General features: G+C 41.1%; 10 protein-coding genes and 1 long non-coding RNA gene across 51 annotated transcripts; 7 read left to right on the top strand and 4 right to left on the bottom strand.

The window, feature by feature from the left end:
- Positions 1-8,338: 8,338 nt before the first annotated feature.
- kitb (KIT proto-oncogene, receptor tyrosine kinase b) lies at positions 8,339-29,232 on the top strand. 2 transcript variants are annotated; one of them, XM_074630264.1, is made up of 22 exons: positions 8,339-8,636; positions 11,423-11,701; positions 11,793-12,077; positions 14,662-14,801; positions 15,420-15,588; positions 17,099-17,288; positions 17,370-17,485; positions 17,583-17,697; positions 18,586-18,776; positions 19,056-19,162; positions 19,795-19,921; positions 20,659-20,763; positions 21,802-21,912; positions 22,591-22,732; positions 22,836-22,903; positions 23,007-23,098; positions 23,755-23,877; positions 25,536-25,647; positions 25,890-25,989; positions 27,153-27,258; positions 27,549-27,708; positions 27,739-29,232. In XM_074630264.1, the coding sequence occupies exons 1-21, from the start codon at positions 8,582-8,584 to the stop codon at positions 27,690-27,692; spliced, it is 2,877 nt and encodes a 958-aa protein (XP_074486365.1). In that variant the 5' UTR covers positions 8,339-8,581; the 3' UTR covers positions 27,693-27,708; positions 27,739-29,232. The 2 variants fall into 2 exon arrangements, with proteins under 2 accessions (XP_074486365.1, XP_074486364.1); XM_074630263.1 differs by having other exon boundaries at positions 27,549-29,232.
- A 1,499-nt stretch (positions 29,233-30,731) lies between these two features.
- clockb (clock circadian regulator b) lies at positions 30,732-50,901 on the bottom strand. 6 transcript variants are annotated; one of them, XM_074630261.1, is made up of 24 exons: positions 50,779-50,901; positions 47,915-48,006; positions 47,218-47,370; positions 46,619-46,707; positions 45,379-45,438; positions 44,820-44,968; positions 44,099-44,190; positions 43,079-43,168; positions 42,755-42,875; positions 42,059-42,172; positions 41,818-41,936; positions 41,623-41,705; positions 40,705-40,811; positions 40,447-40,594; positions 40,149-40,224; positions 39,569-39,707; positions 39,271-39,368; positions 38,890-39,078; positions 37,955-38,113; positions 37,171-37,374; positions 35,876-36,069; positions 35,134-35,263; positions 34,307-34,441; positions 30,732-34,093 (listed from the first exon to the last, which is right to left on the bottom strand). In XM_074630261.1, exons 4-24 carry the CDS (start codon positions 46,633-46,635, stop codon positions 33,815-33,817), a joined length of 2,703 nt encoding a protein of 900 aa, XP_074486362.1. In that variant the 5' UTR covers positions 46,636-46,707; positions 47,218-47,370; positions 47,915-48,006; positions 50,779-50,901; the 3' UTR covers positions 30,732-33,814. The 6 variants fall into 6 exon arrangements, with proteins under 6 accessions (XP_074486362.1, XP_074486363.1, XP_074486358.1 ...); XM_074630262.1 differs by having other exon boundaries at positions 34,307-34,438; XM_074630257.1 differs by having other exon boundaries at positions 33,274-34,093; positions 35,876-36,117.
- Positions 50,902-59,581: 8,680 nt separating this feature from the next.
- On the top strand, positions 59,582-61,908 carry exoc1l (exocyst complex component 1 like). Its single transcript, XM_074631414.1, has 3 exons — positions 59,582-60,036; positions 60,259-60,443; positions 61,254-61,908. Exons 1-3 carry the CDS (start codon positions 59,916-59,918, stop codon positions 61,521-61,523), a joined length of 576 nt encoding a protein of 191 aa, XP_074487515.1. The 5' UTR covers positions 59,582-59,915; the 3' UTR covers positions 61,524-61,908.
- Positions 61,909-63,860: 1,952 nt separating this feature from the next.
- On the top strand, positions 63,861-74,964 carry smc2 (structural maintenance of chromosomes 2). The gene is made up of 25 exons (XM_074630241.1): positions 63,861-64,168; positions 65,168-65,317; positions 65,411-65,533; positions 65,665-65,703; positions 65,794-65,904; positions 66,032-66,076; positions 66,214-66,447; positions 66,635-66,784; positions 66,933-67,166; positions 67,395-67,554; positions 67,679-67,796; positions 68,436-68,574; positions 68,672-68,791; positions 68,935-69,139; positions 69,467-69,602; positions 70,215-70,339; positions 70,514-70,707; positions 70,806-70,949; positions 71,127-71,201; positions 72,081-72,200; positions 72,421-72,621; positions 72,731-72,847; positions 73,621-73,781; positions 73,910-74,057; positions 74,385-74,964. Exons 1-25 carry the CDS (start codon positions 64,001-64,003, stop codon positions 74,568-74,570), a joined length of 3,603 nt encoding a protein of 1,200 aa, XP_074486342.1. The 5' UTR covers positions 63,861-64,000; the 3' UTR covers positions 74,571-74,964.
- A 1,891-nt stretch (positions 74,965-76,855) lies between these two features.
- On the bottom strand, positions 76,856-99,549 carry ecpas (Ecm29 proteasome adaptor and scaffold). The gene is made up of 49 exons (XM_074630247.1): positions 99,404-99,549; positions 97,469-97,599; positions 96,359-96,475; positions 95,869-95,987; positions 95,521-95,667; positions 94,554-94,731; positions 94,066-94,205; positions 93,701-93,779; positions 93,488-93,607; positions 93,267-93,352; positions 93,095-93,170; positions 92,957-93,006; positions 92,796-92,862; positions 92,508-92,630; positions 92,302-92,405; positions 91,835-91,958; positions 91,643-91,723; positions 91,312-91,519; positions 90,562-90,653; positions 90,206-90,340; positions 89,931-90,102; positions 89,509-89,681; positions 89,274-89,375; positions 88,285-88,408; positions 87,490-87,635; positions 86,908-86,962; positions 86,619-86,733; positions 86,395-86,463; positions 86,152-86,269; positions 85,880-86,047; positions 85,663-85,742; positions 84,791-84,896; positions 84,564-84,611; positions 84,342-84,460; positions 83,983-84,133; positions 83,814-83,879; positions 83,583-83,672; positions 83,336-83,402; positions 83,153-83,244; positions 82,993-83,059; positions 82,694-82,891; positions 81,944-82,155; positions 81,805-81,848; positions 81,503-81,695; positions 81,255-81,399; positions 79,791-79,896; positions 79,592-79,680; positions 79,431-79,502; positions 76,856-77,893 (listed from the first exon to the last, which is right to left on the bottom strand). Exons 1-49 carry the CDS (start codon positions 99,423-99,425, stop codon positions 77,754-77,756), a joined length of 5,526 nt encoding a protein of 1,841 aa, XP_074486348.1. The 5' UTR covers positions 99,426-99,549; the 3' UTR covers positions 76,856-77,753.
- Positions 99,550-102,734: 3,185 nt separating this feature from the next.
- kdm4c (lysine (K)-specific demethylase 4C) lies at positions 102,735-140,846 on the top strand. 7 transcript variants are annotated; one of them, XM_074630250.1, is made up of 22 exons: positions 102,735-102,964; positions 105,582-105,748; positions 107,062-107,237; positions 109,219-109,333; positions 110,619-110,812; positions 114,954-115,003; positions 117,011-117,114; positions 117,403-117,540; positions 118,382-118,575; positions 119,052-119,251; positions 119,415-121,480; positions 121,600-121,711; positions 122,836-123,017; positions 124,585-124,828; positions 126,617-126,693; positions 127,707-127,762; positions 127,901-128,009; positions 133,981-134,175; positions 134,950-135,120; positions 137,422-137,541; positions 139,502-139,594; positions 139,742-140,846. In XM_074630250.1, exons 2-22 carry the CDS (start codon positions 105,605-105,607, stop codon positions 139,907-139,909), a joined length of 4,908 nt encoding a protein of 1,635 aa, XP_074486351.1. In that variant the 5' UTR covers positions 102,735-102,964; positions 105,582-105,604; the 3' UTR covers positions 139,910-140,846. The 7 variants fall into 7 exon arrangements, with proteins under 7 accessions (XP_074486351.1, XP_074486350.1, XP_074486352.1 ...); XM_074630249.1 differs by having other exon boundaries at positions 102,736-102,964; positions 119,415-121,489; positions 134,953-135,120; XM_074630251.1 differs by having other exon boundaries at positions 102,736-102,964; positions 119,415-121,489; positions 139,502-139,579.
- A 4,994-nt stretch (positions 140,847-145,840) lies between these two features.
- ptprdb (protein tyrosine phosphatase receptor type Db) lies at positions 145,841-375,449 on the bottom strand. 4 transcript variants are annotated; one of them, XM_074630242.1, is made up of 47 exons: positions 375,341-375,449; positions 372,826-372,915; positions 370,198-370,283; positions 317,253-317,385; positions 286,273-286,298; positions 267,246-267,321; positions 265,968-266,012; positions 218,453-218,602; positions 204,947-205,092; positions 201,211-201,352; positions 194,759-194,947; positions 190,749-190,766; positions 188,993-189,103; positions 187,968-187,979; positions 186,934-187,203; positions 186,144-186,253; positions 185,546-185,743; positions 185,005-185,130; positions 184,743-184,890; positions 183,939-184,084; positions 183,518-183,662; positions 182,008-182,310; positions 180,658-180,851; positions 179,779-179,805; positions 178,974-179,091; positions 178,080-178,667; positions 177,573-177,667; positions 176,746-177,002; positions 174,681-174,774; positions 173,431-173,655; positions 173,184-173,344; positions 171,211-171,222; positions 170,445-170,557; positions 170,286-170,327; positions 169,677-169,774; positions 167,729-167,852; positions 164,155-164,330; positions 161,989-162,012; positions 160,121-160,240; positions 158,722-158,876; positions 156,810-157,095; positions 153,385-153,563; positions 153,056-153,182; positions 152,002-152,127; positions 151,752-151,906; positions 149,374-149,509; positions 145,841-149,251 (listed from the first exon to the last, which is right to left on the bottom strand). In XM_074630242.1, exons 8-47 carry the CDS (start codon positions 218,535-218,537, stop codon positions 149,183-149,185), a joined length of 5,850 nt encoding a protein of 1,949 aa, XP_074486343.1. In that variant the 5' UTR covers positions 218,538-218,602; positions 265,968-266,012; positions 267,246-267,321; positions 286,273-286,298; positions 317,253-317,385; positions 370,198-370,283; positions 372,826-372,915; positions 375,341-375,449; the 3' UTR covers positions 145,841-149,182. The 4 variants fall into 4 exon arrangements, with proteins under 4 accessions (XP_074486343.1, XP_074486344.1, XP_074486345.1 ...); XM_074630243.1 differs by lacking the exons at positions 370,198-370,283; positions 372,826-372,915; positions 375,341-375,449 and adding an exon at positions 317,578-317,723; XM_074630244.1 differs by lacking the exons at positions 370,198-370,283; positions 372,826-372,915; positions 375,341-375,449 and adding an exon at positions 317,550-317,686.
- tyrp1b (tyrosinase-related protein 1b) lies at positions 370,257-376,075 on the top strand. Its single transcript, XM_074630256.1, has 9 exons — positions 370,257-370,318; positions 371,246-371,604; positions 371,882-371,990; positions 372,720-372,933; positions 373,353-373,557; positions 374,886-375,053; positions 375,279-375,458; positions 375,541-375,687; positions 375,764-376,075. Exons 1-9 carry the CDS (start codon positions 370,305-370,307, stop codon positions 375,967-375,969), a joined length of 1,602 nt encoding a protein of 533 aa, XP_074486357.1. The 5' UTR covers positions 370,257-370,304; the 3' UTR covers positions 375,970-376,075.
- Positions 376,076-381,782: 5,707 nt separating this feature from the next.
- Positions 381,783-428,688, bottom strand: LOC141764746 (multiple PDZ domain protein). Of its 7 annotated transcripts, none has more exons than XM_074630212.1 (45): positions 428,005-428,688; positions 427,133-427,234; positions 426,184-426,350; positions 423,071-423,289; positions 422,741-422,809; positions 421,538-421,660; positions 420,449-420,532; positions 420,078-420,185; positions 419,879-419,981; positions 419,565-419,656; positions 418,922-419,135; positions 418,566-418,640; positions 417,910-417,989; positions 417,113-417,259; positions 415,543-415,728; positions 415,208-415,369; positions 414,711-414,920; positions 413,684-413,845; positions 411,385-411,508; positions 407,868-408,066; positions 405,137-405,178; positions 402,333-402,635; positions 399,949-400,137; positions 399,180-399,357; positions 398,229-398,339; positions 397,767-397,832; positions 396,324-396,392; positions 395,744-395,843; positions 394,633-394,841; positions 394,132-394,223; positions 393,901-394,024; positions 393,602-393,694; positions 391,950-392,024; positions 391,542-391,871; positions 391,203-391,286; positions 390,361-390,554; positions 388,356-388,503; positions 388,166-388,237; positions 387,827-387,950; positions 387,288-387,331; positions 386,808-386,930; positions 385,778-385,909; positions 385,154-385,257; positions 384,392-384,515; positions 381,783-383,709 (listed from the first exon to the last, which is right to left on the bottom strand). In XM_074630212.1, exons 2-45 carry the CDS (start codon positions 427,143-427,145, stop codon positions 383,563-383,565), a joined length of 5,814 nt encoding a protein of 1,937 aa, XP_074486313.1. In that variant the 5' UTR covers positions 427,146-427,234; positions 428,005-428,688; the 3' UTR covers positions 381,783-383,562. The 7 variants fall into 7 exon arrangements, with proteins under 7 accessions (XP_074486313.1, XP_074486315.1, XP_074486314.1 ...); XM_074630214.1 differs by having other exon boundaries at positions 385,778-385,882; positions 428,005-428,686; XM_074630213.1 differs by having other exon boundaries at positions 387,827-387,923; positions 428,005-428,686.
- A 2,873-nt stretch (positions 428,689-431,561) lies between these two features.
- adgrl3.1 (adhesion G protein-coupled receptor L3.1) lies at positions 431,562-566,486 on the top strand. 19 transcript variants are annotated; one of them, XM_074630221.1, is made up of 27 exons: positions 431,647-431,923; positions 432,042-432,266; positions 444,324-444,404; positions 469,466-469,631; positions 478,312-478,525; positions 493,171-493,280; positions 502,043-502,057; positions 503,217-504,005; positions 517,480-517,914; positions 518,619-518,722; positions 519,571-519,756; positions 521,255-521,293; positions 528,554-528,737; positions 533,423-533,545; positions 533,743-533,948; positions 535,960-536,136; positions 537,128-537,340; positions 543,511-543,731; positions 546,344-546,410; positions 547,587-547,678; positions 550,711-550,879; positions 553,455-553,634; positions 555,466-555,559; positions 559,362-559,490; positions 560,243-560,260; positions 560,939-561,241; positions 563,779-566,486. In XM_074630221.1, the coding sequence occupies exons 4-27, from the start codon at positions 469,472-469,474 to the stop codon at positions 564,420-564,422; spliced, it is 4,872 nt and encodes a 1,623-aa protein (XP_074486322.1). In that variant the 5' UTR covers positions 431,647-431,923; positions 432,042-432,266; positions 444,324-444,404; positions 469,466-469,471; the 3' UTR covers positions 564,423-566,486. The 19 variants fall into 19 exon arrangements, with proteins under 19 accessions (XP_074486323.1, XP_074486322.1, XP_074486328.1 ...); XM_074630222.1 differs by lacking the exons at positions 431,647-431,923; positions 432,042-432,266 and adding an exon at positions 431,562-431,614; XM_074630227.1 differs by having other exon boundaries at positions 431,647-432,266; positions 553,455-553,583.
- A 3,498-nt stretch (positions 566,487-569,984) lies between these two features.
- Positions 569,985-572,488, top strand: LOC141765351 (uncharacterized). Of its 2 annotated transcripts, XR_012593461.1 has the most exons (3): positions 570,652-571,027; positions 571,650-571,723; positions 572,388-572,488. It is a non-coding gene; the product is annotated as an uncharacterized LOC141765351 (long non-coding RNA). The 2 variants fall into 2 exon arrangements; XR_012593460.1 differs by having other exon boundaries at positions 569,985-571,723.
- The last annotated feature ends 4,228 nt before the right edge of the window (positions 572,489-576,716 follow it).

Here is a 576,716-nt window from a genome sequence, read left to right as displayed (position 1 = left end):
AGTAGGCCCCTATTGACCCACATATATGGGGCGTATAGCGACTGATAACGCCTATTTAATAGCCTGACAACAGTCTAATCGTCTGGATTGGCGTAGCCATAATTGCTGCTGGCTTTTTGGTAAAGCATATTGTACAAGGTTGACATTAAGTATAATAATTCCGACAACACAATAACAAGACAGGTTAAAACTGAACACAGCATCTCCACATTTTGAGATTTTGAGTGAATCAGATAAATTGAAGGATTAAGTGTTTCTTTATGCAGAATTCAAAAAAAAAATTTCACTTGCCCAGTCGGGCAGGTGGGTCAGAAAATTACTTGCCCAAAGTACATTTTTACTTGCTCCTATACAAATTGTTTTATTTATTAGAGGTTATCAAATAACAACAAAGAACAAAGTTAATTGTCAGGTTTAATCTTTATTTAAGTGAATGAATCTGGGGTTTCGCCCACATTCTCTAACGCCACCTAACCAAACTCATGTTTTCAGGATAATTGAAATGCTCGTTAGAAACATTCATACTGTAAATCTTGAACAAAATAAATCACTTAAAATCCCATTGGATTATCTGAAAAACGAATTATCTAATTAACTTGTGAAAAGTTGACATTTTGGAGATACATGGTTTTCACAGGACAGCAACACTATACTATACAACACTATACAATCACATCACCACAAGGTAAACTACAATGTAAGAAAAGTATTTTTGCAAACAAATCGTTGAAATAAATTAATATGAAAAGGTATGTTTAACAGTTTAACAGTTTATTTAACAGTTGACAGGTGACAGGTGTTTCTACTACTTTGTCCACCCCATTTATATCATTGAGGGTAGACCAAATAACAGAAACTGGACATTACAACCTTCCTGAAGGTATAGGATTTATTGCTGGACTGTATGAGTTTTAGCTATAAGTGTACCTAATAAACTGGCAACTGACTGTACAATACAGCAGAACCGTGCAGCCCAGAACAACAATCTAATGTAACGGTAATGGTGAGAACCAAACAAGAACAGAGGTGAAACTCAAAAGAGGAGTTCAGTACAGTTTCATGTGTTGTCCCTCTGGTACTCCCTCCGGCTGTGACCTGCTCTGACGTACGTTTGCTGCCTCTCATCACTTCTTTTTCCATGACCTCTTCCTCCCTCCTCTCTCACTCCACCCCTGTATTTTACCCCTCTGCTCTCCACCCTCTTGTTTACCTTTATTTCTCATTCCTTTCACCCTCCGTATCATCCCGTCTCTCTCCGTGCTCCCTCCCTCCCTGCGTCCATCCCTCTCTCCTTACGGTGGATTAGGGCTTCTTACAGACTAGTCGATGCTAATCAGGTTTATCCAGACAGAGGGCGATCATTGGGCTATCAGTAATTACACACGCATCATATTAGCTCACTCAGATATTGTGCCTTGGCACATTTTCAATCCACATCATCTCTTTGGATCTAACATATGGTTATCACAACAGCGTGATGCCATACGTGACAGCTTAACAATTAACAGTTTCTACTCTTTTGTTTTGCAACACAAAGATCCATCTGTTGTGAAAATAAATAAATGCTTGTTTGTTTCAAGCTAAAGCCTCAGAATATGAGTTACAAATGTGATTACAGAAGCTGTACTTTTTTTTCTACTGATGTGCCATTAAGATTATAAATAATTGATTTTGCTCTGTTGTTTATTGCAAAACAACAATTTAAACAGCTAACATAGGATGTCCCTCTATGATAACGTTTAAAGGACCTGTGTGTAACATTTAGCGGGATGTATTGGCAGAAATGTAATATAATATTAATAAGTATGGTTTCTTTAGTGTATAATCACCTGATAATAAGAATTTTTGTCTTTTCGTTACCTTAGAATGAGACGTTTATATCCACATAGGGAGCGGGTCCTCTCGACGGAGTCCGCCATGTTGCACCGCCATGTTTCTATGGTAACACAGAACGGACAAACCAAACACTTAACTTTTCCTGCTTGGACCAGAGTCGATAACGTTACTCGCTGCTGCTGTCGCCGCCGCTCTCTCTCTCTCTTGCTTCACCACTCACTTCCCACATGCTCCAAATGGCTCCAGAGAGGGCTTTCGTGTCGGCCACCGTAGCTCTCCAATGCGCTTGGCACACGGGAGAAGCTTCAGCTGGTTGCAATCTCCTCACCTCACCTCACCACTAGATACTGGCAGATCCTACATACTGGACCTTGAAAGCATAAAGTTCAACATTTTGGGAATTATGCTTGTTTGCTTTCTGCGGAGATTTAGATGAGAAGCTACAGCCAGCAGCTAGTTAGCCTAGCTTAGCATAAAGACTGGAAACAGGGGGAAACAGCTAGCCTGGCTCTGTCCAAAGGTAACACAATCCACCTATAAGCCCCTCTAAAGCTCACTAATAAGCACGTCTTTGTTTGTTTAATCTGTACGGTTTTACGGACGTTTTTTGAGGGACTATTTCTTGGCTCTGAGCAGTTGTCAAGGCAACCAATGGAGACTCCGTGAAGTTACTGCCAAGAAATAGTCCAGCACTCAAATTGTCTTTATTGTACTTTTTTTGTAAAGATTAGAAAAATAATCAGATGTGACAGTGGTATCAATCTTCCATTTAAATCTGACAGAAAGCAGAAAATGTCAAACTATTCCTTTAAGGTTATGAATATAGATCTCTGGATTCAATCAAAGTAAATGACATTAAAGTGACTCTACCTTGTTTCTCTGAGGAAACGGTCTTTTATTTCTTTTATTTTTCTGACCCACGTCTTAGTCCGATCTGTTCAATGGGTCATAATTGATGTGTGAAACACCACAATTGAACCATGGATGGACACTTAACAACCACACAGAGTGGGTCAAAACAAGCTCCACTGCACTGACTGTGTTAAAGGAGAGGGGAGACAAATGGACACAGATATCAGGTTTATAATGCCCAGTCAGCAGACAGAGAACAGTGTTGGATTGCATCTGAAAAAAACAAGGTTATGCTAAGCCTTTGGGCCAATCACTGAAAGGAGAAACGATGAGGTATTCTTTGAGTTTAAATGTGCAAGTGTGTGTGTGTGCGTTTTCCTGTCTGTCTCCTGTGGTTTTGTGTGGAAACAGCCAAAGACGGCGTTCGTACGTGCTGCCTGAGGGTGTGAAGATTCATTTGTAGGTGATTGAGTTAGGATATGTGTGTATGTGTATGTGCGTCATTAAAAAGGATGGAGAGAGAGAGGAGGGAGAGCGGGGAGAAAGGGGAAGGTGAAAGAGAACGAGAGAGAGAGAGAGAGAGAGAGAGAGGGAATGATTTTCATTACGTAATCTAATCTAAGTGGCTATTTTTCTTGTATAAAACCTCCGTTGCCCTCTATGAGACCGCTGTCCTCATCTGTCTAAAAGCACTGAGTGAGTCATGCTGTGGGTCCACACACACACACACACACACACCGAGTCACAGTGAGTCAGCCAAGATCTGCTATAGACGCTCACCTCAGTGATGAATAATGTAAGAGGGAAAGGCATATAAACTGCTCAAATGACACGTGAACTCAGTGGACAGCGGACATATGGGATGATCCTGATGGACACTCACATACAAAACAAACACAGTGACATCTTCATAGAGCAGCTGGACTGTGTGCAGGTGAACAGGTGGATTGTACTTTGACACCTTGAGGTGCAGGTTTCCTTTGTCTGCGTGCAGAATATTCAACAGAAGGTCTGCTGCTGAAGTTAATCGGTCACTGAAGCAAAAGTTCAACCTTTTGGGAAATGGGTTTATTCACTTTTTGGTGGAGAGTTAGAGGAGAAGATTGCAGCTGGTTAGCTGGGCTTAGCACTAGGGGTGTCACGAAATACCGGTTTTGACGATAACCATGATGTTTTAATTAAATTTAAATAATTTTTATATAGCGTCTAATCATAACAGAAGTTATCTCTAGACGCTTTTCATGTACAGCAGGTCTAGACCGTACTCTATGGATCCCCCAGGAGCAACAGTTGCAACAAAAAAATCTCCTTTAATGGGTAGAAACCTTAGGCAGATGGATATTTTAAAAAAAAGATAATATTAATATAATGTTAATAATACGCATATGATAATATTCTGTAAACAATCCAGCACACTAAAGTTCAGTTATGGTTACAGACTCTCTCTCCACCTCCTTACACTTGTATTTTGAGTGTAATTCATTTGCCAAAAAAGAGATAAAACACGGAAATAAACAAAGTTAAAGATGAATTTGACACATTTTCTATAGATATCACAATAATATTGTTATCGTGAATTCTTTTGGCCACAATAATCGTGTAGTGAAAATCTGATATTGTGACAGCCCTACTCATGCAGCACAAAGACTGAAAACAGGGTGAAACAGCTAGTTTGGCTCCGTCCAAAGGGAACAGAATTCCCCTCGCAGCACCTAAAGGATAATTTACAGCGAGCCGGTTATTGTTGCAAAATAAACCCCTTCAGGGTGATGCGAGACCCTGACGCAAAGCGGAGGGGTTTCGCATCACCCTGAAGGGGTTTATTTTGCCACAATGACCGGCTCGCTGTACATTATCCCACTTATTACACGGCTGCTTACTTAAGAAGTCAATAATTTGTCCTCAGAACTGCGTCCATAGCAACGGTCTGTTATACATAGCAACGGTCATCTATAAAGAAATAACAGACCGTAGAACGCCGTAATTGACCAATCAGAATTGAGTATTGAACAAAGCCGTGCAATAAAGTTCACTAATTAACACCTTATATCTTGTTCTTGTTTGTTGTTTTTACAGTTGCTATAGGCTAGCAGTTTCCCCCCGTTTCCAGTCTTTGTGCTAAGCTACGCTAACCGCTGTAGCATTACAGTATATTCAACACATCACCAGAATATGAATAAGCTCATTTCCAAAAATGTGAAACTATTCCTTTAATGTTCATTTTACTGAGGATAAGACCAGAATGATAAACATTTGGGTCAAGCTCTCAGGCTGCATGTCCTTATGAGCTTTTAGATCAGAAGTGTGGCCCCATTTTGGGTGTGAAACAACTAAACGTTTGACGGTGCAAATGTGGAATACCCCTTTGAGGCATAACTGTCTGTAAAAACATCTTTGTCATGCACATGGTTGGTCTGTGAGAACCCTCCCTCACCCCAGGCTTCTCAGTCAAAACCCTCCTCCCCTCCCTCTCCCATCTAACATCCTCACTCGCCAATAACTCAGATTATTTTATCATAATCAAACAACGTCCACAAATCAGTCTATTTAGCACAATTTCCCTGGAAAAAAATTAGTGCTGACCCAAGTATGGGATCTAACTGGACTGTGGTTTCACTTATCTTTATTAAAAAGCAGGCAGTTGGTCCTCTTTGCATAAACACGAGGAAGAAAAACTGTCCAAAGGTCTTAAAGCTGAGCCCCAGTCTGAACGGGTGTGTGTCTGCACAAGTCAGTTTTTTTTTAATAGATCTAACTGAAACCATTATACCAGTCACATTTTCCAGAGAATTATACTGCAAAAACAAACTGATGAAGTAAAAAAGATAAAATAAAGCGAAGTTCTTAGCCTCATCCTGCATCATGTGCTGAGAAAGGCATAAAGCCGCAGGGCGACGCAGTAAGGTCAGAGATTAATCATGTGTGGAAATAACACAACAGTCCCAGTGTCCTCTCACATATTCCTAGAGCAGCAAACACACACACACAGACCAAAAGATAAAAAAAGCACAAAACCCACACGTAATAACCAAACCGATGCAAACACACACACTTAAATATGCAGAGCGGTCCCTACGGCATAAAGGGAATTAATGACTTTTATGTGTTTCTCTGAGAAGAGTTTTTATTAACGTATTTAAATTTTGTTACAGTCCAATAGTCTATCTTCGTCTGGTCTTTGAGGAAGCTTTTTAGGACTATGACAAAGAAGGAATGATAAATCCTGCACACTGTTGGTCTACTGTATCCTCTTACTTTAGGGGAGAGGGACAAGAGGCTTTTTTAGCAGGTTAGAAGCAAGCCTATGCCATTCTAACACATTGTCATTCCCAGGGGCGCCAAATATCAACGCTTTGTCGCGGCCGTCGGCGTGTGTTACTGCCGCACAAGGCCCCTTTTGGCACCAGTATGAGACGCACTGGGTGTTCATTAACTATAATGTAAGCCCATCCGCGACAACAGTAAACACAAAGTGCGCCAAGGATTGTGGTGACATGGTTTAAAGAGCAAAAAGACACACTAAGGGCAGGTGGGAGGGGAGGTGGATGGGTCCAACAAACACAAGGCTTTCAACCAGGAGACCACTGTTTATGTCCCGTGCGTTAAATTTCACTTTCAAGTTACAATCAGCTGTTCGCTCGTGTCCCGTGTTCACAACGTTTGGTTTCATTTTCACTGTACAAACATAGTAGTTTTAAGCCCAACCATGTTTTTTTTTCCTAAACCTAACTACAGTGGTTTTGTTGCCTGAACCTAAGCAAATTAATTCACAACATTAAGCATGTTAAGCATACAAGCAGGGGTCATTAAGCACGTGTTTACTGCGACCGAATGAGTCTGACAAGCATCAGTATGTGACGAGTTGGGATGAGAATGTGTTGGCCGTGCATTCACCATGCTCATACTCAGTCACTAATTTCAGGGACACCACAACAAATTTAAGATTCTAACAAATTTGGGGGTTCCTATTTGAGGGTTATAGCAAAAATGGAGATTTCGGGGGACTATGAGGGAAAAAAACATTTTAGGAATAAAGTGTAGTATGCTGATGAAAAGTTAAGTGCAACTTCTGGTACAGCCCGGCCGCTATTTGTCATTTCAGAGGCTGTAGTGGGCTCATTTTTAAAGCTAGAGCGAAGATACTGGCATCATATGAAACTAGGAAGGAAGGAAGCCATTGGTACCAACCATGTCATACTAGCTTGTCGTGAAGGAGGCTAAATAACGCACCAAATTTACATTACATTTTGGCGAGGAAAAACTGGCGAGGCGAATTTCAAAGGGGTCCCTTGACCTCAAGATATGTGAATGAAAATGTGTTCTATGGGTACCCACAAGTCTCCCCTTTATACTGACATGGCCACTTTATGAATTCACCAAGTGTTGGATTGTTCACCCACTAATAGGGAACGTGAGCTGGGTCAGGAGACTGGTTAGTTTTACCCTACTGATGATGTGTTGTTGCAATAGTAATCACTGATTTATTAATTTGGGGGACACTATAACAAAATCAGCCAATTTTATCTACTTTAAATCTTCACTTTCCATAAGAATTACTGTCCAAAACATGTATTGGATGTAATATATGCCTAATTATTGTTGGGGTGCAGGTATTGTGGGGGGCATGAAAATGTTTGGTCTTGCACACCAGCACATTGTGAGCGTTAATTGACTCCTATAGTGGGATATAAAGTGGATTAAATCTGGGAAAAAGTGAGATGATCCTACTGATTAGAGGCGGGGAAACGTGAGACTGCGAAGAAGTGCATCACAAACTGAATGGGTTCCTGCAGGGAAACTCCTGCCAAGTGAGAGCTGTCATCATCACAGCAGACCAAGGAGAAGTGTGAGAAGAGGTTAATGATACTGTACAGAAAATGTCTGTTACAAAACGGAAAAATACTGTCCGTTAATTAACATAAATAAACTGTAAAAAAAAAAACAGTAATTATCTTTATATAATAAGCCTTTATTACTGTAATTTTACAAGAAATATTTTACATATATTTATTGTTAGAATAGTCATACATCGTAAATCTAAGACCATTTACATATATATCACAAATGAAACATGTAATTTTACGTTGCAAAAGCCCAAATTTCCATTAACTCAGAAGTTTTGGAAAAATAAGAAATTTAGAATTCCATGAAATCCTTTTCTTCCAACATAAATTAATTGTTAAAATATAGTCATAAACATCTAAAAAACAGAATAATTATCTTTAAAAATGATCAAGAAAAGCTTAAATACAGATAATTGTGATTGTGATTACAAAAAAATACTGTAAATCTAAGACCATTTATATATAAAACACAAATGAAACATGTCATTTTTATATATATTTTTTTCTGTCATTTTGAAATACAGAAAAAAAATTTAAAATTTCTTGAAAAAAACTGTAAAAAGAGTGTTGTTGTTTTTTTACAGTTTATCCATGTCTGGGATATATATTGAAAATTTGTATATCAGCCAGCTCTTCCATTACTGGACATTATTTTTTCTTTTTCGCAATGACTGTGTAAGAAACCCTGGAGCTGGCTTGGAGAGAGCCTCGTGTTGTGTTTTCTTTATTCCAGTAATAACCGACTCATCACCTTGGCCAGTGTCCAGCTAATGCAGGACAGAAAAGGAGTGGCAGGGATCCAGAGCAGAGAGGAGAGGAGAGGAGAGGAGAGGAGAGGAGAGGAGCTGTGTCTTTAAGCTCCAGTGAAATCCATCAGGAGGAGTCTCAGCAGCCTGCAGGATCATTGTATTCACAGTGGAGGGAGCTGCTCCTTGTTGCTATACCAGGGTGGATGGATACGCACAGGATGCTTATTCCTGCACTGCAAACGCACGGAGTAGAGTAACAAAAAAAAGAAAAGAAGAAAGGCTTCAAACCTGCGTATAACCATGGGATGCCATTGGGTTGTTTTGGCCTCTTATTTTGTTTTGCTGCCACTAACAGGTAAGAAATTCAATATTATGTCTCATGTGTGTTCTTATTAATAATAAAAATAATAATAATGACTTTATTATAGTGACCTCATTTCATCTCTACACCTCACAGTATAGTTTCATAAATGATTATAATTATAATTTAATGCCACTATATTCTAATGGACACGAAGAGAAGCTTTTTAATGAAGAGCGCTGTACTTTATTATGCTTATTATTATTATTATTATTACAAAATCTATATTATTCTCGCATTTTGTATTATTGAGTCTTTTCAGATCACTGACGTGTTCTTATGTCTCCAAATTATTGCGCGTCACTATAATTAAGTTTTTTTTTCGCCCTTAATTAGAATAATTCCAGTGTGGAAAAGGTGCATGTATGTATCATTGCGCGTGTTTATTATAGGCCTCTATACTGTCTCCACATGGTTCACACACGCACACAAGTTGCGTTTAACGGTGCAAACCTGTCAGCTCATATCTACACACATCACATCATTTGCATAACTACAACTGTGTGTTGAGGTGCGTATAGGAAGGAGATGCCTTTGGGCTGCCTCTTCCTGCAGGCAACAGGTGTGTGCTTGTGTGTGTGTGTGTGTGTGTGTGTGTTTGAGGATGATTAATTATTTATCCCACCCAAATAAAAGGGATTAGGTTGTGCACCACAGCAGCAGAAGGAACAAAGAAAAGAGAGAAAGAAGCACTTCTTCTTCTTCGTCTTCTAACACAAACACACCCAGCAGCACCTTGACATTTAACCACTCTGGCTGCTGTGATGATAGCTCTGTGTTTAGTCATGTAACAGCCTCAGATTTTGTTTGCAACCTTTTGCAAACACCAAGAAAGCAACTTTAACACACATACACACACACACAGAGAGAGAGAGAGAGAGACTTAACAGCCTGCAAAAAACCCAGATATTGATATTTGCGTTCACATGCTTCTCCTTGGTGCTTTCTCAGCCCCGAAGGCACAACAGTCACATGAAAATCCTGTTCTTGAAATGGCGCTTATCATGTGGGAATCTGCACACACACAAAAAAGAAAAGTTGAAGGGGGGTTGGCTGTTGGGGGTTAAACTGAGAAGAAAATGTTGGTTTAGTTCACTCATCTTAAGGGAATGGATTTAGGGGCCTTAATGCATGATTACTCAGCGGGTAGACAGCTCATAACTATTGATTGTTCCATGGTGGTTTGATAGCACTCTGTCTTAAGGGGCTCTGTGCCAATCATAACATCCCATTTAACCATCACATCATGATCAGCTTTGGTTTTTAGGGAGCTGTGGTGGGAACTTTATAGACTAGACGATTAATGGATTAATCAACAAAATAATCTGAATACTAAACGGTGATGAAAGAGGTTGCTCTGTCCTGTTTTTGCTTTTTTCATTCTCTCAATTCTACCCAGAGATAGTTAATTCATTAACATCTATTGAAAGCAGCATTTTTTTTTCCCTCTTTGTGCTGGATCTTTACTGATCCCTTCACAGCCGTCAGAAATAGCATTCAGGTCCACCATACGTCAACGGTGCAACACGGTTCAACACGGTTCAACACGGTTCAACACGGTTCGGTTTGTGTTGCGGTTTTGGGGGTGGTTCAGTTTCGGTTCGGTTTGTTTTGCACATCAGGGAGAAGAAGATTGAAACCATTTCTAATGTGTTCGAACTCCAAAACATATAGAGATTGATTGATTGATAGTGAGATTTCTCAGGGCTGGCTTAAGGCATAGGCCATAAGTACTATATATACCATATAGTCACTTAGGGTGCCACCTTCTGGGGGGCGCTGGTCGCCCTCTATAAACATTAAATAAACATGTTTTTTTTAAATCACAATGGGCGCCCTTCTTCAATTCAGCATTGAGGTAACAAATGATCAACTAAATAAAGGAAAAAAGAAATACACTTTTCACTCACTGTAGTGAAACTGACTAAACACTTTTAAGCCAACAATATCAGGGACCAATTGTTTATTGCTCCCTGATAATCAATTAAAAATATCTAATCACGATTAATCGCATGATTGTCCATGATTAATCACACATTTTTTATCTGTTCAAATTGTACCTTGAAGGGAGATTTGTCAAGTATTTTCTCTTTTTCTCTCTCTCTTTTGGTCTTATCAACATGGGAGCAGGCAAATAAGCTTTCTTTATACAAATGTATGTATATATTTATTTTTGGAAATCAATTAACAACACAGAACACTGACAGATTTTGCCCAGAACTGCATGTGATTATCATAAAGTGGGTATGTCTGTAAAGGGGAGACTCGTGGGTACCCATAGAACCCATTTTCACCCCTTTGAAAACGGCCATGACAGTTTTTCCTCGCCAAGATTAAGCGCAAGTTTGGAGCGTTATTTAACCTCCTTCTTGACAAGTTAGTATGATATGGTGATATGATATGGTACCATTCGATTCCTTAGGTTTTCTAGTTTCTTATGATACCAGTTTCTTCACTTTTTAAAACTGAGCCCGCTACAACCTTCGAAAGATCGATTGCGTTAAAGAAATTAGTGGAGTCTAGGGTACCAAAAGGGCTAGAGATGGACGACCCTGATATTTCTATATTGAAGCCATAACACTGATTTTATACATGAAATAAGGCAGACTACGTAATGGTCAATAGGCCTTTGATCAGATAATTGTGTCTTCTATGTCTCTGGCACTACGTCAAATAATTAGCAGGCCTGAATTGAATGGTGGTGGTACAACGGTTAGTTTTTTTTTATGGTTCAGTTTTGCATCCCTAACATCAACTATGTTATATGTGCTCTGTTCCAGTTTGGTGCCAGCCAGTCATCTCCCCCAGCGGGCCTCACGTTGTCATTCCCAAGAGGGGGAAGCTGGAGCTGCGTTGCCGTGACAATGGCACCACGACGTCTGGCGTCCCGTCCAGGTTGAGGTGGCAGAGGGAGAGGGCTCGCAGGCTGGAGGGGGAGGTGGAAGAGGACGGAGTGGCCTTCGTCAGGGTGTCAGCGACGCAGGCCTACCACATGGGTCGTTACGTGTGTGTCAACAACAGCACACTGGAACACAGCTCCATCTATGTATATGTGAAAGGTGGGTGTTGGAGGTCAGATGAGAGGCATATGATTGCACATGTATCTGTGTACCTCTAACAACAACTATCAATCCCTTTCATCCCCTTCAGACACCCAGAATGCCTTCCAGCGCACCATGGTGAACGTCATCCTGGTGCGTGCAGGTGAGAACTGCACCATTCCCTGTCTTGTGACCGACCCCGAGGTCACCCTGCTGGCCCTGGAGACCTGCGATGGACGACCTTTGCCCTCTGGAATGAGCTACCACAGCAACCTCCAGCGAGGCGTCATCATCAGCAACGTGAGAAAGGAATACGAGGGCTGTTTTGTGTGTGTGGGACAGCTCGCTGGAGGCAAAGTGACGTCGAGCCAATACACCATGGATGTACGACTTGGTGAGTGAGAGATATGATGGACAAGGGCGATTTGTAATATTCTTGTTTCCAAAAACTATAATTCATGTTGGTAAAGGGGTATCATACCATTGTTTAATGGTTCTCCATTTGGCATATCTTTACTAGATATGTCATTTACGTGATAATTAAGCTAAAAGGGTAAAAAGAGGGATAGAGTGAAGCTGTATGTGCAGCTGTTGACAACAGGAAAGAAGTGAGGGAGAAGCATCTGTCATCTTTACAGAAGGGTTTTGAGGGCAGATCTATAAAGTCAGAGTAAAAGCCACAAGCTTGTAAAAGGGATAATTGAGTTATCCCTCTTGTGTCCTCCCAGTAATTAGTCAGTGGAAGGTAAACCCAAAGCATTTGTCTTTGCTAATGCCTTGGGGAAGCATAATGTAAATGTGTCAAAGTAAACTGTGAAGTAAACACAAAGTAAAGTTGTCACTACTCACAACTGCTTGTTTAAATCAACAAAGCTAGGGCTGGACAATGTGAGGAAAAAGTAGCCTAATGTTTAATAGAATATCTTCTTCTGATATCAGAAGACATATTATCATATGAGTTAAGAAATGGAAAATTATAAGTGAAGTTGGCTTCTTCTTTTTATTATTATTATTATTTTGGCATTTTGGTGTAGAAATGGGAAGGGGGGGGGGGGGGGGGGGATTGACAATGGATGTATAAAGAGAACTGGATACAGCGTCGGAGCCGGGGCCTCGATCGTTTATTCCTATAAGAGTTGCTCAGTGGCACATGAAGCAAAGACAGCTCGACTTCCGAGTATAAAATAACCCAGATCATTTGGCGATCTTCCGCATCCATTGGGCCCATAGAGCAGGCGCAGTAGCATTTCCTTTAAGTTCACCTCCCAGCCCTCGCTTCAGCTTCGGTTTCACATGAACGGTGGAAGGGAAATAACTCTGGATTCGGCTATTAGTGCATTTTACAACTTTTAGGTTCGTACTGGGAAGCTAATTTACCTAAAGAACAAAATTACAGGCGTCTCTTTCCCAATGTAAGTCTATGGGAAAAAAAGTATTTTTTGGCCCAAAGGCATCACGTGACATACATGGAAGTTGTAGTACCACCGTTTGGCCACTTTGAAAATTTGCTTCAAAGCTCGGCGCACTTCCTGTGGGCTTGAGTATGACACGCAACAAAGGTCCCAAGGCGGTTATATATGGCATGTGCTGTAACCAATCGGCTACCAAAGGCGCTCCTGAAGTTGGCTTCTTGATGTTCATCGCACAGTAAAACTCTAAAATAGTAGTTGCTATGTAGTGATGGACTTGTGATTTATGGACAAATGATATCCATACATACGTAAACAAGACTAAGATTCTGCAGCCTATGCTGGCGGCACTGTGAGGCAGTGGTGCTTTGATGGATGTGTCTAGAAGGGAGCACAAAAATTGCTAAATTTGATCTGAGATCTGCAAAAACTTGCAAAAACTCTTGTGAGACTCACTGGCCGACGACCTATCCGAACCTTAACTACGGTATCCAAGGTCAATGCCTAACCTTAACCATCTTGCAAGAGTTTCCCCAGTTTGCTGGTTCCTTTCTAGACACAACCATGTCCGCATGCTCACAATGACTATATGCTATCTTCCTGGTATAATGTTTATGATGTTCACCATCTTAGTTTAGTATGTTAGCATGCTAATTAACTAATAAGCAGTAAATACAAAGTAAATAGTAGGTAATGTCATTAGTCTTGCATTGAAATTGATCACCAGTGTCAGTAGGATTCATCCTCTGGGGACCATTAATGTCCGTACAAAAACTTCATGGCAATCTACAAACTAGTTGTTGAGATATTTCCGTGGTGGCCCAACAGACCAGCAGAGCTGCTATAGCATGGCTGCAAATCTTCATAAGAGTCCATAATGCATCCTGGCACAGATCAGTTGTAGTCACAGCAACTATCATTACAGATGTGTTTTGGCAGAGGAGGGTTAGCTCATAGCTTTTCTTATGAGCTATATTAATAGGAAATGTATCATAAAGGCATTTTAAGTGTAGGCTACGTCAGATCATATTTCTATTTGTCCCTGCACTGCATCAGCATAAATTTTCAGCCTCGTCTGCAGTGGAGAGAAGACTAAACAGAGACAGGCTGGGAGGAGCCGGGGCGTAGCGTCCTTCTTCTGACTGATGGAGAGAGGGATGTGAGACAGGAGACGTGAGGGAGGGAGGAGCAGAGGGATTACAGTCCCACACGGAACAAAGCTTTGTAACGGTGCATGAAGGCTGTGTTTGGGGCAAACAGAATTAACGCAGTCTTCTTCAAACACAGACTCTGACGTCAGCAGGCGTTTAATGTCGGAAATTAATCATCCGGTTTATGTGTGTCTGCATATGCAAATAGTGTACTTGTGTGCATTGTCATTAGTTTGTCCTCTAATGCGATCCCTGGCACTCAGCAAACTGGAGTCACACACCCTTAAGGGTCTTTTATGACTGCACGAACACCAACATTTCCGACTGGTAAATAACAAGCAACCAATTGTGATTGTAAGTGAGCTAGTTTGTTATATCAGTCATGATGATAATGTTGCTTTTGCATCTCTTGATCCAGTGCCAGAGGTGCCTCCAATGATCACGCTGTCCCAGAAGGACACCGTTATCCTGAGGAGAGGAGAGCGGTTTGAGATTACCTGTAGCTCCGCCAACGTCAACCCGGATTTCAGTGTCAAGTGGGATTTCCCGTCAACAGCGGTGAGATTGATGAAGGGATTGAGTGGTTTCTCCTCGGCCTTTGTGTCCGGGTGACTCACTGTCAGGATGTGAAACTTTCTGTGTTTCTACCTGGCTGACTGGCCAGGACATTTATCAATCCAAGAAAGAGCCAGATATTTACACTGAAGTTAGATAGAGGACACCGAGGTCATATCCTTTGTAATATTTATGGGGATTTACAGGGTTTAATGACACAAAAAGGAGTTTACATTGTACACATTTGGGGTTTTGTAAGACTGATTCTGATATTTCTTACACTAAATATTTGAATAATATAACTTTTTTTCGGCAAACGATTGTATAGTTTCATTAGTTTTAGTAATAATGATAGATAGAGAAGGCTAGGAAGCATAATTTTAGGAGATTTACTTTATAACATATAATTGAACACTTAAATTAATACATTATGTGAAATATTATGATTTCCTTAAATACTCTGAAAACTGTTTTGAGTTTGGTTGGTGATGAGTATTATTTAGAACTCTGGCTACAGCCCTGGATTTTCTTTCTCACTGACCTATCTGAAGCATGACACCTTGAAAACAGTGGATCTGTGTGACATTACACCTGCTCACCTTTGCCCCTGATGCCCCGCAGCATCCCGGTGAAACTCACACCTCGCACATCCTGTCCGGTTCCCGCGGATACCGACGTGCCACCTCGCTCTTGATCACAGCTGTCAACCAATCAGACTCGGGCACTTACCGCTGCCACGCCGACAACGAGAGAGGCGCCAGTGCCACGGCGCTGCAGCTGGATGTCCGAGGTGAGTTTTGGAGGTGGTTAATTGATGTTTGTGCATGCATGGCGTCAATATACAGACACACACAACGCCACCAACTGGATCTAACCAACATTGTCTGGGCTTGTCTAAAAACCACCATCACCACCCCTCCTTCACAGTATCCACAGGAATGTTCACTGTTCAGAACAGTGACTAACACTTACTACAGTGTTCACACCAAAAGTACACTTTTTTAGGACTTATGATCTCTTATTTGCATAGTATGCAAATATGTAGACGTCTCGGGGAAATAGCTGTCATTATTCAAAGTGTGTTATTATAGACTAGTGAGAACGTCTGAAATTAGTCTAGACATGATTTACACAAACACTTCAGACACACAAAAAGGTGCAACAAAAGACAAAAAGAACGGAAAAGATTTTCGATATTTGCCGTTTGTGATTTGTTCTAGTTGTGTCTGTGGATTTGTTCTGTTGGTCTCATACAAATCAAACAAGAAAGGTACAGTGTGTAGGACTTGGTGGCATAGTGGTGTGGTTGCAGATTGCAACCAACTGAGTACCCCTCAACTCACTCTTCCCGTTCCAAGACTGCATTAACGTGAGCCACCGAGTGCAAAGCCGTGGTAACGCCGTTCGCCTCACTCAGAGGCCAGCCATACCATAATAACACTACTTTAGGAGCAACGGAAGGCAGAAGGCGGCTGACGGTACCACGGTTTTGCACTCTGCGGCTCACATTACCGCAGTTTTGTAAGCGTGTCGGACAACTACGGTGGCCTTCACCTAATGCAAAATTGCAAAAGGCTCTCGCTGGAGCCAGTGTTTGGTTTGTCTGTTTTGTGCCACTGTAGAAACCTGACAAACTGGAGAGGATTCTAGGTGGGAAATTGCCCTCAAGCAAAACCCTTAACACCCAACTAGAGCTTCCCAGTGGACGGCAGATCAGACTCTGGTTGCCTCCAGGTGGCATATTTTACACAAATGCTCATCAACTATTCTGTTACAGATGGGTGGAAAAGTTAGGAAAACACTCACAGAAATAAAGGTAGACAGGGCAGGTTGAAGAAACACAATACATTAAACTCCAAAGAATCTATTCATATATGTTTATTTATTTATTTTATGCAGTTTAAAGTTACAGGGACAGTGCACATTAATAGACATTTCTGTAAATGTGCCAGTTTAGCCAGCTTGGCTAATTTTCAACTGCAGTCCCTGGGCAGGTGTAATGACAAAAACATGAAATACTTTGAAACAAGGACAACAATACATAAAACATAAAACAAAGCACACTTAAGGTTATTTACAGAGTATGGTCACACACTTGATTGTCTTTTAAACATGATTTAGAATTACTTTTAGATGATTTTTAATGCAGACATTGAATATTTACTGAATACACTAATGACACATTGCAACTACAGTATAATCTTTGCTTATCTGCAACACTTAGATACATATATGGACTACAGTGTAATGTATACTGGTGGACTTTTCCTTTAAGTATGTATATGTGTGATGTCCTCCAGATCAGGGGTTCATCACCATGTTAGGAGGCCCAAGTCCAATCCAGGCTGAGGTTAAAGAGGGGGAGAGTCTGAGCCTCAGAGTAGAGTTCAACGCCTATCCTGCACCCAGCTCCCTGTCCTGGTCTTACAACGGCAAACAGCTCCTCAACACCACAGAGCACGTCATCACCATCCACCGCCGCAAATACAGGTACAGTATGTATTCCACTGCAAGAATAAACATGCATGTGTGCACACGCAGAATTATAAGCTTATGTTTTTGTTTTATCAGACTCATCAGCGAGCTCCGACTAGTGAGGGTCCTCGGCTCGGAGGGCGGGATCTATATGTTCTCAGCCAGCCATGAAGACACATCCATCGATCATTCGTTCCACGTGTATGTCAACAGTAAGTGGCTCTCACTGTTGTTATATTGCACTCAAGTACCATAGCATATACAGTGTATGTCTTCTATAAACATGTGTGTCACCTTTTTCTCTACAAGGCAAGCCGGTAATCGTCGCCCAAGAAGGCCCTGTTGATGGACAGGTGCGGTGCGTCGCCGCTGGTTTCCCAGTCCCCAAAATAAGCTGGTACTTCTGTGAGATGCCCCACACGAGGTAAAATACATCGCACTACTTTCATCCAAAGAGTGTTACTATGTCAATTTATTTATTTTATGAGATTGCTCATGTCGTAATAAGACACAGCTACTTTATCATCTTGAGCTGGATGTGAATCTTTAATGTTTTATCAGCAGCCTTGTTTCATTCTTTTCTTTATTTATGGAGTCTTTATTCACAAATGACATGTTAAAAGGGAATCTGGCAGGTGGAAACAGATGAGAAGAGTTGAAGAAAGGGATGATATAATAAACGTCTCTACAAATGGGTCAGAATAAGCGATTATTGTGATAAATCACTGCAGCAGCCGAAAGACAAACCTCAACATCCTTCCTATTTCATAGTCAGTTCAAGTTCATGCCAATTTTTTAATATAAACAATGAAATGTAGAAATAAGAAATTATTTTTATGCATTTTTATAAAATTTACTCATCAATATATGATTAAAAACTCCTCGGACTCGTTGTTTTTTCTGCTGCTCATACTAAAAGCTGTAACCGAACAGCAGTGTGCACTTCAGACCATTTTACTCACAATAATCTCCAACACCTTCTGTTGTTTTGTCTGGCAGTTCCTCTGAGAGCAGGAGAGGCTCATGGGAGATGGAAAAAGTTGGTTTATGTCGTCTCATATGCCTCATTAGTATTCAGACAAATAAACTAGATTTTGATTGTTGGTCAACACAATATAAGCATTTAAAGCTCTGGTAAAATAGGCATTTGATATATTTTAGAAATTTTATTTGCTAAACAATTAATTGACATATTGCCAAAATAAAATGCGCAGAAGCTGAGAATAATTATTTTATTGTGCTAAACGTTGCTGTAGATGTAGAAGAAAGAGAGGAAAATGTAACCTTAAACAACTTTATAACCCCTCAACAGGTGCTCACACCTGCCCAACGCCACCCAATGGGAGACTCCGGATGTTGCCATGGTGACAGAGTCTGCCTTCGGTCGGAGCGAGGTGGTGAGCCGACTGAACGTGAGCAAGGAGCACGCTCACTATCACACCCTGGAGTGTGTGGCGGCGAGTACGGAGGGGGAGGAAGCCTACACACTGTTCTCCATCAGTGGTACGACACACAAACACATATATCTCATAGACAATCAATGACCCTGTGTGTCTGCGGAGGCCAGTTGTGTGGTTACTGGGTGCAGATTGAATAAGATTAGTGTATGCTGACTGTGCAGGCTGGGATTATATAGTGTAGACTCGCTAATCCATGTCACACACAAACAAACACCACTGCTGCAGCTGTCTGTCTTAACGGCGAGGAAGAGGATGTGTTGTGTATTTTCTGATTACTCTCTGGTGTGTGTGTGTGTGTGTGTGTGTGTGTGTTTCCTCCCAGAACGCATCGTCCCGCATAAACTCTTCACTCCTCTTCTAATTGGCATGGTAGCCACTGGCGGCGTCCTCAGCCTCATTCTAGTGGTGCTGCTCTATAAATACATGCAGGTAAGGCAGGAAATAAATCACATTACAATACCATTACTGCAATGAAAGAATAGCATTTAATCTGAGTGAGAGTAGGGTCATAAATCTCTCATAAATCTGTCGCCATCAATCCCATTCAAACCCCGTTTTAGCATCTCAGACTTCAATGTGAAATCAAGTACATCTTCCACCATTGATATGCAGTTTACAGAAAAATAAATGGCTGCTGGCAAAAGGCCCACTCTCATTTACTAATGACTCACGCCTCCATCTCGATATGTTAAAGTTAGAAGCCTCTTTCCGAGATCAGACTAGTTTTTTGGTAACGATATTTTAGCAGATAAGAGTGTCTGCATGTCCTTTTAATCAATATGAATGTGTTCTAATGAATTTGAAATGAATCAATCAGCCATTCAGAGTGCAGACACGCTGTAGTTAAAGGCTTTATTTTTTTTAATGTGCCCCCCCTCCCAGCATGCTGCTCTTATTGCACTCAGATGAGTCAGACTCCTTGAGAACTAGTTTATGAATTCGCAGTGGGATCATCAGTCTTGACAGTCAGTCTCAGGCTGACGACTAAAGTGCATCGAGTGATATGAAATTGAGTCACTTTCTCTGTATAAATGCCGGATTTCCTCTCCGAACTTGAACAGAAACCAAAGTTCCAGATCCAGTGGAAGGTCATTGAGAGTATCCATGGCAACAACTACATATACATTGACCCCACCCAGCTGCCGTATGACTCCAAATGGGAGTTTCCTCGACAGAAACTACGATTCGGTATGAATGCATCCACGTTTGAGAAGCTATACTGTATGTTTACATGTGTGAGAAAGCACATCTGCAGACATGTTAGTGTAGTCATTAGTAGGGCTGGGCAATGTGACGATATATATCTTCAAAACGATATATAAAAATGTCTATCGTATATATTTTTCTATATTGTTTCTATCGCAATACAGACTAAGCCTATATTTATTTCTTATTTCTCTATAATTTCACTTAAAACTGTTATGTTCATTTTGCAAATACTCTGTAGTTTTCATTTGTAAAGTATTAAATTCACACAGGAGTATACAAAAATAGGCTTTACTATGTGGTTATTTCATATATATTTATTAAATTGCCAGAAAACGTGCTGTATCGTGATGTATATCATTAGAGATATGAAATTACCTATATCAGGATAGAAGATTTTGGCCATATTGTCCAGCCCTATTATTGTATTTCGTTTAAAGTCCCCAAACACACAAATGTTTTTCTTACTGTTACTTCACTTGGATGTTTGAGCTTCACTGTGCAGATTGATGTACGTGCAGAGTTTGACACTAGAAGATTGTTTACACATTTATCTGTTGGAAAAGAAGCAGATGTAATTTGTTTATCATATTTTTCCGTGGAAAAACTATATGACAGATATTATTCAAAGCAGAGTAGTTATTAAATGTCTTAAATCATGTCTGGTGGGGATCTTAAATTAATTGTAAAATTAAGTTTGTGTGTGTGTGTTCCCCCAGGTAAAACTCTGGGCTCTGGAGCTTTTGGAAAGGTAGTGAGGGCCACAGCGTACGGACTCTGCTCTGCCGATACTGTTACAACCGTTGCTGTTAAGATGCTCAAACGTAAGTGTGTGTGTGTTTTTATCTCTTTATCTGTGTCCAAAACCACTCCATTGTTTTCTCCCTCTGTTATGACGGGTAAAACCCACAGAGCAAAAACAGCACGACTCAAACAGTCTTTACTTGTCTAAACAGGTTCAGTACGCAGGTGAGCGCAGGTGTCAGAATGGGCAACCAGAGCCGACAAGGATAAAGCAAAAACGTGGTCAGGAAAGAAACAGGCAGAGTTCATAAAAACCAGAAACACCAATACTAGAAATGGTTGAGACACTTGTCTCGGGGGACAAAGACGAACTGGCACAGAGACAGGGAAACACACCGACTAAATACACTGGGGAGGTGAGGCTAATTAGGAGCAGGTGAGGATGATTAGGAGCAGGTGAGGATGATTAGGAGCAGGTGAAACCAATCGGGGAGGGGGAGGTAATGACACAGGCGGGAAACACACAAGGGCAGGAAGTGAAAGAGAGGAGAGGTAATGGTGCCTTCAAATGAAACTCGTGAGCTCATGTTTACAACATGGGAAGGTGTGTACACGATATGCTTGGCGTTCAAGTGGTTAAGTCATGAGAACACCGCTGCTAAGCAACGGAACTATTAACGTTACTGACGGCATCTTGAAACCACAGAGGCTAACAATTTAGCAAGCTAGCAAGCAGGTAACACAATGCAGTAAATGCAAAGGCATAATGACAGAGGAGAAAGATGAGGTCGTTGGAAATATCAACATTTTCCTCAGACATATTATAAAATTACAAAGAAAAACAATATACGACTAAAATAACAATATATTAACTTATTATGCATCGAAAAATTAACTTCCATGGCCTCCGCCATTTCTGACGAAGTAGTACACAAACACATGTAGTTCACATCTAACAGCATTTAAGCTTTACAAGCAGTAGCGAGTGATTTGCAAACTGTTATCAATAGTCACACAATACACAAGCTGCTAAAATAACATTTACATATATTGCTTAATTTCGGACACAGCCTGCGACACTGTAAGAGTTTATAAATGTTCTGATGATGTCATCCCAGCCAACGCCCATGCTACGGAGAAGGAGGCGCTGATGTCAGAGCTGAAGGTGCTCAGTTACCTTGGAAACCACGTGAACATTGTCAACCTGTTGGGGGCGTGCACTGTCGGAGGTGAGAGGAGCAGCTTCATCACTTTTTATTTACATGCAAGTGTTTTTGGGGCTAAATTTGGTCTGGATTTTGTTTGTTTGCTGACACTATTATATATATAACCCTCTTGCATTTAGATGTTTATTATATATTTATTGACTGATTTTGTTTTATGGTAATAGGTTGATGTGCTGACTTGCTGCTATGCCCAGCCAATATTGACCTCTTATTAAAAATCAGATATTGGAAAGTCAGTACCACCCTGCTCCGATATGAAAACGTGATGCAGTTTGACTCGTCACAAATTTACTATGCAGTCGAATCGATACTATCCACCTGTCTGGACCTCAGCATTGATTATAATGCAGCATTTAGATTGGATTCACACACAAGTATTCATGAGTGTGTCATTAGGAAAGAAACGCTGAACACTTGGGCATGAAAAATCCTCATTTTAAGATATTGACACAAATTTGTTCAACACAATAATATCGTCTTTTAAACACACATATCTGAATGCACTACACGTGTCCTGCCTTGAAACAGTCAAATAAAATGAGTTCCCTACAGTATAAACCTGACACCGTCTTCTTTTGGCTCATTATTAGAGCTTTGTGTGTCTCTTTTCATTGTTGCACGCTGTCATACGGTTTCAAAATCAGCGAGTGAGGTTTTCTTTTCATCTCTGCATCCTGCCAGGCCCAATTTTGGTGATCACAGAGTACTGTTGCTATGGCGACCTCCTCAACTTCCTGCGCAGAAAAAGAGAGTCCTTCCTAAACTCCCAAGTTGGCGATGGTTACTATCGCAACGTCTCGAACCAAACGGAGCCTACAGCAAGGTGTGTATGTGTGTGTGTGTTGAAAATTGTGATTGCAATCGCAAAAATGGTTATCTTGTCCAACATTTGATGCTTATATGTCTGTGTGTGTGTGTGCGTGCAGCGGAGAGGTGACTGGTACAGGCTACATGCCCATGCGTCCCTCTGAGAAAGAGAGGTCTTCCCAGTCAGGTAGAAAGTCTCTCACTCCTCATTTCTTATCGAACATTTCATCAACACACTGAGTGCCTCCTCACCTACTGTGGAAGTGTCTGACGATGTAATCTTTATCTAGTCGACGTAGAGGAGCTGTCCCTGGACGCCGAAGATCTCCTCAGCTTCTCCTACCAGGTGGCCAAAGGAATGGAATACATTACTTCCAAGAACGTAAGGCCTTTACAGACCCGTGTGCTGCTTATTTATAGAGTCGTTACAGAAGAGATTTAAAAGTGCTGCTGCTAGTTTATAAATCACACTATGGCTTAGGGCCAACATGCCGTAGATTGCTGCTGTGAGGTAATAGTGCCGGTACAATCAGAACCGAACATGGCGAAGCTGCATTTACAGATTAGATCACACACACAAGGAGCCAGCCTCTTCAATCTTAAATAATAGAATTTGAATTAAAACCCTCCTGATTCAGTTTCTCTTGCTGCACTTTTGTTGCTTTTATCAAATAAGGCACTATTGTCCACTATTGTTTCCCCTGAAATGGTACTAAAACTATATTGTTCTTTTGTATATGTTTGCATTTAATTGATTTAATTGTATTTGTATTTGCCAAATATATCATTTTACTGTATCTATGTATTGTGTAAAGCATTGTCAATTTGCCTTTTGTGTTTGAGAGGATTGTAACGAGTTTAACTCACCTCGCCTCATTTGTGCATGTGTGCTGTGTGTCGTTCGTTCACTGCAGGAACCTGTTACAATGTCAATACTCACTTTTGTGTGCGCGTGTGTGTGTGTGTGTGCGTGTGTGTGTGTGTGCGTGTGTGCGTGTGTGTGCGTGTGTGCGTGTGTGCGTGTGTGTGCGTGTGTAGTGTGTCCACAGGGATCTTGCAGCCAGAAACATTCTGCTGACTCACGGCAGGGTGGCGAAGATCTGTGACTTTGGCTTGGCACGAGACATCACCACTGATGCCAGCTATGTGCTCCGAGGCAACGTGAGTCTGTCTGGCACATTTTCTCGCTGCCCCTTCGCCCTTGCATCCTTCCTTCCTTCCTTCCTTCCTTTCTTCCATCCATCCATCCATCCTTCCATCCATCCATCCTTCCTTCCTTCCTTCCTTCCTTCCTTCCTTCCTTCCTTCCTTCCTTCCTTCCTTCCTTCCTTCCTTCCTTCCATCCTTCCTTCCTTCCTTCCATCCATCCTTACTTCCTTCCTACCTTCATTGCTTCCTTCCAACCTTCCTTCTTTCCATCTATCCTTCCTTCCTTCCTTCCTTCCTTCCATCCTTCCTTCCTTCTTTAATTCCATCCATCCATCCATCCATCCATCCATCCATCCATCCTTCCTTCCTTCCTTCCTTCCATCCATCCTTACTTCCTTCCTACCTTCCTTGCTTCGTTCCAACCTTCCTTCTTTCCATCTATCCTTCCTTCCTTCCTTCCATCCATCCATCCATCCATCCATCCATCCATCCATCCATCCATCCATCCATCCATCCATCCATCCATCCATCCATCCATCCATCCATCCATCCATCCATCCATCCATCCTTCCTTCCTTCCTTCCTTCCATCCTTCCTTCCTTCCTACCTTCCTTGCTTCCTTCCAACCTTCCTTCTTTCCATCTATCCTTCCTTCCTTCCTTCCTTCCATCCTTCCATCCTTCCATCCTTCTTTCCTTCCATCCATCCATCCATCCATCCTTCCATCCATCTATCCTTCCTTCCTTCCTTCCTTCCAACCATTCTTCCTTCCTTCCTTCCTTCCAATTGCTTGTTTTGTCCAGTCAACACTCCAAAAGATAAAGATTAAAACAAAATTAAAATCATATGAGACGAAAAAGAAGCAAATCCTCAGAAACATGCTACCTGGCATTAATGTACAGTTTAACATTTTTGCTTGAAAAATTACATTGATTAAAAAGATTTATAATTTATGAAAATAACTGGTTTATTTTTCTGTCGACCCACCAATTGATTAATCGACTTACTGTTTCAGCTCCAGAAAAAAAATATTACAGTATACAGAGTATTACATATGAAAGAAAGAAATGCACAGAATATGCCATATGCCTGCTCACTGGCTCAGCTTTACTCTTATTAATTATATATTATATTAAAAGATTTGTACCATTTTAGAGAAAAGATATTGTATGTTTTTAAAGAGGATCTATTCTGCTTTCTCCCTTCCTCCCTTTCCTTTAGTGTGTTATATCATTTTTTGTTAATGTAAAAGGTCCGGCCTTTTCTTCCGTAACGTGGTGATGTCACCAAGTAACACATTTGCATAACACCTTCATAGCGGCTAGTTTGGCGCGTCCTCAAACAAAGCTAGTTGGAGCGGAGCTAGAGCAGAGTCTGAAGAGTTTGGTTCGGTTGACCAATCACAATAGAGTGGGCCAGCTATGGTGGGGAGGGGGGGGGCAGGAGCTCAAACAGAGCGTTTCAGACAGAGGGTGAAAAGAGGTGCTGCAGCATAGCTGGTATGAGAAAAATAAAGTGTGTATGGAATATTAAATCATGTAAACATGTTCAAGTAGAAACCCAAAATACAAGTATGCACCAGAAAGTGAGCTTGATATGTCCTCTTTAAGAATGAAAACAAGGAAACATGGTCCATACCGCTCTGGTAATCATGGCTCTCCCTCCTGCAGGCTCGTCTGCCGGTCAAGTGGATGTCTCCCGAGAGCATTTTCGACTGTGTCTACACCTTTGAGAGTGACGTGTGGTCCTACGGCATCCTGCTCTGGGAAATCTTCTCTCTGGGTAACATTTCCAGTTAGAGCTGTGCTGTTGCATCTGAGCCATTATTTGTGTTGTCCATTTGAGCTGACTGGGGCCTTATTAGAGGCTCTGATGATGCTCCCAAGCAGCAACATCACTTAGTGGGGTTAAATGTACAAAATCATATTGATTATGATACATAATGTAGTTCCAGACACCAATGTCATTATACGAATCCATGATTTTTACTTAAAGCGTGTGCTTACTGTATGTCTGTGTTACAGGTAACAGCCCGTATCCTGGGATGCAGGTGGGCTCAGTATTTTATAGGATGATTCAAGATGGCCACAGGATGACCAGGCCAGACTTTGCTCCCATCGAGATGTAAGTGTGTGTCTGTGAGAGTGAGTGTTCCCATTATAACTATAGGGCTGCAACTTATGATTCATTTGCCAGTCATTTTAATGCCTCTGCGCCGGTGACAGCCGTGGCCGGACGCATTACGTTTTCGGGTTGTCCGTCCATCCGTCTGTACGTCCAGTCTTATGAACGCGATATCTCAGGATCACCTTGAGGGAATTTCTAAATGTGGCAAATCGTCCACCTGCACTCAAGAACTGATCAGATTTTGGTGGTCAAATGTTAAAGGTCAAAGTCACTGTGACCTCACGTCCGTCCCATTGTTGTGATATCTCAGGAACGCCTGGAGGGAATTGTATTACATCTGGCACAAACGTCCACTTGAACTGATGAACTGAACCATAACTCAAGAATTACTATGCTAATTATGACAATTTCACACAAGTCTCATCGGATAAAATGATGAAGTGATGACATTTTGGACAGATATGGATGTAAACTGCAACTAGACTGGTTGGCAGAGGCACACAACCGCAAGGCGGTAATTCTAGTTTCAATTAATAATTTTTCAAAAATATTGAATAAGGTACAATGTGAAGTCATCGAATTTATTGTTTTGTTCGACCAACAGTAAAATATCTAAAAATATTCAGTGTACAAGGACATAAAAATCTGATAAAAACAGCAAATCACACTGGAGAAGATGAAACCAGAGAACGTTTGGCATTTTTGCTGAAAAAAATTACTTAAATGATTAGTCAAAATAGTTGATAATTCATTTTCTAGCTAATCAATTAATTGACTAATCTCATTCCTCCATGTTGAAACTTTTTTTTTTTTTAATAAAAGTACAAAATACAGAATCAGTATACGGTGGACAGTATACAGTTAAAACAGTAACAAAACAAAACAGCATGGGTACAAAACACTAGACAAAAATATTATAAAACAAACAGAAATTAATAAAATTAAGATTGTTTTAATAGCCTTTTTGTTAGTCGAATTATAAATTAGTTTTCCATATAGTTTAACATCCTTCACGAAAACACGAAAACACGAAAACACGAAAACACGAAAACACGAAAACAAAGTTTTTTGTTGCTAAATTTACATTTATGTATAAAATATTTTAGTAGGATTATCATCAAATTTATTGTTAAAAACTAATCTCAGTCTGACCTCTGTAGGTATGACATGATGTTGTCCTGTTGGAACCACGATCCTTTGAAAAGGCCGCCCTTCAGGAAACTGGTGGAGAGGACCGAGCTGCTACTGTCAGAAAATACCAGGAATGTGAGTAGATGAAGCCTCTGTCATTATTATAAATTACATGTTATTTCTTGTTTAAAAGTTCTCATTGGAGAACAACAGTGTAGAGATCCAGACAGGAAACAAATGGAGCACAAGAGATAATATGTGTAATAAAGATCCACAGTCGCACTCGAACCATGGACGTCACATACCGTGTATATGACATTTGGATTTGGCTTGTTATTATTCTCATTACACTACAGTAGACTATTTCTTTTGTGTCATCAAATCATCCAAATACCACAAATGTTGTTGTTGTTGTTGTTCCTCAGGTGTACCTGACACTGAGCAACGCTCCAGGTCATCCGGATCAGCAGAGGGCGCCGTCACGGAGGCTGAGCTCAGTCTGCAGCACGACAGCCCCCACACAGCCTTTGCTGCAAAGCACGCCTGACGTCTTCCTGGACTATGTCTGACACACACACACACACAAACACACGCACACACACACACACACACACACACACACACTGCTATAAAACATACAACCCCCCCCCTACCTCCCTGATCATTCTCTCCTTTTATCGCACAAACTACAAGAGCCAAATGCACTCTATAAACTACTAACAACACATTCACTCAAACTAACTCTCAAATGCTGGCCTTCCTGCAACACATACACACACACACACACACACACACACACACACATACAGATACTGTATATATGCGACCCTGCACTGGGCTCTCAGTATTGGCCTCTATCTAATCTCCCCATTGCTGTATTGATCTCTGTGGTAGGTATTTCAGATGCACGTCTATATAAAGTAGACTCCAGCACTAACCGCCCATCAGATACAACATCATCTCCCATCAGCAGCGGGAGGAGTTTGGCTCACATTCAGCCTTAGATTGCATCTTAAGATGCTTTGGGGAAAACAAGAGACCTTTGACTGAGGAATAGATAAGCACAGTTGGTGCTGTGATGAGTTGACTGTTTTTTTTTTGTTGTTGTGTGAGATCTGTCTCCCTTTTTGCAGGAATATTTTGTCTTTTTTTGGGGGAAATATAAATAAATACAGCTTTCTTGCAGAGAGTTAGATGAAAAGATTGATACCTATCCTACAAGATATCTGTGTGTTAGAGGTAAAGCCAACAGCCGTTTAGCTTAGCTTAGCATAAAGACTGGAAACAGGGGTAAACAGCTAGCCTGGCTCTGTCCAACAGTGATATAAAATCTGTCTACCAGCAGCTCTAAAGTTCACAAATGAACACACTATATCTCGTTAGTTTAATCTGTCCCAAAAAAGGACAATTTGTGGTTTTAATGGGGATTAAGTTTGGGACTATTTCTTGTCCGGAGGCAGTGATTTACTGGAGTGTCTGCTGCTTGGACAGTCATACTTCTCATCTAACTCTGCAAGAAAGCAAATAAGTGCATTTTAACGTCAAACTATTAAAAATCTTAATTTACTGCAAGAGTCACCAGATTAACAAATACTGAGTTGTCAGCAAGTCTACCTTATAACTGGTTATAACAGGGCTTGAATAAAAGAGACCTTCCGATGAGAGACCTGAAGTCTCTTTTACATTATAACAAATGAGCCATAGCAAAGTGGCATGCAAGCGATAACTCCTAATACATCATAAAGCCATAAAGTTACAGAAACACTGATTCCCACCTGTGCGTTGTAGCTTTGAATACTGTGACTTGTAAAAGACTAACTGGTGTATTGCTGTATGTATTTTAGATTTAGCTTTAGTTTAAGTCTGTGGCCAGGTGTTTAGGACTGACTGTGTGCTCTTTTTACTTGATTTATATCCAACATGTATGCAATGTAAATACAATAGAGATGTGCCTTTAGATTTTTTTTAAGAAAATACTGAATGCATTGGATTGTGACAGTTATTGTTGAGAGCCAGAAGAGAGTCTCTGTGTGCTGGTTTTGAGAATCATGCCGTTTTGATACAGTTGGTTGACTTGTAATAATAAAGAAAGTACCTGTGATGGTAGAAGCGACTGGAAAGTGTCCATTTAATGCATCTGTCATTTTCCTAATTATGTGAAACAATTGTTCGTTCCGTTGCAACATCAGCGCCCACGTTTCAACCATTTTGGACTACTGCATGCCAGTGAAGCGTTCCGGCGTACAAAAGTAAAATACAATTATTTCTATTCTATTGTCATATTCTACCAAAATAGCCTGTGTTGAACAATAAAATATTATAAATATAATAAGCCTTTTCAGTCCAAAATGGCAGCAGCGGCTGTAGTTTCGTCTCTTTGCTTCTATACTCTTTGACAACGTTAACATGTTGATGTTTTGCAGGTATAGACCTTTTCATTGCCATTCTGTTGCTAGGGCAACAGCTTTGGTCCAAGTTTACTTCCTATCAGCTACTGCATTAAAAAACATTGCAACAGGAAATACAAAGGGGTCCATTTAGAATGATTATGTTGACAAGTTTGAAAAGGTCTATAATGTTTGTCATGTTGATCATTAGTTTAGCATTTTAGCATGTTAACATTTGTTATTTAGCACTAAACACTTCGGCTTCGTCCGAAATCGCATACTATGCACTACGTACTCAACATGTTTATCGTTCAACACACTTTTGTGTGAATAAACAGTAGTATGGATCTTTTCGGACGCACTGAGCAGTAATTTACGTCAACACATCCTGAGAGCCTCCTTGGCGGTTGGAGACGTGTAACCATGATAACCCGTGCTAACCTCATGTGACCAAAACGAGGGTTTGTGAGAATCAAAGTCTGAATTCATTTAAAATATATTAAGTTTGGAAAAAAAGTGAAATCTTATTCTTACAGTTAAATTAAAGCGTTATTGACGTTGCAGAGCTTTCTGCCATAGTTATGAACGTTGTTGTTACGACATTGCAGTGTGGTTTATTTATTTATTTATTTATTTATGTTGCCGTAGTGTACAGCCGGCGTTGCATACTGTTAACATTTCACCGCAAATAATATGCAATTTGCGTACTATTGGTTTCATACTAAGGTTTCGGACATACTAAAATATCTCACTTACTCTTTTAGCGTACTAAATAGCATGTTAGGATGGAATTTCGGATGCAACCTCAGTACAGCTGGGGCTGATGGGAATGTTATTAGCTTTGCAGATATTTGGATGGTACAATTTGACATTATGACCCGATTGTGTCGCTAGATGAAAAGTCAGGGGGAACACTAAACTTATTACAGTTAGGAGGACATGAATGTCTGCACAAAACTTAAATGGCAATTCATCCAATAGTTGTTGAGATATTTCACTCAAACCACAAATGTCATCCTCATGGTGGCGCTAGAGGAAAAGGTAGTGGATCACCGAAATCATTAGGATTCATGACATCTTTACAAAATTTCATGACAATCCATCCGACAGTTGTTGAAATATTTTAGTCTGGACCAAAGTGGTGGACTGACCCTGGATCTGCAATGGTAGCGTGGTTAATAACAGACCAAAACACACAAACAAACTTGCGGCAGACGTGTGTCACGTATAATATTTGCAACTGTTTTTATTTTCAAATTGACCAATAGGGGAGAGGGGGATTATAATAATAGCAAACATTTTGCTTCAAAATATTGATTATTATTACATTTGACTTTGGGGTAGATAAAAGGAGCACAGTTCAAGAGCAGAAGAAGGGATATACATACATACAGTACAGGTAAGCATAGCACCGTTTTACACTGAATACTGGTGTTCTTCACTTTGTGTATGTGTACAGTATTATACTAGGATTAGGACTCTTTAGAACCAGATTGTGTTGTGGAAATGTGATGTGTGTGGAGGGGAGGAGGGGCCTTGCCGTCTTGTCCTACACCTCATCTTTCAGCACCTTTTAAATTATTTTTCCAACCAAAAATGATTGTTGCAAAAACAGATACAGAAAGTTCGTAATGGTAAGTTTCTTTTACGATGCAAAGCCTGTAAATAAAATTGCATTTCTGATTCTATATGTGGATCCTTGTAGTGAGAAACATGATTTTCTTTCACACCCCTTGTTTTCCTTCATCACAAAGCCTGTCAAAGGTTCTCCATAATCAACAGTTACAACATCCATTAGTCTCTTTAAAACACCTTTACATTCTTTGGGCTGGGTATCAGTGACACAAACTATAAACATTACATCATTACCCTTTAGAGTGACGCCTTAAACACAAACTAGTCTATAGAGGATCTATATTTGTTATGTGATGGGTGGAAGACCTGGTTCAAATAGTAAGGCCTCTCTTCTATTCCTTATTTGTGGACAAAGTCAAGAAGAGCATTTTGTCTCGGCTTAGTCGCATAATCTAAATTAAAAACATATATCTCAGAGGGTTAACCATTTGAGACCGGTCTGATGTGTAGTTGCTGTGATAAGTGTTTGTTGAGCAGTCTGTCATTGTAAAACAATAACACTGCCCATCTTCTTTATAGCCTGACAGGTGACCAATGCTCTGCATTGCCTACCATCCATTCTTTTCCAGTCACACATCTGTTTCCATATGAAAATATAACAGGTTACAGTGACAGTAAACATGCATACAAACTCTCTCACTCTCTTTCTCTCACACGAACATGTATTCAAGTTGAGCTGTCCCACACACGAGCTTGCAGAATACTGAGCCCAACTGGAGAGGAAGTTTCTTGAATATTACAATTATTTCTTTATACTGCAACGCAAGAACTGATTGGCTATCGCCAGGGGAAACCAATGCTGACCCCCTGAGTGATACAAGAAGTAGGAGATGCTATATTCACTCACACACACACACACACACACACACACACACACTGAACTACACTCTGAGACAAAACAACACATTCTAAATGCTCCTTTGCCAACCATCACACTCCCTCCAATCCAAGGCTTTTTCTGTTTGATATGGCTTACGACTGTAGTAGAGGGGCTGAGCCCATACCCATCCATGCATTTGAAATGGACTGGGGCCCAGCCCTGGTTATAACCAGAGACAAGTGAACTGAACTGCATGAGGGTTTCTGAGGCCTAGGAAGAGATAGAAGGATGAAACACTGACGATACAGAAGACCACGAGACAGTGAGTAGAAATGCAGGTTTACTGGTACAAGGAAGTCAATCTATTCCAATCTGGGTGAATAGATGAAAATTATTTTTCTACATTTTCTACGGCGTCATATCTTGTCCTCCCGCCCTTTACAAAATAAAAGCCTTTTTTTACTGTCTTTGGAGAGTTCTCCCTTCATACTATTTTGATAAGGAAATAACAAGGAAGGCTCTAAGAGATTTAGGTCAAATTTGATTCAGTCGCCACACCCTTCACACTTCCTCCTCTGGTCTTTGCAGCATCACTGTCTAATCCTTCCTGGTCTGGTTCCAGACTGAGGCAGAAGCAAAAAACTTTCCACATTCCTGAGAATACAAGTACCATCCAGCAACTTCAAACCCTTACTAAGTCAATTATTGTAAGACACAAGGGGCAACAAGCACACACACACACACACACACACACACAACCAACCACAGACACTCTCATGCCCACTCATGCACACAAAGATTGTATTCCCAAAAACACACTAGCTCACAGAATCACACCACAGATTACAAACGACTAGGTCTTGACAGTGATTTACTGTACACAACCACATCAAGTGCTAAAGTTTCAGGAGGTTGAGGATATACTGTTTGTTACTTATAGGGCTCTCTGACTGTTAAAAAATAATCCCTACTATATACACACGCACTAACTTTATTTTGGGTAATATCTTGTTGGAAAATATATATACGCCTTTGAATAGTCTGCTCAAAATAAAAAAAAAAAAAACATAATTGACTACGTTATTGGCACTTGGAATCACTAAACCCGTTAGACGTACAGTGATCATTCTGCAAAGAATTCAGTTATACTGTGATCTAGTTTCTTGCCAAACATAATTTGTTATAAAGTTAAAAAGAGCCATTTTTGTCTCAGAGACACAGTGTTTAAAAACACAACTTCCACAAGAAAACCCAAGCCCAACCAAACTGACACAACTTTAAAGCCTTATTTGATTTTTTTTTTTTTAGAGAAGTGGGGAGAGAAGACTGAGAGAGCATGTCGTTGCTCCATCTTTGACCAGAAAACACTTGAACAAAAGTAAAAATCCATTTTTCAAAAGCGACTAATAAAAGCTTACACAGTTATTCTTTCCATGCAATCATATAAAATACTACATTTTCTTTTTCCTGTTAGGCTATATTGGATATTTACATGTTTTTTTGTATCATACAGTAAATCTGTACAAGGTCAGTCCACTTTGACAAACCTTCAAAAAAAGTCTGTTGTCACTGGGTTTCCACAGAGACTGGAGCCCTCACAGCTTCGCCTCTGGCGAAGGAGAGGGGGATTTTAATCCATCCTGTTGCCTAGTGACAATCTGTGGTGAGTTCCTCAAGGACTCACAGGCTTTCTTCTTTCCTATGATTCGTTTCTTTCAGATGGAGGAAGGGAGGGCAACGATTTTGGGGGAAAAGGAAGTTTGTGACAGCCACACGACCAAAACAAATGTACACAGCAATCCCTTAAAATTCCCTGTGTGTTCCGACTGAACACGTTTTCCTCCAGACTTTACTGTGGTTGGCTGCTGACGCTGTCAGTCCTGTGTGATGACGGAGCTTTCTGCTGTTTCTGGGGCTGTGGTTTCAGTTGCTGCTGGTGCCTCTGGTGGTGAGATTGTTGCTGCTGCCGTTGCTGCTGCTGCTGCTGTTGTTGTTGCTGCTGCTGCTGTTGTTGCTGCTGCGGTTGCTGTTGGTGTGTTGCCTGCGTGAAGGCGCCCTGTTGTTGTAGTGGGAACGCTGCCTGCAGAATTAGCTGGGTAGACTGGTTACTATGGAGAAGACGAGTGCCCTGATGGAAAAACAGTGCAAGAGCATGAGAAAATGAAGCTGTTCTTTAATGTCAATAAAAACCTCTTCTCACATACAGTTTAAACTGATTCTATAAACAGTAGATATATTATTTCACTCATTACTCACTGCAGGATAAAGACACTTCATCAAAATAAAACATATGAATGACTTGATATTTTGTCAAGATGTCTATTCTGCCCTCTACTGGTACCTGTAGGAATTGCTGTTGTTGCTGCTGCCCCTGCTGGCCACCCTGAGTGACTACAGTGGTCTGGTTTTGGCCGTCGGGCTGACCTTGGTTCGGTTGAGCCGGTTGCAGAGTCAGGGTCTGCGTTTGCCCTCCCTGCTGAATAGACACGGGAGTTAACACAGAACAACAAAGGGGTGCAGTTATATGACTTAATCATATAAGAAATTAAGTTTCTTTTGGAATATTGTAGGCCATTTACTGCTTTGAGAGAGATCCATCACATTAGACAGACAAATGAAAATGGACGAAGTCTATTGTATAAGTAACAATAACAACACTGCACCTGTTTTATTGACAACAAAATCTAGTAGTCTTTGGACCAGTTAGTCTTTTGAGTCCTCTTTAGGCTTCAAGGACAAGACCAATGTTAAACAACTTCAAACAACTTTGTTTTAAAAATTCATAAAACATTTTGGGATTAATTTGAATCGCTCTGTGATCTGCTTTCAGGCTTAGACTTTAAAAATATTGCAGTTTTCTTTGCGTAGACTCCATTTTCATTACCTTCTTGTCATTGTCAAATATCAGCATCAAATACAAAACGTTTTTTCATTAAATAAAATGGGGAGATGCCGATCAAACAAGCCAATTTTCCCCACCAATGCCATGGTTTTTATTGTATTTTATTCAATAGTTTCACACTATAACCACACTCTCTCAGCACTGAGCAGCTGGCTGGTTATGTGCTTCACACATGTTTGCTTAGATGGACTCTCTTTAGAGTAGATTTCTGGTCTAAGATACAGTTTCATTAGCTGCTCTATGACTCTTAACGGCTTTGTCCATACCTGTTGTCCACCAAAGGGGTTGTACGCAGTGACCACCTGTCCCATGAACATGGAGGTGGGCACCATGACGGCTCCACATGCCATTGGAGCCGTGACAAGCTTGGTCACCAGCTGCTGCCCCGCTGGGAACCTGGGGAGAGTGAAATGGAGGAAGGAGAAAAGAAACAGGAAGAAAAAATAAATTACAGTAACCATGAATTATACTAGATGTCTGCTTGGTTTCAGATGGGACTTCTGCTTACTAAGTAGCAGTACTTCACAAGGTTACAAGGTTCATTTATTTGTCATTTCATAACACAAGTTGCACAATGAAATATAAGTTATAGCCCCTTCACGCTACACACGTATAGAAGATTTATGTAAATATTGAAAGAAACTTAGAATAGAATAAAATGAAATACACTTAATTTTGTACACGGCTTTGTTGAATACTTGGTTCTGACTCGTCAATCCCGGCGTTCTACGGTCTGTTATTTCTTTATAGCAGACCGCTATGTATAACACGATTTTTGTGTCAAATTATTGATTTCTTAAGTAAGTAACCGTGTAATAAGCGGGATAATTTACAGCAAGCGGGTCATTGTTGTGAAATAACAAAAGACTGGCTCGCTGTACATTATTCCTTACACATAGAATTACTTATATGCAGGACAAATCCTTATATGCATATATACCTGGAGAGACTTTGGTTTAGTGGGAATGAGGGTAGTTTGAGTGTCAGTTTTGGTTGTTGTTGGCCTACCGGATCTGTCGGTCCTGTGTGAAGGTGGCCACTGCGGTGCCTTGCTGTGTGTTGGTCTGCGGCAGGCTGGTGCTGATCTGAAGCACGTTGGGCTGTCCTGGCTGGGAAATCATCATGGTGTTGTATAGTGGAGCAGATACAGAGCCTTGGGTCTGGGGCTGAGCCTGGGGAGGTTGCTGGGGCTGACGCTGGGGCTGGAGAGTGGTAATGTGGGGAAGGAGGGATGGACATGATATGAATTCCTTTAAAAACAAAGTAAACTGATTAAGGGTCTTTTTTGTTGATTTTGCAGTATGAGGTATGTCAAATTTGAACATAGTTCTGCAGAGTCAACATGTCTGCCAGAAATCTCATTCACCAAAACAGTAACGTTAAAGAGTTGTTTGTATAGTTAGATAAAGATGTACATAAAACACTGAAATGAGGCTTTTATTATTTTTCAAGAGTGTACAAAAATGACAGTGTTTCCTTGACGGATTACCAAGCTCCTGGATGGATTATGACAACAAGTGCTGGCTTGTTGTAACGGCAGAACAGCGTGCTGCAGGACAGCTTTTAAAGTAAGTCGCTACATCCATCCGTTACAGAGATATTATTAAAAGTATGAAGTGAATGCTTTTGCAAATGCAGGCAACTGGCGCGACCCCAGAGACCCCCAGAGAGTTAAATTGAAAAATTCACATTCTGCATATTGTTTTCATTCAGTGTCTACATAAAAGGTGGTGGACTAGGAGGTTGTGTTTACACCACTTCAAGACTTGGAAAAAGCCTCATATCGACACTAATGGGTTACAGTATGCTTGTTTTTGATACATTATATACAAACATGAAGTGAAATGTGCTGCTTCGGTTTCCCTGGCTGTTTTTAAATAAACAGTATTAATACATGACAAGATAACTTAGATCAACATTACTCAATAGTAGAGTACGGAGGGTGTCTCTAACCAAGGTAAATATGATGGTTTGTCCACTTTCACTGAGTTTTCTTGGAAGCCTCTCACATGATTAAACACCAACAGCATGCCCTGTGGCTCTTCCTGTCTTCTGAATTAGATGTAAACATTACAACTTCTCAGAACAGTACTATGTTTGCGTAGTTTGTGAAATTCTCCACATAAATGACCAATAGTGTAAAAGGTTCACACAAGCTTAGTGTTCTAAAAGCATCTTGACTATTGAGTACATTAATATTGTTGGACCTTTTCTATTAAAAGTTACAGATAATGCCAGTTTATCAGAGATTAAAAAACAAACGTTTTGTGTGATGTGTGTGTGTGTGTGTGTGTGTGTCCCACCTGTGTGAGGGCATTGGTCTGCTGCTGCTGTAGGCTCTGCTGGGGGGGCGGTGCCTGCTGCTGGATGGTTAGCTGCTGAGTTCCTGAATGGACGGGGTTAATTGTTGTTTGCTGGACCTGACTGGTCAAAGTAGTTGTTTGCTGGACCGGCCCCACCTGGGGGAGTTGCACGTTCATCGCTCCACTTGGCTGCTGCAGCAACATCTGTCGGGATGGAAAAATTAGATGTCAGGCCACAGTGGTCTGTGTGTCTAGGTTTACACTGCATGCACATATTTTTGTACATTATTTGCCTTATCTAAAAATGTGTTTATTGTTATAACAGAACAGAATGATTTGATGAGAGTAAATAATCTTTACAGGGTACACACTCAGCTAGTGATATTGCTGTTTCCTCTGAATAGAACAAAAATAATACATAATGCATGATTGTCATTGGGATCTAGGTCAGGCACAGCCAAGGAAGAACACAACAGGAAAAGACAAAGCACAATAAACCTACTGATCTGTTAAAAAAGATGAGAGGTTGCGTGATAGTTTTGTTCAAATAAGCAGCTTCCCAAATTTGGAAACATCATGGGGAGAAACCTGAATGCCACTGCTTTTCAAAAGGTAAGTATGCAATTATTCTGTGAGTAAAATGAACCCTTTCAGTAAACTGAAGTAGCTCTCTGGTCTGAATATAATTAGTTTTATTTTGCTGTAAAAAGGTCAGCACAGCAAAATAAAACAGATGTTACATCTGAGACAATAAACTATGGATTCAATTTAATAAATATCCTACCTGTATGCCCTGTCCCTGGACTCTCTGCAGCTGGTCTTGGATGTGTCTCAGCTCGTCCTGCTGCCGCTGGATGTTGGCTTGGATCAGTCTTGTCCTCTGTTCCAGCTGATCCTTTAGATGCTGCATGGCATTCACCTGCGCTGAGAACTCCATCACCGGCTGTGGGTGGAGAGAAAAAGAAGTGGTCACTTACTTCAGCAGTACTGCCTAATGCGTACCTGCAGTTAGCAGCTAAAGATATTCTAATGTTCATTACGAAACACTGGTGAATGGACATCAAAAAGTCCACAGTGGGGCAGCAGCTAATGATTATTTTATTACTGATTAGTCTGAATATTATTTTCTCGATTCATTGATTTATCATTTTGGTCTATAAATAGTCAAAAATATTGAAGAATCAAAGTTTCCCAGAGCCCAATGTGACGTCTTCAAATGTCTTTTTTTTGTCCGACAAATTGTCCAAAACTTGAAGGCATGCAGTTTACTACCATAGAATACATGGAAATCAAGCAATCATTAACCTTTAAGAACCTGGAACGACTGAATTTTTGGCATTTTTCATTGAAAAAAAAAACAATTACTCTATTAAAGGAACAGTGTGTAACATTTCAGGAGATCTGTTAGTAGAAATGGACTATAATATTCATAACTATGTTTTCATCAGTGTATAATCACCTGTATCTAAGAATTGTTGTGTTTTCTTTAGCCTAGAATGAGCCCTTCATATTTACATAGGGAACGGGTCACAGAGTCCGCCATGATGCTCCACCATGTTGCTACAGTAGCCCAGAACGGACAAACCAAACACTACTGGCTCTAAAGAGATTAAACGATTAATCTCTTGTTGATCTATTGAGAAATTAATCGACAAATTGCTCCAGCTCTACTCCACAGCACATTACGATGCCTAAGTGCTTAAGTACCACCATTCTCACCTGTACGTTTGTCTGTAGCTGCTGTGGTTGTTGTTGTTGTTGTTGCTGCTGTTGCTGTTGCTGTTGCTGCTGCTGCTGCTGCTGTTGCTGCTGCTGCTGCTGCTGCTGTTGCTGTTGCTGTTGCTGTTGCTGTTGCTGAGTGATCATCCCTACAGTTACACTCTGGTTTGTGGTCTGAGAGCTCATAGACTGCAAATAAACAGATAATCAAGAGAATTATGATAACTGAAGTATAAGAGTTTGTTGTATTATATTTTCTTAACCAAACTGCATTATAAAACAGCATTGAGTAATGAAATCCAATCTCTATTTTGCGTTACTCGTGGTCACAATAATCAGTATCTGTCAAAACAAAAGTCCTAGTTTGCTATGTGTTCTCACCTGGCTGCTGATGGATGAGCGACGCTGTGATGTCATCTCCATGGTGGAGGCCACTGACTGCCGAGGAGGTGAGGCCGTGTCCATGTGTAGCTTGGAGGCTGTTGCCGCAGAAACAGAATTATTGATGAGTAAGAGTCATACTGCTGATGATATCGTATCATCTTACTGCAGAGCGTAAACTCCTAAACTGATGTGTCACTGACTTGTCTTTGTAGAGCATTACGTCAGGGTATAACTGATTTATATTATTTATGTACATCTAACTGTGTGTGTGTGTGTGTGTGGGGTGTGTCCTTACAAGTACAAGTGTTGTCAGAGACAGAGGACTTGCGAGAACTCCGTGAGGAGGTTGAGGCTGTTCGGCTGCGGTCAAATCGCTCCAAAGCCTCCTTGAGGCTGGATGTATTTAGCTGTGACTCTGAGCCAGAGTCCTGACTCTAAAAACAGAGAAGCAGAGGAAATATACACTTGACAGCCGATCCTTTAAAAATAAAAGTCAGACTGCATACAGGTGAAAATTACAGGGCTGATGGGTAAATGAGCAAAGGATCATTCACAGTGGGCAAATTTGGGGGCTTTATTTTGTGATCCTTTCAACATATTTAATAATATGATGGCTCTTAATAGGGCTAAATATATTATTTTGTATATTTAATACATTGTCACAAGGCAATTTCAGTAAATCAAGTAGTTCAATTACACGACTAATAGTTTCATTTTGTTACTCAGGCTTAAAGAACAAAACTACAAATTCAACCACAATGTTTTTTTTAACAATTTGTCCTCCATACTTGATATATTGTGATACCTTTAATTATTGGGCTCATGCATTGATGAAAACAGAGGAGTATAGACCATTTCTAGGTGTAATTTCTCACCTTATTTGCAGTAACTTCTGGGATAGCCTCCTCAATGCCCAGCTCTCTGCGCTGTTCTGCCCTCACCTCTGCATAGCTGCATTTTAAAGAAAAAAGGAGATTTTATGGGACAAGACAAGCAGGAAGGTGGTGTACATCAGAGATGTGAGGAACATTTAGAAATGCTGTGTCACCAACAGATCATAGAAGTGCATATGAGGAGCTGTTTATTATCACAGGCTCTTAACAATGGTATGGAAATGAACAGAACAAACAATCTCTGTACCATCAGTAAACAGGTAGAGGGAGGCTGCAGTACCTGACTACTGTGTGCGTACAGACAATAAACTCAGGTCGGGAGTTCCACTGGTGATAGGTGATGTAGTAGTGCGTCTGAAGCCAGATCCACTGTTGACCTTTAGTCAGGAAACGATAGTAGCAAGACTTCCCTTTACCGTACTGCATCACTGAACAGGAGAGAGAAAGAGGCAGACAAGAGCAGAGTTGTCAGAAACAACGAGCAGACAGGGGCTTTTACAAAAAAAAAAAAAAAAAGTGTGTAAATATGAGCCCTCACGGTGTTCGTGACACTTGGCTAGTGTCTCTAGGTCGTCCACATGGTAATAGTCGTACCCCGATGTTCCCAGAACCTCGAAAGGCAGGTATCCTATGATAGGTGGAGCTCTGAAAAGGAGAAATGGCATCATTATCAAATCGAAGAAAAGAAGGTAGGCTTCACAAAGTCCTAGAGGGAGAAAGTGACCTAGACCAACTGGGTGCTCTTAGCTTTCAGTAAAGTGTATCCAAAGAGGACAAACTTGATGTGGCTAAAAGGTACACATCTCAAAGAAATTAGTATTATGTAAATGCAACGGTCGTGTTATGCTTGAAGAGAATCATACGAAATGTTGGGTTCTGTCTGAAAGGGACGGAGACGGAACGGGGGGACAGAGTTGTTCCGCCGCTCAGCTGGCAGTGGAGACAAAGCCGAGCCGATGTGTGTGTGAAAGAGACAGCCGGCACGGCAGGACTACATGCACACACGAATCAGACACTGAAGCTGTTGTCTTTAACGTCACGACCCTTCTGCTCCCGCGATGCCGGCGTGCTATCTAAAAATCACACACCGGAGCGGCATTTTGTTTATTTGTTGGCCATTGTTTAAATATGGTGATAGCAGCGCACATTTTCCAGACAGTCTCTCCCTGAAGTCACTTACAGTGTTTCACTTGGTTGTTCACATGAAAAGTGACAGAGATAGTTGTGTGAAGAATGAAAAAAAGAGAGCTTGAGAAGTTAAAACCCTGGCTCCTTTCTCACTTCCACAAAGCTGGCTAATCACGGTGTGAATGACAGATTTCGTAAATTTACAGAAATGGTTACAGACCACCCCTCCCCCCCAATCAGACATCAGGAAAGTGCAACCATACGCCAAGCACTTCTGAGTGTACTGGTAGCTTAAGTGAGCAATGCACAATTAAATGTGTGTGTTTACCTATGGTCTAAGAAGAGGAACTTCCATTCTAGACTGTGCCTAGAGGTGAATTCTTCATTGGGCTCCTCCACTGTACACATCTCCTATGAATACAAAAACAACAGAAGAGAGAAGGTATATTAGATAAAATGATTAATTAATGACTCAGTGTGATTTTACTTTTATGTGCGAGTGTGTGTGTGTGTCTAAGTCTACCTTGATAAACTGAGGTTTGGCCAGCCGAACAGTGGCTACGAAGCACACCTGGTCATCGAACGCAGGTTGTAGTGACCGCTGTAACACCCCTGCTAGACCATTCCTCCCTGCGTTGGGAACTGCACAACACAGAGCAGAGTTTGCCATTGAAGGAAGGAATATACAGAATTCCTTAACTTCTACTTAAAATGAGCTTTACACAGATTGCCGTGATGAATGCTATTTACTGCAAGTGACATACCATTGTTGAGTGACTTGAAGTTGCCAATGAACTTTACATATTCGTAGATAGGCGATTCTTTGGGGTCAATGGTCCCTCGCAGCATATGGCAGCAGAACTCCATGTGGTTCTTAGCTGGAGTAAAAAGAAACAAAAAATACAAAGTCAGGTCAAAAGTACAACTGTTGTAACATCCAGTAAACACATTGTTCATGTCTTTAAATGTTTCATGGTGCTGTAAGGAAATCAAGACAAAACAGTGATAATGATGCCCGAGCATCATGCAAAAAATAAACCAGTATTCTCAGACTTTTATTTTAGCTATTCCAGTCTGAGGATATGGCTCAGGGCTATTATCATTTTATATCTGCCAAATTGCTTCCTTATCGACAAGACAAACAGGACAGGATTTAAACTAACAAAATTATCTACAGAAATATATGTAATAAGGTTTAATACAGTCACTGGGATGAATATGGGTTTCTAGTTATTTTGTTTCCGTATCATTTTCTTTGGATATTAAGGCCCAAACACACATTTATATGACTTTAAAACTCAGATAACAGCCGCAAGCTGTGCATCGTGAAATTCACAAGTAAATGTTAAACTGAATGATATTCCCATTTAACTGCCGAACACACTATTCAGTACAGTAATATTGGATAATGTTGAAACAAGCAGCAAGTATGGGGTAATATGATTTGGGGTGTTACTGACTCTTCAGGTAATCGGAGCTAAGGTTCTCGTGGTCGGTGGGGTGCGTGGACAGAGCTTTGTACACATCAGAGTGTTCCCCAATTGGCAGGAAGTTTAACAGGTTCTGGTCCACCAAGTCCGTCTGAGGAACACAGATACATACATGCATGGGAAAACAAACAAAAATCAGAAGAATGGCCAAACCTGTTTTTCAGCACACACACACAAGTCATCCTAGCATGGTTAATCTGAGCTATTCACACAAAAAACCTGGTTAAAGGTTGTTCTACAATACAGTGGATGACTAATACATACCAGTCAAAAGAAAGAACCCATGTTACTCACCGGTAGGTGTTCTAGTAGTGAGGTGACACTCTCCGAGACGTAGAGGATGTTCCCGTCAGTCATTATTGCTATAAAGAACCCATCCAGAGCCTGATAATGCAAGACAAGATAAAAGAGAAAACCCGTGAATGTTGTTCTACAGCTGTAGAAGTAAAAGGCTGTCATCAATTTGTTTTTTGTTAAATATCAGCAAAATAAACAATGAGTCAAATCTGTTGAAATAATACAGCAGCTTTTGTTTTCAACTTCTAGAAATAAAATTTGAATTCAATTGGATTTGTTGAGGTGAATTAAAATTAATCTTGAACCTGGTCCTGAAAAAACCTACAAAATTACAATAATAGGGGTGGGTGCCTGGTTAGCTCAGTTGGTTGAGCGGGCGCCCATGTAACAAGGCTCAGTCCTGACTGCGGTGGCCCGGGTTCAAATCCGGCCTGTGGCCCTTTCCGCATCTACTCTCTCTCTATCCCCCTTTCTAAGACTCTATCCACTGTCCTGTCAATAAAAAAAATGCTAAAAAAATAACTTAAAAAAAATAATAGGGGTGGGAATCACCAGAGATCCAGAAAAATGTTGCAATATGCTGAGTGTTACAATAAGATAAATTGCGATTTATTAGCTTTTTTCAACTGCAAATTATGCAGTTTACCAACATTTGTTTTATGTAATTAGTGGTTTTCACTCTGTTCATCTCAGAGTTTTCATTCACATATCTTGGAGGTCAGAGGCCTTTGAAAATGGCCATGCCAGTATTTCCTCGCCAAAATTTAGCTTAACTTTGTAGTGTTATTTAGCGTTCCTCTAAGCTAACATGATATGGTTGGTACCAATCGATTCCTTAAGTTTTCTAGTTTCATATGATACCAGTATCTTCAGTTTAGCTTTAAGACTGAACCCGCTACAACCGGTACAATGTTGGCATGCTATGCTGAATATATTTTTTTTCCCCACCTCTATAAAATAACAGTGGATATGACACCTAACAGACAGGATTACAGTACAACATGTGTGATTTCTGACCTCCAGCATGAGCTGGGTGAACTCCTCATTGCTAAGAAACGGAGGCTTCCAGTCCTGCCTGATCTCACTCGACTCCGACTGGGCTGCGATCTCTGGTGGAGGAAACAGAAAGAAAAAAAAATTTAATTTTTGAAAAGAAAAATCAAGTCTTTCAGGAAAAACGTCAAGTAAGGAAAACACAATGAGGCAACAGGACATACAGTTAAAGAAACAACACAAAAAGAAAGCAGCATGGTACAAAAATGTATTGATAGTACAGGGCTCAGAGTGACAACAAGGCACTTAAACAGAACAAGAGATAACACAGTTCACCAGTGAAGTGGCAGCTGAGTAAATGATCATGCACGGCAGTGATAAGAACTAGGATTAAAAAGAATAGTAACACATGCGCAGTGATTAAATGTTTCAGATTCAAGAGAATCACAGTATTCAAGTGGTGATCAACTAAGATTATGAGGGGAAACAGAGTAGAGGATGGAGGTGTAAAGTAGCTCAACCACAGAAAAGGCAGTCATTAAAGTATGGTATAATTATTAATCATAGCACATTAAGTCAACTATACACAGTTGAAAGGTTCAAACTAATTAATTACACTTCACAGGTACAATACCCATGCCTCTGTGTAATAAGCTCTAGTAATGAGAGTAAACATGCACAGACAACAGTGTGCACAAAAACAACTAAATATAGAACAAGTGTCCACCCTGTGACGTGCCCTGACCTTTGTGTTTACACAGGAAGTCGATGCTTTTCTGCAGGATGGTGGACTTGTCCATCTTCCTGGTGTTGCCCGGCAACATGGTGCCGAGTTCCTTGATGAGGACATTGAACTGGTCTCTCCGTTTCTTCTCAGACTTGTTACGGGACACACTACAATCAAAACCACAATTTAGATGTTAAATGTCATGCAGTCATAGTTTATTTTTTGACAAACATTTTAAAGAGAATTTTGTTCTGCTTTTTGTCCAAATTCACCGTTTTGACACAGAGAAAAAAAAAGACTGAAAATAAGCAGGTGTAGCCTTTTTGTCATGTTAGAAGTTAAGACATTATGGCTGCTGTGTACGGTATGCCATACAGTCAGTTTAGACATCGTCTATTCTCTACAGGAGCTAAAAATATACTCATCTTTAAATGTGTTTCAAGCTGTACGTAAGTCTGGTCAAGACACAATCCTTTACAAACCATATGATGTTTTATGAAAAGGATTGGTGTATTAATATTTAACACATACTACAAGTAGCATCACTCTAGCGTGTTCATCTTTACATCTTGCTTACCGTTTTGCTTTGTCCTTTTCATCTTCTTCCATCAACCCATCAAAGATGCTACAATCATCCCTACAGGAGGAGAGCAACATATTTACAGTTTTTTCCCATCTCACTTTATGTTTTCCTGTGTGTGAACGTTTGTTGGCAGTTTGAAAGCAGATACGTATTGTTAATAATAGAGAATGATGGATGTTGCTTAATGAGAAGATTCCTACATGCCAGGAGCAGGTTTATTTTTGGGGCACACAAAAAAAGAGAGTGAGACAGAGAGAGAGACAGAGAGAGAGAGAGAGAGAGAGAGAGAGAGAGAGAGAGAGAGAGAGAGAGAGAGAGAGAGAGAGAGAGAGAGAGAGAGAGAGAGAGAGAGAGAAGGAATGTGTTGTGCTTGCCAGGAACATTACAAGTGCATTTGTGAAACAGGGCGTATTCTTGTATACATTTTGATGAATGTGGGTCAATACAAATACTTTAATTTGTACCGACCTATATCTAGAGCTATCATTTAATATCTTTAAAAATTTACTACTTTCATGCCAAAAAGGCAAGAAATCGCTTTTTTCTAAAGATTTTTATTGTGGCACGGCACTTCATAATAACAATAACAATAACCATAATTATAATTAATACCAGCCATGACAGCGACGCTGGTATTGTTTTCACCTTGTGAACCTGTGTGTATCATGGAAAAATGTTTGTCCTGGTGACACCTACTAGCGGGTACAACCACAAAAGTAGTTTAGAGTACTTCCTTTGCCAGTTGTTTATATTTCTGTTTATATATATCAGTGGACAGATTTTGTCACCACAATAGCGTCGCAACTGTGCAAGATGCAGTCACAAAACTTTGCAGATGTCTAGTTGAGATCAAAATGAAGGCAGAGTTCGAAGATGGGTGTAGTCTGAGCAAGGGCGCCCGAAGTAGGGGGGTAGGAAGTTGGGAAGGGGCTATTGGTCCCCCACTTTACGCCCCTGGCCTAATTTTGGCATAGCGGCTTGTGTGATTCCATTGCTAGATCGTCTCAAGTTATCATTATCGTTATTGTTGTTATTATTATAAATTAGGAGCATTTCATTATTTAACATTAACACCGTTCTTTGCAAAGCTATATATATATATATATAAATAATATGAACATATTTTGTACTTTACATGCTTGTGCTCAACGCATGCATAGTCTGTGTATGAATGTCATTTATGATTTACATATTGTGTGTGCGTGTGTGTGTGCGTGCGTGTGTTGCAGTATACCCTATGCTTGATGTCATGGTGGCTGCTGATCAGGGCTGTGGCTGCAGTGATTTGCTCTTTAGGCGTGAGGTAGGCATTTGGAAGACCACCTGGACAGACAGAAAAACATGTATTTTATTAGCTCAAGTGCCCCTTATGATTTACATTTGGCAATTCAGTGGACTAAAAACATGATTGAATGTTTTGGCACACAGCGTACTGCAGTAATGTGAACAGACCAAGCTTAAATAATTATGTAAATTTGATAGAAATCCTTGCTGATACAGTAAATGCAATAAATAAAAAAAAAATCTATGTATGTGTTTAAACAGCCAGGCATGTTTAATGTTTTGAATATGTTTTTTCACCCAGTGTGTCATTCTCCAACACTAATCATAATTATCAGCATTCCCACAGGGTTCAGAAAACTGGCTTACTATGGTGGCTCCTTTTATACTTCAATATACAACAGACTGTTTTTTTAGAGTGAACTTGGCTGAATCCTGATATCAAAGCACAAATGTGAGAAAAATACTTTATTTGTGTAGTCTATGTTGCAACATGTTAAAAGAGGCATAACCAAACTTAAATGCGTTTGTGTGTGTATGGTGACTTCTCACCCCAATGCAGCTTATGCACGTGGTCAGTTAATGTCTTGTCTCAGGGGTCGTAGAATGGGTTTGAGGTCAAAGCTATGGTCAAAACTGCCGTTGAGGTCATTGGGGTCAGGAGAGGGCAACAGACCACGGGAAAGACATGATGATCAACCAAACCTGCAGGAGAAATCAGAGCAGAAAACTAGGGGTCATGAGGGGTCATTAGGTCAATTTGAGGGCAACTTTAAGCAATTTTCCATCTTTACTGCCATAGTGAAGAAATTCACTGTCAGAACGACAGGTTACCAGCCAGTGTGGTAGATCACCTTTCCTGATTTATCAACTTTTTACTTATCAACAATTTTACTGTTTCTTTAACCAATTTTACAATGTGTCATTTAGCATATATTAAATTGGACCCTGCTTCAAAAATGGACAGCTGGTTCCAATTAATACTGTCTGACTTTCTAAACAACTTACTAATAAACTAACTAACATATAGCTAATGAAACAGATTCTATGAAGTAAGACTGTTGAAAGGTCTTGACATTCCAATTCTTGCGGAACAGAGTCTTTTAAGTGCAAATAACGTACATCAGTGCAGCGGGGAAACCCTGGAATAAATCAATCATTATGCTTACATTATTAGCACTTCAGACACTCTTTTGGAGCACAGTGACCCAGTTATGAAAAAGTGGTGATTAAGTATTTTTCAACTTACTTTCTGGAATGTCTCTTTGAAGGCAAAACTAGCTGTTTTCAATCCTATCCTTCCAGGCACTGACTAATCTTCATGCGTGAGCCACACCTCACCTGCAACACAAAGAAACCATACTCACTCAAAAACACACCAAGGGGCCTCTGTCCACTATTTACCATGCATGCAAATTCTAGAGGCCAACAAGGAAAATAAATATCAGTTGCTTCAATTTAAAAACAAGAAATTAGGGCTACAACCACGTAACAAAGTGTATCCGACCAGACTAAAAGATATTCATAATACCATATATTACAATACATATACTATTAGGGCTGCTGATGAAACTGATGACTATTTTTATTAGAAGTTAATCTGCCAATTATTTTTGTAAACAGTCTAATAATGTCAAAGCAGACCCAACACCAATCAGACAACATGCCATCACTGTGTCCCAATGACCTAATAAGAGCTGTAAGATATGACAGGGAGGGTACAGTAAAAACCTATGGATAATATCATCACCCTGCTAAAGAATATTTATTGCACTAATTTTAGTGGGAGAGCATTGTGTGAAACCATCTTAAGGACCCCTATGTTTCTCTACTGTGGGAAGCACTGGCCTGACCTGCAGACATGTATTCCTGATGGCCAGTAAGTGAAGCCTAATTAGACTGAGCTTCTTCTTCATTGGACGATTCTGCCCCACTGTACACTCAATGAATAAACACCGATATTAACAACATGGTCCACGTTTATGCAGTCGACCCAAATACAGAAATACAGCAAATCATCACAATTGAGAAGCTGTAACTAGGGTAAAGCTGGCATTTTTGCTTGAAAAAATTATATGATTGTTTTTATGTCTGTGTAAACAGTCTAACAATGTCAAAGCAGACCCTAATAACACCAATCAGACAACATGCCACCACTGTGTCCCAATGATCTAATAAGAGCTGTAAGATATGACAGGGAGGCCAGAGAGGGTACAGTAAAACCTATGGATAACATTAACAATGTCAGAAAATAGTGAAAAATGCCCATCACATTTTCCCACAGCCCCAAGGTGGCATCTTCAAAGAGCTTAAAACTTAAATATCCATACTACTATCACATAAGATAAAGAAAGGCAGCAAATCATCACATTGAGAAGCTGTAACTAGGGTAAAGCTGGCATTTTTGTGAATATGTGAATGTGAATATGTTGTTTTTATGTCAAGCAGACCCAACACCAATCAAACAACATGCCACCACTGTAACCCAATGACCTAATAACAGCATTTTGCTGTAAAATATGACAGGGAGGCCAGAGAGGGTACAGTAAAAACCTATGGATAACATTATCACCCTGCTATAGTTTTTATATTAGTGGGAGAGCATTGTGTTAAACCATCTTAAGGACCCCTGTGTGTCTCTACTGTGGGAAAGCACTGGCCTGACCTACAGACATGTATTCCTGATGGCCAGTAAGTGAAGCCTCATTAGACTGAGCTTCTTCTTCATTGGACGATTCTGCCCCACTGTACACTCAATGAATAAACACAGATATTAACAATATGTTCCACGTTTATGCAGTCGACCCAAATACAGAAATACAGCAAATCATCACAATTAAGAAGCTGTAACTAGGGTAAATCTGGCATTTTTTTGCTTGAAAAATTATATGATTGTTATTACGTCTTTGTAAACAATGTCAAAGCATTGACATTGACATATGTCAGTGTAAACAGTCTAACAATGTCAAAGCAGACCTAATAACACCAATCAGACAACATGCCACCACTGTGTCCCAATGACCTAATAAGAGCATTTTGCTGTAAGACAGAGTACAGTAAAACCTATGGATAACATTATCACCCTGCTAGAGTATTTATATTAGTGGGAGAGCATTGTGTTAAACCATCTTGTGTCTCTACTGTGGGGAAGCACTGGCCTGACCTACAGACATGTATTCCTGATGGCCAGTAAGTGAAGCCTCATTACACTGAGCTTCTTCTTCATTGGACGACCCACTGTACACTCAATGAATAAAAACCGATATTAACAATATGCTCCACGTTTATGCAGTCTAACCCAAACCAAACAATTAAGCTATCAGATATATAACAATTTCAATATACCATTGTTTGGTGCCACAGGTGTTCGTTATACAACCAACCGAGAAAGAGAGAGCTAGCAGGCTAACTAAGCTGGCTAACCGAAGAAAACTGCCCTTTTAACCCAGAGATTTAAACGCTCTTTAACTGACCCCGTTTCCTCTCACGCTTACCACTCACAAATACTGACACACTTTCTGACAAGGTAACGCGTTCTTTGTGAAATAAACGGGAAGAAATATCAGCCAATATCACGGTAAAAGAAGCTGTTAACCGAGCATCAGCCTCTCGAGCTGTCACGCAAACAAACCAACTGACATTGGATTGAAAAACAACCGTTGGTGCTCAAAAACAGCGCGAGCCGTTAAAAGCCTTTTAAAAACATAACCGTTGTTGCTCAAAAACAAGCCGTTACAAACATAACCGTTGGCCGCGGAGAAGAAGAAGAAACGTCTAAAAAGCAGCGATGGTGGAAACATTTTTCGCGGCAGTACAGTGTATGTACACACACACACACACTCTCACGGTTCCCCCGGGCACACACGTACACACACATCACTACACGCATCGCCCACTCGTACACATACACACTAACTGCTCTGAATGTGGGTCACTGGGCCTTGCTCGAGCTCGAGCGGTGCGGAAACGAGTCCCGAAGCCTCCTCCGCGCTCTGCAGTCCAAACCGAAGCGTTTCCACAACAACCGTTTTACCGGACCACCACCACAACGGCTGGTGCTATGTTACTAACACCACCGCTTTGCTTTGGCTATGCATTAACAAATCCCCTTACCTTAGTCGACAGCAGCCTCCGTGTTTGTTGCATCGAGTCGGTGGGGGCCAGGCAGGAGGACTCCGCCGGGTTGAGGGAGAAAAACAGGAGGCCTACTTCATATTAACTGACGTACAGTCATGCGCAATGGAGACAGTAGGGCGCACTATTTTGCAAGTACAGTATAGCTGGTAAGAAGTAAATGGGGGGATTCACTGAGTGATCTTCAGAGGGGCAAATAATGACCCCGCGTGTTGTTGTTGTGGTATTTACCTGCCTGATTAGTCCACTGTCATGTGTAGTTTTTGATATGATATAGAGAATAAGTGTGAACATGTCACAGCCTAAGAGACAACAACACTGAATAGATGTAACTCACACTCTGCCTTTATTTATTCCTATACTTCATGTTTTTTTTTTTTACATTTATCCTTTGATATTGCAATATATTGTTATTAATTGTTTTTTATTTGTTTGTTTGTTTTATTGACACAACAAACATTAATAACTTCTTTATTGTATTTTTCTTCCATTTACATGCATGTTCTTTTTAAATATCTATTTTTCCTTGCATGATTAGTCCAATGTCATGTGTAGTTTTTGTTTTATATAATAAAGAATAAGTGTGATTCTCTGAGTGATCTTCAGAGGGGAAATAATAAGATAAGATAGAACTTTATTAATCCCGAAGGAAATTGCTCAATTTATACAACAAAATTACAACAAGTTCAAGTATATAAAATACCAGTGTATGAAATAAAAAGGGGCCTAAAAGAATATCAATTAAGTAAGATACATTTAGTAAAATTAGTAAATATGATAAGATAAGTAAAATAAAAAAAGGTAAAGTAAGCTAACAATATCCTTGATGCAATATACACCTCAAGCGCAACTTTGTTTACATTTTATTTATTACATCTACCCTACCTATTCTACGTGCAATTACCTCTGTTTACATTACATCTATTTTTATATTTTATACTTCTAGTGTAACACTTCTGTTTATATTTATTTATTACATGTAGTACTTACCTATTTTATTTACTTTATAACTATGTGTGTTTTACCTGTTATATGTTTTATCTGCCTCATCTTGTCAAGTATTTGTTTTAAAGCACTGACCAGAAGTGGCAACTGTGAATCTCGTTGTATTTAATACAGTGATAATAAAGCTTTCTATTCTATTCTATTCTATTCAAACAGAAAAACAAGTAATATTGCACATGTTGGACATTAATATTGCACACAATAAACAGTGATATTGCACAATGAGAATGTAAAAAGTAGTATTGCACAGGATATTGATATTATATTTGTACTTGGTGTCCAGTGTTTTCAGCTGTCCTTCCTGCAGAAGGGGGAGGAGTTATAAAGTATGATGGCCACTGGTAGGAATGACTCGTGTTGTTGTTGTGGCTTTTTCCTGCAAGACCAGTCCACTGTCATGTGTAGTTTTTGATATGATATAGAGAATAAGTGTGAACATGTCAGTGCATGTCACAGCCTAAGAGACAACAACACATAATAGATGTAACTCACACTCTGTCTTTTATTTACTCCTCTACTTCATGTTTTGTTTTGTTTTTTACATTTATCCTTTGATATTGCAATATTTTTTTTATGTATTTGCACATATATAAAACTGCACAAAATCCAGTCAATGAAAAAAAACAAGAAATGTGTCAGGAGAGATCAAGAAGCCACAGGCTTATACAAGGGACCTCCCCCCAACCCCAGGAGAAAAAAAACAATAACAAAAAAGGGAGAAAGATCTAAACTAACATAATTTTATAAATACAACAAAAGTTAAACAAAAACAAGAAGTACACAAAATGTGCAGAAAAACCTAACCAAACAGTGGAAAAAAATCCAATAAAACTAATGAAATACATAAAAAAAACAGTACAGAAGAAAAGGAAATGTATCTAAACATATCAAAAGATAATTAGACATCATTAATTAAATGTGATGATAATTTCCTTTTAAAATGTTTTATTGACATAACAAACATTAATTAGTTATTTATTGTTTTTCTTCCATTTACATGCATGTTCTTTTTTAAATATCTATGTATTGTAATTTGCTTAATGAATTGTATGTATGTATATATATATATATTTGTTTTTGTTTTTATTTTGTTCTTTTTTCAGTTTTTTCGTTATTATTGAATTGACGCTTTGTCAATATTGTTCACCTGACAGTCATGCCAATAAAGCAAATTGAATTGAAATTGAAATTGAATTGAATAAAAAGGACAAGGTATAGTCCGCGTCCTAGGCTTGCAAATTAATGCACTTTCTTAAAGCGAGAATATAGCGGATACTACACTATCATGTTTTAGTACTTAAAATGCCACCATGTTTATAACACAATTATATTAATATGCATTACTATTTTCAGGAAAACAGGGTGAGAGTGAATGGGGCTGTGAAAGTGACATTGGACGGTGGCCAGGAGGGTGCAGAGCAGAGCAGAGCAGAGGGAGAGGGATGGCCCTGCCTGATGGCAAAGGGGTTTCCCCTTTTATCGACATCCAATCAGAAGCTCTGCAGACCGTGACGTTGTTCCTATACTGTGTCGAGGTTCCCCTTAAATTCATATTATTATGGTTCATAAACAAAAACTTGTGTTAGAAAGATTCAAGGTGGATATTGATTACAAGTGTGATTCCTGTGGACTTTGAAAAAAATAGATTATTTCTCATCTATTCTTTCAAATATATATATATATATATATATATATATATATATAAGAATGTTCTGGATGGATGTAGCCAACTTTCTACAAAAGAAACTTAAGATGAGTGTTGAAATAAATATGTTTGATGTAATGATATATTTTAGTCTAGATAAGATTGGATATAACATGCTGTATATAATACAATTATTTATTATTTTTTGGTACATTTCATATCCATAAGAATAAATGGTCATGCATTTTATTAATGGATTTAAACACCATCATAATCTATATTAAAAACAAAAAAGCCATTAAGACTTATACATTATTAAATGATTATAATATGATGTATATAACATAAACACAAACCCTGGCATTATGAAATGCATGTGTAATTATTTTTGTTTTGTCTTCGTTTTTTCCCTTGGTCAACTGTCTGTGTATCTGTACCGTTGTTAATGAGCATGAGTTCAATAAAGAAAGCATTTAATATATATATGGTTCAGAAACCTTTTTTATGAGGCATCATGTGGGATTAAATGTTCATCTCCAAACGACCATGTCATTTTTATTACTTTTATTGGCATAACATTAAGTGCATTATTGCTTACAGTTTTTCTCATTCGCTTTGGCTCAATTCTCAAAATGAGAATTTTTTTTTTTTTAAAACAATAAACTCAAATCTATGAAGAAGTAGTTTGTTGTTCACAACAGATTATAATTTCTCATTCATTCAAGCAAATTGCGCTAGTTTAGGCACATGTGTGCAAAAACTATAATTGTCTACAATTTGCACAATAACCACTTGCACATGTCTTGCTGATCAAAACTGATGAGTTGGCTCTCAGTGAGATTGTCTTCGCAACTTATAAACATTCTTTCATCGTTTGAGCCGTCACATGCAAAATTATCCATTCAGTTATCAAAATCTGTCAGACAAACATGTGTATTCCATAAATATCTATGACATGGTTTTACGCACTCTGAGGAGGTACAATTTGTTGTTTTTTACTGAACTACTGCAGGTTTTTTCATTGTTACATTGTTTATAAATTTCTTTTTTATTGGCATGGATGACATTTTGTGGCAAATTTTCTGTTCACTGTTTATGACTTTACACGAAAGCTCAAAGGTGAATTTTCTGTTTACAGTACATGTAACACATTCCTACACAAACACAGTTACTGTAAACACTCATGTACATATCCTGTTTCTGTGTACTACAGTATTGTAGCCTACAGTCTTGACTTTTCCAAGTAAACTTGGGAATCTAAAAAGCTCAATGCATCTAAATATTTTGACCAAAACAGCTCACACAGTGAGAAAACAACTTTTAACATTGGATAAAAGAGATGACAGAGAAGTCTGGTCATATGGGCTGCAGAGGTTGCAGTGATGGATATTGTTCATTGTCTTTATGAACGAGAGAATAATGTGTTATCAAGACATATAAGAGAAAATAAACAAGCTACTGTATCACTGTTGTGGAATTAAAGCTCTCCAGTCAGGAGAGCACCATTGTTAATATAAAAATATCAAAACCCAAATCAGTTCAACATTCATTTACAGGCAATTCATTTATATTAAAATCATTCAAAATTAAAAAGATATTAACCATAGATAACTATTAATGTGCTGTGTCTTCTTAAAACCAAAACAATAGCTTAATTGTTGCCAAAAAAATATATATTTAATTAATAGACCTGCTATGTTTCCTTTGACAGTCTGCTACATTAGTAGAGGGTTTTTTGGCTGTGTCATCCTCCATATACTGTACTTGAAATCCTATGAGGCCATAATCAGCTCTAACAAAAGAAGACAACCATTAGAAAAGTTATTTATTCTGTCGACATCCAATTCAGTAGCTCTACAGACCGTGATGTTGTACCTATACTGTGTCAAGGTTCCCCCTAAATTCATATTATGGTTCATTTTGACTGTAGACACCTTTTTTCCTCAGGCATAACGTGGTATTAGATGTTCATCTCAGAACGACCATGTCATTTTTATTATACTTTCATTGGCATAACATAAAATGATACAGAAAAGTAAGTGCATCATTGCTTAAAACAGAGTTTCGGTTTACTACCTCATTTAATTGTATTTTAAAACAAAAATTGTAACTTGCACACTTTGCTATTGTATGTTGTTATTATCATTCTATGTTCATATTTTATATCTTCAAAGCTGTATAATTCTGGTATATTTATAATGTATTATAATATATTCTTTATATTGTGTATGCTATAAATATTATCTCTAGTGTTGATATGTTTACTGTGTATTTACTGTTCTTGTACATTGCCTGGATTGCTGCTGCTGCTGTCTATCTATCTATCTATCTATCTATCTATCTATCTATCTATCTATCTATCTATCTATCTATCTATCTATCTATCTATCTATCTATCTATCTATCTATTATAACATATATTACAATTATAAATAAAGTAACATTAGATAAAAGAGTTGACAGATGAGTCTGGTCATGTGGGCTGTAGTGGTTGAAGTGATGCAAACTGTATTGTTCATTGTCTTATGGACGAGAGAATAGCATGTTATCAAGACATATAAGAGAAAATAAACAAGCCATACTGTCTCACTGTTGGGGAATTACAGTAAAGCTCTCCAGTCAGGATTACACCACTGTTAATATAGAAAATATCAAAACCATCGGTTCAACGTTCATTTACAAGCAATTCACCTATATTTAAATCATTCATTACTGTAAAAAGATACTGACCATAGATACCTACTCTGCTATGCTTTCTCAAATTGTGATTTTAAAACTAAAACCAAGACAATAGCTTACTTGTTGCCAAAAATGTAAGTTTAATTAATAGACCTGGAGATTGCTATGTTTCCTGTGACACTCCTGCTACATTAGTAGAGTTTTTTTTTGGCTGTGTCATCCTCCATATATCAGTACAGCACTTGATTTCCTATCAGGCCATTATCAGCTCTAACAAAAGAAGACAACCCTTGGGAAAAGTAATTTACTTTGTCCAGCAAAGTGTGTGTAAATCAAGTTTGTGTGTAATGTCAACACACGTTGTAAGCAACACGTAATCTCAACTTTTCTTCATCATCCTCACTGCCCTCTCGAGTATTGTCAGGAGTTTGGGAATATAACGGGAAAAGTGATCTCATACGTTACACGATGAGGCACACTGAAGCTAGAAAAAGGTTGTAATTAATTATTTCATCTTCAGGGAGAAAAGAGAGGGTATAAGTGCATTTGGAGTCCTTTGCTCATATTTAATGTATTAAGAGTGAATATATATATATTGTTCTGGGCTTTTCACAGCCATCTTTTGTTCCAAGATAAGGTTAATTGTTTCTGGCATATTGAAACATGATGTTAGTGTATTTATTTTTCCTTATAAGCCTGGTTGACTGCGTGACTCTGTCATGTCCTGAAAAACGGCTGCTGGAATTCGATCATGGGTTTTGCTTGTATGAACCACGAGTCACAGCTAGACTACCTACCCTGTTTTAACGTACTGGGTCAGGGGTCACCTCCCTGATAAACTCCCTGAGCCGACTGCATGAAACATGATTGACTTCACCTCTGTCCTCCATTGTGGTCCGTGTTGTAGTTAAAAGAGGGGTGAGAATCAGCAGCTAGAATCACAGAGTACAGTCATTATATGATACTCGGGTTGTCCTCGACCAAAGTAATTCTTAGTCAACTAACGCTCGTGCAATTTTGTCGACTAACCGATTAGTTGATTTAATCGACAGATCTGTAAAACTGAGTTTCTCCACAAAGAATCACACAAAAGCACCACTTTAAATCTTCTGTTTACCAGAGATGTGCTCATAAGTTTTTAGAAATATGTCTTTCAGCATGAAAAAAAGCATTAAAAAACACTAATCGACTAGAGAAATCTTTGTCAACTACTATATTAGTTATAAAATGCATAAAAAAATGAGTGTAACTTACATGTATGGCAAAGACCAAACCCTTAAATGCTCAAATTACAGCTTTTCAAATGCAAAACAGTCATGACCCAACAAAAGGCTAAATTGCCAGAAAGAAAAATAGTTCAAGAGTTCTGCAGTAATTATAAAAAACAAACTCTTAAATCAATCTTTTTTTTTAATTTGTACAAATAACATAAAAGTCAAAATACTACAATATTAGCACATAAATGCAAACTGTAGAATCCAGAATCTATATGTTTAATGTTCTCACACACTTTTATAATTTCCAGCCTTAGGCTTATGCATTAAACCAAAGTGTTTTCATTAGCTCTATTCCTGCTTCCTCAATGTATAACAGAGCCAGCCTCATTAATTCCTTCCTCCTGCATGGACTCATTATACCGCTTCACCTTCTCACAATTTCTCCCTGCCTCTTATTCCCTTTTTTCCTCCAATCTCCTTCCTGTCTATGAACTCAACTTGCCCCCTCGCTTTTCCTCTTTTCTCTGTCATCATTTTCAGCTCTCTTCGGATTAGTCGTTATCTTCTTCTCAAGGATTTCCCCCCCCCATTATTTTCTCACCTTTCCTTGGCTCAGCACCCCTTCCTGAATAATTTGTGTTATTCTTTCCTTAATTCATCTCCACAACTTAGTCTTTTTTCACATTCACCTTCTCTTTTCTGCAGATCCTCTGTTGTTTTCTTCCTTTGCTTTTTCCCATGCCTTATTCCTCTTCATGTCTTCCATCCTTTCCTGTTTCTTGATATCTTTTCTTGATAGCCTTTTCTTCCACACTTTCTTTTTCAGCAGCTTCTTCTTCCTTTCTTTCTTCCCCAACTCTATCCATCCTTCCAGTGTTACACAAATCTTCTCCTCATGTCATCCTTGCTGCCAGGTCCTCTGACCTACTCCTAAACCGTATACACCTCCTCTTAATCCTCTTTAATCATGCGTCCCTCTCTTTCCAAACTCCTCCCATGCAGCCATATGAAACAGTATTATAAATAATTGCTATACATTTATATCCTGTTGGTTTTACTCACCTGCATGTCTCAACAAGTCAGGGATAATGGGAATGCTTCGTGACAAGCATATTTTCTTACAATTTCAAATATAGACACATTGAGGTAGCGTTTACATTGAATACAAATGGAAAATCATTGCAGCCTTTATTCTTGTGCATTCCACCATATATTACAAAAACAACTCTCTTGTGCAGGGTTTTCTCCAATTATTGTACAATTAAGAATCCTTTCAATGCACATGAACAGACATACTGGGTTGAAGTTTATGATAAGTAAGTACAATAAAACCTCATGTGTTATTCATGAGATTCAACACTTGTATATTTCCTTTCTTCCCCTACTTCCTGCCCATCCTGCTCATCTTTCCATCTCAGAGGCAGAAAGCCTTTCAAGAGAACACCCACAAAAACCACCACCAACAACAACAACAACAACAATAAAGCACTTAGCCGTGAAAACCCATCTTTGTTTTCACAAAATGTGACAGATCCAATGGAGCCACACTCTTTCCTGCCAACAAATCTAATCAGAGCTTTGGTCTGGTTCATTTTGGGTTTGTTTATGGAAAAGTCCTGTTTTGACCTGCCTCTCACAAATTAATTTTTTTCTTTTCTTAAGAGTAACATTATGTCCTGTTGATCAGTACATGTAGTTAATTATCTCATGGAGCCATGCTCCCCGAAGAAGTGTATAGCATCTTTTATGTGCTTGTAAAATCCCTCTATTTAAGTGCTTCACCCCGCTTGTACCTGTTCCCAGAGATTGAATTACTACACAGGGTAATGGAAACCATGCAGAGTGCTGTGGGACATCCTATTCCCACACAACAACCGTTTAATCACAGCAGAACATTGGGCACTTTGCCACATAATATATATATACATACAGTATATATGTGAGTGAGTGGAGACAGAAAGACCACAGAAAGAAAGAGTGTGTGTATTGTGAGGAAACATAACCACTTACATCCAGGGGTACAGTCTTATATGTGCCTATACTTTGGGTGAGACAAACTTCACTGAGGTAAATACAAATCCAAGAGTGAAATCCATAGTTGCAGGAAACCTGAGTCAACATCGGTATCTATCAGCATCGTAATGGATCTTAATTGAAGCAATAAAAGGGCAAAATGATGAAGAGACTGGCCTTTAATTGCTCCCTTTCTACTAATTCCCTCCTGGGCAAGTTGGTATAAAGGCAGGACTTTAATGAAAGATTAACATAGATCATCAGAATTGACAGCCTCAGAGTGGAGTGTGTGTGTGTGGTAGAGTAAGAGCTCATTTCATACACAACCACATAGTTTTCACGCGGTCTGACCAGAGGAGACATCACCACCTCCCTCCGCACCACTGCCAGGTTTCACTTTTGTGATCTCTCTCTTGGATTTTCTCATCTCTCGTCACTCTTTTGTTGTCTTTCTGCCTTACTGCTGCTGTTTTTTTTGTTTTTTATTTTGTTTTTTTTTAAAAAGAAGCTTTTTCCCCCATCATCTGATCTCGATTCTCATCTTCCTCTCTCCAGTGATGTCGTCTCTTCTGAGGGAGGAGATGCAGAGAGTTTTATTCCGACCTGCAAAACAGAGACTGGTGGAGTTTATTGAAATTGAAGAGCCGACGCATGGAAGACATTTTATCTGTGTCTCAGGTAAAAACAGCTTTCTTCTTGATCAGATTAGAAAGCAGTTTTTTAGGGGTTTAAGATGCTCATTGGAATTGACCTTTACAGGTGTATTACCTTGGTTGTAGAGTACTATTGTATGAAACATCTATGAGGCCTGAAAGGATTCATGGTTTTACTTTTACTGCAGATGATGAAATGTCTGGTGCTGCAGTGTGCTTATATGTTATTTTCCTTTTTTTTCTGCAGTTTCAAAAAACAAATTGGTGGAGTTATGTATAGTGCGGTGTCAGGTATCTCAGCCGTCCCTAAAGTCGTCTGGATCCAAGAAGTTGTCCCACACCAAACGCTCCAGCTTACAGGAGTGCTACAGGAGGACGGAGGTCTGGTCCCTGTCAGCCTTGACTCTGGTTGATGGACGGGACCCTGATGTGGTAATTAAGCTTGCAATTTCCATTGCTTATTATTGCATTATTTTCCATAGTTTTCAATAGAAAGGATGATTGGCACATAATATATAATTATTAAAATATGTTCTCTAATAACTTAAATCATAATCACACTTTTACTCTCTATGAATGCTTTGAAACAATGTAATTTATCTCAAACATATTGTAATTCAGTGAATTATTTTTCAGTGCTACATATTACTTTTATGATGATTTGTGTGGACCAAAAAAAAGAAATATCAACTGTCTCTCTTTGGGATTTTAAATGAAAACAAATAAGCAAAATGTGTAAGGGAAAAAAGTTAGTTACAACACAAATTTGTCCACCTAGACCTATTTGTTGTGCACAACTACCTCAATTATCTGTTTTAATAATGTAGAATGGGTTTGACAAAAGAAAATCTTAACTTAAAGGTCCATATACTGTAGCTTTATTTGCAGCTTTAAACCACATTTCATTGATCAAACAATACAGTTTTCTCAGTTCAGAAAGCCATTGTTTGAATGAATGTGAAATAGTTGTAGTAGAATTCATGTTTTTATCAGCAAGATTATTTCATCTTATGCTTTATAATATGAATAATATGCTTTATTATCTCCCAGCAGTCCATTTGCTTTCATATATCTGGCATCTCTTCGTGGATTTCTTGTCAGATTTATAATCAATTTCCATTGAGTGACCATTGTGTTCTTTTAAATAACATAACATACATCACTGTGTCAGCTCTGGTTTTAAAAAAGAGTTACCCAAAAGGTTTATTAATGCTATCTCATTCTGTGTCTACGTGGCTCCAGGATGACCCCTGTTTCCTGCTGCACTTTGACAAGGTGCGTACAGTGACGGCCGTCAGCTGCTCAGCCAAATACTCGTTTGTGCGTGCCCTGGTTGTCCTCAGCGAACAGAACTATCAGAGGTCACTGAACCTGCGGAACTTTGACTGGGCCTACATCAAGCCCACCTCCTTTTACTCCAACAGAGGAGATTGTGTTGTTCTAACACAGATATGCTTCTATGCATTCAATTTGGTATGTCTGTCCATGTGTCCCGTGCCTCTGGATGCCTAATGGAATGACACAATGATTGTGTGTGGGTGTATGGGTGTGTCAATTTTAGGTGTGTGTGTATGTTAACTGTATAGCAGGTTTAATGTTTATAACTTGTGTTGAGTATAGGTGTGACGTGAATGTAGGCTTGTGTCTATTTTGCATACTCTGCTGAATGTATCTTCGTGGCAAATGCAAATTTCAAGCAGCTTTTGTATAAGTGTGTAAATTACTTTTGTGATCTTTTAATTAATTTTGAAAGTATTCTGTTCTGTGTGCTATTGTAAAACAAATGTGAATTTCAAATGGAGAATAAATAAAACAATTACATGTTTCTTGCCGTTCTCTGCCTTCTTTAGCCTTCTTAAAAGTAATCATCCAATCTGGTGTCAATTTAATATAGGCCTAATTCTCTTTACACACTAGATTTGATTATTCATAGGAGCTTGTCTGTGGTGTCTTATAGGCTTACTAATGGTAGCTCGTGACTTCAGTTTTGGCCTAACCATAAAGCTGAATTAACACTAAGTGTATATTTTATAGGCTGGTTCCAATATATATTAGAATTTATAAATTGATAAAATTTTAGGCCACAAAAAAAGTAAATGAAGGATTCAGTATTACCCTATATTACCCACAGGATATTATTCTTTTTATATCTTGTTTGGTTAAGAATGTTTTGAAACAGTATATATGCACTCAATAAATAAAAAATAATTGTATTATTAAGAATTTGTAAGTATCTGGTCAAAGTTAAAGAAGCACAGGGGACTTGGAGTCATGACTATGGTCCTTTAAGTAATTAACATTAATGCTAGGAAGACTTTCTGTTGTTCTTAATGGTGAGTTCGGCTTCATACTTCAAGTTTTTATTATTTAAAGGTCCCATATTATGAAAAAGGGATTTTTTCATATTTTTTTATTATAAAGCAGGCTTAAGTCCTATATAAATACTGTGAAAGTATCGAAACGCTCAATCCACAGGGAAATACACACAGCCCATATTCAGAAACTCTGCATTTGAAACAAGCTGTCAGGATTTCTGCCCATTCGTGATGTCACAAATATACAATATTTAGCCCCCTTACACAGATTTAAACGTAAACATTCTAAATGTGAATCAGTTTATTCCTGGTTGCAGTGTATGCGAATGTCATCAGCTGACAGGAAGTACACATGGACCCAAGCTGTTGTCTAGCAACGCCATTCTGTTGCAATTCCGTCAAAATTCACTAAAACGGAGCGTTTCAGACACAGGGTAAATACAGGCATATTCAGGCTGAGGAAAATAAAGTTGTTTTTTTAACATTAAAGCGTGTAAACATGTTCTAGTAGAAACACAAAATACAAGTATGAACATGAAAATTAGCATAATACGGGACCTTTAACATGGTAGAATCATCATTAAAAATAATAATATAAGATAAGATAAGATATTCCTTTATTAGTCCCGCAGTGGGGAAATTTGCAGTGTACAACAGCAAAGGGGATAGTGCAAAAAACAAGATGCATCAGCTAACAGTAAAAAAGAGCTAAACAAAGTGATGAACAAAATATGAACCATTTAAATAGAAGGAAGTATAAAAATAGGAGCAGTATATACAGTATTGACAATAAACAGACTATTAACAAAATTGCACAAGTGGAAAATGATATTGCACAGTGAGAATGAAATGAATGAATAAATGAAATTCCACCTGAAAGAATGAAAAACACGGTAGGTTATATGCTATTATCATTAAAAAAAAAAAACACTGTATAAGTCTTACCCATCGCTGATGATAAATAGTTTTTCTGTATCCTTCAGTTTTAATAGTTTTTCTTCATCTCCTTGTATTTTTATATCTGGTATATTTTTTTGTACTTTGCACTACTAACTTTTTTTACTGCCTTTTTACTAACATGTTTTGCACTATGGGACTGTGATGCTGGAAACTTGAATTTCCCTCGGGATCAATAAAGTTACTATCTATCTATCTGTCTATCTGTCTATCTGTCTATCTATCTATCTATCTATCTATCTATCTATCTATCTGTCTGTCTACGTTTGACACGGGACACATTATTTTTTCTTCCACCTGTAGTTCAGCTTTCTAACCTACAGGTGGCGCCAAAACATTTGCTACCAGATTGCTACAGGCGACAAGGACCATTTAGTATTCTTAAAATGTGCCTGCCGAAAATAAACATTAAATATATATTAAACTATTTTTGATACATATTATATTTAAATCCCAGAGTCATTTGTGTTTCTATATTGATACATTATAATTGATATATGTACAAATCGTGCTAAAATACATTTTAATTTCTTCATCCCGTCGCCGGCACAGATGAGGACGGACCTGCCGCCAAAATTCGAAGTTAGAAGAAGGAGTTGACGGTTGTAAACACGCCGGGCTGTAACCTAGTTAGTGTCTTCACTTTTACCGGTTTGGTGTTAAAAACACCGTAAATCTTTCCTCCGGTAGTCTGCGGAGAGTTGGACAGCCTTAAAGATGTACATTAAGTCTATTATTTTAGAAGGATTCAAGTCCTACGCTCAGAGGACGGAGATCAACGGCTTTGATCCGCTGTTCAACGCCATCACAGGACTCAACGGCAGCGGCAAGTCCAACATCCTGGACTCCATCTGTTTCCTCCTGGGCATCTCCAACCTCAGCCATGTGAGTGTGTTTATCGGCTATAGCAGGGGTCAGCAACCTTTACTATCTAAAGAGACATTTAGGCAAAATAAAATAAATAAAAAATCTGTCTGGAGCCGCAAAACATTTGAGCATTGTGATGAAGGTAACACAGTTTATAGTCTAAGTATATAGTATATACGTCTAATGCAGTGAGGGACAAAGAGATAATGTACTACGGAGTATTAGGGTCATATTGATGGAAAAAAACATCTGAGATATACAGAATAAAGTCATAATATTACAAGATAAAAGTCATAATAATCAGAGAAAAAAGTTTAAATATTATGACAATAAAGTCGTAATATTACGAGAAAAAAGTCATAACTTTATGAGAAAAAAAATCGTAACTTTACGAGAATAAAGTTGTAATATTATGAGAATAAAGTCATAACATTATGAGAAAAAAGTCGTAATATGAGAATAAAGTCAGAATATTACGAGAATAAATTCATAACTTTACGGGAAAAAAGTACTAATATTACGAAAATAAAGTCATAACTTTACGAGAAAAAAGTCGTAATATTACGAGAAATTAGTCAGAATATTACGAGAATAAATTCATAACTTTACGGGAAAAAAGTACTAATATTACGAAAATAAAGTCATAACTTTATTAGAAAAAAAGTCGTAATATTATGAGAATAAAGTCATTATATTACGAGAATAAAGTCATAACTTTGAGAAAAAAAGTAAAGTAAATAAACCTGGGATGCTGTTCATATATTTAATTTGGGATGTAAATAAATCTGGGATAGTTTATATATTATATTATCATTCTATGATATATGAGTTATTAGAGGAGAAGGGAGAAAGGGGTAGGGAAATATAAGTTTTACTTCTACCTACTCCTTTTCAGACACTATTCCTCTTTTGTATCTGTTTTTATTTATTTTTTTGTTCGAAATAAAGTCTTTAATTCATTCATTCATTCAAGCATCTTGAAACTTGTATCTGTTTGTGTAATTTTTCACTTGAAAGGTGCGAGCCTCCAACCTCCAGGACTTGGTTTACAAGAATGGACAGGGTGGCATCACCAAGGCCACTGTGTCTATTACCTTTGACAACTCCAACAAAAGCCAGAGTCCTCTGGGTTTTGAAACCCATGATGAGATCACCGTCACCAGACAGGTTGGTAAAGATAAAGAAGACTCTAATTGGTGTACAACTGGTTACTGTGTGCTATGCTTAATACTAAAACGGTGTTATACATCTTTCTTTAAGGTGGTGATTGGTGGCAGGAACAAGTACCTCATCAATGGAGTCAATGCCAACAACACCAGGGTGCAGGACTTGTTCTGCTCTATTGGCCTCAACGTCAACAACCCGCATTTTCTCATCATGCAGGTTAGTCTTGTGTTTGCACAATTTTTCAGGAAAATAAGTCACTTATAATAAGCAGACTTGGCAACTCTAGTGGTTGCGTTTGTGACCCTCTCTACAGTATTTTATATCATGTGATGTTTCCAATATTTTAGGGGAGGATCACCAAAGTGCTAAACATGAAGCCACCAGAGGTAAAGCATACACAATCCCACCATCAATACTATTTCATACAGTTGTCCTGCCTTTTTCAAGTCTTCCAATGACCACCTCTTTTCTTTCAGATCCTCGCCATGATTGAGGAGGCAGCGGGAACCAGGATGTATGAATGTAAAAAGATTAGCGCTCAGAAAACCATCGAGAAGAAGGAGGCCAAGCTGAAGGAGATTCAGACCGTATGTTAGACATCCAAACTTCTTTTTGACTAATTTATCTGAGAATGGTCATTCTCCAGTGGGCAGCTGCCACACATACAATTGCAACTAATGTTGAAATATTCAACTGATTCTCTTTGTTTACTAGATTTTGGATGAGGAAATTACTCCAACCATGCAAAAACTTCAAGAGGTGGGTACACTGCAAAATCAAAACTTGTGATTTCCTGCTGTGACTGACATATAATGGCAAGAATTGTAAATTTTCCGGGTTAAATTCCATGTTTTAGTCATTATTTCCCTTTTTTCTGAACCTTCCTCCCTCTGCAGGAACGATCATCGTACTTGGAGTACCAGAAGCTGATGCGTGAGATCCAGCACTTGTCACGGCTGTACGTGGCCTGGCTGTTTGTGTGTGCAGAGGAAACCAAGCTGAAGTCAGCAGATAATCTGAAGGGGATGCAGGATAACATCACCAAGATGCAAGCGAGCATGGCCGAGAATGAGAGCAAAGTCCAGGAGCTGTCGGCCCAGATCCAGGAGCTGCAGAAGAAAAAAGACCAGGTACACTGAAAGACTTTATTCTCCTCATTCTTCGGAAAGAAGAATTGAATTAGAATTTTTGCTCCTGGATAAAACAATCTGTAGCCTATCAAAATCAATGTTTTGTATGTTTTTATGAAGCCACAACAAGGAAAAGGAATCTTAAGTCATGTTGCTTTGTCTTCAATGTTTATCTGCTCATCTGTAGGAGGTGAGTGGAGTATTAAAATCCCTGGAAGAGACTCTAGCTGACGTGCAACGTGTGGACGCCAAAGCTCAGAGTGCACTTGACCTGAAAAAACAGAACGTCAAAGATGAAACCAAGAAGAGGAAGGAGCTTGTCAAGAGTATGGAGGAGGTAACGGGACAATACATTTAGCTAATATGTGCCTATATGACTTGTTTACTTTCTTGTCAAAACAAAAACTTCTATCAAATGAAATTCACATACAATGAGGGCTATCCGCACAACTTCTTGATCGGCTGTTGTTTTCCTTCATCCTTAGGACAAGACAATGCTCGTGGTCAAAGAAAAGGAGGTTTCTAAGCTGACGGAGCAGCTTCAGGCTCTACAGGAGGAGGGACAGAAAGACAGCACAGCCCTCGAGGCAGCTGAGCAGCACTTCAGGGCCGTGTCAGCGGGCCTTTCTACCAATGAGGACGGAGAGGAGGCCACGCTGGCTGGGCAGATGATGACCTGCAAGAATGACATGAGCAAGGCAGATACTGAGGCCAAGCAGGTGAGGAAAGAACTTGGAACACATCTGCCGGGGATGTGACGTTTCAGGTTGCCAGTTTATATTCAATAGCCAGTTTTCAGTACAGACATTTATGCTCCGTAGCATGAATATACATCGGGCAGGCCTGCTGATTCTAAAATTCTCCTATATTGAGAAAATACTCAATTTCTTTCCTGTCGATTTCAAAGATGGTTCATCTGTCTTGTCTCTGTCTTCTTTTGTGTCCAGGCCCAGATGACCCTGAAGCACGCCCAGGCTGAGCTGAAGACCAAACAGGCAGAGGTGAAAAAGATGGACGGTGGCTACAAGAAGGACCAGGACAGCCTGCAGGCTGTCAAAAGCAGCAGGGAGAAACTACAGGCCGAGCTGACCAAACTCAACTATGAAGGTGTGTGTGAGCAGAGCACTGTATGCAGACAGCCTCTAATACACGAGCCAGCTGCCATTCCTTATGTAATATACATTCTGTAACAACGTTTACTGTCTCTGTACGTCTGTCTGTCTGTATGCAGATGGGAAGGAGGAGAATCTGCTGGAGAAAAGGAGGCAGCTGTCCAGAGAGGCCGCTAAACTTAAAGAGACCTACGAGCGTCTCGTGTCTCGCTTCCCCAACTTGCGCTTCGATTACAAGTAAGCTCATCTATTTAACTATACAGTATGTTTTGAGTAAATGTTCCCACTTTTGTTTGTTTGCCCCTGATGTTAGGGCAAAATAATCCTTTCTTAATTAGATTAATGAATCTATTCTGAATTTAAAGGCCGTGCATACCCTCACAGGTGTTTTCAATTATTCCAGCTATTCATAATTAACTCCCAGACTCCATGCTGGGAATTTACAAAACATTTTGGATAAATAGATGGGAATTAGCACTGACCTACTGATACTGACAAACTCAACTATTGTGATGTTTTAAAACAAATATATCAATATATTTATTACACGGCTTTGTTGAATACTTGATTCTGATTGGTCAATCACAACATTCTATGGTCTGTTATTTCTTTATAGCAGACCGTTGCTATGTATAACAGACCGTTAGTATGGACGCAGTTCTGATCTCGGACTCTGGCGGACCATTTTTGTGGCCAATTATTGATTTCTAAAGTAAGTAGCCGTGTTATAAGCGGGATAATGTACAGCGAGCCGGTCATTCGCAATGGACCTGCCAATAATAATCATCGTCTCTTCATGTTACCTTGGGCCCCGAGAAGAGTTCCAGCATTCAACACTTGTTAAGTAATTATAATGTGTTTTCTGCTGTCTTATAGGGACCCAGAGCGAGGATGGGACCGCAGCAAAGTAAAGGGGCTGCTAGCTAACCTGATCACAGTCCGTGACGTCTCCTACGCAACAGGACTGGAGGTTGTTGCAGGCGGACGGCTCTATAACATCGTAGTTGATACAGAGGTAGGTGTGTTACTTATGCATGTTCAGGTGTTTACCTTCATTTGCAGACCAGTGGTACAGTGTAACCAGAGTTGGGATTTTTTTTTACTTTTGCCAGGTGACCGGTAAAAAGCTGTTGGAGAAGGGAGAGCTGCAGCGGAGGTACACCATCATCCCCCTGAACAAGATCTCTGCCAAGACACTCAATGACAGAGTGGTGAACGCCGCCAAGAGCCTGGTGAGAGATCTAAATACTGCTCGGTTTGGAAATTAAAATCGTCGTTCTGTCTGATCTAGAAACGTGACACAGTCTGTTTGATGACTCGCCTTCTCTTACTCACCCTGTCCTGACCCTTCTGTCCGTTCCCTGTCTTCTGTCAGGTCGGAGAGGACAATGTCCACACAGCTCTGTCCCTGGTGGGCTATGAATCTGACCTGCGTAAGGCCATGGAGTACGTCTTTGGCTCCACACTGGTGTGTGACAACCTGGACAACGCCAAGAAAGTGGCTTTTGATAAGCAGGTGATGACCAAGACTGTCACTCTTGGAGGGGACATCTTCGACCCACAGGGAACTCTGAGCGGAGGTGAGAACAAGGAGGATTCATGTACTAAATTATGTGAATACACAACCTTACATACATGCAGTATGTAAGGTTGCATTGAAACATACCACAACTTGTTATCCTGTACATCCAAATGTTTGATTTATTACTTTAAATCGTGTTTGCTTCATCTGTGTTTTCTAAAGCTTCTGAACGTTATACCTAGAATAACAGTTTTGACTTTCATGACTTGTGCAATATGATTTTTTATTTATTTTTTTCACACACAAGTATTTAAAAACTCCTGTTAGTCATTCAGTGAAACAGACTTTCTAATGGACTTTCTCTTTCCTGCTTTTTATTTTCTAGGTGCTCGCTCCCAGTCAGCATCTGTTCTGACCAGCCTGCAGGAACTGAAGGAGGTTCGGGACAACTTGAACGACAAGGAGGCCCAGCTTCAGGATATTGAACGACAACTAGCCGGACTTAAGGGAACCGCTGAGAAGTATGCAGACACAAACAGACAAAATACACACATGTATTGAAATTATACTGTTTCGAGCCAGTAAAAAATGAATCGGCCCGGCTGAGATTTATCTGTATACTGTAGGTGCATATGTCGGCCGATAAGTAATAAGAAATTACAGTATAATGTCACTTTTTAAATTATTTGTCCACCAGAGAGCACTGACAAGTTGATTTTTATACTGCAAAATGTCCTCCTCAGTGTGTATCTTTGTCAAAATTCTTTAAAAAAAATTAAAATCTAATTTAAGGGATCCATATCAACATTGTTTGTTTATGTTAAAAAAATATTCAAATCAGCCGATACATTGTTATCACATTTTTTAAAAATACTGATATTAGTATTGGCCTTAACAATCCTGTATCAGTCGGGCTATAATTTTGATGCACATTTACAGTACGATATTTTTAAATCGTTTTGCTTGAGATACACAAATTTGAATTCACAAAATAAATCCTACCATCACCAGCGTCATCAGCAACTCGGTGCCCGAAAACGTGCTTGCACATCTTCCTGGATTTCATTATCTCATATTTTTCCCACCTACCCACGACATTTTCTTCCTCACGTCACCACATTTTCTCCCTCCAGGTACCGTCAGCTGAAGCAGCAGGAGGAGCTGAAAGTTGAGGAGGAGCAGATTCTGCAGGCCAAGCTGCAGCAGAGCTCCTTCCACCAGCAGCAAGAAGAGCTGGAGAGGCTGCGCAAGGCCATCGGTCAGACACAATTTAAAATAATTGAATTAAACAAGGCTGTTTGTGCATACTGTTGCTATCAGATCTCTACATATGTACAGATCTGATAGAAAATTGAAACTAAAACAACACATTTGTCCTGATTTAATCTTTCGTTTGCTAACTTAACTTTGTGTGGTGTGTTTGCTCAACCAGAGGAGAGCGAGGAGACTTTGCGTGTCACCAAGGATGTGCAGAAGCGGGCTGAAGAAAAGTACAAGGTGCTGGAGAATAAAATGAAGAACGCTGACGCAGAGAGAGAGAAGGAGCTGAAAGCCGCCCAGCAGAACCTCAACGCAGCCAAGGCCAAAGCCGATACCTTCAATAAGAAGCTGAAGCAGATGCAGCAGGTACACCGACCAGACACACACAGTCAGTCACCCTCTCAATCCGCTGTTGCTTCTGGTGAATCGATCAAATGAGTTTCTTTTCTTACTCATGTGTGCAGGACTCGGACGCCGTGGCCCTGGAGCTGGAGGAGCTGCGGAGGGAGCAGGCGGGTTATGAGCAGCAGATTCAGGCTGTAGATGAAGCTACAAAGGCCATCCAGGAGCAGATTGACAGCATGGCCTGCACCGTATCACAGAACAAGGTATCTGCATCATTTTCAAGCTGTGTGTATATAGAACTGTGTCATGGCCACACTTAAGGTTTGTACTTTTGAGGACAATTTGAAATCCCCAAGAGCTCACATTTCAGGTGCACAGGTTTACTCTACTGTTCTTATTTTCCTCGCCTCTTATCTCATTCTCTCTCTCTTGCTGTGCAGGAGGCAGTGCGTAAAGCCCAGGAGGAGCTGGCCAAACAGAAGGAAGTGATCATGGCTCAGGACAAGGAGCTCAAGGTGAGTACATTTTTTTTCCTTTAATGTTGTCATCGACCGAAGAAAAGTCGATGAACTCTCATGATATGGTCAACTAATCAATCGACAGATCAGTAAAACTGAGTGTCTCCACAAAGAATCACACAAAAGCACCACTTTAAATCTTGTGTTTACCAGAGATGTGCACAAAAGTTTCTTATGCTTGATTTATACTCCTGCGGCAGATTACACATAGTCATGTCATTTCTTTCTGATTTGGACCCGCAGGTTTCAAATCCTTTGTCAGGAGGTCTTTGATTTATTTGATAGGCATGATTTGATTCAATAGTTCCATAAAAGTTTGGCTCAACACAACTCCATGGCTGGAAAAAAAATCATGGAAGAGTTGGATGATGAGAACGAGCGTTTCTTAGAATTAATAAGGCGGTTGTTGTTGTAACAGATGTGAGGTACTTGTCTGGAAATCCCACCTCACGGCTCTGATGTCCATTCAAACTTTAGCGGTATCTGCGGTGCCTGGCGCATAATTACACTTTTCTGCGGCTCTCTGCAAGCCTATAAACCATCTCTCCGACGCAAGCTTTTCCAAAGGAGTATAAATTAGGCATTAGAAATAAGTCATTGAGCATGAAAAAAGCATTAAAATCTTGGACGACTTAGACCAAAACGACCAATTAGTTGAGTAAGAGAGGCAGCCCTACTTTGGTTTTTAACCCCAGTTTGAAAAGCTTAGAGTTGTACCTTGGAACCTCGTTTTATTACTCTGTACTTGCAACAGTTTGACATACTACTTAGATCTGTCTATTTCACTTTCTTAATTGTCTATTGCTGAATAATTTTACTGCTTGGAAGTTTAATATGTATTTGTTTGATCATTTTTATCCACTTTCAATGTCACAGGGTAAGAGCTCAGAGGCCAATAAAATAAGGGAACAGAACAACGAAGTCCAGCTGAAGATCAAGGAACTGGAACACAACATCAGTAAGCACCGCAAAGACAGCCAGGAAGCTGCTGACAAGGTACCCACACACACACACACACACATATACACATATACACACACACACACATATACACACACACACACACATATACACACACACACACACACATACACACACTGATACACGTAGTCCTCTACCATAGTGTCTATCTGAAAGTTTCATCTTATGTAGTATGATCAGGGTCCTCTAAACATTTCTCCATCTCTCCCCCCCTCCTCATACGTTCTTCCTCCAGGTGTCTCGGATGCTGGAGGAACACGACTGGATCCGGTCAGAGCGTCAGTTCTTCGGCCAGCCCAACACCTCTTATGACTTTAAGATCAACAACCCCCGAGAGGCCGGTCAGCGGCTGAAGAAGCTGGAGGAGACAACCACCAAGCTGGAGAGAAACATCAACAAGAGGGCCATGAACATGCTGAACGAGGCCGAGGAGAGGGTGAGGACAAGGACACAAAAAGATTTGGGGAGATTGTTGTGTCAAAAACTACAATTGCGGCTTTGAATGACTTACATCTTATCCAACACAATTGTGTTCCCTCTTTCAGTACAATGACCTGATGAAGAAGAAGAGGATCGTGGAGAACGACAAAGCCAAAATCTTGCAGACCATCGAGGAGCTGGACCAGAAGAAGAATGAGGCTCTGAACGTGGCGTGGCAGAAGGTCTGCTCTCTTTCAACAAATATTTTTTCCCCTACGTTTTACAATTGTCGCTCCCTTTCCTTTAACATTGGGCCATGTATACTGAGCAGGGTTATTATAATAAAATAAGCAGTGAAAAATATTTTTAGGAAACTGAAACTACATTTAAAACTATATTCTTTAGGAAACATTATTTCCTGGGTAAAAAACTAATAAAAATAAAATAAAAATGAACATAAATTCATTTCAGTTTTAGTTTTTTAGCTATAATAATAAATGATTACCGTTCCGTCAGCTCTCGTGACATTGAACCACAGAATTTGAACAGACTTGTCCTTCCAGGAGATGATGCTGTGCTGCAATTGCTTCACATCAGACACTAAAGTAGCACAGTTCTCCAACCATGTATTTGTATGTATATGTAGCTACATACTTCTTAGACAATATAGCTAACCCTAACAAAAGCTAAAATTACTGTAAAACTAACTATATAAAAACTAAACCCTTCTGAAAAACTGAAACTAAACTAAAACTAGCAAACACTCTGAACTAAAACTAAAACAAAACAAAAAAACTACTTGGAAATTCAAAACTATTATAACCTTGATACCAAGAGGCAATTAACACGGCGTTGTCAGTTTATTAGGTACACCTAGTTAATACAACTGTATTAGACTGCATTAGTGTTTTAATTGTGGTTTGAATAAATTTGAAGGTTAAAATCTCACTGTAAAATCATTCGTCCTAATGTCTGTTACTTTTCCTTCTGTTGTAATATTTTCCTTCCTCTGCAGGTAAACAAGGACTTTGGCTCTATTTTCTCCACTCTGCTGCCGGGGGCCACTGCTAAGCTGGCTCCTCCCCAGGGCGGTGGTGTCCTGGAAGGTCTTGAGTTCAAGGTGGCCTTGGGCAACACCTGGAAGGAGAACCTCACTGAGCTCAGCGGTGGGCAAAGGTCAGCACTTTTATGATCACTAAGTGTCAATTATTTTGTCTATTTTCGTAGTATAACTGTGAATATTAGATGATAATGAAGTCAGTCACTATTATTGAGCACCCTCTTTGTGTCTCTTGTGTTTTCAGATCACTGGTGGCCTTGTCTCTCATCCTGGCCATGCTGCTGTTCAAGCCCGCTCCCATCTACATCTTAGACGAGGTGGATGCTGCCCTGGATCTCTCGCACACACAGAACATTGGACAGATGCTGCGCACACATTTTAGACACTCCCAGGTACGTTGAAACACACATGCACATGCTCTTCTAATAACCTTACTAAGCCTTAAATGGTTGTGCAGAAGACTTTCAGCCATTAAATAGGGGATAGTGGGAGAGAAATTGAAGTTCACAAAATTCGCAATATATCAAATCGCAATACTTTAAAATTGCAACACATATCAAATCGGCACCGAAGTATCATGATAGTATCGAATTGGGAGATAAGCATATCGTCCCAGCCCTATTAAATAGGCTAGTGTGGTTATTTACACCATATTCTTACTCATGTCGTGTGTGCATCAAAGAGCAAAACAAGTCACCTTTTAAATTCTCTCCCTGCAGTTCGTGGTGGTGTCCCTAAAGGACGGCATGTTCACCAACGCCAACGTCCTGTTCAAGACCAAGTTTGTCGACGGCATGTCCACAGTTTCACGGACTGCGCTCAGCCAGAGCGACGTCAACGTTCCCCAGAAAGGCCAAGACAAAGCTCGCCAAAAAGACAAGAGGCACAAACTGCTCATCAGCTAATCATTGTACTTAAATAGCTTAACAGTCGTATTCTAAATTTGCTCTGGTATTTCTTCTTTAGAAACCATATCATCTGTTTATAACTTCAGGCAATCAATTATGTGTATACCATTTCCTCTCTAGGTAGTCATTGCTCTGTCCTAAACGTAAAAGTTGTTTATATGACTGTTTTTAATGCACATGTCCTCTTTGTTCAGCTGTTTAGGTGTGGAGTTTCTTCACATCTTTGTGTATTTTAAAACCTTTTTAACTGTACATTTCCTTTCTCTAAACTGTCCGTGGTTATCCTGTCTCTTTTCTGGTCTATGTTCATGCTATTCTGCCACATATTATCAGTTTTATATGCAGCTAACATGTCCATATATTTTAGTAAATAAAGCAGGTCAATTATAAATATTTCATTCTTCATTTTTTGACTAAAAGTCAACATGTGTAGAATTTGAAGATGTACAATGTTGCTGTCCCCTAGTGGTAGTATGAAAGACAGGAGAGCGATGCTCACGGTGTAACTGGCTATAAGACACCTGCAGTGTTGGACACTGAGCTGTCAGACGTTTTAGCAATATTCACAAAAATCTTCAGGCCAGTGATCCAACACAAGCTATTTTGTTGTTGCGTTCAAATAATTGCAGTTTTACTGTTACTGCATTTTGAGTGATTGTAAAGGGTTTCTTCATAGATTTTACTTTATTAGCAAACAAATAACACCCAATAACATTTATTGCCAAGTTGATATTCACTAGTTAACAGGATTGTTTTAACTTCTTCAAATATACAAGATTACATGTTATAATGTTGAACCACAAAATCAGTTATCTGATTTACATTTTTGAGGTTGATCACCCGTATTCCTCTTTTGGAACATACACTTTCTTGAAAATAACCTAAGGTGGATAATTTGCTTTGGCTCATGTCACAAGTGTCAGTAATTACCAGCTGGGTCTTGTAGTCATTACAAGTCACATGACATTTGATTGGCTGTTAAATGCAGCCCCACTAGAAGGTCAAATTAGAGTAATTTAATGCAGCTGTGACGGCCCCTCTGATTGGTTCCTATGTGCTTCCTATCTGGAGGGCTGCAGACTTAATTGAGTGTAATCAGCAGCATTGGACACACCTGCTGGGCCGGTGTGATTTATGTATAAATGCCTGAGCAGCAGCAGCAGATCTCCTCTCACCTCTCACCTCATACCTCTCTCTGTGTTGTTGGTTTCTATTCCTTGGTTTTTACAGCACAACTATGCAGCACATTCTCATTTTAATTTATTACAATATATATAATATATACTACACAGTTAAACAACATGAGCAGACCAGTATAGTGTTGGAAGCCTACAGTCATCAGTGACATCTCTCATGCATCCACTTCCTACACAACTGACTTTACAGATTCCTCCCATCCATTCACTTGACTTACTTGGTGAATAAATCACTTTTATTTTTTCTTTATTTGTTAAGTAGAACCGTGTGTCTCCTGTTTTTGTCACAGTTTTAGAGCTGGACTGTGACATAGCTATGATGAATGCATTTTTTAGTTAATTGAAAAGCAAAAAAACTATTATGAACATACAACTAGAGTGCATGGTATTGTTTTGCGGACTGCTACACATGTAAGTTTGGTCTTTTAATGTTAAATTTTGATTATCCTTTCATTACTGAGAATTACGCAATGATATTTTCTCACATAACATTGTTTCACAACCTGGTCACATACAGCAGCCATCAAGTCTCTCTTCAAGAAGACAGCCAAAATTTGGTAAAACCTTTCATTTTAATTATTGCAATATCATAAGTAAGTATAACATTTTAAACATTGACAGTTACCAAACTTTCACAGATGTTTGTCTTGTTTTTAAAGTTCTAAATGGGCTCGCCCCCCCCCACCAATACATTTTGTATCCAGAAGAAACACAATAACTACTCAAACTAGGGGAGACTTTAATGTACCTAGATGTAGAACTGAATTTAGTCAAATGGTGGTGTCCGTTAAGAGGCACACATTCTGGGAACAAATAACCAGCACATATCAGGGACTGTGACCTCTACTTAACCTTTAAGAAACACTAAAACATCGGCTAAAAACAAACCAGTCATGTACTCATGCATAATATCTGTCCCACCCCCTATACTGTATGTGTTTGTACATTATTACTAGTACTTGTGGTCTCAATATGTGTGATCATACATTTGCGTTACGGCCTCTTCAGCCCCTCTGACATTTGCTTTTGTTTAAAACTGTAAATATACCACTATCATTCTGAATTAAGACAAAAGAAAGTCACTTGTCCAAATCGTCAAGGTATTTTTATTTTATCAGGGACAAATTCAAACAACTATAGCATCACTTTCAACTTAACAGCAGGTTTTTCTTTTTTTATTTATTCTCAAGACTTCACAAAAATTGGCTGCAGTCTTGCTTATTCACCTTGCAAACAGGGGAAAGAACATTTACAGGAGACAGAGAGAGATATATCTCCAAAAGCCTCCGCTCTTTAACCACTACGCATCAGCAGCGGTGGTAAAACAGCGAGGAAGTGTCCACACCCCTGGAAAGTGCAACTGTGAACGAGCGCCGACTAGTCAACCTTCTGCGTTAGTCACCGAGGTGTACCACCTGCTGATATTCTGATATTTAATGAGTAGGCAATCCCCACAAACAGTAGTAAAAGTCCCCATTTTGGGGCTATAGATATACAGCGTCCACAAACCCAACACATTGGTTTATATAGCATTTATTATCATTATGTTACTGTCCATTTAAATGAACCAAATAAAACTTTGACACGTTACAATAATAGCCTAGCCCCTTCACCGCTTGTCACTGTGAGTTCAGACACTCAGAGCTCTTCCAAGCTTCAAGGTCAAGCTTCGTCAGCCACAAAATGTGAATCAGTCTGTCAGCGTCAAAGCTCACAGGTAACATGGATAAGTAATGCAATGACTGAGAGGGATGTGAATGTCTGTTCAAGAGAAGATAATGACGGCATCAAAGAGGTCAGACAGAGGAGTGTGTGTGTGTGTGTGACTGATAAAGAAGTAAAAAGGAATTGATGCTCTATTTTGTTGTATTTCTGTGTTTGTGACGGCATGTGTCTGTGTGTGTGTGTGTCTGTGTGTGTGTGTGTGTGTGTGTGTGCGTGTGTATATGCGTGCGTGCGTGTGTGTGTGTGTGAATGTGCATGCTCAGGGTTGGCTCTGGATGTGTCTACGCAGCTCTTGGGCCTTATCCCTCAGGTCAGGTCTGCTGTCTGACTGCAGCGTTGACAGCGAGCGCTGCAGCTGCTCCCGGCTCTTCACAGACACACAGTCCCACTGTTCGCTCTCTGTTAACGTCACACAGGCACAGGAATATTACATCAGTGACACTTGGATCAATAATATATGATACATATAGTACATACATATACATGTATATATGCGTATGTGTTCGTATATATGCAGATGTTGTTTGAGAAACATGCCCACCGGCTCAGTCTGTGAGTAATGTGAAGCTAAAAGCAAGGAGTATATTATTACAGTTATCCAAAACTTATCTCGGTAACACTTCATTTTACAGGTCCACACATTTCATGGTAATTAGGTGAAAATTAGCAAGTAAGTTTTTCTCGAATTACTGCCAAATTGTCCCAATATTTACCTCAATTTATCGAAAAATTACTTTATTATAAACATTATTTAATAATTATATTCTGCTATTTCTCAATAGCTGGCAATTTATTTAAAACATTTCCAGGAAAAGAATACAAAGTTCATTAATATGCTTTATTTCCATGTCTGCTGATAAATAGATAATTAGCAAATAACTTATTTGAATTTTTTTTTTTAAAAACTCCCTGAATCATTACATTACATACATTAGCTACCAGGTTACATTTGTGTAGACAATAAGTCACATAATGGTGAGATTTGTGCCTGATCAGAAGTGTCTTCTATTAGTTTTGGTTTTCCAACTCCGATGAAGAGCAGCGCACAGCCGCTTCTCAAGCCTAAGGGCCCTATTTGAACCATTATATACTATTTTAGCATATCATTATTAAATAATGTTTATAATAAAGTCATTTTCGATACATTTTGAGGTAAACATTGGGGTACTTTGGCAGTAATTCCAAAGAAATTTCAAATAGGTTACTTGCTAATTATCACCTAAAATAACCATGAAATTTGTGTTACCCTCATCTCTAATATCAACCATGAACTAAAAGAAAAAATAAGTCTTAGTATTATTAAAAATCTGTGGTTAGATTTCAAACATGTGGTGCATGCAAGGAGTAATAATAAAAGGAGAAGAGAGGGAAACAAGAGTCTAGAACCATGCTCCTCTGTGAGGATGTACTTGGTCTCACAATGACAATGCTGATGTTTCCCAGCTTTAGTGTTCACCCTCTTAGTTTAGCATGCAAGTATTTGATCATAAATCAAAGTATTGGACAAACTAAACAGGAAAAGTTATTATAATTCACCCTTTGGGGACCATGAATGTACTATACTAAATTTCATGGCAATCCATCTAATAGTCAGATATTTTCCTCAAAGCCACAAATATAAGCCCGATGGTGGTGCTACAGTAAAAGTCGGGGGATCACCAAAGTTATTAGGACCAATTGTCTGGGAACCATGAAAGACAAAACGTCCGTCTAAAATATTTGTTAACATATTTCAGTCTGGCCCATCAAAAGGCCGACATTGCCATCCGCTGATCCATGCAGTTAGCTCATAAAGAGAATTCCTAAAGCGAGAACAGGAAGGCTGTTAGAGGAACAGGAAGAATGGCTCATAAAGCCATTTGTACTCTGACATTTAGTGGAAACAATATGTCACATTCAAGTTCCTGACGGAGGATATGCCACCATAAATACTCACCTCCAGTTCTCTTTACGATCATATCCACAACTGACAAGGCCTCTGTCCTCACAGAGGAGTAACTTTTGTTTTCTGGATAGAGAGACAACACAAACATGGTGATGAAACGCAGGCGTATTAAACTATGATACTAAGTACAGTGACATTGTGAGGAACCTTACCTAAAGGGTAAGTGAGAGCAGCACAGGTCTCTGTGAGGATCTGTGACAATGCATTGAAGTCTTCACTGCCCTTCTCAAGCAGCAATAACCTACAACAGAGGACACATGCATGTCGTCAAAACGTTTGATCAGCTTGATTAATTCAGGGTTCATTTCAAAGAGCAAATTACAAGAAGATGTTTGTTTGTTTGGTCCTTACCCTTTGAAGTATGCCTTCATGGACTGTAGAACACCCAGCTGGACTCTCCAGGTGCTGAGCTTGAGCTTCTCACACATCAGACTGCACACAGCCACCTGGAAACAAGCTACACACAGACATCACGTTCAGAACATTAGATAACTATTATATATTATAACACTATGGCAGTTCTGCCACTGAGCCACTAACAATGTAAGGGAGTCTCTTGAAGTTAAGAAATATTGGCTTGGTATCGGAGTTGTATATAATGCAGCTTATATTTCTGTCAACTTTAAATCTCACTCACTTGTCATCAATTAATAGGTTGGTCACATTTCACTTAATCTCAGTCCTATTTAGTGAATATCAGGAAAAAAAGTTTAAATATATTCTTCAGTGAAAAGTACTAGAACAGTAATATGGCTAGGGATGGGTATCGTTTTATCGAAACTCCTTTGAATTTTTACAGTAAATTTTAAGATATGTGGCAAACTAAGTTACACAGTTGGACTACACACAGAGAGCTTTTGTTTTAACTTGTTTGTAACAATCTGCTATTAGCCAAGCTAGCGCGCTGTGGTTGTGTAAAACATAGCAGCCAGAGAAGATTGAAATATCGCTTTTCTACTGGCTTTTTACACGCAAAGGTTTTACTGCCCTTAGGCTATAGTAACGAGCGTAGTTGGAGGAGCTCAGCCCCGACACAGAGTGCAGAGGAGATGCTGCAGCGTGATAATACATCACACCAAAACATTAAAAAGTACAGATAAAAGAGCCGGTAATGTCAGAGCTTATAATACGGTCTTCAATAATTTAGCCCCGGGGCCCGTTTAATACCGGACTTTGTGCCCATCCCTAAATATGCCTACAACTTATAATCATATACACACACATCTAAAAGTGTAATAAAATAGACAATAAGGAGAAAGTAATACGTCATTATCAAAGTAACAATGCCAACATGTCTGTGTGAAGAAAACTATGTATTTTATCTCCAACAAACTAAACAACATATTGTTTACAGTGACTTCAACTTGCAATAGGTAACACACAAACTAAGCAAAATCAAACCAGCTTTGACTACACAATGTCAATTAATATCAACATCCGACTATCTCTATGGGGTCAGGCAGAAATAATCATTTGGATCTGATTCTGTATGTTAGCGCAGTACTTGAGGACCATCATAAATAAGGGTGGGGTCAAGGTTCAAGGTTCAAAAGCAGCAGGTGTGGTCTGCCACGTGAGCAGCGACTGGAAGAGGGAGTCAAAAGTCCGGCAGGGTGTTCAACTTCAAAAAGAGGGTAAAGTAAATGAAAAGGATTTTAAGCCTCAAACCTTGCTGCATAATAGTGTTGTGGGAATGTTAATTAGTGTCCAGGATTCATATATGTCAACATACACAATGTGAAATATGTCAAACAAGTGTACAGCGTGGGCAATGTGGTTTAGGGTTTATTCATTTCCCTGAATCTCTTATCTTACCCTGAGTCTGTTGGTTCCTGGGCCAGGCCTTTCCAAGAGTCTCGAAAGCACAGAGCAGAGCTTCTGTCTGCAGCTCTTTCTCCTTCGCATCTCTATCATCGTCCTCCAGTGACCTCTTTGATGCACCGCCGCTCTCTGGGCAGTTCTGTTGGGAATCAGGAAGATAGATTGGGATAACAGGCTTCTTAAAATGCAGTGATGTCTTCCAAATACGGCGCTTTAATAACAAACAGGCAATATGATTTAACCTTCTTGATCAGAGGGAAAAGGATCTCAGCCATGTCGCTGAAGCGGTCCTCCTGGCTGCTGTGAAGCACGTCTCCGGCGCAGCGAAGAGCAGCCATTTTGTACACCAGACTCTCCTTACGAGCTTCCTTCAACACAATCTCCAGCACCTCAGGGATGGTGGGCTGGCCTGCGCAGGGCTTCTTCAGCTCCGAGCTAAAAGCCGGAGGAATAATGGAAGCAAAAAAAACAATAAATGAATGTTGTTCTTCAAATAAAACTCCAATTAATATGAAAAAAAAAAAAGTTTTACAAGGAGTCTCACCTGCATTTGGAGACTACTGATCCAATGGCTTTCAATAGCTCCTCCTGAAATTAAAAAAAATTAAAAAATATATAAACTAAAATTTTCAACAATCTCTTTCTAACTTCTTTTGTTCCGTTGAGGTATCATCAGCCGTTACCTTGCCGGCCCATGTGCGTCCAGTTAGCCCCTGCATTAAAGCCGTTAGTACCATGCCAAGGTGTGGTGCCACCAATGAGCCGGTCTGTTCCTTGGCAACGGTTGCCATGGCAGCTGCACCCTGAGCCTTCATCTTCCAGGACTGGGACTGCAGTGCCTTCTGTGTGATAGTGATCAGCTCCGTCATGTAGAGTCGGATGCCTCCAAAGCTTCCTAGAATCCAAGAAAAGTTCAAAGAATAAAAACTTATGTTATCGCAATATCAAAAAAACAGCCCCGTCTCCGAAAAACTACATTCCCATCCATCTAAATTGTCTTCTCAATTATGTTTGGAAGGAAACACTGGACTTTCCCCCAGGAGACCGGTGTTTGTGTGCCGTGTTAAACATTATTTCTTGCGTTTTCTTTTTGTTTTTAAGTAATTTTAAGCCAAACCATTTGTTTTTTTTTACTAAGCCCAACCGAGTAGTTTTGTTGCCTAAACCTAACTAAGTAGTTTTGTTGTATTTTTTTTTGTTTAGTTTCCATTTACAACATTAATCATATGTTTAAAACCGTTTTAAACCGTTTGAAACTGCAACCGTAATCCGGGAGAAAATACGTTTCCCTCAAAATGTATTTTGGTTATGCAGTCTAGTTGTATGGAAAATGTAATTTTGTGGGAGACAGGGTTGCAAAATACATATAGGTGATTAGATTGTGTTTTATATAATATTTAAAAAAACCTTCAGACTGTATGAGTGTATCTCACCTGGGACATTCTCCTGCCACACCTCACCCCACAGCGTTGCATCATGGTTCTCTCCTTTCTCCTCATCAGCACCGGGCGCCTGATGCATACCCAGGAAGGCCAGCGGCAGACCCACTCCTGCATGGGCCTTCAGCACATCGGGACTGTAGTGGCTGATGGCGTGCATGATCAACATGCATGATGACTTGTACACCGGCTCTGGGAATAAGAGAGAGAGCAGAGTCCGAAAGTTAGCGTTTGGTTTAATGCACAGAATCGTTACAGTTTGAGGAAAAATTGTAGATTTGCTGCTGTCTCACCTTCTTTGTCCAAATACCAGGTGTTGAGCTTCAGTAGTAGTTTCTCTACACTGGCGTCTTTTGCTGTCTGATGGGGAAAAAAACAACAACCCATGACTCACTGAGAACAACGTATGGTGTAATTAATATAATAAGATTGCTTAACAGAGCTGATGCTTACCCTGACTAGGTGTCCCAAAGCAAAGGCAAATGCTTTCTGTACTACACTGCTTCTGTCATGGATACCACTCAACAGGGCACTCATCAGTTTACCTGGAAACAACAAAAAACATCTTTATCATTAGTTCACATGCACCAAACAGTAAACGCATTACAGGAACAGGTGAGCTGACATGTGCTTTACCTGAGTATGGTGTGAGGTCCTGGGGGCACTGCACTGTGAGTGAAACAATTACACTAGCACAGCCACCCTGTGCCGCAAAAAAAAGGATATACAACATAAAAAAGGCTGACTGATACGCCGTATCTTTACGTACAGTACATAAGGGAGACAAGGGGCCAACACTCAAGAAAACAGGTGGATTTAGAAGACAAATCAAAGCATCAACAGACAATCTAAAACATGAGTGACTACAGAACTGTGTGTCTACCTTAGTGCCCAATCCTATTCCACTCTTGAGCAGCTCACAGAGCCTGGGAACCAGCTCTCCCAGCACGGAAACATCGAGGTGCTGCAGACACTGAACATACACAAGACGGATCCTTACAAAACAGATCTCATTGGCATTCTGACACCGTAAAACTGGGTCTAAAAACCCTAAAAGGTCAAGAAGATTAGTAACCAAGGCTCAACTAATTCATTGATGTGTTTTTTTTCTTACCATGTTCACGGTCTCCATCATTGGAGAGGACTTGGCAGCACTCAGCCTGGCGGCGTCCATGGCACTCTAGGGAGGCAGAAAGAACTCATGATGAGTCTAACCTGTTATAAAACGTACAGGCTTTGGTTACCAGACTTTGGGTGAACGTGCAGTCAACGACTGAGGTTACCTTTTCTTGCTCTGTGGATCTGAGACTGAGGTAGTTGAGGACCTGAGGCTCCAGGGTGCTGAGGGCCTCCAGCAGGGCCGGGATCAACCGGGCAGCATGAGGCTTTAGTCTGGCACCGGCCGTCTTGCTAATCTTCACCAGGGTCTGGATACTGGTAGGGAATACAACAGAGTGGTTCAGAGAGAGCAAGGCAGACTGGCTATGGCACAATATTACGACCTGGTAATGTGGCGACTGAAAGACAAATAAAAGAGCCGGATTTTTTTGAATTTGACATTTAGATTAATTGTGCAGCCCCTACATCAGAGCGAGGTCACACAGGGAAACCAAAAACACATTTATGGAGGGAGTAATGTTACCTTAGTGCGCGGACCTCTGCGACATTGCTAATGATGCCTTTTTCCAGCAGGGTGGGTAACATAACCGCCACAGTTCTCTGGGCTGCAGAGCCGGTAGACTCACACATACGAGTGCACACCTGGACAGAGAGTGAGAGACACACACTTGAACATGAAACGTGTACACACAAACAATTACAAAGATACACGCACACCGGCCAATGTTGTGACAAACAACTTTACCTTACTGAGCGTCTTCAGTGTTAGGTCTGCTGCTTTCCTCACAGATTCCTGAAATGCAAGACGACAGTTAAAAAATAATGAAATTGTGCTGTGTGTATGTAACGTCTTACTCTACATGATAGTCTTACACAATTCATCATCTAGTGTGTCAATCCATAGGTTTTTTGCAATGTGTCAATTATTCGGTGAATTATAGCACCATTGAGTTTTGATAATTTCCTGCTCACCTTGATGTCATCAAGGACTCTGAACAGTGTCTCCCACATTTCTGCAAGGTGATCAATGAGGTCATCAGCATTGCGGCCACGAATCAGGTCATTCAGGGCGAGGCAGCTGGAAGGAAAATCAATTCATCAAAAACAGATTTTTTTTTCTGACTTTTACATTACAGCGTAGGATTCTTTACCATAAATGCCTTTACAGACCGGGGGCGTGATGAATAAACGACACGAAAATGCCAAGTACTTGCTAATACCTGCAAATATTATATATCTAAGACTTTTATTGTGAAAGGTAAGAATGGAAGGAGCAGCTCTGGTCTGCGCCGCTGTTAAGGTTGAAAGCAGTAATAAAGTTTGCCGTCCTGGTTCTGACCACGGAGCCTACGTATTGTTTGTTTCATAAATACAGGTGCAACTCAACCCGTTTAAAACTACGTGATTGGTTGATGCCTTTATTCATGGTGCGAAAGCTGAGAAAATCTACCATGTTCTGCGTAATATTCACGTTCTGTGTGAAAGTATTCATGACAAAAACAACAGTTTGAAAAAGTATATTGACGTGTGAATTACTTGCTCGAAAAATACGGTGTGGAAAGACCTTAACTAAAATGTAACACTTTATATATCTCGTTGAAAGACCCTGTACAAACATCCTGTAAAATATTGTGTTCAACATTTGCTTTGCTTGATAATATCAATAACAAAAAAAAACTAAGGAGAGACGAGGGAAAAGCCGTTTGTAGTATTTAACCTTCTCACACAATCAATCACCAGGCTAAATAAAATCGATGAAAGTAGAAAAGTTGATAATAATAATAATCTTACTAATCTTCAATTTTAGGAGTTTTTGGCTTTTGGCGTGTGTATTGTTATTGTACCTGGACTCGCGCACTCTCCAGGTGTTACTGGTCAAGTTGGAGATGACATCCTGCAGGATCTCCTGAAGATATTTATCCACCTGAAATGCATCAGAATAAACCAACATGCCTTACTTCTAGTGAGGATAGTCTTTTACATCTAAGTCTACATCCATTTGTTTGTTAATGCATGAGTATGTATTTTTGTTATTTATGTTGCACCAGACTAAACTCCTACCAGGGTCTTATCAGTGACCAAGGCGTCCCAGATGCTGGTCATGGCCTGACGAATGCTCAGGTTGGGGTCAAACTGGTAGCGGTACAGGCGCGGCACGATCTGGGGCAGGAATGGGGCCAACTGCTCCCCGGCCTTTGCTGCGATCATGTGGAAACCAAAAGCTGCTCCCTGAAAAGGAGGAGAGGTCAGGTGGAAGGAAGGGTGAGACGACCCCAGATGTGTAGGAAAAGTGGCACAAAGCGGTGGATGGGGAAAGAGGATGAGGATGATACCTTGCGGGAGTTCCACATGGCATGATGATTGGCCAGGTTCATGAACTTGTAGACGAGATCTGGTTGGTTCAGGTCGCTGGCCAATGAGCAGAGCTCCTTGTATGTGGTCAGGCCGTGACTGCCAGGAGCCATCAATACAAGAGGGAGAAGAAGGTCAATTTCAGCACACAAAAAGAGATTTTCAGCATTTTCATTACATTTGGAAAGATAAAAAAAATCGAATAGTGGTGATGTATGACATACCCATCAGGTGTTTTCCCAATACCTTCTCCTTGGAACACCTCTGTATCTTCTGAAACGGCATGTTTCACTCTGTTTGCAAAGATAAATAAGAATTAAACAATATCTTCATGTACTGGAAACATTTTTGACCCTATTTTTTTATGCCCTGCAGAAAGGACGCTACAACCTCCTGTGATTCTTTCTCTTGTTTCATCCCTTCCTCCTTCACTCAACCATCCACTCACCTTTTACCAGTCATGAGTGTTTCCACCAGAGTAGACACCAGTTCTTGCTGGTCACTCTCTCCTCCCATCTCATAGACAAGGCCAAGGCCTTTAGACGCCACATCCTGACTCAACTCTAGATAAAAGAATAAAAAGAAGGATGATAAAAAAAATTGGGAAGGACAGAGAGCAAAGGGTGATGGTCGGATTTATAATGTTGCACAGGTACATTTAAAAAAGGCACTGCTGGCTGGTGTAAGTAATGAACAAATCAACTCAACAGTCAGGTTAGACAGAAGTCTCTTCTTACCGTCAGGGTCTGAGAGAACAGAGATGAACGCAATCTGAATCTCCTTCAAATGAGACTGTAGGAATAAAAGGCACAATTAGTTGTATTACAAACGAAAGGGATTTGACAAAATGCATATCAAGTCTGTGTTTTTCTTTCTTTGCTACAAAACAAAATGTTCACCCTCAAACACTGATGTCTCTCTTTCTCATGAGGAGAAAAAAAGCTACAGCTAAAGGTCATTAATGAGTACAGAGAACACCTTTTGTGATCATTTGTGACGAATGTGGAAAAAATGAAGAAAAGCGTTTAACGGTGGAGAATTGAAAGTCTAAACATGAGGTCATATTCATCTTTTAACATTTTAAAAAGGAAACTAAAAGATGTGTGAAGATCTTAACTCCAGATCTTACACACCAAAAACAAAAGGAAAGTACAAATAATTGAAATCACAAAGACTAAAACTCTTTTTTACTCTAGTCGCTTTGTAAAGCTTGCAAAAACAGTTTCTGTTCAAGTGATCACTCTCTTGGTTATCAGAGTTCTTCCTTTGAGCCTGTTTCTCTTTAGATTTAGCGGTACATAGTTGTACAATACACCCACCGTGATTTCCTTGTGCGTGCTGAGTTTCTTGACCAGGGAAAGCAGCCATATGCAGGCTGCCTGTCGGACATGGGGGTTCTGGCTGGGTATATACCTGGCCAGGATGGACTTGAGGACCCAAGGAACCATATCGTTAATTTTCACATCTACGAGGGAAACGAAGAGAGTGGAAATGTTGTTCAGGGACAATTTCTAGTTTTGTTGAAGGAGCATTTGAGGTGTAGATAAAAAATGACAAACTATTGTGTATAAATGTATGCTCAGGCTCATTTAATTCGTCACATATCTGATTACTAGCAATGCAGAGCTGCTGCTAGACAGAAAATGGGTCTTTCATCATGATGCATTTCCCTGTGACAACCACTGTCGTTATGCAAGACACGGTCTGAAAATCTGATCACTTGAAAAATTGCAATGTCAGTCTTAATGTATACTTGACAACCAAATCAATCAAATTTCAGTGAACATAGCTTGAGAAATGATCTAATCCACTAGTACTTAAGATGCAGGACTGTTTCACTCCAAAATGTACAAAAAGTACAATTCAAATCAAGTCAATATTATTTATATAGCCCAATATCACAAATTGCCTCAAGGGGCTTCATAATCTGTTGATTCAGATAAGGAAAAACTCCCCAAACAAACACCCAAACCCCTTTCAAAAATGGAAGAAACCTCAGGAAGAGCAACTGAGGAGGGATCCCTCTCCCTGGATGGGCAGATGTGCACTAGATGTCGTGTGTACAGAACAGGCCAACATAGTCAAATTCAACTACTACAACTGATAGTACTTACTGTGCGGCGGGTTGTATTGTTCCTCGGTGCAGGTCCATGGGTCTCTGGCAGCTCCAGAGCTTGTGCCGTTTGCAACGCTGGTTATAGCCTCTCCAACTGTAAACTGCAGCTCCACCTGTTTGGCCTTAAGAAAGAAAAAGGGAAAAATGTGAGATGTTTCCACTAATGACCCCCCCCCCACCCCCACCCCCCCAACCTAAAAACAGCCTCGAAGAGGGACCATGTCAATGAATGTTAATATGTGAGCGCAAAAATCCCCACTTCTGCCAATTGAAGTTTTGATAGAAACAGACTTTTTAACATGCATTGTTAGAGGTCTCAATCTGATGTGTGTTTCTCAAATCAGGAAACATTAACGCTACATGTCCACCAGATCTGACAGGAAACTGGGGGAAAAGCTGCTCCAATCAACTGGCCATTCAAGCGTTGACGTACCCCTATCGTGGAATGCACCTGATTGGTCCCTGGTTTTCTGCTTGCCGTTTAAAACATGAAACAACATTCACCAAAATCTACTTCTGAAAACGTTTGAGGCGAGAAATAGGCTACGCCACCGCCAAATCTCGTTTCATTTTAGAACTACATCGCCTAGTTTGACAGCTTGGTCCAAGTTTTGTGAGCCATGTGCGTCGTGCTGGACAGGCTCATTTGCTTAAAGTTGAGATTTTTCAACTTCATGCAAATACAGACTCTTTCCAACCCGCCGCAACACTCCAACCATGCACTGGGCGACTGCTTCTCCTGCTTTTCATAGGAAATGAATGGAAAGCGTTGAGACGCCCTCCGTCACCGGATCTGGTGGAAATGCGCCGCAAGTCGCCAACAAAATTAAATTTACAGCTCAAAGTTTAACTACAACAATCTAATGGCTTGTGCCTACTTATACTAGCGCTCCCATACAATCGGCAGTTCTTCCTGCTTTTGTTATTGTCTCTGTAAAGCCCTGCATTGCTATTGTTAATACTACAGTCAGTCAGTATGTTTCATACCTCTACAGAGTCCATGAGACCCTGCAGCAGCTTCTTCTGGTGAGGGAAGTCTCCATCTCCCACAGGTAGGTAACCCAAGGTCTGGATTGATCGTTCCTTCATCTGGACCACGCACATGGACAGATACAAAATAAGATAATTCAGATAAAGACGATATGAGTCACAGATCTTTTAGCTGAAGATCTGATGCATCATTAATACAGCAACCACTTCCTTTTGTGTAATGGCTGGTTACCTTTGTGCTCTCCTTGCCAGAGGGGATGCGAGCCAGCAGGTTTTCCATGGCTGACAGTTTAGTGAAGCCCGCCCCGTCTGCAGGGATCGGCAGGGCGCCATTACGGCCAATTTCTCCCAGAGCTGTACACGCTGCTACAGCCAGCAGCGCACTACTGCTGTCCAGGAAGGAACCTGGATGAACACACACAATTGGATGAACTCTTACAACAGAAATAGTTTGTGTTCACACAAAAAGTTTGATGGCAATCAAATTTTTAAAAAAATGTTTTGTTACAGGAAGGAGATAAAAAAAAAATCTCATCACAATCTAGCTAAATAAATGTCATTTTAACATCAATTTATTGTACTCTAACAGCTGCTATAGTCAGCGAATAAATGAAGCCTAAACTGCAAGAAATTGTTGCAAAAACAATCACATACCAATTGTCTTTGTGGCCATGGAAACAAGTTCATCATCTCCTTGGGAGGTGATGTTCATTTGCTGCCCCATGTCGTGCGTAGAGTCCCCAGAGGTGAGAGCTTTCTTCTTGCTCATGTACCTTCCCACCATGTAGCCGAGAGCCAAGACGGCACCATGCTGAGTCTCAGGACTCTGTGGTTCAACAAAACCAATTAATATTTACACAGGGGAAAAATGCACACTTTTAAAATATGAAAAAAAACAACAACTGCTCTGCAGAGACAAAGTAGCATACGTGGTTGTCTTTGGTGATTTTGAGCAGGTTGTGCACAGCCTCCTGCAGCTCGTTTCCAGTCATGGTGGAAACCACCACAGCATACAGCTGGGATGCCAGCTCCCTCATGTCCTCCTTATTTGTGTTCATCAGACTCTGGAGAAGAAAACATCTGTTATTACAGCTGAATGCACTGACAGTGGAGAAATGTGAATTACGCTCATGGTTTAAAATATCACATGACTGCTAAGTGACTGGACTAATTGTTTAGTGCTGCTGATGTTTGTCTCACTAATGAATTAAAGCACAACAAATCCCAATGTAGAATAGCTGCCATCCTATATCTAAATAAACACATAAATAAATGAAGTACTCACTTTAATCCAGTCAATTTTTTCAATGAATTTGGGAGCCAGTTTCTCTGGGCAGACAGACACCACCTCCAGTAGACAGTACATCACTGAGATTCCTGTTGAGATCAACAATGGAAGTGCAATAAATAACACATGGAGAGTGTTTCCAACAATGGTTATCATGCCAATTCTTGTGTATTTTTTACAATACCACACCATACAGATGAATATATAAAGCAAATAACTACATTATATATAGAGCTGCAACGATTAATCGATTAGATGTTAACTATTAAATTAATCGCCAACTATTTTGATTATCGATTAATTGGTTTGATACATTTTTTTAAGAAAAAAAATAAATAAAATTTTCTGATTCGTGCTTCTTAAATGTGAATATTTTCTGGTTTCTTTACTCCTCTATGACAGTAAACTGAATATCTTTGAGTTGTGGACAAAACAAGACATTTGAGGACGTCATCTTGGGCTTTGGGAAACACTGATCGAGCCCAAGATGATGTCCTCAGATGTCTTGTTTTATGGAGATATTCAGTTTATTGTCATAGAGGAGTAAAGAAACAAGAAAATATTCACATTTAAGAAGCTGCAATCAGAGTATTTTCTTTTTTTTCTTAAAAAATTACTCAAACCGATTAATCAATTATCAAAATAGTTGGCAAGTTAATTTAACAGTTGACAATTAATTGATTAATAGTTGCAGCTCTATCCTGCAGTAGAATGGCCTTCAGGAAAGAGCAGGTTAACTTCTCTCACCTCCTACAACTGACAGCAGCTGCTGCAGCAGATCCATGTAGACATAAATAGGGTTCGCCTCACAACCCTTTGACTGAGACTCAGAGGACAGCTGTGCGTGGACGTAGCGTCCGATGGTTGGCGCATCGTCCTGCATGTCTGCCAGGCGAGTGGACATGGGAGTGACCCCGGCGCTGTGGGCTAAACACATCCTCAGGTAGAGCACGATCTGTGAAGATAGAGGGGAAATAAAACTCCACTTACTTCCCCCAAAGATAAAAAACTGAATTTGCAAACTCATCCCATGTCGCAAATTATGGATGTCACAGGCTGATCACCAATTAATATTTACCTCCCCAAACGCAGATGGGTTGAAAGGAATAGTGGAGGTTCCAACAGTGTACTTAGCTGGAGTCTTCATCCTCTGAGCCGCCTGATGATGACAAGATAAAAAAGATAGGAGATTCATTATTTTTTCTTTTTTAGCAAAGATGGGGTGTAACCGGGGTGTATTGTCTCTGAGAGAATGAAACATAAGCATCACCTTCTCCTGGACATAGGCCACCATGTCAGGAAATGAGGGCATTGGCTTTGGTCCCTCCTTCTCTGAGCTCCTGGTAGGAAAAACTCTCAGCACCTTCTTGGCCTCCGCAGACACCTCCTCCCTCCTAAAACACAGAAAAACAGCTCATTTTATCTTCTGCATCACTCAGGAAAGTAAGTAAATCATTAATACAGGGCTGCAACTAACAATTATTTTCATTGTTGATTAATTTGTTGATTATTTTGACTTTTTTTCCTCTTAAAAAAAATACTCAAATCGATGACCGAAATAGTTGGCAACTAATCGATTAAACATCTCTACTTTAATACCCTCATTTTAGCGTTAATCATCTCCCATCTTATTTGTATCCTATTGTGTATATGATATAATAAGTGCTTTCAAGACTCACTAAAATGCTGATGTGTGTATTGTGATTATGTAGAAGATTTCTGTGTTTTGAGACTTACGGGTCTCCAGCTGCCAGTAGCAGCAGGTATCTTGATGGCACGTGATCCGGAGCAAACACTGTGCTGGCAAACTTCATGGCCACCTGGCGAACCTGGACCTCCGGCTGCCACAAAAAGAAAAATCATGTGTTCCTGATTTGCTTCATGCCTACTAAACTAGTCAACATTAATGCTTGTTTCTGTATAAATCAAATATCTAGACTGACCTTTCCAATGTATGCAGCCACCAAGGCCTCCATTAGGTTGAGGAGTGCCCCCTGCAGGTTGGCATAAGCTCCAACCATCATAGACAAAGCTTCCTGAATGGCAAGACGGACGTCAGACTCCTCCTGAAGAAGATGACACAGAATTTTGGAAATGTCAGCATCAGATACACCATAGTGCTCTTCTTAGAATAAAGACTAAAACTCTGGTTGTTTTCTTTTAATGTATGTTGTGTGCTGCTGAGTTTTCATTGCATTTAATGTCAGACTTTTGAGAGATCTTCCACCTACCTTGCACATGGACTCAAAAAACTGCTGTACGAGTGCAATATCCTTTGTGAACAGCTGCGGCATGCGGCTAGAGGAGAGGATATAAAATGCAGAACATTTTTTTAATTCTAAACTCCCATACCTAGCTGGCAATGTTTAAGGAAAAAGTGATTTCATTATACCTCGAGAGCTTTCCGACAGCAGAGTAGGCAACACATAGCAACTTAGGATCCTGTGAGGACAAATGTTGTTTAGTAGGTGTATATCAGGTGAAACAGTAAGTGCAGTTTAAATGTGTGTGTTGTCATTTGTAGTTTTACCTCCTTGTATTCATTGATGAGCTTGGTGAGACCATTAAGCAGCATTAGTCCCAACGGTTTATTAGTGTCAGGACATCTGAAAAACATAGAAAGCCCAAATGTTATTTTTCAAATGCAAAAATCACTTTTTCATGAAAAGAAATGAATCTAGGGAAAAGTACACTTTTCTTACATCATGCAGATGTGATGGACAAACTGCAAGGTGAGAGACAGAAGTTTGTTGTTGGTGTTGGCTCCAAATAGACCGTCATACACAACCTACAGAGGAAAGGAAAGTAATGATTATACCACACACTGGAGCATTAGGTTGAAAATAATTTAGCCTACCACCAGACTTACTTTCAAATATTGAGAATACACAAATGTACGCACAAGTATGGACAAGGAGCCTACCTGGATGTTAGCTGGAAAGCACTCTGCGGCTAGGCGTGACCGCAGAAGATGTGGCAGGATCTTCAGTTTGACTCTTGTGCTTACTGGCTCATGTTTCAGCTCTTGCTTCACATTGCCTCCCTAGTGCACATACAAAACAGTATAATATACAGTATATACTTCATATTTTTTTAAAAGAATTAAGTTTGAAAATGAACTGTTGAGTTTACAAACCTTTGTTTTAAGAGGAACATCCCCCAGATACACCTTGTACATCTTGTTGATAATTAGAGGATTGTTCCAATCGATGATGCTGGAAGATAATAAAACAAGGACACAACCAATTCTGTGAATAAAAGTTTGTACTTTCAACATTTCTTTCTGATGGATTTAAATATCAGCCTGTGAATCTATTAAACTTAGCCTGAAGTAAATGTTAGAAAAAAATCAATCATTTAGAGAGAGTAATGATTTTATCTTGTGAATTTGAAGCACAACAGGTATATCTAGTACCTTGCTGAGTTAGAGGAAAGAGTTACCGAGTGGATGACTTGATAATCTGTGAAGCACATGTGACCCAGAGACGTTCTTTCACCTACCTCTGTTTGCTCTTCAGCTCCAGATCAGCTGCAGTGGCCACACCGTGTCGGGTGTCGCTTGACGCCACCACCAGGTGCACCACTGTCTCCACCTCTGGGACTTGCTTTGCCTCCATGAACTTCACTATGCCCAGTTTGCACTGTTGAAACCAAATACAGGATGAAGGAATCATTAGCTGATACTTAAGACAAACACAGCACAAAGTGCATCATCATCATCCACATAATACACTCATTATACAGCCCTTAAAATAGAGGGGCTCAGACATAAAAATGTATTGAATATCTATTATCTGATATCTTTTTGGATTGAGCCGCGTTTAGAACCTGTGTTCAATTTCAAAGATATGTCATTTTGAATTGAGTTGAATTGGCTCCAACTTTTGGGATAGAGTCAAGCTTTGTCAAGAAAGCGTATACAAACATATAACCTGCCCAAACTTCCAAAAATATAGCCACACCTCATCCTCCAGCTTCAGTTATAGTACCTGCTCTAGCTGCTCAGCGCTCCACTGGGCCTCTCCAATCACCCTCTTGGCAGCATAGACACTCATCCCTGGGGGAGGCTGGGGGAGTCCCTGGCCACCTGCAGCCACCGTCCCCTCTGCAGAACCTCCCTGGGAGGCGGAGGGAGCAGGGCGAGTCGGGGATTCATTCAGCACAAACCTAAAGGAGCCGGAGAGAGAACAAGTCAACATTCTTGTTCAAATGCTTAAAGCCCACACACACTAAAACGACATCAAAGAACTAGCAGCGATGAAGGCCGCCTGTTGCCTTTGTCTTGGCTGACAAGTTGCATCTGAACACGATGCAAAGACTACAGCCGACGGCCAGTTAGCATGGACGTTCCACGCCTGCATTAGTGGAAATATACCAGCAGGCGGCGGTAGTCTGTATTAGTCATTCAAAAAGGGAAACCCGAAGACTGCGGATATACAAACTGTTGTTACGATATGTACATGAAATAAAGCGACGTTTGTCGACCATTTTCACACCACTCTCACTCACCACTTAGCTTCATTCCAGATGGCCATGTCGTTGTGAAAATATCCGTGTATTGGAATGATCAGATGAAATGAATATTAATAATGAGAACTGAGCCTTCTGTGTGTGACCTCTTGACTTTACTCGTTGGCTCGCTTTCCTCGCATCGGTTTCTCTTCTTGTGCACTGATTCGCTTAGGCTGAAAAGCCAATCAGAGTGATTTCTCTCACCGACGGGCGCTACCGCCGATTCAACATGCTCAATCGGACGAAAAACCGCCAACACGGGCAGACTAGAGCCGACATTGTGGCACACACCGCAAAAACTAGACTGAGAGATGCTCACCGACGGCCCCAAACTGTCCCAAGGCCCACTTTTGTCTTGGTGTGCCTTTAGAGTTATGCCATTCTGAGACCTATACATGTACCCATACAATCATATGAAACCCAAAGCACACAGCATGAACTCACCCGTAAGGCATCAGTAAAACATCCAACATGAACTCCAGCAGCAGCTGCACTGTCTTTGGCCTCTCAGTTAAGTTAAATGGAGAAGCAATCTTGGTGTCTGCAGGATACTTCATATGGTAAAGAGTTGGGATCAGCAGGTGCATCAGGCTAAGAGAAGAAATCGAGAGTGAAGTGAAATCATAGTCCAACAAGGAAAGGAAGGATAGGGTCAGCCCCACATAAAGTATGTGTTAAACTTTATTCATGTGTCAACCAAGCAAAAACTCAAGTGTAAAAAAAACATCCAGTATTGTGATAATAGTAAATACACTCATGTATCCTAAGGTGTGAGCGTATGCATCCCCTCACCTGTCCTGCTGTGGCTGTGGCTTGCCCTCCATGGCAGTGAGAAGGGTGGGGGCCAGCTCGCACTGTTTTCCCACCTCCAGACGCGGGTAGCCCATTTTGATGTAGATGATGGTGAAATTCTACAAAACACATAGATTAAAACAATCACCATTCCTGTCTCAAATTACACATCACTACATAAACAATATGAAAAGCGAATTGGTTTCCGATAACTACTTAAATATTAAGATAAATTCCAAATGCTGCGCTGGCATAAAATCCACATCAGTGACAACAAAATCTACCATTTTTAATATATGGTATTAAAACGTAAGGTGTTAAAAGACAGATAAAGACAAGTAGATACATTATTAGTTACTGTGATTAGTTATTAGTTAACTTACCAGTAATCAATCATCATTTTAAAAATGCTCAACTCCTTGATTGTATTATGAATGTATATTAAAACTTCTAGCTTCATAAAAAACACATTGTAAAATTGTGTTCTTACCGTCACAAAGGAGGCGGCTGAGGGATCTTGGTACTGTACCAGCAGAGTTTCTACTGGAAGCTGAATCTTAGGTCGGCTTTTTATCCTCTTGTTCAAGTGGACCAATAACTCCATTACCTAGCAGAGGAGGCACAGAGAGTCATTTGGTGGTTTGATAAACAAATGCATAAATAAACACACCTCATTACAAGCATACTTGCATCACGAGGACGTGAGTCTATATCTATATAATGGAAGTTGAATGGGTTTTTCTTAAAGAGGGCCTATTGTGCTTATTTTCAGGTGCAGAGTTGTATTAGGGGTTTCGACTAGAACATGTTTACATGCTTTAATGTTCAAAAAACGCTTTATCTTTCTCATATGTCTGAAACGCTCTGTTTGAGCTCCCACCCTCCCAAAAAGCCCAGTCTGCTCTGATTAGTCAGCTGGCCCACTGTTATGATTGGTCAATCAAACCAAACTCTTCGGACTCCGCTCCAGCTCTGCTCAAATCGAGGCCTATTGAATGAAGGAGGCTGGGACACAGGCGGACACGGGTCTTGGGGTATGGGGTATAACACATGCGCAGTGTAACTGAAGCTGCAGTTGTGCATTGCTATTGGCTCAATTTCGGCAAGTGCAGGCCAGATTTTACTGCGCATGTGTTGTACCCCAAAGATATGACGCGTTGATGAAGCGTGACCCAGCCTCCTTCAATAGGCTTTGACTCAAATTAGCTTTGTTTGAGGGTGTGCCAAACCAGCCGCTTGGCAAAATGTGTAACTTGCTGACTTCACCACGTTACAGAAGAAAAGGCAAGAAAAGGTGTTTCAGGAGTAGTGTGTCTGTGGGGGAGAGTAACTCCCTTTGGTATGGACTTTGGGCTTTGTAACTTTGCATATCTTTACATGCACAAAAAACTATATAATACACTACAAGGACAAACACAAAAGCATAATAGGTCCTCTTTAAGTTTTATGGTAAAAATAAGCTAATATTTGAGGGGGAGGTTCTGACGACATTGGACTGCAATTTATTCAAACTTATATGAGGTGCAGCTACCGGAGCACAGACTCAAGAGTCATTGTAATCTCTTAAAACACAGATACAGACAACACCCGTCTTTCTTACTTTCTTCCGCACACCCTCCTGAACACTGGAGAGTTTGAGGAGCACAGGGGGCAGGAACTTGGAGATAATGTCCTGTAGCTGGTCATCTGTTTCTGCATGGCCCAGGCGGAGGAACACACGCTCCAGTTGATCTGTCAAAACAAAACCACATTTGATCAACTCTCATGTCTCATTTTACATGGGACCAATTTATAAAGCAATACCTCTGCTATATTTGATAGGCACCACAGGCCAGAGAGCGTCTCCACTCACAGAGCACCTCTGGTTTCACAACAGCTTCTTCCCAGCTACAATAAGACTGGTGGCAAAGGACATTAAAGAGGGACACAAATACCCCACACCTCACCTCCATACCATTATTGACACACAGTACACCTGAACTGAATGGACTGTAATGCTGTGCAATATGCTGCCTTCCACTGTGTAATTGTCTGAAATATATTAATTATTTCTTTTTATAAATATTTTTGAGAGTTACAAGTTCTTTTAACATGGTCATGGAGCATATATATACTGTATATTTGTATTCTGGGGGTATCGTTCCTATGCAGAGGGTAGTTTAGTTTATTTATTGACCACACTGAGGGCGTTTTATATTTTATGTATTTATTGTGTTGAGTTGAATGTGCTACTTATTTTGTACTGTTATTACCTTGTGCCTTTTTCTACCTTTTTTCTTTTCTTAAAGCTGACTCAGTGTAAATTGCTCAGAATTCCAATGTACTTAGTTATAGGTGCAAATGGCAAATAAAACTGTTGAATCTTGAAGCCAACACCTAGAGACAAGATTAATATAAAGAAATAATACGACCACATAATAGTGATAACACAATTAGGATAAGATATATATAATAACAACAATAATAATTTATTGAGGGGCTTTCCATTCCACAAAAACAATAAAATACTAATAATAAAAATATTTTTTTATCTTTGTTTGTTTATTGTTTATTTGTTTTGCACAATTTAAGACTATACAACATAACAAAAAAAAAAGGAATAATATAAAGTGCAGGAAGAGGCAAAAAAAACAAACACTGGTCTTATATATATGCTGTATATTTGTATTGTGGGGGTATCGTTCCTATGCAGAGGGTAGTTTAGTTTATTTATTGACTACACTGAGGGCGTTTTATATTTTAATAATTTATTTATTTATTGTGTTGAGTTGAATGTGCTACTTATTTTACCTTTTTTCTTTTCTTAAAGCTGACTCTGTGTAAACTGCTCAATGTACTTATATGAGGTGCAAATGGCAAATAAAACTCTTGAATCTTGAATCTTGAAATATGGAAGCCATGCAACCCATTATTGGGTGTGTGCAGTGCAACCTATATGCAAAACCCACTCTGTGCGACCTTCAGCACACAGATGGCAGTAAAATACACTGAATTAAAACTAAAAAAACAGTCCCAGTTTGTGTGTTAAAGCTCGTCCTGTCAGCTGAGGAGTTGGTGCAACAACCATCACCACCACCCAGCCCTGCCTTCTTCTCTCTGCAGCTAGCATGCTTCACCAAGCAGCTAGCTGCACCAACTGACAGACTATCAACGCACTTCATTTCATTTTGACTCCATACTACTGCTTTTACACACAAACTGACACACTGAGCAATTCAACCTACATCTTCTCAAACATCCAAGTTGTAAATCCACACCTTAATGTGAATATGTGAATAGCCTGCGTGATAGTTTCATTTTGACCATGACTGGGCAAACGGCCTCCTGACGTTAGCATGCTAGTTAGCACTATGTTAGCTTGAGTGGCTAGCTGTCGTCCTTGTAGCTGATTTTTAACTGAAAGAAGATTTATAGTTGCTTTAAAAACATCCCACTGGTTATAATAAAGCAGGTCTGTTGTTCACTAGATTTCTGACAGCCACGGTTATGTTATTTTAAGAGATATTAATCAGCAATAACGCAGAAAGAAACTTACTGAGTTCATCCTGAGCAGCCATGTTCGCAGAAAGTCATCAGCGACTCACACAGTTAGCTGAGTGTTACTGCACCTCTCTCCACTGGTGCCACTCCTTCATCATCAGCCATACAGCAGCAACGCTCACATACACAGGGGTGGGAGATTCGTTACTTAAAGGTCCCATATCGTGCTCATTTAAAGGTTCATACTTGTATTTTGTGTTTCTACTAGAACATGTTTACATGCTGTAATGTTAAAAAAAAAAAAATATTTTCCTCATACGGTCTGCCTGAATACGTTATTTTCTTTTTTTCTCGTAAATTTATGACTGTATTCTCGTAATATTACGATTTTTTTTCTCATAAAGTTATGACTTTATTCTTGTAATATTACAACTTTCTTCTCATAAAGTTATGAATTTATTCTCGAAATATGATTTCTTTTCTCGTAAAGTTATTACTTTATTCTAGTTATATTACGACTTTTTTCTCGTAGAATGTTATGACTTTTTTCTCGAAATATTACAACTTTTTTTCTCATAAAGTTCTGACTTTATTCTTTTAATATCACAACTTTTTTTCTCGTTAAGTTATGACTTTATTCTCGCAATATTATGACTTTTTTCTCGTAAAGTTCTGACTTTATTCTTTTAATATCACAACTTTTTTTCTCGTTAAGTTATGACTTTATTCTCGCAATATTATGACTTTATTCTCGAAATGTTATGACTTTATTCTCTTAATATTACAACTTTTTTCTCGTAAAGTTATGACTTTATTCTCGTTAAGTTATGACTTTATTCTCTTAATATTACAACTTTTTTTCTTGTTAAGTTATGACTTTATTCTCGCAATATTACGACTTTTTTTCGCGAAAAGTTATGACTATTCTCGCAATATTATGACTTTTTACAAACAACATTGCTCATAGATCATTGCATTAGAGTAAAAGGACAAGGTGCATACAGAACAAGAACAGATAAAATATGTAAAATTATACATGATAATAATAATAAATTAAATTAAAGGGACTGTTTATAAGAATCAGAAATGCTTGTTAACAGCGACACCTGTGGCCGTTAAGTCAACGAAAGTCAGCGTCGGGCTCGAGCTTGTGCTCGCTCTACAAAGACATGAACGAGGATCGCTCAGACAGTGAGGCGACACACGTCAGCTAAAACCACATTATCACTCTATATTTCACCTGCTTGGCAGTAATGTTAGCTGACCAGATGGAGGTCTCTCCATGAATCACTGCTGATCCTAGTGTTGGCTTTTCCTGCTTCAGCCTCCCGAACGCGGTTGGAGGGAGACACCCGCACCCGGTCGGAGACAATTACGTAACTCGTTGCAAAGCCCCGTCACATCATAAGACATGGAAAACCTCTGTTGGTCTGGAGGAGCTGCAGCATTTATTTCTGCACAAACGCCCACTGTACATTTACAAGATATTCTCAGAGCTAAACTAACTCTCCTGCAGTGTGTATTTTGCGCGCATACACATGAGGTGGAGCGAGCTGTGAGTGAAGGCAGGCAGAGGAGCAAAGACTCCGTCCCTGGAGTCCAAAGCTACGGTCTCCCCCGCGTCCTCCGACCGCGGCCCAAACTGTTTAACAGACGGGCTTCACTAGATATAACTTTGCGTTTTTGGTGCTTCCGTGTAGTTTGTGTTGGAGTCTGAGTCTGAACAGCGTAGCCACACACGAGCGCACATGGGACACCGACCCGGATTGATTTATACATGTAAGAAGTTACAAACAGTCCCTTTAATTATTCTTACAGTATAAGTAGGATCGATGCACCGGTATTGATACCGGATCGGATATTGGGCCCATACTGACTCAAATAGCTTGATCTTATCGGTGACAATGGGGCTGATCTATTCAATTCAATTCTATCTTTGAATTCCTGTTTAAGATTTGACCAATTTGTTGCTGATTTAAACAGGTTTACACTTGAATTGGAATTCTTGTTAATTTTGAAGATCTTTTTTTTTATCAAGTTGCTGGCATACGATTTATTATTTTAATAATAAATAACAATTCAGTAAAGCCTGAAGCTGCCTTACACATAAAAGAATGATCCCAGTCACTTACATACAGTGAGGCATACAGCTTATTGATTTAAGACTGGTATCGGATCGGTACTTGGTATCGGCCGATACCCAAAGACCAGGTATCAGTATCGGTATCAGGACTGAAAGAGTTGCATCGGTGCATTCCTACTTATAAGTACATGATGACCTTATGTAAATCCCAGCAGAGCTTCACACAGCTCCAACCTAAGCAGGTCTAATCAGCCACATAACTGAAAACTGCTTTAGTCTTTAACAATCCATCATATTTAAGATAAGATAAGATAAGATATTCCTTTATTAGTCCCACAGTTGGGAAATGTGCAGTGTACTGCAGCAAAGGGGATAGTGCAGAAACAATAAGCATCAGTAAAACAAAAAGCAAGATACAACACAGTAAAAAAAAAAAGCAAAACAAAAGTAGACAGACATATAAAATATGAACAATTTAAATAGAAGGAAATATAAAAATAGGAACAATATAAACAAGGGGAAGTATTATAAATCTACCGAGAATGTTATTATTGGGGACGTTTGTGAATGTTTGTTCTGTTGTTTCCAATTGAACAAAAAAAACAATAAATATAGTATTGAAAGTTGGTATCTTATTAATAAAATAATTAGTTGCAACCTATAAAATGTACCATTTAAATAATAATAATAATAATAATGTATTATTGTTATTATTATTATTATTATCAATATTCACGGAGCACACTTACGTATAGTTTTTATTTATTTATGTATTTATTTTGCATAATGAACTCCAAAATGTAGTTTCAATCAAGAGTCAAGTTATTTCTAATTATTTGTAATTTCATCTGTAAAAATGTATAATTAAAACGTAATAAGTTTTCTTCAGGACCAGAGTATAACATTGATAACAAAAGCTACAATAATGATAATAATAATACATCATTATTATTATTATTATTATTATTATTATTATTGTAGCTTTTGTTAGTCAATATGCACGGAGAACACTTACGTATAGTTTTTATTTATTTATTTATTTTGCATAATAAACTCATAAATGTAGTTTCAATCAAGAGTCAAGTTTAAGATTATTTGTAATTTCAGCTGTAAAAAACAAAACAAAAGCATATTTAAAACGTAGTAAGTTTTCTTCAAGACCAGAGTATACAACTGATAACAAAAAGCTACAATAATGATAATAATAATACATTATTATTATTATCATTATTATACAGGTGCACTTTTCCTCCACCAACAATAGGCAGTTCATCTAATCTCTGCTGATTCGCAGATCTCACAGCGCATGGATAAGTCTCCTCGACCACTACACGGTCTGTCTGCCTCTCACCGCAGCTCGTTGCCTGTTAGTTAGCACGCAAAACGCAGCTGATCTGGAGGAGAGGCGGTCTGGGACGCGGCCTCAAGAAGCAGCAGCAGCAGAGAGAGCAGAGCAGCTGTCATGTGAATCAGCTGGACGAACAAGGAAGGGGATAAAATAACAACACGACTCCGTCTCTCTTCTACATTAAGGTAAAACACTATGTACCTTTATGTAAAGCGAACGACGTGGATATACCGGCAAAGAATGGTTCATAGTAGCTAGTTTTGAAGCCGTTTATGTTTGCATTTATCGTGACTCCCTGTGCAGAATTAACCAAAGCTATCAACAAGCTAACGGTTAGCTATCAACAAGCTAACGGTTAGCTATCAACAAGCTAACTGTTAGCTATCAACAGCTAGCCGTTAGCTTGTTGGTAGCTAACAGTTAGCTTGTTGATAGCTATAATGAAGCTAACTTTTAGCTATCAACAAGCTTAGCGGTTGCCAACCAAAGAACTGTTAGCCAAAGCTATCAACAAACTAACTGTTAGCTTGTTGATAGCTAAAAGGTTAGCTTCATGAAGCTAACTGTTAGCTTGTTGATAGCAAACAGTTAGCATGTTGATAGCTAACAGGTTAGCTTCATGAAGCTAAGCTGTTAGCTTGTTGATAGCAAACAGTTAGCATGTTGATAGCTAACAGGTTAGCTTCATGAAGCTAACTGTTAGATTGTTGATAGCTAACAGGTTAGCTTCATGAAGCTAACTGTTAGCTAACAACAAGCTAACTGCTATCTTATTGATAGCTAACAGGTTAGCTTCATGAAGCTAACTGTTAGCTATCAACAAGCTAACAGGTTAGCTTCATGAAGCTAAGCTGTTAGCTTGTTGATAGCAAACAGTTAGCATGTTGATAGCTAACAGGTTAGCTTCATGAAGCTAACCTGTTAGCTGTTGCAAACCAAATAAGTTGGCCTCTCTTCCTGTGTGCTTCTTCATTGTTCGTCTTGTTTATTGCTAAACATGTTCGATGTATAAACGATATAAAGTTCAGACTTAATCATTTTGTATCAGACAGTCACAGTAGCTCCAGCACGGGGCCTTTCTGTATCTGCAGCCACCTGGTGATCGAGGAGGCATTTAAACCTCCATTGACTTGTGTGGCTTATGTGTGTTAGCTAGGTTAGCTTGTAAGCTAGCTATGCTTCCCTTCCAACTGCTATCTATCCCCGAGTGCTTTCTAAGGCAGGTCCCATGAATGAGTTATACAAATGCAAGTCAAAGAGAGTCCCAGTGAGTGTCTAAATATATATTAGCTGGCAAAGCTGTGCTAGTTGTTCAGCTGTTACTTTGCATCATAACAAAACGGAGGCTAGTTGGCTACTAGCTAGCTGGCTGGCTAGCTGGCTGGCTTGGCAGACAACAAAAGCTCAGCCAAGCTACAGACGCTCTTGCAGCGAAACCACAAGAGATTTATTCGTCCCAGGGTTTTAACAGGTTTGTTTTGATTAATTATTAGCCGAATATGCTACGTTTAAGGTTACCCATGTTTTGAAATGATTGGTTTATAATATTTGAACAAAGACTTAAGGCTGTAAACACATTTGTGTGAATAGCTGATTTATTTCTAAAACTTGTTTCAGCCTGTTACATAATCGGGTCGCACGCCATTATAATGTGGTTTGCAAGTGAAGCAGCGTTATGAAGATATATGAGGGTTTAAATTCACAATTGAATCACTATGGGGCTAATGTGATCCTTTGTCTGAATGCACAATAAAGTCAGAGTTGGGAGTGGGATGGGTGGATGGGACAAAATCTGAAAAGGGTTGTTGGCATCAGGAAGGATCAAGGACCAAAATCGACGTTTGTTGAATCTCTACCTCCATCTAGTGGTTTAATTGTCACCATCACACAAACCAACTGCTTTCTAGTCCATTGTTACTGTCCAACCTGCAAATTACATTTAGTGGTGCACATTTAGTAATCAAATCTGTACATTTTTTTAATAAAATTTGTACTAAGGTATTAAACAAGGAAAGACTAAACAAAGACACCTACCTATAAATCAAATAAGACTTTGACTAGTTTGGTATTGTAATGATTCAATGCATCAATCAATGCATCGCTGCAACAAGGGCAGAATGTAAGTTGAAATAGCTGATTATAAGTAGTTAGAAAATGTTGGAGATGTGCCTAAGTGTTTAATGTTTTAAAAATCTAGTTATTAACTTTAACTTAACTTTAACTTTAATTCTGCTATAAATACTCTCAACAACCAAAAATAATTGGCAACCACCAAAAACAGGTGATTACAATCAATGGAAATTAATTAAATAATGTAGCAAAGTCAAAAGAAGAAAAATAATAGGTAATAATTGAGATCATTATGTTAATATGAGCACACTATATTAATTAATCACCATCAAGTTTAAAATACATTAACAATTTAAACAAACAGAATTAATTATTCAATTTAATTTATTTATTTAATTTCAGATATGTTTCCATTAGGACAGTTACAGTATCTATATTTATACCAGTATCTACAATATCTATTCAGCACTTTCTGAATTATACTTTAAAAAAATAAATCAAGCAGATTCTCTAGGTGGCCCATTCTCTGGTTAGATTTTTAATTTTTGAAGATTTTACTCTGTTATCTTTTCAGAATAGATTATGTTTCTCCCCACATAGCTAACAAAGTAATCACTATATTTTGACCTTACCCAATATCTGTCACCATTACAATTTACAAGCCACTCATAAAATATAAGTTGATGTTGGAGCACATGTTCATTTGTGTTTTTTTTCTTCTTCTTTTTCCAGGTTATATCTGGTGAGGCGGCAGGATGGCGGGAGCAGAGGTGTACACCCCTGCAAACCCCACCTGCAAGATTATGACCTTCAGGCCCACCATGGAGGAGTTCAAGGACTTCAACCAGTACCTGGTTTATATGGAGTCTCAGGGTGCACACCGTGCAGGTCTGGCTAAGGTAGGTTGCGTTTTCATCTCGACTTGGAAGTTTCAACCACCCAAGAAATTGTTTGTCGAGATCTGTGAGTGATGGACTTCATTATGTCCACTAATTATACATAATTTTGAACTGAAGAAATTTTTAGTCAGTCAGAAAAAGAAAGACATAAAGAAACTAGATAGAGATCGATAGATGACTTTATTTATCCCTGGAGGGAAATTAAAATGCCACAGCAGCCAGACACATTAAAATACAACAAAACAAACCCTGATTCAAATACAAGTTACATATTAAAAGGGAAATTTGCCACTTTTTATGTGGATGTCCAATCAGTGATGATGGTAAATATAGTCCACTGAAGAAATAAATTCCCCAGTGTGTGCTATATTGACAGAGAAATCTGGTCTCTCCTGCTGCGGAGCCTTGCCGGCTGTGCCTACATGTATCAGGATGCATTGTGCGCAAGCGCCGAGTTCGCTACGTCTGATCGATAAACAAAATAAACTCAAAATATCAATGAAGGAAATATTCTTACACCTAAACAGAAAAATACAACGTACACCTTCTTATTTCAAGTTTCTCTCTTACATCAAACTAAGACAGGCTTAATTCCCTTGTTAAAGCTGCAGTGTGTAGATTCGGAGCAAATATGATTTAAAAAAATAAATAGATTTTTATAAAACGGTCACTATATCCTGACAGCATGTGCCTCTGTGTCCTCCAGTAGATATAGCCTGAAAACAGAGCCATGAGGAGGTGCAGAAGTCTAGTTATCTTTCAGAACACTTAAATTACAATATGCTGAAAGGTTATTATGGATTTTTTGCCCAATACTGCCAGAAACATTCTGCCTACTGCAGGTTTAACTTGTTAAGAAAATACAACTCACCAAAAACATTAGTTCGTTAGTCTTTCCACTGTTCCAACAATCAGCAACTCTGGTTTGTTTGAATAAATCCTCAATTCACAGAGACTATTCATCGACTACATTTACCATCCACACTGATTGGACATCCACATAAAAAGCTGCAAATTTCTCTTTTAAATTGATCAATATGAACAAAAGATTATTCAAATGGTATTCAATAATCTGGATGTGCAAAGAGCAGAGTTGTTAAGTCTGATAGCACCCGGCAGGAGTGACCTCCTGTATCGCAGAGAAAGACATTCAGACATATCGTGTGACATATTTATCAGCTTGTGGCCCGTTTGGACACTATGGTTTAACTACTGCTGATTCCAAATGATGAAATGCTGATGAGATTGACCTATTTGTATTAGGTAAACCTCCATTCCAACAGCAATCCTTTCCTCTTCTGTTTGTCCCTCAGGTGATTCCTCCTAAAGGCTGGAAGCCACGTCGCACCTATGATGACATAGATGATCTAATGATCGATGCTCCCATTCAGCAGATGATGGCTGGCCAATCGGGGCTCTTCACTCAATACAACATCCAGAAGAAGCCTCTTAACGTGCAGGAGTTCAGGCGTTTAGCTAACAGTGACATGTGAGTGTTATGGAGTTATTTAACTTTTTTCAGTGCCTTAATGATTATATTAGGAGGGAGGGAAAGTGCCTACATTCACACAGACATTACATCATTACATTCTGGTGCCGCCAGAGTAAGAATTGTCCACAGGGTACCTGACTGGTATATTACACAATTTACTATGTTAAATAAATCTATTCTTAGAATACAGAATAACCTCTAGAAGATGTTTGGTTAACTGGTAAACTGGCTGATAGAAATAGAGAGATACTAACCAAGAGCATCAATATATGTGTGTGTATGTTTGAGGTTGATTTATCATCCTGAGGCCTGTACTACGAAGCGAGTTCAACATACCCAGGGTATCTTCTCGTTATTTGGCTTCACTAACCCTAACAAACGAGATCCTGCTAAGCGGTCCTGTGAAGGTGGTTATCAACTTGGTAAATCAACCCAGGGTTTCTCAGTCTGGCTGTGAGCACGTTCACATGAACGGGGCGGTGTTTGCAGCATCTGACCAATCACAAACATGGACAAGTCCACAGATTTGCAGACAGAGGCAGAGCAGCACATTTAACAAAGAGTAAATTATGTTAGACAAATACGAAGAAATTAAACACATAATTCAGGCTAAAGGTAACACAGTTGAAGCTGCCAAATGCAGGAAGAACAGCTGGCAAAAGAAAAATCTCCCGATGTGTGAATGCGTAAATTAACAGAGTTATTAATTTAACGGAACACTCAAAAGTAAGATATACTCGTCTAGATATAAATAGCTTTTAAACGTACAACGGATGACTGGATTACACCCAATCATGCCCAGTAATTACAGTGTGGCGTGTATGACTATTTGAACCTTCTTTCAGCTGCGTCCCCGTCTCCGGCGGTGTGAAACAGACTCAAGAGGGAGTTAAAAAATAAATATAAAAACAGAATTCAAAGCGGTAAACACCCACAGCATACAGCCAGCTGTCCTTCCTGCATTTGTCAGTTTAAACTGTGTTGTTTTTAGCCTGGATTATGACTTTATCTTCTTCGTATGTGTGTAATATTACCATACGATCCGCGCACACAGCTCTGATTGGTCAGTAGGCGTTGCTTTTATATGAGTCGATCTCTTATCTGGAACATAACCTGCTCCGGAGCAGGTTAGCTGTTCAGCACAAGTTACCAGGGCGATCTACCCTGGTAAGAAGTGATCTATCTTCATAGGACAGAAAACCCAGGTTTAACCCTGAAGTTACATCGCTAACCCCAAATCCTGCTTCGTAGTACAGGCTTCTGGAGAGTCTGTTTCTGACATAGCTGACAAAATGAAAGTAAATATACACATTATATCTAGGGAGCTGTATTGCAGGTATTGCTGGCATATTTGCCCTAAATTAAATAAAAACTACCTTTTTATGAATAGATGCATATTGTATTTTATTGCAAATCTTACATAAACAAAAGAAAAGGGTGAAGTTGGTAAAATAGAAGGAAATGAACAGCAATTTAGACCATGGTTGATGTGTTAATTTTCAGAGCTACAGTTTTCTTAATCCCACATTTAATTGAAGCTTGAGGTGGATGAGTGGTTTAAAAATGCAAGAATGACTTTTGCTAAAAGTATATCATTTTGCTAACATGTAGTATTATGTCATGTGCTAAGGTTTTAATTGTTAGGTCACTTTAAATTAGATTATTCTATAAGCATAGAAGATTATAAAAACAGGATTACGGACTATTTGATCACTGAATGCAGTTTGCTTAAGTCTGTTGCTTGTTTCTTTTATGTGAAATTTCTTATGTTTGTTTTGACTTTTTTGCTGTTTTGTTTTAGGTCTGTTTGTTCTTTTATGTGAAACTTTTTATGCTGCCGTCTTGGCCAGGACTCCCTTGTAAAAGAGATTCTGAATCTCAATGGGAGTATTCCTGGTAAAATAAAGGTTAACAGTTAAGAAAAAGGTTACAGATGGCCATTTCACAGTACCAAATGTAATACGTTTCTCCTCCACAGGTACTGTACACCTCGCTACCTGAATTATGAAGATCTTGAGAGGAAATATTGGAAGAACCTCACTTTTGTCTCACCCATATATGGTGCCGATGTCAGTGGCAGCCTCTATGATGAGGTAGATGATTTTTCTTCCTCTTTTGCTGCTTTCTCTCTGTTTGTATTCTCCAATTTCCATCCATGTGTGTTAATTTCCGTCACCTGTTACTCACTGTCCATATGATCACAGCCAGGTTCTGTGTTTTTAATTGGTTCTGCCTTTAGGAGAAGCAATGGTGGAAATCACTATGGTAGACGTAACATAAACTTATTTCAGCTGAATCTTGCAATTTTGGCTGTAGGTTGACTTTTTCCAATGAAAATAACAACTTACATGAAACTTATCACTTGTAACAAATCCAATGTGAGGACACATGATGAACTGAAAGCAACAGTCATTCACTCCTCCCTACTCACCATCAAGGGAGTTATATATAGAGGACTATATAGTGAGCTCATTGGCAAAATGAAAAAACACTTTCGGACACTACTCGGGTAATTTTCTCTGTGCCGTTATGTCATAGCTGTTGCAAAATTAAAGTATGCTAGATCAACGTCTGCTGGTAGACCATCCATAATAAATTCCAACATGCATTTTTGTGATATATACATATTGTAAGCTATTTTGTTGAGTTGTCTCTGCAGCGTACATGTCTAGGGCTTTTATTGTGAAAGGTAAGAACAGAAGGAGTAAAGAGGTGATGTGCTGCTGTTCTCAATTTGGGGGCAATAAGCATATTTTACCAACTTAATAAATACAAAGTACTTTGTCGCTATTTGTGTGATGCTGCTCTGCTCACATTAAATATATTATTTTCGCGCCGTCATGGATTTGTCTCAATCACGCTGCTCTATTTCCTCTCGTCTGTCTGCCATTTTTCCTTCAGTGCAATGCATGATATATAGTGCTCGGTTAGTGACCATCGTTGTCCATTACTTTTCAGGATGCAATGTGGGATACTTTGTGTCCACTACTTGGTATAATAATAATTCTCACTATACATTCAGACAGCACTTCAAAACGGCGAACACACTATATACAGTAGTCCACTATATAGTGAGTAGTGAGTGATTTTTGACACAGCCATAGACTACTTCTTCATCCCCAGCTTAAATAAAATGGTAATAATACTGAAGCTTAAATTCAGTTTTCAACCCCAAGCGACACTTTTCAACAGCAGCACTTTAGAAGCATGGGACACTTGACATTGTGGACATTCACACTATAGCAATAGAGGGGGATTTGACAGCTGGAGTTAAATTATATTTCATGTAGCCGATACTGATTGGATTTAAACATGTCATTGTCAACCTTAATACCAATCTGCAAGATCAACAGCATCCCGTTGTTTCTAATCTCCTAGGATGTGGAGGAGTGGAACGTCGGCCACCTGAACTCTGTCTTGGATGTTATCGAGGAGGACTGTGGTGTATCCATCCAGGGGGTCAACACTCCATATCTATACTTTGGCATGTGGAAGACCACTTTCTCCTGGCACACTGAAGATATGGACCTGTACAGCATCAACTACCTCCACTTTGGAGAGCCCAAATCCTGGTTAGTGTGGGGCAGGGATTTAGGTACAGGGGGTTCACACACAAAGAAGCAACAAATGACATAACATAATGTAATACACTACAACAATACCACAAAATACAGCCTGAAAAATTCTCACAACACATCTGTGTTACAATGGAAACCAGCCGTATAATCTTCAAGAAAGTATGCAGTATACAGTTAGGCTGTATGTTCACATCCACTTACTTTTCTGTGGGTACCGATGACGCTCGTTGCTATGGATACCCTTCAATCCTATAACTACTGAAACCAAAGAATGTATATTGATGGCCGATAGCTGGTTGTTTGGGAACAAAGACGTTAATACATCCACCACGGTACAGGCTTACAGCATACAGCCCCCGAGTGTATTATAGGATAATAAAAGTGATGAATTACAGCCAATATATCCATTATTACAGACGCATACAGCTACCAGGGAGCTGGCAGAACCAACTTTCAGGACATAATGATTTAAATGAGGGCTAATTTAGTGTTCATACTAGGAAGTTGATTTACTCTTATTTGCAGATGTCTCTTTATACATCCATGGTCACAGACTCATCGGCATTTTTAGTCCAAAATGGCGGCGGCGCTGTTGTCCAAAAAGCACCGGAGTTTTGTGTCTTTGCTGAAACTCATGCAAGTTAACTATGGTTAACTGGACTGGTCCTATCCCTGTTGCATTTTTTCTTTTTCCCTTCCCTTGTGACAAAAAATGGAAGTAAGCCTTACTGATTTTTTTGTTTTATGTTATCCTGACTATTTAACCTTTTAAAAGTTATGACTTTCATGACAACAGTCAAGTCAAAATTAAAATCAAATACAAACATTGGTTGGGTAGTAAAGGCAGTTTGCAGGCAGCTAGAGTGATACTAGAGTATTTAGCCTACCATTGGCTGCTTCAGTACTTCTATATGTGGTGCATATTCACGTAAAACCTTCCCATTTAAGGATTTGTTCATTTCATTTCTATGGTGTCACTACTCTTGTAAGGACTATGACTTATTTCTGATCCTGTCAGTTGTTTGGTGCGATATGTTAAGGAAATACAGAGCAGAGTATACAGTACAGTATGTGTGGAAAGGATTCACTGATGGAGATTCATGTCCCTTTCATAATGCATGTCCATATTTGCGTCAGGGCTGCCAAATCCATCGTTGGCACTCCATTCAGATCATTTTCATGATTAAACTGGATTTAAATGGTGGATTACATATAATGGCATAGCTCTCATTTGATTGCATATGGCCTTAGGGTTTTGTTCCCTAAGTGCTTGTTTGCACACTGATGAGGTGGTTACCTGCAATAAGTGACTATACTTTGTGGAGTCCAAATACTAGTGAGAATAGAAAAGGTACAACATATGCAGCAGTAGGGGCATCCAGGGAGGAATTGTTTATGGAGCTCTGTTATTCTCCAAGGGCGTAAGCATATGGATTGATTCCTTGGAAGCTATCGCTCTTGCCTGTGGAGTGGAGCAAGGCTAAATTTAATATCCCAACCAGTCAACCATATACCATACATTGTTTCTATAAAATCACCTCAAACACTATAACACTGATTAACACTGTAAACTAGAAGTGGTAGTTTTTCTACTACTATTACTACTGTCATTTGCGCGCTATCAATCTCTGTGTCTTTGCAAATAACTTGATGCTGTGTACACTGATGACACTCGATTTCAGTATTTATTTCACTGGGAGAGGGGGTGTTGGGGTGGCTAAATGTGTAGTTGCCTTGTAGTTTTGGGACGTGGTATCCCAGGGAACGTCATACATTTTTTTGTAGAATTTGGATAGATTTGCTGGATTTTCTCTGGATAAAGGAAAAAAAGTTCTATTATAATTTTCTCTATAGACTGGGGCCATCATCAATGGATAGTGTAATAGGTATACAGTCACTGCACACATAATTTACTAACTTATTAAAGTGGTTTTAGGGTGCTTTCACACCTGTAGTTCAGTTCATTTGGCCCAGACCAAGTGAAAAAAATGATACATTTTTAGTTCTGGTCCGGTTCCTGTTCACACTGCCCTATTATAACAAACCAGAGGAGTAAACATGACGTTGAACAGACTGACAGGTAACTTGTTTATTTGGCAATTTTAACGATTGTCATCCTGCATCATCAGGATCCACATGGGGAAGTCAAATTACGGTGACTAACAGAAGTTTATGCAGCACTTTAATGCTTGTGATGTGTATATTTATGTTCTTTGCTTAATAACTGATAATAAGCATTATTAGTATTATTAGACTGCAAATTGACCGCATGTAATGATATATAATAGTAGAGACAGGTCAGCACAAAAAACCCTTTGCACGCTCCCAGATGACTGGTGCGAACACGTCAGGGAGTGCATGGACATGCTCATAATTGATGTACTGTGGGATTGCTGTCACACTCTTTTTAATGGAGATACTGAACTTACAAAGTACACAGAGTCGAATACAACCACAGCAGTTTCAACAGCTTTTGACCTATTAATCAGGGAAAAATACCCGCGCTGACGTACTTGTATACAAGGCCTTAAATACAGATCGCTTCCTGAAATGACTTCACGGTCTGCAAATGGATTTATTAGTAGTTAAGCTTTTGAAATCATGCTAAAATCACATATCTGCTATCATAAAATCCTGTGGTTGGTTTGTTTGCTTTCACACCACTAACGAACCGCACTAACCGGGTAAACAGACCTGAGTTCGTTTTAACCAAACCAAACAGGTTAGGTGTGAAAGCAAACTTTGTGTTAAGTTACTCGACATGATAAGAACAGTGAAGATGAAATTGAAATGATGGCAGATTTTGAGGTATAGATCCGTCATTTACATATTTTAAAGTTGCCAAACTATCTTTCTTGAATTTCATAGAAAATACTGTATTGTCCAGAGTACATAGAACAGAATATATATATATTGCACAGGTCTAATTGTTAAAGCGCTTGCATTTTTTAATAGAAGAGGAGCTGGGTTTTTAAGGAGATTCAGGCTAAAATAATAAAGTGAAAGTAGAGGTGAAGAATGCAGGTAGATCAAAATTGAGTTTGCTTTTTATTTCTTTGTCAGCTTGGCTTGCTCCGTTTCGCTCTCCCTCTTGCCCTGGAGGGAGTTCTGCTCATTAGAGCAGTGAGCCCTGCAACCCCACAGGGATCAGTGTCACAGCCAGACAGTGACACACATATACACAGAAACACAGACAGGCACACACTCACAAAGAGCAGCCTGATGATCCAAGTACCCACACACATGCATACCCTTATCATCTAACACACACACACACACACACACACACACTGGCGTACACTCTTTCATCTTGCTGCTATTTTGACATCTTGTCCCTGGAGGGGAGCAGCTTAAAGATGCACCTCTCTCACCTCTTCTCAATCCTCTACCCCCTCCAACTCCCCATGTCACCTCCACCTGAGGTTGCCTCTCCCTCTCATCCTGTCTCTCACTGCTCTGTTAAGCTGACAGGTGATATGATGATAGAAATGCCACAGACCTGAGGGCGGATGGCGCTACTCAAATGGAATGCCTAGTCAAACCTGGAGGGAATTCTGTCACGCTCCCTAGGTTTCTCGCCGGGAACTTTGGGAATAGTTTAAATTCAGATTGCATCAGCAGTCTGGCGCAAGAAAATGCAGAATAAGGACAAAATAAGATTAACTCTTAACTCAACGGCATTCAGTGGTAGTTATTTTGTCCCTATCAGAGATGGAACTAGGCTCCATATTTTGAAATGCAGTATTGCAGAGACAGAGACCAAATACATTAGGCTTCTAAATTGTAAAGGGTCAGCATTTGCCCAGAAAAGCTAATAACAGGTTATTAGTTTCTACGGTAAATTTGAATATACTTTTACGTTAAGGAATAACGGCATTTCTGTGTGTTATAATTTTTTATTAATAAATCGTGCAGTGCTTGAAAAGGCTGATCAGCCTTCTTGCAATCATTCATTTATCCACCACTTGATGGCAGTCTTGAAATTGTAAAGGCTTCTCTTGAAAACATGTCTGCAACTGCCAGTGTTATGCTAAAATGTGTTCATTATGCCTACACTACAATACATGTTCAGAATTTCACATACACAGTCAAAAATAATTCAGTCTGCTCCCCATATATGTGTTGTCTCTAACAGGTATGCCATCCCCCCTGAGCATGGGAAGAGACTGGAGCGTCTGGCTACAGGTAAAAGGATCATTTATATTCTCTTTGTGTTCTCCTTATAAATAGAGGCGGGAGAGGTAATGAAATAATTATTAAATAACGATCGCAGCATACAGAAGCAGGTCTGCATTAAACAACAAAGTACAGCACATGAATTAAACTCTGCAATGAGAGGGCACTAGAGGTAATGGCAAAGCTAAAGATGCAGCATGCTAATGAGCTCCGACTACAAACATGCAGAAACTGCTACTAGTAGAGATGTAAATGGACAAAGATGCTTAATGTATTGACAAATGACTTTAGGAAAATCCATCCATTAATAAACTGTAATGCATATGATTACATATACAGCTAAATCATTGTTTAAGTGGTTCAAGTGTAATGTAAAATGAGGCTATTATGTCTAAGATTGCAATGCTGATTACTTCACTGGATAAATGAAATTAAAAACAGGTGAGATCTTAATCACAGATATCACAGTAGAATAACATGTGCTTAGTTTTTACAGACAGCCATCCATTTAACAAAGGTAAAATGATGAGCATCAAAGCTTCATTAAAAATGTATAGTCAACAATTAATTATAAAGTAATTTTATCAGGTAAAAAGTAGGGCTCGATAAAAATATTTAATCGCGATTAATCTCATGACTGTAGTTAATCAAAAATTGATCACACATTTTTTTATCTGTTCAAAATGTACTTTAAAGGGACTGTTTGTAACTTCTTACACTTATAAATCACCCGGGTCGGTGTCCCATGCGCGCTCGCATATGCGCGCTCGCATATGCGCTCTCGAGTGTGGCTACGCTGTTCAGACAAGACTCCAACACAAACTACACAGAAGCACCAAAACCTCAAAGTGTTGGCCGCGGTCGTAGTACGCGGGGAAGACCGTAGCTTTGGTCTCCATGGCCGGAGTCGCTGCTGTACTCTGCTCTTCTGCCTGCCTGCTTGCCTTCACTCGGCTCGCTCCACCTCACGTGCATGCGCGCACACTACACACTGCAGAAGACTTCGTAGCTCTGAGAATATCTAGTGAATAATTAACTGCTGCAGCTCCTCCAGACCAACAGAGGTTTCCCGTGTCTTGTAAAGTGACGGGGCTCCGCAGCGAGAAACGTTATCGTCTCCGACCGGGTGCCGGTGTCTCCCTCCGACCGCGGTCGGGAGGCTGAAGCAGGAAAAGCCAACACTAGGATCAGCATTGATTCATGGAGAGACCTTTGTCTGGTCAGCTATAACATTACTGCCAAGCAGGTGAAATATAGAGTGATATTGTGGTTTTAGCTGACGTGTGTCGCCTCATTGTTTTGAGCGATGCTCGTTCATGTCTATTTAGAGCGAGTTTCGTTGACTTTCGTTGACTTAACGGCCACAGGTGTCGCTGTTAACAAGCATTTCTGAATCTTACAAACAGTCCCTTTTAAAGGGAGATATGTCAAGTATTTAATACGCTTATCAACAAACCCTCACAGGCACTGCATTTAACATAAAACAAAATCCTCAAATCATAACATTGGCAAACTCAAGCCCAACAGGGAACAACAGCTGTCAATGTGTCAGTGTGCTGACTTGACTATGACTTGCCCAAAACTGCATGCGATTATCATAAAGTGAGCATGTCTGTAAAGGGGAGACTCGTGGGTACCCATAGAAGTGGCGTTGAAACGAATTTGCGTTAAGGCGTTGCCAGGTTAACTTTGACAGCCTTACTGGTTACATATTCTCAAATGAAAATTTGCTGTTTTTTTTGTGTTTCGTGCTGTGTCTTTGTACATTGAATTTTGGACATTTTATAAACAAATTCATTTAATTATGAATTTATTATATCAGTATTGTTATTATAATAATCATTAGTTGCAGTCCTAATGAAAGAAAAAATATCACTGTAGTCTGTAAAGGTTGAAAATGTTATAACCAGAAAATCCATCACTCACTTAGCTTTTTAGGCAAGCTTTTTATTCATGTATGTTTTTTTCTGCTGGCTTACACTCTATGTTAATGGTGTGTGTGCACATTTTTGGCAGGTTTCTTTCCTAACAGCTTCAAGGGGTGTGAGGCTTTTCTTCGTCACAAGATGACTCTAATCTCCCCTTCCATACTGAAGAAGTATGGCATTCCCTTTGATAAGGTAGACTCTCAGCCCCTTTGAAAAATTACTCTGTCTTCCTCTTCTTGCCGTTTGTACTCTCTTTATTTACCAACTTTCTGGAAACAGCTTTTCTTGCCACTAAAATTAGCAGTGCTCGTTTTGAAATGCAGAAATCTGCTGTGGCTTATTTGAATTATTTTAATGAATTTTCTTTTACGTGCTAAGTTTTGAAAAACATTAAGACAGTTCAGTGTTTTGTCACTCACCTCTTGTTATAAACTAATCTCTCCCCCTGTGTCTTTCTCCCTCCCAATCATAAATTGCCAGATTACTCAGGAAGCTGGAGAGTTCATGATCACCTTCCCTTATGGCTACCATGCTGGCTTCAATCATGGCTTCAACTGTGCGGAGTCCACCAACTTTGCCACTTTGCGCTGGATAGACTATGGCAAAGTAGCCACACAGGTAACATTTAGCTGAGAACCTTTTTTAAAACTGTGCACCACTCCATGTCCTTGGAAAGTCTCACAAAGAAGTGTATCAGATTTGAATACAGTTTATTTCATTGGTAAAAGTCATTGTCATATATTAAACAGAACAGAATAGATTATAATTTAGTCTTAACGGTAACTTTGGTATTTTTCAACCTGGAAATTGTTATGTCTGACAACATTATGGAAATGACCCTACAGAGAAGTGAAACGTTTTCCTTACCTCTTACTTGATCCGTTCTGTTTGTTATTGTGTCCAAGTCTCGCTCAAGGAGGAGTCTTGTTGTGAAATCTGAATATCCGTATACTCTGGCTCAAATAAATACGGGCGGCCATGGAATTTGAACACCTCATCCACATTGTCAAAATCATCTAAATATTCAGCCATGACATTGAAAATCTTTTAGATAACACTAAGCTACACTTTCTGTCCTCCAACACAACAAACTCTGCACGGCTGGCTCTCACGTCTCCACCAGGGATGTATTCCATTATTCCACTGTTATCTTCCGACAACACGTCACCTCACAAGATTTCAGAACAAGACCTCTCCTTGAGCGAGACTCTTTCAGCTTGCCAGCTTGCCCCAATAGCACCATATTGCAGCTTGTGAGCAGCTGCGGTCTACAGCGCTCTCCTTCAATACTGGACCAATTTCAGAAATTGTTGTCCCCATTAGTCAGTTGGACACAAAAACATGGGAAAACAGGTTGAAAAATAGCAAAGTTACCCTTGAAAAGTGAACACCACAAGGCCTCTTTATGTGTTTCTAAATCCGAGACAATATTTGTCCTCCTCCTCTTCCCATCCTCTAGTGCACATGTAGCAAGGACATGGTAAAGATATCCATGGAACCCTTTGTGAAACGTTTTCAACCAGACCGGTACCCTAACTGGATGGTGGGCAAAGATTCTGCACCTCTTGACCACATACTTGCCACTCCCAGTACAACACCGGAACTGCAGAGCTGGTTGCAGAGGCGGCGCAAGAACAAACCTACGAATAAAGGGTACTGTATTCATACTCGGACAATGTTTCTTCTGTTTTCATTGCCATACTGTTAAAGAGAGTAGTCTACTGCAGCTAATGGTGCTACTGGGGTTTTAATCTGTAGTAGGAGTTGTGCTGATTGTATATTTGATGATATAATATTTTTAATATAACACACAGTCCTCATCAATCTTAATAAATACATTTCATTTTGTATTAGGAAAAGAACATTTATTTAAAAAACAATTACATTTCCAATGCAACATTTGGAGATGCATCAGATTGGGATGACGAACTCGGTGCCTGTGATGATGGCCCTGGTGCATTGGCTAGTGATCTAATGTATGTAGCCAGAAATATTTGGCAGCTGCAAAAGCCAAATGCCAAATGCCAATGTCTCCAATGTCACAAAATTCCACATTTGCTTTTATTGATTTTCAGTGTTAATCTGGGTTTTGAGTTTCAATCTTCTATGATCCATCTCCCATCTTGCAGCTGCACCCACACTCGTATGCGCTCCAAGCGCCTCAGAACCACCGAGGAGCCTATTGGCCTGGATGGCAGCTCAGCATTGACCAGCTGCAAGAGGAAAGGCCTGGGTGGTCCGCCTGGGCCCAAGTTGCGAAGGTCTGTGGCAGGGACAAGCTGCAGGGAAGAGGAGGAGAAAGAGAAGAAAAAGGATGGACATCTTTCTGGTAAGAGAGACGGTAGTGAGTGTGTGTGTGCCTGCATGATTGACGCAGTTTGTCTTCGTGCCTATTTCTTTTTTTACATTTTGGAAATTTCTCATCTGAGATCCATGAAAATATTTTTACAGTCCTTCTTAACTTGGTACATCCATCCTTTTATCCTCAACAGGTCCTTGCAGACAGATGTGTGTGGTCAAGGTAAATCGTGTAGAGAGTAATAGTTTGGGATTTTCGAATAAGGAGCCATCCCATAACTCTCACTGCAGCTCCATTCCCTCCCCTGCTTCAGCAGTGAAGAATGACCTAAAGGCAGAGGCGGTCACTCATACTGACCCTCAACACCTCTCAGGGTCAGGGGTCACATGTAGGACTCCTACAGAAGGACTCAGACAATGGCCTGAGGCTACCCAGATGCATCCGGGAATTAATAAGCCACGGTTTCACTCTCCTGAACCACAAGACCTCTCAACTTCTCAGGACTGCCCTCCCCTGGAGGCCAACAAACTCAGCTCATCTTCCCACACAACAAGCAATTCTGCTGAGACTGAGATGAACTTGTGTCACCCTGACTCTGGAGCTCAGACATCTAGTTCCTCATGTAGAGAAGACACTTTGAGCCAAACACCAAACACTGACAGTAGCATGGACACGGGTACTGAGAATAACACTAACAGCACTGCTGAAGCAGAGAAAATGGACACAGTTGTTGATACAAAACACATCAATCCACACTCCACTACAGAAGCACTTTATGATCTCAAAACTGAGCCAGCAGAGGGGGATAGTTACACATCATGTGGTTCCTTCCCCCCTTCAGGACACAATTGCAGTTTGGAAAAAAACAGCACTGAGGAAAATCTTTTCCCTCCTCTGCTACAGAGGAATGCAGTGGATATGCCACAACTCACTCCTGAGCCAGCAGATAAGGTTGAAATCCGCCCTTTGCCACCTGTACTGGTCCAAGAGATGCCCTCACTCACCCCGGCTGATGATGGGCTAACCCACGTCCCAAAAGCTATATCGTACAGTCACCAGGTTGCACCTGTGCTACAGCGGGAGACGCCAACCGGCTCTCCAGCCTCAGCCAAACAGGAAGAGATGGAAACTGACTTAATGATGTCAGAAGAACCTCTTACTGTAGAACATGCCAACAAGTGGCATTTAGATTCTCCATATAATTGCGAAGGGGCAGCAGTGTGTGGTTTAGAAGGAAACGCGGCTCATTTAACGACCAATGCTATACACAAAATAACATCTGGTGGTGTCCATGATATGCTAATAATGCCAGGAATTGCTGCAGGAAAGGATCTTACAAAGCTGGAAAATGTTACTACTGGACAGACTGATGCTTTCACTCGCCAGCTAGTTCAGAGCACTGCACCTCAAATAGAGCAGCAATGCAGCTTAGCAGAGTTAGCCAGTAAAGATAACTCAAAGGACCCAGCTCCAAGGGACAATGCATTCAGTCTGAGCAGTTGTGGCCCTGTTTTAAGTTGCACCTCAAACAATAATCCCCCAACCCCTTCCCCTTCATTATGCGCTCAAAGTAACAGTCACTCAGCATTGCAGCTCCACCACCACACTTCATACTCCCCTTTGCATTGTACTTCTGAGATCCCATACATGGAGCCCAAACCTTTCTCCAGTAGCATATGGAAAAACTTCAATTCCCAGGGTCCTGCAGTACTCATCCAGAGTCTGCACCCAGAACTCCCTTCGGACTTCACCCATGACCCCCTACCTTACACCATGTGGACTGAACCTCAGTGCAAAGAAGTCACAGACCTGGAGGTGGCAGAACATGACCTCCGTGAGTCAGAGAACCAGGAGGAGGAAGGCGGGCCTCTCACCTGGGCCCAGCTCGAGCCTACCTCGCTAGTTTCAGTCGGTGCTGTTGAGCCCCTGGGGCTTTGTGGGGATTATGAGCTTCACAGAGGGGAAGCAGATGGGTCTGAAGCCCTTGCCTTGTGCAGGGAGCTGGGGAGACAAAGGGACGCAGAGGAGAGTCTACACTCAGATACTGCTATTTCACCTCTCGGGATGGGAGGAGGAGAACAGGACGGGGCGTCTGATATGGAAGAAGGGGGATCTGATGGCGAAGAGGCAGAGCAGCAAAGTAGTGTCAAGGGAGAGAGCAGTAGTGACTCATCTGATGAGGAGGAAGAAGAGGAGGAGGAGGAGGAAAATGATACGAGTAACTGCGAGTGTGATGAATCAGGCCTGGAACCTGGGGAGGTTTGTGCCGTGAGTGCTCTTTTACACACAATCACACACATTCAGTCTTTTGCTCAAGTTTTATACAAATACAGATTATTTGCACTCTAATGCCTTTCAATGATGCCTGTTCATGCCAGTACCCTGCCCTGTCAGTGAAGAAGACCAGTAAGAGCTGGCGACACCCACTCAGGAAACCTACTGCGAGGGCTGTAACCACGGCCGTCAAACAACAGGCTGCCAGTGATGATGGTGGGAACTCACACACACACACACACAGTTCCCACAGTTCATTGAAAGGTTATTGCGAAGGTTTAGCCTTAAAATTCAGTCAGTGACACATAAGCCAAGAGCTCATTTCAATAAAAATCCAGGGACATTTCCTGTTGTGGTTGGTGCTGCATAGGATGTGGCACCAGGCCAGAAACCATGATCCTTTGACTTCTGCTGGTTGCATTGCTGTGAACAAGAATACAATTGTTTGTAAACCATACTTGAAAACCATGATATTTTCTTTGTTAAAAGGTAGTTTAGCTCAGGAGGAATAGGATTAACTTTGTTGTCTTAATACCGTTTAAAACACACTTCTAACTAGTAAGTACTGCCAGGTAACATTTGTGTTCTCCCCTATGGCTTTCCCACAGCGTAGCTTTTTATAACCACTGAACCATTCCTCTCTGCGGTCCCTTCCTCCCCTCCTCATTTTTCACATTTTATGTCCCCCCAAATGATTCGTCTGACGTCAATGCACACATAAACCAAACAGATTTAACTCTCAGGCCTACCACAGTAAAATGACCTAGTGATAGATACTCTATTTGTTTTCATGGTTTTAAGAGGGTGGGAGGGAGGGAGGGCCCTCAATTAAAAACAACTAATGCACATATACACACACAGTCACATTCATCATCTCCATGGTTGTGAAAAAGGATGAATAATTCAGCAGCCATTTTAGTTGTTTATCCCTGAGAAATGACCATGAAATGACCATGGCTGTGAGAAGCCTATTTTATGATGATGAGGGCTCTTAATCATTTTAGGTAATTTTACAAACACACAGGCTTCTATTCATTGGAAATGTTTATCAAGTCACCGGAGGAAAATGTCACCACTGTGGATGGATTAGATCTGACTTAGCAGCAAGTCTATTAATACTGCTGAAGTCAATTGTGAGAATGATGCATGCTATGTTTTTGATATTCAGGGCACATGATTGTTTCAGATTCAGAGCAGGCTTAATTAACAAACTACCAGACAAGAGATTTGCTCTCTGTATTGCATGAATCATTATCTGGGCCATAGTAAAAACAGAAAATTCACCAGTTGAATAGATGAGTGATTGCAAGGTTGTGAGGCTTTGTTGTGTCTCCACTTAGAGCCCACTGAAGCAAGCCTGGCAGAGGAGGAGGAACAGGAAATGGAGGCGTGGGCGAAACCCCTCATCTACCTGTGGCAGAACAGGAAGAGCTGCTTCACAGCAGAGAGGGAATACAATTCTCATGCAGCCACCATGCAGCCATACTGTGCTGTGTGCACACTCTTCATGCCCTATTATCAGGTAAAGTGGACTTCAACAAAAATATATACCCAAGGTAATTTGTTGGATGCTTTTTCCGAAATGCATTACAGTTTCATTAGTACCCGTATGTATTGCAGACTCGAGCCCAAACACACTTAAGATATGATTGTATCTTCTAGTCACCGAGTTGAAAATGGAGGAATCGATACTGGCAGATCACATTCAGTAGGACTCTTTGCTTCCGCTCCTTAAGCCCCGCAGGATTTATCTCTGCAGGTGAGGTGGAGTGTTTTCAATTATACCTGCGCTGGTCAGTGACTCTAATCCCATTTGGAGCACATATGTTTTCCATCCCTCACCCTAGTAAGGGATGAAGTCCGTATCTTTAGTGCACGTTTTTTTTAATTCGGCATCCGATAAAAATTGTTATGCCCAGAAACCCTGCACACTGAGTCTGATTGCGTTTTATTATTCTATTCGTTGCAAAAATTCGCAATACAAGACAAAACTGAAATAAATACGTGGGAGCAATGATAGCGCTAGTCCCAAACGGGATTAATGAATGAATGACATTACCAAGAAGTTATCGTTTAGCTGCCTCGAGCACAATCACTACTATCTAATCTTATCCTTTGTTTTGAGACCGTCCCCCATTCCAAGCTGTTCTGCAGTCACCATAAAAGTAAAGTGCTTTGTGCTGGGAGAAGAAGTGAATATTTATCATGCCATTTTGGATGATGACATTTGCAACCCTATTTTGCCTTTTGACGGATGCGAAAAAATGCAGAAATCTAACCTGTTCCGAAAAAATTGATTGACGGAAGTTTCACAGTCGGTGTGTAAACGTGATTGACACAACGGGAGGTTGTATTTATTTTTAAATGTGCAACAATTTCAGATGAAAATTACGGACTTGGTGCGCAAAGGCCTTAATACTTATAGCCACAATTACCTACTGTTTTTCAGCAAACTTTTTATATTGTATCTTTTATGACTGGCTGTGTTACTGTGCTGTATTAACTGGATTTCATCAGCTCAGTGCACAGTGGGACAACTGGGGGAAAAAAGGATTTAGCTAACCTGATAGATCGCTCTGTAACATCGATCAACTCATATGATGGTGGAAAAAGCAAAGACCCCGCTAGCTAATCAAATGGGCTGTTGTAATATCATGTTAGTGGTGATCCTGTCTTTGCTGGTGTACCTTTTTATAGCCAAGCTGATTTGATGTGCAGAGAGCTACATGTATGTAACACTGTTGAAGATGCCAGGCCCTTTCTTATTGTGAAAGCATAGCCTTGAAAAGAGACATTTAAGTAGTTTGCAACTGTCTGTGTAAATAATTCAATTACAGCTAAATAATTACCGGTGAATAATACTAGTATTGTGAATAATACTAAGCCCACTGGTGATGAACGTCGCATGGTTTCCCTGCAGCTTATCATTGTCTTATTACAGAACCGGCTCCTGTAATTTGCCACTGGCTAAAATGCCATCCAGAATGACAACTTTAATTATGAGGCAGGAGGGGAAATATTTTATTACCCAACTCCATCTGTAATATTAACAAGAACATGAAAATCACCCACATTTTTTTATTTTTTAGAATGAAGACAAAGCAGACGACAGTACACCTATCCTAGCTAAGGACATCTCTCCATCCTCATCTCCAATGGACGCCCCCCCACGCCCCTGTAGAGGTCTGAGAAGGACCAAGCCCCTGGTCCCAGAGATCTGCTTTTCTTTCCGGGAGCAGAACTGTCCCCCAACTCCCACTAACCCTCTGCTGCAGGAAGATGGCACCTCCCCTCTGCTCTACTGCCAGGGCTGTTGTCTGCAAGTCCATGCAAGTATGTATGCACAAGGGAAGAGGAGAGTGTAAATGTGTGAGAGAGAGTGTGTGGTGCGTCCTCAGGTCGATACTGGTGTTTTAAGTATAGTTTCTAAACTTCCAAGCATCTATTTACCTCCTGCCTCACCAAGCCACAATGTTTGTTTCTAAATGTTGTGCTTGTTTTTCTGATGTCTTTGTAAGAGGGTCAGTGGGTTTGAGTCCTGACTCCATCTCAATGTTCCACCCCCTCTCTGTTTCCCTTTCTCCCCCGCTCTCTGCGGTTTGGAGTATATTATTTCCCTCGTCAGCCGAATGAGGGTGAATCCTCTGTCTTCACCACACATACTTCCTGTCCCAAAGCCCCAAGCCAGTGCAACAAGGCCTCACACACACTCTTAAAAAAAAAACCCGGAGCATTTCTGTTCCACTGGACACACAGACGCGACACGCTGTACATTATCTCAATCCTCCATTCACACACTTTAACAGCCCTAGGACTCTTTCCCAATCCATACACATTTCGCCAATATCTTAAGCTTTCAGCTGGTCTTCTACAGACCTGCACACACACAGACGCACACACTTTTTGAAAGTCTCACACACTGTCCCGAATCCACAGCTTTAAAATGACATTGCTTCTCTCAGTCAGTTTCAATCCCTCATACTTTCCTGCCACTAGTGTTGATCCCACCTCACTTTACTCTGGAGGGTCTAGGTGTTATGTATGTACCGTGTGTGTACTTAACTGCTGTACACTGTATGTACTACACATGCATTTGCTTGCTTTGTGTGAGTGTGTGGAGGTACAGTAGGGTTGGAGTAGAAGCTGAAGTGCATGTCATTTGAAACTGATGAAAAAGCCACAAGTTTGGTTTTGAGAGCCTGCAATAAGTACACGTTGATGTTGCTCTCCCCCCTGTACTGTTATTTGAACTCAGGAAAGGAAAGAGAGGTGAGCTTAGATTTTATGTTTGGTTTGGTGATGGATTGTGGGGGAAAAGAGCGGAGACATACACACATATACAGACTTTAAGTGTTTCTTACAAATAAAAATTCCCCCCAGCTTATGTGTCTAAAACCTCTAGGAATGGATTTTAACCAGCTGTCAGCTTTGAAAAGAATCTCATTTGTCTTGCTTTTAAATTCAAAATGTTTTTCTGTTGGAGGCCACCACCAGCATTTATATTTTTATAAAACATGTCTGCTGTTCTACCACACCAAGGACACAGACCAAAACTAAACTTAACAACAATATTTACTCAAAGTGGCTGTTTCATACTACTGGGTATGTTTTGCAACGTCTGTCAGCCATGTCATCTGGGTTACAAAGGGCTAGCTGCACAAGTGTCTCAAACGAAACAGTACTGTCACGCCAGTGCAAGTCTGGCTGTCTACAAAGTACTCTTTGATACACAGATGAACACACAAATAGATGCATTTATAAACAAAGATGCATAGATGTACCTTTTCCTCTTGTGTTGTCTGTGTTTCTTGCTCAACCACAGCTGTTCCCTTACACAAACACACACACACGCACACCATAGAGCTCTCCATTTCCCCTTAGTCTGCAATACTGTGCATTTCTGCATGAAACAATACCATCTTTCTGTTGAAAATCTGTGGAAACAATGTGGACGTGGCATTTTAGTCTGTTCTTTGTAACCGATTATAGACTTACCATTTGCCGTCACGTCTGCGGTTTTCTGTGAATGGTTCGTTGAAACCGTGCCACCAGGTTAGAGTAAAGCGGTTTAGTAGTATTTGAGTGTAAAGATTTTTCTCATCAATCACTTCCTCCTTTTAGGTTGCTACGGTGTTGCAGCAGATGAACTCAACGAACAGTGGTCGTGTGATCGCTGTACAGAAGGAAGCTTTACAGCAGTAAGACGATTTCTCTCCTTGTGTGATGTCACTTTTCTTTTGACAGTGGTGTTTTAGATGGAGTGTAATTATACGCACATTACTTATTGATCAAAAGTTACTGATAAAAAGAGCAACACTTGCAGAATGAATCTGAACTACAAATTTGTTTAGAAGGACGAGATTTTGATCCTAGTAGAAGTTTTGACCAGACGAAGACGAATCCTCGCAAGATCTAATTGAAAATCTTGTTGTTTCTAAATAAATTTGTGGTTTGGAGTCATGATCGACAACGTTATCTTAACGAATATAGGCTTGATGGATGACTGAATATGATTAATGCCTCACTGTTCCGCTCAAAAATAAGATGTTGCTATTTACAGCTACTTTGTGATATCGTCATTTTGTGTGCATTACCCTGCTTTACTAAGGAGAATAACACACTGGAGCAGATTTAAGTTAAAGATGCAATTCTTTAACTGCATTTATATTGAAAGCTATTTTGTGCTAAAAATCAATCTGCCTTTTTAAAGGTGCTATTGATAACATTCAGCCACTAGATGTTGCATTCTCCCTCCTCCGTTCCATTGCATTTACTTCACAACAAGTCGTTGCCATGTCCATACTGTCAATCTCAGCAAATCATATGTTTTTTTTCCACACTAACTGACGACCCAGAAACACCACGTGATACCAACGTTGTACTATTGGCTCACATGCCTTATTTGAAGTGGGAACCAAACGTCAGATATCTTCCACAGAGATAAACAATTTTTTTTTTTTAAAATGAATAATTCACAATCATAATAATTTCTTTCAGGAAAAGCCATACTTTTATTCGGCACCTTTCTAAAAAATTTTTTTTTTTTAAGTATTCGTCTACGTAAAAATGTTATCCATAATACTTTTAAAATAAAACAACTCGGCAGACTTCCCTTGAATTTGACCAAGTGCCACACACAATGCTGTTGCTACATGCAGGTGTGTGAAAAAAATCTTCTTTCTCTCTTACTCGTCTCTTTATGTTTTCTCAGGAATGCTGTCTATGTAATCTCAGAGGTGGAGCTCTGAAGAAAACCCAAAACGACAAGTGAGACAGACTTTTGTTCTCTGATTATCTCTGCATACTCATCTCTGATCTCCAGAGCTCAGACGAAGGAATTGTTTGTGCGTCTCAATTATCATAATGTATTAATTTGTTTGTGTGTGTGTGTGTGTGTGCATATAGATGGGCCCATGTGATGTGTGCAGTAGCACTGCCAGAGGCAAGATTCAGCGATGAAGCCAAGAGGAGTCCCATCGACACCAGTAGGATCCCCATGCAGCGATATAAACTGGTGAGGAGACACACACACACTGATGCAGTGCTGGAATTCCCCAGGTCCTTGAGGACTGGCTCGGTCTAATTAATGAAGTGTTCACAGTTCTAATTAACAATGTGAGACGAACATGCCCGCAATCAAAGCTAGATAATTAACCACTGGTGGCGGGTGGGAGTGGGGGTTTGTGTATGTAGGGCTGTCTGTGTGCGGGTGTTTGGTCTATGTACATGTGTGGTCTGCCTGTGTGTATGTGCATGTATTTGCGCATCTATTGTGTGCATGTGTTTGTGTGTGTGTGTTTGCTTAATGAGAGAGCTGGAGTGTGTCTCAGCAGACCTGACATGTTGCCACTATAGTTAGCTCTGCTGCAGGCACCATGATAGCTCAGCAGAAAGCAAAGTGTTGGGAGAGGTACATCCTAACGCAAGATGGATAACAGAGACGAATACTGCCTGTCCATTTCCCTGCTTACATTTTTGTTTCAACACTTAAGTTTTGCATGTAAATAATAACTTTAGCTTTTAAAAAAAAGCTTATATGATTGATCAATGCACGGGATAGGACTCCCTGAAAATCAATTTGCATTAGTATCAGATTACTGTCCAGAGTTAGAAATAAAAGAGCTGAGAGGGACAATGACTTGAAGACATAATTAATAAACAGTATTTGTTGTAATTGATCATCAAGGTATTGTGAATGTAAACTCAAAGAGACTTGTAGAGGTGTTTTTTAAAGTTTATGGTCATTTTGGGGGCTGCAGTTTGTGGTGCTATTCAACTGTGTTACATTATACTGAAAGGTATTTAGTCAACCCTCATTGACAATGGGTGCTCTGGTGTCTTGGGGGTTAAGCCGTCATCCTTGAACCACAACGTCCCCGATTTGTGTCTGGTCGAGGATCTTTGATGCATCACCCCCCCCCTTTCTCTCCGCTCCCGACTCCTCTGGTTGCAAAAATAATTCAGATTGTATAGAAGTCTTTGAGAAAATGACCCTACTTCTCACTTGATTTAGTCCTTTAGTAAACATTGTAAACATGAGTTTATGGTCTCAATCACTAGTTTCAAGTCTTCTTCAATACAGCATGATGTTCATTTAGTAAATTATGGTCCCATTTAGAGTAAAATAAACAATAAATCAGGGTATGCTTTAGGTCATGGCTACCTTGTGATTCACCGGTCACTACCACGCCGTTGTCTGGTCTGGAAGTTGTCTGCGTTTTCATCTTTAAACTTTAACCCTTTCATAGTGTGTTTTCAGTTCATGAAAGTGAATTCACCTAAAAATGTCTTATTCAGCATTCGGTTGCACTTAGGCGACGGCCAAAAACCAAGATGCCGACGGCCAAAATGCTGAACTCAATGCTTCAAAACCGTAGTTCACAAACCAATGGGTGACGTTACAGTGACTATGTCCACTTCTTATATACAGTTAATGCTTTCAACCATCAAATAAAGGAATAATAAAATCCCAAACCTTACTGATAAAAATAAAGTGATAATAATTCTTATCAATATTAGAAAAACCTCCCAGTATAAAGCAATACTATCAAGTTGAATTTAGCAAGGTGTCCCTAATAGTGGTTCCTACATGAGTGCCTCCTGAAAATAGTTGAAGGAATACTACTGCACTGACACTGAATGGGACACTAACTTTGTGGACACAGTGACATTACCCACAGCACAGGGTATTTACAGGGATATGGTTCATATCTGCTCACACCACATTGAAATTAAGCTCATTTGGATATGAAAGCACAGACCACAAAGTGTCAGCATCCATATCCAGGGGCCAAAATCTGAACAAAATGAAACTTGTAATACACACTGTAAAGGGCGAGACGCTCATAAAAAGCCTGTGACTTTACCCTGATGATGGCCAAAATGTTTCAGATCTTGTGATGATCGAAATTCTTTTTAGGAGGAGACCGTGCTTCCTTCCTTTTAGCCGTTTGATGCTGTTAAGTTTGTCACAGTGCCAATCTTAGCTTGACACCACAGATTACTCTCTTTCTAGCTAGATATATCTAAGACCACATCCTCTCACTCCATGATGACACAAAATCTTTACTTTCTGCTGCCAATTTTTCCACTAATTAACATGCTGACACAAGCACTTTTTGGAAGGATGCATGCTTCTGTTGATGGTAAAACAGATGGGCCTCTTTTAAACAACCTCTTCGTTCTAAATTAAGGGAAAAATATGAAAAAACACACAGCATGCTTGAATGAATAATAAGCCTGGTCATACACAGGAAAAAAACAAAAACATTTAAATTGAGTGAGATTATGGATGCTATACCTTTTCTCTTTTGTCCACTTCATCATTTGTATGTTCGCTCCGTGAGCCACGTGTTCGCATTGGACCCATTGCCCCTGCAGCGGCCCAGTGCATTTATAATTTACTATCACACGCACACAAGGCGCACACACACATACACATTCATAATTTACTGTGGGAATGTTCTTAACGCATGGCTCAACACAGCCACCCAAACACAAACACACACGCACACGTCCCTCTACAGACACACAGGGGGTGTGTTGCACGCCAGTCAGAATCTTGTCATGCTGGCCTCAATAGGTGGACGAGACAGTCGGGCCAGTTCATCAGCAGCCCACTGCTGTCCATAATGGAGGAGATATGGGAAAAGGCTTTATGAAATGTAGGCCAAGTTAGTCACCAAGAAAAGCACTGAGTCTCTCAGTTCAGAAGAAGAGGAGCTGTGAAGTAATGGAGGCTCCATTAATAAAAAAAAAACAGGGATAAAGTTGCGTATTTTCATCACCCATTTTAAATGAAGCGTTGTCTTTTAGGTTGAAAGAGGACTTCTCTGAGAGTTTCTCAGTGCACAATACCTCCTGATCCTCAACTGATATCTGAATTAAGTAGGCTAAGCTGATAATTGTAAAAGCCAGCCCTGCTGTAGAGGTTAAATTTAATTAATGCTGCCTAGGTTAATTAATTGGATCAGCTATTGATTTTTCAAAGAAATGAACAAAGGGCACTTATTTCAGACGCTTAGCTGATAAGGACAGAGACTTTTAAGAAAAGTTCACCTTCTTATCCACCTATCAAATGCTGTGCTCTCCTCCCTGCGGCAATGAATATTTCCCTACCAGGGAATTAAAACATCCTATTTAATATTTTAGTATCTCCACACTCTCTCACATGTTGTTTAGACACATCCTGCTCTTCCATGGATATGATAAGATAGTGATATGACAGTTGACATGACATCAGCCTCTTTTTATAGACCACACGTCATATTTACAAACCAGGTAATTCCCACTTGAGCTCACTTACCACCGAGGAACATCCTCTGAGGAGTTTGTCTATATATAGGCATATTATCTGCCAGCATGTATGGATTCACAGGAATTAGATTGATGAATAAATTACCTTCAAAGAGATGTGAAACCGCACCGCTAGAGAGACGAAGACGGGGCAGGGAAGCGAAGCGAAAAAAGGGAGCGTAGATGGATGTTTTATTAGGAGGAGAGTGGAGGAAATGGAGTGAGATGGGAGGGATGCGAAAAGGGGTGAAAGAGGAATGGGGAGCGAGTAGGGTTATAATGGGAGGATGTCGTCATTCTTTCCCTTTAGTGGGAGAGCCGAGGATTTGTGGGAGAGGAGGAGGAGAGGGGAGATGCCACAGTGGAGGAAATGGACTTGATGGGCTGTTTGGTGCAGAAAACCCAGCGATAGTCTTAAAAATTTAGGTGCGAGTGTGTTTGTGCATGGATGCATGGCAGCGTTTGTGCGGAGGATGTGTGTGTATGTGTGTTACGCCCTTCATGTGCAGTTGTGTACCACTCACTGACCTCAAATGGGGGGGGGAATACCACAACATAGGCATTGCAGCACTGGTTTGTTGTGGAAACCTCAAATGATGTCATCTGATTGGTCTTATTTGAGGGTTTCCTTGTATTGTAGCGGTGAAATAACATGTTTCTGTTGACTGCTACAACTGGGGTCTCTCTCCCTCGCCTCATTTTATTCTCTCGCATCTATGTTTTTGTTTACACAACCGTATCCAATAACAGTGCATTGAGGAGATTTCGCAGATATGTTTATTTGGAGCACATAATGGTGGTTTTTAAATGATGTTAGAGGTTCATGGCACAACTGAGCGATGATTCACTTAGCGGCCTTTTGTCTTTATTCACTGCTGCTTCTCTTGTTTCAAATATTTTTATTAAGAAGCATGTGTATGTCAGTGATACAAACTTTGTGGGGTGTTTATCATGCCTCACTTTTTATACATAACAACAAAAACAGACAAAACTAGGACACTGCTGCTTCTCTTGAGCCTGCATTCAGAGTTTCTCAAGTGGAAATACAGATTTTAAATTACTCTTTTTTGTTTTTTTTCAACCTGTTCCAAGGCTAGACTATTGAATAAGGTCAGGTGGTTATGTTCAATGCAATAAAGACACTCAATAACAGTTTGTTTAATGTAGTCTTTTATGGAAAGTGACAGGAAAGATTGAAAGGAAGGAGAAGATGTGATAGGTCACTGTACTGTGAGCTAAATTTACATCCTCAACCTGTCCTAAATGTATATAAACCGCAAAACTGTGTTCAAATTGTTAATATTCTACATACCTGCATACTGTGTGTGCTGCATTTTACATAATATTCAATTCAGTGTGTAGAATGTATTATTCATCACTTGCATCTAAATTCAAGTTACTTTTTATCAAAACTTATAAAAAAAATGTCATTGGCCAAAAAGGACTGCCTGTTTTCCAGGTTTGTTGTCCATCATATTGGTTAGAAAATGTTCTCTGACCAGGTTGCTGCTATGGGACTTGCTTGGTGCAAAACCCTACCATTTAAGGCCCAGACACACCAAACCGTCATCAAAGAGCTATCAGCAATGAAGGCCGACCGTTACGTCGCCTCACGATGCCTTTGTCTTGGCCAAAAAGATGCAGTCAAACACACTGCAAAGGCTACAGCCGACGGCCAACTGCCACGTACGTTCTGCGCATGCGTGAGATGAAATATCTCTCCCTACAAGAAGGTAGCGGTAGTCAGTATTTGTCATTCAAAAAGGGAAACCGGAAGACCGAGTACGATGAATATAAGCCGTTACATACATGCAACAAATTGGCGTTTGCTGTCCATTTTCACACCACTCTCACTCACCACTTGGCTTCATTCCAGATGGCCATGTCGTTGTGAAAATATCCGTGTATTGGCATGATCAGATGAGATAAGATGAAAAATTTAAATAGCCTGAAGCTGAACAGCCTCCGACAGCCCCAAACTGAGGTTTGGTATGTCAGGGCCTTTACTGAGTAAATAAGCCTACCAACCTTGCACTTTCTATTACTAATACTACATACTATGTCTGAGTATTAAAGGGTGAGGCTGGTGATAGCCTATATTTTTCTCATTGTCGACAAATCCCATAAAAAAACCAAAACTGAAGATTAATTGATTATATTAACAAGAACAACAAAGATATCGCTTATTCCTCTGTGCCATAGTCCTCCATTGTTGTACAGAAACGCATAAATGAGCCACAATGTTGAACTGAGTGACATGTTCCTTCATTATGTAGAACATGGGCACTGTAGTGTGTTTTATTTCAACCCCAAATACTGCAGGATCTGCAGGAACCAACGCACGGGCATCGATCGCAGGGACGTCCCACACCAAAAAATACCCCGTCCTGCTGCTGTAAAACATTTGCTAGAGAACCAAATGTGTATTAATTCACAGCTGGGAATAGTCCCCAACAAACGCACTATTTACTCCTGTGTGTGTAACTTTAGGTGTAAACTACAGTCCCCAAAATGATTTGCCCTTTTTGAAAATGAAACTATATATTTGTGACCCGTTTCTGTGTTGGGGCTGAGTGCTAGTCCGCTAACAAGAGAATAAAGCCAGCCTTGTCCTTAAAGAATTTGGACGCAGCTGACCTTTTGTCAGTCAGTGCCTGGTGTTGACAGTTTGCTCTGGTCTGTGTTTACAGAAGTGCATCTATTGTCGTAAGCGCTGCGCGGGGAAGCGGCAGGTTGGTGCTTGTATCCAGTGCTCATGTGGCCGGTGTCCCACCTCCTTTCATGTGACCTGTGCCCATGCTGCCGGTGTAATCATGGAGCCTGATGATTGGCCATATGTCGTGTCAATCACCTGCCATAGACATCAATCACGGAGTTCGTCAGCTGTAAGTTATAGGACGTTAGGTGTTTCCTAGAGCTGTTATGAACCAGGTTGTGCTCCGTTAGAATGGACATGGATAATGTGTTTGAACTTTTATGTAATTCGTAAAAGATTATTAGGGATAAATTGGTTCCAGTGTAGATACCTGATGATTGGTGCAGTGCAGTAGAAGTGGTTGAATGTTGGTCATTTTTTAAAATAAATGTAAGTAGAGTAATAGGTGGTCGTTTAGTGTAGGAATATAAATATGCATATTGATGGTTTTATTTAGAAAATATATGATGATATAAAGTGTAATCAGTGTTCATGCTTGGAAGGCAAGAAAACTGCCTGATATGTCAGTATAATATATATAAGTATTATTTGCTTTTAAAGGGTCAGTACCCATATCACAAAGAAACAGATTTTCTAGCCATGCAAATAGTGGCTATTTCTCCATTAGAAAGTAGTTGTAAGGAAAACTATCCACAGGGAGGTCTGTAGTTTATTGAGAGTAACCCGTTTCTGGAAAGACGTGTTGCTGTTGAATTTTCTTGTCATTTTTTCAAAGCTGTATTGGGATGGTGGCAGAATCGCTGAGATTTCTCAAAACCTGGACAAATAAAAACCAAATCTATCTGCATGGCTAGATGCCTATTGATTTAAGTAAAAGTAATTTTTTTTAAAATTTGGGTTAACAAATCTAATGCAACTAAAAGTATCATAGGAGTTTTAATTTGAAATGATACTGTATTTATTGTCATACAGTAGTCTAATTGCTGCTCTCTGTCTATACTAGAAGCAGCGAGCCTGCCAGGCGCCCATCTCGCTGGGCCAGACGGTGATCTCCAAACACAAGAACCTGCGCTACTACAGCTCAAAGGTCACGCAGATCACCTCCCAGATGTTCTACGAGGTCATGTTCGATGACGGCTCCTTCTCCAACGATACCTACCCCGAGGATATAGTGGTAAGAATATGTTTAATTAGAGACACGCTCAAGAGGTCACCTCCCAGTTGTACGAGGTCACACCAGTTATTTAAGCCCTCTCATTTTTTTTCAAGGAGGATTATTGTTTCTCAAACAGGCATTGCATGAGGGATTACATATAAGCTTGTTTTAATATCTTACTGTGAGGTGTGCATCTGCAAAACCAGTGCGATCAAGAGTCATTTTGAATTATTTCACTCACTATAAACCTTTCTGCAATTACCATGAACCAACATGGATTTCTGAAAAGGCCATTCAAATTAAAATAGAATATCATGGGATTGCGGAGTTGTCATGGTAGCATCAAATAATCACCGTCCTGGCCGTTCTCGGTGAGTTGAAATTCATTGATTTGTTCAAGTGATTATGGTAATGACCAAGTCTCACTTGGTGAGATTAACACTATTGAAGAGAAGTAGCAGTGACACAACCACACACTTATGTGTGTTACTGTATTAGTGAGGACGTTCCACTAATTTGCATTCAGCCCTGAACCTTGAACCTGAGTCTTCTTCAGATGTGCAGCAAATTGTACACCCCTTTTAATTCTTACTTTAAAACTCATAAAAATAACATTTAAACTGAATTCTTTATATCTGTAGACGATTAATGATGTTGTATACGTATTACACCAAAGTAATAATAAAATTCCATTTATATTATTTAATTATAAAATCAGGCTTGATGGGATTACCAACAAATATTTGGTCCACATTTTCATATCCTAATTCATGTTACCGTTCAATAATGTTTGATTCATCATTGTTGTAGCTTTTAACCAGCAAGCTATAGGATGCATTTTAAAAATACCTAACCTTGTGTGTATTGTTTCGTGGAAAATCTTGCCGCATCTTAGAAAGACTGCAAGCATGTGGATTGTTCAGTGTTGTAGTGTTTATACAGTCTGTATGAGAGGCTGGACATCAGTCTTAAATAGTGAGGAATGAGCGCAATTGTTTGTCTTACAGTTCCCATATCTAACTACAAAGCGAGGAATCTCTGTCTGTCTTTATGTCCTTTGCATATCTCGACAACCGTTCATCCAATCTACTTAAAGGCCCAGACACACCAACCCGACATCAGAGAACTAGCGGCGATGAAGGCTGACTGTTGCGTTTGTCGCGGCCGACAAGTTGCACTTGAACACGCAGCAAAGACTACAGCCGACGGCCAGTTAGCATGGACGTCCTGCGCCTGCATAAAATGATATAACTCTCCACACCAGCAGGCGGCAGTAGTTTGTATTCGTCATTCAAAAAGGGAAACCGGAAGACCGAGGACTGATATACAAGCTGTCATTATGATACGTACATGAAACAAAGCAGCGTTTGTTGACCATTTTCACACCACTCTCACTCACCGCTTAGCTTCATTCCAGATGGCCATGTCGTTGTGAAAATATCCGTGTGTTGAAATAATCAGATGAGATGAACATGAATAATGAGAAAAGCCTTCTGTGCGTGCCCTCTTGAATTTACTCGTTGGCCTGCTTTCCTCACTTCTGTTTCTCTCCTCGTGCACTGATTTGCTTAAGCTTAAAAGCCAATCTGAGTGACTTCTTCGACATGCTGAATCTGACAAAAAAAAAACTCAGACACGGGCAGACGAGAGCTGATGATGCGTGACACACCGCACAGACGCTCATCGACAGCCCCAAACTGGCCGATGGCCGACCGTCGGCTTGGTGTGTCGGGGCCTTTACACATTTTGGGTGTATTGCTGAGGATCTAAGGGAGTGCCGTGTTGAATTTGGTGCAATTTGGACTCGTGAGATGTTCAGTATTAATAAACTTTGAATAAACAAGAAAACAGTGCACTGTGCAGCAGCAGCGGTGGTGGGGCTTCACGGCTCTGCAGACTGAGTCGAGCATGTCCTCTGCAGCGGGCAGACCGCGGCTCATTGACTGCAGTCAATTCACTTTTGGTGCTGGATATACTAACGTTACAACCGAACTCTTGTTCACTTCCCTGGAGTCAATGAGTGATGAGCGGTTTCTTCTGGGGGTCAAGCAAACGGCCTGTTGCGAACGGCATTTGTTCATTAACAATATACACATATGTTAAAAATAAGGCGTTGAAATTATGGTGATTATGGTTTCACAGCTGAACTATATACCAATATTCAGCAGCAGGATAGAAGTCTGAGTCAAGCCTTAACCGTGACATTAACCTCGTAAAACAAAAAATAGCTCTTCAGCATCAAACCATTCACTTTCACATTTCACAGGACGTTTTGACACACGCCTACACAGACCAACCATTATTCTCTTGTATCTTTAGAGCAGAGATTGTATGAACTTGGGTCCTCCTGAAGTGGGGGAAGCTGTTCAAGTGAAGTGGCCGGATGGGCTGTTCTACGGTGCCAAATACCTGGGATCCAACGTATCCTACATGTATCAGGTACACACTCCCACACACGGCACTGTAGACACAATTATGACAAATGGTAAATGTACGAGAGAGACATGTGAACCGGTTTTGCAGATTTAATCATTTCTTTTGTGACTGTTGAATTCAATTGCAAGCTCAGTTTGTGGGTCAAAGCGAACGGCAGTAAACTTGTTGAACTCCCTCAACAGCAGAATCATCGTGACTCCTCTGACGTTGTCAAGGTCCTCCAGGTCTATGTATGGAGAGGTGGACAGAGAGATAAAGAGAGGACACTTGAGCTGCTGAAGTCATGGCGACTAAAGAGCAGGAGTGGAGATGAGATGGTGGGAGGATGAAAAGATAGATATATAGGAAGCAAAAGCTATTCAGACACAGAGTGGAAGCAGATGGGTAGAGCCAGATAGAGCAAGAAGAGGAGGATAAGAAGGAGGTGACAATCTGCATTATTCAAACTCACTGAAATATTCACCAAGCTAAGTCATGCGGCTTCCACTTAAAGCTTTATTTAGTTGAGCTGGGCGTCAACCATTAGTTATGCACAAATGCATCTGTGACGCACACACTCAGTTTAAGACGGGTCCGATTTTAGAAGAAAAGGCTGAACAAGAACTTTCCATTGTCAAGGTGTGTTTAGGTAGGAAATAGTTTCAGGCTGTGTTTTACTCCAAGATCTGCACGGCAATCAAAAACCTGAATTTCTTGAGCAGAATACAATAGTTTTTGAGAGCAGAGGTGACACGAACATGGCTTCTTTCTTTTTTTAATCAATCACGTTGCATAGTCAGTTGTTTGTGTTTCATCATTTACACTTGAGAGAAATATTTTCTTTGTAATTTATGATGAAATAATAACATATTATGATGAAATTGTTTCATGTTTACTTTCATTGATAGACCTGATACATACTTTATAATAGACAATGTTGTATTTGCATTATTACCACAAAGATCACTGCCTTATCTTTGACTGATGTTCAATTCTAGCATCTTTTTAGGAGATTAACTGCAAATAAATATATAGTAGCAAGTGGAAATTCTACCCTTAAATGGTAACTTCTGTATTTTTCAACCTCGACCCTATTTTCCCATGTTTTTTTGTCTAAGTGATTAATATTAGTATTGAGGGAGAGCTCTGTAGATGACAGTCGCTCACAGACTGCAATATGGTGCTATCGGGTCAAGCTGGCACCGTCATTTACGTCCACTAAAAGTGCTTGTTTCTGCCGTGACAGGCTCTGACTGTTATTATAAGTGTCTGACATTATGGAAAGAGTCTCGCTCAAGGAGAAGTCTCGTTCTGAAGTATGGCGAGGTGATGTGTTGCCGGAAGACAACGGTGGAATACATCCATGGTGGAAACGCGAGCAGAGTTTGTTGTGTTGGAGTAGAGAAAGCATAGTGTTTTCTAAAATATTTTCAATGTCATGGCTGAATATTTATATGATTTTGACAATAAGGATGAGGTCTTTGAATTCGCTGGCCGCCCGTATTCATTTGAGCCAGAGTATACGGATATTCAAATTTCACCTTGAGCGAGACTTGGACACAATAACAAAAAGATCGGATCAAGCGAAAGGTAAGAAAAATGTTTTATTTCTCTATTTCCATAATGTTGTCAGACACTTATAATAACAATCTGAGCCTGTCAGTGGCAAAAACAAGCATTTTTAGTGAACATAATGTTACACTGATCCTGCTCACTTGCCCTCGCAGCTCGTTTAGCGGCTGTCGACTGCAGCGTTCTCCCTCAATACTGGACTAATTTCAGAAATGATTGTCCTCATTAGTCACTTAGACACAAAAACAAGGGAAAATAAGGTCCAGGTTGAAAAATACAGAAGTTACCTTTTAATTTTGTGTGTGTGTGGATGAAAAAGAGGCAAATTGTACTGTAAAGCGCTTTGGATAAATGCACTCCAGTTATTTAAAACTGTGTAAATAACTTGCTGAATCTTTTCATGTCATCTCAGGTGGAGTTTGAAGACGGGTCTCAGGTGCTGGCAAAAAGAGAAGACGTCTATACTTTAGACGAAGACCTGCCTAAAAAGGTGAAACGTAGACTTGTAAGTATTAGACTTACTGGGCAACACATAAACTGTAAACCATAAGTTTGATACTTTTGAATGGCATGAAAGTTAAAAAATTCTCTTGCCACCTGGAACGCTTTTCTTGTTTACTCATTGGCGTTTTCTCATGTCTTGTTTTTCTAGTCCACGGCCTCTAGCATGCGTTTCCAGGACACCTTCTTCACCACGCAGGGGGAGAGGAAACGGCAGAGAACACCCAATTCACGCTTCCAGAAAGACTATGTGGCCCTGCCAGGCCTCCGTACAACTGCCAAAAGCACATGGGAGCAACGCAGCCACAAAGGGAAATGAAGTCATGGAGAAGGATCAATGACACATGAATGCACTGAATTACCAGTGGCTGTAGAGGGGAGGCCGTTTGTGTGCGAGTGTATGTGTGAGTATGCTTGTGTGTACGTGTTTTGGATCTACTTCCATCTCAACTGTTGCCCACACAACTTCCCTGCGAATAGATCAGAGGAAACGACGCGAGGGAACGGGCAATTTGGGTTAGATGGATGTTAACTTGCGCGTGCTTGTACATTATACATCAGTGATTGTGAAGAACAAGACAGCTGGACTCTAATGGGTTAACGGAGGGCATTTTTGCCTCAGTTGCCAAGTGCTTTCACATCCGTCAGGGAAAATAAACGTGACTTAACATTTGTCACATCACCCTTTTTTGAAATAAATGACAAAACGTTTTTCTTTGTACATGACAAATTCAAAGGTGAGATTTTTCTAAATAGCTTGCCTATGGTAGCTTTTTGGGGGTCTGTTATTTCCAGTTTTGAGTTTGAATATTTATGCACTTTGCTTGTAGTATTTTCCTCATGTCTTACTGTTGCTCCCTGCATGTTAAACATTGTCTCCTAACTGCTCCTGCTGGAGTCCAATGACACTACAATGGCTTCCTCGCTGCACATTTTTTCACCCATATGGACAAAAATATATCGTTTGTGTATAAATTGTCATTGAAAAATGAATCATTGCTGATTTCAAAGGGGGGATTTCACAGTTCATGTGAAGAACTGACCACATGTTAATCCCTTCCTAAGGTGAAAGATTCAGACAGGAAGTCATACCCTTGTGTTGGATTCTGTGCACTATTAACGTGAAATGCTACTGTTGCTCTGTTGAATGAAACACATTGTTGAAATTATTTAAAATTTGTATTTATTTTTGGCTTGCTATAGTTAAACTATTGCTAACTGCTGTAAGGAAAACAATAAAAAAAAATACAAATGTTTTTCTTATTAAATTGTCAAGTTATTTCAAGTGATTCAGTTGGTAAAAATGACATTGGCAATTCCAGGTGCAGCGGAAAAGATGGTTAACTCTTGAATACATTTAGCTTGGGCAATACAACATTTGATGCTAAAAATGAAAATTGAAACTATAATTTTGCTGTTACATGCCCAGGTGAGGACATCACTGATGTGGACGCAGGTATTTAAAGCTGTTTGCCCTCTCCAACTCAAACATGAATTGTCAGTGGTTGATGAAGTCTCCTCTCCTTCCTCCATTATCATCTCTTTGGTCTTATCTGACATCAGACTTGCCACCTCTCTCCTATGTGCTGTCTTTTTTTTTTCGTCAACCCCAGTGATCAGACCAATGACTGGTGTCGTCAGCAAATTTCAGGATAGTTTTGTCCTTGTGTGAGGTGACAGTCGTAGGTGAATAGTGCGTAGAGCATGGCACTGAGGACACATCCTTGTGGGGTGCCAGCGTTCATCATCACATTATTTGAGGTTAGGTTTCCAATCCTAACAGATTTCCGGTCTGCCGGTGAGAAAGTCTAACAGCCAGTCACAGAGTGTGGGGTTCAGGCCAATGAGGTTATAAATCCTGTGAGGAATACAGGAAGAAGTTTACATCAGACTGTCTTTGAATGGTTGATTATTGTCTTTAGTAAAGATATAATTTAACTTAACTTTTACTAGTAAAACTACATTTTTTATATAAGGTCCTTTTTTTCCTATAGTGGTTTTAAAGACAACATGATTTAGGTAAGATAAGACTAAGTAAACAAGTAAAGGATTATCCATAGAATCAAAAACGACTGTTGAAACTGCTGGGTTAAGAGACATTTCCAAGGTTGGTGAACATGTGTGTTATTGTACAGATAGTGTTCATAACTTTAACAGTGAACTGCCTGGCCAGGATTTGTAGGTGAAGGGCTGCCTCACCTTGAATGATACGGAGCAGAGTGTTCCCAGCCGAGCCTGAGGACCCCGGCAGGCAGGAACAGGCAGGAAGTAAAATCCAGGAGGTATCTTAAGTGGCCATGGCGAGGCTTCAAAAAGCTTTGTGCTCCCATGAAAACCACGTCACAGCCTGCTTGAGATGGCTCTTTGTGATACTGAAGCCAAAGAAAGAAGACAAGATATTTTCAATAAAACACAGCGTATAAACATCTATTCCCATAAAAGCAACTCTATGACTTTCAAGTGGTGTGTCATCATGAGCATGGCCTTTCTGTAAAATCGTGTTCCTCTCAGTGGTGGAAAGTACATTTACTCAAGTACTGTACTTAAGTTGAGGTACTTAGGTACTTACTTGAGGTATTTTCTGCTACTTTAGGCTTCTACTCCACTACACTTCAGAGGTCAATATTGCACTCTAATCAACAAATAAATTGATGTATTATTATTATTATTAATAATAAGATGAGGCCCCACCTTTACCAGCTGCAACATTAAAGTGAGTTGCATACTGATGCATTAATTATAATCCAATAATATAAACTACATTATTCTAAAATAGTCCATTCTGCATAATTACTTTTGGTATTTTAAGGATATTTCAATGCTAATACTTTTAAAAATAAAAATTACTCGTAACAGAGTAGTAAACATCTGAGTACTTCTTCCACCACTGGCCACCCTGCAGTCTTTTCTGGTCTTTTGGTCACCAATACTTGACACTTTTGAAAAAAAACATACCTAAGCATGTCTTTTAGACCTTCATAAAACCTATAAAACCTATAAAAGTCATTAAACTGTCAAAAAAAAGTCATATGCCTTTAAAATGACAAATCAGAATAGTATGTCATTAAACTGTCAATAAAAGTCATAGTATAGTATATCATAAAATATGACATACTGTACTATATGCATCAAGATCTGCTCTAAGTTGTTTTTCTTTGTTTCTTGTCATGTATTCATAGTTTCCTGTTTTATTTTGAAAGACTTAACTTCTCCAGTCGTTTCAGTTCCTGCCCTTGTGTGTTTCCCGCCTCCTTGATTAGCTCCACCTGTCCCTGGTTAGCCCTGCACCCAGCAGACCTCTGCACACCTGTTGCCATGTCCTTCCTCAGCTCTGCCTGGTCTCTCCCCGCCCACCTCCTCACCTCCTCACCTCAATCTCATTCACTCAGTCAGCCTCACTCACCAGTTCACCTCCATTTGTTTTTAGTCAGATCATCATCTATGCAGCTCTTAGTTACCGTCATCCTGCCTGCCTTTTACCTGTCTGCTGGACACAATGCCATTTTTACTTTGATCACTGTGAGCTTTTTGTTGATAAATCACTGTTTTTGACATTGTACTATGACTTTTTTATGACATACTACACTGTCTTTTTTTTTTTTTTTGCATTTTTATGACGTATTATACTATGATATATTAATGACATTCTATGTTATGATTTTTATGACTTTTTAATGATCTACTATACTATAACTTTTGTATATTGTAATAAATATTACTTTTTTTATGACATACTATACTATGACTGTTTTTGACGTACTATGCTATGACTTTGTGGACATACTTTACTATAACTTTTTTTTTTTTTTTTTTTTTTTACTATTTTCGACATACTATGACTTTTTAAAAATAAAAAAAATAAATTTGGACATACTACTATGACCTTTTTTATGACTTTTAATTTACAGACTATACTATGTTACAGTTCTAAGTATATATCCAGCTCTAAATATGTTTCCATCAGTCCACCCATGGTGCTGGAGTAGGGAGGACCGGTGTGTTCATCACCCTCAGCATCGTGCTGGAGAGAGGATGAGGTATGAGGGAGTGGTGGACATCTACCAGACTGTCAAGATGCTGCCACCGTTCAGACAGACGTGTTTTCATTCTGTCTCCCTTGCAGTTCATGCTCTCTTTTTGTTAACTTTTTTCAGTCTTTTCTCCATCACTGTCTTGATCGTCTTCTGGCTCCCTCTGGAACCAGTACCAGTTCTGCTCCGGGGCCAGTCTGGAGTACCTGGGAAGCTTTGATCACTACTCAACATAAACCAGAGTGACATACTATAATAGCCTTTTATGACCTTTTTATGGCATACTATAACCTTTTTTATTACTTATTTAATGGCATACTATGACTTTTTATGACATGGTACACTATGTCTTTTTCTAATAACATACTATATAATGACTTTTTATGATATTTCAGTGGCATACTACAGTATATATTATGACCTTTTTTATCACATACTACACTGACATTTTGACATTTTAATAACATACTGTATCATGACTTTTTATGATATTTAAATGACATACTATACAACGACTTTTTATGATATTTTAATGACATACTATACAACGCCTTTTATTATATTTTAAGCTGACATCAGGTTAGACATTTTTATGACATTTTTATGCCATTTTCTATGATGTACTATTCTGACTTTTTATGAATTTTATCTCATAGGCCTAATATACTCTGAATTTTCTTATGACATACTCTACATATTTTATGACTTTTTTTCGACATACTATACTGACATTTTTTGTTTGTTTTTTGAAATATTATACACTGACTTTTTTCGACATCAGGTTAGACATTTTTTAAACGTTTTATGGCGTACTATTCTGACTTTTTATTACTTTTATCTCATAGGCCTATTATACTAATAATTTTCTTATGAAAAATATATTTTATGACATTATATACAATGACTTTTTTTCGACATACTATACTATAACTTTTTTTGACATAATATAGTATGTTTTTTCAACATACTATAGTATGTACTGTATGTATAGTAGTTTTTTTTTGTTTTTTCAACATACTATATTATGACTTTTTTCATGTTTTTCGACTTACTATACCATGGCTTTTTTTCGACATACCATACTATGACTTTTCTTTTCGACATACTACTATGCCGTTTTTTAAAAGTTTTTTCCACATACTATACAATGACTTTTTTCTTTGACATACTATACTATAACTTTTTAAAATTTTTGCGACATACTATACCATGACTTTTTTTCGACATATAATGGTATGACATTTTTCTTTTTTTTCGACTTACTATAACATGACTTTTTTTTTTCCAACATCCTATACGATGACTTTTTCCGACATACTATACTGTGACTTTTTTTCGACACACTATACTATGACCTTTTTCTTTATTTTTTCAACATACTATACTATGACTTTTTTATTTTTTCCGACATACTATACTATAATTTTCTTGTGGACATATTATACTATGACTTTTTTTTAATTTGTAGACATACTTTACTGACTTTTTTCTTTTTTTAGACATACTATACTATTAGATTTTTCAGAGTTTTTTGACACTTTACCGTGACGTTTTTCAATTTTCTATATCATGACTTTTTTCAGATTTTTTTTCTACACACTATACTATGATTTTTTTCATGTTTTTAGACTTACTATACTATGCCGTTTTTTAAAAGTTTTTTCCACATACTATACTCTGACTTTTTTCTTTGACATACTATACTATAACTTTTTCGATTTTTGCGACATACTATACTATGACTTTTTTCGGCATACTATACTATGTCTTTTTTTAAAAAAAATTCATAATGCTATACTATAACTTTTCGACATACTATACTATGACTTTTTTGAATTTTTTCGACATACTATACTTTGATTTTTTAGTTTTTCGACGTACTATACTATGACTTTTTATGACATACTATACTTTGTTTTTTTAAAATTTGTTTTACTTACTCAGATTTTTTTCAACATACTATAATTTTACTTTTTCATTTTTTCGACATACTGTACCATGACTGTTTTCGACATACTATAGTATAACTTTTTTCAGACTTTTTCAACCTACCATAGTGTGACTTCTTTATGACGTTCTTCGACGTACTATACATGACTTTATTTTCACTTTTTTCAACTTGCTATACTATCAATTCTTTTTACTTTTTTTCGAGTCCAGTGTCTTTTAATCTTTTTTATTTAAAGTCTAAAGTATTATACAGAACGACACCAGTAGCATTTATTTCACTTGAGTTTATTTGTAACAAATGAAACTTGTGTCGACAGAACAGAAATCCATACAGACCTGTTTTTCGGTTTTCACGCGCTCCGAGAACCAATGTAAGAAAATAAAAAGCACTTGTTGACTCGGAGCAGAAAACAAACCAAAAACAAAAAGTTTACATTTACAGACCAATTGGAGGTAATTGATCCAAGTAACACCATATTTTCATTTTTATACAATTTATAAACTCCAGTTTTATCCATCTACATGATACATTGGGGGGTAAAATAGAACACTTTTTTGTGAAACTTCTCTTTTGTGGTACAACAAATCCACAATGTGATGTATTGCACATACTGCTGTGCCATTTACTGTGATTTCAGGTGCATCCTTTTTATTATATCACTCTGTATATCTGATAGATTCTTATTCACTCTTTACTTTAATCATTTATTTATTCATTTATTTATGCAATTCAATTACTCTCTGTGTTTTGTGTTATTTACATATACACAACCATGTGAGCATAACAGGGTCCATCTTTACTGAGTTCAAGTAAAACTCCTTTGGGAGGGGGGTGGGGCTATCAGAGATAATAGGATACTAGTATTAGTGCATAGTACAAAGAGAGAAAGTGCAAGTCTTCCCATAACAGGTGCGACCAAAGGGGCATCTCAAAAGTGGTACCATGCATACAAAAACGACAACAGGGTTACTGTAAGATGGTGGAAAACTGTCAACGATCCCTTAAATGATCAAGCGTTAATGGAGATACAAAAAACTGATGATGTGGGGTTCTGTGTTGTTGGAGACGTACTGTAGCACCTGAACTTCTCTCAGCCTTTGTCGTTAAAGGAAAAAAATATATAATTGTAGACGTCAGAACGAGGAACACACAAAGTAGTTTGACTGATTTTTAGGTAGAGGGCTTCAGGTGGGATCGATGGATCCGTGTGGTTTGTCATTTAGCTTTTTCTCCAGACAGACAAAGATAGCCATTGCTGTTCAGCTTTATATAGATTTCTACATAGCTGGGTAAGTATGACTTTTCTGAGCCAGCTCACTGTCGTTGCCAAAGTCGCCAGTGTGGCCAAAAATTTCATGGCAGGCGAACTGAAGTCCGAGTGAAAGAATATATACACAAAGCTTGTGCAAGTGTCACAGGAAAGAAAAGACGGAAAGATGTCGACATAAAAACTTTTTTGCTGTCCAAAATGATCAGACCCTCCGGCTAATAACCTATTTTGAAACCACATTTTTTTTTGTCTGTAGTTGAGTCATATGTAAGATATTTGTTTTGATTAAAAGAGATGATAATGTTGTTGCTGGGTGATGAGTACAACTATCCAGCCTACGCAGAGCCTTCCATACAAAAATTTCACAGCCAAAAACAGAACACAATATACTTTCACATACTGTAACATAACAAAATCATATACACAGACATTCGGTTCACATACGTACAAGCATACATACATAAAATACACCAAAAAAAACCTTTAAAGTAACTTTATCAAAATAGGCGTGTAATATAAGGCACTAGAAATCTAAAATCAAAATACTTATTAGATGCTGTTTTGAAGTATGAATTTGATCATTCGTTGGTTGCCGTGACACACAGAAGGATGACATCATCTACTGGAGTTGTGACATGATAAAAGATCGACTTCCTAAGAGGTCAGAGGTCGTCCCCTCTGTTTTGGACACATTAAATGGTGGCGAGGACCATATGAAGCGTAACATCTTTGTGTCTGGAACATGATGCACCATCATCATCACTATCATCGTCATCATAATGGCATATAACTGCAGTTAGTGACTTGACACAAAAATATATAATACATCTACTTATTGCACACTGAATCAGACAGAGAGAAAAGTCATAGGTGAGCATTCCAGTGAGAAAATTGTTCCTTCCCTGACCCCCCTCTCCATCCCACCCCATTTTTCTACATCCCTTTCTCGCTCCCTGCTTGAGAAGTCTTTGTGAAGCTTATTTGGACACATAAATAGTTTTTTTTTTTTTCATACTTTGCTTTCTGTGCATACTCTCTGTAGTTCTATCTGGCTTTTCTCTAAACCTGCACACAGAAAAAACTTGGCAAGATTATTCTCGGGACGTCCTGGTAGCAGCAGGGTTAATACCGCACCTCCGTCGGCCCCTGGGAATTCATAAATGGCCGTCTAATCTGACACCACAGGCCAGATAGAAATGAGGTTGAGAGTCCTGTGTGCATGCGAAATGTGTGTTTTTAAAAACTGAGTGGGTAGAGAATACAGGAGAGTGACACTTAATGGTGGTGTTTTTCATAGAATTGTGAACATTTTCCACACTAGATTTGATTGTACACTTTAAACAGTACCGTATCACTTTTTAAAAAATCGCTACAGCTCATTGGATTACACAGACGGAAACAAAAAATACAATTTCGCCTTTGTATGGTCAGTGGGGACAAAGTCATAAATCTGTGAACACAAAAAAACAAAACAGAACGTGCCATAAAGAATACCCAGTTTTTAAAAAAACAAGATAACATATCTATATTTTTTCTAAAAAACTAAATGAATGTTTTTACTTTGTGGTATGCATTTTAAACCTCTCTTAAGTTTCCCTTATCTTAAACCGTGAAGCATAAGGTTGAACTGGTGGTTTTTATTACTGTATGGTAGAAATATCTTTTTCATTCACAAGAAACTACACAAGAGTCTGTTTCCAAAACAAAACAGAAAAAAACACTTCTTGGTGTCTTTTTTTTTTGGATGTGTGTTCTTTGTCTTTTTAATACTGTGTGCTCTGTGTTTTCAGTCTCCTGTTGGCAATTCTCTGGTGCTCAAAAGTCCCAGTTCTTTCAGTCCACGAGGCTTCCATAAGATAGATTTGTAGACTCCTTCTAGACAGTCCTCAAGATAGAAAAATCTAAATTTCCTGTGACAGTTAAATACTGTAGCCGGGTCCTGTATTTAGGTTGGTGATGCTACACTGGTGGTGGACGAGGTGAGAGTTCCACACCCAAACAATGTAAAGCAATCTGGGTGCTCATAAAAGCACTGAAACGAATAAAAAAATCAATATTTGATCAAGTATTCTGATTGGAACAGTGGTTGAAGTTGCTTCTTCAGACTGACCAATAGGTGTGTTTGGGCTGAGGGTGAAAGGAAACACCCTTGTCAAGCAGGTTGCTATGGCTCAGTTAGAGGTGCTGTTTCTGGGTACGGGATAAGCCGATGGGTCCCCTTCACTCTGCATGTGGTGGCGAAAATCTTCAAAGACACATCGCAGCCTAGTGCATTAATTCGGGCCGGATGTTAGAAAAGTGCACTAGGTGGGATGTGGCATGAGAGACGGCCACTCTGGTTTATGTTGCATAGTGATCAAAGCTTCCCAGGTACTCCAGACTGGCCCGGTAGCAGAACTGGTACTGGTCCTGGAGGGATGCAGAAGAATATCAAGTCAGTGACAAAGGAAAAAAGACTGAAAAAAAATGAGTGTTAAGATAGAGAACATAAACTACATGGGAGAAATATTAAAAACAGCGGGGAAGCTCACTTCTGTCTGAACGGTGGCAGGTCTCTGGGTGCGCAGCATCTTGACAGTCTGGAAGATGTCCACCACTCCCTCGTACCTCATCCTCTCCAACACGATGCTGAGGGTGATGAACACACCGGTCCTCCCTACTCCAGCACTGTTGGTGGACAGATGGAAACATATTTAGAGCTGGATATATTTAGAACCCTAACATAGTATAGTACATCACTTAAAAGTCATAAAAAAGTCATAATAGTATGTCAATTTTTTTTAATTTAAAAGTCATAGTAAAGTATGTATTAAAAAACAAGTCATAGTATGTCGAAAAAATTAAAAAAATAACAAAGTATAGTATGTATAAATAAAAGTCATCGGATATCATGTAGAAAAAAGTCCCCCAGTTGTATCTCTCGGAAACCCTGGGAGGAGACGCTCGTCTCACTCCACTGTCGGGCACCGGGGATCGATGTGAGGGTGGGGATCGAACCCTGCTCTGCCGCAGCCAGAACCTGGAACTTAGCAACCAAGCCACCAATGCCACTTGCACTTGGGATTGTTCTCTTCATATATTTGACTTCGTCATTAGAAGTTGAACCTGAAAACTCACTGTGTCACATAAGGATCAAACCCACAACCTCCAGTATTCTAACCAGATACATACCCCACTGAGCTATCTGAGCAGATACACTGATGAAGTGTTTGTTTTAGTATTGTACTTCTTCATTTGAAGTCATAGTCATTGAAAAAGTCGCATGTTGAAAAATTTCATGAAAAAAGTCAAAGTATAGTATGTCATAAAATTTCATGAAAAAAAGTCATAGGACAGTATTTTGAAAAAAATTAAATTATAGTATGTAAAAAAAGTCATGTTGAAAAAAATAAAAAAGCCATAGTATAGTATGTTGGAAGAATTCATAAAAAAGTTTTATGTCGTAAAAAATCACAAAAAAGTTAAAGTATAGTATGTCGAAATAAGTACTAAAAAGTCACAGTATAGATTGTCGAAACAGTCCTGAAAAAAGTCATAGTATAGTATGTCGAAAAAAGCTCTTTAACAGTCTAATATATATAGTATGTCAAAATGTCATAAAAAAGCCATAGTATAGCATGTCAAAAAAGTCTTGTAAAAGTATGTCATTAGAATGTCATAAAAATTTCACCGTATAGTGGGTCATAAATTATATAGTATTGTATGTCATTAAAATTTCAAAAAGGTCATACTAGTCATGTATAATAAACTGAAATAACATGATCATAATCCTATATAGAAGGTCTTCCCACTGGCTGTTAGTACTGATCTAATTCAGATTTTTTGCGCCCACATGGCAACGATGAGACACCGTATGCATTATCTATGTTAAAGCTATGTTGCTTCTCCTGCTAATGCAGAGAGGCAAACACAGTAAACAGTAGTGTCCCATGACTGTGACCTTCAGTCTAATGGCTTAAAATCACTGTCCTATAAAACAGTCCATCTTTAGACCCGCAGTCTCCAAATCCTTACATCAACCCCAGTGAACCCTCCAGTTTGAATTAAACAGACTGCATTTACCACGGAAATAAAACAGGAGGCATTTACATATCCAAAGCGCTTTGCCTCTGACTCACCTATTCACATACAATCATACACCAAATGTGGCGAACATTTTTCTTTTCGGGTAGATGTTAAGAGGCTACAAAAAAATAGTTGGATATATGCAAAAATTCAGAACTATCATCAAATCAAATCAAATCAAATCAAATCAAATCAAATCAAATCAAATCAAATCAAATCAAATCAAATCAAATCAAATCAAATCAATTTATTTTTGTATAGCGTCAAATCACAACAGAAGTTATCTCAAGACGCATGTATCGGGTCCTGCAGCCTGAACATAAACTGTACTTACTATTATGTGGTAAGATGACTGGCACTAAAATCATCTCTGGTTTTTCAGGTATACACAGTATCTCTGATCAGTGCATACTGTATATCATTGATACATCTAAACCCCTTTTTTTAAACTAATCAACCATACGTAATCTCTTTGACTGTAATGTCTAATGTTTACATAGGTAGTATTTACAGTGTGTATGTCATTAAACTACTACAGTAATCACATGTACAGATGGGTGACAAATTCCAGTGAAAAAACAGCATAAAGTGTCTTAGTTAGGTGTTGGGTCACCCATTTGGTGTTTTAATGACTGTGGTGGAGAACGCTGTCTAACAGGTCAGTCAAAAAATGTCCATAGCTGATCAAGTTTTTTGAGATAGTTAACATTATTTTCATCTGCATTTATGTTTCTCCACTCATTTATTTAGATATGTCTTAAATTTGTCACTCACCTGTCACAATGAATACAACAATCACTATGTATAAAATATAGAGGTGTTAATGGCGAAGACTATGTCTTACCTGCAGTGCACAGTAATTGGCCCATCCTGGCCAAACTGTTCTTTAGTTTTGTGCACCTGGCCAATGAAATCAATGAATCCCTCCCCTGACTTTGGCACTCCTTGCTCCGGCCAATCGGTGAACTGGAACTGACGGACTGTCCGCGATTGGCCGTCCTGGAGGAAAGGAAATGTGTTTGATGATTTTTAATCACAGAATAATAATGTCAAAGCGGTACAAATGATAACCCTCTTACAAACTGATGTCTCACCCTGGCATCAGTGACTTTGAACTCTCGGAGGATGTACTGGGGCATGTTGTACTCAGCCATTGGATCCACCACAAAGTACTGGTACCTAGCTGAGCGTTCTGCAGGCCAGTACTGGTGACACTTCTCCTGCAGGAGGACAGAAACAGAGGCTTCTGTTCAGAGCTTTACATCATCATGTCTGAGGGATTCAGTGTGTGAGGAGAATAATCTCTGGCTACTTTGTCATGAAAATATCTTCCTGACCGAATGAAATTGTTTTGAAGATAGTCTTTTTGCCAGATGAGATATGATGTCCATGAGATACAACTCACACCATTATCTCTTTCTCACTCCATCACTGTGTTGCTTGCATTTTCAACACTTCATATACTATTTTTAATAGTTAATACTCATAATTTTTATTTATTTTTTTACAGATATTGACCAAAAACAGATACATATTTAATCTGGATTTCTTTTTTGTTCCCCAATAACTGTTTCCTGCTGCAAAAGGACACTGTTTATGACAAATCTCAGTAAACAGGGAGGGGAAACAGAAGAATAGGGGACAAATGTAAAAGGGCTGGTGAAGTCCTTCAGTATTAACTAGTAAAATTAAAAACTGATAATGAGGTTTAATTATAGTACAATGTGTGGTAGTGTATATTACAGTACATGTTTGGGTAAAATCGAGCATGTAATCAAGAACAATTCATGTGATATTTTGGGTCGATGTGCATTGAAACCTTGTCTATCTTTTAAAAGCTGCAGCTCAATTAAAATTAATTAGTGTGGCTTTCAAAGAGTTTTGTTGTCTTTTTGTCTAGATTTTCCTTTCGGAGAATACACACCTTATTATTACATAATTCCTCTGTATTCTACGATCCATACAATCACCAGATCTACAAGCCCTTACACCAGTAGAATAACAAGTTTTCTTCCCATTAGAGTCAATCCATACTGATATGTACCTCACATAGTGTACTTGATTGCATGTGTATGTGTGTGTGCGTGTGTGCGTGTGTGTGTGTGTGTGTGTGTGTGTGTGTGCGTGTGTGTGTATTTGTATCCGTACCCGTCCCATTTCTCTCAGTTTGGTTAGCATGACAACTATGGTGGAGTTGTGTTCCCACAGCATCCTCCAGTAGTCCTCTGTGGTCTCAGCCAGCGGGCCTTGGGTTGCTATGTAGGCCTTCTGCTGCCTACAAACACAAATAGATGAATTAAATACTGTACATATGCACCCTCTTTACTATTTTTTTCTTGAGAGTTGAAAATCTCTGTAAAGAGCTTTGAGTCTACATACAGTAACTGAATGAACTAAACCGTAATGCCATGCCTTAAATGCCAACAAGAAAACAGGAACATAAAAAGATAACAGTTCAGATATTGTTTTTTCCTGACCTGTATCCATCGATGAAGCTGCCGTTGATGTAGTCCGATCCCTCCACCCCTCTGATTGGCTGCAGACACACACGCGTGGTCTCGTAGGGCATGATGTTCACCAGCCGGTTCTTGAACTTGTTGCATGGCAGGTTGGCACTCACGAACCGTGATGTGTGGGCCTTGGCACTGGCCAGACGCTGGAACAGAAAAATCTATATTTCAGAATATTTCACTGACTGACATATGAAGAAAATTTTTACATATCTTTATATATTCGCCTACGAAGTAGCGTTGGCGAGAGCAGACAAAACACAAAGAAAACGCAGGGGAGTAATGGAAAGAAGGGAGGACTGGTTATAGGAGGGAAGAAAGTTCAGACAAATTCAGGGACCTCATTCAAATGTATTTAGCACAAGCCTCAGTTTTCCCCTGGCATGCTGGACAACTGAGATTAGAAAATCAGCTTGACTCGGCGGGGCCTGAGGATATTTAGTCAGACATCTTCAATTGAATAAACAAAAGAGGGGCAATATAGGGGAACGAGGGCAGCGGTGGGGATTGGGAGAGGGAATATTCTAAAACGAACGAGAGGAGGAAGAAGGAAATCAAGAGTCGGGGGGCAGGAAACCACAAGGCCCCACACTGTCTCAACGCACATATGTGAACCACAGTTGATCCTTCACCAGTGAAGGGGAAAAAAAAAAACCTGGAACACACACAGTCATATGGATACATGCAGACGTGAGCACACACTGTACACTCTCTCTCACACTCGACCATTGGATGACACGGCTTAAAACGAAAGACAGAACAACAGAGAATAGGCAGAGGGAAACCGCAGACTCTGGGGGGAACAATGGGGTCTCATGAACTGAGCCTGGACCATCGGCGGCTACCGGAGCGCTGTGGGAGAAACAGCAGTACCTTATTTTCTTACAGACAGACCGAGCTGGAAAATCCCACACCGACCACAAGTTCACCAGTTCATTTTGGTGCTCCGAACCAAAGTTTCCAGAGCCAACGATAGTAGTTCTTCATGCAAGTTGAATTTTGACTCTGTCTTATCAATAAAGTCTCAAGAAATTGTTGCTTTGATATATGCCTGTTATTTTTACCATCTGTTAAGCTTGGATAAAATCATGCCCTGTTGGCAACCTCTTTAAAAAGGAAACAAAAACACTGGGTCTTAATAGGGTGTTGGATTACCGAAAGCTGCCAGAACAGCTTCATTTCTTCGCTTTCTCACACACATGCTTCAACTTTTCTTTTCATTTGAGGGATGCGACGCTGCTCCTCCGTGAGAAATTCCATCCTTTTGGTGTTTTTTTGTTGATGAAGGTGGAAAGTGCCTTTTCTGGGCCCGCAAAGTGTTTTGAGCGAGATGAAATCTGGTGACTGGGACACCTCTGGCATATGTTTTACATCAATATAAAGCTGCGCAAACAGTTCAGCGAGTGCTCGGTTCATTGTCATTCTGAGGAGACCGCTGCCATTAGGACAGGAATGCCGGAGCATAGGATGAAGGAGATTGCTCAGAGTGGCTTTGTGTTTACCTTGCCCCCTGAGCGTCTGAGCAGACATAAACCATTCCAGGAAAAAAATTAAACCACCTGCTTTCAATATATACACCTGTATGGCTAAGTTCTCTTTTCACCCAGTCAAATCAGACACGTCTGCTGAGAACTTAATATCACGGTAAACAAAATAAAAACAGCTAGAATAAAATGAAAGTAACACTACTCAATAACATGTACTCCCTCTTCTTGCTTTTGTGTTCTCACTTTGAATTCTGATCAGCTCCCTAAATGTTTGAAGGAACCCACATGACCTTTCCCTGAGATTGTATTATAAACTGCAACTTTCTGGCTTACAGTACATTATTCAGTCTGTGCGTACCCATCAAACGTCCAAAAACTACGCTGCTCTCTAAAACCCTCAGCAGAACTCTCTTACCGTGGATTCAAAAGGTGCAATCCCATAATCCCCTTCAAATCCAACCATCCATCCTGAGTATATGAAACTCTCAGAGGGGGGGGAACCGCTTACAGCCCTGGGAAAGATGCTCAGTGACTATCAAGGTCAGGAATTCCAGGTTCATACATACTGTATGTCCTTGTGGAGGAGGTTGTTCTCAAGCTGAGAGAAGCTTCTACAGCAGCGACTATATAGATCTCCTCCAAGATGAGATTGTTTTGCCGACAGTACAAGTTTTAAAGGTCAGAATTTCATTTGAACCTTAACCTTTAAATCAACACGGATGAGACACAACGGAGGTTCAACATCTACAGTTGCGTGGTAAATTAGTAAACTTAATCTGCTGATGTGTGAGACCAAAACAGCCACTAAATGGACCTTGATGTGAGATTGTTTTCATGAACATTGTTATTGTTTGACGAGGTGCGTTCTAGACAATACACAGACATGTAAAACACAGAAAAGTTTGCCGTTTCAACCGATTATGAACAACAAACTATGTCACTGTGTTTTTATACCAGCTAACTTGGCAAAAATGCGTTGTTCTTGAAAGCCTTTTCCATTCAATTTAATTGACTTTGCAGTTAATTTTCATTGGCCATTTTACTATACCACGCAATCTTGATTTTTATAAGTTTGGGATGTAAAATTCTGGGATTGTTAACCAACCCTCCTTTCTCTGTGTTCTTTTGTACTTGAACTGTTCTTGTTAGGACACGATATTGGACAAAAAAACACATATTAAAGGAGGAGTTTTGGGAAAAACCCTTATTTTTCTTTCTTGCTGAGAATTCAATATGAAGCCGGTGCCAGCAGCAAGTTAGCTTAGCGTAGCGTGCTGACTGGAAACGGGGGAAACGAGCTATCTGGCTCCGTCAAACAGTCAATAAATCCGCCTACCAGCTCACTAATTAACACATAGGTTATGTGAAAGACTTGGCCAGGTAAAGTGAATTCATTCCATCTCTGCTGGTTTCCTGGCAACCCCATGGTGACAACAGGACGCCAGGAAGTCACTGCGGTATGCCGACAAATAGTCCATCACAACATGTCGTTTTTACCCTTATATTTTTGTTCGAATGATATTGAACAGACAGACATGAGAGTAGTATCGATCTCGTAATCCTCAGCAAGAAAGTAAATAAGCATTGTGTCAAACTGTTCCTCTAAGTAAGAATACTTCCTTAACTCCAGAGTTACAACCTTAAGACCTCTATACCTTAACGAAGACTCTCAGGATACAGCCTCACCTTAATCTCCAGCTCTAAGCCTTCAATATTTTCTTTAGACATTGATTCATAGGAGGCACGGAATATCTACAGTACCAAATCTACAGGACTCTGATGTTTATCCTTCTGTGTGTCGAGGGGCAAGAAAAAGGTAACAGAAACCAGTAAAGTGTCACATTATCACCATCAGTCTGACCTAATGTTACAACCTTCAAGGACATTGTGATGATTAGTCCTCACCTTGAACTCCAGCTCCATGCCGGTGACATTCTCCCCCGGTTCGATCTGCGTCAGCCTCTGGATGTAGGAGAAGAGGTTCCTCGCGGGGACCTCGGTGTTCCCGCAGGTCACGGCCTCCAGCAGCGCATCATGAATGAAGATGTACTGATCCTCCGTCTGGACCATGTAGTTCCTCTGGGAGCGCATCAGCGTGACATGGCCGTAGATGTCGAGAGCCTTCTCGTGCTTGATTCGCTCCGCCATGGCGTCGATCACGATGAAGCAGCCTGTGCGACCCACTCCGGCACTGAGCCAGGGAATAGAAAAAGGGAGCAGATGGTGATGATGATGATATTTTCACATAACCTATAGGGTACGAGTTGTTGAGCAAATCATTTTCCCTGAGTGTGTGCCGTGTCTTCAAACCTGGTACAAACCTGGCCCTGTTGCATATTGCAAAAGCTCTAACATACTGTGCCTAAATCAACTAAGTATCACAAAGATGCCAGCCAGCAATATTTCCAACAAAGGACGTACAAATTGACATCAGCGATGAGTCAGCATCACCGTCTGACTGGCATTAGGAAGATATCCTCTCCTATCGACATACAATCCAGAAATATAATACATTTAGCTGCCCACCCAAACACTTCACATTTCTGCTGTGCTAGTACCTAAATGGTGAAACACCCTGACCAAGCAAGTTTCCGCAAGTGAATAAAAAACCTCTTTATATGGTTAAATTAATATCAGTGTGTATGTGCGCGCTAGCATGTCTGTTGTTCAGGTGGAATGAGATTCGGTCCATTATTTGACACAGAAGCCGGTTGATATGTTAAGGCACATTATGATGGAGTCTTGCCGGGATAATTAAATTTGACTGATAATCCTGTTAGATACTCCATCTGACTGCTACGGAAGATTAGGAAGAGCTCCTCTCCTGCCAACCTTTTCACCCCCCCTCCCGCCCTCGTCTCCCTGCCTCTTTATCTTCCCTCCAAGTACCCTTCCGACGCTCTCACACCGGCCCCGCCACTTTTTCACTCTTGCATTTGTACTCCATTTTCTCTCCACCTTCCCTTTTCTTTAATTCATCATTTCCATTCACCGCGTCCCGTATTTGACCTCACCTTCTCTCTCATTCTGCACGTATCTCCTCCTCTAACTCCCAGTCCCTCGCTAACTCTCCCTCTCAATCATTCCTCAATCCCCCTTTCCTCTTCCTTCCACCATCTATACCTCGCTAATTCTTCCTCCCGAGAGCTTCCGCTTCATACTCCTTCTGCTACCCTTCGTCTTCTCTCCTTCTCTTCCTGCTAGCAGCTTCATTCCAGCTCTGGAGCTCAACATTGTGCCAAGATTGCAATGACAGGTTTCCAAAATTTTCCCCTCCAACCAACGCGCGAGCCTCCTGCTGCTCAGACGAGCAGCTCATTTGAATATAAACTTGCGAACTCAGATCTACAGTACCAGCAGCTTAAACAGTAAATACTGAACACTGAAAGCTACTTATGGAAAAGAGGGTCAGCATGGCGGCTGCTGTAGTTGTAAAACCTTTAGATGATGGCTGTTGTTAGAGGAGGAATGTGGCCTCACTAAGCCAGTGAGGATGGTTATGGGTTTGTATAATGGCAGGTCAGTCTCATTTCAGTTCAGGACCTGTGAATGATTTTATACAAGTGCTCTTGGACTCTTGTTCAGATTCACAGACTCCCTGGCTTTTGAAAATAATGCTGCCAAGTAAAACCCAAAATAACACATAAGTGTTTCATGCAAGCACACACACATAATCAAGGATCAAATGTATTTTCTTTGTGGTCAGGGACCACTGGATTGTTTTCCTTGGTGATTTTAGTCATTATTTCAGTACAGTGAATTACAATCAATAAAAAACATGGATAAAGCACTGACAAACACACACACACACACACACCTGCAATGGACGACCATGGGACCGGCGTCTGGAGGGTTGCATGCTTTGACCCTTCGTAGGAAGGCCAGGAACGGGGTGGGGTGTTCAGGCACCCCGTGGTCTGGCCAGGCGGTGAACTGGAAGTGACGAACCTCGCGCTTCTCATTGGAGCCGCTCTGGACAAGCAGACGGACAAGAGTGTTAAAGATAAAGCTGGTGTTACTCTACAGTGTTGTTATTGTCAACAGACATGAAAAGACCAAAACCCACAATGTGTTGCAGTACTTTCTGACTTCGCTACCCTGCTTGTGGTACTCGGCCACAGGCCCAATTGCTCTTAATGAAGATGTAAATCTTTAAAAACAGGTCACAAATATAAAAAAATAATACTAATTTCCTAAAACAGCTGTGAAACATTGTTAAAAACAGGAGTAAATTTGGGGGATTATTTTCCAGCCATGGATTAATACACTTTTGGTGGCCCAGTGGGTATTTACAGCAGCAGGACAGTGTATGTGGGACGGACTGTGACGTTATTATTACCATGAACATGGGCACTGTAGTTTATTTTCAGAGAGCAACAGTGTGGCTCACTGATGTGTTTTAATAGTTTTGGGATGATGGAGGTCTGTGGCACAGAGGATTAAGCTGCAGTATATCAGGCTTTGGCTACACGACCGACACTTGTTAGTAGGATCAATTTATTGTTGGTTTTGGCGTTTCCCTGCGATTTGTTGACAACAAGAAAAATATAGAATATCACCAGACTTATCCTTTAAAATGTACAATTCTTGGCTAGCATATATACGTGAACAAACTATGAATATACTGTTGGTTTATTGAAGCAGACAGAAGCTCCATTTCATTTTAGATGAGACAATAATTCAGTAGCCACAGAATGGAAAAATGTGAACAAACCAAGTATGAACCAATATGTTAAGAATTTATCTGCATGTGTTGCTATGGAAAAACTAACTGTCAGTTTCTGTAAATATCTGGGGGAGCTTCTTGGAGTTTTTGAAACATAAAGTTGGATATGATCAATAAAGCAAAAGGCCAGGGTGAGGGGGCGGGAAAGCTGGAATAAGATTATAAAGTGTAGTAGCTCTTTAAGATTTCTGTACATACAAAATACGTTCTTTCAATTCAACAACTAACTATTCTAAGAAAAAAATAGGCCACTATTATGAATGATGAATCACTTTCAATCTCATTGGAAGGCTCAATAATGTATGAAGAGATAAACAAAAAAACATTCTGTTCTCATGTGGTTGTTCGTCATGTTGGATCACAAATACAGGCAACTGCATATTTATGTACAAACTGTGACATGGCCACAGAATCGAGCACAAACACACAAACTAGTGTGCATAAATATTTCAACAGATCAATACACACTCCACCGCACATGTCATGTTACCTTGTAAAGAGCGAAGGTCCTGACAGAATAGGTGGCCAGCTCCACTGTGTCCAGCAGAGTGACCTGGATGAGGCCGTAGGTCTCTGTGCCCCGTGTCGGCCAGTACTGATCACACTTCACCTACACGGGGAAGAGGGAAGACGCTGTGAGAGATGCAGAGCAGTTTGCATATGTCTGTACACATTTTTGTGAAGGAAGAGAGAAAGAGAGAGCTGACTTGGAGTGCGTGTGCTCGTGTACAGACGCCAAAAAAAGGGAGGGGAGTGTTGAAGCAGATCAGTGAGAGAGCTTTTTTTGCAAATTCAGACAGTAATGTTCGGAAAAAATGTGCATATAGCGACAACTCAGCATGTGAAAAGTGGTTTTAATAAGTGTGTGGAGTGAAGAGTGACAGAGAGAGAGACAGGGTGGAGAGAGAGAGAGATCTGCTTCCTGGGGTGGGATCCTGCATACGTTGAGCTTTAAATACTAGAAAACTGTGTGGCATGAAATTGCCATAGGTTGGTGGGCTCTCACAAAGAGCAGAGCTGGAAAACCCAAGTGATACCTAAAGTTCAGCCTCTCACATATTTGATGCCCTACATTCCAACCTCACAAATCCCTACAAAACTACACCCCGCACACCCAATCCCAGCGTCCCTGACCACAAAAACACCTAGAATCCCCCTGTATAAAGCGGTCATATTTGTAGTTCTTCAGCCCAGCCTTGGAGACCCCAAAGGAGAGAGGAAAAAAAATCCCAGAGGAGGGGGAAACGGGGAGGAGGAACTTGGCAGAATCAGGCCAAACCAAACGTTATGTGCTGATCCCTCCAGTCCTCACATCAAAGACAGCAGGGAGCTCAGCTCAGCTCGCTCTGCATTCCACTGCTCCAGACTGGGGATTATGCGTTTTGGCCCGGGACGTTCAGGCTGTAATTACAGCTTTTCAACTGTTGTTTTCCCACCAGACCTTGAGACACTGCGGGGACAGAAAATGGTCGTCCATGTAGGGGGGCAAGACCCCTGCCAGAGACTAAACAGGATCGCAGTAAACGCCTGGTGTGAAGACTATATTATCCATTGATATATTGGCTAACGGCATAACTGCGCCATGCTCGTGTGTGGTTTTGATTGGTGCTAAAAGGGAGGATACTGGCAAGATTCCCACAGCGGGACCATCTGTGATCATCTGTGTTGTTAATGCGTAAACACATAATGGCGTAATGTTGAGAGGTGTTAAATGAGATTAAATCATTTTCTCCAACAAGCAGCCCACTACTCCCTCAAACAGTAGATACAGAGTTAGTGGGTTGATAATAAGCAGCTAAGTATACTCAAATTGACTGTTTCCACTGTTGCAACTACTTTATTGAATTTAGAGAATTTAAAGCCAAGTAGTCAGTTACAAACTAAGGATTCATCATGTTTATGAGACAGCCTACAGCTTACAATTAGGTGCAGTCCTTTATTCTGTAGCGATTCTGCGGCAAAACTACAGAGTGTTTCTTACAAGTAGCCAGCGTGTAAAAGACTGTCTTTCTTCAATGGCTGCATCCTATCCTGCATAGCCACTAGACAGGAAAATAGAAAAACAGTCGTGGGCGTGATCATGCAAACTGTAGATACTAATGTGCACTGTTTCTGACCCGCAGTGGTTACAATAAAAACCCATTTCAGAACAAGTTAACTATGAGTGCCTTGCGGTGAGTTGAAAACAATCCTGCGTTCTCACTCAATGCACTGGCTATTGCACAGAACAAAAAGGAGGGGGGAAACAGCAGAAAAAAAGGGCACTGGATAGAGGAAAAAAAGGTAAGGAGAAAACCATGTGAGGTGAGGTTGCATTTTTTAAAAGGGATTAGCAAAGGAGAGAAAGAGAGGTCTTGCCTTAGAGAAGAAATAAGAGGGCATCTGAGGGTCAAACAGACACAACAGAGACAGTTGGAAAAAGTTGAAAAGGAAACAGAGTTTTAACACAAGACACAGGTTAATAGGAGAAGAAAAGCACAGATGAGAGGAAAGGATCATTTTCTGAACAGGGCTCTGGACATAATTGGTTAGCACTTAATCATGATTCATACCTCGAGCCATTCTTGTTATTTTTATTCTAACATGACATTCTCATTACATGGAATTTTTACTCAAGCGCAGATTCTGTTAACAACAGCAAAATGCCTCGAAGCTAAATGATTTTTCTAATTCATTACCTACCCTCTATGAAGCTGTACTTGTAATTCCTCTAGGTCTTGCTCACCATTCAACTCTATTACATTCTATTGTATTCTATTCTGACATGCCACCTCGTGCGATCCCACACGTCCACTCTAACGTCTCACTTAACCACGGCGCTTTTAGCCTGGTCATCATAATGATGGTTTGTCTATTCTATAAAGTATTTTTGTACTACATGACGTGTCCTTATATCCTCCCCTACTGTCCTGTTGAGTAAATCTGGACTCAACTTTCCTTCCAGATCCTAAAAAATGAACATCCTGTCCTGCCCTGGTCTGTCTCGTACCTCCAAACTGCTGTCAAACCAACCATATCCAATCCTATTCTAACCTAACTGTACTTTATTCCTCCTACTGTACTGTAATTTAACCTTCAAAAATGGCCTTGTCCTACTCAACTCAATTTTACTTAATCACGCTCAACCTCACATCCCTCTTCCACATCCTATCCTGTTATTTTATACCCTATTATCTTACCCTTCTGTACCCACGTCTTCCTCATCCTAACATACTCTTACCTTCCTGCGTTATAGTCCGTTATAGTCATACCAAACCCAGTCCTACTCTACACTGAGCCTACTTTACCCTTTTTCTGTGCTGACTGTGGGTTCTTCTGACATTTTCTCAACCATGTGAAAAGCAGAATGCTGCAGGTAAAGCAAATAAACAATGCACTGCATGTACTGCATGTAGCCTACCTGAGCAACTAGTTTGCTAATGTAAACTGGCATAGACCAAGGCAATAAGGGTCTGCCACACTTGCTTCATAGAAAAATATCTGTCAGGCTGTAGTTTGTAGTACTTCCTCTGTTTTCTGCATTTAGTGTAATATATACACTCACCGGCCACTTTATTAGGCACACCTGTTCAATTGCTTGTTAACACAAATAGCTAATCAGCCAATCACATGGCAGCAACTCAATGCATTTAGGCATCTAGACGTGGTGAAGACGACCTGCTGAAGTTCAAACCGAGCATCAGAATGGGGAAGAAAGGGGATTTAAGTGACTTTGAACGTGGCATGGTTGTTGGTGCCAGACGAGCTGGTCTGAGTATTTCAAAAACTGCTGATCTAATGGGATTTTCACGCACAACCATCTCTAGGGTTTACAGAGAATGGTCCGAAATAGAGAAAATATCCAGTGAGCGGCAGTTGTGTGGACGGAAATGCTTTGTTGATGTCAGAGGTCAGAGGAGAATGGGCAGAGTGGTTCGAGATGATAGAAAGGCAACAGTAACTCAAATAACCACTCGTTACAACCAAGGCATGCAGAATATCATCTCTGAACGCACAACACGTCCAACCTTGAAGCAGATGGGCTACAGCAGCATGAAGACCACCCGGTACTAGCAAGGTGTACCTAATAAAGTGGCCGGTGAGTGTATATTGCTGACAATAACATCTTTAAAGGTATGTTGTATTTACACAATGTCTCACATTGTTTTCTTGCAATAGTTTATCCTGCATACTCTACTTTTTCTACATTCATTGACCCTACCCAGCTACTTGTACTGTATATCTTACCCTATCCTAAATTTATTCTCAATTATATCATGTCTTTCCACATTTATTCCACTATGTCTTGTGTTCTGTGCATAACCTACCATCCTGATGTCCTAATCCAGCTTTTTGCCATAAAATGCTACTTAATATTGCATCATGTAATCCTAATATTTGCCTACGCCTTCCTCTTCTGCCTGATTTTATTTTATTCCATCCTCCTCTTCCCTTCTCTTCTGTTGGGCATCAGTATTGTGTTGGCTTAGCGCTGTGCTTCCCTGTCCTTGCCGTCCCACGTCTCTTCCATTCCCCTTTTCTTACCCGTGACTTCTCCTCCAGCTTGGTCATCATGATAATGTTAGCTGTGTGCTGCTCCCAGACCATCCTCCAGAATTCCCCGAAAGTCTCAGGGAGGGATCCCTGAGTGGCGATGTAGGCGTTCTGACGGCGGTAGCCATCAATATAGTTAGCGTTGATGTAGTCACTGCCTGGGACACCTGCATAATGAGGACAAAGTGGAAGTTACGGAGGATGGTGGGGAAAAAAATTGGAAAGAGGTGTGTGCAAGGTGAGGAGGAGAATGAATGGTGACGGGTTGAGGTGGGAGAGACAAAAACGGAGGGGAACCGGTGGCTGAAATAGATGCCACTGATGCTGAAATATGCGTTCATGTTCTCTCCAGTGCGTCATATGTACGATGAATGTTTCGGCATGGAAACAGTATCTGTCTTTTGCAGATGAACCTGATTCTTACTCTGATTCACGGTGAAATAATCTATATGGATTATTTAAATTCTATTGCCATGAAAGCAGGTTTACGACCCAGTAATAAAGGGTGCAGATCATATGAGGTCATGGCAAGCAGATTAATGTTTTCACAGGGCCAAGCGTCCTTTGGTGTTGGATTGTTCAGCCGTCTTGTTTTATAATACGTGCTAAAACGATCATGGGCCTAATCTGAGTATACTCTGGATGTGTCGCTTTGAATGGCAATATGACTGTAAGGCCGTCTCTGTGTAAAACTCGGCTGACACTGCTTGTCCTGGAAGGGATTGTGTGTATGTGTGTGTGTGTGTGTGTGTGATGTGAGAGACCATCTGTGTGTGTTTGATTTAGGATCAGTCCTGCTCATCTGGGGCCTAATACCATAATCCCAAAAATCACTGAGTCACAGCTCAAACATGCACACACATCAAAACACCAAAGTACACACACGGGCAAACACACAGACGTGTACGCGTGCATTCAGCCGTGACCCGATTCTGCCGAAGTGGGACACAAAACTCCTTTTGAGTCGTCTGATAGCGGTTTACATTTGAAAAGATAGAAGTCAATGAGCAAACAGTGAGAATCCCGACAGGAAGAAACTCCTGCAGCTGATTCTCTAATAGCAGATTTTTCTATGAGCACAACTCACTCCCTGTACAGTCGTAAAACCCCGAGCATCCATCGCACACACACAGCACAGACTCACACAAACACACACATTTAAATGACAGAGGAGTACGGGGTGTTTACACAACTTATTTTAAATGGGATGGGGACAGACGGTAAGAAGAGCTCCCAACATATGCTTATCAACCTCAGTCTTTAAAAGACAGCTTGGCTAAACGCTTTGATGTGCTATAACTTTATTGCGAGGGACTACAGCAGAAGCACTGTGCAGATAAAACAAACACACACTTCCAGTTACTCGGTGGCTACACTGGCTTGGCAGAGAGTGTGTGTTCATGCAGCGTATGTGGAGGAGACTGGGAGCAAAAGTGCATATCTGTGCTAGTGCACATCCCGGGCATGTGTTTTAAATCTATAGTAGAGAGTGTGTGTGTGTGTGTGTGTGTATGTGTGTGTGCTTGTGTGTGTTTGGACATGCTCAAGAGTATATGTGTTTTCTAAGCTGAAAGAAAGACAGACGGCCAGGGCTCCAGGACAGGCGGGGGTGGAAGGGCTGCTCACACATGCTCTGCCCAGATAAGGCTCATCTGTTTGGGCTTGGCCTCCCACTGCCTCCCTCTCTCCACAGTGGAGCTGCCAGTTTCTCTGCCTCAGGTCTTTCCCAGCTGAGGTGGGTGAGTGCGCTTCAAAAAACGCACACTGAGAAGAGGACTGAGACTATTTTTTTTTTTCTTCTAATTTTAGACTATTTTAAAAAGACTGAATCCTGCAAAATGAGCACACTATGAAAGTATATCAGCAAAATAGGCTATTAATAAAGTGTGAGCCTAATTTATCTCCATAAACATTAAAAATGGTCAAGTGAGAGACCATATCAGTTGTATGATGTGGTGATGCAGCGGGTAGAAAAAGCAGTTTGTTTGAATCCTGAAATTATATTTTTTATGGCTGATGCAGGCAAAGCCATTTGTTGTGTGAGAATTGGCAATAAAATGCATCTCTGGACTATTAATACCCCCATTGGTCATGGAGAGCATCTCTCACACAAGCAAATTCATGCAGATACACTCAAACACACACGTACTTCTATACTTGTGATGACGCTCGTTGACACAATGCAGCTTAGCTTCCCTAGCTTCTATTCCCAACTTTAAAAGGTGCAACGTGTAAGATCTGAGTTTTAGTTTAAAACATTAAAAAAAATGAACTAACATTATCAACAGAATGTGAAGAGATGTCTGTGTTGACGTTATGTCAAAGAGGTCCATGTATTGTGTTGCAGAGATGAAATGAGCATGCTACTGTAACTGACTAGCCCTTGCTCGTACTTTCTTGTAATTCCACCTGTTCCTCGAGAGAAGATAGTGAGTCACTGTAGCGGCAGTCTGCCCTCAGTCCAGAGAACGAAGAGGTAGAGCTGCCCTGAGAGCTTGTCAATAATACCTCCATGGTCCGTGTGCGTTTTATAATTTGTTTTAATTGGATTAAATTCAAAGACTCGCACCTTCGCCTCGTCCTCACTGTCACCGGGAGGCTGCCTCACCAAGACTACAGTGTGCAGAAGCTCCGGAAGACGGACAGAGACCGTACAGCCCCTGGTCAGTAAACACAGATGGCTAACTTGAACTATATACGCCACACACGAAGGATATAAGATAGTTAGCTGGATAGAGTCTCAGCAGTTTGGTTGAATTTTACGTATACTTGCCCTCATGTTAATTAGTAGTTAACTTTTTTTAATAACTGATAACTGTAAATTTAGATTGTATGGACCCAGTAGTAGAGGTGACCCCTATTTCTTTGGAGCAGGTGGCTCAGTATAACACGTTGCACCTATAAAGTCCCAGTGAAATGGAAGTTAGAGCGTCTTTAGCTTCTGTGCTGTGAGTATTCCCCAATGAAACTGAATATTTGAGTGGTGTACAGTTACAAGAGGGATTTTAATGAAATCCTTTGCATTTTATTGGACCGCTAAAAGTGAGCGGTCTTAGAATAGAGGACTGTGGCTCCACACACACGTCCTTTTTCGCTAAAAGTTGCAGATTGATTGATGGATGTCATAATATTATTGGTTGAAATTGGTTGGTACGAGTTTACGTAAGCATATAACATATTTTGTTTTACAGGAAAAAAGAATGCTTGGATTTTGATATAAAAACACAAATAAATACATTTTTTTTGTAATTTATTTTGTATATATTGTTAAATAGGTGCACAATATGAAAGGGGATGTGATCTAAAAGGGTTAAAAATGCATTTTCCGTTTCATCTCGACTTTAACCGTCACAACTACATAACCAATCTAAACTCTTAGCGTAACCTTAACCCTGAAATCAAGTCATAAACCTCAAACAGCCCTTTAGAGAAGTGACCGAAATGCCGTCACTTCCTAAAAATGTCCTCACGCTTCAAGTGTGTCCTCACAAAGATAGAATTACAAGAGCGCGGAGACACACACACACACACATATGCACACAAACACACTGGCAGCGTGTCTTACCCTCAATGCTGGAGAGTATGACCCTGGAGTGATCATAGGCAATGACGTTAGCATAGCGGTTCTTTGGTTTGTTGACCTCCAAGTTGGAGTTCTCCCATGTGAACTGCTGACCGGGGTCGACGGACTACAAGACGCAAAAGACAATGTCAAAGAACAAAGAACAAACATCAAGAGAAAGTACCACTTTTGTTGTTCTAACTCCTATACGGATGATCTTATAATATCATGCATATGCTATACAGTAAGCTTTACCACTTAAAATTGAGGGCTGGCAAGGATGTTGTTATTTCTTAAAATCTGCCTCAAAAAAGCCTCAAAATGCAGAAAAATGGCATCTTGGAAAGCCAGAACCGGACAAGTCCATGAATTTGAGCTCACACACATTATCCAGATTTGCTGCAGCAAAACCACACCATTAGAAACCAAGGACAAATTGAAAATTAACAAGGTATTATTGAACTTGGACATGAATGTCGGCAAATAGGATATCCCGTTTCAAGAAACAACAGCGATGTAGGGACTTTCCGCTTTAAAAAAAAAAAAAAATAGCTACCAGAGACAGATGATAAAAGCACAATAAATTCCTCTGGGAGAGAAAGGATGGTTGTGTTAGACCAACACATTAAGTTCCTGGAGGGTAATTACAGTGTAACCAATGCTGTTAGCTGGGAGAGGCAGACATGAGGTCATTATGGGGCTGTCAATGGAGAGGGACGAAGAGGAGAGAGCCAGAGCAATTTAGCAATTGTGAATATTTTACGACACATAATTATGGTCTGGTTGGGGAAAAAATGGACCGGAGTGGTACTGGTTGAGTGCATGCATGTATGTGTGTGTTTGAGGCTGCTTTCCGCACGCTGCTCAACATCATGTGTGTCTGATTATTACACCGCAATCATTTCTGGCCTCTCTCTCTCTCTCCCTCAATCCCTCCTCCATCCATCCATCTCTCTCGTTCCCTCGTTAAGGGTTCAGCACCGAACAAAGCACACAGTCATGCAGAGAGAATGTGGGGCTCAACAGAGTGGTTCTAACTCACACCACAATTACATACAGCTTCTCCCTCACTGTCTCTTCCACCCTCCTTTATCCTCGCTTTTCTCCCTAAAACATCCTCGCTCTGTTTTTCTACTCTTTGCATAATGTGTCCTTGTCCTCCTCTATATACGCGTCTCTGTCACACACGATTTATCTCTCTCTTGTGGTAGCCAATTAGAGCCTTATGTCTGCTTCTTCACCCAGAGGCCGTCGGTCCACGCTGATTTCTTTGGCGAGGAAAGGAAAACATTTTTGCCCCTTTAATAGCTCTCTGCGGAGCTCATTGTAATGCGCGCACTATTCGCTGCACAGCCACCATGTTGGGTAAATATTTCTACTGATGTGTGTTTTTTTCTTATTTAGTGCCACAGTTAAGCAAACCAAGTTCAGGCACATTGTTATCTCCAAGCACATGGCTTTTTTTATGTCCCAAATTAACTGTGCTTCAAGATGAAGGAAACTAATCAAAAAGCATCTTTTTTTGTAGAGGACACTTGCTTCCTGTATCTCTTGGTGAGTCTGCTCTCTGACGCTGACTCTTTATTTCTATCTCTGTTGCTCCTCTTTCTCCACCAGAGCGTAGAAATAAGGGCTTGATAACCATCTGGCTGTAAGCAAACTCTCTTTGAGCTTGCAATTTCAATTTCCCTCTTGTATTTGTATAGATAACGGCAAGACAGTGGAGAGAGGAAAAAATGTGCTTTATCTTGTATCGTTCCATGAAGACGAATCAAAACGCGGCTTAACTGTGGAGGCTACGCGAGGCGCAATCTACGGCGCTCGCCATTGAAATGGGAACTGAGCTTAAGAAACATGATGAGTCGACGATAAATATGTGCGCGACTGCATCAAAACCAGATGAATTTCCCAAGTTAAAAGATTTTCAGGGACAGATAATCAGCATTCCTACCTCGTACTCTTGAGAGAACTTGAGATTGTCGTTTGCCTTGAGGCGCTCAGTGTGATCTGCCAGCTCAGAGATGGGGACGGGCGGGTGACTTGCCATGCCTGCCGAGCACAGAGATAGAAAAAAGAGGCCATTTGGATACATTTACGACTAAAGTTTTTGGAGGAAAATGTTAAGAGAGGATTCTCAGAGGTGGTGTTGTTTAGTGTTCGGTCCAGAGTCAGCGGAGGAAGCAAATGGAGGTGTGTTTTTTTTTTTTGTTAAGTGACCATTTTCTCTCCAGGCAGACAGAAAGAACAATGTGCGTGTTCTGAAAGTTACTGAGGCACAATAACATGTCCTCAGAGTATATGCACACTGCTGGTGAAGACAAAAAAAGATTATGACACAGGTGGTTAAAAATTTAGTATGAAAAAAAAAATGTTTTTTTTTTAAAAAGAAGTATTCCAGAGGCATTTTGATGAAATGTTGTCAATTCAAGCAGCTTCATCCTATATATGGGATGGAAGGTTAGTTAGCATGAAAATGGGTAAGAGAAAGACAGAAAATTATGGAAAGAAACATTGACAGCAGAAAGAAGAGAAGATCTGTGGCGGACTAAGACCAACTAACTTGACAAACGGCGATAACCGCGGTACACTGATACACGGTAGGCTGAAAAGGGAAACAACATCACGGTTAATCTTATCAATGCATTTAATATTTCAAGAATCACACATCAAACTACACATGGTGTTTGTGCCTGTGTGTGTGTGTATAATCTAGTTTTACCTGGAGTCTGGAAGTTGATTCTGCGTAGCTCCACGGGATCAGTGGGATGGTGGGACGACATGGCTTTGCTGCAGGGGAAGCTGCCCTTCCTGCCTTCAGCCTCGGCCCTTTTCCTGGAATAACAGATCAACACGCAGCGTTTACATGAATCTCAATCTGATGAATTGAAACCTTTTACTGCACGAAAAAAAGCTGAATCTGAGAAAAAAGTGGTATTTGTAATCGTACGCATAACCTCAATTTTGGGGGGATTTGTGTTTCAATAACTGGATCAGAGCAATGTGAATGTTAAATTTCCAGGAAAAGCTGCATAAAATTGCTCTTTGGACATTTACAGGGAAAGCTGTAATTCTCAGGAGATTTCTGTTTTGAATTTTACCAGAGCTTTGGTTTGACTGCTGGTTTAGTGTTGCAGCTTTTATATGTTAATGATTCTCCGGGATGGAGGTGGATGTCTGCCTTTTTTCACAGACTCCCAGCAGTTGTAAGTGACATCTGTTCTCGCATTTTCTTTGCTTTTACGCTATCTTTTAGTTAAAATCATTGACATGAACAAACTCATGCAGTGACGTTGTCATTGTCCCCCATTCTGCATGCTTTTATATCTTTATCCAGTGCACTGAAGGTTACTATACAATCATCAAAGAAACATCACAGTAATCCTGACTCTCTTGGGATCTATTATCTAAAGCATTATTTGCAAAAGCTTTTCAAGGGAAATACCCCTGTAGGACAGAGTAAATGGTAATAGGTAGTGTTTGTTTACCTGTCAGGTTTGCTGGATCCAGACAGGGAGAAGAGAGCAGATAAAAGGACAGACAAGGATGAATAACATTAGTGTCCAGTCAAAAAAAACACCAGGGACTAAAGCATCGTTCTACCCCTCTCATTAAAACTAATCACTTTCTTATTACAATGTTATATAAGTTAAATATCACCTCCTATAGACAGAGATAAACAGCGAATGTAAAGCTAAATGACAAAAACTCTTCGTCTGATTTCTCACAATGCTGCATACACATTATCTCCCAGCAGCACATCCTCTTACTGTGACATCTACTATATAATAACATACTGGAAATATGTTGCAAAGTGCAACTAAGCCACAAGTGAGACATTAATGGCTTTGGATCACCACAGTTTACACTCCAGGGTTTATGAACTTTAGATTATTACCATCGAGGTTAACATTTTTTTGCAACGCCACATCAGTCACAGCAATTATTGCATTTGCATTAGTGCATTAACAAAGCTCTAGCAAGCAGAACAGATGATTATCATGAATAATGCTAATGAGTGATAATGTTATCTTCCCCCTATCTGTTATGCTAGCCAACTTTGCTCTCGTTTATAGATTTTAAGAACAGATTACAGAAGAAACACACTATTCAATTTCTGCGAGAACTTGTGAGCTCAACTCAGATGTGATTAGTAAACAAACAGATTGGGAAGTTGATTGTGTCGCCTGCAGCAGCACAGCATCGCAATAAATATACCTTAATGTTAGTCCTGTATGTTGCATAAATAATGGAAATGCATAATGAACCAGCTGGGATTTCGTTCAGTCTCGACTTGGTTCTGAGGTTTTGCATTTAGTTTGAGGTCTAGGTCCAGACTATTTAAAAGATACTGCCTGAGGTGAGATGCAATTAAGGTACTTCAAATCATTAGCCCCAGATTGCCACAATGTGTGTTAAATTTATACTCCTTATCGGAGTCATTACTCAGTCAAATCTGATCACACAGACATAATACAGATAAAGATATCATTAACTCTGATTCCAACATGAATAAATCCATAAATCCGCTTGGAAATCATGGAAACAAGACCGTCCTTAAAAACTCCAGAGCTTGAGGATACGTTTTTAAGTTTCTTTCAGCACCAAAGTGATAGTTGTCTGTACATCCATGGGTACATTGCAAACAGGAAATGCTTAGGCCAATAGCAATTCGGCATACAACAATAAATATAGGATAAAAAATCCAGGACTCAAGTAGCCCACTGCAAACTAACCTAACTAACTCCAGCATTATACTTCCTGTTTACATATTCCAAAGCATTAACATAAACATGATTAAGACAAAGAATAATAACAAGGAGTGACAAAAATAAATGAATATTAACTTTTTTCATGTAGCCCTCTCAATACTTTTGGACATTAGAGTAGACTTGAGGTGTTGAGGTAGTTGTCTCAGTTTTGTCTGATTGGGGGCCCACAGTGTCGGACTTTAAAAACCTCTGTCTAAAGCAATAGTCCAGATAAGTAAAGTAAGGGATTATACATTTTGCGTAGCTGTCTGAGAGATAACTTACATTATTTCTTGTTTATGACCTTGCTCTGTCAAAGGCGATTTGAGAACTGCTGCTTGAGATAGAGCAGCCCAACTACAGGCAAGAAATGTATTAAAAATATACATGGAATATACTATACTGCCCAAAAATATTCTGATTGAATACAACACACAGAGCAGCAACAAGCCAGATTGGAAATGAAAATAAGTAAATCCCCGGAGAGTATCTGTTGCCCTTCTGTGAAGACGTACTGTAAGCTGCCTTTCTAATTATTTTTCTCGTATCCACCAAAACTCTTAATCTTTCACCCTGTCTCTCTCGCTCTCCCTTGCTCCTTCTCTCACCAATCCCAATACTTTATTAAACCATTTGCAAATTTTCCCACAGTGGGACTAATAAAGGATTATCGTATTTTATCTTATTTGTATCCATCATGCTGTCCTTACCTCTTGAAGAGGAGAATGGCGATGACGATGCAGACGATGAAGATGACAGCCAGCACAGGCCCCACCACCCACAACAGACCCTCTTCCTCGTCAACGATTGGCTGAGGATCCACATCCGATGAGGTCACGGGATCGGAATAAGGGCTAGTGGCGTACATAGTCTGGAGCAAGACATGGTTTTATACGTTTAGACAAGCCGGCATTGAGACGGTTGAACTGTGTGGGTGTGTTTGTGTTTTTAACTCACGTTCTCAGAGAGGTCCAGCAGCGCAAGCACAAAGAAAACATACTCCTGTCCGTTCTGCAGTGGACGGTTACGAAAGTCACCATAGTTTCGCCCATCACCGAGCGTGAACTCCAGGGGCAGGGTCTTAAAGTGAGCAGTGACATAGGCTCTAGGATCTGTTTGGCCTGCTTGTCTGCGGATGCGGAGCGCATGACTGACGCTGGTCCTGTTGATCTCTTTCAGGAGCTAAAAGGGTAGACAAGGATAAACAGAGGAGAGGGAAGGGGATATAGATAATTAGAAATGGAAATAAGGGAATAACAAAACAACAATTGGTAATAACTTTCATCTAATATATGCCAAGATCAAACAGTGCAACATCAAAGGCAATCAGTCTACGGCATTATGCACTGTAATTCAACAATTTAACTTCTCTGATACATTCAAAGCAATGCAGTCATCTTTCTGCAATTGTAATATTATTTTCCTAAAAAATATATATAATTTGCTCAATATTTGGGGATTGTATTCCTGAGTTTTTATAACAAAGAAACGCCTGGAAAAGAAGGACAATTTTGGCAATTTTACCTCACACAAAAACCCTCATCAGGGAAGGAACAATGGGCTGTATAGAGTATTATCACCTAAGCACAAATGTCTTCATCACCAACTGAATTGCTACCACATTTATCCATTGAGACAGTGGGCACCATAAAAACTCTATTGAAACTAATCTCGCACACATGAATGTGCTTTCAGAACAGCGTAATGAGGTGATGAAGTCTTTAGAAAAAGGCGGGAAGTGGAATTAGATGGGAAATGTTATGTGAAAGTATTGTTTGGATTGAACAGGGAATGGATGGCCAGGTCGTCTGCCTTCGCATAAAACGACACAAATAGTCTGCCAGTACACTCAGCACTATTCTTTGTTTATGTGACTTGAAATTCAAAATACTTTATTCGTCCCTAAAGGGGCAATTTGAGGCAAGGAAGTTTGCAAACAAAAGTACACAGACAATTAATTTCCACAAATGAAAATCAATCTAAGAATGTTTTTTACAAGAGTTGAAATACACAAGGATTAATGGTAGTGTCCAGTCCATAGCTGGCAGACACACAAAGGCACTTATGTCAACAATGGAAAAACCTCAATCACCCCGTTCATCATCATAATTGCCCCACAACTTTAGTATTACCTTATAACAAGCTCTTTATTATGACCATTATTTATCTATTTAATAGAATAATTTCCTCTCTGCTGCATGTCTCACCTCATCCAGGTTCATCTGGTCGGGCTCCTCCCACGGATTCTGAAACTTTCCTCCTCTCTGCTTCTTCAGCGGCACCACCACCACGTAGTAACCCCTGAAACACAGCATGCACTGGGTTCAGGCTCAAGGAAATACACTACAAACTAGGCATTTTTTTTACCTCAACATTTCCGTCGCTGGAGAAATATCAGTGCTCTGACATTTAAAGGAATAGTTCACGGGGGGAAACAGCTAGCCTGACTGTGTTATGTTTAATTATTGAGTTTAAAGGGATAGTTCAAGTGTTTTGAAGCGGGGTTGTATGAGGTATTTATTCATAGTCAATGTATTAATTACAGTAGATGACGGTCGGCACGCCCCCAGTTTTGAGAAACAGACAGGAGTACAGGCACGGGAGAAAAGCAATGTACTGCTGTGGATGGGGCCAGCAGCAAAACCTATTTTAGCCACCTAAAAGAAAGGCTTGACTAAAAAAGATCAAAGAATATTTTCCGACGGGGTAACTGAACTGAAACTTATCTATACTTTTTTGTCAATAGGGTCTGCTGACGTTGAAGGGAGCACGGATAAGTTTCACTTTCAGTTCAGTTCCCATCGGAAAGGGCAGTCTGACGGCGAGATAAAGCGGTGAAAATATTCTAAATATAGCGTTCACTCAAACGGATATTGATTTTTTTTAGGTGAGCCTTTCTTTTAGGCTGGCGGCTAAAATACGTTTTGCCAGCAGCAAAACTTATTTTAGCCACCTCGTCCACAGCAGTACGATGCTTTGCTCCCGTGTTGGTACTCCTGTCTGTTTCTCCAAACTGGGGGTGTGCCAACCGATCATCTGCTGTAGGTAATACACTGACTAAGTACCTCATACATCCCCACTTCAAAACACCCGAACTATCCCTTTAAGAGGTGCTTGTGTGTGTATTTTGCTGGTGGTAGCTTCATATTTATCGTACACCACTGTAGTTTTCTATTTTTTATTTATTTTTTTCTTCAATTCTTATTTTAGTTTTAGATACCTCTTATTATTCATTTATTTAACTTCTATATTTATCTGAACTTTTGCTGTCCGAACTCCCCCTCTGGGGATCAATAAAGGTTTATCTGATTTTATCTTATCTTCATATTTACCGTACTCGCATGCGAGTGGTATTGATCTTGTCATCTAAAACTCTCAGCAGGAGAGCGAGTGAGGTTATTTCCTAAAATGTCAAATCATTCCTTGTTCTGCTTTAAGGAACTGTGGAGCATTGTATCATTAATACAGTATATTGCTGTAGCAGCTGTGACACCGCACTCTAAATCTAAACAGCGTGGTTGTTTTTGGAACAGAGGGCCCCGTCTGAAGCCACGTGTGAGACAAAAACAATAATACCACTGGAGTTGGGGAATTTTTCAGAAGTAGTCAGACCATAAGCACCCGCCAAGCGATGAGGGCACAGACATCAAAAACCATCCATGTGTCTTCAATAGATGACTCACTAGTACGGTACGTACGCTATTATGCCGAGTGATACAGTAGAAAGTAGCTTATGTCAAATGTGAGAAAGTGAGAATTTGTTAAAGCTGAAATAGCAAACAAGATAAAATAATGTGTGCTTCTATCAGTTTTTGTTCCTATCTTGGATCAAGGCACCTAAAATGAGAAAGACTCTTGTAGACACTGAAAGAGCAAAATGCTGTTTGGGACTCAAAAGGATCCCCAAAACACCTTATGATGTGACGGGCACAAACTACAGGGGAATGGCTGTGAGAAAATGTGTAGCAGTGTAGTGATTCAGGTTTAAGGCTGAAGGACCGCTTCCTCTTGGTATCTATATTTGTTCTTGGTTATAAAAAAAGGCAGATGAGATTATCAGCTTTGTGCTTTCATTTGGCCTGTTGTGGGAGTTCTCAGACTTGCTTTGCTGCCAACTCAGAGAGAAATCCCTCCTGATGGACCAATAAATGAAAAGCAGCAGCAGGAGGAAGACGTGGAATTGGAGCAAATTCTACACAGGTTACTATTAAAGATACTCCCATCCAGTCATTACATTAAACCACATTCTTCCCTCGCATTCATCATCCCTACCTGACTTTGGCTGTGGTCTGCACAGTCGGTAGCTGCACAGTCACCATGCCATCTGCGTTGGTCTTTCCCACCACCGTGGGTTTGGTTTTTAGGATGTCTGGGGCTGTGGTGGCGGTGACGCGGTGTTGCAGACCGCCGGCGCTGTTGGCCCGGTTGGTGAGCAGAAAGGAGTACTGGGTGTCTGGCTCCAAGCCAGTGATCAGCTTCTGAGTCTGCTTCCCATCCACTTCCACAGACTGGCCCTTTCCATACAGGATCTGGACACGGGATGGGTCACAGAGTTAAATGAATACAGCAGGATAAAACATACATTGCAGCACATGTTACAAGTTCTGAAATAGTGCCCAATTAGTCTATTTACCTGAACAGAAAGAGCCAGGCCTGTATTTCACACAGGGCTATTATTTTTTATATGTTTTTAATTGCAGCAGTTTTATTTGTATATTTTATGATACCTTAGTGCAGAGTCTCCATGTTTTTGCCCGTTCTCTTGCAAACTAAACACCTCTATCTATTTTACATTAAAAGCCTTCCCGCAGTTCAAGGGGCATTATGTGCCTGCAAGACTTTATCAATCATTAAACAGGAAGTGTTGAGTTTCTTTAACAGCAACCTAGAACATAGAAAAATAGGCAATAAATGCTTGAAGATAATACAATAAATGATGCTGAATTTACAGAGTCATTGTAGAACAGAACCTTTTTTTTTCCCCATCTGTTATTTGCACCCTGCCTTTATTTATTTGGACACCATTTGAGACCTGGCCTATTTGAATTCTGTTTTTTATTTGACTACATTTAAACATGATGAAATTCAAATCTACTCACGGTGAACGGCTGGGCGGGGTTCTTGTCTCGGATCTCCCAGGAAAGCAGAACGGAATTCTTCATGGCCGCCTTTACTCTGAAGTTGGTGGCAAAAACTAAGATACAAAAAAAATAAATAATAAAACAAATAAACATATAGAGATATTATGATTCCAGTCTCCTTCAATCTCTCTACTGAACCAAATATAATGGCCTCCTTACCTGTGTATCTTTCTCTAGTACCAGTCTCAAGCTAGCTATCTGCTCTGATCAACACACAGTGAGTGTGACTGGACACGGATACTCGCCCAAGACCCAAGACTCTTACCTTGCTTTGGGAAAAGGACGTTGGGTCTAAGACTACAGTGACAAGACAACGAAAAAGGACACTTAGGATGTTGTCACCAGATGTTGTGTGTGTGTGTGTGTGTGTGCAAGAGGGACTTAGTGTGTACACAAATGTACTGTTAGGAAGCGTGTGTTGCATCCTGAGCAATGAAAATGGGTTGTTAGAAAAGTGAATCCTACCTTGGTCTAGCCGCTGCGTCCTAAACTGGACACCGGGGCTGAACGGCCCGGGGCCGACAGCTGTGAACGCGCACAACCTCACTTCATACACAGTATCGGCACTCAGACCCTCCAACAAAACACTCGACCCCGGAGCGGGCACCACAACTTCTGAGGCGTTCCCTCGACTGTTTATATCCTTGTACAGAACCGAGTACTTCATAATTCTCCCATTTTGCTCAATTAGCGGGACTGATTTCCATGCCAGCCGGAGGGAGGTGGCAGAAGCCTCCTCTGAGATAATATTTTCTGGGTATCCGCTTGGGGCGTCTTCTGGAGTTGTTACCTCCTTTACAGCCTCCTCTCCGTAGCCCATTTTGTTACGGGAAGAGAGTCTGAACACGTAGTTAGCTCCCTTGTGGATGTCCTGGGCGGTGTAGCGGTTCTCCTTGGTGGGGAACTCCACCACTGTGAAGGGAAGGACGTCGATGCGGCCGAAGGTGAGGCGGTACCCGAGGAGCGGGGTGGGCGGGTTGGGAGGTGGGTACCACTGAAGCAGAGCAGTACCTGAATCGGTGGCACTCACCGTCAGCTTGGGCTTCTCAGGCACTAGAAAGAGGGAAATAAAGAGAGCAGGAGAGGGAGAATGATGAAAAGATAATTAGAGGGTAATTGCAAAGCACATTATTCATAACCTCAAGCAAAATATGATTAATATGGCACCAAATGACTGGCTTCTTTCTGGCATATCAAGGTGTGACAGAGTGAGACATAAACCAATTCAATGATTTAATAGCCTCTAATGATCATTAGTGATGCTTTAGTCTCAAAGATCATTACTATGTGTGTCTGTGCGTGCTTTCGTAGCTCTATGTCTGTCTGTATGTTGAGCAGAGTCGGTGCAGACACACTTACGTGGCAGGGCGCTACAGACAGTAACAGGCTTGCTGCGAGCACCATCGCCCTTGGCAGTGTAAGCCCCCACTGATACGGAGTAGGAAGTGTCTGCCTTCAGGTCTCCGAGAACCACCTCCTGCAGAACAACACAAAAGCATTGTCAGCTTCAAAAGGCAACGTATTCTGTGTGCCCTCAGGACAATGAGCAAGGTTTCTATTTAATAAAAAAGTCTGGGTCAAACTGGTCAAAAAGGTACAAGTCTGTTCTTTTAGTCTGACAGTGTACCTGACAGTTATTCAGCTCTTTTCTACACCAACAATACTTTTCTCAGGCCAGGGAATACATTTTGAAGTTATTTTTCTTTCTTTTGGAAAAGAGTGGATATGGTTTGTGATCGTCTCAGCAAAACTCGAAACAACTATATCAAATCATCCCAACAGAGGTCAAAATGCGGCTCACAAAATGTCATTTAACTACACAGACACTCAAAACTCATTTAGATTGGTCTCCATCTAAACACTAAACACAATATTTTCTTCATTTCTTGGCCCGCGGAAAGCATAAATAAACGTAGTCTTTTGGCGATTCCCCACCAGTGACTCATATCATCAGTTATCTATGTGTTTTTCCAGGGTCCTTTATTAAAAATCCTGGAGAACACACACTGCAGAAATGAAAAAGGGACTACCCGCTGGGTGTTAAGCCCTCACTCCAGTCATAGGAGATTTTAAAAAACGACAATCTCATAAATATGACTCATCTACTCTCTGTGCTTTGTTGTCATCACTATTAAATAATAGGCTTAAAGAAGGGTTTACTCACATATTCAGCAGAGTCATCATTTTCCCACTGAACGACGGAACGGTATCCAGAAAAGAGAAAAAAGGAGAGAAAAACATCATTGTTAATATTTGGGATGTGATCCAAAAAAAACTCCCACTCAAGTCTTTTACTGCTATAGAACGATTAGTTTGAAATTATCAGCAGTAATTGGCAGTAATAAATAGCTCCATTATCTATCCCGGACAGAAATCCAATAATGCTCAAAAGGAAAAGAATTAAGACTGAAATGCGCTTATTTGCTTTCTTGCCAAGAGTTAGTTGAGAAGATACAGTAGATACTACTCTCATGTCTGTGTGTTAAGTATGAAGCAAAAAGACTGTACAAACAGTTTGATCAAACAAACAAGATAAATGTGTTAATTAGTGAGCTGGTAGGGAAACCGTTTATCCTTATCCCTTTAATGTAAAGGAAAGCGAACCATCTGCTGGTTGAAGCTTCATAGTTAACGGGCAGATATGACAGTGGTATTGATGTTCTCATCTAACTCTCTGCAAGGCGGCAAATGAGCATATTTCCTAAAATGTCAAAATGTTGATATGGAAGCTGTGACAGATTGCTGCATTGTGTGATGTACAGTACAGACAAAGAATAAGAAAAAGAAAATCTGGCAAAATATTTATCTTATCTACAGTAATACCTAGATAGCCGCATGCTGGCTCTCTCATCTATAAAATATATCCAGGTAAACCCATGCGTTGAGGGAGCTCATCATTTCTGCACGGCTTTAATGAAACTATAAACTTAATATGATCATCTACAATAAATATTACTGTATTATAGAAATGAAGCTCATATAAAACATGGGTTTTGTTAGGCATTCATAAAACAGTTCATTTGATAATATATGTTGGTTTTACCTGAGAGTCCTCTATGAGGATGTCCTTGATGAACGGCTGACCCTGAGGTTCTCCGTAGTTCATCCTCACATAGTGGACTTGGTAGCCTCGGACCTGACCGTGCTGCCGTTCGGGCGCTGGTGCTCGCCATTTCACCCTAACGGCCGAGGCGTTCACAGTCTCCGCCTCCACCCCTCGCGGAGGACCACTTGGAACTAAAAATGCATTTTGGGATAGAGGTCAAGGGTCACAGATGATGGGCACTCAAACCTCTCAAGTAAAGGCCTTCACTTTTTCTAATCAAAAATATATTGGTTTCAGGGGCAGATTAAAAAAAAAATACCCACAAGGTGAAAAAATGCAAAAATACAACCCTCCAAAAAGTCTAAAACTGCTCTGATGTCTGGGAAAAAAGTCAAAATAGTAAAAAATGAGAGTGCTTGAGGAAAAACATGGAGGAAAAAAGCAGTGGAGGATAAGAAGCAAATGTAGAGAAAGATAAGAATGGCAGATAGAAAAGGATTTGTTGCCATGGGCAGATAAACAGTGGCAGGCAGTCAAAGAGAAAATACTGTTATCAAGAAAAACCTCTCTCGAGCTGCCAAGAACTACACTTACATATAATATATATATTTTTTTATTTTTATATATTATATATATACACCGAAAGAAAAAAAAACTGGAATGTCTCCAAACTGGAAAAATGGAGGCATTGGGAGTATGAGATATTAAGCATTAATATAAACAATATTGCTGAAAATATTACAAAAGTACTCAAGACACAATAAAATTCATTGATTAAAGTTAGCCTAAAGATATTTAAATAATTGGAGAGGAGCTGGAAGGGCAGACTGTCAGTGAGAAAAGCCAAGGTGTGGAAAGGCCAAGGTACAGCTATAGCCAAAGGGTTCAATTTGGTATTGTTAGTGGAGAATATAGTGAGAAATCCCAAACCATCCCTTTTGTCAAAAAACAGGGGATTTTATAAGAAAGGGGAAAAGTGCGGAAAAAAGATGCTGGTACAAAAAGAGGATAAAAACAGCTGCTGGAGGAAAAAAAAGGGTTGCTGTTGACAAGAGAAAGCAGTGGTGAGGGAGTAGCAGGAGGAGACTTCCGGATGTTGGAGGTTTCTGGCGGTTATGAAGGAATAAAGGAGAGGTTTTCAAAACTGGAGGGTCTGACTGGTTCTTAAGTGCATCATCCACTTAGACTGCAGCTCAAGGATAGACACAATGCCTTTACTGGCCAGTGGAAGAAACTTGCTGTTAGTGTAGGGTGCTTTGAGCTCATTAGTGCTATGTTAGTGAGGTTGCCATTGTTAGTGGGGCGGACCATCCTAAGACAGGCAGGGGGGTTTGTTTGGGAACATACCATCTTCCTCGGTGCGGATAAGCAGCTGTAAGCTCTCTGGTCCGTCCCCGGCTTCCGTCTGCGCCCGTATCGTTATGCCATACTCAGTCCATTTCTCTAGGTTTTCCAGCAGGTACGGAGAACTCTCCGGAGCAATTCCATCAATTTGTTTAGACACTTTGGTGCCCTCGGTGGTGGAGTACTGGATGAGGTATCCCGTTATGACGCCGTTCTGAAACTCCAGAGGAGGTGGAGCCCAACTTACCAGGACGCTGGTAGAACTGGGACTGGTGCACGTGATGTCCTGGGGAGGCGCTGAAGGAACTGATCGGCCAGTTTTTGAGGAAGCACAGTCGGGGGGTTGTTTGGGTAAATGTTATTTGGTCGTGTGTGCATGTTGTTATTGGTGGGTGGAGAGGTGAGGAAGTGAGGTTTGCCGTGAAGGAATGGGGATGAATTTGAGCGGACGAGAGACAGAGAACAAAAGACAAAGAAACATAAAATGAAAACAAAACACTGGAGAACAGAAAAGCTCTTACGAAAAAATGACCCTGTGACTAGAAAGCGAGATGGCCGAACAGAGATACTGAATGATGGGTGTCAACTTCTGTTTGGTAGAAATGTTTGATTAATGACAACGAGTGGATGGCTTAAAAGAGATGCAACACAAAAACATTGACTAGAGCTTTAACACACAAACATACCTGCCCATAACTTACTTGTCCTTACAGCCTACCCAAGCCTCTGTGATCCATGATGGAGCTCTCACCTCTAGCTAGCTTCTCTGGCTTCTTACCTTGTTTGTACTGATTCTCTTACAGACCTCAGATTGGTAGCCAACAAATTAAGTATTGTTACTTCTCCTGCCAATCCTCAATAAGCTGTCCGGTGCAATATTTGCTTGAATACCATATGTGCAGATAAATTCTGGGGATTATTTATCTAATGATGTATTTGTTGAAATATCAAATCTGAGGTCAGTTAAGGTCTGGATTCACGACGGCTCTTTTGTGACAATGCAAAACAAAGTAACTGCCAAATGTCTTATCAAATACTGATGATGGTCAGATCTGGCATTTCATGTATTTGTGGTTCAGTTTTTGTGTCAGTTCTCATTTTTGCATTGACAAAATCAAAACATCTCTCTCTCAAACACACACACACACACACTAGGGCTGGGCAATATATCAATATTATATTGAGAGACTAGATATCGTCCTCATAATATGGCATAAGTGCTGACTTTTCCTGGTTTTAAACGCTGCATCACAGTAAAGTGATGTATTATTCTGAACTTACCAGACTGTTCTAGCTGTTCTATTATATGCCTTTACCCACTAAGCCATTATATCCACATTACTGATGATTATCAGAAATCGCATTGCGTATATATTTTGTTAAAGCACCTATAAAGACCCTACTATATCGATATCGAGGAATTTGGTCAAAAACTATCTTGATATTTGGTTTTCTCCATATCACCCAGCCCTAACACACACACACACACGGCAGTGTTTGTGGTTGAACCTACGCGTCTGTGGTGTGTCGATGGACACTTCGTTGGTATACGCCCCAATTCCATGCTTGCTCTTGGCAGCCAACTGGAAGGTGTAGGTGGAGAAGGGCTTCAGGTTCTTCAACAGGTAGGAGGTGGTGGGCTCAAAGCTCACTTTCTTCTGAAAGGACACAAAGAGAACGGAGGAACAGTGGAATACGCAGGTTGTGAGAAAAACAAAAGGAAAAAGGTTGTAACTATTTCTACAGGGTGTTCCAAAAGAGCATCATTTATAGAGCTAACTTTTAATATTATGTTTGCCCACCCATCCATCTATTCATACATCCGTCCTTCATGCTGCTATCATCCATCCAACCATCCGGGATTTTATTAGTCCAGCAGAGCAAAACAGTCCTCTCACTCAGCTACCAATCCATCTCTCTCCCTCTTATCTCACCTCCTCTGTGTCGTCAGCTCGTCGGTAGACCAGTTCATATCCTGTGATCTGGTTGTCAGGGCCACCCTGGGGTGGGGCTACCCAGGACAACAGGATACTGGTCTCAGACTTGGCCTCACCCTTAAAGTCTGAAGGTTGGGATGGAACTACAGAGTTGAGGAGAAACAAGATTAGTCAAACCAAGTTGATATATTTTCTTTCTTTTATTCTTGCAGATGATAACGGCACACCAAGTCCTTATTTTTTGTACGAAATTGTCGCATGTTTAACGTTAGATTTTCTGTGTTTTTTCGCATCCGTCAAAAGGTATAAGAGGGTTGTTTGAACACTCAGAGCCACCGTCCGTGCAAACGTCATCATCCTACATGGCATGATAAACATTCACTTTGTCTCCCAGCACAAAGCACTTTACGATAAAGAAATAAAAGAATACAGAGGTAGAGGAATTTAAATAGATTGTGGCAGGTGATTGCAGAACACCTTGGAATTGGGGATGGTCGCAAAAAGGATTAGACACTAGTGATTGTGCTCTATGCAGCTCAACGATAGCTTCTCGCTAATGTCATTTATTCATTAGCCCCGTTTGGGACTAGTGTTATCAATTACACCCACGCAATTAATTCAGTTTTGTCTTGTATTGCATTGTATTGTTTAAGGTTTCTGTGCGTAACGTTTTTTACACACATACGAAAAATATGGACTTGGTGTGCAAAGACCTTAAGTGTAAACATGTTCAGTAAAGGATGGTGTATCTGTCTAATACAAGCAAAGCCTGACATCCTTCTCTTGCTTCCCATCTCTTACCTCCAGTCTTGGCTATAATCTGCAGGTCCTGAGACAGGGGTCCGTCTCCTACAGAAGTGAAGGCCAGCACTCTGATGTAATACGTCTTGTTTGGCGTCAAACCCTGGATGGTGATGAAGTTGGCACTGCGCACCATCTGCTTCTCCCACTGCACAACGCACAACACAATGCATGAGTGGACACACAGATGCACACTTACGTATTAGACACATGCAGAGAACACGAGTTATCAGTCATCTGTGTTTGAAAAACAGGTACACACCTGGTTGACTGGCAGCGTGTTGTCTGAGGTGTAGTAGACTCTGTAGCCCACCACCTGTCCGTTAGGCTCCTCTGGTTCATCCCAGTGGATGATTGCTGTTGTGGTGCTCAGCATACGACCTCTGACCTGCAGGGCAAACGGGAAGAACTTCAGCAACGATGCGCTGGAATAAAATGTAATATCACTGGAGCGAGTTTTGTTTATAAAAAAAGTTTTTTTTTTTTTTTTTGAGAACTAAAGGCAATTGAAGAGTAGTGTTTGAAAATGACACACTAAAAACAGAAAATGTAATTTAACACACCGTCTAATAATAGGCAGCTAATCCCACTGTACTGTATAACAACCAAGCTGGAGGTGAAGTTATGAGAAACAATAATACTACTGTAGATTGAAATAACGCCAAAGCATTACAGTTAACTAGTTTTTCATTCAGGACCAAAATTGCATCTTTGAATATCACAGTTTTACATCCAAATGTTTGATGCAGTATCGCAGTAAAAAAGGCATTTCATGAATTTTCTTCGTCCAATCAAACCCTGACCTGTCGAGGAGGCGAGGAGGGCGCCTGCTCTGCTGTGCGAGCCTCCACCACCTCGCTGGAGGGGCCCTGGCCAATCGTGTTAACGGCCGCCACCCGAAAGTCGTAGTGGGAGTACGGGCTGAGGCCGCCCACGCTGTAGCGCGTCGTGGCGATGCCATCAATCTCTTTATAGGGGTCCTCTGACCCTTTGGCACGGTGCTGGAAGGAGGAAGAGAGGTAGAGGGAAGAGAGAGGAAGAACATACAGATTTAAAGCTGCGTTATAGCAGCTCAACGTATAGCTCAATCTATCTATAAAATGTGAGATCTAATGTGGGTGAATGGAGTATTCAGTCATTCAGTGCAGCAGTTCGTATTTCATTCTTAACATTTCAATTCATTACTCCTTGTGGGCTGAGAGTACTCCAGACACCAGATTTCATTTGAGCAATTGGTGACTTTATTACCGTCAGGAGAGACAAGGAAGTCTTTTATCTTACAGCCCTACTTACTGATTTAGGTTGTTAATAACAGTTTATGTTCATATAAAAATCTACTGCAGCTTTAGCCATTTTAAGTTCTGTGTCTCATGCAGTAGCCCTTCTGTGTCTGTTACACACCTGTATGATGTAGTAGGAGACGGGCTCAGGGTTGCCAGAATCCCAGGTGAGTGTAATGCTTGTTGCAGTTCTCTCCGTCACCACAGGGGTACCAGGGGCCTTCGGCAGAGCTGAGAGAGAGAGAGAGAGAGGAGAGAGAGGAGAGAGAGGAGAGAGAGATTTTACAAACTATCCCTTTTACAATCTGTTATATTTAATCCAAATTAACCGCCCTGTATACTGACAGAGTTTAATTAAATACAGACTTAGTGATCATTAATTAGTTACTGAAACAGCTCAGCAATTATCTGCCCAATGTGAATTGTAATTTACCACAAATAATCCAGTCTTTCCTTCTTTTGCAACATATTCAGACATGAATAGGCTCGTGTGGCAGAACTGGCTGGAGAAAACTGCCATCATAAAGCAAGACATACTTCTATGTAGGCCTTTTTTCACCCTGTTTTTCAATATTTCTACATACTGTAATAAACAGAACTTTCCTTCTTTCCTCTTGTGATTCTAAATATTTCTCAGAAACTAGTTGATTTATTCAAAATACTGTTTATATCACTACTTTGTTATATACTCATATCAACTAGTCTTCCTCCTTTTGTAATGGAATTTTCCTTCTCATTCACAGAGAAGACAGAAGGCTACACTGTAGTTTTGTCCTCTTAAAAATATTCTGCTCTTATGAAAACCAAAATCTCACTGGAGGCAAGGTCGAACCATCAATTCCTCTTTTGCTCAAATGCTCTCCTCTCCTCACCCATAAGCCTCCTCATGTACACGCTGATGATAAACCCACCTTTCACAGTTATCTGTGCCACCGCCTCGATCACGCCAAGCGTCGACATGGCGACGCATGTGTAATTGTTGGACTGGCGCACGTCAGTCAGTTCCAGGACGTTGCGGCCGATGGGCATGTCGTCCTCTGGCGTCAGGTCTTCTGCTCCCAGCATCCACTTCACGTACGGCATCGGGGAGCCCACGGCCACGCAGGTGATGTTGACGTTCCCCCCTGGCATGATCTCGCTGTCTGCTGGAGGGATGGAGAAGCGAGGGGGGACGCGACGCACTGGCGGCAATGAAAGCAGGAAGGCAGGAGAAGAGAGGCGGTAAGAAATTCATGAGTGTGTTGCTCGGTAAAGTGCAGAGCAGTGCATAACAATCAGTGTCTATACACCGTAGGAGGATTTTTTTTTTTGTTCCATGTGCTCTGAGATGAAGTTTTATGACATTCAAAGAAGACTGTGTGAGCATTCAGACAGTCTGGTACATCACCACTAGGGCGCATGTGATATCAAAATGTTTTATTCATGGTGTTTTTAGGTGTGCTCCATTAAATATTTTATGAACTGAAACACAAAAGATACTCACACACAAAAAAAAACTCACAGCAAACACATGCACTCACAGGGAAAAAAAAGAGGAGCGCAGGGTACAGTATATCTCAAAGGAGTAAACTGTACAGGCAGGTTTAAACCACAGGTACCGCACATAAAACAGCTGACACACACACACACACACCCACACACACACACACACACACACAAATGGCACTTTAATGGAAGAAAAGAAGGATGTACTGACACACAAAAAAAAACTAAACCTCACAACAAACACACATGCACTCACAGGGGAAAAAAGAGGAAAGAGGAACGCACGGTACAGTATATCTCAAAGGAGTAAACTGTACAGGCAGATTTAAACCTTCAGTACCGCACACATAACAGCCGAGACACACACACACACACACACACACACAAATGGCAGTTTAATGGAAGAAAAGAAAATACTCTGGAGAGACTCAAAGAGCCACACAGTCGTTACTGTACCAACCTTCTCGCAGCTCTGCGGAGGGAGGAGGGACAGAGCACGGTGGGAGGAGGAGGAGAGAAAGAAGAGGGAAAACGGAAGATATCAGAGAAGAGACAGGAGACACAGAGAGAAAACAAGTTAGACAAGGAGCATGGCAAGGTGGTGACAGACAGAGGGGAGAGCAAAGAGAGAAAACAGAGTCCATAGATGGCCGGCGTGTCGGTGGAAGCCTTCCTGTTTAAAGGCAGCCGGCTGTCTCCATAGACCGCCTGTCAAACACTCACTGAGCAGCACTGCAAGATTTTACTGGCCCTGCAAGCACTGTTAGACGCACATCACTGCCTCGGCGCTGCTTGTGTGTGTGCGCGAGTGTTTATGTATTTTCCTTTAGCGAAGCATGGATGTGTGCGTTTCTGTGTGTGCATCCAGTCGTGTGTGTGTGTGTGTGTGTGTGTGTGTTTGTTTCGTATCCCTGGGAGCAATGTTGTAGTCAGAAAAGCATGCTACGCTGTTTAAAGCCTTTATTTATTTATTTATTTTCGAGGGTGGGCAGACAACAGAGCAAAAGGCCACGGGAATAAAAATGTCTCCAAGATTCAAACATTTGGTGTGAGGGTATGTGTTAGTGTGTGTGTTGTAAGAGACGGCGCCTGAGGAGGTGAGATGCCTGTCAGATTTGGGGAGAAACACAAGTCTTAACCAGACAATGATTTGTTTTTTCTCTGAGGTCTAAAGGCTAAGAAGGGAGGGCAGAGAGATTAATAGCCCGAGTGAAACATTCAGCCCAGCCTCAGCCGATGTAGAGGAGCTCTCGTTTTTAAAAATCACCCGGTTTTTATGGCTCTACAGCTAAGACTTATGAAACACAGAAGGTTTAATAGCATCATATCACATTAATATGATAAACGCACATTCCTAGCAGAAGGCGTCTATGTAAAAAAAACTCCTGGGAATAGATGTCCCAATCTGCACATCCATTATCAATGTGATCCTTAAATCTAAGTGCTCTAATTGAACTAACATGCTGGTTTTTATCCCCCTCTTACCTCTGACATAGAGGTTAGCCGGTGTGGAATAGCGTGTCCCATCGCTGTTGGTGGCAACACACTCATACTTCCCCTGGTCTGACTCCTCACTCATCTCTATCTGGAGGGCACCTGGATGGAAGGAGGGATGGAGAGGAAGAGTAGAAGGTATAGAGAGAGAGAGAGAGAGTAGAGAGAGTCGCACAGAGAGATAGTGAGGAAGAAAGAGCAATTACACACAAGTGGAAGATATCAGATAATTGGGTATAGTCCATAAATACACCAACATAGAAATGGCAAGAACTGCTTAAAGTGTAAATGAATCTGAGGGAGTTTTCAGCGAAAACAAGCTGAACACAGGGCTAAAAAAAGGAGCCAAATCTATCGGGAGAAATTACCAAGTTTCTACCACTGTCAGCAGGAATCTGCCCAAAACACGGGTCAGCATCCTGATTTAGAAATGAAGAAAAAAAATAAAAATAAAAAAGTACTGACACAAAGCCTAGAAAAACAGAGAATAGTCTTCATGCAAGGCAGAAACAAATAAACCAAGCAACCAAAATGTGGAGAGATCCAGTCACCAATACAGTATTTAAAAAAAATATCTTTGCTGAAAATTAAAATGCAGTTATATTAGGGAGCAATTCATGATTCAGTTTTCAAGGATAAAATTTGACAAAGATATTGCCATGGCAATATTATATCCCCAACCCTTACGGATCCACCAATGGGATCAGGAGTGTGATGTCATTTTAAAAAACACACCCAATAAAGGAGGTAAAAACATCAACCGACCTCCATCAAGGCCACAGATTAAAAAAAAAAGTTACGACATACGCAAAGCCTTTGGGAAGGGATCGACGCTTTCTCGCTGCCTGAAAACAGAAAAACTGTCAAAAAAGTCAACCAGAGGTTCTTTAAAGATGGTGTGGTAAGGCAAAAAAGCGCCCAGAAAAACTTTATCAAAAAAGTGGTTGTTTGGGGCTTTTTATCGGTAATGAGAGAGAAAAGAGAAAGTAATGGTAAAAAAATCATGGAGAAATGTGTGTGTGTGAGAGAGCACACTAGTGTTTGCACGTGTGTCTGAGTCTTCGCCATCTGGACTTTTCAGGCTGAGCGAATAATAGCTGGGAGGGAAAACAAATCTAGGACGTTTGATTGGGCAAATATAGACAAGGTAGAAGGAGAGGCCAGGTCAAGCTTAGGTCAAGACCCTCCCGTAAAAAAAAGAAAAAGAAAGAAAGAAAATCAGGTCATACATTTTTTTTTAAAAGCAACCAAACAGAGGTAAAAGTGATATTTCACCTCAAACTAAGCTACAAAGAAAATAAATACAAATTGTCAACACTTCATGCTTTAGACTGAAAACAAAGTAGATGTAAAAAAGCTAAATGATGTTAAACTGAATACATAAGAGAGATCACAATATGGCGAGGAAGGAAGCGATGGATTTCCGTGTTATAGAGTGAACGTTGAGGCTGAGATGGAAAAATGAACGGATGAAGAGAGGATGAAAGACGAGAAGAGTGGGAGGTGATTAAAAAGTCAGAGTATAATGAATTGCTTGCTCAATTCCAATTTCCCCCTCTTGCACCTACTGCAGATCTGAAGCAGCTGGAGGAGTATTACCAATATGGAAGTCTTTTTGGACTAAACATGTATTGATTAATCCACCCAGAGCTGCTTTTTTTTTTTCCAGATCTGTGAGACAAGTAGGAACCAAGGGTTGAAAAGGAATCAGGCCACTGTGTCATGTTGGTCCTCCCAGCAGTCTTACCTCGTATGGGCGTGCCACCTGAGTGGGCAATGAATGCACGAGATTAGAGAAGGAGAAGAAGAAGAAAATGTTAGTACCACAAGAGAAGAAGGGGATAAGGGAGGGAGGGACTTTTGGGGGGGGGGGGAGGTAACTTTGAAAGGAGAAGAATCAAATTAGAGAGGAAGAGACTCAAAATATAGATCCTTAAGAGAGAGTGAGAGGAAGAGAGAGGCATAAAAGAAAAAGACAGAATAAATAAAGACAGAGTGAGCCTGAGTAGAGAAAGACAGAAACTAGATAGAGTGACAGAGCTATAAGGAGATGGGTTATTGATTTGACTTCATTGACTTGCAGCAGGGGCAGATGTGGCTGTAGGAGTAGGGTAGTGTCTGCACTGCACTCATCTGGGCCTCTAAGAGCTGCACTGGGACTCTAAGTACATTTAACTGCTCTGAGACTTAACCTGCACTTGTCCTCTTTGTAAATCAAAACCAGATGTAATCCTGCTAGTTATATGGTGTGTAAATATATTTAATATCTGTTCCTAAAGGAAAAATTCACCCTCCAATACTCTATAAAAACCCTGGCATTGTCCCGACATGGTATTTGGATTGATCTTTTATTGTTTGGCGCTCCTTCCAGCTAAAACGGAGTCTGACAGCAGGGACATTTTCAACAATCTGAAACATCAGCAGTAAATGTCAAGTTGATGTCTCGGCCCCTCGGAATCAAAGAGCAAGTGTGTGTTTGTAGACTCGCTATCTTAAACAGACCATCAACAATCATCTACTGTAAGCAGTCTGGCGTGAAGGCAGTAATGGACTCAATAGACCAGAATGCAATGCAGCCAAAAGAAAACGTACAGTTATTTCTATTACTGATTGATCTGCCAGGTATTTTGGTTACTCAATTAATAATTTGGCCTATAATATGTACGGCTGTGTATTGGCAAGAATCTGGTGATACGATACGTATCATGATACAGCGGTAACGATTCAATATATTGTCATACTGTAAGCAAAACGGTATATTGCGATTTTTCTCAAATCTAATTTTTGTAGTCATAATATAAAGAACACACCAGAAATACACCATTTTAGAATAGGCAAAAATAACATATGTGTACTGCATGCAAAACAATTACATGTTTTTTGCCCAAAACTGCATGGAGTTATCATAAAGTGGGCATGTCTGTAAAGGGGAGACTCGTGGGTACCCATAGAACCAATTTTCATTCACATATCTTGAGGTCGGAGGTCAAGGGACCCCAGTTTTTCCTCACCAACATTTAGCGTAATCGTGGAGCGTTATTTAGCCTCCTTGCCGAAAAGCTAGTATGACATGGTACCAACTTGGTGGTACTAATTGATTCATTAGGTTTTCTAGTTTCATATGATATCAGTACCTTCACTTTAGCTTTAAAACTGAGCCCGCTACAACCTCCTTTAAGAGGTTGATTAAAAATCAATAGTGTTTTTGAGAATCGATACAGTATCACAACACATACTGTATAATATCGCGATACTCATGTGTATCGACATTTTCTTACACCCCTAATAAAATGTCTCAATGCCTCGAAACTGAAGGCGACGTCTTCAAATGGCTTGTTCTGTCCAACCAACAGTCACAATCCCTCAGATACTTATATTACAATGGTAAAAAAACGGAGAAACGGCAGAAAATCTTCACATTTGAGAAGATTTGAATCGACTATTAAAATGATAATGTTGCTAATTAAGTTCCTGTCGTTTGACTGATCAGAAATTTGACTAATTGTTTCAGCTGTAAAGAGGCGTGTGAGTCACACTAGTATACACCCCAGGCAAATTCTCTAGATGTCATCATAAAGCATTCTGGGAAATGAAGGAAATCACTTAAGTGAATGTAAACAAAGAAGTGCAAATTACAGCACTTTGTTGCAAATTACCAAACGGCAAAAAATGATTTATACAACAGTGAAAAAGTATTGAAGGGTGTTTTTTTCTTTAACTACTTCACTGGTCTGACTCTACTATGGTGATGTTAAAAACTGCATGTGTCCATACACTACCTCTAAGCAGTAGTAACCAGGTTTAGCACATACTGTATATATTTATACGTAGCCTACTACACTGTACAGGCAACGCCTAGAAGTCTGAAATCTCATCGCCATTGATTTCCTCACAGTGGCTCCACCAGAAGCCTACCTAACAGCCATCTAGAGCTGATGGCTTATTGACTGGTAACTCTATACAGCAGAGTGGAGAGAGTAAGTGGGTGAGTGAATGACAGAGTGAGTGAGTGAGTGAGTGAGTGAGTGAGTGAGTGAGGGGAAGAATAATTGAGTAAGTGGAAAAGTAAATAGGTGAGTGTGAGGAGAAAGTTATTGTAATTCTTTGGGTGTGGAAGGGCTGCAGGTGCACAGGTGAGGGTGAGGCCAGCTACCTCTAGGGTGACAGAGATATGTGTGAGTATATATAGATAGATAGATGTATAGATACGTGTGTAGGCATGTCTATGTGTGTGTATCTATGGTATGTTTCTTTAACCAAAATGATGTATTGGTGCCTGCAGACTTGTGTGCATTTCTGCGTATGTGTGTGCATCTGTGTTTCAAATTATCTATTGTGACTGTTAGTAAAATGCATGCCATGCATTTTAATAACACCTCAACATTGTAAAGGTGAGCAGCAGCAACAGTAGCAGCATTAGTGAACAGTATATAGAGAAGTGGACAGTGAGGGTGTGGGGCCTCGGAACAGAAGCACTTACCAAAGGACTCTGTGGTTAAAAAGATACAGAGAGAAAAGAAACAGCATAGACATTGCATTACAATCGGTCCATTGGTTACACAGAGGAGTAGACTTAGTAGAAACAACCTTGAAAAAGCACTGGAACTCCAAAAAAAAAGTCAAGGATATCAATTATCTAGACAAAACTGTGTGCTTAAAAGAATCATAAAAATATTTTTGTAATCATCACATAGAAGAAGCAAAGCTAACATACCAAATATTTGACATTTTATGTTGTAACAATTTTGTAAAATCCTTTTAATTTGATATATTTTCTTGTAAAATAAAGGTCAAAAAAGGGAGTCTGAGCGGGGCGTTGAGGGTTGAGCCAGAGATTTTAAAAAATGGGGACAAAAGCAAAGAGGTTGTTGTCCATAAAGAAGCCAGAGAGTTGGGTGTCCAATCACAAGAAAAGGGATTTGGGGTCCAGAGTTGGTCCCTGGAAGCAGACGGAGGACGGAGGACAGAGGAGGGAGGGGGGCTTTGCTAAGACAAGTTGGGGTTTTACACACTACTGTGGCTATTGAGAAGCTGATTGAGATGGATTGAGTGGCTTGATTGAAAAAGAATTTAGTCTCTGTGTAATTTGTCTTTGAATTTAACAAAATCCTGTCAATGCATTTTCTCAAATAGCATGGATGTCAGTGAGTCAATTTCACACCCACGCAAGACACACTTTCCATGAAATGAGGAAAAACAAAAAGGTTATTTGTTTGTTTAGTCACAGCAGTGAGCCATCTTAAGAGAGGACATTCCCTCGGTGCATGCCACCATCACCTGGGTTTACCTCGCAAATTTCTGCCAGTAGAGGAAATTTATTATGACTGGAGACACGTTGCGCGTTGAATATTTCATAATGTTCGTAATAAGTGAAAAATTAAACCCCTTCGTGATGGTGATTTGCACGGGAAGACCTCCGAGAGTTTGGAGAAAAGCGGAGAAAAGTTGGGAGTTCACTGTTTAAGGCTTTTAGAAAGAGTTTTAGAAGAGTTGGCAACCACACACAGTCAACTCATACCACGGCAGCAGAGAAACACAGCCAGAAACCACGGCAGGAAGAGTGCAGAACAGCAATAAGAAAAGGGGTGAACGAGGGCAAGAATAACACGCTTTGTAGGAACAGAAAATAAAAAATGGGTTCGGGGGGTGTAAAGAAAGAAGGAGTGGATATTGAAAGAGGGATAAAAGCAAAGTGGGAGGGAAAAACCTTAAGGTGGAAATAAAAGCTTGGGGTTGAGGGATAAAAGCATTAGTTACCTGAGCGGAGCTGCTTGATTCGTCCGTTGTTATTGGACGTGTTGACCGGCAGGAAATCCTTGAACCAGGTAATTTCTGGGTCAGGGTTGCCGCTAGCAGCACAGAGCATAGTGGCAGTCCGAGAACGCTCCACCACTTTCAGCTGGGGACCCATGTCTATGGTGGGGAACCCCGAGGGCAGCTGGTCCTCTAGAGAGATCAAATACACGAGTCAAACAGAGCTGGTAAATAAACATCACCCGTCATGTTTCAAATGTGATTGTCCATAGTTAATCGCAATTGATCGCAAATTAATCACATTTTTTAACTGTTCACAATTTACCTTAAAGGGTGTTTTGTCAAGTATTTAATACTTTTATCAACATGGGAGCAGACAAATATGCTGCTTTATGCAAATGTATGTATATTGGAGATCAATTAACAACAAAAAACAATGACAAACATTTTCCAGAAAGCCTCACAGGTACTGCATTTAGCATAAAAAAATATGCTCAAATCATAACATGGCAAACTCAAAGTCCAACAGGCAACAACAGCTGTCAGTGTGTCAGTGTGCTGACTTGACTATGACTTGCCCCAAACTGCATGTGATTATCATAAAGTGGGCATGTCTGTAAAGGGGAGACTCGTGGGTACCCATAGAACCCATTTTCATTCACATATCTTGAGGTCAGAGGTCAAGGGACCCCTTTGAAAATGGCTATGCCAATTTTTTCCTTGCAAAAATGTAGCGTATTTTTGGAGCGTTACTTAACCTCCTACGCGACAAGCTAGCAAGCATATCACATGGTTGGTACCAATGTTATCCTTAGGTTTTCTAGTTTCACATGATGCCAGTATCTTCACTCTAGCTTTAAAAGTTCCCCCATCTAGCAAAGCTAACAGACTTTTATTGAACAGATAGATATGAGAGTGGTATCAGTCTTCTCACCTAACTCTCAAGCAAGTAAGCAAAAGATATATTTTTCCAAAAGTCATGCAGTCGAGACAGCCTAAAGCAGATAGTCAATGTTCAGAACAAGACAAGACATGATGCTTCGTACTTGAAGAGACGCAGCTTCAGCCCTGAATGGACACTAAGCAGGTTGCGTCACTAGTCCAGTGTGAAAAGGTTTCAAGGGAAACAGGCTGGTCAATTGCAAAAGTCAAATTTAGAGTGAAAATATGTTTTCAGTTTTTATGTTTTGCCTTGAGTCTGGAGGCAACACTTTTAAAGAATACAACAGTAAGGTCAAACAGAATACGTCAAATTTCATTCCACTTGACAAACCATCTCACTCCAGCTTTAGTCAATCGCTCGTCAAATAAAAAACAATTTAAAATCGAATACTCTCTATTCTGCTGGGAGTCAGTAGCAGCTGAGCTACACTTTTTTTCAAGCTCAGTCTATTGCACACAACCTTCTCCGGAAGCTCACCCCTCTGCATGAATCAAATAGGCGCGTCAAATAAAGAGGCATCCTCTGGGACTCGCACTCTTTTGGGACGGCAAATCAAATGTGAATTCATAGACATCCGACGCAATTAGATCAAACACGAGGAGTCGCTCCACTGCGATAAAGGAAATCAAAGGCAGTGGGCCAACTGCGTTCAACTGAAGTGTGAGATTTAAGGGAGAGGAGGGGACAATGCTTCGAGGAGGTGCGGGATCAAAGACGCCTGAACTCAGTCAAACCGAGAAGAAACTGTATTCAGCCTCGGAATCAAACGGGTTCAGAGCAAATCAGTTCTTAAAAACAAATTCTTAACTTTGTTCGAGGCTGCACTTTGAAACTGCGAGGTAAAATGTCAGATTCATGAGTCATCCATAATAAAGTGGATAAAGATAGACATGGTGAAAAAAAGACAGATGAGCTAGGAGTGTGCATGTGTTTGTATTTGATCTAGAAGGCAGTCTATTGTACGTTCCCCCCCTATTCTTTTTTTTTTTTTACCCAGAATCCCTTGTGACTTTATCCCTCTCAACCACACAGAGCCTCATTAACGGGAAATCCTAGCGCTGAACCTCGCCAAGGAGATGCTAATTCTGGTACTAGCCCATCGAACCATAGCCGGCGGGTCGTGAGACACCAGCTTTGCGAGTGCGTGTGTGGCCTTTTAACAGCTCCGGTTTCAATCAATCACAACGCCCGACAAATGGAAACATGGACATAATAAACCAAGAGAACAAGATCAGAAGGTGTTTGTGTGTGCGTGTGTGTGTGTGTGTGTGTGTGTGCACCAGTGTGTCTGTGTGGACGGGTGGAGAAAGAGGGCCAAAAAAAAGAGAGAACAAATGGAGTACACAAAGAAAGAGTGACAGAAAGGAAAACAGAGAGAGAACAAGGGAGAGAGCAAGAGAAAAAACAGACAGAAAGCGAGAGAGAACACAAGAGACTCATACAGCATAACAATCCTGATTCTCTCTCCGCTTTCATTATGCAAACGCTTACTTCAAAGCCAGCCCCTCGTAGGCAGGAATAATGCATTCTATTTCATCTACCTGGGGTGGGACACGAGCATTGAGGACGCACAGTTTGAATGCTACTCCCTGAGATCATGCATCTCTCTCTGCCCCTCTTCTACAACCACTCACCCGTGCACAAAAATCAAGAGTTGTAGATGTGGATGCGTAGGTAGAGATGTGTAAAATACGGAAATACACACACACTTGTGCAGACTAAAAAAAAACGTTTTTAATTTTAACGCTGACAAGATGCGAAGTGACATAAGTGAAGGCGTTTAAGGACTCATTGAAAGGGCTGATGCACACACTCACACGTTAACACATGCACATAACCAGCTCTCCACCATCAATCATGGGGACAGGTGTAAGCAACACCAAAGTGTGTTTGGGACAAAGCTGCTCCAGTGTGTGTGTGTGTGTTGCGGAACAGTTAAGTACCCCCTGAGGTCAGAGCAGATGCGTAACCCTACACTCCCTTGTTGACGGAGGCTTCCACACATCCCACTGTTTCATTTGGATGTGCTCCCACTTCAGTGTTTCCACTGTGAAGAGATCCAGATAATTTCACAGCTCATAGAAAAAGCCCGGTCTCCCGATCATGGGAACTGCCGTGCGAACACACTGTCCTCTTTATGTGAGACCCAAAAATGAAATTCACACACATCGCTCGCTGGGTTTGTCATCTGTGAATCTGGAAGAGCGCATGGTCAAGTCTGGTCTTACAATCATGGGAACCAAAGCCTGAGCTGGCCGCTGTATCGGAAGCTCAACAGTAATATCTGCACCTGCAAACAAACCTGTTTCTGTCGTTCATGACTAACTCGGGGGATAAACAGTGATGGTAGCAATAAACACTTTGAATATATTGCAATCCAATACAACAGCTGAACTACTACGATACTTTGTGATTCTTACATGTTACATTTGTGTTGAGACTGTGTCAGAAAAGTGTTGATTCAAGTCTGGTTTTTGAGGTGACAGTTTGTTCTGTTTCTACATCATTTGTTTTGTAGGGTGCACAATCTTTTGTCACAACTATATTGCGAGTATATGATGGTAGTCAAAATATGAGGTACACCTAACCATCGGGGTGTAAATCACAAGTTTCATCACGATACAATATTATATTGATTCTTTGGACAACAATACAATATTTACTGACATCACAAAGTCTGCCACGATACGATTTAGATCCTATTAAAGTCAGGGGCCTGTGATCGATATGAGACAACATCATGTTTCATATATATTTAACAGAATCAGATACATTTATATCAACTCACAAAAAGCAATTCAATTATGATCTGACAAATATGACTGGGCTCCTCCAGACATTTGAATGAAAAGGTATTCTTTATAATAAAAATAATAAAAATAGACCTCCTGTTGTGCCACATTTCTCAAGTTTAAGTACAAATCTTTATCAGTTAAGAATTTCAAAATAAAAGCGTATCTTAAAGATGACGATATGTATCAACGTTTCACTTTGCATCAATGATATTGAAGAATTCATTGAATCGATATATTGATCCAGATCGATGTACCGTTACACCCCTACTAACCATGGGGCTGCAATGGATTTTAATAACTGTGTTGACCACTTTATTATAGTAAAATATATACAATTTGATGACAGATGAAAATATATGGGATTATAATATGAAGGATATAATTAGAGGTTTCTACAATTCCGATTATTACAATCAGTGGGTTATTTTCGTAGTTTTGGCCATAATTTATATCAGTAATAACAAAATTACACATCAACCTAGTGATTTGTTGAGATCTGGGAACGCAGCGGCATTACTAAAAAAAGAAGAAACATGAGCATCCAGATGATTTATTAAACAAACCCTGAGTTTAACCGAATTTAAGTGAAAGAGGCAACAAAGGCAAACAGTAAAAGTATAATCCAAACTGTCCGTTGCAAACATCAGCCACAGTTTACAGACCCACTTTCTGGTTTGATTTTCACTTACATTGCCAACTTTCTGCTGCACTTACTTTTACGTTTTATCTTCAAATAAACTGGACTAGATACTCTGGCTGAACTGCTGGCTTGTTTACAACCTGTCTGATCATCTCGTGTTTCTTGCCCCATCAGATTTCATTATCGCCGTGTTCCAAGATCTTAGCCAGTACTTTGATTGTAGAAAACCAAAACAATCGTAGTTTGAACTTTACAACTTCATCTTTCCAATTTAAAACTTCAGTTTTTTGGACTGAAGTATTTTGTCCGAGATTGATTCAAACAGACACTCAACTTTTACCAAACCATTAATTATACAGTATCGGACTGTACACTGGATCCAAAGTATAATTGCTCTCAAGTTCATTATTATTTCAGCCATTGTCAATCACAGCTGTTTACTGGAAGCCAAGATTTCAATTAGCCTGGTTCTAATCCTCAGTAATTAAGCCGGCTGACCTTAACACCGGATCCCTCCTGTCTGACAGACAGTCAGTCAGTCAGTCAGTCAGTCACTGGAGCTGTGTCTTTACAGAGCCAGGGGAGACAAGGAGACATGACTGACAAGACTCTGCGTGTGCTGCGTGAATCTGTGTGTGTGTGTGTGTGTGTGTGTGTGTGTGTACTTTGCAACTGACATTTGGACTGACAGTATATCAGGGGCTATTAGCTGCTCCCAGGTGGCCTCTTATTCATCCACAACACAATGACTCCTCAGAGGAGTAGAAAGAGGCTAATCACTACATAAAGACTGACTGTCTTAGATTGAGGATACGCGTGTGTGCGTGTGTGTGTGTGTGGTTTGCCTATGTGTGTGTGTGGTTTGCCTATGTGTGTGTGCATGAGTGGTTACGTTTTCGATAAAGATAAAGATTAGACACGAGCAGATAGCTTCCATCAAGGGAGGCAGGGAAAAAATCTGAAATAGATGCAGGGACACATAAGCAAGAGCACATACAGATGTACACACATACACACTCACACGAGTACAAAGACAACCATGTGAGACAGGGAAAATTCTGGATGGATGGAGCGGAACAGCACAGAAGATGCAAAGAGTGGTCTGGTGTGAATAATTTAGAGGTTGCTGTGTAGTGGACCTAAGAGCATATGGAGAGAGAGAGAGAGAAAGAGAAAGAGAGAGAGAAGGAACAAAGTGTATAAAAAGACAGAGAGAAAGGGGGAGAATGAAAGAAAAGGAATGAACTTGGGGAGACAAAAAACTCAGACAGACGAGACAGAGAGAGAAGAGAGTGGAGAGGAGGAACTGTAGACTGTGTTATTACCCCTTAGAGAGACAAGAGGGAAAGAGAGAGAGAGAGAGAGAGAGAGACGAGATGATAGAACAATAGGCTGCACATCCTTTCCCCACGAGCATGTACTGTAAAGGCAGGCGATGTGATTATCCACACTTGAGCAGCTTCACTCACTAAGACACTCTTGAGCTTCAAACTACCGGTACATAATGTTCTCCTAATGGACTCCACTAACACTAACATCACTATCTGCATTAATGGACTCTTGCTAACACTAACAAAAACCATCTACCGCAGTGGACCCAGGCTTACACTTGCATATATTTCTACATCTGAGGAGACATCCAACAAGCCTCCACTTCTTCTGCATAAATAGTTTTTAAGTTAGAAGAACATCGACAGAGATATGTGTAAAACCTTGTTTCGTCTGGATTATAAACTCCCGCCAGTGGGGATATTTGTATACAGTATTCCTTCTGGATGCAAAAGCTTTTGCTTTTACATTTACTTGTGTGATTTCCCCTTTTTATAATATGAGCATGGTTTAAGGAACCTGAGAGCAAAGATTTTCATTGCCAATGAAAATGTTTTGCTGGAATTGACAACGGACAAATAAAAAACCTTGAACCTTGAAAAACACATTTGTGGAATAAGCAAAGCATTGTGTAATGTGGCTATACTTTATGCCCAGGTATTATGATTAGTAATTTTCTCCACAGCAAGTAAAACATCGTGTTTGACAGCTGAACAGAAACACAGTTTGTGTGTGCGTTCACACTGACCTCGTAGCACACTTAGTCGGGTGGAGGCAGTGATCTCTCCTGCAGAGTTGGAGGCGTGACATTCGTAAATAGCCTCGTCTCTGGGGGTCCTCAGCGGCTGGATCCTCAGGACCGAGCCGGACCCGTCGTCAAACTCTATTACCTGTTGGTGGGAAGACACGTTACAGCGGCTTAATCAATATAGTATATTAACAATGAACCAAAATGTGTAAAGTGATGAACCTACAGACAGTTATCACCTGACTCTGCAGGCCCCCTCAGCTCTATGGAGCTTTAGAGCATCTTTTAGCTCATTGTTTTGGTTTTACCGCCTGCAACATTATTGTTTTGATTCACTCTCATCAGTGATTTTGGCTGCAGCCGCTTTTTTTAAGCTGAAAAGCTCTAAAAAAACACTATGCCCTACCTCCCCAGCACCAGGCTACAGATAAAGTTAACAAATACTGTAGCTGGTGAACATAGTGGAGCATTTAGCAGCTAGATATTCACTCAATATTTCCCTCAGAAGTTGGTGGAGACCAAAAACAGAGCTAAAAGAGAGTGAATATTGAACTTACATTCAATATTGCACTTTGCTGCAGCTACAGTAGTGGCAGGTTTGTTTAAATGTTCAGCTGAAGTATTGGACTCCGACTGGTGTTGCTGTTTGGTTTTAATGTTATCTTCAACACTGCCTGCAGCTCAATGATAAACAGTAACTTTTCCTAGTTTTTAATTTGCCGAGGGAAGCTGAGCGGACAGACCCTGGGACATATGAGAGCACTAAGTCAGGTTTAATCCATGGCCAGAAGGCATACCTGGGCAGGATCAATCACTACACACATTTAAATAGATTTCAAGATACACCCGACAAGCAGTCCACTGATGATTAAAAGTAACTTTTGACTGAATTGAAAGAATGGAGAAGGGAAAGTTAAGAATACAAATTGTCCTTCATTATCTTTCATGTTCTTTTCATATGAGATTTTTCAGAAATACTGGATTGTACATTTTAAAAGCTCTTGCATAAGTTTAATACAAGCTTGTATTAGATCTGGATTCTGAATTCTGAGAGGGTTTTTAGCTGACTGAAATCCAATAAAAAGAAATCCCTCAACAACTCTTGACCGACAGGACAGAAAGGAGAAATATACAGCAAGTAGCCTGAGCTTATATAGGGTGGATTAAAAATAAAAATATCTCCCCGAGTGATTTAATCACAAACAGGAAGACACCAAGATGAACCTAAACCTGGGAGGAAACTCGACTTATTAAAGTGGAAAAGCACCCTGAGCTCAGGGTGACACTGACTAGGGGGGTTTGGGGAAGGCTGGTTCAACATCTCCGTCTAAGAGTGACTTGTGAGGTGGGGAAATAAATCAAAGGTTAGAGCCTTCGGGAAACTAATAAGGCTGATCATATAAGAATCTCATATACTGTAGCCCAAGGCATCATCTGACATATGAAAGAGTTGGAGCAGATAGCATTTCAAACAGTTGTATAACCTTTGGAGTACAAATGAAGAAAAGCAGGTAAACTGATCAAATCTTTAACGCTACAATTTTGACTTTAAAACACAACACTCATTATTGACTTAAATGTCAACTTTAGCTGCAATAAATACAGTGCCTGCCAACAATACAGCTTGCTCACAGCGGGCACTGCGATGTGTCATCAAAGGAAAAACAGCACAGGTGTAACTAATAACATTAATTATGGCTCTGTTCCATTAAGGCAAACGAGTCATGCACAATACCAGGGCTCTGAAGCTGGCAAATCTAAATGTAAGGGAGCCATTTAAAGCTTCAATCAAGTATTATTTACATTATTATTTTATATGAAGATTATTTTCTTGATTAGTTGATTAATTGTTTGGTGAAAAATTACACAGAACCCAAGGTGAAGCCGTTTCTCACCAGTGCGATATGAAAAATGCAATTCGCATGACAAAGTATGCAAACGGGTTCTTCCGGTGTTACATTGAAATCTGTCCCCCGTCGAATAGTGTTCACCCTCCCGTTAAAATGATAGTGCCCCGGTGCGAATGATCCGCATTGCTGTGCTCCTTTTTCCGTCAATGAGGCCAAATAGTTTCCTCCTAAGTAGTAGCATGTGTCCACTCTACACAACAAAAACCTGTCCAGACAAAGAATATCCAAGGGGCTAACGTTAACTACACATAAAAAAATCGGACCCCAAATGTGATGCTAACGTTAGCTGTTGTGGCTAAAGTCGTTCCATGACCAACACACCGGTATGACATTAGCAAGTGCATATAGCTAGCTACATTACCATCTTCATCGTATCCCAGCTGCCAAAGCCATATATTGTCCTTTATTTTGTTGTTGTGGTAGTGGTGTTTGTCGTACATTTATCGGTCCATTGTTATTCCAAAACACCAATACTCCGAAAAATGTCCCATTGGACTGACAAAAGCCCATTTGTTCGACAGTCCGTTACCCCAAAAACAAACGTCAATTGCTCCGTAAATACACACTCAGCATGCACTAGAAGCACATGGCTAATTATTATTCAGAATGACTGCGATCAGTTGAAGCAAAGGATTTCATTGGTCAAGCATATATTCCCGCAGACGGAAATCCGCTGGAATCGAGGTCCGTCGGTATATTTTTTTCCCCCGCACGAATGTTCCTCAGGGGTTTCAATCATAAGAACCCACAAAGTCTATGGAAGTTTTTATCGGACTTTAATAGATGTAATCCACAGAGGACAATCTACAAATGTGTACCACCATCCACAGATACTTCACTATCCACAAACATGTATTTTTGTATTTGTGTTGTGTAAAGTAAAATCCACAAACATACAGGGTGATTTGAAAATATTCATAACTTAGCCTATTCTGTAAACACATATTTTAATTTCACATACAAATGTTACAGGTTTATATGTAAAGTGATATATTTGCGTTTGTGGATCCATTTGTACACGTGAAATGATATTTGCACATTTGTGGATTGCTCCCTGTCGGTTCGTGGGCCACGTGACATTTGTAACTTCCCTCCTGTTTGTTGTAGATTTATATCGCAACAGAAATGTAGATAAAATCAGTTTATATAAATTTCCCTGCAAATTTTTCGGACGAAAATTCGGGCTTGGTGTGAAACGGCTGAAGTTTTCAAAAGGTCTTGTTTTGCTTCACCAAAAGTCTAAAATCCAAAGTTTACTCTCACATAAGATACAAAAGGCAGTAAATCCTCACAATGGGAAAGCTAGAACTAAGCAGCCTAAAAAAATACTCACAGGAATAGTTTGACATTTTGGAAAACAGGCTTATTCGCTTTCCTTGCAGGGAGTTAGATGAGAAGATTGAAACTGGTACTCATATCTGAAATATAAAGCTGCAGCCAGGATACGCTTTAGCCTGGCTCCGTCCAAGTTCACCAACTAACACATTACATCTTGTTTCTTTAATTAGTACAAAAATGTGTGAAAATTTGGCGGGTGTGCTGGCTAACTGTTTCCCCCTTTAATCTAGGCTAAGCTAACTGGCTCCATCTTCACATTCAGGGACAGACACAGTATTGATCTCCTCATCTAACGCCCAGTAAGAAAGCAAATAACCATGTTCCCCAAAATGTCAACTGTTTTGGACACAGCTGGTCCACACAGCCAGTGAACCTGAGTCACGGCTATGTTGTGGGATGCTAACCCATATCCATTTCAGTTCACAGCATTTCAGCATGAGAAGAAGTCAGTAGGCTACAAACATAAAACGTATCTCAAAGCATCATACCTCAAATCTCTGGTTGCTGACTTTCTTGCCTTTCTTGTTCCAGACAATCTTGGGCTGTGGATCCCCCGTGGCCTGGCACACGAAGGACGCCACTCCCCCCTGGACTCCTGTCTGATCTTCTGGGGTTCGCGTAAACCTGGGGGGTGCTGTGTGGAAAGATGTACACAAAAGTTAAGTGAGGTTCAAACTCCCAATGCTGCTGTTTGAGTCAATGATCTTAATATGGCAACCACTCACATTACCATTCTTTACTAACTATTAACACATGCATGTACATATTCTCTAATGGAGTATTGTGCTTCTCTAAATGCAATTAAGCACCAGATTTCCACTTAATATACTACTATAATCTGTCATTCACACACCTGTAGCACTCATGTTTGAGACCTCTGTGTACTGTGTGAAAGGGGAATACCAGATATATGTGTGGGTGAAAAAAGAGGAAGGACAATGATGCAGTCGCTAGGATGTTTCTTATTTTTCTGATGGTAAAACAAATCAGAACATCGTTGAACACTGTGGCTGGTTGTGTGTGTGTGTAACAGTGTGAATTCTTGGACTCGTGCACCTACAGTATATCTGTCTTTCGGTGTAATCGTGCATGTGGGGTGGCTTTGTGTCGGTGTGTGCATCTTTCTTTTTCTCTACACGTGTGTGCACGTTCCACCATGTTTTCCCCTCTGTCCATGTACCACCAAAGAAGCTTAATATTTCTGTGCCATAAAGGATTTATGAAGACTTACTCCTGACATGACCACTAAAGCCCCTCATTCCGGGGACGCCAACAATATCATAACCACAGCCTCCGCTGGATTGTGACATCACGACATCAAAAAGATTCGGCACGTCAGTCACGGCACGTCACCGCCAGCTCGCCTAATGGCATTCCAGCCAAACCAGAAAATCCCTACTTAAGGGCTTACCGCCAACCGCCCTGACAAAGGGAGAGAAATTGCTTTTTGCTGTTTAAAAGGAGGGAGGGAGAGGGAGAGAAAAGCTAAGCTTTTCAGAGAAGGAGAGACAGAGAGAGAGAGTGAGTGTGTTGAAAGAGTGGGGGAAAACTGAACAGAAGAGCGAGGGAGATAAAGGGAGCGAGTGAGAGGGACAGATGGAGAGCGGAATGGGTAAGGAAGAGAGAGCAGCAGAAGTGGAGGGAGAGAGGAAGATGAGCAGGAGGTGGATACGAGAGACAGAGAGGGTGAGATAAAGCCAGCGAGAGCGAGAGAGAGCGAGCCAGATGTACTGGCAAACATGGTCCGAGAGCCCTAAGCTGCCCAATCACCTCTACACCTCACTGGCTCACGGCCAAATCTACCTCAGTAACTGAATACAACAGTGTGTGTAAGAGAGAAAGTGTGTGTGAGAGAGAAAGTGTGTTTGTGTGTGTGTGCATTTTTGTGTCTGCTGAGTCTCGTCCTTGCATATGCCAGTTTACATACACAAACTATATGTGAGTGTGCTTGTGTGAGTTCATGTATTAGCAGCAAAACGATTAGTCGATTCAACGATTAATCGAGAATTTGCAGACTGTCTCTGCTTTTTACATGATATTTTTGGGGGGTTTTGGACAGCGGGTTGAACACAACAAGCAATTTGAAGATTTGTGATGGTAATTTTTCACTATTTTCTGACATTTTGCATCCAAGCGACTTAGCGATTAATCAGAAAAATGGTTGTCAGATTGATAGAATCTTTTCAGAATGAAAATAATACAGTATATCATTGCATGCACACAGTTTCCACATGCATGCCATGATACTGTATACGTGTGTGTGACGCTTGAGCGAGTGAGCGAATATGCGTGTGCCCATCTGAGAGAGAGAGAGAGAGAGAGAGAAAGAGTGAGAGAAAAGAGAGGGAGAGGGAGGGAAACCGAAAGAATGAGGAGCGGGAGAATCGCTCTCTTAATCCTCTTGCTAATCTCTCCCCCACAAAACAAATGAAAAGTGTAAAGCCAGCAGAGCCATACTAAAAGGCACGGTAGATCTTTCAATTGCTTTTTTTTATCTTTCCCCCTCTTCTCTTCATCTCTCCAGCCAGATCCCTCTCTTCATATATCTCCTGTTTAATTGTCTTCTCTTTCTCATATTTTGCCCCCTTTATCTTTCTACCCGCTCCTAATTCTTTGCCACTGAATCACTTCTTTCCCCCCCTTCACAGCTGCTCCCTCTTTCATCCTCCTCCTTGTTACTCTTTCTCCATCTCCTCCCTCCATCTCTGGGGTGTTACATAAGTCTTCCTGTCACATTGACTGACTTAATGAGGAGGGGTGGGGTGGGGGGGTGCAAACCGTATGCTCCGCACTTCTCCCAACTCGCTCTCGCAATTCCTCTTCTCTCTTATTTTTCCTCCTCCCCTCTCTTTATGGGCTCTCATCCTTCCTCTCTCTTTCCCCCTCGTCTCCCTTCCCTTGCTCCGCCACTTTTCCTTCCACATTCATCCTCCCTTTTCTATCCTCGTACCGCTGCTCTGCTCTCTATTTATGTTCCTAACGGTCGTGTCTTTTGCCAAGATCATCAGGGTCTTTACGGTCGTGCTGCTTGGTGGGATTGAGCATTGACATTTAGGCTAAGGAAGGGAGGGCTCAAGCTCAAAAGGGCACTTCAATAGTTGTAGTGCTTTTAGAGGGCGGAAGGGGATGCCTGCAGGTTTATTATTTCATGGATATAAGATTAAAAAAAGAAGATGGACTTGGAAAATTCACACAAGAACTTGTTCTAGGAGGGGGTGCTTTGCAGGAGTCACATGCTTAGGTGCTCGTGCATGTCGCCTCCTCACAGCCTTCCTCTTTTCCCTCAATATGACCCAAGATGGAAGTGAGGGGGAAACCACTGAGTGGGTCAGCGGAGAGAGATTTAGATGGAATTAGACAGTGCCAATCTTTCCCCTCTTGGTGTGTGTGTGTGTGTGGGATGGACGGAGGGTGGCCTACATAAAGGTCGCCATACAGTGGGATCCGATCTACACAACAGATGGCAGGGATTACAAAGTCAGCTCTCCTCACCGGACCACTTTCGAGTCACGGCTGAAGACGTGTGATAAACTTTGATTCCAGGATGAAAGATCAGCCTTATGTCGTTTTGAAAAAACAGATATAGATTAAATGCATTTGGGTAGCACAGAACGATGGTGGCCTGGAATAAAAATCTGATTGCATAAATGAGATCGACATTTTTTTTCGTTTTGATTTAGTGAACCGGGACAAATGCAACACAATTCCTGGATAAACTCCCCTTAAATGAACCTGCAAACCGTAATGGGGCTATGGAGGTTGAGTGGAGGAGCAGAAAAGACAAATAGCAAGACTAAATGAAACTAATACCACTTTGTAGGATGCTACAGGGACACACTGTCGCTGGCAGATGCTGTCTTAACCTAGAGGGACACAGCGAGAGAGTTCGGGTTTGTAAGAACAGATGCTAGCACAAACCTTCAGGGAGTATGATTTACGGATATAGTGCATTAAGATTGGAAAATTGTATAAATATAAGAATGAAAAGTACATATTTGGGAGGAAAAACAGATGGATCTAAGCACAAGAGATGCACGTCTCAGGCTGTAAAAGTATAGTTTTAAAAGTGGGATAAATACTACAGAGAAATGTATGAATATGTGTTGAGCAACACACGATGAGTGGAACGTTTTATCCTGGGGATCCCATATTTGAGGACAGTTTAGATTTAGAAAACATGAGAAATATTTGTTGTTATATTATTTGATTTGAATTAGTCTGCTCACTGACTATAAATGTCCACTAAGTGATATAATATTCAAATTTGTGTCATTTATTCTGGGAGGCACTGTGCTCTGTGATCTGAACAGATCTTTCCCAAAACACTGCAATTTATGTACCCTCTGGCCTCATCTTATGGGCCCTTAATCACTTAGCTGATCTGATGTGAAAAAACATAAAGCAGACAGGCCGTTCCCAACAAAGCAAATCAACCAAAAGCAATGGATTTGAAATGGACCCACTCTGTCTGATACCGCAGCTATCAAAGTTACAAATTGGAAAAGAGGAGCTCTGAGATGCTGGATTACCAAAGAAGTATAAATCACAGATACAAATATGGAATGAGTAAGATTCAGTGTAGTTTTAGCTAAAAGGAGCAGGTATCAATAAGACTTTTAGTTGTTAGTCGTTACTATGGTTTTTCCTGAAAAAAAAAAATGTTTTTATTTATTTAATAATTATTTTGTACTATTATTTATTTATTCTTTTTTATTTTATTATTAATATTATTATTATTATTATTATTATTATGTCTTATATATTTTTTTATTGTAATCATGTGAATTAATCATTTTTAAAAAATTGGCTGATTCAAAATTAATGTTTTGATTATCTCTGTGGAAGATATCTGACGTTTGGTTCCCACTTCAAACAAGGCTGGTATGGTGTCTGTGGGTCTATGGTGTCCTAGCAATGACTTGTTGTGAAGTAAAGGCAATGGAACGGGGGATGGAGAAATGTTATTGATGTTATCAATTGTACCTTTATCGCAACTAATTTCTGCTCCCAGGTTGAGTAGTGGATCATCCCTTTATTGGAGGAAGAGGTCATTGAACTTCCTGATCAGATAGATATCAGGCGCATACCATTCGGACACATTCATGGATGATCCTGGGGGGTTTCTGAATCTGTGTGGACATGTGTTCATGTGCATGAATAACTTTTGTTGAGTATTCGTGTCTGTGTGCTGTAAGTTTTGATCACATCTGAAAAGGCTGCTCTGGATGTTGGTACAACTTGCCAAGCATCTGTGCCTGCGCCTCACATTTTCCTGCGTATGTATGTGTGTGTGTGTGTGCTTATGTCGATAGTTAGGCACGTAATGAGCAATTTACAGCCCTTGCCAGGAAAAGATCCAGCTGCATAGTGTTGTATGTGGTGGTGGGCGGTTAGCTGATGACTCCCCGAATGAGAACTGAGCCGGGCTTGTCAGACAAGTTGAGGAACGAGGCCAATATGGAGGCCTGAGCCAGGGCCACGATAGTCATCCTGGAGAGTGGGTGGGCAGCTCGCCAGAACCATAACTTAAAACACATTAGCATCAAACCGACACATTAAGAGCAAATTATCAGCTGCTCACATTCGTCCTGGAAATGAAACCGGATTGCCGGGGCCAATAAACACGGAGAGACAGCTATCATCCTTCTGCAGCACATACGAGTGTTAATTGGAAAACATTTGGCAAAATGGGGCCATTTCAACATCGAAAATTAAATTATGCACAATTAAGTGCCGTAACTTCTGATAAAACGTCCCACTAAAGATAAGATGCTATTGAAGTTGCATAAAGTTTAAGTGTCCGTCTGTGTCGGCGTCTCAACTAAATCTGGAGTGTTAGATTATTTTATTTCAAACGGTTTTCTTATCCTATAAAACTGCAGTTGTTTCGGACAACTTCCAGCTGGCGTCACCGAACATCACTTTTACAATGACGCAAAAGCAAAAGAATAAAAATGCACTTTTTACTGGCGATAGGAATGCATGTCCAATTAGCATGCCACTTACCCACTATGGCTGCCCCGGGGCCTGGCTAGTGCCGAGTTAATCAGGGTTAATTTGTTAGAAACACAAGGGGAGGAATTAATCAAATGGGGTCTTCTTTTATACACAGATCATTAGGAACACATGGGCTACCCACTGGGTACACAACTTTACTGGGTCAGGGCTGGCTTCCCATAGAGATGAACAGAGGGTTTTCTCAGTGCTGGTCACAGCGTATTACTCGCAGACCGCTGCACGGCTAAGTTAGAGCTAAGCTGATGCTATCCAGGCCTCTTCACAGACGGGTGCACCTGCTAAGCTAATGCTAAGCTAACGCTGGTCAGATCCTGTTACTCGCGGATGGACGCACAGCTATGCTAGATGCTAATAGCCTCACTGCAGCAGGACTGCTTCATTCTCCTTTTGCATCAACGTGGACTTTCCTTCTCTCCTATCTGCCTCACGAATGGATTTACATTCATAGATGATAATGGAGAACGTTTTGATGGAGTCCAAAAGGGTCGCTGTGTTACAGCTGAGTATGAGATTACTGATTTTGAAGGTATATTCTGTGCCCTCTACACAGAATATCAACAGCAGGCGACTCCTAAAGTCAGCGCCGGCAGCAAACATTTGAAATAATAACATAACTGTGACCAGCATTTTAATTTTGTGTGTATATACGACTTCTGCAAATGTTTGTGATGTGACCCATTTCTGTCGCCTTCTATGGGAGAGATATTTGCACTGGAGGAGTTGATGGAAGGAGGTCGTCAAGCATTTAACGTTTTATTTTTAAGGTTTTAATGTCATATTCCGGATGAGCGTGAGCTGCCACATCATCACCAGAGCTGAGTTTTTTTAACACAATGCAATAAATTATGACCATGAATTATTTAGATAATGACTGAAATTAGTTTTGTTGATAAGTGGCATGCTAATTAGAAATAAGGAAATTAAAGGACAATTTCAGTGCGATTAGAGTTATGCTCATTTTCTTGTATTCCTTACTCAACATCATTGTCGACTTTTCCCGCAGTGTCACAGCAGATTTCTTTCTCTTATTTTTTTTTAATAAACAACTGTCCGACCATGTTAACCCTCCTGATGTCTTAAGGGTAAAAAATGACCCGTTTATTAGTTTAACAGCAGAGAAAACTTCCTAAATTCGTTTTAATGACATTTCCTGGCCTGACCCCAGAATTAGGAAAAGTGAGTCCCTATGCCCTCCTCCTTTATCAAATATAAGCTGTACACCATCAGGGTACAAATACTGTCTTTGGGTTCCCTCCTGCATCTCTAATCCTCAGACATTATATCCCATTTGTTTAATATTTACAAGCAATTTTTACACTTATGTTTTTTGTACAGTCAGTTTAAACAAACAAGATATATAACGTGTTAAATAATGAACTTTGGACAGAGCGAGGCAAGAGGTTTCCTCCCGTTTCTAGTTTTTATGCTAAACTAAGCTAAGTTGCTGCTGGCAGATATCGATCTGCTCATCTAAATTAATTCTCTGCATTAAAGTGTATTAGTATATTTCCTAAAATGTTGAGGTATATAGAGCCTGGAATACGTTTCAAGAGACCATCAAGTTGAAACCATCAGTTTCTTTGGGTAAATTCAAACCTTTTGTTAAATGAATTTGATGTCAAGGTCTGTGAATGCTTTAAATAGTGATACCATAATGTCTTTTAGTTTGAATGTATTGTTATTTATATGTTACAATTGATTATTGATGGCTGATGTTTTTTTAAATTATTTTATGATTTTAAAACACTGTATGTATGATATGTCAAAATGATTTTTTATTTTATTTTTAATTTTATTGTTATGTGATTATGAATTTATTGTATGTATGATATGTAACCAGGGCACTATCGAAAATGAGACCTCAGTCTCAATGGGTTTTCCCTGGGTAAATAAAGGTTAAAAAAAAAAAAAAAAATGAAATGGTAGAAAAGAAATGCAGAAATGACCCCTTAAGACTTAAGCTTGTTGACCAGTGTAACACTGAAGACCTTTTGGTCATTTGATCATCACTTCCCAGTCCACAGGAGAAATCACCCAGTGCCTCCATCATGGTCTGAACTGCCGAGAGCAGATGTTGACATTTTGTACAGCGGTTGGGCAATAATGTCAACCAGGATCGTGCCTTTTCTTTGCACGTTCAGTGAGTCAAGCAAAACCAATCAATCACAGACAGGAAACACAATCCATCTAAGAAAATAACTGTTTCACACCCTTAACTATTCCCCCCTGGGTAGAAACCTTTTACTTTTGTGACCCTGCCTCTTCATCTCATGCCAGTGAATCCTGACGGTGCCTCATCCATCAGCAACAAGAAGCCATGAAGCTCGCACGAAACCGGATACTTATCGCAATCTAATCTCTTGTCTAATCTAAGCACTACACGGGCTTGCATACATATACATATAAAACAGACAAGTAGAAACATACTCACAGGGACACACACATACATGTGGCACTAAACATAAACCCTCACTGATGCACAAACACACTACGGTATTACAGCTTCTCTGCCTTCTTATATTCTTGCCAGCGAGTGATTTCATCCAACGGAACAAATGTCAAGTCTTGAGCAGATTTATTTACATACCCGAAGTCATGCAACACAAATTCGCCTCAAACCATGTACTGTATCCTGTATGGCACTGGTTCCCAACCTGGGGGTCCCGACCCCACTAAGGGTCGCCAAAGATTAACGGAGGCTGGCGAGACCTTCTCGATTTTAAGGGTTGTAAGACAACTTTTTAATAAAATATAAATCTGGACTATAACTCAGCATTTCATTCATTTCTGTGAAGAAAAATAATCTAAATTGTTATTTTTAAAGTCTTGATTATTATTTAAAATGTAAACAGGATAAGAGGGCGGTGAAGACCTGAACACAAGCTATATTCACAGTGTTTTCCTTCTCTGCAAAACAGCCTCATTCTGCACTGGAAAAGTACGCAGTTAAAACCAAAGAGCTAATAGAACAATTGCCAAGCTTAAGGCAGAAGAAAACATAGAATTTGTCAATAAAGAAACCTATTAAGTATCTATGATTGTTAAAAATTGTTAGAAAAGGGGTCCCTTAAAGAAAAAGGTTGGGACCCACTGCTGTATGGTAAGTATGGTACCTTAATAAAGTGTATCAGATGCATCAAATATGAAAAATAAGCTATACTTTGGGTATAGCTTTGTGTGCAGGTGCAGAACTTGTTACAGGGTACAATGCACATTACAACTGGCCCTAAACATACTACAACTTCAGCTAAAACTAAATAACACAGAATATATTTTTTTTAAATGAACTATTAGCTGATGTAATGCGAAATGTCAAATCTAAACTGAGAAAAACATTTGCGGAAGGACAAGTTGCTTTTTATAGTAACTTCAACCTTTGAACTTAGAACCTGAGGGAAAGCTGAATGAAATACTTGCAGGTAACCAAAGACGGCTCCTGTCGAAGCTCTCGGTGCTCAAGGGCTCCTAAAGTGAGCAAAAGTAGCGGTGCTGTCAATTTGGGAGATTGACCCAACCGCCTTTCAGATTCCAGTCAACCTCAAGGCAATGTGAGTTCCGGCAATATGGACGAATGTTGACAGGTCAATCAGTCAGCACATGAGCAAGTTCTGTCTTTCCAATGTTCTACTCAGGCCTAAATATGTCGTGTGAAAATATCAACTGAGAAAAAATGTGTTTTAAATGATGTCCCTGTTTTTTTTCCATCAAGCTTGATGGAAAAAAAAGTAATTGGAAATGCACAGCTTTTACAACACACAATGATGTGATGTAAAAAAGAGATTCACATTACCAAGAGCCTCCCTGGGCACAATCCTAAACCACGTGTAGTCTGCTTACTAAACCTCACTACAGGGCTGCAACTCAGCATTGCTTTCCTTACTGTAGGAGCTGTTTTGTTGTGTTCTGTTTTACACACACACACAGACACACACACACACAGAGTTGTAGATCAGCTGGAATTTTTACTGTTACATCCGAGCTGCGAGGGGAAAGACGACAGCTTGTTGGTTTGGGGGCAAACGAGGGTCAGCAGAAAGAACCCTGTTGTTGCCATTGTTTCCCGTCGCCCTGAATGACACGCGGAGAGATGCAGCTTCTCGCGCAGGGGCATCTCGCTGCGAACATGGAGCGGTGGCCCAGTTTGCGACGGGATCAGGGCATTACTCTTAATCCACCAGATAGATGTCATATGCACGCACGCGCACACAAACACACTGAGTAACAAAAATGGTGGCGAGGTAGAAAGAGGCGGAGAGAAAGAGCTAGTAAAAGAGGAATTAAAAAAATAAATAAAAAATGCAATCACACACGCAAAGCTCAGCGCGCTGCTTGTAGTGTCACACCAGCGCTTGTGTGCAGAAAAGCACATATGGTGCTGTGTCATGCGAGGTTTCCAACTATACACATGGGATACTATTCCATCTGATTGCATCTTAATACCCTCAGTCCACTAGTGTGTGTATGGGTGGAACTTGTGTAGCAAGCGTGTGTGTTGATGAAGATTAATAAAAAATTATGCCTCTCTCCAGACGTAGAGGAGGAAAACTATTTTGTCAAACCCTATTATGCATTAAATGTATTCCACTCATTTGGCACTAAGTTTGAGTGAAGATAAGTACAACTGAAAGCAAGTTTGCAGAGTGCATTTAACATTTCAAAACATGTAGACACGCGACGAGCAACAAAGATGTCAGTGTCCCAGCAGCCTCTGTTTGAGCTCTCAACATTCAAATCTCTGAGTCCCCACTGTTGATATTAAAAGAGGCATTGTACGTCATACACAATGAGATAAAAAGAGAGAAGAACAGCCTTTCCTCCCTTTCCCCCCTCAAGCCCTCTGTCCCTCCTTTCTCACCAGATTATATGGATGTGCAGAGAAGAGGCAGCGAGCAAGCAGGAAAAGAGCAATGGAGAAAGTCACAGCGAATGAGACGAGGGCACGGGGAAAAAGAAAAATATAGACAGAGGAGACAAAGTACGAATGCTTTCCACCCTCTGTGTGTGTCTGTGCTGCTCCCCGAACCGCCATAGAGGAAGTCCGGGAGCATCATCGTTTTGATGGATGACTGGGCCTTTACTGGCCGACCCTGGGACTTACACAGGGGACGAGAGGGCAGGAGGCTGAAAGGAAAACAAGAGTGGTTTGTGGATGTGTGTGCTTTTACTGGGCTCTGTGTGACGCTGTACTTTTAAAACATTGCAGGCCTGGGATGGCTGCCTCAAGCCTATACTTCTGTGTATGTGTGTGTGTGTGTGTGTGTTACAGGATGGCGATGATATATGTTCAGCATTGTACTGTGCAACCTCAAGCTTGGAGCTACGCTGCATTTTCCTTCCAAAACACAGACTGTAACGCAGATGCTGTATGTTTTATCTGGTTTACAAACATCCTTTTTTTACCATACTCACTATGAGATATTTACACTTACGCAACAAGCATTTTCTAAAACAAATATGCAAATCAAAATTCGACTAGACAGCAGTGGTCTCTGACAGAATAACTCCCAGATGTTTAACAGTCTGCGTGGTGAGCTTGAATGACCTCCTCCTCTGTCTCTTCCATTATTCTCTTTCAGTCTATCCCATCTCTTTGTCCTCCCACACTCTCCTTCTGTCTTCATATCTTTTATCCTTAGTCTCACCCCAAATCAGACGCTTTCATCACCGCTGCTGGGAGATTCAAAGCCGCATTTGTCAACCTGACAAATTGGCAGAGAAGTCATGCCTGGCCAAGACTTTTTCTTATACAGGTTGACACCCATACTAAGTATTAGGGCTGGTGGAAAAAATCAATACAGTATAGTATCGCAAAGTTTTGCGTGGCAATATTCTATCAACACAGGGACGTCAAGTATTGATCTTTTATGATAAAATCTATTAACCTCTTAACAATCCACCGGCCTGCCCATTGCTATTCTTTTTTTTTTTTAAAGTTATTTTTTTGGGGGCATTTTTCCATTTTTATGACAGGACAGTGGATAGAGTCTTGAAAGGGGGGAGAGAGAGAGTGGATGCGGAAAGGGCCACAGGCCAGATTCGAACCCGGGCCGCCGCGGTCAGGACCAAGCCTTAATACATGGACGCCCGCTCTACCAACTGAGCTAACCCAGGCGCCCTGCCCATTGCTATTCTGTCTTTCAAAGGTTGTAAGCGGCTCATATGAAACTAGAAAACCTAAGGAATCGATTGGTACCAACCGTGTCATGTTAGCTTGGAGGAACGCTAAATAATGCGCCAAAGTTACGCAAAATTTTGGTGAGGAAAAACTGCCATGGCCAGGGGTCCCATGACCTCTGACCTCAAGATATGTGAATGAAAACTCTGAGATGAACAGAGTGGAAACTGTATCTTATTAAATAAAACAGATGTTTACAACCTGCATAATTGTGTTGAAAAAAAGGTAATAAATTGCAATATATTGCAATAGTCAGCATATTGCAAAATGTTTAAAATCGCACTAAGATCGTATCATGACTTAAGTGTCGTGATAATATTGTATCGTGGGGCCTCTGGTGATTCCCACCCCTACGAAGTATGTTTACACGTGCGTTATCAAATGCATTTTAATGTTGAAACTATCTTAAAATATTGCATTTTCCAAACAGAATATCTTTGGTTTTGGACTGTTGGTTGGACAAAACAAGCAATCTGAAGACTTCACCTTATAGGCTCTGGGGAATGGTAACAGAAAAATGTCCATCACCATCTCCCAGAGCGACGAGGTGACGTCACTACTTTCTGACATTTTATAGACATAACGATTAATAGAAGAAACAGTTGACAGATTAATCAATAACGGAAAATAATAAGTAGTTGCAGCCGTAATTGAAATGAGCATTGAGCATACGACTCATAACCAGAATACTAATATTTCTGAGAAATACATTGGACTAGCCACAATCAGGGATCACGCACGCACGCACGCACGCACGCACGCACGCACGCACGCACGCACGCACGCACGCACGCACGCACGCACGCACGCACGCACACACACACACGCCGTATGAACACAATCGCACAAGCAGTGGAAAAATTATCTGATTTGCCATATGTGGTCTGTCTATGCATGCCAACTAATACTGGGATGGACAAAAACAGCTGGCCTCATATCAAACCTGCTACCCAACACACACATGCACGCACGCACACGCACACCCAGATAAACACACACATACAGTAGGGATGTGATATCAGGAGTGGAGTGGTTTGTAAGAGAAAATCAGGTCATTGCAACCCTGCGTGTGCTTGTGTACATGTGCATTCAAAAGAAACATATACTGTATACTGTATATATAAAACTGTTTCTATTTATTAGGGCTGTCAATTGATTAAAATTTTATTTAGATTTAATTGCGTTAATCGCGTTAGTTAATCACGATTAATCGCAAATGAATCACACATTTTTTATCTGTTCAAAATGTACCTTAAAGGGAGATTTGTCAAGTATTTAATACTGTGGACAAGTGGAATATGCTTGCTCTATGCAAATGTATGTATAAATTTAATATTGGAAATCATTAACAACACAAAACAATGACAAATATTGTCCAGAAACCCTCACAGGTACTGCATTTAGCATAACAATATGCTCAAATCATAACATGGCAAACTCAAGCACAACAGGCATCAACAGCTGTCAGTGTGTCAGTGTGATGATTTGACTAAAACTTGACTTGACTTCCTTAAAAAGTGTCTGTAAAGGGGAGACTCGTGGGTACCCATAGAACCCATTTTCAGTCACATATCTTGAGGTCAGAAGTCAAGGAACCCCTTATTGTCAAAATTTAGCAAGTAAGGTTGGAGCGCTATTTAGCCTCCTTCACAACAAGCTAGTATGACATGATAACGTGTTAATGTGTTATCATCGCGTTCACTTTGACAGCCCTTCTATTTATGCATGTCTGTATCTGTGAGTAGGTGTGTGAGTGAGTGAGAATATAAGTATACAGGTCTAACAGTGTGAAAGGACTCACAGTCGGCATCAGCGAGGAAGAGGAAGCTGAGGAGGAGCAGGCCCGGACTGGCAGAGTGCATCATGGGGTATGTCGACACATGCATGCTGTATCCACCGTGAGCTCACTGCCTCACTGTACAACAGGACGATAGAAACAGGCCCTCACAACCTGGGGAGAGAAACAAAGGAGGTAAAAAGAAAATGCAGTCATTAGACTTGTTCCAAATTAAGAGAGTTTCAGATATTATATAGTCTGTGCGCACACACACACACAGACGCGCCAACACACACACACAGACGCGCCAACACACACACGCAGACTTGAAGTGTGTGAGTTCCCTCTGGGCCTTACACTCCAGTTCTGCAGCTGCCTCTCCTCTCCTCGCTTCATTAGGACCATACACTCGTTGCCGGAGGTGTGTTTCGGTGTGTGTGCGTTTGAGAGAGTTCACAAAGTAGCTGATGAATTGCAACTTATGGCAAACATTTAGCATTAAAGCATCAGTCGGCTTCTAAAGTTCCTTTTTTATCTCCCAAGTAAGCAACGGCCTCATTTCTTTTCCCCTGCTTTAGTTTTTTTTGGCCGTTACACAATCGACAAAGCAGACTTCAATACCGGATTTCTTCCAAATGTGAGTGAAATCGGCATGATTTCATATTGATGAAAAGGAATGAATGGCTTTAACGTGGAAGGGGTGGAAGGATGGAGCGAGGGATTGATGGATGATGGGGAGATTAATGTGGGAGGAGACTGATGTGCTGGCTACGCTGCACACAGTGTTGGGTCAACTCAGTGTCTCTTTCATCTTTACCTCACTTCCTTTCTTAGACTCTCTCCGTCTCTCCCTCTAGTCTTTTTACTTCCTTGTCTTTGTTCTCTTCGGAGCTCTTGTCACTTTAACTTTTTGGCAGTTTCCTAAACATTCTATATATTTCTTCCTTAAATCCGAGTTTCCCTTCTCTTTGACTCCCCTTTCGCTTCCTTCTCATTCATCTCATCAATCAGGTTTTACTATCCCCTCTGCCCCCCATCGTCTTTCCTTCCCCTTTCCATCAGTCAGATGTTTTCGCCTTTTTCTTTCTGTCCCTCTCTCTGTCTCTGTGTCTGTCTAGCTATCTCTCTGCCATCTGCAGCGCCTGGTGTGAGTGTCTGGCATCAGAAGAGACAGGCGTCAGTCTGTGTCAGAAATCTCACAGCTCAAATCACATGGCGCGATGAGACATGGCAGATCACTGCTGCTGTCCAGAAACTGACAATGTTGAGTGAGAGACGCTGAGAAGTGAGCGGAGACGATGCATAGATGTGTGAATTTTTGCATGAATGAATGTGTGGGCGGGCCTGCGCTGTATGTGCATGCATATGGACTAGCTCATGCATATGTTGATGCCTCTGTATGTGCATGCATGTGTACTTTACCGCTGACTGCCTGTGCTGAATTGCTTCTATAAGCGTCTGTTTGTGTGTGTGTGTGCATGCTTTGCAGCTGTGTGTGCCTGTGTCGTGCATTCGTGCATGTGTTTGTGGGCTTTCCAAAACTGGACAGAGTCATCAGCAGTGGCAGCGGCAGCAGTCTTAATCCCCTCCTCTCCTGAACAAGCCATCTGATTAAAAAAAGACGAGGGGGGTAGGGGCAGAAGAACGCTGGGACCCAGAGCTCTTAGCATCCCTGCAGCCAAGGCAGCAAACAACTAAACCCACACTGGATTTTCCACTTGGTTTGGTCTGAAACAATTGCTTTGGGATAACCTAGATCTCTCCCTGCACAAATTAAGTCCTCTGCACTGTGATTTGCACTACTACAGTGGATATGGGAACTAAGCAATACAGTAGAAAAAGGCATCATATTCAAGCACTTTGTGCATCTACCCAATACCCCGGGAAATTACTGTTTTATTTTGTTTTGGATATTAGATCTCAGTTCTATTTAAAGTTTAGTTTTCAAGGGACCATTACCATTTTCTACTTAATTTATATATATTATTAAAATTATGAATATTTAAACATTTCATTGTTCAGAGTATTCATTTAAGCAACGTTAATTTAAGTTTAACTTGTGTTTTTAACCAATATAATTACATTTTTGAACCCACTTACAATACTAACACAACCCCTATATACTGCACTGTATATTTTACTGTAACCTAAATACTAATTCCATTTAAAATGCATGCTAGGAAACACTCAACATAGAAGTCATGTGCATATTTGTCTAATGATGCCACATTTTTTGCTGCAAAATGAATATTAAAAAGGTAGATCACCGTTAAAAAAAGGGCCTCTTTCTTGGTGTGTGTGTGTGTGTGTGTTGTGTGTGGCCACTAATCACTATGGCTGATTCAATGTCACTGGAAAAGCCTGCATTATTTAGTATCTCACTTCACAGCATGTCACGTTAATTAAAGAGCTAAGATAACGGAGAGAGAGAGAGGGAGGGGGGGGGAGACAGATGAAAAGAGAGTGGGAGAGAGATGAGGAAAAAGGTGTGTGGAGGGGAGGAGAGATGGAGTAGAGTGGTAAACAGAGCTAAGAAACAGAGAAGAAAAGAGACGCAGGATGGAAAGAAGACAAAAAGAAGATAACCTGAGACACACACACAGAGCCAGGTAGTCCAGATTGTAATCTGCGTGGCTGTTGTTGCTAGTATTACCAAGGGCCTAACAGAAAGCCTCCCTCGGTGCCTGAGCTTCAGCCGCTGCCGTGGATCACAGTCGCCTCTAAGCCATTCACTTACATTAGTCCCTATCACTCAATTATACACCGTCTGTCTGGTCGGGCCTGCAGCGATCAGTCACACTTATCTCTGGGATAGCTTCTGACAGAACAAAGACTGACCCAAAGAGTGACAGACTGGCTTATGTTTTTTCACAGAACAGACAGAAGGACGCATGAGGGGGGGAAAGAGGATGAGGGGAAATGAAAGAGGAGAGAACAGAGGAAGAGGAGGAGCATGAGAGACACAGAAAAGTTGGATTGTAAGATTCAAATTTTACCATTTTTAGCTGCAGTATATAAACCTCTCATAAAAGACACATAATAATGTAATTATAAGGACAAGTGTTTAATAATGTACGGTATTTTAAATTATTATAAATTCTCCTATGAAGACATGTTTTATATATTACAACAGAGATGAGACCATGTCATTTTTTTTGGAAGTCACAAGTAAGTTTCAAGTCGCAAGTCCAAGTCAAGACTCACAAAATACAAGTCCTAAACTTTGAGTTTTAAGTCCTTAACAAGTCCTGGCTTTTCACCAAATGTAATGGCATTTTAACAACAGAGTATTAATATATTAAATTTGATTAGATGCTGTCGGATTGGTTCAAACAAGACAAGTGTTGACTTGCTGGGAATGAATAGCGTTAACGTTAGTTGATTCAGGTAATGAAGGGAAATTAATTAATTTGTGGCACACTTTTTAAATAACATGTTTTTTAATCTTTGGGTTTGAAGGAAAGGTATCAAATGTTTTCAAGTCCAAGTGAAGAAGTTATGAGCCATTGGTGTTAAGGTCCAAGTTGAGTTGCAAGTTTTTTTTGATTTTGTCAAGTCGAGTCTAAAGTCATCAAATTTGTGACTTGAGGCCACACCTCTGTATTTAAACTGTGTTATATTATATTGTCATTAATTTCCTGTTTATATACCAGCATCCAGTTGTGGATGCTTCACAAGCTGTTGACAACTACATCAATTAACGTATCTGCTTATATTATAATGTGTTACAAACCGTTGATGAAATGTTTATATACTGTTTAAAATGCAAAACAGGTGGCTGAAATAATAATGAAAAAAAATTCTGCTGGAAAATGTGCCAACTTGTCAAAATGTACTATGATGTCCCTCTTAATGGGTTGAGAAAATGTAATACCACTCATGCTTTAATAAGAAAATGGATTTTCAAATACCCATAATGCTTAAAACCACCAGTTACATCATCAACAGGCAACAATAAAAGCAATATTTTATTCAAAGTTGTTATTCCATTACTGGCTGTTTATTGGATTAACAGCTTTAATTTATTTTTGGCCCATTTAGCGGGTCATTTTATAACATGTTTTCCAGTTATTACATTATCAGGTAGTTATTACATTAGTTGCCACAGAACTTAAGAGACAAAACAGTTTATGAAGAGACGGAGCTGAGAAGTTGTGAGATGGGGAAGAAGAAGTGAAAGAGAGAATAAGATCCAAAAATGGAAAGAGAAGAAAAGAAAGTGTGGGTGGATGATGAGAGAGAGGAGGGTAGACTACAAAGCGAAGACGTCGTACAGCTGGAAGGGACGTTGAGAAAGATAGAGACAAAGACAAAAGACAAATCCTAAAAAGCATAGCTCAAGGCAAACCGTGTGCCATGGAAAAAGAACACTGAGTATCCTAATTTGATTTGATATTCCCAAAGCTGAGCCACCAAATGCAATTAGACATACTAATTAACTTATTCTATTTGCCCTGTTGAAACAGTGGCAAACTGACAGAAATGTCAATGGAGAGACAATTTGGATATGTTGCATCAGAGCGCTGCAAGAAAAACAAGATAAGCTGAATGGAAAAAGCAAAGTCTGCATCCTCCTCCTTTTGCATCAGGGATGGTGGTAAAATCAACTCATTAAAGTTTCTAATAACATTTGGGCTGGTGTGGTCAATCAACGGCTCCTTTCTGTCCCGTTTCTACCTGTTGGTCACTATTTATGATACACCAGGTCCAGTTGCAGTCTTGACTATTAATATTCATAATCAGTTCTTTCTTTGTGACACCAGAGAACATAAATAAACACATAAGGCAGATAATGCTGCATAAATTGCTGTCAGTCACCAAAGTTTGATTTGACTCTTTCTATTATGAACGTCACTATAATGTAAAGTCTATGGTCTGATCACGGTCGGGGCCAGCAGGAGAAACACTACTGCACATATTCAGTGGGCTGCATACCCCGGAGGTAAAACAGGAAGCTAGAAAACTTTTTTGGCGTGTGACCAGGCGAGCAACTCTCACTGGGATGAATAGGTGCCATCTTGGGGTTCAGTATCCAGCTCTTATTATACATCCATGGTGTGAGCACAAACCGAACCAGAACTAAAAGGCAACCATGTATCATTACTCTCTTTGGCCGGGTCTAAATGAACCAAATTACAGGTATGAAAGGACTGATGGTACATGTCCAACAGCCTCCGTCCTTTCCACGCTTCCCATTCATTGTCTATGTAAGCAGCCGTGCAATGCATTCTGGTGTGGTGGCGCGATGTGCCTTACGTTGGCCGCTCCTCATTTGTATAAAGTTGAGGTCTAGGCTACTTTATGCAAATCACGGGCTTCCGACGCGACCTGCCACCTCTGGAAACTCCCAAGAAACTTTTAAACTAATTGTTGTCAATCCAAAATAAAGACAGATTCAGCAAAACTTGCATAAAATGTTTTCAGAAACACATTCCGAACTATTTTCGTGATATAAGAGAAGAAAGTTTCCAAACAAGCCACTGGTTTCCGGTTCCAGTTTGAAAGCTGGGAGCAGCAGCCAACGAGGGAAAGCGTTCGTCCAATCAGCTACCGAGCGTCTTCTGTCTAGTGGCAGCCCATCAGCGTCCAATGCTGGGAAGCGAGGCGATAAAAAACGCCCCTGGGGACATGTACCATAAGTCTCGTCTTAGTCTCATGGTATTTTACTCATTCTTCACCTCAGGTTGTAGGATTTTTTTTTTTTTTTTTAGACCTGTTGGATCCAGGACTGTATTGCCATCATGTCCCATTTCCGAGAGTGCTGTCTGCTGTCTTTTGTAACCGTCTTATACTGTAAGGCAGCATTGAAACAGTTTGGTGTTTTACAAACATGACTAACTTGTACCTTAAATTCTTCTGATCTCAGCCTTTCCGCTGTCTCAATTTAGACACTTTGATTATCTATTTGAGCAACCAAAGAAGTTGAAGATGCCGGCGTGTCACTCGCAAAAGAATCAAACACACACTCGCACAGCAGATAGATAACAAGCAGTATGGAAATAAGATTTGCAAAAATGTCTCTCTCATAGCACAACAAATAAAACATCGCTGGAAATGGCTTGAAGGAAGAGTGTTTGTTTGAGGTATATGACTACGGAGCATGTGTGTATGCACACACACACACACACACACACACACACACTCATGCACACACTGATTATCAATGATCTGTCAGCTCCCCCGCCGCACACAAACAGACTCCCGAAAGAACCCCTGAGCCTGTTTTCAAGAGGAACGTTGATCTTTAAAGACACAGTGTCAGTGGGGACGGCAGCTGATGACATCACGCTGTGACAGAGATTTTAATTGTGCTTGTATATATGTAGGGTGACTCACCCACGTTTAGCAACCAACCACTGTATGTATGTACTGTAGTCTAAGTATGTGTGTGTGTAAAAGTGAGTCAGATGCTGGTGTTGTGTGGGTGGAGGGAGCCACATAAATTAAATACATCAGCTGAATTTTCTACAGATTCATATGCAACACTGTTTCATTCAGTAATAAATAGGCCTGTCAATGGCTTTCACATTATCTGTGCATGACACATTAAGCGTTGTGAAGGTCTTGATTGAGCTGGAATAATGCTTCTGCGGAGATGCACATAAATATCCCTTCACACCTGCACAGAGAAGGGTGTTATGGGTAACCGTATTAGGTCGTAGAGGCTTGAACGTCACTGAATGACCCCCGGTGCACCTACATGTAGACCCGAGTAGCATGTTTCAGCTTTTAAGGTTAAACAGCTAAAACTACTGTACTTGATTAAGGTTAGGGAAAGAGCTCGGTCATGACTCAATGTTAAAAATGTTAACATGACTACGAACGTGACGAAAGGCATGAAATGCTGCAGCTAGAGCTGTAGGCAAAGACTTCCTCCACCTCAACCTCCTCATCCTTACTTTTAACTGTACTATATCAACGTATCCTCATACAACGGTTCGTATGACATCTTATGAAAAGTTATTCATTTTTCGTGCGTTTTACTACGAATATCCAGCAACACGTAAATTTCCGCTAGCTAGATGCATAGGTTTAGGAATAGATCGTGCTTTGGGTTAAAATAACTACAGAAATGGCGTAACTTAAATACAGAAGTTACGTGACAAATAAATCAACATTGACTCCTGGTTTCACACGGGGTATGAACAGCGATCTCCAGGGCAAAAGTCTGGTGTTTTTTGACCCATTCTTTGGGATATATATGAATTACAGTGATTACAAAAATGATGACTTGTGACTGTGCTTTAGACTTGCCCTAAAATACTTAAAATAGCTCTGATCAATGCCACACTGTTTCCTGTATTGGCTCTCAGTGTAATTTGACCAGCACTACTTTGCCCCTAAAACATAATGGATAAATGTACAGTAGTACTTTATATGAAAAGACATCGTAGGAGAATGGGATGCTGCATCATTTGCTGGAGACCCCAGTGATCCCTTAACTTCCCTCATATCGCTGTGAGAACAAATTACCAAGGAGTAGTTTTCACTGGGAGATGGAGCCCCACAAACTCGGAGTAGTCATTTGAGTCGGGCTTTCAGGACACTGGCAGAAACAAGAAATCAATAAGACAAACTGAGAGGAGAGGAAGGGAAAATGTGATTGATTGAGATGAGGATTTAGGCTGTCTGTCTGTACTCAACTTATCACTTCCTCTGGTTCTCCAACCACTCTGTCCTCACCTCCCTCCCTCCCTCCCTCATTCATTTATTCCTTCCTTCAGTCTGACTCCTACTTTTCTTCTTCCTCTCTCCACTCACCAAGCAATTCCACTCACATTCTATTTCACTGTCTTTCTTCCTATCTCCAAAGGCCCAACCAAACTATTATTTCTCATTTGTACTTGTGGCACTGGTGCTGGACTAGGGTGGAAAACGAGACTTTTTGTCGCATCACTTTTCAGGTGGTCACGATAAGCCAAGTATTACGGTCATAGTACATTGGCGATAATGTCAAAACCTTTAGCTACGTTCACACTACAAGCGACAAAAGCAACAACACGGCCAGCATGGCCAGCTATATTGTTGCCGAGTTGCCATTGAAGTGTTGCTCAAGTGCTGGTTGACGTGGTTATGACGTTAAATAGCACTGGGGACTAGCTTTTTAGATTGAACGGAATAGGGTGAAACAAAAACATATGATTGGTTGATGCTTCACTGCGTCATTGGAGCGCTGAAAAAAGTTGAAACCAGCTCAACTTTATTTGTAATTTGTTTCGCCCAAGTGTCAGGTGTCAGTTTGCAGCTTCATGTCACCGGCTTCCATGGAAAATGACTTGTAGACTGTCACTGTGTTGCTCGTAGTGTGAACACAGCATATGGCGTCTAACATGTTGGACCTTTATCCAATAATAATCAACCATTATGTAATTCAAATGAAAGCACAGTGATATGACATCCAGTAATATTTGATTATGAATTGTGTGTGTGTTCTTGTTGGCAGCCCGTTGCTTTTGATCTGTAGGTACCCTGATGAGAAGAGGGAACGCATTCCTTAACAGTTGTTCAAAAACGGTCAACTAGACTGAGATTGAAAAGAAAGTTGATGTGAAAAAGTTCACTCGCCCATTACGTCATCCAAAGTTGGATCAACTTCAAAACTCATATCTGGTTTCTCTCGAAAATAAGAGGAACTGGAATGTCAATCAAATGTCCTATTTTGGGGTTATTACATTCCCTTGCATCCAAAATAGGAATTCCACAAATTCTTTATACCATAGCCAAGGTGTAGTTATTTTAGACCGCGAGTCCAGCTTCCATTTCCATCCAGAATACATTATTCATTTTGATTTCAAACTTCACTTTGCACGCATTACTCCCTTTCTCTCTGTTCTATTTCCTTGATGTTTGAATAAGACCTTTTTTTCCGTTGGTCCTCCCAAGAAGAAGCCAAGCAAGTCGCATGAAAGCGGCCCGGCCCCAACACATGAAAGATGAAAATCCACATTGTTAAGACATTGCTGAATAATGGGTAAGACCTTGACAACGGCAGCGTTTGTGAGGCTGCCTGGATGGATGATGTTGAATAGACATTTATATATCACGATAAATATTGTTACTGTTGATGTAACAGATGAGGAAAACACAAAGACAACGTGTTTGCATCAATTTAATTCAGCAGCGGTAAAGCTGATAAATACTTTCTTGGCCTCAGCAGACACGAGCACAATAACACATCCCACCAGCTCCACGGACTGCCTGTGGACCGTTGCCTCGAGGCAGCCGATTTGATTGCATCAATAGCCGTCAGAGCTGAGAGACACGGTGCCTGCGCTCCCCGATTGTCAGTAACACAAAAAGTACAAATCCCACCTACTGCTGCTTTCCACCTGTCACCATTCCTTTCACCTCTCTGCCTGACGTCCTCTGACAAAAGCAGCTGAAGTGCTCAAAAACACCTGGACCTGTTTAACGTCTCTATTAGTGGGCAGGATTTCATCAGCACTTTGCCAGTGGGTGGTTCCAGTTTTCCCATTCTGATGATTAAGTGTCCCAGACAACAGAGCTGAAGTGCAGGCTGAAAAAAAAGTGAAAAGTGTGCACTAAGCAGAGTGCTGAATGTGGCCAATCGAAGGGTTAAGCCAGCTGTGACTAACAGGCCCACGCTGGGCCTCTATTGGACCATCTCTGGCAACCATCCATGATATTGAGAGAGCAAGAGGGAGAGAGAGAGAGACGGAGAGGAGTGGAGTGAAGTTGAGTGGATTAGCAAGAGGTGGGGGGATGACAACATGTAATTACCTATTTACCCAGCCTTTAGTGGAAAAACCTCATCGAAGGCTAATTGAGCGGTGCATTAGTGAGAGGGTCGTAAAGATAGCAGCAGGACTGCAGAGGAGGAGAGATGGAGGGAGGAAGTGAGAGGAAGATGAGATATGAGCACCAGCTGAGGGGCAAGAAGGTTAAAGAGAGGGAGAGATGGAGGCTGAATGGTACAGTGAGGAAGAACGGGAGGGGAAGGAGTGAAGTAATGTGGTCCAATGTGTGGCGATTCTTTGCCTGTCACTGTAACAGGAGCTTGAAGCTATTTTAAGTAGCAAAGTGGCAATAAGGCGATAAAAAACATGCTCAAACATGAGTCCCACATTGATCAAATTGTACTGAAAAGCAAATAAGCATCAGCATTAAAATGTAATTTGATCATTTAGTAATTTTTCAGGCAAAAATGTCACAAAGTAGCTAGTTCCAGCTTCTTAAAGGTGAGACAAAAAAAGCAAATTAAAGATGCCGCCTTTGGTGTGAAGGACATTATTCACTTTTTTCTGATGTTTTTGTACACCAAATAATTACCTGATTAATCACGGATATAACTGGCAGATGAATTTATAATGAGAATAATTGTTAAAGGTACAGTGTGTAACATCTGGCTGCGTCTAGCGGTGAAGTTGCAGATTTTAACCTCTCCCGTGTGCCAAGTGTGTAGGAGGGCTACGGTCGCCGACGTGGAAATGTGAATGGTGAGTCAGTTGTTGTAAGAGTTGCATAGGTTGTAGAGGCGTAGGAGAATAGCAGAGCCAGTGCTTTGAGTGTGTGTGTGTACATAGACATGTGTGTGTGTACGTGGGAAGTGAGTGGTGAAGCAAGGGGAGAAAGCGGCGCAAATGTGTGTGAGCGAACAAGTGAGTTGGTGGAGCAGAAGACAGAGTTAGTTTAGCTCTGAGAATATGAAGTGACTGTACAGCGGAAGATGCAGTTTGTGCAGAAGTAAATGCTGCAGCTTCTCAAGACCAACAGAGGTTTCCCATGTCTTGTTGCCCGACGGCTGAGTGGAGTGACATTGTGAGGAATTTTCCCTTTCACAGTGCTAAGTTATTGATCTGTTAATGTTTAAGGTGCATTTTAATGTTCTAAGTGGTCCAGGTGCCTCTACTTTATGTCTGTTGGGCAATTTGAAACTATAAGTACATCATATTTTATGAGCTTATTTTATGCTTTGCAAGTAAAATCTGAATCTGTAAAGTACCTACAGGTATCAGAAACACTAAATGTAAATGGGATAAAGACTACAATATTCTCTCAAGTAACAATACTTCATAAAATGGAAATATTTGAGTAAAATACCAGTACATAAAAAGTGCAGTAAGTACAGTAAGTACAGTAAGTAAATCTACTTATTCCATATTTCTCATATTGTCGTGCATGTGCGCTTGCATGTGTGTTTGTGCTTCTCATTGTGGCCATGATACACTGTGCCTCCAGCGGCATACAGTAGAGAGCCTTTAGTGCTGGGGGGGAAAGTGGCACGTCGGAGGCAGTCATCTCTGTAATGTGTTTTAGTACATGGATGGATGGAGGGAGGGAGGGATAGATCTATGGATGGATGAGCCTGCAGTATGGTTACGGTGTGACTGCTGTGGCCCCGTGACATGCTACACAAACTACTGTAGGCTACCAAGGCTGGACACGCATCAGGACGAACATGTGTGCTGACACAGGCCCACACACACCACACACACACACACACACACACACACACAAACTTATATCTACTGACCTAGCTGGTGGGGTGACCTCCACAAGCAGGTGGAATACAGCAGTAATAATTTACAGGCCTTGAGCGGCTCTCACGTCAAATAAAATATGGATTTCCTCCACACCAGAAGCGGGCTAAAGCTTCAATAACTGGACCTTTTATCCACACAGTGCTCCAGTTATAACCCACATCCTCTTCTATTATACACTATCTAGACTGGGGGGGTCAATATGTGGTGGTTCTTCTTCAGTGTGGAATAGGCAGTGCAGCCTTTTACCTTCCACTCTTTGCCCTGCATTTACCTGATGCATGCACCCATTCACAAGAACAGCCACACACACACATCCAACACCCCACGATGACGAGTGAACCTCTTGGTTTTTTGTTTTTTTCTTTAGTCAGAGGAGGAGGAGGAGGAGGAGGAGGAGGAGGAGGAGAATGAGGAGGCACCACGCAGCAGTTCATGAACCCTGCTTCATGCATTCACTGAATTCCACGGTGCACCACAAGTCAAGAAACGGCCTTGCTATTGTGAGCGAAAAACACTTTCCTCTCCAATGAGCACTAAAGTGACTGATGACTTATGCCAGATAAAGAAGAGCTCCGTGTGAATGTAAGAAGTCACACTTCCTCCACGCCTCCCTCAAGGTGAATTTGTGTGGAGTGGGCAATTTAAAACATTTTTCCTTTTAATCTAACTCAGATTCGAGCTGAGAGAAAACCCCGAGGAAGATCAACATCTACTGACATATCTGCGAAAAAAGTAAGAAACATTTGTAGCACCACAGAAATAGAGCCAGAATGAAGTCAACAAGAATAACAACAATACCACCTTGAAGGTCAAAGGGGAGGCAGTGGACAACTGGGTCCAAAAATACATTTCTTGATCAATCTTCTCCAATGTCATGTTTCAACGGCTGAGAGAGAAGGATGGGGTTACACAACCTTTTTTCCTCAGATTGATTTTGGCCAGCAGAGGAGTGGGAGTACATGAGAATGACTCAAAATAACATGCGGGGAAATGAAAAGACGCGAACACTATACATGGGTTTTTCAATGACTGGGATGTTTCTTGCAGTGCATGGCAACATGCTGCAGGATCCTTGCCAACTCTATAATCAACCATAACTATTATAATCAGGAAGACAACATGTGCTTGGAACTATCTTGCATATGTGCATATGGTGCTGACAGTTTAAAGCAGGGAAGACGTCTGCTGAGAAGTACCGCTAAATGCTTGTTTCTCCTTAAATAAATGTCTAATGTATATGAGCAGAGAAATGTATGCTAAGTAAGGGATAATGTACAGCGAGCCGGTCATTGTTGTGAAATAAACCCCGACAGTTGCCTTGCATCGCTCTGAAGGGGTTTATTTCACAACAATGACCCGCTAGCTGTACATTATCCCGCTTGTTACACGGCTACTTACTTAAGAAATCAATAATTTGACACAAAAATCAGAACTGCGTCCATAGCAACGGTCTGTTATACATAGCAACGGTCTGCTATAATGAAATAACAGACCGTAGGACGCTGTGATTGACCAATCAGAAATGAGTATTCATCAAAGCCGTGTAATATATACATGCGAGGATCACAAAATGATTAGCCTTGAGCTGTGATTGGCTGGTACTGTCTAATACTGTGCTGTGATTGGCAGATTATCTGGCAATAGCAATGTGCTTTCCTGCGCTGTGACAAGAGTGTAGACTGTATATAAAGATGAACGTGTGTGTGTGGATGAAGCGATGAAGTTATTGAATTTTATTCCACCGTGCTTTCATGCTACACTGGTAACAGAAAATGAGCCGGACAAAGTCGTCACTCATCTGGCGATAGCAATTTGCTTTCCTCCGCTGTGACAAGAGTGTGTGGATGAAGCAAGAAGTTGTTGAATTTGACTCACTTAGCGGCTGGCTAGTTAGCTAGCAAGCTTGCTAAATCCACTTTCATGCTGCACTGGTTACAGAAATTGATCTCACATGGGAAACGTTTTCCTCTGCCAGAAAACTTCCTAAGGTTTAGGCAACAAATCTACTTGGTTAGGTTTAAGAAAAGATCATGGTTTGGGTTCAAATAAACCCTTTGTGGCGTAAAGCCCTGAAGGCAAACTTCTCCCGTGTTCAAAATGAGCCAAACAGTCGAGTACTACGAGTACTAAATAACAGCCAATCACAGCAGAGTGGGGCGGGACAAGGTGGAACACTCTTGGGGAAAAAACATAACACGTGATACACACTTCGTCACATACAGTCACATAGATGTCACATATGCCAATTCCTCTGGCTTTCTGTGGGAACATTACTGTGTCGTTTTCATCCACATGCTTCTGGGAGTACGGAGTACACAAAACCTAACATTTTCCATTGGTGGTTACTTTTTATGGATTATGAAGTTGCATAGCTCGGAAGCACGGAGGTCTGACGACTGGAGAGAAGGGGGAGAGAAAAGAGACAGAAGGAGAGAGAAGGTCTCATCCCTCCAAGTTAAAAAGAGACACAGGAGAGAGAGAGAGAGCAAAACCCACATCCCCTCTGGCTCAGTAATTAAGACTGGGGACAATAAATATGTAATGGGGGCTTTTTTCCACCAAGTGCGGCTGCTTCTCCTTCTCGGAGATGGGACCGCAGGGAGACAGGCCCAGGAAGAACGACTAAGTACACTGGCCATTAAAAATGGATGCAAAGAACGCCGGCCCTGACTGGCCCCGTCGACCAACCACCTAGGATGTTGTGATGGGAGTTGCCGTGGTTACAGGGCTCCCAAATGGTCCTTGGTTGTCAGGGTGAATCAAATCAGCCATCTGAGCACCAGAGCCAGCGCCTCCACCCTTCTTAAGCTTGCTGCTGCTGGGGGCACCACAACTCAATGATGTCATTGGGGAAGGAAGTTTAGACCTGCAGTGTGTGTGTGTGTGGTTTGAGGATGTGCGTGTAAAAAGAAGAGAGTGGGAAGGAGAGAGAGGGTGAGCAAGACAGGATGGCAGAAGAGATGGAGAGACTGACATGATTCCCCAAACAGCCTTCTAAAAAAGTTCTGGTAGCGACTATCAGAGCTCCATCTGGATCCAGCGTGTTATATAACTGCAGCGTTGCTTATTCGAGTTCCATGAGTGAAACTACTGTAGCGTTAAACAGATTTGAATCTCACTGCTTATTGACTTCAAAAATATGACTTGCGTCCTACATAGATCTATCAGTGATGTGCGTTAGTGCAAATTTGTCAAGAGACTATTCAAAGAAAGTGAAATAGAAAGGAAAGGAAGGATATTTTTCAGAGAGAGAGAGAAAGAGGGCATTGATGGAAGAAGTACTCCAGGCCTTTAGCAATAGGAAATTCGCTTATTCGTTTTCTGGTGGAGAGGCAGATGAGGAAATTGATACCACTCACATTCAAATAAGGCTACAGCCAGCAGCCGGTTATCTTAGCTTAGCAGTAAGACTGGAAACTGGGAGAAACAGCTAGCCAGGCTCTGTCCACAGGTAACAAAATCCGCCTACCAGCACCTCTAAAGCTCACCAATTAAGATATTATATTGCGTTTGTTTAATCCGTGTAAAAAAACAAAGTGGAAAAACGAATAGTGGAAGCAGAAACTTTGCCTGGCTCTCAGCCATGAAATAGTCAGGCACACAACCTCCTGTAAATCACTGAATTGTAATTTTTACACAGCAGTTTTTTTTATAAGGATTAAACAAATGACACACAATATATTATTTTTTTATGCTAAACTAAGCTTTTCATCTGCTGGCTGTAGACTCAAACTGAATGGACAGATATGAGAGTGGTATCGATCTTCCTATATAACTCTGTGCCAGAAATAAAAGGTCAAACTACTCCTTTAAGTGAAAGAAGTACCACAATGACTGTAACTATTCCATTACAAGTAAAAGTTAAAGTAGCTACAGCTCTATTATCAGCAAATTCTAATATCAAAAATGTTCTGAATAGACTAAGAGACACAAGATCATGCGGTGCAGTGAAACGCAAGTCCTCCCATTCATTGGGGGTATGGGGGTAATGCACATGGGCTGTGGCGGCCGCAGGGGGTGCTGAAAAAAAACGTAGTGACCTGCGGCGGAAAAATAGAAACCGAATCAACTTTTGGAGAAACGCAACCCGGCGTCACGCTGCAGTGGCTAATCACGTAACCGGCGAACCAGAGCTGTACAACCCAGTCATGAGGGAACAAAAGACGTTAATGGTCGTGCAGTCAATGAGCCATTAAAGTGACTCCCACATCACCGCACAACCCAGAGGTGAATCACCGCACCGCCTGATCTGGTGTGAATGCCGCCTAATTTATACTGATGTGTTATTTTGTAATCATTGTTATATTATAACTGATGTAAGCAGCATCCAATTGAAATTAAATTGCATTTTTTCTGTCTGCTGCAGCTGCATTCTGCATCTGCTCTGTAAATCACATGTCCTGTGGTTTTTGTAAATTTGATTTGTTTTGGTTTCGTAGTTTAAATGTGATTTCAGTCGGACGTACAATGTTGCAGCTAGTTGGGATGCAGCAAGTCTGTTGTAAAGTAAAGTAACTACAGCTATCAAATATTGACTTGCAGTATTTCCCTCTGAAATCTAGTGTTGTATAAAGTAGCATAAACTAGAAATACAACCTGAGTAAATGTACTTGATGAACTGCAAGATGAGGCAAAGTGAACTTGAGAGAGAACCAGAGATAAAGAGCAGTGTATGATGTGTGATGCCATGCATGCATACAGTATGGTATGGACCATATGTGCATGTGTTTCCCTCTCTCTGTGTGTGGGTGTGTGTGTCAGTGTCAGTTTGATCTGTAGGCCTCAGAGGAGAGAAGCCCTGTATGGTGCTGTATAAGTTATAATAGCTAGCGACAGCAATGCAGAGCATGTCTTACAGTAGAAGGGACTGGGGGGCCACGGGGAGAATACTAAGGAGGAGAGGGGGTACCATCGGGAGCTTTCTCTCACACACACACACAACTCCACCCAAACAGCCTGATATGTGACATGCATTGCACGCCAATATGCAGTAGACCCATGTTCTTAGTTGGCCATAACAGGAAACACCTCTTCTTCTAAGATGATGACATAAATGTTGCATGGTACTTTGCAGCTTCATGTTTGATAAATGCACTCACAACCACACGTTAGAGAAAGATGGATGTAGAGAGGCCGCTGTCCTCATTTCTATGTGTCACTGATGCTCCTAATGACGTCATCGATCATAACACCGCACCATTGGAAGGGATTTAGGAGTCAGGGGTCAGGGAGAAAGCCTATAGGCTGAATGAGAGTACATTACACATGTACTGTAAATGCTCTCCACTCTATAAACTATTACCACAGAGGGCCAAACATCAACTGCTTGAGCCGTGATCACTTGTGGAATTGATTTCAGGGTTAAGGGCTTATGCATTGAAGGGACATCCAATAATGTGCTGATACTGAGGATATTTGGGCTCCCTTTCAGTGCCAGACGGTGCTTTTTTTTTTTTTCAGGGATAGAGAGGAAGGAAAACTTCATAATATGCAGCAGCTGCATCCAGATATTTTGGAATGCTCCACCTTAAGGCAAGAGAGAGAGAATCAGCTGTTTGATGTGCTGCTCATGGTCGCACTGTATAGGTTCAAAATACACATTTCTCCAGAACTGATTCTAAAGCCACAGAAATACACTTCAATGTAAACAACTCAAAGCCTCTCACAGTGTGACCATCATATCAATGTAATCTATTACAAACACGAGATTAGTAGAATTTATGGCATAAACGAAACGACTTGGCTTAACCGATGCAAGTCTATTGCATCCATTACATCAGTTTCTCTTCATAGGATTAGCAACGCATGTGACTACGGTTCACCACAGGTTCATTAATACAATATCGCTCTGTTCGAGTTGGTAAATATGATGTTTTGTGTCATGGACGGCCGGAAAAACACAACACATAAATATTACATTGAAGGAGGAAGAGGAGGTCACACACTCAGAACTCTGAAGCAGTGTTTTGATTTTAGATTTGTGAATCAACATTTTTGCACATCTTGCCTTTTTCACATCCAATATAGTTCTAAAATATGGCCACCGAAAGAGCAAATGAGTTTCGATGTCAGTATCAATCAAAATGATAAAGTCAGCCAAAGAACAGTCAATGGTGATGTAGCTTACATTTCAGGGGCCAAATTGTGTTGTTTGGAGTATTTCCATTGCTCCTGTGAATACGAGGGCTGTCCTGAATATAATTTTTTGGGCTTCGTGAGAAATATTCAAAAATATTCGAAGCAAGCTGACATGTTCTTCCGTCTGTCTGTCTCCATCTCCCCCGTTTCAGTGCCCGGGACAGCCACTGACGCACTATTGTACACACACACACACGCACCTCTACACACCACAAACAGCGATATCAGTCTGAGAAATAACTAATAATAATTAATGTTGAATATGAATAATGAGTAATGTCGTGGGATTATTCCTTATTTCATGGGCTATTTTGGGATATATACTTTATTATTACATACTTATATTAAGAAAAACTCCAAAGCATTGAAATACTGATTTGGTGGTTGATTACCGTGGCGATGGTCGAAGCTTTGAAGCTCCGAAGCATTGGGGTCAGCCCGAGTGGATACTGAAATTTGCTGAATATAGACGATGTGGCATCACGTTGGCACAGCTGTCTGTAATTGTAACTGTGTAATGGACTTCCATCACAGAATTTTTTTCTATCTTAAGAATCAAAGAGATGGAGCTTCTCTCTTCACTCACCATTTTGCACAAATTTTTTGACTTGCGCATGTGAAGAAATCCCACTTTATAATGGCCACACATACCGCAGTATCTACTGTCAGTAGTTTGTGGAGAAATTGTAAGGACATACAAAGAGCATACAAAGGTCTTTACTTCAAAAGAAATGTGGTTTTATGTGCAGTCAGTGCACTTCTCTTCTATAGTCCCTCTTCATAAAGACCAAACTCCTCTCCTCCTCCTTTTCACCCTCTTTGGGAGCACACAACAATGAAAAATGCTCCTCTTATATAACACAACACAAACTTGCCTCGGCTAAACACTAATATATATATAAAAAACAAGACTCATAATCATAAAGGGACATAATGATCTAATCTGTCACTTCCTCAAAGTCTGATAGGCCAATACATCAGCACATGGAAAGTAATCTGTCACGGAGCAGCGGCAGGTTATGGCAGTGTGCTGATGGATAGGAGCGCTGGATAGAGAGGATGACTGAGTTGCCCTTGTCGGAGTTATGAAAAGGAGAGGGGAGAGGAGAGGGAGGAGGGGTGGAGGGGCGCAACAAGACCAAAATGTGTTCTGAACAGACTCGTTTGTCACGCTTTGTCATCGAGGGACATCGAGGCAGCCAGTGTGTGCGTATACAGTAGGACGTGCGTGCGTGAGAGAGTCAGTATGGGTTTGGCAGTATATGTGACAGCGTGTAATGAGTGTTAATTATCGCACTGACTGCTCACTTGAAAATAAATATTGCTTAAAGGGAAACATGTATAAAGTGAATCTGTGTGTGTGTGTGTGTGTGTGCGTGTGCTTGAGCTCCCATTCAAGCGTATATGTATGTGTTGTGGAATCCAAAGCATTTGACCCCAATCTGTGTCTCTGCATTATTTATAGTCCAATGCCAGCTTCCCCTTTGTTTGTTTTTCAAAGCTTGTCTGAGGAAGCGAAGTGTGGGGGAAAAGAATGAGAGATATGACAGGAGGAGTATTCCAGAAAAGAACACTTTTTCTGAACAAGCTGTTTTGCCTCTCTCCCTATGGGTAAACACAGCAAATCACATCAAAAGCATTACGGCTAATTGATTGCTCTGGACCTTCCTATAGTTTTCCCAAAGGGTCTTAAACAGTTGGGAATATGAAGTTACTGCAGACGAGGATTTCACAGAGAGCGCCGTTCTTACACACTGCACCGCTGTACGCACCAGTAAATGCACTTTACAGTCCCTTTTCTCTTTATATCTGGCATACACACACACACACACACAGACACACCACAGTTGCCTTCCCCGGGCCTAGCTGGCAGGGCAACAGTGTGCATCCTCAGAGACCCGCTGGGCCAAATCAATGGCAGCCAGCAGCCTTCCACAATGAGCGCCACCATTTTACTGGCTGCCACCCAGCGCAGCAGAGAGGCAGTTAAATAGTCTGCGAGGAGAGGCGAGGAGAGCGGAGCAGAGCGGCACGGCTAGGCTGCTCACAATGAGCACACGCCACGACAGGAAAACATATCACTGTGTTGCAGAGTGTGTGTGTGCGTGCGTGTGCCCTGGGCAGCCAATTTGTTTAGCAATGTATGCTGCTTGTGTGGTTGTGTGTACTTGTGTATGCATGCATGAGTTGGGCAGTCCATTTGGGGTAAGCAAGCTTATCATAACCTGCCTCACTTATGTGTGTGTGTGTGCGTCTGTGTGTGTGAGAGCGATAGAGTGTGTGTTGCCTGTGTGAGTTGATGCCAATATGGAGGTTTGTTGAATTCCAATCAGAAAGATGTCGCTTTGCAATTCTCATTCGGATGATTGTTCCCTTTCATGTGGTCTAGCGGGCGGCATACGTTAAGCTCGCCTGCAAATAAATCACCTCCCCCCACACACACACACACACACACACACACACAAACACTTTATCTGTCATTATGTCTCTCAGTCTCACACACACTGCTGGCATGGCAGACTGGTTTCTAATCGGTGAATCAGCATATCAGCCAAGAAATGTCAGATTACGTTATAATCCTGCGTTTTAGTGCCTTTAACTCCGTGCACATGTGTGTGTCATGGTTCTGACACTGGCCTATTATGTCTGTGAGAAGGGAGACGACACACACATTCGCACACGAACGACAGCCTTTCGCGCACACGGACGCGCACACGGACGCGCACACGCTCTCTGGGGAGCAGAGACAGTTTTGGGGTCAGGAGGTGACGGAGCTGTGCGGAGGGAAGGGGATCAATCTGTGCTGCTGTGACTGGATTCTGAACCTGACTCAAGTATCACTGTGTTGCTCATAAAAACACTGCAAAAACAACCCAGGGCTCATTAAATTTCTATAATTAAGTTATTTGATGACCAGAAGCTGCTTAATAAGCTCTCTCTGTGTGTCTCCTAAAATGTCTCACATAAAAGCAAGACTTTGTTATAATATAATTAAACGGGCAGTGTTTCGCGGTTTGAACGGCACCACAAAGAGTCAGAGCTTTTTGATTTCATAAACCCAAATTATTATTCTAATCCTTCTTTCTTCATTCATGCATTATGTGTTTTCTATTTACTTACTCGTCTTCTTAGATATAATCTGTTTTGCAGTAATGAATTACAAGGAAGACGTAGAAAAGCACAACACCATCCTCAGCGTTAAGCTATAACGCGGCATATATTGGTAAGAAGTAAAAAAAAAAAAAAAAAGAAAAGTGGCTCCATTGAAAAATACGCTGCAGTTTATTGACGTTCAAGCCTAGACAGGAGCAGAGCCCCCGTCTGTAACTCTAGAAGACAACCTTGTTATTTTCAATAAAGCTATTACAGGAGCTTCTTATGAAAGGCACGGGGGAGGCCGGCGGTTGGTTAGGTGCCTCTTTGCTTTGGCCGGGAGATTCAGAGGATGCACAGGGAAAATGATGCCAATCTCCACACCAGGGGGATGTATTAAATGGCAGGTCTAATTTAATATTGCAATATTGAGAGACCTGCTAAGGCACTTCCTGTGTCTAAAGGCCGTCCAGGAATGGAGGAGTTGGGGAATTGCAGAGTAAGGGGTTTGGGATACATTAGAGAGGAAAGGAAGTGATTTCATAGTGCATGTTTACAAGGTGAGGGATGGGCACTGTAGAATTATGCAAAGGCTGTCCGTTGGTATGTTTGCATCTAACGCATTACCGTGTCTCAGGGTATTAGCGTTGCTGTTTATTGCATTCACTGACTGTGACACCGTATCACATTACGACCAGTTTTCCCCAAAGGGATGAATGAGGTTTACATGTTCCAAGACATATAAACATGTGCAGATCTGCTCTATGTTGAACATCTATACATGTACTGTAGTGTTTGCCCTTCACACAGACACGCTCACACATGGTCAAATAAGTGAAATGCATACACTGGATCCGCCAGATACTGCAGGACATTTCAGGTCAGGTTTGTAAATTTTGCATTCAAGCCTGTGGCGTCCTGTCCTCTGAGGACAAGGCATGTCTAGTAATTTCAAATGTTTGGTGCTTGTAAAGAGATTATTCATCCTCGTGCACACACACACACACACACACACACACACACGTGCGCGTGCACAGGGACGCGCATACACATGCCAACACGGCAAACGTTCAAACCTCATCGGAGGTCAGATCGTTACACACAGAAAGCCCCCGCGCAATCAAGACTTAACAGTAAAGGCTGAGGAAAAACAGCGCATACGCACATCACACATCATTTAATCCCAGGTGCCTTAGGGAGTCTGAGGGAAATGGGGAGGCAGAACATAATTCCTGAACACGAACAACAAGAAATGGGATTTGTGTTGGACTCTCAGCCCCCCCAGAGAGAAGGACAGGGGGAAACGAATAACAACAGGATGAAGGATGAACGAAGGGACAAAAGAGAAAGCTCAGCTCAACGGTCTTATCCTGATTCAATTGGCGAAAAACAAACAAAACAGACAATCAAAGTCATTAATTACAAATCTACAGACAAACAGTGGTGAGGGCTAATCCTGGACAGGCAGAAAAAAAAAAAAATCTAAGTGAGAGACACTAATAGAATTAATGTGTGGTGGTGAGAGCCGTTTTGAGGCGTCCAGTTCCTGCTTGGCCAAGCTGTTGGATATGGAGCGGTGAGGAGACTGGGCCAAGGACCGGAGCTCTGCCATGGCAGGGACAGCGGAGGTAAAGACTCCCACTGAGGATACAGAGCAAACACTCTCGACTCATATAATGGACTGGAAAATTCCTCGTTTTAATCCGTGAAATGTTCATATAAATGTCTGTGTTGCTACTCCATCGCTGATTGATATAACACAATAGTGACTCACACTGGCTTCACATAAAAGGCTTTTACATTTACGGTTCTCAACACCTGGAGGTGGGGAGCTCTTTCCAAGAGAAAAAAAAACAAACTCTGGCTCATGTAGTGATCTACATCTTTCTCCTGGAACAGCAAAAGTGGTTAGAAGAGTTCGCATGAGCAGTGATAACTACATAAGAAGTGGATGTAGTCACCGTGACGTCACCTATTGGTTTGTGGACTATCGTTTTGAAGCCTTGAGTCGTCGCTATCTCGGTTTTTGCAACCAGAAGTGACACAGGAGGGTGGAGCTAAGTACAACTAAACGCTGAATAAGACATTTTTAGGCAATTAAAAAGTTTATAATTAACTTTCATGAACTGAAAACACACTGTGAAAGGGTTAAAGTTGTAAGACGAAAACACGAACAACTCCCAGACCGGACAACGCAGTGGTAGCCACCTGTCAATCACAAGGTAGCCACGCCCTAAAGCATACCCTGCTTTATGGTCTATTTGACTCTAAATGGGACCATCATTTACTAAATGAACATCATGCTGTATTGAAGAAGACTTGAAACTAGCAATTAAGACCATAAACTCATGTTTACAATGTTTACTGAGGTAATAAATCAAGTCAAGTAGGGTCATATTCTCATAGACATCTATACAATCAGACTTCTTTTTGCAACCAGTGGAGTTGCTCCCTGATGGCTATTAGAAAGAATGCAAATTTAAGGCACTTCTGCATTGGCTTCACTTCTCAGACCTTGGAGTTGTCCATTAATAGCTAACACAGCTGAATGAAAAAGATGAGCACGACCTACAGAAAGTTCTTTAAGAGAAAATCCAAGGCTGCCCCGTGTGATGTTTGACTGACACGTCTGAAAATAAAGTGAAATACCACAGCAGTCCCCGCGTAGGGCCAAAGATATCGTCAAAGAAGAACAAAAAACAAAGATTTGGATGAGTGCCAATTTAAGTAAATAAAGTTTCATATGCTGTCTCTTCAGAAATTGGAGCGAACAGAGTCGTCTGAGAGCCCTATCTTTGGATCTGACGCTGTGAGAAAAAAAAGAAAAGCCATGACAGCGATTTCACAGACATCAACCGAGCTTTACGGCTGTGTCGATGGGACAGTGATTAAAGGGGCGGATAATAAGACGTAATGCAAACACATGTCACACAGGCGCCACTGTACGGAGGAGAAGGGAGGAGATAAGAGAGGATGTGAGAGGAGGGTGGAAAACTCAAGGAAATTACAATGAATAAATTATCAAACAAATAAACAGCTTTAGAAAACGGCGAGGAGGACACAGGACCTTAGGACAGAGAGGGCCATAGGAGAGCGGCTGTAAACAGCAGCAAATCCTCTGGCAGAGAGAAAGAAGTGATGTGGAAGTCCTGCAGCCGTGCCACTAAGCCCCCACTGCAGATTAAACTGTGTGGTAGTAAGGAGGGGTGGGGAGGCGAGGGACAGATAGAAGGAGAGAGAGTCAGAAAGAAAGAACTGCAGAGGGAAAATAAGGCTTTGTGGTCTGGCACCAGTTTTGCTATGTCAAACCATCATGCGTGCCATGGGGATAGGAGGGAGTAAAAGAGAGACAGGGAGAAGACGATAATTGACGTAGGAGGACAGGCAAAAAGAAGACAAAGACATTAAGTGTGAGGAGGAAAGTGAGTAGGAAGAGGAGGGAAACACTTCGGCTTTGACCGTGGGAGGCTGAGCACGTTTGGCTGAATATTGTGTGTCTGTCTGTGTGAGTTTGTGTAAGTGTGGTTGGAAACTGGAATTGTTGTGGTCGGGCCCGGCTCCTTCAGAGTGTCTCCCTCTGATTGGAACATCGGGGGGCCGGGGGGATGAAGGGATCGCCCCGACCACAAACTCTGTCTCTGTCATTGTCTCTCTTTCTTTCTATTCATCTCTCTGAATGTCCTCTATTTCTGCCTTTTCCTCATTACACATATGCCTCTTCTCTGAAGCACCCAACACACACACTAGGCGTACACAGCACATGCAATAAATATGGAAATCCGCTGCCATGTCTCTGTTATTTATGGAATAGTAAACAAAGTCTGCTTGCTACGTACTGCCACTACAACACTTTGGTAAAAAGAAAAAGGAAAAGGAAACAAACCAAGCAGTTTTGTACTGAGAATAAGGAGAGACAGAGCGAGAGAGCAATGGAGGTAGATGGAGAGCTACAGCAGAAAAGAACAAACCCCGCCTGAGTGGAGAACAGCTGAAAGGAGGGAAGTCTTAAGTTAAATTTTTAATATCTCACCATATGCTCCTCTCCACAGGTGAAGACATTTTTTTGCTATTAATTACCAATTCACAGCCTGTATGTGGGTGTGATTGGCTGGATGGAAAACAGAGAGAGACAAAGGCAGTGAGAGACAAAAGAAGGAGTGATAACACGAACAGACGTATCAAATAGAGGGATGAGAGAAGTACATGCTATTGATTTAGATGGTGGAGAGGCATGGGGAAAGTGAGAGCAGGGGGCCATCTAGAAGTCAGACGGAGAAAAGGACAGGAAGGCTGAGACGCGGGTGAACCGACGGACAGATGATAGGGACGAGCCGAGATAGATTGGAAGCTGTCCCCTCCGACTGCCAGGTAAATCAATAGCGTCGCTGTGCCTCTCAGCTGCTCGTCCACCTCCTCCACTCCTCTCGGCTACACATCCTATCACTTTCGTGAGCAGCGACGCAGCTGGATGCTGGCTAACTGGAGCTGAAGCAGGAGCCTCCCGCCTGCCCACTCTGACTGTTACAGCCTGTTTTCACCGCACGGCTGTCTCTCAAAATAGCCTCTTTGAAAACCTTTACATATACAGTTTGATTCTTGAGAAGCAGCCCTTGAATTGCAATTGTCACAGTGAATAAAAAAATATGTAAGTATGTTTAGTTTCTCAGTCCTCTGCATGATCAGGCATAAGTCAAACATATGATGACAAGGTAAAAAACAAGCTTTCTAAACTTGTCTTTTCTGTTCTGAGAATGTTTTTTTTTTGTTTGCAGTGGAAAAAGGTTGACCCGCGCCCTGCTGACCTGCTCATGTCTTCCTGGTTTTAGACTGCGTTGGCCTGGTCTGTGGGAACCAAAGGCGCAGTCACTATAATTACCAACCCAACTCATAACATCCCTGACCTTAACATCACCTCTCCTAACTTGACCCAACCCTCAGGGCAATGACACGACATATATATGGCGTACATGTGCAGCGCTATGCATTTACGCACGCAGACATGCAGAAATGCGCTGACAAACATCTAATACACACAAACACACACACACACACACACACACAGTCACTCACAGCTGGCTCTGCAGACACTGGCATCCATCACATCTTGTGAAACTTAATCTCTCTGAGAGGAGGAACAGCTGCAGTGGCACGCATGTACACACGCACACACACACAGACACACACACACACACAGCACATTGCCACAGTGGAAGATCAGTTGGGGTAAAGCACTTGTTCATCCACAGACTGGCATGTGACAAGGCACCTCTGACCTGAGAGCAGCAGGCTGTGGTCGTAAAACAGGTTGCAGTCCACTTGCCTGATGTGCCCAAACACATGTATATGGAGTGCAGCAGAAGTTAAAACTGAACGCATTTTTACATTGAATACATATTTCCTAAACATCATGCATTGGTATTTTAACATCTCTTCGCCATCAGCATCTCTAAAACGTACACATTTCGCCAAGGAAAAGCACCACATTGTTTAAATATTATGTTATCAATTATTTGGTCATTAAAGTAATTATTATGTATAGAGCTGCACAGATTAGTTGTGAACTATTAAATTAATCACCAACTATTTTGATAATCAATTAATCGGTTTGTGTACGTTTTTAAGAAAAAAAAGTAAAAATTCTCTGATTCCAGCTTCTTAAACGTGAATATTTTCTTGTTTCTTTACCCCTCTATGAAAGTAAACTGAATATCGTTGAGTTGTGGACAAAACAAGACATTTGAGGACGTCATCTTGGGCTTTGGGAAACACTGATCCATATTTTTCACCATTTTCTGACATTTTATAGACCAAAAAACTAATCAATTAATCAGCAACAGATCAATCAACAATGAAAATGATCATTAGTTGCAGCCCTTATCATGTAGATGTTTCATTCTGGAGGCAAAACGTGACGTATAAATACTGTATATGGCTCCCACTGTGCAGGCTTTTCATAGCAATAGTTATGGTTTAAGGCACTTAGCAGAGAAACTGTAGGCATAAACTGTAAATAGAAAATCAGGCAAACACATGAAGGTACCACTCTAACTCTCTTTAGGCATATATATATACTATACTGTATATATGTTTCTCTCTTACACACTCGAACCTAATTGCTGTCAAAGTACCTGCATGATTGATTTGTAAGCTAGTGAGGTTTGTAATGCTGCCATAGACAGTGTTTGAGCAAGACTGCTGACTACCACCAAACACGTATACACACACACACACACACACACACACACAACCATCAGCACATTACAGCACATTACAGTCATCGAATTATGCTGTGGCATAAAGGGAAATATAAATAGCACCGCCTGTATTCAATCATTACATCTCACAGGTGAAAGTATTGGGCAATCAGAAATGATTTATATTTCCAATGACATCTCTCACATGTGTCCACATGGATTGGCTATACCTGCTGGGTGGAGTGAAACCCACAGACAGAAATCCACCCATATAATCCACTGTGGCCTATTGGGAGTCTAAAGTGTTTCACGCAGATTTGCATTAATTCGACAGCCCACTCCACACAGGTTGAACTGACTGACAGCCATTAACAAATCCTATCGCTTTGTGTCTACACACACTCACACACACTCACACACCTTTAAACGTCCATTCAGTGTGCTGTGTGGCATCGGTTCAGTCGTGAGAAAATACCCTCTGAGCATGTTTTGAGGGGGGAGCACCAAAAACCCCCAGTGAAGCGGTTTACAGCCTCCTTAATCTCTCATCAGCATTTAAAAAAAACTCATTTCAAGAGCCAGCCCTGTAGCGAAGAAGAGAAACTGTAATAATAACCTCACCGTCAATGAGACAAAGATGCAAGAACAAAAAACTGTATTTACTGTATGTTAATAATCAACCATGACACACCACAGGAAGAACAACAAGATCAGTGTTCAACAGCTCCAATACAACTAAACATCATGATGGAATGGCATGATAATTGATTGACACCATTGATTAGGGCTAAATTAAAATGTGAACTCACTATATTGACAGCCACAGACACACGCTCATGCACACACAAGTCCTAAATATGATAGAAATCAGTATGAATTCAAAAGGCAAGCACCTGAAACAGCAATAAAACAGTACATGTAGGGAGGAAAAGATAAGGTATATATTAGGTGTCAGTCATATGTGTTTGACACACACCCACACACACACATGAAGGGATAAGCAGCAGATGCGTTATATAGAGAGGCGCTTTGCACTGGAATACATGATGATGAGAGGAAGTTAACGCTCCACTGTGCATGTCAACAATAACACTAAACTACACCAACAAAATGAGGAGAGACGCGCTCACCATATCAGCATCCTGTCCGGAGCCGTCGTTGGAAAAACTCGCAGGTCTAGAATAAGATTCAAGCTCTCTCTCAGTCCGTCGTCTGTATAACATCCACCGTGGCTGCAGCCGCTCTGCCCAAATAATCCAGCAGCACCGTGCGTCTGTTTCTCCCTCCCTCTTTCTCTCCCTCTCTCTCTCTGTGTGTCTCTCTCTCTCTCTCTCTCTCTCTCTCTCTCGCTCCAATAATTTCCTACCCGGTGAGTATACGGCTCGGTAAGGTAGCTGCTAAATCCCCCGGTTATGGTGGCTGGCTGGAGTGAAGTTGGAGCAGATTTAAAGCTGCAGACGCCGCGCGTAATTCCCTGCGACGTTATTTCGGAGAGTCCATAATGTAGTGTGTGTGTGTGTGTGTGTGTGTGTCTCTGTGTGTGTGTTTGTGTGTGTGGCTCCGGTTTTCTATGTCACCACTCCCTCGCCCGGCAAAACGTGAAATCGTCCCGGTAGACGAGTGGAGACGAGGGGTGGATCAATAAGGAATATAATGCCAATCTTAAAGGTCACATGCTATATTAATTTTTAATATTTGATGGAATCAACAAAAAAAATGCAGTTTCATTTATTTATAGAATATTCTATAAATAAATTAAGATAAAGTCTCTTCTTTTTTTTTCTTCAAACATTTTGTTCAAATTTAAACTCAATTGTAGATTAAAGCTGCAGTGGGTAGAATTGGAGCAAATATGATTTTAAAAAATATATATATATATATTTTTTATAAAATGGTCATTTTATTCTGACAGTTGTGCTTGAGACAGGTTATCAGCCAAAGAAATGCCTCAGGTGCTCCTAATGCCATCTGCAAGATTTCCCAGACCACCAGAGTCAAACTGGAGTCTTCCGTCCAGCTACCGTCTGAGAGCCGGCTGTCGATAACTCGCAAACTCCGATCAAACTGTCAAACTAGGCAGCGCTGATCAAATTTGAATCAATATTGTGTTACTGTAATGCCGCTTTCTCGCCTCAAATGTTTTCAGAAACATCTTGTAGTGTACTGTTTAGTTGAGAAAGTTTGTGACCCAACAGGAGCCATGTTGAGATCTGTTGAGGAAATACCTGCAATGTTATTTTGGGGAGTAGTGCGTGTGTGTGTGTGTGTGGCTCCGGTTTTCTATGTCACCACTCCCTCGCCCGGCAAAACGTGAAATCGTCCCGGTAGACGAGTGGAGGAGACGAGGAGTTGGGGATGGATCAATAAGGAATATAATGCCAACCTTAAAAGATCACATGCTATATTAATGTTTTAATATTTTATGGAATCAACAAAAAAAAAAACATGCAGTTTAATTTGTTTATAGAATATTTTATATATAAATTAAGACAACATATAGGTGTGTATGTAGGTAAATATACTTCTTTCCGATTTATTTACTATAATACATTTTATTTTTATTTTTATTTGGTGGCGCCTTTCAAGACACCCAAGGACACCTTACAAGGATAAAATTAAACATAGACAGATAAAAACAACTGGACATGACAGAGACACATTTATGCAGACACGTATGATGAACTGATGGACACCACAGAGAGTAGGCCAGTTTGAACAGGTGGGTTTTGAGGAGGGATTTGAATGATGTGATAGTGTCAGACTGCCGGATGTGTGGGGGGGACTACTATTACTAATATTATTGTCATTGCTTTTATCCATTTATTTATTCTTTGTTTTCCCATCTCTGGGATTATTTAATGTATTTCCATGTGTACATTGCCGTTATCTCCATCACTACAAAGAGGAACGGGGGGGCTAGGAAATATGGGTATAGGATGAACACTGTCTGAAACATGTAAAACACTGATTTCTTTGTAGTTGTGCTGCTTTATTGTACTTTTTGTGCCAATAAAAAAGTTGAACATAATAAATTAAGCCAAAGTCTCTTCTTTTTTTTCCTCTCAAATATTTTGTTAAAATTTAAACTCAATTGTAGATTATAGCTGCAGTATATGTAGAATTGGAGAAAATATGATTAAAAAAAAAGTTATTTTTATAAAATGGTCACTATATCCTGAGAGTTGTGCATGAGACAGGTAATCAGCAAAAGATGATGTGCCTCTGTGTGCTCAGGTGTTCCTAATGCCATCTCACAGACAACCGGAGTCAAACTGGAGTCTTCCGTCCAGCTACCGTCTACGAGAGCCGGCTGTGAATAACTCGCAAACTCAGATCAAATGGTCAAACTAGGCAGCGCTGATCAAATATGAATCAATATTGTGTTACTGTAATGCCGATTTCTCACCTCAAATGTTTTCAGAAACATCTCGTAGTGTACTGTTTAGTTGAGAACGTTTGTGACCCAGCAGCAACCATGTTGAGCTCTGTTGAGGAAATACCAAGCACGACCACCAGCCGGAGCACAGCTAATAGGAACGCTCTGAAATGACCTGTGATTGGTTAAAGTCCCCCGTCAAGGGCTAGATTTTAAGATAAGAAGTCTAGTTATCTCTCAAAGCGCTTGTATTACAATATGCTGAAAGGTTATTATGGAATTTTTGCCCAATGATGCAGAAAACTTTAAAGCTTTAGCTTTAAGTCTCTGTTGTTTTTTTTCTTTGGGGTAATGTTGGGTTTAGGAGATTAGGAGAGGGACAATCACAGGCACAATTAATCCGTGGAGACAAGTGAAGTCGATCTTATCTCCAGTGCGGAGCAGCTCTTTGATAAACTCGGATATTGCCTTATTATTATTTAGGCCAACATTTTCCAAATCGTGGTCAGTAGCAACAAAAAGGAATCCATGGGGTAATTTTAAAGGGTCCACAGAGAAGAAATATTTAACTACTATTATATACAGAATAGATGTGAGGACTAATGCAGTTAGTCATTTAAATCTGAAAGTTCCTCTCTTGTGCACACAGTTGTATTATGATTCTAAAATTAAATCAAAAATCTTCCCAGATTGGACTGCTTGGAGCGCTTAGGGCGCACAACGTGATTATGCATGTGAGTAATTATGTGTATTTGTACTCCGAACCGAGTGTAGTTCTACTTCATGAGTTTTGTTGAAATTTGATGTATTGCTGTATGTTCATGTCATGCTGAATAGTCCTTCACGTAAGACACTTTCTTTTAGGCATCATCGTCACATTGTAAGAAACATTCCAATAAAGGAGTTGTACCAAATGAATATGACTGAATTAACTTGTGCCTGATGGCACATGAGGTTCAAGACAATAGGGGTTACAGCCAGGGTCTGAAATGATCACCCGTCACCCGCCAAATGCAGGTAAATTGTTGGCAGTGGCGGGTAAAATCGGCAGGCCATTCGCCACTTTGGCACACAGGGAAAATGCTAGGGGAGGGAATAGAGAACCTGTTCCTTCTTGTCCGATTCCTTGGCATCTCATGCCTCCTAAGGATTCCTCTGAATTGATGCTTCCCGACAGTTACGCATGTACTATGACGCATAAGCACGTTGTATCGTGTTTCAGTTCGTTTAGGTCCGGAACCACTGCCTGAGGGATGCACACTATTTTTCCCTGATAATGCAACACTGTGAACAACAAACCTGTGTTTAATTCAACAGGAGGAGAGTTAGTAATGTTACCTGTTAGCAGCCGATGGGCAGCACAGTCCTGCTTGGTTAAACAACAGATCTACTAATGTCAATGGAGGTGCCATTGAGTTGTTATTATGATGAGATGTTCAAACTCTGCTCAGGAAAAATGACTATAGGGCGAAAGTAAATTACGTTATCATGATGTGTTCAAATGTAACCTCGTAAAATTAAGTTTTTGGCGAAAAACTTGAATAAATCCAGTTGTTTGAAGGAGATGTTTTCACAGCAATATAAAATAGATAATAGAGAGGGAATTACAGTATGACCTGTTTAACATCCTAACACTAGCTCTCAACAGCTTGCCAAGACTTTTTTAATCAAAGCAAATATTTAAATAATCATAATCATTTGAATTGTGTGTTTTTATGCAAACAACCACTATAGATGACAATAACAAAGTACGGTACAGTACTATGCACAGTACCCTCCCTGCCCCGAAAAATAGGGCTCCCCTGTAAGCCACGGTGTAATTCGAATATTGTAATTTACCATACATATAATGTTTTTTGTGTAAAATATATTGAACATTGAATGACATCAGATCTAAGATGTTATTATACCCCCGTACGTAGTTGGGCCATGCTCACTTTTGCCTTGTTCCTTCATTTAGCGCAGAGATTTCAAAAGTGGCAGATAAAATATCTGAGTCGCAGACAAAAAAGAAGTACTTGTCTGCCACAGTGGTAGGCTATGAAAAGAGTTAATTTCAGACCCTGGTTACAGCATTTTGTAGTCTATTTCGATTAAGCCATAAACTGCAGATATGAGGTATACTGCATGTATGATCAGTGGCGGACTCAGGCTGTCTGCACGCAGAAAGTTTTATTAGCCTTTAGGGCACTGCATTACATTTTTTTTAATTTTAAGGCTTCATTTAGTCCTGTTTTCTCTACTGGAAGGGCACCTTAGAGGGCACTTCGTCATGTTTTATCAACTGGAAGGGCACCCTAGAGAGCACTTCAAGACGTTTTCTCTACTGGATGGGCACCTTAGGGGGCACTTTTGCTGTGTTACACAAACTTTTAGGAGTGTCAGGACTGTCTGTGTGCTGACAAAAAGACAGGAAGTCAGCAAAAGAGGGAGAAAAGGGGAGACGACGGGCTTTAACACCAATTTTCAGTCTTTGAGCACATACTTGCACCACACACACACACACACACTCACCTGCACACAGACTTATCTGGGTGTGTGCTGACCTAGAACACCAAACACAATCAGTGGTGCAGCAGATTCCAATCAGCGCAATGTAAATGAGATGGAGAAGCGTAAACGTGCTTTTGTTGCAAAAACTCCTTAGCTCAGTGGGTACAAGAAAACACAACCTCAGGCTGGGGACACACACACACACACACACACACACACACACACACACACACACACACACACAGATGCAAGCCCTCACACACACCAGAAACAAGTGTGTCCACACATACACAATGGGGTTGTGCACACACTCGCAGTCGCACACAGACACTAAAAAGATAATAACTCAGCACTTAAGAGATAAGGGATTTGCTATCGAGATAACTTCACTGGCTAAAATAGAATCTAGGGCTGTATTTGATGGGCCTCATGACATAGCATCACCCTGCACACACACACACACACACACACACACACACACACACACACACACATGCAAATTGCGCTGCATATGATGATGTTGTTTTTGTTTTGCGGCTTCACACCCCGGTACTCTCTCACTGTCGACACGTATCTACACGCGCAGCTCTCGATTAAATATTCAAGTCATCCAGTGATAAATATGTATGGATATAGGGGTTCAATATTCAATGTGTATGTATGCATGGATGCTTTCTCCATGTGAAAAACACATGACTGTCCACACACATGTTAACTCTGGTTCACACACTCCCTGCAGGCATACTGCACTGTGCTGTCAACCCACTAATTTATCAGTTTCCAATGTTTTTTCTAAGTCATGCATGAACTCTGCCTATCCTCAGCGCACTTTATCTACTGTCACTAACCCAGCTCAACACATCATGCTCTCTAAGCCTGCATCCAGACACACATTTGGGCAAAGGACAATTTTAAACTATGTCTCCTGTAGCATCATGGGGAATTTTTTTAATTGAGAGCAGGCTTTTCATAGAAAATGTCCAGCTCACTTATGGATTTAATCCTGTGATCCGGAGATAGTACGTCTTATGCTTTACATATCACACACCGCCAGCAATATGTGGGCTTTGGATGCTCTGGTGTTCTAAAAATAGAATAAGTGGGACTGATAAGAAATATAAAATATGTCTACCATTGCTTTGTTTTTCAACCTATTGGCATGACATTTTAAATGGAGAACGGTGGATATTGGAATTCACTTAGCATATTTAAACTGTTAAACACACCTAACGTGTGGCTGAAGCAATATCTAAGTTAGGTCAACATCATCAAGTCAGAATCAGTGATTTGAAGTATAGAAAATCCTTCCTAAAGAATCTCAAAGATGCTCCCATAGACATACAATATAGTGCAGATTGAAAGTGAAACTTTCTTAGCTTAACTTCTTAGTTTTTCTCTGTTTAAACAGTTTTTAAAAAAATGATAGGCTAAGTAACCTGTGACCTAAACTTTGGCCTGGTCGTGGCACTAGAGGGATTGTTACAGTACAGTAAGGGCTTGTGCCGAACAGACCAAAACTTTTGCTAGAACATTGGACTGATGAGGCACTGGATAAATTGTATTTAATGTATGTTTTGGCCTGACCACTGTCAAAATGACAGCGCACCTCTCCTGCAGCAGATATTTTGACTAATCATAACAATAAAAACAGTACATCCAATGTCATTAATGATGGCTTCATTCCATTTAGGTGTGCCAGTAGCCCAGGACAGTGATTCAGCTCACACAATGCTGGAGCCCTGAAGCTGGAAAACCTGCAGTACTGTACATGGAAAGTAAGCAACCATCATTAATTTCATTATTTACACCTGTGTGTCACAAGTCAAAGATGTCTGCCATGAGTTAGATGTAATTCTTTACAAACATGCCAATGGGCTGCAATTGACTGTCATTGTAGAAAGTTTTTTAATTAGAGTACACCAGTAAAATGTTGAGAGAGCACCTTCAATATACCAAATCTCTTTAAAAGTATCCAAGCCTTTAGAGTACTTGACTTGAGTAGTACTCAAGCATTGTACTTGCTTTCATTAAAAACAAGTTCAGAATCGTTTCCATGACCACTTTCTATTTTTTGCTTCCCATTGAGATGAATGGCTAGTTTTGACTGTCCAAAAAGTAAAAAAAAAACTTTTTTTCATTTTAGTTTAGCTATACAAATAACCCAAAACTCACTAAAAATAGTACTTCACTCAACAACTTAAATAAAAGGAACAAACTATAACAGTACAAGCAACAATGAAAAGTAGTTCCCTTTGTGTTCAAAAAGGACATGCGTCAGAGACTGTGGGGTTTATGATCGATGCAAAAGAATTCTCATTGCAACAATAATAATGACATGTGTCATGCAGTGGTGGCTTATACAACATACTTCAGGTTCAACCTTCAAGGATTAGGCCTATCTAGTATCCTTTATGTAAGTTTTTCTTTCTAGTATTGTCTACAAGAACATTTGACCGGAAAATATTAGTTGATTAATCGATTAGACAATAAACAGAAAATTGATGAGCAACAATGTTACAATGTTATAACTGATGAATTCTTTAAGCTATTTCTCAAGGAAACAATGACAAAAAACTAACTGATTGTAGCCTCTCAAATGTTAATATTATTTTAAAGTTATTCTTATCTTCTATGATTGTTAAATGAATAATTCAGCTCGGGCTTTGGGAAAATATGATGAACTGTTCAGTGACATTTTATAGACCAAACGAGTCAATTAAAGCTACAACTGGTAACTTTAATAAAAATAACTTTTTATCATGTTTGCTAAAACTGTCAGTATATCCTGACAGTAGTGCATGAGACAGATAATCTGTGAAAAAAATTAATGTTCCTCTGTGTCCTCCTTGTTCTCCTAATGGCATTTGCAAGATTTTACTGCGCCCGAAGTAAAAACAACCAATCAGAGCCGAGGAGTCAATCATTGCAAAACTCGTGAACTCCAATCAAACGGTCAAACGAGGCAGCGCTGATCAAATATGAATCAAGATTTTGTTACAGTAATGCCTATTTCTCACCTCAAATGTTTTCAGAAACATCTTGTAGTGTACTGTTTAGCTGTAAAATGAGAAAGTTTGTGACTCGACCGCCATGTTGAAAACAGTCGAACCAAAACCAAGCCCCTCCCACCAGCCGGAGCAAACTTTCTAATTTTACGGCTAAACAGTACACTACAAGATGTTTCTGTAAACATTTGAGGTGAGAAATAGGCATTACAGTAACAGAATATTGATTCATATTTGATCAGCGCTGTTTGACAGTTTGATCGGAGTTCACGAGCTTCTCAAGCAGTGATTGACAGCTGCTGTAGAGACCCCTCGGCTCTGATTGGTTGTTTTCCTTCGGGCGCAGAGGAATCTTGCAACGAGGACACAGAGGAACATGAGTTTTCTCACAGATTATCTGTCTCATGCACTATTGTAAGGATATAGTGACAGTTTGTGACAGCAAATATGCCAAAAAGCTATATTTAGTGAAATTATCAACCGTAGCTTTTATCAAGAAAACAATCAGCAGACTAACTACTAATGGAAATAATCTTTATTTTCAGCCCCAGAGAGCATTACGGTGTCAACACACCCGTACACGACATATTAGGCTGTTAATATTCTACTGAGTGAAAAGTAAAGAGGGCTAACAAGTGGAGAATAACAATCTGATAAAAACACAGAAAGGCTCAGCGCACGGCTCTTTTTTTCATCACCTTGAAAGTTCAACTCCTGACTTATGAGAAGGGTGCAGAGCGGCGACCCATTAAAGCCATGACATTTCAATAATTGCCTCTAATCTCAGCATCATAGAGAGCCACAGTGCCTCCTGCACAGACACACACACACACACACCCACACACACGCCTTAATCATTGATGCTTAATGATTAATGCCCCGCACATACACTTGACTGCCCACCCTCCCACTGACCCCATACACACACTCATATGTACACAGGAAAACATTCGTCCAGCTTCAAAGATCGATGACTTTATGATAGACACATACACCCTTTCTCTTAGTGGATATGGAAAATAGTGGTGCGTAAATGTGCTTTGGCTGCACACACACATACATACTCATAGATGTGTTACACACAAACACACACCACATCATTATCCCTTCCTTCCTTTAGGCACTGACTTGGCTTTTGCCAGTTCTCCAGTCATTTGTTTTCCACCCAGACATGTGAGTGCTGCAGTGGGCTGCTAACCATTAGTGGCTTGGCTGGTATTGGGAGATGGCACCTTCCCTAGTTGCACCTGGACAATTACAACCTTAATTTCATAGAGGGAGACACTAATGCAGCTAACAAGGAGAGAGCAAGCAGTCGGGTGGATGTCAGGGGAAAGGCTGCTGGTTGGTTTATTATACCTACACGAAAAGATACATCCTAGTCGTATATCTGGATTACACAAGGATAAACAAGGATAACAACATTTTGTTAAGTCCCGATTCGCTCCACACCTAACCTTCCTTTTACGATTTCTTTGCTATTCAGGTGTTAAAAGGCACTGATGATTTCTTGTTGACCCTGACAATAGCAATCCTCCTCTGGCTTAGCTGTGGTAAAAAAAAAGAAAAGGTAATTATGAGCTTTTGGAACTGTCAATTTGAAGTGTGTTTAAAATGCGCTTTTATCTACATATAACTGTCTCCATTGCTTGAATTGATTTTCATAAACACAATACAGATGAGTTCGGCAGGGCTGAATTATATGTTATAGGCTCAGAATGTTAAGCAGCATTACAAAGAAACACTGCTGTGATATGCACTTTAATCATGCAGAGGAGACAGATCCGCTGTGTGCCACAAAAAGGCAGGAGTGTGTGTGTTTGTGTGTAGAGTCAGACTGGGTGAAAATGAGGGAGTGACAGGATCGAAAAAATAAAGAACACAAGAACGAGTAGCCTAGCAGTCCTAAAGAAGCTTTTATCGAACACTAAGAAGGGAATATAAAATGATGAACATCCAGCCTGCTCTTTTCACATCGAGGAAATTGCATTTGGGAATATTGAGCTGGCTGGTATGATGAAGTACACAACTCCTCCTCCACGCACACACGCACACAAACATGCACGTTTTTTTATGGTAGTGTGTATTAGCAATACGGAAAAGATCATATTTACAGAGCCTGAGCTACACGCACGCATCACGCGCACACACACAGGATCTCATTTAGTCTGTGTGCACGGGTTGGATGAGCACTCCCTACTATTGAAAGAGCGGAAATGAGAGTTGGTGCAAACAGGGAGAGAGAGAGAGAAAAGAAGGAGGTAAAAAAAAAAACAGCGAGAGAAGAGGAAGTGGCAGAGAAAGAGAGACAGAACACAAGAGCGAGGAATATATGAGAATGAAAAAAGCAGAGAGAGAAAATGCGTGTTAACTCGAACCGTGGCTGTTATTTTAAAGGCTGTTGCTGATGCGGCTACTATTCATCGCAGTGTGAAAAGAACACATCAGGATTATTTTTTTTCCAGAGAAAGAAAAGAAATGATCAGTTTGGAGCAGTTGGGAGTCAACAGGTTCCATACGAATGGCGAGCAGACAGACCATTAACCAGGGCTGCTGACTCCATCAAAATGAGTGACGAATGACAAGCTAAGCAGCTATCACATTAGTGGAGAACAGCAAGGCTGCATTGTGTGGGGCTGTGGATCCTCGAGGCGGGTGCACAAACCCTGAGAATCTGAAATGAGAAGCACTGAGTGGCAATTTGTCTAAAAGCAAGGACATTTTATTGAGGTTATATCCATGTGCAAGCCTAATATGTCGCTTTATCTGTAAAGAGATTGCATAAAATGTTTTAAAAGTATGCACACGGGAGTCAGTAAATGTTGGACAGCGGTTGGTATTCGTATTCTACGTGCACACACACACAGACAGATGCATAAAGTACAGCTGAATCGCTTATTTATGTTTACATAAATGCAACAATGACAGGGATATAAACTACAAAGAGAGCTGTCAGTTACATACTCTACACACTTGACTAGCAATTACTTCTACACGCGGAGCGACAAAGGCAGACAGAGAAATAAAATACAATCAGCGCGTCACACACACTCGGAGGCTCATGCTCGCACGCGCACGCGAACACACACGGGTCATGGAGAAGTGGCTGTCACTGTGATTGGTTCCTGCTGCCGAGGGTGAACCCACAATAGCCAATTATCTGTCATTATACACCACAGCAGCTCTTGCGGTCTGGATGCCTCTGCATGTGTCTGTGTGTGTGTGTGCATGTGTGTGTCATAGTGGGAGAGATTGGCAAATTGCTGGTTATATATTTCAGCATAGTGAAAGAAAAGGGGAGAAATGTAGAAGAGGATGAGGAGGAGGAGGAGGAGGAGGAGGGTGAGAGGGCAGGGTTTTGAGGAGGCCGGGCAGAAATATGCAGAGTGAATATAAAAGGAAGCGAAGGAGAGATTGATGATTATATTTGACAGTTGTAGAGAAGATGGGATCACGGGGAGCCACAGACCTCCAGTGAGCTGTGTGCTGATGACAGATGCCTGGTGACCAAGACATGCCTGATGCAGCGGGGCCGGAGCGTAGACGGCCACAGATTGAGGCGCTCACTCAGCGTGTGACTAGCGCTCCATCATGAGCGGTGTGCGACCGAGCTGTGGCCAGATTCTGAAACGTTATATGACAACGTCTATAACATGACAGTATCAGTTAGCATTTCATCCCACAGTAAAAAGAGTACACAGTATCTATAGAGCAATATATCCGCTCTGATACACAGCAGTGCGTTGCTTTCAACGACTGGGCAATTTGTTCAAATTAACAAGGCGGCTGCTGGAGAGGTGAACTGTTCCCTCTCATTTTTTCATAACGTGGGTGTGCGTGTATGTGTACTTGTTCACCGCATTAATCTTTTATGACATGGGTTACGGTTGGTAAGAAAGTCTTCTAGCCATTATGGACGTTAATCTGACCACAGTGATGGCAGAAAGCTCCTATGTACAATTAGAGGTGGATATTTAACTATATTTTCAGTCAAAGCCATATATTCAATTTGTTTTTGCCAAGCAGAGAAATTAAATTCAATCCTTAAAGGTTCTATATACGACATTCAGAACCACAAGAGCAACCAAGGCCTAAATCTTGGCTATTGTTTCGTTGGTTTGAATATTGATTTTTACAGAATAGAGTTATTTTTGTATCATTAGTAATGTATTAACCTCGGGAAAGAGCCATTTCTTCAATCTGCTGCGTGAACTGAATCCATGTAATGTAATTATTAGCTTGCTAGCTATCCTGCTAAGGCTAGCTACCTAAAACATCAAGTAAAATATGCTTTCAGCTGAACACATTCGAACTGCACTCTGCCACTTTGCTGCTGTGTGGGAGGTCACTCTCTTAGTCTCTTTGTATGCTGCTGTATTAATGTTCGTAATCTCATATATAGAACTTTTAACTTCCATTACTGCTAATATTCTATTATTCTCTTAAAAGGGGACCCATTATGTTTTTGTGCTTTTCCCCTATCCTTTAATGTGTTATATAGTTTTTTGTGCGTGTAAAAGGTCTGCAAAGTTACAAAGCCAAAGGGAGTTACTCCTCCCCACACACAGAAACACTGCGCCGGAACTGTCTGAAACGCCTTGCTTGAAGTCCCGCCTTTTCTTTCGTAACGTGGTGATGTCACAAGTAACACATTTGCATAGTACCTGCCTAGCGGCTAGTTTGGCACGTCCTCCAACAAAGCTCGTTAGAGTGGAGTCCGAAGAGTTTGGTTCAGTTAACCAATCACAACAGTGACAGGTGAGAAATGAGAAAAATTAAGCGTTTTTTGAACATTTGAAAATGAGCATGATATGTCCTCTTTAATGTGGTATTTGAGTTTTTTTTAAAAATAATTTTTAAAATTCTTGAGGGTTAAAAAATGTTTACATTTAGCATTAAATCTGTGTAACAATCAACCCCAAAATAATAAGACACAATAGAGAATGGTCATCATATACGTCTAATGTTCTAAGCCCTTATACACTTTCACAAGTGATTTTAATTATTTATTTATTTATTTTCTGATTTACGACTAGAACAACTTGACACACAGTGCTGAGCTGCATTTCAAAATAATCTTCAGGTTTCCAGCTTTCAGATGATGTACACCACTTCTATGTGACATCCACTGCTGACCTGCTATCTCCCCCCTAAATACCGTGTGTGGTTTGTGTGGGTCTCTTAGGGTTAATAGCTGCTTTTTAAAACAGGTGACATCAAAGAAGAATGCCTTGGTTTGACTACAGTCTAAACTTCACCTCAGTCACAACCCCTGCAAATTCAGAAGCACATTTTATCAACTTGGCATTTCAAAGTTCGCTCAGACTTTTATTATCCACTGAATGCAATTTTCTTTGTGCAGTGTAATTTAGTGAAATAATGTTTCGGTGTTAAAAGGGTCACTTCACCCTAATCATTATGTCCAGGTTTTGAATTATCCATCTCTGAGATTTCTGTAGCCACCGTGATACAATGTAGATTAATGGGATTTTGTACGTGGTGTTCAAAGCATTCGGAAATTACATTTGAAAAACTCAACAGCAATGAATTATTGTAGAAACAAAGTCCCGGCTACTGAAGATAACCCACAGACCTCCCTAGGTTTCATTTAAACTACCTTCTACCAAAGAAACAGTCTCAATGAAAACTGTTAACAGTTACTGTGGATTATCCAGAGTTGGACACAAGCATGACAAGTTGCTGTTGAATATTTTAAATAGAAATTTTTCAGATATCCACAGCACATAAAACTATAAATGTGGCTAGATACCAGTAGTGGTAAATGAGAAAATATCTTTACTGTTATTCAGGTAAGTTGTACCTATACACAAAAAGGTTACCAAGAAGATAATATCGCCCCATTTAGATTCTAGATATACTTAACTACTACTTAATCCTCTTCGTCTCCTGCAGGTTTATGAGGACACAATGATCTCCCTCAATTGTTCCCTATATCCTTGACAACATGTAGAGCCTCACTCCAAATAGAGTTAATCTGATTTATCTTGTTTGCCAAAGAGAAAGGTCATGTTTGGTCTTCCTTGTTTTCTTTTGGAGGGGAGTCAATCTCAGCGGAGCATTTGAGATGTGATCTGCCGAAGCACAAGGCCCTGCCATCGCTGTGACCTCTGCCGTATTTTAGAGAGGATGTTTTTGCTACTGCTATAAAGATGGACCTTTGTTTTAGGCCATGCTAGCTGCATGGCTCTAGGGACGGCAGTGTCAATCTGTCGGTTCACCACTTTGGTCCGGACTGAAATTGTTGTTGAGATGTTTCAGTTCAGAGCAAAGTCGACAACTATTTGATGGATTGATATAACATTTTGCACAGACATTGCATGGTTCCCAGAGGATGAATCCCACTGACTTCCTCTAGTGCCACCATGAGTTTGCGTAGCGCTACCATATACCATATGGCAACGGCCAAAAACAAAGACGGTAACGGACAAAAGGCCAAACTCGAGTCTTCAAAACGGCAGTCCAAAAACCAATGGGTGAAGTCACGGTGACTACGTACACTTCTTATATACAGTCTACCTGAATTATCTTGTTTTCCAAACAGAAAGGTCATGTTTGGTCTTCCTTGTTTTCTTTTGGAGGGGAGTCAATCTCAGCGGAGCATTTGAGATGTGATATGCCGAAGCACAAGGCCCTGCCATCGCTGTGACCTCTGCCGTATTTTAGAGAGGATGTTCTTGCTACTGTTATAAAGATGGACCTTTGTTTTAGGCCATGCAGCTAGCATGGCCTAAATACCTGCTTAACGGCATGTTAGCGTTGTCATTGGGACCGTGTTAGCATGCAGACGTTAGCATTCAGCTCAAAGCACTGCTACTGTGGAGGCGTTTTATTAATGTACATAACTTGAGTTTTGGAGGTGATGAACTTGAGATCTGTTCGCTTGACAAAATGTAAAGGTTGTCTTTTCTTGTATATTATGGTAGATTAGATTCTGGATATAAGACACACATTTCAAGCTCACAATTTGACACCTCATTGTAGTTCTCTCTGTAGGTCATATAGTAGAAAATTGAAATTCATGAACATTTTTAAAAAACTTTATGATCCAGATGTGAAATCTCGGTAGCTTTCAGTTCCCACCATTCCAGTTCAATAATTGATTGCTGAAGCTTATTTGCTGCCCTATTGAGCTGTCTTCCTATTTAAGCTTCAATAGTGCTCGATCATGACGCATGAACCTAAGTCATCATACCATCCACCTCAGAATAAATCCATCTTACTGTACATATCCAGTGTGTGTGTGTGTGCGTGTGTTTATGAAGTATAACACTGATCTGTCTCTGCCTGTTTTACGGCTATGCTTCCATAATCCCCATCCTAATCCACTGTGTATGTGTGTATGTATGTGTGTGTGTGTGTGTGTGTGTGTGTGTGAGAGTTGTCTCTTTATGTCTGTGCATGTGATGCATGGTATTTAAGCTTTCAGAGGGCCTCTCTTTCCCACGCCTTCCACACTATATGTAATACCATAGATAGCCCTCCAGTCATCCACTTCTCTCCATCGAACCACTCAACACAATGGCCTGGACAGAATCACTCTGCACTCCGCTGTCAATATCTCCATTACTATTTCAGTCAACAGAATAAACACAGTGAAAATTGAATGGTTATGGGTAATATTACTTTTAAATGAGCTGATGAAATGGGTGTAGTGATGAGAGGGTAGAGAGTGGCTGAGATGGTGAGAGTGGATTGTGTCAGTGCAACTGAAGGATAAAAGAGCAGAACAGAAAATCAAAGTTACTTTCCCCGCAACCTTCTTTTTCTTTGTCATATCCTTGTTACAATGTGGGTATGCTTTCTGATTTATCATCTTAAGGATGGTTGACTTGCTGTAAATCTAGAATTAACAGTTAAAAAGCTAAAATTATATGGCAAACATGTGTGCATATCCCCTATCAACTGAACATATTTTGTCTCAACTGTCTAAATGTTCCTCTTACAACAAACTATTTCTAATGAAGGGCATTGATCTTGTTATTAGTTTTAATCTGGCTGTTTTTCTTTACACAGAGCTGTGATTCCCAACCTGCCAGTCAGGACCATACAAGGGGTCACAAAATAAACACGAAGGGTCACAAGATGATTAAATGGAAGGATAGGAAAACAGAAAACAACAGTCTGTTTGCACGAAAAGGCGTATGAATGACAAGATAATGCGCAAGGCATTTAGCGTGCAAAAAAGACGCCTTTCTTGCTTTTGGTGTGTCATTTGTCTGCCATGTAGTCTGTACTGACTGCAGGTGGGGAGGTAGATGGGTCCAACAAACACAGGACCGGTGTTTTGTTTAGAAAGGTATGTTAGTGATGTTTGTCACATGTTTTAGCGACATTTGTGACGTGTTTTCCATACTTATATTACGTTGTTTCCGTACATATTTGACTAAGTTTACATACTTATTTTAAGCCCAACCATGACGTTTTTCCTAACCCTATCTAATTGGTTTTGTTGCCTAAACCTAACTGCAAATGTTACTGTAGTTTTGTTGCATGACATACAAATGGCACGCGAAAAGCGGCGTGGAAATGACACACGCAAAAGCTAAAATGCATTCTCATGACACACGGAATGTCCTTGTAATGTCGTGCAATTTATACGCCTTCCTGTGATATTGAGTTGAAATTTAAAAAAAAAGATTTCTGCTACACAAAATTGTGTTCGAAAAGATAAGAAAAACAGAACACTGGTTAAACTGGGCACAACTGGAGGACATGAAATACATGAAAAAGGGTCACATGAAAACATTCCTTCATTTTAAGGGGTCATCACCAGCTGAGACGGTTGGGAGAGTCTGCCTTTTCAAGTATATTTTGGGGGCATTTTTATGCCTTTACTTGAAAGCAGAAAGTAGAAAGAGATGGAAATGAGGAGAAAGAGACATGCAACAGAGGTCCTCAGTTGGACTCGGACCAGGGACATCAGAATTACATGGTCAGTGGCTTAAACCCCTAGGTCACCACAGCAACGCCCCATTGAGTCTGTTTTAACAACACAGTCCTTGTGATGTAGTCGTGCCAATAGAGCAGATTCACTGTAGCACTGAAGAGAAGAGAGACACCTGTAAAGGTATGTGAAGAAAGAAAGAAAGAAAGAAAGAAAGAGATCATGTAGAAATGATTGGTTCTCCTAAGTGTTTAAGAATGGTGCTTGGTGATGAATAGAGAGAGGAGTAAGAGGTTGATGAGTGGGACCCTCAGCAATGATAATCCCATTAGCGCTGTACTGCATGTTAAGCTCTCCACTAATGACTGATGTGTGTGTATGTGCGTCACATGTGTAAGCGCGAACAGTGTGTGTGTGCACGGTAGCTGAGTCCTGCTCGGACCATCCTAATTATCCGTCGTGACTCACGTGAGGGTAATTACAGCATCTGAGACAGTGGGAACAAGGCTACGAATGACCCAGAATTCTACAGGCTAATGAAGCGATAAGACACACACACACACACACACACACACACACACACACACACACACACACACACACACACACACACACACACACTTTCTCTGTATGACTTGCTCTCACCTCACACAGAGAGACGGGGACAGAGCGGGAGAAAAGAGAGAGACAGCTAAGAAAGACAGAAAGGGGAACAGTGTTTCCCTCAGACTGCATTAGAGAGAGTAGAGAGATTTGGGAGGAGCTGTCAGGAGACGCTCTGTCAGGCGGCTTCTCTTCCTAGTATGAACTAATCTGGCTGCTCTCTGTTCTCTGTCATATCTGGCCACGGCTCCACAGCACTGTGGTCCGCTTCCACAGGCAGCGGATTAAGGCTCGGCTACCCGAGACTAAATTCTCTATTGAAGAATCATCTAGGTGTAATCCCTGTGTGAAGCCAGCCCTGTATGGTGCAGCGCATTATATCCCACACCATGACTATTATACACAGCAGGCTGCACACTCAGGAGATACAGGAGCCATGAGGATGGTTTGCCGTGCACTGAGCCTCAGGGTTGCATTAAATTGTTACGTAAAATGAGATCGGTTCACTTAAGGTGGCCCCCCCCTGGGAACACATCAACTAAGTCAGAGTTCTGACGGGATGTTTTTCACCTCAGTGATTAAAATATTTAAATTTTAATACACCCTGTCACATATTTCTTTAATAATCCCGTCTCCTAGTTTTTCATATTTTTGCATTAACATTTAACATTTGCATTTTCTATTTGATTCTTTTTTCGGTTGATTTCTAAGGAAAAAATTAAATATATCACAACACCTACCCATACAACACACACAATACACAATTAATAAGAAAAAAAATCTATAAATATGCCAATAAAACCAAAAATAAACAGATTTTAACAACACTTACTTATGCCAACTTTATCAAAAGAAGAAATACAGTGTGTAAACTAATGAAAACATAACAATTCTTAGTTTCAGCTGATTATACACTAATGAAAACATAGTTATGAAAATGATATTCCATTTCTGCAAATAGATCCTTAATCCCACATCCTACACTGGACCTTTAACACTGTTTCTTCACCAACATTCTCTGTTTTCATTATCAGTTACATTCACTCAGTCAGAGTAGGAACGGCAATTTAGTTTTTAGTGTCGCAGCAACAATCCCTGGGCTAATGTTGTTTTACATAATACATATTCAAAGGAGTTCCACGCAGCGAGGTATACAGATTTCAACTCTGGAAAAAGAGAGCGCTGGTATTGGATTCAGTACTCTGTATTGGCAGATATCCCGAGTTGAGCTATTGGAATCAGGAGAGGAAAAGTTGAATGGGTGCATCCTTTCAGACAACTACACAAACAAGCCAAAAGAGTTCTCAACCTTGACTACAGACAGCACAGCTTGTTGTAACCCCCTTTAAACTGAGCTTTGACCCTCCGGGCTGATAAGCACTTCCTTAGAACACAAACAAACTGAGCTCGGGCCTTTAAAGCTGCACGGTGCTTGAAACCACACCACTTAACAGTCGCTGTGCTCACAGAGGCAGAGGGCATTTCTCTTGCTTGTACCAGTTTGTACAACAGCTCCATTGACGCGGCAATTTAAGTGATAAGTGATACGAAATGCTCAACTCGTGGTGTTGGTCTGTGAGGCAGAGCAGGTTACCCTCGGCCCACGCTCCAGCCATCACAGGATCCCTGTCTCTGCGGCTCCTACGCAGACTGAACGTGTCTCTCTGTGTGTGTGTGTGCATGATTGACTGAGTTATCTTGATCAAATTCCCAATTACACAGACAAGTGTCTCTTCAATGCTGTGCTCTTTGTGGAAATACACAAACAAACAGACATTAAATGTCACACAAACGCACCCACGAAAACAGAAACACACACACACACACACACACACACACACACACACACACACACACACACACACACACACACACAGGCCGGAGGCACCAGGCACCTCATTTCCTATTCCACCCCCTCTCCTCGTCCTCGGTACCCTCGTATTCCACTCTGGCCTCCCCAACACTCAACCCACAGTCACTATAGCAACCTCACACAGAGCTACTGGCTGCCAGAGGGCTAATCATGTCTTTACAACATCTGTCAGGAAAACAGAGACACACACACCCTCAAACATTTATACAACTGCTTATAATATACACCCAGCAGCACTGCTTGGACCCAGATGTCCACGCGTCCTCGCAAACAGATAAATATGCATCTTTTACACACGCTCACAGGTATAATGTTCATTAACACATAAGGGTCAAGTCAAAGACAAGTTTCTTACCTTTGCTCATGATTCATCCTGGAATGTGAAGTTTAAAAGTGGGAGCTGAAATAGGACAAGACAAGATTTATCATGTGAGTTTCTCTGCACTCTTGATCTATCTACAAAAATATACCATATTGATTGTTTTTCCACTGTTTTTCTTGGTCAGGAAGAATCATTTGCTTGACAGCCTGTCTTGGACGAGACAGAGAGATAAATGACGGGGAGGCCTACACAGAGATTTGCTGGTAAAATGGGGACAGAAAACATGCCTGCTGGGTATGTTGCTCTGCTGCCACCTGTAGACCAGACCTGGTACTCCATCTACACAAAGTCTTAGGATAGTGACCTTAGAGCATCCAACTTTTTAAAGTGGGAAAATGGGACCTAGGAGAAAGGCTGCAGTTGCAAACTAAGTTCTTGCTGCACTAGATAGTCGCAGACCTGCAGTGTTCCACATGCTGTCTGATTCAAAATCAATCCCCTTGGTAACGTCTCACTTCCTTCAGTGTACAGTGCATGTGACTCCCAGTGAAGCACTCCGCTCGCCTCAGTATACTCCGTGCACCATCTAACAATACTTTCAAAGAGTTTGATGAAATCTATTTTGGTTTTTTGAAGTTTGCAGAGGCTTGCTACCAAAATGAGTCACACACACACAAACTCAAGCCAGCCTCAGAAAAAGGAAAAGTGCCACTCAGAGCAACACACACACACACACACACACACAGATACACCCACAGCCTACGTGCAGCCCCTGCATCTTTTAACAAACCGAAGAGGGTTGAGCGAATGCTTTATATTTAGAATGGTGACGCTGTGCGAACTTGAGCGCTAACATGAGAGGAAAGCTCAGCGATGCGTTGGAGAGCTGCATATTCAATAATGTATCAGAGGCAGCGTTTTAAAAAACAGCTGGGGATCGCCGCTCTGTCTTGTCCTGTCTGCCGGTCTGTCTCTTTGCATGTCTCTCCTCCGGTCTGTCCACTGCGACGGCAGCACATTTGCCACTCCTGTGGGGAGCTGATGTTTGGTTAAACTTTCATCCTGTCGACAGTCTCTTCACTCGCTCCTTTCGTCCCTCAGGATGAGTCTCTCTCTGTGCTTCTCTCTTTCTCAGAAGCAAGATTCCACCCCTTTTCTCTTTCTTTTTTGTACTCCCCTTCTGTATATTTCTCAGTGGACACGGCACAGCCTTTTTAGCGGCATAAATCATACACAAAATCTGCTTTTGACAGTAAGAAAAGGAAGTATATGTGTGTTTGTTTGAAGGTCTCCATGATATTCAGTGCTTACCTGTTTCAGTGCACAGATCCACTGTGCTGCTTCATCCTTGAGGAATGAAAGAGTAAGAAATCTCCTCAGAATTCTCCTGCAAGAGAGATGGAGAGCACAGGGGGATGGGGAAGGGAAGAGGAAAAGTGGGAAAGGGATTAGGAACAGAGCCTTAGCCTTTCACAACTCAATGCTCTTAAAGCCAACTCTGGGTTTCAACTCCCTGTGTTTGTGTCTGCTTGCACTTGCCTTTACATCGGTGTTATGTGCAATAGTTGGAAGCTTGGATCTGAACGCTGTGACATAAACACAACTAATGTGCAAAAACTGATCCAGAGAGAGCACGTTGGGTCAAACGGACAGCCCCGGCTCAACTCCTATACTGGAGGGCTTTTGAGGATTTTAAAGCAGCAGTGGGTAGAAATGGAGCAAATATGATTAAAAAAAGTTATTATATCCGGACGGTATAGTGCATGAGACAGGTAATCTGAAAATAATCATGTGCCCCTGTGTCCTCCGGTGCTCCTCATGGTATCTGCCGTTTCAGCCGTCCAGCTGACGACTATGCGCCGGCTGTCAATCACTCGCAAACTTCGATCAAACGGTCAAACTAGGCAGCGCTGATCAAATATGAATCAAGATTCTGTTACTGAAATGCCTATTTTCTCGCCTTAAATGTTTTCAGAAACATCTTGTAGTGTACTGTTTAGCTTGCAGCCATGTTGAGATCCATTGAAGAAATAAAAAGCAGCGCCCAGCAGCCAGAGCACAGCCAATAGGAACGCTCAATAGGAACGCTAGATTTTTTAAAGCCTAAAAAACAGAGCCATGAGGAGGTGCAGAAGTCTAGTTTTCTCTCAGAACACTTGAATTACAATATGCTGAAAGGTTATTATGGAATTTTTGCCCAATGATGCAAAAAACATTATGCCTACTGAATCTTTAAGGCTCCCTCGCCGGCTACTTACAAGCCGTACGGGCTGTGAGGGGATGAAGGTCTGAGCAGCGTACACTACACCAGTATAATAAGTACACACTCTGACAGATCAAAGGGGTTGCATTAGGACACAAGTGTGAATACTAGCACAGAGGCGTGTGAAACGTAAGCAAAGAGAGAACGTATATACACACACACAGATGTTATACGCTGCCATGTTTTGTGAGTGGCTGCAGTGACCCTGTGCCGTTGCCCTGAATTCTTCTGCCATCTATGGTCGTGCAGCGGAGCGCATCAAGTCACAGCCAAATAGAAATCACTTCACTGGTGGAGTGAAATCAGGATGGGTCTCAGAGGATCGCGGGCGGTTATTTTTGTTATGAAATCCATCCTCTGTTGAACTTTGAGGCCTTAGACCAATAACCTTCTGCAGTAGTGCTGTGAATCATCCAATCTGAGCAGTTCTAGCGTAATCACCTATAGAATAACACACTTTGCGGCAGGCTATGACAAGTTACGAGCATGATGTTTTACAGCAAAGATAACGCATGTGCACCGTAGACAATATTAAGATGTTTAGATCGCTAAAAAAAAAACAATATTACTAAACTGGAAATATAGAAATAATCTCTCAACATCCCAGTGGCACCTTCTACTATCAGAGTACATTTCAACAGAAAGACAAATAGCATTAAAAAACAACCAAATAGATTAATTTCACAGACGTTGAGCCCAATTCATCAACATCACTCACCTACACAAACACACATGGACATGTCTTCATCCCAGTAACAACCTCTCCCCCACCACCACCACCACCACACACCTTAATAGAAAGTTCACAAGCCCTTATAATAATAATAGCTGACACTTCTAAATATCAAACTACTCATTTATTTATTAATTTATTTACTTTATTTTTAATTATTTCCTTATTATTACCGACTAGTTTTATAATTATTATTATTTTCTTTTTAATTTATTTCAGATGTTATTACTAGAATTATTATGACTATTATTCCATCCTTTTTTTGATTTTGTTACGTTGGTTTTGTTTTATTTGTTTGGTTTGTTATGTCTCATGTCAAGCTGTGAGCATGTTGTTGTTTTTTTAGTCTTTTCTTAGGTATTTCTCCCCTGCTCTTATCATTGTTGCACTACTTGTAAAGTCACTGCTGTTTTGTTTTTGCACCAATTAAAACACACAAAAAAGATGTTTAAGAGTGATTCTGGAGCAAGGTGCCATTATGAAGAGTCACCACTAGTCTGTGCTGTTACACCACTCCTGCGTTTGTGCTGCTGACCGATTTACTAAATAAGGGCAGAGACGATGATGGCAGAATACATTAACTGTGGGATCTGATGATGTAAAGATCATGAGTTATTTAATTACAGATGAAAACTAGGACATATGTCATTACTGTTACATCCCTTGGCCTCTTAACACCCGTTGTTTTTCAGGTCATATAATCTCACATAATCTCACATAATCAGAAGCCATTTGATGAATCTGTGTCTGAAGACGTCAGATAGATTTTTAGTGCCGCCCTAGCTCGCATATATGCACACTGTGGCAAATGTATGTGCAGCATGTGTGAAAACTAGTTCACACTTTATTTTCAGTCGATGACACATTCCTCCCCGGATTCCTTCTCCACTTGCACCATGTTTCCTCTGTAACGATCTGACAATGGCTGGTGAAATCAGTTGGGTGGGGGGGATTATTAAGCATCAGTTACCCTCTATTGCGGGCGCCAGTTTTCCTCTCCATCATGTTGTTTTCCTGTTGGGTTTCAGTGCTCCCTGGATGGAAACCACCTTGTTAGTGAGAATGTGCTTCACCTGCGCTGGCCCAGCAGAAGTAATTAAAGCCTCGGCAGCCTCGGCAGAGGAAGAGCTCCGAAACTAGATCATTTGGAAAGCTCGCGTTGGCGCAAGCAATTTCAGTTTACAGCTCTTGCACAATAAACTGGGACAAGTGGACGCGGCATTGCTGTTAGTCTTCCCCGATTTTTGTGCTGTAAAGTGGCACCCATGGTGAGAGTCAGTCTGCAAGCCCTTTTAGTTGCTTTGCATCTCTGTGAGGACTCCCGTGGGAGCCCTTCAGAGCAGCCTTTGAATCCTTTTCATGTTGACGGCTGAAGTGACTGCTATTCAGTGAGAGTCAAAGTGTTGGTAGTAATTTGAAGGGAATTCAACTCCAGTTCCTCCGCCTGGACATTACCTTAAAGGTTTTCTGCCGGTGGCGGAAATGATTCAGGGCAAAACGGCGTATTATTTAGGTCACTAAAGTGCTTTCACATACCCTTTTCACTCCATGAACCAAACTATTTCTGCACTGATCTGCACAGCAATGGCCCAGATAATTTTTTGATGTCTAACCCTAACCAGGGCAGCTCGGTGGAGCTCGGTTCACTTTGGTTTGGCTTCACTCAGCATGTGTGAAACACTCTTCTTAGGTTTCTGTCAGCTGGACTCAACATCAAGGCAAGTGGGTAAGCAGGGCAGCAAAGTGGGCATCACAAGGCCTCCTCTAAAGCCCTGCTTTAAATGTAGTGTCACAGCAGGGCCATGAATAACACTGACATGATTACCTACATGCTTTATCTCTACAGACACAACCCCTCCTCGAGCTGCTGCACCATCTCTTTTTACAGTGTAGTTTTTTCAAGATCATATGCTCATCAGCAGAGCAATTTTTCTAGAGAAAATACATTTCAAATTGAACTTTGTAAACATGTTTACTCTTTCGAGGTGGGTATGCAGCGCTGATCAACGTTTGCCCAGGATGTTGAGGAGGCTGTTGCAGGTCAAGTTGGCAGCAGGGACCCTCAGAGCGACATGACACAGTTTTGCGTAAACAACTTGAACTTGTTTACAACTTCTGTGTGTGTGTGTGTGTGTGTGTCTGACGTCGAAGGGTTTACACAGAGGGATAGGCATCTAATCTAAATAAAATCGGCAAGGATGATGAAGCATTTTGAGAGGGATGCGTGATGCGCAAACGCCTGCATAATTCAACTGAGCCTTCAGAAGTGACCTGCTGCTGTTGGAGCTCGTGGCCTACAGTGGAATGAGGATTACTGAACAACAGTTACGGCCTCTGGGCGCTCAATCCAACAACCTGAGACATGAGACGGCGAGATAACGGCGAGACAGAGACGATGCACACAGTATAAAATTCAAGTCATGCTTTAATCCTAAAACTACATAAAAAATTAGCTCCTCTTAAAACCTAAAGTAGGATAAGTACTGCTTTGTCTGGCATTTTGAGTCGAGTCAGATTACAATGCTCCAGTGTGCATTCGTGTCTTGATTTAACATACCAAATGTAGCCCAATTCCTCAGGAGTTAAACCAAAGAGTTGGTCTTAAATCTTATGCATCTATTGGCGTTCTCGAGCAGACATTTATCCATGACATACATCAGAATGAGAAGAAGGGAAATATTCACTGTTAGAAAAACACTTCGTGTTGATTTTACTTTGGGTTAAATGAGGGTTAGGGTTGAAGAGGTTAGAGTTCCTTGTTAGCACATAAGGCTTTTAAACTGTGAATTAGATGATTCAGCACATTTCACAATACAGAATATAAAGCAGCACTCAACAATATTTTTTTTATCAACAATGGAAAAAATGTGCAAGGCGACTTGTAGTAGCAAACCCACAGAGAATTATCACCAAACTGCAGTTCCCCTCAGCTCTACAGAGCATTTTATTGTCTCTCTGTTCATTGCTATTGTATGGTTTCAAAGCCTGCAGCTTTACGGTTATGGTTCAGTCTCACCAAAAAACACACCTCCTCTGTATGTTTTCTAAATGTGCGATATCAAAATTTGTAAAAAACAACTTTTTTGGAACAGGTCAAACGCAGATAGTACCCTTTAATCCTAAGAATTCACTTTCTGCTCGGAGTTATAAGGTTCTATCTCGCAAAACAGTCACAACGGAGGAGGCAGGAGGGGCGGGACAAACACCACAAAGCGCAACCGTCACATCCTACATGTAGGCTACAAGTGCTGAACAACAACAAACAATGGAGGAGAAATTAATATAATAGCCAAACAATAAAGCTCATTGATATCTAACTATAAAGCAAGTAATCTCTGTATGTGGGTGTGTCCTTTGCATATCTCGAGAACAGTTCATCCGATCTACTTCTCACTTGGTGGGTGTATTGCTGCGGACCCCATGGGGTGCTTTGTCGAATTGGGTGCAATTTGGACACGCAACACCTTCAATATTAATAAACTTTGGATAAACAAGCGAACAGCGCTCAGACTGAGTCCAGCATGTCGTCCGCAGCAGGCGAACCGCGGCTCGTTGACTACAGTTCACTTTTGCTGCTGGATCCTGGATATAGTCTGATAATTCAACATCGATGCTGAATAACGTTACAACCGAACTTTTCTTCAAAGAGCGGATAGCCTACAGAAACAGTGCCACTCTGCCATTGCAAATCAAATTGTGTAAGTTTATAACTAACTTATAAATTTAATGCAGACAAAATACCTCCAATAATGAATCCATGCTCTACTTTATAACCATGGTGGTTATGTCAAAGCTACCCTATTTGGATATTACCTCACCGATGTTTCTGACCATGAGTAGCTGCGACTTGCTTTACTTTTCATCCTCTCTGGTGAGGTATTGTTGGTTGGCATTGGCAGTGCTAGAGGAAGTGGAAATGTTTCTAAAGTAAAATTATTAACAGTAAAACTGTCATTACCGCACAGTAAAAGTCCTGCATTCAAATGTTTACTTCAAGTGAAGAAGCATTATCAGCACAATGTAATAAAATGTACTTAATGTCTGTTCAAGGACGAGCTTTCAATTCTAATATAATGCTGGATAGTTCACTGAATAATAATGCATTGTATATAGTACATAGTAACACAATTGAGTTGCATTCTTTGGGGGGCCTTTTGTAAGTTATTTTGGGGTACAATGAGTTGGAATAGTAACATAATTCAATACTTTTCATAGCTAAACATCATATTGAATCTAGCTGTTCGGGGCCCTTTTAGTTGCAACTATGTCATGGCAGGTGTATTGCTCAGGACCCAAGGAAGCGCATTGTCGCGTGTGAAGTTGTTTGTATGAGCGGTTCTCGAGAAAGCTGCGAGCAGCAACACCACAGGCCGAGCATTCAGCCTGTTCTGAACAGGCACATTTTGAAGGGCACTGCACTAGTAGCACTAAAATCAGGATAAATGAAGTAATTAAAAAAAAAAGGCAATAATACCACATATCGCAGCTGTTGAGCCAATCATTATCACCGCAGGGGAAATTCCTTCACCGCGACAGCCCTCGTTTAAATGCACGCCCATGTTTCAAATGTTGGAACAACATTAAAAGCAGTCCAGTGATTTAGTATTGCAAGTTGGACAACTTGGAAGAGACAGATTGAAAAGAAAATGGTCAAAATTGATGCAGCAATGGGAGAGACATCCTGACTTTTAGTCGCTAGTATGGGTCAAGCTCCTAATAATGCAAATAGATAGATCTTTTTGTTAGACGCTCTGACTCCGGACAGACGCCTACGTCCTTCAAACTCACATCCCCAATTTGTCACCCAGGCGTCAAAACTTAAAAACGTTGTAGTCTCCCAGTCCAAGACGAGATGACCCTGACGACATCACTAGCGCTATTTTATCAGAAGTTTCAACTCCACAGAAGACATTACAGAAAAGTGTTTTAGACTAAGTAGTACTTAAAGGGTAACTTAGGTATTTTTCAACCTACTTTTCCATGTTTTTGTGTCTAAGTGATTAATGGGGACACACATTTTTGAAATTGGTCCAGTATTGAGCAAGGATGCTGTAACCAGCAACCGCTAAACGGGCTGCAATGTAATCACATGGGGCAATTCCTCACTGTCAATTTATGTCAAATGTATGTTTTTTTTTTACCTTTTGCTTTATCTGGTCGGTTTGTTATTATGTCATGTGACTTGTTGCCAGAAGACAACGCTGGAAACGTGAGTGAGAGTGGAGAGAGGAGCGCCACGGGACACCGGTGTCGTCAGAGTTTGTTGTGTTGGAGTACAGAAAGTGTAGCTTAGTGTTATCTAAATGATTTTCAATGTCATGGCTGAATATTTAGATGATTTCGACAATGTGGATGCGATGTGAGATCTCAGTACGAGACAGAGCGAGACACACAATAACGAACAGACCGGATCAAGCGAAAGGTAAAAAATAAAAGTCTGAAAAGTCCTTTCCATAAAGGTAAATGGTAAATGGACTTGCATTTATATAGCGCTTTTCTATTCTTCCGACCACTCAAAGCGCTTTACACTACATGTGAGCATTCACCCGTTCACACTCACATTCATACACTGATGGCAGAGGCTGCCATGCATGGAGCCAACTTTGCCCATCAGGATCTAAATACTCATTCACACACCAATGGCTATGCCTTCGGGAGCAATTTGGGGTTAAGTGTCTTGCTCAAGGACACATCGACCGGAGGAGCCGGGGATCGAACCACAGAATTTTCGATTGGTGGACGATCTGCTCTACCCTCTGAGCCACAGCCGCCCAGACACTGTCAGACACTTATAATAATAATAATAATAATAATAATAATCTGTCAGTGTAAAAAAAAGCACTTTTAGTGGACGTAAACTGACGGTACCAGGTTGCCCGAAATGAGTTACATTGTAGCTTATTAAGCGGCTGGTGGTTGAAGCGCTCTCCCTCATTACTGGACCAATTTCAAAAATTGTTGCCCCCATTAGTCACTTTGACAAAAAAAACATGGGAAAATAGGTTGAAAAATACCAATAAAGTTCCACTTTAAGTCTGCTAAACTGACCTTCATGTGTACAATTGTTGGAATGTCACTTTTTAAGTTTCAAGGTCTTTCTGTAAATGACACTAACCATTGTACGGATGTAATGATCTGTTCTATTCTGTCTCTTGAGAAGCCAAACCACTCCAAATGGTACAATTACTCCACAGCTGCACGGAGGAAAAAGGTTGAAATTTTAAGGAAGCTATTCTCCTCATGCTCGCTGGGAGGAAGAAAAAGCTGCAGCAGCAGCAGAGGGTGGCTGTAAGCAATCTACAACACAGCAAATTCCATGTAATGGTAGTGTAATGACGCAGCTTACACAAAGGGCACAAGCAACCCTGCTGTGAAACGGTGTCACGTCTTTGTGAAATAATCCTACATTTTAAAAATTCCATTTAATACTACAATGGCGAGAAAATCACGATGACTGTTCTGTTGAGCAGCAGATGCTATTGTGAGCTTGGGGTGGCCCCGCAGTCATGGAATATATGGTGACAATCCTGAATTAACATTTGGTAGGTGCAACAAATTACTCAGTGCTGTCCTACTTTTAAAGACATATTAGACGCTACTGTGCTCGGGGCCAAGAGAACGAATGACTGAGAGAGCGAGAGAAGTGAAAGAAAGTGTCTACAACACAGAGGGGGAAGCAAGAAAAATGAACGGGTGTGCTGGGGTGAAGAGGAGAGAGGGAGATGAGGAGAATTATAGCAAATGAGAAAGGACAAATGAGATATAAGAGGGAGGAAGAGCTTCTAAAGTGGAGAAACTGACAGAGCTTTGCCCTGCTCCATCTGCTCAGCTATCATCTTTGAAAGGCAAAATTACACAGTACATCTAATTCCCTTGCACAGTTAACATCAAATTGTCTCAGTGCTAACATTCAAATTCTTTCACTGGTAAAGACAATGCGTGCAGCTTTTTCTCGCTACGAAACCTGCAAATTTCTGGATAAGAAAAACCTGACATTTTTTCTCTGCAAGGCGATAGAGACGGAGTGTTAATTTAGGTGGAATAAATCAAGAAAGGTGGCTAACTGTCACAGAGGTGGCGGCGGGTGAGACCAGCATGACCTGACACCTGCTTATTTCTTGCTTTTGACGAGGTCACAAATGTTAGGCTGATATTGGAATCCCGCGAGTGCAGGATGGGAATGCTGGAGCGGAATGAGAATGGCCACAGAATGACTGCAACGGGTTTCCTAATGAAGCCTCTCAGTCCCTCTGCCAAAGTGACCCATTTTCTCTCTTTCTCTCTCTTTTTTCTTCTCCCCTCTCGCTGATACAGCTGCCCCAAATTCTTCACAGGGAAAGAATATGCATAAATTTAATTAAAAGGGCTAAAATTATTGGAATAGATTCTTATATTCCCTTTCTCCAAACCATTAGTCCTTGGGTTCGCTTGGACTCCAGCGGGTGAGGAGTCTGACGGGGTCAGTCTTCATTCTCGGGAGAAAATGTCACCATGGCGATGGTAAATTACAATAGCACAAATGAACTTTCACTTTAAAGGACAAGATGGGATTGAAAAGATGTTTTAACTGTGTATGTGTGTATTTATGTGTGCGCTATGAAGACAATTATTGTTTTTTTGTTAAGTACCAATCCTCTCCTCACTAAAATGATTTCCTGGTGGCTTTTTCTGCGAAACTGTAATCCTATTAGGGCTGCTCTTCCTTCCCCCCCCCCCCCATTTCAGTTTGAATGCAAATTGTTTTTAAATGCTAACCAGACCACTTTGATTTGATTGTTCTGACACAATGGCACTGTTTTAGATAAATTAAAAGGATTTGGGAGGGTTTAGGAAGTAAAAAGTGTGGGGACTGGTCCAAATTGCAAACCCTTGCAAGATAGCAGGGGATTTTGTTAAATATCTTGCAATTACAAAATTCCCCGGAGCGACTGATTATACAGCGCTCAGACACCCACTATAAGTGTATAAGGTTGTTAGCTGAACAGAAGATGATCTGTTTCCAAGCTTGGAACAGGCTGGAGTTTTTCCAGAGGTGCTTCTGAATATAAATCTGATCTTGGACAGGCGGAGTGAGCTAAGACTGTATATCAACTCATGACATCTGGTTCACATGCTCGCTTTGTTTGCCTTTTCTTCCATTAAACTTTCTTCAGTGTTGGGCTGTAATGCATTACTTAAGCCTCTTTCCCACAAAGTTACTGGTAAATTACTCGGATAACCTGTCAGGCACCGCTAGTGATTTTCGATATTCACACATGTACAACACTCAGGCACATTTTGCGCCTTTTCACACATGCCATAGCAATGGCAAGTCACTCGTGAAAGCATTGGCATAAATAAACCAGTCGCATATTCAAATACGTCATCAGCGGAGTCTTGTGATTGATTTGCTCGCTCCACGTGAATGCGTCTGCAATGTTACTGCTTTCATTCACAACACAGCCGTACCAGCATTTTCCCTGAAATGTTAGGTGGGATATTGGTGGTACAGATTTCTCTGAATAGACTGCATGTGTGATAGGGAATTTAGTAACAAGTTACAGTAGGTAATGTGATTACTTTGTTGTAATGAGTAGACTACTGTGAGGGATTCAGTAATAACAATACAATTACTAATCACAGTAGCCTAACGCTCCGTAGTGTTTTCGCTGTCTTAGGCCCTGATCAGTAAGAGTGTATTTTTTGCGGGTTGAAAAAGCGAACTGGCATCGCACTACCTTTATTTTTGTTGAAGACGCCTGATCAGAGAGAGTGTTTTTTTTGCAGTGTGCTGCTTTTTTTGTTGTTGTTGTTGCTGCTAAGACATAACTCAGGCTGAATCAGTATCCAAATCAGTATTCGAATGCTTCGTTTTTAATTTTTTTACATTAATATGTAATGATAAAGTTTATAAATCCCCAAACAGCCCATGAAATAAGGAATAAACCCATAACATAATTCATATTCAACATTAATTACCGTTAGTTATTCGTAGATAACGCTGTTGGTTGTGTGTAGAGGTGCGTGTGTGTACAGTAGTGTGGCAGCAACACTGTCCCGGGCACTGAAACGGGGGAGACATAAGAACATATCAGCCTTCGGCGCTGTGGTGCGTCACCAAGCTTCGAACACCTTCGAATATTTCTCACCAAAGCTTCGAAGCCCAATTTTTTTTATTTGGAGCAGCACTAGACACAACCAAACGTTAGCTTAACACAAACCATGAATTGTGCACTACCTAATTGTAGGCTACAGTTTAAATTAATGAAAACAACTTGCCCGAAACCTCAAGTAGCTGGCGCACTAATTTGCCTCCAGGCCTGCCGTTTTGTGTTCAGATCATGGTAACTACGGTTGGTAAAGTGATATATAGCTCCACGTATCCAGCAAAAGTCACCACAATGAGAAAAAAACGTCAATGACGTTGTCGCTTTTCCGCTCTGAGTTTTTCAACTCGAGGCGTTCAGGACGCTCCTGCAAAAACACAGGTGCATAGAGCAGCAGGCGTTTGAAAGGCACCTCTGACGGGGCTGGGCTGAGTAATAAAAAGTAATCTAACGTGTAATGTAACTGATTACTTTTACGGTTGAGTAATTAGTAAAGTAACTTAAAGTAACACGACACTTTGTGGCTGTAAGCTGTTGGTTTTCTGCACTGATGCCGTTCTCTCTTCACATCAGGAAGCAGGAGCAGATTTCTCCTGTCATCGCTCCTGTGGCTGTATGCATGCACATGTGTGTGTGTGTGTGTGTGTGTGTGTGTGTGCGTGTGCGTGTTTGTTTCTTCCCAAGCATCTGCCGTCATCCTGCTGGTGAAAAACGAGGTGCATATAAGTCATCCAGTGAGAGGTAGTCACTAATAGGATAGAGGCTGCTCCACAGGAATGAGCTATGGCCTTATTACCCACCTCACTTCCTTGCAGCCGGTGTCCTCCCGTAAAAGCACAACAACACTGTTCCTGTCCTCTCTCCTACACATGCTCCATCCAACCATCCAACCATCCATCCATCCATCCATCCTTCTGCTCTCTCCTCGTTCTCACTTAGCCCCCACCTTGTCCCCTTCTCCTCCTCACCCCAGCCTCTTTACTTCCCCTCCCTCCTTCTTTCCTCTCTACCTCATTCGCTCCTTTTCTCCACACCTCCCGTTGCCTCCCTTTTCTTTGCCACTTCCTTCTATCCCCACCTCGAGCACCTGATTTCCACCCTGCATTAAAATAGCCTCTTCCGCACCTCTCCCCTCCGCATAGCACCCACCTGATTTACTCAGATCTCTTCTTTCCCCACATCTCCTCCCCCTTCTCCTTCCTCTCTGCTCCAATCCTACCTCAACCTGACCCATCCCTCTCCTTTCCTTTCATTTCCTTTCCTTTCCTCTCCATACTCTTCTAAACTTTCATCATATGCCTCTCCGCTTGATCTATTAATCTCTCTCTGTGCTCGCTCAGTCTTCCTTATTCCCTTGGCTCCTTTCCTCCCTAGCTCCCTCCCTACCTCCCTCCCTCCCTACCTCCCTACCTCCCTCCCTCCTTCTCACCCTATTTTCTCCACCTCAGCACCTGCCTCTGAAGCTGTCTAGACTGGCAATGAAATGAGGATGGAGAGAGGGAGGAGGTGGACGGGCGCAAAAAAATAGGAGAATAAGAGGAAAAGGAGACACTGAGGAGAGTGGGAGTAAAAGCAGGAGATGTTTGAGGAGAAAGATAAAGTGGATAGAAGAGGCGACTGGATGACATGAAAGAGTGTGGATTTATTGTAAAAGGGTTCGTGATCTGAAGTGGAGTTGTTCATTTTTAGAAGAAAAAGAAATCCCACTACTTCTTCTTCGTGGCTCCTTTTGAGTTGTCACTTTCGTTTTCTTTTTCACTCTAAATATTTTTGGCATCTTCCAGAGAACACAGCAGCAATCATTTCCTGTGGTTCACCGCTTCACACCCACTGAACGCCTCTGTCCACTCGTCTTGTCATTTCTGAATTGCGCCCCATTTTTCAATGTGATAAACCTTCCCGATTCACACATCGTAACAAAGCGAAGAAACGTGATACAAAGGGACTTTGTCCGTTTCTTCCTCATGAACGACTTCATGAATGAATTCTTGTGGCTTGAGTGCCGTCACATTGTGGATATGGGTGTTGGGAGAGGAGGAAGCGAGTGGAGGAAAACTAAATGATGAAGGCTTCAATGAGGCAAACGAGGATAAACAGACGCTAGATTACGTCTTTATATGACACACACACAGTTTGTTTGATGGTCCGCGTGTTTGTGTGGTTCAGAGTGTGTGTGTGTGTGTGTGTGCGCTCGACAGGAGGAGGTGTCCTGTCTGTCTGTAACAGGATGTGATAATTAACCTTTCTCCTGCTGAGCGGAGCTATTAAAGCCAACGCTTTAAACGGGTTTTATAACGAACACAACACATTACACAACTTAAGTTGTTTAGAGCTGTTGTACACATACAGTAACATCGTGCACCGGATAACTTCATGCAGGGGTCATCCATCCATCCATCCATCAATGCATGCATCCATTCATCCATTTATTCATCCATCCATCCATCCAGTTATGTATCTAGAGAGCCATGAATTATTTAAACGATAGCTGGCCAAGGTGGAGCTAATTTGAACTGCTTTGTATACTGAGTAGTTTAATCTATAACACAGGTTTTCAAACTGTGTAGAGGAGAGTTACAGCAGCGGCTGTCACACATAGGGGTGTAAGAAAATATTGATACACATGAGTATCGCGATATTATGCTTTAAGATACTATATCGATTCTCCAAAACACTGTATCGATTTTTAATGAACCTCTTAAAAATCCGACGGCCTGCCGTCAGACCCGGACACTATTCTGTCTTTCGGAGGCTGTAGTGGGCTCAGTGTTAAAGCTAGAGGGTACTGGCATCATATAAAACAAAACAAACCCTAAGGAATATATGAGGAATACATTGATACCACCCATGGCATAGTTGCATGTGGCGAAGGAGGCTAAATATCGCTCCAAAGTTAGGCTAAATTTTGGTGAGGAAAAACTGGCTTGACCTCTGACTTCAATATGTGTGAATGAAAATGGGTTCTATGGGTACCCACAAGTCAACCCACTTTATGCTCATCACATGCAGTTTGGGGCAAAAAGTAAGCCGTTTTATGCATGCAACATAAATGTGTTATTTTCGCCTATTCTAAAATGTTGTGTCTGAATATGTCGGTATACTGGGGTCCATAAACAGTCTTAGAACTGCATCATTTGGATATGACTGGAAAGCTGAGACTCTTGTGGATCGAATGAGCCCAATTGTATTCATGTGTGATGATTCTAATCCCCATAGTTGCCATTTCCCTTAGTGACTTTTTTTTTACTCAGATTTGATGGATATGGTGGTGTGTCTTTTTATACTAAGAGTTTTCTTAAAATTAGATTTGAAAAAAATCGCAATATATCGCCTTGCTTACAGTTTCGCAATATATTGCAATATATTAAATCATTACCCCTGTATCATGATACGTATGGTATCGCCAGATTCATGCCAATACACAGCCCTAGTCACACACAGCTCATGGCGGCAGTTAATGTACTTTAAATGATAAGAATATCTGTATCTGTTTGCTTTGGTGACAACCCCGTCTCCCACAAAATTACGTTCCCATAAAACTAAACAGCATTCTCAATTACGTTTTGAGGGAAACTTATTTTCTCCTGGATTAAAGTCGCAGTTTTTAAACAGTTTTAAACACGTGGTTAAGGTTGTAAATTGAAAACAAAACAAAACAAAGAATGCAACAACACTACTTAGGTTTAGGCAACAACATCATACTTTGGCTTAAAATGACACGACGGAACATGAACAGCGGTCTCCTGGGGGAAAGTCCTGTGTTTGTTGGACCCATCCACCTCCCCCTACACCTGCCAGTAGTGGACTTTCTTGCTTGTGAAACTAGTTATCATTCCACATAACTTTCATTAACGGTAGCTTGATATACTAGGTCACCTGCTCTGTGCGTCGCTCGTTGTACTACATCACTCACTGCGGCTGTCCGTGGACTTAAAAACTTATTTGTGATACGTCAAACACAAACATAATCCGCGACAAAATACGTTTCCTTCCATACGTAATTTGAGAATGCAGTTTAGATGTATGGGAATATAACTTTTAGGAGACAGGGCTGTTTTGGTGCCCAAGGTTGTACAACTATTGCCTCAGAACTGTACTTAGGTACCATACTTGAGTAAATGTACCACCTTCCGCCACTGCTTACAAAGATGCATGAGCACGGAAAAAGAAACAATACCCATAGTGAGAGCCAAAGTGGCAGATGGGCCAGCAGTAGAGTAACATATGACTTTGTGCCCCCGAGTGAGTCTCCAGTAGCAGCAGGCCGGCCAAACCTTAGCCACTAATGAGGCTGTACATACAGCCAGTCCCAACAGAGCCCACTCCAAACACTGGGAACCAGACACACACGAGGAGGAAGATGGAGACTAAGATGTAGACACATGTCCTCACGCACACACAGACAAGCAAACACATCAGAGAAATTCTCAAATCTGACGCGCAACTTTGGGCACCAAACCAAACGAACACTAAGGGGCACATTAACATGGCATGTGTTTGGTAAAAACCTTGTAGCTACAATTGTGGTGCTTTTTATGTCTCAACTTCTTTGGAGGACTGGCATCCCTCTCTACTAGTCCTCAGATCGTGTGGGTGACTTGGACATAAATCAGCCATAATTACAGTACCGCAGCATTTTCTCAACACTGATATGTGGCAGTATTTCATATTCAAATGAAGGGGAAACTGTTTAACAACCTCTTTGAGCCAAATGTGTTTGTTTTTTATTGTTGTAGCAAAATGATATTATTTTAAATATGTGTAGAGATTTATGGGATTATAGAATCCTTCAAATTGTTCTGATGGCAAAACTTTCTGTTTGTAGAAAACAGCCCTGTGATACTCAGAGTAAACTATTGTTGCTGTAAAACCATTCATTCTTGGTGTCTCTGGGTCTGGAGATCACCAAAGTCAGAAATGTTTCAATGTGGTGCCGCATACAGTAGCCTTGGTGCTTAAGTTAGGTGTTTTCAGTTATTCTTTCAGTGGAGCCATGCTGGGGACAGTATGAGGTCTTAAACTACATTTACCAATAAGAATAATAAACATATGAATCATCCTGCCCTTGCAGCTGCAACAAATGTAACACAGGTCACGTTCCAAATCGCATATTTTTTCTTTTTACTTTTGGTACATACTGCAGCTGCCCTTACAAAGTACGTACTGTGTGCATGTAGCAAGAAAAGCATGCTGGATCGCATACTGCAAAATGTATTTTTGGCAAACTGTATTTGACACACTATGTCTATATGGGACATCCTAAATATTTATATAATAATAACATAATATATGGGACATTCTAAATCTTTTTCTGGCATACTACGTAATGCTGGGCACAGACTACAGGAGAATCAAGACGATTTTAGGCCTGATTCTCCCCTCCCAACAATGGTCAGCAAAGCCCTGATTTCTTGACGGTTCTAAAGATTACTTTTCCACATATTCTAGTGGTGTGAGGTATGTTGAGTATTTTTTTACATCCCCCGATCTACTCAGAAGTCCATCCTGGTTGCAGTGATTCCAGATCACAATATTAAACATGTTCAATATTTACGATCGGATATCTTGTTGTGTGTGTGGAACCCCAAGGACAGCGGATGACGCAGTACAGACATGCAGAACCAAGCTGACTGAAGTGGAAGGACATGGGCTAATGCAAAACGCAAAGCATAAAGTAGTAGTAAGATGGACCTCAGAAGTGGAGGACCAACTTGTTGATTTGTTGCAAAAACATAAGTGTTTATTTATCGTGTCTCCATGACTTCATCCATTATTTTTTCTTTGTGAATGTTCAGCACAAAGTAGTGCAAAAACTAACATCTCTAATTCTTCCTGCCTGTTGTCTGCTACGTTTGACAGCGAGAGATTTTGTGAGATTTCCGGGTTTTGAGAGTTGGTACTGTAGTTGTTCATGAATGAATCTGTTAGTGTGTGGTGTGCTGTTTTGGCCAAATTGTTGCTCACCAAACACAGGTACAGAACTGTTAAATTTAACATAACATGTCGTTATGTGTGTGTTTAGCGTGGGCCAGTCTTAAGTAGTATTGTAGTCGTAGTAGTACTGTCGTATGGGTATTGGAACACACCGAGAGTGTGAGAGAAATGTCAATCAAGCACATTATAATCACGCCCACTCAGGCCAGGGAAGCAGTCTAATCAAGCACATTAACAGCTTAGACTAAGACAACTCTAATAGAAATATTGTCAGTTAAAGGGACTATTTGTAACTTTCAGAAATGCTTGTTAGCAGCGACACCTGTGGCCGTAAATTCAACGAAAGTCAGCGTCGGGCTCGCGCCTGCTCGCTTTAAATATACCTGAACGAGCATCGCTCAAAACAGTGAGGCGACGCACGTCAGCTAAAAGCACAATATCACTCTATATTTCAGCTGCTTGGCAGTAATGTTAGCTGACCAGACGAAGGTCTCTCCATGAATCACTGCTGATCCTAGTGTTGGCTTTTCCTGCTTCAGCGCAGGCTGAGCGCAGGCTTCAGCAGCGGGGCTCTGCAGCGAATCTCCCTGCTCTCTCCGCCCGCAGCCGGAGTGAACAGGGAGACACCGGCACCCGGTCGGTAACGAGACGATAAAGTTTCTCGTTGCAGAGCTCCGTCACTTCACAAGACACGGGAAACCTCTGTTGGTCTGGAGGAGCTGCAGCATTTATTTCTGCACAAACGTCCACTGTACATTCACTAGATATTCTCAGAGCTAAACTAACTCTTCTGCAGTGTGGAGTGAGCGCGCGTTCACGTCTAGAGGTGGAGCGAGTACGCGAGAACGCGCGCCGTCTGAGTGAAGGCAAGCAGGCAAGAGGAGACGAGGCTCCGGCCACACGCGAACACGCATATGCGAGCGCGCATGTGTCCCGACCCGGTATATTTATACGCTTAAAAAGTTACAAACAGTCCCTTTAATTAACTAAAATGGATAAAGAAATATAAAGTTTTTTATACTTTTCCTTTGACCTCAAATTAGTTGGTAAAAAATATTTGTATTATTACTTTTCCTCTACCACTTAAGTATTTTTTTTTTTTTTACATTTGATTGAAGGTAAAAGGATAATTTTACTTTTTTTTTTTACACTCAACATTATTTGTTGATGTATGCAGATATATTTTTGATTTGCCTTTTACTATTTTTTGTCACTTTTTGGGCTCCATGTATCATAGGTGTACCTTTAAAACATTAATTATTTTTTGGGGTAATTTTATAACTTCAATTATTTGATTTAAAAATGTTATTCAATACTGTTAGTATTAAATTTGATTTGTATTCTGTCAACTACAATCATATAAAGAGACTATAAACAATAAACTTTTCAATTACAGTTCTTCTGTATTTTGAGGATCCATTGAGAAAATGACACAAACTAGGGGTTATTAAATGTTTTTCACAGCATGTTAGATAAACTCAAACCACTGAGCTCTAAAATGAAACCATTTGTAATCAAAATACATTTAGAGATACAAGGCTTCTAACTGCTGTAAAAAAAAGAAAAAGCACTGCATGAACACCACAAGATTTGCGGCTACTACACACATCCTGTATGCCCAACCACAAGGTCAGGCCCAGTTGTACGGCTGTAGCACATTTCATTTTCTTTTGAGAAGTATTGTGAGTCTGCTGATATTATTACAGAGCACCCTCAGTCTGAAAGTAATAAGTTTGAGATATACTAAGGCTGAAACCTGTAATCCACAAATAAACAATAACGGTGGCCTTGCCTTTTAAAAAACTATAAGGCAGACAGGCCCGGTTATGACTAACAGCTTGTGACAGGCAGATTCAGTTGCAAGACAGCGTGGAAGAGGATTTACTGTATGTTATTACTCTCTCTGTGTGTGTGTGTGTACTGTGCAGAATTACTACACGGCGCTTATGATATATCTTATTGATTAAAAGCATTTATTAACTAATGGAAGGAGGGGATGTAAATCTATCCCACATGCTGTATAATTCCTACAGTATATAATGTGTCCTGTTGGGCGGCTGATTCAGTTCTGTGCATCCCTGACCGTGGCTTTACCAGGGGAGTGCAGTGGGAGTGTTACCCAGAGTGTCTCTTTGTTATCTTAACACAATGTTATTGTGTTTCAGTGAGCAGGATCCTGAGCCAAATACATTTTTGAGGACGCAGATTGTTTCGTGATACACACACTGTGCCAAGTGCTGATGGCATGCTGTGTTTTATGGGTTGAAAATCAGAGGAAGAAAGTACAAGAGAGGGAAAACACGAAATGAGACTCTCTCTTACCTTAAGAACCACTTCAACACGTCAAACTGCAAAGACAAGGAGCGAAAAAGGGGAGAGGGGGAGGAAAGAGAGAAAAAAAGATTGAAATTAGATTACCATAGGGTGCAGTTGCAAAACAACAACTTTCCCAGACACTTCACAGGAGAATGTGTGAGGTAAAACAAGAGAGATTTCGAGAGTTGATTTCATCTCACAAGCGGGCCTGTTGAGCATTTGTCTGCATTCTTTTTCCCTCTTCGCCCATAGAAGAATTACTACCGCTATATCACTATACAGGCCTTAAAGCACCCTGAAAACCAATCTCTTTAGGAATACCTTTATTCCACTAGCTATTCTTTGATTACAGAGAAGCAAATTTATTAATATAATTCCCAAGTCACTTCTTCACATTTAGATTTAGACTTCCCAAAAATAAATTCAAACATTCTCTGATGGATGGAAAGGTGTGAAATCCCAGTAGTCATGGAAACAAAATGACCTCATGCACAATGTACAGTATGCTCAGTTTAGAGATTCATTTTAGAAAATCAACACTAACTAGACAGCCGATTAGACTGTTGTCGAGCTATTAAATAAGCGTTATCAGTCGCTGTAAGCCCCATAGATGTGGGTCAGTAGGGGCCTACTACACCTACTAGTAGGCTTTATCATCTATTCACATGATAGATCACCAAAAGAAGGTACAAAAGAAGACGACAGTGCCCTCTAGCGGCAGTAGTAATTATGTCAGGAGCAGAAGCAGCAGTCAGGTGCTGTGGTATAGAGAGTGTGAAACTCCATCAGGGATGGAGGTGGCAGAGTTTTCACCCAGGAGACCCAAGTTCGCATCCCGTGTGAAACCAATAATGTGTAGTTGTCTTTGTGTTCATAGTTATTTTAACCCAAAACATGATGTTTTTCCCTAAACTTAACCGTTTTTTTTTGCCTAAACCTAAAGAAATTGTAGTTTTGTTGTCTAAACCTAAAGAATTTGTAGTTTTCTTGCCTTGACCTAAAGAAGCCTTTTCGTTTGTGTTTAAAATGTGACGTTTCATTCAGTTTTACAACATGTTAGAATGTGTTGCTTTTAAGTTTCACGTTCACTTTTACAATGTAGTAGGTGTAGTAGGCCCCTATTAACCCACATCTATGGTGCTTATAGCGACTGATTACGCCTATTTAATGGCCTGATAACAGTCAAATCAGGTGCACTAGAATTACCGCCTTACGGCTGTATGCTTCTGCCAACCAGTCAAGTTGCAGTTTACATCCATGCCTGTCCAAAATGTCATTACTTCATCATTTTATCCGAAGAAATTCCCTCCATGCATTTCTGTGATATCGCGTTCATGAGAATGGACCAGACGGACAATATAATACCGTCAGCCACGGCTGTCATAACAGTCGGTCTGTGAGATCATTCATCTATTTTAAAGTAAAAATGCATAAAATGATCATGATCATATTTTTTGTAAATGTTTAAGTCTAGCTGAGATGGGTTTTGACAGCTTTGACTGGTAATATGGACCAGATCTGCATGAGGAAGCAAAGTGAAGCAGTTTCTGCTGCACTGAGTATATTTGACAGTTGCATCATTTATAAACAAATCATAAAAGAGTCTGCTCTCAAATCTGCTTCTGAGGGGGCTGTTTAAGAGAGAACTTGCAGAGTTTGAATAAACAAACAAAGAAAAAAATATTCTAGAAATAGCCCTCATGGATTTGCTGATTCTCTGGAACCTGTACAATATTTATTCCTATCCTCTGCAGCTCCAGACTTTATCAGACCCCAGTAGAGCAGAGCAGGAAACGGGGAGATAGTACTGGTTTGTTGGGTTTTGTTCTTCTCTGTCTTCCCTTGCCAACTGCTGACCTACTGTACTTCACATTGCTACGCTCCCCTGGCTGCAATACATGCGGCCTTGGACAGAGACGATGCAAACACCCTTAAGCTGCCAGTAAACTCATCAGAAGTGCTTGTCAAAAGGTCGAATAGCTTGTGAAAGCCCGTCCCCCTCATACACCTTTTTGATGTCAGATTAGGCCGGGGCTGTGTCCAATATTTTGGTTACTTTCCAAAACCGACATCAACACCGACTTCACGCCGTGATTGGCCAGCTGAGCACAGGTGAGAAAGGAGTCAGGGTTTGTACTCTTTCTAGCTCTCTTTTGTCATTCTATAGGTAGCTACGGTGCTATGGCAAAGATCATAATCGCAATTATTTAACACGATTACTCATTGACTTTGGAAACATCATGCATTTATTGAACCTTAATAAAAATTGCCTTTTTAACAGTTGATTTTCTTGTAATAATTCTTAATTTAATTAAACACTCTCTTTCAACAGCTGAACTAAACTTGCCTGTGGCATGGCTGAGAGTGAGTTGGGGCTTTTAGGGAGCAGTGTTTCCCACAGGATTTTGTGAGACTATGGTGGGTGACCTTGGATCTAGGGGGGGTCCAGGGACATGCTCCCCCGGAAGACATTTTTGTACATTTTAAAGTTAGATGCATCAGTTTGGTGCACTTTAAGAGCAAAATGAAGAGGCTAGATCTATGAAGAACTTATTATTATCGGAAGGCATAGTGGTCAGCTCACGCGCACAGAGGGGCTTCACATTGTAAGAGCTGCAGGTCAGCAGGCAGCTCATGCTTTAAGCCCAGAGAGGCCCAGGGACCCTCATACTGTAAGTGCAGAGAGGCTCAGGGGCCCTAGTGATCAGATCACACTTTAAGCCCCACCAGGGACCAGTGGTCAGCTCACTCTTTAAACGCAGATGGGCCTCACATTGTAAGCCCTGAGGGGTCTAGGTGGCCTTAGTGGTTAGTTCATGCTATAAGCACCCAGGGGCCAAGTGGCCAGCTTGCGCACTGAGGGCCCTGGTGTTCTGCAAAAACACAGATATATTTCTGATTTGCCTTTTAATATACAGTATTTTGTCACTTTTTGGGGCTCCATGTATCTGCATATATCTGCAGGGGGAAAGTTAACTTAAACTTAATTTGCAGATGATAACTTAAATGCTGTCAGACATATTGTAAAGGTTGAGCTCACTTGAAAAACAATGCTCTCGCTACTTGGTTTTCTGAAAAGGTCACCACAATCCAGGTACAATTTTGTTATTTGACTCTATATAGAACTTGAGTACACAATAAGTTGCATCTAAGACTCTGAAAACTGTAATTACAACAAGCTAATAAAGAGAAGTGGTACATTACAGCTCCAGGTGGTTGCTACGGAGCAACCAGACTTACTGTATAACCAGACTAAGGATGGGGTGATAGTGTTCATATCTTGTTTGAATCACAATGGTCATAGTGGCATACCATGTTTGTGCGTGCATACACATAATTTGACTTAATAGCCTGCTTTTTATTATCAGAATTATTCAAGATATTGCAAAACAGTCAACAGTGTTTAAACGCAGAACTAAATTAGAGCCAGCAGACTCTATTCACACTACATATTCACACAAAGAACAATGTATTTACACTATATCACAAAGCACACTATATTCACAATGGTTTTTGCCCTCATTATCATCTGCAGACTGCTTGAATAAATCTGTTATTTTAGCACGCTTTGCGGCATCTGCACTGCCGGCCGCAGTTTCCTCTTTCGATTTATGACATGTTTCAGTAATAAATGCTGCTAACAGATTGCACCAGTTGTGACGCGACAGCTAAAATGACCTATTGAATATCTGTATCTGCCGGGGTTGGGAAAAAAATGCCGTCCCTCACAGGACCGGGAAACTTCCATAACTTTCCGATGGTGACAGTAGATTTACAGAGAAGAAACATGGCAAGAGAAGGAGCGGGGTATGGCATGCAATAAAGATCCACGGCCTGCATTGAAATGGGGACTTTGCGGTCAACCATCAGGCCATAAGGACGCACAAGACTGATTTTTTTGCTTTTTGTAGGGAAAGAAATGTATTCATTTGTTGCCTTTGTGTGACCATTCCGGGTTGTTGCACTCTCAGGGGCTTCACACTTTATTTGGTATTAGTATTTCAGCACAGGTCTTAAGAAAAAAAAAAATTTCGACACCAAAGAGATAGAACAGCAGCAAATTTCTCACCTGTCAAAGACAATTTAGTCTTAAGTATGAAGATACTTTGGTAACTATTTTGAAAAAAGGTGCTGACAGAAAACAATGTGTTAGAATTAGAAAGTGTTGAAGATGTTTTTTAAAAAAAGTGGCAGCCAAATGACACACACTACACATCTGTGTCACCACCAACTTTCACTGTACCATTGTTTTTTTCTGTAGTTGTGAGAGAATCTTTTAGGTGAAGATGTTATTTCAGTGTTATTGACACGAGATTTGCCAAAGCAATTATTCTTTAAAGTTCTCATAACGGCACATTCGAAACACACAATCACAGTTAACTATGCTGTGTACATGTGCGGCTTACAGTTCACAAAATGGTAGATAAAGTCTCTAATTAACCTAAGAACAAACAACATGACACCATATCCATACACTCTAGACACAATCTGACACCCATGAATGCACAAAGACATTTAAACCCCCACACACACTCTCTCTCTCACACACACACACACGCACACACGCAGCGATCAGAGTGTTTCATTAGTGAGGAGCAGATAGATTACCCTCCCGAAGGAGACATTGACCAAGAGGCCATTGATCTACTGAGCTAAGCCAATCTGTGTGTGTGTGTGTGTGTGGAAAGTAGCCTACTGATGGAGTCTTTAAGTTGTTAGCGAAGCAGCACAGTAAATCTAATCCAGTTGTGTTTAATGGAGAGAGAAAGAAACAGGCAGTTGACATATTCATTAGGTCCAATTACTCTGTCCAATCACTGCCGTCTCACTCACTCACCAGAGAGAGATAGAGAGAGAGAGAATCAGCAGTATTTATGTCTTGGCAACGCACCATGTGAGAAAAAGATTGATAGCACTTTAATGATAAATAAAAAACATATTTATTCCACTTACTGGATGACAACATGGTGCATTTGGAGGCATCTAATATAATTTGATCTCGTTCAACGCCATCAGAGCGCTGAAGTGTAAATCAATTCGGCTAAAACATGGAATTACTCAATTACACCGCCTTATTGATGATTTAATAAAGATCGTTGGGCTCAGGGCTTGTAATCATGACTTATGGTAATAATACAGTGACACGGCCGTATTTTCTCATAACGAGCTCGTTGTAAACACTAACAATCACGGACAAAAACAAGAGGAATGCTATTACTGGTGACATATTATATCTGCCTGAGTTTGAGTGTGTGTGTGTGTGTGTGTTTGAATGTTTCCCGTCTCCATGTGTGGGACTTGTAATTAGCTCTCTAGCTTGTTCTCTTACATTGGATGTGAAGGTAATTGGGGCTTTTGGACACTCACTCTCAATCTCTGTCAGTGTGATTGTGTGTGTGCGTGTGTGTGTGTGTGTGTGTATAGTTCTGGAGAATGGCCAAACCATTACTGTGTGCTCAGCCTGCTCTAAAGCAGCTTGTGATTCATTAGTAATGAGTCCATTTGCAAACTAAATGAGTGTTTGAGTGGCTGAACAGCGACGTGTGTGATGATTGTGTCCACTCGCTCGACACGCCGTCGCTCCACTATTTCGTAGTAAAGCACACACTTACTCTCTCTAAAACACATGCATACATAAAGACTCAAATGTATGTTTGCGTGTGTGTGTGTTTGCTCAGCCAGCACGAGAGGCTCATGTGGACATAATGAAAGTCAGTCAGTTGTGTCATTAATTACTGTTTTACACCTGCTCGTCTCAGCTAATTAAACATGCCGGCACACACAAGTATGCACGCGCACTTTCTCTCACAACATGCACACACACACACACACACACACACACATGCACACTTTATACAATTATGTTTGTGGGCACGCAGAGCCACTTATTCTAACACACTCGGGGCTCACGCACAAACTCGCAGACAGGTTTTTTTTACACTGCCGAGTCAAAAATACATTCTCATTTTCACTTTGCGGAAGGTGAGATGGCACCGCTAAACACGGCATGTTTTTCGGGGATCTCTCTCTCTCTCTCTCCTTCTCTTAGTCTCACGTGGAAACACGTCTCTGTACACCTCCTTCTCCTGTTCTCACTCTGTCATCCTCACGTCCCCGCACTCCTTCCTTCCTGCACAGTTCCCACTGTCTCTATACAGACACTGTATAGTCTATTCTCTGCTTCACTCACACCACACACACACACTATCTCCCGGTCTTTAAACTCTCTCTCTCTCTCAGTGTGTGTGTGTGTGTGTGTCTCTCCTCCCAGCCCATTTTCTCAACAAAGGCCACAGCTGCTGCCGGTTTGCTGAATAAAAGATGACAGAGCCATAATATCAGGAGATTACCAGCTAACGAAACAATGATTTTGTCCAATTTAAATAGCGACATCAGTTGCATCACAAGCACTTCGCATGTCAACTGTGGTATGAGAATGTTTGCTACCAAATGAAAACTGTTTTCATCTGCACAGAAAGACTCCCTGACTCTGTCTCTCTCCTCCTTTTGTTCTCTCACTCCCTCTCTCTCTCTCTCTTTCCCCACACATTTGCTCTGGCTCTCTCGCCCTCCCTCTATCCGTCTCACACACACACACACGGAGCACGTAGAGCATATGGCTATTTCTCTCCTCTTTGAAGGGTTGCTTTGAAGCTATGGCACCCGTATCGATTGGCGCTCAGATGAGCTCGCTTCGCCAGAGCCCTGCGATTATCTGTCGCTTTATTTCAAACAGAGCGCAAGAGAGGGGGGCTTACACACCCATCACTCACTCACACTCTCACAGTCAGTTATACACTCATACAAGAAGCGCACGCAAACAGGCGCGTCCACACACAAACGGGGATAATGAGATGAGCTTACACGCTGAATCCCGATACTTAAGGCAAGCTGCGCTTCAGAACTGACAAGTGAGCGGTGAATGTTAAGAAACTGAGGACATAGCGAGAGAAAGAGACTATTAAGTCTGGCAAAGTGATGAAACTTATGAGAAAATTTCCCCCCCTACGGCTCTACTCTTATTTAAAAAAAAAATCTTTTCCTTCACGGGCATTATGAAAATCACTTTGTCAAAATGAACATTTAAACTGGGATTAAAAGTTCATGTGCAAAAGTTTGAGCTCAGGGTCAGATTTAACAGCGGTTTGTCAACTTTTTAAACTCTAAAAAACAAACAAAAAAAACAAAAAAAAGATCTCAATAAACACAGCAGGGCCACTGTGGTTTGCTTTTGCAGACTGCAGTAGCCAGGGATTATTCAAAAAGGAAACTTCTGCTTAATGCCCATAGGAGTAAGGAAGAGAGTGAGCCAGGGCGACATGAAATGTTAATGGTCTGCCCAGAGCAGCAGAACTTCATAAAAGACTTGATTTAGAAACGAGTAGCTTTCAGGAACAATGAACATTGTCACACTGCACATAGAGCTGGACACACACACACGCACACACACACACACACACACTCACAGGCATACACACATGCGACATAACACTCGTGCTTTCATCAAAACCAGACTGTATAAAAGAAGTGGACGTAGCCTCCGGCTCTGAAAAGTGAAGCCAATGTGGAAGTGAATAAACTTGCATTCTTTTTGATAGCCAGCAGGGGGCGACTCCTCTGGTTGCAAAAAAGAAGTCTGATTGTATAGAAGTCTACACTGAGAAGTTTGACACAATGCAGTGCACTCTAAATACATGGATGTTGTACTCAAAACGGTCAAAACGTTGAGTGTGGAATGCTGGACACTTCTCACCCTCAACGGTCGCCATCGTTGCTATGTAGCGGAAGGGGAGGGGCCCCTTGAGCTTGAAACATATTTCAAACTTGTGAAAATGGCGGGTGAGGAGGCTGCAGAGGTTGCGATTCAAACGGCGAACACAGAGCTATACAAATTTAAGTTTTTTTTAGTATTTTTTTCACTTAGTACCACTATACTGTAGTCAGATAGAAGACATTATTGGATTAATTTTCACCGTCTGAATTGAATTACTGCTGATACGGCGTGTTGTCCGTGGCTGACTATCACCAGCTGATCTACCGAGCGTGGGGTGAGTGCACAACAGCTGTGTGCGATTTGAGACAGCACTACCCCGTCCAAATTCACGCACTATATTCAATTAAGTATAGTGTGCACAGTGCACTACATAGAAGTGTACTAACGTAAGTATCCAAATTGAGACACAGCTTATGAGAAAGTGACCCTACTTCTCACTTGATTTATTACCTCAGTAAACATTGTAAACATGAGTTTATGGTCTCAATCGCTAGTTTCAAGTCTTCGTCAATACAGCATGATGTTCATTTAGTAAATTATGGTCCCATTTAGAGACAAATAGACAATAAAGCAGGGGATGCTTTAGGGCGTGGCTACCTTTTGATTGTCAGGTCACTACTATTGCGAGCTGTCAATCAGGAGAGGTGTAGCAATACATTTCCCTCCCCAGCTCCACCCTCTCGTCCAAATATGGTCACTTCATGCTCTAAAAAACCGAGATGGCGACGGCCGAAACTCCAAACTCAAGGCTTCAAAACGGTATAGTCGACAAACCAGCGGATGACGTCACGGTGGCTACGTCCACTTCTTATATACAGTCTATGATTAAAACCTGTGGCTACACTGCTGAGTTGTCATTGAGAATAAAGATTTCTGAGTGTGTAATTCATGTGCTAAAGCGCATCACTCCTGGAAACAACCGGAAACACACGCACACAAAGATGGCACACAGCTGAATAAATACATAGGCATATTGTAACACCACCAGAGCCAAACATTTTATTATTACAAACACCCACATGCTGCTCCAATCCTTATCGTCGTTCCATGTGCCAATCATATGGTTTACTCTAACGACTTATTGAACCAAGAATGGATATGATCATCAGCTCAGGTTCAAGAAGATACTGTATGTGTTTGTGATACTCTGGAGAGGGCAACTCCCTTGGAGGGACTTAATGCGGCCACACATACACACACATACACATACACCAGATGCATCCACATGTGTGTACAAACGCGGGAGCAATAATTGTGGTGTTAAATGTTGGGGATGGTCTTGATGTGAATGTTTGTTTATTCATGATGCTGAGGCAGGGAAATCACGATGCTGACATTTAGTCTGTGTTCAAAGCTTTGCATCACCTATCTGAAGGTACTTTAGATCACCGGGACTCGCTGAGCTCTTGGTTTTCCCCAAGGTGAGAGCAGTGATGATCACCTCACACCTCAGAGATAGCGCAAAAGGTCAGAAATGGTTAAGCGTTAGAAAACTGTGATATGATAATATCATGTTACAAAATTGTGTTGTCCAAATTAATGATTCCAGGCAAATTGCAATTAATGAAAAACAAAAAAATTAGGTATTTTTGTTTTACACGTTAAAAGGGGGGCATTTCAGCAGTTTACTATTGCACTTAAAGCCCACAAGAGAGAGATTAACAGAGTCTACAGTCACACTAGCAGCTCATCGTAAACTAGAATTATCGCCTTGCAGTTGTATGCCTCAGCCAACCAGTCAAGTCGCAGTTTACATTCATGTCTGTCTAAAATGTCATCACTTCATCATTTTATCCGATTCGAAATTTGAGTGAAATTGTCATAATTAGCACATGAATTCTTGAGTTATGGCCAAAGACATGTTTTGTGAGGTCACAGTGACCTTTGGCCACCAAAATCTAATCAACTCATTCTTGTGACAAAGTGGGCGTTTGTGCCAAATTTGAAGAAATTCCCTCTAGACGTTTCCTGAGATATCGCGTTCACAAGAATGGACGGACGGACAGATGGACAGACAACCTGAAAACATGATGCCACAGCTGTCGCTGGCGCGAAGGCAAAGGTACAAAAGTATTGGACATATAAAATTTCTGACCCATTGATGCGAACTGCGAACAATAGGTAAACATTACAACATGTAAACCTGCTCCAAGAAAAGTCAGGGGATCGCCAAAGTCCTTTGGAGATATCATCTGGGAACCATGAATGTCCGTACCAGAAATGTGAACCAATCCATCTTGTAGATGTTAAAATATTTTGCAGCATAAGTGAAGACTTTGACCTGACATGATGCTAGAGGAACAGAGAGGGATTCTCCAAAGTCAGCAGGATTCATCCTCTGGGGAATATCTGTCTACAATTCCATGTCAATCCATCTACAGGCCTTTACGCGCCAGGGGTATGACGATTAAACGACACGGAAATGTCAATATGTCTAGGGCTTTTATTGTGAAAGGTAAGGAGGAGGAGTAAAGGTAGTTTGCCATCTTGGTTCGGACCGTTTTCTTGTTCCATAAATATAGGCGCAACACAACTGTTTCCACACAACGTGATTGGTTGATGCCTATTTTGTGGTGCGAAAAGGCAATAAATCGTCTTCGTCGGAAAAAAAATTATTAGCTTTTTTTGCCGCGTAATATTCGTGTCTAAAAAAGACATTGATGTGCGAATTAATCGCACATAAAAGCGCTGCCGTAGTGTAACAGCCTTAATAGTTGTTGATATTTCAGCCTTGATCAAAGTGGTGGATCGACAAAATTGTCCTTTCTGGAGACATGACGCTGGCATGGCTAAAAACAAGAATGGTCCAAATTGAAGCCACAGAGGATGAAGATCTAAAGCAAGCACCAAAAACACTGAATCCTACATCTGCTATTAGTGTAACAAATAGCATCTTTTTGTTAGACCACACCTGCATGACATCATCAGGGTTGTTTTCTCTAACTTGACAAAGCTCTGCTAGAGCCGATTACTGCAGGTGACTCTGACCCTAATATGTAAAATTGGGGAAATTTCCCTTTATAGACGGAATGAAATCGCATTTGGTCATTCCTTTTTGTAGTCAAAAATAATGTCAACGTGTTCTCTTTAAGTTGGACTTTTTAGGAGTTTTGTCTGATGTAATGCCTGGAACACAGCTCACTGCACTGAGCCAGGGATATCTGCCTGGGCACACTTAATGAAGTGGGTTTTTCTCACAGCTGTTTCTAACCAAAACTGTTTTCTGTTTGGTAAATGTGTCATGTACACTGTATGTTAATGTACAGTATGTACCAGTGTGCATGTGTTTTAGGTGTGTGTGTGTGTGTGTGTGTGTGTAAGGATTATTTGTAGGACTGTCAAAAATAAGGAAGTGTCTGGTTACCGAACACAACACCTGCCACCTGTCTGGTTATATCGAGCTCATGGTGTGTGTGTCAAAGTGTGTATGTGTGTGTGTAAAGCATATATTGAATAGTGTGTGTGTGTGTGTGTGTGTGTGTGTGTGTGTGTGTGTGCGTGTGCGTGTGCGTGTGTGTGTGTGTGTGTAAGAGCAAAAGAGGTCTAGAGAGGTTGAGAGCGGGAGATATCTGTGAGTGAGTTTATTAGTTGAGGTGGGAGGTTTATGTGCATAAGTGCACCTATGAGAGCCTGAAAGAAATGAAAATGTGTGAGAGAGAGAGAGAGAGAGTGCATGCGTGTGTGTGCATGCACACGTGAGAGGTGTGTGTGTGTATTTGTAGACTCGTTAGGTCGGTATCCAACCATTGCAATCAGCGGTAATCCTGACTCAGCATCAATAATGACCCCATTAGTCACAAACCCCTACTGGTGCACACGCGCACACACACGCAAACGCACCTGCACACACACACATAAAGACCGCCAGATGGACACTTCCTCTCATTAGTGTGTATGGGTGTATGTGCATGTGATATTTTAAAAAAAGACATAAAAGCTACACAGATACAACATGTAAAGCAAGAACACATCACATCTCCTTCCATTAACTGAAGCTGCTTGGACGGATCAGTCGTCCTCGCATCACTGCCAGTGCAGGTGTTAAACTACATTGATTTAAAAAATGTGTAATATGTGTGATTTTGAAACTGTCAGCGCCGCTCAATCTGGTGGGTACATTTTGGGAAGGTCAATGTTTGTGGTAAAACTTATCCAAGATCAGGTTTTAAAGAGAAAACACCATCAGCTCTTATTCACATTCAGATTAAACATGTTTTTTTTTTTTCATTCTAGCAGTATATTATGCAAAGAATCCATCTCTCATTAAATATGCACAAATTTGCCCTTTGGTTTGATCATGTCTTTCAATAGATGTTGTTAATTATATGCATGCATAACAGAAAGTTTTCACTTGACTTTCACACTGTAAGAAAGACATACAGTATGCAAAAAAAAAGAAAAGAAAAATAATTACATTTGTCCCCTGCAGTATACCTTCAAGGACACAGAGAATAATATTCAAATATACAATAAATTCAGAATTCAATTTTTAATTTATGACGGCGTATTAGGGCGATTCTAGGTAAAAAAAATAAGAATTACGGAGCTGGGGGAGGTTGGTATTATTCTCAGAAAAAACTCGGAATTTCCCAGATCAAATCGGGAAAAAAAACTTGAATATTTTCAAAGATTAAAGTTTATGACAAAAAGTCATAGATTTATGAGAATAAAAACTGGAATATTCTCTGAAACTATAAAGTCATAAATTTGCGTGAAAAAAACTCAGAAATCCTCTGATATTAAAATCACAAACTTAACCGCCGTCTGAATTTCGTTGCACCTAAAGTAGTGTTCTTATGGTAAGGATGGCCTTTGAGCGAGGCGAAGGTCCTGAAAGATACATATACACATTCTCTTCCATGTTCATTCTGTGTTCTTTTATGAACATAAATAAATACTAATACAATTAATAAATGTTGCACTCAGCGGCTCACATTACCGCAGTGTTTAACGGTGTCATCTGTGGTGCGATGAGGTTGATCCTGCATTGCAAAGTGAAGTGATGTGGTTCCTTGACAAATCTATTTTTCTGAGTTTTTTTCTCATAATTTGTGACTTTGATCTCAGATAATTTCTGAGTTTTTTCTCGCAAATGTATGACTTTATAATCTCAGAAAATATCCAAGATTTTTTCGTAAATTTTAGTTTTACCCCCCTCCCCCGACCCCCTCAAAGTTGAGATATTTAAGAAATTCAGAAGATTGTCTTACATGAATAGAAATAGAAGTGCATTTTTAACAGTGTTATACTAATGCTGCTAGTTTTCTGACACACACACACATACACACACAGATGCAGTGATTCAGCCTGGAGTGTGAGTAACTGTGAGAGGTCAGGACATACTGTAGAGGACACATTGTTATCATTCCTCTATCAAAGGACACTGCCATGTGTGTGTGAGTATTTAAAAATGTGTATGCAGTTTTATGCATGTTAATACACTGGTTTTATGATATTGCTTGTGTGTTTGTGTAGAAAGAGAGAGAGAGAGAGAGAGAGAGATTTGTAGCATGTGCCTAAACGTATAAAAATAAATATACAGACAAACTCATACAACACACACACACACACACACACACCTACCCATATACAGAGTCTGATGTGAAAGATGGGTTCAGTAAAAATGCTGACAGTGTAAAGGTCAAAGGTCATATGTCAAAGGTTAAGGTCCAGTCAGCAAGAGTGGATCCCACAGGAGACCTCGCCTCTGCTAGACCCCGCCTGCACACCATATTTCCTATCATGTCAGGATGTGTGTGTCTATTGCAGTAGGTATGTCATCTTCTCTCCACACGTTTGTCTATGTGTGTGTGTGTGTGTTTTATGTGCGTGTGAGTGTGTGACCCTGTGCCCTACATCCTGACAGGAAGAGCCAGTGGGCTAAGAGAGGAGCGCCGGACCCCGAGGTGTCAATCAAAGATTCAGATTGACAGACGAGTTAGCTAGCGCTGCTCTCACATTCACCCACACACACTCTCTCTCTCAGGACTGCACTGTGTCACTCTCTCAGGCTGGCTGTCTTTCACTCTCTCCTCTCTGTCTCTGTACTCTGTTGCTTTCCCCCCCTCTGTCTCTTTTTTTTGTCTGTCTCACAGCCCGTGTCTGTACATCCACATGCTGTTTGCACTTTGTCAATTCCCCCCCCCCCCTTCACTCTCAACAACTCTGTCCGTCTCTCAGCCCGTCTCTCCTCTTTTTCTCTGACAGATGGGTGCCTCAAACCATCTCCTTTTCTGCTCTCTCTCTCTCTCTCTCTACATCTTTGGTTTTCTCCACAGCACATAATGCGGCCATTCATGCATGCACACACGTTTACCATGTTTTTGTGTTGAACATCTCTGTGTAAATGTGAGTTTGTGAGGGTTTTTGTTTTTGGCTGTCATTGGGAGAACTAATTAATTCATAAAGATTAATGAAGTAATTCTTCTTCTGTTTATTGCAGTAGGGACACCATACAATGAAATACAATGTTGAATTAAATACAAGTAGTCAATATGCAAATAAAAATTCAATAGCTGCCAATAAAACATACACATCCATCGCATAACATCTTCTGATGAAGATGTCAGGCCTCTGACTTATTGTGAGTGTCAAATATAGAATATTTTAGCGCAAACATTTGGTGCAGCAATCTCAAATATTTAATTGAAACCAAATAAATATTAATTAACTGTAAGACTTAACTGTTTAAACTGCAAAGAAAAGCGCCACAATGAAGATCAAATATTAATTAACTGAGAGTAAAATTATTTGAATTGCAACCAAAAACTTTGGAGGTCAGACGTAGTAAACTGATCGAAAGCAGAACTATTTTTCCTGCAAACTAGGCCTAAGTCCTCTGAGATCTGAATACTGATATGCACCGTTTTTAGTAGCCTATCAATTCTCCATTTCACATTGTCAACTCAAATATGAATAATGCCCAAAATTGTTATTTAGCGTTCTCATACTCTTTCTGGGCAAATAGTGTTCATTCTGAGCAGGAGCATTCTGAAAATGAGCCATGTTTTAATGACATGAGGTGTCCAGATTGTGCCGACAGTGCTGCCAGCATTGCTGTCACTGACAGACTAACATAGTGTGAACCTGACCACCAGTCACAGAGTGTACAAGCCTGACAATAAATTCATCGTGGTGTGATCACAGGGACGAAATTTTAATACTAAAAAGTCACTTTGCAAAACACAGTTTGCAGACACTTCAAGTCATCTGTATGTTTCTTGTAGATTGACGTGCTGTGGTTAATGCAGACGGTTTTGTTGTATGGTCTGTGAATCTATAGCCTTGTGCTACGTAGCAACGTACTAATCCTGCTGTTTACCTCAGAAGCGTCTAGACGGAGGAGCAAATTATTGCTGACATGATCACTTTGCAGAGTTGTAAAATCCTTCCTCAAAGGAGTATAAAGTGCTGTGCAGTGTCTTGTTGTATGATAAGCCTTCAATCTGGACTTCCTGGTTCCCATCTCATCTTCTCGCCAGTACCTGGAGCCTGACGCCCACACTAGTGCAGCCCCTAGTGTTGTTTTGATGCAGGGCTATTTTTGGCGCTTACAGGATGTGGAGCAGTAGCGCTTTATGAGCCATTTCTTGATAACACAGCAAATACAGATTTTTTTGCACTTAAATCTGTACATGAGACGACTGGCAGCGGAATTATATTATAGTTTCATTGAATTAATGGAGAATTTGTATATGACCAAACTGTATCTACAGATATTATTGATTCTATATGTTGACACACAATGTGTTTTTGGAACTATTTTTACTTGGCCATTTAACCATCCGCTGTATGGTGGATGAATACATACAGTAGAACATTTTCCCCCTGCCCACCATGTTTAGTTCTATATACATTTTAGTTTTGTTTTCTATCTACGTCTACAATCACTTAATGCTAAATGCAAAATTGGGAGCATTCCTATTGCCTCTGCACGGCTCTCAACGTGGCGATGGCTCGTAGTTAACGGTGCTAACAGCGCTAACAACAATGGCACCACTGCTGCCAGAGCTAACAGTGTTTCCCTGAGGGGGAACTGGAGAGTTGGAGCTACGCTTCCGCAATTGCGCCGTCGGTCGGGGCGGCGTTATCCGCTGTAACCGCTCTATGAGCGCCGTGCAGAGCGGCGTCCGTGAGCTAGCCAGTTGGCCACACTCACATGCACTAACATGCCCTAAAAACATACACGACAGGCCATGTCAACAGGGAGAAGCTCGGATTACAACATACAGAGGGGGAGTGACTTCATTCTCTGCTCAGGTAGACATTACTCCTCCATATCTTTACACAGCAAATAGTCACTGCTACATTAATGCTTTGGATATCATATAGAGCAGGGGTGTTCAAATTTTCACCTTACAGGGGAGAAGAATTTCCAAGGACCCCCTCTTAATCGTAACACAAATTAAGCATATGCTTAAAGCCCCCCTCCAGTCCATTTTGGCATTTCTATATTTCATAATTATTTGAGTCATTTCCTGACGAAGTTGATTTTTTTGACAAATAACTTAATTTTATGCTCAAAGTTAAAAAAAAAAGAAGCTTGTTGGTAAAACGGGGAATATGACCTATGACTATAGTAGAAGCTGCAAGTCATACGTCATCCTTCAACACACTTGACACAACAAACTGACTGTCTCTCTCACTTGCCATTTGCACTCTTAGATGCCATTGAAACTATTTGTATTCGAAAACTTTTCAACCTAAATACTTCAGACCTTGATAGTGAAAAAGACATTTCAATTGGAATCAAGATAAGATAAGATAAGATAGGACACAAAGAATAATATTTACAATGTTATTGAAATGTTAATACCACTTATATACCTTTTAAACAGAGGGTGATTTTATTCAAATTGCATTAGGACTCAGCTTGACAGCATTTATAGCCCACAATTCAAGTAATTGACCTTAAAAGCTTTCAGAAAATGAACAGTAGCAGCGGGACCGGCATAGTCCTAATAAATCCAGATATTTATAATTACCAGTCTAAAGCTGACTTTCAGTAAGTGCTTCAACTTAAAAGTAATGAACTTATTGCCGTGTGTCACAATAATATCAGAGTTTCTATTTGCCCAAACCTGGTGAGTGGGAGTAATGGACACAATATACTTGTTTTATTGGCACAAATGGTCCCCATCTGTAGATTTGCAAGTTTTAATGATACAGCACAGCTTTCTCATTCATAGCAAATTATTTTGCGGACCACTTGACAGAGTGCCACGGACCCCTGGGGGTCCCTGGACCCCACTCGGAGACTCACTGGTATCGAGCACCTTTAACATATGCCAAAGTGGAATATGGATGATTCACTTTATTCTGATTTGGTTCCATTAGGGTAGCGTAGACTAAAACCCCTCAAATTCAGTTCACACTGTTGATCATATTACAGTAAAGTGACTAATAAAGTTAGAATTACAGAGCAACAGCAATAAATGGCTGGCCCTCATAAGTATAGTAAGAATAACGTGTGTGTGTGTGTTGGTTGCTGTGATATATGTTCTGCTGTTGAGGCAGTCAGCCTGCTCTTTGAAGCTGTATGTGAGTGTGTTTCCTCTTGGGAGCCATTAAAGAGTGTGAATGGTCTTTTAGTGGGTTAAACACATTCACAGTGACCCTTCAGCCGCAACTTTTAACCCCTCACAAAACCCTCAGCTCTTAACCGCGAGAGAGAGGGAGTCGGTCTTAAATAAGAACGTGGGATCCGCAAATCTTCACATTTACCGAGGAACGCAAATTGGTTTCTGGTGAGTGTGAATGCCACTTTCACCTAGAACTGACAGCATGAGTTCATTTGTTTGTGTCTGTAACTGTGTGAGTTTATGTTTAGGAAACTGAGAGAAAGCAAGAGAGAACGGAGAGTCAGTTATATCTGAGGGTAGAGCAATTCTGCCAAACTATATTCAGAGACTGTTTTAAGAAACATAGTGTAGCCTCTCTTTCTATTCTATACTCTCTTCACATTGTTCTTGCTCCATCTCATTCTATGTTGCCCCTGCATAATCTTCACTTTCTCATCCCTTTCTTTACCTTCATCCTCTGATTCCATTTCCTCTCTCCCCCCGTCATCTCCCTGTGTACTGCTCTATCTCCCATCTGCTTCTCCCTCTCTCCCCCCCCACCATCCCTTCATCGCTTTCCTTTCGTCTCGACACCTGACAGAGACAGGATCCAGCAGTAAATCTCCTAAAGCACAGTCATCTACCAGCGTTCACACCACAAAGAGAGAGAGAGAGAGAGAGAGAGAGAGAGAGAGAGAGAGAGAGAGAGAGAGAGAGAGAGAGAGAGAGAGAGAGAGAGAGCAAGCGGGGAGACGGGGAGAGGGAGACACTGAGTGTTAGTTTGTCGAGGTGGAGAACAAAAGATACAAGATAACAAAAAGACAAACAGACACAAAATGGCCCGAGACGCAGGCGGTGGCGAGGGGTGAAACAGACACTGATGGAGGTGCTAAAAGAGTGATGGAAGGGAAGAGACAGTGAGGGAGGGAGATAAAGACACAAGCTTTCACATAACTCACACACACTGTAGACGCCGGTAGTCCATCCATGCACACACACACACACACGCACACACACACACACACACACACACACACACGCACACGGTGGCAGGATGAGCAACATGATGAAGATCCCCCCCGGGCCAGAAGACATTCTTCCTAACCCAGCAGAGTTGAACATGTTGGGCAGAAAAGCTTCAACTTATAGAGGACCACCACTCAGCACTCGACGCCTCACTCTAAGATACGTGTGTGTGCATATATGTGTACGGATATGCTCGTGTGAGCCAATGTAACAGCTCCATCTTTCATATTTGTGTTTTTGCAACACGCAAATTCGTCCTTGTGCACAAATCTACACTCACGTTCATTTCTGTGTACTTGGGATTGTGTTTCCGTGTGTGTGTGTGTGTGTGTGTGTGTGTGTGTGTGTGTGTGTGTGACAGCGGGCCGGGCAGAGTGTCCATAGTCGGTGGTTTATGGCTGCTGAGGTCTGATTACATTGGTGCGACTGGAGGGGTGAGCAGACTGGTGGTTCTATCTGTCTTCTGTGTGGCTGACTGAACAGACACACAGCGAATGGAGATGGCTCAGCCAGAGACACTTGGCCTGCCTCCCAGAGATCTCACAGGGATACAGCCACATAATGGATTCACACCAGAAAATGCACCCGATTCATACTTGATTCGCGAGTTCCACGTCTGTCATTGAATTTTTATTATTATTTAAGTGGAAGGTGTTGAGCCGCGGTGGGCGTGGAGCTGTGAAATAAAGGATGTGCTTTTCACATGTGTAAATCCATATATTACCACATTTATTACACTTGTTTCGAAATGCTTCTCACAAGCGCAGCGATCCCCTAAAATCAAGTTAGAAGGAATCTTTTTATATAATAATAATTCATCATTCTGCACTTATAGGAGTGTTTTAGCGAGCTGCCAGTATTGTCAGAAGCTGATAAGTCCTGATTTATGCTGCTGATCCTGAAGAACATGACCTGAATGTACTTGTTGGAGAATTAAATTTCACAAGCTTTGTATGGACAGGTACGCAATATATATCTTACTGCTTTTTTAAACTGTGATCCAAAATGATGGGAGTACCCTGCCAAAAGGTATAAGAGATGCTGGTTCTCTGAATATCTTTAAACGACAGTGGAAACCTGTTTATTTAATTTAGCTTTATTATAATTTTTTTAATTTTTTATTTACTAATTCTCTAATTTTTATTATTCTTAATAGTCTTTTTAATGTGTTGCATTTTTCCTTTCTTTTGTAAAGCAATTTCAGCTACATCTCTTGTATGAAAAGTGCTGTATACATAAATATATTATTATTTATTATCAAGTAAATAGCTCCCACTGTGATGCACTGCTGGTCACCCCGACCTTTCCTGTTCTATATATAGTATAAAACCTCCAAAACTACTATTCTATTCTATTTGTGTTGGTATTTGATTACTATGGAGGCCTATCATGGATATATCAGTATGAATGTTGGCAGATATGCAAAAACACATTTCATTAGAATTTTTATAGGTTACATTTTATGTTTATTCAACCACTGCTTTCTTTAGAGCGGCAACTAATAATTATATTAATTATCGATTAATCTGCTAATTATTTTCTCAATTAATCAATTAATAGTTTTGTCGATAAAATGTCTTGTTTTGTCCAACCAACTGTCCAAAATCCAATAATATTCCATTTATTTATAAGAAAACCAGCAAATATTCACATTGAGAGGTTGGAAACAGAACATTTTGGCATAGTCAAAATCATTAATGGATTATCAAAATAGTTGCAGATTAATTTTCTGTCAAACAATTGATCAATTAATTCAACTTAAAAATATTTTTGATGTATTTTCGTTTTTATTCTAAACTACAGTATTATATTTACAATTTAATTCCACGGAAATTTGCGGTTCAGAATGACTCTCAGGACATATCGTTTTTTATTAACAGTCAAATTTGAAGGATCTTTTGATGATGGTCAATGTTGGTTTATCGGATCACAATCTTGCCAGCAGATTGTAACATCATGTAATGTTGTCTCAAGGTCAACAAGAGCCTCCACTGAAGGGAACTGTTACGTTAAACTTGGTTCTTTTTCATTTAGCGCAGCCTTTACCACTTAGTATCAGAGAGTGAGGTACTTTTAAACACTTTCATTCTAGTTAGAAAAGAAATATCAGAAGGATTGTCAGACTTGCCGTCCCTGAACTAGGCTATGCTGTATTGAAATGAAATGTTGAAAAGTGTTAAAGCTTACTGATGTTAGGGCAGTTAGTTGGGTACTTTTGTAGTTTTCAATTTGTCTGTAATAAAGATGACTTGCTGTGTTTGTTTTGGGGTAAAAACGTTTAATTCGCTACAACTGTTGAATATTTTACAGCGTCAATCCGTGCATCACTGGAGATCTGGGATCACAGATGAAAATTAGCTTTAAGCTATCTGCTGCAATAAATGTATTCTGCATGGTCCTTGTTAAGTCAACAATAAAAAATAAGTATGTCAAGATGTTTACATTATGTAAAAAAAAGAATATCGGCTCATATATATATATATATATATATATATATATACTTTTAAGTCAATATCATCCTTAAAAATCCCATTTCTACTCCAGTCTAATTAAGTCAATTCTTTGCTCTGAAGAGTCTGATCTTTATATAGAATGAGGCAGTGTTTTCAGGTGCTCTTGCCTAATGATAACCACGGTGGCTTTATATAATACACAGAGGGATAAGGCAGAGGTAGCATGCTTTATCTTGTGACTGTAAGTGTGCACTAGTAGGAAGCCCGCTGAGAGAGGGAGAAGTGACAGAGAGGAGGGAGGGGAGAGAGGTGGAGACGGTGAGGGAGAGAGGGAGGGGAGGTATGGCAGAGAACAGGAGGCTAGATGTTGTTACATTTATTGAGAGGGAGCTAAGCCCTTTGTGCTGTGGGAATTTGAAGAAGAGAGAAGAGAAGGGACAGAAAGGGGGCCGGTAGATGGCTGCGCATGCGAGAGCGACACTGTGAAAGATGAGATATAAGGAGCAAAAGAAGACAAAATAAATAGACACGAAACCCAAAACGATTTAGAGCAGGAGGGTGAAAGATGGAAAAGAGACAGCGAGAGACAAGAGGAAGAGGTGGAGAGATGGACAGTGATGTATAGGTGTGCTGGGCAGCCCAGAACAGTGCATACAGCGCAGGGTTACTCCCAAGTGTGTGTCGTGTATGGAATTAGAGAGAACAATGTGGCGTAAAGCGATGAGGGAGTCCCAGATGTCTGATGCTCTTTCTGTTCACTTCCACTATATCGGGAAGAATATAGGCCCTATTCAGAGTAGCCATTTTGACATTGCAGGGTAAACACAGGTGTAATTAAAAGGGCTGGGACGATACAAGTATCACGATACTTGGGTGCCAATTCGATATGTATTGCTATTTTTAAGTATTGCGATTCAACATTACGATTTATTGCGTTTTTTGTTAACTTTTTTAACACTAGACCATGGGAAAAAGTTGAATCATACACTTCTGGGGACTTTTCCTTTGGAAAATATCTGAATTAATACAGTAAGAATGTTTGATATTCAGCATGCATGTAGTCTGAGATGTCCTGAAGTCAAATATATCAGTTCCTTTTGTTAACACCTTATTTTGAAAAACACATAGTCACACGTGTATACTTCCACTAACTTCGCCAAGTGCATCGCTAGCTCTCCCATCAACACAGTTGTAGCGTCGGCCGATTTGATCACCGAGATGAGTTACCACGATACGATAACGTTTCCTGTCCATGACAGAGTGAGCATGCAGCTTTAGCCATGATGTCTAGCTCTGCTTTTCCTGGCAATGTGTGAAACCCAAAGTGTTTCCATACTTTACTGTATGTGTAGTGTTTAGCACATTGGATTTAAATGTGAGGGTACAGGTCGTATCCTCCGCTGTTTTCTACTTTTCCTTTCGGCTCACAGCGGCCGGCAGCTGTTTGTTTTGGTTGACGGCTACGGAATGGATATGACGTCACGTTACTCAGACTACAACAATAAAAGCGGTAACTTCCTTTTACCTCTGCATAAGCTCAAATGAAGCAAATATATCAATTCTGGCATTAAAAAATCTATTTCAAAATCGTAAAAAAAAAAAATTGCGATACATAGATGAATCAATTTTTTCACCACCCCTAGTAATTAATAAAATTACTTATGGCCCTGTTCCATTTAGGTAAGCCACGGCCCTGGTATTGTGCATGCTGTTTCAACGGGATGGCTGTGACACACTAAATAGAATAGCACCATGATTAATTTGAGCAACTTCACCTGTGTTTACCCGGCTATGACATTTCAAAATCACCCTCAGCCGGTCACCACAGTGTGTGTTTGTGTTTAAGGGAGTGGCACACACAAAAAAATCCCCAAAAAAGAGAATGACAGAAGTAGGGAGCAAAAGAGAGAAAAAAGAGGAAGATAATGAGGGGGGAAACTTGTGTGTGTGTGCGCGTGTGTTAATGTGTGAATGCACGTGAGTGGTGTGTGTTTGTATAACGGAGTGCACATGAGTGTGTATCTGATTTTATGTGAATCCTAAATGTGGATGAAAACCAAGGCTTTAGGTTTTTAATCAGCCCCATCTGAGCGCTGTATGGGGACTCTGAGAAGCTTTCATGTAGAGTTTCTCTTTCTCTCACACACACACACACACACACACACACACACACACACACATACACACACATGCACACACACTCAGCATCCCCTCATGCCTTCTGTTCTAAATTTACACCTAACATGAGAACAGAAGAACGGGGGAGGAGGCAAGGAGGAGCAAGGCAAGGTAAGGGAGTGAAGAAGGAGAGTTAGAGGAAGAGAGGCAGAGGACAGAAGTATGGAGATAGTGGGTGAGTGAGGGGGGGGAGAAAAGTGCACAGGAAACAAGCACAGGAGAGGTGAAAGAAGAAGTGTGGATGGTAATGATGAAGAAGCAAAAGAGGAACAGATGAGACGAGAGGAGCCAAATTTGATTTAGACAGCGGGCAAGAGAGATGGAGGAAGGAAAGGAAGGAGGGAGGGACGGAGAGAGTTAGATAGACAGGGAGAGAGGGAGGGAGGGAGAAGGACAGCGGTATATTAGTCAAGGTGTCCAGTCTATGTATTGCCTGCTGTGCAATACCACCCCTCTGATTTACTCTGCCGAGTGACTGATGAGAGGGAGGACGAGAAGGAGGGATGCAAGGATGAAGGGATGAGAGAGGAGGGAGGTCTCGCAACGAGCGTTTAGGCCAAATTAACGGCACCTCATAAATTAGACTAACAGCCAAAGTGGAGGGGCAGGAGGGGAGGGGCTGTGGACGAGTGTGGGTGTGTGTGTGGGTGTGTGTGTGTGTGTGCGTGTCGCCGTGTACACAAGTAAGTATGTGTTGTGCATGTATGTGAATAATGACATGTCAAGAGCGAACAATTTGAAGCAGTGCAAACAGATTACTCTCTGATAAAGTAGCGATATCCAGCCGCTCACTCATACAAACACAATCTTCCCTTGATTACCGCACGCACTGAAGCATTTTCTCCTGCATGATGCGCTCATAAACTGAAACAGCGGGGAGACTGTACACATCGAGGATGCCGAATTTAAGTCTACGCACCTTTTTTCCACTTGTGGAGCGTTCTCACTTTTCTATCCTTGCACGAAGCCCAATTAATGTGATTTTGACATAGAAAAAAGATTTGGACATATCTGAATGCAACCATGTCTGATAAAAATGACATTGAGATACAACTAAGTAATGCTTTTAAGGGTTTGCTTAGGTAACTGGTTAATGTTATAGGGAAAGGTAGTAGTCGTAGGTTAAATGTTGAAAAAGTAAACGCTGAATTGAAGCTGACTTGAGACAGATTGCATTGATTTTTTCAGTATTTAACCACAATCTTTCCCTCACGTTAAGTGGCCTAAACATAACAACATGTAGGACACAGGACACAAATCCCACTCTCAAGTCCCGTATGCTTCATATGCCCAATCATCTTCTCTGTCTCTCTCTCTCTCTCTCTCCCTCTTTCCTCTCTTCATGAATTGGAAAAAACACAGAATCTAATCCAGGCAGAAATTACATTTCCCCCGTTTGGCAAAGCAATTAGAAGTATCTAAACATATTTTGTAGGAGACGGGGTAGCCAGATGAGACCTCTGAGTTTACACAAGGCTCCATACAAATGTTATTCTCTTCTAGATAGCTCTTTATATACTGTATGTTTTCTGTTACTGGTCACGCTGCACATAGCATAAATCCTTCCCTGCGAACATTGTTTATGTTACTCCCTTTAAATCCTATAGAAATGTTAACTCTGTCAGAAGTGCAGGCACTTGCCGATCGCTGTGTGATTACAGCAGTGCTTGACTGAGTGAGATACTAATACAAACACACACACAAACACACACACACACACACCCACACACCAATCTTGGCAGCGTGCAGTTGATGCTCAGAGTGATTAAAGTGGCGTGCCTCTGAGTGTGTCACCTGGGTGCTGCTGTATCTTAAATCAGGACAGTGGGGCTCAGATTGGGTATTGACTGGCCTGCAGAAGTCTCCATCCATCACGCTGAGAAACGATAGCACAGAGGCAGCCCTGATGTACCCATATACCACCGATGTTGCTCGCTGGCTGGTTGAGGTGACGTAAGGTTAGGGTTATGGCACCGCCTGTTATTTATGTTGCATGGTAAGCAGGCGGGGAGGCGCGTCTCGCGGGCAGATGTGGACTGACAGGCGATGCGTCTGCCCGCCGAGATATGGACGAACACGCGTTCAGAAGCTAACACAAAGCCAGGCGCACCTGTGACAAACACGGGCTGACAGACACATATGCTGAGACGTGCAGCACTTATCGCAAGAGATAAGACTTCTTTTTTTCTGTCCCTGTCCTGTTGTCTCTCACTCTCAGTGACACGCACACAAAGAACAAGCGCACACACGCAGATGTACCACTCTGTTTTGAGGGCCTGAGCAGCATCTTTTGACTGTGTGCCTAATGATAATAAATGAGCCATCATGGGTGGGGAGGGAGGCACTAAGTCATCCCCTTCATCGACAGGAGGAAGACTGGGAGCCCCAAGGTCACCCCACTGTCAGCATCACTCTCCCTAACGACTCCTCTCGCTCTCGCACGTACACGCATGTGCGCATACAGTACGTACGCACGCACGCGGACAAAGTGGCACAAAGTGCACCGTGCCATGTTCACAGTCACGCACAAATGCACACACCAGAGACCACCTGGAGAAAAACCTACTTCAAGATACTCGGATGTATTTATCTTCTGGATTATTTTTGTTTCAAGAAGTGTCGGTATCTGCCACTAGGTGAGGGTAATTTCACATTTTCAAATGGTAACGTCACTTCTTCGGAGGGTTATATTGAGGATGCGTGCCGATCCCTCTAATTCAGTGGTTGCCCACCTCTTTGGCATGAAGCTACTTGCAAACATGCATCATAAGCTACACATGCTGGCAGTTCAACCAACGAATAATCATCACAGATAGAGGAGCTTTAAAGTTAGAACAATCCAGTATTTCACAATAAAAAAGCTAGAAAGGTCAGAAAGAAGTTCTATAACAGAAATGTTTTGTTTTTTTCTTGCTAATCATCTTGCAACCCTTCAGAGTTTCTCAAAAGAGGAGAAAACTCACTATAAACCATTAATTGGCAATGATTTGCTTGTTACTCTTTAAGGCTTCAGCACCCCTGCACTTGTGCCCTCACCCTGAACAGAGTACAGAATATCACCAGCCAGCCTTTCCCTTTAGCAAAACAGCACCGGATCAGATCAGCCGAGGAAGACGAGCATTGCATAACTGAAACATGTCTTTATAAACCCCCCCTGACCCTCCTGATTCCTGGTCCTCTCCCTAATGAGCTGCCATGCACTGTCATCTCTCAGAGGCACAGATCTGGATTCAAATCCGAAGAAGGGGGGGGGGTGGGGGTGAGCCAAGTAAATTCCTCCAGTCAAGAGACACAAACTAAAAGGAGTCCAAAGCAGTGAATGTTATTAATGCTGTACTAAAAGTGTAAGTTTGTGGGAGAGAGAGAGGAGGCATCAGAAGATGCGTTGGAGAAACGAACAGGAAGGTAACGCCTTCACTTTCAACTGTGGGAATTCTTTTCACACACACACACACACATGTATAGATTACACATGCACACATACATGTATGGGCACACACACACACACACACACACACGCACAGGTTGCAAGTTTAGACTGGAGCTGTGGAAAGCTAATTTGCACCACATTGAAATGCATCTCAATTAAAGAGAAACACATCGAGGTGCCAGGGGAGGAGAGAAGAGAGAGATGTGAGAGAACGGGAGGGAGGAACGGGGTGTGAAACAGATAGTGTGTGAGAGTATGAGAGTAATAAAAAGGAGGGGGGGGGGGGTGAGCTCAACTGTATTTGGCAAGGAAAGAAGGGAGGGAGAGAGAAAGAGAGGGGGAGAGAGAGAATGTTTTCATCTCCCTCTCTTGGAAAAACATCTCATTTTGGGATGAATCAGATTTAGAAAGAGTGTTAGGAGGTTGAGGCGCAGCTAAAATCCTAACTAACTTCAACCTCGTTATCACCAGCTCTTTGGTTTGGTGCCAGCACACCAGGGCTGTCCCTGCTAAAACTGTGTGTGTGTTTGTGTGTGTGTGTCTGTGGGTATATGTGTGTCTGTACTCGGATATTTTAAGCCCAAGGCCATGTACTGTATATGACAGAATGGGTGGATATGTCCAAGACACAATAAGGTCCTACCTGCATCGGTGTGTTTTTGGTGTTGTCATACATTTTTTTGAGTACATTAAGTGCGTTATGTGCGGTTTAGTAAGTGTGCATCTGAGAGAACAAACAACCGGAGGAAAGAAGAAAAAAAAACACACGCACACACACACTCACAATCTGTCACATGGAAATATCAGGATTGGCTTTGTGTGCCGCTACCATTTTGCACGGACTGTCATGTTCTTAAGACTGTGATGATGCTGCCAGCCCACCATCTCAACAACAACACCAAATACAAGTCGATCCATTCTTTCATGCTGTCAAAAGATACTCAACTTGTCTGCTTCTTGCGAGAGCCCCCTTAACCCGATGTTTGCCTCTGTTCCAACAGAAGCCGTGCAGCTCTTATGAGTGAAGAGCGTTCTGGGAAACAAAGTCCTTTTGATCTTATTCTGATGTAAAGATGTAGCGCCCTGCTCCTTACTGCAGCACTGTGACACCATTAGCACGGTGATGCAATGCACCTAGCTACCTACTCTATCATCAGAATATGATATCTTATGAAAATGTGTTATTTTCCGTGCGTTCTCCTACGAATATCCAGCAACACAAGCGGTCAGTGCGCCCGTGCAAGCTCCTGCACTGCAGAACCTGTTTAACCAACAAAAGTACTTGGTTAGGTTTAAAAGATCGTGGTTTGGGTTAAAATAAGTATGTTTGTTATGTAACTTGCGTATGTGGTGTTAAGTATGTAAGTTATGTAACAAAGTAAGGTAAAATAAGTCAATGTTGACTTTTGGTTTCACATGAACAGCAGACTCCTGGGTGAAAGTCCGGTGTTTGTAAGACCTGTCTATCCAACCTCCGTACATGGACTCTAACACTCTTTACACTACGTCACCTGACTTCCTTAGAGGCAGCCCTGCACGTCCTGGCTCACCATTACGAGGGTTCGCAACATTCTCATCCCAACACCACCAACTCGTCCCTCGGTGTCACGTAGGGATGCACCGATACCGAATCGGACATCGGGCCAATACTGACTCAAAAAGCTGGATTGGATATCGATGGATATACTATATACTGTACATTATATACTGGAATTTTAATTCCTAATTAAGTTTTGACCAATTTGTTGTTGCATTAAAAAGGTTTACACTTAATTCCTGTTTTTTCGGTATGATATATTATTTTAATAATAAATAACAATTCAATAAAAAAATCTAGATATATTTGTTACATTTAGTTTTACAAAGTTAGGAAAGCAATGTTTAAGTCAAGCCTGATGTTGCCTTACACATAAAATAATGATCCCAGTCACTTCCACACAATGAGGCATACAGCTTATTAATTAAACACTGGTATCGGATCTGTACTCGGTATTGGCCAATAACCAAAGCCCAGGTATCGCTGTCAGTATCGGGACTGAAAAAGTTGCATCAGTCCATCCCTAGATTTAGGCAACAAAACCACTTAGTTAGGTTTAGGCATAAACTACATGGTTGGGCTTAAAACTACAACCTCTGTACAGTGAAAATGAACCAAACGTTGTGAACACGGGACACGAATGAACAGCTGATTGTAACGTGAAAGTGAAACTTAATGCACGGGACACAAACAGCGGTCTCCTGGATGAAAGCCTTGTGTTTGTTGGACACATCCATCTCCCCTCCAGTCCAGCTTTACAGAGTGTCTTTTTGCTCTTTAAGCCACGTCACCACACTCCTGGCACACTTTCCCTGAGTGTTTACTGTTACCGCAATGATGGGTTTACATTGTAGTTAATGGAAATCGTGGTGCGTCTCATACAGGCGTTAAAGGGTGCCTTGTGCGGCGGTATCAAACGCTGACGGCCATGACAAAGCGTTGGCATTTGATGCCCTGGGAATGAACACGGACTGGTGGGTTATATACTAATTACAGGGCATTACTTTTCGTAGGTATAAGTAGGAATAGTGAATGAAAGCAGCCTGTATTAAAAGCCAGAGCAACACTGTCATCATCATCATCATCATCATCTTGCCTGCCATCAGCGACACTGTGTCAGCACATCATCTGAGAATACATCATCTCATTTTCACCTGACAAAAAATTGATGGGGGTGGCCGAGGCTAAATGATTGGTTCGTTGCATGATTGCCATGGCCATGTCTACAATTAGGGTCAAAATCTCTACTGAAACATCTGTGTGAGTCACAGACCGAAATCCATCTGAGGAGAGTACAGGAGGTAAATTGAGGAGGGAGGACATGGGACACTCTCCAAATGAAATACATTTCCTGTGATATCTTACTACTTTTAACTTTAATGTGGCCAGAAACAGGAGAGAAATTCTGATTATTAAGTATCCACCAGTGGCGCATCAGCTTTTTTGGGCCACTGCAAATACCTGAGCAGAGATGGTACATCCTCAAGTGATGTCCAGCACATTTTCTCTCATGCTACCTGAGTTATAAGCCGCACTCATTTGCGTTTCAAGTCTGTGGTCTTGTTTGGTCAATCCTCTTAGCCCCTTGTTTTGTCTTTAAGTCTGCATAGCTAAGCTAAAATAAGCAGTGGCCTTTCTTTCATATAAATCTCATGCTGGTGACAAGCATGTCAAAGCCGGAAGAACCAACTGTGTATCAGTGAAGGCCCTGACAGCTAAATATATAAATATATAAGCTAAAAGAAAAACTGCTTACATGGGTTTTCCTCTTCCCCCCCCAATACTTTGAGCTAGCATAATCTCTCTCTCTCTCTCCCTCTCTCTCTCTCTGTCCCTCTTTTCTTTTTGCTCACTTATTCTTTCCTTGCGTACACATGACTGAGCAGAGCTGACACACACACACACCAAACCGAGACACACACTTTTTTCCTGGGTCCATGCTTCACAATGACGGCCCCATACTGTACATGGACAATAAAACACATCAGCAAACTACTCAGGCAACCTCTCCGGGCACTCCATCATGTCCTCGGTGTCTTAACGGTGTCTCAATCTGCCCTTGATGACACCGCTTATGAGCCTTTAAGCGGCCCTCTGTTGTTGTTGCATGCCGGGCTGACAGATCGAGTTGTCATTACATTAAGTAGGGACTCTCTATTAGTGCAAATGGTGGCACATAACCAGATAATCGGGGCTGTGGACAGCAAAGTGTGGCTATGTGGGAGGTGAGATGCTAACGGATGGTGTGTGTGGGAGAGTCATGTTTTATGTTGGAGGAAGTGTGATATCTCCATTATAGACAGGCTTAATTGATAAACAGGACAATAAAAAAGCAGCAAATGGGCCCCATACATTTCTGCCTTACAGCACCAGCCAGCAGTACTGGAGGATGTCACTATATATATATATATATATGTATATATATGATGATTGGGAGTAATGGCACTGACAATAATAGCATATCAAGTAGAGGCTTTAGAACAATATCAGACAATGTCATCATTGTAGGGAAATAAAAGAGTAATAAAAGCCCTCTCATAAAAAGAAGGGAAGCAGCACTTCCCTGAGGGATCACCTCAAATGTTTCTTTCTTCTCTCACACACTCTCCTCCCTCTCTCCATCACCCCTCTGGCCGGCTGGATTTTTTTTACTCTCCTCCTCACCCTCCGTGAGAGGAATACTGACTGATAATTGTCACAAATGGCCACGTTTTAATTCCCATGCATAATAATAAGCGAGAACTTCAGCAGCAGCCACGTTGGAAAAAGAGAGGAGAGGAGCTGCTGCGCTACTACCATGCTGGCTTTTTATCCAGCGCCTGCAGGGCACCAACACAAACAATTCATGATCTTCTTTTTTAAGTGGTGATCGTTTAAAAGAAGCAGACACAAAAATAATAAAAAATAAATTTAAAAAAAAGTGGCCAGGGTCATTTAGACACCAACCCTTTCAAATCAAGCACAACAAATCACTTTTTACGCGCGCATTAAAAACAAATTGTGCCAAAAGTGTGCGCACTCCACTCACCAGAGTATCCGGATCAGAGCTCGGTGTACGGAGAATCCCGAGGAGTTTCCTCAGTCTTTCTTCACCCCAAGTTGAAGGCAGCGATCAGAGACAGACAGACGCGCTCCCACACAGTCACACAGTCCCGACTCAACTGCAAGAAGAGGAAAAAAGGTAAGAAGAAGAAGAGCACATTGAGAGAGAGAGGAACGCACGCCAGCCTGTGTGGACTCAATCGAGGTCAACCTCCCCTTCCTCCTCATCCTCTTCCTCCTCATCCACCCCCTCCCCAAAAAAAGTACATCAATAATTACACACGTTTAGCTCACTAATCCGGTGACTGTACCTCTGAAAAACGAGCCGGGATGACCAACCGGAGAGTGAAAGAGACGAGAAAAAGGAGCGGGCAAAGGAAGGCAGCAGGCTGTCAGATTTCACTTCAAACTGATGCTGACGATGCGCACCGAGATAAGCTCCGGAGGAGAGAGAGAGAGAGAGTCAGCGCGAGAGAGAGAGAGGGATGGAGAGATGGAGAGAGAGAGAGAGAGAGAGAGAGCGAGATCAGAGGTGCAGTAGTGAGAGACAGATCCAGAGAAATTGAATCAAACAATCCACCACTTAAAAGTTATTCAACTAGGTCAGGATATGAGACACAAAAGCGCCCATATGCATTACAGCGAACATTATACCACGTGAACTCACCAAAAAAGTCTTGATAAATAATTCTGATTTTTTTTTTTTTTTTTTTTTACAGAAAGCACTCAAAAGGCATCTGATCTGAGCAAGTTTAGATATATATATAATACAATAGAGTATACAGCCTGTTGTGCAGTATAGGCTATATCATACAGACAACATGCCCTGAGGCTAACAGCCAAAAGAGGGAAGACTGGGGGGTTGTTATGCCACACACACACATAACAAAGATTATATGATTATTGTACAACCTGTCTGGCAAATATTGTCTGCTACTTACTTACATCATCGACAAAGATAGTTTGAAAAAAAATGTGAGAAAGAGGGAGAGAGAGAGAGAGAGAGAGAGAGAGGGTGATAACTTCAAACTGCATTCATGCTCTTCCTCCTCAAAGATGCTTTCAAGAGATGACCTGGGACTGTCTGGCTCACAGCCAGACGTACAGTACCTCAGGTGGTGGAAGGAAGCTCAAGAGACTTGAAGCACTTGCAGTGTTTATCATCCACACATTAATTTGGTGAAAAACCACTAATCCAAGATTCCTTCCCTATATATTTCGATGAATGTGCTGCGACAAATAAATGAATGAATGAATGAATGAATGAATGCTTCCGTACACTAATGCACATGGCAGGGTTTGTTTTTAATGCAGGTCAACGATTCTTATTTTCAGGTGATTATACACTTAACAAAACATAATATTAGATTCCATTTCGGCCAATAGATCCCCTTAAATGTTACACACTGTTCCTTTAAGAATCTATTATGAAGTAAAGCCTTTCACGCAGCAAATGCCATATATTTGATAGGCGTGGCTATTGTTTAGGCCAATTATCTACTAATTAATGGATTATGTGACAAGATGTGGCAACATCTGGGTGGCTTACCACCTCGGCTACACAATTTCCCTGGAGGAAACCGTGCGTGTATATTATAGAGATAAGAAAGAAAGACTGAGAAAACATGAAGGAAAGCAAGCAAACAAACATGTTACTATATCCATATGTCAAATATCAGTATATAAATTTAAGAAATTACGCATACAATGATGCCAAAACTTTAACAACTGGAGAACTTACTTCAGTCTACATGCATAGGTCATGTTAAACGAGCCCGTTCTCATTCCCGGGGCATCAAATACTGACGCTTTTTCACAGTCGTCTGCGTTCGATACTGGCAAGGCACCCTTTAGCGTCAGTATAACACGCACCAGGCTTTCCATTAACTACAATGTAAACCCATCCGCGGTAACAATAAACACACTGGGAAAGTGCGCCAGGTGTGTGGTGACGTTGTTTAAGGAGCAGGAAGACACATTAAGGGTGGTGGATGGGTCCACACACACAATGCTTTCCTCCAGGTGACCGCTGTTCATGTCCTGTGCGTTAAGTTTCACTTTCACGTTATAATCAGCTGTTCGTTCGTGTCCTGTGTTCACAACGTTCAGTTTCATTTTCACTGTACAAACGTAGTAGTTTTAAACCCAACAGTGTTGTTTTTTTGTAAACCTAACTAAGTGGTTTTGCTGCCTAAACCTAAAGTGACACCAAGGGGCGCGACAAAGCGATTGGGTTGAGAACGTGTTGGTTAAACATATTAGGATGTCTGACATTTTCAGGAAAGGTTCAACTCAAACATGACAACATGGACCGTAGAATATGAAATGCATTTAATTCTGACCCCGTCATCCAAATCACACAGGTTACACTTTCTGTATTTCACAATGATAGCAGGAGTTATACGCTACAAAAAAAATGTGTAGGTGTAATATTTGATTTTGATGTGAGGCAAATGTGCCATTCACAGTAGTATAGTATTTTATTTCACTAGTATTATTATTAGGTTTTTCTTTTTTATACTTTCATATAAAGAATTCTGCAGGCAGAAGGTTTGTGTCCCGTCTCCTGAATATCCTCTTTCATTATCTACAATCTTGGTGACTGCTGCTACTCACAAAGTAAGAGTGGCAGACTTCTGGACACTCTCCTGCACAAAAAGAGGATAAAAAGAGAAGAAATGAGAGGAAAGAGACAGGATAGGAAAAAGAGGAGACAAGATGGATGGCAGCAAATAGGAAAAGGGGCAAAGGTCAGGGTGAGATCCGTGTCTGTCTCATGCTACCTTCGCTGTCCGCCGAGAGAATGAGAGAGGAGAAAGGAGGAGGAGGAGGAAGAAGAAGAATTCCAAGTGCTGAATCTTTTCTTTTCATATCTCATTCCTGAGTCACCACTTCATCTGTCCACCTACCACTAGCTCTCCTTTCCTCTCTCTCTCTCTCTCTCTCTCTCTCATCTGTCCCTCCTTCCCGGCTCTCTCATCTCTCTTTCTAGGAGCATCTCTTGTTTGTTCATGCACCCAAATGTCTGCAACATCCTGCTCTCTATTTACAGAGCATGTGGGATGAAATGTGTGTGTCAGCTTTGTACTCGTGTATCTCCGTGCATCCGTATGTATATCGGAGTGGCTTTTTGCGATATGTTGGAATATTGATCCGTGCTTGCACTGTATGGTATACAGCTCTCTGAGTGTTTGTGTGATCAGATGTTAAACGTATGAAACTCTTCACTAAAAGCAACAACGGCGTTAAAAGATACTTCCTTAAATCAATGAGTCAATCGGTCGGTTACATAATTGGTTAATCAATCGGGTGGTTTGCATGTCTCCTTGCAGAGGGCAGATAGAGGATGTCATGAGGGAAGGGGAGAAGTGAATATTATAAAGCCGTATACTTTCTGGATTTAAAGTTTCACACTTTTCCCTGTGAAAGCTACGTTGGCTTCAGAGCGGTTTATTTAAGACACCCTGGGACTCGACACTTTAGTAGATTTAGGTCTAAACCTGGATTTCAAGGTGATGCATCTTATTGCTATGCGCCTGCTGTTGTATCTGTATCCATCTGTCCATCTGTATTCACTTTCATGATTCACCCAAATAATAAGAGGAAGTTCTTTGTCCGTGTTTTTTATGCAGGCTCGGCTCGGCTAGGCAGGCAGTACTCCTGTGCTTTACGGTTTGTGTAAAACAGCTGCAGACCTTGGAGATCCATCTTTACAAAAATGATTGTCCCAAAGTGGAGTTGTCCCTTATAGTATGAAATGGCATGTTGAAATGAGGCACATTATATGCAGTTCAGGACACCTTGTACTGTAACACCACCTCAGTGTAGACTAGTCCTGCATTGGTCAAAGTATCAATGTCCTACAATATAATAACACTGAATAAGACCCATTAGAAAACTATTAAAACTATATAGAGGCAAACTCCTCTTCCTTTTGTCTTAATTATCCATCCCCTGGGCTGTCATCATTAAGGCAACCCAGACACTGGGACATATTTGGCATTATATTTTTAATGCTACAACGACCGGCTCAGCAAAAAGCCACCACAGATTATTCACAGCGTGTGTCTTGGCTCGGCTCCATATACTGTGACACATTATTATACTCTGTCTTCCCCTCCTCTTCCTCCTTCTTTTTCCCCCCTCCTCCTCCTCCTCCTCCTCATTTCCTTCCCTATCCTCCTCTCTCACCTCCTCCATTCCTTCTTCCTCCGTTTCCCTCCTCAGATGCTTTTCTTCCTCTGAAGACGTGAAAATGGAAAAGAACAAAGCACCTTCATACATGTTCTGTCGATTTGCTTACAAGGTCTGTGTTGCCGTGTGTGTGCGCTGTTGTGCGAGTGGGGCTGACGGTGCATTGTATGTGTGTGCCAGTTGTTTGTGTGTGCCTCTCCGTGTGCAGCAGGAAATTCAAAAACTAGGCCATATCGACCACCCAGGGGTTTGAAAGCTCAGGGGGTACCAAAGCAACATGGTTTAAATAAGAAAAAAAAAAAGCATTGCGAACGCCATAAAGGGGGAAAAGAAGACAACACATATGCACATTCTCACGCACATAAACAGACACACACACACACACACACACAGACAGCCCCCCCCCCCTCTGATAAACCCCTGGCTCACATTGTGTTCAAAGAGTCACATCAAACACTTAATCACACACATATCTAAATAAATCTTATCCAGCTTGATATACATCCATGTTTCATTTCTACGTGCCTCCTCCAGCCTGCGCTGGTGGCCAACCGTTTTCCTATAGATTAGGGCTTCCCCTGCTGACAGCCCCAGAGCGATGAGCTGCAGACCTTGTCACTATCGATCCAGTTCAGAGCATAATGGATATGAATGGGATCAGCTCTGATTAGTTTTGAATTTTATCTCAGAGGCGGCGGTTTAACTCACCCTTTGACCGCGTCAGTGGTTGGACGGGTCAAAGCAGAAAGTTTTAGCTGTGTGTGCTGGGTTTCAAAGTGCTTATATTGATAGGAGACGGTTACATGAAGACCGACTGAACATAAATTCATTTTCCAGCATTAATCATTTTTTCAGACTCATTTTTTTTTTTAAGTTTGAATGATTGAGAAAGCCAAATAAACTATGAGCCTCTTCAGGCTGTTCTCATACACCGTTTGTAGCTATACAGTAATGCACTTTAATTCGTATATATTACACAGAATCAATTCGTAGGTAATCCACGTAATTGTGTAGCAGGAAGTATAAAGAGTGACAAACGCCATGTTGGGAGGAAAAAAGAGCGGACTTTCATCCAGGAGACCGCTGGTTGTATGAGACAAGAAGTCAACATTGATTTATTCACTTAAGTTATGCCACTTCTGTAGTTAATTAAACCCAAACCACGATCTTTTCCTAAACCTAACTAAGTAGTTTTGTTGCCTGAACCTAACTAAATTGTTTCCTCTGAGGACGGAAGTTTATTTTGAAAAGACTGGAGTGGAAATTGACTCGTGCGTCACGTGTTGCTGGACATTCGTATTGGGAAAAACCAAGAAAAATGAGGAATGACTTTTTTAAAGATATCATACAAACAGCTGTATGAGGGTACGTTGACCTATTACTCAAAAAACCTCACAGTGGTGCTCGTCTGTGTGCGAGAGGGTGACGTGGGGGTGGGATTTAAGTGTTTTTCTTTCAAGATGACTGGGACTATCAATAACGCCATTAATATTACCCTATATCCTCTCCTGCCACTACAGGTCATCACCTCCACAACTGTGTCTCCGTTTAGACATTGATTTAGCCATTTCACTGTTGACCTTTGGACCTTAGGCTACGACACAGCAGAAAATAGAACCCTAATGTAACCTCACACCATGAGGTCAAGTCACCCTGTTGGATATCGGAGGCTTAAGGAAATATTTATGGTATTTTCAATTGAGGAAGGGGAGGCAGTAGTAACTAAACACACTGACTCATCTTGAAGATTGTGGCCTCTCAGCTTTTCCTGTGTTAGTTATATAACACTTTTGTTCACCCTAGTGTCTACTACTCATGCTTCTACTGACACTGAATCACCATTATTAAAGGAGCAATCTGTGAAATGTGGCTGTGCAAAAATATTAGTAGAGGATAATGACCGGTATTTCTCAGAAAACAGAAAGTGTATCATACAGAAAGTAAAGTACAATGTTAGCTAGTAACGTAGATTAACCGTGTTGCATACACCTTTTGCCCTTCAGCGCACGCCAGCAAGCACTCCTCTGTTGTTAAGAGCCAGACAAGCATGGTTTTGTGTTAATTCTCCGTTGGAATATCCAATGGACAGTATACACTTTGACTGATGTCTTTTGGACCAATAGTTTTTGAGAAAAGTTTGGAAAAGTATTGCCTCTGCCTGTGTAGGGAAGATCATAAAGCTCAACAGTGTTCCGTACAGGTGACCAACGTTGTTCCCGTACAGAGCGCATAATATGATTTCAACAGCGATAAATGAAAATTTTAAATATTAAAATATTCAATTGATGTAAGAAACGCTTACTTTATTGGCCCATTATTAATTAACACTACTGTAACATCATCATTGTGCATGTGATTACGTGCAAACAGTGTCTGTGTTGACAGACATTGTTGATGCAGTCTGAGTGGCGCAACCAGTCAGTGCACGCCATTGATGTAAAAAAATGCCCATTTCAAAGCGTTTATTCAACAAAAGGATATATATTTAACAACTTGTGATAACATAATAATCATTTCATACAGACTACAGTACTGTGAGAAGCATAAATTAAGTCAAAATGTACATTGATGCTGCTCTAGTTGTCTTTTGCGTGGTCGGGAGTGAAAGAGGGGGAACTGAAGATGACGCACATGTAAATTTTATTCATGACCTGGAAGCATTTACTGTATTCAGCTATCACAGAAAAAAAGTCATCTGTATGGAACATCGTTAGTGTATGGAATATAATTAGTGTATGATAGCTATCTAGCTAATGTTATATCATAGGTTGCCTACCTGTCCAACAATTGCAATGCCAAGTCTGCCTCAGTACTGAAGGGTTTTGATGTCTAGTGCTCCTTCTGCTTCTAAAAATGCGTCTCTTGAGTTCAGCTGCACTTGGATTTTGGAGTAATCGAACAAATAAGCCTTTTTTCACGGACGACAATTTGGTAAGAAAAAAAGCACAGGTGTGCATAATAAAATTAACGATGGCTGAATTCCATTCAGCTGCTTCAGTTTCAGGGTCCAGGTATTGTGCGTGCTGGCTGACTCTCACGACTTACTGGGACACCTGAATAGAACAGTCATTGTTAATGTTATTGGTTCCACCTGTGCTTCTCTACGATAAGTCAGAACGTCTGCTGTGAAAACGAGGCCCATCGCAAAGCACATGTGGAGTTGCTCTGAATGTTAAGTTTGGTTGTGGATCGGGGTGCCTGGTGCCTTGCTGTCTTTTCCAGAAAACAGTACACACACATCAAGCCCGCCAGAACGCTTGAAGTTTAAATAAAGCAGCCACGGATTTAACGGAGGAGTGAATGACTTTGAGCAGCTGTACTTGCAAAACCCCTGCTGATATATTAATTATTTTGTGCAAAGAGCCAGTGAAATGTTACTGATTGCCACAGTTGGGGAAAGATACTATGGGGAAAAATTATTCATCACTCATTCCTTCTCTGTCACATGAATACAATTCCTTACGAAGGTAATCACATTGCTCATTACTTTCTATGTTTGCCTGTCATTTGTGTGACCTGCTGTAGACATACAATGCATTTCCTACACCACCCGGTTTCCCTGTAAGAGTGATGTTCATATTGGATGATTCTGCAGAACAGGATTTATATCCAATACCAGCACCCTGTGCCAATGCAATAGGCAGTGTGACGTTTATGGTTAGAGGTGTGAAGGACGGATGTTTTGTGTTGAAGTTTGTTGGCCGGCTTCCACGACCAGTCTCAGACCAACAACAATTTAGTTGCCAAACATTGATCATAACCCTAATTTGTTTGCCATGTCTTTGTAGGAATAGTCAATTAATGTATGCTGGCAATAATTATTCAAAAATGATGCATTGAACAGGTTTTACAAAATCATCCGATATCAACGGTCTGTTCGGTGAAAGGACTGAGCTTGCTGCAAGCCTCTCCGTCTCTCTCCGTGTTACTTCCTGTGCACATGGTTGAAAAACCTGTTTGCTGGTTCAGGCAAATCTCGTTATTATCAGTAACAGGATGAAGTTGTTTTTTCCGTGATTTCGATGACTACTAATCGAGTGCTTTGACAGATTGCATATTTGTTGAGCTTGCTGCTGTGGACAGGAGATTCTGACCTGGACTCAACTTGCACTTGCAATGGTGATCTACGTATCTTTATGTGGCATCAAATCATAAATAAAGCATCTAGCCTCTTCTGCCACTTTGCATTTTAAGTTTTTCTTTCCTATATACACTCACCCAAAGAAAAACATTTTCTAAACACAACTAATTATTTTCAGCAGTAACTGTAATTTAAAGAGGACCTATTATGCTTTTGTGCTTTAGTGTGTTATATAGTTTTTTTGTGCACGTAAAAGGTCTGCAAAGTCGCAAAGCCCACAGCAAAAGGAGTTACTCTCCCCCACAGAAACACTGCTCCTGAACTGCCTGAAACGCCTTGATTGAAGTCCTACCTTTTCTTCTGTAACACGGTGAGGTCACCAAGTAATTCATTTGCATAATACCTGCCTAGCGGCCAGTGTGGCACGCCCTCAAACAAAGCTGGTTGAAGTGGAGCTGGAGCTGAGTCTAAAGAGTTTGGTTTGGTTGACCAATCACAACAAAGTGGGCCAGCTGATCAATCAGAGCAGACTGGGCTTTTCGGGAGAAGGTAGGAGCTCAAACAGAGTGTTTCAGACAGAGGGTGAAAAGAGGTATTGCAGCACAGCCGGTATGAGAAATGAAAGCATTTTTTTTAACTTTAAAGCATGCAAACATGTTCTAGTAGAAACCAAGTATACAAGTATGCACCTGAAAATTAGCATAATAGGTCCTCTTTAATTACTTAAAATTAACCCTATTATTAGGTACTGTGTTTCTAGGAAGAATACTATGATACAGTACCACTGCTGATTACACATTTATGATGTGGTCTGTAGTAGTTTTCTTTAAATTGCCCTTTGGGTAATTTTAGATTTGAAGCCTAGAGGTAATTTTGCCTGCTTCATGTTTTTTTTTTTTTATACCCACCACAGACACCTGGGCCATTACCATAGTCAAATCTCCACACCTGCCATGTTGTCAAAATAGAGTATATGTTCGCAACATACCGGGATAGGTGTGCAGACGCGGCTCACCAGCCCCTGCCAAATTATAAAAACGTAACATAAAACTTCCTGCTACTGTATAAACAGCAAGCGGCTCCAACCCAGGAAGAGGTCTCAGAGAAAATGAATCATTCCTTCTCTGCAGAAGCAAACTACCGTAGAAGAAAAATAGGAAGGGAAAAGAAGAAAGTACAAGAGAGGGAGCAGATGAGCAAACGCTGGAGCTCTGTCTCTGTGGCTTAAGATGTTATGCATTAATTCTCTAAGGGCCTTGAGGTCCCAGTTTCCCATGTTAATTGATATCCCCATTAAAGAGATAAGTAGGCTCGGGGAGGAAGAGAGGGCGAGGGAGCAGAGAAGTTACTGCAGGGTGCAGTCGAAAAGAGAGAAGAGAGGAGGGGGACGATGACGGGATGGAATGAGGAAGGAAGACCCAAGACAGGAGAGGGCAAACAATGCACCAGTCAGCCGCTGCTGGGAGATGATGCCAAGTGTTTTAGGGTTAGTTTTGGGAATAGGTGTGCGAGTGTCTCAGTAAATGTCTCGGTAAATACCCTACAATTTGTGTGTACGGGTGTTTGAGAGACAGAGAGGAGACCACAGAGAGAGAGAAAAGAGTGTGCTTACGGGCTGACAGAGCTGCTCTCACCTAGTTTGGGATGAGTCACAGTTCGCAGAGCCGTTAATTACGGCGACTGCTGAATCAAAACTCGGAGAACGAGAGCAGCTGTCTGCGCATTTACATATCACACAGCCTACATGGAGAGGAAGGGAGGGAGGCATGAAAGATAGAGAGAGAGACAGAGGGAGATAGAAGGGGAATTGATACAGAAGAAAGAAAAAGAAAAGAAAAACTGAAGAGGGACTGAAAAGGATTCAAAGAGATACTCAGGGAGAAAATGCAAGGTAAAGAATCAGGGCAGAGGGAAGGGTAGTTGGAGGGAGTGTGAGGTGCAAAGAAGGAGTGCCAGATCTGAAGTGATTAGAGCAAAATGCTGCAACGATCACTTCATCTGCGGTACCAGTCGTGGGATTTTGCCTTTTATTTCTGTGTTTGATTCTGTCCCCAGATCTCTTGTTTTTGCATGATAAAGTCACGGATGAAGTTTTTCATGGCCAGACCTGCTGTTACTATAATAGTAAAAACTTTTAGCATGTAGCCAACTTCACACACGAGTGATATCTATTTTTTTTTTGCCAATAACAAAATTGGTTTTATTCATTGCTCAAACTAAAACTGGCAGCCTGAAGGCCAGCACTGACCAGAAGAAGACTTGCTTTGATTTCAAAGCCACAAACAAGGCAAATCCATTAGCATACAGCTGCCAACAGGCTAGCCTGCAGCTGCACTTAAAGCCTTTACTTTCCTTCCAAAAATAAAGCAACAAAACAACGCAAGCAGCACAACACCAAAAACGAGTGGCTGCTTTGCAATTCAATACACCCAATACATAGCCTACGTTAATACAAGTGGCTCAAGTAAGAGAGCTATACCGTAACAGTGCGATTTGAATTACTACCACTAGCTTCAAAAACATGATATAGATTAACATAATTTTTTTTCTCTTTTCTTTAATAGGTGAAGTGTTTTCCTTACACACATGTTGTGGTGATGAGAGAGTGCAGACACAGAAGTTACTCCAGCTATATATCAATCTGGGAATCGGTGAAAAATGATTCAATTAAACTGGTTGCTCTATAAATAATATAATTTTGTGTTGTTTAAATTGGTTAAAACTGGTTCAAATGACTTGTCACTGAGGGGAGGCGATGCTTTTTGAAACAGTGAATTTTCTAAAAACACTCCGCTGATGCATGATGTGACATTTAGCTCACTGGTATGATTGCAATTTATCCTTGAAATGACTTGTCATTTGTGAGTGTAAATCACGCTTCCTAACCGAGCGCAGAACTGGAGAGCTTTCGAGGGAGGACGAGAGAAAAGTTGAAAATAGAAAAAAGGATGATAAAGACCGTGAAGGATAAGTCATTTCTCATGTTTTGAAGGAGAGCTGTGAGTCAGTGACGCCGGTTGTAATTTGCCGCTGGGAACAAATTTAATTGAGGTGATTTCAAACTCCAACTCACATTTAAAATGCCGTCTCTGGGAACACTTTAAAATCAAGTTTATGATCCGCTCTCATCAAACAGAGTAGGTCACTGCTTTTTGGCCGCGGTGTTTACTAGGCGTGAGGGGAAGGCAGATGAGATAGTTGTGTCAATCACAAAGGCTTCGTTCATGACAAGCAGGTGGCTGTGGCGGTGGTGGTGGTGGTGTGTGTGTGTGTGTGTGTGTGTGTGTGTGTGTGTGTGTGTGTGTGTGTGTGTGTGTGTGTGTGTGTGTGTGTGTGTGTGTAGGGTCTCTAGTGAACAGTCTCTCTCAGTCTTAGTCATCACAGAAACTGCACTCAGCTGAGTTATAGAGAAAGAAAAAGGCCAGGACTCAATGTTAACAGACATGTGGCTTTAAAGGGGACATGTAAAAAAAATAATTTTTCAGTGCTTATGCATATGCATTTTGGTATCTGGAGTGCCTACCAACCCACAAACTGTGACATAAGACAACCCAGTCATTCCTTTTGTGGGCTGCCTAGATCAGAAAACATGTGGTTCAACAAGCCATTCACATTTGGCTCCCCTTCCTATGTCACATGCAGGCTCATTAGAATATACGGCCCCCAATCTGAGTGTCTCCACCCTCGGCTTGAGAACTACCTTTTCAAAAGGTGCACCATATTTTTCTTGCAAGCCAATCAGAGCAGACTGTTTTTTTTTTGCAAGGGGGTCTTAAAGAGACAGGCGCTAAAACGGAGAGTTTCACACATGAATACAGGTATATTCAGACAAACAGTATGAGAAAAATAATGTGTTTTTGCAACATTAAAGCATGTAAACCTAAAATACAAGTATGAACCTGAAAACGTGCATGACCTGTCCCCTTTAAAAGCCTAATTGATATATTCAATACCATAAATCTAGTATAACATCTTTGCAAGAGCATGCAACAAAATAAATGACAAACATCACAATCACACACTTTTATGATGAGAAAAACAAATTAATGGAATCATTATAATTCTTGTAACAAAGTTCATCTATAAACTATCAACACAGTAGGCTATGACTCCAGTGTGTCAAAGCAACAATCTTAGAATTGATATACATTTTTAAGTCAGTCATGCAGTTACATGTTTTTCTTTATCACCTCTATTAAGTTACAAAAGGATATTGATATAGACAGTTTTGAATGTGGGGTCTGGTATTTACATATTCAAATGACCAGTTGTGAAGTCATTGCTCAAACTGTTAACAAAACAGACAAATGATTCACCAAGTCCTAAAACTCACAGATGCCACCACTCTGTCCTTGAGTGAGAGAAATCCAAGCAACTCTGAAGATTGTATAACACAATAATGAACAAAAAATGAGCAGATAAGAATAGAAAATAAAAATATAATTTGTTTTCTAATATGCAAGCTTATAAAAAAGAAACAGAGATATACTGCAGCTGTACAGCAGTATTTAGAGTACACAGTCCATGAGTCAAATGATCACAAACAAACACACTATTGCTCTACATTTACATTACAACTCAACTAAACCACAAGTAAAAATTTCCCATTACATGTCACCAGACAGATCAGGCCATAGTCAAAATATACTAATACACATAATCTGAATTTGAATCACACTTTTCTGTCAAGTTGTTGGTGGATATTTGCATTGTTTTGTTTAAAAACAAATATGTCCATTTTTAACATCTGTTGAGTGTAAGAAGGAAAGTGTAAGAAACTCTAATAAAAGTCAATAATTCACTGACTGAATTGAATAGTTGATGCATTTCAAATAACAAGCAAGATTAAAGAGTAGCTTACATATTAACATGAAGTGTAACCACACCCAACAGTGATGTCACAGTGTACTGACCATGCCCATGAGTACACTGCTACATCACTGCAGCAGGGTGAAGTGACCTCCAGTGGTTTAACTGGAGATTTTCAGATGGTGTTAAGTTGCTCTTTGACTGTATTTTGTAAGACTTTGGATGTGTCAGACTTGCTAAGCAAATCTGCAAGCAACAATTAGAAAAAAAAAAACTGAACTTTAATCTATTTAGCTAAAGTTCAACATTTTTGGATATAAACAAATTGAATTTCTTTCCGAGAGTGAGATGTGAAGATTGTACAGTAGCTCCCCCTAAAACCACAAATTGTCATTTTTAAATTTCTGTTTATGCATGATTAAAAAATCAAGATACAATGTGTTAATTCATGAGCTTTAGGATGTGCTGGTAGGTGTAGTTTTGAACTTTTGAGAGAGCCAGGCTAACTGTTTCCCCTTGCTTGTAACCTTTATGCTAAGATGGACTAATTGCCTCCTGGCACCAGCCCCTACAGTAACTCACAGACATGGAAGTGTTATTGATTCTCTCATCTCACTCTTGGAAAGAAAGCAAATTGGTGTATTTCCCAAACTGTTGAACTATTACTTTGACACATTATACTTCATGTGTCTGTGCTTCAAATTAAGAGGTAGCCTAACTATTGTGATGATCAAAGTTGATCAGCGTCATGTTGCTGATATTTATACGATATCTTTAATACAATGTAGTAGTTTTCCAGCTCTACGAAAGTAGAGTAGAGGTGAGATTAATCCACCAAACACAGCAGCATAGGCAGAAATGCAGAACAGTTTAGAAGTGTACTCTTGTGATGCGTGACCAAGCATAATGATTCCAATGACATAGGGAAGATAGTAGAGAACTGTAGTTACAACGAGGAATAGAATGATTTTGAAAGCCTTCAGCTTTGCATTGTTCATCCCATTGCTCCCCTGGTCCCCTTCTCCTGGTCCAGGTCTTACAAGTGCGCGAAGTGTCTCAACACAACAAAAGAACATCACCAGAAACCCGGTGAAGGCCATGCTAAAATTCACATAGCACGTGGCTAGATATGTTAACCATATGAGTGTTACAGAATACAGCAGCACTATCAGCCAAGAAATGATGGTTCCAGCTAGTCTGTATCTCAAGGGCTTGTACTTCAGGAACGTCACAGGATGAACGACTGCCAAATAGCGATCCAAACATATGCAAGTCATGAACACTGGGCGCCCTGAAAATATGAATCCCCAGAAAAATCTGATACTATAGTAGAGGAAGGTATTAATCGCAACATTGGACCCTGGAGTATTTATTGCAATTAACGATATGACATTTTCCATACAGATGGCAACTTCACACACGGCCTGGTTAAGAGAAAAGATTTCTGCAGCTTTATCTCTTGGCCCTGCCAATATTAGCCACATGACACACATATTGGCAGGGAGACTAAGAGCGATATTGATTATGAGTGGAGGCTGGGCATCTGCACACCGGGTCAGTTGAGATACAACATCCAGAAGACTGTGATTCCCATCCATCTTGCAATCTAGCTGCCCTATAAAAAGATTAAGCAGACTTTCAGAATATCTTCTATCTTCGGGCAGAGTGGAATAGGCCTTTTGACAAATCAATACCCTCAGTCACTAACAAAACAAACATTATCAGATATCTTAAATCTTTGGAAATCAACCATACTACATTTAAACAATAATAGCCATTGAATTGCAGGGTATACAGCACTACTTTTAGAGTATGACTGCTGTTTTAGCATGGTTTCAATATTGACACAACTAGCTGCCTTTAAAAAAGCTTTCCCTTATATAAACAAAAATCTTGAATAGTTACCAGTAAGTGAACAACAGTGATGCCAACTATGTAAATGCATATTTGATAGCATGTTGCTGGTTAATCTGAGAAACTGATAGCCACTGGTTGGGTATAAAAGGTACAGTAAGTAAGAATATGCAGTCGGCTATGTTGGCATATTGTCATTAGCCAAGTAAGGGATAATGTACGGCGAACTGATCGCCACAATGAGCCGCTGGCTGTACATTATCCTGCTTATTACACGGCTATTTACTTAAGAAATCAATAATTTGACATAAAAATGGTCCTCTAGAACCCGAGATCAGAAATTGCATCCATAGCAACGGTCTGTTAAACATAGCAGCGGTCTGCTCTAAAGAAATAACAGACTGTAGAACGCCGTAATTGACCAATCAGAATCGAGTATTCAACAAAACCGCGTAATAATCCCAATTAGAGTTTTAATCTACATGTGGTATTATATAAACTAAAATTCCCCGAAAGACTAACTTGACTAAATTACCATGAAATTGGAGGATGAAATCATAAACACAAAAAAACAACTCACCAGGGCAAATAATTGATTCTTGGTTGTAACTTGGTTGCAGAGAACGGACAAACCGAGATGATGTTTGACAGAGAGATTGAGCACTCTCCAATCTAAATTGATATCTTACTTTTGTAGAATATTACTTTGGTGCCAGCACAGCCCTAATGTTTTCTGAAAGGATGCTCCATTGACTGTTTGAGTGGGCTTGTCAGCTGTTTGAAACTGGAGTGCTAATGTAAACGCCTTTTGCAAATGATATGCAAACAAACAAAAGTCCATGAAGTCAGGATTTGAGTGTTTGTCGCGGAAATTGTAGCTTTGCATAAATGTACAGGCTGAGATACAGTGAATCTTGCTGTGTTATTGAAACATATAAAGTGCAAGTTATTCATGATGATGAGGTTGAAATTAGTGGTAGGCCTAATTCACAAAGAATAGCATTGTTGTTTAGCAGTAATTTATGTTATCTTGAAAACAAAATGATAGAGGCTGGCTCACAGATCATGCAGGTTTGATACTCAAACGTGCATGTCATGGACACTTGATAAAAGGCAGTTTACCAGACCTTTGCAGGAACAGCAAAGCCTGGACAAACCCTGAAACGGCAGTGAGGAGGTAGCATCCATTCATAAGGGTCAGAAACTGTTGCTGTGTAAAGTAATCTTTTAAAATAATAAATATCACCAAGGGGATATACATGAAGATAACTGACATTGTGATGATCAATACTATCCTAAAAGCCTTCAGTTTTATTTTGCTCATCCCCTCTCTCTGTCTGACCCCTTGTCCTGGACCAGGCTTTTTTAGGACGAGAAGAGTAGCAATACAACAGTAGAGCTTCACCACACAACACGTGACGACCTGCCCTACAACGGCACTGTAAAATACCGAAGTCATTAAGATAGTGGACGAGCAAGCAGCCAGTGTCCACAACCAGATGATCCCAGACAAGGCCAGTTTGTACTTCAGTGGCTTTAACCTCAAGAAAACCACAGGTTTAACTACTGCTAGATAGCGGTCCACACAAATCAGTGCCAGAAGACATGGGCGACCTGCTATTATGAATCCCAGGAAAAACTTTCTGATCTTCATCCAGTCTGTGTTTGGAAAAATGCATGCAACCACTCCTACAAAGTCGTAGAGGCAGATGATGACTTCAAAAATCGCCTCATTGAGATTGTAGAACTCCGATGTGATCAAGTGTCTTGATATTATCAGCTGCAGGATGTAGATATTCACAGGAAGTTGGAGGATCAGGCTGGCTAGATTGGTTATTATTGTTACATCATTGTCACAGAGGCTCAGCAACGAGGTGTTTTCAAGAGTTGTGTTATTCATCATGGAGGCCTATGGAGAGAAACCATAATTTTTTGGTAGATTTGTGAAAAATCTCTTTGCAGTTTTTGTGCCAGTTAGATGTAGTTTGATGTCTAACTGGAACTGTACCGATGAAAGACATGATATGACATGCAGCGGTAGGTTTAAAGACAGATGCATCTATATTAAAGGGACTGTTTGTAACTTTTTAAACGTATAAATGTACCGGGTTGGGACACATGCGCGCTTCAGCCTCAAAGCCAACACTAGGATCAGCATTGATTCATGGAGAGACCTTCGTCTGGTCACCTAACATTACTGCCAAGCAGGTGAAATATAGAGTGATATTGTGGTTTTAGCTGACGTGTGTCGCCTCACTGTTTTGAGCGATGCTCGTTCATGTCTATTAAGAGCGAGCAAGTGCGAGCCCGACGCTGACTTTCGTCGACTTAACGTGCACAGGTATTGCTGTTAACAAGCATTTCTGAAAGTTACAAATAGTCCCTTTAATAGAAAGTCAGATAAATGAAAACATCTCTGAAAACGTTTTCAATCAGTTAGTGTGTAATCTGATATGTGATTTCAAATACACAAATACATTATATCAAAGGAAGGTTTTTAGCATACAGTTCATCTTGTGATCAGTATAAAATCAGAACAAAACACTAAATACTGAGGTGACAACAGACCATGAAACTAGCGGTTTTGTTATCAAATGAATCTCTGCTCTCGTATTAAGATAACTAGCAATTACTATAGATATTAGAAGAACAGAAATAACAATTCCATTGCCAAACCTGTTATTTGCGGGCGTTACCTCACTCCACTTGATTATACGTGCTTCTGTTGTCTTTTCTCAAATGTTCCCCAACGGACTGATACTTTTTGCGTCTCCATAAGTCCCGAAACCCGAGGCACACATATGCAAATTCTTGGGTGCGTGGGACATCGCCCAAGACAAGATTGATCTCTCTTTGGCAGCACGGTCACCGGCCCAAGCTGAGGTTGACAACTGAGGAAGCAGCAGTGATTATGGTCTGAGCATACCGGGGTTTTGTAGAGAGGCGAGTTGTTTATGTAATGAGGAATTGGTTGTGTTTGAAAGAGCATTAAAACATCATATTCAAAGGTCACAGACGTAAAAACTGCATGCTAAATTTGACAGAGGTAGTTATTTAAATTGTTATACAGCATCTTTAATATGGCATTACATGTATATGAGGTGTTATTTATAACAAAATCAAATCAACAAAAAGCACACGTTTGAGGTTGTACTGGAAGGTAAGTGGTGAGTCTAGTGACCATTAAAACATAGCTCAATCTTGGCAATTTTAAGACAAGAAATGATGTTACACTAAAACTTAGTGTAATAAACTTCTGAATCTCTGAACCAAGCAGTAAGCCACTCACTGCATGTACTTTTCTTCCCACCTTTCTCTCACTTTCAACAGTATAGGCAGAATATATCATTCTCAACCAAACCAACAGTTACTGCAAAATCGAAACTACATTGTGCCACATGTGTCTTTGTCTCTACAAGAATGGAGCTTTTAGCAAACCTTTGACAGCCAGAATTCCTTCTTAGGAGTCAGAGGTCTAAAGTACCTTTAAAACACTTGTGAATATACATTTATGTCTTTGATATTCAGGTCACACTTAAAAGAAAAACTGTATTTCTCAAAACTATGTTGTATATTCTCAAAGCACTTGAATAGTCTTTGCAACTTTCCCTAATTAATTTAAGGTGGGAGTAACTGACGTTAACTCTAGCTACTTATTACATTAGGAAATGTTACTATCGTCCAAAGTAAGCTAACACTAGTCTGCTCCAATTTAATTACTATGAGAATTTCAAAATTATGTTATAGGTTATTTCCCAAACACCCGAATAGTCTTTCCAAATGCGGACAACCAAGAATATACGCCTATTTAATAGGCTGCATAGTTTTGTTGTTAATATTTCGAAAATAATAGTAAAATAGTATTAGTAAAAAATATTAAAAGTTATTCATTTCTAATATTTTTTCTCCCCTCATTTGGGGCACCCCTATGGATGGATGGCCCCCCTAGCATTTGCCTATAACGCCTAAACCTAGGGCCGGCTCTGCACTGACACACTCCAACACTTTATGTAAGGCAAAAAATATTACTGTTAAATCATGCAGAACTATATCTACACTCATATTATAATTGAACAATCAGTATTACAGTTTCATGAATACATTTTGCATCCATTATTACATAGCCTACTGAAATGTCTGTCAAAATACAACTGTTAATGTGATTAAGGCAGAATCTGTAACAAGCGAGCGAGTCTGTGACGGGTTAGATTAACGTCTGAGTTTTACCAACAATGTTGTTCACACGTCACTGAATGTAATCTTGGTTTTGCAGAAATACATTTAAGATGGCTCAATAATCTGTTATTTTCAAACAAAGCAAGGCATGACCTTAAAATTTAAGGGAAAGTTGTTGATGAAGTATTATTTTAGGTAATTTTATTACAAGGTGATTTGAATTTGAACACCTGTGAAGGCTGAAAATATCCAGCAAACATAAACACACCTTTGTTTATAAGTCGTCTCTATGAAAACGAAAATGATTTGCAGAAACAATGACCCGTGACTCTTTGCTTTAGTGCTGAACTAAACAAACACAGAACAGAACTTCCATAACTCATAGTTTCATGTTTGCATACTGAGAAAACTCATGCAAGAACAGATGGATAGACCTCGGGAAACACAGCTTTAGATGAGCAGCACAGCACTCACCCACATTTACCGACCACTCACTCGTTTGGCTTAATGGATGAACAAAACCTTTGAGACTTTAAAGAAGATAACTTTCCTCTCTTAAGCCCCACTGATCACAGTGATAGAGGAGAGTTTTCCAGCCTTTTCGAGGTAGAGGAGAAAGTGGAAAAACACACGGTCATAACAAATGTAGGGGCTAAGTCTCTTGAGATTAATGCCCCCATAAGCATGGGAATGACTGATCACGATTTAAGGAATGCAATTAATCAGTGCAACAAGGCTTATTGAAATAATGAAATTGATTAAACTAGTGTTAATCATTCCTCTGTCCTCACTGCCAGAGCAGAAATGTTTTAAAGCACAATGAATACCAGTTGTCAACTTAAGGAACAGTTTCCAAGGGAAAAAATAGAAAAGTATAGTTTCTGTATAGTATTTTTTTATGGAATATACACTGCAGTGATTGCACCAACTTACTCCATTTATTATCAGGGAAATGAGTTTGATTAAATGCTTCAAACAAAAGTTTATGATCAGTATAACAGTCAGCGAATCATAGCCATGTGGAGGAGAGAAGAGAACATTTTGGTTGCCTGTCGCGCAAAAACAAAATTAATGATCGAGACTAATGATCTATGTTATTAAAAAATTACATCCCACTTCAAGATACATTTTGGTTTGCCCAATTGTTAAGGCATGACTTTCAAATTAAGCAAAGAAGGCACTTTGAACGGAGCTGTGACGCAGACAATATTTGCAACAACAATAAACTATGACTACGTCTGTGGCTGAAACTAGTAATTAGCGGAATGACATATAAATCATCTCTGTCCCTTACTATGCCTCTGTAATCATGCTGCTATTCTATTGTATTGTATTAAGTGATGAATGAACATATCCCTGCTGATGAATGAAAAGCCAATATCTGACTTTAGTTTTCCAGTGCTGCTATAGGTAATGAAGGATTCCATGCTTCTGTGAGACAAAAGAAAATATTCAGCCGTCCTGGGTTTATGAAGCTCTTTCAAAATCATAGGTTTAAAACATTTAATTTTTTGACTAATTATAAATACAAGGTTGTCAGTCAACAGCAGAAAATACACAGTCCTCATACCTGAACAACAAAATAACAGGTTGTTTGTCGGTTCCTTAAAAAAGCACCATAGACTGTAAGATGTGGATGTAGTCACCGTGACGTCACCTAATGGTTTGTGGACTGCTGTTTTGACGCCTCAAGTTCGGCATTTTGGCCGTCGCCAAAGGAGGTACGGAGGTAATAAATCAAGTGAGAAGTAGTGTAATTTTCTCGTAGACTTCTATACAATCGGACTTCTTTTTGCAACCAGAGGAGTCGCCCCCTGCTGGCTATTAGAAAGAATGCTAGTTTAAGGCACTTCAGCATTGGCTTCACTTCTCAGACCCGGAGGTAGCCCACTGGATAGAACCCATATGATGGTTGCAATAAAGATTCAGAGTAAAGAGTTCTAGCTCTAGGGTTAAGATTTAGTTAAGTTTAGGTAGCTTAATTTGGTCAAGGTTAGGGGACCTTCATTGTTTTGGATACAGCCACATCATTGTTAAAGGCTCTCTGCACGAAATTCAGAGCATTTCTATTGCCTCTACACGGCTCTCAACATGGTGACGGGTGAGCCAGCGGCTTGCAGCTAACGGTGCTAACTGCACGAATAGTGCAAACATCAGCAACGGTGCTGACAGAGATAACAATTTTAACCTGATGGGGAACCCGAGGTTGGGCGCTACGCAACGACGCCGTTGGTCAGGGCGGCGTTATCAGCTGTTGCCGCTGTATGAGAGCAGTGCAGAGCGGCGGCCATGAGCTAGCCAGTGGGGTGCGCTCACATGCACTAACATGCACTAAAAGGCACGCGCGGCCAACCCGGCTATGTCAAGAAAGCGAGGAGAAGCTCGGATTACAACACACACAGAGGGAGAGTGACTTCATTCTCTGCTCAGGTAGACATTACTCCTCTCTATCTTTACATAGTAAATAGATGTTTGCTGCTATATTAATGCCCTTAATATCGAATATTAGGACATTTAAAGTTAGAGAAAGACCACAGTCATGGTTCTAAGAAACCAACCATGACAGTTGATAGTAAATTAATAGCCATCTCCAAAGTTCAACTTCAACGTCTTGTTGATTGTCCAACCACCCTGACGTCTTCTCTCAGCCGACATTGCGGCTCTCTAACAATATCACGCTACTTCCTCCATTGCTTAAGTGGGGACATCACATCTGAATTATGTTTTACAATTCACTCTCATTTATCAATTCACACTGTATGCTATTCCTGTGACCCAGAACTGTCCAATCAATATCTGTGCATAGAAATATCTTTTCAAAGCTTGGAACCAAGACTAATCATCTTGTCAAACATGTCCAGCCTTAAGCTGTTCAATAACACGTTTTTGGACAGTTAAGTATTTTGTCCTAATGTTTGTACCCCTAGGAGCTTTCTGTTATTATAGTGCTCTTAGTTTACCACAGTTTGCAAAGAGGCATCATGGGTACTGTCAATATAGCCATAACATATACGGTTTACCTTTTACACTATGAATATGCCTAACACATTATTTTGAGTAGTGATACTGCACAGCTAGTTGAATGTTCTCAGATAGCCAACAGCAAACTGTAATGTCATTGCACAATGACAATGGCACAAAGACAGTGTGAGAAGTAATATCCTTGTGAGAAATTCTCTTTTATTATCAATATACTTCTGCAAATTGACTTTTTTTCTTTTAACATAATATTGGCCCATTTCAGAGCAGGACTCAAGCAGGACTTCCTAAATTAATGATAGCACTTCACAATCAGTAACTATATTCAATTTAGTCTGTTGTGTGAAGTGTGCTTACCAAAACAGGCTAATGTTTTTCTTTAGTGAGTATGCAAAGCAGATATTTAGACATGACCATGTGAAACAAGCTGATTGACTTGGAGTGGTTGAAATTATGGATACACATATGCATATTTAACTTTCCATGTAATTCATCTATGTAATGTAATTTGTGTGTGTGACGAACCCTTTATGAACTGAAAGCACTCGAGACATCAATTTATGTGGTTTAATTCCAACAAACAACATATTGTCACCATTTTATGAAATAATAATGACTGAGAAATTAAAAAAAAATAAATAAAAAATGTATGCTGACTGAGCATGTTTTGTGTAATTGCCAAGATGGAGGAAACAAGTTAACACACACATGCTGAGTGGGAAGAATGAGAAAGCCTTTCTCTTGTGGGCAGCAAGTCTCACTATATTCATGATTATTATTATCATCATGTCAGGATTGTTTACACCTACGATATTCTTTGGTGGCTATGATGAGCTACACTTCAGTTAAATCAACTCCTCATTACTGTGTTCGACTTGACATTACACTTTTACCAAATATCACCGGTTATAATCACCACCAAACCTGTTTTGTGATGACATTGCAAGAGGATGCAATAAACTAAGGTCCCTCTTGTGTAAACCAGAAAGGACTCATTATTAAACCTTTGTTTTGGTTACTCATATTATAAAGCCAAAAGACTGCTGATGTAATGGAAGCTCCAACCTAATACCAGGCAACAGAGAGTCACGGTTCATAATGACTTACTAGTTTCAGCAAGAACTTTCCAGTTTGTGCATGCCTTAACAATTGGCCATCATTACAGAAGCTGTTACAGTGTATACCGGACACACTAAATAAACCTGTTTCACAGCACAAATTTTGACTTGTTATAGCAGGAACAGCATTGTTACACGTCCTGCTATGACATGTCAAAACGTCTGCTGTACATGCTGGTGGATTTGCATGGCTTACTGGGACACTTAATAGAATCGAAGCATCATTAATGTTATTGATTACACCTGTGTGTTTCCTGGAGTGACACAATCAAATGCCTGCTCTAAGAAATGGTCTATTGAATGCCTGTACAACAAATTTCCTCTGGTAGAGCAGCTTCTCGGAGCTGGATGTTTTTTCAATTAGCTGACCACTCGCTGTAACATTGAAGGTCCTGCACCCACACACAGGTGTTTTCACTTATTCTGGCTGATCAGACCTCTGCTCAGGTTGAGGATGACTTCACTTGCACTATTATGAATATCTCAAGAGCGGGAGAGTGAGGCCCATCAACCATTCATGATCTATACACTCTGATAAAGTCCTGTGAGGCAATCTAATCAGGCAAAATAAGTGAAAACAGCTGTATGTTGACGGATGTCTTGGCATTCAAGCTAAAGTTGGCGGAGCAGATGTGTATACATTGTTATTGTTGTATACAACAGGCAGTTTTGGATATATCTTCAGAGATGTGTTTCTTCTTAATGATAAAAATAAAATACAATCAATTAGTAATCACTTTTATGTGATTGTTTTTTTACTCCAAAAGTGGAGTTTCGTATCTACAGTTGGACCTAAGTTATCATTAAACTAGTGTAACAGTCTAGAGCATATGGTGCTTGATGAGATTATTTATCTTTAATGATTAAAAAAAAAAAAAAAAGATCTAATCGTCCCACAACATTGTAACTTTCTTGAGGCTTGTGTTTGATTTCTATTCAGTCTGAGTTCTGCAAAACAACAATATATATGTACAGTGGCCCCTGAGAGCTCAATGTGCAGCAAATACAAAAAAACAAACCAAATACAGAAATAAGCTGCAAGAAGCTCACATGACAATGGAAACGGTCTCCAGGGGACAACAAAAAGTGATGCACACGGCTGGGACACCCTTGTTGTGGCCATGGTTTTTTGGTTTATGAAGTTATTGAAGTCGGCTATCCGTCAGTGGTGTTGGAAAATGAGCGAAAATGTAGTTATGTTTTTTTAGGGGGGGTTTATTTAAACAATGTGATCACATGATTCCGAAATGCTACACACTGGACCTATAAATGTTAACTGAAAAACCATTTAAGCAAAGTGATGTTTTAGTCATGTCAGCAAAATCTACCTGTGTTCCTTCCTTGCTCTCTATTATGGGTTCTGAAAGTAGATATTAACATTATAGCCCACAAACATAATGTTAATCTGTTTCACAATTAATTGTGTGTATTTCATCAGATTATTTGAATTGGAAGGCTAAATATTAGCAAAGGCTAATCATTTTAAGTGTGTGCATCACTTTTTAGTGTCCCTTGGAAACAGTTTCCATTGTCGAGTGTTTCTTGCAGCGCGTTATTTGGTTTGTTTTCTGTGTTTGCAGCGCATTGAGCTCTCAGGGCAACCGAAAATATGACGACTGTCCGTTGTGGGGATGCGATGACATGTCAGCATGGCACCAACAACTATTTAATTTTCAAGAAGTTAACCACACAAGCTCAGAAAACATTAAGCTGAACGCCAGAAGGTACATTGTTACAGCAGGTATAACTCTAGACAGATAAATCTCTGGAAGCTCCTGTATATCTGATGCTAATGAATATTGTGGAGAACAGCCTACGTGCTAAAGGCTTCGTGCACAATATGAAACCCCACAAAAACCCTGAAGGCAATTAAGCTATAGATGGTCTCCGAAGCATTTCGATTGGGAATAGCTCCCCTCTCTGCTCTACTTACTATCAGCCACAAGGTGTAGGCACAGGTGGGAGGACCCTGCATGAAGGAGAGAGAGTAGGCAACAGCAAAGAGCTTCTTGGTGGGTCGCATGTAATGCTCCAGAAAAGTTTCTGAGTGGGAGAAAGTTGGGCTGTTGCCTGAAGAGATGCTCATTTCAGCAGCCATTAAAATGTTCCTCAGGTTCTGTGATCTTCAGATTTACAGAGCTCCTGGAGGCGAGATAGAGCGAGAGAACTCAGCAGTCGGGGATCCCAGAGGCAAGACAACAAGCAGAAAACAGCGTAATTAGATGAATCCATTAGATGAGGATGTGTAACACTCAATGGCCGGAAAATCACTATTAACCATTGTAACTGTTAGCATATTACAGAGATATCGCAGAGCTGTTATCTTTCCATATTGGATTTTGTGCATTTGTCTTGTCTGCCGGCATCCAGTTCAACTTTGATCAATCATTTTTAATGTTGGGGAAATTAGTGACAAAGCAATCCAAGTCTTTTGCATTTAAATAACTATCAATAAATATGATGCATGTTTCTTGTTACCTTTAAGTTACTGATGTCACAATGAAAAATGCAGGTTAAACTTTTAACCAAACTACCACAGTTTTAGACACAAAGGACACAACGGTGTAATTAACTAACTAACTGACAGTGATTCAGTGATGTTGCTAGGTACGCGTCTCTGACGCATTAAAATCCGAAAGGATGCAGGAAACTCACTATCAACGCGTCCAGGTGACAACACCCTATTTTCCCCCTGATAATGCTGCATTGTGAACAACAAATCTGAGTTAACATCATAGAAATAAACAAAAGTACGGAAGCCTTGAGAGGCAAGTGAGAAAGAAAAAAAAACTTCTGTTGATCTTAACTCCTGTTTATGATTTAAGAACAGGTGAGAAAAGGTTTTGCCAGGATAATCTTTTTAAGTTCCTTTTTTTTCATCTGTGAAACAGGTGGGAGAAAAAAAGTTTTCCAGGATTTTCTAAGTTGGGAAGAAAAAAAAAGAAAAACGTGTATATTTGAATATTTTCTACTAATACTATTTTAATACTTGTTTTTAGAAATATTACAAAAAAGCCCACATCAACAAAAATATGTAGGATATTAAATAGCCCCTATTTTCTGGGTTGCCGAAGCATCACCCTAACAGTTAATAAGTAGCTAGAGTTATCGTCAGTTACTCCACCTTAAATTCATGAGGGAAAGTTGAAAAGACTATTCAGGTTTTTAGGGAATAACCTACAACATCATTTAGAGAAATAAAGTTTTTCTTTTAAGTGTGATATGCATAGTTTAGTCTAAAAAACATATGTAGTTTCTGTGTGAGTGTATGAACACAATGATTGGTAGTGGAATTAACTGCGATGTAAGGGGCACCAGCTAAAATCTTGCCAATAGGGCACCAAATTGGTCAGGGTCGGCTCTGAAGCTGACTCGGGTTGTTAAGACAGCAGGGATGAAAGTAGGTCGCCAACAAAAGCCATTTGATGACCTCTACAGCACAGCTGTACATGGAAAGCCCTGTCAATCATTCAGTGACAAAACACATCCTCTCCACTCTGAGTTTGAGTTGCTCCCCTCAGGGCGATGCTGTAGAGAATACGCCTGGCAAAGAAAAAGATCTACAAGGGATCTTTTTTCCCCAAATGCGATTAATGTGGTCAACAAACTACAGTAAACATAAGAGTGTAGTCTGTACACTATGAATGCAATGACTGTGGTACAATTGAGAGATCTTTGTTCTGTTAATCTGATGGTTTTATCTTGTGGACATGTTTTGTGTTTATATTTTCCTTGGTGAGACCGAAGACAATTTTCCTGTTTTAGCTTGACAATAAAGTTTATTCTATTCTATTCTATGGGAATTGTAATTGTTTCAGTCACTATGTAAACTCTGTTTTGTGGAACTCTGGAAGAACAGCTGATGCAATTCTGTAGCTAACGGGTATCCTAATAAACTAAACTGAACTTACCAATAAATATACATAAAAAGAAAAGGTATGAGTGGGACATTTGGACACTTGCTAAGGGTATTGGATCATTTTGCACATTTAGTGATAGCTATACACAGCAGAATAAGCATTTTGATTAAGGTAATTTAAATGAATATGGTTATTATTCATATTTATGATATAGAATCGGATGCTGTTTATGGACAATTATAGTGTGATGCTTATTCTTAATCAGCACTTCAGTTGACAGTTGAACCATCGGTACTTAGACCTAAATCTAAATCACCCGAGAGGCCAGCAGCTCATTTTTGTTTGTTTAATATTCAAGAGGGAAGTCCATCATTTGACTTGTGGGTCCAAGACTTCCATCCTAGAGGTGTAAACCACGTCGGTGAAAGTCGGTATTTAATGAGTAAAATACTTAAGTCAATTCAAACAAATTCAAACCTGATCAGCTGTGCGTAGGTAAGGTGTTATAAAGTATGACCCAAGTTATCCGAGCATATTGGAGCAGTGAGCCTTGAGTTGATTTTGTTGGCAGATGAAAGTGCTCAGAGAGAAAATAAAAACAGTTGTTAGTCTACGCATAGCTGATCAGGTTTGAATTTTTCCCCAACAGTGTGTAGGTCTCATTCTGTCTTCTGTGAAACAAGACAGCATCATTCATAAAGTCATAGCTGCTGTTGCACAAGTATTTTATTCATTAAATAAATAAACAAAGCTTATTAAGCTTACATAGCCTCCACAGACTTTTACCTTACACCTCTATGACGGAAGTCTTGGACCCACAAGTCAAATGATGGACTTCCCTCTTGAATATTAAACAAACAGAAATGAGCTGCTGGCCTCTCGGGTGATTTAGATTTAGGTCTAAGTACCGATGGTTCAACTGTCAACTGAAGGACTGATTAAGAGTAAGCATTGCACTGTAATTGCAATATTCCAATATTCAATAAACAACATTCAATTCTATATCATAAATAGGAATAATAACCACATTCATTTAAATTGCCATAATCAAAATGCATCAAAAGAAAGAGAAATCATTAAATCTACAAAATGATCCTATTCCCTTAGTGTACAAATATCATACATTTGTTGTTGTTTTAATCTTTATTGGCAAGTTTATTTTGATTAGTTTTGTGTTTGGGATAAATGTTTCACATCATTTCCGACAATTGATTTTTTTATATCACATTTGATTTGTATAGGTTTTTGTAAATACTGTAAAGTTTTCAGATTTGGGATTTTATTTGTTTAATTTTCCAATACATTTTCAACATTCATGGATATAACCATAATTATAACCAAATAACGGCAAACATGAGTTTAACACTATAATTTGAAAAAATATATTTATATTGGAGACCCACTTAATCGCCCACCTCTGGGTCCCGGGGACTCACTACATTAAACATCAACATCACTGAGTGATTTTATTTTATTGACTTTAGTTTTGACTTATGTGTTTACTTACAGAGAATCACACATTTCCTTTTTGTGAAAGATCATAACTAAAAATAAATAAATACAATATAGTAAAGACATAACTGTCCATTTCCTTCACGTTGTTTTGTTGTATTAATAAATGTTGCTGACCTGAATCTTAATGGCCTCGCTATTAAAAGTAAAAGCCCTCTTGTTTATTGTTCCACATGAATCAGGTTCATTTAACTGTAGACCCCACTATTCCTAAACACCCCCAGGATAAAGGTGACTGTGTATTTAATTTTTTGGGGTGTGCTCATAAATACGTGAAACACAATGGTCAAAAGCACTGACTTTATGAAGCTGAAGTTAATACATGGAACATGCAGTTAATCTGAACCTTTTAGTGTTTCCTTAGCGTACAGAAAGTATATTTATATGTTGAAACCTCCGACCAACCGCATGTAGTCACCTTTATATGAACTACACATTACAGCGCAGCACATCGATCAGTTGAGAACAGGTATGAACAACTTTAAACAGTTTCCTTCTATTGTACATAATTTGCGAGGTGTCTTATTATCAGTTTCAGGCAGGAACATCTCAGAGAAAGTGTGCCACCTGTCAGACGATGTGTTTCTCTCCTTTTTTTCCTCACTTCCCTGTTTGCTCCGCTGTGCCTCTGTGCTTCCCCACCCTCCCGAGCACAACAGCGGAATTACCACTTTGATCTTCTCACCTCGCGTCTCGGAAAGCACTCATTTTGTTCGAAAGATATTATTTAAATTTGATTGTATTTGAAACGTAATGTCAAAGTGTTATTTGTGTACTTCACAAAGTTACAAGTGCGATATGCCGTTGATGTGTTAAAGTTGTCATGCGAAGATGACAGCTAACTGGTTTGGTACTTTTTATATGTATATAGGTGAGGCATCGGGGACACTAGTCAGATACAGCGCACATACACAGACACAATGCTGCGCAACAGTGAATGCTGTAGGGAGGAGAGAAAAATGACTGATTGCTTAATTCTTTTTATCAGAGAAATTTTAGAGAGAGAGAAAGCGGGAGAAGAGAAGAGAAGCTGTCATCTCTCCTCTGCTGGTGACGGGATATAAATAGCAAGTAGGTTCTCTTAAAAGTCGAGATGAAAACATATGCTTTGTTTCCAGTGCGTAGCTGTAACGCGGCTTTGAAACCTGAAGCCGGGAGAAGACGCTCCTTCATGTCTCCCCTCAGTAAGCCAGAGAATAACGAACAAGAAGAAGGCTCCTCTGAAATGCCTGACCTAATATTTGACAGATAGTCAAGACGTATGTATCCAGGGACCAAAAAAGCAGATTTAAGGGAAAGATGAGCTCATATTGTATTTTATTGTAAAATTTTATTAGGTTTCTGTATCTCAAGCGCAACTTTCGAAAGGGAAACCATCTCCTTTCTTCTTCTATTGTCAGAGGAAATTCCGGTACATAATCATTTCTGCTGCCGTATAGTTGTGTGAAACCTGGTTAAGGTAAAAATTATAGTGGAAAATGTCCTGTATACTCCACATGAAGAATGTTAATACTTCATAAGTGATGAGTATTGCGAGTATGCATCACAGCTACGACATGAGATTTCCTCACTTGCTCAGAGGTACCCAAAGGCTGATTGACAACCTATACGGTGCTCCCTATCCCAACTCAGACTGTGCGGTGTGTATGATCTGTCAAAAGTAGGGGGAACCCTCTCAAAAAGAACGAGCTGGTGGAGGACGTAATGAGGCATTATATTCATGAGATCCACCAGAGTTTTCTTATCATACTCCCTGTTGTGTAATTGACTAATCAACATCATCCAAAGTACACAGTCTTTGTTCTCTGGCTAATGCATTCTGATGGGTTCAAAGGCATGGAAAACAGAGACTGAGCAAGTGAGAGAGCACACATGTGAGTGTGTGTGTCTGTGTGCACCGGCATGTGTCAGGAGACCAATTACATTTCCGAGTTGTACTTCAAATGAGGCCCACCGAATCACTGCCCTTCCCTGATTTGGCTCCTGCAAAAATTAGAGCAAACCGTAGCTATACACACCCATGCATGCATACACACACGTATTTTGTCTATACTGTTACATAAGGTCTTTTCCCTGCGATGGCAGCTGCTTTGCTTAGCAGGTGAGGATGTAACAAAAATATTGATTTTGGACAAACAAATAGCTACCGACTCACTGACGCGGCAGAACTGGCAAGTAAACAGAATAAAAAATACCAATATTGATTCTAACAAACAAATAGCCACCGACTGACTGACACGGGCACAGCTTGTAAGTAAACAACATGGCATGATTCAAATTTGAAATGGAGGAGGCGTACCTCAACAGTTTGTCATGTGTCGATTTAGATTTGCTGACTAATCTTCCCTCCATCGCTTTTCGAAAGGCTCAAAGTGCCTCAACTCTCTTTGGAGGTAATCTCACAGCAAGTAATCTTTAAGATGCACGAGCATGGAGGGAGAAAGCCCCTGGTTTCAAAGCACATATACATGCATAAATATACATGATGTAGGAACATAAACCAACAGTGTATCCATGCATCCATTAATCCTTGGTAGTGAGTAATCCCAGTGTGTTTATGTACAGGGGCTAATCTCCCTCTCTACTGCTAGGGGACTGAGACTCCCACTCGCAGGTAAGCCTCATTCCCATACCTCGGCCACAACCGCTAATCCCACTTCCAGATACAGAGGAGACGAGCTAGAGAGAGAGCTTATGTGCAGTTGTGTCAGTTAGTTTGCATGACTGGCAAGTAGACACCACATTAAATTCATGATCGAATGGTTGCTGACTAATTTCAGTGACTTCTGTCAGCAGGTCAGGACCTGGGTGTCACCCAGATTCACCTCTAAACGTGCGTACTGTGACTAAAACAGAATTGTGTCTACTTTTAAATCTAGTTAATATGAAACATACTGTATGTGAAAAGGTTTTGGTTTCCATCTTGTTGTTTATGCTATGAAAAATAAATAAAAAATTGGCTGTCAAAAGCTGTCAAAGAAAGTGCAAGTGTTGCTTACCCAATCAGAAAAACTGGACTGAAACTTATTCTAAAACAAACTTTCTGGATTCAAAATGATGTCACATCTGCTTGTGCATTTAATTGATTGTGAGAATTTAAGTTTCCTGTAAAGTTCGGTGAGGATAAATTTAAATTATAGAGAATATATTCTGCATAATTTTTTGTTGTTGTTGATTATATCAACTTTATCCATTTCAACCATATCTAACATCCCTTTTCTTCACTACCAATCTACCTGAAATGACAAACATGATCAAATTTAATTTAGGTGTTAAAGAAACACTTAACAAAACCATACAGCCAACTTAATAAAAGTAAAATATAGAAATTAAACTATGAAAAAACTAATATTATAGAAAAATCAAACAACTATAACCATAATAGAAGATATTCACTACATACTGTATATCTGCCAAAGAAGTTATGTTATTTTGTCTGTCGTCTGTTTGTTGGCATATCACTGATCGCTATATGCAGATTCGGCATTCATATGCTGAATCTGTAGGCAACAGTACAGGATTTGGGTATTCTGGTTCCCGTTTGTAGTCCGAGTAGTATTGATCGATCACATCTTTGGTTGAATGCAGGTAAACAGTCTGTGTGGAAAGCAAAAGAGGCGGAAATGCAATCTGGGAACACACCTGCTATCGTCTGACGATGATTTACCTTTTTATTGGTTTAAAATGAGCTTAATCTGGCTACTTGTGAAACAATACAGTCGTACATGTCGTCTCTGAACTCCAACTCCAGTCTTGTGTCTCCGGTCGTTCATCAGACTGTAAACAATGAGCAGCGCACGGAAAAGGAAGTCTTGCCCCGGATATCAGCTGGCTACACCAGAACCCTAGAAAAATAAACCTTTATCCCCAGAGGCTTCTCTGTCATCAGACTGATAGCCGATGTGTTCCGAGATTGGCGTATCACAAAAACTTGTCAACAGATTTAAATAAAATTGTGCTAGACCATGGTCCGAAGAAGAAAGGATGAATTTATGCTGCAAATTTGTTAAGACTTAATTCTGTCTTTACTTGTTTTTACTTCACTAATACGTGTAGAGGGGTTCCAACACGTTCTCATTCCAAGTCCAGTCACATACTGACGCTTTGTCAGACCCCACGGCGTCACTTTTCGCTCGCCGTAAACACGTACTTAATGTTGTAAAATTAAACAAAAATTGCTTAGGATTAGGCAGCAAAACCACTTAGTTAGGTTTAGGAAAAAAAGCAGTGTAAATGGTAATGGTTTGTACAGTGAAAATGGTAATGGTAAAAAGTGATGTTGTGATCATGCGACACAAAAGATCAGCTGATTGTAAAGTGAAAGCGAAACTTAAATGGTAATGGTAAAAAGTGATGTTGTGATCATGCGACACAAAAGATCAGCTGATTGTAAAGTGAAAGCGAAACTTAACACACGGACCATGAAAAGCGGATGAAAGCCTAATGTTTGTTGGACCTATCCACCTCCCCTCCCACCCTGTGTGCCTCTTTTGCTCTTTGAACTACATCACCACAACACTTTCCCTGTGAGTTTACTGTTGCCGTGGCTGGGTTTACATTGTAGTTAATGGAAAGCCCGGTGCATCGCATACCGGGTGCTAAAAGGGTGCTTTGTGCAGTGGTATGGAACGCAGACGGCCGTGACAAAGTGTCAGTATTTGACGCCCTGGGGATTAGAACCGGCTGTAAGTTCTTATTTCTCTTGCCCTCCCTCCAGGAAGAGGTCAGAGGTTAAGGTCAGACACAGAACAGCCTGCAGCTGGTATACAGTAGGCCTTCGTGGTATTTCTTGCCCGGGGACATTTCAGCAGGGTGCATGTTTACTGTCAGTGGCCTCTGAACCTGGGTCCTCCAGGTGAAGGTTGTTAGCTACTTCACTTATGTATCATATTTGAATACTGTTTTACCACTTTTACATCTTATTTTCATAAATTTTTTGCATCTTGAGCTGTAATTAATTAGTGTTCAGTGTCTTCACTCTTAATGGAAATTTAATAGAAGATGGTCTATAAGGTATTATCATAATTATAATAAGCTTATAGAGATGGTTTATAGTTCGTAGGTTTACAGTCACAGTGGGTTTTTAGTCTTATCTTCTGTAAATCTTCTTCTCTTCCCTGAAACTGAATGATTGTATTTACTTGAAGTTTGGAAAGATTCATTTGGTTGTCAGGTTCTTTCTTTTTTGTTCACTTCCATGGCGATGCAACCCCGCTGTGGGCTGTCAGCCATAAATTATGGTCATGGACACTATAGATGGTCTGTGCCTGTCAAGTTTGCATGTAAATGATGGTTAGTTTGTTGTCAAATCACACACTCGCATGCAAATTACAGTTGACTTAGTGGCGGCAGCGCATTGTCTAATCGCACGCTTTAATGCAAACAAATTTAAATGAAGTAAAATCACAATTTGCTTGTCATTCACACACACATACACACATACACACACACACACACACACACACCAGTCACGGTGAGCCAGCGTGCGAGGTGCTGATCATCAGGAACACCACACTTTGACAAGTGAACAGGAAGGGCTGGGGGTCAAACCACCACAGCTAAAGTGACCTTTTGGTAAAACATATATTATTATTACATATTCGTAATAATATTGTATTTTTTTTTTTTTTTTCAATTTACAGAAACAGTTCGACTTGTATAAAGAACTGTATGTTGTTCATTGTTGCTTTTTATATATGCATCTATTTTTCACCTATATACACCTGCATGTATATATCAGTTATGTTTATGTTTGCCAATCCTCGTTCAGCTCTGTTGTCCTTGTTTTTAGCTGTATGTCTATTTCTATCTTCCTGAAAACTGTTCTTGGAACTGAAACTGGAACTAAAAACCAGTCAAAATTCCTTGCACACATACTTGGCAAATAAAGCTGATTCTGATATTCCAGCAAAACACAACAAAAAACGTCTCTCTTTTTGTACGTGTATTCATGGCACTATGACTATACTAAAAGCAAAACAAATCTCCCTCTGGGGTATTAATTAGTAATAATAATATGTCCAAGTTGATGCCAGACAACGAGAGAGACAGAGAGGCCAGCCTTCCTGACTCTAGAGGCCCCGAGGTCTCTGACCTATTTCTGCCTCGGAGTAGCTGTTTCATCACAAGCAGACACCAGCCACTGCACCTGGATGGTGCACGTGTGTGTGTGTGTGTGTGTGTGTGTGTGTGTGTGTGTGTGTGTGTGTGTGTGTGTGTGTGTGTGTGTGTGTGTGTGTAAATGCACTGTGTCTCTCAGGTATTACTGCACAGCTCTGTTTGGTGCCCGCTGTCGTGAATACACACTCACACCCTCCTATCTTCTTTCTCCACTCTCCTTCTTTTCATAGAGCAGCATTTTCCCACCACACACACACACACACACACACACACACACACACACACACACACACACACGTTCCTTTCTCAATCTCTCTCAGGTGCTGCCCGCTGCGATGTCCAGTGCTGAGTGTTGCTGTATCTGCGTTCACAGCAGGACATGCGCACACGCGCGCACACTCACACGAACCCACACACACACCCACACAGATCCTGTTACACTAAATGTGTTCACAGCAGGGTAAACCTGATTCAAACAGCTCGCGAGAAGGTCTAATGATTGATGATAAGACCGGAATATCCGCAGCCACAGCAAAATCACACAAACAGGTTATCTGGGACCTCCAGGCACTGAGCTGCTTTCACATGGCAGTGGAAGAGGGGCTCGGGATCATTAGCCCACATACACGTGCACACACACACAGAGAGATGTCTGTAACACCCACCAATCCACATCCACATGCATGTACCAAATAGACCTGGGCACAGAATTATGCACAAATGCCTGTACATGCCAGCGGATTCTCATGTGCACACACCAACTCCCACTCTGCTGCTGCCTCTTTTTCTCTCTCTCCCTTTCTCTCGTGTACTTTGAGACAACTTTCTGCTGAACTGCTGAGGAGGCAGGCAGGTAAGCAGGCACATCAGCAGTGGGGCAGAGGTGCTGTTAGTCTGATGAGCAGTAAAGCTGTCTAGAACACCAGAATAGCTATGAGGAGCTGCATTTGCTCTCATGTTTACCAACCTAAAAATCCACTCCGCCTCAGAACTTTCTTCTTTATGCTACAGCGTTATTAACATCTCCGGCGCGTGCGGTTCAACCTTCAAAAGCATGTAATGCGCAGTATGCGATGGTGTCAAAACCTCACTAAATGTCACACATCTTTCTGCAGTGTTAGGACTGCATTTGTTGTTGTGTTCTAGCATGATGAAGGTGTTGCTCCTGTACCAACAGTGTGATTGGAGTCTTTCCCACTGACGTAAGCCGGAGAGGAGTATTCTCATACAGAACAGTGATGTAATGGACTGTGAAGGTACTAGTCAGGCTCCTTCTTTTCGCTCCCTCCTCCTCTCTGTCTCACTGTTTCACCCTCCCTCCTCACTGTTCCCATCTCTACGTTTTTTTTTTCTTCCTCTTGGCAGGCTACTCCTTCTACTCCTCTGGGATCATTGAATTAAAACCCAACAGCTCCCTCGCTCGGTCACAAAAGGAAACTGCATCCTGAGACGTGGTTGCATGCTCCCCACTGCGTCTCCATCTCTCCATCTCCTTCAGTAAGTACGGTGCACACTCCTCCTCCTCCCTCTCTCCTCCATTTGCCTTGATGTTATCCCGCTCAGTCGCCGCTCTACGATACCCAGGTCGGTCCTTGAATGGTTTTGTCAGACACTTTCTAGACACAGACAGCTCTTTTGTCACATTAACTGTCAGAAACGTGAAACATTTATTAGACTCAAGTTCCCACTAAGGAGTCCCATACTAGTGCTCCTCCTCCCGTTCTTCTCTACTTTCCTTGTTCGCTGCCTTCATCAAAGGAGAACCACCAGCTCGGTCGGCTCCGGGGAGACACCACAACGAGATAGACGAAACCTCCCAGCTCTCTACTCTACTTGACCATCCCAGTGTGAGGAGGGAAAAACATATGCGCACGTAAATTCAATAATAGCAGCGCTGTTCCATCTGCACACACGAAGACGCACAGGTCCAGCCTTCTTGAGTGTCTGTGGCAGGCCCTCCTTGACTTCCCATGTTACAAAGGGTTAGAACTACCACACAAATACACACACAGACACATACACAAACAGTATGCATTTCTCTTTTGGAATGAATCCACTATTAAGACAACTGCTGTCATCTTCTTTCCAAGAAAACTGCAAAAGCAAAACGGCAGAAGAAACAAACACACACATACAGAAAAACAAATGCTCTCACACACACACACACACACACACACACACACACACACACACACACACACACAGCCACTATATATATATATACTATAAATACACACACATGCACAAATACCAAAGTGCAACAGGGGTTTTGAGAGAGGAAGCCCACAACATAAATATCCAATTACCAAACACATCAAACGCACAGAGGATGAAATATTGATAACTTCGAGACATTTATGTAATCCACAATGGTGCCTTATATAAGTGTTCCACTTTACAAGGAGAAACAGAAATGTGCAGGGAGGTATTGTTTTCTATTTTTATTTTTTTTTACATCACAGAAAAAGAAAGAAACTGTTGTATGTTGGCAGACAATAGTGTGAGCATATGAGAGTAGTGGTTGAAAGACAAATGTGCTCCCTCTCTAGCTCCCTCTCTAGCTCTCTCACATTAAGTGCTCCCATATAAGAATACATGCATACAAACACCTACTGTATAGCTAACATGCAACAGTGAGGCACGGTTACAGATCTGTCCCTGCGAAACCTTAACATATCATTATCATGTTATCTAAACACCACAAATGGAAATGAAAGCAAAACAAGTGATGACTTATCCGCTTCATTCTGGTGTTGGATGTATATTCATGAGGGGGAGTGACTGGGATGTCTTATTTGGCACTTCATATGCGGCTGTCAATCGCTCAGTGATAAAGGCTGTTCCAAGCATATGGAGCTGACGGGGGAGGTTTTTTGGGCTTCTGTATCCACTGCTCTGCTTTGAGCTGCAGATCATAGAGCCTTTGCAAAGCCATAAACAAGCAAGGAAAATATGGATTCTCTCTAATTAATTGTAAATTGTCACTGCTTGAAGAGAGGATGCTGACTGATGTGCGCATGTAGAGTATGTGTTATCATGTGTGAGAGGAAACGAGAGGGGAAAAACAGAGAGGGGAAGACTGAATAATTTGACTTAACTTTCGTTGCCTTATCAACAAGCCACTCTTCATGGTTTTTCCTTTGAAACTGCTGTTCCCCACTAAGGCCGAATAAATTAGAACTCTAAATAGGAATAATAATGAGAGCATACATTATTTCTGTTGTTGGTACTGGTTGATGTTGTTGTTGTTTGTGTCGGCAGGAAGGCTCAGATCTCCATATATGCAAAAAAAGGTAACTTCTCTGCATGTTTTATAAGTTTGGAGGATCATTTTAATGGTGACCCAAAAAGATGTCCTAGATATTTGGGGAACATCCTTTTGAAAAATTCCTGAAACTACAGACGGAGAGACAGATAGCACAGAGGGGAAGAGAGAGAAGAGGAGGAAAGACAGAGAGAAGAGAGTAGAGGGAGAGTAGAGATAAAATGGAACTTCTTCCTGTATTGTGAATGACACATCGTTTCAAACAGCTCTCTGATGAATCAATCATAAACACAGTTATGACTACACAACCTACTCAATGGTACTCAATGTGTTTGAGATTACTATGACTAGATTACTATGCCGTCATTATCAACGCCCATTTAAAGCTGATAGCCCCCCCTGCTGGCCTCTGGCAACGACCTCAACCTCAATAGCCTCTCACCCCCAGTGGGATGGTTTAACCAGCCCGTCCTCGGGGGAATCCCCACTGCCATTTTTTAAAACTGTTCCATTACTCTGGAAACTCAAGTGGTCTTTTGTGCGATCGACCCCTTCGATGTCTAATGCACACTCAAGAGACAAATCTTACCCAGAATCCACTATGAGCTTTCGCCAATGCCTCATATTGCACAACTGAAGATCAAGTGAGACACCTATGAGTAAACAAGTTGCTAATTCAGAGCTGCAATGATTAATCGTGTAATTGATTACTTGTCAAATGTTAAATCAATCACCAACTATTTTGATTGATTACTCGGTTTGAGTGTTGTTGAAGCAAAAAAAAGTCTAAATTCCAGCTTCTTAAATGTGAATGTTTTCTGGTTTCTTTACTCCTCTATTACAGTAAACTGAATATCTTTGAGTTGTGGACAAAACAAGACATTTGTGGACGTCGTCTTGGACTTTGTGAAACACTGATCGACATTTTCACAATTTTCTGACATTTTATAGACCAAACAACTAATCGATTAATCGAGAAAATAATCGTCAGATTAATCGACAATGAAAATAATGGTTAATTGCAGCCCTATGCTAATTTGTCCAATGTACCCACAATTTCCTTACTGTTCTTAATTATTAGGGCAAGTGGGTTCCATTTAAAATTCAATGCTCCCTTAGACCTTGCTCCTTCGCTCTGAAAATGGGCTCTATATAGTGCTATGTGTTACCCACAGGGACTGAAAAAGTACAAAAATATTATACTCCATTAAAAGCATTGTTACTTTAAAGACATTTTACTCAAGTAAAAGTTATTGTGTAGAAATGTATTTGGATAAAAGCAAAAAAATAATTGCATTAAATGTCAGCGCAGTGGAACATGAACCAACGTGGCCCCTTATGTCCAAACCAACAATAAATTCCACTTCGACAGAGGGCAGCCTGCACATACAACTAATTATCAATTATAAATATACAACAGAAGCCCTCAGTATAGCCTTACTAGAACTAACCAGACAAGAGACAATTAAACAAAAATGACGACAATAGATAGAAAATCTATGGACATCACGGCAGGTGCAACAAGCGACTTTTAACTGCATACATTAAATAACCTGACACTTCTTATAAAATCAACAGCAGAATAAAACATCACCAAGGCACCGTATAAACAATATAAATTCAACAGAATACTTCTCCGACTTGCTACTCACTCACAGGAACTGTCTGATGGCGAAAACCGTGCAGCGCATTCCCAAACATCAATACTGCTTCAAATAACACTGCAACCTAAAAAAAACAATATGTTAACATCAGTACTGATTTATTGATATTTCTTTTCTCGTCTTTATTTGCATATTTGGTATTGAGGTAATTCAAAAGTAACAGAAAGTAATCAAGTTACGTTACTTTAATATTGTGATACTTGGATAAGTTTACTGACTAAATGTTTTAACAGGTAATTAGTAATTGTAACGGAATACATTTTTAAAGTAACCCTCCCAACTCTGCTTGCAGGTGGCACGTGTAAAAACTGCAGAGGTGATTACTTTCCTTGCCTGTAGATGGTGCACATTAGCATGTCTACATCTGTTAAAAATGTTGTCATGATTGCCAATTCCTTCGTTATGCAACAGACTGCAACATGACAAAAGAGGGTATAAAGTAAAAAAATTGAAAAGAAAAACATTTTGAAGTCTACTTGTTCCTCATTTAAGTCTTAACTTGATAGGATGAAAGAAAATGTTTTGCTCAAATCACCGATGGAGCGTCACCTTAAAGCTGCAGTGGGTAGAAATGGAGCAAATATGATTTAAAAAAATATATTTTTATAAAACGGTCATTATATTCTGACAGAAGTGCATGACACAGATAATCTGAAAAAAAATCATGTGCCTCTGTGTCCTCCGGTCTCCTAATGGCAGCTGCAAGATTTCACACACTTGAGGAAAACAACCAATCAGAGCCGAGCTGGAGTCTTCCATCAATCACTCGCAAATTCCAATCAAACGGTCAAACTAGGCAGCGCTGGTCAAATATGAATTAATATTCTGTTACTGTAACGCCTATTTCTCGCCTTAAATGTTTTCAGAAACATCTTGTAGTGTACTGTTTAGTTGTTAAATGAGAAAGTTTGTGACCCATGTTGAGATCAGTTGAGGAAATACCAAGCACCGCCCACCAGCCGGAGCACAGCCAATAGGAACGCTCCCTCTGAAATGACCCGTGATTGAACAAAGTCTCCTGTCACGGCCTAGATTTTCTAAAGCCTGAAAACAGAGCCATGAGGAGGTGCAGAAGTCCAGTTTTCTCTCAGAACACTTGAATTACAACATGCTGAAAGGTTATTATGAAATTTTTGCCCAATGATGCCAAAAACATTCTGCTTACTGAAGTTTTAAACGGTGTGTAATGTCTGTAAATGCAAGTGTTCAAAGCGACTATATGTGCATTATTTGTCAGTAGTTAGTGTTGGTGAGTTTGGACAGTGGACCAGGCTAGGGTAGAGGTTAGTGTTGGTTACTCACCTCCACCGCCCTCTTTTCATGGAGAGCACATCTGAAATTCCAACATTGACATGTGAAATACAGACAGCAACTCCTATGGCCTCCCAGCGCTGCACAGCAGGCTGCTCCTCTCAGCTCTAAACATAGACCAGATCAGAAGCTACACAACCGTCCACCAGCTTTGCTGTCACAATGATCATCTTGGTTTATTAAATGGCATGTAATCCCACCACTTAGGTGTTTTGGGGAAACCCATTACTTAGAGAGAGACCGTTGCGTTTACTGATGGTTTCTATATAGAAATATATGATTTAAGTTTGTTCCTACGTATCCTAATTAAATAAAGAAAGCACGATTGTATAGAGTATGTGTGTGTGTTGAGATATAGAGGTAAAGAGTGTAAAGGGGCCGCACGTACTATGTGTATGTGGACAATATACAGTATGCATCATTGTAATAATCCCCCTCTCCAGCCCAGTCACAAGCCAAGTATGAAGTGCTACTGCCTGGTAGCACAAAGCACAATGTGAAGCTCATGTGACTGTATTAACCTTTCAGTCGTAATCTCCTGCAGTCACGAATGAGAGAAAGCAAGAGAGAGAAAGAGAACAGAAAATATAAAGTAAGAGATTTCAAAAGAAAGCAACAAAAGTAAGCAGGGAAGAAAACAATTGAGATATGTTTGGTTGTTCCTCTGAAGCCCTCAAGACTCAGTTTCTATCTACGGTTTGTTTTGAGACGGAGAACAGAGACTCTTGATATACAGAAGTGCAGATTTGGCACTGAATTGTCAAATAAATCGAATTGAAGCCGAGATCACTGCGCAAGACCCCCCGTGGCTTCAAAAGCAACGCAAAGACCACAGAGAATAACACTGACATGTTCTTATACCAACACTGACAGCAAAAAAGTCTCTGTTATTTCCGTAGTTAGTTTTATAGCTCGGAGCAGACTGTCAGTGTTCCTGCTGAGGGGCCAGCCAGATAATAAGCTGGCGGGTCTAGGAATCTCATTGGCTCCATGACACAAGTTTATAGTTTTGTCACGCTGGTCTTTTGGCATGAGAGTCAATGGAGCCTTTGGTCAGGATCAGCTGATTTCATTGAAAGGGAAGTTACATTAAAGCTTCCCAGAGGGGCTACTATTTATGGGCAGATCACAGGGAAACAATGTATGTAATGTAAAGGAGAAAGATATCAGACAGATGTCTGGACGGAATTGATATCTTTATTACACATCTCTGAAGCCTTAACCTTTGTTTCCCACTGACCTGGCCATCAATGAATAGAGCTATTTATGTTAAGTACAGTGGAAACCGCTTAGTTTGTGGACTGCCATATTGAAGCCTTGGGTTTAGTCGCTATCTAGGTATTTGGCCGTTGCCTTGTTTTTTTTGCAACCAGAATTGACACGAAGGGTGTAGCTAAGCACAACCGAATGCTGAATAAGACATTTTTAGGTGACCAAAGAGGTTACCATCAACTTTCATGAACTGAAAACACACTGTGAAAGGGTTAAAGTTGTAAGAGGTAAACACGGACAACGCCGTGGTAGTGACCTGTCAATCACGAGGTAGCCACGCCCTAAATCATACCCCGCTTTACTGTCTATTTTACTCTTAATGGCGATAGAGGAAAAGTCACCAAGATCATTAGGATTCATCTGGGAATCATCAATTTTACGGCAATTCATCCAATAGTTGTTGAGATGGTTCAGTCTGGACCACTATGGTGAACCAAGACTCACAAAGCGAGCGTGCAAAAAAAACACAATCATAAACTTCATTGTATTTTTCAATGGACAAATTTGTAATTGCAAAGCACAGATGCTCAATCTCATGCTGCATCCACGCAGACAATTTAAACACTTCAGTCCAAGTGCTTTTTTGTGTATACACTTGGGATGTGTCAATGATGCTAACCTGGATATGAATATAAATAAACTGCTGCACATAAACTCAGCTGGGGATTTTTTCATTGCCTCCAGCGATACACTGGGGCTGACACTGTACCATTTACAGATAGATCCCAATTAAAGTAACACCTACTTCCAATTTCCGTGTACTCCTACACTAACCATGCCACTGTGAGACTGAGCAGGTACACGCTAGACATCCATATAACAATATTTGTGTTGCATAACATGATAGACATGGATGTCTTTGTTAGATAACCTAATAGTTGGAAACCATGAGGCCTCGCCGTGCCATTCTAACCCTTGCTATGCGCACACGACTGGTGACATAGAAGTATAGTGTTATAGTAGAAAGAAAGGCCAAGTGATTAATAAAAACACCTGTAACACACACATAAGGGAAGCCATTTCACTAACACTAACTCAAGAGAATACTAATGTTTTTGTCCGGTGCATTGTGATGGTATTAGGAACTTTTGCTTACAGTATTCTTGTGCAGATCTACATCCTCTAACTCTATGTCAAGCCCTAATGGTAGCATCACTCACGCCCCAAACTCACAGCCCACCTATAATTGCTCCTCCAGAGTTCACTGTGTGTGTGACATGCCGCCCAAGCTTCACCACAGCCCGTGTAAGGGTCTTAAAAGCATTTAACACCAAAGTGCTACTTTACCCCCACCAAAAAAATCCCGTAGAGACACCTGGCGGTACGAAGACACCTCGGGGTGGCAATATTTAACATGGCGATGTTCGTTTTTTCACCCTCCCTCCTTTCAGCGTCACCTACAAGCATTACCCTCCCAATTTACTGTCCAACCGTCCAGAGTATACACACTTGTTGTACGTCTTAGCGCTGGTGTACATGCTCACGCTTTACATTTGAGCAAGATTGAAAGAACGAAAGGAAGTAAAGAGAGTTTTCCTCGGAGAGTCTGGGGATTGTTTTGGAGGATATTTTTTTATGTTTTCTCTGACAACATGGAGTACTGCTTCTTGAAAGGATTCCTAGTGGTTTTGTTGATACAACACAGCACATCTGAAGGTAAGGTGGCATTATGCAAATAGGTTTGATTATCTATGTCATTATCTTTGTATTTTGATGAAAAGAGTAACACCTACACACTGACTCCGAATAGACTTGCACCTACACGTGAGGTGCGTACAACTATAACTGATCCTTCTGTCTTTGTAGTTTGAATCAATGAATAATGACATAATCAACCAATAACCAGTAAGGATACAGAATGCTGCTATGTGTCTCATGAAGTGATTTGCAGGGATTATGGTGCCACATATGGCATCACTCCATAACTATAATCCTTGGACCTGTTCCTTCATCTTCAGTATCAATATAACACACACCACTGATCATATATTCCAGATTTGTCTGATGTTTACAGCTTCTGCAAAACACCACAAATATGTGATAATATCTCCCTAGGTCTGTCTACCTCCATCCAATCCTCCACAGCGGTCACCCTGCATGATGGCCAAGCCTTACCCCAGGAACCAGAGCTGCCCCCTGCAGAGGTGGTACCCGTGGTGGCCCCCCCTAGCCTGAAGGAGGTGCAGCAGGCCGTGCAGGAGGCCTCGGAGCAGGTGGAGGGTCGTGGGGCTGAGGAAGTGCTGAAGGAGCTGCTGGAGAGGGTGATGGAAGCAGCTCTGGGGCAGGTGGAAGGAGGAGGTGAAGCGAGAGCAAATGAGGAAGCAGTGCAGGAGGCGGTCGGGGAAGATGCCCTCGGGGCAGAGAAAGGAGAGACTGAAACTGACACAGAGGCAGAGGTGTTGGAGCAGGCAGTGGAGGAGAAGGAGGAGGAGGAGGTGGAGGGTGAAGTTATGGGCACCGAGGGGGGATATGCTGGCGTTGGAGAGGAGCAGGAGGTAGCAGAGGTGGATGCATTTGAAGATGTAGCCGAGGAGGGCAAAGGAGTTGTCGAGGGGGAGGGGGAGACTGCGGCTGGGTCTGTGGAGGAGACCACAGCAGGTGTAAAAAATGGAGGCGGCGAGGCAGAGGGAGTGGAGGTTATCGATGAGTCTCCAGACACCGGAGTCAGCCAGGGGATTGTGGAGGAAACTGTAGCTGCTTTGGAAGAGACAGGAGGGTATTTAGCAGTGGAGGAGGCCGAGGTGGAGGACAGCGAGGAGCAGGTCGTGTTGTCGGAAGATAAAGGAGCAACAGAAACACAGGAGGTGGAGGAAACTCCAGCTGCTGTGGAGGTGCCAGTAGGTGGAGAGCCGGAGCAGGAGATCGTGTTAGAGTCTGACCCTCGCCTTGCGGTGGCTGACGTGGAACAAATAGGGGATGTATGGGGAAATGAAGAAACTCAGGTAGATGAAATAGAAGGTGAGGCGATAGTCCCGCATTCTGATAATTACGAGATAGAGACCACACAAACTGTAGTAGGAGAGCCAGTAGAGGAGGAGGAGGAGGTAAACATAGTGAAGGACGCCGAAGGACCGGATGTAGAGGACGAACAAGGCCATTTAGTGGTGGAGGGAGGGGCTGCTGAGGAGGTGGGAGCAGAAGGTGCAGAAGTGGGGGAAGCAGAAGGGGATAAAGGACATGGAGAGAGTGTCATCAAGGAAGAGTCAGTGGCATTGGCGAATGAGGGGGGCGACCAACAAGCAGGAGAAGAGGAGCAGATTGCCTTGGAGCCCTCACATGGCAGTGAAAAGGAGGATCAAGGTGAGACAAGGGTACTCTTTGGAAGATGGCACAAAAAAATTAGGCTTCAGCGCGGTGGTCTGAGACTGGCACCATGCCCCGTTCGACCTACGAACAACCTCAAAATTCATTCCATACACATATCCAATTCTTCTTGTCGACTTTCTTCCCACTTTATTAATAAGCTCCATATTTTGGCTGCCCTATTCCACTTCACTTCCAGTACATCCTTATCTAATAACTATCTGAAATGTTGAATATGTAAAACATGTTCATAATTTGGGTCACAAAACCCTAAAACGGCACTGGTATTTGTCTTTAAATGTTCAGTTGCATTAGACTCAGCAGCTTTAGTTAAGCTTGCATTGTTTGCATCTTAACCTACTTTAAGAGGGGAAAGCTCTTAAATGAAGATTATAAGCCCCTTTAATACACTTTACAATAATATTGGTTACCAGCCCATGTTCTGAAAAACTGAGGCAAAACATTCAACATTAGCTGCTCTGGTTGGTTTTCAACAAGCTTTAGGAAGAAAGAAAAAAAATGTTTACTGACACGAACATTAATCATTTATCAGTCGAGACTTCTAAAACTCTCTTAAAGCCCAATCGTTAATGTAACGCATGCAGAAAGACTGGTATGTTAAATACACATTCTGCACTGTAAGGATACTGTGAGTGAGCTTACAAATGCATACAAATCATGCACCTACTTCCAATCTCAGCTGCAGCACATCTATGCATTATTCTACATTCCATAGGCCCACTCGACAAACCCTAAACCTTGACCTCTTGGCTTCATTTTCATGTGTGTGTCACATACCAAACCCCCCCCTTCTAGAAGTGCTGGTGATCTCTGCCCCGGAGCCGGAGGACGGAGATGAAGTCCCCATAGAGCAGAGCTCCGAGAACCCGGAGGCTCCCACCCCCAGCCCATCCCTAGGTGGGGTGGAGACCGGAGAAAACACCCTCGGTGATGAGAAATCCAACAACGGCAATGAGATCATCACCCCTACTGATGACCTTTTGCCACGTGACCCCGTTGTGGCCAAACCTACGCTGGATAATTTTGTGAAGGATGTTGTAGCTGAACCCCCTCAGGCAGAAGGGGAGGAACCAGGAGAGGCCAATGAGCTGGTGGAAGATTCGCCCCGAAACACAGGTAAAATGGAATGGAAAAAGAAAAATGTGAGGGAGAACTGAACTTTAAAATTAAAAATAATACATGCTGTTCTCAAGTGCAATTTCAGGACTTGCGTATCCGGCTATAAATGCTGTTGGGTGTATACTAGAGCAGATTTTCTGCAGCTTAAAACTTGGGTAGAATAAAGAAGATGAAAACAGATCATCATCGTGATTCTGCCAGCAAAATATGCAGATGGCCAACTTGATGTTGTTCCATTTGAATAAACAGTGGAGCAGGCTAACTACACACTGACTGGTGGGGGAAAGACCAGAAAGTTGGGACCATCCTGTCACAATGAATGCTATTTTCTTCCTCACTAAAATGGCTGAGAAGTATTTCCTTTATACTGTTTCTATGCATCACATACACGCCCCTTGGAGCTGACATAATTTAAAACAGCTGAAAGGTAGATTGTGTAAAATGACATGACAATAGAAAACAGGTATTTTCTTTTTTTTCCTGGAAAACTGTAAGTGAAAGTGAGGTAAAAATAGATGTCTATAGCTTCCTTTATGTGCAGGGACAGCTGATTTAGTTGTAGCAAAGTGTAATGTGCATCAGATGTCATGTTTCTTCCCCTTCTGCCCTCCCCTTTTTTTGCTCCCTCTCTACCTTAATGTATCCGTTCAGAGACAAGTGAGCTGGGCCTGGAGGCATGGAAGATTGGGGCTATTTCTGCTGCAGCCTTCTTGGTTTTGGAGACCGTTATCATCATCATCTATATCCTCAAATGTCGTAAGAAAAACAGGTAGGTAGCACCGGAGTCTGTGCACTTAATCTCAAGGAACACACATTAAAAAAAAAGGTATCTCATAGCCCATCATTTTCTGGTGGACTGAAAGTACAATCCAAATGTCCTTCACTTAATACTACTCAACTTCTAGCCAATATCATTTCCTGCAGCCTGTCATCCACTAACATAGTTTTGGGAAGGCTGAGCTACTTTATACATCCAACAGCCTCGTAGAAAAATAGATTTTCATTACAACCCTAATCTTACCGTACTGTAGTGTGACTTTTTGTTTTGGCTCGGTAAAACAGGCTCTTTACTTTTTATGAATGGTAATCAAAATAATACTTCGTCTACATTCGCACCACCAACCATATCCCAGTGCTTCTCCTTTAATAGCCGAAATAAGCCATCTGATTGCTAGCTGTAGTACCAACAGCGCTACAATCACAGATGGGACTTACAGCAGTGCTGGTACATGATTGCTTCTGATGTTGCCCAAGCTGCAGCTAACATTTCCACAGTGATAGATGATGGCATGAGGAGACGGTGCCCAGTATTGGTTCAGTATTTTCTCTCACAAAAAGAGAGAATGGCCTTTCAACAGTAATATCCTGTAATACTATTTTTATTACTGGCCCAATGCAGTATGTAGTTAATTTGTAGACGGGCAAGAGCCAGCAACAACATTAATATCTGAGATTTTTGTGTGTTTGTTTGTGTATATGCAGTACCCCGGCCCTACAGCGGGCATGTGAGGAAGGGTGTGTTGAACCGGAGGCGGCGACGGGAGGCGACTGCAATGACGACACACTTCCTGCAGGCAATGGGGACGCTCAACAGTATGTTCACATATAAACATCTATCCAACATCTATAGTGGTTACATAGATAGATACATGCAGGTGGATTATGAATTAAAGGCGCTATATACGACATTCAGAACCACTAGATGTCGCACTGGAGCACCGGTATCTCAGACCAAAACAAAAGGGGCGCGTTGCAATGAGATAAAGAGCAGAATTATGTCACCCTTTTGTGAACAATGTCAAATGACATGGTAAGTAAACAGTGTGGGAGGTCACTCTCTTAGTCTCTTTATAAACGCGGGGAGAGCCAACAGTTTCAAAGGGAGTGTGACTTCATTCTCTGCTCAGGAAATCATAACTCCACTATATCTTTACATAGCAAATAGTTGTTTGCTGCTACATTAATGTTTAAAATCTCTTATATAGCTCCTTTAAAAAGGGAGAAACAACAGCTTAAACAGTCTCTTGGGCCACCACGAGCTGCAAGAACAGTTTCAGTGCTCCTTGACATCGATTTTCCAATATTTGGAGGGATGGACACCATTCTTCCAAAAGATATTTCCTCATTTGCTGTTTTGATGATGGTGGTGGAGAGCACTGTCTAACATATCAGTCTAAAATCTCCAGTTTCATTGGCCCCTTGTGCCATTCTTTTTACATGTGCTGAATAAAAAACTGAAACTTAAAGGAACAGTACATTTACGGGATCTAACCTAACCCTAACCCATGGCAGAAATGTAATATCATGTTAATAAGTATGTTTTCTTTAGTCTATAATCACCTGAAAATAAGAATCATTGTGTTTTTGCTACCTTAGAATGAGCCGTTTATATCTACATACGTAGCGGGTCCTCTCCATGGAGCAGGCCGATGTGTTTCTACCGTAGCCCAGAACGGACAAACCAAACACTTGCTCTAGATATGGCCATTCACGTTTTCTTGTCGACCACCATAGTTCTCCTACACACTTGGCACACGGGAGAGTTTCAGTTGGTTACAATCTACAACCTCGCTAAATGCCGCCAGATCCTAACCACTAAACCGTTAAGGTAAAAATCAGACGAAACATCTGCATACATAAGGATCTCTAAACATTGCTATGCTAGATTGATTGGGCGCTGTGAGTACAGCATGCAGGTCTTTTGTCTGATTTAACTAATTTCAAGGTTTCATTTCCAGGTTACTATGATCTCACTGAGCTCCTAGAGACTTATTTTCTGCTACCACCAAACTGACTTCTGCAGTATCAGTTGTCACCAACACCAGCCGGATGTCAGGCTAGCCCATTGTCAGCCGACTAAATGTTGTGCATTGACCTGCAAACATGTGGTTCATATGAACCACCGTTGTGTGCTTCTCAGCTGATTCCCTCCTTAAGCTATGCGCTCAGGAGGCTGCTCACTGGGTCACATGAGAGTGTGAGTCCCGTGAACCCAAAGCATTACTGAGTAATACCACTATTCTTCCTAATCAGTCTAGCAGGCTTGGATCAATAATAAGCTAAAGGTGTGTGTGTGTGAGGAGTGACCATGTGAAAGTACGGGGTGACGATGTGTGTGTAAAAAAATGGGAAAGAACAAGACAAAGATTGAGAGGGTCTGTGTAAAGAAACAAAACTTATGTGCCCACATAAAGTTGTGTGTGCGTGCAAGAAACAGAAATCTGATGTGTGCCTCGCACAGACGATAACAAAGCAACGCTGAATTATTTAACAGTCAACAGAGTCATCTTGAAATGTGTCCTTGTTAAGAGATTTTATAGCAGCAGTGACAATCCAGTTGTCATTGAAAGATGGAATCACTAAAAAGGCTGCTAACAAACAACAAAAGTCACTTTTAGAATACTATCTAAGAGTCACAAATTTAGCAGCAGTATCATATACTCAACAATAAAGGTATAAAGTGCAGCTCCTTGTACACACAAGGATGCCAGAAGCCACGGTACAAAGTAAGCAAACTCAGTGAGTGCAGATGAACTGCGGAAGCCGGTCGTGTACATTTCAGAACCTGAAATCTTCTTCTTTAGCTTGATGTCTTTCTGCATATGCATTTCCAAAATGAAGGTGACCGTGGTTCGTAAGCACGTAAATGGTTGTAACAGAAGCCAAAGATATCAGTATTCAGACACTCTAAATTTTAATATATGCTCCCTCAGAATTCTATTGAACTTGGTATACAGCATTTGCAAAGGCAAAATGGTGGTTTTGCATCATGCAATCTAGCCATTTGGAAAGCAGAAAGGCAGGGTCTTTGGAGGGGCGGGGGTTTGAAATGGGAAATATTGGACATTTAGCAGGACTAATAATTGAAAATAAAGAAATGTGAGATCCACAAGTTAATTTAATTAAAATGTCTATATCTCCTCCTATCTCCTACCTCCTAAGTGATTGGTTGTTTTAGTAATGTGCCTTAAAGTTCTGCACTGGCCTAAATTTAAGACCAAAAACGGGCCGCTTCTTTGAGACAAGAACTGTCTCCAACTGACTGAACCAGTGCTTCCAAATTTGATGCAATTGATGAAATTTGATCGACCCCGACCTAGGAATCAAAGCTACTGTATATTTGTGCTTTATTTTATCCATTTCTGACCATTAACTTACCAAACTAAATTAGCAACACTGGCCTCTTTCCCTCTTCCCTCTCTCTATATGCAACACATTGGGTGTACATGCATTGATGCAGACAATTGTTACAGAAAGGAGATGGAAAAAAAGTGAACTTTCTTAATAAAATACATTTGAAAACAACAAAACCCAAACACGATCCGAGCCCAAAGCTATATATAACAAACCTGTCCCTAACCAAGCCACTTGGCCACTTAAGGTTCCGGCATGTTGCCGAATGCTATTGTGCACCATGCCAGATTACAGCAGAGGACCACAATGCATTCTGGGTAAGATGCAGCCCTTCAGCGTACATGATTTATACATCTGGAATGACACTTAAGATGGCGCTTTGGATACCCTTGAAGGCGAATCAACCAGGGCATTTTAAAACGCATGCAGCACTTTTAGAAATTCTTCCATCCAGGACACTGTCACCTGCAATTATTCAATAATGTCAACGGATCTATTTATATCTGGGTGTGTCATTACCTCCCAGCGTATCTCCTTCCACCACAGTTTGCAAGCTTCTCCATCTGGTGCGTCATTAAATAAACAGACCTTGCGGTGGAAATATTAGCATTCGCTCGCAGCGTATTCAACAGCAGTTCAACAGCCATTATGAAAACACCAAATTAAGTTGTGTGTGTATTTTACTGGTACCCCAGGTGTCCCATCAAACTGAGCCTGTCTTTGTTCTCATGTAAAGCAAAACCTATTTTATCCCCACTTGTGTCAAAAAGCCTCTATTGCGTGCACTCTGTCAATGATATTATTCCTGCTATCAAACAGCCCCGCTCTGCTATTTACTCAACTGTTCAATGGCTGACACACTGTCCTCTCTAACAGGATAGCAGCACTTGACCCATCTGATGTTGCTTCAACCCTGGTCCAAAACAAAGAGCAGCACGAAGAGGAGCATGCGATAGCCATGTCCGACCTCCCTCCCAGCTCCGCAGAGGAGTCGGCCAACACTGGACCAAGACCAGACTCCTCACAAGACTTCAGGACTTCCATTCTCTAAGGGATCCAAATGGTTTTGTCTGTTCCTACTGTATCTAAATAAAACCCAAAAAGCCACTCTCCATCCCTGCACCCAGTCCCAATTCACCCAGACACCCAATGACCTACCCTAAATTCTCAAACCCTAACCAACCCAACACAGACTGCCTTGGATTCTGACTGAAATAACTACTGTATATGTAACACATTTGTATTTGGTGTTTATGACTGTATGCCTGTCTGAGTGTAAATTGAAAGAAAGAGATACAGTCACACATTTGGCATGTGTGAACGTAGGAGTGTGTGTGTTAACAGGTGAGCACACTTGTGGGAATGAGTGAACAGGAAGAGCATGTTTTAAAATACTCTGTGCATGTATGAGAGTGTGAGTGTGTACATGGGATGAAGGTGTTATGAATCTAGTTTGATGTAAGCTCTTTAGGCTAGAATGAAATTGTTAAGAAATGTTTTTCATACTGACCTCATCAGTCATGCTGTACAAAGCTGATGTTGAAAAAAGATGTAAAAGGGGCAGTGGGTATATTCACAAAGAGTTTCACAGCTGCACAGTCTCATTAAAATGTACAACACTAGCCAACTAGCCATTGAAAAAAAAAAGATTTTTCATTATTATTGACATGAAGTTTAAAACTTGATTTGATTTTTATTCTACATAACTCCTGGACTTTGTATCATCATTTGTGATTTGAACAGTACCAAATTAAAATGATAATGTTGAATTTGTGCTTTTCGTTCTTACATCCCAAGCATGGATTTTATTCTGTACTCTGCAGTTACTCCACAGTTTGAAAATGTTGAGAATTTGAGCACACACATTACGTAATTAGAGGGAACAAACGACGGATTTGTGCGCACAAATGATCAAGAACCCCCCCCCCCAGACACCTGACTGCCTCCGCAGATACCAAACCATCATCATGTTGTTCAAGTTCCCATTTGGATCTTTTATTGTGCGAGTGACCACACAGACTGGCGTCATTTGGGTTATGATCACAAGGCATATGAATGAGTGCTTGAAAAAGCACTTGAACCCTCAAGTGTATCCATGTGTACTGTGTGTGTTCTCTATGTGTGTGTGTGTGTGCTTACACAAGCTCCGGAGAGGTCTGGTCATGCGCTCGATAGCTATTTAAGCCAGGAGACTGAAATGGGCCGACTCTTGGGGGGCTACAGTTCTGCAGAAAGAGAGGAGCAGCATGCACAGTCAGAGGTAGGGGAAACACATTACACCGACTCTTTTTCACATAATGAACTGTAGAATGCAATAAGTGTGAATGATTGCTTCAGCTCCATTTACAAACTGAAAGTGGATATGAGACTAATGTACAATTAAGCTATTGGCAAAACTAAAGAACGAAAAACCAAGTTTGGTTTCAGATGAGGATATACAACAGATTGCCACATAACAGCCCATGTTGCACTGGCTGCATATTATGATTGAGTAGTAGCATTAAATCATTCATAATACACAGTATCTCTATTGAAAGGGGAACATGTAAAACACTTTTTTCCCAGTTTTTTTTTTTAGTTTTTTTAATTGGTAACTTTTCTTCAGTGGTTTCTATCAAAAATAATTGCTGCTGCCAACCTATTAGTCACTCCCTTCCTTCATTCCCAATCAACAAGCTTCAAAAGACAAGCAAATCTAACGACAAAAAAGGTTGTAGCAAATCATCTCTCTGCCGTCTGTTGTTGAAAGCATTTCTGAACTTGTAAGAGTTGAAAGCTAATGGCTTTGTGAATTATGAATAATGACTCGCACTGCCTGCAGGGGCGTGTAAGAAGTGAAGTTTCAGAATAATGTTAAGACAATTGGCTTTAACAAGAGAACACAAACCGAGTGAGTTGTTCTTGAGTGTAATTGAAGTGTATGTCTGCAGCGCATTGGATTTTTTTTTGTCTTCCATTTACCAAAATGTGTGCTGGGAAAGGCTCCAGCCCCCCTTACAACCCTGAACACGATAAGTGGTTTAGAAAGAGATGGATGGATGTGTAACAACAACTCTCAACATGTAAAATGTGTCTACTCTCTTTGTGTTTCTAAAAGTACTGACCTACTTTATTCTTACCTAATTCTCCCAGCTAACTCACTTCATGTACCTAAAATACGCCTTTCCTTTTCTCTGTACTTTGGTAGTGTATGGAGAGTGGGTCTCCTGGTGGTGACCCTGTGTGTCACCCGAACGCTGGCCCAGTTCCCCCGGGAGTGCGTCACCCCCGCGGGGCTGCAGAGTGGCCAGTGCTGCCCGTCGCCTACAGGGGCGGCGGGGGACGAGTGTGGCTCCAGCACGGGAAGAGGGCAGTGTGTGGCCATCGCGGCAGACAGCCGGCGCCACGGACCCCAGTACCCTTATGCTGGGCGTGATGACAGAGAGCGGTGGCCGCTGAGGTTTTTCAACCGCACTTGCCAATGTAATGGGAATTTCAGTGGCTATAACTGTGGGCAGTGTCGACACGGGCTGACTGGACCAAACTGCGATCAGAGGATCTCTGTGGGTAAGAGAATGGATGCTGTCTAAACTCGGCATTGGCAACTTAAAAATTCTATCTCTGACTGTACCCTTTAAGATCTCAGTGGGCCTCAAAGACGTAGGAAAATTCAACAGACGAGGGAATGAGGGCAACATTTATTGTTCGGGAAAGGCAATGTGTTAATTTTTAATAACATTTTTCTTCCCCCCTCTCTTCCTTCGTTCCTCCCACACCCCAACAACCCCTCACTCTCTCTCTTCCTGCCCTTCTGTCTTCCTTCACCCCATTAACCTCGCTCCAGTAAGGAGGAATATCATGCAGATGAGCACAGCTGACAAGCAGGCATTTGTGAACGCTTTGGACCAAGCTAAGAGGACCGTCCACCCTGACCTGGTCATCTGTACACGGAGGTACATATACATATATATATATATATGTATATATATATATATACGTATTGTAATATTAAAATCATTCTGTATGGGCTTGATTATGAGAAAATTGATTTAATGAAGTAATTTGAAAGGGAAGATTGCGGTACAGACAGCCGAGCTTTGCACAAAGACCTGCGGGCTCCATCTAGCTGAGTCTGGCAGTTGAAAGCTCCGTAATATAGCTATGGGTGAACCCATGCTGCGTTTTGAAAATTATCAGTAAAATCGTAAAATTTCTCGTGGCAGCTTTCTGCTTAAGCAGCAGGTGGAAGTGCAAATTATCAGTTTAGGCAGGAAAAAGGGGATTTACAATCTTCTAAGTAACAGTACATAAATCTGTGAGTGACCTCCTTCTAAGTCAGTTGAGGATTATAGTAGATTCATTTTTGAAACAATTCTCAGCTGCAGGTAAAATAACCCTTTTAACCTCCTAATAAAAAAAATAAATGTCTCCTGTATTAATGGGCACGCCCACGATCTCAGCTACAGGCCTTATATTTCAACCCCCCGCCCTCGGCAGCTACACACTGAAAGAAAATGTGCATGCAGTGCTTACCAATTTATAGTGCAACTAAAAGCGTATATTCTCTCATAGCAAATCAGTTTCTGCATTGTAAAACGAGAGGATAAACAGGCTATTTTAGAACAGTGTGTAGGAAAAAAAACCTAAGGTGACATTTATCCTGCTGCTCCTCTCATCTATAGGTACCAGGAGGTGTATGGGCCCGATGGCAACACCCCGCAGTTCGAGAACATCACCATTTACAACTACTTTGTCTGGAGCCATTACTACTCTGTCAGTAAAACCTACCTGGGGCCAGGCCAGACCAGCTTTGGAGGCGTAGACTTCTCCCACGAGGGACCCGGTTTTGTCACCTGGCACCGTTTTCATCTGCTGCAACTGGAGAGAGACATGCAGGTGAGAAGAGGGTAGGAAGGGAGGGAGAGAATGGGGGGATAATGAAAGGGAAAAGGAAAAGGAGAAGGAGGTGGCTTTTGAGCTGATGGAGTGATATGAAGGAAGTGAGGATGAGAGAAAGGATGATAGGGAGGAGGAAGGAAAGAGTGTGGGGATTTGAAGAGATGGAGACGGAGTGGAAAGCTATTTGGGAGGAGAAAGGGGGCACAGGGAGGGAGGAGGACAGAGAAAAGAGAATCATATTAATGTAGAAAATGGTAAGAAGATGAGGGAAGAAGTGAAATAATGGAATGAAAGTACAAAGACAGTGGAATACAAGGAAGGAAGGAGATTAAATGGCATGAAACAATTCGGGGAAAATTATATTTTTTAAAGCGAATGTATCTATTGATCCACTTTCTTTTGTTCCCTCTATGCAGGACATGCTGGGCGACCAAACCTTCGCCCTGCCCTACTGGAACTTTGCCATCGGAGGCAGCGAGTGCGACATCTGCACCGACGACCTGCTCGGAGCCAGGAGCTCCTTCGACATCAGCTCCATCAGCTCCAACTCCGTGTTCTCCCAGTGGAGGGTCATCTGCGAGAGCGTGGAAGACTACGACACTTTGGGCACCGTGTGCAACAGTAAGGGCAGTCGCAGAAACACACACACAAACACACACACAAACACAAACACACCACACTGTGCAGGGGAGCGGCGTTGATATACAGCGTAGTCTCAGCTGCATCAGAAAAGAGGGCAAAGAGCTCATAAAGAGAGCATGTAGAACATAAGCTGCTATAAATAATACCTCAGTGCTGTTGTGCCACATTCGATATCGCTCGCTATTACTACAGTTTGTTTGAAACTAACAACTTCCTCTGAGTTGCTGCATCCAAAGTAAAACTGGATTTTGAAACGTTTTTTTTTTCAGAGCCTAATTTCTCTATGGCAGACATCAGAACATACAGTGTTTCAAGTGTTAATTCCCAATGGGTCGAGCGGTTTAGACTAGAATAAGGCAACTCTGTGTAACACTGTAAGCTAGACTTTACGTGATCAGATTTGCAGGGATTGGATCTCATTCCACGCTGGCACCAGATTACAACCCTAAATCGCTACTTTTGCTTTACTTTTCAAATTCATACAATCATTTTTTTCATGTGGTATTGTGGAATAATAGAAGAATGTCAATCCTCTTTTGGCGTAGTGCTCTACTACAAACGCATTAAAGGGGAGAGGTCCTTTTTTGAACAACTGCCTATGTATAAGAAAAAAAAGCGGAGGGAATTCGGTAACAGGTAGAACATGTGAGCGGCCAACGTGTGAGCGATCTGTCTCATTAATCCCCTTAGAGAGTCATGACAGGCCTGGTATTTCCTGCATCAACAAGCAACATCTCCTTAAATGGGTTAGGGGTGGGGGTGGCGGTTGGGGGGGGGGGGGGTTGCCTCATTTGTGCGTGTGCTTGTTGAAGACAGGAATCTAGCAGTCTACTGGTTCCTTTGATCTGAGGGAATAATCTTCAAACAGACAGACAACTCAGTTATGTAGCCTTCTGTTTATGTGCTCGTGTGTGTGTGTGTGTGTTTGTGTGTGTGTGGGAGAGAAAGTACAAAAAAAAGAAAGAAAGAGAGAAAGAGATCATGCATGAGAGAAGGAAAAAAAAAAGAAACTTGTGTTCAGTCACAGAGCTCCCACTCCCTACTGTTGACTTTTAGTGAATAATTAAAAAAGAAAACTGCCATCCTGTCATGTTAAAGACTGATCAAACTAGTCTAGTCGAGAATTAGAAAGCATTTCAATAATGCAACATGTCTAATCATCTGTCTTTCCCACCTCTGTGGAGACTGCCGGCCTGAATCTGAACTACAATGCCCCAAAAAAACTATATTGTTCAAGTTATCTTTTTTGAGTGCAGATGAGTTAGATAATATCATCCCTGACCTTGGGTTTTGTCTTCATCACCCAGGCTCAGAGACCAGCCCCATCCAGAGGAACCCTGCAGGCAACGTGGCGCGGCCCATGGTGCAGAAGCTGCCAGAGCCCCAGGACGTGCTGGACTGTCTGGAGCTCAACGCCTTCGACACGCCGCCTTACTACTCCACCTCCTCCGAGAGCTTCAGGAACACCATTGAAGGTGCGCGGTTATGTATCACGGGTTAAGATTTAACATCCTCCCCATCAACTAGTGGAGGATATTCAGGTTCAGTCGAGCTGCTGAAGTACTGTGTGACTTCACAGATACACAAACAATAGACCATTCACTCACATATGGTTAGCTCCACCAACGCAGCATTTGTTGTTCCTAATTTTGGCAAATCAGAGCTCTGATTTATTGGCTTTGTTGTTTCATACTTTCTAGGCTACAGCGCCCCGCAGGGGATGTACGACCCAGTGGTCCGCAGCCTCCACAACTTGGCTCACCTCTTCCTCAACGGGACGGGCGGGCAGACTCACCTCTCGCCCAACGATCCCATCTTCGTCCTGCTGCACACATTCACCGACGCCATCTTCGACGAGTGGCTCGGCAGGCATCAGCCAGGTACTGATCTAGATGCAGATACAGAAGAAACTCACTCAGAAGGAAGAATAGATGGATAAGCTTATGTTTTTTCACCCTGCAGGTGCAATAGTTTACCCCGAAGAGAATGCTCCTATTGGGCACAACCGGAGATTCAACATGGTTCCTTTTTGGCCTCCTGTCACCAACGCGGAGATGTTTGTCTCTGCCCCAGAAAACCTGGGATACTCCTATGAGGTCCAGTGGCCGGGTAAGTAGCAGACACACACATGCACACCCACACACACCTAATGACCCCTTGTGACCTTCCCCCTACTCTTCCACAGCTCGTGCCTACACCCTGTCTGAGATCATAACCATCGCCATTGTCGCGGCGGTGCTGGTGGTGGCAGTGGTGGGTGGCGTCATCGCCTGTGCCGTGCGCGCCCGCTCCTACCGCTCAGCCGAGGCCCTGGAGCCGCTGCTGGGAGAGACTTTCCGACGCTACTCAGAGGACGACCGGAGGTTGGACAAATCGCAGTCTGTTGTCTAAAACCCCACGCCTTTCTAGAGAGGCCTTAACAATTTTCAAGTGTTTGTTTTTGCTTTTTTTTTTTATTCCCCTACTTCTTCTAATAAAGTTGAACTGGTTTTGAACCCAGAGTCTTGAGCGTCTGTGTCAAATTATTTGCTATAAATTGTAGGGCTGACAAGAATCCGGCACATCTTTAGTTTGACACATACAGAGCAGATCAGACTGCAGCCCGGAGGTCAGACTGCCTGGAGCAGCTCAGCTTCTAATGAACGGGCAAATTGCTGTTGGTAGGGAGACAATATAGAGGACTATTTCTCTCCCCTATAGTGTCCCTATTTCAGCTCCTAAAATGCAGACAAAGGTCATCTATCTGTAAGATCAATAGCAACTGTCCTATTAGGTTTGATGTTCCTATTCCATTCATTCTGCATTCAATCCAGGCCCATTACTGTGTGAGTAATATGCTGTTAGTGTACGGTATGAACAGACAGGTCTCAATACTAGGGGCCTTTGCTGCAGGCGTAAATTTGCTTGTCTGAAGCCTGAGGCGAACCAGCAAACCACTTAGATGTGATGTTGCTTCTCACTGGATGAGTCACATCAAGTCCATGCACATGTCCACGTGTTCATAACAGCACACACACCGCCCTCATGTGGAGATAACAACACATTACTGCCAAAGCATGAGACAACTCACTTTACAAGTCATATAGGCTACTTCCCCCCCACAGTAGTCATATATTAAACTCATATATTATAGAATAAGAGCTGCATGTAGGGAATAAGGTCAGAAAAAGAAAAACTGTAAGGATTTGGACATGTGATATGTGTTATATTTGTGATAGCTCCATATAAATAAGGCCTTCCTACCAATTTAGTTTAAACTCCTGTTGGAATGTCAACACAGCAAATTAGTGCATCATTTATTACTACAATGTCACCATGAAGCTGCGACATACCTGAGAAACACTGTCCATGCTTGTTTTAGTGGTGAAATCCTGCAGAGGAGTTGCACACCTGTTAGTGACGACTTCTGAGTTAAGACAGGTCCTGTTTCGACACAGTTCTGGCAAGCAGGCCTGTGCATGAGTTTGGCTCAATTCTGCTATTTTTCTTTTCACATTTTTTCCCATAAACCGTGTCTTTCCTTCATTAAAACGGATGTACTGTAATGTAGGGTAGTTTCTGAAGTGCACAATGCATAAAGAATGAATGCGTCCTGTGTCCTGTTAGGACCTTTTTCATCTGCAGCAGGGCAAGGCCACGTTGAAATTGCGGCCACCTGCCCTTCTACGTCATTACGCACAAAAACGTACTATTTAAGATCCGAAGTTGTAATCACCTGACCAACATACTGTACCCAATACGATCAAACAGAAACAACATCATCTTACTATTTTCAGACTCAGACATTAAGAAATGGAGATCTAAATACATCACTTACCCTGTAAAGCCCCAAGACAAAAGAAGTCCATTTCAAAATAATGTCTAATATTTATCCATCCAATGAATTGCTAAGACTGAGATTTAATGCTGATCACCATAACTGCAACCTTTGTGAGACTGAGATTGAAACTACTGATCATCTGTTTTTCCACTGTATATATTCTGCAACATTTTGTGGAAGATTTGCAGGACTGGCTGTCAACCAAAATCCAACTACTTACTCCTCTCACAAGAGAAGATATTGTGTTTGGTATTAACATGAAGGACAATAAGAGTGACTTGATATTGAACAATCTGATACTGCTGGCAATTTTTTTCATCCGTGCATCCAAATGGAGGAAAATGAAACCCCTATTTTCTGTTTTCAAAAGGGACCTTGTGGACAATCATCCCAGTGCTTTAAGACTAATGAAAGGACAACATGCAAAGTGTCTCCTCAGAGCTTATGAAGAACTGAACATATATGATGATGACCCTTGGAGCTACTATGGAAGAGTGCAGTCTTATTATTATTTATTTATTTATTCATGCATTTCTTTTTTGTTCCTTGAATTATTTTCTACCCCCTCTTTTATTTTTGTTATTATATTATATTTTTTTATAATGTAAGTTATCTTTCCTATCCAATTGTGCCTTGTATGTTCGAAGTATTGAGTTTAGATTGCAATGCCTTCATGTTTGTAAATTAATTTTCTTCAATAAAAAAAAAAGATCCCATGTTGCCAGGTCTGTAGGCTGTAGCTAACATTGAGGACAGACAGATCCCACGTTGCCAGGTCTGTAGGTTGTAGCTACATTTTGGACAGAGAGGTCATGTCCTCGTATGTTTTTCTGAGTATAAAGTTATGCCAAGAAGTACTCAGATGTTTTACTTAAGTAAAAGTAGAAATACCATACTACATTTCAAGTAAAAGTCTTGAAATCAAAACGATATTTAGGCCTAAGTATTATCAGCAAAATGCAATTAAAGTATGAAAAGTAAAAGTAGTCATTATGCAGAATGGCTCCTTTCATTAGGATATATTATCATAGAATATATTGTTCTGTTTTTATCAATAAGGAATACACCTAAGAGCTTTTTAATGTTGTAGTTTGTCAACGTGGAGCCAATTTGATACTTTTATATGCTACTACTGGGTAGGTTAGAAGTATAGTAATGTGTCATATCATATAATCTGATCATTTAAAAAGTAACTAGTAACTTAAGTGTCAAGTAAATGCAGTGGAGTAAAAAGTATAATATTTACCTCTGAAATGTTATGAAGTAGAAGTGGAAAGTAGAAATTCTCAAGTAAACGTATGTAAAAAAAATACTTAAGTACAGTACTTGTGTAAATGTACTTAATTACATTCCACCACTGAGTTACACATAGTGACATTTGAAATGGGAGATGCCAATGTATTTTAGAAACAAGTGTCTTAAATTAACTTTGCGAGATACACCTGTTTTTTTTAATGAATTAAGAATTTCACACAAGAAATAAATGAATCAAAGAGGAAAAAGATATCAAAATTAATGGAGAAATCCTCAGCGGTTTTAAAACTCCTAACCGGATGATGTGGCATGTCATGCAGCGGTTTCTCTGCTTTAACTGCATGACGGTGTCTAATTATTTCTTGCTCCGGGCTATGCCACTGAATAAAACGGCGTGACACAAGCATGAATGCTTCTCTGCACCAAATTTCCCATCAGTCCAGCTCATTTGCTTGTGACAGCCAAGACTTATAGTGGGAAATGAGAGCTGGTGGCACCTAAATGTATAATTTACTGTAAACCTACAGTATGTACAGTGGCTACAGTAAGTCTCCCTGTCGGAATATTTTTATGTTTCTTTAAGGAAAGCAACATTTTGAGACTCAGCACTGAACTGAATTGCTTAGGAATGGCATTTTTGCAGTGCATGCTGGTATCCTGAAAAATAATCTCATGGGGAATGGATGGAAAAGAGAAAGAGAGATTTATTTTGGATCCACCATTAGTTGGCTGTTCTCTCTGTACCAGCAGGTTACACTGACAGCAAAAAGACAATCCTGTCTGTGGATTCATCAATATGGGTAGATGTGACAGTCACACACGGAACAATCATTTGGCCACTGCTACCCTCCCGAGAGAGAGAGGATCATTAGTGCCTTTCATGACAAGTGGGCTCTCATGGAAGTCCTCTTATTCTCCACTGCAGAAAAATGCAGCCTCAGTGGATATAGGCCCCGCTGTAGGTTTTATATATGATGGAAAAAAGGGTGAGAAGGGTCAAGTGGTGGAAAAGTTCCCGTTGCCTGTGGCCTGCTGACATATTCTTTATAAATGTTTGAGGAAGAGTGAATATGAGCCTGGTTGTGAAAACCAACAGATCAGTTTTTCTTGCTTGATGAAAGAGGAGAGAGGGAGGTGTCAGTGCATCTGAACTCCCACAGGAGTTGTATGGAAATCCATTGAAGCTCACATGATAAAAATGCAGTATTAAAAAAATATATAGATTTGTTTTTATATGCCAAACAAGTAGCAGATATAAAGCTTTTATCTTTCACAAAATAAGAACCATTATATTGTTGGAAACATTGCGGTTAAATGCACAAAATGCATTTAGCCATTTCCTCATCTTAAAACCCTCTCCACGCCAGCCTTTAGGCAAAGCAATTGTTCATCTGGAGAAGGATAAACCAGACTGCGATGGCTGGGTTTCAATAAAGCTTGCAATGTGAACAGATGGCTTTGATTAATGCGGAGGCTCCAGACAGGATCTCCCTAGACATCTCCTATTTCCTAAATGAGACATTTGTGTGCAAATGTATTGTTTGTCATGTTGTCACCAGTAAGTCCAGTAATTAAAGTGAAAGTTCTGTGCTTTTACTAAAAAAAAAAAAAATGGCACAGGTCTCCCTTGGTGTTACTCTGACTCAGGTACTAACTTTAGATTCATTTCTTCAGCTTTCTCTACAATGTTGTACTCCTCTCCTCACTGGTGGAAAGTAACTAAGTACATTTACTCAAGTACTGTACTTAAAGGAACAGTTTGTAACATTTTGGGGGGGGGGTGTATTAGCAGAAATTAAATATAATATTCTTATGTTTTCATTTGTTTATAATCACCTGAAACTAAGAATCGTTGTATTTTCGTTAGCTTAGAATGAGCCCTTCATGTCAAAATAGGGAGCGGTTCCTCTTCAGGGAGTCCACCATGTTGCTCTGCTATGTTACTACAGTAGCCCAGAACGGACAAACCAAACACAGGCGGCTCTAGCAAAGGCCTTTTGCGTTTTTACGTTACCTGAAGGCCACCGTAGTCCTCCGACACGCTTGTGAAACTGCGGTAACGTGAGCCGGAGAGTGTAAAACCGTGGTACCACCAGCTGCCGTCTGATTTCCGTTGCTCCTAAAGTAGCGTTATTATGGTAAGGATGACCTCTGAGCGAGTTAAACGGCATTACCACGGTTTTGCACTCCGCGGCTCACGTTAGCGTAATCTTGGAAAGGGAGGAGTGAGAAGGAGGGGTACTCAGTTGGTTGCAGTCTACAACCACACCACTAGATGTCGCCAAACCCTACACACTGTACCTTTAAGCACAATTTTTAAGTACTTGTCCTTTACTTGAGTATTTCCGTTTTCTGCTACTTTATACTTTACTCCACTCGCAAATATTGCACTTTTTACTTCAACACATTTATTTGATAGTTACTTTGCAGATTGAGATTAATGATACAAAATATAATCAGCAAATAAATTATGATGAATTATTACCTATTGTATTGCTACTTTTACTGAAGTAAAAGATCTGAGTACCTCTTCCACCACTGTCTCTCCTGTTGTCACTCTAGTACCTACACCCTACAGTATGTGATTTAGTGCTGCCCTGTCACTCCATGATGTACTGTGTAACACACACTTCACTAAACCTGAGTGATCGTGAATATGTATTCATGTTTGACAAAGACAGAGAGAAAGAGCAAGAGACAGAGATAAAGAGCATCGCCACGACAATAAAACACCCCCGAGGCAGAATTCAGTTCACTGGCTTAGAAATAGATGCAAAAATATGCAAAAAATTAAAAGAAATCTTGCATCTATTCTTAAAAAATGGAACTGCAGGCACAGACGTCCTCATTAAACAGTTCAGGAATCTCAGATTATCTCAAATACTTCTTTTCTTTCTGGTCTGCATCTGTGGGATTTTGAAGTCAAACAAAGTTCTTATTATCCCACACAGTATTATTCAAGAGAAGCATCATAAAGCATCAAGACAGATGTATGTGTTGCTGTCATCGCTCATTAAAACATGACAATATTTAAGGTGACTGCTTGTCATTATACACAGACTGGTGCGTCAGGAAGGAAGGAAGCAGAACAATAGAAGTCTTGAACTATGCAAAGTTTTGTATACCAAACTCTAACAAATGAACATTTAATATGATCACTTACAGTACATTCAGTTATACAATGTTACACAATCGCAAAGGACTACTGACATAAATGAAATCAAATGAACGACTGTGAGGAAAGCATAAATATCAGAGTATAAATAAATCCATATAAAACAGGTACTAGCTTTCTAAATAAAGATTGCACATTCCACTATAACAATACTTCCTAAAGACAACTGATCAAGTTATAGTTTATGAAAGCAGTAATAAATAATAAATAAATCACACTGATATTTAAAGTATTAAAGAAATGTAAAGTACATTGATTATTCAAGCAATCATGACACACTTTTTTTATTAGAATGTGAGAACGAAGGTAAAACAGTCTTCTAAAGCAAAATGTCCTAAAAGCTTATTGCCATACAAAAGATTGGCAGAAGCACTTGGCATGTTTTGGGTCCTAGGAGTTGATCGCAGTAGTTAACTCTGAATGAACAGCAGCCAGACGGTAGTAAATACATTGGTGCTATTGTATGATGTATATCAATGCGTAACTATATTATAAATACCTTGAACGGGATAACTAAGACACAATATATCACAATCAGTTGGCTTATTTAATATATGCCTTTGGTGCTTTGATTTCTATGAGCATCACTTCTACAGTATGGTAACTTTAAAAATATTCTGTTTGTATGAATAAAGAGATATTCATTACTAAGATGTGAAGATTCGTATAACATAAACACATTAGTTCTGATAACACCTTCATTGGAATATGAGTTAATATTGGGAAAACTGTGCATGTAAAAGGGTAACTTCAGTATTTTCCAACCTGGACCCTATTTCCTCATGTTTTTGTGTCTAAGAGACTAATGGGGACAACAATTTCTGACATTGGTCCAGCATTGAGGGAGAGCGCTATAGATGGTGCAATTGGGGCAAGCTTGCACCGTCATTTATGTCCACTAAAAGTGTGTGTGTTTGCCACCGACAGGCTCAGATTGTTATTATAAGTGTCTGACATTTTGGAAAGAGTCTCGCTCAAGTCTCGTTCTGAAATCTGGCGAGGTGACGTGTTGCCAAAAGACAACAATAACAGTTGAATACATCCATGGTGGAAACGCAAGTGCCAGCCGGGCAGAGTTTGTTGTGTTGGAGTACAGAAAGCGTAGCTTAGTGTTATCTAAAATATTTTCAATGTCATGGCTGAATATTTAGAGGATTTTGACAATGTGGATGTGATCTTTGAATTCGATGGCCGCCCGTATTTATTTGAGCCAGAGTATATGGATATTCAGATTTCACAACGAGACTTCTCCTTGAACGCACCTCGGACACAACAAACAGACCGGATCAAGCGAAAGGTAAGAAAAACGTTTCACTTCTCTGTAGGGTCCATTCCATAATGTTGACAGACACGTATAATAATAATCTGAGCCTGTCAGCGGCAAAAACAAGCACTTTTAGTGGACGTGATGTTAAACTGATGCTGCTCCCTTAACCTAGCAGCGTTCGCCCTCAGTACTGGACTAAAATTTGGACAAAACAGGGTCCAGGTTGAAATATACCATTACCCTTTAACACACCCAGTTGCAGTTAGAGGTAGCTTCCCCGAACTAAATTCAGATAACTAACAGTATCTACTCCTCTTAGGATTTTTAACAAAACTATATCACTTCAACTGTCCACATTTGCCTTCTCAGGTGTGTGTGTGAGGCAGTGCTACAGGAGGCAGCTACATTACTTCACTACTTTGCTACTTTGTAAAAACATAATGTCAATCGGACACAATGGGCTGCGTCTCAAGAGAGTACCGTTAGGACTACAGTTCCCTTGGTCTTCTTGAGGATGTCCACGGCTTCAGCGTGAGTCACACCCTCCAGACAATGTCCATTCACGGCAATGATCTGATCTCCACCCTTCAGCCTGCCGTCCTCTATGGCCGCCCCCTGCAGAGGACAAAGACTAGTCAGTCACCATGCGCAGATCAGAGATCACAATCTGTTTACACCATTAGACCTATGTACTGTACACACAAAAGTCAAAATGAAAGGAAATGTCACAACTGATAACACTGAAATAAAATGTCTTTATAAATTAAATTCTGTTAAACATATCATGTATAAATTAGATGTTTAACTTGATACATTGCTGGATGATGTATTAACAATAGAATTATTACTGTAGGATTTATTAGAGATGTGTCAGGACTTTTGAAATTTATCATATATGTATGTCAATTTTGGTTATTTCCCAATGTCTTAATGGTTAGTTGGGTTTATTTATTTATTTATAATTAATTTAATGTTCTTTAATTTTTTGTTTTTTATTTATTTCAAATTTTTTATTTACTTATTTGTAATTGATTATTTTAAGGTATTTATTTAGTATTTTTTAACTTTATTTAGATTTACATAATTTTATTTATTTACTTATTATTATTATTATTTAATATCTGACTTCCGTGGTTTTTGCTATTATTATTTTCTTGTGTAGTGGATATAGTTCTTGTTTTCTTGTCTCTTACTGTATATGATGAACACAGTATAACTGAACAACATGCTTTTCTGAGATTAGATCTCTGAACCAGGATCCCCATGACAGATCTCTGCCAGGAGGACGTTCACTCACCTTGTTGAAGATCGTTTTGATGTAGATGGGCAGGTCTCCATGAGGGCTGCTGAACCCTCCTACGATGCTGAAGCCCAGACCTGAGGAGCCTCTCTCTAGAGTGATGGTCTTATATGTGCGAGCACTGCGGGAATAGGATGTAAAACAATAGAGGTGTGTTGCTGACCGTGTTAGTGCTGCACTAGCTCTGCTCTATACTGTGTGTTTGTTTATGAAAGAAGTGTTTCATCTCACCAGGACAGACAATAGGTGAGAAAAGAGAGGTGACTTTCTAACGTGCTGTATGGTTAAATGTGATGAATTATTACAGAGTTTTGAGTGTCATATTCAAGAACACAGTTTCTCAACCTTCTTGAATAATAAATGAATTAGGTTACAAATAATTACTTTTACTAGTAATTAATGTACTTCTTTCAATTAACCATTTCCTTGATTAAAATGTCAGTCAGTTTCTGAAGTTTTATAGCACATTCAAATGTATTATTTAGTTTGATAAGCTGTCAGAAAACCCAGTGTTATTTTCACAATGAATTGTCACAAAGAAATTGTCATTTTTAGCGGAAATTGCCTGGAAAAAAAGTATTGAAAACAAAGCATAATTCAAATCACGAGAAATATTCTTGTCTCAGTGGCTTCACTTTCTCATTATTGTCAAGGGAACAGGGGTCTGCCATTGTCCTCATTCGGTGAATAAACCAGGAGGGAACCAACGTAATATCATGAAGTACAACAGCAGGAGACTGTCAGGAAACTGATTCTTACCAGAGGTTGTTGTGAAAGCGGGGCAGGCTGCTGGGCTGGCCTGACGACCACGCATGCACATCATTGTGCTCCTTTGTGCTGCACCCACCTGAACCCGCTGCCACCTATACACACACACACACACACACACATACACAATCTGACACTAATCTGATATCCCACTGCTGTAATAAACACAGCCATGCCTGTCCCAATGTTAATACAGTGGAGTAATACAAATATAAAACCGTCTGTTTTTTTTTTTACACACAATGTACTTGTCAAGAACTGAAATTCAGCTCCTTACAAACACCTCTTTTTCTCTCTTGCAACAAAAGTCTTTGCAGAGGCTTATTAACATGAAGACAAACAGCTAAATCAGTGTCAGAGTTACAAATTACAGTGTAGTGTTCACCAGCAAAACACTGATAACGAGGGGAACGACTGAAACGATCTCATTTTTATTCCTTGTTAAAGACTGGTTTTATGTATGTAATTATGTCTCGGAGAGTTTTATGAACGTAATAATGACCTAGAGAGGAAGCAGGGTATGGTTCATTGAACAAAAAGTTGCTGACATTATCGCAACGTTGTGCCTCGCGGGCATTATAGATGAACTACTGTTATGTCTCACTGTGACATTACCTGCAGACTGATGGGTCCGGTGGTGTTGTTCAGCATGTCTCCCGCTTGGACGTGAGTCATTCCCTCCATGGACACGTCGTTGATACTGAGGATCCTGTCTCCTGTCTGATGGACACACGCAAACTTGTACTTCTACAGTAAATTTGCAAGAACATTTTATTGACTTGCGGAACATTCATTCCCAGGAGACATACCCTAATTTTAACCAACACCGCTACATAACTAACCCTAACTCTTCCCCAACCTTTACAAAGCTTTTCTTTCCTTTTTATAAAGTCCTCCTTTCTTTTTGGGGCTTTTAGTGAGCTACTTTTCCTAATCTTGGAATGGCCTCTATATATATATACTGAATGTATTTCTGATTTTTATAGTCTGTACTATGCATTTTGTGTTTTGTACAGTATGTCTGTCTTTACGATGGCTTTGTCATGGCCGTCGGCGTGTGATACCAACGCACAGGGCACCCTCTAGCGGTGGCATGAAACGCACCGGGCTTTCAATGAACTACAATGTAAACTCATCCGCGGCAACAGTAAATGCTCATAGATAGTGTTGTGGTGACGTAGTTTAAAGAGCGAAAGAGACACACAGGTTGGGCGCTGTACAAACTTTTTTAAGCTCAACTATGTTGTTTTTTCCTAAACCTAACTAAGTGGTTTTGTTGCCTGAACCTAAGCAAGTGTTTTTGTTTAATACACAACATTAAGCATGTGTTTACTGCGACCGGAAAGTGACGCAGAGGGGTCTGACAAAGCGTCAGTATGTGACGAGTTGGGATGAGAACGTGTTGCACAGACATCACATGGTATGACATTTTTAAACCCTGAGAAAAACATAATTCAAATCTTAACCCTAAAATCAAGTCATGTCACTTAAATGAACGTTTAACCCTGGTGAGGATTGACTTTTTGTCCTCAAACAGGAGGTGACTCCTTACAATGTGATGACAACAGATCTGCCCCCCCGCCCCCGCACATTATGAATCCATAATACACAGACAGGCACACAGACATCGGCACTCACTCCCCACCTGTAATTGCTGCGTTTTGGCAGCCAGTCCATTGGTATCCATGGCAGCAATAAAAAGAGGTACGTTGTCATGGGGACTGCCCACTCCTCCTGCTACACTGATGCCCAGGGAGCCACATGGACCCTGTGGTGATACACACACACACACACACACACACACACACACACACACACACACACAAACACACACACACGTTGTAGACCCTGTTAGACAGTACTGGTGACTCACAAGGCAGATTCTGCACATGAGATAAACAGCTAATGTTATGTAAGCCCGGGGTCCAACCAGGTAAGGAGGATATATCTATATCTAATTTAGAGTTTGTCATTTGAAGTAAAAGAACAAAAGCTCTCAGGGGTCACAACCAAATACCGACTTTCTGAAAATATACATAAAATGTTGAAAGTCGGTTTCTCCGAGACAGTATTGGGCACTAATAAAGAGAATTATTTATTATTATTTCACGATTTTATGCCTTACCTTTTGTATTATTACTTTTCTGGTCTCAGGGTAGTCTGGAAATGCTGTGGGAGAAGAAAGAGATGTGAGATCTGTTTGCATAATCAGCTTGAAGATGTTAACAGCACTCTCTCCACTCAAAGTAAATTGGATATGCATGCGTATATATGTATGTATGTACAGTATGTATGTATATATGTATGTATGTATATGTGTGTGTGTGTGTGTGTGTATATATATACAGTGTATACATATATATTTATGTGTATATGTAAATATACACATATATATTTATGTGTATACTCTCTCTCTATATATATATGTGTATATATGTATGTGTATATACATTCTGTAAATACAGATACACATGCATATACATACATATACATGCATACATTTATATATATAGATGCATATATATACTGTATATATACACACACACACATATATAAATATATATATATATAAATATATACATACACATATACATACATACATATATATAGATATATATACAGAGAGCGAGAGAGAGAGAGAGAGAGAACAGGAGGGCGACTCACAGTAGCTCCCTGTCTTGTTATCTGTCTCCCTCTGGTGGCTGAAGGAACTATCACATCCACTTGAGTGGGTCAGGGTGGAGCAGTCAGAGTCTTCGCTCTGGATGAAACACAACTTAAAGTACTCCTAGTTTCACAAAGTACTATTGTTAAAATACTGCAAACGAGCAATAGTCGAATTACAGAAAACAGTGAAATTACTGAGCCGATTCAGTCTGGACTCTCAATACAATATAGATCGTAGCTAAATCCAAAACAGGCAAATTCAACACCTGATGACATCATACATTTTTATATTTTCTTTGATAGCCTGTCATGGATTAGACACAGACAACAGCTTACCTGGCTCTGCTGTGAGTACTGCAGGCCAGCTTTAAACCGAGCCAACTCCAGGAGGACCGCTCCGCTGCAACTCTGAGAGCAAAGTGAGACATTTCGCATAAATTGATAAATCTGTTAAAAAAACAAAATAGTATAACCCCCTACTAATTTGTTTATGGACTTGGTATGTGTAAGTGTGAATGTGTCCGACCTGCAGAAGTTTGTGTGCATGTTCCTGTGATGCTGCACGGACATCCTCCCCGTTGATTGACAGAATCTGGTCACCTAGCAGCAACCTGCCATCTGAATCCGCTACGCCTCCTTTGATGATATCTGACACAAAGATGCCCGTGTCATTACTGTTGAAAGAAAACTGAGGTCAAAAACGGTGTCTGTTCCGCACTCGTAGACTGAATTATGTGACCTGTACTCCTGCTGTTTTGCATAACGTCACACTCGATTGTGCAAATTATGCATCTATCACCTCTCTTTTTTATAATAACGATCCCTGTTGCTACAGACTCCCTGACCTCTGAGTGAAAGCCTCAGAAGTCTCCTCTTCTGATACTTACCTTTAGTACTGTTGTCGTGAAGGTAATTTCATTATTATACACTCTATACAAAACATTTCAAAAGACTCTATAGTACGGTTAATAATTGTTTTTTTCTCTCTGAAATTGGTAATTTAATAAAAGAGCGAAAAGATTTCAAAAATGCGTTGAAAAAAAAATCAACTTCAAACATTTATAAAAGCAAATAATACCATCCGATACTACATCAAAAAGAAGAAGAAATTGTAGATATGAATTTGGATATGAATTTTTTTCTTATCAAATGAAGGTAGATAACGGGGCTTGAAGTCTGTTTGATATTTTGAAATGAAGAACTCTCTCTTCATTCTCCTTTCTGTGTGAATGATGAGCTTCAGTTCTGCTTCTTATGTGTTTGTGCAGCCTGTCCTCTTTTCAGGTTACTGGGTGGAGATCCATCCTGGATCCATTTTCTTCATGTATGTTCACATTTTGTCATACAGATTATCATGGATCTCTCCTCAGTTGTTGTCCCTGAGGTTTCGTCCATTTTTCCCCATTAAAGGGGTTTTTGTTTGGGGAGTTCTTCCTTATCCGAAGCGAGGGTCGAGAGTACAGAGGGTGTCGTATGCTGCACAGACTGCAAAGCCCCCCGTGGCAAATTTGTGTTTTGTGATATTGGGGCTATTTAAATAAAATTGACTTGACAGAAATTACTTTTACATTAGGAGGACGACTGTGGTTAAGTTAAACTTACATATCCAGCTTGCAAATTTGGTTTAGGTGTGGAGAGACCACATGAACCTGATTGGTGAGCTTTGCTCAGTTCAGAGGGTTCATTAATAGGTGTACATTAAAAGTACATTGTGGACCATCTGATCAGCCGTAAACCAAGTGACAGAAGTGTTATTTTTAACTGAAACATCAACATGATGTCCAATTGTCTCTGGATTTGCTGACTATAAAAACATTGCCACATTCTAAAAAAAACGCCATGCTGGAAACAGCAATGGCAACTGACTTCCGAACCAACAAATGTACAGCGAGCCGGTCATTGTTGTGAAATAATTCCCGACAGGGCGACGGTCCTAGACGGTCTCTCATCACCCTGAAGGGGTTTCTTTCACAACAATGACCTGCTAGCTCTGCATTATCCCGCTTATTACATGACTACTTACTTAAGAAATCAATAATTTTACACAAAAACGGTCCGTCAGAGCCCGACATCAGAACTGCGCCCATAGCAACGGTCTGTCATACATAGCGACGGTCTGCTCTAAAGAAATAACAGACCGTAGAACGCCATGATTGACAAATCAGAATCGAGTATTCAACAAAGCTGTGTAATAAATGTGATTAATCACTTGTTTTTTATATAGTGGCATGATTCAGGCGCAAGGGTTGAATGGTGGTGTGTTTGCACTTACAGTATGTCACAAATGATGATGGTGATGATATCACATTGACGTCATCATCAACCTCTTCCATTGGCTTACAGTTGCCATGCAAATTTGTGGTGACTGTTTTCTAAACTAATATCTCATAGCAGAACTGGCCTTGTAAGATCTAGGCCGGCTTTAGGAGGCATTGCTAGGGTTACAGTGTCCCATGTCATTTAACCTACAGTAGAGTCAAATCTGGTAAACTTTGATGTTCGTCTTTTGTTAAACAACATCATGAATATACCTCTTCCCCACAGTGGTGAAGCCCAGCCCCTCTCCAGGACGAGGCCTCAGCTCCAGGCTGAAGACGTCCCACAGGTCCTCCTCCCTGTAGGCCTCCTGGTGCCTGAAGACACACAGGCGAACACGCTGGGTGGTGAGCCGCAGCACGCCAATGGCCTCGTCGTGAGTGGCCTGTCGCAGGTCTATACCGTTTACCTGGGAGGAAGTGAGAGAGATGCAGGAGGTTAGTAGTAACTGTATTTGTTTATCACAAACAGCAGATGGATTTTACAACAACTAATGACTAAGGAGTGCGTTATCGTGATTAACGGCTACATTGAGGGACATGGCATCAAACTACAAGCAAGTTATTGCTTTGAACAATCAATGTTTTGCATGATTTGTGCACCATCTTGTGCATTTCACCATCAGATTGTCTTATGACAAAATGTCTTAACCTGTCCCCTCATTGGCATCAGAACATCTTGCCAAAGGAATGCAGTTTAAACTTAGCCGACTGGCTACCACTGGCACATTTACAGAAATGTTGACTTATGTGTGTTGTCCTTACAAATAAAACAAATTTAAATAGAACAGCATTTACAATATGTTATATTGTTTAAATGGAGATACATGGCATTCACTGGACAGTGATGCAGTAAAGATATAAGCCTTGACTTTAATTTTGATCACCGAAATGAAACAATAAATAATTAAATTAGTTTTATTTTGTTGCATTATGCTTTATGATATAACTATAATGGAATGCCATCTAATCACAACCGATTTGGATGAACACTAAACACTGTCTCTGATTCAGCCAAACGAATAGATAAAGGTATGTTTGTGTGTCTATAATAATACCTCTAATATCTGGTCTCCAGCCTGTATCCTCCCGTCTCTCTGTGCTGCGCCTCCATCATTTATTTCATGGATTATTACTGCCCCCTAGTGGAAGAAACACAAAACACTTATTATTACAGATAATCCAATCCAGCTAAATATAATCAGCACTTAACTACTTAGTATTTCACAATACATCATCACCACTTTCACTGACAATGCCTGAGCAGATGCATCGTATTGTGAAGGACACTTAAACCCATATTGTCAAATTATTTAGAATTATTAAGGACTGATAAAATGATGATTGATGTGTGTTAAATTAAATGTTGATATCAAATATCAATTGGCTGCTCTCACCAGCAGAGTGTCACATCCTCCTACAATGCTGAGGCCCAGGCCTACACTTCCTTTACAAAACTCGATAGTGGTTTCTCTGCCAGCCACGACTGGGCAGCTCAGGAGGTCAGGAGATGTGGGAGCTGCTCCGAGCAAATCAGAGCACCCGCTGGGAGAGGTCTGCGTGGCATTGAGTGATGAAGAGGAGGAGACAGGGATGGAAGCAGGAGAGAGAGGGCAGGGATGGGAAAGAGATGTCGGGGGAGGTAGAGGAAAAGAAGAGGAGGAGAGACTCTCACGGCTGATGGAGAGATTGACAGTGACCCGGTGTTTGAGAATCAAACTGGACACCTGAATACAGAAAAGACAGGTGAGTCATAAATCATTAAATCAGCTTGACCTTGTGTGTGTCTGTGTGTGTGTGTGTACCTGGGATATTGACAGTCCTGACAAAGGTTCATCACCCACTGCTATGATTATGTCTCCAACCTTTATCCTTGCATCCTGCACCCAGACAGAAACATGAATAAAAAATGGAAGATAAGCAAAAAAAAATTTATGAAAGTGAATGCAACAGAAGGATGGAGAGGAAGTAAGATTAAAAATCAAACACAGCCTCTGGACAAATATCTGAATAATTGCTACCCGGGGCCCTACATGAAAGCTTATTAGTAAATGACGACATCACTTTAAAACACGGCAACCATCATCTCAACATTACTATAAATAGTTTAAATATTACCAGGAATACCAAGAGATTAGAGCAGTTTACAGCCGTGAGTATCGTACTGTAATGTGGTGCTCATTCATGCCTCTTTTTCATGATTGATTATTATTGATTGCCAAAGTTACAGTCAGGCCATGGAGGCTTGTTAGATGCAGATGAAATTATGTGCAACCTGAATTAATTCTAAAGTCTGTGATGAAGCCTGAAATCACTGAGACGACGCTCCTCATAAGAAAAAAACTAAAAACAGAGTACACAGAGAATAATCTAAAAAAAAGTATATGTTATTCGGGAATTTATTCTGGACACTTTCGTGAGGTTATGATAAAATGCAGTGGTGGAATGTAACGAAGTACATTTAATCAACTACTTGTACTTTGCTTGAGTATTACCATTTTATGCTACAGTAGTTTATACTTCAACTCAACTACATCTCAGAGGTCAATATTGTACTTTTTACTCCCTTTTGGGTAACACTTTATAACCATCATTAATAAATGGTAAATTGATAGTTAATTAAACTTTAGTTAATAGTTGTTCTACTGTTAACAAACAATTAACTGATAATTAATAATGTTTACTTATTATTAGTAATGCTATAACTGATGTTATTTTATCACTAGTTTGTGTAATACGAAATAATTAGTTCATATATTATATATTGTGTCATAGCTGATAAGAGACGATAACAATTACATTAGTAAAATATCGATTAACCGTTTATTGTAACGTACATTATAGCATGTTAATAAAATAAAATAAAATAATTTGTAAACATTTAAGAAATTGTTTGTAAAACATCTATAAACTTAACATAGATAGATGGACCAGAAACCAATTATTAACCATTGATAAAGTATCAACTATCTATCTAAATACTTTTTTTAGATGCTTTACAAAGTATTTATTATCCATTTAACAGGGTATTATAATCATCAATTGTAACTTTATAATAGCCATCTAAATAATGTTTATAGACAGTTTACAAACCAGTTATTAACCATTAACAATGTGTTACCAACATCTGGTCCATCTAGTTTTGTAATGCTTATATATGTTTTACAAACTATTTCTTGATGGTTTGCAAATTATTTAGTAATCACTTACAAATACTTAATATAGTATATAAAATGTCATACTGTGTGCAACAATTAACTGTTAAAATAACATAAATTATAGCATTACTAATAATACGTAAACATTATCATCATTTCATTGTTTGTTAATAGTAAAATAACTATTAACCAAAGTTTAATTAACTATATTTCCCTCTATTAATGATGGTGATTATAAAGTGTTTTTGTTTTTGATGAAGATGTTGAAGGTTATGATGGTGCTACTGATGATGTCACACCTTACTGGCAGTGCCGTGCTGGATCAGGGACCTGACCACCGCTCCTTCCTTGGACTCCCCCTGTGCCAGGCAGAGGCCAAGACCTGTGTGATCCTGGAGGGAGATAAAAAAAAAAGAGTTAGTGAAGCAAATAGCTAATATCATATTTACAACGATGTGGGTAGGTCATCATATTCTCTCTAGTATCGAGACGTGTTTTTGCTACAATAACAGTCTGCTATCACTCAACCGGTTTGCTTGAGCTGTGCATCTGGAGGCCTGACAATGGTTAATGCCAAGATTTACTGAAGGTATTTCACCTGAGGTAGGATGATGTGCTGGATGTCTCTGGATAATCCTCCACGCTCGGCAGAGTCCGTCTGGGAGTCGACTGTGTCCTCGCTCTCTGTTGTGGATCCCTGTGCCGTTTGACCTGCTTTATTCCTAGTAAAACAAAACCAAATCTGATATTATCATCAAAAACAACCTACACTGTATATCCTGTGTTTGTTTAAAGTTTGGGAGAACTGCAAATACAAGCAGAAAAGTACCTGATGAGAATGATCTTGACTTTAGATGGAGCGTTATTGATGATGGTCGAGGCGTTTTGGTGACTCCGGCCGTACAAGATCTGACCGTTGATCTGAGAGAAAAATCACGTTACTGTCTCCTCACCAAACATTTCCTTTATCTCATCCACCTCCACATAAATCTGCCATATTCTTCTGACTCCCCCTCTCAGCCGTCAGCCTCTCCTCTTCCTCATCATCTCTATTACACGGTTGCTCATCGCGAGAAAAACCAGCCCAGCACCAACCATCCTTCAAATGGTAATTTGTCTGATAAATCTACTGTGCAGGCACTCGACGCTCTCTACTCATCCATGCCTCCAACCCACAACCCACTGCTCTCTCTCTGCTGCTCTCAATTTTGACTCTGATATTTTGTCTCTCTCTAGGATTCCAACCCTTCTTGCCTCCCTAAAAACTCTCCCATCTGTTAATCTCAACCCTCCTGACTGATTGCCCCTTTCTGTTCCCATTCCTCCTTACCTCTAGTAGCTCGTCACCAATCCGAATCCTCCCGTCCAAACCAGCAGGTCCCTGAGGGTCTATGTCCGCCACGTGGACACTCATGCGGGCCCTGGAACCGTCCTTGTTCCCAGAGAGGCCGATTCCCAGGCCGTGAGCAGCAGGGTCCTTCTCCAGCTCAATCATATGGAGCTTCCCAGACAGGCTGCCATAACGCTGAAGCATCTTTTCTAGGAGAGACAAGAGTTAACAAGGAGGAGGATATGACGGGTGAGCCAGAAAAAAAGTGCGGACTGCTACATGTTATGACTGACACTTCATGTGGAGAGGAAGCATTAAACCCCGGAGGAACTCGTGCGAGTGTGTGATGCCGCAATTTGTCTGTGTGCATGTCTGTATCTATTTACATTGTCGTCTCAGACTAAATCTCAGCCTGTAGATTGAACAATTATCATTAACATGTTGGTTATTTACAGACAACACTTAGTAGTGTTTCAATCAAGTATGTATAGAAGTCTGGAAAGCAATATCCGGACACTGTGTACCCGTATGTGTCGGTCTGATGGTGTACAGGCTTTTTAGAAAAATCTGCTCTCAAAATGTTTTATGATGAGTAAAAAAAATTTATTCAACACATTTGTTAGACCTCAAGGATACACACAATGCATTTCGATGAGCAATACTGAATGTAAACAGAATTACGCTGTTTGTTTACAAGAAAACTCCACAGGGTGCTTTTAATACCATAAGTGCATAAAGCAAACCAAAGCGGTGTTGTGGAGGTGTGAAAGACTCTAATTAGCATATGAATAACAGTGAAACCGCCTCGCTCCGGCATTGAATGAAACCTCTTGGTGGCTTTCAAATAACGGACCTTTAAATACCAAAATTGTGATCATTCAAAGTATAATTTCTGAATGTGTGTGAGATGACATTTTTATTTGAGTATTACAGCTTTTTCTTTTGTAATGGAAGTGTGTAGCACAAAGTCTCTCTAGGCCAGAGGGCATCACGTGATCTGCACTGTGTGAAGGTGGCCGCTCCACTAAAATCGCCACACAGCTTCTTATCCTGGGGGGCTTTAAAGGATCCCTGTGTGAGTCTGTGTGACGTCTTTATGGTGCAGACTTACTCCTGCCGGTATCGTCCTCATCTCCAGCTGCCGCTGTGATTGGTGTTGCGACGGTTATGGGGCTTCTTCTATCCGTTCTATCGGATGTCGGCGAAGGTACCTTGGGAGAAGTTTTGCATTATTGAACAGGCAGAGTTGGAGATGCCTCAGGGGTCCTTCAGGCATGAGTTGGACTACCCCTGAGGCTTGTTCAGTGTGCTTGATGTAGCAGTTGGGAAAACTGACGAACAGGGTGAATTAATGAACACAGTTTTAATGTCAGCTAAAAATAACATGAAAGATGACCAGAATCATGCATTATTTTGTAACCAACTTACAAGTGTATGGAAAAATAACTTCAAAAGAATGCACACTGTCTATTTAGGGAGTTATGCATCTCCACCAAAGAGAAAAACAAAGGGTTTAAACAAACAAGGTAGCTGCAAGGGACTTTGAACTACAAGGGTTCTATCTACAAATATGCACGTTAATTAAGTTTTTGGAAGTTGGCTTAGTGCAAATGCTAATGCAAGGCTGCTTTTAAGATGCTGCATACCCATGATAACACACGCAAACACACGCACACAACCGATGTACCTACCTTAAAGGGGGTGGGAGTGAAGGGGTTTGTAGGGGAGACACTAAGGAACAGACTGAGAGTCTCTGCTTCCTACGATCATGAGGGGAAACACAGATATAGTCCTATAACACAGCAATCTACCTCTCAAAAAAAACCTTCAAACCTCCTTCATGCTTTTTGGAAAACCATGTAGGTGTTAATGACTCATCCCTCCATATATATAATATAGTGTATATACATCTCATTCTCTATACGCTACAGCCATACACAGCCAAACATCAGGAACTGTGTGGGAACAGAAACTGAGAAAATGATTTCACAGCTTGTCATCTGTGTAGCTTTGCAGGGCGGTACACACATACACACACACACACACACACACACACACACACACATATATATATATATAATTTGATATACTATACAATCTAAGGATGCACCGATTCCAAAACAGATATCAGATATCAGGCCGATAAGGATTCAAATAGCTGGGTATCGCTGCAAATGGGGACGATCAATTAAATTCCATGTTTATATACTATCCAAATTATATGGTGGAATTTGAATTCCTGTTAAGTTTTGACCTGTTTTTTGTTGCATTAAAAAGGTTTACACTTCTTGTAATTCCTGTTAATTTTGAAGATTTTTTTTACCTAGATGCTGGTGCACATGGATGTATAAATTCATTTGTTCATTCCTATATGAGTTGCTCAGTGGCGCATGAAGCCAAAATGGCTCAACTGCCGAGTGCTAAAGTACCCGGATCATCCGGCAATCTTCAGCATCCATTTGGCCCATAGAGCAGGCGCAGTAGCGTTTTCTTTAACCCCACCTCCCAGCCCTCGATCCAGCCTCGATCTGGAGCTCATTCACATGAACGGATGAAGGGAAATAACTCTGGATTCGGCTAAGAGTGCATTTTACAACTTTTAGGACCTAATGATTTAAATAAGGGCTATTCAAGTGTTCATACTCGGAAGCTGATTTACCTAAAAAAAAAAAATGATCCGCTGATTTACGGACGTCTCTTTCACAATGTAAGTCTATGGGAAAAAGTATTTTTGGGCCCGATGGCATCACGTGACGGACACGGAAGTTGCAATATCGCCGTTTGGCCTTTATGAAAATTTGCTTCACAATAACAATTCAGTAAGTTTATATTTTTGTATTTATTTGTTACATTTTGTTTTAAGTTAGGAAAACAATGTTTAAGTCAAGCCTGATGTTTCCTTGCACATAAAAGAATGATCCCAGTCACTTCCACACAGTGAGGCATACAGCTTATTAATTAAACACTGGTATTGGATCGGTACTCGGTATCGGCCGATACCTAAAACCCAGGTATCGCTATCGCGTCATAAAAAGTCAGATCGGTGCATCCCTAATCATTATCTCAAAGCTGGAGTCTCTTTTTAAGAGCAAACAGCAGTGTGAAGCTCAAAGTATCTAGTAGAACAGTGTTACCTTGCTGCTGTGTGAGTTAGACTGCGGTGTTGGAGTTAGTCTCTCATGGTTGGTAAGCATAGGGGACTGTGGGCGAAACAAAAGGTGCAGAGAAGGAGGATAAACATCTATATAAATGTGAAACATACCACAGATGCTTCAAATGATGCATCCAGTATATACTAGATATCTGTCAAAGATAACTTTGTTCAATATGCTTTGTATCCAGAGGACATCACACTGTAATGCTACAAACTCCCACGCGAAAACACTGCTGAAACTTCTGATGGAGTTGTCCAACAGAATATACACTGCACCTTTGCTTTGCATTTGCTGAGTATTGAGATTCAGTGCGAAATAAACTGCGGCATCAAGGGACTCCAATGCTACACAATGTAATGTATGCATACCTGGTTATACATTGCACAATGTATTTGTAAACCAATAGAAATGTACTATTTTTCAGGCTGTTTTCTGCAGTACCTGAGATCTGTGTTGTCCAGACTGGACCAGGAAGATCACAGAGTCTCCGGCCCTGCGGATGGCCTCCACCGCCTGCTCATGGCTAGCATCTCGTAGGTCCACACCGCACACCTTGGCCGAGTCAACACACACACAAAGCAAATATTGAACCAAATGACATTAGGCTGATCCTGTGAAATTACCTGAAAAAGCAAGGAGTCACAGTCATGTGATAATTTACACCATAGTCTGCAGTGACCTAATACAGCCACAGATATTAAAGAGATGGCTACCTTGGTGGAAACAATGTGGCAAAATCTGATGTCTAATGATACGTTTTCTAATATCTAATGGTCAAATAGTGCCAAATAAAATGTTTCACGAGTTCTTTTGTCACAGATTTTAGATTAAATGAATCTCTTTTAACAGATTTCGCCATTATTGTAATTCAAATATACTGCACATAAGATATTTGTAGGCAAGACACAGTAAGGTGAATTGCCCAATTACAGTTTGCGCTAGTTTGTATGAGGAACTATTGCACCTAAAACACCTGTGTGTGTCTGTGTGTGTGTGTGTGGCATGGAGGGGGTACAATTGCATTGCACTGTGCAATCCTGTATTGCATAACGACATTAAGGCTGAACAGTGGACCTGCAGTATGTAATGGGTTGGAGTGAATAGCATGTTATGGTTATTTAGGCAACAGGATTGTTCATTACTGTAACACATTATCATCAAATCATCATCTTTCTATACGACAGATGCCGCAATGCACGTACAGCCACAATACACACACAGTGTACATTATACAAGGTATGAACACGTGCAGCAAACACACACTACTTTTCAGTCTCTCTACCACTCACAGACTCTTATACAGTATATAAACACACACACACACACACACACACACACACACACACACACACACACACACACACACACACACACACACACACACACACACACCTCTAGTATCCTGTCTCCAGTCCGGAGGGTGCCATTATGTGCTGCCGGGCTGTCGGGGCTGATGTGCTTGATGAAGACTCCCCTCATCATCTCTCCACTGCTCAGTCTCCGGCCCATGCCTCTGCCTCCCATTATGCTGATACCCAGGGACTGGCCCGGCGCTCGAGTCAGCCGCACACTGGAACACAAAGCAGGATACAAGGAACATCCACACACACACATCGTAGAGCTGAAAATCCTCCTTACGCCATGGGTATGATGAATACATGTTCTCTGTGTTGCCTGATGAGGACCTACTTGGTATGAAACATTACTTCAGAAATGCACAAGAAGGAGAATTAATCCAATGGGCATGCTTTTTTATATTTCTTTCAGCCTCTTTCCGCTGCTTAGGGCTTCGGATAAGTCTCAAAACAATAGAATATTATACCTGCCAGGGAGACACACACACAGAAGCTGGTCTTTGCATGCATGCATGCAGTGCGGCTTATGTGATTTATCTAAGCGGGATGCAGTCATAAATGCGATAAATACAGGTTGTGAAAACAGTCGGTTTCTCTGGGCCTAAGAAATGTGAGCGTGTTGAGTCTGCGCTGTGCTGCTCTCCCCCTGCTGTGAACATAACCTGAGCACACTAGGATTGTGCTAAGCCTCCTCTGGCAGAGAGAGGATGAAGGGCATGATGGGCAGGGGTTTGAAAAAAGAAAGGGCAGAAAAAATGGAAAATCTGAATAAAATCTTAAGGGCATTGTTACACTGATTCACTAACCTTCTAGGTTGATCCCAAGAAACTGTGGTATGAGAATGAAGCTCTTCTTGTCCTTCATTTTTACCGTGCACCTCCAGCTGTGGTACTTTCCCATCTGCGCTACTCTGGTCCTTTTTCGACTCAACAATCTCTCCAACTTCTTTTCCGTTCTCCTTCTTCTTGTGAGCGAGAGACTTTGGAATCTGCCAACTGATGGCGAAAAAACATGCAAACAGAAATAATATCAATGTATGATGTTAAATGGAAAACCTGATGATTATGTATAGTCATCAGTGGGTCCCAACCTGGGATCCGGGCTTCCCTTAGGGGGGCACCAAAGATCACAGGGGGCGCGCCAGGATTTGTCTGCTCTGAGGTTGTCAAACTTAGGTTTGCTCATATATAACTAACCATAATAACACACTTACTGGATAATTTATAGAAAAGTCTGTATATAACTAACTATGTATGTAACTTTTTAAAAATATGTATTTTTTTGCTACTTAGTGGCAAAATCTAACGAAATATTCTGCTTCAATCCATATTTGTTGGAGTTTAGCCTTTCAAAAACAACATCAGTTGGAGGCCCACACCTGCATTAACGGAGCAGTCTAGCAGCAATCTAACAACACCATAAATTACATTTATTTAACCACAATAAAAAAACATCTATTTCTTATTATTAATTAAGTCATTACAAAAAAAAAACATATAATGTATCTGCATTCATTTGGCGAATCCGTCAGGATGTCATCACTTTATTTATGTTGACAAAACTGACAAGTTTTATTCATTAAAGAAAGATGATGTACATCATAGTCCAAATGTCATAATTTTCCTCAGGAGTTTTATTCAGAAAAAATGTGCATTAAATTAATCTATTTAATCGATAGGTCCATTTACAGAAAATGAACTGGCAATCATCTTTTAATCACTGCAGTCAATTATCAATATGAAATGCCAAATATTTCTTCATTCTAGCTTCTCAGATGTGAGGATTTGCTGCTTTTTCTCTGTTTTCTGTCATTGTAAATTGAATGTCTTCGGGTTTCATAATTAAGTTTTCATAATTAAAATTAAAAGATAATCTACGGATGAATCCTTAGTGAAAATAAGCGTTAATTGTGGCTCTTCCTCTGTGAGTTCAGTAGCATTCGCCTACATAACACTCACAGAACGGCTGCGGATAACAAGGTATCTTGGCGTACTTTGTTATTTTTTTTCTGACACACTGTGACACATGGCCAATAGCGATTTATATTGGCAGGCCTTGAGAAGTTACACTGCTTTAAGTGCAAATAGACCCGAAAAATACACATTTTCTGCCAGCGAGGTCACAGTAAGGTAGTGTCTTTACAGTATGTGTGTGTGTGTGTGTGTGTGTGTATATATCTACACAGTATCTCTGTATATATACACGGTATATGTGTATGTGTATGTGTGTGTGTGTGAGTGTGAAAGAAAGAGGTAGAGAAGGAGAGAGAATTTTTCATGAATATATTTAACGGTGGAGGGCTGTAATAAGCCCATGGAGGTGAGTGATAGTGGTGCTATCTGCGCAGCAGGAGCCTATAGCCAGTTCAGTTACAGAAGAGGGCAGAACAAATGGTTCCACCAGTGTTGAAAGAGAGCGGCCAGGAGAGGGGGGATAGGACCATGCCAGGGAGGAGAGGGAAAATGAGGTAAAGGGAAAAAGACCAGAGAGAGAGAGAAAGAGAGAGAGAGAGAGATGAGAGACAGATGGAGACACAAAGAGTCAAGACAGAAGTATAGCAGAGGAAGAGACAAAGACAACGTACTGAAAGATAAGAGTGAAGAAAAGGCTGCGGAGAGAAATGGGAGTGAGGGAGGGAGGAGGCAAGAAGATGGAGCGAAAGCAGGGATAGACAGAAGCGAAACAATTCATTTTCGCTGACAGTCAGCACTGAGATCCATAAGCGAACAGCTAAATATAACTCAGAGATTCAACATTCAGAGAAGCTTTTGCCTTTACCACAGAGAAGAATGGAGAGGAGAAAATACGGACTGGAAGAGACTCAAACTGAGCTGGTGGCACACTGAGACACATTGTTTCCTTCATGGATACGGTTAATTAAAGTGTCATATAATAATTAGTATGACTTAAGCTGCTGGGTAACTGAAATGTGTGATGTGTTGCAGTAATAAAACCCTAGTCTGCTGTAAAAACAAAAAGCCTGAGGGTTAAGACACAGAACCCACAACAAGCAGAATGTATAGAGTGTATTTCATAGTCCGAATCCTCTGCAGCAAACATATCAACATGTAATAAAGCTGGAGCCTTGAAGTCTAATAAACCCTGAGACAGGTTTATCTTGCACTCTGGGGCCTGAGTAGGGATTAGGTGGCCATAAATATTAGGCTGAGACCTCTGGGTCTTACATTACCTTGAGTCTGGGGCCGGGGTGATGGTAGGGACTAGGCCTCTGAATGGAGCTTTGGATGAAGCAGCGGCTCTGACTACCTCTGGATCTGGAGCTTTAAATTTGACTGAGGCAGAGGGTTTGAGGATGGATGAAGCTGGATCTGGAGCTGCAGCTCTGACTGGACCGGGGGATCTGGCCGGTTCTGGAGAAGGAGTCAGTGGGGTAGGCGAGGAAGAGGCGCTGTCTGCTCCGATGGATGCCAGAGGGGGTAAACACAGACGGGTACGGTGGTCATCCACCTGACGGGCTGGGACATAGGTTATGCTGGGACATAGGGGGAATGTGGGAAAAGAAGTGTAGGGGCGGGGTGAAAACATTTGAAATGTTAATATGATTTCCCATCACTCTGTTTTCACATCTGCACATTTATTTAACTTTCAGCACCAAACAATGACTAATAGGATGACAAGGAACGAGACAAATGGCATGGCACTCAGTGAATGGTTTCTATACAGGACAGATGGATTATTATGTCAGTCAATGAAGGAGGGAATAATGAAACGTTATGGTTTAAAGGAACAGTCTGACATTTTAGAAGATTCTCTTATTCACCATTCTTATTGAGAGCTAGATGAGATGAGCATATTTTAAAAAATGTCAAATTCTTATCTGTTTGGTAGTTAATATCTAAAAAAATGGTTTAAGTTAACTCCAAGTAGTCAGACCAATCATGAGGCGATTTGATTTTGGTGACAATCTGGATTTCACATTTACATCATTAGACAGTTTTTATCCATAGATTGTGTATAAAGATGGACGTCATGACAGCTCCCCAAAAGTGAAGCCAAAATATTTTGATTGCCCCCTGGTGGCTGGCTGCAGTATAGGTCATAAGTCCCGCCCCCTCCATGTTAGCAGATGGGACATGGGCCAAACTAAGAAGTCAGAGTACAAATCAATGCATTTTTTCCCAAAGATGGTTTCTGTCATTTTAGGTAGTTCTTATCACGCTGATGTATGTTCAAGTGTTCTGATAAGTTTGGTTTTAATTAGTTATTTGATGCTATAAAAAGGAGGTGAGACGTCATGATTGACAGCTGCTCTGAGTAGTCGCAAAGCCAGAGGCTTGGGAATTGTATGAGAAAGGAGATGCAACATTAACTTTCCTTAACCGTCATGAGTCTGTGTAATAGAACATGTGCCAATTTGATCATAAATGTAGTTATAGAGATATTATGGTTAGTTGTTGTGTCTTTCTAGCCAAAACGCTATCATGGTGCTAACGTAGCAGCTAGGTGGCTCACGCTAGCAAGCTGCAACCGTGCACTACTCGTGATTGGCTCGTGCGGGAGTGTGGGCGGGACCTCGATACCACGGCTCCAGACCCCCCCAATCACTACTGCACAGACTTTGGCGTCAAAATCTCAAGATGGCAGCGCTCGCATCCGGGATATTTTGGCTTCACTTTTGTACAGTGGGAGGAAATGGAGACGCGTCCATCTATACATACAGTCTATATTTTTAACCATTACCACTATGCACCAATTAATAAGAGAAGGGAAAGCTGAAAGCACCTGAGGCGGTGTTTAATAATGCAAAATAATTCTAATCATCATTAGTAATCAATTAGCAATTAATAATGCACTTGTTTTTTTATGTATCGCAGACCTGAAAAACAATCAATAAACAACCACTTACTTTAAGGCTGCTGTCTAACATGTCAAATCTTTTTAAGTGCTCTGTATGTATAGCATAGACACCGTATATGTAGAGTTTCTGAAACACAACATTTATAATAAAGAATGTGTTTTGCATAAGCAGGGATCTATTTAAGCTCTAACGTAAACACTGTCATTTAAATAAAGTGTCAAGGACGTCATTAAAGCCCCCCCACCCCCACCCCCGTCTTCCAACTTCCATTCTTGTGTGACGCTACCAGCAGACATGCTGTTTGAATCCGCCGAAAGAGCCAGTTCCTCTCATGGTGGCAGATTGAATATGGAGGTCTTCCACGCTAAGCTGTTGTGACTGAGCCATGTGGACAGCCTGTCGTGTCTCAACAGAGGCGGTTTGATAGTGACAAGCCCTCACCCTTCTATGTCTGTCTTATTCTGAGGCTGCCAAAGCAACTCATCTGCCTCCACTCTCTGTTAGTTTGTCTGCAGTGCTGTCAGGAGGAGGCAGTAAGAGCATGTGTGTGCGGCTGATAGGGAAAGACAGAATGCATGTGTATGTGTGTGTGTTTTGTGGTGTGCATCTATGAGAGGCTCCTTAAAACGCTCTTTTATTCAGAAGCGCACTGTTCAAGGTGAGATGAGCGATGAATTATTCAGAGATATTTCCCATAGCAGGAAAAAGGTGTTTTTGGAGGTTATACCATTGAAAGGCTGTGTATGTGTGTGCGTTAGTGTGTGTGTGTGTGTGTGTGTGTGTGTGTGTGCCTGTAAAACCAAAAAGGAGAGAGAGAAAGAGACAGCGAGGTTGAGAGCGAGTGAGTGGGTGTTTTGCAGGGCAGCACGGTGGTGGAGGTGGGGCACTTTTCCAATCAGCCAAACAAGCATTGTCAAATGTGGAGCCATAACTGCTGATGTTAGAACAAGTAATAATTTACCCAATTTACCCTCAGGCAATCTTTAAAATTTCATCATCTAATCTAATTTAACATGACTGCAGCGCCTCAGTCAACTATGACTGCAGTGTCAAAAACAAGGTGGTAATGGAGATCCAAAGCGAGACAAGATCGTAAAATACATGATGATGCAGTGAAAGTGATGTTTGTGACTGCGGCGGGCACAGATTTATGTTTATGATGTACATATACTCACTCATTCGAGTCACACAGACTGTCAAGATCTGCATGGGTAGATCTAGAAAATGTGAGCAGTATTCAATTACTTTTTTTCCTCAGTGGTTGATTGTTCTCTAACTGCATACCCAAAGGACCTTTCTACATTCCCTCTAAACTAAGAACTAAAAAGGCTTTCTCGTTTTTCAAGCAAAGACGTGTTCAAACTACGACATGAGGGAAAGTGCTTATGAATGTAATATAAATAACTAACTGCCTAGAATCAGATCTAAATGTGCTACACATGTGTCCTACTTTGATGCTGTTACTGTAATGTTGTGTTTAAGTGCCCACTGAGCCTATTTTCAGGTCCCAAAGTTCTTACGACTCCAGATAGATGTTATGTGTTACATTTTAGCCAGCTACATTATAGCCTAGGTTGCAATTGAGCAATGTGCAGTTGTGTACACTTTCATACAAGTTTTTTAAAGGGGACATATCATGCTAATTTCCAGGTTCATACTTGTATTTGGGGTTTCTACTAGAACATGTTTACATACTTTAATGTTCAAAAAACACATTATTGTTCTCATACTGTCTGTCTGAATATACCTGTATTCACCCTCTGTCTGAAACTCTCCATTTTAGAGCCTGTCTCTTTAAGCCCCCCTCCAGAAAAAGCCCAGTCTGCTCTGATTGGCTTGCGAGAAAGAATATGGTGCACCTTTGCAGAGGTAGTTCTCAAGCCGTTGGCGGAGATACTCAGATGGGCGGTATATTCTAATGATTCTGCATGTGAAAGGGAGCTTAAAAGGGATTACATACAGATCTAGTTATCCCATGTATTTTGTGCCAGGGGGGCTGCAGAACACCTGTGGCACAGTTAGAAATGCAGTGGATTAGGGGGATCATCATATATGTGAGTAGGGGGATGGAAATCAAATCTGTTCTTCTAATTACCTTTGAAAGCAGTTCACTTCTTGTGATGGCTTAATGATAGTTTCTTAGTACAAATTCCCACTAATAAATGTGAGACCCTAAATATAAAACAATAACAAATATTTAGAATAGGGCAAGTTACAACCCCTGTTAAGATGAACTCACTATTCTAGAGATACTGAAGCCCCAGTCATGATGTGTTTTCTGAAGTGTAATGTAGAGTTTTAGGTAACACTTCATTTTACATGTTGGCAAATTTCATGATAATTAGCAAGTAACCTATTTTCTTTGGAATTACTGCCAAATTACCCAACTATCTACCTCAAAATTGATTGAAAATGACTTTATTATAAACATTATTTAATTATTACATGCTGAAATAGCATATAATCGTTAAAATAAAGCCCTTAGGTTTGAGAAGCAGCTGTGCGCTGCTCTTCATCAAAAACCAAAACTAATAGAAGACACTTCTGATCAGTCCAAATCTCACCATTGTGTGACTTACTGTCTACACAAATGTAACCTGGTGGCGAGGGAGTTTTTTAAAGAAATTTAAAATAAGTTATTTGCTAATTATTATCGATTTATCAGCAGTCATGGAAATAAGGCATATCAATTAACTTTGTATTCTTTTCCTGGTAATGTATTGAAAAAATTACCAGCTATTTGGAAATAGCGGAATATAATTATTAAATTATGTTTATAATAAAGTAATTTTTGATACATTTTGATGTAAATATTGAGGTAATTTGGCAGTAATCCCAAAGAAATTTAAATTTTATTATTAACACCATAATAAAATGTGTTCCATATAATTAAACTCACTGTTTTGTGAGTTTCCTGTATACAGGTGTTTTCACTTATTGTGCTCTTTCTGAAGACTACTTGGACATGTACATAAATAATCTGTGCTTGATCTAAATCTCTCTGACCCTCTTATTGGTTTTATCACACCTACTAGGGTCGGAGAGTTACACCGCCATCATTTACTGTACCTTTGTGATCTCACGTAAATCAAACAAAGTTCTTCCCAACTTCAGCCTGAGCAGACGTCTGATTAGCTAGAATAAGTGTGCATTCTGATGTCACATAGGAAAAGCACAGATGAACAATGCACAATGAAATCAATGATAGCCAACTTCTATCTAACTACTTTGTTTTCAATGGTCCTGATCACTGTCACACTGTCATGACTTACTGGGACACGAGAATGAAGCCATCGTTCATGTTATTAGTAACAACTGTGTTTTTACTATCATGACCATGACAGAGAAAAAGGCCTTGTAACAGCACTGCATACAGTAAAAACTACCCATACTAATTATGTTAGAATTATGCTTTTGCTTTTAATTGTTTTGCAAAAAACAAAAAAAACAACTACAGAAATTCTGTCCTGCCACTGTCAAAATTAGCAAAACATGCTGCTGTGACTGTACTTGATGATGTTATGTGGCGCGTCAGAGGTCAGAGGTCGTTCTCTACAGCAATTAAGAAATGTGAAGCAGCACTTGAGCCATTGTAAAGAGGGTGACGCACACAGTGTTGAACATCCAGCCACCCAGTGTTTCTGGATACAGACTGAGGATTATTGAAAACGGGTGAATCAGAGTGAAGAGAGAAAACTTTAAAATGTCCGTAAGGGTTGTGTGAGCTACACCATAATGTATTTGTTTGTATGTGTGTATTTTTCTTTACCCTGACTTGATCTTGTTTTCTTTTCTTTCTTTTTGTGATGTACAGTATCAGTAAGCATCACCTGTTGTTGTTTTCAGCCCAGAAGAAAACCCTCTACATATTGTACTAATGCTGTTGGACAGCGACTGGCTCCTCACCTCATCTCTGGCCCTATGACAGAGTGTCTGCGGAGCGTGGCTCTGGCCCTGGCGTTGGTCAGATTGGAAGTAGGCTCTCCGTTGATGGCCAAGATGGCGTCCCCCACCCCCAGCCTGCCATCCTGGCTAACAGAGCCCCCCTGGACCACACTGCGCACCAGCATGCCTGAGCCGTCCTTGATAGCACTCACCGACATCCCTGCCAACACGTAAACACACGTACACACACACACACACAAACACACACATGGGCACAGGTGAGAGGAGGGTTGGCTATAAGGCTGCTTTGAATGCATGCCAAACAGACAGACAGTCGCCCAAACAAACACCTGACAGTGGCATAATCAGCATAATCAAGACAGACACTAGGCAGATTAGCACACAAACATGGCTACACATGCTTGACATTTACACGGCATCATCCCTCACAGTCACAATCACACACTCTCACACCCACATAGGGCAAAGGGCACAGGTGGCACAGGGGTAACAAATGCCAGTCGCATCAACACCTGACTTTGGCATTATCAAACCGGACGCTAGGCGGATTACACAAACACTTCATTAATGCAAACAGGCAGAAGCAGGTAAATCGGGCGTCACACACACACATACGCGCACACTTTGTGCACACGCGTACACACGCGTACACACACTGTAGACGGGGAAGACAACAAATGAGGAAGTCTAGTCTGCGGCGCCTGCATGTTATCTAATGGAGGACTACGCACATCCACAACACTATGGTCGTACATAATTTGAAGTTGGTCAAAGAAATGACTTTGTGCTTATTTTTGATCAAATAAATAGTTTATTGTTTTTTGGTGTTACATTCAAATTACAATACAATCATAGTGCCTGGAATACAGTCGACTGGAGACACAGCTACCGACGCTGACAAGACAAACAGAAGTCACACATTTCAAAGACATGAGAGGAAGTCTGAAGTATTAATGATGAATGTCTCAAAAGTCAGAGGGTGTTACTGTAAGTTACTCTAACACTGCATCAAAATACATTTTTCTATAACAAACTGCTGCAAAAACTTTTAATAATAATGAAAATTTCCATATGAAAACCTATTTGTTTTGACCTCAACAAAACGTATTTATGGTACCACAAACGTACAGTTAAGTGCAATAAGTTCACACCATTCAATAATAAACAAAGACTTCTAACCAGGCTGCATATATTCATGTTTTTAGACGAGCAAGGCAAAAACAAAAAAGACCTCATTATAATCCATTAAACCTTCTCCTTTAACAATCTGCTCTTGAAAGCCATACAGACCTTGAAGTGCAAACCAACCATACGCTGTACGTACTGTACAAGTCTCATCATCTCCAAAATTGGGCATTTAGTCAAAGTTGCACAATGGGTAGAATTGTACATGGCACCTAATAATAGAACGAATGTAAAGTAGTGCAAATAGATATTGAACTACAATATTATTGCTCATAAAAGTTCTCCAGTATTCGGTCCTTACAGATACAGATCATAACTCAGCCCAAGCTGGAGCTTTTGCCTCAAATTCAAATACATTTAAATTCACCAAAAAAACACAGAACATCTGTAAACCCTCCACATTTGGATATCCAGAAAACCTTGCTACATTAAATATCTCAGCAAGAAGACCTACAATATTTGAAACAGATGAAAACCAAAGAATGCAGTGACACACAGACTGTAGGTTATGACCTTGATTTTCTCTACCTATGAACATTTACATAATTTTAAACTTTCACACACACACAAGTAGTGCGGTGCCTTATTAGAGCATGTTTCCAGAATACAAATGAGTTTGTTTCTTTCTGCTTTACACAGTGCCCTGAGATGAAAGTGAAGGAGCGCCTTACACCCTGTTGCTTCCTCCCTGTCATGTTTGAATAACCAATGTACTCGCAACACTGGAGAATAAATACTAGGGCTGTCAAAGTTAACACGATAATAACGCATTAACGCAAATCCGTTTTAATGCCACTCATTTCTTTAACGCAATCGATCTTTTGGAGGCTGTATCGGGCTCAGTTTTAAAGCTAGAGTGAAGATACTGGTATCATATGAAACTAGAAAACCTAAGGAATCCATTGACCATGTCATGTTAGCTTATTGCGAAGGAGGATAAATAACGCTCCAAACTTGCGCTAAGTTTTGGCGAGGAAAAACTGGCATTGCCATTTTCAAAGGGGTCCCTTGACCTCTGACCTCAAGATATGTGAATGAAAATGGGTTCTATGGGTACCCACGAGTCTCCCCTTTACAGACATGCCCACTTTATGATAATCACATGCAGTTTGGGGCAAGTCATAGTCAAGTCAACAGACTGACACACTTGACAGCTGTTGTTGCCTGTTGGGCTGCAGTTTGCCATGTTATTATTTGAGCATATTTTCTATGCTAAATGCAGTACCTGTGAGGGTTTCTAGACAATATTTGTCATTGTTTTGTGTTGTTAATTGATTTCCATTAATAAATATATACATATATTTGCATAAAGCAAGCATTTTTGTCCACTCCCATGTGGGAAAGAGTATTAAATACTTGACAAATCTCCCTTTAAAGCTGACGTAGGCGAGATTGGAGCAATTATTTTTATAAAACGGTCGCTATATCCTGACAGTAGTACATGAAACAGGAAACCTGAGAAAAATCATGTGCCTCTGTGTCCTCCGGTGTCCTCCGGTGCTCCTAACAGCATCTGCAAGATTTCACAGACCGGGGGAAAACAAGCAGTCAGAGCTGATCTGGGATCTGCTGTCCAGTTACCGTCTATGAGATCCGACTGTCAATCACTCGCGAACTCCGATCAAATGGTCAAGCCAGGTAGTGCTGATCAAATATTAATCAATATTATGTTACGTTAATGCCTATTTCTCGCCTCAAATGTTTTCACAATCATCTTATAGTGTACTGTTTAGCTGTAAAATGAGAAAGTTTGTGACCCGGCCGCCATGTTGAGATCTCTTAGGGAATACCAAGCACCGCTCACATGACCGTAGCACAGCCAATAGGAACGCTCTCTCTCTAGATTTTTTAAAGCCTGAAAAAAGAGGCATGATGTTGCCTACTGAAGCTTTAAGGTTCATTTTGAACAGATAAAAAATGTGCGATTAATTTGCAATTAATCATAGACAATCATGTGATTAACTGCGATTCAATATTTTAATCGAATGACAGCCCTTGTAAAAACATATATTTAGATCAGCATTCAAATTAATATTTACTCATTGGTTTTAATATTTCCTTCTTAATATTATTTCAGATTACTTCAACCATTCATGTATCCCCATACTAGCCTCTCGGACAAACACACGTACACACACACACGCACGCATGCACACACGCACACACACACACACACAGTAATCATCTCCCCTCTCAGGTACGAGGAGTACATCACTTCACCACTCCTCTTCAGGGCAGTCGTCATCACCACCGCTTATTAGCGTCATTATCGCCATGCCAGCGACGTACACACACCAAGACACCATCACCATGAGAAAGACGGAGAACATACCAAGGCTACGGTTGCCCCGGACAACAGTGATTGTCCTCTCAAAGCTGGTGCGGGGGGGCAGAGGCGGCACTTGCTGCCTGCCGTCGTCCTCCATGATGTCGAAACGATGCCGCAGCCGGTTTTCCTACGAGAGAGACAACAGGGGGCATGAGTGACTAAGAGCATGAAGATGGGGTGACTAATACACAACTATTGGATGGACTGTCATGAAATGTTCTAACGAGTCCTGGTCCCCAAAGGATAAATTCTAATGACTGTGGTGATATTCTAACTTTTCTTCTAGCTCTACATGTTCGCCACGTAAGACGATAAGCATCAGCTTGTTAGCATTGTCATTGTAAGCATGTTAGCATACTGATGTTATCATCGGATCTAACTATAAATCCAGCCTGTCTGTGTCCGTCTGTGTGTCCTTCACGTATCCCAAGAACTGTTCATCCGATCTACTTCACACTTGGTAGGTGTATTGCTGGGGACCCAAGGGAGTGCTGTGTCAAATTTGGTGCAATTTGGACATGTGACATGTAGAATTTTAGGAAACTTTGAATAAACAAATGAACAGCGCTCTGTGCAGCAATGAGGGCGGGGCTTCAGGGCTCTGCGGACTGAGTGCAGCGGGTCTTTACAGGCCGCGGCTCATTAACTGCAGCTCACTGTTGCTGTCAGATGCTGGATATAATAACGTTACAACCAAACTCTAATTCACTTCGCTGGAGTCAACAAGCGATGAGTTTCTCAACAACACTGCAAGCAGCAATACTGGGAGCCAAGCAATCGGCCAGCCACGCACCCAGAACGGGCACTGCACTAATGTATCTAAAAGCACCACTGTGTGTAAGTATAGCCTCACAGAGCATGGCTGTAGAGTAGACTCCTACTCTTGTTTTATCAAGATATTTCACTCTGATCCTCAAATATCAACCTAATGGGCGCTAGAGGAAATTCATCTGATATTCGGTGAGATATTTCATGTGTTGAGATATTTCAGTCTGGATCAAAGTGGTGGACCAACTGACCAACTGACCAACTGACCAACTGACCAACTGACCAACTGACCAACTGACCGACCGACAAACAGACAATGCCATCCCAAGAGCCATGCTACCTTTGCAGATTTCCAACAACACAAGCTTTGGTGCACATTACCTGGAGCAAATCTTACAACTTCGAGAAAAGTAACCCATACTGCAAAGATAACCTGGCACTAAAGTCCTGAGCTACTATCATCACATCGAATCAGATATCTGATGTGACAAATATGATTTCAAACAACTGCTAACTCTCCGGGGCGAGGGCCTTTGGAGTAATTCTGAGATGTAAAACATGCAGAAAGGTAGACTTCTTTGGTCCCCCCGGGCACTTCACAAAGAAAAAGGGCAACGAGGAGATCGTCTTTGAACCTTCACAGAAAAGTACAAGCAGCACTGAAGTTCTGAAGCTACCTTTGCAACAAGCCTGTCTTTGATGAGAACACACTGACACTTGCTGCTCTGGGTCTCTTTGTGTGTGGGATACATTAAGGCAGCGCTGCGTGCCCTTGTGCTAGACCAGGTGCCAATGTCGTGCATGCAGTAAGCACTTTTCATTGAGAGGCAATTGTTGGTAATTAAGCAAAAGCGAGAACAAAAGGCTGCCTCAATAGGATTGAGTTGAGGCCACAATGGAGGAACAAGTCTTTGACACTGAGCACTTTCTCTATACCTGACCCAGTGATACTGATACAGCCGCCTCTAAGCTCCCCGCTATAGAACGTGAACAGAGAGAACAAACACTGTCACCGTAATCTCCTTCAGAGCAGCTAAAATGGCTACCCACAGAATCTCAGGTGTGCATGGTAATGAGCAATGCTCTCTGTGTGACGGACTACAAGATGCAGACTGCTGCATTGTTACTGTAACTGGTACTGTACTGTAACGCTGCAAAGTTTCCTGCTGAGAAAATGCTCATTTACAAGAATCCTGTTAGGTGATTATACAACATACGAGTGAGTTTATATTTATGAAGCAAATAACATATTAAACTTTGGGACAGTTCTATTAATTTCAGATCTATGTTCTGCACACAGCATACACAGAACTGGTGCTGTAAGAAACTAAATGGGCAAGATTCTGCACCTAATCTAACTATCTGTCAGGCCAAATATAAGAGACAAACTCTGACCTTTACTCTCCTTTACAAAAGTTACATTAGTTTTCTAAACCACAAAAAGTTAATAGAAAGTAGGTACAAATAGCTGTTCAGCAATATCAATTAATATATATTTCTTTTACTTATGTTCATTTTGTGTTGTTTGACATACCGTTGTAGTGTAACACGGCTGGACGATGCTGTTGTCCTCAAAGTTGAAAATGTTTCTGTTAGCCTCAGCTAACAGGCTGATCTGAGCGTGGCTGTCAGTGTCATCGCAGGAAGCCCGCAAGCTCCTCTCTGAGATGGGCGTTAAGCCGCCACACAGTTCCAGCTGAGAATACAAAATCCAAAAATTGAAATCAAGGAGTTTGAAAGAGAACAAAAAAAAAAAAAACTGTCTATGTGCTTAGAAGTGAGTAAATTCACATGGAGGCAAACAGGCTAAAGAAGGTGACTGTAAACTAGACACCCTCTTCTCCTCTCTCCCCTTCTCTCTCCATCTGTAGTGTGGTCGAGCATTGTGTTCATCTCTCAGCCGCATTAAAAATTCAGACGGGCCTGTAACTGGACTCTCTGTTGCTTGTTACTAAGCCACAGTCCACAACAAAAAAAGGAGAAGAAATGCTGTACTCTCAAGAAAAAACACTTTTAAGTAATTGTCTTGCATATCTGTGGAAATAAATGTCTTGTTTTAAGAGTTTATTAATATAAAATATCATTTTAGTAAAGAATCCTGAAAAAAGAATCTGCTTTTAAATGATATTATGATGTACAGTGTACTGTATGACAATATAAAAGTGTCTACTGTCAGACACTTTGCCATACAGTACCATTTATACCATGGTGTGAATCCATTTGATAACTCTGAGTGTATTAGTCCATTTAATAAGCAGGAATTCCTTGAAGCAGTGGAGAATTCATATAGAAGCACCTTCAATTGTTGGTTTTTAATTGGCTGTATTAGCAAAAAAACTGATATTTCTGTCATGTTATTTTATCACTAAACCATTTCTCATTTGATTTACTTTGCAACATAAAATAATATATATCATATAACCCACTTCTAGTTGTGCTAGAAAAAATTTCTGTCACAACAAAATAAACTAAATTAACTCAAGTGCACTACATAAAAAAATGAAATGTACTCCTCCTCATTAAAATAAATTAGGTATTTAAATCTACATCTCTTTACATACCGGCAGTGGTTTGGCAACTCCAACGCGGACAGGGCCGTAGCCGGTGGACTTCAGGACGTGCACAGCATAATCCAGGCTGGAGCCTTCCAGCTCACTTTCATTAACGAACACGAGTCGGTCTCCAGGCAGCAGGCGACCATCCAGATCTGCTACGCCTCCAGGCACCAAGGACCGGATTACCAGGACTGTTTTAGTGGCATCTTCTGGATCCTATAGAGTTATACATAAGGATGGACAATTTGAGGTAAATTAGATACATTGTGAACTGTATACAAGATGAATGCAGGTATAGAACAGAATAAAAGGGAACAGTTTAAAAGATGTGTTTTTAATAATAATTTTAGAGCACTTAGCACACATTTACTGTATACAGAATACAAGAAGTCCACAAGCTACTCTATTTTCTTCACCCGATCCAAACCGACACTGATATTCTTAGACTGCAGCCTATTCCAGTCTGTTCTATTTGTAGAAAGGCTCAGAGGCATGTCTCTGACCTGGTAGTCCAGGATACTGAAGCCCAGTCCCGACTCGCCTTTCTCCAGCTCGACCACCTGAGCCTCTCTCTCCCACATGGCCAGAGGAGGTGACATGGGGGGCACGCCACGCTTGGTGATGTCCTCAGCTGTAGGACAGGGGATGACACAACCCTGGTCCAACTGGGACCAGCAGAGAGGACGGAGAGGACACAGGGAAGGAGGTTGATTTACAAGAGAAGAGAAGAGCATTTTTGAGTGTCATTTCAAATGCAGAGGATGTGTAACAGATGTGGTTTATACTGGGGGAATAGATTTAAACACTCATCCCATCTTTCATCAATGTGTGCCCTCACCTTGTCATTGAACTCAGCCAGCAGCTCTTTCAGGGTGAGATGAGCATCATCGTCATCTTCCTCATCACTGTCGGGAATCGCAGGGGGTACAACGTGAGAGCACACCAGGCAAACACGCTTCGGCAGCTCCTTCAGAATATTGACAACTTCCTTATGTGTCTCTCCAATGAGAGGGATCCCATTCACCTGCCAGGAAGATACATAATATACATATACAGTATTTCTAAAATAGATATGGTCAGTAATTGGCTGAGTCATGCTTTTTAGCTTTTGAAAAATAACTGAGCAAACACAGCTGTGCTGTTTATGAGAGTCTGTCTGTAACTCTCTTCCTGTGACTGTGTGTTTATGAGTGTTCATGACTAAATCTGCCCTAAAAGTTTATATTTTTAGTGATATTGCAGTTTGCGGTGTTGAGGAGCAATTAGTGGCCACAGCACATCGATTCACAGCAAGAACAATTAAAGCTGCGAGCGGTAACTAAACCGAGCGAGGCTCATTTAAAAACAGAGCTGAACAATGGCGTTGCCACGCAGACGTCGTCTGGGGGAGATCAAAGGGTTGAGCTGCGACACAGATGTTTGATTGTACATTCAGAGACACGAACGGCACGAGCCGGTTCGCTGTATTTTCTATATCGGCAAGCAAAGCTACTGTACACTGTCCGAGAGTTCATCAGAGTGCTCGTCGTGATGAATGCGCGTGGGTGCGTGAACTTGCCCCGGTGGAGGAGGAGGAGGGCAAGCTCTCTTTCTACAGTAAATGCACAGAGGCACACATACTCACACCTACCATCTTAGGTTGTACTTGAAATTGTGTGGTGTTTATTGGTGCTGTTTCATATATACACCGATCAGCCATAACATTAGGACAGCATGGGCACCCTGACCGGTCTGTGGCTACTCAGCCCCATACGCAACAAACTGCAATGCACTGTGTGTTCTGATGCCTTTCTGTCGGAACCAGCATGAACTTTTTCAGCAATTTGAGCTACAGCAGCTCTTCTATTGGATCGGACAACACGGGCCAGCCTTCGCTCCACACGTGCGTCAACGACCCTTGGGTCTGACCCTGTCGCCGGTTCCCTGGTTTTCCTTCCTTGGACCACTTTTGGTAGGTCCTGATCACTGCAGACCGGGAACATCCCACAAGAGCTTCAGTTCTGGAGATGCCCTGACCCAGTCGTCTAGCCATCACAATTTGACCCTTGTCAAAGTCGCAAAACATCCTTACGCTTGCCCATTTTTGCTGCTTCCAACATAAAGTTCAAAGTTCAAAATTATGGTGTATGTGGAAGTCTTTAAAGTGCAATATACCTCCAATTCCAGGTTTATAGCTGTTCTAACCACTTTAAAGAATATGCTATCATCGTAAACTGCTTGAATGAAAGGCACACATGACATGACAAAACACATGAAAAATGAGGAATCACTTTTTGTAAGATCCGCTGTATGAGGATACATTAACCACAGATGTGTCAAAACAAACACAGATCATACCTTATTCCTCTTTACATGATCTCATAGCTTTATCAAATGACTAAGGGGTGAGTTGCAGAGCAGTCGGTTACCTCCAATATCTGGTCTCCCGTGGAGATCTTGCCGCTTTGGCCAACGGGCCCCTCAGGTAAGACGGAGCACAGGTAGTGATGTCCCGCCCGAGCTTCCAGACTGATGCCGAGGCCGCTCGTCTCACCGAAACGCTCCAGCTGACACACCTAAAAGAAGAAAACGAAAGAAAGAAAATTAAAAGAAGTAAAGTTTGGTAGGTAAGAAAGGTGTGTAGGGTAGGTGTAGGCATCACACTGTGAAGCATAGACTGTATATAAAGATGGACGACATGACAGCTCCCCAAAAGTGAAGCCAAAACATCTCGATCGCCCCCTGGTGGCTGGCTGCGGTATAGGTCATAAATCCCGCCCCCTCCATGTTAATGGATGGGACATGAGTCAAACAAACAAAATTTTTCCCAAAGCTGGTTTCTGTCATTTTAGGTAGTTCTTATTACGCTGATATTTGTTCAAGTGTTCATTTTTCTGATAAGTTTGGTTTTAATTAGTTATTTGATGCTATAAAAAGGGATGAGACGTCATGATTGACAGCTGTGATTGACAGCTGCTACTACTACGCAGACTCTTGCTCCAAATGATGTAAAAATCGCAAGACGGCAGCTCCTGTATCCCGGATATTTTGGCTTCATTTTTATACAGTGGAGACACGTCGTCCATCTATATATACAGTCTACGCTGTGAAGTAGGTGGCTTTTCCTTCTTTGAATGGGCAATTACACGTTAATAAAATAATACCAATAGTTTTAGACAGCGTTTTTCTATGCACATCATATTGAATGCTAATTTTAATTACGTACAATAACTTCATATCGCTGTCCGACTGCATGCTGCCACCTCTTCCTCAGGTCTTCCTCCTCAGCCGGCGCCAGTTTCACACCTGCAAAATGTGCACAAGGACAATCACCCTCGTCTCACATACACACACATTCCCATTCACATTGTTCCTAGCTCTAGGTGATCCAATCAATACAGAATGGGATCCCATATGAAAACATCACTTTGGCTGTTTTATAGAGAGAAAACAACATAACTCTTCTTGTGGCAAAGCAGGATGTCAACCGCAACCACTCAGACAGGCACGCCCACTCCACAGGCAACACAAGTACGCATATTCACACCCACCATCTCATGATTTCTTGGCAAACCACTGTTTTTCTCGTTCATCTATTAAAGCCTCACAGCAATCAGGGCTTATTTGGCTGTGCTCTCTAATCAAGCCTAAAAATCCTTGTCTAAATAAAGGCATACATGCAGGCGGGGCGTGAGACAAATCAACTGGAATGAGCTGAATGAGTTGGATAAACACATGACTGAACAACACTATAAATAGACTCCCATCAAAGAGCATGCTTCGCTGACACATTGCTGCTCCCGGAGTCCAATCAGCGTATCCGGCTTAGTCCCATGATCCAGTTCCAGACTGCAGTGCAGCATGGGAAAGGGAAGAGCTTACCGTTTCTGGAATTGTGTCGGGGACGTCCGTTGGCATACGCCGCTCGCCGGGAGATTTCACGCAGCGAGCAGATTCCTGGGAGATGGGGAATACACACGTTTTGAGCACACATGGAGGGATCTAAACACATGTGCACACAAATTCCCAGCAAGCATAGCTCTAGTTTGAACAGTTAATTCATTCATGATTTAACCAGACAGGACAGGTAGCACCTGTGGATGATTACTTGCATATTAAGTTTATGTTAGTGCACGTTGTCAAATTACATGTTCTCCATTTGCTCAGTTACTTCGAAACCAATCCCCTTATTATGATGCCGCTGAGCCAATATGTTCCCATCTCTCATCACAAAGCACCTGTCTCTTGAATCTTGTTGAGGCCCCGTCTGTAGGGATTCCCCTCGTTGAAGCTGTGGGAGTGTCGGAGGGGCTGCAGGGGAGGAACCGGAGGCAGGATGTGACTCAGACGGACCGCCTTCCTCAGCAGCTTCAGTCTGACCAGAGGACTCGTCCTCCTCAGCACTTCCATTGCACGCTGCTCACTGCAGCCCTGCAGGCTCACCCCATCCACCTGAGGGACGGGACCAGAGAGGTATCAGCAGGGGAGTAGGACGAAAGCACAGTTACGATGGAGACAGAAGCAACATTTTTGTGGATGGAGTGGACGGTATGTGAAGCTAAATTAAATGGGAAAGTAAAAAGAAATCAATAGCAATCAAAAAAAAACAAAAAAACAGAGCAGGATGAAAAGCACAGGTAAAAACAGGAGATGATAAAGAGATGGATGGAGGTAAAAGTAAAACTAGAAGAATTCCCCTTCATCAGCTTAAAAAGACCCTAATTGGTTGGTATGGAACTACTAAAAGTTGCAAACGGTGCAGATTTCAAGATGCTGAAATCGTTAAGATTCAGCAGAGAATATATTTGAGACAACAAGGTATTTGTCTTCAGTGGGCGCAATAAAAAAGAAGCCATCTGTTGTGTTTTTAGTGGAACTCACAGACAGGATGATGTCTCCGATGTTGATGCGTCCATCTTGATCGACAGTGCTGCCTTTCACTATGCTCTTCACTATCACACCGACGCTGTAGACTGCAAAGAAAGCAAGATGAATTAAAGGAAAACTTAGCATTGATTGGGGAAAACGTAGCCTCAAACTCACACATCAATAATGCCTTACTACTATTCATCATTTTATGATTATTTATTATTCATTTAAATTATTATTTTCCCAGTTTGTTTCCATCAAATTGAATTGTGATAATGATAATTAGCTAATTTTACACAAAGTTAAAACATGGTAGCTGTTATTACCTGAGTTTAGGTCACCTATGTAGCTAGATATGGTGAATCCCAGCCCCCGACTGTTCTTAGTGAACTGCACACTGAACTCGTAGTCGTTATTCAAGTCATTGAGCTGGAAAGAAGCACAGACAGTAAAACAACCTATGAAACTTTTTTGGGAGTTTAGGGAATACTGTCTTATACATTTCATGTCACCGATAAGCCACACCTTGCCGTCCAAGCTGTCCTGGCTGAGGACAGGAGAGGAGAGGTATTTGTCCTTGATAATATCCCTGGCGATGAGCAGTTTCACTTTGGTGCCAGCATTTCGCAGTACCTGGGTCAGGTAGTCATTTGTGAACGGATGAAAAGTGATAGTGTGAGACGATTTCAGTAATAACATAAATAACAAAAAATGAAGACATGACAATGAGACAGCTGCCCTAGAAAGACAGTTTGGCCTACATTAGATTAGCCCTGTTTGTGACCGTCTCACCCACTGTATGGAAATAACTTTCTATGGGCTAACAGTGGATACACACAGTGACCGGGTCTTAGCTGTTATTTAAACACACATTATCATTACAGATGAAGACTCACCTGTGCAACCTGCTCGCTGTTCATGCCCGCCAGATCTGTATCTCCGATGTGCAGGATTTGATCTCCGCTACGCAGTCGTTTATCCTGGGGAGCCCCATTACAACGAAAACATTCAGTGTGAACTGTTAAAGTCTTTAAGTATATTCTGCAGATTCTACTAAACACACTTCACTTAAATAAAACATTTGAGTATGTAGATTTCATTCATCAATAAGGAAGTAATAGATGGGGATTATTGCCTTCCTTGTTGAGAGTTAGATGAGAAGAATGATAGCACTCTGATTTCTGTCCATTAAATATGAAGCCACAGCCAGTAGACAGATGGCTACGTTGGAAATCACATACTATGCACTACATACCCAATATGTGAACTCGTTCAACATACTTTTGTGTGAATAAACAGTAGTATGTATCTTTTTGGACGCACTGAGCAATAATTTTTTCAATTTTTTCCTGAAAACCTCCTTGCCGGTTGGAGACGCGTAACCATGGTAACCCGTGCCAACCTCATGTGACCGAAACAACAGTTTGTGAGAATCAAAGTCTGAATTAATTTAAAAACTATATAACGCATACAAAAGTGAAATCTTATACTTTACACGTATACTGAAGCGTTATTGACGTTACGGAGCTGTCCGTCAACGTCTGTTATGAACGTTGTCGTCACTACCGCATTGCATTGTGGGATATTTATGCCGTCGTAGTGTCCAGCGTTGCATACTGTAATAGTTCACTGGAAGTTCTCGTACTATTGGTTTCATACTAAGGTTTTGAACATACTACAAATCTCACATACTGTTTTAGCATACTAAATAGGATGTCGGTTTAGAATTTCGGACGTAACCAGTTATCTTAGCTTAAATTAGCTTCCTGGAGTCCACCGAAAACACTGCCTCCAGTCTTTAAAATAAGCTAACCAACTTCTGGCTGTAGCTTTATATTTAATGGGCTGATATGATAGTGGTATCAATCTTCTCATCTAACTCTCTGCAAGAAAGTAAAAAAAAGCAAATTCCCCAAAATGTTGAGTTATTCCTTTAACTGGCTATTGATAGTTTGGGAATGCAGTTGATTGGCAGGTGGATTTACCCGTCCGGCAGCTCCACCAGGAAGGATGGTCTTGACCATGACTCCTGTGCTCCTCCCACCGATGATGCCAAAACCAAGCCCTTTCCCATCATTGATCAGCTCTATCATCTCCACGTGACGCCTCTAACATGGCAGAGGGTAGAAGAAGAGGGAGGGAGACCGACATAAGAGAGGGAGAGAGAAAATAAATTGAATTAAGGTGAGACACCCCAGGCAACAACACTGTTTTCCAAGTACTGGTCAATTTTGAGATTTTGCCACCATAACCTGTCTTCTCTCAGACTAGTGGAAAGAAAACATCCAAAATACACATTCAGGTGTTTATGTTACTACTTTGTCTATTTGCGTCTGTAGATTTCAACAAAATTCAACAAAAGTTAGCATTAGATAATGCACATGTTGCCTATATATAAACATAACATTTCAGAAAACTATATATAAAATAATTGTGTTAATGTATGTAATCAACTGGAGAAGTTTCATGGTGATATCTATTAGTTATTTTTATACCCTATTCCCCTGTAGTGTATTCAAAATGTATGGAATTTTACAATTCATATCTTGAAAGGCCGTTTTCTCAGAGGTTTTTTTTCTCAGACTCTGAGCCAGAAATCTCCACTTAAGTAGCACTTACATCCACCAAACTTTCCAGTTCCATTCCTAATGATATTCTGAGGGCTTTTACAGAGGGCTTTGTCCATATAGCCTGATTTATAGAACATTTTATTCCTAAAAATATGGCCAAAATGGATTTTTTTATGACTGTTGACAATATTTTCTGATTCATGGAGTGATAAAAAGAGATATCCAAAATCCCCTCTGTAAAAACCTTTGACTCTGTGTCAACAAAATGAAACAAGAATTTTGAACATGGCTTTATCCAATGTTCAGATTTCTGTTCTAGATATTTCTGTAAATTAGCACTTATTTGTTAAGATAATGCATACTTAAACATACGCTTTCAGAAAACTTGCAATACAGAAAATAAGTGTCTTAATATAAATAATCAACTGAGGAAGTTTCATTGTGATATCTATTAGTTACCCTCTTCACCTGGGGTGTCTCCCCTTAATAAACAGGTATATAAAAAAAAAACATTAACAGGTCGGAGTACTAAACGTGTTTGATTCCCTTGTTTATCTACATCCACAGACACACATCTACCATCTCTACAGTAACACCTCACATTACAGCCAACTGTACCTCGTGAGCAATAGCAGACAGGTTTCTCCCCATCGACATGGTGCGGGAGATTCGAGGAGGAGTGCAGTACTAAAAAATAAATGTCATTGTGTAAAACAAAAGCAAACCTGAGATGACATCGAGTTAGCTGCGCTGCCTGTTACGATCAACTGAACCCCTCAGACAATGTAATATCCAACTGTGCTGGAGTTTTATAACGTAATATTCTCAAATGTAAAATGTGACATTTGGAAGGGTGAACAAAAAAAAAAAAAATTTGGTTGGTTCATGAACTTTAAGAATAATTTGCTTCCTAAATGACGTCTCATTTACGAGGGGTATTTTACGTACTTGTGACTCAGTGTGGATGCAGTTCTCTGAATAGATTTCTGAGAAGGACAGATCCTGCGAGCCCAGAGAAGAGATGCTGTCGTCCCTGTGGATGTTTTTGCTGGGCCTCCGGTTCTCCATGGCCCAGGTGTAGGAGTCACTGTGGCTCAGCGTCTTTAGGCCCAGCACCAAGCCCTGGCAGGGGCCACAGTTCATGGACACCGATTTGGAAATCTTCCCCTGGTAGGATATAGAGAGAGCAATAAGGGGATGGATAGATATCACACAGTGAGATGGGGGGATAAAAGTGTAAAAATGGAGAGGGTACAAGTAAAAACGATGGATTGGGAGGGATTGAGAGAGAGAGTAGATGAATGAGAGAAGGATTGAGCGGAGAAAGAAAGATTGGGAGGGAAATGGATGAGGGAGATAAAGAGATGGGGAAGGGGATTGATAGAGAGGTGGAGACATTAATTGAAGCAAGGAGATACGGAGAGAGAGAGGAATAGGATGACGGAGTGATAGAGGAAAATGGAAAGGATAAAGAAATTGAGAAAGGAGGGCATTGCCGACACTGACTCTCCCCCCTCTCTCAATATTTGCACTATCTTTATATCATGTTTATAGCTTATTTGTAATTTGTAAATTGTACATTTTTATTATTTTATTCTAACGTTTTTATCTATTCTTTTGTTTTTATCTATTCTTTTGTTTTTATCCATTCTTTTGTTATTATACTGTTTGTCTCGCACCAAAAATGCCAAAGAAAATTCCTAGTGTATACCTCTTACACCTGGCAATAAACACCATTCTGATTCTGATTCTGATTCTGATTCATTGTGAAACAATGAGGAAAGATGTGGGAGGAAGGGGGGGAAATGTGTGTGAGCCAAAAGTACAGAAAGATAGCTTTAAAATGGAGCAGAGAGGGAAAAGATAGGAGAGCGGTAACACAAGGATGTGAGATAAAGGCTTCTGTTCAATACCACATCAGCACAAAACTGTTCCCTTTTGTCTTTTAGGTGTTATGTTTCAAAGAGAAGAGGGGAGTTTCGGTAGATGCTTATTTCTGATCTGCATGCTATTCCACTCTAACAACACCTGTTGAGATAGCAGTAGTAGAATAAAAGACAGCACACTATCACAATACTAAACTTCACACTGCTTTGATTTGCACTTCTTAATTCTTAACGCTATATATAAAAAGTGTGAATTTATAAGAAACAAAAACTTGAACGAACAAAAACTGTGTCAGTGTCTGTCCTGATAAAAATCCAGAAGCCGCTGACGTGATCCAGTGCCAGGTTTTCCTGGAATGCAGAGATGCTAAATGGCTACAGGCTCACACCGCACAAAGCTAATGTAATCATCCTTGTGTGTGTAGACTTATAGGGTTAGCTTATTACAGTGCACCAAAACAGGCAATTACATGATCATTACTGCCGACAGCAGTGGTGGGGGAGTACTCAGATCTTTTACTTATATGTACAAGTAGAAATATGCTGTTACAAGTAAAAGTCATGTATTCAAAATTTGACTTAAGTAAAAATATACAAAAGTATTAGCATCAAAATATACTTAAAGTACCAAAAGTACTCATTATGAAGAATGGCCCATTTCAGAATAATGTATATTATTGGATTGGAAGTATTGATGCAGTCATGTGTCACTTTAATATAGGCTGTTCTTATTCACTGTTGGTACGTATAACCTAGGAAAAATAGTATACTGTAATTCGTATATAACCCACGTAATTGTGAGCCAGGACGTGCAGGGCTGCCTCTAAAGAAGTCAGGTGATGTAGTGTAAAGAGTGATAAAGTCAGCATATAGGGAGGAGGTCGAGGTGGATAGACAAGTCAAACAAACACAGGACTTTCACCCAGAAGGCCGCTGTTTGTGTGTCATGTGAAACCAAAAGTCGATGTTAACATCTAACGCAATCTTTTACTAAACCTAAACCAAGTAGTTTTGCTGCCTAAACAACATTCTTTTTTTTCATAAGATATCATACGAACCGTGGTATGAGGATATGTATATTTTAATTACAGTACTTTATATACTGCAAGGTAGCTTGTGAATTTTCCCCAAGGAATCAATCAAATCTTATCTTAACCTATAATAATGCATCATAATTTATTTGACTATATTTTGTATCGTTAATCGCAATCTGCAAAGTAATTAGTAACTTAAAAGCTACTACGAGGAACTTTCATATTGTGTTGATTTTGGCGGTCCATGTGGACAAAAGCCTTATTGTTTCTGAGCACCAGAGTCCCTTTAGAAAACCTCTCATTTTACCGCAGCAGGGTGTGACAGTCTGCCCCTCTCTCAATCCTGATTCTGGTTACCCCATGCCTCCCTTCCCTCCAGTGGGCCCAGCAATACGGCCTGGACCCCCAGCAGCATGGTATCAGTGTTGGCTCCCAGCGGGTTCTGGGTCTGTCTGTGGCATGCTGGTTGCTGTTAGAGGCCCCCGCTGGAGTCTGAGCTGAAGGAATTTCTAGTGAACCAGCGTGACGTAAATCGTTTCTTCTGACTTCGCGGGGGAATTTGACCCGATGACAGGCATTAAGAATAACTATATAGAAATAGCCAATATTCTCGCTGACAATCTCGTTGTAGCTCAAAATACATAGAGGCATCTGTAGTAGTTTAAAGTTCCTTGTGGTATCTTTGAGTTATCAAATAAATGTAGGAGAAATAAGTAAATTGTTTGCCTCTGATATGTAGGAGTAGAAACATAAAGTAGCAGAAAATGAAAACACTTAAGTAAAGTACTTACTTAAGTACGGTACTTTAGAAAATGTACTTAGTGACTTCCACCACTGGCTGACAGATAAGTCAGGGGTGTGTGTGGGCTACGATGAAGCAGAAAAAAAACTTATGACAATCTTCCAGATGACTTCTGCAAACTCCTCAACCTCATATATAGCCACTTCTTCCTCCCTCTCTCTCTCTCTCTCTCTCTCTCCCTCTCTCTCTCTCTCTTTCTCAGGGCTTTAGTGGTAAGCTTAGGTAAGCTGATTATTCATCCAGTTTGGTCCGTGCATTCAGTATTTTGGGAACGATTCCGGCTCCTTCCCCACCATTCAATATACACCAAACACCCACGCAGTCGTGCTCGCGCTGTACCTTCGCCGGGGGCTTCCGCTGAGCTTGCTGTAAGCTGAGTATATGATGGAACAGGGGGCTCTGCAGGACGGTCTTTAGCAGGGAGAGTTTCTCCTGCGTGGGGGCCTCTCCTCTCTCCTTCAGTTTGGCTTGCAGTCTCTCCACAGCTTCCAAGGCACGCTGAGCATCTGCACAGAAATCGTACATCATTTGTGTCATTCGGGAACGGGGATTTCTCCACATGTTGTAGCAGCAGCTGCTGTCTGACCCCGACACAAACCCAGACCTCTGATAATAAGCTAGGAAATGTCAATATACTTAATAGGGACCGGTGGGAAAATAAAGATTTCTTTCAGCATGACTTTGTTAAAGTACAACATCTGTGTTTAGAGTCCAGAATGACTTCCTCTGTCAGCACTGATCCACAGTGTGATAAGTATTAAAAACAGTTGTATTTTGGAAGATTGAGTGAACAGGAACTGTGCTTGTCTGGAAAAATATCCCTGAACCATGGCTGCTAGAGCGTGAATTCTTTCCAAATCTTGTCAATCTCCTGGCAAAGTTTCAATCTCCAAATTTTGGGTCAAACCCTAGGCAAAATGTTCCTTAAGATAGTATTATGTGCTGTCCATTCTGCAACACTGAAAGGCAAAAGCTGAAACGTTACATCAGGTCATAACGCCCTTGTTTATCAAGTGGAGCTGGAGCTAATGAGCACCAGCCACAACTGCAGTAATTGTAAGTGGCAGAAGGTTAAGACCCTGTAAACTCTTCACCACCAAGTTTTGACTACCGACCAGACTGCGAGTCCTGTGCCACCTGCGCACGTTGTCTGGCTCCAGCAACCATCCCTGACACCTTAATTGTAAGCCTCTGACCACGGCTGAGGAGGCCAGTGTTACCGAGGTTACTGGAACGTGTTTGGCTTTAAACAGCACTCTACTCTACTGTACATCTGCAGCTCACTTACCCATGATTTCCATCGTATACACTTGACAGGTTGTTTGGATGAATGGCGTCTTCTTTGTGACTTCCTGTCTCAGTTAAATGTCATTCTTTCTCTGTTTGGCACCTGAAACATGAATAACAACAAAGGTTTGACCTTGTACAGATAGAATATTTTTTTCCATTTCAGTGACAGTGTGGAGGTTGACAGTGTGGATTAAAAGCACCAAGGTGAGGTTTCTCCTTGAAGATACCTCTATACAATTATAGCAGAATGTTTTTTTTAGTCTCCCCCAAAGGAATAATTAGTGTACCAATTTATATTTTTTCTGTATAGCATGTATCATTTCACCTCTACATCCTCTCTCTTTAGTTCTGTGCCATGCTTGTTTGCAAGCGCCTTGCTTGTCAACTAATGCTCTTTAGCAGGATTTAAATCTCCTCCAAAAGGCTTTATCATCAGCCAGTGACGGTAATTAACAGCGACACATGGCCTCCCGACCATTCCGACTCGAGGGGAAGCCTGTATAGCATCAAAAGCATGATACCAATGACATGATTTGATTTGCAAAACGATGGGCTGGAAATGACAACGTCTCATGTGAAATCTAATTAGAGGGCATTGATAGGCGCACTACTTCTATATGCCCTTCATGGCACACCTAATTAAATCTATATGTTATACCTGTTGATATGAAATACTGACGAGCATCAGAATAAAAAAATAAAAAAATCACTACATATTTACAGCAATTATCCACGCAGGCCTATTAGGCTACTAATTTGATATGTAATCAACAAGACAGTCTGTTAATTATTTTAGCAATGACCCGGGGTGCATTAGACCCATCACTGTGACGAACAGACGGACAGAAAGAAAGAAGAGCCTCCTCTCACCTCCATTGCAGCGCCGGTGGGCTATCAACAGGTCCACCACTGAGCTCCCAGCAAACAGACACATACACCTCCTCCACCTCCAGCAGTCAATCTACCAGTGCCGAAAACCAAACACTGACACTTTTCCTGATGGGACAGGTCATAACAGCTTGTCTTAGAGAAGGTAAGACATCAAGAAGCAAAGCTGCGCGCTTTATTTTCCCAGTATTGTGTCCTCGCGGCTTGTGAGCGCCCCGCGCGCAGTGCGCATGTCACCCTCTGATCTTCAGGCGCACTATAGGGCTCATCCTCAACCAGCCTCGAGGTAATCCTGCTGGCTGTAAGACATTTCACTGGGACACTGTGTAAATAACACTTATGGATATTGTGGTGACTTCAACACTCAAAGTTGGCCTACACAGTTCCTGCCCCACAACTGCCTTTATGAAATCATTAAAAACATTAATGCTTCAGTAGGCAGAACGTTTTTTTTGCATCATTGGGCAAAAATTCCATAATAACCTTTCAGGATTTTGTAATTCAGACAAAATTAGACTTCTGCACCTCCTTATGGTTCTGTTTTCAGGCTTTGAAAAAATCTAGCCTGTGATGGGAGACTTTGACCAATCACAGGTCATTTCAGAGAGAGAGAGTGTTCCTATTGGCTGGGCTCCGGCTGGTGGGCGGTGCTTGGTATTTCCTCAACTGATCTCAACATGGCTGCCAGGTCACAAACTCATTTTACAGCTAAACAGTACACTATAAGATGTTTCTGAAAACAATTGAGGCTAGAAATAGGCATTACAGTAACAGAATATTGATACATATTTGATCAGCGCTGTGTAGTTTGACCGTTTGATCGCAAGTGATTGACAGCTGCTCAGAGACAGCAGGCTCCAGATCAGCTCTGAATGGTTGTTTTCCTCTGGTCTGTGAAATCCTGCAGATGCCATTAGGAGGACACAGGAGGACACCGGAGGTCACCGGAGGACACCAGAGGACACAGAGGCACATGATTTTTTTTCAGATTACCTGTCTCATGCACTATACTGTCAGGATATAGTGACCGTTTTATAAAAATAAACCTTTTTTAATCATATTTGCTCCAATTCTACGCACTGCTGCTTTAAAAAATGAAAGAAAAAACACGTGTCAAAGAATGTGAGTATATATGTCATAAGAATAAGTTATTAAATACGCTAATATATAAATATTAAAATATCAAGTTTCCACAAAAAGACTTAAGTCTGAACCTCATAATATGCATGCCTGGAAGTAGGTTGCCATGGAAGGATATTATACACTTTGATTTAATTTATATATTTATTTATTTATTAGGCATTCATTGATTTACGCATATGGCCTGTGGTGAAACACAACATATTTTTAAATTCAATTAAGAGGCTAATTTATATGTTTGATTGTGGGTTTTTATTCTAATAGGCCAAAAATTTCCATTGCTGCTATGAATTTGTAATTTTCCACAGTAGACTCAAATCGCTTCAGGCTGAATTATTACAGTCCACCTTTTTATTTCTGGCTTTCTTATCCCCAAACTGGAGTCCAGGGACCATAAGAAGGCATTGAATGGGTTCCGGGAGGTTGCAAGTATAGCCTTACAGGTCCCATATTATAAAAAAGGGAGATTTTCATGTTTTTTTTATTATAAAGCAGGCTTAAGTCCTATATAAATACTGTGGAAGTATTGAAACGCTCAATCCACAGAGAAATACATGCAGCCCGTATTCAGAAACTGAGCGTTTGAAACAAGCCGTTAGGATTTCTGTGCATTTGTGATGTCACAAATATACAATATTTACACCCTTTACACAGATTTAAACGTAAACATTCCAAATGTGTCCCAGTTTATTCCTGGTTGCAGTGTATGTAAATGACATCAGCTGACAGGAAGTAAACATGGACCCAAACTGTTGCCTATAAACGCAATTCTGTTGCAATTTCGTCACAATTTCGTCGAAATGCACTAAAACGGAGCGTTTCAGACAGAGGGTAAATACAGGCATATTCAGGCCAACAGTATGATGAAAATAAAGTTTTTTTTTAACATTACAGCATGTAAATATGTTCTAGTAGAAACACAAAATACAAGTATGAACCTGAAAATGAGCATGATATGGGACCTTTAATGAGGACTGTAACTTTACTTTTTATCCCATTTTATTTAGCTGAGAATAAGACAATGAATGGAACTATTACAGTTGACACCCAAAAGGCACAATTACGCAATCATACCTGTTTAACAACAAAAAGCACCTCTGAGTTGTTGCTTCTTGAGTCAATGTCATACACATCCAGGGTGGTGGTGGGTCTTGTGCTGGCAGTTTCTGTTAAAACAAGACACAAACCAAGGTCACAACTTGTCTTTCAAGTAATATTAATAAAAAAGCATATATTAATAAGAAAAGCATCTGCAGATGGACCTGAGTGGGCTGTGGCAAGTGAGCCCCGAACACAAAAATAGTCAGGCCTTTATACTAATACAAAACACACAGATAAGTGCAAAGAAGGGAAAGATAGAAAGTGTATCATTACGTCAACACAGAACAGACAACAGAAGAGATAGATTGTAAAGTGAATCATTATCATTACGTCAGCACAGAGCAGACAACAGAGTATCACAAGACATAACAAGTACTTCAGAACTCTGTTGTTTACAGTCACAGAAGATAAAACTGTCACTGGGTCACTGTTTTAATGCTTGGTGACAAGATCTACTAACTGTGAGGCCCTGAGATTCTCTAAAGGTACATGTGTAAAATAGGCGTTGGTGTAATGGATACCAAACTTGTGACCTTAGTGATGCTGAGTGAATGAACCCTTAGATGATGGTTCTATGAATGTCATTTACAATCTCCACAGGTTGTCCGGTAAGAACATGAATATGATGACGATGTATCAATTAGTCCAGGTCACACACACTCTCTTTGAGATACCACTCATTTATTGATTGAAGATGTTTTTTTAAATCCTTTTGTGAATAGTGTGGATAGTGAGGATAGTGAGGATAGTGGTTATTTCTCATGGACGCACAGGAAAAGACCATATCAATAATAAATAGAAAAGAGTCCAGAAAGGTGCAACACTGATACTGAGCTGAGTTGGAGGAAAATGAGGCTTGCGATCTGCGCAGAAGGTGATTGGAATAACAGCACTCTCTGATCATGTGAAGACCATGCGCCAAGCCACAGACTATTGGTCCGTGCATGTGATCAATGCATGGGCTGGTGAGGGGATGCTTTTGGTTAAACTGCTGCACCTTCTGAACAACATGGTTAACTTTTGTCTACTCAGATATGAACATTTCCATTACAGTCTCATGTGAAAAGTTTCTGGGAACCCCTGTGTGTCTTCACACGGCAGGTGGAGCCCTCGCTCCAGAGATTTAGGAGCCAGATCCAGTTCCACGTTTTCCACCAGACACCCCCAACTCCATCTCTCTCTCTCTCTCTCTCTCTCTCTCTCTCTGCATCCCCCAGGCAGGAATCATCACCCCCTCCTCTCCTCTCCTCTCCTCCTCTCCTCTCCTCTCCTCCACCCACCGCAACGCAACGCTCCTTTTCGCCGGGCTGCGCTCGATCAACCGAGCATCCACCACCGCGCCTCCAAATTGGTTTGTCATTTCTGACCCCTCTCTCTCTCTCTCTCTCTCTCTCTCTCTCTGTGTGTGTGTGTGTGTGTGTGTGTGTTGACCACGGTCCTCTGCCCCGCTGCGCTCTCTCTGCTCTGCGCCTGTGGACTTCGTTCAGAAGTCAGTAAGAACATAAAGGCAGCCGGGAAAGATAAAGCGAGAGAGGGAGGGAGGGAGGATACAGACAGACGGATAGAGAGAGAGAGAGAGAGAGAGAGAGATACGCCTCTGTCCTCCTCCTCCTCCTCCTCCAGCTCTCCTCTGGACTCACAGTGCGTTTGGACGGACGCGGTAAAGCCTGAGCGCTCATCAGGATACTAAGCACGCAGCTATTTGGTTTATTATCCCCATCTCCATCCTCTCTTTCTTTCGGTAACATTGATGCGCGTTTTTTTTTTTTTTTTTCCAGCAAGAACTATATAACCACAGAGCCGAGGAGCCGATCAGTGAAATTATTTATCGACTGGAGGAAGATATATATATATTTCTATCCAACATCCAACATCAACGCTCTGTGGACTGGATGAGAGAGAGCGAGCGCAGTAAAGGCTTATTATTCCTGACTCCTCTGTGCGCTGGATGTGGAGCCGCCTATATGCGCCTCTATACCGCTGCTGCTGCGCCTGCTGAGACGGTAAGAAAGACCCTGCACTCTTTTCTCCACGCACACATGATGATTTGTTTTTTTGCAGCAGACATCGCTGGTTAAAGCTCTTGGCTGTGCGTGTGTCAACCGTCACTGACCTGCTCTGAAAGCTATATATACGACCAGCAGTGCTGACTTTGGTTCTCACGGATGCCCATGGGAATGTGGCCTGCGATTATTGGACTTTAAGGGTGCGCGGAAAAACTGGCCCTAATGGACGGAGATGTAATATATAGTTTGCGTATAATTTGTCCAGATGATGGTGATGGTCCAGCAGCGACTTGTGGCTGGATGGGCGTCGCTCGGATGCTGAGATGTCGCTATAAGGCGAAGTAATATGATACCTATTATACCTCCAAAAGAATCAATGCCATCCTATTATCCCAGGCCAGGGTATACACATGATTATTATTCTGTGGCCGCGTGGATCTGCCTCACTGCAGGGTGCAGTGACAAATCACACAGCTTTTGGCATGATGGATGACAGATAGACTAGAGTGTTTCACCACAACCCCCCTCCTCCTTCTCCTGTTTTATATGGCTGTCATTTGAGTGTATTGGAATGCAGTTAGCTTATTGTGTATATACTGTGCCGGTCTGTGCTGCAGTCTCAAATCCAGAGCAAAAAAATCCAGCTCCTGTTGGAAGAAAAGGAGAGTATCAGGCAGGCCAGCCAGTGTGCACCCCCCCACCACCACCAGGATACGTCAATCATGCGGATCCATGAGTGAAAGCTATGGCTCTTATTTACAGAGGAGGCAGATGACCTTGATGTGCTGCTGAAAAAACTACTGAAGGTTGCACAGTTCTTCGATCTTGACCCAAAGTGAAAAGAGCATCTCGCTTTCAGATGTGTGTGTGATCATATAGATGTGCAGTAAGCCTCTTTTTGTGCCTCCATACTGATGATGAATTATATGATTCATCACGAGTGGCCTGCCTCATAAATAAAATGCACACATCTGGCAAAGCAAAGCACCCCTCAATAGTCTCTAATTTGCCGTCTGCGTCTGTTTATAGGTGGCCCCCCCAGTGGTGGATTAAGGTGGTCAGGAGCCCCTATAGGCTATATACTCTTTGTGTGGGGCCCTTTTCTCATCATGTCATGTGTAAAAGTGTGCTAGGAATATAACTCGGCCCACAGGTACACATTCGCAGAGCATGCACACACACATTGAGACAGCCGCTATACTCTAAGCCCTGAAATATCTGGCAATTTAGGGATTTTCTTTAGTAGATCTTGGTCACGGTGGTCTTTCAGTGCTTTTTTTGTGCCCTGTGATCATATTTTCTTTCTGACATATTGCTGCTATTCTGTCCAGTAGCAGTGACGAAGCTTCATTTTTAAATGTTTCTTATGGGCCAATAGCGGTCAAGGTTGTTCTTTTTTTCTCTGAAGTACATTTAAATAATTAAAAATAATCTGGCCAATCTGGGGCCCTTGCAAACACGGAGCCCCCTAGGCTGCAGCCCATAGACCAGCCGGTGCATTAATCCACCCCAGGCTGCATGGCCCCCTTTTGTTTTAATTTCTACTCTCAACATCCAGCAAATATATAGTGTGCAAACTCTGTGTATAGACCTCCATGTTCAGTAACATGTGACATAAAGGCTGGTTGTTGTAGGCGCTATAGGGCTGGAGTGGTTGACAATGTGTTGACTCATCCGTCAGGTGCTGCAGGTAAGAAAAGTGACTCCCCTGAGCAGGTGGGAAAACGGTCAGTGTAGGCAGTTATCTGTGTGTGTGTGTGTGTGTGTGTGTGTGTGTGTGTGTGTGTTGGAGAAATCTGACATAGATTTGCTTCGCTGCCATTTTGCCAGCATCTGTTAAAAGCACGGACCTGTCTCCAAGGAGATTATTATGTTTGTGGATGAGATGAATATCACTAAGTCATCTGTTATCGGTGCATCTGTTTGCATCTAAGTGATCCTACACTTTCTTATTATAGTTATTTGTTTTAAAGATCCCCAAAACAATCTTGTAGTTTTGCTGTATTGTTTGTAGTCAGTGGTTGTAGGTATCTGACAAGTTGCTTATTTGTGGAGAAAAATGTAGCCTCAATAGTATTTGTGTTTTCCTGTCCAAAACGCACATCTGCTACAGTGGGTGTTTACTTTTTCTGACAGGCTTGGATAGCCTCTCCGGAGAGCCACGGGATGTCTGTCAGACATCCCACCATGAACGCACGGTGTGTCAAAGAGCATCTTGGGTCACGTTAAGCAATGACACCCACACAGCACTGATGCCGTCAAAAGCACCTGAAGCTGCATAATGTGCAACAGCAGCAATCAAGCATTCTGCTGACAGTAGGTCTATATGTCCTCCTTTAATTAGGTCACCGATTCATTTCGCTTGTTATGATGCACAAGAAGGAAAAAGCTCCTCGTTGGGGGGAGATCTAGGGTGCGCATTACGATGGCTAATTTGAATTGTTCTGGCTGATTGACCGAGGGCTGACTTTTCTTTGTTTAGAGCTGTTGATGTAACACAATATTTGGTTTGGATTCGGACGTCTCCAAAAACAATATCTGACCCTGCAATGGAAGCAGCCTGGGATTTAAATAAGGGATCATATATTAAACATCGAGATAATGAAAATATACCGTGGCAGACAATGAGATCCACAATAACAGACACATATATGCACACACTCGTATATTAAGACAAGCAGGCGTATAATCAGTTCTGGAACAAGTGTGACTGCTTGTTGCTGCAGTCTCTATTTCCATCGTCAAGGGTTACAAGAGAGTCCAACGTCAACACGTGTGCAATTAATTCTGTTTAGTGGGCACACAGAACCTAAGGGCTGATTTCCCCAGAACCATTTTAACAAGCGTTTCCTAAAGAATTTGTACTTCCTGGGATCCACTCCTCTATTTAGTTAATTTATGCACAGCGAGGTAAAGGTTTGTGTGTCAGAGAGCCTTGTAGATAAACAGAAGGTGGTGTTTATTGTGCTCGCCGAGACAACCAACCTTCCCGCATAAATAAATTGTCACTCTTGTGGATTAAGCCGCGAGGAAAAACCAAAACAAACCTTAAAGCTGCAATAATAATAGGAAGTTTCTATGGAAGCAGAGCTGCTGATTTTTGACGGTTTCCTAATGCGACGGTGATTCACATCCCCCGTCTCAAACCCCGCTTTGTGTGCCGAGTTTAACCTCATTCAAAAAGCCTTTTCCTGCGCTAGATGACATCTCTCTCCCGTATTGAAATAATGAGGCCAGATCCGTGCCCGTCTTCCTCATCCACCTAAAGCACTCGGTCATGTGTTAACACATCCTTCCTCCTTCCCTCAAAGAATGACCCCGGCTCTCATGCGTTTTTTCCACCATCGACTGGAGCTATCGGCTCAGTTCACCTCTCTTAATGTGTGAAGCTTGCCTCCGATATCATTCAACCCTATTAGAGGTTCAGACTGCGCAGTTACTTTGCTACCTGATTAGCTGTGTGCTTAGGAAAGGGGAAAACCAGTAGCAGACGACTGGCTGTCAGATCTCAGGGCATTCACTGACTCATTGCTCCTATGGCCTCGACTAGAATAGCCCTCCAGAGATAGATGTCTTACTCTGCCTAAATATGGAACTGTTGGAAGGCTTTCTGCTCCAACCAGCACAGCCTATTATCTGTCTGCATTTTGGGGCCAATCGGAGGAAATGTTCACTGACTGCTCGCGCCGTCTGTTAACTGGGCTGTTTGTGTGTATCGCTGTGAAAGTGATACATGTTGTAATCCCGCTCAATGATTATTGCATTGTTTAGCAGCGAGTTGTAATCATACTATTAAACAACATTAGCAGCGCTGTGATGCTAAATCAGCGACGGCTCTGAATGAATGTGCAGGTCAAAAAAAAAGAAAGATGTTCCAGAGATGGTTCACTGTAGCCCACTGGCATGGGATTAAATCTAATAATTAGAGCTGGAACAGATAGTTTAGATTAGTGGACTGACAGAAAATTAATCAGCAGTACTTTGATAAGCGATTCATTTAGTAATTCTTAAAGCAAAAAACATTACCTAGTCCCAGCTTCTAAATTAAATATGCTGCTTTTTGGGGCTGATTTGATAGTGAAATTGAATATATTTGGGTTTTGAAGTGTTTCGAAGATTTCACCTTTAGGAAACCGTGATGGTAATTTTTCACAAATGTCTGATAATAATAATTCTAATACAGTAATTAGGGCTGCAAGTGACGATTATTTTCATTGTCGATTATTCTGATGATTATTTTCTCGATGAATCGATTAGTTGTTTGGTCTATAAAATGGTGAAAAATGTCGATCGGTGTTTCCCAAATTCCAAGATGACGTCCTCAAATGTCTTGGTTTGTCCACAACTCAAAGATATTCAGTTTACTGTCATAGAAGAGTAAAGAAACTAGAACATATTCACATTTAAGAAGCTGGAGTCAGAGATTTTGGAACATTTTTTTCTTAAAAAATGACTCAAACCGATTAATCAATAATTGAAATAGTTGGTGATTAATTTAATAGTTGACAACTAATCGATTAATCGTTGCAGCTCTAGATTAATTAAGTAATACTTAAAGCAAAAATGCTAAACATTACCTACTCCCGGCTTCTAATTTCTGAAAATATGCTGCTTTTTTGGGCTAATTTGATAGTAAATTGAATATATTTGGGTTTTGGAGAGTTAATAATAATAAAAAACAGCTACGAGTAGCAAAAAAAAGTTGTTGAACAAGGTGAAAAGGGCTCAAACCTCACAGAGGTTTGACAGCATCTTGTTTTTAATCAGCGTTTTGTAACTGCCAAATTGAAGACGCCTAAGGGCCTCAGGTTGTGATCCACCTCACATGAAAATTGCTGAGAAATCAATCAGTGTAAATTAATTCTGAAATTACCAGCCATCTATTAGGACATCATTATTGTGCCAATGTGATGATGTCTAGTCCCAAAGAGAACAAATATTGAATAAAATGAATTGGTCATCGAAACACTAAACACACACTGATGGCTTGTGCTTCCCAGTCTCGTTGCCTTTCCTTTGCAGTGATCAATCTGAGAGGCTTAGGCGGGTAAAATCAATGTCACATTGCACAATAATGTTTTTCTTATAAAGACAGACTTTGATTGGTTTTGCTTTGACCAGTTGACCAGTCGTAGTCTTTAATTTGTTTCTCACGCAGCCCTGAATATTTCATGTCCAACTTTATGTCACCATTGACTTTTATTTATTGTGCCTTTATTGGTTGCAAAACACCTTGTAATACAGTTTTGAAGCGGGCCATATAAAGTGAAGATGAAGGTTATTATTGTGCCATTCTGAAGTGCCAGCGCACTCCTGGAGTGAGGAGGCTGTGAACGTGTACATTTATGCCATTTTTAAAACAATTATTCTTGGAAATAAATCTCAGAAATATGGCTGTATTGATTTTTAAACTGTTCATCTTAGTCTGCCTATCTAATTTTGACTTAAAGAGGGCATATCATGAAAAACTCACTTTTTCAGTGCATACATTTGGGTATTTGGAGTGCCTACCAACCCACAAACTGTGACATAAGACAACCCAGTCACTTTTGTGTGGGCTGCCTGGATCAGAAAACATATTATTCAACAAGCCATTCTGATTTGGCTCCCCTTCCTATGTCACATGCAGGCTCATTAGAATATGCCGCCCACGGCTTCAGAACTACCTTTGCAAAGGGGCACCATATTTTTCTCGCAAGCCAATCAGAGCAGACTAGTGTTGTCACAAAACTGTAATTTTCTAACTTTGATACAACACCTCGAAAAATATCGATATTTGATACCATTTCCGATACCACGGGAAAATTGACACAACTTTGAGGGCATACAATTTTAGATTTTTATTAAAAGATAGTGTGTGTGTCAACTCACTGTCGGAGATAAGAGAGAGCAGAAAGCATAGCTGGTACCAGTTCAGTACCGACATATTTCAATACTTCGATATTCTTGACAACACTACAGCAGACTGGGATTTTTTGGGAGAGGGTCTTAAAGAGACAGGCGCTAAAACGGAGCGTTTCAGACAGGGTGAATACAGGTATATTCAGACAGACCGTATGAGAAATATAATGTGTTTTTACAACATTAGACCATGTAAACATGTTCTAGTAGAAACCCCAAACACAAGTATGAACCTGAAAATGAGCATGATATGTCCCCTTTAAACCATGCTGTGCACAGTTAACAATACATTTGTAAATGTTGCAAGTCATGAGATACAATAAAAGTCTCAACGTTTATGTGTATATCTACAGGCTTGCTCTGTTATCCTGCAGATGGCCTTTACTATCAACGCTTGATTTGCCTCTGAATAACATGTTTAAGCAGCTGCTTTCTATGCTAGCTACTGTATTCACAGCGCATTGTTATTTTGAAACCTCTCACTCATTCAGTCGTATTTATCCCTCTTTCACAAAGAAAAAAAACACTTATTCTTTCAGTCAACACATCTCCTGTCCACACTTCTCCTCTGTGCCCTTCACCTCCCTGCGCCCCACTCAAAGCTGTCATCACTCAATAGAAAACACACACACACACACACATGCATGTATTCCTTCCCACAGACACTCTGAACACACATCAATGCGGTACACATCAATTACCACAAGTCTCTCTCTCACACACGTTTGCACTTGTATGCTAACACACACACACACACACGTATGAGCTCACACGCCCACGCAGAGCCACACGTAGACACTGCCTGCAGCTGTATATTTAGTGACACACACAGTGCCATTAGGGAGCTGAATGGAGAATCAGTGTACAAGGCCAGAGTGATTGTAAGAAGCTCACTCCAAGGTCTGCCGATTATTTTGGTCTCCGCAGGAAATCATTTACAATAGCACTCACCCCCTCCGCTCCCCTTCCCGGTTCAGTCCATTTAAACAGCGTGTTGCTGCGTGTGTGAGTGTGTGTGCACGCGCCGTGCATAATGTGCATGTCTTAAGTCAGTCACCACAGTATTGATGGGGAAATTCTTTGCTGTGTTGTTTCCGAGGTTCACTATGGCGTGCTCGCTTGTTTAGAGAACGGGGTGCTTGGAAATGAGTCATACACAATGTGATGCAACACAGCGGAGCAGATTTGAATTATGGGGCGATGAACAATGAGGTCATCACAGGGCTGGGGGCATAAATCTCCCAGTGCCGTGGTATAACACAGTGTTTCTTATCAATGGAGGAAACTGCAGCAGGATTTGAAAAGGCAGTATTGTTTTAGGGACGGATTCAGTGTTGCAAATAAAGGACTGGGGTTTATTGAGACAATGGAAGGGGAATTCTGGTTTGACTGCGATGACATTGTGTTTTGAGTACCGTTTACTTCAACTAACAACAGTTGCATATAGCCCACCAAATTCTTTGCAGATTGTTAATTTGTTGTACTATTTCCTTCCCCCTCGGCTTTTCAAGTGTTTGCACGCCTCTTATATCCACCATACTGCATCCGATGATATTTTCCATATCTTTCCCTTCTTCAGCAGATTGTCCACAATCAGCGTCTGCTGTAATACCATCATCCCCAGGCCCCTCTTAAATTTCCTGCTTACTGGGCTTTTACTTTAACTGCATTACATACATCTTCCACTCCCTGTTCATCTGCTTCCTTTCAGCATAAACCAGGCTGAAAGCGCTCTGATGCCACTGATCAATTTGATGGCGAATTAAAAAATAAAATAATAAATGTTGTCATTTATTGTGCCTGTTCAGTGGCACAGCTGTGATCTTGATTGATATCGAATGGCGTTTTCATTCCAAGTCTTTCAGAGTGAGAATATGTGCCAGGGAGAATCGATCCGGAGCTTAGTTGATGGTGCAGTGTGATAGGCTGAAGGGAGGGGGCGAGGATGACTAGATGGTTATGCTTGATGGAACAAAGATATTAACAGATGTAGTAGTGATCAATGGCTTGATAATGTATGTTTACATCATGCGCGGCGTTTTGTGTTTTTCCCCTCATGTTATCGAGCTGTTGTCTAAAGTGTAAATAGGCCACCTAACTCTGCCTAAGGTTAAATCCCCTTTGACTGGCTGGTGAATAATTCTGTGTGAGCACGCTGCTGAAATCTGCCAGGGTTACTTAAAAAACGCGGGGCTCTAAAATAAGCCGTGTGGTTCGGCTTCTGCAGACGATGTTACAACTCATTTGAGATAAAAGCACCATGCCCCTTTGGCATGTATCAGCACCCGTCAATTTGTCCCCCGACGTATCTTTCACATTTTGCAATAAAACCATTTTACCACCTCTGTGTTTTTGCAAGGGGAGCCTGATAGTGTCACACACAAGACAGATGAGCAGCACTCTGGCCCGTGGGCCCGCAGCAATAACTTACGCGGACCACGTGTCTGTTTTCTAACCATGTAAGAAATTGTATTCCTGCTCTCCTGCGGTGTGCTTACGTGCGTTTTGAACCCCCTGATTGGCTCTCGCTCAGACGGTATGATAGATGAGACGGTATCCATCACATGTATCAAGATGAGAGGGAACTGGGCGAGGACCTTTATTGTAGAGTATAAGGGTGTGCTGGAGCGAGCCTTTGATAAATGATATTTGGTATTTTAAAAACCAATCTTTGAGTAAAACCCATGTCAGGCAATTACTATTATATATAAGCTCTTTCTTTATGGGTGTAATGATGTATGTTGGTCTTTTTCTTTGTGTGTGCACGCATGTATTGAAACATCTCATTGTCCAGGGTTGAGTACCATTCAGCGGTTCACAATCAACGGACAAATCAACCAGTTTTTTGTTTCATCATGTACACCTCCGTCTGATCCCCCCCCTCTCTCTTTCTCTCTCTCTCTCTTTCAAAGATTTATGTGGGGCACATACAGCAGACAAGAGTCTTTAATTTTACGCCTGGGTACACCATCTACACTATTGCCCCATATTCTTCATGCTTATATCGAATCTGTCTCAACCCAGGGGGAGCATTGTGGTTTTAACGTGCACATATAGGGTACTCCACCCTTTAAAAGGAAGGCAACGCGTTGCTTCATTTGGAAACGCCATAAATCTCCACCAACAGGCATCAACACCAGTTCTGGTGTCTCATGGCGCAATCTGTGGTTTGAAGCATAATTACAAAGGGATATACATGAGAAAGCATCATAAAAGCATACCGTGGAGTCATCGTAATTACATACAGCAGGCTCATGAGTAATGGGGGGTGACACGGGACATCAATACAACCACTGGCTCTCATAATAGAAAACACCATTGTTTTACTGTGAGAAAATGGTAGGCATCTATCATGTGGACAATATTTAAGTTTTTTTCAGGAAGACATTGTGCTCATAGACTCTTAAAAAAAAAAACTCTTCCTTCTCATCACGTCCATCCATTGTTCGGCAGGCTAAGCCGCTCGCCGTCCAAAAACCCTCTCGGCCAGCGCCCCTCCCTCGCTCTTACGGCGGTGGAAGCTATAAGCATTTTCCTGTCTAAACCTCTCCGTCGTCCTCGTCTTTGCTCCACTGCTGGTCGCTCTCAGAGGAGCCCGCTCACCTTCATCTGATCAAAAGCTTGCTTCTATCTTCTCTTATGAACTCAAATGGTGTTAAATCTTAATGATTCTGCAAAATCCTGCATTACATTCAATGGAAACTATGGTTACGGCTGCTGTTAGGTAACTAAAATACTTGGTTAAGGTCAAGGAAAGATTGTGTTAAAAGACTAAATGCTACTAGAGGAATGAATCTTCACTGTAGAGCTGCAACACGCCAACGATTTTGACAATCAATTAATCGGTTTGAGTAATTTTTTAAGAAGAAAAACAGTACAAATTCTTTGATTCCAGCTTCTTAAATATGAATATCTTCTGGTTTCTTTACTCCTCTATGACAGTAAACTGAATATCTTTGAGTTGTGGACAAAACAAGACATTTGAGGACGTCATCTTGAGCTTTGGGAAACACTGATCACCATTTTTCACCATTTTTTGACAATTTTCAGACCAAACAACTAATAGATTAATTGAGAAAAAAATCGACAATGAAATCAATCATTAGTTGCAGCACTACTTCACTGGCCTCACGTCTTTATTCCAAATCACCTGTCAACGATTCAAATGAACAACAAGTCTCGATGCAACTCGATGTATCGCATCCTCGATCTTCTAAATTAGTGCGCATGGCTACTTTTTCATCAATTAATACAAGCAGTCAGATAAATCTGAACTGAAATCAGACTATGATAGTCTATAATATAAAAAGCTGCATCTTTTTCCAATATCACTATCTATGTGACCCACCTCACCTCAGCACATAATCATTAATCATAAATCCTTCTGAAGTGCATCGCTGCAATCTATAAAAATAAAGGTTTGCTTATACGTCCATCTTCATCCCGACCTTAATATCCTTACTTTCCACCTCGCTAAAGGGCACACTATATTGGCACTGAATGTTAACACTGGACATAATCATCCAATATGAATGTAATTCCTACAGTGATACTGGGTTGGTGTGTCAGTCGGCAAAATAAAACACTTTGTTTCATTGAGTTGCAGCTTTCCAGACGGTTCCCTGGAAAGCTGTTGACCTGCGCCTTCTGACGGCAGAAAAGAGAACAAATTAGGATTTAATGAAGAATTCCTCCTCGGTGATGGAACAAAGAGACGGTGCACCGCTGATGTATGCATGGACTTTTGCAAACGGCTGCATCTTTAATCTCCTCTTTCCCCTTTTCCACTTCACATAAATGAGTCCTAATGAAAAGGCTCATTCCCCGCATAGTTCCGCTCCTATTACAAACTTGTTCCTTCAGCCTGTGCATCCAAACCTGTTCCTTTTCCACCTCTCTTCCTCCATTCCTCATTCATTGATCCCTCCATTGTTGACCAGCCCCGTGTGAATAATGTATAGCGTGTTGTGAGAGAAGCAAGCGAGACATGAATGAAGGTGCTGCATAGGTTGGAGGGGGGGAAGCTTAGCGCCTAACTTATTTCTCGCCAATGCTCCGTTACTTCTGGCAATTCTCCTGCATTGCACACACATATGCAAACACATGCATGTACACAAACACAGTACAGTGAATCCATCTTTTGTGGCAGTCTCTGCCCACCCAACCACATAGATATTGCTCATGGCCTCCTGTACTGGCTAATAGACCCAATTACTGCACAGCCCCCCCCTCCTGAGAGCTCCACAGAGGTCCAGGCTCAGACACTCTGTGTGTGTGTGTGTGTGTGTGTGTGTGTGTGTGTGTGTGTGTGTGTGAAAATTCAAGGCCAAACAGATATACTGTGTATGCCGTATCCTCGGCCTCACTCGCCCTCCCAGTAAACAGCACAACTACAGTTTGCATGCCAAGAGGAAGACACACAAACACACACCCAATGTCAGTCACGATACACGCACTCACACTGAGATTGACCCTGATGAGATGAGGCTGCAAAGTTTACCCCTCAAGAGAAGTAGGGTGGGGGGTGAAGAGAGAGCTGGAGAGATAAAAGGGAGAATATTGTGGAGAAAAAAAAAAAGTACATAGCGATGGAAAACAGGGGGAGATGAAGAGGGAGATAGGGAAAGGAGACAAGGCACAGATAGAAAAAGATATAAGAGACATTCTAACTGTGAATAACTGCCACTCCGATTTCTAGTAACAGAGCTAACAATTTCCCTTTCTGAAAAGTGTCTCTGGCATTTGGCAGCGAAATGCCACCCATATAAACCAGTTATCATGGCATGAGAGAGCTTTTTAGCTGTAAACTGCCAGCGAGCACAGAGATAGACCATTATAGACTTTGATACCCTGACACTTAAGGGGTCATTACGAGGCAGAGCACACACACACACCCATGTGTACGCACACGCAAACACTAAACAAGCAATCACGAGTGGAAGTGGCTTGTGAACTGCCTGGTTCTTGTGTTTGAGTGGGTTCTGGCTATTCACACAATGCGGCGGGGGCCATTATTCACAGTGCACCCCACATTCACTACATATTACGGCTATCTGTCTCTATTGTGAGAAATGACAGGGACATCAGTTCACTGAGCTCGAATAACCCGCACCCTTCTCTCTCTCCCTTTCTCCTCCATGTTTCTCTCTGCAGGACTAGGACGTCCAGCTGCCATTGAGATGTGATTCTCTGGGGTTTCATTTCACTTTGACAAAGCAAAGTACACTATAACAGGTAAGAATATGTGTGCGTGCAAGTTTAAACACACAGCATCTCGTGCCCCCGTGATAATTTTAGACATATTTAACCAGGGCTGTTGACTCAGAATGCATTCTTATTTACAGCAGGCTTATTTAGGCCTGGGGGATAGTCACGCAAATATATACACACACCTGGTGTGTTGTTTTTTTGCAGACTCTACAGTATGCGTTATGCTTTTTTAGAACCCAAATATGACCCGGCGTTCTCCCCGGAGATGTCCGGGTTCCATCTGTGCCAGGGAGTGCTCTAATTGGCCCGACAAATGTGTCCTCCCAAACTGCTAATCCAATCAGATGTGACCCACCGAGCTTCAAGAAGAGCACAGAGCAGCATGCACTGTGCAGCGAATGCAGAATAGAGCTGAATAGAATAGGTATAGTGTTAAACCCCAGAGAGAACAAAACGCAGCACAAAACTGAAACAAACATCAAGTTAATTGCAATCAGCCAGCTGTTCCTTGAGCGCACCGACAGGAGTTGAACCACAAATCCAGGCCCTTCATTTGCCCATGAAGCCGCTCGCTACAACTTATTTACAGTGTATTTACAAGCTGAGCCGGGCCTGTAAAACGTTGAGTTTACGAGCTCCTTTTTAATTAGAAATACTGTCTCCTAGAGTCGGGCTGATGAATTGCACATTCAATTTATTGACGATAGAGGAGGGTGCAGTTCTTGAGTATTGACAGCTAGTCAGAGGTTGACATCAGTTTTTCAATGGGAGGAGAAATATGTTGCATCTTTGCTGTATAAAGACCCGGAGGCCATGATTTCATGTGGCATCCTCTTCTTAATTGATTGAACTAGCCGAGAGAGTAATGTGAATGAGAGTGCTCTCTCTCTCTCTCTCTCTTTCTCTCTCTCTTTCTCGCTCCTTCTGAGGGGTTTGGCAGGTTGCTATGGAGTTAGATAAGCTTTATCTATTTGATCGCCAAGGTTATTTCACACAAGTGCCCTAAAACTTTTGAAAAATATTAAAAGAAATACTCAAGGACATGTGTGGGACGAGTAATTTCAAAAGGTCGACTAGTTTGTAATTTTATGAATTTTATTGTTTTTCGGTTGTGTCAGTGTGGTTTGAGTGTTTTTTAGCTGAAAGCTTAAATATTTCTTTTATCTTTAATGTATTTAATTATACAACCTCACTGTGTGAACATGGTGAGTCCATTTGAAATGCACTTCCTGTCCAGTGTGTGTCACCCCGCATGCTTTCCTTCCTCGACTCTCGCATGACTCCCGAGTGCTCGCTTTGAAATCTAATTGTGTGATATCGTGGCTGCGTTTTGTCTTTATTTCACTGGAACAATGAGTGAAAAGAAAGAACAACAGGAAAGGGGATATATCATTCTTCATGGGGGGGGATGTGGGGAACAGGTGTTTCCCGCTCCGCACGCACAAACGCACAACCTTCATTTTCCACGTTGCTAATGAGAGCGCAGATTGAAATGCAATCCGGATCAGTTTCATTGGTTAAACAATGATTACATGTAAAGTGAGTCACACGGCAGTACGCCGCACATATGCATGGAGAGATACTGTAAGCAGATAAATGCTCATCTGGACATGGTGCATTTATGCCAAATGGAACATACTGCAGCTGAAAACTGAATTTAAAAGACATCTTACTTGTAAAACCAACATCGTGTAAAAATAAATTAATCTTCTGTCTCTTTGATTAAGTCCAGGATAAAAAGAAAAGAGATTGAATTCTGGGCAAATCATTTTTAAAGTGATATTTTGGACATTATATAATTAAAATAATTGTATTCAAATGATTAAAATTCTAGCCCTCACTAGTAGCAGCCATCCCACACATTGTACCTGATGTCACACACTCTCTCTGCTTTGCCCCCCTGTCGCCACCCCCCATGAATACAGGCTTATTGTCTTCTAATGTGACCTTTGCCTGGAGTGGAGAGGCCTTTGTCCTAAGACAATAGAGTCCATATTGTAAACCATGCCAGTCAATGCCGTCCACACAGCTGCCAGAGAATGGCTGCAGATTGTTCAGGGTCCAAGTTGAAGGCTTTGAGGCAGGCACTTGTGGCGTGTGTATTTGTGTGTGTCGGTGTATTTTTGTCTGCAATGTTTGTGTCTGTAAGATGCAGGCCTGTTTTCCAGAATCAGCAGATGGGCCTGTGCAATTAGACTCAGCCTTCTTCCCTTGTGAGCGCACACGTTCACGCGTGCACATAAACAGACATGCACACAAATCCACGCAGCCACAAGTACACACACACACACACACACACACACACACACACACACACACACACACACACGCACACACACACTAACACACACACACACACACACACACACACAAACACACCCAGGGTTGGGCATGAGGCAGATGTCTCTGAAACACTAGACCTGGAAGATACTGTAATGGAGGAGGAAATTGAGAAATGAGAATAGAGTCGCCAGGGTAATCGCTAAACATCACTCAAAGAGTTGATCTACCTATCTACAGTATCTATTAGGGCTGGGTGATAAATCAGTACTGTCATATATTAACTTTATATATCATGATGATATGAACATATTGTGTTCAAGTGAATTATTATGAACAAGCTATAATTAAAAAACTATGTCTGGGCGATATGGCCAAAATCTTCCATCCTGATATAGGTAATTTCATATTTCGATAACGATAAATATATATAACACGATATAGCATGTTTTCTGGTTATTCAATAAATAAATAGTCTATATGAAATATCCACATGGTAAAGCCATTTTTTGTAGACTCCTGTTTGAATGAAATACTTGACAAATGAAAAGTGTTTTCTCATTTTAAGAACTTGAGTGCAAAATGAACATAAGAGTTTTAAGTGAAATTATAGAGAAATAAATAAATAAATAAATATAGGCCTAGTCTATATAGCGATAGGAACAATATAGAAAAATATATACAATAGACAATTTAAGTTGTTTTGATGATATATATCATAATATTGCCCAGCCCTGTATTCAAAGCTAATAAAATTACATATTGAAGTTTTTTGTTTTGCACAAATGAAGCCTATCCTCCATGATATAAATGGTGGACATATTAATAGAAACATTTAATAATGTACAATAATGTACACACTATAATGCAATATAATTCAACAGCACCGCAAATCCATCCCCCAGCACACAGTTTCGTCCACACCTCTCAAAAACAGTTTCAAACTGAACATTAGGGGTTATAGGCGTAACTAATAAACTGGAAACTGAGAGTGATTATATTTGTGTTGTTTTTTAGCAAATGTTTGTCATTGTCAAGGTCAATGATTCCAAACAAGCTAATTAAAATGACATTCATTATTGAGGTTTTTGTTTTACATGTGTAAAGGTGACAAAGGTGAACATTAGTTTGATCATTTAACATGTGATTTTGCATACATTTGCCATATTTTATGATATATATTGATATCTTTATCTAATAATGCAATAACGATTTAAAGTAAAGCTGAAATAATTATGAATTTGTTGTTGAACAGAAAATTAATAAGCAACTGTTTTGATTATTTTTCAATTAATCTGTTGATTATTTTCTCCATTAATTGATTAGCAAAGACACCAGAAAATAATCACATTTAAGAAGATGGAATCAGAGAATTTAGACTTTTTTTTTCCTCAAAAAAATTACTAAATGCAATTAATCGATTAGCAAAACAGGTGGCGATTAATTTAATAGTTGACAACTAATCGATTAATCGTAGCAGCTCTGGATGATCTGATAATCATTTTTTTTTCTTTTACTTTTTTTTTGCCCGCCACCACCCCCAGGTGTTTTCATTCTTTTTCAAATTAATAGTGATAATACTAATAATGATCATAATCTTACGACATATAAACAAATAAACAACGACAAAAAACGTTCAAGAGTAGACATGGACACATACAGTATATGTAAACAGACAAATATCAACAATGACAGAAAACAACGAGCTGATAAACGTAGAACAGAGACATAGAAAATATGGCCCCCCCCTTTTTTTTTTTTTTTTTGGTAAAATGAGTACATTTTCAACCAAAAATGCCGAACAGCTTTTCAAAATGGGAGGACTTGAACCTTTTCCTTTGTCATATATGATAGTAAACTGATAGCTCTTGGTTACAAACCGTTGGTCCATCTCTCTATCTGTCTTAAAGGGGGTACACATCTCTGTTCATAAACAATAGTAGAATATGACCCGACTATCTCCTCCACATTTAGCTTCACCAGTCATGTATTGACCTGCAGTAACAGATAGGCTCAGAGGAAACGAGCTTGTGACTGAAAGGTCACAGTTTAAAACCTGAGTAGTACAAGTAGCTGTGAAAATCCTGGCAGTTTAAATCCCAAAACAACTACCATCGGGGCTGCGACCTCTGGGCACTTAACCTTTAACTGTTCCAGTGGAGCAGCGCGGTGCCCAATAGCGCGAGACTGTGCGGCTGTGCAGCTCCCAGGTGTGACTGTGTTAATGTGTGAATACGGTCCGACCTTCCTTCCTCTCAGCTACTCCCCCTCAGCCATTCATGCACACATGAAATGTGTTCCTTCTTAGTCAATGAGCCAGTGCTAAATGAGGTTTCATAAGCCTCACAGCTTTGAGTGTTTTACTGCATCGGTGACAGTCGGGATAAATTCCTTGATCTTAGATTCGCTGTTTATTGTTGATACATGCAGTTTGACAATGTGTGCTGCCTGGTGGCTAAGTATCCTGTTGACTGTGCTAAAGATACCAGTCTGTCCCCTGTGCGCTCTCTTTTTCCCTCCTCGGATCGAGACAGGGCACCATGGGAGCGGACACACACACCTCCACACAAACCTAATCAAACACACATACACACAGTGACGTAAATGCACAAACAAAGACTCACACGTATACCGCTTACAAACACAAATACAGTGCCACCTGAGTGCAGCGGTCCACACCCTCCGCAACACACCACGCACACTTGACGATAGGGAGTAGCCCACAGAGATGCTCTCTGTCAACAACTTGGAAGAAAGCAGCTATTTAGGGCCACTGTATTCCTAGAAGGATAAGCCATCTTATTTGTGTGAAGCAAAACAAGTCACGGCAGTTACTATCACTCTCCCTCTCCCCCTCCCACTGTGTCTTCTCATATTTGCGCTGTTCAGCTTGTGAACCGGTGCTAATTGTGTAAAGTAGAGTACGGTATATCACAAATGTAGATTTCCAGCGGGCTTGGCGCGGTGATGAGCAGATGCACTCACAGATGTTTTCCCTCCATGTGTCTGTTTACCAGTTCAATTATCCCTATCGCACACTGTAGAGATTTGTTGTTCTATTTAGGCGCTACAGCATAGATTCCAGGAAACAAACACTAGTTAGTGAAGTATTTACAAGCATTAACTTTATTCTCGCTGGCACTGGAAAGAAAGATACTCATAGTTTGTTTGATGCATTTGGGAGAATGAAAAAGATAAAGAAATGTCAAAACTTAAATACATTTTATTTCACTCTGTTGCATTATGCAACATGTAGTTTAAGAAAAGAGGTCGGACTTGGTCAAAGATTATAATCTAATTGTTCTGGTAAATACTGTGAAAGCAAATGCATTGATGTGCCAACTTTTATGGGAGGCCGTTGGGCTCAGATTTTGACTTTTTAGTAAAAGATATACAAATAAATGATCCTACCCATTATATCAAAGAGGATCAAATAATGTGAATGTGCTCTTTGGTTGTTATTATAAAGAAATATTCAGACCCTGCTGGCATCCATATGACCCTCACATGCAACTCATGTTTTAGGAACTTGAATCAATGTTCAAGACTTCTAGCAACAACCTGAATATGAGATCTGAGCAGCATTTGATGAAAGTTTGATCAAATATTTCTCACCGTTTCAATTAAGCATTGATGAAACAAGGGATGTACATACACTAGACTTGCACACTCTTGTTTGTTTGGACTTCTTCTTTGTAACTTTATAAAAAATAAAGTATTCTCTCACAATTTCTGTACTTTCTAATATAAATACAAATATACTTCAATATAAAACACCCAATATTCAATTCAATTCAATTTTCAATTTATTTTTATATAGCGTCAAATCACAACAGAAGTTATCTCAAGATGCCCTATATATAGAGCAGGTCTTAGACCGTACACCATAATATATATATATGTCATTATAAAATACAAAAATTATTTGAAGCACATCAAATTGTGCTAAATGCCATGGCGATGTAAAATAATAAATATGTATACCAACCTCACGGTCTCACAGCACAGCATTACACGGACATTCTGCATGTCATGAGGACCAATTTTAGCCGTTTTCTCGTGTCATCTGTACGCCGCGCAAAAAAACAACGGTAACGTCCGCAGTTAGGTTTAGGCAGCAAAACCACTTAGTTTGGTTTAGGAAAAACGTCATGGTTGGGCTTAAAATAAGTACATAAACTTAAATATGTACGGAAACAACGTAAAAGAAGTACGGAAAATACGCTACAAACGTCACGAAAAACACTAATGTAGCTTATGAAACAAAACACCGGTCTCCAACACCAGTCTCTTGGTTGAAAGTCGTGTGTTTGTTGGACCCATCCACCTCCCAAACCTGCCCACCATAAACGGTCTTTCTTGCTTTTTATGCTACGTCTCCAACTCTGAGCGTGGCATATTTATGCGTTTCAATTAGACTCAGTACTGACTACATAGTGTAAACATGTCAAGACAAAAGCCAGAAAGGTGTTTGTATTGCACGCTAGATGCCTTGCACATTATCGTTGCATTCATCCGCCTTTTCGTGCGAACGGACTGCTGTATACAACAGTGATGAACGCCCTTTTTGGTATTATTGCAATAGCATTATATAAAGCAACTACAACATGTGCTGTATATGAAGTATGGCATATTACGTGCACAACAGCATCAGATACAGGAAACGATAAACATTCAAAAATCTATTACAGAATGGAGACACATTTGCGGTCCACCCACTGCTCTTTTGAATGACTGTATTTCCAATGCATCTGGCTGCTCCTGTTTGCTGATTGGAATACATCTGCACACCGGGGATATGAAAGTGCAATAAGATCCAGACCTCTGCCGCGCGTGATTTGAATATGAAATGATTAGATTATTGATTTTGGTTATTTGGGTCTCCCGCCCCGAGATGATATTGTGGCAGCGCAATCACCATGGCTGACATTTAGCACTGTGTTTACCTTTGCTGTCTCCATTGATTGCTTCAAAATCACCACCCATACATCCTGCCGGAGCTCATTGTATCATCAGTTTTATGCTATTTCAGAAAAGTGATGGATGCAGCTTATCAAAAATGCAACAGTTGCGGTCTGTGCCGGTGCAGAAAATAACCACATTGCCTCGCAATCACGGAACAGTGGTTCTTACAGGCTTGCATTTCAAACACCATTGAATATCATTAAAAAGATAGTGGATACAGTGCATGGCGGGATGAGATGAATGACTCTAAAATAGGTCTGTAGCATATGTTTGATAACATAGGAATGATATTTATAGTTTTCTCCATGAGACTGATGAGGGTTTGAACCGAAATAAATCTTTTTTTTTACCCTGCACGCTGAAAACTAAAGCTCAGCCTCAACCCAGCAGGGATCAGTACTAAGTCCTGATTTTTTATATTTTAATGTCCCGGGTTCATTCCTTGCACCGAATCACCACCGCTGCACCTCTTCAATCCCAGTAAGCTTAGAAGAAAATCTCTTCTTTAGTTTATAGTTTAGATTTTGGGTTCCGGAGAGAAGCGAAAATGTAATATCTAACAAAAATTGTTTGCTGACAAATAGTCCCTTATCACTGTGGACATCTATCATGAGACATTTTACTCACATCATTGCTCAGCCACCAAAAAGACTGTAATATTTCTCCACTGTATCTGTGAAGGAAAATGTTTCTTTTTGTGTCCACCAGCGTATTTTCTTACACAGGAGTCAAGGTGACAGTGTGCAAATGAATGTACTCTCCTCTTAGGTAGATCTCTCTGTATTTCCAAAGCCATTTTCTCGGCAGTTAGACAATCCAGCGTTAAGTGCCTCCTTTTATATTTATATACCAGTGTTGGTGCTTATGCATTATTAAATGATGAACAGGGCCCAGTAAGCGCCCCAGAAAGGCCTTTTTTGAATAAATATTTCACGACTCTGATACACACAGTTCATATCTGCTCTGTAATGCAAGCGGAAAAGGTTTGGTCCTAATGTCTTATGCAGAAATCACTTTTTTGAATCTGAATCAGAGGAATCCGCATTCAGACTTTTTGAACTTTAATTTGCTGATTCGTAATAAATCTTTGAATGTTTACATGTGTGCATTTCTGGGAAAGTATTGGGATCTATCTGGCGTTCGGGAAAGGATAAAAAACAAAACATACCGCCTTAGTAGGCGTCTCATTATCTAGGTCTTCTATCTTCCGAAGTCTTTAATGTGAGGTGTTGAAGTATGCACTTGTGATGGCTGTGACACACCTCACCCGAACCTCAAGCCAATACACCACAGAATTGGACCAATTAATTAATCAACTTTAATTAACCAAACAAATGACAATTAAAGAATTAAAGAAGTACTTGTTCCTTGAAGTACTTGTTGTTTCTTGTGAAACTGCGGTGGACGGTTGAACTCTGCTACCGGAACAGAAAATGCTCGCTGGCAGCTGAAACAGGAAACAAGAGGCCATAAAGGATTCTGTGGTTTTCACACCTGACAGACACGTAATGCTGAAGTTTGCCAAAGATGAAACAAGATGTCAGGTCTGTAACCATAGTGACACTTCACCAATTATGATCAAGAACAAGACCGTCATAAAAATAAAAGATATTACTTAGAAAGGATTATCCAATCATTTGCTGATGATACAGTTGTAACCATATATGTATCCAGAGACGAACGATACTTGGAAGAAAATAGTATAAATAGAGAGACACAACAGTAAACAAGGCTTTTTGGTTCTTTCCTTTTTGAATTTGAGAGACTTTTTGAGGGACTTTTTGGGGGAAAACCTTTCCTGGAGAGTTTTTTTTGGCATTAGAGCATTTTTTAATTGTTTTGACTTTTTGTTTTTATTTTGTATCCATTCTATTTTTGTACCATTTTATTATTGGTAAAAATAATCAATAAAACTAGACTGTATTTAGTACATTTTCAACCAAAGTCCTTATTTTGCTCTTCCTCTGAGGGTGCCTTCAGGTCTCTAAAGAAAGGTAAGCTGACAGTAGATGTCAAATTTGTTCTAAATTCCTAGAAACAATAAGCTAAATATTTGTTAATGGTTAAAACTGAGTTGTTATATTCTGACTTGTCTGACTGAAACAGGTGTGGCTTGGGTGTTTTGGTTGACCTCAGATTGAAGTGAACTTTAGGTGGCTTATGATTGCTTTCCTTGAACATGTTTTGGGGTTTATTATATGGTTGATTGGCATTTCAATTAAATGAGTTTAGGGATAAAGGGTCTGAAGCTACCCTTAAACCAACGAGGTTCCAAGCCTTCACAGGGTTCCTCCTCTAGAGTGAGGGCTGACAGAAGCTCACACACGAGTACGATCAGTCCCCAGACTCCTATTAAACACACACTTCCATTGCTATTCAGCTGTCGGACATACTGACGTGAGTAGCCTGAAATAAGAGATACGACGGCGGCTGGTGATTTGAAGCCACGCTGAACATATTCGCTGCTCTAAGCAGGTCAAGAGAGCCTCGTGGGTAGATTTTGAGGAGTTCGTTGGAAATCTAGGTCAGAGGTTACAGATGCCGTCCTCCAGTGTCTTGTCCGCATCTGGAGGTCGGTACCGGTAACACTACGCTAAATACCTTAACAGAGGTTATTTTGAAAATGGAGAACAATGAGTGTAGAGGACTAGGCTTGCCGCGGTAGTCGTTGTTACCGGTGTTACACGGTGGTAACACGGTGGTAACACAGTGGTGGTGTTTTCACAGAAATAAAACCCATTTAGTTCATTTTCGCATATCAGTGCCGTGTTATAATTACATAGTCAGATTACCGACAATACAAACTGAAAGTGAATGCATCTGCTCCGTACGGAGTCTCAGCTCAGAGCACCAGGTGTCATATTTCACACACACGGGACGAGAGAGAGTTGACAGACAAGACGATGGCGTAGGATTTGGTGTCAAAGCGAAAAGCAAAAGCGTCTATTTGGCAATATTTCAGATTTAAACCAAATGCTTTAAGGGAACCATAATGTTAACGAGGTAATTGCTGTGAGGAGGACAGAGCGGTCGCAGCCGGTGTGCGCGGTGGAGCGGCGCCAGGTAACCTGCAGCCTCGCAGCGAAAGCTCGACTGGAAAGGCCAGACACACAGCCATCCAACGTTAAAGATCAACATAAGCGCGCTACACATATTGACCGTCATCTTTTCTTGTAAAATGTCCGGTGTGATCAGTAACACAGGTGTTGTTACAAGTTTATTAAAAAAGGGGAAAATGTCCTCATCGTCACATCTCTATAGAGGACCTGAAGACGGCAGACATTTTTAATCTTCTTCACAGAGCAACAGAGGGAGCTGGGCTGACAGGGAGGACGAGAAGGGACAGAAGATGAGAGACATGAGAGAAAAGATGCGATGAATAAAAAGCAGACAGCTACGAGACAGTTAAAAGCAGAGAAGTAACTAGACTACATGGATGATAATAATAGAGGACGACAATAAATGGAGGAAGAGAACGGAACAGAAAAAAAATAACTGATCAATTGAAGAAAAAGCTAAAAAAAAACAACCAAGAGTAGGCTACATGTGAGCATTTGAGTGTATTCTCCTGCTAACCGAGCCCGGCCCTTTCATGAGGGTTTAAATCTAGGCCACGAGTGTCGTATCCTGCCTGTTTGTCTGCCTCCTCTTTGATGCAGCATCATTCACTGCTGAGGTGGCTGTTCTCTGTACTGTACAGGACAACTTTCTCTCTCTCTCCTTCCCTCTCCCAAACACAATCACGCACACACACAAACTTTGCCTCTCTCCGCCGCTGCCTTTAAGGCATGGCTTTGACGGATCCATTGTGGCAGTACTGGGTTCAGAGCACAGTGACAGAGAGGGAGAGAGGGAGATGGCGATGGGGGAGAGAAAGGGTGGCGTGAAGGAGAAGACAGATGAATCAAAGGGAGGAAAACAACAGCGGTGGCAGCGGAATCAACATCACTGCGTCTCTAGCTGACATAATTGATTGTATCAGAGGCAGTTTTGTAAACCATTAACTTCCTCCTTATGGGTTACTCGGCTGCACTGCCACGCGGTATTGAAAGGCTTGCCACATGCGTGTGTGTGTGGGCACATGTATGACTGTGTGGCACGGTTGTTTTGTTTTGTGCATTCATTTATTTATGTTTGTGCTTTTCTTGCTTAGTCATTAGCCAATGATTCTCGCATGAATCCAGCAACTCTAACATGACAAATGATAATTAGTACTTATAATTAGCTACAATGGAATTTGCTCAACCCGCATCCTACAAACCTATTTAACACACAAGGACTACCGACCGGGGTCCCTGGGGACCCGAGAATAAACTACTGTAAGAAACCACCAGAGCAAAATGTGAACTCATTTATTCTCAAAACATTATAAGTTAAGTAATTAATGTCATCCGAAGAAAAAAAACAAAACAGGTTATTATTATTTTAAGAAAGGTACGGTTAATTTGCATATTGTGTAAAACAAAAATAGACAGAGCACATAACAGCGTGCCCCGACCCCCCTGATAGTCTGGGATACTTTAAATTAGGACCCATGGCAAACATCTTATCCATCTATTCTATTTTAAATATTCCAACTGCATTGGGTGCTTTTGACACGGTTCCCCCAGGAACCCAATACATTGGTATTTTTAAAAAACATTAATTAAAACAGAAATAGAAAACAGTGATCTGAAGTCATTACATATTGATTGACAAAGTCATGAAAAATTGGAATGATGGAATAAAGAACTTGTGAGATATGACAAAAAGTAGGCTTTACCTCTGGGGTCTGCGGGGACCAGAGTCGGTAGGATGAGGTTTGAAATAATAATAATGAAATATTTTGATTTATTATTAGGCTACTGCCTCATTTATGTGATATAATAATGACTAAAATGACGATTTTACAATGACAGTAAACAGGTTGAGAAAAGCTAGCTGTGACTGCTCTTTGGCTAGCCTTAAAGGGCAACTACACCCATTTTTAAAATTCATGCATGTTATTCCCATGGTCGAAGACAGTTAAAAATAATATTAGTAAACATGAACAACTCTTCTAATCCAAAAACTAGAGTGCTAAAACTCAAACGTGTGATATCATAGGGTGTAAAGTGTGGACCGGCTCCATAGACAATGAATCGGGAGAGATGTTCTAGACGACACTGAGAGCACCCAGGGGATCGTTCTGAGTATATGGGAACATTTTTTGTTTCACAACTGACAACACTAGAATAAAGCTCATTGGTATAAAAACAAAAACAAACATTCGCTGGGTCCATAAAATCATCCTCCCATTCATTGTCTATGAAGCAGCTCCAGACTTTATACCCTATGACATCACAAGTTTGAGATTTCCTTCTCTGGTTTCTGGCTTTGAGAGAGAGTAGGTCATGTTCACACATATTGATTGAACTTTCCTAAGACATGGGAATAACATATTGGAATTCTTAATTTAGGTGATGTTCCCCTTTAACTAGCTGGAATGCAGTCGCTGCTGTTTGGTTTGCTGTTTTGGTTTTACCTGTATTTTCACTAGAGGTGTAATGACACATCGATCTGGAATGATATATCGATTCAATGATTGATGATCCAATATCATTGATGCAAAGTGAAAACCTCGATACATATCATCATCTTTAAAGCTTCAGTAGGCAACACTTTTTTGGCATCATCGGGCACAAATTTCCTAATAACCTTTCAGCATATTGTAATTCAAGTGCTCGGAGAGAAAACTAGACTTCTGCACCTCCTCATGGCTCTGTTTTCGGGCCTTAAAAAAATCCGGTGACGGAAGACTTTGACCAATCACAGGTCACTGACAGGCTGTGAAATCCTGCAGTTGCCATTAGGAGCACCGGAAGACACAGACACATGATTTGTTTGTTTATTCAGATTACCTGTCTCATGCACTACTCTCAGGACATAGCGACCGCTTTTAATCAAATTTGCTCCATTTCTACCCACTGCAGCTTTAAGATGTGCCTTTATTTTGAAATTCCCATGGCGCGTCTATGTCACTATTTCCATTAAGCAGTCCCTCCTTCCCAGTAATAAAATTGTCAAAGCATATTTTAGTTGCTTTTTGTGAGTTGATATAAATGTAACTGATTGTGTTAAATGGACATTTAATATTGTCTCATAATGATCGCAGGCCCCTGAATTGAATCAAATCTAAATTGTATCGTGGGAGACTTTGTCATATCGGCAAATTTCGTGTCGTTATCCAAAGAATCGATATATCGTATCGTGATGAAACGTAATTGTACATTTCTATGGCATGATCATTTTTATATGAAGAAACAGATCAAAGAGTCAGATACAAATTCTTTGCCAAGTTTTGAGCACATATAGGCCGATGTAGCTAGTTCCAGCTTTGTTATATAGTTTTGAGTTGTGCCATCTTTATTTAAATATTTCTCCCGTTACAGTCAACACTTGATCTTTATAAACCACTATCTGACGGCTGCAGGTTTTGTTTTATGAAGCTCTGTCCGAGTATTTGATGGTGCCGAGGGTACAGGGAAGAAAAAGATAAATGCCTTCGGTTATTAACTTGCTTTAACATTCTCCTCAGCTCACTCTGATCGCTTTTGGCACTCCTTCTCTCTCCCGCTGCCTCCCTCCATCCACTCTGTCTCCATCCCTCTGTAACTCCTCCTTTATCCCATCTTTCCATCTCTATCATCCTCAGCCATTTTCCTTCCTGACCTCATCTATGTATCTCCTCCTTTATCTCCCCTCCACCCCCTCATATCCTTCATCTCCTCGCCCCTCCTCCCCCTCCACTTCTCCTCACCCCATTCTCCCTTGCATATCTCCGCCTTGTCTCATAGAGTTGATTAGACTGGAGCATTAGAAAGTTCAGAGCAGAGCAGAAGAGAGCGTGGTGTCTAGCCGCCAGGCGGTGAGGAATCAAAACAGCAGTACCTCACAGACGAGGTCGTCGGCGGTGGATTTTCAGGCTGGTTTCGGTGCTTTGGATTTCTGGGAGCGTCCTCAGAGCAGCCAGAGGCAGCCAGGCGGAAACAGCAGTGGTCCGGTCAAAGCCGGAGCCTCCCTAGACGTAATTTTCTGACGGGCATAGAATGTCTAACACGGAGGGAGAGGATGAGGTGCGCAGCCGAGAGCTTTGAACTATTTTAGTGTGGAAATGATTTTAAGGGGATAGATCTATTTAAAATAAGTGTTTCTCATGCAAAGGAAGAGAGAGATACAGCCTTGCTCGGCTCAGTCACAGTGCATCATACCCCGATCATCATGTTAAAACAGAATAAATCATTATAAAAAGGCGCAAATAGAACCAACAAACAGGGGGATTAAAAAAAATCAACCATTAAACTACATATGGCGAGACAGTGCTTATCTGCTGCCATTCACTTTCACTTAGAATTGAGAGGACAATGACCAAAACATGTCACGCTGATGTTGGGGGTGACCTATACCTTTAAGGCTACACTCTGCAGTTCTTTGCTGTGAAGCCACACAAAGGATTTACAACCAGCGCTGTATGAAATAAATTGCCGGCCAGGCCACTTGTCTTCAGGGCACAGTGACAATACCGCACATTCCTACAGTGAACCAGCCCCTCACCCACCGTTGTGTGCAATCGCCTGTGCGTATATCCTGTACATGTCAGAAAATAGCCGGTGGGAGCAAGCATACTGCATCTGGCTGCACCAGCCGAATGTATAGATTCACGATGAGAGGCACAAGCTGACGGGACTGTTTGTCTCGTTGAGTTAAGGTTTGGTCAGCACAAACATGTGACATTGACTCATTATTAATTGTGATTTTAATGTGGTCCGAGGGGGCTTGTATGCGAGCTCCCCCCCCTTTCCCCAAAACACATGCAACAGTACGGATACATGTTGTGGCCGACATGTCAAGACATTCATATTGTTGGGAGCTGACAGTATGTTTTCCCCGAGCCTCTGGTCACACCGGGAGGCCACTCGCTGCTAAGTATCGGCGTCATCAGCGCGGGGCAATTACGAGGGCGGGCCTTCTTTTCAAAATCACTCATGTTTTAGTGTGTGTGTGTGTGTGCATTTTGTATGTGTGTGTCTTTGTTTGCAATGTGTGTGCTTGCGTCTTATGTCTCTCATTATAGGCCACAGGCCAGACTCCCACCAGGTCCTATACTGATTAGTCATCTCTTCAGCTCCTTACTGCCAAATTAGCTACCTGAGATGTGTGTTTGTGTGTGCACGGTCACTCTAATCAAAATTCTCCCAGCCTGTCTACCTGCGCTGATGATAATTTGCCACACTACCCATACCCACTCACAGCCACCCACACAGCCTCATTCCAGCCCTCTCCATCTCTCAGTCACACACACACACACACACACACACACACACACACACACACACACACACGCACGCACAGAAATGGTCCATGGTGGTTAAACCTACCCTAGCAAGCCAACTGGAGGTAATTTACCGTAGCTTGGCGGACACATGCCATTTTACTGAACACGTTGCATGGCCCCCTGAGCTTTGTTCCGCTCGGAGTTCTCTCCAGCAGAGCAAAGCATGAACAACTGAAGAGACTAAAGAGAGGGAGGAAAAGAACAGGTGAAGAAAAACTAAGTGAAGAAAAATGGCGAGGGAAAAAAAAACGAATGCATAAGATGCTGAGCTTCTTCCTGCGCAGTGACTGCAAAACAAATTATTATGACTAAATATATATATTAGGGTTGTATACCGGTATTGATGATAACCATGATGCTTAAAAATTAAATATTGATATTATGTTAATAATACACATAATGATAATATTGTGTAAATAATCCAGCGCCTCTTAAATCATTTTATATATATACAGTTATGATTACAGACTCTCTCTCCAACCTCCCTACACTCGTATTTTTTGTGCAATTAATAAAATTAATATTAATTAATAATTTTTTTTTAAAATGTATTAAAAAAGAGACAAAACACACAATAAATAAAGATAAACATAAATTTGACTGATTGTATTATTATATATTTTTTTCAAATTTTCTATAGATATCATGATAATATTGTTACTCTGAATTATTTTGGTCACGATAATCGTGTAGTGAAATCTGATATTGTGACAGCCCTAACATATATGTATATAATAAAACATTTGAAGATGCACCCTAGGCTGGGCAATATGACAATATATGTCGTCAAACCAATATAATAATGTCTATCAAATATATTTTTCTATATCGTTTATATCGCAATACAGGCTACGCCTATATTTATTTCTCTATAATTTATTAATTTTGCACTCAAGTTCTTAAAATGAGAAAACACTTTTCATTTGTCACATATTGAATTCACACAGGAGTCTACAAAAATAGGCTTTATCATGTGGATATTTCCATATAGACTATTTATTTATTGAATTACCAGAAAACATGCTATATCGTGATATATATCGTTATCGAGATATGAAATTATCTATATCAGGATAGTTAGATAGATATTTTTTAATTATGGCTTTTTCATGATAATTCACTTGAACAACACAATATGTTCATATCATCATGATATATTTCTGTTGGAAGTTAATATATGACAGTACTGATTTATCACCCAGCCCTAATAGATACTGTAGATAGGTAGATCAACTTTTTGAGTGATGTTTAGCGGTTACCGTGGCGACTCTATTCTCATTCCTCCTCCATTACAGTATCTTCCAGGTCTAGTGTTTCAGAGACATCTGCCTCATGCCCAACCCTGGGTGTGTTTGTGTGTGGTTATGAATGTGTATGAAGATATGAAATTACCTGTATCATGATAGAAGATTTTGGCCGTATCGCCAAGCCCTAATGCATCGGTGTATTTTGATTTTTTTTTGACAAACACATCAAATGCCTCCTCTGACTGTACTTCATCAACAAATATTTTAACAACTAATTTCATCAAATTGAGGGGTTTAATTAATGATGAGCATGATGTCTTTTAAAACTGTCACAACTGAAGAGTCCCACCTTGTGTGCTTCCGCTCTTAATTAAAGAGAGCATGCAAATACAGTTATGGATGGGATGAGTACAAAATACTAGAATTTGTGTAGCATCTACATGTTTTTTTCTTTTTGTGACTTACACAGACGTGGTATTTCTTTTAGGCATACACACAGGGTAGACTACTAACGCAGCATGAGCACATTTGAGACTCTCTGCCTGGAGGCTGAGAGAGTAGGGCATCTGGTCTCCTAGTGATAAGCATGTGTGTGTGTGTGTGTGTGTGTATGAGGGGTGCGTGCACGTTTATGTGCGCGTGACGTGCGTTGACAAGGTAGCCCAGTCCGGTCAGCACTCATTAGTGAGAGAGAGAATCCCCGAATGAGGAGTGCTGTGTGACAGGCAGGACTCTCTCGTTAGGGGACTGTACACACACACACACACACACGCACACACACACACACACACACACACACACACACACACACACACACACACGCACACGCACACACTCATAGGGTCAGGCTTCCTCGGTGCACAGAATGAGCCCAACATCAATTAGTTCATGGATGCATGCAATATAGTCTGCGAGAGTAGTGGCCCCGGCAACAGCTCTGTTAATGCCGACCCTGTAGGAAATGAAGATTCAGGGCAGGGAAATATAGAACATAGAAACCAAGTCGCTTCTGGGGAGCAGATTGTCCTAGTGGTACACTAAAGAATGTGAGGAATAATTACCTCTATTTGATAAGATCACTAGAGCTGCAACGATTAATCAATTAGTTGTCAACTATTAAATTAATCGCAGACTATTTTGATAATCGATTAACCCCCTGAGACCCACAATAGACCCGTTTTTGTCTGTTTTAGGGGGGTGCAGGGGGTCACAGCAGGTCAGCAGTAGATGTCACATAGAAGTGGTGTACATCATCTGAAAGCTGGGGAGATGCTGCTCAGCACTGTGTGTGAAGTTCTTCTAGTCATAGATCAGAAATAAACATGAATTAAGTAATTAATTGTTTAAAATGAATTAAAAAAGTGTATAAGGGCTTGGAACATTACGATCGAAGTATATGATGGTCATTCGCATGCTCTATAATATCTCATAAGCTGTTGCAGCAATTTTTGGGTTGATACCAATTGTTACACAGATTTGGTGCTAAATTTAACCATTTTTTACCAATCGAGAATTGATCAAAATTACCAATAATCCCTCCAAAATACCACACTAAGCTAGCATGACATGTTTGTACCAATGGATTCCTTAAGTTTTCTAGTTTCATATAATATCTGTAGCTAAAGCTGAACCTACTAGAGCCTCTGAAAGACAGTAAAGTCAGTCGGGATCGGTTTCAGTAATTCATTAAGAAAAAAAAGTCTAAAATCTCTGAGTCCAGCTTCTTAAATGTGAATATTTTCTGGTTTCTTTACTCTTCTATGACAGTAAACTGAATATCTTTGAGTTGTGGAGAAAACAAGACATTTGAGGACGTCATCTGGCGCTTTGGGAAACACTGATCCACATTTTTCACCATTTTATAGACCAAACAACTAATCGATTAATCAAGAAAATAATCCACAGATTAATCACCGATGAAGATAATCGTTATTTGCATCCCAAAGATCAAACTAATATAAATTAGAAATCTTTTTTTTGTCACAGATGTTGTGATTTTTACATATAAACTTCGGTCAAAATAGTCTGAAAGGAACCAAAATGTATGTTTCTATATCTGGAATAATGAATAGACGGAGCAGATTGAATATAACTGGGGCAGAGACGGATAGAAACAGCAGGTAAAAGACTTTGATCCAGGGACGGCTATTTGTTTTGGTCTGATCCTGCTTATTAGTTGATGTTTTGCTCAGTTTTATGCAGATGCTGCTTATCTGCCAGGGAGGGTCTCCGTCCAGTGGGATATAACTAGTAAGCTCCGGATAGGAAATATTGAGTTCATTTTAAATATATGGCTCGATTATTTCATCATTTCAACTGTGAGCGGGTTCAGACGGGGCATATGATGTCTGCCGAAACCTCATGCGCGCAATCATCTGATGAATACGAGGTGTAAACACATCGCATATGTTCTGATAATTAGCACCATTACTGTCTGTTTATTCATTATATATGAACCAATCAACACATTACAATAATGGAAGGAAGCAGGTTAGAGAAACGTGGCAATGCTTTGGGCGATCACAATTGTGCATGCATCGTGAACTCTGTAGATAGAACATATTTTTATGTCATTATCTGAGCATATGGGAGCATGTAGCCCTGCTGAATTATGAAACATAACTTGACTGATTTGAGTTTAGATTGGCGCTGGACTGCTCTAGGCTGTCACACACATCTATTGTCTGGTTAAGGCACCGTGAGCGTGGTGGGAATGAGAGGGTTAATTAACTGATGGGTGAGATGGCGGTGCAGCATACGGGGTGATGGAGTAGCTTTTGAATTATGGAACAGTGGAATGCTGTGGCTGGTGGCGTCCGGCCATATGTCAGTGTGTGCCTCCTGTGTCTAGCTGGGGACAGCTGGTCAGATTGCTCATGTTCGACCGAGTTAGGGACCAATCAATCAAAATGGGGCAGCTTGTTGAGTTGTTTAAGCGGGGAGAAGAATACAGAGTCTATTGTGATTCTATCACTTTGGTGCCATTATGGATTTGTCAGGAACGGTTAGCAGATGTGAAATCACTCTCCGTCGAATCTGTAGCACCACCTGATATTGAGAAAGTTTGAATATGTTTCTTACAGGGCTGCACGGCGGGGAAAAAATATCTAATTGTGATTATTTTGACTGATATTGCAATTGTGATATGATTTGCGATATTGGAGGGAATGATCATTTTTAAATCCTTGTTTTCATTTTGATTGAAAAACATAAAAAAATGATTATGGTATGATTTTTGCAGGGATCTGTACCAAATAAAGATGTTTCATTAAACCTGCAGTAGGCAGAATTTTTCTGGCATCATTGGGCAAAAACTCCATAATAACCTTTCAGCATATTGTAATTCAAGTGTTCTGAGAGAAAAGTAGACTTCTGCACCTTCTCTTGGCTGTTTTCAGGCTTTAAATTTTTTTTAAAAAGCCTGTGACGGACGTCCCTGACCAATCACAGGTCATTTCAAAGAGAGAAAGTGTTCCTATTGGCTGTTCATTCAACAGAGGCAGCTGTCAATCACTTGCGTACTCTGATCAAACGGTCAAACTAGGCAGCGCTGATCAAATATGAATCAATATTCTGTGACTGTAATGCCTATTTCTCGCCTCAGATGTTTTCAGAAACATCTTGTAGTGAACTGTTTAGCTGTTAAATGAGAAAGTTTTCTCCGGTTGCTGGGCAGTGCTTGGTATTTCCTCAACTTTCTCATTTTACAGCTAAACAGTACACTGCAAGATGTTTCTAAAAACATTTGAGGCGAGAAATAGACATTACAGTAACAGAATGTTGATTCATATTTGATCAGCGCTGCCTAGTTTGACCGTTTGATCGGAGTTTGCAAGTGATTGACAGCTGCTCAGAGACGGCAGCTCTGATTGGTTGTTTTCCTCCGGTCTGTGAAATCTTGCAGATGCCATTAGGAGCACCGGAGGAAACAGAAGCACATGATTTTTTTTAGATTACCTGTCTCATGCAGGATATAGTGACTGTTTTATAAAAATAACTTTTTTAAATCATACTTGCTCCAATTCTACCCACTGCAGCTTTAAGTTTTCAGTATGACAATATTTAATTTAAAATGGTATTTTGACACACATTTCACCTTTAACAAATATTGTGATTTTAACAAATACTGTGATTTGGAAATTGCAGTAGGCCATGTTGCGATTTCGATACACTTTTGATTAATTGTGCAGCCCTAGTTTGTAAGAGCATCATTCAAGGTTATTTTGAAGAGGAGTTTGATAGAAAGCCTGAAGTGAGTCATGGGATCAAGACCTTACTCTTCCTTCTGTTGCTTCTGTTTCGGTTTGTGTAACAAAACTATGCTGCCATTTTGACCAGCAGTTTATTGGAAAATAGATTCCGACATCAAGAGTAGCCAAAAGAGGTCACAAAAAAAACCTTCAGATATTGAATAAGCTCAGCGTCTCTATGATATTTCTAATCACAGGTCAGTGTTGTTAGATTGTTAAACTCATGAAAAGAAATGGCAGATGAAATGTGTGTTTCTTCCTCTCAGCTGATGGCAAGCCTTTAAAGACTTGTCAAATGGAAATGTGGAAGTTGTATTCTGAACATGAACCGAAAGAATTTAGAAAAGTCTCGAAAATAAAAACTGATAAAAGAATTATTTGACTTTTTTACGCTGGAAGGCAAGTCAAATGTTTCTCCCACAACCGCTCTGACTTTGCTCAAATTAATTTAATTTTTTTATCACAATCATTTTAAACAGATTTTCAATTTCGAGGATTTATTTTGACATCCTAAAAAGAACTTCTGGTGCTGTTTGTCTCTGGTATGGGTCTGTTCCTAAAGATTCAGATTGTGCAGCGGACATATGCCTCTGGGTATATCCGTATCTGTACTGTCATTGTAGATGTTCAGAAGATGCATTATGCATATCTTGGAAGTCTCTGGTGGTTATTATGGAAAGGTCTGTGTCATTCTGACAGTTTCTATAAATACAATCTGGTATTCTTATTGTAGCAGTTGTAGCTTTCCAAAAATATCAAAGGGGGGAGAGTGTGCCAAAGCGGCTATTTGCCTTCACAGCATGGCATGATGGAGATAGCTGGCTATTGTCTCAGTCTCTGCTGGGCCAAAATGATACGGTCACACTGATCAATAGTCTCTGTTACACATGATGTATTTCCCATGGCTCTGGCTGTCAGCTTTACTCCATCTGTCCCCGGCTGTTGCAAATTTCTGCAGTCTCTCTCAGACACACACACACACACACACACACACACACACACACACACACACACACACACACATGCTACATGGTTGTTTATCTGGAGCTGGGTATGCGTTCCCTTGAGAGCAGTGAACATTTAGGCACAAAACAGGACTGCTGTTACCTTTGAACTGCTCCCCATGAAAAAGGATGTTTATTCTGCATCAACTGGGACGATTGCATAATGACTAAATGTGATGACCATCTCTGCAGACTCATAAAATATGATACAATTTAGGGGTGTAATCGCCATATTATGTTTTGTGATACTGTATCGATTCTCAAAAACACTGTATCGATAATATATGATTAAAAAATACAGTATATGCTTGTGCAACGTATCCTCATATAATTGTTTGCATATCTTATGAAAAGTTATGAAGTTTCTGTCTTTACAGGAAACAACTTGGTGAGGTTTAGGCAACAAAACAACTTAGTTAGGTTTAGGAAAAGATCGTGGTTTGGTTTAAAATAACACTGGAAGTGGCGTGACTTAAGTATGGAAGTTACAGGACAAATAAATGTCAACTTCTGGTTTCACAAGGGATACAAACTAGGGGTGTAAGAAAATGTAAAAAATATAGAGTATCGCCATATAAGGTTATGTGATTGATTCTCAAAAACACTATTGATTTTTAATAGTTTACATGCAAACATTAACTGAGTCAATTCTTTATTTAATTTGCAAAGAGATGCGCCCTAACAGTGTTCCTCTCAAAGATGCTGGATGTTACAGCGACTGTGACGAATGCAAATGCAGATCACACTGTTCAGATTGCATAAAAAAGCACTTATTTAACTTAAATTTTATGTATATGGTGGTGTGTTCTTTATACTATTATACTATATTTTCCTAAAATAAGATAAAAAAAAAAAGAAATCGCAAAATATCGCCTTGCTTACTGTATTGCACTATATCACAATATATTGAATCCTAACACTTGCATCATGATACGTATTGTATTGCCAGATTCTCGCCAATCCACAGCCCTAATATAAGCACACAACTCTTACAGAGAAAAAAAAATAGTTAAAAATAGTTAAAAAGTAAATTTGGGGATGCAGAAGGAAAGTGAATTAATTGTCGATGAGCAAGTGATTGAACAATGCTGGTCAGCTTAATCAGTTTAGAAAAAAAGGCGGAGAAATGATGCTTACCAGCCTGTCACTGCTATAACTAATCTCAGAGACCATCCTCTTATTAATTGTTTATCGCTGATAGACCATGAAATGAACAATTAGATTGGAACATCAATACATTTCACACTTTGATGCTGATGTGGAATTCCAAGTGAAGTGAAACCTAATACAGACAGCAGCAGCATCATTATGCAAACATTAAGCCCCGTTTTATTGTGTTTTTCCATTTTTTCCCCCTACAAGGTCGACATTTAGCGTCTAGTCTTGCATTTCCTTCACAGATCCATTGCTCACGGATTATTCGGCATATGCTCTGTTGTCTTGTGAAATATTCATTTATACAAATTTCCCTGTTCTTGTTAGTGTTTCATATTCAGTGTCATCTCAGCTGTATTGGAGCTTCAAAAATCACAACAGCTCTCGATTCCTTTAGAACCAGTTACGGCATAATGTGAGATAATTTGAGACTTGAGACAAAGACGATTTGAGAAACAACTTAATGACAGATGAACTACTTGGTTGTATCTTAAACAAATTAAATTAAGGAATTAGAAATAGTTTCTCAGCTATTTTCAGTGACATAATGTACAGTGTTTGCCATCTAGCAGTGTCCATACATGCATTATTAAGGGGATCAGCTTAATGACTATTGACCTTATCTCGTATTTTTCATTGATTGACGTCTATTTATAGTAGGCTACACTTATAGTTTCTATAGGAATGCTTTATTCACCACCACCGCCAGCCCAAATCTAATTTAACTTTTCCTGATATTCTTTTTATTCTAGAAAGTTTGTTCATATTGTGTTAGGCGGCCAGGGTTTTGATAACAACCATATGCTTCTTAATCCTCCCATGCTCGCTGTATCTCTCTCAGCATCATTTAAGATACTTATTGATTACCGTCTAGTCTACTGTGACATGTCTACAGGAAGCTGCATTGACCTTAGTAAAGTACTGTTTGTTAAAGCATCAATCTACCATGAGTAAATAGAGTAACAGGATGTCGGGGAAATATTTCCCTTTGCTGCATAAACTTTGCAAGTCTAATAACTGTTTGTTGTTTAAAGCAGTTTATCAGTAATGATCAGGAGGCTGATTTGTTGTTACGGGTACAATTTAAAAGAATGCTGCTGTTGGTTCTCTGTTGTAAGCGCTTGGTAAACTGTTGATGCATCTGAGCAATTTCTAGAAATTGTGAGAATTCACACTTTACTGGCAATGCAATAATTAGAGGTCTAATGGTTGCTGATGATACTTGCATCAGCAGCTGAGAGATTTAGGGGTATAAATAGAGTGTGAGAGCACAGCCATCTGTAATGGTGTGTATATTAGGGCTGTCAATCGCATAACATATTTAATCACGATTAATCGTAAATTAATCACCCATTTTTCATCTGTTCAAAATGCACCTTAAAGGGAGAATTGTCAAGTATTTAACACTCAAATGCTTGCTTTATGCAAATGTATGGATATATGTATTATTGGAAATCAATTAACAACACAAAAAAATGACAAATATTGTCCGGAAACCCTCACAGGTACTGCATTTAGCATAAACATATGCTCAAATCATAACATGGCAAACTCAAGCCCAACAACAGCTGTCAGTGTGTGATTATGACTATGTATTGACTATGACTTGCCCCAAACTGCATGTGATTATCGTAAAGTGGGCATGTCTGTAAAGGGGAGACTCGTGGGTATCCATAGAACCCATTTTCATTCACATATCTTGAGGTCCTTATTATCAGGTTAACTTTGACAGCATATACTGTATATGTCCAATATACTGAGATAAGGAATCTTAACTGGTTTGGCTGTGGCGTCCAAGTGAACAAATCCTCTCTGTGTGTCATTTTTACAGGCCTGTATGGTGTCAGGAACACTGAGCTGTGAGAAAAACAGCTCACCACAAGACCGTCTGGGCTCAGCAGGAAGTACCTCCAGATTTACTTCCAGGTCAACCTCAGACGTCATGTGGACCAGATGCCTGCTCTTCGTCTCCACCTTGTTTGCTCCCATTGCCATTGGTAAGACAAGACAAGACCACATGCTGTACAGAAGTAAACACACATTTACATTCAGGCTGCATTTTTGAGGCTGCTGTTAGTGGTGCTGTTTTGTTGGACTGTACTATATTATACAGTGTTTATAATATTTTTGCTCCTTAATACATATAATCGGGTTTGATAAAATGTTAGTGTGGGCAAGTCCTCTGAAAACTGAAATCAATTACTCATTACATATTGAAAAGGTAATTACAACATAGTCAAACATCTTCTGAATTTAAGGCATGTTGAAACAGAAAATGAGATGTTGTGGTTTAACTTGTAGCAGCCTACGGTTTAGAGGTACAGTATATACTGACCATCAACATCTAACTTAATGTTAGCACTGGAAACTGCATGCAACACTCCCGTCCTCACAGTGAAGCTGTACGGGATTCACCCCATTATTCATGGAAGGGTTTTTGACATACAGAAAGAAAAGCACATCTGTAAATAATAAAATTAATCATGGCTGAATTCCATTTAGCTGCTTCAGTTTCACGGTCCTGGTATTGTCCGTGCTGGCTCACTTTCACTGTCATGACTTATAGAGCTCAACAGTGACCACCCATTCCAGAAGGGAGTTTCCCATTCATTTACTCCACTGACGTTTCAGAAAATCCTTGTTCAAAGAGTTTTAAGCATAGAACCGAGTCAACCAGCTACGAGATGAATCATGACCATAAAACATTTGATTAGGAGCAAAAGAAACATTGGAAAACAGAAAAAAAAGTACAAGAGTGAAGGAACTACTCATCCCATAAACCATATGCGAATGGCGAGTCGTCGCCTCTGGAAACTCCCGAAAAACATTTAAATTAACCGGTGTCGATCTAAAATGAAGACAGATTCAGCCACTGCGTGGCTTATTTCTCGCCTCAAATGTTTTCAGAAACACATTTCAGTGAACTATTTTCGTAATAAAAGAGAAAGTTTCCAAACGAGCCGCCGTTTGAAAACCAGGAGCAGACCACGGAGCAGCACGTAGGCACGTATACCCTCACACATTTCCATGGTAGCAGCGAGCTCCACCAATCAAAGACGTCGCTGTTACACTTAGGATTGTGGGTAGTGCAGTACTTCTCTATGACATCACAAATAAAACATGTATTTCTTAAAACAAGGTTGATAATCATATGGACTTGTGGCTTCTAGACCATCGTTTCACAATCTCGTAGCTCGTGGTAAGTCTATCTTGGATGGATGGATCTTTGACTCAGAATATCAATGGGATTTTCACTTCCTGAACCTCATTGTTGAGCTCTATTGGGACGCTTGAATAGAACAGAGCCATCATCAAAGTTATTAGTAACACATGTGCTTTTCCTACTATGAAAAGTCAAAATGTCTGCTAAGAAAACAGCTTATTGCAGTAGTTTTTACAAAAAAAGAGTTACATTTCAGTTTTTGGTCACTTGGGATGAGTCTGCACACACTAGCATGCATACAGTATATCCTCTAGGGGTGGGGGAAATAAATCGATACAGCATTGTATCGAGATATTTTGGCAATATTGTATCGATACATAGACTTCAAGTATTGATCTTTTATTTAAACTATTAATATTGCAAAAACAATGTAGACTCTAATACAAACAGTTCAGTTTGTCACATGCGACAATCCCATTTTGTTGCGATAAAAACTCCTATTACTAACTTATTAGATAAAACAGATGTTGACAAACTGCATAATTTGCAGTCGAAAAAAGGTAATAAATCATATTTCAAAATGTTTAAAATCGCAATAAGATCGTATCGGGACTGAAGTATCGTGATAATATGGTATCGTGGGGCCTCTGGTGATTCCCACCCATAATATCCTCCTATAGAAACACATTATAACATGCAGCGATTTACTATAAAGTTTGGTTCCACATGTTCGGATTCACTTCATATGCCCATAACCACAAATTGAAATAATGACTGTACAGCTCTGACTCCTCAGCCACCTCCACACACCCGAGCACTTGCTAGAAACACTGCAGCCGCCACACCGAGGAAACACTTAACTCGCTTACTCTCGTTTACACATATCCTCTATCTTATTGCAGTGCACAGTCACTAGCTCTTCTACAGTAAGTTCCCTCTCACACACACATTTACACTGCACACACACACACACACACACACACACACAGTGCAGATGCAACCCCAGTAGGCTGTCTGTGTGTTTCCTCCTCTCCCCTGCGACGGTGGGCTTTGAAGACTCCTACAGGGAGCTGTGGCCCACTTGGACTTAATCCTATTAATGGCTGCTGTCAATCACGCTGTTGTGAAGAAAAACTGCCGCACACGTGCAGACACATACAACACACACACTCAAGCATGTACTTGTTCACATGCCTGCTGACATGCATGTGCACAGATGATATACTTTAAACGGCGAAATACTGTACACCCACAGCGACACAGATCCTCCTTAAAAACACACACACACAAGCACACACAGGAAGGGTTCACAGGCAGACACTCAGACACACAAACACCAAGGGCTTTGCTTTAACACCCAGAGATGAGTTTCAGTCAAAGGTATTTGCATCAATGTCTAAAGAATAAGTCGACATATGCAAATCGTGCTGTTTATACTTAGCAAGGATTAGTTGAAACAAAGACAGTTTAGCTTGAGGACACACAGCAGCAAGCACTCCATCTTCTCCACCGAGCTGCGTCTTGTCATTATTTCAGGGTTATGTGAAGACAAATAAAAGAGAATGGGAAAGCATGGAGTTTTGAACAAGAAAAACACAGACAAATTTGTGTTTTTCTGGGGTTTAGAGTAGATTTCCGGCATGGACACTGTTTGTCCTGATAGGGTGGATTTGTTGATCATGTTGCCGCTTGAAAAATGCTACGATTGTGCAAAAGCGGAGGAACTCAAACAAACTGTGGACACTTCACAGTGTTAAAGGTAAGGCTGTTGTCTTTTCGTGGTATTTGTTGACAAGGAAAATACAGAACAACAACCAACAATATATAAGACGGAGAAATAAACTGTGGCACTCAGTCCCAAGTCTATTTATTCCTACTAAAAACAAACTTTTTTTAATAAAAAAATAGTGCTGGGCACTGTAATTTTTTAGAAAATGTTACTCAACGAAGAGTAATGCTTGATTTGTCCATACGGCCAAAGTGATGTCACACCATCCGACACGCCCCTTCGCAGGGGGTTCCGTGCGGCGGGTTTTTCGCCTATCCGGAATTTTTTGCTGTGAAATTATTCATTTCAAATTGAAGTATAATGCTCATGGTCATCGGATAAAAGAAACCCCGTTCAATGGTGTAGCTCATTTATGTGTTTTTAATAGTTTTTTCGGACATTGATAGGAAAAACATCAGCCCACTCCAATCCGTGCAATATTCATTTATTGAGGCAACTTTGTAGTCTGGAACCTTTTTCAATAGTCCCAAGGGAAGTGGGTCCCTGACCAAAAGTTGGCCTCAATAAAACTGCACAGACTGTGAGTGTGCGGATGGTTTTCCAATCAGTCCAACAAGCCTTCATTTGGTGAGCAGTGACCTTTATATACTGGACATAAAGAGTTTCTGGACAACAGTGGATCTGAAGCTTTATCAGGTTTTGGCTACACAGGCAGTGTTTGTTAGTAGGATCAACTCATCGTTGGTTAATTTTTTTTCATGGGATTTATTGACAGCAAGAAAAACTAAATATTGCCAGCTTTATCCTTTAAAATATATTTCGCCCTTAAAAAAATTTGGCTTTTTTTTTTTTTTTTAACTCATAAGACCCACATTGCAGACACCAGCACTGGCCAAACGCTTTGGCAATTCAAGTGAGAGATCACCTTTTAAATCTCTCTCCTCTTCCCTCTCACCCTCTCCTTCTTTCCATCTCTCCACCTCTTTCGCCACTCTCTTGTTCTTGGCCCAAATGTAAAAATCGATATCCTTTTGTTTCAGCCCCCTGAGGCAATGAGAGCGTCTGAATAAGATTGTCTGTACTGTCTGTGGCTGCCAACTTTCTGTCACCGATTACACAACTAATGACGGACACGTTAACATGCACTCGCCAGCTTACGCGTTATTTGCACGCGTGCAACGACATAGGGGATATACATTGGCGCATATGCGAGAGTTTATGTGTCTGTATCAAGAGGTGCACATGCTTGTTTGTAAAAAAAAAAGGACAGAATTAAACCTAGTGCATGTTTTATAGGTGAGGCAGCCGGTATAAATAGATGAAATAAACGATGACAGACGAGACAGGACGGTGTATGCGAGTCAGAGCATTTACTGCGGCTTATGAAGGCAGAGTGGCTTTTAATTGGAATACAGATAGACCCCTTATTTGAATTGTGAGTGTGTGTTTGTGTCATAATGCTCTCTTTATGCCCAGCGGGGACCCTGTAAGGCAACACTGTAAGACATCTGATCCGAAGCCAGTCTAGACAGCTGCCTTACAATACGGAGTATTGATCCCCCTCGCGCTTCAATTAACCCTCTCTTCAAGATTTACATTCATGCTCACAAAGGCGGACACGACGCAGTCATTGAGAAACTAATAAACTAACACTCATATTAACAGAATAATGACCCACTGCCCTAAGCACTCCTCTCTCTCTCTCACACACACACAGTCCTTCAAATCCTACACCACTACTGAGACACACATTCTATCTGAATGTGTGCTCAAAGCTTAATCACAGCCTGCGGTGATATACGTTTGTGTGTGTGTGTGTGCGTGTGTGTTCATTAGAAAGGACATTTCCAGTAAATGTCACTTATATATCAGTCTTATCTTTAAGCTAGCGCCTGTCATTATCAATGTAGTACCCTCAGGTACCAGCGCCTCCCAGATTTCTGCCTCTACATGTCATCACTCACAGAATTTGTATGTGTGTGTGTGTGTGTGTGTGTCGGTGTCGGTGTGTGTGTGTGTGTGTGTGTGTGTGTGTGTGTGTGTGATGTGGTGAAGGGCAGTATTAAGTAGAGCCCGAGCAGAGTGTCATTGAGCTCATTCAGATTCTTTGCTGCATTCGTGTAACCATGACGCTCCTCCAGCCAATGAGAGAGCCTAGGGAGGGAGGACAGGGTTGCTATGGTTATGGTGACAGGGAGAGCAAGGGGAGGTGGTGCTGCGCCTCGCTTTTCAGGGATGTTGCAGGTCTGTGTGTGTGTTTTGAATTGCGGGTGGTCGTCTGTTCACTGTTGGCGCACGTGTGTATGTGTGCATGTGCTTTTAAGAAATGATTTGGAAGGCCTTGACAAGATGAATTCTGCAATAAAAAGAAAAAGTGACAGAACAACAAGCAGTCACGATCACTGTGTGACTGTAGCCACAAACTACACACTTCATATATTTCATTTGCTTATTCGACAGGGACAAAACTTATTATGTATATTGCACCACATATAGCTACAAAGTCTCAGATGAGGTCCTGAGCCGGTGACACAATATGAAGCTGCGTAAAAACAAATAAAATCTACATTAAAATTACAGTACAGTACGGGCTAGGTGACGACAAAACCAAACAACACAAGTGAACACCCGAGCTGATAAGCTATCTATCTATCAGGGGATGATGGCTGATGCTCCCAGGGCTCGCTGCTCTCCAGAACAGAGAATAACAACATCCAAGCTACACCACAACAACCAAAGTCCCTGGGAACATTCAGCCCGACACCATCAATATCACAGCACCCTACTAGAATCACAAGACAATATATCTTAATGTGTTAATAAACACATCATTACATGGATAAGGACACATAAAAGAGCCATATTTGTTTCATTTCTTTCATTGTGTTGAATATAGTCATAGCAGGTACCATACTTTTTTTTCCAGTTTTTGGATGACAATGGAGTTTTATGGCATAGAAGAATATATATCAGGCTGTGACTACACGGACAATAATTGCTAGCAGGATAAGATAGGATACCAGAATGTAGATTCACAGGATTTGTTTTTGTTAGTTAATTAAGGGTATAATATATACCCGATGCCGGTTCCAGCTCAACGAGCCGAGAGGGAGAGAGAGAGCAGCAATGTTCGAGCGAGCTACAGAGTGACTGAAGAGAGAGAGCGGCGTTAGTGAGAACAAAGCAGTGAATCAGAGAAATAAAACATTATTTTCTGACTGTTTCATGGCGGTTACGTTCTAAAACACAAATAAACAGACAACTAACCCGGCTAAATCAAATGCTCTGACAAAAGAAAAAGAAAAAAATCCGGTATCTGTGGCTGTCGCAGGACTGTAATAAGCCCGTCCAATCATGTCATTCGGCCCTGCGTGTACTCTGCCCGTGCACTCATTGCACACATTCCACAAGCTGCTAGCTTGACAGCTGTGAGTACTAACAATAGTCATGTTCTTTCTTTACGTTCATTATGATAATTTTGGGGGAGTGGCTTTGGAGGGGGACTTGAAATGACGGACTGTCAGTGTTGCCGACTAGACAACTTTCTCGCTAGATTTATGGAAAAAGCTTTTGGAGCTAGTGCTGCTTGCTACTTTCATTGGAAAAGAGTTGGCAACACTGAGTTGGGTTTTTCTGTTGGATAATTTTTTAAATCTAGTGTACTCTTGCTGGTTTCTCAACATTACCAACCCTAGCTTTAAATAATTTATTAATAGCATACTATTATAAATATACATACGAGATATAAAAATACCATTTGATCACGTTCTTAAGAAAATATTCTAATAACAAAAGTACCACATACAGCAGAAACTTAACTTAAAAAAAACAGACTAACCACATAATAATAATAATATCACATTATAGCTTTTCAAAGCAGATATTTTGACTTGTCAGGAATAGCACAGGTGTCACTGATAACATTAAAAATGGCTGCATTGTGAGCTGGTTTCAGGGTCCAGGTATTTTGTGTGCTGGCTCAGTAGCATGGCTTACTACTGGGACGCTTGATAGAACTGAGCCATCCTTAACGAAATTTGTGTCACCTGCGCTTTCCCTGATACGACGAGCCAAAAATGTCTGCCATGAAAAAGCTCTGAAGGGTGATAGCAGCACCTGCTGCAAGGTGAAGCATTCCAGAGGAAGAGCATATTGTTTTGAGGCACATTTCATTATTTATATATGCACTTTTTGGTTGCAGCGTGTGTTGTCTTCGAATGTGATGGGACTATTAAGAATACGTTCATATCCCATGCCTCTTTGCACCACAGGTGAGAACTGTAGTGCAGAAGCTGCTGCAGTTTCCCTTTGTGAAGACATTCATGTTATAAGATATAGACTTAATTAGTCAATGGCAGCTTGATTGCCGTTTGGTCTTGCAGATGTTTCATCATCCAAAAGCCTTCATCATTAAACAAGCAAGGAAGCAAAGCAGCCGCAGTAAAAAGATCTGGGACAGATCAGTAGCTTCAACCTCACTGGAATTAATGACATGTTAACTTTCCTTTTTCGGTACAATAAGAGTGGATGTATGCATCAAATTGGGAACTTCTGAGAATAATTAGGCATTGCCATCTTTGAATAATCTCTGCAGGAATAAATGCCTGTTGAAATTGCCAGGCAATTACTCTCTATCTAGAGTTATGTCTAAAACTGTGAACTGCATAACAGTAATTACCAAGTCGGTTCACATGCGACAGTGGACATGCCCTTATGAATAATCAACTGTGATGCTATTGTTTTCATATAGTGTGGATAATTAGTCTATATGACAAGGGTACAAATGCAGTCTTAGTTGAACACAGTCGGTGCTTGTACAATTTAGTCCTCCAGTGCACATATTTTAGAGACAGCCCCACAAATAAGTCTAGTATGTAAGTATTTCAGTAGGATGAAAGAGTACGGTGACCAGACGTCTCGGTTTGTCCGGGATTGTCCCGGTTTCAGGGTGTAACGAGTCCCGACAAATATCTGTAAAACACTCAAATGTCCCGGGTTTCAACACAATTACAATAATGATAACAACATTATACTTACACAGACATTTATCATGTTCTGCCACAATTACGCACGGACACGGCAGATCCGCTGGTTACATTTTGTGCAACCAGCATCAGACTGTTGAACCACAGAACCCCCCGTGCTTATGCGCACATCAAACGTGTCGTTTTTATTCATTATTCTACACAGTTCCTTTTGCAAAATTGTAAATCACTCAGCCTAAAACTTTTCGCTCCGCTTATAACTCCCTCAGGACCGTCCGTTACTGTCAGTCTTTCACCCGGTGTCTCCATCCTGGCCAAAATGTCATCTGAGTACCACATTTTTTATTATAATAGTCTGAGCCGGCTGTGGCGAGCAACATGATGTGATAGAGGTTGTTTGGGTTCAAAACTAAAGTTGAAAAATAATTTCCGTAGTCCCAGACAACTATAAGTTTCCTGTGAGGAAAACTCTCCACAGGACTCCCATTGTTATCATCATGGAGGATAGCCATTTGATTAAAGGGGTTGAAAGTAGTGAATGTGATGAGTCATGATTGTCACTAATGCACCCACCTATAATAATGCCTTCTTTTTGATCCCACCCCGTGCTCAAATGCGCAACATGTGCGGTAAATTAGACATCCTGATGAAAACGCCTATGGTGCGTGCATATTAGTGCGTGTGCGGTACACTTAAGGGTCCCGGTTTTGGGGTTTGAAAATATGATCACCCTACTGAAAAGACAGTTATCATGAAATCATCTGTATCTGTATCATCAATGTGTGTGTCTGTGTGTCCAGCCTACGGCCGTGCCCCTATCCCCATGGCGGTGGTGCGGAGGGAGCTGTCCTGTGAGTCCTACCCCATCGAGCTGCGCTGTCCAGGCACAGATGTCATCATGATCGAGAGCGCCAACTACGGCCGCACCGATGACAAGATCTGCGACTCAGACCCCGCCCAGATGGAGAACACTCGGTGTTACCTGCCCGACGCGTACAAGATCATGTCACTCAGGTCAGTCTACAGTGTGTTTCTGACTTCTACAAAGCTCTCATGTAGAACATTTACCTAAAGTGTGTTGGACTTGTAAAGGACTGAAGAACAAAATTGGACAATCCCAGTGAAAATTAATTAATTGGTTGCTTTGTTAATTACATTTGTCCCGTGGTGTGCAAAAAACACAAGGCTGATTCATGGCACAAAGAGCTTTAGCCAAAACCGAAGCGCTTTGAATTGTTTTACTTATTTGCACAGCAGAAGAGAGAGACACCTCTCAGTACCAGAGATCCCTAGCTACAGTAGGTGTGCGGTGTCAACTGTTCATTTAGTATTCATCCCGGTAAAGTATCAATGTCAGGTTCTGCATTACTCACACGTTAACCCACTCACAAAGTTGACAGCAAACAACAACAGCATGAAAACGACACAGCAGTGCAGCACACCTGTCAGACGTAGTGTAACAGGGAAAAAAAGGGGAGAAAGGTGATGGAAAATCTGTGGAAACTAACCCGTGAGCCCCACCCGGTGCAGTTCTGCTGCTCTCAGTTCCTGTACATGCAGTACAATGCCATACAACTGTAGAATCTTATCACACAATGGAAATTACTCAGGTAACACTTCCTCTACAGCTGGCCAGTGTGATAGCCTCCTCTCCTGACAGCGCTATTAGGAGCACAGGAACTGAAGCCAGAAGGAGTGCTCCACAGAATTAGCAGTGTATCACTGAACGAGGGTTACAATACATGCATCATAACTTTTGATTCTCTTTAATAGTATAACAATCCCTGAGATGTTCGATGTGCCGCTGTGAGATGCCAACAAAGCCATTAAGACAGAGGTCTCACAAATTAAGCATGAGACTTGATAGACATGGGTAAGGTATCAGAGCTTTGTTTGCCAACTATATCCCGACTCCCACCCATGTTTAAAGGAACAGTGTGTAACATTTCAGGGGATCTATTATCAGAAATGGAATATTCATTATTATATTATATTAGTGTATAATCACCTGAAACTAAGAATTGTGTTTTTGATAGCTTAGAATGAGCCCTTCATATCTACATAGGGAGCGGGTCCTCTTCACAGAGTCCACCATGTTTCTACAGTAGCTCAGAAACTTGAAGGCCACCCTAGTTCTCTGACACGCTTGTGGAACTGCGGTAACGTGAGCCGCAGAGTACAAAACAGTGGTACCGCCAGCATAGTTAGTGTTATTATGGTAAGGATGGCATCTGAGTGAGGCGAACAGCGTTACCATGGTTTTGCACTGGACAGCTCACATAACCGCAGCCTTGGAAAGGGAGGAGTGAGCAGAGTGGTAGTCAGTTGGTTGCAATCTGCAACCACACCACTAGATGTCGCCAAATCCTACACACTGTACCTTTAAGAGTGACTGGACAATTATGAGCTTGTAGAATATTTGACGTTAGGGTTGTGGAAACCAGCATTTATACCTGATATAGACGTCTTATTTAACAACCATGATGAGCTTTATTCAGACAAGCTAATTGAATAGCATAGCATACGTGCTTTAGGGAAATTATCATCACTTACGAGCAAAGTAAAAATTAGCTTCAGAAAATGATTTTTCCACTAATCATCTCTGTTAATGAAAAACCGTTATTAACAGGAGGCTGAGCAATGTTTTACAGTACTTACTGCCTGAGTGAATTTTTATGTAGACAAATATACCGTTAAAAGTACAGTGTGTAGGATTTGGTGGCATCTAGTGGTTGCAGTTTGCAACCAACTGAGCACCCCTCCGCTGACTCCTCCCTTTCCAAGACTGTGGTAACGTGAGACACCGAATGCAAAACTGTGGAAACGCCGTTACGTCTCAGAGGCCATCCTTACCATAATAACACAACTTTAGGAGAAAAGGAAGTCAGACGGAAGCTCACGTTACCGCAGTTTCACAAGCGTGTCGGAGAACTACGGTGGCCTTCAGGTAATGCAAAAAAGGCTCTTGCTAGAACCCGTGTTTGGTTTGAGCAACATGGCGGACTCCGTGAAGAGGACCCGCTCCCTATGTAGATATGAAGAGCTCATTCTCTTCTAAAAAAAACACAATGATGACAATAATGAAAACATAATTATGAATATTATATTCTATTTTTGCTAATAGATCCCCTGAAATGTTACACACTGTTCCTTTAACACTTAACACGTTCTATTGTTACCAGCTAGAATTATGAAGAAGTGGTCTTTTGGATTTTTGGTTAGTTGCATTGGTCTTTTATGCCGCTGTGGTCTCCACATACTACAGTGCCAACTTTTGGTGTCGGGCAGGTACGATAATGAGCACTAACTGGAAATAAAAATAGCAATGAGGGGAAAGCAATGCTCTGTGTAATGAGAATGTCGGGACATAAATAATTCATTAATGTCACCATTAGTATCTCAATTTTTCAGATCACGTGTTACCCTGACTTTGAGTGCTCTCTCCTTCCTGCTGTCCCATTATTTCCCCTCTCATCTTTTCTTCTGTCTCAATATTGCTGTCATCTTCCTCCTCTCGCTCGCTCCTCTTGTCTCTCTATCAAACCACCTGTCCGTGCCATGTGCCGGACCGGTGCTCTGATTGCGATTGCTTTGGCCTGGCTCGGTCTCTCTCTCTGCTCGCTCTGACAGCTGGAGCTTGTGTGGCCACTCTCCTACAGCCCTTGCCATCCATAATTTATACGCATGCGCACGCACACACACACAGGCAGATACTCACAGCATGTGCCACACGCAGCACACACTGCCCAGGGGCTACACCAGACTTTAAGCTCCAATTAGCAGAGCCAGAGGCCAAACTTAATCTTGAGGGATCCTCTGTGGAGGTGACTCAGACCAGAAACAACTGTTTATCACATATATTTTCAGTGTGTGTTTGTTGCAAGAAGCTGCGAGTGAGCCTGTGCGTGCACGCAATACCGTAAAGACAACACACAGTGTGTTGCGTGAAAGCACCAGTGATACATTAATGCACACAGTGAATCTTAGAGTCTAATGTGTTGTTAATGCGTTTTGAAGGCTGTGCTGTTTTTTTGTTTTTGCGCACATTGCAGTGGTTCATTTGTGTGTTCATGCGTGCTTTTTCAGCTCTTTGCCGTACTCACACAGCCCTCTTCTTCAGTCTGTTTCAGCCTGTCTGGTTTCCACTCTCTCATTCCCTCTATGTCTGTATCGTCTCTGCTTTTCAAGCCCAGCTCAACTGGCTGATAAAATCGGAACATGTTCCGCCTGCCCAGTGTTTCCTCAGTATCACATTCTCTCTTTGTTTTCCTCTCTACCACTCTCCAAGGCCAGTGATTGCGTGTGTGTGTGTGTGTGTGTGTGTGTGCACGTATGTTTGTGTGTGTATCTGTGTGCGCCCATACCACATAATTGGTCTTGATATCAAAGCCTCATATCTCCAGAGGGTCTCACAAGGCTTCTCAGGCAACCAAGAGAGGACCTGATATCGCTGCATTTCCAAGATTATCTCCCCATTGGGATACACTGGGTTGAAGGGGAAACGAAGCCGTGGCCATGAAAGTTACGCTTAATCTGTTTTTTAGCGATATACTGGCCCCAGTTCAATGACTCACTCTGTTTTTATCGTGTTTTGAACTGAAATGCCTCTGTTTCAAAATGGCTACTGTTTTAAGGTCTGTTGCAGCTTTCTTCGATTTTATTTAGCCTTTTACCTTTAGCATTTAATTAAGAAAATGCACATATGTTTTCAATCTTTATTGTTTTATTAGGCTCACTCCTCTGCACTCTATATGTGTTTTCCTAAAAAAAAAAAACTGGATCAATTTCACTGTATTTTTCAAAGCAGGCGAGTTGGCTACAGCCGGGGTGTGGTTGGGTTTGAGTACACATTAAAGTGTCACTGGAGAGAGTTACGTATATCAAGACAATAGAAGCCCTGGAAGGTTTGGGTTGTTCAATTCTGCACAGGGAGAGAGCTGCAAGCCAAACTGGTGGGATGCCTGCAGGTTATAGCGGTCTATTGACATAAAAGCGACTTGATGGCTTCTACGGAGATGCTTCACAATACATTCCTTGTCCCTTACTGATACTTGAGTGCTTCATGGACCGAGTACCTTTCAGCGCACCCTCTCTCGATCTCACACATGCATTCAGGGCACTTGAGGCTGCAAGACACTCTGAAGAATGTGTAGACGGTGCACACAAACTCTGTTTTGCTACCTCTACCACAGCTTCCATGTTAGAAAATTACTTCTGGACTTCAAACAGACTTTTCCCTCCTGACACCTCTACACCGCCTCTCCCCACCTTGTCACCTTGTTTGCCCTTCTTTCTCTCTATTGCTCCCTCTGTTTTCTCTCCCTCCCCATCCCGCTTGAAGACGTCCCTCAACACAAAAGGGAAACCACTTTGACAAGAAAGACAAGGGTAGGGAGTTGTTCCCCGTTCTGCTGCGCTCCCCTTCTCTTCCTTGCTTTTTTGGAAGCAACATGTTTAATTTATTATTCTCCTATCTGTCACTCTCTTGATATCTCCATTTTTTTGGTCACGCCAGTTTTTTCCTCCCCCCTTCTCATTCCTCAAATTGCTTCTCACACCCTACTTCTCACCCTCTCTGTCACTTTTCCTTTCTCCCTCGCCATCTGTTTTAGTTTTCACCGCCCTTTCCTGCTTTTTCCATTCACTTTTTTTCTTCCCCCCAGCTCAGGGGGAAAGGTGAGGTTGCGGCTGAACTGCAGGGGCTTACGGGGGTGCAGCATGTTGCCTGTATTTTATAGTATGAATTCTATATTTTAGCTCCATACTTCACAGAATTTACAAGCCGGAGAAACATCCAAAGTCTCCAGATTAAACCCTAGCCTTCAGTGGCCCCGGGGAACCAAGGTGCACGATCGCTGTAAACACACAACTACGCACCAGCCCTGTGTGCACACACACCAATGAATGCATTCATGAACAGGCTTACTTGCTCACGCATGCATGCTCACACACACTTGCCCACACACACACACACACACACACACACACACAAACACACACTCGGAGAGAAATTGAGAGAGTTGCTCATCAGTTCCCGAGCCCGGTCAACTTCTTCTGGCAGCCTGTCTCTTTAGAACAGAGTCTCAGCCTTCAAAGCACCGGGCTATAGTGTGCTCGAGTGTGAACCCACTTGCACGTGTGCAAATGCATACATCTGTGGTTGTATGCTTTTGTATGTGAGTGTGTGTGTTGGCGAGCGCGCACCCGCACCTTTGAACCTTTGAACCTTTCAGGCGGGAGAGAGAGTAAAGAAACCTCTGAAGTTATTTTCCTTTGACTCTCTGAATTATAGAAAACCACTTGAATCATAGACTGCAATCTAGTGCTAGCCATGTGCTGCAGTCCAGGACTGTGTAACCAGTGAACTATGTCATACAGTCTGCCACTTCTTCTTTTTTTATCCAGGCATACATACATTTCATCTGTCCTATCCATTTGAGTCTAATCCATCTCTGTAAACACAGAAGGAGAAGGAGAGAGAGCAGAACAGATAATGAATGCTCTAAACCTTACATAAATCTTACATTTCTGATCATTATTCCAGCCCAGTGACTCCAAGTACAATAACAATATTATCTGCTAAATTGAAGGTTTGCACTGAGGTTGTGAGGGAGGCTGTGACTTTTGTGTGTTTTGTGTGCGTGTGTGTTGTTTTGCAGAGGTGGATTCACCAGGATATTTACAATTATGTCTTGTTATAATATCTATCTCCGACTTTTTCTGTCTCAGTCTGTTCACTCTTCTTCTCTCCGCTCTCTGTTAACTACCCTGCTTCCCACTGAATGAGGTCATATCTGGAAATGTCCTACTTAATATCTGTGTGTGTGTGCGTGTGCGTGCGCTGCCACCCTCATATAGTCACCACGGTTACAGGAGATGCCCTGCGGCACCCTGGGGGCCCAACTGTCACCCATGCTCAGTGCGGTAATTAGGGCCCACACACATCCATGCATATGTACACACACACACACACACACACACACACACACACACACACACACACAGATAGTTGCATATATCTAGAGAGAACTTAGACACACTTCAAGATGGACACATTCTGGCACACAAGTCAGTCCTGAAATGCGTATACAGAAACTTTCCTTCAGATATGTGACAGCAATGAAAGCAAATGTTCCATTGTCGGCTCGTCATCACATAATATTATTGTCCCTTACACGCAGCTGCGTTCTCCATCCGCCCACTCGTGCACCAATATATATTCGGCCCTGACTGACAGCTGTGGTGCTCTGCTGAAACCTCTGTATTTCCACATGTCAAAGCCTTCACTGTCTGACCCTTTTTCTCTTGTCGCCCCAGCTCTGCTAACCTTAGTTATCATGCTTCACAGAGCACCTAAGCTACACGGCTGCTGCCTGAGAATGGTTTGAGAATGGTCTAGACATCACACTGTCTCCCACATGCACACACAAAGCCTGACACATCCACATCCAGAGACTAGCATGTGAATCAGTGCCTCAGACACGCCGGCGTGTAGACAGTGACTGACTGACTTGACTGTCGTGATGCTTTGACATTGACAATGAAGAGCAAAACTAAACCAGGACACAAGCAACAGCCCTCCTGCCCATGCACACACATGCATATACACAACAGCATGCTTTTTTTTTTTTTTTTGTGCACCATGAGGTGAGGCTGACTAAATCCTACAAGACAGTGTCTCGGTGTGGCGTGGCTCCGTCGTCTTGGCGGCAACGGTGTCTTACACGCTTCTCTGCTTTTCGCCAACCGAGAGCGACAGCTCGGCTGTCTGAAACGCTACTCGTCTTTTAGCTTTTAGGAAGATTTGTGCAAGCAGGTGGTCTTTGATTAAACAGTGGAGAAAGAGGTGTCACATAAAGGGAAATGCACAAACACAGATTTAAAACACAGGGATATCAGCACAGGAATGTTGCTAGGTGGAATCAGGAGGAAGACTCCCCGAGTGTGTCCTGGAATCGGACGACGTGGAAGTTGCCATGGTTACCAGTGGAAGAGGAGAGGGGAGGAGAGGAGAGATGGCGGTGCTCAAAAACTGTACTTGGCCGTGAGCCTGCTAGCAAGAAAGAGGCCATACTGTGTTTGTGTGTGCCTCGGAGTATGATAAGACATAAGATATTATTATTCATCACTTTTTTCTTGTAAAACATTTCAGAAGATAGTCTTCTGTAGATAAAAAAATTAATAAATATGATTCACTATCACCAAGAAATTAGGTCAATTTTAAAGGCTGGATTAACACGCGTCACATATCCAGTTTCTATCCAGTTATACTCAGTATATTCTCACCAGGTATACAGGGAGGTGCAGTTTGTTTGACAGAAGACAGTATATACAGTGTCAAAAATGACACCTGACATGCTCAGACAGAATGGGAGAAAAATGGGAGAGAATGCCATCCTCCAGCCAAATATTAATAATGTAACACGTTTCAAAGCCTTTTCCCAGTAGGGAAAACAACATTATTTTACCTGTGGCTTGTCAGACAGGCTGTTCGAGAGCTGACAGAAACGCATTGAGGGACCGCAGAGGAGTGCGCTAGTGTTTGTGTGTATGTATATGTATGTGTGTGTGTGCTCGCTAGTGTGTGGGAGAAAGAGAAGGAGAGAGACAGATCTGTCATTTCTTTATAAGCGTGGTGGTGTGTGTGGTGGTGGTGATGCTGGCACAGGATGTGATGCGTCTGCTTCACTATACCCCCATGGTAGACAACATATACACAGATTTAACTCACACAAACACACACACACACACAGACACCTGTCTTTTTCTTCCCCTTCCTTTTACCTCCGTTAATCACAAGCCCTGCGTCGCTCTTCAATTACTTACTACATCCCAGTTCCTCTGCATCCTTCCACGGTTTCCGTCACTCCATTTGTCCATCTCCAAACAGCCCTACTGTATAGGGGTGTGTGTATATAACCACATCAGGGAGCTAATAAAGCAGAAACGAGGCCAGTAGCAGCGGAATCTCATATGTGGTGTGTGAGTGTGAGAGAGAGAGAGAGAGAGAGAGGAAGTATGGCCAGCCTAACAGCTTTTTATCCTGTAGCGAGATACAGTAACTATGCTCTTTCTGCTGTCAAATGGGTTTCCTGAACTCCCGCAGGACATAAAGAGCCCCGTGAAATCATCTCCCCTCCTTCCTTTTGTTATTTTCACAAACTGTCTTTTATTTTATGTTTTTCCAGCTGCTCAACTCCCCCTGCTTAATTTTTCCCAGTTTGAGGATTTTAATTTAATTTCTTTTGGTAATGTGTTACAACCTTATAAAATCCAACTTTTTTTTTTTTTACCTTGGGAAATATTTTTTGGCTTATTACAAAACTGTATTCATTTTATTTTTATGGATAAATTGGACTACTGGTATAGTAATGCTATTATCAAGCAATAATTCTTGTCAAGGTTTGTTTTATTTGTGTCTAAATGCTGCCTAAAGGTATTTTTTTTAAATTTCCCATCAAACTGCAGCAACATTTGATGACCGTAAATACGAACAGAGGAGGAAATTTATGTTATTTGCAAAGAAATAATCTCTCAAGGTCACCACATTTTAGACAGCAAAGAGAAAGAACACAATGTATTCTTGATTAAAAGGCAAACAAGTGAATATCACTATGCAGTTTGACACCATCTCCCCTATCTCTTTATATTTTTGTCTGCAAATGATTTAATTCCGTGTTGAGCTATCCCAAATATCCCCACCATTTCCTCTGCCTCATTCTGGGTTCATGGATGAGTCACTGTCAACAGCAGAACATTTTTTTTTTCCCAGTCTGTTTTTTTCCAAGTTACCTCACAGTGTGGGTGAACAAGCCGAGCAAATTAAAATAGTCACATTATGCGCACCATTAGTCCGTGTTGCATGTTCCGACTGTTGCACAACTCTCAGAGGGAGCTTCACCGAGAGATTCCTCAATATTCTGAACCATCAATGTTCCTGCTGCAACAAGCCTTAGTGTTTAATTCATTTTTATTGCTCGGATCCAATTAGGTTTTTTTTGGCTGTTCATATTATTTTTCAAATGTGGCAAATATCAGATTCCAGTGCGCAAAAGAACCATAGCAAAGACGTCACATGCACCACGCTGTCGTACAGTAGTAAATATGGAGGCCACTGAAGTGAGTTTAATTTATAAGTTGATGTGCAGTGGAATAATAATGATATACTATATAATAATAATACTCATTGTCCCTCCACTGACTACCTCCATCGCAGCTGTCTTCCATGTTAGTATTCACAGAGTGACTCCCTCCAGCACAGAATTGCAGAATGTGGATCGTAACGTGTGACGTAAAAGTCGCAAGAATTCCAATATGACTGTTCAGACTGAGGTCAAAAAACAGACCTGTATCTGATTTATGATTATTATATAATCTATATAATAGACACTCAATAGAGTCACACAACTGTACTGTAATTGTCACATCTATAAAATGTGATGCATTGCATTGTGGGATTGTAAACAGAAATTTGTGTACATGGCATGAGTATTACTTTTGTGTTCCAATGTGGGAATTTATGAAGGCACTATTTAATGTATACATTTCACATTCAGAATTCTGACATTAAAATAGTGGAGGCTAAATATAGTGCTATATATGTTAAACCGATTAAACTGTAATGTTTCACCGGAAATAGTATGCAATTTGCAAATTTCATACCAACGTTTCAGACATACTAAAAAAATCTCACATGTTGTTTTAGTGTACTAAATAGCATGTTAGTATGTAACCTACTGTATGTGTATAATGTTTGTATGTTTTTAGAATGTTCTGTCTGTTGAGTGTGTAGTCCATGTGCAATATTCAGACAACATACCAGAAAGTTTGCATGTGTTAAGCATGTTCCCAGTGTTGTAGATGACTCAGACAGTGTTGCGGGAGCGGTTTGACTGTATGCGAATGTTGATTCCAGACTGTGCCGAGGCTTTGTGCATCACTCACTCTCAGACACCTCTTTCAACTCATGAGGATTAGTTCCCAGCTCTCACTTGCTCTGTAATTATATAGTTCTTCAACACATCTGCACTCGAGCACACACACACACACACACACACACACGACATGCACACACATACGCACGCACGCTCGCAAATACACGCATGTCGCTGGCACATATGCGCACGCATACCCACACACGCGCACACACTCCATCAGCCGGCGTCAGCCTCATCAAATCATCAGTCAGTCAGTTATGTTTATATGAGGGATAGAGACAGAGACAGAGTGAAGGGAGGTCTGCCAAACAAAGTGAAAAACATCAGAGACAATAACAACAGCAACACCCACTGCAGCATCGCAGCTTTCTCTCTCCCTGCCTGCCAAAGCTCGGCTTTGTTAGTGAATAGTTTGTTTGTGTGTCTGTGTGCGTGTTGCACGTTGCAGGGAAGAAAGCCAGCAGGCAAGGTGGTATCCAGGCCACTGCCTTGTTTTGATGTGGTCATGCTAATTAAAAAAGGAGCATTTCTGCCAACACCAAGAAAAAACCACACAAGAAAAAAAATATAGAGCGTTTGAAAGAATGTGGAAAAAAAAAAAGGTTGCAAAGGTGCGTGTGTCGGGGGGCGTATGTGCATGTTCTGCATCTACATTCATCATGGGTCAGAATGCAGAGAGGACGTGAATTGGGATTTTTTTGCTGATGTTCTTCTGTTGGATAAACACATTGGCAGGGAGGGAACGCGAGTAAGAGAGAGTGAGAAAAAAGAGAAGGCGATGGAGGTATTGGGGACATAAGGGAGTCTTTTTTGGATCTGACTCAGACTACTGGCTCAGACAGAACGGTGACGTCAGCACAGGCTTTACTAAGGATGGAGGGATCGAGGGAGAAACAGAGGGAGGCTGGAGGTGGCGCCCTGAGGGAGGCAGGAATGAGAAAGATATTAAAGGAGGGAGAAAGGACAAACAGAGAGAGAGAGAGAGAAAGAAGCAAGCAATAAGTGGCCTACCACATATATCTGGGTGTGACTTCGGAAACTGCAGCTATAAGTGGGTTTAAGACAGATAAACAGACAGCCGGAATGAGAGACAAAGAGGGAGGAACAGAGAGGAATAATTCCTTGGCGGGAAGGATGAAGACAAAGGCTGAGAAAGAAATTGGTTTATTATCTTGGCTTAGAGAGTGTGGGGTGAAGAAAAAAGAAAGGTAGTGCAGAACAGAAATAGACAGAGAAAGAGGGAGTGATAGCGGAGAGATAGAGCGCGCAAGAGATTATGTCAAATCTTTGCTCTATACCCTCTATTTAAAATACCAGTCAATAACCTTCAGTGCTTTATGACTCAGCCGTGAAAGTGCCAAAGAAATGAGGCTATTTTGCAGCAGCATAAAGTAGAAATAAACACACAAACAGCTAGTGGATAAAAATGTTCTCCCTTTTGCTCTCTTCGAACACATTTGCATCTTTTCTTTCTTCTGCGCTGCCTGTTTCCTGCATCGGGGCTTTTTTTATGTATTGTATTTCACTTATTTATGCATTCTGTTGGCTTTGTGCTATGACTTTCTGATGTCATGTGGTTTCACTGCCCAGTTCCCTAGCATCCTTTTTCCCCCTTCTTCTTTAGGGATGAGACATTTTTATAAGCCCACCAAGAAACCCATTTTGGTGTTAACAGTGTTCATTTTTTTTCTCCCCTAAAAGTTTGTGTGTGAAAATAGTTAATCCTACACTTACACCTGTGGCAGCACTGGTGGACTTGGAGGGGTGGGGGGCAGGGGGGCGACCGCCCTCCTCGGTGCCCCCATGCTTGAACAAACTGCAGCATTGCCCTCAGCATTGCCCCTAGATTAAATATCATAAATTGCCCTCTAGGGTGCCCCTCCTGTAGAGAAAACGCAATGAAGTGCCATCTAAGTTGCCCTTTCAGTAGAAGGGTCATTCCAGTAAGATAAGATAAAATATTCCTTTATTAGTCCCACAGTGGGGAAATTTGCAGTAGGGTGCCCATCCAGTAGATAAAACACGATGAAATTCACTCTAGGGTGCCCTTCCAATAGAGAAAACGCAATGAAGTGCCCTCTAGGGTGCCCTTCCAGAAGAAAAAACGCAATGAAGCGCCCTCTAGGATGCCCTTCCAGTAGAAAAAACGTGATGAAGTTCCCTCTAGGGTGGCCTTCCAGTAGAAAAAACGCAATGAAGTGCCCTCTAGGGTGCCCTTCCAGTAGAAAAAACGTGATGAAGTTCCCTCTAGGGTGGCCTTCCAGTAGAAAAAACGCAATGAAGCGCCCTCTAGGATGCCCTTCCAGTAGAAAAAACGTGATGAAGTTCCCTCTAGGGTGGCCTTCCAGTAGAAAAAACGCAATGAAGCGCCCTCTAGGATGCCTTCCGGTAGAAATAACTTGACGAAGATCCCTCTAGGGTGCCCTTCCAGTAAAAAACATGCAATTAAGTGCCCTCTAGGGTGCCCTTCCAGTAGAAAAAACGCGATGAAGTGCCCTCTAGGATGCCTTCCAATAGAAATAACGTGATGAAGATCCCTCTAGGATGCCTTCCAATAGAAATAACGTGATGAAGATCCCTCTAGGGTGCCCTTCCAGTAAAAAACATGCAATGAAGTGCCCTCTAGGGTGCCCTTCCAATAGAAATAACGTGATGAAGATCCCTCTAGGATGCCTTCCAATAGAAATAACGTGATGAAGATCCCTCTAGGATGCCTTCCAATAGAAATAACGTGATGAAGATCCCTCTAGGGTGCCCTTCCAGTAAAAAACATGCAATGAAGTGCCCTCTAGGGTGCCCTTACAGTAGAAATAACGTGACGAAAATCCCTCTAGGGTGCCCTTCCAGTAAAAAATATGCAATGAACTGCCCTCCAGGGTGCCCTTTCAGTAGAGAAAACGTGATGAAATGCCGTCTAGGGTGCCCTTCCAGTAGAGAAAACACGATTAAGTGCCCTCTAGGATGGCCTTAAAATTGCGAAAACATGATGCAGTACTAATTAAGCTGGCCCTACATGCTAGAAAACTTCCTATGTGCTTTATTTTTTACGCCTCTGCCCCTCAGACAGCCCGAGTCCGCCACTGCATGGCAGCACTTTATTTGAGTACGTTTTGAGTAAAACATGCAGCTCTAATCGCTTGTCTTCATCTCCCAGCCTGATGACATAACAACTACGGGATTTGCGCTATAGCGAATATGTGAGGTCATTAAATGGGGTTTTGCACTCTGATTCACGACTGTGGACCAGCGAGTCGTGTCCTTTGGTCGACGTTGTGAGCAAAGTTGTGGCGGCGTGTCAGTTTGTGTCCCCCCACCCACCGCCCCAGTCCACAACTTGCACTGATGACAGGTGACCGATGATGAAGGCACCGGGGCAAGAAATTAAAAAGCACAGAGGCGAGAAAAAAAAGCGGGGAGGGAGAGAGGAGAGAAGACTGGCGGGTATTGTTATTAGAATATGACAGACAGCGCAACACACAGAGTTTGAAACCTTTTAAACTTCAATAGCCCCTCACTTGACCGCAGACGCACCGGTCAGAAATAGACACCGACGGACGTCACAGCAAGTGGGTGTGTAGCCTACATTGGTTCCCTGTGTTATAAGTGAATATTGAACAAAAAATTAAATTAGCTCTCATACATATTTCATTATGCAAATTGTTGAATGATACTGTAAGAAAGGAGACTTGAGGGGCTTGGCATGCTCATTAAAAATATCTCTATGGGAGAATCTGACTGTTTTTAATGTAAATGTCGCCTGTTTGACAGGTGCGCGGAGAGGGAAAGAGGGAGAGACAGAACAGTTGTACTAATTGAAAGAAAATATTCAGATGAGAAGAGAAATGGCTCGTCGGCCTTCTTAAAATAGACAATTTTTTCTCCTCATGTGTCCTCAGTCTTGCACATGTATATAATCTTCATTCACGTTATTTCAATAATTCATTTCAACCAGGAGGAGTCATTGAGATAAAGTGGCGCTTCAGTGTGGGGTAACATTTTACGTTATTACATGTATCTATCATGATAAAATATGGGCTCCGAACCTCCCCCGACAAATCATGTTTGGTTGTGAGGACTGTTAGCATGTATAATTACTAACACTTGCGCGTAAATGTCACATAGGCTATGCAGTTTTCTCGCCACACGTCTACATGCCAACACAAACCCTCACAGACACGCAGTAAATATACATGTGTGCTGCCTTACATAGCCTTGCGTTAATAACAGTGAGGAATACTTACTTTTTGTGTGTCAGAGGAGGGGGCCCCCCTGATAATTAAAATTAATTATCTGGAGTCTGGGGCAAAATACTGTTAAAGCCATAGGTTATTGTTCTCACTGCTACACACCCACACACACACATTCACTTACACACACCAGAAGTGTCCTTGCACAACAGCTCTTCAGTAGCCATTGTGTGGACCATCTTGTGTACGAGTGAACTCAAGGATTCCATTAGTGTAATGTCCACTCCTGGTGTGCCAGTAAGGGGTATTATATCGTCTGCTCTTTTATCAATCTAAAGAGCCCTTAAACACAGATGACTCTTGAGTGTCAGGATGAATGTAGTGAATCATATGAGAGGATATAACACATCTCAATGCATATAACATCGCATGTGTCTTTGTTCTGTATTTACAGAGTGTTTTGGCCTTCAAAAAAAATACTGTATCTGTGCATCTAGGTGTGTTTAACCAACATATCTGCCTCTTCCCCATGTAGATGCAACAACCGTACCCAGTGTGCGGTGGTGGCTGGGCCCGACGTCTTCCCTGATCCCTGTCCTGGCACATACAAATACCTGGAGGTCCAATATGAGTGTGTCCCATACAGTAAGTACCCTTTTTTCCAAAGTAATTTAACACTTTTGACCTTGTATCTCTGTAATGGCGCTAGTACTAGTCATATGTTTGAGTATTAAGGATTGCAAATATTTTTTCTGACCGATAGCCGACCCTCATTAAGTGATCATTAACCGTTAACCGACAAGATTAGTACCTCGCATGGGGTGCTGTGGTTGAAGTGCCGCCCAGTTGCGACAATAACCCGATTGCACATACAGGTTAAACCCATCATTTACCACCAGCTGCAGTGTATGCGCACACATCCGGGAGAGTTAGTAGCCAAGATGTTGGGTTCATTGTCGTGGACGCATGCATCCACTTTCACAGAAAGTCTCCATCGCATCATTTAGTTAAGCTGTGAGGTTTATCAGCTGTGTGTCTGCCTGGCTACTCTGTCAGGGTTTCCAGCGTAATGTTAGCGAGTGTCCGACAGACCGTGTGTGTGACAATGAGTATGAAGTTATCAGCTGACGTTATAGCTGTGAACGTAGCAGTGCAGTGTGTGTACAGTTTATTTGTCGTGAATAAATGCTACAACTCCTCAAGACCCAAGTCAAGCTCCTGCCAGTCACCTGCTGGTTAAAGTGAAGGGGGTTAGCCCCGGAGCATGAAACAACTCCGGCTCAGGCTCACTTAAGGTCGGCTGACCTTTAAGACGGACCAGCTATTCTCAAAATTCTTATTGTCGGTTAACAGATAAATGGTTAATTATTAACATTCCTATTAGGGCTGACCCGAATGCATCAAAGCTTTGACCGTTGCCATGGTAATCGAACCTCCAAATCACTATTCGAATGCTTTGTTTTTGTATTTTATTTTTTATATATAAGTATGTAATCAAAATGTAGAAATCCAAAAATTGCCCATGAAATAAGGAATAATCCCACAACATTATTCATATTCAACATTAATTATTATTAGTTATTCTCAGATGGATATCGCTGTTTGTTGTGTGTAGAGGTGCGTGTGTACAGTAGTGTGGCAGCGGCACTGAAACGGAGGAAATGGAGACAAACAGACAGAAGAACATGTCAGCCTGCTGCACCGCGAAGCTTTGAATACCTTCGAATGTTTCTCACCGAAGCTTCGGAGCCCAAAAAATGGTATTCGGGACAGCCCTAATCCCTATTAAGTATACTGTGCCTTCAGCAACAACATCCATCCACATATTGTGGATGTCAGTGAAATGTGTCTGAAATAATGACAGAGTTTTTAAAATAATCTAATTTTAAGATCTCAATACATAGTTTCTGTTTTCTAAAGTTAGATAGTGAAAAGCCTGCCGTTTTTCCTACTGATTTATCAGTCACTTTATATGGGAAACTATGTTGACACCACTCACTGGGAAACTCCAAGGGAGGAAGGATGTGAAAGAAAGATGGGCTCCAATGACGGCAGATGGTGATTTGACCTTTGACCACGTGGTAACAGACTGGGAGGTCGTATTCACTGGAGTGAAACATTCATGGGACACTGTCGCTAAATATAACAACAACTGTGAAACTTTTTTTTTTAACCAGCATAGTTTCCCTCACAATCTAGGTTACAGCTCATTGCATAATAAATGCACAAGGGTTCAGGGTGGAGATTTACTGAATTAAAGACATCGGTTTGTCCTTGATGTTTTATTTCATGCTGCATACCAGCTTAGAGGATTTGTCCAAAGGCAAAGCTAAAGTGCAACTTCTGTGTCTTTTTTATGATAAAAGCGAAAGTGATTCCCCTGATGCTGCCTCTCACTTCTCAGATTTTGTTCACATATCAGTTATATTTGATATTTACCACATGTCGTGGTGGAAAACCTTAACGGAAAACAGCTGCCAGGTGAACAGATGAAAACTCTATTGCTGTTGTGAAAAAAATAATAATTCTTTATGCCAAAATTATAGAACATTTCAAATGCTATGAGAGATAAGTATTCAATAAGTAAAAAGTACAGGCACTGAATGTAGGAGAAAATACACAATGTTGAAGATACAACTTTCTCAGTCCAATAACAGACCTACTGCGCCTTAAGTAGCAGATTCCAAACATAACCTTCAGATATAAATATTAATAATCAGTTTTTGTTATAAATATAATAAATAATTACCTCACACTACAGTACTCCATATATCATTGTACACGGTCTCCTTGGTAAAGCTCACAGAAACGTAGTACGAGAGGCAGCGTGGGTTTGTGAAATGAAAACGTGTCTATTTTTGTACACGTGAAGAACTGCATTTTATTGATGGCATTTTTTTTTTTCGCTACGAACATCTCCGCAGTGGAAGTCATAAAAAATAGGAAGACATAAGTTGAGATAAGATATAGTTTAATTTATTTACAGCAAAAAAAAGTCCATATCCAAAGTGGATTTAGTCTTGTCTGCAAATCTTGCTTTTGACAAATTTGAAGGGAAATCTTGTTATGAGTAAACTGCCTTGTTTCAAGTTGTTAAGTTATTGTCAGTTCTTTTTAAGAACAAAGTTAATCATCTTCTCGTTTAGCAGAATTTGTTTTTAGTGTATTATGGAAACTTTTGAGTTCAAATATTCAACTTTTTTTCTTTGTCTTCTATTGTGTGCGACTTGTTGGAACAAATGTTTTGAACTTTAGTTTTTCAACCGTGGTGCTGCAAAAAATCCCAGCTACTTATTTCGAGTCTAACATCGTCTGAGTGAACATCCCTGGCACCACGGCCCATACAGACGGCCAAGGTGATCTCCCACACTGAAGCATTCAATTATGTCTGGCTAAACGGCTCTTGCCTGGCGTCTAGAATGACCAGCAGATTAAATAATAGGACTATCAGAGCCCTCTCTGGAGCAGATGGAAACACAACCTGATACCTGCTTAATGCCCCACCGAGTGCGCGCGCACACTCGCAAAACCGCACACAGCGCAAGCACCAAAACAGGGTGTGTGTTTTCACTCTCGTCTCATCCATTCATTTGAAACTCGTCTTGCGTGTTCTGTCTTTATCCTTGTTATACCTGCACGCCTGCTTGAAAATACAGCACTATGTATTTCATAGATTAATCAGTGAACAGAAGAAGAGTAGCTTAGGAACAACTGAGTGCAAAGGAAGATGAGTTGCATGCTGATCTGATAAACAATGGGTCCGTCAGGGTAACGTTTCCCCCCAGCAAAAATAGACAGCATCTGAAACCAAAGTCATCAGAGAGCTCAGCTAACAGAGGGAGGGACGTAGAGGGAGAGATGGAGCGTCGGAGGAAAGGATAGAGAAGGAGAGAGAGAGAGAGAGAGCCTTTGACAGTACATTAGCAGTTTTCGTGTACTGACTAAGTGTTCAGGCTGGATCAGGTGGCGCTGTGATACACTACCTGGCTCCTGTGGGTGTGTTTATCCGTGAGAAATGTTGCACAACGTTGCAGAGAAAAATATGATGGATAAAAGATGAAACTAGTCCTTGGATACCATGACTCCACACTTTATGTTTGTTGTGTCTGAGAATACCTTAAGCTTTTCATGGCAAAGACCCTTCACAGAGCCCTCATATCGCATCCTTAAAATATTTATGAAATCAATTTTTCTTTGAAGGGGCGTAATTGTGTCCTTAGTGAACCTTAGAACAAGATACTTCTGCTCGCTGACATTCAGGCCGGAGATCTAGCCAGTCTGCGATCAAGCTGGCGTGCTTGACATAGCAAATCAATGCTGTCAGCTGCCTCGTTGTGAAAGATACATTTTGTAAAGACATTAAGCGGTGATATATCTCCAAAATGTTGCCGTAAATCAAGACGGATCAATAAAGGGAGGCTTGTTTTCTGAAATATATGAGAGTGTACTCAAACTGTCGCATTCCTAAAACACTCAACAACAAATCATCATATTTACATTCGAAGGCAGGGTTGGCTTTAGTGCACTCAAATGGCTGTAACATCATGGGGGCATCCATAACTCGAGTCCCTCGACATTAAAGCGGCAGTAGGCAAAAAATGTTGTCATCATTGGGCAAACGTTCCATGATAACTTTTCAGCATATTGTAATACAAGCGTTCTGGGAGAAAACTAGACTTCTGCACCTCCTCATAGCTCTGTTTTCATTCAGGCTTTAGAAAATCTAGCCTGTGACAAGAGACCTTGGCCAATCACAGGTCATTTCAGAGAGAGCGTTCCAATTGAGTGTTCCTATTGGCTGTGCTCCGGCTGGTGGGCGGTGCTTGGTATTTCCTCAACTGATCTCATCATGGCTGCTGGGTCACAAACTTTCTCATTTAAAAGCTAAACAGTACCCTACAAGATGTTTATGAAAACATTTGAGACAAGAGACAGGCATTACAGTAAGGGAATATTGATTCATATTTGATCAGCGCTGCCTTGTTTGACCGTTTGATCCTAGTTTGCGAGTGATTGACAGCCGGCTCATAGACGGCAGACTCCAGATCAGCTCTGATTGGTTGTTTTCCTCCAGATTCCAGACACAGATGCACATGATTTTTTCAGATTACCTGTCTCATGCACTACTGTCAGGATATAGTGACCGTTTTGTAAAAAAGGACTTTTTTTAAAATCATATTTGCTCCATTTCTACCCAGTGCAGCTTTAAGCACACTGGTGGTGCTGGTTGCTGAGTGTAAACACCTGACCCCGAGCGATCACCTCTGAGGCCGGGTGTTGCTAATCAGAAACTGATTGCACGGAAAGAAAATGAGACACCGCCTCATCCTGTAGATGTACTTTCCCTCAGCACTGATGTTTCCCACTACATAGATATTGTAAACAAATCTCAAAGTGGGTTGTAAAACAGGTAATTAAATTAAGTACGGTTCAGTTTTCTGGGAAATTTTGCCCCTCCACCTCTTCTCCTTTTTTTTTCTTGAGAATTTTTTGGCTCACTCTACCTTCGCAGCTCTTCATCTCTCCTCCCCGCACTGCAGGTTTTTGGCTCTTTTCCAAAGCTAAAATCAAGTGCTCTCTCTCGCTTTCCCTCTCCGGCTCTCGGTGGTACGAGTGTGTGGCAGTCGTGTGCCAAACTAGCCAGCTAGCTTTGGCACTAATTAGCCACCTGTGTATACTTGTTCATAGCACTGCAGGCAGACTATAAATATCCATACATTAGCAGCACACTACTGTACAGAGTAGTTCTTCGAGGCGGCTCTCACACATGGATACATTTAATCTCTACAAATGTGCTATTGCTGCAGAAAAAATTATATATAATGATTTGTATTGTTATATTCGTGGTCATCCGTTAAGTAAAAAGAAAGAAAAAAAAAAGCCGGGAACACTTGGGATTATGTCTATCCGTTTCTTCATCTTCATGCAGCAGACCCCGGCTCTCCAACTATGAAGCAATTAGCCTACTACCACATTTAGTGTATTAATCAGAAAAGCCAGTGATATGTTATGCAATACCCATGCAGTCTATTTTAGACAATAGACGTGGCTCAGTAGGAGAGCTAATTAAAAGATAAAATCACCTTCTTGTCTGTCCAATTAAAGACTTCTGTCAGATTGGACCCTTGGAATAACTTCATCGTGATAACATGAGAAGAGCCGGGAGTGTGTGTGTGTGTGTGTGTGTGTGTGTTGTCGCGGAAACTATTGCGCACAGCCAGGATTCTGTCCTTGTGTGTGTGTATGTCTCAGTATGTGCATGTACAGTATACTGTATGTATGTGTGTTTGTGTGTACACATATGCAGGCAATTTTGTGTTTCCGGGAGAGAGCGAGGGAAGATGGAAAGGAACCAAAAGAGACAGAAGGAGAGAGACGGAGCGAGGGTGCGAGAGAGCGAGAGCGACAGCTGAAACGGAGATAGAGAGAAATAGGTTAGACGAGGCCAGCAGACGAGGAACAGAAAGAATGAATTAACTGATAAAAGACACAGTGTGAGAGGTGGACAGGGCTTGGGTTGTGGGAGGGGGGTGTGGGGGAAATACAGAGGACGTAATGGAGAGAATGAGCGAGGAGAAAGGCACAGCGTGAAACGACGAGAGAGAGAATGGCAGCAGGTGAGGATGAGAGGACAGAGAGAAATAATAGAATAGCGGGGAGAGAGAGAGAGAGAGAGGAAGAAGAAAACTGTCTGTGTCCACAAATGACCTTGGGCTTTAGCCGGGCTGAGCTGATTGGAGATCAGAGATAGTAGTGGTAAGGCTGCTGTCGCCAATCGTCTGCAGGAACACGCACACGCCCAACGCAAACACGCATATTACACACACACACACTCATGAGCACACACTCTTTCCTCCTAGACGAATACCTCCTTAATAAACCGTATGCTTTCAATAAAAATGCTAATTATCTTTACACCGCACCACAGTCAGGTTAACACTGCTTCTGTGTGCGGATGAGAAATAGAAATGGGAAGAGAGAGAGAGGGAGAGAGAGAGAGAGAGAGAGAGAGAGAGAGAGAGAGAGAGAGAGAGAGAGAGAGAGAGAGAGAGAGAGAGAGAGAGAGAGAGAGAGAGAGACGGTACGGAGCGGTTCATGTGATAAAAAAAAAAAGTTTTAAAAAAATTTAGAGGATACCAATGCAGCTATTAATGAATATTTCGATGTTTTTTTATGAATATGAAACTAGATAGGCGACACATTGTCACAACAGAGCATTTCTGTTAGTTGTTATTGTTCCGCTATTGTTTTCTAATATTCATCCAAAGCCTTGCTGGGAATAAATTAGCAGAATGATTTTTTTTTTTTTAACTATTCAACAGTGCCGTCTAAGTGGTTATGCAAATGATTAGTCAAGGATACTCTCTTGTTGACGTTTTCCTGAAAGCAAGGACATTTTGTGTCATAGTTTTTTCTCTGCACTCTTGCCGCTAAATTAGCAGTAGCACAAAAGACCTCACCTTTTGCATGCTCACCTTGCGTGCTTGAGCTAACCTTGAGAAAACTTCCAACAAACATCTCGCCGACCTATATTCACTCTGTCACTGAAAGATGAAGGACTTGTGGAAAAACTTTCATTTCTTAGCCTTGTCATGGAGATTAAAACCAGAGATGCCTCGAAAAAAAAAAAAATCTTGCAATGAGGTCGCCGACGGGGCGTCTGCTAATCTAGTGAAACAACAAGCGGCGATACAAATTGAATGACATTTGTTTGACATTTTGGGTTGCCATTTGGTGTACTTGTTGCCGCCACACTTTTTCATTTGAAATCTATTAGTCGCTGTCAACCTTGAACTGCGTGTTTTCCTTTGTGTCTGGGAGGGTTGTATGAGACACTCAGGTGATGCGAAGTCCTTGTTGTTCTGTGTCATTAATCCCCGTCGTCTCAACCACAACGTGTCTCTTTGTATTGTTTAAATAGGTGTGTGTGCGCGTTTGGTACATCAATATCTGCCGTTCCATCGTGCACACACACTCTGCGCGGACACACTATCTGCTTTCTCTCCCAGCTTTTGTCACGAGGGAACTGCTTCCTTGTGGTGAACCATTTTATATCTTCACTAGTAAGGGCACACACACACACACACACAAACACAAGCATACACACACTTGTTTTAGGTTTAACACAATCTCCTCCCAGAGATTGCTTATTTATCGGGAGTTGTGCTAAGCCGCACCAGTTACCATGCATTTTTCATGAGCCTCGGATTTAATGGTCGCTTGTGTGTTGAGTGTGCGTTCATGTTTGTGTGTGTCACACGTGTTTGTATATGTCTTGTGGTCGGTGATGAGCTTAGGCTTTAATGTGTTAAAAGAATTTATGCATGAACTGTGCAATATGTAGTGCACTTGTGCTATATATAAACATGTGCCATCCGGAAGTCCTTCTAAATGTTTTTTCCTTTGAGGACTCTGCCGGTCTACTCTCGTATCCTCTCCTCTCCTCTCCTCTCCATTCCTACCCTCCCCACCTCTCCTCTCCTCTCCTCTCTCGGGGGACCAGTTCCATTCAGCAGGTCTCTAACGGTCTTGAAAGACACAAGGGCAGTGCCTGCAGGATTAGGTTTCTGCCATGTTCACATTCCACTCCATCCCCCCAGGGAGCAAGGTGGAATGCAATTCGTATGTTTAAGACGCTTGGAGCAAGTGTGCACATTTCATTGCGGGGCGACGCGAGCAACCCTCCGCCGAAGCTCTGAGGATAACGGTTTGAATATAATAGACAGGGAATTGGTGTTGGGGCTGAAGCAAACCAGTGAATTCAGCACGCTCCCACCTCCACACACAGATGATTGTGCACTCGTACACAGAGTCGCACAGAGTAGGTGACATACACAAAGCGTCGGCTCACCCACTTTGCATCAGAAAGCGTTTTAATGTGGCAGCTTTGGCTGGTCCACTGAAATGCAATCCCATAATCAAATCAATTTTCTGGTTTTCATTGCTCTGTTGCTATTAGCATACATTAAAGAGCTCATTATCTCAGGTCGGTTTGCATAGCTGTGTTTAGTCGTGGACCGCGATACATACTATGAATCCGTGTGTGTTTTTCTACGTCGTGTCATGCTCTTGTGTGTGTGTGTGTTTGCCGTCAGCATCGCTCTTCCTCTCTCTATGTCTGCGTGGCACGTGTGTGTCTGCTCCCCCATATGTGTGTGTGTGACATACGCGAGATGCATTACTGTCAGATAGCTTCCCCCGTTGCAGTGCAGTCTCCTCAGACACTTATGTAATGTTATTACCAATCACACATGGAGAGCATCCTGGCACTCTCACAAGGTTAGAATGAAATATGAGAATGATTATGAAGATCTGAGATTGTATTATCATGATTTCCTTATTATTGCATCATTAATCTATTTTTGTCTCTTGTCTCTTTCTCTCTCGTTTGCCTATGGCTCATGCAGAAGTGGAACAAAAAGGTGAGTCTGTGAAACAAGCACGCCCACGTTCACACATGCACACACGATAAAAATCCGGGGGTTGGGTGTCACTTTTGATGCCGGCGCCTGAAGCGTTTTGTACCTCATGGCAGAATGACATCTCTTTCAAAGTCACTGCTGCTATTTTAAGACAGCTTGATCTCAGCATATAGAGGCAATTTGGAAACACTGGTTCTCATTAGACACACTCTAGGCCCCGTATTATTTCATGGTATCGCGTAGAATGTCACTTGACAAACTCTCCACGGGTCGAGCACGTTTTTACGAGGAGCCAATGAAGAGAGAATTGCATTGACATTTAATATTTTAAAATGCTTCCCCATGATATGAAAACTGTGCCAGTGCTTTGAATAGCCAATGAAAATTCAATCAATATTCCCAGCTCTTTGCGTGGGATCTGAAATTGCTATTGGGAAGAATGGGAAAACCATAATGCACATCTGGCACGCCTCTGTGTGCATGTGTATGTGTGTGTGCGTATGTGACGACATTCCAGTTAAATTACAAAAGGTCCCCACGACTCCGGTCGCACTGGCTTCCCAGAATTTACTACGTGTCCCGCATCACTCATAAAACATGACCCCAGTATTCAAAGATGGGAATACAGAGGAACCGAGTGGGAAATGAATTATTGTAACAATTGCAGAAACAGCAGGCGATAAAAGACGTGTTCGGCGCTACAGTTGGTTGTTCCTGACAGAGATAGAAAGGGAGGGAAAGGAAGAAAGAGCTATGAGACTAATGAGGAGCCGGGGAGGGAGGAAGGGAGGGAGGGAGAAGTGGGAATTGAGGGAAAGAGGGAGGCGGAGGCGGGGGGGGGGAAGTAGAACAAAATGTGCCATTTTCTCTTTTTCTCTTAGCTGTGAGAGCAGGGTATTATCTGTTGAATGGGAGGCATGCTGTTGCTGTCCTTAAGAATGACAGTAACTATACAACATCCAAATCACAACACAGTAAGCCTATCGTGTCATCGTCATTCACTGGTGGTTAGGGTTGAGTTACAGCACAATTTAACATTCATGAAAAGAGGCAAACATTTCACAGGCACTGTTGGAAAATCTACAGAGAATAGTTGACATTTTACAGCGACAGCATAAAAATGCATCTAAGCCGAGAATTTGTGTCATTTGCTCCTCAGTATTCCTCTGCCCCGGCATCCTGCGAGGAGTGTACCAAAGTGAACATCTATTTGAGTCGGATCACCAGTCCGGAGCGTGGTGCAAAGACCCGCTGCAGGCTTCAGACAAGATCTACTACATGCCGTGGACGCCGTACCGCACGGACACGCTGACAGAGTACTCGTCGAAGGAGGACTTCATCGCGGGCCGTCCCACCACCACCTATAAACTCCCACATCGTGTGGATGGGACCGGTTTTGTCGTCTATGACGGCGCGCTGTTCTTCAACAAGGAGCGCACCCGCAACATTGTAAAGTTTGACCTGCGCACTCGCATCAAGAGCGGCGAGGCCATTATTGCCAACGCCAACTACCACGACACCTCGCCGTACCGCTGGGGGGGCAAGTCGGACATTGACCTAGCGGTGGACGAGAATGGACTGTGGGTGATCTATGCAACGGAGCAGAACAACGGGCGCATCGTGGTGAGCCAGCTCAACCCCTACACGCTGCGCATCGAAGGCTCCTGGGACACCACCTACGACAAACGCTCCGCGTCCAACGCTTTCATGATCTGCGGAGTCCTGTACGTGGTCAAAACCGTCTACGAAGACGACGACAATGAAGGAACGGGGAACAAAATCGACTACATGTACAACACCGATAAGAGCAAGGAGATGACGGTTAACATACCGTTCCCTAATTCCTACCAGTACATCGCTGCAGTGGATTACAACCCGAGAGACAACCTGCTGTACGTGTGGAATAACTACCACGTGGTCAAGTACTCGCTGGACTTCGGCAACAATGGTAGGTCCTTTTTCTCCACCTCTTCCTTGTCCTCCTCCTGCCATTCTTAATGTCTTTTTTTTTACTTAGTACCATGTATAATAAGAAGAAAAAAGCTCCAGGTGTGAGTACTTTATTGGACAGGCTGTGATGTGATGTTTTAAATCTTCACCTTGGCATATATACAATGCTTTTAATAGTCATTAATTTGAATATTCATAATGAGAAATGCTTTTTTTGTTGTGACATAAGGAATACTTACAGCCACTAATCTTCCTCTAATAATTAATTCTGCAAAATGACTTAAAAAGGAAGAAAAAGAATAAGCACCATCTGTGCTGTCACGGTTCTCAATTATGACTGTCCCCCCCCCCACCCTTCCCATGATATCTGCTTGTTCTCAGAATTCAAAACAAACATAAAAAAACTTGAGAAGACTTTTAGAGCTGGCCATAGATATACCAATACCATTTTATATTGTAGGTGTCTGCAGAGTCGCAAATGTTTCTGCTTTAGTCAACCAAAGAATAACTCACAGAGACATCATAAAGAAAGACTACCCTGATCCGCACCTTTAGAGGAATACCTCTAATGGTGTTATGCGGAGCCTTACATACTGTAAATGCCTCGTCTTTTACTGTACCACTTGCCAGCCTTCGCTTTAGCTTCCCCAGCTGCGTTACAAACCGTAATGCATTCCTCGAGAATGAAGCCAGGAGTGTCTGGAGGGAGGAGGAACTGATACTGATTTCATGCAGGACATCCACTTCAGCTTGTTTTTGAATTTGTTTTATCATTATTATTGACCCATTCATTCTGCTGTCAAAGGTTTATTTCTGGTTGCTACCGTCCACAGAGACCCAAATATGTGAATGTAGTAACATAGTAGTTTACAGTTCAGCTGTTTTTAACAACAAACTTCGATAAACTGTCTGTCTGCTGTTTGGTGCTGTGCAGGTAGCATACAGACGAGGTTAACGACTAGCTAACCCTGAGGGGTTGGTAGAAACAGAGCTAAAAGGAGAGTGAATATTGAACAAACATTCATCTGCTCAATGTAGAAACAGGCAGCTGTTTGCTAACACATTTGCCACAGTAATTTTATAAGGTAGGTGATAATGTGTCAATGTTGTGTTAACAGCTTGTTCTGCTGCCAAGTGGCCAAAAAAGCAAGTAATGCTGTTTAAAGTGTAGCTTTTCAAATCCTTTGAGGAGCACAAACACAACTCCATTCGTCTTCATTACTTTGGGGTAAGTAAAAAAATAATAAGAGTAATCCGGGTGAACTGACTCCTTTACACTGGCATGGTCATGTATGAATGAGGAGATCAGGTCAAATGCAAGTTAAAGGTTAAAAAATATATATATATGCCTGTTTATCTAAGCTGTACAGTGTTTGACCCATTTTCAACCAAGGTCAGAGAGGTTATAAATCCAGTTTTGCAGGTCAACATCAGCATTGATGTGTCCGTCTGAAAAGGGCGAGGAATACTGTGTAAGCCAGAGTGACTCTTTCAACTGTGGTGTGAGGTTAGAGCCCACCCTCTCCTCCTTCCTTCCTTCCTTCCTTCCTTCTGGATGGAAGGGCTTAGGCCCCTGGAGCCTGAAGGGCTATTTGCCCAGCGTAATTGCCTTTCAACACCTTTCTATGGAGTGGTCAAGGCAGTCTGGCTGCATGTCTTATTAAATGATGTCTGAATTAACGCATGCTCTTACACGCAGTTAGGAGGCGCAGTACAAGGAATTATAGAGAGAGGCAGCGTTAAACTTGGTTTCTACCGATCAGTGTGCGTGTGTGAAGGGGAGGCCTTGCTGCAACAAAAAAAAGTGTGTATGCGTGTGTTTATGTGTGCATAATGATGTGCATGAATAGGTGCTAATGTGTATGAGTTGTGTGGTTTTCTATTCATGAGTGTGCACATGTGTTTATTGGTGCACGCCTGAGAGTGTGATCACTCTCATAATGGAGCTCTGGGTGTCTCAGGAGGCTCTAAAGAGGAGATCAATGGGGATTCAATGTGGAGAATGACCTCCAGTGCACAGCAACAAGCCAGACTGCTGACCAGCGGGAGATAAATACATACAATCAATGCCGCCCCGCTCCTTCGCTCTCCTCCTCGCTCCGCTCCCTCACTCAATGAAGACAAGGCATAAATTAACTACCTTAACTGCATGATTTTCCCATTCTTCACAAAACGAGGCGACAAGTCGATTCATCCAAGTTTGATTTTGTTGTTGTGTGCAGAACGAACATTTCGCTCTTCATTCACTCTAGACTTGTCTAGGACTTTCTGTTTAGGATCAGTATAAATATATTAAGCATATACTGTAAGGTACACTTTCCATGTTCCAGCCCTGGTGTGTTTTTTTCCCCTTTCTTTTCCATACTCAGTTCAGGAAACAGGCCAAGGAAAGGGGCCGTTCTGAGGGTTTCCACTTATTACCGATGTAGCATAATGCTCGCCCTGTTTTTGTTTCGGCTCATATGGACTTCTTAAAAGATATAAAATGAGACAGGAAATGGGCCATGCAGTAAGAGTAGGCCACTGAGAGGACTGAGTGCAACTGGGGTACAACACAGAAAGCACCAATTACTGTGTTTTGTCTGTCTAACTGGCTAACAAAGGCAGCTCACTGCACACTTTAGAAGAGGTCGCTCTGAAGCATCTGCACTGTCTGGACTTATTCTGAAAAGTTTATATCTTTATCAGATATATCTTCATTGAATTTGCCAATTCTGTACTACTACAATTTAAAGGGGACCTATTATGCTTTTGTGCTGTTTCCCTTTTCGTTAGACAGTTTTGTCTTTTTTTTTAAAAAGCGTTTAGAAAAAGTGTTTATATCCCTCAAAGCATAGGTAATTGAAAGAAGCATTGAATTAACCCCTGTATTAAACATTTTTAACATCTAGCCTAGCCCTGTATATCACATGAGGTTTGCTTTAAGCATACGAATTTAAACATCACGGGGAAGAAATAAAAACAAAAGCCAAGTTTAGTTCACCTTGGGCCAACAGATAGTATAAAGGTTTACTCCCATGCATTCCATCACATCAGGCAGCAGAAAATGATCTTTTTGAAATGCACATTTTTCCTCCCTTGATACTTGAGAATAAAGTGGACTGCCTTACTGCAAATACCCTTCTCTCCCCGTCTCTCACGCAAACACGTACTATTCACAATGGCAGGAATATCAATTTCCCCTTTTCGTGCATCATTCTTTAACTCCACTGTTTTCCTCTCTGTCGTCCTTATCTCCCGCTTAATCTGCAACCCTTTTTCTGCGCCCAACCCTTTCCCACATCCCACAAAGCCATTTCATCAAGTGTCCTTAGATGTATATATTATAGAGGCCTAGCGCTGAATGCCTTGCACAGAGTCAGAGTCAAAGTCACTTGTCTCTGCATCACCCCTTCCTCCCGCCCCTCGCTCCCCAAACACTCTCTCACTCTCTACTGTTTATGGAGTTGTTTCATCATGTCTTCTTACATGCATATTATAGAGGCCTGCCCTACGCAAGCGGCATGGCTCCGATGAAACATTTGAATAATTTATCATCTCCAGTCTGCCTTGCCACACTTTAGAAAGTTTTCCCAACAAAGTCGCAAAATTATTCATGTTATCTGCATCTTGGGGAAGGGAGGGGCAAACTGGGATAAAACTAAATAAGATTTTGTACACGCTGCTTTTCCCAGCTTTGTTTCACCCTTATTTTCTTTCTCCTCATTTCGGTCTCATTTTCTCCTGCTACCCCTACTCCTTACTAGATGTCTTCCTCCTGGTGTTGTCTCACTTTAAAAGGTGACGATCTACTTACGTTCTTAAGTTCAGGCGAGACAACCGGATAGCATGTAGAACCAGCACCTTTACACCTTGGTGTAAGAGGAAAGACACATCATTACTAAAGTTTCCGGAGCAACCCTGGAGATATTTACTGCCAAATAGAGACGGTGTAAAAGGAGACAAAAATACACTGTTTTACAACGTGTATTTTATAATAATGACTGCAACTTTATCAAAATAACAAATCAAAGATTCACTGTAAGATCTTATCAATGCTTTTACATACATGTGCAATATTCAATTTGCACAACTTTTAAAATCTGTTGCTACAGTACAAGTCAACCACCAAACCTTTGCACACCTACTGTTCGGCAAATTTTCCCAAACTCCAAATTATGCTGTACAAAACAATAATAAATAGTGGAAAAACAACTCAAACTTGACAGTTTGCTTCTTAACAATAGCTAAGTACAGGAAAATGAACAAAACAAGATTTTCAGAGGTCCGTTTGAGAGCTTGAGTGCAATTTGCTCAAGCATTATTTTAGTTCTGAAAAAGTCAAAACTCTGTAACTAAATGTGACATCCATGTAACTACAAATAAAAACTCAATTATCCTAGCCCGTTGCTTGCTTCAGTCAAATATTTAAAGTGTCCAAAGTGATATCCTCAATCTTAATCAGAGAGTAATCAAACGCTGGCATTCTCCTCTAATCTATTAAATACACAGTTGTATGGAGATGACCTCGATTTGCCACTCTGTCAGTTTACGGAAACGTAAAGGTTCACCTTTGAACTCTTAATGGCTCGAATCACAGAGTTCCATTTCCTAAGGAAGTCAAGCATGGCATTTCTATTGTCTTTGTCCCCTCTCCACTTATTTACACCACCCTCCCCCCACGCTCCCCTATCCTCCCCCCTCCTCTCCCTTTTCGCCTTCCTTGACACCAGATTGCAATCAAGTGACATGGCTAAGCAGGGCAGGAAATGTTGGAAACATGCTAAAGTGGAGAGAATAACAGGAGTTAATGGTTGAAGTGGAGACCCTCTTTCACCAGATCACTGATTAGACTCACCCTCAGCACATTTCTGGCTTGTCACACACAAGTTGTGTGTGTGTTTGTGTGTGTGAGTGAATGAATGTGCATGTCTGCGTGTAAAGTCCTTGACAGACCTGATTGTTCACACCACTTGACATGATTCAGCTTTGTCAAAAAAAAAGGCAGGTTATGATTGTTTGCAAACCTTTGAATTCAAAATGTTAGTCTTCCAATTTTGGGATAGTATGTAAAAAAAAAAAAAAAAAGGTTAAAATTAGGGCTGTCAATCGATTAAAATGTTAAATATTAAATGTGCAAATTAATCGCATATTTTTTATGTGGTTTATTTGTCAAGTATTTAATGCTCTTATCAACTTGGGAGTGGTCAAATATGCTGCTTTATGCAAATTTATGTATATCTTTATTATTGGAAATCAATTAAAAACATAAAACAATGACAAATATTGTCTAAAAACCCTCACCCGTACTGCATTTAGCATAAAAAATATGCTCAAATCATAACATGGCAAACTGCAGCCCAACAGGCAACAACAGCTGTCAGTGTGTCAGTGTGCTGACTTGACTATGACTCGCCCCAAAACTGCATGTGATTATCATAAAGTGGGCATGTCTGTAAAGGGGAGACTCGTGGGTACCCATAGAACCCATTTTCATTCACATATCTTGAGGTCAGAGGTCAAAGGAACCCTTCGAAGCGCAAGTTTGCAGCGTTATTTAACGTCCTTCATGACAAGCTAGTATGGCATAGTTGGTACCAATGGATTCCTTGGGTTTTCTAGTTTCATATGATACATAGATGATATCTTCTCTCTAGCTTTAAAACTGAGCCCGTGACAAACTCCAAAAGATCGATGTGTTAATGCATTAAAGAAATTAGTGGCGTTACAACAAATTTGCATTAACATGTTATTATCGTGGTTACTTTGACAGCCCTAATTAAAAGCCATTGTGTAGTTGTTAATCCTAGAATCAGAACATTTCATACGTCTTATTGGATCTCATTTCTGAATGGTCCAAGTCATACTGCTACACAATAAAGGAATCCACTATCCTGTGCACCAGTAAACAGTATTATACAAGGCAACATGACTACAGAGTGTCTTTCACACCTTAGTGTACACTCCCCCTCACACTTCTCCCCTCTCCCTCCTTCGTCTTTTCCCTTCTGTCTTCTCCCTCCCCGCCTGCCTATCTCCCTCGTTCCCAAATAGATTACGACACAGCCGTCTCAGCAGAGACTGCTTCAGAGAGTCTGCTGCACCTGTTCCTTGACTGCAGTGTGTCCTTATCGATTGGATTGCCCCAGCCGGGCTCTCGGCGTGCATTTGGCCTACGCACCGCTTCTCTTCTGCCAAAAAAGCACATGCCAAATTAAGCAGGCCCAGCCAGGACAACAGGGTGGAGGGGAAACCCACAGCCTCGCGGGACATAAATACAGAAGAGAGCAGCAGGCAGAGCGCGTCACCACGGCTGTGCTTTATTCGGATTTTTGAAATATATATATATAAAAAAAGTGGATACAATCTTAATTTTCAAATGATGGACCATGGTGATAAATTATGGGGAGGAAAATATTGAATAGCCACAGGGTCACTCGCCAGAGGCTACAGCTCTAACACAGTAATAGGATTGTGCTCAATACCTCTATATATTCATACCTGTTGTCCTCATAGAGTTGACATAAATTCAATGCATGTCTAGAATAGGAAAGGCTTTAAATGAATACGCTGATGTTTCCCTACATTATTAAACAGAAAAACTAAAAACGGTCGGTATCGTTAGCTTTTTGCTTTGAACAAGGGAACTTCCCCCCGATTAAGAACGAGGCACGTAATTGGCAAACTTGCTGCAGGTGTCTCCGACCTCAGCAGAAGGATGACATGATTATGCAACGGGTATGAGCCAACAGGGCTGAGCAGTGATGTGTCTGCATGCGGGAACGTTCGCTGTGGAACGTGGTGGTGGTGGTGGTGGTGCCCAGCAGCCATTTTGAGGGAGGCTCTATTAGTTGAGGTTGTTTTCTATCTCCAAGTATCGCTGCTTTGAAGTGCTCCATTCTGTCTTATCAGCGAGCTCGAGCCACTCGCCACAAGCTCTGTGTGTGTGTGTATTGCGAGTGAGTGAAAAAGTAAATTTCTGCTCGAGTGTGTGTATCTGCGTGCATTTGCGTGTGTGTGTGTTGCTCGGCGCACAACTGAGCGAAAAGTGAGTGCGTGTACGTTTGTGTGTGTGTGTGTGTGTGTGTGCACTCCAGCCGTAGGGGCAGTGCGTTATCGCAGTATGCAGCCCTATTCAATGTCGGTGCTACTATCCAGCCTAGAAAGCTTTGTGCCCTCCAGTCAGATTATCATTTTTGCTGTTACCCCTCTGGATCCATCCCTTCATACTGTTCAGGACGGTGTGTGTGTGTGTGTGTGTGTGTGTGTGTGTGTGTGTGTGTCTGTGGAGGCAAGGAGGCAGTAACTTTTAAGGAAAAACTGCAAGAAAGTAATCATCTTAGCATATTAAGAAGACCACACAAGTATAATAGACACTTCGTCTCAGTTCTGTGAAACTTCTGCCTTAATTCAAATCCCTCTTCTCTTTGCTTCTGTTCCACTCTTCCCCCGTCTCTCTCTCTCACACTCACCGTCTGCCGCTTTTCTGACGATGTGGGAAACTTGCCAGGGGAAGTTCATTTTCCCTCTCCTCCTCCTCTCTCCTCGCTTTTGTGTTGTGGATTTACGATCCCTCTGTTTACCCAGTGAGAAGTCAACAAGAGCATTCTCGGCAACAGAGCAGAGGCGGAGACAGGCAGTCGTACCCACACAGAAAAACATCGCCACACACAGTCATACACACACCCACGTACACACACACACATCTGTCTGCAAGTCAGATGATCATGTGCTGACTGACAGCATCTCTGTGGCCCCTCCAGTGTGGTGACAGATAGACAACTCCAGGAACAAGTTTACTGCCAGCCTGCCATTGTCTCACCTTCCCCTGGGCCTGCTACAGGTCAGGAAAACAAACAGAATAGAATAGAATCCAATAGAATAGAACCATTCCAGCTGTTCCCGAGCTTTCAATCATACCGAACAATCTTCCTCAGCAGATTGAGTTTGCCATGTTGCCATGGAATCGTAGAAGTTCAAATTTACTGAGCATTTTCAGGACTTCTCATCCATGTTAGCAAGAGAAAGTTGAAAGTGAAAGATTATTCTTGACCTTGTAAACAGCAGAGGTCAAAGCAATCTCACCACAGAGCTCATCAGCTATTAGTGGTATTGTACCATTATGATATGCTCAAATTGTGTTATTATTGTACAAATATATTGTCAAAATGAATTATTCCGAGCAAAATTGTAATGAAAAAAGGAGTTATTGAGGGACCACAGTTCATTCAATTCTACAATAATTATTAATTTCTTTAAATTAAGTGGCAATCTTGAAGATTTTCATTTAAATAAATGTCAAGTCACTATCTCTAGCCAAATGAGGTAACACAATGGTGATGGAGCTGATGGCCCACTGATGAAAGTATGCAATATTTACGTATTTGCAGTATTATGAACTGGGGCTTCATCCGAAATCACATACTATGCACTACATACTCAATATGTCTACTATCGTTCAACATACTTTTGTGTGAATAAACAGTAGTATATATGTATTTATCTGCACTGAGCAGTAATTTATGTCGTCACTTCCTGAGAGCATCCTTTCCAGTTGGAGACGTGTAACCATGGTAACCCGTGCAAACCTCACGTAACCAAAACAACGGTTTGTGAGAATCAAAGTCTCAACTGTCCAATGTTCAATGAAAATTGAAGCAGTAAAACATTGGCAAAAAAGATTTCTTAAGCGGAGTACAGCAGCACATCTGGCCACCGCACACCACCGTAGTCCAGCCCAGACAGCTGAGGCAGCGAGGTTCGAGGCTGCGCCAGCTTAGCGGAGCCCAAAAATGTGTATTCGGGACAGCCCTATCATAGTTAACGCTGCAAATTAGCTTTATCCTCAGGACAGAGTGCCAATGCAGCAACAGCGCAGAAAGAATATAAAGATTTCTTACATTCCTGCGGTGGAATGTGGCTGTTTAAAAGCCACGTTTATTATACTTCTACTGGTATGTGAAGGCAATGTAACATGAGATTTTTCCTATAACACATCTGTCAAAATGTGTCACCCACATGCATGTGCAGGGCATACATATAGAGCAAAAAAAATCGTAACCGAATTTGTAATTGTATTTTAGTTTTGTGTCACATACTTGTTCTTGTGGCATCAGTCTTGGCAAAGAGCACAACGTTTAGGTTAGTTGACATCATGAAGTTGTCACGGCGCATTTACTCAAGGCTTCCTGAGCTTAAACGCGGGAAGATATGTCAGTCCCCATGAGTACAACCTCTAGCCTTTTTCTCTATAAATGTTTCATGAAGCTGTTATGTCATGTTCCTGTAGTTCCCTACAGCATCTTTCACAGCGTCCTGAGTGACACCAGTGATGAATTCATCACAAGATTTATTTTTTTTCCCATCTAAACGCTGCAAAAGAGCAAGTAAAGGAGGACAAAATAAAGACACGGGCGAGCACACTTGACAGAGAGTGCTGGGAAATATAGAGATTGAAACAGGTAGAATAAAAGTGTGGCAGAGAGGGAAATGAGTGAGCGATCAAATCAGATGGAGAATGTCAAGAGAACAGCAGAGTAAGGATAGAGATGCATGGGTTGTGAAGTGCTGTGGCCCCTTGCTTGTGATGCGAGCAGGCTTTTGTGTTACCTCACCCCAAGCTGCCAGCCCCTGTGTTTTCTGCCCCATACTCAAATGACAGCAGACATCAACCTCACACACACACACTCTTCTATTGTTGTGGCAGAGCCCCTAATGGAGCTTCCCGTTTGAGTGCAGATAGACACACACACATACTCACACTGTTTCATAAGTACACACACGTAGATTGACAGCTAGTCCCTAGGCCACTGCTGCTACGCATGATTGATGGCAATGTTCCGTGGAGAATGCATGAGGCAGGGCGGCAGTGATTCAGGAACGGGGAGCAGCACAGTTTAGGTACGGAAACACTCCATTGGGTTGTGGAGGAAGAGAACAGAACGTACAGGAGGAGCGGGATGTTTCACGGCTGTCAGTCAACCAGACAGACAAGGCAGAGGGAGAGAGAGAGAGAGAGAGAGAGAGAAGTACTGAGTCTTTGATTAAACTTAAAATCCACAGGAAAGGGGCGACTTCGGTTCACAGTAAATAATATAAACACCCACTCTCTCCTAAAACCCACACGTCCACACACTTCATTCACCACACACACACACACATTCCCATCACCCCCAAAGGAACAAAAAAGCATTACAAAAATGACAACATTTACCAAAAAACCCTGCAGGAAAGTAATTGTTTGCACATCACACCCCAAATTAAGCAGTATACAGTACACCAGTTAGAAATACGAGCAGTTATGCAAGCCCGTTCAATCACTAGGTGTGGAAATAACCAATTTCATCACGATACGATGTTATATCAATTCTTTGGACAACAATATGTTATTTGCTAATATCACAAAGTCTGTCACGGTACGATTTTGATTTGATTAAATTCAGGGGCCTGCGATCGATATGAGATGATATCATATGCCCATTCAACCCAATCAGTTACATTTAAACAAAAAGCAACTAAAATATGATTTGACAATTTTATTACTGGGCTCTTCCAGACAATTAATGAAAAACAATCTATTCTTTTTAATAAAAAGAACAAAAATAGACTACTGTTGGAGCTCTGGTTGCTGGTCAATGCTGATGAGCGACTTGTCAATAACATGACAATAGCTGGTCCACCTTAATAGCCCACCTTAAGTGAACCTGAGCTGAAGTTGTTGCTAACTTTGAGGCTAACCCCAAGCAAGAAACACGGAACTTGGCTTGGGTCTTGAGTAGTTGTAGCATTTATTCACCAACGAATAAACTGTAATTTACACACACTGCACTGCTACGTTCACAGCTATATCGTTACCACTACTCACCGTCACACACACGCTCTCTTTCTCGGCCGATCTCACACTTGCTAATATTATGCCGCTAGCACCGCTCGCTAACGTTACGCCACCGTGCGTCCGTCCTTGCGTTAAATATGCTGTAACTGATGCGGCGCTAACACTGTTTGGATGTTTAGGATTAAGGTGCGCTTGGACGGAAATGGTGAAACAGACGGGCCATGGGAATTTCAAAATATAGACTCATCTTAAAGATGTCATGTATCAATGTTTTCACTTTGCATCGATGATATTGGATCGTTGATCATTCAATCGATATACCGATCCAGATCGACGGATCATCACACCCCTAACAGTCACACACTTTTCCTGACAAAAACACCCAGCCTCATTGAGAGACGACAAACTTTACAACCCTTCAATGTCAGCATGTAGTACATACTATGGCCTTAGGCACACCAGCCCCTCAGACAGAGAAACACATGTGCCCGTGCTTTCCATTTGTGCTGAAAATCATGGAATCAAGAATTTTAACATCAGGGCAGACTTGAAGCGACACGAGGCAACTTCACACTTCTGCTACCCCGACTGGCAGCGAGCGATAGCTGCATTTCTGAGAGCCTGAAGGACTCCATCACCCAGAAATCATGTAGCGTGGTGTCGGTATATTGCACACCCTTCAGAGAAAAGGAAATCTTATTCATAGTCGCTGGTCGGCATGGAGATGGTGAGGAAAATCTTTTTAGGCGAGTTCAGCCAGGTTCAGCTGTCCCTGGACAGAGCATTGCACCGTGTAGATAATGTTTTCAGCCAATGACTAAACTCAGACCCTGAGATTATGAAATCTATATTTTTCTTGTTAAAATGGCATTACAGTAAATTGTGAGAATTCATATTTGAGTAACTTTGTGATCTAGGAGAGTTGCCTCTGTGTTTATGTCTGTTTGCGTGCTTGCCTTTATGCGTACTTTAGGCAATCCACATATTATGGGTTTTTAATAGGAAAAAGAAGTGAAAAAACTGTCGTTATCAGCTGCATAAGCCTGCAAGCAAAGTCTATTTAGTGTGCTGTGTTGATTTGGCGTAATCACGTTGAAGCTGTATAAAATGTAAAAATAAAGTTGTTTTCTGTCATTATAAATTTCTAAAAATATTCTCGCCTCAGCGGTGTAGTAAAAGTGTTTCACAGTGAGCGACAAAGCTATTCCTGCTTTGTTAAGGAATGTTTCCAATACAAATGTGGCTTTAGAAAATGGGCCCCACCTGTATGCAATATTACACATAATGGCTTCCAAATGATTTGAGGCCGATTAAATAATTCAAAGAGAAAGCAAGGGAGCGCTGTAAATAATTATTTCCCTCAGTTTCTGATCTTACAATATTGATTGTACCACGTGCAGATGAAAGCCACAGGAGGTTAGCAAATAGAGTGAGACACACGGGTATAGTATGTTCACAAGAGGACAGTGTAACGCTTCACAAACACACACATCTCTCTTCTCATCCACCCGTTCTTTATTTCTGTCCCCCGAACGGGGTCAATGTGAATAATTGAGCCTTTTACAATGAAATATTGACAATAAAATGGTGTGTCATATGCATTTAAGCGACCTTCCTGCCTCGCATGATGTCATAGTGGTATGAATCATGCATAACAATGAATGAATGTTTTTTTTCTGCCAGGTTAGGCAGCAAGAGCCACTACTGTGTACCAGTCCCATAGGAAAGACTGGTAACCTTGTGCATGTTTGCAGGGCAAACCAGAGAGATTTTGCTTTTATACTAGAGCTGTCAATAGATTAACATATTTAATCGTGATTAATCGCATGATAGTTCATAGTTAATCGAGATTGATCACAAATGAAGTGCACGTTTTTTATCTGTTCCTTAAAGAGAGATTTGTCAAGTATTTAATACTCTTGTCAACATGGGAGTGGACAAATATGACTTGAACATGACTTGCCCCAAACTGCATGTGATTATCATAAAGTGGGCATGTCTGTAAAGGGGAAACTTGGTTTCATATGATACCAGTATATTCACTCTAGCTTTAAAACTGAGCCCGCTACAACCTCCGAAAGACGACGGCTCCGTTGGATTTTTAAGAGTTTAATTAAAAATCCCAAGTTGCGTTAATGCGTTAAAGAAATTAGTGGCGTTAAAACAAATTCACGTTGACAAGTTATTATTGCGTTAACTTTTTACAGCCCTAATTTATACATTATATTGTACCACTTTAGTGCACACATTGTTGTTTGGAAACATGTCCTTAACTTGGGAGTAACTGATGAAGAAAACAAAAGCTGCAACAGCAGTCATATCTGGCATGTGACTACACTGACGAGGGATGAAACACTAAGGTTGGGAAGTCATCAGAAACATGACCTACTCCCTGTCACAGCTATTTAGTGCGGTGTAAATGAGTTCCTCAAATGTGTTTGTGTCCATCACTATAATATTATTTACGCTCGCAGGCCATTGATCACTTGATGCCGACACAGATGGTTTGTGTCCTGGCATGAGGAGCTCAGAAAAACATCCAGACTCCAGTAACGTTGGAGCCCACAAATCTTCACAACACATTTTGGGTCCTGGCTCTTCGTTTAAGAACCAATGCGCTGTGTTTCAGTGAATTTAAACATTCTCTCTTTCTCTCTAGACTATCGCCCACCACCCATGATGCCTCCTATCCGAGGAGGCGGAGGTGGAGGAGGAGGAGGAGGTCCAATTGGTGGTGGAGGTTCCTCCTCTTCATCTACCAGCCGCACCACCAGCACTCGTTCTCCTCCCTACTACACCACCCCGCGGCCTCTCCTCACCACCTCCCCCGGCCAGCGCTATCGCACCACCACCACGGTTCGCCAGCCCGTCCTGGTTCCTGGCGGTGGTTCGTCATCTGACACCAACCAGATTCCCGACACCAACCAGAAAGCTGGAGGACGCTCCCCTCCGGTGCAGGTCCCTCCAGCCGCCCCACAGCCTCCCGTCCTGCCTCCCCAAGACTTCTGCAGTCCAAGGCTGACAGCCGACATATCGTGGCCCCGGACACAACAAGGCCAGACAGCCAAGCAGCCCTGCCCTGTAGGGACTCTGGGTAAGGAAGCTGAATGGTTGGGTGAATAGCAGAATGTATAGAGGAGTTGACATGGTAGGGCCAGTGAGTGTGTGAGAAAGCTTTGCCCAGTAATATAATGTATGTCTTAGTTCTCTTGGCAAACTGTTGTAGAAATACAACTATTACCATGTTAGAGGTGTTTCAAATTCACTGGCAAAGATGGAAATTAGGGTTGTCAATCGATTAAAATATTTAATCGCGATTAATTGCATGATTGTGCAGAGTTAATTGCAATTAATCGCAAATGAATCATTTTTTATCTGTTTAAAATGTACCTTAAATGTAGATTTGTCAAGTATTTAATACTCTTATCAACATGGGAGTGGGCACATATGCTGCGAGAGGTACTGCATTTAGCATAAAAAAAATGGACAATGCTTCATCACCCATTGACTTTGACAGGGAGAGGAGTAAGATGTAATGGGTATGAAAGTGGAAAAGGGGCTGTTACAAAAGTAAGACGTATACATTACAACATGTACAATGTACAATTAACTGACAAATTCTTCTATTTTAACCAATTAGCTCACATGACAAAGATGATTCTTCCATCCTCCTTCCATCCACACACACACTCACTAAACACACAAACTGCTTAGCGAACCCCAGGCACCTCAAGAGTCTCGGTGTCTCCTGGTGAATGTCAGCGCTGTCTCACCCTGTTTGTTTTGCTTGTCTTGCAGGCGTGGCCACATACGTGTGCATGGCCCATTTGGGCTACTGGAACCCCAAAGGCCCTGACCTGAGCAACTGCACGTCGCCCTGGGTCAACCACATCATGCAGAAAGTAAGTCTGAATGCTGCTGCTGGCCCTCGTAGCTCCCAGCGAGCCCTATGTGTTACGGATATAGTCCCAGAGCCATTTCTCACGCATGGAGACACGCTGACTACAGGGGAAGATTGTGGCCATGTATCCATCTTCATTTGTTAACCCTAACTCGTATTTGATATCTGAGAGCTTTTACACAGCTGTAGGGGAATGGAAATGTCCAATAAGGTCATCATAATATGCCAGCATGCATCATGATAGGCCAATTTACATAGCCATTGCTTTTGCAAAGGAAAACATTATTGCTTCTTCATGATCCTTTTATTCTGAAAAGTGCTGCAACCAGTTATAACTTTCAATTTATGGCTTTATGTCGGTTCTCATATGAGCTGCAAAGCTTTAAGGGTTTTCTTTATAAGACTAAACAAGAAAAACATGGTCCCGGTGAAATCAGCATTGCAGCAGAGGTGCGAAAGTAGGAGTTGTCTCTGTAAAGTATTCTTAAATGTTTTTTTTTTATAACAGTTATAAGGTGCTGGAAACACAACGCTAACTTCCTCTTCCTCTCGCCCTTATAAATAACCTAATCACTCTATTCCTCCTGCCCCCCCCCCATCCCATCCTTGTTCTCGTCTTGCCCATTCGTACTCCTCTCACTCCATCTGTCCTTTACCTCTCTGCCCTTCATCTCTTGTCCTTTCATTTTTCCATCTGCCGTCATGTCCTCTTCACGCTCTCACTAACTTTGTTCCAAACTTTCCCTTCACTTCTCACCTCATCTGACTTCTTTTTTTACTTCCATCCATCTCTTTCATTCTTTGACTTTATTTCCACTCTCTGCCCCCATCACCCTGTTTGGCTCCCAGCTCCGTTCGGGCGAGACAGCAGCGATTGTGGCCAGGGAGCTGGCAGAGCAGACCAAAGGGCTTCTGCGTCCTGGCGACGTGCCATCCACGGTGCGGGCCATGGCCCAACTGGTCGAACTGCTGGACGTCCAGCTCAGGAACCTCACCCCCGGGGGCAAGGACAGCGCCGCCCGCAGCCTCACCAAGGTATTACCCTCGAGAAACCCTTGTGTTTGGGAAGTCAATGTGTTGTTGAGTGATTGAGTGAGATGAATGATTTCCTTGCAGACACTGCTGTGGGAAAGGATGTAAAGGTAAATGAAAGAATATTAAGCGAAAGAGGGATGAGGGAGAGAAAAGGGAGCACACTCAAGTTAACAGTAAGATGAATAGCATCAGTGGTTATAGGTTTTGTCTTACACTCATTCTTCAGGGGTTAGAAAAGTCTGCAGAGTTTGATGGAGAACCATAGATAACACTGTAGATTTCCAGATGATAAATAGCTGCTTTTAGGCATTATTTCATCCTCATCTGAAGGTCTTCGTAACAAGTTTTGCTCAACATTACGGGTGATAGATAACTGCTTTTAGTATTTGGCAACTCTTTTTCAGCTCAGGAATGAAATTTAATAAAACTCCTGTCTCGCCCAGGGAGTTATTCTCATTAAAACATGCAGTACTTGAGATGAAAACAGGCTTGGGACACACTTTACGTCATAGCTCATTGTTTAATGAACTTCAGCCTTTGAGCTACGGCTATGAAGATGCTGTCGACAAGCGGGCCTGAGTGCTTACTTCAGGATTACATTAATGGAAACTCGATCCCGAGTATGCGAAGGATCTGTTTTACTACTCTGGTAGACAAGGAAAGAATTTAGTTTTGTACTTTGTTCATGTAGGCATTCAATTAAAGTGAGTTAAATCATTGGGGAACGGCTGACTGGCTGGCTTGTCGGGCTAATTGACTGACTGACTGGATGGGCGGACTGGTTCTTGATGGTCTCTGCTGAGGTCAACAGTGATAGGCGGGGTTTAGCAGCCAGATTGAGAGCTGCTGCCACATCTTATACAGTCACTGGCTTTTTTTTCTTCAGCTTCTGAGTCTGCTTTATTCATGTGGTCTACATTTTTTTCGTCTCACGTTACATTTCCTCTGCTCCCGCTAAGTAATTCAGTAACACGTGTGGAGTGAATACATACCGCAGCATGTGTAAGTGGAATCAATTAATCTCTGTTTTGCTGTTGACCAAATGGCCTGTTAAAAGGTTGAATTTGTAGAAAAAAGTCCTCCACAGAAGAGGAAAAGCATTCCTCTTGTTTTCAATAATGGCCCAATTATATATACCTAATTGAGTAATATGCCAGTTTATTATGCTAATTTTTGTTAGGAAATCGAATGTGACCAATCACGCACGAGTGGCGTAGTAATTAATGCCATCAATTAGCTTGACAGTAGATGCAGAGAATGAGTAGAAAAAAAGGAACGGAGGAACAGAAAGTGATGAAAACGATCTGGAAGAAAAAGGGAGAGGAGTAGAAAGAGGATGAATGAACACACGGGGCGAGTGAGGAGAATAACAATATACACCAAAGTCTTTTTGTGCAATGTTAATGAAGTGGGTGTGACCGCCTTTGTGCACGCGAGTGTGTGTCTGTGTATGACTGAGGTGTTACATCGCTAACAGCTAAACTGTTTGAATTTGCAGCTTCAGAAGAGAGAGAGGTCCTGCAGGTTTTTCACACAGGTATTTCCACTTCCTGGTATCGTTGATTACTTCGCCAATCACAGACCCACATGTTTTTGTTTCTCTTCACACTCAGCATGTAATCCGCCAAGCAAGCTTGCGTGTGTGTGATCACACATTACAATTTAGAATTAATTCCATTTCTGCAGCAGTTGTCTTTATGATTTGCATCCCAACCCTTTGAGGAGGGCGGTAATTTAACAGCTCTATTCTGATCCTGAACTACAGCGTGCATCAGAGTCACTGCTAAATAGGGGTGGGACAAAACAATCGATTCACCTATGTATCGCAATAGTTTTTTTGATCCCAGAATCAATACATTTGCTTCGTTTGAGTCTATGCAGCGGTAAAAGGAAGTAACTGTTTTTATTGTTGTAGTCATATCCATTCCGTATCCGTCAACCAAAACAAACCACAGCTGGCCGCAACAAGGAAGTACAAAACAACGGAGGGTCCGCGTGGATACGACTTGAACCCTCACATTTTAAATCTAGAGTGGTAAACACTACACATAGTAAAGTATGGGAACATTTTGGGTTTCACACATTGCCAGGAGAAGCAGAGCCAGCTGTCACTTGCATCTCCGTGGTCAAATCGGCCGACGCTACAACTGTAGAGCATCCATATACTGACATTTATTTTAAATGCATTCAAACGGCCCGGATGGAGCTGACAATGGATGTATTAAGACAACAGAGCTGACGGGGAAAGCTAGCGACTGACTTGGCGAAGTTAACAGAAGTAGACACGTGTGACTACGTCTGGTTTTCAAAATAAGGTGTTAACAAAGGGAACTGTATATACAAAATACATATATGGAAATAAGAAAGATTGATTGGATTATATTAACCAGAAGTATAAAACATTACATGTCCCTTATAAATTAGAAAGAAAATACCACTAATTTGTGAGGGAAATGTCTTTTTTGGGTGGCTGGAAAGAAATTGATGAATAAATCCTGACAATGACTGATATATTTGACTTCAGGACATCTTTTACTACATACATGCTGAAAATCAACCATTTTAAGGATAAATTTAGATATTTTTCAAATTAAAAGTCCCTAGAAGTGTATGATTCAACTTTTTCCCATGGTCTAGTGTTAAAAAAAGTTAACAAAAATTGCAATAAATCATTATATCGAATCGCAATACTTGTAGAATCGCCTACTTAAAAATCTGCACTCAATTGGTACACATGTATCGTTTAAGTATTGAATCGGGAGATAGGTGAATCGTCCAAGCCCTACTGCTAACTGGTGTCTGCTAACAACATTTTTAATCTCCTCAAAGGGTTCACATTCTTTTGTTTTCAATTTCACTTTTCTTTCCACAATCAATAGTGCTGATAAAAGGCCATGATCAATATCAATAATAGCTCATCTATTTTGCAGTTCTGTGTGCAGAATTGTAAACAGGCCTGCCCGCGACCAAATGACTCGCTATCCATCTCCATTCAATGAAACGTCCTCTCTGCTGCTGTATCAGAGAGAAACGACTGAGTATGATTGATACTCCGTTGCATATTGCTTGGTCACGGCCTCAGTGCCTTAAAAATAATACCAGCTTGCATTTGTGGTTCAGTGTTAATTTATTTTCCGTCCTTGTTGGTCTGCTTTGTATTGATGTTTGTTCGTGTTGACGCCATGGGCTCCTCGCATCGAGAACGGAAAATCCAACAGCATTTAGTCATGTTCCTGGTCAGCTAAAAATCACTATTCAGAACATCAAAAGGCTCCACCTTCCTCATCCATGTGCTGTAGATAGACTGCAGAGTCTCTCTTTCCCTCTCAGCATCCTCCGACTCACACACACACACACACACCTTGATGGGCTAGCTCTTTTTCTCCTGATGCAGGCTTTTTCCCCTCACTCTCCCCTGAAAAGTCTTAACGTCAGCACCAGTCAGCAATGTCACATCATAGAACATGGCTTAGGACTATATGCAAGCCGACATGCACGCACACACACGCATGCACGCTGCAAATATATAAATATATTTTCAACAATGATCTCGTGCCGCCACATCAAAACAGTCAGACATTTCTGATGTGGTTTCTCCTTAATCCAACGAATGCTGAATTTTCAAGGAGTGACTGCTTTTCAGACAGGTTTAAATCAAAAACGCTCCACCACACACCTTGGGCACTGCAGGGGGCTGGGAGTGATCGATTATATAATTAGCCTTAGTAATGTGCAACAAAATTATACCAACAGTCCCTTACTCTGCCAGATAGAAATGTGCGTGATTAGGGATGTGGTGTGGTGCTGCCCTCTCCTCGTTAATTATCTACAGCACTAATTGCCAAGTGAGGAGAGTGGGCAGGAGGTTTGGGTTCTTAATAGAGACAAAAAATAATTGAATTCTCTCTTTCCTTCTCTCTCTCTTTCTCTCGCTCTCTCTCTCTCTCTCTCGCACTTCATCCCTCCTCCTCCTCTCTCGCTTCGTTTGGGGAACTGGGGACTCGTTTCATGTATACTAAATTGGCAATTTATTCATGATGAAGTTGCTGGTGTGGAGAGGCTTTCATGCTGTAGGGTGGATTGATGGAGGGAGGTAGAGTCTGCAAGGTAGACTGAGAAAAAGAGAGGAGTGGGGAGGGGGTAAAAATTACACAGAACGAATGGAAAGAGAAACAGAAACAGAAATGGAATTTGAGAGAAAGAGAAAAACAATAAAGGGGGCAGCGAGGAGACAGTGATGTTCAATGACAATGTCTAATTTGCCCTCTATTTATGGATGGCGGGTCAGAACACGGCATGCTGTGAATTCAAAGCCTGATTTAGCTGCAAACTCATCCTGTCAGGGAAGACGAACCCCAACAACAAATGACAGATAAGCCTGCTTCTCTGATGAAAACATTTTCAAAACATGCACTTTCTCAGAGCTCAGCCAAGCGACTAAAAGAAGAAAAAAAAGAATCTGTTCTTTCCTCTCAACTCTCGCCCCCTTTTCCATCCATACTTCTTCTAACATCCCAACTCCGAAATTTTACAAAGTGTGTCCTACTGTGCGCGAGTGTGCACATACTGTACATCCCCTGCACATGTGCACACTTGTGCGTGTGCCCCATGCTACCCCCCCGTGTAGCTGGGAGTAGTAGAACGGTCCGGCTCTAGTCTGTCTTGCCGCTGCTGTTTACGCTGGATTACCCCAACGCTTCAAAGCATTTCACTTCTGCCCCATTTACTGGCGCTCGTATGTGTGTGTTTGCGTGCATGCTGTGGGTACGTGCACACGCATGCCTACCCTGTAGTCACACATATACACACACTCTCGCACACAAACGACACCCTTATCTGTCTCTGCAGAGTCTCTCCCCTCTTTGAAGACCTCTAAAAAAAAAAAACTGTCCATTTTAGCCCTCAAGTCCTCATACTTGATAGAAATGTCACCGACGGCACCAGAGCTTACAGGCACACCCACCCACCCGCACACACACACACACACACACACACACACACACACACACACACACACACACACAAACACTATCTTTGAGTTTCTGATGTGGAGATGTCTGGACCTCAAGGAAATCACACCCCTTCTTCTCCTTACCTATCTCTCTCCTCTACAGATCCAATCTCAAGCGCCGAGCGAATTAAATTTCAATGAAAAAATTATATGAAATTGAAAAATGTAAGATAATCAAAAGTTCAATAAAAAGCAATGAAAAGTTTAATGAGAGTAGAAAAGGGGGGTTATCTGAAACACATCAAAGTGAACGTTTGGGAGCAGCACCACCAGCGTGAATGAGTGGAAAGCAGTGCCACTGCTGTCATATCTGCTGTGCCTACAGAGCATCCCTCTCCTCCGCCTCTCTCTCTCTCTTTCTCTCTGTTGCCTGGACTGCTACTGTACAGCAAGTGGAGCAGAATGATGCACTGCAATGCTTCTCCCAGCCCCTTATGCACACCCTCAGACACACACACTTTAATGCCAACACACATGCATCCCATACACTATCCAAACACACACACCTGCACATTAAACAAGTGAACCGCCTGTATATGTCACTGCATATGGACTCATTCATGCACACACAGCACTAGGACCACAGACAAAGCATTATCTCCTCAGCAAAAGCAGTTAACTGGAAATCCTGGTTTCAAACTATAGGCTCCTATTTCTGTATTTTGGCCCTCATTCCTATCAGTAATAAGTGTACTCGTCAAGTTATTATCAGACATGTAGGTACGCAACAAAATTGGTAAAGTCCAACAGGGCATGAAACACAAGCAGTCGGACAATCATACAGGTTTTAAACAAATCTCCAGATAGATAGATAGATAGATAGATGTACTTTATTGATCCCAAATTGGGAAATTATTGTGTTGCAGCAGCAGGTTATCCAAGAATGCAAAGGAACAGATAAATAAAATGTACATATCAACGCTAGAGAAATGTATCCATAGAATACAAAATATAAAGATTATTGGAATACACTATAAATATACCCGACTACTACAACTAGCATAAAAAAATCTAAATTATAAACATAGAATAACCCACTATATACATTAGCAAAGTGTGCAAGTTACAATGTTTTGTTCTTTAATAAAAATAATTGAGGTGGTAAATGTGTATAAGTAGCTGTGCAAAATTCAACATGATTAGACAATTTGGAGGAGATTGCAAAGGGAAATTGTAAAATGAATACCATATTGCCTGCTCGGTAACAGACATCCATCACATCCATTTGACCTCAGGTACTTAATGCTACATCCACACAGTTTTCCTGTGCAATGTGGGATTATTACCAACGTTTTGGGCAGGGATGGAAAGGGTACTAAAAAATTCTACTCAAGTAAAAGTACTGGTACTTTATAGAAAGGTTACTCAAGTAAATAAAATTACTGGTGCAAAAATATAGATAAAGTTAAAAAGTTAATCAGTTATAATGTACTCTAAGTAAACATTACTGCCTTATATTTCTTAAAAAAGGAAAAGGGGGTGGAGGGAGGGTAAAGAAAGCGTGATGATAATGTTATATGATAAACCTATTGAATAAAATAACATTCAGGCTACAAAATAGAAAGTGGTTCAGATAATCTGAATAAAATGTTGGCTTGTTTCAGGGCTTTAACTATTATTATATTATTATTTTCATTATCGATTAATCTGTCAGTTATTTGGCCTATTTCCATATAAAATGTCAGAAAATAGTGTAAAAAAATGGCCATCATAATTTCCAAATGCTCAAGGAGATGTCTTCAAATTGCTTGTTTTATCTGACGGCAGCAGCTAGAACCAGCGAATGTTTTGAATTGTTTCTTTATACATGACTTAAATGATTATTATTGATTATTATGACATTAATTTTCAAGATTAATCGATAACTCGTTTTGTCAATAAAATGTCAGAGAATATTGAAAAAAAATGCAGTGTAGAAAAGCAGAAAATCCTCACATTTTAGAAGCTGGAACCAGAGAAAAAGAATAGCTCAAATGATTAATTGATTATACCAATGATGGGCAAAACTACAAAAACACCAGGACTTTCCTTTTAAAGGAGTATCGAAGCTTGTAGTTTTCAGTCAATGAAAAGACGGAGACGGCAACAGATTTGCTGGTGTGTGCATGTGTGTGCTGCTCCTGCTTATTCTGCTTGTTTGCTGAAGCAGTGGATTAATTAGTTTTTGTTTACATGTAGCCCTCCTAAACTCATCCGATATGCATCCCAGCTAATTAGCTACTAGCGCTAAAAGAGGACATAATATTATCATATTAGCTTGTTGGCTAAGCACCCGTTTCGTGCGTGTGATGTATACTGTATCTACGTGGATATCACCCCCCCAAAATAAACAGGTGGGATTAGCTCTAATTCCAGAGGACAACTACACGTTTTGTAGCACATGCCATCAACACTCACACATATGAGTCATAGTTGACAGTGTTTCTCTATCTAGGACACTTCCCCTACTGTACACACAAACACACTCTTTACTTCTCGCTGTTGGTGTCTTCCCTCCTCCCTCCTATGGTCTCTCACTTCTCCATAACCCTGAGTGAAAGGGGGCAGGGAGGAAGTCAAATGGTTGATGTGTGAATGCCAATAAACTGGTGTCTCTCACAACTTCCTCCCTCGCCCTTTGCGATTCCCCACTGGACACCCTCTTTGCTTGTATAATGGGCACCGGCGTTCCCTTTTCCCACTTTTCCCATCCACCCTCCTCGAGAGGGAGAAGCGCTGAAAGAGCGAGAGATAAGTGAGGGATAGGGAGTGCGTCTGCGGAAACCGTGGTTTACAGTCGCAGAGAAAAGAGAAAGAGAAAATAAAGAGACAGACGGGAGTGTGAGATGTGTGTGTTTGATAGCACCTGGATTCGCTTTTCCGCCTCCCTTGTTCCCAGCGGACGCCTGTCACCATGGGCTCACTGGACTGTTTTATCGCTCTCCCATGGCTCTCCCCTTCTTCACCACCGGCTCTCTTTTCTCTCAGTTTCTTTATCTCTCCCAGGGTCTTTTAAGACGTGTGTGTGTGTGTGTGTGTGTGTGTGTGTGTGTGTGGTGTTCATGTCTGAAAATGAGGAGGTGAATTCTTAAGAGCATAAAGGAATGCGAGCCGGAGAACAAAATAAGTATTGTTTCACGGAGAGCGATTCATCTGAGCGAGCCAACTCTTCTCCGTTCGGTAATATTTTTGGATTCAAAACCGTTCCGCAGCGGCTGGATATGACCCAGCAGACATTATCTGATAAAAACACTAATTTCTTCTCAGACCCTTCAAGCACAAGTTTTCCAACTCAAAGATAAGACTTGGGAAAAAAGAAAAGAGTGAAATGAACCAGGTTTTGGGGGTGTAGACACATAGTGATTGCAATCAGCTAATTAGCTTAGCTTGATTTTTCACAACATCTGTGATGGATTTTCAGCCACAACATCCTATTCTCTATCATAAAGAGAATTCATGAGGAGAAAAAAAAGGTGGCGACGAACATTAAAAAGTGTGCAAAAAGTGTGAAATGTACTTTTTATTTCACAGCTTCTGTGTTTTGTTGCCTTTGTTATGTGTCTGCATGGGAATGCCACATTTGCATCGCTAACATTTTTTTTTGTTGTCATGATTTATCAACATGATAAATGGAAAGCCACTGCATTCTCACTGTTGCATCCCACTGACTGCTGTCTCCAGTAGTTACGGTGTAGCAATGTTATTTAAATGGATTTGTATTAATTTCTACATTGGCATCATTGACTGACAAGGTATACAAGTGTCAGCACTGGCTTCCTCCATGTGACCTCCGTGTTTCTGCTCCAGGCTATGGTGGAGACTGTGAATAATTTGCTGCAGCCACGGGCCCAGGCGGCGTGGAGAGAGCTGCCCACCAGCGGGCAGCTGCATTCGGCCACTCTGCTCCTCGACACTGTGGAGACCGGGGCTTTTATGTTAGCTGACAACCTCCTCAAGACTGACACTGTGCAGGAGACCACTGACAACATCCGTGAGTACATCTTTTTTTTTGTTCCGTCCCATCGTCCGAACTCAGTCGGACTCTACAAACTGTCAAGGGAGCCTGTTGAGATGCCCTCAAGCAAGGCACTTAACCTCCATTTGCTCTGGTGGATCTACACAGTGGCCAAGTGTCGAAGGCTGAGGCTGTAATGGGCATGTCTCAGGTGTTGAGATGTAGGAGCGTATAGGGCTCGGCTGGAACAAAAGCAATTTTATGTTTTGTTGACTATACCTGAATGCAATGTAGAGGCAAAGAATTCCCACAGCGTGCTCTTATTTTGGTAGAAATGTGGTTCTTAGATTACAGAGTTTTCTTTCTTTCTTCTTTTCTTTTTTTTTTCTTTTACAGATCTTCTAATAACGTAAACCAGCTCTGGCTGCTAAAGATCTAAGAATCTGATGTAATATCAAAGTAAGAGGCAACGCTGACAGAAGGCATTACTGAACGCACAGCCTCAGATCTATGTTTTATAATACAAACCAGAAACAAAGTATACCATCTAACTTCACAGTGCATCAATCATCGTCCTTCATGTGTGCAAATCACACACACACGCACACACGCACACTCACACACACACACACACACACACACACACACACACACACACACACACACACACACACACGCACGCACACACACACACACACATTCTGTACATATGAATGGACACGAGTAGTCATGAATGGAAGTAGGGCATGAATAATGCCATTGTTTTACTGCTTAGAACATAAAAATAGAAACATTTGCAAGATTAGCTTGTTGTTTGTCCACATGAGATAAACAGCGGCAGGATCATAGTATGACTGGCTAAACATATAAACACGTGCATTATGTGTTTGTATGGTTCGTATTTTACATAAGAGATGTTTTTCTGGCAGGAAGCAATTCAGACTGACTCCTTAATGTAAAATATTTTCTATTTTTTTGTATGTGTGATAATTTACCCTGTCAAATTGATAATTTGTGTGTATGAATAAACACAACACAAACAGAACAGAATATCCCTTAATACATTTTAATGGGATGTCAAAGAGAACCATGTTTTTTTTTCATGTATCTCAGTCTAAAATCTGAATATAACTGTAAAACAGAAGTAGCTCAATTGGATTATGGAAACAACATCCAGTTTGATATCAGAATCGTATGATAAAGAGTGGCACGGGCAAATGGAAAAAATACAATAAGATAGCCACAGGCATTTGAGGGAATGTATTGAGTAATGTCTCAGCACTTTAACTAAAACACAACCTCTAGCCTGCTGCCGTTAACTGGGTGGTCTGTCCCTGACTGGACTCAACACAATAACCTGTAACTTCAGCCGAAGAGGTTTATATTCACCACAATGACCCACACACTGTTCATTATCCCGCTTATGACACGGCTACTTACTTAAGAAATTAATAATTTGACACTAAAATGGTCCTTCAGAGTCTGAGATCAGAACTGCATCCATAGCAACGGTCTGTTATGCATGGTAACGGTCTGTTATACATAGCAACGGTCTGCTATAAAGAAATAACAGACTGTAAAATGCCGTCACTGACCAATCAGAATCGAGTATTCAACAAAGCCGTGTAATAAGAGATGTTAATTTTGAAGCTTTTACATGTCTTAAAAAGGCGGTTGTTAATAAGTGGCTAAATGAGACTACTAAACGTCATCACGCCGAACACTAGTCCGTCTTAAGCATAGCGATGGTGACGTGAAGTCATGTGACCGTGGTGTAGTTGGTTTATAGCCTGACGTTAGTTTCTTTAATTCTAGTGATTGCATTCACACTTCAAAAGTCATAAAAGTGGTGTTCATTTGTGAAGATTATCGGAACAAAACGTGTAAGTATCATGAACGTTTATTTGCCACAGAGCTTATTTTCTGCAGTAATCCAAAATCCAATGGAAAAATCCCATTGTCTTTTTGTCAAAGGAACAGTGCTTTGCTAACTTCCAGATTGGCCTAAAAAAATACGTCATCCCTGCAGCACTCTATGCTGTTATAATACTACTGAACAAATTACTCATTTGTGCAAAAATATCATACAAATTGCTACCCGTGATACCTGTCTGGCTCCATAATTATCCATTTAGAAGCAAAACAACAAGAAACAAGAACTAATGACTCAAGTAAATATAGCCGTGATTGCATTTGCCAGAGATGATCAACTATTTGTACAGAAATTCAACATTTTTGGTAGCATTCCCAAACAACATGACCAATAAACTAAATGTATTTACAGCTGTACAAGCCTGCTCTATTATGTAGAGCTCCATTATGTAGAGCAGGCTTGTAAAGCTGTCAAAGAGAGGTCGTAATGAAGAGGTCCAGGTTGTTGTGTGAGAGCTTTTGAAGGGTCAAATCCACAGAGATCCATCCTCATCTAACAAAAATCCAAGTGAAAAAAAAAACACTGGACTATGGCAGGGATGAATTGTTTGCTAGAGACAATCATAATTATTTATTTATTTTTCCCGTATTTTCCCCCCCTCCACTTGTAGGCGGAATTGACAAAGCAGAACAAAGCTAGTTATTATGGCGTCGTGCACATCACTCTCCTTCCATCGCTCCTCATCCTCCCTCACTGATCCTCTCATCATCATCGGGCCATAGAATAAGGCAGACGTACCGGAGAACAAAAGCCCTCTTTGCTTTTCATGCCTTTAGTTGATGATACATTCACTTAAGTTTCCTGTTTACTTGATATTTCAAAAGGGCCCCACAATTCATCTCCCCATTACTAGGATTCACTGAGCTTGTATATAACCCATTAAGAGATGAAAAGTCATGAAGGACCGAGGATGACGAGTGAAGAAGAAGAGTGGATGAGTGCATGCTTGAGGGTGATGGTGGCGGTGGAATGTCAAATGATGCTCAGAGGGGGTTGTTTTTTTTTACTCACTTCCACATCAGTAAGCAATGAAATCACATCTATTTAAGTCCCATATAACATTACAGCATGTTTTTTTTGACAGCAGAGACAGACTGCACAAAGTCAGTCCTTACAACATGACTCTGTCTTGTTCTCCCTTGAGTTTAAGCACAACAGTTCATTCCCAACATCCTACACAATTTCACCTTACATAATTTCAGACTTGTATCCCCTCCAATTTTTTTCCCTCCCCTCCTGAACGCACCACATGAATATGGTTACATAAACAGTCATCGAGATGTAGGCTACCACATCTCTCTGCAGAACTTAAAACAGGAAATCATCTTTTTGTGGAATATTTAGTCTCTTAGCATTCCTCTCCTTTTTGTGCCGTTAATCTCCCCTCCCAGCTAATCCAGTGGGCAGATCCACCGTGATTATCTCTCCCTTTTATTCATAACCGCCTCTCATCGCTCTTCTTCCATCTTCACCTCCCTCTCTCTCTCCATCTCTCCGTCTCCTCCCTCTCCACTCTCCTCATTGCACTTTTTAAGCTCCCTATTTTTTTCTTTTTCTTACAGAGAAGGGTAGCGACAGGAATAAATTATTTGAATGACACATTTTAAAGACGCTACTGAAGGTGATATTATTGTGTTAGATTGTTTGTGTGACTATGCGGCGTGGTATTAGGCAGATGAATAAATAGTGTTATTATTAGAACCAAAACAGTGATTTGAACGGATAACACAGCGGTAACAGCGTGCGCGTGTGATAACGATAATGAACAAGTGTGTTTCTTGGGGAGGAGGATTGTCATGACAAGGATGCTTTAATTAGATTAGACTCAGCGTGTTTTGATACCCCGCCGCTGAGTGTGGACGTGTGTGTACATGCATGTGTGTGTGTGTGTACATAGCTTGGATGTTTAGTTTGGCTCCTGTGCAAGTAAGGGACACTTAACCAGTGTTTCTCTTTCTTTCTGCCAGTATTTGCATATCAGTGTCTGTGTTTATGTCTGCCTGCCTCCATTCCCTCTCCCCCAGACCTCACCCTCCCTCGCCTTTTGTGCCCTATCTATTGTACTAGAACATAGTCTTCTTTCCGCCTATCGCCACTCCAGTCCTCTCCTCTCAACCTGTCTGCTCGTTTCCCATCTCTCATGCCCGCTGCGCTTCTTTTTCTACCTCTCTCCAGCACTTCTGACCCCCTTCAACCTCCTTTCCTTTCACCCTCTTCTCCTCCCACTCCTCCTCCTCTCTCCTCTCTCATTTCCATCCGAGCACGTCCTCCTCATGTTGTTTATTTGATCAAGGCGCTGTTTTCACCCTGAAAGCGGTTGTCTAAATCACCAAATCACTCAGAAGCACAAGATAGCGATACAGCAAAGGTATAATTAGTCCTTAATTAGAAACTTTATCTAATACATTACACGGCCGCAATCGGGAGTGCGCTAACGAACCTGGATGGTGAAATTAGATTCCCACAATGCAAGAAAGAGGCTGGATTATCTACCTCTATATGTGTCAGACCGGTTGCCTGGAGACATTGTTGCCTTTTTTTAGTATAAAAAATCCAAGTTATTTCACTTTGATGCGTGTCAGCTTTTTTTTCATTTTCTTTGTTTAGAAGAAACCGCTTCAGGATTCATGCCTGCGTTCTGCTGTGAAGCACTTAGTGAGAAAACATAGTTATTACAAGAGGCTAGGGGGAAAAAAAGCCTGATGGATGTAACGTGCTATGCTATGACTTGACATTAGGCTCTGTGTGTGTGTGTGTGTGTGTGTGTGTTCATGTGTGTGTGTTGCAGAGCTGGAAGTGGCCAGGCTGAGCACGGAAGGGGCCCTAGCAGACCTGACGTTCCCTCAGTCAGAGCTACATGGAAACTCCATCCAGCTGTCAGCCAGCACTCTCAAGCAGCACGGCAGAAACGGTAGAAGAGAAATCTCACATTCTCTCTCACTATGAGGTCTATGACCCCTCTCTCTCTGTCTCTCTCTTTCTCTGTCTAACCCACTTGCAATATTTTTTCCCCGCTTGCAATCTCTTTCTCACATCCACCGTCTATGTCTGTCATAACGGTTTAAGCCGACAGTTATCAAGTCCATGTTCTCGTGTGTCTCCTTACAGGTGAGATCAGGATGGCCTTTGTCCTGTACAGGAACTTGGGGGCCTACCTGTCTACAGAGAACGCAAGCGTTCGACTGAGCAGCGAGGCGGTCTACCCTAATTACTCCGTTATCGTCAACTCCCCGGTCATCACAGCGTCCATTAACAAGGAGAGCAATAAGGTGTACCTGTCTGAGCCCGTGATCTTCATTGTCAAACACCTGCAGGTAAGAAAGGTGCAAGGTGATGGCTTCTTTTTTTTGTAAACATTAAAAGAATAATGAGATAATGGGACAGAAGTAGAGGTTAAAGGACACGGCTGATATTGTCTGTGTCGCCAAAGTTTGAAATACTTTATTCCTCTGCGCCAATGACCTCCAGTGCCCCTCCCAAAAACTTTAGAAAAACAGGGTCGAACCGGGTGACAAGTTCCTTCATTAGGATGAACGTGGGCACTGTAGTTTATTTTGATTCAATTTCACACATATCGTTCTGGTGCTATAAATACTCACTAGAGCACCAAATGTGTGTTAGTTCACAGCTGAGAACAGTTCCCAGCAAATGTACTATTTGCTCCTGTTTGAGTAACTTTGCTAAAGTCTACAGTACACAGCTGTTTTAGGACGTTATTTAGCCTTTTAAAAAAAAAAAGAAAAAAAAAAGGAAACATATTTGTGACTCGTTTTTAAACATTTTCATCTTAATTAGGCTTGAGTGCCACAGACAGGCTGGGGAAAGTACAGAGTAATGGACTGATGCACTGTTGGTTTTCATGGAATTTCTTGACAATAAGAAAAACATAGAACAGCGGAAGTCTTATCCTTTAATAGACTGTAGACTTGAGACTGTCAGACTCACAAAAAATTTGAGTTGGTTTTGATAGCTGTGGGCTTGACTTACTTGAATATTTCATTATTATGCCCAAAGATTGAAAGTTCTTGGTCATAGTTATATAAAAAAGTTTTATCAACGTAACTATGAAAAAACAATGCTAAAATTGTTCTGTATCTTTAAGAAATCTACAGATGGGGACCATTTGCACCAATAAAACCAGCATATTGTGTCCATTACTCCCGCCCACTTACTGAAAGTCAGTAAGTTTAAACATCTGGATTTATTAGGACTATGTCTTGCTACTGTAAAAATCAATTACTTGAAAAATATACTGTCAAGCTGCGTTCAAATGTGATTTAAAAAAAATCTCCCTCTGTTTAAAAGGTCTATAAGTGGTATTAACATCCAATAACATTGCAAGTTTCCCCGCTGTGGGACTAATAAAGGAATATCTCATCTCATCTTAAAATGGTTCACATTGAAATGGGAAACTATGAAACCGGTCTGAAGTGTTAAGGTTGAAAGGTTTTAGAATACAAATAGTTCCAATGGCATCTAAGTGTACAAATGGTAGTAAGCATTATGCTTAATCTGTGTTACGATTAAGAGGGGGTCCCTGGCACCAAAAAGTCTGAAAACGCCTGGTTTAGAGATCTGAAAGTCTTTCAACTGTAATTTTCTCGGCAAGACTTGTAAATTGCTTTGACAAGACTTGACTCGATTGACATTGACTTGCCCCAAATGACACAAGAACAGCTCTGACAATAATCACAGACTGAATGAGGGGTATAATTCCCCCTGCTGCTTCATACTGTATGAATCGTGGTGCCCAATGCAACACTTTTATGTTCTGTTGCTCATTCAACAAGCAAATGTTGATCCAGTTGGTGATCCAGCTTGTTGGCAGCAAAGAAATCCTCACTGTATCACTTGCTCATTTTGAGAGTAACTTTACCAACCCATCACACACACACACACACACAGCTTCATCAGTTTACTCAACACGAGCAGCTCCTACACTTTAGACTCTCACACAGCAATCACGGACACGGCGCTGTCGCCTCCTGCCATGGCTCCATGTTTATTTGTTGCTGCACTCTCGCATTCTGTCCCTTCTGTTTGTTGTTTTGTTGTTGTTGTGTGTGTGCTTGACTCCCTCTCTGCGTTCCTTCCTCTCCATCCCTTTCTCCACCAATTCCTCCCACCATTTTCTCACTTTCCTTGGCTCTCCCAACGTTCCATCTTTCTACCTCCCACCTCCCCGTGACTAAGTATCTGTTCACTGCCTTTCCTGCCCCATCCCTCCTCCTTTTTGTCCCTCTCTTAATTTCTTCGTCCCTGTCTGGGTTTCTCTCTCACACTCTCTCCCTCTTCTTCTTCTTCCTCCTCCTCCCTTGCCCCTAGCATTCGGAAGAGAACTTCAATCCCAACTGTTCATTCTGGAGCTACTCCAAGCGCACCATGACGGGATTCTGGTCTACCCAGGACTGTCGTCTGCTGGGCACCAATCGCACACACACCAGCTGCTCCTGCACGCACCTCACCAGCTTCGCAGTGCTGATGGCCCACGTGGAGGTGAAGGTAGGCGTTTGTTCTGCGGTGCCTGCCAGGCGGGGATGGGCAGGATCAAAGGGTCAGTTGTTCATCATTTGATTAGCCGTCGCTGGCAAGACTGGTCAACAGATTTCTAAAACGGGGGGGAAGGAAGGAAGGAAAAGAGAGAGACCACAACATCTGGAAAATAGATTAGACGTCTCCAGACTCTCCAGTACTGAGTAATCATACTTGGCAGGAGAAATTTTACAATTGATTCGTCAAGCCAGATGATGACGTTGGGTTGATGAAAAATATGCACTTCAAACATTCAGTCTTCGGAGTTGTGGATTACCAAAACATATGCATTTAATTAACCATAGAAACTTACACCAGAGGCTGCAGGTCCTATTTTATTGTAAAAATGATATTTGACTGATCAGCAAGTGAAAGTGGCTCCTTTATTTTGATATCCATGAGCCACCGTGGGCGGCGGATGAAAACCTTATTGTGCCGCTGTGTGTGGGATAAGTACTCTTTGTCTCCCTCTTTTGTTACGTTAAGACCAAGTTCCTCCTCACAAATCGGCTCTTGTAACTCGGGATATTGTGTGTGACACCCAATCTCTCCCTCCGGGCCGAAGGATGTGTGTTACTTCTAAAGGGGTCATGGTCAGAGCTAGCTTGGCAGCCCTTTGTGAACACAGTGTGAGGGTTTGAGCAGTAGATCCATCACAGCGGTGCTATGTTGAACATTGCTCTGCCTGCCAGGTTGCAGGACACTGATGGATAGAGCCAGCACACCTGTGCAACGCAGCGTAACGCGGTGGCCCTGAACGCTCAGCGACACACAGCCAGACTCGCATCAGTCAGTGGGGTGGGGTGGGAGGGGGTGGTGTCTGTTCCTACAGTATGTCTCATGTTACAACAATATGACTCATGTATGTTTCTAGCAAACTGAAGCTAAACATAGTAGCTGTAAATGGATGATAAATATCAACTCAAGCTTGTGTCTTGTGCTTTTTTTGCACTTCTTCCAGCAGAAAGCGGACAGCATGCACGACCTGCTCCTGGACGTCATCACATGGGTGGGGATCCTTTTGTCGCTGGTTTGCCTGCTTATCTGCATCTTCACCTTTTGCTTCTTCCGCGGGCTGCAGAGCGACCGCAACACCATCCACAAGAACCTCTGCATCAGCCTCTTCATCGCTGAGTCACTGTTCCTGGTGGGGATCAACAGGGCCGATCAACCGGTAAGAAGGGACAGATTTACTTTGTGTGTGTGTGTGTGTGTGTGTGTGTGTGTGTAACTCATGTTGTCATCACCATCATCACTCCTCATCATCCCCTATGGGACATAAGGCTTCAATGAGCTCTCTCCATTGCATTCTGTCCTTAGCAGCATGTTGGGCCTCTCCCCATGACAGGTTCATCTTGTCCAGCTCCTGTATGACAGTTCTGCGCCAGGTGGATTTGGGCCTCCCGGGTTTTCTTTTGCCTGGTGGTGTCCATCTTAAGGCGACTCTCGGGATCCGGTCCTGCTCCATTCTCAGCACATGGCCTAGCCATCTCAGACGTCTGTGTGTAATTTCTTTGATGATGCTCCGGCTACCGGTTTTCTTGTACAGTTGGTGGTTGGAGATTTTATTTGGCCAAAAGATCTGGCATATCCGTCTGAGGCATCCATTGTGAAAAACTTCCACTCTCCTCATATCAGTTTTGATCACTCGCCAACTCTCTGAGCCATATAGCAGAACAGACTTGACATTGCTGTTGTACAAACTCATGTTGTGGGGACATAAATTTGTTTACAAAGTCACATTGTGGGGACTCACCTTCCTTTTGGGCACAAAATGCACGTCCCCATAACGCATACTTGCCAACCCTCCCAATTTTCCTGGTAGACTCCCGTTTTTACATTGCCCTCTCCCGGTGAAAGTTCTCCTGCATATCTCCCAATTTATGGCAAATTTGCTTTTCATTATCGTAGCCTGTTTCTGGAACTGAACAGTGTGTAAAGTCCCTACTGTTTCCACCCAGACGACAATAGAGCTACACCAACTGTCGTTTCCCGGCAGAAGAGAGCAGTCTATGCTCGTGACACAGCTCAGTTTGAGCTCGTGTTTAAGCTGCGCTCGCCACAGCGTGCAGCGCCCAAAGTTGGGCTTTGCTCAATGCAGCGAAAAGGCATGGTGGCGCCGCGCAAGCCATTGAAAATAATAGGTTTCAGAGCGCAGTGGTGCCGTTGTCGCGTTCAGTCTGAAAGGACCTTCAGTGAGTGAGAGAAGGAGAGAGAAATGGAGAGTACTAAGAGAGAAATAAATACTCAAACAGGAGCAAAATAAATAAAAATGAATGAATAATAGTTTATACCAGAGATTCACACACCTAGTTCTCACCAGAGGGGCGAATTCTTCAGTTTTCTTTCCTGGAAGTTAAAGGTAAAATCAAAAGTTGAACATAAAAATCCTGCTGCAGTGTATTTATTATTTAGTTGTTATCACTCTGTTAACGTCCAGAATGTTGGAAACAAAGTCTCTGAAACTCAAATGTTCCTTTTTTTAAGATCTCAAGGTTGGCAAGTATGCCATAATGTAAATCGTTACAGTTTAGGGTGAAGTCTTGGTTTAGGGTTAGGGTAAGGTCAGGTTTAGGTACTAAGTAGCGGTTATGGTTAGGGTAAGTCTTCAGGAAATTAATGTAAGTCAATGTCATGTCCTCTAAAGTGATGGAAACATGACTATGTGTATGTACGATATACAGCATGTGGGCAGGCATAATCTTCTGACTAGAAGCGATGGACTGTCCATCATTTCTGGAATAGATGAAAGAGATAAACAAAAACAAATATTTTGCACACAGGCTACATTTCAAAATGTTTTATTCATGCTGTGTTGGCACAGGCTTGGCATAACTGACCAGTACCGATCATGCTGCATTGTTGGCAGAGTAAATTGTGAAATATTTACTAACTTGCTGTCAGTGGTTGACCACATTGCAGCTACATGAAGAAGAAACAAGCAGATTTGTTGCATTCAGCGTTCCCGAAATAAATTGAAAACAGAAATCTTTCTGAGTGGCTGATAAACAAACCGTATCTTTTTATTTAAACCAGCCTGGATTATGCAACTGTTTTTCTCCCTAAAAATGTGAAGGGGAAAAACCAGCAAGTTTACTGCCATTGTTTGTACTGCACATGCTCAGCTTTCCATGACATCATAACTATCCTGAGCGTTCCTCAGCTTAATCGTTTATTTGTTAACTCGGAAAGGATTGCCAACAAAAGCAGAAAATGGGACAAAAACATTGCTTTAATATTAGGCTACTAGCACAGTCAGGTTGTTATACTTCTTGAATGGCAAGTTAACCTGAATATAATAAAATGTAGGGCACGAAAAAAACTAATTTGCCTGTTCTTTGGTCTGTTCCAGTTGCAACGGAAGTGATTTACTATGCAAAGTGCATATTACACAGACTTGCTTATTGGCTAGATAACGTGTGTATTTGCTTTGTTTTAGCTTAGCTGATGTTTATGCTGTGCTTCAGTTCTCTGTTGCTTTTATTAGTCATCCCCCCCTCAGGCTACAGGAGCTGCAGTCTATCTCTTTTTGCCAGGGAATCCTGTTGGTTGTGAGGGGGATGTTAGTAGAACAATATAACTCTCACAAACAAAGCCCATATGAGGCAGGATAGTGAATTTGGGTTCAACCTGCATTTGACCGTTTCACACAAGACCCTAGTGTGCACACATCACTGCTAGACTGCAGAATTACCTTGTATAGTAAATCCAGGCCTGTGCGGTTGACAGCATTGTGGACTTTCATTTCTTTTAAAGCGATGTTGCAATATTAACTCTGGATTTTAATCATGAAAGTGCCGCCACTTATTCTGTTTATTTTATCTTCTTATAATAAAGTTGATGCTATTCTGTCAATCATTTCCAAGTATCTCTGAGATTGAGAAGAGCAGAATTTAGTTTTGCGACATATATGCTGCCAATATATAATATATATATTTATAGTACAGTATAGTAATATGTTTATAGAAATTTCAATAACACTTTCTATGACGCCCATGTCTGTAATGCATTGTAAACTTAACTTATAATGCATTACAATCCACTTATAAGCACTCATAAATATTCATAATGCTTTATAACAATAATCATAACACATTATAAAGCATTTTATAATTACATATATGGTCAAGTATAATAATACTGATATTTCTTTTGCAAGGATCATGGTCAATTATAATTCCCATAGTTGTAATGCATTATAATCTTTTATAATGAACAGAATATTGATTCATATTTGATCAGCGCTGCCTAGTTTGACCCTTTGATTGGAGTTTGCGAGTGATTGACAGCTGCTCAGAGACAGCAGGCTCCAGCTCGGCTCTGATTGATTGTGTTCCTCCGGTCCGTGAAATCTTGCAAATGCCATTAGGAGCACATGAAGACACATGAGGACACTTGAGGACAGAGGCACATGATTTTTTTCAGATGACCTATATAATGACCGTTTAATAAAAATAACTTTTGTATAATCATATTTGCTCCAATTCTACCCACTGCAGCTTTAAGTAAAAGTTGTTTTTACAATGTTTTGAGCATTGTTCTTGGATAGATTTAATACATGACCGCTTAGAGTAACTTATAATGATATTATAATGCATTATAAAAAAGATTATAATGTATTAATGAGAATTATAATACACTATGATCCTTGCCAAAAAATGTTAGTGACCAGCAATTATGAATAATTGTGACCTTATAAGTCATTATTTAATGCTTTGTAATGTGCTATGATTATGATGGAAACACTAGTTCACATTAAACCTGACATTACTAACCTATATACAGCTCTGTGTTGTGAACGGCTCATGAGCTGAGCCAGGCCAGGTCAGATAATGCATGTTGACATTCAGACCGACCTGGGTTTATTCTGGGTCACTGTGTCAATCTGAACTGGCTGTGTGTCATTGTGTGCATCAAAATGTCAAGTCAGTAATACAGCGATCCTTATTATTCTGAGTCAGCTATGCATTCAAGCTCTACATCTCTCTGGACATGGCAGTCATTAGGCCCTCTGCTAATACCTTCTTTAGAGTAGCAGGTCGACTGGCTGGAGCAGACTCAATTTGATTTTTCAACAGTGGAGCCGCTCTCTGCAGCCACTGAGGGTAAAATAACTTCACTGGTTATAACCTAATTGCTCACTTTCTATTTTTCACTCCCACAACCCAAACCTTACCAGAATGGGTCTTTCTACATCACGGTTAATGATGCATGACCTCATGCTGCTCATGTGGAACCGCGCTCAGCTTTTTTACAACTTCAGAAGAGGAGGAACAACAACAAAATCTAAAGCTGGAAAAAGAACCACCCGATATCAAGCTCCGTCACTAATGATGCACGGTGCAGTTTTTGGCTCGACCATCGGGGTCCACATGGTCTGCATTCTAGTCACAGCCCATGTTGTATTATCCATATGGTCCGCATTCAATACGGCGATCATGGATTTAAGACTTTAAACCTCACTTGGATGCAAGCAAGCGCTTACACAAACATCCTATAGGTCAGATTCTGAGATGAGACGTTCTCCTTTAATTCCTCTGGGCAAGGTGACCCAAATATAATCAACATATACTGTAATCTTACCAGACTTTGTGTGTACACAGTGCCGGATACCCTATGTTTTATTTTTTGAGCTGTTTGAATCATTGCTGAGGGGGAGGAAGTGCTCAAGGGCTGTATCCGTAGTATTCAAGAAGCCTCAGGCCTTAACATCCTGCTGAGCGCTCAATGAGAAAACATTATTTACTTGTTTTGACATTGAGATTTGTGTATTTCTCTTTGTCAGTGTGTAGCTTGTGTGTGTTTGTGTGGGAGGGATCATGTCGCTTCGCGCGGATGTGCGCCGCCGTATTTGTGCGCGGCGTTAATTACTGGTGACTATTTGTGACCTCCATTAACATCTTCAGCGTCACTTAGCTCGCAGCCGGTTAAGCCCGTAATTCCAGCAGGAAAAACTAAATGACTTTGCATAAGCAGACACTTTTTTCTTACCTGTGCGTGTGTGTGTGTCTGTGTGTGTGTGTAAACTACACTGTGCGATCATTAGAAATGGAAATGAGTGACTCCCTCGCCCCCTAAACTCATTGTCTCTCAGACATTAGGCAATTGTCTCTCGCTGCCAGAAGCCCGTCCATTAGAAAAGCCTGTCTGTTAGCTCTCCCGTTCAGTGATTTAGGAGTGACTCTTTAGATTAGGACATCGCCCGTGAACGTGACGGACCAGATCTCACCGCTCATTCTTTTTCTCAAGCACCCCTCTTCTCTTCCCCGTTCCTGTTGGCTAAATTGTTAATGCGGTTTTAGGTCTTTCATTCTCTCTTACATTCAGGAGACTCTCTCACAGGGCTTTCTAAGTATTTTATCATCTGCCTCTCTAACTCTTTTACATCCCTTTCATCCGTCACTTTTCACTGGCTACTAACAATGTGATTTAAAATCCATTTACTCACTTTCAATGTGAACGTTCAACCACCGGTTGCCGGGTACCAAATGTTATCGTTTTTATTTGATATTGGATAATTACCATTTCACAAGGAACTAAATTAAGAGCTTGCGCAGTATTTTGATCATGTAGTTCACTTAAAACATGCAGTTCAGCTCTAATAATGGCATAAAATCACCAACTATTCAGTAAACTGATGTTACTGCTGGCTTTTTCCAGAAATGTGTCAATATTTATGTGCGCTTCGTCTCTTTCATACCAAGCGGCTGAGTCATTTTTGCAGTCGTTCTATTCATTTTGTTCACCGTTGGCATTGACAGAAATCATATTGTATTTTCAACAGTGTTGCCAAGTCGTTCGTCCTCCTCACCAGCTCCCCCCCCCCTCCTCCTCCTCCTCCTCCTTCTCCTCCTTCTCCCTCAGCCCCCTTTTCAAAGTGCTTTGCTATTTCTGTTTGAAATGTGGACAATCAGCAGCGGCTGCAGCACCAAGTTGTCACTTCTGTTTTCTCATTTATCTTCTGAGATGACTTGTAGATGTAGACGGGGAGAAAAATGTGAAGGAGGCTCAACTAATGTTGCTATCTTGAAGTGATTTTGGAGTCAGTCTGTCGCCTGTAATTGCTGTTATAGTATACTATGATTGTGAGTTCCCTTTCTATTTGCCTTATCCTCTCCCTCTCGTGTCTATTCCAGTATTGGCAGCCCGTTTGTTAATCCCTCAAATTTCCTTCTTTATGTGATAAATGATTGCTTCCTAAGTCTGACTCATACCTTTATCGCCTGCACTGTTGGTATCTGTTTTCCACTTTCTAACTCATCCGTCCACCAGATTAAATATTTCCTGTCCATTATTGTGTTACTGTATTTTTAAATCCTCTCCATCTTTTCTTCCCCTCAACAGATTGCCTGTGCAGTCTTCGCCGCGTTGCTCCATTTCTTCTTCTTGGCAGCCTTCACCTGGATGTTCCTGGAAGGGGTGCAGCTCTACATCATGCTGGTTGAGGTGTTTGAGAGCGAACACTCCAGGACTAAGTACTTCTACCTGGCAGGCTACGGAGTGCCTGCCGTCATAGTGGCCGTCTCCGCTGCAGTGGACTACAGGAGCTACGGCACCGACCGAGTGTAAGGATAGAGGGGGTGGCGAAAGAGAGCGTTAGCGTGAAGGGAGGATGGATGATGGGGCCAGGGAGGAAAAGGGAGGGAGGCTGGAGTGCCTGCTGTCATTTTGGCTGCCGCGGTGGACTCTACAAGCTGTGGCACTTCTGAAGAGTCAATACAGCGAGGTTGAGAGGGGAGAGAGAGGCAGAGAAGAAGGAAGAGAAGGGAGGGAAGTACGGGGACAAGCAGGGGAGGATGCACCACAGAGTGCCTGCATGAGCACAGCAACGACAATGTGTGAATATGGAAGGGTTTAACAAGGAGGGGGGGGTGCAGAGTGGAGCAGATTGAGGGAGAAGGGGAGGTGTGAGAGTGTGAGAATGGAGGGATGGAAGAGAGAGTGATGGAATAGCCTGTCAGGGAGAGTACACGTCCATACTAGTTTGCACTTGTGTGTGTGCTAAAAAAAAGAAAGAGAAAAGATGGCTTCCCCTGGAGGAAGTGCAGAGTAGTGAGTGGGATGAGGGCATACATTAAGAGCAGAGAAACGTATTCATGCATGCTTGACTTGTCCAACCCGAGACACATGGTGAATCCAAGAAAAGTCAGCCAGCATCTCATTCATATGAAGTATATGCATAATAGGCTACCTACAAATGTGAACACAATATGACTTACGCATGAACTGTCCACTCCATTCAGGCTCTGAAAAAAAAGGGTTTTATTCATACAGTGCATATGCATATTACGTGCATAATGTATATGGTGCACTATACACGTCCGTGACCTCTGCTCTTTTCCGCGACTGTGTGAAATCATGAGGACTAAAGAGGACATTAACAACGTGGACGTTGCATTTAGAAAGAGTGACTTATAAATGAGCGGCTCCTTATAGAAAGAGGAAAATGACAGGACACTATATACGACTGTTAAATCATTCACATGCTCAAATGCTCACGCTCTCCTGCTGCTCTTCGGGGGCCTTTTGTAGTTAAGACCTCGCAGCTTTCCACATCAGCTACACATCAAATCGTAGAGGGTTGAAGACAGGGTGAAAAGGGGTTGAATTTACCGTTGTTTAACCGTCAAGCTGCGCCAATCCGTATGCCACTTAGATCAATATTTCATTGTGGGATGATCATTAAAACATGAGAGTCTGAAATGCCAAGCTCTGGATGAATAATCAGACTGCATGCCATTAGCTGACAGACTAGAGAGACTTGCTTTTAGACAGAGATATAGTTTGATGTAACAAAACAAAATAACATGATACTTAGAGCCTAGATATATGTCACCAAACATATTTTAATATGTCACCCAAGCAATCAATGTTTCTTCTTTTAATAGCTTTATGCCTCGTGGATTTGAAAAAGAAATTGACATAGAACATTTAATCAAAAGCATAAAATAAGTTATATGACTCATTCATCAGTCTAGCCTTGAAAATGGCGCCGCTCATCACTTTTGACACATCACATTGAGACGAAACCTCTGGAAATATCACCGGCCATCCCTGCTGTGTCACCTTGTCACATAACGCATCCCATTCTCCCGCATATTAGCCGGTGGCACCGAGTCTCATTCACCTCCCGTAATGAAGGTGGCAATGACTTAGCAAAGGAGCCCTAATGGAGGATACAGTGACACAGTCAGGGACCCATAATGGAGGGCTCTCTAATGTGGTGGAAATTGAAAGATTAATAATTCAAAAGCAGTTGGTCATGAATCAGTCGGCCATTTTGCTCCAGCGGTTTCTCTCTCTGCATCGTTTTTTTTTTCTGCATCCCGTCGAGTCTGACCTCAGTGGAGGGCATTCAGGGGCATTTTTTTTTTCTTTTTTCCTCCCCTTGCTTGCCGCAATTGACGAGTGAATATGTTTGGGTAATATGATTTAGCATAGAGCAGTATATCTTTTACTACCAATGCTAACCTTGTGGCCAGAAATGGATGTGTGTGTGGTTATGAATGCCTTTGTGCGTGTATGTATATATATATATATGTGTGTGTGTGTGTGTGTCCCTCCTCTCCTTTAACCTCACCGCAGCCATTCCCAGACTCCATAAATAGCCCGGTGTGACGGCTGCATCCATAACTCAGTATTCAAATGAACACAGCCATGTCATATTTTTGCGACCACCACAGGATGTGGTCGTGTCGTATATCTGTGCCCTGAGGGGGGAAGTAAAGGTGAATTTATCACAGGTGCTCATCCCCTCGCTGTCTCCCCCCTCTGTGTGTGATGTATGTTCGAGGTGGGCGTTTAGTCTATTCCCTTCATCCTGCAACACTTTTCTCACTGTTCTCCATCTTTTTCGCTTTTTCACCCTCCTCCCCTCCTCCCCAATTCATTTTGTCCTCCCTCTATCTTGATGCATTTCATATACCGTATGTCACGTAATGTACTCCTTCTTTTCCCCTCCTTGCCTCCTTTGTGTGTGTGTGTGTGTGTGTAACTATGATGCATGTCCTGTCCTCTGATGGTAAATCCTTGCTACCCTACATCCATCTGGAGACTGGGGCATGTTTTTAATCCCTATGCGTCTTTCCTCTCTTGTTCTTCTTCCCTCTGTTTCTCATGCATGATGTCTCTCTCTCTCTCCCTCTCTCTTTGTCTGTCTCTATCTCTGTCTCTCTAGGTGCTGGCTGCGATTGGACACATACTTTATCTGGAGCTTTATAGGCCCTGCTACGCTCATAATTATGGTGAGATACACATACATACATACAAGCATGCTCACACACACTTGAAATAGCGCTACATGTACATTTGCGGAGTGGCTGCCACATGTTCGTTGCAGGAACGACAGGTCACATTAAGGTGTTCGTTAATCTTCCTACAAGTTTTGCCAGAGCGCCTCTCAGCAGTGGAAGTGGAAGCGGAAGGAACTTTTTTTATGTCAATGTAATAATTCCCACTCATGGATTAACTCCACAACACTGGAAATCTTCGGAAGGACATAGAGCACAAACCGCAGATTATGATAAGAACTCAACAAAGTTATGTTGCTCTTATTTGATGATCCAGGCGCTGCACTTCCTCCTGGCCTAGCTACTGTATTACAATGCAACCCATTATGCAGTAAAAAAGGGGAATGCAGACTGCCAAAGAACTCAGTTTGACCATTTTCTAGTCCTTTTTTTGTAGAGAAATGTCAATGAATGATGCTTCATCAGTCAGCAAACTGTCCTGAGGAGTGGGAACTGTCCTTATACCTTGAACGAGTAAACAGAGACAGAAATAGAGTCAGCGACTGGGCAGACACAGACAGAAAAAGCTAAATAAATATAAAAAAACAGTGTTTGGGAAAGAGAGAATGAAAGCAATGGGACATGTTCCCAATTAGGTGAATGTCAGCATGGTACACTGATGCTCTGTACTCATTTTAGAAATGTCAAGCAGGCTATCACAGATCTAACTGGGGCTGTAAGTGGGAGCGGTGCAGGTGGGACTGCTCTGTTATGACTCTACGCCCGTCGGTAACATATACAGCCTTGGAGACCCAGCACAACAGTCCAGACAGCCATTATTAAACCACCCTATCTTTGCATTACCAGGCCAATAGAATAGACGGCATCTGTGAGAATTGGATTTCTATTGTAACAATGATCCTCAATGGATGTAATGACTGCTGTATTTTCCCTGATGCTCAAGCTGCTGTGTTTTGAGCACATAAAGGGCTGTTGATTGTGGGCTGATACTGTGTCCCCAAGCCAATTACTGCTGGAAGGCAAAATGAAATGATATGCACTGTGTGTGTGAGTGAATTGTTGTGGTGACATTGTGTCTTTAATTAGGCTTGTTGCTGCAGAATATTAACTTGTATGTGTGTGTGTGTGTGTGTGTGTGTGTGTGTGTGTGTGTGTGTGTGTGTGTTTCAGCTGAATGTAATCTTCCTCGGCATCGCTCTTTATAAGATGTTCCATCATACGGCCATTCTCAAACCAGACTCTGGATGTCTGGACAACATCAAGTAAGTACATATATACACACGGTCCTGCCATCACACCAGCGCGCCTGGTTTTGAACGCTGGTGTGATTATGCATGCTTGTGTGTGGATTAAGTTAAAGGAATAATTCACCATTTTGGGACATATTTGCTTCCTTGCAGAGAGTTAAATCAGAAGTTAGGTGACTCTCCTGTCTGTCTGTCCAGCTTAGTTTGGCATAAAGACTGGAAACAGGGGAAAACAGCTAGCCAAAGTCTGTCAGAAGCTAACAAAATTCTCCTACCAGCACTTCCAAAGCTCACTAATTAGCTTGTTATATCTTGTTTGTTTGATCTGTACAAAAACCAAAGTGTAAAAACAACCAGCGGTGGATTTGCAGGGGATTATGCGCCAGGGTGTTTCTTAGCCGGGAGAGAAATAGTCCTGCCCTCAACCTACTGTAAAACAGCAAATTATTGCTTTTACACTTCAGATCAAACAAACAAGATACAACATGTTATTAGTAAGCTTTGGATTGTGTTACCTTTAAATACAGGCTAGCTGTTTCCAGTCTTCATGCTAAACTAAGCTGCTGGGCTGCTGGCTCCAACTTCCTATACCAACACTTTCTCATCCCAACTCGTCACATATTGCCGCTTTGTCACGGCCCCTGGCGTCATTTTATTTTCAGCATCAAAACCACTTAGTTACCCTTTGCAACACTTTAGGATGAGGCAACAAAATAGTTAGGTTTAGGAAAGAAATACATGGTTTGGCTTAAAACAAACTGGGGGTGTAACGAATAAACAACACAGAATTTTTTTTTTTGCCATGTAATATTTGTGTTCTGTGTGAAAGTACTCATGACAAAAACAACAGTTCGAAAAAAATATATTGACGTGCACAAAATCGCACGAAAAAAAATGCCGCCGGTGTGTAACGGCCTTAGTGTATTTCCCAAATGTGGAACTATTCCTTTAAATCTATTGTCCATCAGCCTTTTTTTGTAAGTTAGCAGCAACATGAAGCACACTTGCGTCTTACATTGTTTCAGGATGCTCCTCATTGAATCAATCATATTATTAATCCCAGTCATGTCATTACTCATATCACCCTTAGAGGATGTTACTGAAATATGACTTCATTTCTACTGAACACTGAGACTCCGTCTGCTAAGCTAACTAATCAGGATTGTGTTATTCCTCGTTCCACTGCAGCTCAAGACAAAAGGCTCAGTCTAATTCAAACAATATGCCATTCCTCGGAGCTCGACGCCTTACCGAGGCACCGCTCTGAATTCATAATGTAAATCACAAAATGGCTTACTCATTTGATTTATCATTTAAATATTACTGCCAATGTATGTTTCCAGACAGCGTTTTTTATGCAGGACTTCAAGCGGGAAGCGTTTCAGAAATAAAGACCAGCTGATCTTTTTCTTCTGTGCAGTTCAGGGGAACGTCATCAAAAAGCCTGATGAAAGATGAAAATCAAAGAACGATTTAGAATAAGATGCTTTTGGATCTTTTTTTCTTTTTAATGGCTTTCCATCGTCTTTGTGAGCACACGAAAGGCTGAATAGATTTTAATCTATTTCACTTCATTAGTCATGTCTTATTGTGGTTCATTTGCTTGTTAATCATCATCATGCCCTTTTTGTCTTATGATTTTTTTTTTCTTCCTTTTGTTTTCTTTGTCTCTTTAACTCCAAGCCATCATAAGTTGTCTTTGTTGTGGATTGGCTCCGGTAAGGCCACTCTCCAATCAGGATGCCTTTCGTCTTCACGGAGACATTTTGATTGGTTTGCTTGTCGTCTTTATTTGTCTGTAGAGTCTGTGCATATCCCTAAATTAACCATTAACCTGCCTTGTAAAAATGGATTACATGTTGACGTGTGATTTGTGAGCTCCTGTGACCTATATTGCTATTGAAATATTATAATGGTGAGATGTGAATGAGGGGAAACAGAGCTGAGAGAAAAACTCGAGGGAGCACTGGAGGAAGAGGTGGAGCGAGGGGATGGAAAAGTGAGGGATGAGTGTACCCTTTATTGAAGAGGGTCGTCAGACGAGCTTTATTGGAGGTTCTGTCTCGCCTGAATGGTGCCACAGAGGGCAACATCGAATCAATCACCTCAGTCTCACTCACTTACTCTCCTCCTCTTTCTCTCTTCCTTCCTGCTAACTCTTCTAATATCTCAACCTCTTGTCTTTCCCCTCCCTCTCTCTCTTTCTTTCCTTGCCCTCCTTTCTTTGTCTCCATGCCTCGCATGAGAGATGATCACTGTCCAGTCAGCCAATCAAATTAACAGCCATCATCGCGGCTGTGGCCGACCAGAAACTGTGACCTTTAGTGGGAAATGTCATTTATAATGGCTGTAATGTCCCTCTACTTACTGCCCAGTGGAGCCGCTCGCATGGCCACGCGCACGCGCTCAGACGGACGAGGACTTACAATGCATACACATGCCTCGACACGACCACATTCCTCTGACATTTGGCCCCTTATGACTCACTTCTGCATAGGCTTTATATGAAATGGAGGTTCACAGCCTCCAAAACTTGTATTAAAATTCCTTCCATTAAAGTGTTATAGTCGCAATTGCACTAACAGACTTCAGTACTTCCACTTCTGCCTGTGAAAACGTCTTTTACCCTCTGCCATGCTCTTTGAGTGATGGAGTTTGGACCTAAGTTGGAGAAAGTCCTGTATGCTTGACCTTCTCCATACTTGTGGCTGACGTCAGCTTGCGTATATAACCTCTCCTCCTCTCTCTCTCGGTATCTAAATGAACAAATCCACTTTCCCTCTCTCTCACCATTTTCGTAAGAGTGTAATTCTTCTAGGCAAAACCTCCCACTGTTTTCTCCATCCCACTCCCACAGTGTTGGGACTCCGAATGAACCCTCTCTAACCCTGTTCTCCTGCCTCGTGATCCCACATGCATTAAACTTGGATGAATAGCTTTTCTGATCCAGGAAAAAAAAGACAAGCCTGTCATGTTATCCTGCCTACAATGAAACCTGAAATATAGACTATTCTCTATATACTCAATGATGTGCCCTCTTCTTCTAGGTCTTGGGTGATCGGGGCCATAGCCCTGCTGTGTCTGCTGGGACTGACCTGGGCTTTCGGCCTGATGTACATCAACGAGAGCACCGTCATCATGGCCTACCTTTTCACCATCTTCAACTCTCTGCAGGGCATGTTCATCTTCATCTTTCACTGCATACTGCAGAAGAAGGTGAGGGAGACAAAGCTGCACAGAAATAGACAGACACACACATGCTAGCATTGATCAGCAGGGATGCCAGGAATACCTGCCGAGCTGTCACAGCTTTGATTGGTCATTCAGTAACCCCACTGGCTGCTCAATTCTTTCACTCTTTAACTGTCTGTCTCGCCTGGTAGCAGCAAGTAACAAACAGTGTTTCTGTCTTCCCCCAACAGAGAAGAACGTTTTTCATCATCAGACAGGGTCATCAAGCCTGAAATAGCGTGTTCAAAACTTTTATAATATTTAGCTCTCATTTGTTTTACATTTTGGACACACGCAGAGGAAATACATGTCTGTTTTGCTGTCTAAGTGTCAGTGGCATAGACTGTATGTACAGACGCGTCTCCACTTTCTCCCACTTTACAAAAGTTAAGCCAAAATATCCACGCAAATTGCAAAACTCTTGGGAGATGGTTAAGGTTAGGCATTGATTTAAAATGGTTCTGGATCTAAAACGGAAAGCGAGTCTCATGAGAGTTTTTGCACGTTTTTGCAATTTGCGGGTTACCTTCTAGACACAACCCTGGAACCACGGTATCGAGGTCCCGCCCACACACCCGCCCGAGCCAATCACGAGCCGAGCACGGCCCCAGCTTGATAGCGTGAGCCACCTAGCTGCTATGTTAGCACCACGATAGCTGTTTGGCTAGAAAGACACAACAACTAACCATAATATTTATATATATAACTACATCCATCCATCCATCTTCAACCGCTTATCCGGGATCGGGTCGCGGGGGCAACAGCTCCAGCAGGGGACCCCAAACTTCCCTTTCCCGGGCCACATTAACCAGCTCTGACTGGGGGATCCCGAGGCGTTCCCAGGCCAGAGTAGAGATATAATCTCTCCATCTAGTCCTGGGTCTTCCCCGTGGTCTCCTCCCAGCTGGTCGTGCCTGGAACACCTCCCAAGGGAGGCGCCCAGGAGGCATCCGTGCTAGATGCCCGAACCACCTCAACTGGCTCCTTTCGACGCAAAGGAGCAAGGACTCTACTCCGAGTCCCTCACGGATGACTGAGCTTCTTACCCTATCTCTAAGGGAGACGCCAGCCACCCTCCTGAGGAAACCCATTTCGGCCGCTTGCATAACTACATTTATGATCAAATTGACACATGTTCTATTACACAGATTTGTGACAGTTATGGAAAGTTAAAGTTACATCTCCTCTCTCATACAATTCCCGAGCCTCCGGCTGCGCGACTACTTCCCTCAGAGCAGCTGTCAATCACAGCTGTCAACGACGTCTCATCCCCTTTTTATAACATCAAATAACTAATTAAAACCAAAATGAATACTTGAACATTCATCAGTGTGATAAGAACTACCTAAAATGACAGAAACCGTCTTTGGAAAAAAATTATTTGACGTGTACTTTGACTTTTTAGTTTGACCCATCCGTTAACATGGAGGGGGCGGGATTTATGACCTATACTGCAGCCAGCCACCAGGGGGCGGTCCAGATGTTTTGGCTTCACTTTTTGGGCGCTGTCATGTCGTCCATCTCTATATACAGTAACAATGGTTAAAGATACACTCCTCTGATGATTTGTGTGATTTAAAACAACAACTTCCCTCACATTGACACACAGCAGCTCCCCTCTCGATCCGCCTCTCATTTTGAAAAGATGACCTCGTTTATATGTGTTTTGGGTTTGGTTGGCCTCGAGGATTAGAGGCATTTGTGAGTACATATGTACTATTTAAATTATATGTGGCTTCCAGGAAGAGCCTACACATCCTGGGATATTTTTACAGAGTCTCCCACACGCTGTCAGTGCCTGGGAGTACTAGAAGAGGAGTAGGATATAGAAAGAAAATTCATCAAATGCTTAATACTCTCGTCTGGCTGCAGTCCCGCGGAGAGTTTTTAGTTTTAAGTGTACGACCTGTAAACAAGTGCTGCGTATGTGTATGCGTGTGTGTGCGCAATGTACTTAAGTATGTGTTAGGCCATGGGATCAGGTATCCTGAGAGATGTCCTCAGAACAGTGCTGAGGTTTTCTTTGGCTGCGACCCAACGTGTTTCTCCCAAGATGCATGGAGCAACTCACCACACAGCTGTTCAAACAGAGCATGTGGCAACACACGTCTGCCAGTCCAACGAGCTTGTTAAAAAGCAATTACACTCCTATTTGTTCTAACTTGATTGGGATCTCAATGCAGATGTTCTGTGTGTACACGTGCATCATATGCCTCCCTCAGGAATATGTCCATTTCAGATGGATATGTGGCAGTAATAACATTTGGGGTGGATGTTGATGGGGGGGGAAAGTTAATCTGTTAATGTCTAAATTTTGATGGAGTTAGTGTTTTCACAAGGAATTTGAGTACAAGAAGTTAACAGGGACACTCCATCAAGTTAAGCCAGTCTAGTCTGTTTCTCTCCTGGTATGTCATCTTAAAAATATGTTTCAATATATGCAAGTTAAAAGTAGAACATCAGTCAATTCCTCCTCCTTTATGTGTGCTTCTGTTTTTTATATATATGTGCAAAGTGTGTCTGTGTGTAACTCTCTCCACCTCTCACCTCCCCTGTCCAGGTGCGTAAAGAGTACGGCAAATGTCTGCGTACTCACTGCTGCAGCGGCAAGAGCGTGGAGACCTCTATCTCCTCCTCCAGTAAGACGACCACCTCACGGACGCCAGGCCGCTACTCCACAGGCTCACAGGTGAGCTTACCTGCCTGCACACCTGGACGCTACAGCACAGCAGACTCTCAGGTGAGGCCGGAGCACGCCATGAGGGTTTTGGGTTATCGCTGTTCACTTTCAAGTAGATTCAGCTCAGAGTTTCAATTTGATTGTAGGCAAATTCAAACAAAAAAAAAACCAACACTTTTTAAGCTTCAGTTGGTAACTTTGAACAAATGTGATAAAGAGTTTTTTTTTTTATTAAACTGTCATTATATCCTGACAGTAGTCGTGGATGAGACAGGTAATCTGTGAGAAAAATCATGTTCCAATGTGCTCCTAAAGGCATTTGCAAGATTTCAACGTGCCCGAAGGAAAACAACCAATCAGAGCCGAGCAGTCTCTAAGGCAGCTGTCAATCACTCCTCGCAAAACTACTCTGTCAAACGGTCAAACTAGGCAGCGCTGCTTGAATATGAATCAAGATTTTGTTACTTTAATGCCTATTTTTCGCCTCAAATGTTTTCAGAAACATATTTTAGTGTACTGTTTAGTTGTAGAATGAGAAAGTTTGTGACCATGTTTAAAACAGTCAAAATCAAGCACCACCTCATCCCAACTTGTTACACACCACAGCTTTGACACGCCCCTTGCCGTCACTTTAGGATTAGGCAACAAAACCATTAGAGTTAGGTTTAGGAAAGAAATGCATTATATGCTTGAAACCACTACGTTTGTACAGTGAAAATTACACTGAACGTTGTGAACACGGGACACAAATGAACAGCTGATTTTAACGTGACGCATGGGAAGCGAACGGTGGTCTCCTGGATGAAAGCCGTGTGTTTGTTGGAACCATCCACTTCCGCTCCCGCCCGCCATGTGTTTGTCTTTTCGCTCTATAAATTAAGTGACCACATTCCCGGCGCACTTTCTATGAGTGTTTACTGTTGCCAGGGATGGGTTTACATTACAGTTAATGAGATGCCCGTTGTGTTTCATACTGTCGCCAAAGGGTGCCTTATGTGGCGGTAACACACACCGACGGCCGTGACAAAGCGTCGGTATTTAACGTCCTGGGAATGAGAACGGGCTGATCGTCCCGATGAAACTTTCTCATTTTACAGCTAAACAGTACACTACAAGATGTTTCTGAAAACAATTGAGGTGATAAATAGGCATTACAGAAACAGAATATTGATCCATATTTGACCAGCGCTGCCTAGTTCGACCGTTTGAACGGAGTTCACGAATTTTGCGAGCAGTGATTGACAGCTGCTGTAGAGACTCCTCGGCTCTGATTGGCTGTTTTCCTTCGGGCTCGCTGGAATCTTGCAAATGCCATTAGGAGCACCGGAGGACACAGAGGAACATTAGCTTTTCCACAGTGTATCTGTCTCATGCACTACTATCAGCATATAGTGACAGTTTGAGCAAATATAACTTAGCATATTTGCTCAAAGTTACTGACTGCAGCTTTAATGTGGAACTTGTGAATATGTGATTAAGTTAGAGAACATTATATATGTGCACGGTTAAAATGTGGAAAGTGAGATAGCCCAAACCCTGACTTACACCTACGCATATTGATGCTGACACACAGGTAGATGGAGTATAAATGGCATTGACGGGTGATTATTTTCCCCCACCTGTTTCTCTCTTGCTGGTCGCTGCTTTGCTTTTTCCCTTACGGCCTCTCCTGCACTAATTTACCCTTTTTTTGCACATCATACTTTCATATATTACGTTTCTTACCATAATTTCTTTCCCTCTGTTGTCGTCATGTCGTCCCTTCCCTGACTTGCTCCCACTCCCTCCTTTTATTCCTTCTCACTCTCATTATCGTTACTCCTCTGTGTCTTTGTCCATACCTCCTTTTCCCCTCTTTTTCTCTCTCTTGCTTCTCGTCTCCTGTGTATAGAGTCGTATCAGGCGGATGTGGAACGACACTGTGAGGAAACAGGAGTCTTCCTTCATCACTGGAGACATCAACAGCTCTGCCACGCTCAACAGAGGTAACCACGGGATACCTACCATTTTCACCCTCATCACTGTCACCATATCTACTTTATTAATAGCAGGATGCTCAGGCGGCATACGCTGTCATTTAGTAAAGTGGTAGGAGTCCAAACTTCTGATAATGGCACTGTGTTCTTGTAGAGAGGAAGATTAGCAGAATAGAGTGTAAATATCACTTCCTACTTTTTTGTTTTTGCTGCTTCAAAGGATGACTTTACAGGAGGGAGAGATAGGAGCCGAGTCTTGTCTAAACTGAAACATCAACCAGTTTGTGGTCCCATTATAAATCTACAGAGTGCAGAGTTGACTGTGCTACAGAGGGCTGCTATACTTCTTTTTCCAAGAGTAGTCATCCTTTGAGGCGTTTCTGGGTGACAAATCTTTTAACTTTAAGTGCGTGTGCAAGTCTTGAGCTGAACACCAGTGGTCCTTTTATTATTGCACTGTACTAAGTTTTAGAATAATGCTTTATTATTAACCGAATGTGGTAGTGTGTCACTTCAGGGGAAGTTACTGATCCTGTAGAAGCAGACTTTCTGGCACAACTTCACCGACTTCCAAGCAGAGCTGTGTAATGGCATGAATCTGGTAATTCGATACGTATCATGACACTGGGGTAATGATTCAATATATTGCGACACTCTAAGCAAGGAGATATATTGGGATTTTTAAAATGTAATTCTAGGAAAAAATGTCATAGTAGAAAGACCACACCAGAAATACACCATTTTAGGATAGGCAAAAACAACAAATGTATACTGCATGCAAAAAACTACATGTTTTTTTGTCCTAAACTGCATAGGATTAGCATAGACTGGGCATGTCTGTAAAGGGGAGACTCTTTAGCCTCTTTCACGACAAATTAGTATGACATGGTTGGTACCACTGGATTCCTTATGTTTTTTTAGTTTCATATGATGCAAGTAACTTAAAACTGAGGCTGCTACAACCTCTGAAAGATCGAATAGCGGTCGGGCGACACAACGGGCCGTCAGATTTTTAAGAGGTTAATTAAAACTCGATAGTGTTTTGGAGAATCAGTAACGCACAACATAATATCGCGATATACATGTGTATTGATATTTTCTTACACACCTACTTCCAAGGTGCATGGAGAAGGGAAAAAGTCTGAAGAACTTTGTTGTTTAGACCAACGAGTTTTTGCTTGTGGCAAAGTTTTGCGTTGTAATATATGTCCATCTCATTATAAGAAGGCTACTGTAATGTGTATCAGGCTCAGTTCACTGTATTTCTACTGTATTCTGAGCTGTCTATTGTCGTCCCTATAGAGAAAGTCACTGTAAGAATGGATTCCATGAGTACAGCTGTCTGGGGGCTAGGGTAATGAGGACATAGACACCCACATGGCTAGACATTTTGACACACGCGCACACACGGCGGAACGCACACGCGCACACACCGCCATTTGTTAGTCTCCAAGTCGAGGTGTGGCCCTCGCTTCCTTCAGGCCACTAATAAGCTGTTAGCATGACAGATTGATGCTAAAGCAGACACGGTGTGTGTCAGCGCCTGAATTATCACACACTTAGCGAGGCCGGGCTTAAGACACCGCCGCCCCCTCCTTCCCTCGCACCGTAAAGTGTGGCGCAGAGAGCTACTTAGCCAGTAGATTTCAAATGACTATGTACTGTGGCTTAGTGGTGAGTAAGGATGGGATGGAATAAATTGGATATTTTGATGGGAGATTGACTTGTTGAAATTAGCAGAGAGTAAGTTGGAGAAAGGAATGTGTTCATTTTAACTTTGAAGTTCAGTTTTTTGAAGACATTATTATGACTAATATATATTATTACTTTTGTCTCTTTTCAAATTAGCCGTTTAGTCACCCTGATATATCTACCTTGGTATTTTTATAATGTCAGTATTGATTAATGTGTATTATCCCCTATAAATCAAAAAAATTTATACATAAAGTTTATATTGGAGTAGTTTTACCAGAGAACCGACTCTGATGGCTCTTTCTCCAGTTCACTCTCTCCACTCTTTCTAATGTATTCTACCTGGAGCTCTTTTTTGTTCGGCCAAGTTCAGGCTGCTGGCCAACTTCTCCTTTCTGAAATAGTAATGAAGTTTTTACTGATATGAACTAAACTGTGGTATCCTAAAACATTCAATTTAGGAGTTAGATAAAATGTTGCGGTATTTTCTTTTAGCTAAACATAACGACACGTGCCTCTCTACAAAGAAGAACAAAAGTTACCACAGAGATGTTTCAATGCAGGGGTCTCCAACCTTTTACCCTCTGAGAGCTAATTTGACAAAATGAAAGTGGCTGCTCATAGCACCAAGTTGTACATCGCCAAGAGCAGATATCATTTCTTTATAAAGTCTTTTTAATAACGTCTGAAGTCTGACTCCTGCTACTCTGAGCTTTCTGATACTCTGTACGGAGCAGACACTTTCAGTTTGTAGCGTCCGTCATCCGACTATGTATTGATATCAGGGCGCTGATACACAGAAATGAACTAAATGGGTTTTATTTCTGTAAAAAAAGCGAAACGACGACGTGGGCAATTAATGTAATAAGTGTGTGCCCAACCACCGTGTAACACCGGTAACACCTACCGCGGCAAGCCTAGTTGTCAGTACAGTACGGTAAACGGAGACTGTCATCATGTAAGCGTTGTTTTCAGCTCCTTTACCTTCTCTGTTCGTAGACTGCTACCAGTCAGAAAGTCCCATGAAAAGTCGCTATAGACTTTGGTGAAATGGATCTCGATGTTACATCTTTTACCGACTGACATACTCGCACCGCAAATGAGACACACGCATTTGTCGTTCACATTTGTGAAAAAAAACTCTGATATCCATTCCTCATGAAAATAGTATGTTTTTCTGGTGTGCGCTTGCTAGCCTGCCAACATCACCTAATGTTACAGCATCACTGATGTAACCAAACTTGAAAGCAGCGTAACTCGTTTAATTAGCAGCTGATTGGTGTCAGAAGGGGGGCGGGGTGTCTGTGAATTTGATTGGATAGAAACAGGTAAACAGGGTTTACAAAGTCACTTTGTGTTATGAATTTATGTACATATTCTTCGCTACTGGTAGCTACTTGTTGGAGACCCCTGTTTTAGTGTCTCTGTTTTTTTTTCCCTCCAACCTGTGTTCGGATGCTATATGACACACAAAGACACTTAGGAGTAGTGATAGAGGTTCGTTTGATACAGTGGGGAGTACAACATGAGGATGAATGCGCAGTATAGGAGCTGCCGTGGTCATCCGTCTTCTGCCTTTCTGCAGCGTCTTTATGTGTACATGATCTGTCTCCCACCTGGGGAAGAAAATGCACTGAGAACACTTTTTTTGTGGCCCCGTTGTCCATTAACTATCCTGTAGTCATGCTGCTCTGCTCAAGCGTATTGAACTGCAGTACAATCTTCTCCAAGCCATGCTACTCTCTCTCTCTCTCTCTCTCTCTCTCTCTCTCTCTCTCTCTCTCTCGTCCCCTCCCTCGGCCCGTATGCAGTGGCTGCTGCAAGAATGACTTGTCAAGCTTTTTTCTTGGCTTTCACCTCAAACTATGTTTGCTTGTTTGATTTACTTGTCCTCTTCTCTCCCTCCTTCTTCCACACACTCACTTTCCATCTCGCTCTCCCTTCCTCTTTTTCCTTCTCGCTTGCCTCCACTCTGCAACGTCTCTACACGCTCTCTCTCCTTCAACCTCTCCCTCTCCGCTCTCTCTCTGCCCTTTTTTTTCTTCGAGTGCTTCTCTCTCTTCCTCTCTCGACTTTGGCTGTTGCTCTTCCTCTCTCTTTCTCTATCTGCCTGTACCAGGAGCCATGGCTAATCATCTTATAACTAATGCTCTCCTTCGTCCCCATGGTACTAACAATCCTTATAACACTCTCCTGGGGGACTCGGCAGTCTATAACAACCCAGCCGTGGGCATGTACAACACCCAAGGTGTGCCTGATGTTCCTATTATAAACATACAGCATTTGGAATGAGCTTTAGAGTTGTTGTTTTTCCCACTGCATAACATTTATTTTGCATGATTATTTCATTTGAAACGGTTTGCCACTGTGATGCACTTTTGGCTGCATATCTGATCTAGCCTTATTATGGCTCCCGAGTGAGGCGATCAATCACACTGCAATAATCTCTCACAAAGGACACCCACTGGGCAGTTCTCACAGCACAGAGATGTGGAGATGAAATTCTGGCGATGATTTATCAAAACATTATAACAAGTTCACAAGCTGATTTATCGTATACTATAGATGCACACTATATGTTACCGGTTGCAGACCCACTGTGTCTTTGATAAGCTACTTGGGAGCCATGAAATATTTGTACAATTTTGTGTTAAAGAGCTATTTTATAAAGTACGTGCTTCATTTTGAATGCCATTTTGTATGTGGGGCTTGTATTGCTTGTCTTAGTGCACGTCAGTATAAATGTAAGGTGTGTTTTTTTATGTTTTTTTTCGGTGTTAAATAAATAATGAACCACCCGATAGCAGCCAATTAACAATAAGGCCTTGAAGAACAGACTTTGATATTGACTATCAGACAGGGTTTCTTTGTTAGACATGTTACATCATGCCTCCAATTACTGTGCAACTGTTGATTCTGTAGCTGTTGAAAGTTGTTTTCTCTCGGTGTATGAACTCACGTCTGTTTGTTTTCTCTCTTCTCCCTCATGCTGTCCATTAGCACCGTACCGAGACACAAGTATGGGCTAAATTAATACTCAACTACTTCAATAACATCGACTTGTTTCTCTCTTTGCTTGCTTCCAAATCATTTTCAGTCCAGTCTGCATCCAAACAGTAGTTTTGTTTGGTTAAAACTTTTTTTGTCCAGATCATTAATCAGTAAAACGGTTGTCTTATTTGGTTTGTCACACATTTTTTTGATTCCTTTTTCAAGGACAATATATCCATAGTATTAATTAAAAAAAAGAAGCATTTCCTTGAATCTTATTTAATTGAAATATTGTTTATGAAATAAGCAGATTGACATTTGAGTTATAATTGAGATGCACTAGGTTTGCCCTTAAAATGTCTTACAGTGTAATAACTTTAAATGTCAATGTCCAAAACATATTATATTTATATAACATACTTATTTAGCAGTCAAATTCTAACTCTTTTTTTGTGTATTGCTGTCGAGCTGGCAGGAATTGAGAGAAAAAAGTACTTCTGAGGTTTCCCTTAAATGAATTATGGACGCTTGAAGCATTTTTCCTTCCAAGAAAATTATCATTGCTACTTTTTAATCCTCAATTCACAGCACACGCTATGATATCAAACAATAATTAAAATCTCTCTTCTGAGAAATCCACTTAGTTTATTTAAGAATCCTAATAATTATGATTTTTTTTTTTTTTATAAATCATTTGTTCCTCAGAGGGTATCCTGAACAACGCCAGAGACTCCAGTGTTATGGATACGCTCCCTCTTAATGGTAACCATGCCAACAACTACAGCATGGCCAGCAGCGAGTACTTGAGCGACTGCGTCCAGATTCTGGACCGGAGTGGCGGCTACAGCACCCACGGCAACCACAAGGAGACGACCCTGGAGAAGAAGATCCTCAAGGAGCTGACCTCCAATTACATCCCATCCTACCTCAACAACCACGAGAGGGCCACCACCGAGCGCAATCACAACCTGATGAACAAGCTGGTCAACAGCAGCATGGCCAACGGAGGTGACTGGTTTGATTTCAGTTACGTCAGGGTCAGACAGTCACACACATTTGGTTTATCTAGACAGGGACGCTACTTGTACTTCGACACTTTTGTGCCTCAAAATGTTCCAAACCAGGAGAGGGCGTCTAATGCCAGGCACACGAGAATCAAGCCGATTTTGGGCACGATTACCCCTTCCGACAATTGTCAGAAAAGCACAGATTTTTGATGGTTCTAAAGATTATCTTTCCAGATATTCCTGTGGTGTGAGGTATGTAAGAGTGATTTTTACATCCCCTGATCGGCTCGGAAGTCCATCCTGGCCGCACCAATCTCAAACCGTAATTATTACACATGCAATATTTACGATCGAATATCCTGTTGTGCATGGGGAACTCCGAGGACAGCCAATTACGTAGTCACATGGGAAAAAAAGATAGCCCAATTGGGAACCAAGTTGACTGAAGCGGAAGGACAACCACCGCCGTCACGGGGGCCGCGGCTAATGCATGAGCTAATGCAAAACGCAAAGCAAAAAGTAGTAGTAAGATGGACCTCAGAAATGCAACGCAAGTGTTTATTTAACATGTCTCCATAACTTCATCCATCTATCCTTTGGTAATTTTCAGTACAAAGTAGTGCAAAAACGAACATCGATAATTCTTCCTGCCCGTCATCCGCCGTGTTTGTTTACACTAAAGTCACGTTTGATCACGAGAGATGTCCTGAGATTTCCGTTTCTTTAGTCGGGACTCATGTTGTTCATGAATGAATCTGTTAGTGTGTGATGTGCTGTTTTGGCCCAATCGTTGCTCTCCACACACTAAAGGAACTAAACTGTTAAATTTAACATAACGTCATTATGTGTGGGGTCTCTCACATTTTGAAAATCTGTTAAGATTTAAAAAACCTTCTAGTGTGGGCCAGCCTCATCGTTGCTTTGTATGTGCTTTGTATGCGTTTTGCTGGCAACATTTACTGACTGATCGACATACACATCTGTTTCAAATGAGTGTGTGAAAGCCTCTGAACACCCACACAGGTGTTTTCAGTTAATCTGGCTGATTAGACCTTTGCTCAGAACTGTGTGGGCGTGTATAGACTGTAATTGATTGACGTCTTCCTCAGTCTCCTGTTAGCTTTGTTGCACCTGTTAGGGCGGGACAAATTACACCTTTATCACTCTTATTGGTAGATGGAGATTTGAGACCTCATAAATTCCCATCAATGCTTCAACCTGAGCAGAGATCTAATCAGCCACAATAACTGAAAACACCTGTGTGGGTGTTCACAGGCTTTAAACCTACAATAACTGGTTTGTTTTTTTGCCCACTTAAGGGGCAGCTGACACACTTTATTTTATTTTTTATTTAACCTTTATTTATCTAGGATATTCCCATTGAGATTTAAAATCTCTTTTCCAAGGGAGTCCTTGACTCTTGGCAGCTTAAAAGTTTGGTAACTATAACAACTATAGGCAGCGTGCACACAGAAATGACAGCTAATCTTTTTCACTTCCAACTGAGCCAAAGAAAACACCCCAAAAATTCTGCAGAGGTACTTTTAGCAGAGCAGAGATGTGTTACTATGCAGATATCGGACACATTGCAGCAGCCCACTGCTCCTACAATGCTTAGGATGGGTTAAAAAAAGGTTGATTTGCATGTATGCAACGATTAAAATAAAGTTTGACTTGTTTTTCTTTTAACATGGGATGCATGCAATGAACGTACCTAATTATTCACATCTGAACACTAAGAGACAGAGACATGTATAGAAGAGGGAAACTAAGTTTTAGATAACTGTGGAGCTGTGGGTGGAGGCTATACTACCTTAAGTTTAAAACTGCAGCGAACACCTCAGCAAGGGAGACCTTGCCTCTCGGCATCATGAAAGTTTCACACACGAACGCACAAATAACAGAGTTAAAAGCAAAACAGCTCAAATTTTAAAACAACATAAAAATTTCACATATGAGAGACGAGTAACAGACTTAAAAACAAACGAGAAATTACTAAACTTGAGTGCAGCTGCCTATTTACAATCCAGCAGACTCTGAGAAACATTTATTTGAAGTCTTGTTTCTGGCCACCTGGCGAACGCAAGTCCAATATTCACTCTTCTTTTTTAGCTGATTTCCACCAACTCCAAAAGGAGATATCTGGCTCTCTTAAGCTTTCCAAATGCTCCACTATGTTTACCAGCTAGTCGCTCAATTAGCCTGTCTGCCGTTTGGTGCTGGGCAGGGAGCGTGCAGTGGTTGTGTAACAGCTGCCTGCTGCTACCGAAAAACAATGTTGATGAGAGCGGTGAGCTGAACCCAAACCGTAAAACAATGAGATCAAAGATGTAAAGCTGAGAGGAAGATTTTCTGTGGGTTTGTACAAGCAATCCCTTTCACAATACACATTTATCCACTGTTAATATGAAAATATTCATCAGTTTTTTTTACTATTAACACTGAAATCTCCACTGTGAAGTGCTGAAATCATCACCGTGTCACCATACTAGCCATAGCGTAAACCTGCTCTAACTGTTATCCCTGCTTGTCTTTCAGGGAGCATGGCGGGAGGCAGCAGCAGCAGCAGCAGCAGTGGAGTTGGCGGGTGTGTGGGCAACGGTAAAGAGGACAATGGAACCATGGTGCTGGACAACCCTGCAGCCTTCCCCCATGAGGAGAATCTGGGTTTGGAGATTATCAGAGAGGAGTCCAACGCTCCGCTCCTGCCGCCGCGGCCTCCTCCACCAGACAGCCACCCCCCGCCTCCGCCACCCCCTCACAGCTTCTCCCGGCCACGGCGCATTCCCCAAGAGACCAGCGAGAGCTTCTTCCCCCTGCTGACCAACGAGCACACCGACGAGCACACGCATTCGCCCAACCACAGAGACTCGCTGTACACCAGCATGCCGGTGCTGACGGACCTTCCGGACGGGCAGATGAACGGTTTAACAGACGGCGAGGAGGAAAGCTCCGGGGAGCTGCAGCCCTGTAAGAGTGCCACGGCTCCGGAGCTGGATGACGTCTATTATAAGAGCATGCCAAACCTGGGCTCCAGGAATCACCTTCACGAGCTACAGACCTACTACCACATGGGCCGTGGTGGCAGCGATGGATACATGGGGTCCGGCAACAAGGAGGAGTCCGATTCGTCGCCCGAGGAGCCGCCCGTAGACCCTTCCCACCTGGTTACCAGTCTATAGAGCCAATCAAGAGACTCCTATCCCTCCCCGGCCCATTTTCACACTTCCAACCTTCCAATGAAAACATTCTGTGTTGTTGACCGACAGACTGAGCTGGCCCACCCCTCGATCGATGTACTGTGTGTGACACTAACTGTGGTTCATGACAATATGGTTGAGAATTCACCGGTCTAACGAAAGCAGGGACTGAATGTATTGTCACAAATGGTGCGGGACTGAAAGGGCGGTCTTGTGAGAGACTTTTTCCGAAACATCGTACAGAAATGGAACTTTTAATCTGGAAAGGAGAGGAAGGGGGAGGGATACTGTAATTTCACCCTACCTGTTACTTTAATATGGAATCTTGGATTGACCGTAGCCCTACAAGTTCCCCAATGTGGACCTCTAGCAGATCATAGCATATAGTCTCCACTACCACCACAACAGGGGCGCGGACCCCCAGCCCTGGTTCAAGGAGCTGCCTGTCTGTTTGTCTGTATGTCTGTCTCTCTGTCTCACTCTTAAAGACACGTACTGGGATGACGTTTCCAACTCTCCGAAAGGGCAGAGCAGGATATTGACCTCCGGTGTTCACAACATAAACTGGCCTTAAAGAGGCCCCGCCCCACTACCTGCCAATCAAGTGGAGGATGTATGATATATGCCCTCACTACCGATCATCCCCCAAAAACTATTTTATTGGGCGAAACCGAACTGTAACCATATCACGCTGATGTTCTGACTTCTCTTCCTGTTTCGTATCTGCTAAACTGGAGTTGTGTCTGGGCTGGTGTAACATTCCTGCAAGTTGTAGTGACTGCGGCTACTGTGTATTTCACTGAAAACAAAGAAGGAAGATCATATTACAACAGACTGAATTAAAAAAAAAAAAAAAAAAGAATGGGTTCCGTTTCTTCTCCTTTCTTCTGTAAAAGTTTTCAGTTATCAAAAGGATTATAAAGAAATCACAAACTGTTTCTATGTATTGTACAGAATACGGATACAGATACAAATGTTGCATATGACCAAGTCTTTTATTTTTTAAATTTTTTAATTTGCAAACCTTTTGTCTGTGGAACTGTACTGAAACGTCATGATGAGTTCTGGTCACGTGTAGATGACAGGACGGAGCAAAGGAACAATCTGTCATGTCATTCTTTCATAAAGACGGTTAAGCACTCCTTAATTAATACTCATATACCCCACACACACTTCATTCTGGTCCTTTTTATAGCAACACCACTGTCACTTACATTTTGCAAATCAATTGTTACTATATACTTTACCACTGTGTAGATTTAAAGCTAAAGGGGGGAAGTGAAGCGGCTAAGTTATGAAAGAGGCGGTTGCTATGGAAATGCCACCATTTAGTTTTTGCTGGAAGTGGGTCTCATCTCATTTGTTCTTGAATAAAGCGTTTCCTTCCTTAAGGCACAAGTGACATTTTTTACAAAGATATCAGATATTTGGAGCAACACAAGAATGGTTTATGAAGCATATCCTCTCTATTGCCAAATGTCCTACCAATTGATATTACATCGCTGCGCTGGTTGAGATTGTACAGAAAAAGAATGCTAATAAATGTCAAATTAAAAAGAAAGAAAATGTCCACTATTTGAAAAAGGATGGGTCTCACCTGTGAAATGCCATGACGACACCGTATATGTGTACTGAAGATGTGAAAACTCTGCACACAGCAGCACTGTCCAATGTGGAAAAGCCAATGTTTACTTATTTAGGAGAGAAAAAAATCATAAGTGTATGAAGTGTAGCTTGCACATGTATCCCACAAGCCCCCCCCCCCCTCCATGTCCCCAAGAGAGAAATTATTTATTTATCTGTTTATTGGTTTGAAGACAGCAAAACAAGCTTGGAGGAAAGAACGCTGGCTTTAGGCAGGAGTAAATAAAATGGCACTGGGTTTGTTTTATGGTTCTTTTTTTAAATTATTATGATCATGGTTATTATTACAATATTATTGCTAATTATTTATTCTTTTTGTATGGGTTCCAAGTTGAATGATCTCATAACTAATATTTGTTGTAACAGTGAAAGTTGTTTGCCAACAAATAAATTACTGACATAGCTTTGCGGTTTTCCGCCTCTTGAGTGTTATCAGTTATTGCATCGAAATGAAATGCAAACACAGAGTTAAACCCAACTCACTTTAAATATTCATCTCTAGTCATTTCGGGAGATTACATGCTGTTGGCATGCCAACATGTTGCTACATTTCTGTTTCACTCTGGGATGAAATTCTGTAAAAGCTTTTCAGTATCCTGGCTGTATGTATTCGGAGGCAAATGTTTACTAGATAATATTAAAGGAACAGTGTGTGACATTTCAGGGGATCTATTAGCAGAAATGGAATATAGTATTCATAACTATGTTTTTATCAGAAGCTGCATGTTGGTGCAGTGGTTAACACTGTCGCCTCACAGTAAGAGGGTCGCAGGTTCAAACCTGGATTGGGCCCTTCTGGAGTTTGCATGTTCTCTCCGTGTTGGCGTGGGTTTTCTCCAGGTTCTCCGGCTTCCTCCCACAAAGACATGCAGGTTAGGTTCATTGTTGATTCTAAATTGCCCGTAGATGTGAATGTGAGCATGAATGGTTGTCTGTCTCTATGTCGGCCCTGCGATAGTCTGGCGACCTGTCCAGGGTGTACCCTGCCTTCGCCCAATGTCAGCTGGGATCGGCTCCAGCCATATCTACATAGGGAGCGGGTCCTCTTCACAGAGGCCACCATGTTGCTCCGCCATGTTTCTACAGTAGCCCAGAATGGACAAACCAAACACTGGTTTGCGTTTTTACGTTACCTGAAGGCCACCGTAGTTCTCCGACACGCTTGTCTGACTTCCGTTGCTCCTAAAGTAGTGTTATTATGGTAAAGATGGCCTCTGAGCGAGGCGATCGACGTTACCACGGTTTTGCACTCGGCGGCTCGCGTTACCGCAGTCTTGGAAAAGGAGAAGTGAGCGAAGGGGTTCTCAGTTGGTTGCAATCTGCAACCACACCAGTAGATGCCGCCAAAACCTTTGTCCCGGCTCTCCACCCATTTACATATTGCATATGTATGGAGGACTGACTCCAAGGATCAGGTGATGAGAATAATTACTTTCAGACGAATCACCTGTGAAGTGGCTACACACAGTTAAAACACCTGTGGGCCTAACCTTTATTTGGTCATTTGAGGGTTAGGTTGAGAGAAGGTTGTGGTAATAGATTGTTTGTTTGTGTTATAGTAGAGGGCAGCCTTTACTACTTAGGTCAAATACGTGCTGTAAGATCTTTCATCTGAAACAATGTCCTTTGCAGAATGTAATTTATACCCTAATAGGACATTAAAAAAGGAGATACAAGCAAGGCGTATCACAATACAAGATTCAGATGATGGTATAGGTATGATCTCTATCTATTTTTCCAGTCACCTAAGGGTGACAAAAGTCAGTAAAGGTATAGCATAGTGGTTTGGGAACCTGGATAGTGTAGAACGAGGGTCAAATCCCCAGCTGTGTGTGTCCTGGAGATGAGGGCAATACAGCAAGCCCTCTGCTATTTCACTCTGTGTCTGGAAGGCATGGTTGCAGCATCTAACATCAACAGGCAGGATAGTTTATATCTCTGAGGGTGGTCCATGTGGAGGAACAATCCAGCTGTCCAAGGAAGGAACAGACCACTGTCAGCCGTCCTTCTCTCTGGGGAACAAATCCACTCGCCTTGGAAAGTAAGCCACAGCTCATCAATGGTCTCAGTCTCGGCTGTATGCCTTTCCTTACTCCCTCCAGTGCAGAGAGGAGGTGAGCTCTGTATAGACTACACATGCCGTGGTTCTCAGAAAACCTGAGAACATGTGGGGGCTCCCAGCTTGGTGAGACTTTTTACAGTTACAAAGCAAGATGAACACGCTGGCCTCTGAGTGTTGACCAGGTGGAGGTGGAGGTGGAGACATAGCAGGGTCCTTGGGCACATTCAGCAACTTTCATCATAGGTGAAAGTTTTCTGAGACATATTGCAGCTAACAGTAGACACATCATCTCACTGGCTCAGCTCCTTTTTTGTAAATTTGTAAATAGCGTGTTTGCAGCGGGCTGGAGTCCTGCATGCACATTTACACATAATTGGCATTTTCTTAGGAGTACAAACAGGTTTTTAAAACTAACTGGAGCCACCTAACACTCACGCTCCCCCCTGTCCCTCCTTCACTCCCTCTCTCTCTCTCTTTTCCCCGCCACGCTGCCAGGAGCAGGCTGATTGAACGAGCATCGGTCTATGTGGGTCATATCTCTGCTGGAGTGCTCTGATCGGTTAGTGCTGCCTGGCTGTGTTATCTTCCCGCTCTCTCTGTTTCCCTCCTTCAAGGGGAAGGCATTCAGTATGTCTTACAAGGTGACATGTCTCTCAGACTCGGCTCACAAACCGAAAGGCAGAAGGCTGCCGCGAGGATGAGCGGGGCTATAAATTAAAGGGAATCAATCTGTTTATCGTATATGATTAATTAATGACTGTGGCAGGCGGAGGGAATCTAAATGTGGCACCTATAATGCAGAGACTACAAAAAGCTAGACAGAGCCAGAAGTGCACAATAATGAATCCTTCCTGGAAAGCTGCTCGTAGCTTAAAATAGTGCTGAGGAAAAGTACATTCTAGCAATTCTTTAGACTATGCTGAGAAATAGCTATGTGAAAATTCAACTCAAGCAAGCCAGGATGTCCTAGAATGCAATTAGAAGACAACTATTAAAATCCAATCAGTAATTGAGGGATAATTTAATGTATTAATTTATTTATTATATATTAATATGTATTAACATATAATACAGATTTTGACAAATATATCAAGGTCCACCAACTCGTCACATACTGACGCTTTGTCAGACCCATTGGCGTCACTTTTTGGTCGAAGTAAACACGTGCTTAATGTTGTGAATTAAACAAAAACACTTGATTAGGTTTAGGAGAAAAAAACACTTAGTTAGGTTTAGGAAAAAACAACAAGGTTGGGCTTAAAATTACAACATTTTTACATTGCAAATGTGACTTGACGTTGTGAACACGAGACACGAATGATCAGCTGATCATAACGTGAAAGTGAAACGTATCACACGGGACACGAACAGCGGTCTCCTGGATGACAGCCTTGTGTTTGTTGGGCCCATTCCTCTTTATAACACGTCACTACAGCACATTCCCTTTGCAATTACTGTCGCCGCGGATGGGTTTACATTGTCTGTTGGAAAGTGTTTCATGTCTGCCATAACCTTAATGAGCTCAGAGAGGAGCCACAGGCTCACCTGTGCTGTTTAGAGGCAACTAGACACAGGTGAGCTTAGTCAGTGCTCCTAGAACTAGTAGGGGAGGAAGAACATTACTGTTTGCCTGTCTGCTCCCAGCCAGACCTTTTCCCCTGTCCTTATCAAGTGCGTCGTCTTAATGCCATGTGTTCCTTTGTTCACCTAGCTAATTAGTGACTGTGTTCAAATGTTATCTGACTTTGATTTGATAATTAAGATGATTGAGTAGATGCATGTGCAATACGATATGATACAATACAACTTTATTGTCAGTTTGCACTGAAATTCAATGCTGCTTTCTGACATGCATCTCCCTCTTTTCTGTATTTACTGCAGACCCCACACTTGATGACATTAAAGGTGAAGTTCATCTAAAATTAAATCCCTTTTTAGGTGGAATTTCCTTGTTCTCCGTTCCTAATTCTGGTTCATTAAATCACTTACTATTTGCTTTTTTTTTTTTTTATCCCTGGGCTTTTAACCGCACCTCACAGTCTTCATCAGTGGATGGAGTTTGCTCATATTATATCATACTAAAGTTTTCATTTTGTTTATAGACGCAAAGGTTTGATTGACTTCAAAGATGATCTCTTTTCTCCCAGCGAGTCAGTCCCTAAATGCAAATGCAAGCCAAGTGGAATCCAGCGTTAGCGGTGAATGTGAATGAATGGCACGGTACCAAGCAGCCCCCATTGTGAAACCGATATTGCATTGTGGTCTCTGTTAATCAAGGCAACTATGACATTTAAGGCCGACTTTGAATTTGATTAAATGCGGAAAATCAGCCCATCCATATACAGTATGACATTTCAACATTTCCATCCCATTTCCTTCTTCTGCACTGTTGAGCATTATAAAGCACAAGAGGCATATTTCCCCGGCCATTCCGGTATCCAGTTTAAAGATCTGATGGAACAGAATGGAATGGAACATGAGACCTCACATTCTAGAATTCCTGTCATTGGAATTTATTGTATCAAATTACACAATTTTAATTGTATTGTCCGGGAATTCCATCCATCACTATGTGGCCATTCCTGAGTTGATTAGAAGCGTGCTGTGAGAGATAGCTAATTAGTCTTTCTCCATATTAGCGTCTGAATGGCTAGCCTTGCCCTGACCTCTCTGGAAACACATCAAAATGCGCAGGGGTCCCTCCGCTGACCTATATGTGTGTGCACGCTAGTGTGTGTGTGTGTATGCATAGCCATGTCTACGCCAGCTCATCTGCTTGCGCTGCCCGGCCCGTGTGTGCTGCTGCGTATGCACTCTTGCTCATCGTCTCCTCACCTCAATTTACCGTGAGAGTGCTCATTGGGAGAAAAACACTTAACAGGTACATACAAGACACCCTGAATAATTCACTCTAATTGGCAAAAAGAGGAAAAGAAGCAAAGAGTGACAGAGGGTGAGCTATAGAGTGGGAAAGATGGGGGAGAGAGTGGCCATCCATCTACTGGCTTTTTTTTTCTTTTCTTTTTTTTGAGGTCACATACACCCCCATGCATGTTTAATTGGCTTTGGGATGGCATGGTGTTTCTGCTGCCTCTGCTGTGAGTCAGACTCACTATGCCTTTCTGGAGCGTGCCTTTTCACGGAGGCTCAGCAATGGAGATACTATTTTAGGAACACATTAGGAGCCCGGAAAACACTGACATTTAGACTATCGCCGGGATGGCTGGGAGAGGGAGAGGGCTAGTCACTAGTGTATATGACAGATAGACACTGGGTTATTGCCAGTGTGCTTTTGTGGAGAGCCAGTACAGTAGGGCAGACCCATGTCAAATTACTTTCTGAAATGGTTTCATTCGCTTCTTTTAAATGGATCGAGCTTCACCAGCAAAAGGACTGATTAGATCGTCCCGAATGTGCAAATCACACATAATTCTAGCTGCACAATAGAGCAAAGGTTGGAATGAGGAAACACTTTCAATTAATAATGTATCGTGGTCACACAGGAGGAAGGTCGGTGCAAGTGGAGAGATGTACTGTCAACCCTCATGGCACTCGTGAACATTTTTCCTGTAGCAAGGTATTAGAGTGCATTTCAAACCTTTTAAATCTTGAGAACTATCATTTAGTTGAACATTCAAGCCCTTTTTAGGTAAGCATAAATTGACTTTACAGTAGTGGCATATTGTGACTTTATGTCCATAGTGTATTTTCAATGTTCTATCTTCCCTTATATAAACAATGCACTGAGTTATTGGCCTGTTGCGATGTATTTTCAGGCTCCGACTAGAGACCAAAGTCTAGTCTGCCTCTTCTTGATACAGAGAAAAGAGAAGCCAAAGCAGTGTTTCCTTTCACAGTTTCATCATTTCTACTGGATGCTAAATGGAACCAGTGTGTGCTATGGCTTTTCTACCTTGCTCTCAATCTCTAACACCGGTATAATGAAATTAAATTACATATAATTAGTATGATTTAAACATCAATACTAGGTAATTGCATGCATTACTAAGCTGTAATAGGGATTGTAGCTGATGACATAAACGTTAGGTCTGGTCTAAAGTTAATTCATATGGGAATATTTCCAGAAAAGCAGAGAGGCAAAAGAAAAGGAAAAGTGTTTCTGTCCACCTATTCTCTATTGTAGTGCAGAGTCTGTTGAAGAGCACCCACAAGCACCTTGCGCTGTTACCAAGATAACCTCTACTTTTATTTTCTAACCTCACTTTTCTTTATCTTTCAAGGTGTTAATTTGGAAATCTTTGAAAGCTATGACTCGCTCCGTCTTCAGTGTGTGAGAGTTTGAGTACTTCTGCACAGAATTACACCTTTAACTTTCCCTTGACTGACTGTTGTTGCTTATGTAGTCAGTATACCTCAAGGTCTGAAAAGTGAAGTCAATGCAAAAGTGCCTTAAACTTGCATTCTTTCTAACAGCCAGCAGGGGGCGACTCCTCTGGTTGCAAAAAGAAGTCTGATTGTATAAAGTCATGAGAAAATGACCCTACCTCTAACTTGATTTATTACCTCAATAAACATTGTAAACATGAGTTTATGGTCTCAATCGCTAGTTTCAAGTCTTCTTCAATACAGCATGATGTTCATTTAGTAAATTATGGTCCCATTTAGAGTCAAATAGACCATATAGCAGGGTATGCTTTAGGGCGTGGCTACCTTGTGATTGACAGGTCGGTACCACGGCGTTGTTCGGTCTGGGAGTTGTCCGTGTTTTCATCTTACAACTTTAACCCTTTCACAGTGTGTTTTCAGTTCACGAAAGTTAATTCTAACCTTTTTGGTCACCTAAAAAACATCTTCTTCAGCGTTTAGTTGTACTTAGCTCCACCCTCTCGTATTACTTCTGGTTGCAAAGAACCAACATGGCGACGGCCAAAATGCCAAACTTAAGGCTTCAAAACGGCAGTCTACAAACCAATGGGTGACGTCACGGTGACTATGTCCACTTCTTATACACCGTGTATGTATGTAGCTCATATGCACTACTTTAAAATACATGCACAAAAATCATTTATCTAATAAGCTCACAGTTTGTTGGGTTCATTGCACCAGACTCAAAAGTGGACGTACTAAATTAACATCCATGGCACGTAAGCTGCTCTGTCTATCTTAAACAGCATAAATACAAAAGCAAGGAGAGAAGCAAAGATAAGCCATGAAACGGGTGTCAGAAGCATTTGACATGAGTAATAAAATAATGATAATAATAATAAATAATTCATAATACATACTTTTAGGAAGTGATTTGAAATGCGATGTTGCCTATGATTTTTAATTTACTAAGTTTTAAAAATTGGAACCTTCATGTGAACCCCAGGCTCTGTTCCCATCATGTTCACCACAATGCATTACATCATGGTAAAGCAGCAATGTGACTGTGTGCCTTGTTGTAATGTATTTTTTAAACTAAGTGCGATGTAGAGCATATCTGCAATAGAGCAGACAGAAGTAGCTTCTCACTGTGGCAGATACATTTCTTTTTTTTCAGGGCAACAATAGCGAAGGGAAAAGGAAAATGAACAGCAAAATCTGTAAACAAGAATGCAAAAAGGTAATGTGAAGAAACAAGAGAGAGCAAAGCATGGAAAAAGCTACCAAGCAACACAGCAGCGAAACAAGTAAGGTGTGACTGACGTGCAGACACAGAAAACACGAGACAAACAGGAGAGAGGAAGAGCATCCTCTATACACGTTATCTCCACATACTGTTGCACCGCAGTCCAAACTGGTGTCTCCCAGGGGCCATGTCACCCTTTTTTTCCTTCTGATTGGTATTGGTAATGAGGCACAGCTGCCTTATAGTGGGCCCAGCAGGCAGGGCCTTGATTGCAGCCTCTCACTTGTGCAGGCGAAGCCGACTGGATCGCAATGCGAGGATGTAAAACGGGGGACTTTTGGTAATGAAGAGATCCCAATCTAGGTTATTATGATTCCGAACGGTATTCTCTGCTCGATGCCAAATGTGGTTTACAAGTAGTTCTGGCTTGCTTATTATGTTTTCATTGGCAGTGAATGTGGTGGGGGGGGATTTTTTGTGTGTGAAGGCTGTAAACGTGGCTGTTCTCTCTGGATAATGGTTTTGCAGCAAATATAGAAAGTTGCACTGCTGCGAGTGAAACAGCTGTAATTGCATGTTGTATATTTGCATGTTTTTTTTTGTACAAGAACATGAAAGTGTGGCATAGAAATTTTGCTGACAGTTATTCTTTTTGAATGGTGTAAATAATTATCTCTGATTGATATAAAACTCATCATATCCTCTTAATTTATCCATTTCCTCAACTGGTGAATGTGAAAATCATCTGAGTTTTAGTTTTAAACCTGTAGTAGGCAGAATATTTTTTGGCATCATTGGGTAAAAATTCCATCCAGAATAACCTTTCAGCATACTGTAATTCAAGTGTTCTGAGAGATAACTAGACTTCTGCACCTCCTCATGGCTCTGTTTTCAGGCTTTAAAAAATCTAGTCAAGGACAGGACCCTTTGGCCAATCACAGGTCATTTCAGAGAGAGAAGGTTCCTATTGGCTGTTCGTTCAACGGAGGCAGCTGTCAATCACTCGAGAACTTCGATCAAACGGTTAAACTAGGCAGCGCTGATCAAATATGAATCAATATTCTGTTACTGTAATGCCTATTTCTCGCCTCAAATGTTTTCAGAAACATCTTGTAGTGTACTGTTTAGCTGTAAAATGAGAAGGTTTGCTCCAGCTGCTTGGTATTTCCTCAACTTATCTCAACATGGCTGCCAGGTCACGGGTCAACTTTCTCATTTTACAGCTAAACAGTAGGCTACACTACAAGATGTTTCTGAAAACATTTGAGGCCAGAAATAAGCATTACAGTAACAGAATATTGATTCATAGATCAGCGCTGCCTAGTCTGACTGTTTATCAGAGACGGCAGGCTCCAGCTCGGCTCTGATTAGTTGTTTTCGTCCACTCTGTGAAATCTTGCAGATGCCATTAGGAGCACCGGAGGACACAGAGGAACATGATTTTTTTTCAGATTACCTATCTCATGCACTGCTCTCAGGATATTTGCTCCATTTCTTCCCACTGCAGCTTTAAAGCTGCCAGTCTACTTTATTCCATCCTGCTGGCATGAAAAAGTTATTACTTCTTACCATCATGCAGTTTGTCAGTACGAGTCAACACGGCCGAGATCACAAGAGGCAAACAGAAAACAATGACCACAAAGTGATGCGCTCATAGGATGAAGCGAACGGAGGATGATAGTGATTGTTTTTGTTTATTTGTTTTCTGCTTGGCCCCTCCTCCTCACAGCTGTCAGCTTGACTGTCTGGGGGTGGCAGTTTACCTCAGTATATTTGGATTCTCAGGCTGTTGTTGTTTGGATATGAATCATGGATCCTTTTCGCATTCCCTTCAGGAGATGCTGGGCGCCAGTTGCTATGGCTACAGTACATCGCGGCTCAGAGAGACACCTTGTGAGATAAATTTTACCAGTGAGACTTATTTCTTTTGTCTGTCTTTCTCTCCTTTCACGGATGCTGCTCCAGTTGGCCCGTAACCTCGTCCACTCTTCAGCGCCACATGAATAAACTTTGTATTAAGTGAGGATGTATTGTAAAACTTGAAGGTTCAAGCGCTGGGTTGAGTAGGTCACATTTTCAAGGTTTTTCTTTTTTATTTATTTATTTTTCTGTTGTAAAAACTTGAAGTTAGATGGAGTTCGTCCTAGAAAAGATTTGAAGAATCACTTAAGACGGAGAATGCATCTTTCTTTACATGGAATATAAGAGCTCTTCTTTTATATATATATATATATATATATATATATATATATATATATATGCGGCACCATGGCTCTGAATCTCAAACTCCAGTCAGGTTTCAGGAGATTTATGTGAGCTAAAGTTAGTTCACATAAATCAGAGAATGCAAGAATACTGAGCGCACCTACACAAAAATCCTGAAAACAAAGTGTTTGGCTTTGGGTGCACTGCCGGTGAAGTATGTGGGTGGAATTTTGGGTGCAAACATTTACAGGCTCATATCTCCATCCTGCGTGTACCTGCATTATTTGCATAGATCATAGATATTTGCATAGAGTCAGTGGGGGAGCCGGGTTGGTACAGTAGACTATTGACAATAACCAATAGGTATTTTGTGTGAGAAGGGGCTGTGCAAATGTCAGAGTTTACAGAAGAAATTGGAGAAGCATCATCAAACATTCAATTTGATCATATTTCTGCTAGCATGATTACCTGCTATAATGGATGTGCCTGATTGAAAGACTGTTAATTAATTTCCACAGCCCAAAGACTTAACACAACACAGGCACATGCAGTGTGCAGAAAAACTGATGCGTTGTGCATTTTGATTGGCTGCTTGGTCCTTCCCTGAACTGCCTCTGTAGGAGCTGGATGCCCCGAGCCCTCCCTCAGCGAACAGGACAACACATTTGTCAGCTTACTGAAACAGCTCATCTAAATTTAAAATGTAATTTAAGAACCATTCAAATGTATAAGCCGCAATGCACCTCACAATATGAACAATTTACCAACACGCTCTCAGCGTGAATGCCGGTCA

The sequence above is a fragment of the Sebastes fasciatus genome, chromosome 3 (assembly GCF_043250625.1).
Source record: "Sebastes fasciatus isolate fSebFas1 chromosome 3, fSebFas1.pri, whole genome shotgun sequence".
NCBI classification, from domain to species: domain Eukaryota; kingdom Metazoa; phylum Chordata; class Actinopteri; order Perciformes; family Sebastidae; genus Sebastes; species Sebastes fasciatus.
The sequence above is the reverse complement of the archived record's forward strand: the minus strand, read 5'-3'. Positions and strand labels throughout refer to the sequence as shown.

Excerpts from the sequence above, each read along its gene's own strand:
- kitb (XM_074630264.1), top strand. The coding sequence starts at position 8,582 with ATGGGATGCCATTGGGTTGTTTTGGCCTCTTATTTTGTTTTGCTGCCA. Across the intron at positions 17,486-17,582 it reads GTTCCACGTGTATGTCAACA|GCAAGCCGGTAATCGTCGCC; the intron begins GTAAGTGGCTCT and ends TTTCTCTACAAG. Across the intron at positions 21,913-22,590 it reads GGGGGCGTGCACTGTCGGAG|GCCCAATTTTGGTGATCACA; the intron begins GTGAGAGGAGCA and ends GCATCCTGCCAG.
- clockb (XM_074630257.1), bottom strand. Across the intron at positions 44,191-44,819 it reads CTTCCTGTGTAAACACAAAG|AGATCGCAGCCCAGTCGGAG; the intron begins GTCAGGGCACGT and ends TTCCTCCACCAG. Across the intron at positions 36,118-37,170 it reads AGACCAATGCCCTCACACAG|GAATTCATATCATGTCCATC; the intron begins GTGGGACACACA and ends TTGTTTTTAAAG.
- exoc1l (XM_074631414.1), top strand. The coding sequence starts at position 59,916 with ATGTCGTCTCTTCTGAGGGAGGAGATGCAGAGAGTTTTATTCCGACCT. Across the intron at positions 60,037-60,258 it reads ACATTTTATCTGTGTCTCAG|TTTCAAAAAACAAATTGGTG; the intron begins GTAAAAACAGCT and ends TTTTTTCTGCAG. Across the intron at positions 60,444-61,253 it reads ATGGACGGGACCCTGATGTG|GATGACCCCTGTTTCCTGCT; the intron begins GTAATTAAGCTT and ends ACGTGGCTCCAG.
- smc2 (XM_074630241.1), top strand. The coding sequence starts at position 64,001 with ATGTACATTAAGTCTATTATTTTAGAAGGATTCAAGTCCTACGCTCAG. Across the intron at positions 67,167-67,394 it reads CAGATACTGAGGCCAAGCAG|GCCCAGATGACCCTGAAGCA; the intron begins GTGAGGAAAGAA and ends TTTTGTGTCCAG. Across the intron at positions 68,575-68,671 it reads ACATCGTAGTTGATACAGAG|GTGACCGGTAAAAAGCTGTT; the intron begins GTAGGTGTGTTA and ends TACTTTTGCCAG.
- ecpas (XM_074630247.1), bottom strand. The coding sequence starts at position 99,425 with ATGGCTGCTCAGGATGAACTCA. Across the intron at positions 83,060-83,152 it reads CTTTGGGACACCTAGTCAGG|ACAGCAAAAGACGCCAGTGT; the intron begins GTAAGCATCAGC and ends TTTCCCCATCAG. Across the intron at positions 79,681-79,790 it reads ATGAAGGCATACTTCAAAGG|GTTATTGCTGCTTGAGAAGG; the intron begins GTAAGGACCAAA and ends CCTCTGTTGTAG.
- kdm4c (XM_074630248.1), top strand. The coding sequence starts at position 105,605 with ATGGCGGGAGCAGAGGTGTACACCCCTGCAAACCCCACCTGCAAGATT. Across the intron at positions 110,813-114,953 it reads TTTGGAGAGCCCAAATCCTG|GTATGCCATCCCCCCTGAGC; the intron begins GTTAGTGTGGGG and ends TGTCTCTAACAG. Across the intron at positions 126,694-127,706 it reads CAGAAGGAAGCTTTACAGCA|GAATGCTGTCTATGTAATCT; the intron begins GTAAGACGATTT and ends ATGTTTTCTCAG.
- ptprdb (XM_074630242.1), bottom strand. The coding sequence starts at position 218,537 with ATGCATGTGTCGACATACCCCATGATGCACTCTGCCAGTCCGGGCCTG. Across the intron at positions 164,331-167,728 it reads CATACTCTCCAGCATTGAGG|GTGTCCCAGGCAGTGACTAC; the intron begins GTAAGACACGCT and ends CTCATTATGCAG. Across the intron at positions 151,907-152,001 it reads TCAAAGTCACTGATGCCAGG|GACGGCCAATCGCGGACAGT; the intron begins GTGAGACATCAG and ends CCTTTCCTCCAG.
- tyrp1b (XM_074630256.1), top strand. Across the intron at positions 371,605-371,881 it reads CGATCAGAGGATCTCTGTGG|TAAGGAGGAATATCATGCAG; the intron begins GTAAGAGAATGG and ends ACCTCGCTCCAG. Across the intron at positions 375,688-375,763 it reads CTATGAGGTCCAGTGGCCGG|CTCGTGCCTACACCCTGTCT; the intron begins GTAAGTAGCAGA and ends ACTCTTCCACAG.
- LOC141764746 (XM_074630212.1), bottom strand. Across the intron at positions 420,533-421,537 it reads CTGGTGGAGCTGCCGGACGG|GATAAACGACTGCGTAGCGG; the intron begins GTAAATCCACCT and ends GGGGCTCCCCAG. Across the intron at positions 391,287-391,541 it reads GAGGATGTGACACTCTGCTG|GGGGCAGTAATAATCCATGA; the intron begins GTGAGAGCAGCC and ends TTCTTCCACTAG.
- adgrl3.1 (XM_074630222.1), top strand. The coding sequence starts at position 469,472 with ATGGTGTCAGGAACACTGAGCTGTGAGAAAAACAGCTCACCACAAGAC. Across the intron at positions 533,949-535,959 it reads TCATTGTCAAACACCTGCAG|CATTCGGAAGAGAACTTCAA; the intron begins GTAAGAAAGGTG and ends CCTTGCCCCTAG. Across the intron at positions 561,242-563,778 it reads CAGCAGCATGGCCAACGGAG|GGAGCATGGCGGGAGGCAGC; the intron begins GTGACTGGTTTG and ends CTTGTCTTTCAG.